Genomic DNA, 541880 nt, shown 5'->3' with positions numbered 1-541880 from the left:
ACTATGTTTTATACGGTCCTGATTGGTAACCTCTGATATCAGAGGTGGATCTTTGCATGTGATTTGCTAAAGCAGATTGTTACTCTTGGAAAGGAGTCTGACTTAGGTCAAATTCCATTTGCCATAAATATCTGTGTTGGAGTGAGCAACTTAGCATGTCTGGACATTGGGGGATGTTACTTTGTTCTTAAATGTGTGCAGGTGTTATCTCCTTGAATGGGATGCCTCTCTTCATCTTAAACATAAAAGGGAAATAATTAAAGCGGAACAGTGGCAGGCGATATGAAGACTGTAGACAAGGGGAAATTCCAGATGTCCAAAATTATTGGGGTATTTGGTTAATACAGCACAGTTCATCTTAATTTGGGAACTACCCTCTGATTCCTCCTCTCACTTTGTCCTCCCATTCACCTCACATGGCCTTCTATGTAGATACATGTCTCTGCAGGTCTCTCCTGTAGATCCCCTGCCCTCATATTCCCACACACATGATGCTGAACAAGCTGGCCATTTGTGATAGGGAAAGAACTCTTTCGATTAGGCTTCTCTCCTTTGACTGCAACCTGAATGTGAACTGGCTTTACTGAATAAATACGTTTACCTTTTTTGCAATATACTTTTTGGGAGATTTATTTACTACATTCAGTATTACACCTATGACTAGGTAGATGAAGATATTGGATTTATATCCCGCCCTCCACTTCGAAGAGTCTCAGAGCGGCTCACAATCTCCTTTACCTTCCTCCCCCACAACAGACACCCTGTGAGGTAGATGAAGATATTGGATTTATATCCCACCCTCCACTCCAAAGAGTCTCAGAGCAGCTCACAATCTCCTTTACCTTCCCCCCCCCCAACAGACACCCTGTGAGGTAGATGAAGGACTATGGGGGTCTCCCAGGCCGCATAAGACACTGGTTCTAGGACTCCCTGGGCTGTGAGGCGGTCCAGTTCTGCCTCTATTTTAGGTTTTAGGGCGAATGGGACTCGCCTTGCCTTGAGCCGGATCGGTCTGACCAGGGGATCGAGCGGCAGGGTGATGGGCGGCCCTTTGTAATTTCCCAGGGACCCATCGAAAACTGCTGGGAACTCCCGGCAGACCTTCCTCACCCACAACAGACACCCTGTGAGGTAGATGAAGATATTGGATTTATGTCCCGCCCTCCACTCCGAAGAGTCTCAGAGCGGCTCACAATCTCCTTTTCCTTCCTCCCCCACAACAGACATCCTGTGAGGTAGATGAAGATATTGGATTTATATCCTGCCCTCCACTCCAAAGAGTCTCAGAGCGGCTCACAATCTCCTTTACCTTCCTCCCCCATGACAGACACTCTGTGAGGTGGGTGGGGCTGAGAGGGCTCTCACAGCAGCTGCCCTTTCAAGGACAACTTCTGCCAGAGCTATGGCTGACCCAAGGCCATTCCAGTAGGTGCAAGTGGAGGAGTGAGGAATCAAACCTGGTTCTCCCAAATAAGAGTCTGTGCACTTAACCACTACACCAAACTGGCTCTCTGAAACTTTTCTTTACTGAAACTTTTCTTTACAATCTTCTGTTCTGATCCAAGTTGCACTCAACCCCAGGTGGTGGGGGAAAGGTGACTTCCTGTTTCTAGCACTTTCACGGCCAGAAAAGCAGGGCAGTTGGGATCCAGAAAACAGCCGCAGGGGCATTTAAGCATTCTCTTGTTCTGCTGGTGCTCTAACAACATGTACCACAACTGTTCTCTATTTTTCAAAATGCACACAGAAGGGAGGCTGCTGCTGGCATCTGCTGAAATATTTAAGAAAACGAACCAAGGAAGAGCAAGTGGATTGATGCTGGCTTTGTTCTTGGGGAACACTAGAGGCGGAGTCGACAACTCCTGCTGTGGTAGAGTTGCCGACATCAAACTGAGAAATTCATGGAGATTAAGGGGTGAAGTTGGAAGGCAGGATTTGGCAAAGGGGATCTCAGTGAGAGATAATGGAATATAGTCGACGCACCCCAAAGCAGCCATATTCTCCAAGGGTGCTGCTTGAAGGGCACTTGGTGTAATTAGTAGACTGATCAAAGCCACCAAGTAATACACCGTCTTTCAGTTTGCAAAAATATAAGGGTTGTGTACAACACATAATAAACAATACAATAATGACAGATGCTGGCGGTGCTAGAGCCTTTTAAAGTAACACAAAACCCCAAGGGGCCAAAAAAACCCGTCCCCAAATGAATAGATATAAGTCCAAACTTGGAAATAGTCCAACTGAAATTCACAAGGTGGGTGCTCCTGAGGAGTGTAGCTTCAACGCAGCCGCTTTCTTAAAAAGACGTCTCTAGATTTTGATGATGTTTCAACTCTTTCTTCAGTTTAACGGCTCAGTTATACTTTTGCCAACTGAAAGACGGTGTATATTACTTGGTGGCTTTGATCAGTCTATATTCTCCAAGGGAGCTGATCTCTTGTAGTCTGGAGATCTGTTGTAGTTCTGGGAGGTCTTCAGGACCTACCTGGAGGTTGGCAACCCTGACCAGGAGGGGGTTAGTTACTTCCCCCATGCTGTGGTCTCAATGTCGATTGTCCTGTCCCCTTGCAGACCTGCTACAAGTAACTCATGTGCCTTATATGGTTTGGGGTTTTTTGCAGAGGAAACATAAGAAAAGGAGAGTGATTTGTATTCAGAAATGTCTAGAAATGTGGAAGCAATGAGAGAGTATTGGCAGCTGCCACATGTCATGGCACAGGGGTACCAGCTGGCAAATAAGAAGAAGAAGATATTGGATTTATATCCCGCCCTCCACTCCGAAGAGTCTCAGAGCGGCTCACAATCTCCTTTACCTTCCTCCCCCACAACAGACACCCTGTGAGGTGGGTGGGGCTGGAGAGAGCTCTCACAGCAGCTGCCCTTTCAAGGACAACATCTGCTAGAGCTATGGCTGACCCAAGGCCATTTCAGCAGGTGCAAGTGCAGGAGTGGGGAATCAAACCCGGTTCTCCCAGATAAGAGTCCGCACACTTAACCACTACACCAAACTGGCTCTCCACTTCACTAAGCCTCTGTTAAAGGGACAGGACATTTTTTTCCTTCAGGGTGTTCCTCTGCAGCCACTACAGAAAGGAAGCTGAGCCAGGGCAGAGCTCTGGTGTGTCTGAGGAGGGGCAAAAGTGCTACCCAGTCTCCTCCAGCCCCCAGAAAAGAATGCTCAGGTGTTTAGGGTTGGCAGTCCCCAGTTGGGCAAACCACAACCAGCAGGTTATAGTGACATAAAACAACTAAGAAACTTATACAAATCTAACCACACTTTGTATAACTTACGTACAATGCTCATTCTCTAGTGGCAGCTCTTCTATTGCCTAATCCCCAGTTGGGGGGCAGGGGATCCCCTGGTTTGGAGGCCCTCCCCCCACTTCAGGGTCATCAGAAAATGGGGGGGAGGGAAATGTCTCCTGGGCACTCTATTATACCCTATGGAGATCAATTCCCCTAGCGCAGGGGTGGCCAACGGTAGCTCTCCAGATGTTTTTTGCCTACAACTTCCATCAGCCCCAGCCAGCATGGCCAATGGCTGAGGCTGATGGGAGATGTAGGCAAAAAATATCTGGAGAGCTACTGTTGGCCACCCCTGCCATAGGGCACAATGGATAATTGATCTGTACGTATCTGGGCCTCCGGAGGGGCTATGTTTGAGGTAGAGGCACCAAACTTTCAGGATAGCATCCTTTGCCTCTCCTCAAAACACTCCCCAAGTTTCAAAAAAGATTGGACCGGGGGGTCCAATTCTATGAGCCACCAAAGAAGGTGCCCCCATCCTCCATTATTTCCCATGGAAGGAAGGCATTTAAAAGGATCACGGTTCCTTTAAATGTGATTGCCAGAATTCCTTTTGGAGTTCAATCGTGCTTGTCTCACCCTTGCTCCTGGCTCCACCCCAAAGTCCCCAGATATTTCATGGGCTTGGCAATCTTACTTGTGTTTGTATCCTGAATCTGCTCGAGTACATATAGTGTTGGTACTCCCAAGGTCAAACTACACTGGATTCAGGGCATTCCATTACCACAGACAAGGATGTTTGCCCCTAGTGGGGCAAATGGCAGGACTCCAGGACCACTTCAGGTAGGAAAACAGCACAGGAGGAAGGTATTATGGTACAAGCCTAGGTGAACTCAGTGGACTTAGAAGGGAGTAACTCTGCTTAGGGCTGTGCAATTAAACCCCGATTATCTAGTTCCAATTGTGGCTCCGTGCATCTGTTTCCTTTTAGCAGGGAATGCCCTTCATCACATCTATCAGGGCCCCACTGTACACTACTCCACTGGAAATCAGGAAATACCAGGAATACCTGTTTATTAGGACTGTCCAAAAGATTACAAAACTGTGGGCACCATCATGTCTAGCTAGATGTTAAACATAAAAAGAGAGATGGAGCATGTGTAGAGGGGGAATGTTTTCAGGCATGCTGACAGCGCATAAAAGACGAGTTGCTGCTTTTCTACCAGTTTTCAAAAGTTTTTATTAGTTTCAGAAAAGTTTAGAAAATAGGGAACAGAAAGAAAGGGAAGGGTAAAAACACAATGCATTCTGGTTTTGTTTTTATAAAATACTTTCCAGAATCAAAAGGATAGTTCTACCATATTTTCTTAACATATGTTCTCTCTTGTTATTTTAATATATATATATATATATATATATAGTCCTGTCCCGCCCAGCCCGGGCGAGGACTGCGCAAGGGGGACCCCCCCCCATGCCTGCCAGCCACTCCCGCCCCCTGTCACCGCCCTGAGAGCCTCCCGCACCTTCCCAAGCCCCGCGGCAGCCCTACCACTCACCTGGGCTGATGGAGCGCCGACAGCCGCCTGAGCAACGCCCCACAGCCAACGTGCTTGTCTCTGGGTCCGAAGAGCCCAGCCGGAGCGAGACGTCGGGGAGCAGAAGGGAGAAGCCAAGCCCAGCGCCAGGCAAAGAGGAGGACAGCCGCCTGACCCGTGGCGGCGAGAGATGCCACACCCCAGCACGCTGCAGAGGTCTAGGACGCCCGAGGCACGCCCAGGCAGCCCAGCCCCGGCACGCCTCTCCCGGGCGTCTGGGGTTTTGAAGGGGGGAGGAGCCGGGGAGGACTGGGACGGGAGAATAAAAGGGAGGGGGCAGGATGTCAGGGAGGAAACTGGCCGGTGCTTATTGAGGCTGCCTCGCGCGCGAGAGAGTGACAGGAGCCGCTGCACAGCCAGGAGGGGAACGGGGGGGGGGCTGTGGTGAAGTAACCTGGCTCCCACCCCTGTTTCTGAGACCTCCGGGGAACGCCCACAGAGTGCCCGAAGGGGGTCGCTGGGGATAGAGGGGTGACGGCAGCACCAGGAGACCGAGAGGGGCGCCCGGGGTGCGACAATTCCATTTTAAAGTTTGTGTAATATAGATCTTTAGTTATATTCTAGTAATTTGCCAGTTTTTCCCAAAATAAATTTGAAAGTTCGCTTAAAGATAAATATTATAATATAAACACAGGGGAAAAAAGAAAAAGAAATCAGATCACACCAAAGAATCTTAAGAGTCTTGAGTGTCCAAACCAAACATAAAATTTCATCCAGTTTTTTCTTGTTTCTTCTTTAGTTTTTCCAGCCATCAGTTGAGATAGAAAGTCAAGCTCTGCAGTCTCCAAAACTTTCCCCACCAAGTCCATTTTCGAAGGAATTTCCTGACATTTCGATCTCTGCGCCAAAAGCATTCTAGCTGCAGTGTTAAAGTGTGCCAACATGTGTCTCATTTCTTTAGAATAATCCTCTGGAAATATGTTCAATAAAAAAAGTTCTGGTTTCAAATGTATCTGGGTTTTCATAATCTTCTGTAACATTTCGTGTACCATTTTCCAGCAGCCTTTCACCATCTCACACATCCACCACATATGGTAAAAAGTACCAATTTGTTTGGTGCACTTCCAACATTTATTAGACATGTTAGTATAGATCTTACACAGTTTCTGTGGGGTCAAGTACCATCTATAAAACATTTTATAGAGGTTTTCTTTGAAAGTCACTGACCTAGTTAGTTTAACATTAAGTTTCCACAATCTTTCCCACTGTTCTAGTGTAATGTTGTAACCAAAATTTTTCGCCCATTGGACCATGCAATCCTTTACAACTTCATCTTGTGCCTTCATTTGAAATAGATATGCATATAGTTTGGAAATTAACTTTTCCTGTGGTCCCAAAAGAATTTTATCAAATGAGTATTGTTCACTAGTGAAGCCTGTCGCCTTGTCTTTAGCATATCTGCCTTCAACTTGCATTCTCATCCACCAATTCATTTTAATGTTCATGTTTTCTAGCTCTTCTTTAGTTTTCAGTTGATTTTCTTTTCCCAACAAATCCTCATACCTGTAATTCTGATTTGCTTTTAAAAGATTTGGGTGAGTAAATGCTTCTACTGGTGAAACCCATCTTGGAACTTGGGACTCTTTAGCTTGGAGAAACGTCGACTGCGGGGTGACATGATAGAGGTTTACAAGATAATGCATGGGATGGAGAAAGTAGAGAAAGAAGTACTCGTGGGCATTTGATGAAATTGCTGAGCAGACAGGTTAAAATGGATAAAAGGAAGTACTTCTTCACCCAAAGGGTGATTAACATGTGGAATTCACTGCCACAGAAGGTGGTGGCGGCCCCAAGTATAGCCACCTTCAAGAGGGGTTTAGATAAAAATATGGAGCAGAGGTCCATCAGTGGCTATTAGCCACAGTGTGTGTGTATATATAAAAATTTTTGCCACTGTGTGACACAGAGTGTTGGACTGGATGGGCCGTTGGCCTGATCCAACATGGCTTCTCTTATGTTCTTATGAATAGATTTTAGGCTTTAACCATGACCAAGTATGATATAAAGATTTCTGAAACCTATTATTCTCAAAGTAAGAGTGGCCTTCAAGGCAGGCAAAAAGGGACTATGAGGAGCATATTGTAAAAAACATAAAGACCAACAATAAAAAATTTTTCAAATATATTAGAAGTAGGAAACCAGCCAGGGAGGCAGTGGGGCCCTTGGATGACCATGGGGTAAAAGGATTACTGAAGGAGGATAGGGAAATGGCTGAGGAGCTGAATGAATTTTTTGCCTCCGTCTTCACTGTGGAAGATGAGAACTTTTTGCCCACCCCAGAACCACTAATTTTGGAAGGGGTGTTGAAAGACCTGAGTCAGATTGAGGTGACAAAAGAGGAGGTCCTACAACTGATAGACAAATTAAAAACTAATAAGTCACCGGGTCCAGATGGCATACATCCGAGAGTTCTGAAAGAACTCAAAGTTGAACTTGTGGATCTTCTAACAAAAATATGTAATCTTTCATTGAAATCTGCCTCCGTTCCTGAGGACTGGAAGGTAGCAAATGTCACGCCCAACTTTAAAAAGTGTTCCAGAGGAGATCCGGGAAATTACAGGCCAGTCAGTCTGACTTCAATACCGGGAAAGTTGGTAGAAACTATTATCAAGGACAGAATGAGTAGGCACATTGATGAACACAGGTTATTGAGGAAGACTCAGCATGGGTTCTGTAAGGGAAGATCTTGCCTCACTAACCTGTTACATTTCTTTGAGGGGGTGAACAAACATGTGGACAAAGGAGACCCGATAGATGTTGTTTACCTTGACTTCCAGAAAGCTTTTGATAAAGTTCCTCATCAAAGGCTCCTTAGAAAGCTTGAGATTCATGGAGTAAAAGGACAGGTCCTCTTGTGGATCAAAAACTGGCTGAGGAATAGGAAGCAGAGAGCGAGTATAAATGGGCAGTCTTCGCATAGCCACAAGCATAGCCAGCTTCAAGAGGGGTTTAGATAAAAATATGGAGCAGAGTGGCCATTAGCCACAGTGTGTGTGTATATATAAAATTTTTTTGCCACTGTGTGACACAGAGTGTTGGACTGGATGGGCCATTGGCCTGATCTAACATGGCTTCTCTTATGTTCTTATGTTCTTAAGTCTTTGATACCACAAATAAGCATGCCATCCCATAGTCAAATTGTGTCCTTCTAACAATTGTCTTTTATCTTTCAACAACATCCAATCTCTTATCCACAACACTACGGATGCTTCATAGTACAATTGCCAGTCTGGGAGACCCATACCTGCTCTTAATTTGGAATCCTGCAAGGTCTTTAATTTAATTCTGGATTTTTTGCCTTGCCACACATATTAAACAACCATCTTATTTAGCTCTTGAAAAAATCTACTGTTTAGGAATATTGGAATAGCTTGAAAGAGAAATAGTAGTCTTGGTAAAACATTCATTTTTATCAGAGCTATTCTTCCCATTAAAGATAGGTTCAGATCATGCCATTTTTCCAAGTCTTTTTGAATTTCTTTAAGTAATTTATCATAGTTGTCTGCTTTTAGATTGCTACATCTGTTTGAAATCACCACACCTAAATATTTGATTCTTTTTTCATGAAGAAATCCTGATTTTTGCTGAAAAGCCTGAATTTGTTCTGCTGTCATGTTCCTGGTCAGAAATTTTGTTTTATAGTAATTAATCTTTAATCCTGCCCAACAACCAAATTGTTTAATCGTTTATGAGACAGTATATAGAATCCATTGGTTGTTCTAATATAAGAACTAGGTCGTCAGCAAATACTCTAAGTTTGTATTCTTTTTTTATCACAACTCCCTTTATGCTTATATCTTCTCTTATTTGATTGTTCAATACCTCTAATGATAAAATGAAGAGTAGAGGTGACAGTGGGCAGCCTTGTCTTGTACCTTTTTGTATATTAATTGTTTCTGTTAGTTCGCCATTCACTGTCACCCTAGCCTTTTGCAGGAAGTATATTGCTTCTACTGTTCTCAAAAAGTTTTCCTCACATTCCATACTTTTCAATTGCTGTAACATAAACTGCCAACGAAGATTGTCAAATGCCTTCTCAGCATCTAGGCAAATTAAAGCCAATTGTTTCTCTGGATGGCCTTCATAATATTCTAAAATGTCACAAACTGTTCTGACATTATCTTTCAAGTATCTTTTAGGCAAAAATCCTGCTTGGTCATAATGTATTGTAGATTGCAAAACTTTCTTCAAATGCGCCAGTATCGCAGCAAAAAATTTATAATCCACATTTAAAAGGGAAATTGGATGGTAGTTTTTAATATCTTTCAAATCATTATCTTCTTTCGGAATCAAAGATATCGTAACTTCTTACCATGCGTTTGGAATTTGGCCTTCTTTCTGTATCTCTTTTCAATGAAGTGTTTAATGGGAGAAGTAAAGATTCTTCATAGGCTTTATAGAACTCTGCCAGTAGTCCATCTGGTTCTGGTGACTTGCCATTCTTTTGGGCAGTAAATGCCTCTCCAAGCTCCCTTATCGTTATAGGTTCATTCAAAATTTTTTGTTGTTCTTCTGTAAATTTGTTAAGGTTATTTTGTTTAACATATTCTTCTAAGTTTGTTTTATCAACTTGCTTGTCTTCATATAGTTTTTTATAAAATTGTTCTACAATTTGTTGTATTTCTTGTTTTTGAGATTTCTCTTTTTTGTTCTCATCTTCAGTGTTGTAATTATTCTTTTAGCCTTCTCTTTTCTCATCCTATAGAAACCTTCCAGGTTTCTTGGCATGCTCAAAATGTTTTTGTTTAGCATACCTTAATTTAATCTCCACCTCTTCCATAAGAATTAAATTCATTTTGTGCTGAATTTCTTTCACCTTTTTTTTGAAATTCATACTTTGTTGGATGCTTTTTAAGATTCTTCTCAGCTTCTCCCATTTGTGACATTAAATTTTGATAACTTTCAGCTCTTTCTTTTTTTTTAGTGCAGTATCTAATTGCAAGGCCCCTGTAGAAAGCTTTTGCAGTATCCCAAACTGTTTGCATCTTTACTTCTTGTGTTATATTTTGTTTAAAGAAAGATTCCATTTCTAGTTTAGCTTCTTTAAGAAAATCTTTGTCTTTCAGAATTGCTGTATTTAACTTTCATGGTCTTCTTATTTGTGCACCTTTTAGTTTTATCATTACAGGACTGTGGTCTGATATAACTCTTGTTTGAATCTCTGTGTCCACTGGTCTTTAATCAAGCTTGTAGAGAGTCAACACATATCAATTCTTGACCAGGTTTGATGACTAGGAGAGTAATAAGTAAAATCTCTAGAATTGGGGCATATTGTTCTCCAAACGTCCACCAACTCCATTTCTTCTGCTAATTTCCAGAAGTTTATCGGAAGCTGAGGACTTTTAGTTTTAATCTGTTTATGTGTTTTCTTATCCAACTGTCTGTCAGACACCGCATTGAAGTCTCCTATTAGACAATATTCCACATACTCCAGGTTTGATAATTTAAGACGCAAATCTTGAAAAAAATTCTCTTGATTGTCATTTGGAGCATAGATGTTTGCAAGCAGGATTTTCTTATTGTTCACCGTGATTTCCACTAATAAAATTCTACCATCTTCAGAAGAAAATTGCAGTTGTGGGTTAAATTTGTCTTTAATATAAATTGCCACTCCCCTTTTCTTTTTATATTTATTTATTTATTTAGAATTTATATCCCGCCCTTCCCACGAGTGGCTCAGTCTGTAGCTGTAAATAAATTGCCAAGTTTTTTCTTCTTCAAAAAATTTTGATCTTTAGTTAAGATATGAGTTTCCTGTAAGCAAATTATATCCATTTCCATTTTTTGCCAAATATCTAAATGTCTTTCTCCTTTTAGCAAGAGAATTAAGTCCGTTTACATTAATTGAAACAATTGAGGCCATTATGGATTTTGTTTATCATTATCTTTCTTATCTTTTTTGGATTGTTGTCTTGTATGATATCTCCGTGTTTGGTTTGGATCTTCATCAGCAGAACCTTCTTCTTCTTGCTCCTCCACATCATCCTTTTCTTTTCTTTGCTTTCTTTCTTCTTTATACTTTCCAAAAAATTCTGGGCTTTGAAAGTGGAGTTGATCCTATATCTATTCTCCTGGTACGTAAAAAGAAGGCCTTCTGGCATTAGCCACATGGAGGGTATCTCTCTTCCTCTCAGAAACTCTGTTAGTTCTTGGTATTCTCTCCTTTTTTGTCTCACTGGCCAAGGGACCTCTCTTAAAATTTTCACCGTATTTTCAGCTATCACCATGGCTCTGTCTCTTACTTGATTCAAGATGTCATCTTTAATCTTTTTTCTTGACAGCCTCAAATAGACTTCACTAGGTAGTTTGTTTCATCTTGTGTAGCTCGATGGCACTCTTCTGACTTGGTCAAACTCATCCTCCATCCTCTGAGGAGTCACCTGTAAAATTTCAGCCAAGGCTTCACTTAATATTTTCTGTAAATCTTCATTTTTCTCTTCTGGTATGTTTTGAAACCTCAACATGTAAGCCGCTTTGTCTACTTCCAGCTGTAGGAGTCTAGAATCTTGTAAGGTCTGTTCTTTTCCCAGATGTTCCACTTTTTGAATATTCTCTGACACCTGACCCTCTAATGCTTTTAAGGCTTTGTTGGTCTCCACTGTCTGTCTACTATTCTCCCTAAATTCTTGTTTGATCTCTGTCATCTGTTCATCTATATCTATTTTACTTGCCATCTGTCAGCGAAGGGGCATTGAAGTTCCAACAATGAACAGGCTTAGCTTTGTTAAAAACAAAGTTTCCTTTTATTGATTACAGCAATGCATTTCACTACACAGGTTCATTGATACTAATAATGAGAGGGGTGCAAGCATGAGCATATATGGATACACTTCAAAGGGTAGGGGTTTTAAATCATTTCCCACAATAAAACTGGGGCTCCTCTGTTGAGAAGAGCCAGGGCGCCTATCTGTTATCTCCCACCTACATAACAGTCTCTCCTCCCTTGCGATGGCCTTGCTCGTCTCTGCCCTTCCTTGCTAGGCGCCTGGGAACCGAATAGATGTTTTGCACTTCAAACGGCCTGCTGGCACTTTGGCTCTCCCCCCACCCCCGGCCATCGTTCACATTCCTCTACAACACTAGGGTTAGTATAGCAAGAGGCATGGAGTTAGTTAGCAGTAAATAAACAGTTCAGGTCATAAAGCAAACTTCAATGTATACAAGCTGACACCATCCGTGTTATAGTAGTCATTAAAGTAGTTTGCCATTCTTTCATGTCACCTTGCATAGGTAGAAATTTCCCTGGGTCCAGTTGGCCACCAGGTGAATAAGATGGTTTTCCTTCTTTGATTTCTTTTTTTGGGGGCGGTTCCTTGGGAATGGCCCATGCTTTACTTTCTATTGTTATTAATGTAAGCACACTCAGAGTCAGCCGTTCAAAAAGGTCTCTTGAACGTTTGTTTTAAAGTTCTATGTTCTGTTTTTGGCAAAAGAATAATCTTCTCCAAAGAGTTCTCTTATTGCCAAACAGTTCTAAAAAGAAAGGCTTCTAGCTTCTCTCAACAATTTGTGTTAGTCAAAACAGCACTGAAACTATTGACAAACATGCCAGTTTTCGGCGGGGTGATGCGGTCGCGTTTCTGAAACTCTGTAGCAGAGACGTGCCGAACTTAGGCTTTTTGGGGGACTCTAGGGTCCATACAAACTCCGGTCGGGGAGTTTAAGTACACAGAAAGGGCGTGAGGGAGTTGCGAGGAGCAAACTTGCTTCAGGCTACTCCTCTGCTTACCTTTGTCCCAGAGCCAACGGCGTTTTCGAATGACTTAGCCCCAGCCACCGGAACACTGAGGTGGATGGTGGAAGGCAGTGAAGGAGTCTGTTTTTCGATTCTGTGTGGGATTTTTCTTTTTCTTTGATTCTAATGACGGAGAACTTATCCGACAACTGAGCTATAATTTGTGAACTAGGTGGAAAAGAGGCGAAGAGGAGGCGGAGGGATCTGGCAACGTCTTACTATCGCCCAGAGGCAGAGGCGGAGAGTCTGTGAGAGTCTGAGAAGTCGAGGCGGAGGGATTTGGCATTTGAGGGGAGAGCAGAAAAAGCGGAGAAAAAGTGGAGCTGCAACTAGTGACTATTGATTTCATATACTTGCTATTAAGCATTATGTTACAAGAATTGTAAAGAAGAAGGAGGGGCTGCTTGTGAATGATGTAAGAACGTCCGTAAGAGTGGCGGAATTTAAGGTGTGAAACGGCTGAGTGACGGTGGCTGTGGTAAGGTCGGCTGATGGCTGGTACTAAATGACAGAGTGAAGGAGGGGCAGAATTTGAGGAGCGGAACGGCTGAGTGACGGTGTTTATAGTGTCTGCAGTTGGCGTTAAAGTATGGTGTGACACTGCAAGTAACGCTGCAGGGCTGGGTTATATTATAAGCTGAAAGCGACGGGCTGCAAAGTGAAGGTGCGGAGGAATGAAGATCTGAAGGAGTGGTGACAGTGAGAACTCTGAAAGCGACGGTGGTGGACCACTGACTAGGACAAAGACTGCTGATAAAGTCTGAAGGAGCTGTAGTCGTGTTAAAGTGAACTTAACTGTGTTGTAGTTTTGTATGTGGGGATTATCATTCTTAGACTGAAAGAGGGGGGAATATAGAAAGGAAGGAAAAGAAAATAATTTAAAATATATGCATATATATATATATATATATATATATATAATAGGGGGGAAATAAATTAAAACAAAACAATAACAATAAGGGTATTAGAACCAAAGTGAGCTGCAAGAGAGGTTAGTTTGTTAAGAATTACTTACGGTTAGGTGGGTTTATTGGGTGAGAGAGGTTGTTAAGGGAGTATAGTCACAGGAGATATACAAAGAACTAACCCAACAAATTAAGGTGTGGTAGACTTAGAGGATAATACTTAACTACAATATAAGTTGTGAGATAGAGTATTAAAATGTCCCAGCAAGTTAAATCTAAATTTTCTCCAGGGCAACCAAAGTCAGTCGGTGCATCAATTTCTCAGGATGCTCTCAAAGAAGTGCAACAAAATTTTCTAGAAGCTATAAGTCAGTTGCAAGTGATGTTAAGTAATCAAATGGTAGGTTTAGCAGAAAAATTGGAAGGTCTTGACAACAAACTTAAAGATACCAAAAAGGATATCTCTGAAGTAGTTAAAATCACAAAATCAATTGAAGCTAAGCTTAAATTAACGGAAAATCGTGTAGATGTGATTGAGGTTAAGCAGGATTAATTTAATAGTAAATTGGCTCAAGTGGAAATGGGACAGGCGGAGTATATTCTCAGATTTTTGAACGTCCCCGAGGAGAAAAATGAGAATCTAATGAAGTTAATGTCTGAGGCTTTGAAAGATATATTAGAGATGAAAAGAGATGAAACAGAAAAAGAAATAGATTATGTTTACAGAGTTAATACCCAATATGCAAAAAAAAATTGGTCTCCCTAGAGAAGTACATTTAAAATTTGTACGCAGAGGCACAAGAGAGAGGGTTTGGAGAGAAGCAAGAGAACAACAGCTGATGATTAGGGAAACCAAAATAAAGATCATGAAAGAAATTCCATGGTCAATAAGGAATAAAAGGAAAGAATATATGAAACTAGCTAGGATGTTGCAAGAAAAAGAGATATTGTATAGATGGTTAACCCCAGAAAGTTTACTGTTTACGTATGCAGGAACCAGATACAAGATTGACTCAATTTTTAAATTAGAAGAATTTATCCAAAATCAAACCAGGAATTGGTCAAAGAAAGAAAGTCAAGAGAACCCGAGAGAGGTAGAGGATAAGCAAGGCTGACGCAAATCTGCAGATACTGCGGCTCGATTACACTTAAACGAACAAGAAGAAGGAGAGGTTATTCAAGGTGAAGAATTGGTCCAAAGAGAAATGAGATTACAGGAAAAAAAGAAAATTCAACAGAGTGAGAGTTAGAAATTTTTCAACATAATTATGACAAAACAACTGAAAGTTTTATCGCTGAATGTTAATGGTCTGAACTCTCCACAAAAAAGAAAATGTGTATTACTTCAATTAAAGAAATTTAATGCAGATATTATATGCCTACAGGAAACGCATATGAGGCAAAAAGATGAATTTTTGTTAAAGGACAAAAGATTAGGAAAGGCAATAATATCTTCTGAGCCAGATAAGAAGAAAAGAGGATTAATAACATATATCAAAGAAGATCTGCAGGCTGAATTAATTTTTCAGGGATGTGAGATACCAAGGTATTGAAATGATAAAGGATCACAAAAAGTTTTTATTGGTTAACATATATGCACCCAATGATAAACAAGGAATTTACTATAAAGATCTGTACCATGAGTTGGGCAAATACAATTATGAAAATATTTGCGTAATAGGAGACTTTAACGCAGCCAAAACTGGATAGAAGTTCCAAAAATAATAATAAAAAGTTTAAGGCCTCAGGAAGTAATAGCCTCCCAGAAGTTTTTTATAGGATGGCAGATGAATTTATTTTGGTGGATGCGTGGCGTACTTTGAATTTGAATAAAAAAGATTTTACGTTTTTTTCAAATAGTCACAGTTCGTGGTCACGTATTGATATGGTTTGGGCATCATTGGGTTTGATGAAGTTAATTACAGATGTAGAAATTTGCCCTTCTACAATAGCGGATCATAATCTTATTATGCTGTATATGAAGGGGGATAGGAAAAATTCGGGATGGAGAATGAATCCTAGACTAACCGAAAATAAAGTATTCATTAAATATATAGAAGAAGAGATGAAATATTTTTTTCATGCAAGTGTACAGAAGGAGATTTATTTTAAAACGGTTTGGGAAACCAGTAAGGCTTATCTTAGAGGTTTAGTCATAAATTTTAATGCCCATAGGAATCATGAAGAAAACAGAGTCTTAAAAGAACTGACAGAAGCCTTAAAACAAAAAGAAAAGCAATCAAAGGTTACCCCAACACTCCAAGAAATTAAAAATGAAATTAGACTATTACAACATAGAATTCATTTATTATTTTTGGAAGAAATGGAGAAAAAAATACATTATACTAGACAACAATTTTTTGAAAATGCAAACAAGCCAGGTAAATGGTTAGCATATAAAATTAGGAAAGAACGAGAAAGAAAAACAATAAAGGTACTAAAAGACAAAGATGGAAGACACAAATCGCTCTTAGAAGACATGAAAACTGTAATCGAGACTTTTATACGGAACTGTACAGTGCAACGGATATTAATAAAGGGAAGCAAGAAGAATATTTATTAAATAAAGCATGTCAAAAGTTAACTGAAGAACAGAGATAATGTTGAACAGCTCTTTTACAATGTTTGAATTGGAAGAAGCATGGGGTAAATTAAAGAAAAACAAAGCAGCTGGTCTGGACGGTCTCCCAGCGGAGTATTACATTGTGTTCAAAGACAGTATTATAAATCAGTTCAAAAGCCTAATTGATGAGGTATGGCGGACAGCTGAGATTCCAAACTCTTGGAAACAGGCGAATGTTACTCTCATCCTGAAAACAGAAAAGTAGCTTGACGATATTAAAAATTACCGGCCTAAATCATTGCTCAATATAGATTATAAAATATACACGTTGATCTTAGCAAACAGATTAAAGAAGATCCTAAATATATTAATTCATCCGGATCAAACAGGCTTCCTGCCTAAGAGGTATATGAGAAATAATATCTGGATTCTTTCAAATATAATGGAATATTATGAAGTAAATAGAGATAAACAGGTGGCACTGGTTTTTTTAGATGCAGAAAAAGCTTTCGACAATTTATGTTGGGGATTTATGTTTGAGGTGTTAAAAATAATGGAATTTGGAGAAGATTTTATTAAAAATATTCAGGCAATTTATAATGAGCAAGCAGCAAAAATAATTATCAATGGTGAATTGACAGAGGAGATTCAGATACGTAAAGGTACAAGGCAAGGTTGCCCACTGTCACCGTTATTGTTTATCTTATCTTTGGAGATTTTAAATAACTCAATAAGATGCAAAAGTAAAATCAAAGGTCTAAAGGTCAAAGGTGAAACTTTATAAGGTTTTAACTTATGCTGATGATATGGTGTTGATTTTACCAAATCCATTAGAATCTGTGGAAGAGGTATTAGAAGAATTAAATGAATATGGATATGTTGCCTGATTAAGGGTAAACAAACAGAAGTAAAAAATTCTGGTTAAAAATATGATGATATCTGAAATTCAGGATTTAGAAAAAAGAACAGAGTTTAATATAGAAAAAAAAGTTAAATATTTGGGTATAACAATGACTAATAAATGTAGTAACATATATGATGACAATTTTGTCCCTATGCTAAAAGAGATTGACCTTGCATTAAAAAAATGGAGTATTATAAGATTATCTTTTATGGGTAGGATTGCTCTGATCAAAATGAATATCTTACCAAAAGTGATGTTTTTATTGCAGATGGTTAATTTTGCTGTTAAGAAACCTTTTTTTGTTAAAAAAATCTTTTGTTTGGCAAGGAAAAAAGCCAAGGATTAAATGGAAAATTTTAACTGATAAGAAAGAAAATGGTGGTTTAGGCCTTCCGGATTGGGAAACTTATCAAGTAGCTTGTGTCAGTTTGTGGATAAAAGATAGGATAACTTTAGAGAATAAACGAATACTTGCACTGGAGGGATTTGATTGGCAGGCAGGATGGCATGCTAATTTATGGTATATAGAAAAGGGCCAAAAATATTTCAGAAACCACCTTATTCGAAAAGCACTCTATGATACATGGATAAAAATCAAAAAGATAATATATAATAAAACACCAAGGTGGCTATCTCCAGAGGAAGCTTCCGTACAACCGCAGTTATGGAACTATAATAGGTTGGTTAGATATCAAGAACTATTAGATGAAAAAGATAACTTAAGAAAGAAAGAGGATCTGGAGTCAGTAGGGATAAATATAGACTGGTGGACAATGACTCAGATAGTGACAAAATACAACAAAGACAAAGTAATCGGTTTTACAAAAAATAACTATGATTTTGATAAGATATTATCCACCAAAGAAGATAAAGTAATCAAAAAAGTTTACAACTATATGATCCAAATAATGTTAGAGGATGAAATAGTGAAAGAATTTATGATAAAATGGTCCAAGAATTTGGAGGAAAGTATCAACTTAGAACAATGGTCTCTTTTTTGGAAAACTAACTACAAGATTATTAAACCCGTTAACTTTAGAGAAAACTTCTTTAAACTATTTCATAGATGGTATATTAACCCGGTGCAACTCAATAAGATCAATCATGCGCTTTCACCTAAATGCTGGAAATGTGGAATATCGTTAGGTACCTTTTTCCATATGTGGTGGATGTGTAAGATATAAAAAAAAATTGGATTAAAATTCATGAAATGTTGAAGGAGTTTTTAAACATAAATCTACAATTTAAATCTACAATTTGAGTAGGGAGAGCAAGTAGCTTCCATGTAAACAAAGCTTCAGTACTAAGTACCTCATATACAAAACTGTGCACCAATGTCACTGGCAATACCATGAGATACCATGAGATCACTTCTGGGCACATCTCTGTGTCACTGACAAGGGTCCCCACCTGACTGGTGAGTCTCCTGCTGGTTGCCAGCCTTGTGTTGGCAACCCTAGCTGTGACACTTCTCTCATATCCTGTGTGGCCTAGAAGATAAATGAAAAGTAGAACCTGTGTCAGAGGTGACAAATTCTTTTTCTACAAATAGTGTTGGATTGAGCTCTCTGAGGGAACATGGTGGGATGGCTTGAGTTTGTGAAGACCCCCCCTCTAAATGAGACCCCCGCTCTTCTTATTCTCTGATGGCTCGAAGGATTCCATTGCCTGAGGTGGCAGCAGGGCTTTTTTTGAGCAGGAAGGCACAGGAACGCAGTTCCGGCTGACTTGGCATCAGGGGGTGTGGCCTGATAGGCAAATGAGTTCCTGCTGGGCTTTTCCTACCAAAAAAGCCCTGGGTGGCAGTGAAAGCTGTCATCGCACCTTGTGGGCCTGCACCTCACCACCACAGCCACCATCTGTACCTGAAGTCAGAGGTGAGGGGCCTTGAGCTCTTCGCTTGCCCCTGCTACCTTTACAGATTGCACTGCCCAGCTCTCCAGCCTTCAGGTTCCCAACTCCAGCTTGGCAAACTTCAGGAGACTTAGGGGTGGAGGAGTGGAGTATGAGGAGGGGAGGGAGCTCAGCCTGGTTGTGATGCTGCCATTTTCACCTGATCTTTGTAGCCTGGAGAACACTCGAAAAATTGGGAGAACTTCAGGCTTTGTTTGCTAGTTGGTAACACTATCCAGGATTGATCAGTGAAAGAGAGCTTGTGGTGTCCTAGCCTCCCAAGTGGACCTCCTGATTGCACCTGTTTATTTATTTATTTATGGCCACTGTGTGACACAGAGTGTTGGACTGGAGGAGCCATTGGCCTGATCCAACATGGCTTCTCTTATGTTCTTATGTGGCTTTGGGCAGAGGCTGGGGTGTTTCATCTTGGGTATCCTCTAGGCTTTAAGCGAGGGAGTCTGATGTGAGGAGGCTGTGGCCAAGTCTTTCGGTTGCCAACCTCCAGGTGGGGCTGGAGATCTCCTGCAATTACAGCTGATCTCCAGACGAGAGAGATCAGTTTCCCTGGAGAAAACGGCTGCTTTGGAGGGTGGACTCTAAGGGTCCTTCCCTCCCCGAACCCCACCCTCCCCAGATGCCCTCACAGGATTGTTGCGAGGACAAAAAAAGCGAAGCGGAGAAGAATGTCAGCTGCTTTGGGTCCCCACCGGGGAGACAGGCAGGGTAGAAATGAAATAAATCAATAGATAAAGAAATGACAAGAGAAGGAGCTCTCCACACACCCTCAGACCGGCTGACAACTGAACATGCCCAGGTTCCAACAGCAGCAGAGTAACCCAGGCCATGGGAAGGGATACAGCAGGGGCCTCGGTCAAATATGTTCAACCGGGGCACAGAAAGGCGCAGCCCTTCAGGGCAGTGAGACTCAGGCTTTCTAGGCAAGCACCAGCATCTTGACGAGCTTGAAGGCTACAATATAGTGGGTTCTATGCATCGATGAGGCGACGTGGCAGTGAATCATCTACTCTTTATTGATTTCAACGTAGTAAAGGGTAAGCATAAGACTGGAGACTGGGCCAGCAGGGCCAACTATATATGTCAGGGTTCCCGCACAAGCACTGGAGAGCCAGTTTGGTGTAGTGGTTAAGTGTGCAGACTCTTATCTGGGAGAACCAGGTTTGATTCCCCACTCCTCCACTTGCACCTGCTGGAATGGCCTTGGGGCAGCCAGAGCTCTGGCAGAGGTTGTCCTTGAAAGGGCAGCTGCTGTGAGAGCCCTCTCCAGCCCCACCCACCTCACAGGGTGTCTGTTGTGGGGGAGGAAGGGAAAGGAGATTGTGAGTCGCTCTGAGACTCTTTGGAGTGGAGGGCGGGATATAAATCCAATATCTTCACCTACCTCACAGGGTGTATGTTGTGTGGGAGGGAGATAAAGGAGATTGTGGGCCACTCTGAGACTCTTCGGAGTGGAGGGCGGGATATAAATCCAATATCTTCATCTACCTCACAGGGTGTCTGTTGTGGGGGGGGGGGAAGTAAAGGAGATTGTGAGCCGCTCTGAGACTCTTCGGAGTGGAGGGCGGGATATAAATCCAATATCTTCATCTACCTCACAGGGTGTCTGTTGTGGGGGAGGAAGGTAAAGGAGATTGTGAGCTGCTCTGAGGCTCTTCGGAGTGGAGGGCGGGATATAAATCCCATATCTTCTTCTTCTTCTGTTGGTCCATTCAAACCAGCAGGGGGCCCGTGATTGGAGTGGGGCAGCAGCAGGGATTAGAATCCTGCTGTCCATTGTTCCCAAGCCCCCAAGCTCCGTTCTTCTGGCTCCAATGAGCCCGGCAGGCAGGAACACCCAATTCAGTTCTCCCTTGAGTCCACATACATAACAGAGGCTCGTAGGCTACCATCAAAGTAAAACAGGGAAGTGGCAAACTCTGCCGCCTTTGCAGCAGCAGCTGCAGCAGGGAGCATGGCTTGCCTGAAACGGCTGCTTGCAGAGGACAGCAAAGGTGAGGGGCTCAAAGGGCCCTTGACCAGCCAGATGCAGCCCCAAATGGAAGCAAAATCAAGCTGGAGAGTGGTCCAAGGGACAGCCTGGCCTAGGGTTGCCAGCTCCAGGTTGGGGGATTCCTGGGGATTTGGGGGTGGAGCCTGTGGAGGCTAGGGTGAGAATACGTGCCTGGCCCATGGTCACCCAGCAAGCTTCCATTCCATGGCAGAGTGGGGGTTCAAGTCTGGGCCTCCCAGATCTGCTCCAGAACTGAAGACAAGTTGCGCCTTTCAAGACCGACGAAGTTGTATTCAGAATGTAAGTTTTCGTATGCTGTGTTTATATGGGCTGTTTATCTCATTACATATACTAACCCATCTCCTACTATATTTTAATGTACCCTTTTTTCCTAGTGGCATACTAGAATGTATTTCTCTTTTAGAGCAGTGTATCAAAATATTTTGGGGTTTTGTATTGACGTACTCAAATAGGGATATTGGCTGTTTATCTCATTACATATACTAACCCATCTCCTACTATATTTTAATGTACCCTTTTTTCCTAATGGCAAACTAGAATGTATTTCTCTTTTAGAACAGTGCATCAGAATATTTTGTGATTTTGTATTGACATACTCAAATAGGGATATTGGGTGTTTATCTCATTACATATACTAACCCATCTTCCATTATATTTTAAGGTATTCTTTTTTTCTAATGGCAAACTACAATGATGTTATAACCTCTTTAGATACTAATGCCCTCCATTTAAACACACAACTAACGAAGCCAGAATGACACCCAGATTTATGGTACTTCACACCTATGACATGTCTGCTTTTTATCACCCTCCACTGTTGTTACAGCCCAGTTAACAATACTAACAAACAAGCACAGACCCCAATTTGGGATTCTTTTAATCTGCTAAAAACATTCCCATGACTCTACATACCAATTCACTGCCCACTTTCTCTGTATTTAAAGATGGCTTGCCATTCCCATTTTGTCTGATGAAGTCTGCTTAAGAGCATACAAAAGCTCACATTCTGAATAAAACTTAGTTGGTCTTAAAGGTGCCACTTGTCTACTGCTTTGTTCTATTGCTTCAGACCAACACAGCTGCCCACTTGGATCTAGTCCAAGACTGTAACCACTACACATGCTGGCTCTCACGTACCAGTTTTAGAAAGGTGTGTAAGGCTGAGCTCTTTCATAAGATCTTTTTATCATTCGGCTTGGGCTGTATCTGTTTTTTTTTAATCTTTTGACTAATGATTAGCCCTGTGTAAGTCTGCTGCTTTAAGTTTGATATATATCATAATTGTATGTTGTTTTCTGTTTAGGTACACTGCGTGCTCCCCTGGGTCCTAGGAGAAAGGTAGGATAGGAATGCACTTATTAATATATAAAGAGAAGCACTGGAAACTACTCATTCATTCTAAGGTTTTCTTCTGTGAGATTCTTCAGATCGTTCTGGTTTTACGCAGGGAATACACAGTGTTGGCGCTTTTAAAGGGCGTTTCCCACCTGTGAATCCTGTCTGGAATGTGAACTGAATGCGGCTGTGGCTGCCAAGGAGAATATCCTCAGGATGTGTATAATGACCATTTTATGTGCATTGTAAACACAGTTTTCTTTTTATTGCCTTTTCCTCCGTCTTAAAAGTTCTCCTCGTAACTCCTTCATTGTCCCGCGGCAAATAAAGATAGCAGCAAAGGAGCGCCTCTTAATGGCGGTTTCTCTTTTGTGCTCTTCTTCTGCAGCAGTGGGGTGGACAGAACTACAAAAAAAACCTTGACCCCATCCCACCCTGTCAAGCAGTGCGTCCCCCAGCCCTGCTGTGGTGCATCCCCCCCCCCTTGTGTGAACAGAAATGTGAGTCTCAGCTGACCAAAACTGCCAAGTAGCTTTAGCTGGTTCTTTCATCCATATTTTGGAAAATTAAAGACTGTATCTGCAGGAGTCTTCTGGAGACGTTTTCAGATCTCGCACTCAGAGCTATGAATAGCAGTCACACCATTTCTCTGGGTAAGAATGCCAGTGGAGCAAGCAGGTAGTCTGTAAAAAGCTTTAAAAAATTAAAAGAAAATTACAGTGAAGGCTTAATGAAGCTCTGGTTAGCTAAACAGTCCTAAATCTAATAGCATACAGCATGAAAACCAAGACTCATAGCTTTACTAGACATGCACGGGAAAGTTCCCCGTTCAGAGCTCTTGTGGATTTATAAAAAGAAATACGGACCTGAAAATTTAGTTTTAAAACGTCCCAGAGAGCTCTGAGTAGGGTTGCCAATCCCCAGGTGGGGGCAGGGGATCCCCCGGTTTGGAGGCCCTCCCCCCCCCCGCTTCAGGGTTGTCAGAAAGCGGGGGGAGGGGAGGGAAATGTCTGCTGGGAACTCTGTTATTCCCTATGGAGATTTATTCCCATAGAAAATCATGGAGAATTGATCCACGGATATTTGGGGCTCTGGGGGGACTGTTTTTTGAGGTAGAGGCACCAAATTTTCAGTACAGCATCTAGTGCCTCTCCCCAAAATATCCCCCAAGTTTCAAAAAGATTGGACCAGGGGGTCCAATTCTATGAGCCCCAAAAGAAGGTGCCCCTATCCTTCATTATTTCCTATGGAAGGAAGGCATTGAAAAGGTGTGCCGTCCCTTTAAATGTGAGGGCCAGAACTCCCTTTGGAGTTCAATCATGCTTGTCACAGCCTTGATCTTGGCTCCACCCCTAATGTCTCCTGGCTCCACCCCCAAAGTCCCCAGATATTTCTTAAATTGGACTTGGCAACCCTAGCTCTGAGCCAAAAACTCCCAATGCATATCCAGTCATGGCCAATGAAGCTGACAAAAGCCCACCCCCCTGCCCCCACTTTCATGAATGTGAGTTGTCATGATGTCATTGAAAATGGGGGAAAGCACTCATAATAGTACCAGCGAGGGCCACTAGAGGGCCCTTCAGTCCCAGCCTTCCGGAACAGGATTTCTTCCCAAGGCTGAGAGTCGAGAATTGCCAGATTCCCGCCCCCCCCTCCCCCAACACGCCCGGCTGACTCATTGTTGGCACAACGGCTAAAGAAATAAGTCCCAAAGAAGTGAGGGCAATCACGCTTGAATGAGAGATTACTAGCAAGTTACAGAATACTGCTTTCAGTCTTTTCACTAAGTTACATTTACCACCTGAATTTTAAAAAGGCGAGACAAAAAAAATAGTTTTGAGTCCAGTGGCACCTCTAAGACCAACAGAAGTTTCATTATGAATGAATCTACATTAAGAAAGGCGAGGTAATGTTAACTTTTTAAAACTTAAACATCTCATCCATTCATCACATAATCGTGTAACATGACACGTCCTTTGTCTTATGAGAGATCCCGTCTTAAACAAATCCATCCCATGCTTAGGGATGCCAGCCTCCAGGTGGGATGTGAGGATTCCCCAGATTTACAATTGATCTCCAGAAGACAGAGATCAATTCCCCCAGAGAAAATGGATGGTATAGAGCAGGGGTCCCCAACCCCCGGGCCATGGACTGGTACCGGGCCATAGCCTGTTAGCAGCCAGGTCGTGAGTTGTATAATTATTTCATTATATATTACAATGTAGTAATAATAATAATAATAAGAAGAAGACATTGGATTTATATCCTGCCCTCCACTCCAAATCTCAGAGTGACTCAAAATCTCCTTTATCTTCCTCCCACGCAACAGACACCCTGTGAGGTGGGTGTGGCTCTTTCAAGGACAACTCTGTGAGAGCTATGGCTAACCCAAGGCCATTCTAGCAGCTGCAAGTGGAGGAGTGGGAAATCAAACTTGGTTCTCCCAGATAAGAGTCTGCACAGTTAACCACCACACCAAAATAAAATTCACCATTGCATCATCCTGCAACCATCCCCACCCCCTGGTCCATGAAAAAATTGTCTTCCACAAAACCGGTCCCTGGTGCCAAAAAAGTTGAGGACCGCTGATATAGAGGGTGGAGTCTATGGCACTGTTCTCCACTGAGTGTCAAGCATGGTGAAATTCCATTGATAATTGATTGCTATAGGGTCCTGCCTAACACTGGTCTGTGAAGTATCATGGAGGATCAAGCTTTGCTAGCTTATTATTCTTTCCCTCCCCCCTTCTTGCTTTATTGCTTGAAAATAGTAGTGAGAAATGAAAGTAACTTGAGAAGAAGTAATCAGCACCTTCCCATATATTCCTGGTAGGGAGTGCAACACATCTGGGGAAAGCAAGGACAGAGTCCTGATAACACTGTGAGAATGTAGACATTTATGATAGTTTATGTGTGAGAGCTACCCCGCACCCCCATCCTTTGGAATCCTTTTGAAGTAAGCCTTAAAAGTATTGTATCAATGTATATGCAGCATTACTCTCAGGAACTTGTTACACAGAAGTATCGGTCTATCAATAAATGTAGTCTTTGTATCAACTTCGACTCGTCATTGAACCCGCATGCTTGACACTGAGGTCCTCTGCTCCCCAAGCTCCACCCCCAAACCTCCAGGAGTTTCCCAACCTGGAGCTGGCAACCCTAAAAGTTAAAGGTTGTCCCCTGTGCAAGCACCAGTCGTTTCTGACTCTGAGGTGATGTTGCTTTCCCAACGTTTTCACGGCAGACATATTTTATTTATTTTACTTATTTATATCTGGCCTTTCTCCCCAACGGGGGCCCCAAAACGGCTGACATCAGTCTCCACACCTCCGTTTTATCATCACAACGGCTGTGCGAGGCAGGTGAGGCTGAGCGAGTGGGTCTGGCACAAGTGGAGATTCAAACCTGGGTCTCCCAGATGCTACTACGCCAGGTTATACTACACAGTATGCTTAGATCGCATTTCTGGTTTTTGCCGCCTGCCACAATGTTTTCATTCTAGGGCATATTTTCGCCCTGCCAGTCTGTAGTCTCGTGCGTCTGCCTGGGGGCTTGGCGGCTGGAATGGCATTTTCTTGAGTCATTCACTGCTAAGCCAATGAATTCACAATTTCAGGTTGTGACAATGGCAGATTTTTACAGTTTTACAGGGAGGCAACTTTCCGTCAGGTTCCAGGCACAGCTCACTGCCCACGGAGCTTCTGGCGGCGGGTATCAGCAGCCACGGCAGCAGCAAATTGGTACGGCACAATTGCCTGGCAGAACAATGCTGATTCCAGACCTTCCCTCCTGAGCTACCCAACTGCTCGTGCATCTGAGCTCCTAGCAGAAAATTCCGCTGGGGAGCCTTTGTCACAGGGCTCAACCACACACGATACACAAAATGTGCGCCGTACAATCTGGATAGCTGCTTTTCCCAATCAAAAACCGCTGTGAGTGGGGCCCCTTTTAAGCAGAGGAGTAGCGAGGGGGGAGGGGGACCCAGTCTTAGCCCTACCAATTGTTTTTCTGCTTGCAGCCACTGCCCTTCCTGCTGTTCCCCACCTACAGGATTCCCAATGCACATCCACCTGCCCTTGAAACCCAGAGATGCCAGTCTTCAGGTGGGACCTAGGGATCCCCGCGAATCTCATCTCATCTCCAGACTAGAGAGACCAGTTCCCCTGGAGAAAAGGGAAGCTTTGGAGGGTGGACTCTGTGGTCCTATGTCCCACTGAGGTCCCTGTAGGGTTGCCAATCCCCAGGTGGGGGCAGGGGATCCCCCGGTTTGGAGGCCCTCCCCCCGTTTCAGGGTCATCAGAAAGCGGGGGGAGGGGAGGGAAATGTCTGCTGGGAACTCTATTATTCCCTATGGAGATTTATTCCCATAGAAAATCATGGAGGATTGATCCGCGGGTATCTGGGGCTCTGGGGGGGCTGTTTTTTGGGGTAGAGGCACCAAATTTTCAGTATAGCACCTAGTGCCTCTCCCCAAAATACCCCCCAAGTTTCAAAAGATTGGACCAGGGGGTCCAATTCTATAAGCCCCAAAAGAAGGTGCCCCTATCCTTCATTATTTCCTATGGAAGGAAGGAATTGAAAAGGTGTGCCGTCCCTTTAAATGTGAGGGCCAGAACTCCCTTCGGAGTTCAATGATGCTTGTCACAGCCTTGATCTTGGCTCCACCCCTAATGTCTCCTGGCTCCACCCCCAAAGTCCCCAGATATTTCTTAAATTGGACTCGGCAACCCTAGGTCCCTGGCCTCCCCAGGCTCCATCCCCAAATCTCCAGGAGTTTCCCAACTTGGAGCTGGCAACCCTACCCCCCATCCTCCAGGGAGGACCCCCCCTGCCCACCCACAGTTTTTTTGTTCTTTTTACTCACAACACTTCCCTCAGGAGTTGCTTTTCTTCCAAGCAGCGGCTGTTTTTAAGGTTTGTTGCACATTGATGAGTGGAGGGGAGATTTCAGCAGTAGGTCGAATACGAAAGCACTGACCATTGGACACTTTGAAAGCCCCGGCAAGGGCATGCTGGGCTGCATTGAGCCTTGGCCGTTCCTCACAGCTTCCGGGTCCTTCGTTGCGATGCTGACCGAAGACCCTGCAGTGAGCTGAATCAATCTAGAACGATCCTTTTGGAAAGACAAGGCCCAGGTGTTAGCTAGATCCTGCCCAGAATGCATCTTCAGGGAATCCTGGTTTTTTAAACAGGTGATGAATCATGAGAGTGAGAGTAATTCATGAAACTGGATACCCCATCCCATCCTTTGCAATGTCAAATCTATAAACAGAGGGGAAGAAGAGAAAAAGAGGTTGCTTACCTGTAAGTAATGATCTTTGAGTGGTTATCAGTGCAGGGTTCTGTGCCTGTGCTGGACCTCCTCAGGAAACTTCTAGATCTCTCTTTCTTTTGGCAAGCTTTCCCTCCACTCTAGAGAGCAGGCATCGACCACACATGCCTGGAGCTCAGGGCAACCTCAGTTCCCATTCCGTTCCTTCCATGCATCACCGTCCAATCCACTCAAGGTAACTGATCAGGAGATGCCAGCAGTGGGGAAGGCTGGGTGGGCGTGTATGAATGCACAGATGACCACTGAAGAAGAAGAAGAAGATATTGGATTTATATCCCGCCCTCCATTCTGAAGAGTCTCAGAGCGGCTCACAATCTCCTTTACGTTCCTCCCCCACAACAGACACCCTATGAGGTGGGTGGGGCTGGAGAGGGCTCTCACAGCAGCTGCCCTTTCAAGGACAACCTCTGCCAGAGCTATGGCTGACCCAAGGCCATTCCAGCAGGTGCAAGTGGAGGAGTGGGGAATCAAACCCGGTTCTCCCAGATAAGAGTCCGCACACTTCACCACTACACCAAACTGGCTCTCAAGATCATCAGTTACAGGTAAAGAGCCCGTTTATCTTCTTTGTGATCTCTGTGCAGGCCACACACTGGATGACTAGCGAGTTGATAGGCAAAGGACTGTGGGTACTGGCAGGGAACGTCAACCCAGTAACTGAGTCAGAGACAAATGAGCAGCTGAATAACATTTTTTTTTGCTCACCACTAGAAAAATACAAGGAAAAAGAACATCATCAGTGGACAATGGACTTAAGGACTGCTTGTCCAAAGGTAGTGTCCCTCCACGCCTTCATGTCCAGACCACAGTGAGCTGCGAAGGTTGAAGGGAAGGACCACATAGCAGCAGCAGCAGAAGTGTCCTCCAGAGAGATGCCAACTAGGAAAGTGGAGGAAGTGGAATTGGCTTTGGTGGAATGAGTCCGTGACAATGATAATAGCTTGCCCACCAGTTGATAGCAAAGTCCAATACCTGAAGAGACCAAATTTGAACCATCTCTGTGCAAGAAAAGGTCTACCTGTGGATGGGTTAGAGTAGGAGACAAACAATCAAGAGTTATTTGGAAGGGACAGGCCCAATATAAATAAAAGGATAGGGCCCGGCACATGTCTAATGTGTGCAAGGCACATTGTCTGTCATCAGTAGATTGAGGGAAGAAAGATGGCAGTACCACCAGCTGAGATAAATGAAAAGGTAAGATCACCTTTGGTAGGAAGGAGGCATTGGGCCTCAGGACCACTTTGTCAGCATGGAATATCTTATGAGGGTCTGCCTGGCATGCACAGAGCTCACTAGCCTGATGGGCAGATGTGAGCATCACCAGGACAGCAGTCTTCCAAGTCAAATGGTGTAAGGATGATGTGGCCATGGGCTCCAATGGCTTGCCCAAGAGCTATGACAAAACTAGAGAGAGATGCCAGTATGGAACCAACCGTTTACGAAGTAGGTGAAGATTCAGGACGCCTTTCATGAATGCCTTGGTAGTAAGGTGGGGAAAAAAGAGTCACACCATCAGTAGCCTTGTGGAAAGCCAAAATCACAGAAAGATGGACTTGGAGGCCCTTAGACAAAGCATATGAGGTGAAATGTTTCCACTTCAAACTGTAGGAACATCTGGTCTATTGTTTCTTAGCATTTAGCAGTATTTTGGTTACTTGTGAAAGGAAAGTAGAATTCTCCATGCCATTAGTTTGAAGAAACTGGGGTTGTGATGAAGGGCCTTGCTGTCTTGTTGAGAAAAGAGATCTGGAGTCTGGGGCAGATGGAGATATTGACCCTGGAAAGATGTAGCAGAAGAGGAAACCAGGGTTATCTTGGCCACCACGGTGTTATGAGAATGCAGGACGTTTGGTTGGTCTGGATTTTCTGCAGCGCCCAAAGAATTATTGAAAATTGTGGGAACATGTAGAAAAAGTGCTGATTCCACCAATGCAGGAACTCACCCCCAAGAGATCTGTGAGACAGTAGAGTCCTGCTGTAGAACAGTGAACACTTCATGTTGTGAATGGTGGTAAAGGCATCCAAGTCTGGATGCAGTGGCGTCACTAGGGCGGGGCCAAGGGGGCCATCGGCCTTCCCCCAGAGCATTCTCATTGGCCCCAGGCACTGACCCATGACCCCCCCCCCCCACAACAGGAAGGGGCTGGCCCTGGGACTAGAACGCTGCTGCTGTGTGTGGGCTGGCCGGGATTCTGAAACCGGGGCCGCGCTGCCGCCGGCTCAGCTAAAAGCGTGTGGGTGAGTGGGGGAAACTTAAATGCTGCAAAACTGGTATCTTGGATTACGGGGGCTGGTCATGTGACCAGAGGGTGGATGAGGGAGGGGCCATGTTAAGTGGGCGGGGTTGTGTGCAGAGGGGGTGACGCAGCCCTCCAAAAGGGGTGATGCCCAATGGGGGGGTGACTTGAATCAGTTACACCCCAGGGTGCAACCCACCCTAGTGACGCCTCTGTCTGGATGGCCAAATGCCTGAAAGACCAGAGCAAGATAAGTTGGGTTGAGTGCCCACTTGCGTTCTATCAAACTTATTCTGCTTAGGATGTCCACTTGCACATTTTGTGCCCTGGGTACATGGACTGCCATCAGAAAAACCTGGTTGAGGATACTCCAGTTCCACAGGTCCATGGCTGACTTGCGCAGAGTCACAGACGCTGTCCCTCCTTGTTTGTTTACATACGATTTATTTAAATTTATAGGTTTATATATCCTGCCCTTCCTCAATGGTTGCCACATTGTTCATGGCAAGTTGTACAACTCTGCCTCTTATGATTGGGCAGAAGGAAAATAGGGCTTTCTGACCAGCAAGAAGTTCTAGGGCATTGATGCGAGAAAGTTGTCAGAGTGAGGACCACTGGCCTTGCCCATGAAGATTCCTGCAGTGGGCTCCCCATTCCCATAGCAAGGCATCTGTGTATATTACAACATCTGGAATCTATTGTTGAAAGGGATTCTCCATTGACCTCCACCATTGAAGAGACAGGAGGGTTTGATGTGGAACATTCAGAATCATGGACTGTGGAACCGTCATGAGGTTGTAATGCCAGATGAATCACAGTTGCAAGGGTCTCATGTGAAGTTGTGTCAGGGGTACGACAAAGGTCATTGAAGCCATAAGCCCCAGAAGAAGTTGGATTGTTACAGCCCATTGAGCAGGGAACAAAAAGGAAATGTCATGCCGGGGCCTGAATAGTCAGTGGGGGGGGGGGGGGGCGTGGCATTGGCTGGGAGTCTCCAAGAACTGTGCTATTCAGGGCCGGTGCTAGGCTTTCTGCTGCCCCAGGCAAATCACCCACTAATGGCCCCCTCCCATTATTTAAAAATATAGGGAAATCAAAGAGCACCAAACTTGAAACTTTTGACATTTTTAATTTACTGATTTTTAATTTTTTTTAAAATGTGATGTTATAAAAAACATTGTGAGAAGAAGTGCTTGCCAGCCACGTTAGGAAGGAGGGTGGCAGGACAGGATGAGGTGGGAGGCCAAGTCACACATTGGGGAGAGGGGGGTGGCTTGGCTTTGTTGAGGGCAGCTTGGTGATGGGAGAAGACAAGGTGACTGGTCAGAAGCCAGAGTCATGCGTCAGGGAGGGGGCACCCAGTGGTGTTCCCTAAGCCAGATGGCGCCCTAGGCGACCACCTACTCTGCCTACTCCCATGCACCAGCCCTGGTGCCATTGCTGGTCAGAGAGAAGACTCAACTAGATGTGCATAGAGGTGAGCAGCTCTGTTTTTTCTAGCCTGTCTCATAAATTTGGCACAATGCAGGTAGATAATCAGTCTGATGATCTTCCCCGTCAGGAGCTGGGTGCAAGTGTGAGCAAAGTTCGAGTCCAGTCTGGGGTCAAACCAAAAGTTCCAACAAAAGCCAAGTTAAAAGCCAAGTCAGAGAGCAGAAAGCAAGGCTACGGAAGAGTCTGAGTGCAATAGCCGAGGTGGACATGCGTTGTGCCAAAATGACTTGTTGCTTCCACAGAGAGCCCAGCCAGGAGCAGGGAGCTCAATGAACCTTCGGTGTGGCCCCAATTAGCAAGCAGGGAAGCTCCTGTTAGAATTCAGGACTAAGTGACCGCCTTCCTCATAGGCTTGCTTCCCTCCATTGGGTTGCTAAGTCTCGGCAGAGTCGCTCCCTCAACCACATGCTACTCACGGGGGTGAGTCAGGCGGGCTCTCTGCTTGCAGCTGTGCCTCCTCTTCTTCCTCTGCTGCCCAGTCAGGCGTGGGGAACGCTGGTGGCAAGATGTCAACCTCAGAAGCACTAGAGGGGCCGGCTACAGGTTCAGAAGCACTAGAGGGGCCAACTACGGGCTCAGTTGCCGGCTCGAGCGAGGGACTCACCCGGTCGTCGTCATCGCCCGTGACACTCCCCAAGACAGAAAAGGCAGCAGTCAGGGATGTCTGGGGGGGGGACCTTAGCACTGCAGTCCTGGCACCTCTTGAAAAAGGGAGTCCCTTCCATATACCACTCCTCAGCGGCAGAGAGGGAAGGGAGGGGGTGAGGTGACAAAATTTGAAAAGCATGAGAGGAAAATCAAAGGGGTTTTTTAGATAAGGAAGAAAGTAGAGAAAAATGAAAGAAATACTCAAGACGTTGAAGCAGGACAATCAGTTGGAGAGAGAGTGTCAAGGGAAAAAGATGAGGGAAAAAAAATCTGTGCAGCTGGTGTGGCCATGAAGAAGGACCTGTGGAGGCAAGGTCCCTATGTGGTTGATGCCTGCTCCCCAGTGCCGAGGGAAAGCCCACCAAGAGAGAGAAAGCTCTAGAAGTTTCCTGATGAGGTCCAGTGCAGGTGCAGAACCCACTGTGTGCTTTGCACAGAGACCATGAAGAAAATCATCTATTACTACCATGCGGGAGAAATTTATTTATTATTACTTACAAGACTGCTTTCCTGCCTAATCAGGGCCGACAAAGTGGCTACCAGATTAAAAACACAGATAATAAAAAGACATCTTAAAAACTATTCAGTCGAAAGCAAAAACATCATTCAAACAATGAAAAGCAAGTTAAAATACACATACAATAACACACACACACACACACACACACAAGGAGCAATTAGAAACGGGCAAGGCTGAGGGATCACTGCGGGAACATCAGACAAAAGAAAACAAAGTCTTCCTCTGCTGTTGGGGGACAGGCCTTCTGGGGAGGGGAGGGGACAGGCTCTCTGGGGAGGGAGTTCCAGAGGCAGAAGAGAAAGCCCTCTCCTGGATTGCCACCTGCCTCATCTCAGAAGGCAGAGTCACTTGAAGCTGGGTCTCTGTTGGGTAGGTGCAGGGCTTTTTTTGAGCAGGAACGCAGTTCTGGCTGGCTTGGTGTCAGGAAAGGAAAGGAAAAGTCCCCTGCGCAAGCACCAGCCTTTTCCAACTCTGGGGTGACCTAGCTTTCACAGCGTTTTTGCGGCAGACTTTTTACGGGGTGGTTTGTCATTGCCACTACACTTTCCCCCCAGCAAGCTGGGGACTCATTTTACTGGCCTCGGAAGGATGGAAGACTGAGTCAACCTTGAGCCAGCTACCTGAAAACCCAGATTCTGCAGGGGATCGAACTCAGGTTATGAGCAAAGCTTAGGACTGCAGTACTGCAGCTTTAACACTCTGTGCCACGGGGCTCTTAATTGGTGTCAGGAGATGTGGCCTAATATGCAAATGAGCTCCTGCTGGGCTTTTTTTACCAAAAAAAAAAGCCCTGGGTAGGCAATACAGAGAACCTGGGCTTTTTTTGAGCAGGCACGCACAGAAACACAGTTCTGGCTGACTTGTTGCCAGAGGGTGTGGCCTAATATGCAAATGAGTTCCTGCTGGGCTTTTTCTACAACAAAAGCCCTGCAGAGAACACTGAAGTCAACAGAGTATTTCATACCTAGACTCTTAAGAGAAGCTATTTCCTCCCCCTTTTGGGGATATTCATTGGTCCCAGAACATTTGGGATGCACGAAAAAGGAAAGGGAGCTTTCTTACTTGTGAATCTATGACTGGTCACGGACAGGAGGACATTCTGGGCTGGAATAGTTTTCTGATGTTACACAAGAGTGGGGGAACTTCTCCCAAGAATGTGAATGAACTAAAAAAAAAATAACCCCAACTAAACAAAAAATACAACTAAAAGTAAATCAAGAGACCATAAGAGGAGCTGACGCAACTCCCCCTCCTTGTACTTCCCCTAACATTTGACATGAATGGATTCCTGCAAGCCTTCCAGGAACCAGTCCAGTGGGCCAACTGCCCATGACCAGTGAGGAGTATCACAGGGAAGATTCCAAAGCCCCTTTCAACCTTGATTCATAACCTTGAAAGGAAATTCAAAGATCAAACCTATTGCTGCATCCATACATGGTTGGGTATTACACTATTGCTGCAGTATTGCAGTCTCCTGGCATGTAGTACCAGCACGGGGAAATCCAGTTGTAAATTTTCCGTATGGCATATTAGCTGGTCAAGTGTGGATGCAACCTGTATCTCCCTTGCTTTTAGTGCAGTGTGGCCAGAGAGAGAAGAAGAGTCGCATTCTTCCGACTGTAGACGCAGACACGTTTTGCAAGCTCCACAGGCCAACAGCCTTCTATGCAGAGGACAGGACACTGTCTTTCAGAAATATGGACCTTCAAGGACAAATCAGTATAATCTTTCATGTCTCTAGAGATAATGAAATGTTTATTGCTCCCTTGATGCTGGCTAAAAAACAGCTTGAGCCAGAGAAAGCACTAGATTCGCGGAATGGCTTGGTTTCAGATCAGACAATAAGTTTCTGATGTGTGCTGTGTAGAGAGTGGTGTTGCTTTAGACAAAGACAGAATAGCACAAGCCCCTACAAACAGTGAAAAAAGGAAATATTGTTTGGGTCCAGAGGCAGTATTCCTTTATTCCTGCCCCCCACCCCGCTGAATGAACATAAAGCTGAAATGTTCAGATCCAAAGTTACTCCTATGAGGAAGGTCTTACAGGAATGCTATTTTGGCTCATACCGGGGTTGAAGAAAACCTATTAAATCAAGATTTAACCAGACTGTTCTGTTCTCAAGAGAGCTGAATGGTCCATCTCTGGCACCCAGAACTGGCAGAGTGGGGTAACATCCAGGACTCACCTGCTCTGGTCCGGAAGGCTGCCTTTTGAGGGCTGGCGAAATCAGAAGATGTCTGCTGTGTCCTTTCACATTTAAGATATCTTTGCTGGGGCACAGCTTCTCCTTCACTGAGAATGTTCTCCTTAAATTCTTTTGGGCTTTTTGTTAAAGGTGAACAACTTTTCCTCAGGACTGGGATTTCTGGTGCGGCTGGACAGAAAGGACAGCAGAACTCCCATGAGCTGGATTCAGAAGAGTGGCATCTGCAGATGCTTTGTGTTCTGCACAATGAAGATTCCACAGCCCCTGTGTCTTCCCTGGCTTCCGACCACCCTCTTTTCACTCCGCCCATCAATTTCTGAAGAAAGACTTTCCAAGCAAAAAATCAATTTCACCACTAATGTTTGTTGGATTTCAAACATCATTGGCTTCAGAAATAACTGCTTTTTGGTACAAATATTCTGATGGGGAATAGCAAAAATACTAGAGGGCCTCAATATAATCAAAGCCCTGTAATGCAGGGGTGTCAAATGTCCACCCTGTGGGCCCGAAATGGTCTGCCCAAAGCTTTAATCAGGCCCACGAGGCTCTTTTCTCCCCCCTCCTGTCTTCACCCTTTGAAGCTCCAAGAAGTTCCCAGCTCCTTCTTTGTCTTTGCAGGCTGAAGCAGGAAGCAATTCTGGGCTTGCAAAGCTGCAAAGAAAATGAGAAATGGACTTTCCAGTAAGGGAGTAGCCTATCTGGACACAGAAATCTTAATGGAAAGTCCATTCCATGTTTTCCTTGCAGGCTCTTTTGTGCTGCAATGTATTTTAATGGCGTGGAGCTCAGTTTTACTTTTCAGCGTTTATATGGCCAGTTAGAAGCTGTTCCTTGCTGGAGTTGTGTGACCTAGCAAATAAAGGGTTGATGCTTTGAGCCAGCATGTCTCTGCTGAATGGACCTTAGAACTGGCGCTTAGTGAGTATTCTAACCTGGAAACCCAAAGCCAAATGGGGATTTTTCACTGAAGAGCCATTGCCAATCTGAGTAGACATAGGAGCAGAGGAAGAAGCTCGCAATGCCCAGCCATTTAATGTTTTCCTAAGCTCAGAGCACTGAACATATAAAGCTGCCTTATACTGAATCAGACCCTCATAAGAACATAAGAGAAGCCATGTTGGATCAGGCCAATGGCCCATCCAGTCCAACACTCTGTGTCACACAGTGGCCAAAAAATTATATATATATACACACACACACACTGTGGCTAATAGCCACTGATGGACCTCTGCTCCATATTTTTATCTAAACCCCTCTTGAAGGTGGCTATGCTTGTGGCCGCCACCACCTCCTGTGGCAGTGAATTCCACATGTTAATCACCCTTTGGGTAAAGAAGTACTTCCTTTTATCCGTTTTAACCTGTCTGCTCAGCAATTTCATCGAATGCCCATCCTCGGTCCATCAAAGTCAGTATTGTCTCCTCAGACTGGCAGCGGCTCTCCAGGGTCTCAAGCTGAGGTTTTTCATGCCTACTTGCCTGGACCCTTTTTAGTTGGAGATGCCAGGGACTGAACCTGGGACCTTCTGCTTACCAAGCAGATGCTCTACCACTGAGCCGCCGTCCCTCCCATTTTATATTTTCGGTTTATATTTTTAGTTTCTGCTGTTACCCTTGTGCTTTTTCGTGATGTTTTATTTTTAAAACTGCATTGCCAAATCCCACTATTCCCCCACCTTTCTATTTTAAATGAAACATCGCAAGAGTTTTAAGCATGTTTGTATTTTAAGTAAAAAAATAATACGTTTCATTGTGTTTTTCTGTATCCTTTATAAAGTTTATATCTTCACCACCTGGCATTACATTTTATGATATGCACAGCCTGGCCCCACAAAGTCATATTTATGTCAGATCCGGCTGCAACAAATGATTTCGACACCCCTGCTGTAATGTCTGTCTAATGATTCCCAGGGACGTGTCTGCTAGAGATAAAGTCATGGGTTTTTTGTGTGTAAAGTGCCATCAAGCGGCAGCCAATTTATGGCAACCCCATAGGGTTTTTAAGTCAAGAGACAGTGGCCGTTTTCCCACTGAGCTTATCTCGGAGCGACGTCCCTCTTCACCGCGCAGCGTCTGCGCGGATTTCCCACCAACTGCTCCGAGGCTGCTCCAAGGAACCAGGAAGTTCCCGACCTTTTGCGTCGCAAATGGAAACCGCTAAAAACCAGTTTACGTTAGTGACGCAAAAGCCGCGACTCTACTGGGTTACTCAGAGCAGTTGGTGGGAAATCCGTGCAGACGCTGCGCGGTGAAGAGGGACGTCGCTCCGAGGTAAGCTCAGTGGGAAAACGGCCACTGTCTCTTGACTTAAAAACCCTATGGGGTTGCCATAAACGGCCTAACAGTGGTGGTTTCCCATTGCTTACCTCTGCATAGTGATCCAGGAATTCCAAGGAGATTTCCCATCCAGTTACTAACCAGGGCTGAGCTTGCTTAGCTTCTAAGATCTAAAAAGACCAAGCTAGCCTGGGCTATCCAGGTCATGTTTTATTGTGTGCCAAAACCAACATTCTCCAATGTCCATTCTACACATTTTATACAAGAAACCACCATTCTTCCATCCAAACAACAGACGAGAGGGGGGATTTCTCCCCTCTCCTCACCCCTGCCGCATGCCATCCTCTCTCTCATTTGGTCAGTTCCACAAATTACTTTGACATTTGAAAGGTGGAGGAGAGGGTGGAGCAGACCCCCCCCCCCACCTTGCAGCTCAAAGGCTGGATGAACAACATCTGAAACGCCACAACATCTGCTTGTCAGTGTCCTATCTCTTTAAGATGAACTGGAACTGCCAAAGGATTGTGTCATCCTTGAGTACAGGTGTTAAAGTGTCATCAGGTGTAAGCCTTTAACCAATTTGGAATGGGGTTGGCTAAGGCGACTTGAAATGCAGTAGCCTGCTACCTGTTCAGTGTGGGATAGGAAAGGATGGATATAGTGTGGCATACTGTTGGATGGATGTTGGAATTGATGACTATGGACTGTGTATTGACTATTCTATTGGACTGTGTATCTGTACTTCTGCCTGGCTCTATTGGATGTAAGTGTATGACTATTGGACTGCTTCTTGACTTTGATATATGCCTGACCCCAATACAGTTTGTTGAACCGGCTGTCTTTGTGAGTGTCTTCATTAGAACTGCAACCGAGACTGGTCTGACCAGAGTGGCCCAGTGGGACGCTTCTACTACTACTCTGTCACTATCAAAGATTTCAGGTTTTCACGGCTGGTAACATCATTAGGGTTTGTAGAATCTTTCGTGCTCAAGTGCCGTGTTCTTTCGTTCTCAGCTGCGGAGAACATCCTCAGTGGCGTTGCAGCCGGAGTTGCAATGCACAGCAGCCAAGAAGGTCAGAACGCCTGCTCCGGCTGCAACGCCACTGAGGATGTTCTCCGCAGCTGAGAATGAAACGTCTGGAAGGAAAACTTTCTCCAGTAGAACACGGCACTTGAGCCCGAAAGATTCTACAAACCCTAATACTCTGTCACTGCTCACACAGACAAACAGAAACCCCTTGCATAGGGCCTTCATGAGAATGGCCATCTCCAGGGCTTTTTTTGAGCAGGAACGCAGTTCTGGCTGGCTTGGCATCAGGGGGTGTGGCCTAATATGCAAATGAGTTCCTGCTGGGATATTTTTTTGGGGGGTAGAAAAAGCCCTGTGTGAAACAATGATGATGTCAGGGGGGTGTGACCTAATATGCAAATTAGTTCATGCTGGGCTTTTTCTACAAAAAAAGCCCTGGCCATCTCTATGGAAGAATGCCCAGTTCACACATACTTGGAGGGGGAGGGGGAGAATGGGGGAGTACTTGGATGGGAGACCACCCAGGAAGCCCAGGGTTGTTGTGAAGAGGCAGGCAATGGCAAACCACCTCTGAACATCTCTTGCCTTGAAAACCCTACAGGGTTGCCGTAAATCAGCTATGATTTGACAGCATTTCCCTCCACCCCCTTTTACATAATGACCATCATCTTTATACTGTCACCATTCAGATTCCCATACAGTTTCAACAATCCCTCTCCTTCCCGTCCCCCATCGGATTGCCCACCTTTTATACATTCAGCACCGGGTTCAAGCCACAAGCTTCCTTGCAAAGGAAAACCAGGGAGAGCCGCTGAAATCCTGGGACCTGTCCAGGTATCTGTGTGGAGGAGTGACAGCAAAGGTGATCTGGGAAGGTGAAGGGGACCTTGGTCCATGCTTTGTAGACACAGGCTGGAACTCTCCGTGACTTTCCTTCTCTCCAGTTTGCAAGATATCCTTCTCGGCCACCCGTCGCTATACTTCCAGTTGTGACTTCTTTAAATAAACTAATGTGTATGAAGTCAGGGCCACAAGCCTGGAAACTCCTTGGCCTGGAAAGTCACGTTCTTCTTTGGCTGGGCTCTCTCTGATCTAATAGCCTATTGTGAAAAGGACAAACTAAAAAGATGCCATGGTTGTGGTTAGTCATCTAGAATTTTATACTTAGGTGTTTGAAACACTGGGGATGCAACAGCAAAGCAGTCTGTCCCATTGCCTTCCATGCGTTCCATGGCTTCATTTCACTCTGGTGTTCACATGCAAAGGCAGGGCCTTACTCTTAATGGAACCAGCAGTGTCTTCTGTATCATTAAGCAATTTGGAACTCTAGCTAGGAAGAATGGCCAAGGCACTCCTACCAGCCGGTAGAGTGTATGCATAGCACTGGGTGCTGTTGAATAAAGAGTCAGTGCAGTTTACAAGCACCAAGGCACAACACAAAGAAAGCAAAACACCCTGTAAAAAGGAGGCAGGGAGGTCTGCAGTAGGTCACAGCATGAATTTTCAGACTTCAGATGGTGACTGGAAGATGTTTTGAGATGACAGCTGTGCTACGTATTTTGCTCTGCTCCTTTTCTCCCCACTGATTTTTAATTAAACATTTTCTACAGTGCAGTCTTATGCAGAATTGCTTCTATCCGAGCCTGGTGATTTCAGTGGGCTCGGACTGGTGTGACTCTGGATAGGACTGCACTAACACTCAGCTGCTTTGCGATTTCACTGCTTTTATTATATGCCTTCTGACTTTCGCATTTGTTTAAACATGAGGCCTTCTATGTACAGAGCAAGTCTATCACTAAGACATGGTCATTCCTATATTTCTGCCTTTTATAAACGCCAAGTAATTCTTCTCCTCAGTTTGTTCAACTGTACCCTGTGGAATTCTTTAAAAAAAAGAAAGATGTATCAATATATTAATCTGTTTGGCAGGCAGAATTCCTCTAAGTCCTTCTCCAGCAAAAATGTCTCCATTCTACAAAGACACTTGCTTCGAGTGATGTAGTGTTTTACTTCCCAATCAGAAGAAAGACGATCGATTATCCAGGCAACTTATAAATGTAACACTGAAATAAATACAATGAGAAGCAATGATGATTATTATGATGGTGATTATTATGAAAATCCCCATTTTTCCTTTGTTTTAACTCTGGCTTTGGTGGGGATTTTAGAAACTTTCACTTGCCTTCACAACACATTAGCTTTCCTCTCCTTAAACAGCTCCAATGAAAGGCTTCATGTAGCAAATGTTGAAAAAAAACACCTTTCTCTGCTTTAGACCTTGGAGAACTACTCCTAGGTAGAGTACTAGATTAACAGAAACAAGCAGAAATATTTAAGAAATTAAATGTCAGCATGATTTTATTATTATCAAAAGGTTATACGTGCATATATGCACATCATTGAAGATGCTACAGAGTTTTAGTTGCTGTTTTCCACTTGTGGCACTTTACCACCACCCTGGATGAGGCTAGCAGTGGTGATAGTAGTGGCTTCATATCATCTGTGGAGGTCCACCTTCTAAAAAACAGGAACCACTATTTAGACTGAGGAATTTATCTTCCTGGAGGTTGCTATGAACTTGAAGAAAAATCATGTGTGTGTTTTATCAAATGTAATGACTTTGAATTTGGATATTTAAAAAGATTCATACAAGCTTTTATGGGGAGGGGGTTAAGTTCCCAGTAGCTACCCAAACAACCGTCAAAGCTGGGGACAGACCTTGGGGTAAGGGTTGCCAACCTCCAGGTGGGGCCTGGGGATCTCCTGGAATTACTGCTTATCTCCAGACTACACTTTCCCTGGAGAAAATGGATACTTTGGAGGGTGGGCTCTGTGGCATCCTACCCCACTGAGGTCCCCGCCCTCCCCAAGCTCCACCCCCAAATCTCCAGGAGTTTCTCAACCTAGAGGTGGCAACCCTGCCTCCCCCATCCCCAGCCAGTGGCCAGGAAGGACCTGGCAAGCCCATCTCTAATGACCATTTTTATCTATTGGGCAGAACCTTACAATACACTGTTTTCCGGTTTGAGTTGCACTTGGAAACACCTTAAGATCCACTGTGAAGATCTTTAAGTACCAGTTGAAATACACTCCTCGAAGTATGTCACGGTTAGCAATCCGGCTGGGTTATTTTGAACGACTTGGTGTTCCCAAAAACACTTCAAAGGTAGCCTTACTTCTTACACATCACAGGAATCCGGTGTGGGTGTTATTCAGGCAGGAAAGACACGGCAAGGTCTCCTCTTTCCAGGAGGGGGAGCTGCTGGTGTACCAATCACTGTTGGAAAAAGATGTTCTGAGCTCCTGGCCGGTCCTCCTTTTAATTCTTCTTCATTTTTAAACTCATAGTCACCGCCGACCTGGTGATTAGAGCCAATTAGTTTGTGATATAGGTTTTCATGCATTTGTTTCTGAAGCAATACCGGGAGGCTTCCTCGTGATGGGGAGGGACGGTGGCTCAGTGGTAGAGCATCTGCTTGGGAAGCAGAAGGTCCCAGGTTCAATCCCCGGCGTCTCTAAAAAAGGGTCCAGGCAAAAAGGTGTGAAAAACCTCAGCTTGAGACCCTGGAGAGCCGCTGCCAGTCTGAGAAGACAATACTGACTTGGATGGACCAAGGGTCTGCTTCAGTAGAAGGCAGCTTCATACGTTCATATGTGACGTGCTTTCACGTTAAAGCTTTATACTTAGAATTAAACTTTGTTGGCCTTAAAGGTGCCACTGGACTCAAACTTTGTTCTATTACTCAATAGTTGCTGACCTTTAAAAAAAAACACCTTTCATTTTCATAAATGGAAGTTAACCCTGGAAAGTACTGGGAAAGCTTTGCTAAGTTACCTAATATAAAACATTTCCCCTAAAACTTTTCTTGATATTAGGTATATTAGCCATGAATGATACCTTTGTAAAGGAAGTCTCACTGGTTCTCACCATATCCTCTTTTGCTTGTCTGTGGTTCTGGCAGATTGGTTTATCTGTTACTCACCCCGTACAGGTACCATCGAGTCAACGTCATAGTTCCTTTCAAGTCAATTTTATAGTTCCTTTCATGTGGACCTGCAGTTTGAATCAGCCCGATCAACATGCCAGAATAAGAAACCGTCAAGGATGAGCATGAAGATGACCCCTGAGCTCAACATGACTCACATGTTCAACCAAACATTATGCTCCAGTGCAGGGGTAATTTTGTAGAAAAATCGGTGGTGGAGCTCATCCAGGGATTGTTCTGCAGCTACACCTACTATTCAATGAACAAGGAGGTGGAACTCTCAGAAAGGTTCAGGAGCTGTGCTCCTGTGAGCTCCCACTGAATCTGAGGCTTGCTCCAGTGAGTGGAGCACCATCACACATGAGTATTGGTGCCCTCTGTTGTGTTGTGAACAGTGGTCATTGTTGCTAAAGCAGTGCCTATGAACATCATGCTACGAAGAAGGCTCCTCCCCCCAAACTGAGTGCCCTGCTGCAGATCTCTATCTTCTATGAACTTTCTCATTCTCATTCCTCAGAACACGGGGGCGGAAAGTGCTGCCAAGTTGCCGCTCGCTTAGGTTGACCCCAGAGGGTTTTAAAGATGGTCAAAGGCCATTTGCCATGGCCTGGCTCTGTGCAGTGACCCTGGGCTTCTTTGGCCATCTCCCATCCTGGTCTGAGCCAGGGCCAAGGCTGCTTAGCTTCCAAGATCTGATGAGATGGGCCTAGCCTGGGCCCTCGAGGTCAGGGCAAATCAGAGTCACCATTATAAGATTTGGCTGCAAGTTCCATGTCGTGGGGAAATTTAAACTGCCACTGGTTTAAGCAGCATAAGGGGCAGAACAACAACGTTTATTCTCCCATAGATAACACATACAAAATGAGCATGAGATAGAGAAGGGCCTTTGCTTTCATGCAAGCCTCCATAAGGGTCAAGGCCAGCATTCAGAATCAAACTCCAATGTAACTGAACCCTGAAGCTCTTAGCAGCAGCCGTTGATGCACTGGGCTCGATTTTGACTGCACAATCTTGTTTGGACTGAACACACCATCCCCCAACCCCCTCCTTCAGAACTATGACTTGAAATACTTAGGCGCATATTAATATTTGATATTTCAGGCTGGCAGTCTTCCAGTGATCATGAAGGCTGAAGGTAGAAGAGGAGCCAGCTTTGGTAGAATCCGAACTGGCTGTAATACAGGCAGATTTCAAGAGAACAGCCAACAGCAGGAAGAGAACAGTTCTGAGGTAGAGTTTAGCTATACAACAGCATGGTGGCTCATGAGGGGTGACTGGCTAGCCCAAGAGGAGTCTTTGGATACTCGCTGAAGGAAAAAGACAAATGGATTCCTTGGCCCAACCAGCCATTTCTTTTCTCAGGAGGGCAATACTGATTGCCTTGTTGCAGTACTATGACAGGGAGAAACAGCATCAACTAGGTTGCCAAAGTCCAGGTGGCACCTGGAGATCTCCTACTATTACAATTGATCTCCAGACAAAATCAGTTCCTCCTGGAGAAAATGGCTGCTTTGGAGGGTGGACTCCATGGCATTCTACCCTGCTGAGGTCCCCTCTTCTCAGGCTCTACCCACCCCCCCAAAAAATCTGGTAATTCCCAACCCAGAGCTGGTAACCCTATCATCAACACACACCTAGGTGTTGCCCCCCCCCCACCAGCCAAAAGCAACCTGACAAAAGAAAGGAGAGCCCCAGGTAAGTGAGGCCTGCTTGGGCTGGTTAGAGATCCAGTCACCCAGTCAAAAGGCCAGCAAGCCACCTGCCACCCAAAATCACATAAGAAGTGGAGAAAGGGTGGTACGGGCTTCTCCATGGGTTAATGAGGGCTACTGGGGCGTGGCAAAGCCCCTGGGGGCTGACTGGCTGCAGTGCCCACTCTCCTAATCCAGGGATTGTTATGCAGCTGCACCTACTATTCAATGGACAACGTAGGTGGGGAGGAAGAGGGGAACCCTCAGAAAGGTTCAGGAGCTGGGCTCCTGCTGAATTCAAGGCCTGCTCCTTTCTAATATTTCTTGAGTTTGCTTGAGCTAATGTTTTCAGTGGGTCTTCTACTTCCTTTTAATATGGAACAATGTTCAGTTGTTTTACACAGTGGGTTCAGATCCCATCAGGGTGCAATTAGGACTCCCCCATGAAGGTCTGCCAACCTCCCAATGGCACCTGGAAATCTCCTGGAGCTATGTTTTCAGTTTTAGATAAGGTCTTTGTTGGAGGTCCCTCTGTTATATGGGAGGCTACCATAATATAACTGTAACTGAAGAAAATAGGAGCACAGAATAGTCATGTAATAGTTTCCCATCATAAACATTCTGAACTGTAATTTTTAACTATATGAGGACTGGTGATGCAGTGCTGACAAACAGTGCCACTTACCACTCATTCATCACAAAATCTTTGTATCTTGCAGGTAGTAGGGTTGCCAATCCCCAGGTGGGGGCAGGGGATCCCCCGGTTTGGAGACCCTCCCCTCACTTCAGGGTCGTCAGAAAGCGGGGGGAGGGGAGGGAAATGTCTGCTGGGAACTCTATTATTCCCTATGAAGATTTATTCCCATAGAAAATAATGGAGAGTTTATTCATGGGTATCCGGGGCTCTGGGGGGGCTGTTTTTTGGGGTAGAGGCACAAAATTTTCAGTATAGCATCTAGTGCCTCTCCCCAAACCACCCTCCAAGTTTCAAAAAGATTGGACCACGGGGTCCAATTCTATGAGCCCCAAAAGAAGGTGCCCCTATCCTTCATTATTTCCTATGGAAGGAAGGAATTGAAAAGGTGTGCCGTCCCTTTAAATGTGATGGCCAGAACTCCCTTTGGAGTTCAATGATGCCTGTCACAGCCTTGATCTTGGCTCCACCCCTAATGTCTCCTGGCTCCACCCCCAAAGTCCCCAGATATTTCTTGAGTTGGACTTGGCAACCCTAACAGGTAGTCTGATGGAGCAGCAAATACTCTGTCTTCATAGGATCACTCTATTCATCTGTATTTTCTTGATAAGGCACTTTGCTTCTACCACTATGTAGTGACTCTAGGGTTACATCTGTCATGGAATTCTGTGGTTCTGGTGATGCGATGTAGATTGCAGACCTGTGGAGACTGCTTTGTGGCAGAGGAAGTCTCATCAGCCATACCTGGAAATTCTGACTCTCTGCCTCTCTCATCTCTGTACATGTAGTGTTGAAGTTAGAAGTTACAGCTTCCATTATTTGTAGAAAGAATCAAAAATTCATTCATCTGGTGATGCCCAAAGAAATCTTGGAAAGTGTTATTACTGTTGCACATTAGCTATTTTGGAAAGTTTTCAGTTATGCCTATCATAGTAGGCTTGAACTTTTCTGTGTCATGCGGTTCATCCATTCTGCAGCTTTGTTTTAATACTGCAATGGCTATAGTTACTAGAGACTCCAAGTAAGCTTTTGATAAAGTTCCTCATCAAAGTTTCCTAAGTAAACTTAGCAGTTATGGAATAAGAGGACAAGTCCTCTTGTGGATGAAGAACTGGTTAATTAACAGGAGACAGAGAGTGAGTATAAATGACAGTTTTCACAATGGAAGGGGTGAGCAGGGGGTACCACAGGGCTCAGTGCTACCTCTGGTGCTTTTAAACTTGTTCAGTAATGATTTGGAGTTGGGAGAAAACGGTGCAGTGGCTTACTGGCTTACTTCGGCCATGTCATGAGGAAGAACTCACTCGAAAAAGCAATTATGCTTGGATTGGTTAATGGCAAATGGAAACCAGGCTACCAAAGAACATGGTGGCGAGACACCATAAAAGTCAACACCGGCCTGAGCACAGAGCAACTCAAAGAAACAGTACAAGATAGAAAACTGTGGAGAGAGCTGGCCCACGGAATCACCAAGAGTCAGACACAACTGAATGGTTAACAAGAACAGTGAAGTGGCTAAATTTACAGATTATGCTAAGGTCCATCAGTGGCTATTAGCCACTGTGTGTGTGTGTGTGTGTATATATACTTTTTTTTTTTTTGGCCACTGTGTGACACAGAGTGTTGGACTGGATGGGCCATTGGCCTGATCCAACATGGCTTCTCTTATGTTCTTATGTGACACAGAGTGTTGGACTGGATGGGCCATTGGCATGATCCATCATGGCTTCTCTTATGTTCTTATGTGACACAGAGTGTTGGACTGGATGGGCCATTGGCCTGATCCATCATGGCTTCTCTTATGTTCTTATGTGACACATAGTGTTGGAGTGGATGGGCCATTGGCCTGATCCATCATGGCTTCTCTTATGTTCTTATGTGACACAGAGTGTTGGAGTGGATGGGCCATTGGCCTGATCCAACATGGCTTCTCTTATGTTCTTATGTGACACAGAGTGTTGGACTGGATGGGCCATTGGCCTGATCCATCATGGCTTCTCTTATGTTCTTATGTGACACAGAGTGTTGGACTGGATGGGCCATTGGCCTGATCCAACATGGCTTCTCTTATGTTCTTATGTGACACAGAGTGTTGGACTGGATGGGCCATTGGCCTGATCCATCATGGCTTCTCTTATGTTCTTATGTGACACAGAGTGTTGGACTGGATGGGCCATTGGCCTGATCCAACATGGCTTCTCTTATGTTCTTATGTGACACAGAGTGTTGGACTGGATGGGCCATTGGCCTGATCCAACATGGCTTCTCTTATGTTCTTATGTGACACAGAGTGTTGGACTGGATGGGCCATTGGCCTGATCCAACATGGCTTCTCTTATGTTCTTCTGTGACACAAAGTGTTGGACTGGATGGGCTATTGGCCTGATCCAACATGGCTTCTCTTATGTTCTTCTGTGACACAAAGTGTTGGACTGGATGGGCCATTGGCCTGATCCAACATGGCTTCTCTTATGTTCTTCTGTGACACAAAGTGTTGGACTGGATGGGCTATTGGCCTGATCCAACATGGCTTCTCTTATGTTCTTATGTGACACAGAGTGTTGGACTGGATGGGCCATTGGCCTGATCCAACATGGCTTCTCTTATGTTCTTCTGTGACACAAAGTGTTGGACTGGATGGGCCATTGGCCTGATCCAACATGGCTTCTCTTATGTTCTTATGTGACACAGAGTGTTGGACTGGATGGGCCACTGGCCTGATCTAACATGGCTTCTCTTATGTTCTTATGATCAGGGTGGTGAAAATCAGGTAGGACTGTATCACAAGGCTCTCCAGAGGGATCTTTCAAGATTGGTTGAGTGGGCGTCAACATGGCAAATGGGGTTCAACATCGCAAGTGCAAAGTAATGCACATCAGAGCAAAACATTCTGACTATAAATATACATTGATGGGGTGTGAACTAACAGTAACTGACCAGGAGAGAGATCTTGGAGTCAGGGTAACACACTACTGAAGATTTTGACTCAGTGTGTTACCGGCACAGCAATAAAAAAAAAAAAGGTAAATGCTGTGCTGGGGATGATTAGAAAGGGGATTGAAAACAAATCAGCAAGTATCATAATACCCCTGTATAAATCTGCGGTGTGGCCTCATTTGGAATTCTGTGTATAGTTCTGGTCAGATCACCACACTTCAAAAAAGATATTATAGCATTGGAAAAGGTCCAGAAAAGTGCAACTAAAATGATTAAGGGGATGAAACACTTTCCCTATGAAGAAAGGTTAAAGAGGTTGGGGCTCTTTAGCTTGGTGATACAATGACTGAGGGGTGATGTGATAGAGGCTTACAAAATTATGCATTGGATAGAGAAGGTGGGGAAAGGTGTACTTTTCTAACTCTCTCACAATACAAGAACTTGTGGGGACTCAGTAGAATTAATGATTAGGCTTAGAACAGATAAAAGGAAGTACTTCTTCACCCAAACAGTAATTAACACATGAAATTCACTGCTGCGGAAAGTGGTGGCGGCTACAGCATGGACAACTTCAAGAAGGAATTGGATAAACGTATGGAACGAAGGTCCATCAGTAGCTATTAGCCACAAGGTATAGATGGAACATTAGGGTTTGTAGATGGAACACTCTGGGGCAGTGATGCTCTGCATTCTTGGTGCTTGGGGGGGGGGGGATGACAGTAGGAGGGCTTCTGGAGTTCTGGCTCCACTGGTGGACCTCTTAAGAGAGCCAGTTTGGTGTAGCGGTTAAGTGTGCGGACTCTTATCTGGGAGAACCGGGTTTGATTCCCCACTTCTCCACTGCACCTGCACCTGCTGGAATGGCCTTGGGTCAGCCATAGCTCTGGCAGAGGTTGTCCTTGAAAGGGCAGCTGCTGTGAGAGCCCTCTCCAGCCCCACCCACCTCACAGGGTGTCTGTTGTGGGGGAGGAAGGGAAAGGAGATTGTGAGCCGCTCTGAGACTCTTCGGAGTGGAGGATGGGATATAAATCCAATATCTTCTTCTTCTTCTTCTTCTTAATCACACCTAGGTCTTGACCACTGTGTGACACAGAGTACTGGACTGGATGGGCCACTGGCCTGATCCATCATGGCTTCTTTTATGTTCTGTAATTAGGACTTAGTTCTGACAGGTTTTGCCTGTCTGTGTGCATTTCCTGCAGCAAAGCTGTCCTAAACGAGATATATGCTCTGTACACATTACATTCTTTTTTTAACGTTGTCCCATTTTCATCTGAGTAGCATAGGTTGGAGACGTTTTGGATGCCTTTTAAAAAATTACTTCCAGTAGTTTATGATCATTGTCAATCCATTTTCAATCCTGACCTCGTATGTACATTTCTAGCAGCAAACATTACAGCAAAACACTGAATATTAAAGTTTCCTGAGTCCTCTCACAGCAGCTCATCCAATGTTACGCCTGCGTTTCTTCACAGTTCCTCTGCAATTTATACTTTCCCTTTATTAAATTGTCTCTAGTGAAAATTCACCCGCCTCAGCAACAAACAACAATTGAACTTTTCAAAGGCAAATCGATCCTTTTTCAATTTTGACACAGGTGCCACTCCGCTAAAAACAAAAGTCCTTGACGCAAACACAACAGGCCACCTGTTTTGCAAAAGTGCTGCTCTGCACTTTGCTGGCATCACACTGAATAGTAGCATCTTCATTCATGTTGTAGTAATTTAAATGAACCGTTAGGGGTTTAGCAACTTGGATCTGCTGGAGAGCTTCATCATATGGAATTAAACCACATTCCAGTTGTATCTGTACCAAGTAGCTGGTTTAGAGGCTTGCATAAACCAGGCCGATGAGACTAACTGATAGTGGAGAATTTGAACTTTTGCTGTACTGGGTCTCTGGGTCTGGTTACAAGACCTGAGGGGCTAAGAGACAGCTTGTTGGTGTAGTGGTTAAGCCAGTTTGGTGTAGTGGTTAAGTGTGCGGACTCTTATCTGGGAGAGCCAGGTTTGATTCCCCACTCCTCCACTTGCACCTGCTAGCATGGCCTTGGGTCAGCCTTATCTCTGGTAGGAGTTGTCCTTGAAAGGGCAGCTGCTGGGAGAGCCCTCTCCAGCCCCACCCACCTCACAGGGTGTCTGATGTAGGGGAGGAAGGGAAGAGATTGTGAGCCGCTCTGAGACTCTTCGGAGTGGAGGGCGGGATATAAATCCAATGTCTTCATCTACCTCACAGGGTGTCTGTTGTGGGGGAGGAAGGGAAAGGAGATCGTGAGCCGCTCTGAGACTCTTCGGAGTGGAGGGCGGGATATAAATCCAATATCTTCATCTACCTCACAGGGTGTCTGTTGTGGGGGAGGAAGGGAAAGGAGATTGTGAGCTGCTCTGAGACTCTTCGGAGTGGAGGGCGGGATATAAATCCAATGTCTTCATCTACCTCACAGGGTGTCTGTTGTGGGGGAGGAAGGGAAAGGAGATTGTGAGCTGCTCTGAGACTCTTCGGAGTGGAGGGCGGGATATAAATCCAATATCTTCATCTACCTCACAGGGTGTCTGCTGTGGGGGAGGAAGGGAAAGGAGATCGTGAGCTGCTCTGAGACTATTCGGAGTGGAGGGCGGGATATAAATCCAATATCTTCTTCTTCTTCTTCTTGTGTAGGGCACCACTGTCAGCCATCTTATCTGGCCATCTCACAGGTCAGATTATGGCCATGAGTCTGGCTCATGCAGATCTTTTCCACTACTGGAAGGAACTTTTCCCAAGAAAGGCATCTTGCTTCAGACGAAGAAGTCTCCTTTCCTCTAGAGGTCAGAGCTTCCACTAGAAGAACAGATATGTGGCGTCTAAGCCATGCTCTGTAACAGCCAATTCAGTGATGTCTCCACAGCTATATGGGAAAATGCCATCGTATTGAAATTAGAAAGCAGCAAGAGTTCGGTAGCACCTTAAAGACTAGGAAAAAATTGTGGCAGGGTGTGAGCTTTTGGGAGTCACTGCTTACTTCTTCAGATACAGCCTATATTTGAAAAAAGTGAGCAGTGCCTCACGAAGCTGCCATGAATTTTGCTAATCTTTAAGGTGCTGCTGGACTCTTGTTCTTTCCTGCTGCTACTGACAGACTAACATGGCTACCCGTGTTAATTGTATTGACACTTAACCCTCTGAAGAGTGTGTCAAAACATCTTGTTGATGGTGCTGGCACAGCTCTGCTCCTAATTTTATTCCAAAAGACATCCAAAATCACCTGTAACGGAGGTCCAGAGGTTAGAAAGATAGCTGCTCTCAGTCAGTCAGTATCTTTATTGCCATAAATTAAAATAAAACCAGTAGCTGCTCTCTCTATTAAATTTTTCCGATAGCCATCTTTTGAACTTAAGACTGGTTTTATGTGGGTTTTTTTTTTTTTTGCTTTGGCAACATCAGATAAGATCTGATTTGGTAGGGAGCTGCAGAGCATGCAAAGGTGTTCTGATTGTGATCATTCCCAAAAGATCGTATCAAGATCACAGCAAGGTGGGGGAAAGCAACAGAAAGGGGATTATTAAAAGATGCCGTTATATGGATGCTCACAAGAACAAAACAAAGCCATGCTGCAGTTTAGACACAAAACCAGAGCAAAATTTCCATCTGGAAATAACCTCTGTCATATTTAGCAATGATACTATCTTTTTCTATTTGCTTGTTTGCTTAAATGTTACTGAGAAACTATGTTGCACTGAATGAGCAAACATCACTGGAGTATCTGACCATCTGCATCTGTGATTCTTCAGCTTGTAGCTGTACTTCAGCAAAGTTTCATATCAAAGTTTGTTTCCTTGTATGCTGTTCCCAAGTATTTGCAGATAGAATGGACTTCATTGTTCACATATTTCAAATGGTGTGTAGGTTTAGTCTACTTAGAATATTTCTAAACTCTGATATGATGGTTCCTTCTTCCACACCTTCTGCATATGTCAATGGCTGGGCGTTGATCAGGATTATGTTGCTTGATACAACTTTCATTTTGAGATCTGTGGGGCTCATCACTTTTCTTCTGTTACAGCTTTTATTATTGTACTTTTTCCCCCCTTTCAGCTTCAGTTGAGTGAAGCATGTGCATTTGTGCTTCAGCTTGGTCACTACCTTTGCATATATCTACGGCTTCATACACAGACCGATTTTGCACTAGGCTTGTTCCTGGTGGAGAGCCCTTTTGCTCCTGGCGCTTCTCTCCGTTTTCGCACAAGCTGCCCCAGAGCTGCAAGTTGACACACTGCTTTTCTGCAGCAAGTGAGATCCTCTTACAAGCGGTTTCTCACAGTTCCAGGGCAGCTTGTGCAAAAACTGAGAGAAGTGCCAGGGGCAAAAGGTCTCTCCACCTGGAACAAGCCCTAGTTCGAAACCAGTCACAGTTAATGCAGGTCTCCAAAGCATCCCCATTTATGTTTCTTTGTCCTCAATGCCTATAATCACTTTTTCCCTTATCAATTCATCTTTAGGAGTGCTGTATGTATATGCATCTGCCATTTTGCACAGACTGGCAGTGTAATAATCTGCTAGTTCAGCAGTTTCTTATTCACATGTGTAAAGGATAACATTCATGTATATTTCTAGTCAATTGAAAATGTTAATGATTTGAAGAGGTCTACTGCGGCTGCATTCAAATACTGCCGAGGCAAGCCACATTCTCTTTCCATCACAGACAGTGCTGCCAGCCTGACCCCTTTGTCTTTGCTATCTGGACCTGCCTCAGGTTCATAATTCCCCCACACTTTGCTGTTTTAAAAAATCCTATCATTGAAGATGTCACTAATTATGGCTGCCATTGCCAAAAATATTTGTGCCACTGGCCTGCATGTCTTCAGCCAAGCACCTTCATTTCTGACACCGGGATGTAATTACCCCAAAAACACAGAGGTCTAGTTCCAGTGACTCAAGTTTTATTGATTTGATCTACAATTTTGACTCTTCCTCAGACTGGAAGCTGCATTTCCAGTTCTTTCCAAAATAAGGTCTTTGTTGAAGCTTCCATAGCTGGAAGTAGGGTTGCCAAGTCCAATTTAAGAAATATCTGGGGACTTTGGGGGCGGAGCCAAGAGCAAGGATGTGACAAGCATAATTGAACTTCAAGGGAGTTCTGGCCATCACATTTAAAGGGACTGCACAAATTCTTAAATGCCTTCCTTCCATAGGAAATAATGAAGGATAGGGGCACCTTCTTTAGGGGTTCATAGAATTGGACCCCCTGGTCCAATCTTTTTGAAACTTGGGAGGTATTTTGGGGAGAGGCACTAGATGCTATACTGAAAATTTGGTGCCTCTATCTCAAAAAACAGCCCCCTCAGAGTCCCCAATACCCGCGGATCAATTCCCCATCATTCCCTATGGGAATCGTTCGTGGAGGTGCATGATGGCTCTGGGGGCGGGGCTTCCCCCGCCGGCCAGTTGGCTGGGGGAGGGGGGAAGCCTGTAAAACCGGGGGATCCCCCTGTGGGACCTGGGGATTGGGAAGCCTAGCTGGAAAGGGGGCTGTTAAAATAATCAGGGGATCCATATGTGCCCGGATCTGGTGACTCTACCCCCTCATTCCCTGATGGTAGCTGGGGAGGCCTGGCAACCCTATTAACAGCCTCAAACATGTTTACTTATTTAGAATATTCTTAAATCTTTGATTCATATATACCTCTATTAAGCAAGTTATTCTGCATTCTCCTTGTAGTCTGTACAAACTGTGGCACTGGATACCACTGTAATCTTGTCCAAGCATATAGTAGTGGAGAATGGGTACACTTTACTGGGCCCCAAAAGGGCATGCCCAGTCTCCCACCATGATACCATCTGAATGTTATTTCAGAAATAAGATGTTTTCTTTCACAAACTGTGAGATTGCAGTGGTACGATTTCTGTGTGGGCAGGGTGAGGTAACAGAAAGTATAGCTCGAACATGTCAGATCTTGGAAGCTAAACATGTTCGGTATTTGGAAGGGAGACCACCAAGGAAGATTTTGCAGAAGAAGGAAATGGAAAACCACTTCTGCTTCTTACTTGCCTTGAAAGCCTGGGGTCACCATAGATTGGCTGTGATTTGATAGCAGCGTGAGGTGGACCATGTTATAAGCTTGTACCAGGCACGGAGAAATGTTGTGCAAGCCTCAAGCATAAAGATTCACATTCCCTCAACATCAGTGAAGGCTCCTCAATGCCATCAGGAGCAGATGAGACCTTTGTCCAACCAGCTGAGATCCTCCAGCTGTTATACTCAGCAAGTGCAGCCAAGTAGGCCAATAGCGCATCAGTAGAGATCAAAACAAACAGTGTTTTCAAGTCAGGCAGTCATTTATGACTGGGCTAATTTTTCATTGATCACATTTTAACAATGGATGTTTTAGCATGGTCATACACATTAAGCACACTTCATCTTACGTCAATTAATTTCTATTTCTTACATGGCGCTTTTTATGAACAGATCTGGAGATTTTACCGCTGTCATTCAAAGCTACCATAAGCAATGAAGGCAAACCTTCCCAATGCCTATATGCCTCTATTAAGCAAGTTATTCTGCATTAGACTTTTGGAAGCAGATGTTTTACATTAACATCAATGTTGCTCTTTTTCTGTATCAGTCTTACTTTTTCTTTTCTCTTTGTATGCAGCATACAAAAACTTTTTAAATTTGTCCTTTGGGATTCAGATTTTTCCAATAACCTACAAGTAATTTGTGTTACATAGGTCTTTAGCCTCCTACTCTGACATATTTATTGCTCCACTGTTTCCCCCCTGTAATTAAATCCAAACATATTGTGTCCTATAAACTTAGCTTGTTATTGCTCTCTATTCTTTGCATATGTCAAAACTTTTTCATTAAGCTGTATGCTAATTTGGTGTTCACCTAGGTAGAGGCATCTGCTTATATATATATGAACTGCTAACTTTCATTTCAGTGTATCTGAGGAAGTGTGTCTGCACACAAAAGCTCATACCTTGATTAACTTTTGTTGGTCTTAAAGGTGCCATTGGACTAAAAAAAATAGGTTGTTTGTTATTGATGGGCTGGGGATTTCCTGGACTAAAAAAAATAGGTTGTTTGTTATTGATGGGCTGGGGATTTCCTGAACACCACTGGAACCACTATGGTGACTGTAACTTATGAACAATGAGAACTTACTATAAAGCTTATCAACTCTGTAGATACTGAAAATAGCCAGGACTAGTTGGTCACTAGATATTGTACTCAGATAGCTATTGTGGACAAGGGGAAGTGATCCCTGAAGAACAAAGTAGGAAATAAAATATACAAAGACATCCTGATTAACCCTCTGTACCAGCTGATGAAGATGATTGCACCTTTCCCTCTTTGCTTTTCCTTGCTGCCTTGGGCTCATATTGCATGAAGCAAGACCAACAATTTTTTTCCCCTCCAGATGTATCCCTCTGGATTGTTTCCAAAATTGTACATTTCGCTGACAGACATCTCTATTGGTTTCTCTAAAAAAAAACACCACTGAACGAAAATTGTAAAAATGTCAACATTTGTATTGGAGACAGAAAAATAAAACTTGGCGGAAGGGAAGAACTTGAAGGCCAAGGGCAGCCATTTTGGAAAGTCAAACATAAAGCAAGATCCCTTCCCTCCAAAGCATACATGTTGCTACTCCCATAAGATATAGTGGACAAAAAGCTACCTCAGCTATGCTTAAGAGCAGTGTTCTTATTCTCTAGTCCACAAGAAGGCCCTGGGGGCGCAAGTAAAGGTTGTAGCCATAAAGGCCGGAGTCTTTGAGCTATTCTGCATTCTCATCTGCATCGCTTGTATTGCTTCAGAGGGAGGGGGTTTATTTTCCACATGTGTTTTCTCCTCTAGTGATCTATGGTTGTCTCCTGACACTGAAAACAGACTCCAGGAATTAGCCGGAGTTCACACAAACCTGTAGGAAGATACAGAATGAAACCAGGAGATCATTTTCAAAGACTTCTATTGACTCAGGGGTCTCCTTTTCAAACCCAAATATAGGACAGCGGGTGGGAATTCAGATCATAAATTGCACTCACATAGTTAGAGTACAATATCATAAATTGCATAATCCAATAATCACCAGTTTACCATGGGCCCAGTTATTAGACTCACAGAAGTGGAAGCAATCTCCAGAATTCATGATGTTAATAGGGGAAGAGAAAATGACAGAAAACCAACCACAAAGCGGCTTTCATAGGAGGCAGAACCACACACACAGAGCAGCCCAAGGGCAGGGAAGAAGGGGAGGTAATTTATAAAACACAATGGGGGAAAGGAGTGAGAGAACAAAACACAGCAGTGGCAGGTGCCACTAAAATAATGTTATTTTATTCTGCCCAGGCAATCAGATCTTCAGTGACTAATCACAAATCCTGTTGGGCAACTGCCCTCACCAGCTTCAGCCACCAGGATCACATTGGGGACCCCCGGGGTAGATGGAGAGCTCTGCGCCTTGTGTGCATTTGGGGGAAAGAGCATATGGTCCCTTCTGCTAACAAATGTTTGAAGTACATGTAATTGTAGGGACCAGTCCTCTGTTGAAAAGGGCTCCAGGACCATAAATGATAGCAAAAAGGCAACACACACATACCTCTTACCTTATTAGGAAGCACATATTATGTCTGATCCTTTTTTACATTATTTCCCTTTTCTGTAATTCTAATCCTATTGCACTGTTTATTAGATGCCATACTATTTGATGGCATTATTTTATATTTCGAGTCTCAGCGAGAAAGGTGGGCTATAAATAAAGGAAAATGATTTTTAAAATCTCGCTGCCCTTACTTTGCTTTTACTTCAGTTTTTAAAAGATAATAACCATTATTCTACAGAAAGCATCCAAGCAATGTTTGTAAAGTGTAGTAGTTTATATAACACATTTCAAGTACTCAATTAATTTAGTAATCCCCACAGCAACCTTTTAAGGCCAGGCAGTATTCTTATCCTTATCTTGAATACAAGAGGAAGAGCTGAGTGACGGGACAATGAGTCCAGAAGTGCCTTAAAGACCAGCAGGATTTTCAGGATATAAGAGATGAAGCTCCCTTTGTCATAAGAAGCGAGTTTTGACTCTTGAAAGTTTATATCCCCCCAAAAAACTTGTTAGTCTCTAGGGTCGCTACAGGACTCAAATCTAGCTATTCAACCGCAGTGCAGACCGGCATGGCTACCCTCTGAAACAATCTGGCACCCTTTTGGCTAATCTGAACCAGGGACTTTTGTGACCCATAGCTCAGCCATGACACAACACATGATGTAACATAATATTTCTGTGAACAGTCTGAAGGGTCTCATTTGTATTGTTCGAGCTGCCCTTCTTGTATTTCCTGTTTTGAGCAGGCTTTGTAATTTCCCTTAATCACGTTATAATTAATAAACGTATGCAGTGATGTTTTATATAACTGCAAGGTGAAAAGAAGAGCCAGAAAAAGGGCAGCAGTTAATCAATTTGGTTATTATAGCCTATAAGGCAAATCAACTGTATTTTGGTTCTAGCTGATGGGTGATGTATTCTTTTGCGATATCTCTTTTAATCTGTCTATAGCAAGGGATTTCTTTAAATAAAGTGCTTGGATGTATCTGATCTCAAAGACAAGTGAGCAAACTTGAAGCAAAACAAGTATTTTAAAGTTATTCTGAGATTGAATCGCTGCATATAAACGCATCCAAGACTCACCTGAAAGGGCTGGATTGCTGCATGGGCAGGAGAGGGCTTTAGAAGGTCTCCCTTCTCGGGGCATAAGCCGTTGGAAAAGTAGGAGCCTTGGGTGACTGCACTAAGTGGTCCCGTATCATATGGGTGGGGGCCAGCCTGATTGGCCAGTTCAGATCTTGGCAGGTGCCACACAACGATGACAGTGGCATGGAGCCCACTCGGGGTGATCTAAGCCACACCGCCAGTGGACACAGCAGTCCAATTTTTGTGGGATCCCCACATGCCATCCCAGTTTTCCAGGGTTTGGGTGGATTTTTTTACTATCACACCTCGTGGTTTTGCACATCTGGGTGGATCCTTGTGAGGGAGACAGGCCTGTGTGTCCACCTCCCCACTTTTGAGGGAATCCCTTAATGGGTCTGAGCCATCATCTGGGATGCACAGCTTGGGAGCTGTGCCCAGGCTGACCCCAGGTGGTGAATTGGTACCATTTAGTGGCACCCACCCTTGTGAGACCAATGATATTTGTCACTCCTGGGTTTTTCCCCAGCAAGTGGGCTGTGGGATGCTGTGATCGAGCAGCAGATAGGTTGCTTGATTTCCTAGGACCTGCCCTTATGCTTTGCCAATTGCTCCTTGGTTTGTACTCAGTAAAAGCAGTGGCCTGATTTTATTTCAAAAGATGGTGTGGTGTTTTGTGCGGATCTCCGTAAGACCTCTCCTTACTAGACCCTGCGCCTGCAATCATTGGTAGCATCTTGAATCCTGCTATGAATCCATTTTGTCCCTTGGTGGATGCCCAAATAGGAAGCACATGTTTAAGCTACTACTGCTTTTGATGTGGTATCAAGTACATCAGATCAAAAGCCAAGAGAGGGCATATCAAGTGGACCTGGAGAGAAGTGGGGTCGTGGTAGATAACTCACTGAAAATGTCAAGACAGTGTGCATTTGCAATAAAAAAAGGCCAGCGCCACGCTGGGAATTATTAGGAAGGGAATTGAAAACAAATCAGCCAGTATCATAATGCCCCTGTATAAATCGATGGTGCGGTCTCATTTGGAGTACTGTGTGCAGTTCTGGACGCCGCACCTCAAAAAGGATATTATAGCATTGGAGAAAGTCCAGAAAAGGGCAACTAGAATGATTAAAGGGCTGGAACACTTTCCCTATGAAGAAAGGTTGAAACACTTGGGGCTCTTTAGCTTGGAGAAACGTCGACTGCGGGGTGACATGATAGAGGTTTACAAGATAATGCATGGTATGGAGAAAGTAGAGAAAGAAGTACTTTTCTCCCTTTCTCACAATACAAGAACTCGTGGGCATTCGATGAAATTGCTGAGCAGACAGGTTAAAATGGATAAAAGGAAGTACTTCTTCACCCAAAGGGTGATTAACATGTGGAATTCACTGCCACAGGAGGTGGTGGCGGCCACAAGCATAGCCAGCTTCAAGAGGGGTTTAGATAAAAATATGGAGCAGAGGTCCATCAGTGGCTATTAGCCACAGTGTGTGTGTATATATATATATATTTTTTTTGCCACTGTGTGATACAGAGTGTTGGACTGGATGGGCCATTGGCCTGATCTAACATGGCTTCTCTTATGTTCTTATTATGTTCTTAAGTGAATATACAGTATAAACCATAGAACCTTTGAATTTAGCATTATTGAAATATTAGTTATTTTGCAAGTAACTAAATGCACATTCAACACAGAAGCTAGCAAACCGCCCCCCCCCCACACTGATTTTAAAATTGCTCTATGCCCAGGTATCCAGCAGGAAGGGGGGGGGGGAAAGGAAAAACTCAAATCATAGGAATATTTTCACAAGTCATAGCAAAACCAAAACAAAGAAACCAAACCGCAACACCTCCTTATAGTTTGGAATGCATCACTTGTGAATGGTATTGAAACATAAAATTAATGCTATTTTAAAAACCATATAATTTAGTCACCTAGACCGTCCAGGCTCATCAGATCTTGGAAGCTTAGAAAGGTTAGTCCTGGTTAGTACTTAGACAGGAGACTACCAAGGAAGTTCAGCGTTTCTATAAAGAGGCAGGGAATAGCAAACCATCTCTCTTCACCTCTTGCCTTGAAAACCCTACGGCATTGCCATACACTGTATGCATCCGGCAAACAAAGGCTTCAGATCAGCACTGCTCTGCAATGAATCCAGCATACACAAATAATCAGGCTGTGCTAGTTTCACATACGTAGGAAAAAACTGACAAAAAAGCTTTGAGTCTCACCATGTCTGAGTATTTTTGTTTAGAGACAGGGTGCTGATCATATTCATGCCCCCTCCCCAAATTTTAAGAAACACATCCCTTCAAACCTGTCTATTGTAAAGCTGCAGCATTTACCACGAGCAATGGACACAGGAACCTGCTTATACTGAATCAGACCACTGGTCCATCCAGGTCAATACTGTCTAGTCAAATTAGCAGTGACTCTCCAGGGTCTTATGTATTATTACTATTAGTCCTGCTTTTCTGTCCTCACGAAGTCTTTCATATCACCTACTACCCAATCCTTTTTTTTTTTTTTAAGCTGGAGATGCCAGGGACTGAACCTGGGACCTTTCTACCACTGAGTCATAGCTCTTCCCAGCTGATGGCAAAACCCCCCCACTTCGATCGGATTGACAGTTTCCGTGTGAAATGCTTGCAGGTGTGCAAAGATTGTTCCGCTGCTCTGCTAGTCTCTTCTTAACCTTTCCTAATTTGGAGTGAGCACATCATCTGTTAATGATGGAAAATATCATCCTGTAATACTGTCAGAAATCTTGCAGAAACATACAATTTGTGTCTATCCCATAATTCAATGTTAAGCAAATTTGAGATTTCAAACTGCATGAATTGAAAGATGCTTCTAAATGTTCTTAAAAATCATCACTAAGATTCATCTTAAATCAAATAATTTATTAAGTAATTACATGTAAACACTTTATATTGACTAGCAAATACATTGGTTGAGTACCCCCCCAAAGAAAATACCCTCTTTATAAACAGATTGACTAGTGATATACATTCTACTGTACAGCGAATGTATATACAATCAACACCTTGATTTTCCTTATTTTATTATTTGTTTTAAAGTGCAAAGAAGATAAATTTGATCAGCATTGCAAGACAGTGTCAATGGTAACTTTGGTCTATCAAGTGAAAACTAGATAAAATCCTGCCCACATGTATTTTTAAAAAGCAGCTAGAGAAACCAGGCCTTGTATGACAATCTTTAAAAAAAAATAATTTTCTTCTCTCATGTAACTGAAAATATTTTTAGATGGGAAAGTTACTCTTCTGAATAAATGAAACAAGCATGTTCCTTACTTACGATTTCGAATTAGTAGTTACATACAGACATTTACACAAATACATAATCACGTAATGTCTTAACATTGCCCATTAGGTCAAAATACAACAGGTATGAGATGGTAGCCAAGTATATTAAACACAAAAGAATAGCAGCTATTTACATAAATAAAAACAAACATTTTTCCTAGTGCAACATTCAAATCCTTAATTAAATGCACAGTCTTACAATATATGTTTTATGGTAATCATATAGTTACAGAAAAAATAGGTCAACCAACGGAAAGCACATCTAATCAAGATTAACAGCAAACTCAAGGGGAAAAAATGCAGTCTTGAGTCATATGTGAAAAAGGTACTATAGATTTTGCCCTTGCCTACAGTAAGGGAAGCAACGTTTGGGGCTGGTTCTGGTGGTCAAGTCCTACCATGTAAACCTATACAAGGTATAAAGCTCTAGAGAGAACAGTGGGCACAACCTAGGCCTGCCCTTGTCCCACCAGCTGTATTCCTGGGGACAACTAGTAGTTCTTCACTTAGAGAAGAACCTGCTCCCCTTTACACGCAGTGCCATCCAAAGCATGTATAACTCCCACCAAGTTCAGTGGAACTGACTCTCTAGTAATTGTGCTGAGGATGGCAGCGACGGCCATCTAACCATAACTGACTGGCTCTTACAGCACCCTGTTATCAAAATGTTAAAAACTTATGTGTGTACCATCAGTGCTCAGCATGGTAAGAAAATAATGAACTTCTGGGATCATCTATGCAGAAACATGACCATGCAAACACAGGACTTTCAGAAACGAATGCTATTGCCAGGGAAGTCAGTGGAATCTTTTCCATTTATCTGCAATGGCTAGGAAAAGTTCTTCTTTTTTAAACAACCCATCAGCAATAGAATCCAGGTTTTATTTCCTTGCTCTGTGATTCTGGTGTACTAGGATATATAGTGGATAATGTTAGGGATGCACGCAGAGGGCTAAAGCTTAATCCATGATGAGCGTTATGCTTGTGCAAAGTTCACTGCAATTAAAGGGTTTCCACTGGCAGGATATTTGGGAGAACAGAGGAATGTTGCAGGCTAATCCTAAACCCCAGCCAGCTGCCACCGGACTGTTTGAAAAGGAAACATTTCAATGGTACAAGATGCACATCAGGAAAAGAAAACTGATTGGATCTCATGGATCTGTTCCTTCCAACAGAGCTTACGGGGAAGATTCCTTCCTCTGGAGGAAAGCACTTTTGCTAGTGGAATGGAGCCACGGGATCCAGCCCACTATCTTTTCTGATGGCTTCATTTGCCATTACCAAAAAGAAAATGTTCTCTTTAATGACCTCACACACTATTCTAATCAGGCTTGTTAACAACAGCTATTCCATTTGCAGTTGACACATAACTAGAGTTCTGTGTGGGATTTTCCCCCCTTGAATAGTTTAGCCTTGTGCGAGAAGTTATTACATACAGAACCATCTTCACCTTTCTAATAAAGAAAACTTATTTTGGAATAATGCTATACTCTCTGCAACAGAGAACACAGAAGTGTGGAGCACCTTGGAATAAACGTTAATATACACAAATTAGCCACATTAAATAATTAAATATTGACAATATTACAAAATTACAATATTGACAGTAAAAAAATCTCCCAGACTAATATACACCATTAATAGAATCTCCTCCCCAATCTAAATGGCAAAGGAATTTTTTTATATAGGAAAGGCTTCTTATAGTATAGGTTTTCTGCATTGTAATTGAGCAATGCTGAAGATAATTTATCTTTGATGTAAAAATTAGCGGACTTCTCATGGTGTGGGCACATTTGTGTTCCAGGTGGCAACAGGAGCTCTCTTCAAGTTTTCTGAAGATTTCGAAGAAGCACCAATGTCAACTGCTTGGGTTAAAGTGGTTGCCAGCTATACTGCGCAACAATCAGAATCACAAAAGGGAAGCTGAAAAAAGGGGAGGAAAAGTCATTTTCAAATTGTGATAACACATATCCTGAAAATTCAACAACTTTAGGGACCCATTTTGAATTGTGCAAACAGGAGATGCTAGAGACCTATTCACACATTTATAAAACTGGGCAAGGAAAGCAGGGTGAAGGAGCCTGCACAACCCATGATGTCTAAATGGTGCAGACATGCATAGAAGCCTCTGTATAATTGCCAGTACATGCTGCATAGGACTCTAAGCATACACACAACATTTAGGAGGCTTATAAAATATCCTTCAGTCTCACCTAATATTGGTTACCTTAATTTGCAAATATGTGAAGCGGTCTTAGAATGGCATTAGTAGATAGCACTACAAGCTCTAAAAGGAGAAAGGTTGATGAGTGAAAAATGGTGCTTTCGTTAATAATTACAGAAAACTGAAACAAACAAAAAAACTATTATAATTTTAATCTAATTAACTGATGCTTCGATGCCCTTCAGCATTTGACCCCCAAGTTCAAGCCACAGCACAATACTGTGCAACACTACAGAAGAAACCTACATACCCAAATTAATTTAGTTATGTAAAAGATATTTCAAACTACTGTGGAACTTGGATCTATATCTAAGTTCTATCTAACAGTAGATCTATATAACAGACTTGGTGAAAACAATGCCTTCTCTCCTTAGTTGCCCTTACTAAATGATCTCCTAGTGTAGAGTTGCAACTATAAAAAGAAAAAAAAGTTATATTGTCAATTATCATTTTCATGTCATTTGCTGGACTTCTTCAGCACTGCTATTATGATGTAATCAGGGCTTTTTTGGTAGAAAAAAGCCCAGCAGGAACTCATTAACATATTAGGCCATACCTCCTGATGTCACCATTGTTCCACATAGGGCTTTTAATAAAAAAATAGCCCAGCAGGAATTCATTTGCATATTAGGCCACACCCCTTGACACCAAGCCAGCTGGAACTGCGTTCCTGCTCGAAAAAGGCCCTGGATGTAGCAATTTCTAGCTTCAAAAAAGCCCTCCCCCTGAAAAAAAAGTCAGCCATATTTTTGGTTTACATGGACCAGCAAAATTCACAATTTGAAATATGCTGCAAGTAAGCAGTTAGAAAGAATATTCCATGTTTGCTGTTACCTGAACCACAACAGAACTTGCACAAAGATGGGGACAAAAACAGGAAATGAAGACTGACCTTATAAACAAAGATATGTTTAGGGCTTCTGGTTTCAGGAATAAACCGATATTTACTGGTAAAAGTCTGCCAAAAAAACAAAACAAAACAGAAAGACAAGATTACTGGTAAATATTGGTTTATGTGGAGAAGAGAACTTGTCAGTGAATTCCTTGTTTTCACCAGATTGTTCCACTTTTACTATTCTGTTATTGTTTTTTTGACTAGGGGAAGGGTTTGAAGAAAGATACCACATCTGAAATCTTTTTGGCAAACAACTACCACAAACCAGAAGCCTTGTGCTGTCAGGAAAAAAAACTTACAAAAAAGTACACATCTTCAGTTTTCCAAAACTTTGAAAATGAGCCTAAACTTCTGAATAATGTTAGTGACTCTAACTTTCGCATTCCCACAGACCATCTGTGGGATTTTGAAAAACATTCAGAATATTATGAGATTCTACTGGAAGAAAAACTTTCTCCAGTAGAACACGGCACTTGAACCCGAAAGATTCTACAAACCCTAATATTATGAGATTGTTTTCATTATTGTATATGCAAGAAACCATAAGTATAGTTTAAGGAATGATTTTCTTGCAATGTAGCACAATCCTATTCATTTTATTTACATTTTGATTTATTTCCAAAATCAGACAGATGGACCACAGTCATACAAAAGCTATAAGTTTAATACAGTATGGAGGTCCAGATGTATTGATTCAAACAAGTCAGATGAAAATTCTTCTAGACTTTTGGAAACGTGAGAAGACAAGCTGCTAGACCAGGGGTGTCAAACATGTGGCCCAGAGCTGAATCAGGCCCCCCGAAGGGCTCCTATCAGGCCCCTGAGCAACTGGCTGTCATCTGCTTCCTTCTGCCTCTCTCTTGCTTCCTTCACAGTTTGCTTTGACAGGCTTGCTCAATCACACAGGAGCAACAGAGCAAAGCTTCTTTTTTCTCCATTGGCTGAGGCTCCTCCCTTGGGGAGAAAAGGGGGAAGGGAATAGCTTGCTTTGCCAGGCTCTCTCAATTGCACAACAGACCTACTGAGCCAAGCCTCTCTTCCTTCTATTGGCTCCTGGTCCCCTGGGGAAGGAAGGAAAGAGCCATAGCTTCCTTTGCCATGCTCCCTGGATCACACATGAGAGATACAAAGAAAGCAGCATTAAGACCAACAAGTGCTAATGTATTAATCACAGGGCTTTTTTTGTAGTAGGAACTCCTTTGCATATTAGGCCATTCGCCCTTGATGTAGCCAATCCTCCTGGAGCTTACAGTAAGCCTTGTACCAAGAGCCCTGTAAGCTCTTGGAGGATTGGCTGCATCAGGGTGTGTGTGGCCTAATATGCAAAGGAGTTCCTGCTACAAAAAAGCCCTGATTAATCATGTTTTATTTTAAGTTTTTAAAAATCTTTAATTCTGTTTGTCTGTGTCCTTTATAAAGTGTATATCTCTGCTACCTGGGATTACATTTTATGATACACACGGCCCGGCCCAACAAGGTCTCATATATGTCAGATCCAACCCTCATAATGGATGAGTTTGACACCCCTGTGCTAGAAAAACATGGGAGGGAAGTGCAGAAGCAAGAACTAGACACCACCACCCCCATCAAATTTCAAGACCAAGAATTTCTTGAATACAAAAATCTTTCACAAACCTGTTCATTAAAAGAAGCCTTAAACAAAATTACACAATTCTGAAACAAAGTACGATGGGCTGGAAAAACTGGCTTCTTACAGCTTTTAAGTTTACTTTGGATCCATGGATATACAATTAATCAAATTCTAGTAGATCCAGGTGGGCGCCTGTGTTGGTCTGAAGCGTTAGAACAAGTAGGAGTTCAGTAGCACCTTTAAGACCAACAAAATTACTGCAAAGGAACTTCAAGAACAGAATGGAGAGACAAATTGCTGAATTACAGATTATTATGAAATGTGGAACAAACTAGGCTTCCCAACCCTCCCGCCCTGGCGGGGGACCCCAGGATTTCCAGCCTCTTCCCCCACTCCCCAAAAAAACGGAAGCGGGAGGAGGGGGGGAAACGGCACCAAGGAGCGTGGTGAGCCACCCCATCTCGGAGCGGGCGACGCCGCTGCGCCGCTGCCGCCTCTTCTCCACTTCACCGTGGCTGCTTCTCCGAGATGGGCTCAGGCTGGGCCCATCTCGGAGGAGCAGCTGGGATGGGGCGGGGAGGGGGCGGCGGCGGCGCGGCGACATCGCCCGCTCCGCCTCTGAGGTGGAGTCAGAGAGGAGCGTGGCGGGCCGCGAGTCTGGGTCCTTCTAGGACCCTGACTCGCCACGCTTCTGGCCCGCCTCTGCCCTCCCCTTCTCTGGTTTCACCTTGGAGGCGGAGCAGGGCGGGCGACGCCGCTGCGCTGCCGCCTTTTCTCCTCTTCACCGTGGCTGCTCCTCCGAGATGGGCTCAGGCTGGGCCCATCTCGGAGGAGCGGCTGCGGTGGGACAGGGAAGAGGCAGAAGCAGCGCGGCGGCGTCGCTCGCTCCGCCTCTGGGGTGGAATCGGAGAGGGGAGGGTGGAGGGAAGGAAGGAAGGCATTTAAAAAGTTGTGAGGTCCCTTTAATTGTGATGGACAGAACTCCCTTTGGAGTTCAATTGTGCTTGTCACACCCTTGCTCCTAGCTCCACCCCAGTGTCTCCTGGCTCCACCCCAAAGTCTCCTGGCTCCACCCCCAAAGTCCCCAGATATTTCTGGAATTGGACTTGGCAACCCTAGAACAAACATCTCCCCAGGACTAAACAGGGATATTGCTTTTTTATCTCATTACATATGCTAAATGCACTCTCACCAAGTATAGCTATATATTCACAGTATTCCAATGCACTTCTCTTTTAGAATAGTGTATCAGAATAATGTTTTTTTGTATTGACATACTCAAGTGAGAGATATTGGCTGTTTATCACATCTTCCACTATATTTTAAAGTATTCTTTTTTCTAAAGCCAAACTAAAATAATGTTTATATGTATGTTATTTGTTAAAAAGTAAACTAGGTGGACAGGAAAAACCTCTGAGAAAGAAATGTCCTAATTTTAACCCAGACTTGATAGCAATAGAGTAATTAACAGACATTTATTACCTCATTCGCCCATTCTGACATGTTACTGTTCTATTGGTTTCCCAGCAAATGCTATCCAGACCAAATGTTCTTCAATTTGTTAATTGCACTATTTTGCCATTGGATTCTAACTTTATACCACTTTGCATTCTAAACCACTGCCTACCAGCTACAAGTAGCTCTGCTCACTGTACCCCGTTCCATTGTCTGATGAAGAAAGCTTACATTCTGAATAAAACTTGGTTGGTCTTAAAGGTGCCACTGGACTCCTACCTTGTTCAAATCCTAGTAGTTTTTCTTATCCTTTGCCTGCTCTTTTTTGTGTCCGGTCACCTGGCCACCTGTCTAGCATAGCATGTCGTTCTGGAAGTCTGTGCTCCTCTCACTCCATAGCCTACATATGTTGGTCTCCCAGTTTCTCCATATCCTACACACGTTCCTTCTCCTTTACAGCTCATTCAGCCACATGAAGAAAAGCAAAGGGTACCCTCTGAAGTCGGCCCAAAAAGTCCCTGCAGATAGCAACATCTGTCGGGCGTCCCCATCCCGCACGCATCCCGTCCTTCAGGCCGCTGCACCCAGCTCAAAAAGCTACCACTTTGGAAGTGGTGGCAAATTTTTGGGCCGGCTGCCAAGCGTCTCAACATCGTCTGGAAGGGGAAGGGCGCGCGGGAGGCGACTTGGCGGTCTGGAGCTGCCAAGCCGCCCCCAAGCTGTTCCGTTTTTTTTTAATGCAACCAATCAGAGCACTGGTGAGCTTCTGCACACCAGTGCTCCCCCCCCCCCAAGGGAAAAAACAGGGAATCAAGCTTCTAGGGCGCCTTCCTGTATGGAGGCGCCCAGCCGCCTCACAGACCGGAGGGGGCCGCTTCAGTGGAGACCGTCTGGAGGCTCCGGGACAGCTCTTTTTGAGCCGTCCTGATTCGGAACGCCTTCCAGCCACCCCAGAATGCCATATAGTCCATTAGCTGTGCTTTTAAAATAATTTGTCAGACCCCAGTATTCTGCCCAACCCTAGCTGGGCATCCTAAAGGCTGGGTTAATTCTTAATGGCTGGGGCAATAAGGTTCAGGGTTGGCCTCTATCCTAATGCATCATCCCTATAATTTCTCCAACAAGCAAATACCAGCCATGAATCCTATAATCTGGGTTTAATAAGTATGGTGCAGTGCTAAGATGACAGACTAGGATCTGGGAGAATGCAGATCCTACTTTGCCACGAAGACTCACTTGGGTGACCTTGAGTCAGTCACATGCTGCCAGCCTAACATACCTCATAGGGAAGTTGGTAGGATAAAATGGAAGAGAGGAGACTGTCATTAACCACTTTGGGTCCCTATTAAGAATATTAAGGGTAAATTAAGATCCAACTTTGGCAAGCTGGTAACACAAAAATATAGTTTATGTGACCCATTTTGAGAACAACTGTAGGAAAATTTTCATACCCTTAGTGTGGCCTGCATTAGAAAATGAAGTGTCTGCGATCTTGTCAAAAAGACTTAATCCTATTATATAAAATGCCAGTGCTCTATGAATGTCTAGTGCAGGACTTTTTTTGTAGCAGGAACTCCTTTGCATATTAGGCCACACACTCATGATGTAGCCAATCCTCTAAGTACAGGGCCTACTGTAACCTCAAGGAGGACTGCCTACATTGGGGATGGGGGTGCAGTCTAATATGCAAAGGAGTTTCTGCTACAAAAAAAGCCCTGATCTAGTGTGTGCAATGCTCATTGAGCATCATCCTGTGGTTTGGCAAAGAAGGTTGGCAAGTTGATAACAAGTGGATACCAGCTTTGGTAAAAAGGATGGATCTGGTTGAAGCACTACTTTGTCATGGTGGAAGAGTGTGAATGGTGGGACTGATCTGAGTACACAAAGATCACTAGCTCTTTTTGAGGATGCTATGGCAATCGAAAAGGCAGTCTTCTGTGAGAGCAAGTGGATGGGACAGGTTGCTAACAGCTCAAATGGTTTAGAAATCAGTTTGGCCAAAATCAAAGCTAAACTGCAGTTCAGCATAATGGTCTTTGTTGGAGGATGGAGGCAGACCAACCCTTTCATAAACATCTTGGGGATGGTGTGAAAGAAGAGAGTCTGGGCATCTACTGTGTCGTGGTAGGCAAAGATTGCTGCTAAATGGACCTTAACAGAAGAGAAACTCAGATCTGATTTAAGAAGGTTGATAAGGTAGGAACACACGAATGGTATGGAAGCTGTCTTAGGGTTAAGTCTGTTAGAGGAGGTATAGCTAGAAAACTGTCTCCATTTTTCAGCATGATTACATCATATAGAAGGTTTACATGCCTTAAGCAACACGTTGTACCTCAGGGGAGAACTCTAAGGTTCTATTTTCTATACTGTAAATTGGTAGAAGGTGGGGCTGTGATACCACACCTTGACATCCTGTTGGGATAGTAGGTCTTTCTCGAGTGGGTGGGACAGGTAGGTAATTGTTTCTGGAGCTCTCTAGAAGAAAGGGGAAGTAGGACTGTCTTGGCCACCAAGGTGTCACAAGAATACATAACGTCCAGTCCTGAATGATCTTTTGGAGTACCTTGGTGATAAGGGGGTATGGAGGGATCATGTAATATAGTCTACCTGTCCATCGTTGGAGAAATGTATCTCCTGGAGAGGTGTCTTTTGGAGGTCCTTTGGCAAAAATGACAAAGCACTTGGCATCGTAGTGTGTGGCAAATGCATCAACTTGAGGAATGCCAAAACTCTGAAAAATCGGTTGAAGGTATTTGGTGTAAATGAACCTTTTGTGCTTAAAAATGCTCCTCCTGCTGAGGGAATCGGCTTTGGTGTTCTCCACTCCCGGAATGTGGACAGCAGTGACGTGAATGTTGTGCTGGATGCATAGACATAGTGCCTTCTTGCATAGTCTGGTGAAGGCCATCCCGCCCTGTTGGTTTACATAATACATGGTTGTTATATTGTCTATACTGATCTGTACTGCATTGTTGTGTAATTTTGGGAGAAAGGGCATAAGAGCCAGATGGACAGCTAATAATTCCAGACAGTTTATATGAAGATCCATTTCTGGATACATCCAACATCCCTGAATATAGATGTCATTGCAGTGGGCTCCCCATCCCCTAAGACGCATCCATGTACACCACACGATCTGAGACTGGAGTACAAAAGGGCATACCAGTCTCCAGATGTTCCATGAGGGTCCACAATCAGATGGAATTGACTATACGCAATGGGGATTGGATAAACATATGGAGCAGAGGTCTATCACGCTATTAGCCACAAGGTCTAGATGGAACTCTCTGTCTGGGCAGTGATGCTCTGTATTCTTGGTGTTTGGGGGGGGGCACAGTGGGAGGGCTTCTAGTATTCTGGCCCCACTGATGGACCTCCTGATGGCACCTGGGTTTTTTGGCCACTGCGTGACACAGAATGTTGGACTGGATGGGCCATTGGCCTGATCCAACATGGCTTCTTCTTATGTTCTTAAGAAAGCTGAAGCAAGGATGGTTTTTTTTTTTTTTTAAGAGAAAGAGATTATCAAGGAAAAAAATGGAGTATTGAAGAAGAGAAGAAAACAAGAGCACTCTAAACCAAGTCTGACAGGAGCTCTGACAAGAGGATATGGGTGGTGCAGTGGTCAGAAAGGGACTGAGTGGGATGGCCGTTTCTCTCAGCTCCAGGCATGTGAAGTGCAAGCTGGCTCCCCAGGGTTGGGAGAAAGCTGCTAAAACGACGTTCAAGAAAATTCTCTAGAACTCTTGACATTGGCCTCGGCACTGGTACGAAACCCAGGCGTGTGGACTGTACAGAGGCCAGGACAAAGATCTTTCATTTTCTGAAAGCTACGAAGCTCAAAGGCAAACTAGCCACGTAGCTAATTTCACCTCTGCCGTGGACTTGCCAGGCACTCTCAGGCAAGCCTTGCTCCCATCTGCATCAAGGGGATAACAACACTGACCTTCCGTATGGCACAGCCCATCAATATGTCTACCATGCACTTTGAATACTCAGAAGCGCTATCAGAAAAATCAACTTTAGTTATCCCAGTATTGTTATTTACTAGACCAGAACACAGCATAAATAAATATGGGTTTAGGATGGTTAATCCTGGCCTGGGTGCAAGGGGCCATTACCAGAACAACACATGCCTCATCATGCATATCAAATAAGATTGCACAGGAGTCTTACAGCAGCTTAAAAGACTAACAGGTTTTTATTAGCATCATCTTTTGTGGACTGCAGCCTATTCCATCCTTCGTATGTCAAGTCTGTGTCCGTGTAATGCCATTTTTAGACAGCAGAAGAGAGTGGTCACCCATTACCTGTATACTGCATACTGGAGGATGCGGCGAGCAAACCCATAACTACGTTCCTACATCCTGGAATAGTGCTGAGTGGACAAGGAGACAGAGGTGGCATCCAGTCTTACTGCAGAGTCTGGTACCACAACAAAAGTCTGTCCATTGTTACGTTGAATAACTGTTTAAGATTGTATGGCTGCATGTAAGTACTGCTTGCCCAAGGCCTGTGAGAAGTAGTATCACTGTACGGAATAGGCTTGTACTCAATATGCTAATATGCTAAAGTGATTTTTGGTGGAAGCTGCAAGTAACAAGCAATGTGTCACTTTCACTTTGGGCCTGTCCTGTAATAGACTGCCCCTGGGAGCTTGTCTAGCCTTGTCAATCTTCCCTTCACTGGGTAGACATGGGAGTTTTAAGAATGCCTGATGGAAATCTTTTAGGTGAGCCCTTTCCAAGCAATTTGAACAAACGCAATTGCTGTCAAAAATGGCAATATTGAGGAACTCTGTGATAGAACATTTCAATGTTCTGAGAGTCACGTTCCTCAGCAAAGCAACCCCAAAGCCCAATTAAAATGAGAAACTGCCAAATTTATCCAGGTAATACCTGCCAAACAGATACCTTTTATAGCCATGAAAGGCGTTTCAGAGTTGAACAATAGTTAACACATTACCACCAATTAACACCCGGTAGTGTAGTGATAGACTGCTATGCTCCTTTTTATTAAATAGTTTTGAATTTTGCATATAAATGTCTTGCCTTCCATGACCTACTAATCCCCATTCACCTTTTTTGCTTCTCTACCTGTCAGCCTCATCTGGCTGTAGGCTCACCATGCAGCTGATAAACTGAACTGCAGTCCATCAAAGTTTATGGTTCAATAAATTTTCTGTTTTTATGATGACACAACTAGAGATGTCAAGGCTAGGGGGGCAGAAAAATCTGCATAGAAAATGTCAGGATGTGAAAAAGGGTATGGGGGGGGGGGCTTATGCCCCTTCTCCTTGCATGCTGTGGTCCCAATCAGAATCGGGCCCCTGCAAACTTAGAAGCATGGAATTTCCAGCACATGTGTGATCCAAAGCCCTTGTGGGGGGCATGAGTACTTTGAATCATGTGAATCAGCCTTCAGTCACACTGTGGGATCTCTCTCTCTAAAAAAACCAAAACCAAAACCAAATCCTAAGAGCCAAACCAGAAATCACACTGGGAATTCTGTAGTTAGTATTTCCAACATTTTTTTTTCTTTTTAAGTTGGAGGCCTATGAGGCCCTGATTTGGATCGCTGATGTGATGGGCAAACACTTGGTCTGCAGGACTGTTTTAGATGAAGACTATGACATGGGGAAAGGTGTTAACTAATTCTCCTTCTGCTCATGACAGCAGCTATCCAGACTGGGACCTACTATTTAAAAGGGGAGGGGGAGCCTGGGGACTCCAGTAACAGAACTTCCAGCATCCTGTCTGCTTTGGCCCTGAGATGATCAAAACTTGCTTGGCCAGTTCCTACTAGCAACTACAATGGAAGCTGCCACCAGGAACAAAGAGGGTAAGAAACCTCCATTAGCCACCAGAGCGCAAACCAAACCCAGCTGGCAGTATTGCTAGATAAAACACATACGATCCTTTGACGGTCACACCCCAAAAGATGGCAGATCTGCAAATCGATCTCCAAAGCACTTTTTAAAATTGCTAAATAGCAGCAGCCAAGATTCAGATTAGAACTGTGGCACTGTGTGGGTGAATTCTTCCCCCAGTTCATCTTCCTGGCTACAAATAGTCCCCCCAGAAGTTGCCATTTGCCCTGATGGTGCAAGCATATAAACCAGGACCTGACCATTGTTCTTTGACTCTCAGAAAAAAAGCTCATTTCTCAGTCTTCTGACTGTCATATATTAATTAACATTGCCAAAGAGGATTGGCTACATCAGGGGGGCGCAGCCTAATATGCAAAGGAGTTCCTGCTACAAAACCTAATCCTAACCTCTCTACGGTTCCTTGTCATTTTTTTTAAAGCTATGACAAAAGTTGTGCATATAAATAAATAATACGGCAAGCCCCGGTTGTAACTGCTGCAACAAAAAGACAATCCCAAATCCCATCCTAACTTCTCCCTTATTTCCAACAACTCCATTATTGCTTTAAAAGCTCAATTTAATGGAATATTGGAACTAGTATGGAAAGAATTTGGTTAAGAAATGAGTTCAACCACCACGGACTAAGGCAGCATTAACATATAAAGCAGCAATGACAAGAACTTCATGTATTTTTTTATACCAGACAACAAAACATATTGTTGCGAAATGATAAATTAACACTGTACTTCTCACTGAGAGAAACTACAATAAAATAATTGCTCAAAAAATGTTAGGCACCACAGTGAAATCTGCACGTGACACAAGATCTGTCAAGCCCTGATATAACCATCCTCTACATTTCCTCCAGCATGGCAAATAGCAGTTGGGAGGGGTAGGGATCCAAAATCAGGAAAACAGGGCCGGGGTGTGTGTGTGTGTGTGTGTGTTGGGTTACACCCAGCCCCAATCCAAAACAGGGTCTCCTATGGCTGCTTTTTAGCAATAAAAATGTGCTGGCTGGAGAATCGGTTCAAGGTTCTTCCAATAACCTGTCTGATTTTTTTCCTGAGGAATCTACTGATAAGAATATAACAACACAGCTGTGGTAACCAGGGCTTTTCTGGTAGCTACTAGCAGGAACTCCTTTGCATTTTAGGCTACAACCCCCTGATGTAGCCAATCCTCCAAGAGCTTACAGTAGGCCCTGTAAGAAGAGCCCTGTAAACTCTTGGAGGATTGGCTACATCAGGGGGGCGTAGCCTAATATGCAAAGGAGTTCCTGCTACAAAAAAAAAGCCCTGTTGGTAACACAGGAAGTCTATCAGGAAAACTTGCCGGCAAAAGTTTCTTCATGTCCCTTGGGGAGGGACGGTGGCTCAGCGGTAGAGCATCTGCTTGGGAAGCAGAAGGTCCCAGGTTCAATCCCTGGCATCTCCAAAAAAGGCTCCAGGCAAATAGGTGTGAAAAACCTCAGCTGGAGACCCTGGAGAGCCGCTGCCAGTCTGAGAAGACAATACTGACTTTGATGGACCAAAGGTCTGATTCACTATAAGGCAGCTTCATATGTTCATATGTCCTGTTGCTGAAGTCTAAGAGAGGCCTGGTCTACGGGCATCTGTCAAAAAGCACTGGCCCAACAGGAACTTCTCAGAGGTAATGATTCATCTTTTGACTCTGATGCAACGTCCCAACACACATGCTGCAAGACTGGCCATATCTTCTTAATCTAGGACCCAAAACTGCTCTAAGAACCAGTCTCAAATAACTCCTTTCCCAAGTTCACCAACATGCAAATGCTTTTGATTTTTACATTCCCCCCCCCCCCCCATTGCCTTTACTTTTCTGGATTTGCTTCTCTTTTGCTCGTCTTGCCATCTTCAAGCGACTAATTCGGCTTGCCTAAAAGGACTGATGGCACCTGTTCCATTTTGGTGTTTCATGACAGTGCTTCAGATTCATAATGTTTCATAAACGCTAGCACATCTGCCCTTGCTGTTCTAACGCAACTCCTTACACAACTGTGTTGTTGAACTTGGCACAGTATCCTCCTCCACCTCCTGTAATTATAGCCGCTGCAAATACCACAGTACCTGACATGAAAAATATTGTGCCTATGTTACTGGCATAATTATGAGGTATAATAATTCCCATTGAATTTACTTCCACATAAATGTATTTATAATAAACTATAAAGATAATTAGAGGAACTGTCAGTAGACTGCTAGCAACAACCTTAGGTGTTGTATGACAGCAAAGGCCATAGCAGGTTCCTGCAACTCCCTGGAATTGACTAGAGCGATGAGCTAAATTTCACCAACTCAGACACTACTCTGATACCGTAACAGGTTTTCTTTATAATTGCAAGCAAAACTCTTGTCAATTGCCCAAAGTGTATGATGTTTGCATTTAGTAGTAAAACCAGGGATTACACACGCCTTGGAGGGACAGAAACAGTGAAAGACTGAAGCACTACACAGCTCTTGCAAGACAATTTCTTCTATTTAAGACAACTTTCACATTCTTCTCAACACATCGACTCCTACTGACATAAATATTTGGAGAAACATTCTTGTGTTAAGTGTATTATTTGCAGCACACCAACATCTGAGAATGCCCCAGATTTAGGCAAATCCTTAATGGCATTTACACCGACATGGGACACTTTGTGCCTAGCTATTGGTCAAAGAGGCTTCAGGAACGTCCTGGAACCTCCATGGAGAAAGTACTAAGAACCTGAGAGGACATCATCAATCGCAAATAGCCAATTCCTTTTAAAGATTAGGATGAAGGGGAGGGGGAACTCTGGCCGGCAGCTCCCATTCCATTCTGCCCTCCAAGGTTTCCCCAACACCTGGAGAGGCTTTTCTTTCTCTCTTGGGTCACCACCTGACCTTTGTAAGGAACTGCCTGCTGGGTCAGGACTCCCAGTCAAGGCCTTGTCTCTGTGTCTCCCACTGCTCAGTGCTGGTCTTCTGGGGGTGCCAAATAGGGTGCCCCCCATGTGACTCGGTGACATTATCAGTGTGTGTGTGTGTGGGGGGGGCAGACGTTAGTCTTGCCTAGGCTGCCATACAGTCTAGGGCTGGCCCTGCATGAGGGACTGTTTACTGTTTTATGCACCACTGGAGGAATAGTCACTTGCCAACTGCCTGCCTTCCCCCGTGGTGCTCCTTTTAAAATAATATGTCCAAGACAATCCAGTTCTGTTCGGTAGAGAACCACTCCCAGCATCGAAAGTTATCAAATATTTATTAAAAGGAAATGTCCACAAACAAACTCTTAGCACAGCACCAGACTTGAGCAAGGGGTTCAAAGGAAATGGGTAAAATGAAATTCATCTGCTTCTCTCTATACATGCCCGATCAGATGTTAACACAGGACAGGATCCTTGGCTTAGAATGTTATAAAACTCTACAGAGTAGCCATTATCTTGCAGCTTCCTCCAGCTACCTGGGCCAGCACATGGCAATGGCCTCCTCCTCCAGACCTCGGTTAAGAGTTCTGCCTGCTCTGATGGACTCAGCACCAAAGACAGTTTCCTCCTTGCTCCCATGAGTTTGATCACCTCTCTTTCCCCTACCCACTAACCAAGCCAGGCCAGGTCAGGAGATCACCAGTTCCTTCCTTCCTGAAGTATACATGCTTTTTCTAGCACTTGGAAGGGGCAAACAATAAGATGTGGGGTTTTTTTTTTTAAAAAAATATCACAAATATAGACTTTAGCTTATTACTTTCAACAACTAGGACTGTCCAGCAGTGGAAAAATAATGAAGTCTAAGAAAAGTAAAAGCAATCTAAGGTAAACAAATCATTCAGCCCTCTGAGGAGCAGAAAGGTCTTGCAACCTTCCCAAAAGGTGAGGAGGCGGATGTGTCCTCTAACCTAAGACAGAAAATAAGCTATGTTGGATCAGGCCAGTGGCCCATCCATTCCAACACTCTATGTCGCACAATGGCCAAAGATCATCAAAGAGCCTCTTCCAAGGTCAATACTGGTATCAATTTGATCAAAGGCATTGATGGGTCCTCTCCATTTTGATTTAAGGACTTTCCAAACCAAGCTTCGCCTCACCAAAGTAGACCAGCAAAGAAACATTTTTTTTTTGTGGCTGTGGAAGAACCGGCCCGCTTTGTGTTGCAGACCCTGTTCTGCCCTCTTCTTCTGCTGAGTTGCCAACTCCTGCAGGGAGCTCTTCTGCTATCGCTGCCTCCAGGGCCGGCATGTCCATTAGGCAGCCTTAGGTGGCTGCCTGGAGCATGGCCTTGGAAGAGGGGCACTGGGTTGGGCCCTCTCCCCCACCCTCATCTCCATGGCGAAAGAAATAGGCAAGCCCAGTGGCATGGCATGGCTCCTGAACCTCAAGAGTGCACCATCGGCTACCATTGGCCAGTCTCCCTGCTTCCAGAAGTTTCCGGAAGCCGGGAGCCAGAGCATCGGCAATCCAGCAGCAGGCATGTGCACTCTGAGGCACAGGAACTGCGCTGCTGGGGAGGGAAGGTGCAGGCGGGGGCTGGGGCGGTGCCTTACCTGGGGCACCAGTACCCCAGCGCTGGCTGTCTCCACTCTTCTTTTGGTGTCCTCCTATCAGGAGGGACAGACCCCTGACTTTCTTCCCAACCTGAGGCTCCTCCTCTGGCAAATGAACAGCATGTCCAAGCAGTTGGAGAACTATGTGGCCCAGAGAACACTGCCAGATTCAAAAGCTAATAGTTATAGAAAAGAAAAAGTCTACATGTATATTTTTAGCCCAGCACCAGACCAGCAAAACAAAAAAGAAATTTGGAATAAACACAATCCTCTTTTCCCTCCTGTAACACAGCTAGATATTACAACCAGAGTAGGCATAATGAGTCTTAGAAAATTGTAGGTTCGGTCTGTCGCCCTTTACATCACCGGAGAGATTTGCAGCTCCCCAACAGGCTGCATGATCTTTCAAAATGGCCACTGTGTAGCACAACCCAGCAACAGGTCTGCTCTCCTTGAGGGCCCAGCACTCTCCATCCCTTTATCTCTCAGCAGGAAATATATCAAAACTATGTGCCTCTCCAGAATCGGTCATCTCTTTCCTGGAGCACTCTGGGAAGAAAAGCCCCAAAGCTTGTCTGGAACTTCCTGTTTTTGCCCTGCCTTTCTAGCAATTGACTCCTTCCTCTGAAGAAGGGGGAGGAGAGAGCAGTCTGTTGCCTTGTGAGCTGTAAGCTGACTCCCTCCCACACAAAAAACCAGCCCCCTTTAAAAAGTGAGTTCCAATAGGGAAGACATTTCATCACAGTGACCATCACAATTATGCCCAACTAACCCCCATTAGATCAGGCCCGTAGCCACGGTGGGACCCAGGGGGGTCACGGCCCCTCCACCCAACCCCCACTTTCACCTGTGCGGCCCCTCCTTTCCCCACTGCCCTCCCTGCGGCCCCATTTTTGCCGCCATCGCTGCTCTCCTCGGGTTCTTCCCACCCCGTTCCTGCCTCCCCTGCTCTCCCCCGCAGCCCCGTTTTCACTGCCGCCGTCATCTCCGGGCTCTTCCCTGCCTCCCCCACAGCCCCGTTTTTGCCACCGCTGCTCTCCCCGAGCTCTTCCCTGCTCTCCCCACAGCCCCGTTTTCACCGTCACCGCTCTCTCTGGGCTCTTCCCTGCCTCCCAAGCTCTCCTCGCAGCCCTGTTTTCACTGCCGCCGCTCTCCCCGGGCCCTTCTTCCCACTCCCAAGAGCGTGAGAGAGAGCTGGGGCCCGGAGGCTGGCTGCTGGAAGCCAAGACTCCACAGCCCCCCACCCCAAAATTTCTGGCTACGCGGCTGCATTAGATATATTTTCACAAGGTCATTGTAAACACTGCTCTTTACACAGCCTCATTTTTTGGCAGAATGTGCACATTTTGAAACAGTCTACCAAGTCTTAGCAACAAAATAAATGATTTCCCCCTTTTTCTTTTAAACCCTACAAATGTTTTAAGAATTGGCTTTCAATAGACAGCAGTAATGCAGTTGCTCTGCTCCCCCAAAACAGACTCTTTCTGAATGGTTTCACAGGATTTTCCAAACGCGTAATGTGCTAAAGGGTGCGAGATGATCCCCTTCATGTTGTGATGCAAGCAAATCTTTGCAAAACTCAATAAAACTTTGTATTATACAAGACAGGAGCATACACTGAAGACAGTGGAAAGCCTTATGGGCAAAGCTGGAGTTAACTATTTCGAAAACTTCTCAGGGAGTTTAAAAAACAAACCATCCACCCCATGTACTTTCAGTTCTTTTAAAAACCTTCTCTGAAGCAGATACCATATTGCCTCTTTAATTACTGAAACTGAGTAAACAGATAGAAATGTTAATATCCGATGGAAAATGTGGAGGTTATTTTTCAAGAGAAGACACAGAGTTGGATCCAGCCAGCTTCCCCCCCTCCCCATTCAGCCCTGCATCTTTTGGTTAGTGTGTCGGACACCCCATTTCTGGGACAACTCAGTTTGAATCTCCACTCTGTCATGTAAGTTTGCTGGATAAGCTTGTGCCAGTCACAGACTCTTAGACTAACCTACCCAACAGGGTTGTTGTTAAGATAAAATAGAAAAGGTCTGTAAGACCACTTTAGGTCCTCAGGGGGAAGAAAAGTGGGTAGGAATTAATAAATTATTCACATGGACTTCCCCTTCACATACCATTTCCAACCCCCATGACTGAAGCACATGCCGGTTCAATGGCTTCCAGCATAGCCTTTTTGGATTATCAAAATGGACCCTTTCTTCCTCACCAGCAGAAAGCTGGTTGGATCCAACCCATAGCTCCAATCCTATGCACACCAATTTGGGATTAAGCCTCATTAAACACCATGGATAAATATGCACAGGATTAACAAACTGCATTTTAAAATCGTATTTGTAACTATCACATGTGGAAAGGCAGGAACTGGGAGGGGACGGGGACCCCAACTCATTTTAAAAAACTAGAAATGCTTTTCCAGCCTTATAGGTGAACACCTGAAATGCCAGATGAGAGGCAAAATAACCCAGGAGTTTTGGCAACATGCAAAGCTTGCAATCTCTTTACTTATGCCCATGAAGCTATTTGCCATCAAAGGCCTGGATCCATCACAATCAGTTACATGCACCCAAGGAAGTGCATGTCTCTAACAGCAGCCTCCCTATGAGCGTATGAACTCTTGCTATTCAACAGAGGGGAGGGGGGGGAGTCTAAAATTTCATCAGTGTCACTGTGTGCCCAGGCCTTTGGTACGCCTACAGTAGCAGCTCTTTGGATCCTGGCCAAACTGTTAAAACATTTGAAATCTGAGTTAGAATGGGCCAAACACAGAGATACAACATTCATATAAAACATTCAAACAAGAGTGTTTTAGCATTTTTGTATATCAATGCCAGGATTTCCACCTTCAGCCTTTATGATTTTAGTGGAAACTTTGAACATGCCTCTGAAATTTGAAAGAGGAAGCCTGAACTTTTATAAAAAGCAAGTCACAATGCAAAAACTGCCAGCTTGGCAAGTGCAAAGTCTTAGGTCTTTGATTCAAAATTTTGGAGATTTTTAAAAATTAAAATCAGTAATTCAAATTTGATAGGCTAAAATAACCTTTGTAGAAGAGGACTTTTAAAAAGGAGGCAGCATATCCCATATAAGAGATATGCTTTGTCCCAAATACACAAAAAAGGAGGTAGGGAGAAATTCCAACAGCTGTTTGGATGTTCCTAGGCTTTAATATATGGAGTAGAATTAAGTGTATTTGAAAAAAAAACTTGAATATTTGTTTTGTTCATGTGAAAATATTTAAAATGATTTAATAAAAAATGGACTCCAGCTCAGAGTCATTGGCTGCAAGAGCCAGCCCACTCACTCCTTCTCTGGCACATATATTCCCTCCATCAGCCTGTTTCTTATAGCCATAGTTTGCCATAATATTCAAATAAAGCACCTACATTTAATACTGAATGTTCATACTGTCGTTTGTAAACTCACTTCAGACCAGAGCTTCAAAATCACGCCCGAAGGGCAGCACTAATGAGTTTCTCCACAGTCTGAACTGCACAACAATCTAGGGTTAAATGAAACAGGAAGGTGGAGGGACTTGGTGGGGGAGGGAGGAGTATGCAGCCTGTGGTCCAAACCACAGGTTGGAGGATCAAAGTAGGATTTTTGAATTGGGCCACTTAAGTATTAATAAGTGTTACAGAAACTTCCAACACAAAAAGCACTTCAAATTTGTCAAGTTAGCATTTATTCTTTACCTCCCTAATTTTGTCTACCCCTCCCAAGTTTGGCCTCCAGTTTCTCAGGACATACATTAACACCATGGCATTAGAACATACAAGAAATGAAAACAGAGGGTACAACCGAAACAGATCCATTGACTTTTTATTACAAATGTACTTGATCACTTGGCTTCAAAAAGATATACCATAGCCTATTTTATGAATGTCGGTACAAAGTAAAAACTATTTTACAAATTAAATACTTAGAACTGACAAAAATAGTATTTTAATGGAAAAACAGTTATAAAATATTATAATCCCATTTTAGGAAGAAGTTTCATTCTTTCCAGATCACCAGAAATCAGGGTTTATAACATTTTAACCATGTAGCTGAATTCAGAATAGGTAGATTTGTTATGGTTTGCTGTTAGCATAAAAAAGTCACACCAATATCTATAATTATATATACTCCAGTTAGTGCACAAATCCTATCCAATTGTTAGTTGATCACATTATACAACATTTTGCATAGCTTAAAAAAGGGGACATGGCTGATCAAAGAAGTGGCTACAGTGCTGTTTTTAGATTCAAAATGCAATTGCTCGCATATGACATCATTTGGCCTACTGTAGGCAGTGGTACATTTTCTTCATTGCCCGATATAGTTTTCAATCTGCACAGCAGACAGACTTACTATATTTTAAAAAGTTCTGGGTGGTTCTGTTTCGCAGTACATCTCAAAGAGAGCTACACAGAGCAAGAATCAACCCCTGCAAGGGATACTTCAAAAAGCGACACTGTCAAGTATTTTTTCAGTAAAAGTTTTCCGAAGTTCTCTACTGTCAGTATGCAAGCTCTACTTATGAAGATGAAATTATCCATACCTCCACCCCAGATGATTTGTTCAGTAACTGCTATATTCCCTACCCCCCCCCCTTGTTCATTTCCTCTGGCACATAGTCAAATAAAACAATTTCAGCACTATTAAGGTTTTTTCCTAGTTAGTTTAGCTCCCCCAGTGGCTGAAAGCTGCATTGCGCAGCATAAAACTATAATAAAGAGGCATGAAGCAACAGTGTCTAATTTTTAAGTTGTTTATTTAATTTCTCAGACAGCATTTTTTTTTAAAAAAAAACAAGTGGATTTAAAATGAGAACATTGTTTGCCATGCTGTAATCATCTGAAAGGGTGGTCATGTTTTAAATGTAAGTTACTTGACAGTGTCCCTTTAGCTTAAAAAAAAACCCCCTATGTTTGTATTGCAGTGGATTTCAAGTTTTCTTGTACTTTATTATATAAAGTAGCATTACGACCTTGGATCTTTCCTACAAGACACGGAAAAGCATTTTAAGGAAAATAAGGCATGTTTTCCAAAAGCTGGATTGCTTGGCACATTTGAGCATACTGCTTTTAGAACACGAAATATGGTCAAATATACCCTTACGTTTATTCTTCTGGCCTTAAACTGGGACTTCCCACCATCGCTCATTTTAAATACTGAGCAAAGGACTGAGCACCTCATACGGAAAAAATGAAGCTTTAAACAAGGTAATTTATAAGCACATAACATTTTATCATTGCCTCTGATCAAGTCCTTGGATAGCTATAGCATATATGTAAATCAAAAATGTTCTCAGTCTCAAGAAACAGAATTCTGCTAAAACTGTGGCAAGAAGTGATGGTACAAGCAGAACTGCACAACCCATGCACATTTTTGACCCAGCCAGATCAGATGTGTGGGTCAAGAAGTGTTCCCTTTAATCAATTTAGATTCTTGGGGGGAAAGCAAGTAAGCAAAATGTGGATTCTATCAACTTCTATGAATAAAGTTAACTTCAGTGTTGGCTGGAATCAAAGGATAGTTTTCTTCTGAGAGCTAAGAGTCCCACTTTTGTCTTTGATAAACCAAGTTTGGGTATTGTTTCCCAAAATCTGTAAAACTGATTGGAAGAGACAGTAGAACAGATTGAAATGTATATGTACACAAAAGGAAAGTTTTACACAAATGTGTACACCAAGGAAATCAGTTTTAGCTCTCTTAAAAAGTATTGTCTGTTTCCAGCCTAACTGGGTTTTGCTGTCTTTTTTTCTAAGTTTACATCATTCTGTAATAAACAAAAGTTACTTTGCTGCATATTCACTGACCCACACAAGTTATTCCTTGAACACAAAACTTTTGACTGAATGATGTGTGCCAATCTGTGGTACAACAACTTTTAAAACTGTAGCAAATAGCAGAACCAAGACAACCAAATAACAAAACCACAGCGATTTAACCTCCCTAGGTACCTGTAGCATGGTGAATGCAGTCCTTTCCACATCACAGTTCAAATACAATACAAAGCTGCTCAGCAAACCCTCCAAATTAAAACAAAGCAGATTTACCAGTCAATGTTTACATGCAGTTGAGAACCATTTCAGTTATCATGTTATGCACTATGGAAGCTTATTTTTGCTATGTAGAAAAGTGCACCTTAGAAAACAATGTAATAAATTCCAGTGATTGTTAAAACAAAAATTCCTAACTGCTATAACATTATTGCACATTTGGTGCTCTATGAACACCAGTAGCAGGCTTGTTTAAAGAGAAATGGATGGTACAACGGAAACAGATTTTATATTGATACTTACAGTACATCTCCAAAACAGGAATTATACTTTAATGAAAACAAAATACATTTCCTTTGAACAATCTCTTTGTCCTTCCTAGGCCCAACCTCTTACAATCAAAGCAAAGCATTGAAAACGCATGTTCCTACAGGTGGCATCTTCTACATACAGCAGTTAAGTCTACATTGTTAAATTTGTCAAGGATGTTAAAATATGATTACACTCCAGAAACTCAAAACAGATTCTTGTTTTGTCAATTCCTCCTACAGATTTCCAACTATTTTCTACTGTTTAAGGCATCATTTATAACATATTCTTTTCACTTGCAATGATGATAGTCATGCAGCAGTTTAATGATAAAAATATATTAATATTTTACTATACAGCAGCAAGAAGTTAGTCAAATAAAAGCACACAAACATTTTAAAAGAAAACTCTGTAAAGTGTATTACTACAAATAACTGCAATTTGGAGAACACCATTTGACAGATTAGTGTTCTGATAGACTCTGTTTTCATATCCTACAGTCTTAATATATCACATAAAGTACATACTTTTAACTGAAGGCTTGCACAATGGGGAGATCACTACTACATAAAATATGTAGCCAGCAATAACTAGCACCACAGCTACATGGAAATTTCTTTACAACACACCAACTTGGCTTTCACTTTTAAAGGAAACTCAAAATCCATGGCTCAGTAGGATTACTCAACAATCATGTTGCACTGATTTCTATGACAGGCCTACACAAAGTAGTTAGCACTAGCATAAACCGGAGTTTCAATTCAGACTTAAACAAGTTGGGGGAGGGGGGTAGTGCTAGTGGCCACAAAAAAACAAAACAAAAAAACCCTCACCACCACCTGTTATTCAAAAACAGGTTTACTGGAAAATTGCTGTACGTTAAGTACACATCATAAAAAAAATATATTATTAACAATACAAGTACATCTGATATACACAATAATGACAATATGCCTACTTAGTTGTAAATCAAACAGGTGCAGAAAAATATGGGATATTATTTTCTCTCTCTTTCTCTCTTTTTACTATTTGAATAACTTTGGTTCAAACCATAAAAATCACAAGTTAGCAAATTTCATTTAAATGCCTTTTTAATAATTTTTCTTCATGTTCACAGAAGTTTCACTGACCATTTTTATATGTTTAAGGTCCAGATGCAATGCATATTGTATAAAAGAGAGCACTTATTGTTTACCTTGCATGAATTAAACCTACGTACCTTTTAACTCTACAGACTTCTGCATAACATTTAGACAAAGCTCAGACACACAGCATGCCTAGCCCTCAAATATATATACACATCTCTAATCACAGGTATATAGGGTGTCAAATATACTATAATAACCTCCATGTAAGGTTCTGAAATTTGGTAACAAAATGAGAAGAAAAAACTAAAAATATTATTTTACGTGTTCTAAAATATCTCTTTTTGTGCTAAAGTCAAATGTTAGCTCAACATGAAAAGGACATTTTTCTCTTTTTTTAATATAATTCAGCAATATTTTAATCTTGACCATTTTTGCAAACACTTTTTTTAATAATAATAATAGCTTAAACGTGTACAAAAGTTCTTGGTTAATTAGGGAAATAAACACTCAGTTCTTTATATTTTTAATCAAGTAGGAAACACAGTTCATCATATATAATGTTATTACTTTTTTTTGTAATTTTTTTTGTTTTTGTTTTTTTGTTTTTAGCAGCTGCTTACTGTTTTATACGATGGGTAAGAGTGGAAGGAACAATCCAGCGATGGGGTGGAGAGAAAGAAGTCGCTTGCTCGGCTGTCAGTTTGGTGATGGGTGGTTGGTTGGTGCTCCCCTTGGAGTTAAGAGTAACAGGAATATTTAACGGCATGTATTATTTTCGGTGTGTGGGTGTCGGTTCTCTTTCTCTCTCGCTCGCTTACAGTATAAAGTCTCTTTCTGTGTGTGTTGCTGTTGTTGCTGTCATTATTATTACGAGTGTCTCTGTGCAGCAGGGCAGGGAGGAGGCAGCCAAGTGGGGAGGAGGGGAGTGGGGGCGAGGGAGGGGACAAGGGAGGGAGATCAATCCTCCTCGGGCTCCTCGGCCTGCAGCGAGGCTCCTGGCGGGCCGGTGGCAGTGGCGGCGGCGCTGCTGCTGCTCTCGGTCTCCGGCTGCTGCTCCGCTCCCCCGGAGGACGACGAGGAGGCGGCGGCGGCTGCAGCAGCTGCTGCTGCCCGCTTGTCCCTCTGCTTCTCCTGGATCTTCTTCATCTCGTCCGAGTACTTGCAGAAGGTGTGGCCGAACTTGGCCCACACCTTGTAGGGGACGGTGATGGAGTTGCGGTAGGTGGGCTTGACCTCGCTCACCCGCATGAAGACGCCGTACTTGTTGGAGCCCACGTCGAAGAAGAAGCGCTTGTTGTCCACCGTCAAGGAGGTGCCCTCGGGCAGCTCGGCCGGCTCCTCCTCCACGCCGTAGTCGTCGATGAGCTTGGCCAGGGCGTCGCGGAACTCGATCAAGCCCTGGGCCGGCAGCGCGATGGTCTGGCCCTGCGTGGAGCCCAGGCCCGGGCCGCGGTTCACCGTCTGCCGGATGCGCAGGAAGCGCCCGCGCTGGTTCTCCTTCAGATCCATGTAGTACTTGCGGTTCTCGCGCACCAGGAACTCGCTCTTCAAGGCCCGCCGAGGCTCGTCCGCGGCCTGCGCCAGCTCGGGAGGCTGGCTGGGGCCCAGCTGCGCGTAGTGCTCGATGAAGTCGCCCAGGTAGTCGCGGAACTCCACCGCCACCGACATGGAGAGCGTCAGCCGGCTCTTGCTGCCCCCGGCGCCCACCTCGGCGATCTTCAGGAAGCGGCCCTTGGCGTTCTGCTTGACGTCCAGGTAGAAGCGCTTGTTCTGGATGTCCACCCGCTTGGAGGCCAGCTCCTGCGTCTCGTGCTGCAGGCCCACGCCGCCGCCGCCGCCGGGCCCGCCGCCTCCGCCCGGGCCCGAGCCCGGCGCCCCGCCGCCGCCGCCACCCTGCTCGCTGCCGCTGTCTCTGTCCGCCATGATGCCGCCGCCGCCGCCGGGCCGCCCGACGCCCGGCCTCCCGCCTGCCTGCGCCCCCCGGCCGCCGCCTCCTCCTCCACCGCCCGCCGCCGCCGCTACTGCTCCTGCCGCCGCCGCCGCCGCGCCAACCCCCTCCGCAGCCACCACCGCCAGCCGGCCGCTCTCGCGAGATCTGTGGGGGAGACAGAAAGAGAGAGAGCGGCTAACAACATGGCAGAGCGCGGCGCGCGGCGGAAGGCTCGGCGCGGGGGGGGGAGGGAGGGAGGAGGGGGCCGAGAGGGGGGCCCGCGGCAGAGAGGCCGCTGCCCGCCCGCGCGCGCCAGGCGAGGCGAGGCAAAGCCAGGGCAGGGAGGGAGGCAGGCAGGCAGGCGCTCACTCACTCGCTCGCTCGCTGCGGCTCAGGCCCCACCCACCGGCCCCTCGCGCCTTCTTCCCCTCCGCGCCGCACTAACCCCGGCCGCCGCGCGTCACCAGGCAGCCCGCCAGCCAGGCCCCCTCAGCGCGGAGCAGACGCAGCCCAGACAGCCGCTCTCGCGCCGCGCACGCGCACCCCTCCCTGCCAGGGACGGAGCGGGCCCCGCCAGCCGACCTTTCTTTCCCTCAGGCGAGAGGCCGCCTGCGCCCTCAGAGGCAGACACAATTTGCTCCCCGCCCCCCCCCCCCGTGGAAATCATTCCTCCTCCTCACCCGGAATCCCCTCAGGAGCCTCCCGAGGACGAGCCGTTGGGCCCAGCCGCCGTCGCCCTCACAGAGCCGCACGTTCCGCGCCCTGCCCTGCCCTGTGCGCGACTCCTGGGCCCGTGCGGAGGTCCGCCCTCGCGGGGCTCGCTGCTCTCCCAGGGCGGCGGAGGAAGAGACGTTTCCCGCCAGAGCTCCCTCCCCGCCCCCCCCCGCCGAGGAAGGTTTCGGCCACAGACCCCCCCCCCCCCCGCGCTGGGATGGACCCGTCCGGCTGCCCCTCGGCAGAACTCTGCGCCCGCTCCCCTGGAGCCAGCCAGCCGCCTTCCCGCGCTCCCTGCACCTACCTGGCGCGGGCGACGGAAGCCGACCTCGGTCTCGAAAAGCCCTTCACTCGCAGCCCTTCGAGGCGGCTGCAGGCCGGCCTGGGGCACCACATTAGAGCAAGCCACGCCGCGCGCCTTCGCAGGTCCCGCCCGGGGACCCTTAGGCCGCCTTGGCTGCTTCTTTGCAAGCGACATTTACTTTACTTCGAAGGTGTTTCTGCTGGGGCCGGCCGGCGTGTGGGAAGGGGCTCATCGATCGCAACCCCAAACGCCGCGCCTCTCGGGCGAGCTCTCAAGGAAGCGTCGATGGCAAATTGGGGGGAGAAATGCCGCCTTTCAGCAACCGGCTCTGGGCCTTGGCTGCTTGCCCTCGAGACCCGAAGCCTGAATGAAAGGGCCCGAGCCCCACTTCGGGGAAGGGCTTGGGAAGAGGGGTGGCCTTTCCCTCGCCAGGTATGAGCAGCGGCGCTTGCAAGCGCTGGGGACTCCTTTTCCCTCCCAGGCGGCCTGAGCACCGTGCAGATGCGGCCAGGCCTTTGCTGCCCTGATTGAGGAGTCCCGCGGCCCAACCGGCAGGCAGGCCTAGGCGGAGAGGCCAGCAGGCGACCCCAGCCTGGACGAGGAGCAGCCGCGGAGGGCCAGCAGCAGCAGCAGCGGGCTTTGGGTTGGAGCCAGCAGGCCTGTGCAGGGGGCCAGACGTCCGCTGCAAACCTCCGAGTGGGAACTCGGCTGGGAGGGCGGGCGGGACTGCAGCTCCAGGGGCTTTCAGAGACGCTCCCAGGGATGCCGCGGACGCAAAGGCTGCGGAGGGCGGCCTGGCCCGAAGGTGCTGACTGCGCCTTTTTGCTCCGCGTCCCGCTTCTGCCCGAGGAGCTGCTCTGGAGTGAGGACTGCCCCGAGCCCGCTGTCCCGCCCCAGCCGAAGGTCCGACGGCGAGTGGCGGCGCAGCGCCCTTCTGGCGCGTCGGGGCAGGGCTGGGAGCAGAGCGCGGTCCTCCTGCTGCAAAGCAGCCGCTCCTAGCCTCCCTGGACCCGGCTGCCCGAGCCGGCCCGCCCGCCTGCCCTCTGCCCACCCGACGCCTCCAGCTTTGCGCGGCTTGGCCAGAGTAAGAGCAGGGTCTGGGGCACCTCGGTCGGGCCGGCCGGCGACGCGCGCTCAGCCAGCCCTCCCGCGGTCCGCAGCCGTCCGCCGCCCAGCTGGAGGGGGATTCCCCTGCTGCGCCCCTCGGCTAGCGCGCCAGCCCAGCGGCTCTTCCTCCTCCCAGGCAGACGTGGCGGGGATGGCTGCCTGGAGGCAGGCAAGTCTCTCCGGGAAGGCCGTGCGGGGGCAGCAGCCTCCGGCCAGGCAAGAGGAAAAGCTCAAGGGGAGGCCGCTCCGGGGCCGCGTTGGAAGAAGGGCCATGCAGGTGGGTGGCTGGGTTGGTCTGAAGCGATGGCATCCAGCCTGCGTGCACAATGGCATCCTGAAGACCAACCCAGTGGAATTCTCACTACGGGCTTTGGTGCGCCTGCATTGCGCCTGTGTTCATGGCTCTGAAGACGCAAGGCGAGACCCAGAATAAAACTTGGTGAGTCTTCAAGGTGCCACTAGACTCCAGCTTTATTCACTAGGAAGGGGCAGCTTTTAGGAACTGTCAGCCTCACACGGTTGCACTGGAGCCTGGCGTCCTTTGTGGGACTCGGAGCAGCCGCGGCGGCTCTGCTGCTCCAAGGGTTTCCCTGAGAAGGAATTGCAAAATTCTTCATTGAAAATGCAAGAGACAAAACAAAAAAGAAAATGTGAATTTAACATTCTTGGGTATAACCTTTCGTACTCCCCTCCAAACAAGTTTACTAGCATTCTTAACACAGGCCAATTGCTCTTTGGAGTACATTGAAACATAGATATATTTCATCTCCTGGGAAGGTCCTTCATACAATTTAGATTGTAGTGTAATTCTAGAGACAGGATTCTATTCTAATGCCCCACTAAACGTTTATTTCTAAACAAAGGAGCAGTCAGAGGATCTCCAAATACTGTTGCTTTATTTGTTTAAGAAAAAACTATTCCATCAGGATGTTTATTATTAACCCAGCAAATCCAAAGTTTTTTTTAGACTGTTCATTGAGTTTAAATATCATATAGTAACTTAAAACAAGGAACAGTGAAGAATACATTCTGAAAATGGGTTGACTCTTGTTGCCTTACAATGCAGGTGTAGACTAGATTGTGGTTTACACACTTACTGTTTCACAATAAATATTTTAAACATTGCTGGCATATGAAGAAGCAGATGCTTGCATATCCATTTTGTGCAGAAAAGTGTAACTCTCTTGAAGTCTCTATTGAATTTTCATGCTAAAACCATAACTGAATATCAACCTAGCCAGCAGACCACTAATTATATTCTACTATTATTTAAAATTAAGTATTAGAAATCTCTCAACTCCTTCACTTTTGTGTAAATAAGTATTGTCAAAATATCAGTCTTACTTCAGACAAACTCAGAAGCAGTTTCTTTAATTTTTATTCTAAGACAGAACAATTATTCCAATTATAAAAAGTCACTTTACATATTTAAAGCAGAATATAAATTGTGAAGTGCATACAAGCAAGGTTAGAGTTACACATTTTTGTTAACCAATAAGGTATTTAGCTTTTTAAAGACAAGATTAAAATATTTTGGTAGGCACTAAAACACAACATAATTTTTATGTGCACATTTAGATTTTGACTCCTGCCATGTGTTCAGAAAGAAAATTCTTTTGGACTTCCACTAAGACAAAATCTTCCTGTGTCAGCCTATAGCTCTTAAAATATAATTGAATAAACTGAAGATATGTTGGCATTAAGAAAAAGTCCCACATAAAACAATTGGACTGAAGCTGCAATATGCAAAAGTATTTCCATAAACATATAAAATCATAGTTTCTTTTAAAGTTTTAATGAAAATTAGATATTAAAATAATTTTTCCCTGAATCTGTTAACCACTATGCAAGCCAAGGAAATGAATAAAGTAGGTCTATAGAAATGCAGAAATATTATTACAGGATACACAAATGTGATTATTATAAACTTAACGCTAATTTTAAAATAAAATTATTACTTCTTGCATGCGCCGTCAACAGGAAACAACACAAAACAACAACATTGCAATATCAATTATCTGAAGTTACAGTTATTGCACAAGCAACACTGGCTAAAGTCATGCCTTTTTGAAGCAGAAATATTATTAAAAACAGGAAAGAATACATTGCTAATGATTTGAAGATATTTACACAACATGATTAAAGGTTGGTTAAAGGAACTGTAATCAAGGTTTTTATTTCAGAACATTTGCTGTAGTTCTGTACACTGTGGAAATAATACTTTAACATATTTAAGTGCATTTGTTTAATTGCTAATTATTCTTTTAAACTGATTCTTCTAGGTTAGATGTAAAGGAACAATTCTACACTACTGATATGTTGGAGATTACCAGAATGTCTCATATATTCAGGTGTAAAACAATTTAGCTCTGTGTTCTTCATTTTAAATCTTTCATTATCATTTCTGGAGATATTAGCCTACGGATCTTGTGGATCTATTGAAAGAATTCAGTTTGAAACATGAACAAAAAGAACCAGAAGGGTACAAAAATAATGCAATTATGATTTTTATATTATTTATAAATTATGGCCAGAATTCATGCAACATTAAAGAGAAGCAAATTATACTATGTACAGGAAAATGTAAGCAAAAGTTTTGGTTATGTATAGTAGGAGGTATATAGTGTGATTCTGAGCAAATTTGTTCAGGATTAAAATGAGACCATGGGCTAGAAGAGTGATATTTACTGGTACAGTTTGCTTTTAGAACTTCAGCTGAATGATTTCAGTCATTAATAAAATACTATTTTGAAGCTATTAATGCATGCACCATTGAAAACATAATTGCAGAACTGCTAGAACAGACTTCCCAAAGTTACAATCAATTTAAACTACCCTTTAAACTTTAAAAGCAGTAAACTGAGAACAGAAAAGACAGTGTGCTCTCCCCCCAACCCAAACTCCAGTAAAATTACACAGGTATCAGCCAGGATTATTTTTTTTACGAATGAAAAGGCTGCAATCCTATGTATTTACCTGGGTGGAAGTCCCATTGAACAGAATAGGGTTTACTTCTGAGGAAAAGGGATTACACCGCAGATTATTTTACATTCTAATGCTAGAAAAATCTGAGATGTTGCGCCTGGCCAAAGAGTTAAATCAATCACTCTTATATATAAAAAAATTAAAAATCAAATAGATTGGATTTAGAGGGGGAAATGTATATCTTTCCTACAGCTGTAAAAAAAAAAAAACTGCACAAGGCTCTGAAATTGAGGGGAAACACTGACCATTTGACTAACCACATAACATTAGAAGAAAATCTCACTCTTGAAAAACCTTGGAAGTGTGTCAGCCGGTTCAAACGTGTCCCTTTCTTACCCACCGTGCCCAGGGACTGAGCTGCGTGCCGCCACTGGCGTCGCGTTCCAAGAGGCGAGGGGGAAAGGCAGGCGGGCGCGCCCAGGTTGCTTGCAGTGGCTCTCTGCGGCTCTGCCCCCTTCGGACGTTTGGAGAGGGGCCAGCCAGGCGCCCTCCGGGAGTGCCTTGAACCTGCCGCGGTGGGCATTTGGCCTTGCTTCTCGCGCCTTCGCCCCCTCCCCAGTGTGGCCATCGCGGCGGGCGGCTCCTGGGCCTCTTTACTCGGGAGTAAGTCCCAGGAGCCGCCTAGCCAAGGCTCGGGGCTGGAAAGTGCCCCCAAGCCGCAGTTCTCGCGGGGGCTCCCCAGGCAAGCCTCGCCTGCCTCTGCGCAGCCACCCTGCTCTCCCCTGCAAGCGGCTGGAGCTTCCCCGGGAGGCTGCTGTGCTGGAGCGCGGGCGGCTGTTCGTCCGGGAAGGCTGCCCGCCTGCCTGCCAGTGCCCGCTCCCCTCTCCTCCTCCCTCCCTCCCTCCCTCCTTCCCGCCAGGGCTGCGAGGAGGGGCGGCCCCGGGGTGGGCAGGGCTTCCTTACCCCGAGGCGGCGCCAGCGAGCCCGTCTGCCCGGCCAGCGCACCTGCCCCGGGACGCGCAGCCCTCCAGCAGGCCCGCCGCCGCCACCTCGGCCCGGCCTGTTCGCAGCGAGTCGTGGCGAGCGGCGTCACCCCGCACGTAATCCGGCGCTCCGTCCTTGACAGCGCCGCCGCTGCGCCTCCGAGCCCGCCTCCTTCCCCGGCCTCCTGGGCGCTCCTCCGAGGCCTGCTCAGGCCCCGGCCGGCCTGCGCGCTCCGAGCCTCGTCTCCCCGCCGGGCCCAGCGGGATCGCCTCCCGGCCGCCGCCTTGGAGAGACCCCGCCAGGCGCACGGAAGCCAGGCCGCCGCCGCCGCCGCTGCTGCTGCCGCGTAGTGGCCGACGCGAGGCCCGTCGGGGAGGGGCAGGCTGGGCCGCAGGGAGCCTCCGGAGGGCGCCCCGCAAAGCGCGCCTGCAGCCTCTGGGACCCGGCTTGCCAGCCTCCAGGTCGGGCCTGGGGATCCCCCGGAATGTATAATGATGATGATGATATTCGATTTATATCCCGCCCTCCACTCCGAAGAGTCTCAGAGCGGCTCACAATCTCCTTTACCTTCCTCCCCCACAACTCACCCTGTGAGGTGGGTGGGGCTGGAGAGGGCTCTCACAGCAGCTGCCCTTTCAAGGACAACCTCTGCCAGGGCTATGGCTGACCCAAGGCCATGCTAGCAGGTGCAAGTGGAGGAGTGGGGAATCAAACCCGGTTCTCCCAGATAATGTACAGCTCAGATGACAGAGATCAGCTCCCCTGTAGCAAATGGAGGCTCTGGAGGGCTGGATCTGTGGCCTCGGCCTCCCCAGGCTCCGTCCCCAAATCTCCAGGAGTTGCCCAGTCTTGATCTGGAAACCTTATCCCGGCTTCTTCCACCAGTGGTCAGGAGGGACCTGGCAGTACTATGCTGAAAGTGCCCTGGGGAACAGACCCCGGGAGAGGAGCGCCACCAACTGTCAGGAATGCCCAGAGTCACCCCCCTCCCCACAAACCTGATTCAGATCAAATACGATAACATATTTGCTTGATGTTACAATGCGGTGCCCATGGCAGCCACTAACACCTTTCTTGGTGCTCACCAGGCCTCAGATTCAGTGGGAGCTCAGAGGAGCGCAGTTCCTGAACCTTTCTGAGAGTTCCACCTCCTCCTCCTGAGAGTCCCGCCTCCTTGTCCATTGAAGAGTAGGTGCAGCTGCAGAACAATCCCCGGATGAGCTCCACCGCCTATTTTTCTACAAAACGACTCCTGGTGCTCACCAAGCATATTTAGAAGGTGGGTGGGACTTTTGTCCAGCAAGGCTTTTGACAGGCCACTGGAGACTTGATTGGGCTGTGCGGATTTTCAAGAAGTCACTGTGGCAGCAGCGGCAGCCATGACTTCGCAAGGGTCTTCACTGTGTGACTGGAGGTAAGCTGCAGCAGTCATGATGTGACTGGCTCCACCTCTCATCGCAGCCATTTTGTGGCTGGGTCTGCCAAGGTGTGTGAAAATTCCAGACGTGCCCAAAGCATGGAGACCAGGGCTGGTGTCAGCAAAGCCAGTGGTGGGGCTTCTGGGAGGGCAGACTGTTGTTGACTCCGCCACACTTATTTGCTACACGCACTGCTCAGTGCCACTGTGGAAAGGGCTGTAGGAAATAGTTGGCATGGCCAGCAGGAAAACTCACAAGCTGGCAGGGAGAGGACACATAGGCAGGTGTGTGGGGGGTAAGGAAAGGAAGGTGGGTGGAGGCCTGGTAGGGGGAGAAGAGGGAAGAGGCTCCCAGGGAACTCTGGGCTCAGAGCCGTTCAAAAGCTGGAATTGTCTGCTGGGGACCCTGATCTATAGAATAAAAAAACCGACCTGTCTGCCCACTTGGGACAAGCACAACTCATCAGAGAATAAAGTTAGGAGATTCACAATTGGTCGCCTGCTTCAGGATGATTGTGGAAATTCCAAGGCCAAAAGTGAAAGGCATGGGGAAATCCCGGCCCAGATTATTTGGTCTGCTATTTGCAATGGAAGTGAAGGGTCTCTGTTTCTGGGAGGCATAGCTCCCTGGAAAAGAATGCTGCATGTCTGAAAACTGGCCAACAACCCCACAATGATTATGGAAGAGGCAGTGCCGAAAAATGAAGGGAATCAGAACACCCTGAACCAGGTTGTCTTCACTACAGGCAACATGATAAGAGGGCTTTGAAGGAATTTGTCGAGGGTCTGTAGTAGTCACACTCCCAATCCGAAATGGAAAGCTGATGAATGACACAATCTCAGCGAGACCTATCCCCAGAGGGTTGTTGTGAGAATATAATGGAGGACAGAAGAACAATGCAGCATTGGTTGCCCACAGAGAAAGATGGGGGATAACATTTGTTATAAATCAAATTTGCCTATAGGTCACCAAAAGAAGGATGAGAGCTATTGCTATTGCTTCATCGAGTTTTGCTGTAACCCTTTCGGCAGGTGGAAGAACTTATTGCTCAGTATTCAAAATACTGTTGTGAGCACAGCAGTCAGCCAGACTCCTTGTATCTAGAAAAGCCATATTTGTGTCAACGAAGCAGGAGCAGTTTTCCTCCAGACACGCTGTGCCTGCCAAAAATGCCCTCCACGTCGACTTCATTTGCACAGAATGTGCCTCTAATTAAATACACTCTATCGCAAGGGTGGCCAACAGTAGCTCTCCAGATGTTTTTTGCCTACAACTCCCATCAGCCCCAGCCATGGTGGCTGGGGCTGAAGGGAGTTGTAGGCAAAAAACATCTGGAGAGCTATCGTTGGCCACCTCTGCTCTATCACCATGTGTCTAATTTTGGAATTTTATTTTTACACACACATATATGTCTACCAATATAGGATATGTAAATCAGTAAAAAAAAAATTCTGTTTCAGTTTTCCCTGTAACTTTACCTAGCACAAAAACAGAGGCAAAGTGGATTATGTAGTGGTGTTGGATGATAAGTACAGGGACTTATTTTGCTGACATTTTAAAAGTACATTTGTCATATAGCAAAGTGGCCTTTATGAATCTCCCACCAACACAGCACCTGAACTGGGTGTTCTAACTTCTGTTTCACATATATAACCACTGAAACAGATTAATGTTTCGTTACCATGGATGCAAAGGGTGGAGGAAAGAAGAACCATCCTGTTACTATTTGGTTAGATCATGAGGAAATTCTGTTCATATATTAACAATGGTTTGCTTCTATACTACTATTAAGTACATTCTAAGTTACTGATGTAACTGACACAAATTTGAGCAGACTTTGGAGGATGGTGGAAGACAGGAGGGCCTGGCGTGACTTTGTCCATGGGGTCACAAAGAGTCGGACTCAACTGCGACCGAACAAAAAGTTGCCCAACAGGATAGGAATGAGAAGGAGTTGAGACCAAGACTAGAAAATTAAAAAAGGGAGGGCACAGAAAAATTAGGTGTGGGGAGAAATAAATGAATAAGAAAAGTGTGGAGGAAAGAGAAAGAAATTAAGGAAAAGAGGGAAAGGTTGTGTTTATCTTGCTACAGCTCACTAACTACTGCTTTGCAAGATCTGTCTGGGCAGGCAAAATGAGTTGGGTGCAAGGAAAGAAAGAGGGAAAGGATAGACTGTTGGAGACAATGACGTTAGCAGGCTGGCAATTACTGAAGCAGCCATCATCTGGACTGGCTTGTCTTGCTCCAATGCTGGCTTGGTTGATGGGCTTACCATGATCTGTTATGGAAGTTTGCTTCAGTCTTGCAGAAAGGTGAGTCTCTAGCCCAGTGGTCCCCAACCTTTGTGGCACCGGGGATCGGCAGGGTGAGGGCACCGAATTTGGCCCTGCCCCCCCCACGGCCATGCAACCTCACCCCCCCACACCGTGCAGCCTCGCCCCCTGCCCCCGCACAGCCTCACTGCCCCTCCTACAGCACCTCCAGCACCCTCCGGTTTTCCGATTTTAAGGCCAGGGAAGGGCGAAGCGCTGCCTTCCCTGGCTCTTTAAAGGCCGACAACCCCCCCCCCTCCACTCGGTAGTGAAAAACTTTGTAGCAGCAGCGGCCGACCTGCTGAAGAAGCGCCGCCACCCTTGTCTCCTCCCTCCCCCCATGCCCAGGAAGGAAGTGGAGAGGAGACAAGGGTGGCGGCGCTTCTTCAGCTCTGGCAGAGGTCCTTGAAAAGACAGCTGCTGTGAGAGCCCTCTCCAGCCCCACCCACCTCACAGGGTGTCTTGTGGGGGAGGAAAGTAAAGGAGATTGTGAGCCGCTCTGAGACTCTTCGGAGTGGAAGGCGGGATATAAATCCAGTATCTTCATCTACCTCACAGGGTGTCTTGTGGGGGAGGAAAGTAAAGGAGATTGTGAGCCGCTCTGAGACTCTTCGGAGTGGAGGGCAGGATATAAATCCAGTATCTTCATCTACCTCACAGGGTGTCTGTTGTGGGGGAGGAAGGTAAAGGAGATTGTGAGCCACTCTGAGACTCTTCAGAGTGGAGGGTGGGATATAAATCCAATATCTTCATCTGCCTCACAGGGTGTCTGTTGTAGGGGAGGAAGGTAAAGGAGATTGTGAGCCACTCTGAGACTCTTCGGAGTGGAGGGTGGGATATAAATCCAATATCTTCATCTACCTCACTGGGTGTCTTGTGGGGGAGGAAGGTAAAGGAGATTGTGAGCCACTCTGAGACTCTTCGAAGTGGAGGGTGGGATATAAATTCAATATCTTCTTCAGCGCGTCGGCCACTGCTGCTACGAAAGTTTTAGCTGCTGATCGGCAGGGGGGCAGGGTTTGTCGGCCTTTAAAGAGCCGGGGAAGGCGGCGCTTCTTCAGCAGGCGCTGTGCTTCACACTCATGGGATAGAGTGCCTGCACCAATGCTCACCGGTGCCAGTGCGAGGATCCCGCCAGTTCCTTTCTGACCACTGCATTGAGAGGATCTCCTTTCGTGTCCCCGGTCGGTAATGTAAACTTAGATTGCTTTTTTCCTGTTGTATATAGCCCGTTTGTTATTTTCTTAGTGTAGTTAGTCAGTTAGTTGTTAGATAGTTAGTGTTTAAAAAAAAAGTTTGTTGGACTTGCCCTTCGGGGCTCGGTTTTTCCCCTGTGTTTCCCCCCCTCACTTTCCTGGGTGGGTCTTTTTCCTGGGCTTCTATGGAAAGACGTTGGAGGTTTTTTAAAAGGTGCTGCTCCTGTGGGAAGAAGATTGCCCCCTCCCCCGATGGCCATTCCCTCTGTCTCCTCTGTCTGGGCGAGGGACATCGCGTCGATTCTTGCATGCACTGTCTGAGTTTCTCCAAGCAAACTCATAAGAATCGAGTGGCGAGGCTTTCGGTGGCTTTGGTCGAGTTGGCACTTCATCCTCAAAAGATGGCATCAGGCCTGTCGGTACTGATGGGTGAGACCGCGGCCCCGACGGTCACATCGGCTGAGGCTTCGCTGATCAGGACTGAGATGCCGGTCGAGCATGGGCGTTCCACGAAACGGCCTTCTGAAGGGTCAGTGGACACCCCGGCTAAAAAGCGTTGGGATGATTCGGGGACCCGATCATCCGTGCCGAAAAAGGTGAAATCGAAGGAGAAGCGGAAGAAGAGACCATCCTGCACTCCTTCACCTTCGCATGACACTTCGACGTCGACAGCTCCATCGAGGAAGATCTTGGCGTCCCCACGTCGTAGCCCCTCAGTGTCGAGAGGCAGTGCTTCGCAGCTGCGCCTATCGGCGTTGGAGCAAGAGATCGACCTGATTCAGCGCTCCCACTCTTCAGGGTCCAGGCGTCACAGCGAGAGCGACTCGGTCTTGGAGGTGGAGGTGTCGGTGCCGATGGAGCCTTCGTCACTGATGGATCAGACGAGAGGCTGGAGAGAGCTGGAACCGACTACAGTAGCTCGTCGCTTCCCACCGATTCCACCATGGGAGCAGCGGCAATGGCCTCCTTACTGACTCAGTACAACTACAAGAAACAAGAGCCCTTACTGCACTGAGGGACTTACAACAAGGATCCAAAGCAGTGCGAGAATACGCTGCAGAGTTCTGGGCAAACACGGCCAAGATACAGGGATGGAATGAGCAAATGAAGATAGAGCAATTCCAGCGCGGCTTAAATGCGAGTGTGCTGGATCGGGCTCTTCAACAAGCTCGCCCTATCACGCTGGTAGGGTGGGTGCAACTGGCAGGTGAAGTCAAAATGAACATGAAGTGGGTGGCCCTACAGTGTCAACAGCAGCAAGGGGGGACGTGAGTCTTGGTCGGGGGCAAAACCAGATGGGAAAAAGGCAAGCCAGGGTAGGGGAGCTACGAAATAAGCTACCCCCAGACGTGGCTTTCGATGTGGTGACCAAAATTACTTGACTGCTAACTGTCTGGAATGACCTTGAGGCCCCCCCCCTCACTCCGAAACCCAGCGCACCCAAGGCAAAAAAGGCGGATGGTCGGGCAAAGGAGTCAGTGAAAGGGAGCACCGCATCTGCGACTTCCCGCGAGGAGAAAATTATCGTAGTAGACGAACTGGGAGAAACGTCCTGGGAAGATGAGCCGGCGGGAAACGAGATGACCTGCACTGAGAGGTGTCGAGCAGTAGGTTGTGGAATTAACGGCACCATTGAGGGTGAGAATAACAGGAACTTTGTTTTTCATTCCATTGACTTTGTTAAACCATAAACTAAAAAGATTTATCCATGCTGGAGCTCTGCTCAATTCGGGGTGTACAAGAGACACAATTAAGCCCAAGTTAGTGGGAGCCCTGGGGCTTCCTAAGAGTCCATTACCTCACCCCATACAGTTCAAGCAAATGGACAGAACGATAATGCGAGGGGAACCATGCACCGAACAGACCCAAGAAGTGCCAATGGGAATAGAGGACCATTGGGACACTGAAATATTTGTAATAGCTCCATAAGAACATAAGAGAAACCATGTTGGATCAGGCCAATGGCCCATCCAGTCCAACACTCTGTGTCACACAGTGGCCAAGCCACTGATGGACCTCTGCTCCATATTTTTATCTAACCCCCTCTTGAAGCTGGCTATGCTTGTAGCCGCCGCCACCTCCTGTGGCAGTGAATTCCACATGTTAATCACCCTTTGGGTGAAGAAGTACTTCCTTTTATCTGTTTTAACCCGACTGCTCAGCAATTTCATCCAATGCCCATGAGTTCTTGCATTGTGAGAAAGGGAGAAAAGTACTTCTTTCTCTACTTTCTCCATCCCATGCATAATCTTGTAAACCTCTATCATGTCACCCCGCAGTCGATGTTTCTCCAAGCTAAAGAGCCCCAAGCGTTTTAACCTTTCGTCCTTTGACATTGTGTTAGGAGTAGGGTGGCTAGCCAAACACGAATCCGACATAAAGTGGGGAGATCAGATCATAGACTTTAGAGATTAGAGGTGTGAGCACCACCACTGGAATGGGGATTGGGATCTGGAACCACCCCCTAGGAATGAAAAACTATGTTTAACCATTGAAGAAGTAATAATAATAATAATAATAATAATAATAATAATAATAATAATAATAATAATAATAATAATAATAATAATAATAATAATAATACTTTTTATTTATATCCTGCCCTCCCCGCCGAGGCAGGCTCAGGGCGGCTCACAAAACATAAATACAATGCACAATAAAACCATACACGATAATTACAATTATATAAAACCATCATTAAATCATTAAATCAACTTGTATTAAAATTAACATTATGGTCCTATGACTCAGATCTTCTATAAAATTCAGTGGCTAAAACATATCCAGCGAAACTTTCTTGGCTCGGTATTAAGTGAAGGCTATTTTAAAGAGGTAGGTCTTGCAGGCCGTGCGGAATTGGTCCAGACATCACGATCCCTAAGGAATACAGGGACTTAAAACTCCCCCCACCAATAGAAACACTGACTGTGCAATTGAATTAATCCTGGGACAAGAACTCCCGAAAGCAAAACTATGGGGTGGGCTGAAAAAGCCGAATTGTGCATATTTCTGGACAAAAATTTGAAAAGGGGATTCATAAGACCCGCCACAGCACCCCATGCTGCCCCCGTGCTCTTCTGGAAAAAGAAGGACGGGGGGCTTCAGCTTTGTATGGATATTCGGGGGATTTCGACCTCCAATGCGTACCCCATACCCCTAATAAAGGATTTACTTAGCACCGTTTTTGAGGGGAAAATTTTCACAAAGTTAGAGTTGCAAGATGCTTACTTCCGGGTGCGCATAAAGGAGGGGGATGAATGTAAAACAGCGTTTAACACGCCTATGGGACAGTTTGAATATTTAGCCATGCCTTTTGGGTTACAAAGAGCCCCTGGAGTTTTCATGAACTTTATAAACGAAGTTCTACGCAAGTACCTGTACAAAGGTGTTGTAGTATATCTGGATGATATAATTATTTATTCTAAGGACTTACAGTCTCACGTGAGATTGGTCAGAGAAGTTCTGAAAACCCTTTATGACAACCAACTGTATGCCAAATTATCCAAATGTGAGTTCCACAAAGAGTTGGACTACTTAGGATACTGAGTGTCTGGGAGGGGGCTAGCCATGGACCCGGCTAAAATACAAGCCGTAATAGACTGGGAACCCCCGAGGACATGTAGACAGCTCCAATCATTTATCGGTTTCGCGAACTTTTATCGTAATTTTATACAGGGGTTCACCCACACCATGCTCCCTTTAACGGACCTCTTAAAAACGAAGGGGAAAGGTCCAGAGCTAAGCGGCCAGGAGCTAAGTTAGAATGGCCCGCCAACTGCCAAGAAGCATTCAACAAATTGAAAAGACTATTCACTAGTGAGCCCATCCTAATTCACCCCAATGAATTAAAACCCTTCATGGTGCAATGTGATGCCAGCGAAAGCGCTATGGGGGCAATTCTGATGCAACCTGATGAGGAGGGGGCCTTAAAACCCTGTGCGTACACCTCCAAGAAATTATCTCATGAACAGAGAAATTGGTCGGTGTGGGACAAAGAGGCTTTTGCAGTAACTTTCACCCTAAAAATGTGGAGATCTTGGTTGGAGGGTGCAAGGGTCCCATTTGAAATTTGGACAGATCACAAAAACTTGGAAGCCCTCACAGGGCGTAGAAAATTAACAGAGAAGCAAATCCGATGGGCGGGTTTCTTTGCCAAATTTGAGTTCATGTTGAAACACATCCCCGGATCCAAAAACTTTCTAGCTGATGCATTATCGAGACTTCCCCAGCATAATAGCCAGAGGAAGGAGGTGATCGACTCCATAATCCCGCAAAGCCAGTTAGGGGGATCAGTGACTACGCACTCAAAACCAAAGTGCAAAAATCTAGAAGAAAAGTGGGGCGGAGAGAGGCTGATCAGCGAAGTTGAAAAAGAAGGGGAAGACAAACCTGAGGGTGTAAAGAAGGGCAACGGGGGCTTCTGGTACGACGGCAAATTATATTTACCAGAAAGCCTTCAAAAAGAAGTACTGCAGTTCTGTCACAACAAACTTTCAGGGCATTCTGGACACGTGAAAATGCTACATTTAGTAAACCGGCAGTTCTGGTGGCTGTTCATGAAGAGGGACATCTCCAACTATGTTGCCTCTTGCCCAATATGCATAATGGCAAAAAGAAGTGGGGGGGGGACCCCCAGACTGTTACAACCCTTGGAGACAGCTACCAGACCATGGTCGGTTGTCTCAATGAACTTTATTGTGGCGTTATCTCCGTCACAGGGAGAAACTGTAATCTTAGTAATAGTGGACACCTTTTCGAAACAAGCTCATTTCATTCCATGCACACAAATTTCCACTGCTAAGAAATTAGCCCAGTTATTTTTCCAAAAGGTAGTTAAATTACACTAATTCCCGGATAAGGTGATTAGTGACTAGGGTTCTCAGTTCGTTGCCAGCTTCTAGTGGGAGTTTTGTAAACTAACTGGAATTGAACATCCTCAAACGGACGGACAGACGGAAAGGGTGAATGCCTTATTGGAACAATATTTCAGGTGTTTTGTGAACTATCAGCAATCGAAGTGGATAGAACTACTCCTGTTTGCAGAGTACGGATATAATAACAATGTGCATAGCTCTACAAAGACTTCTCCATTCTTAGTAGTGAATGGTTTTGAGGGAAAACCTATTCCGATTAGGATCAGAAGTCCCTTTCCCGCCTTTTGCATAGACTTCTGTATACTTCTGAATATTTATACGGAAGTATACGGGGAGCTATACTTGGCTCCCGCATAATGGGCCCCAATTGGAATCGGCTGTATGCGATTTCGTATACAGCCGAAACAGGGGTGATTCGGCGGTTGATTCGGTTCAGCTGAACCGAATGCATACCCCTACTGAGAAGATCAAAGAAGCATTGACAGAGGAGGGGGAGTTTTATTTTATTTTTTAATTTATTTTATTTTATCAAATTTATATCCTGCCCTCCCCTGGCAGGGAGGCTAACAATTGTTAGACTTTAAAGAAAATCTCACCACTGTCATGATGGCTGCCTTTACAAAAGTGACAAATTATATGTGCCCAAAGTTCTGAGGGGAGAGATTTTCAAAACACTGTCATGACAGACAAACTAGTGGTATATTTTGGATTTGTAAAGATGCTGCATTTAACCCAGAGGCAATTCTGGTGGCCAAGTATGCGCAAAGACGTTTTCCAGTATGTGACCTCTTGTCAAACTGATTTAATGAGGGAAAATGGGAGGGGGAGTCTGATCAGAGAGGTTTGGTTTCTGAAGGAAAGTTGTTGATCTTCAGATTTGGAAGGGTTGAGTGGTGTGGGAGGAGGAGAGGGAACGGTAGTTGAGATGGTGCCTGAAGGAAGTGAGGCAAAATAGGCAGTGGGCTGAAAAGCAAGACCCTGAGGGAGCAACAGGTGGGGCGACAGAACTGAAGAGAGGAGGAGAAAACAGGAAGGTAGGGCTGCGGGGGTGGGGGGGAAGCCACCTGGACTTTTGCAGTCTCTGAGACTCCCTCCCATCCCTGGTCAGCGATCTCAATGGACTTTATCACAGATATCCCTCCCAGCAATGGGAAGACTGTGATCTTAGTGATTGTTGATTTTTTTAAAAAAACAAGCTCATATTGTGCCGTGTGCACAAATTCCCACTGCCCAAAAGTTAGCCAAACTGTTTATGCAGCTCGTGGCATGCTTGCACTCCTTCCCAGACAAAATAATTTCAGATCAGGGTTCCCAATTTGTGGCTAAGTTCTGTAGAGAGTTTATGAAATTGATTGGCATGGAACAAACGCTCAGGTCAGTTCATCACCCAGAGACGGATGGACAAGCTGAGAGGACTAATGAAGTGCTGGAGCAATTCCTCAGGTTTTATATTAATCACCAATAGGATGATTAGGTAGACTCTCTACCATATGCCGAATGTTGTTATAATAACAGTTTACACAGTTCTGATGGGACTTCCCCTTTCCAAGTGGTGCAGGGATTTGAAGGCAAGCCATTACCTGCTTTAGGGAAAGGCCCCAAGGAAGGGGGTGGGGTGTGGGAATCTAAAAGAATGATGGTCTAAGCTGGTATCACAATGAGATTTGGTGACTATAAACAGCATGCCAACAAGAAAAAGGTCTCCTTCCTGGGAACTCTGTTTATGCGCCTACAAAAAACTTGAGAGGAGAACAGCCCAGTAATACTTCCACTGGGCTGGAAGTATTGGGACTTTTAAAAGTAGTGCATCTTATTACCAGTGTGATGGTTGACCTGCCTGAAGTTATCTAAAAATCCGAGGCATGTACATCCTGTTTTTCATTTCATCTTACTCCAAAAAGATCTGGGTCCAGATAAATGGCATCCTGAACCAGCCACCCCTCCTCTCATTATGATTGATGGGCAGGCACACCAAGAAGTTAAGCAAATATTGGACTCTAAACTAAGAAAGGGAGTTTTGTATTATTTGATTCAGTAGAAACATTTCTACCGTAAAGGTCATAATGAATGGGTCAGGGCATCCGACATGAATGCCAAATACTTAATTTGAGAGTTTTATAAACGGTACCCCTCAAAACCTGTGTGTGTGGCCAAAATGTCAGGATTCGTGCAATGTCTCCTGTCATGCCTCCCTCCATGCTTTGTTTTTTTATATAACTGTTATTGTACTCATATTGGGGACAATGGTGGTTGCCTGGGAATGCGGGGCCCACTCCACCGTCTGGAGATGGAGGCTGGGAATAGCCTTCACTTCTTAGGAGATAAGGAGATGTGTTCTCTTTGAACTGCTTGTGTCAGAAGGTCTGGGGAGGGGGGAAGACCACGCTTCTCTGATCCGCTTAATTATGTCTGTGATTCTTACTTTCACTTCTGGCAAAGCCTCCATAAGGAAAAGCTTCTGTTGGAGCAAGAATCTACATAAACCCAGTCTGACAGCTACAGTATGACAGCTGGTGATCTAGCTGCCAGGCTAGGTCACAGTGACCTGATCAGCAGACCGGCTTGAGCCGGCAGAAGCCAAGTGATGCAATCTGCTGAGTCAGCACGGCCAGGATTGGCTGCTTGGACTATATATGATCTGTGTGTGCATCACACAGGTCTCTCCCTGTGAGATGGTGGTTAGGCGAAGCACTTTGTCCGTGGAGGTGATATTGTATAGACTGCACAAGAGAGCACTTGTTGTGTATATATGTTAATACACCTTTTGGCACTAGTTGCACGTGTCTGCCTGATTTTCTTTCCTGAAGCCCTGTGTCGGGCAAGTCATCTCCCTCACTCTGCTACTCCCGCTCCGATAGGGTTATGGGCCCAGGGCGGTTCCGCTGCGCGGAGGAGAGAGTTGAGAGTTGAGCTGACTGTGAGTTTGGAAAGAGCCGGAGGCGAGGAACGCCGGTGAAGGACACAGAAGCACCACCGTTCTCTGTTTGAGAGCCTGAGGGACGTCGGCAGCCAGCCGTGAGGAGGAGTCGGCACGATGGCTCAGCAACAGCTTGGAGTAGCCGTTGAGAAGCTCACCTCAGCCAACTACGCGGTGTGGAGCTGTCCGGGGGTGTCGGCCGGGCAGCGTGCTGTTATCGGTGTGTCCGGGAAGACAGCCAAGAATGAGCCAGCTTCTGCTGCTGGCAGGCGTCCGAAGGTGGAGGAAGTGGAGCCGACTGCGTTTGCAGTCCGTCGCTGCTATGGATGCGGGTCGTCGCAGCACCTGCTCCGAGCTTGCCCTGAGAGGGAGAAGAGGCGGGGGCGTGTGCGGCGAGAGCGGAGGACCGCCAGCCCGTGTGAGGAAGCAACCCGGCTGGTCACGTCTGCAGTAGAGAGCACAGGGTCTGCTTGGATTTTAGACTCCGGGGCAACGAGCCATCTCTGCTGCGAGAAGGAGTTGTTGAAAAACATTGACAGTCCTGAGCATAAGCATGTGAGATTGGCTGATGGGACCACTGCCAATTCTGTTTGCTCAGGCAATGTGGAATTTCCTGCACTGAAATGTATGTTGCAAAATGTGTTGTATGTACCCTCACTGCAGTCTAACCTGTTGAGTGTTAGCACACTGTTTGACCAGGGATACCAGGTGAGATTTGAGAAAACCTGCTGCAAAATCCTGGGAGGTGGGGGAAAGTTGCTTGTGACAGGAAAGAGGGAAGGTAAACTGTATGTGGTCCAGAGTGATTGTGCCCAGGTGGCTCAGGTGTCGAATGAGCCTGTGCACAATAATTGTATACATTTGCTCCATAGGAGACTTGGGCACTGCGGATTTAGGGCGTTAAAGAAAACCCTGGAGCTTGTGCCTAGTTTGAAAGTAAATCCTTGCAAATGTTACTTGGATTGCCAGGTCTGCAAGAAGACCAAAAGCAAGGCGTGTGCTGTTGCTAAAGAAAGCTCAAGGGAAAGCACACGAGCCCTGGAACTAGTCCATTTAGACGTTATTGGCCCATTGCCAAAGAGTCTGTCGGGGAGGAGATACTGCTTGGTGGCCACCGACGACCACACGAGGTACGCGTGGGTTTTCACCATGGTGCATAAGTCTGAGGTGTATAAGACATTCACCAAGTGGGTCAAAGCAGTGGAGAGACAATTAGGGGTTAATCTCCTGGCTGTACAAACCGACAGAGGGGGGGAATTCTTATCTAACCAGATGAAACGTTGGCTGGAGAACAAGGGCATCGCCCACCGTCTGACGAACCCGGCAACGCCCCGAGAAAATGGGCATGGGGCTGTATTGCAGAATGTGATGTATTGCATGTTAGAGGATGCACAACTGCCAATGACCTATTGGGCAGAAACCATACATGCAGCTGTTTTTTTGCAAAATAGGGTTTGGTGTAATACTGTGAAAAATGTGCCTTACAGGTTACTGTTGAACAAGACCCCAGATTTGAGTTCTTTAAAAGTCTTTGGGTCACGGGCTCGGGTTGGCATCCACTCCACGAGTAGCGGGGAGGGGGATGTCCGGGCAGAGAGCCTAATTTTTCTGGGCTACAAGCCAAGGGCCAGGTGTTATCGTTTCTGCAAGAGCAAAAGCAAGATAACGCTTAGTAAGAGTGCCCAGTTCAATGAAGAAAGCAGCTGGCCAAGGTTGCACTCCTTGCAGAAACAATTTGTCCTGCTGCCAAGTAGCGATAACGATGTTGGAGCGCAGCCCAGAACTCCAGCCCAGGAGGTGGCACCCAGTGGGGCTGGAGAAGGTGAGCCGAATGCTGGCACAGAGCCTGACGAGCAGAGTCAGGAGGCAGAGCCTCAAATGCAGGAACTGGAGGTAAAGTGTGAGAGTCAGGAGGTTCAACACCCAATTACAGGGGCAGAGCAACCAGCCCAGGAGGTGGGAACAGAGCAACCCGAAGAAGACAAAGCTGGTCCAAGCACAGGGCCACGGGTGTCTGCCAGGTCCACCAAAGGCCAACGTCCCGCTAGGTACAAGTGTCCCTATGTCACTCTGACTGTCAATCCAGACCCACCCGGATTTGAGGAAATGTTAAAAGAAAAGGCTAAGAAATGGAAAGCCTGGGTGGCAGAGTGCGAGGCAAGGGAGAAGGAGGCTGAAGCCAAGCGTCTGAAAGAGCTGGCTGAACAGGAACACGATGATGTGTTTTACAATCATGATGAGTTCCTGAACGAATTCCGGAAAGGGTTCCGAGCTACGTAAATATGAACTGTAATGTTGCTGGTGGACATGTATGTAAACTGTGTAAAGTGTTTTGGTGCACTGGGTTTAAATAGATTAGGAGGTGTGTTGGAGCAAGAATCTACATAAACCCAGTCTGACAGCTACAGTATGACAGCTGGTGATCTAGCTGCCAGGCTAGGTCACAGTGACCTGATCAGCAGACCGGCTTGAGCCGGCAGAAGCCAAGTGATGCAATCTGCTGAGTCAGCACGGCCAGGATTGGCTGCTTGGACTATATATGATCTGTGTGTGCATCACACAGGTCTCTCCCTGTGAGATGGTGGTTAGGCGAAGCACTTTGTCCGTGGAGGTGATATTGTATAGACTGCACAAGAGAGCACTTGTTGTGTATATATGTTAATACACCTTTTGGCACTAGTTGCACGTGTCTGCCTGATTTTCTTTCCTGAAGCCCTGTGTCGGGCAAGTCATCTCCCTCACTCTGCTACTCCCGCTCCGACAGCTTCACCTATGTTTGCATAGTGGAAGCCTATCTGAGTGTTACTTGGCAAAGCCTCATGCTGTCCAGGGTTCTTATCTGGCCTGAGAATGTTCTAAAAAAAATCAAGTGGTCCCCGGCCCTAGAAAGGGAGTTTTCTTCCCTCTTTGGCTCTGAAGCGCTACGCAGATTAAGGGATTCAATCATAAATTCCAATTCAGACGATTCAATCCTTTCTGGATTCTCATTATTAATTGATTATTGTAGTGCCAAAGCTAAACCTGTGATCTTGTCTAGGTCTAGTTTCTCCAGCTGGTTCGATACAGATTGTTTAGCTTGGAAACAAGAACTGAGAGCTCATTTTAAAGAGGCTTGTCACTCCAAAGACCAATCAAAAATTAAGGCCTACATTGCTTACAAGCCTACCTGGAGCTTACTACATCCAAAAAGAAAGTTTTCTTTCAGAATAAATGGGACCAACTTTACCACTCGATAAAATCTAACGATAATAAGGCTTTCTGGAGAATCATTTCAGGTAATCTAAAAAACAATTCTGTTACTGACCCAAATATCTCTGAGCAAACATGGGTTGATTACTTCTCTAACATTTTTGCTGCTCCATGTGTATCCCCTCCTATCTTAGCAAACCTCTCAGTTACTGATATGCCGGTCTGGCCTCCAGTAACTCTAGAGGAAATCAGTGAGCTATTGAAGGATTTAAAAGCGGGTAAAGCACCTGGCCCTGATGGCCTTCCCGCTGAGGTATTCACAAAGTTTGCCGATTGGTGGCTCTTGCCCCTTGCAAAATTGTTCTCTTTTATCGATCTTCATGGCTCCATCCCTGACTCTTGGCTTGACTCTATAATTATTCCAATATACAAAAAGGGGGGGTTGGAGTTACCAGAAAATTTCCGCCCCATTAGTTTATTATCTATAGTGGGCAAACTGTATGCAAAACATTTAGAACTCCGATTAACTGACTGGATGCGCCTAGGCAACATCATAGGTCCTGAACAGATTGGTTTCTCCAAAGGCAAATCTGCTATGGATCACTGCTGCACTCTGGCCTTCCTTGCTGAAAAATATATGCATACCGAGTCAAAAAAATTATACGCTGCCTTCATCGATTTGAAGGGTGCTTTTGATTCAATAGATAGAGCCCAACTATGGATCAAGCTAGGTCACCTGGGAATGGACCCTTGTCTGCTGTTTCTCTTAAGGAAACTTCATTCTAATACCTTTTGCGAAGTGAAATTTTCTTCTAGCGGTGACTTGACTAGTAAAATCCCAGTGTTAAAGGGGGTTAAACAAGGTTGCGTGCTGGCCCTGCATCTTTTTAATCTATTTTTAACTGACCTGGCACAATTTTTGAACCCTGTCAACGGTCATCCGCCTAAACTTGCAGGCCGAGCGGTCCCCTTATTACTTTATGCTGATGACACTACCATCTTCTCTTGTACAAGAGTGGGCCTGCAAAGGTATTTGAATGCCTTTTATGACTACTGTAATTGTAATTCACTTACTATCAATTACACCAAATCTAAAGTAGTTGTCTTTTCAAACTGCTGGCACCCACAGAGATGGTTTATTGGCAATTCAACAATCGAGCAAACAAAAAATTTTAAGTACTTGGGGATCACTTTTAACCACAAGTTAAGCTGGGTTTCACATCGTAACAACACCGTCAACTTGGCTAAATGTTCAGCTGCTCAAATTAAACAGTTTTTCTTTGCAAGGGGCAACCAATTAGTTCCAGCAGCTATTAAAGTGTTCAAAGCCAAAACGCTTGCCCAAATCCTCTATGGTATCCCTATTTGGATCTCAGCTTTTACCAGGAAAGTGGAGGGCATTCAAGCCTCATTCTTTAGACAAATTCTTGGTTTGCCAAAATGTGTGTCCTACTTTGCTCTCTGCTCTGAAGTGGGTCAGTCTTTGGTGGAGACAAAAGCCTGGATTGCAGTGTTTAAATTCTGGCTCAAAATTCATTTTAGAACAGATCCCAACAGCCTTCTTGATTGTATGAAAAGAGACCCATATATTTCATCCTGGACAGCAGTGCTTCTGTCTAAACTCAATCAATTGGGGTTAGAGGTAGATGATTTTTCTACCGCTGATGAGTCATATATCTTCAGATGTATTAAACTGAGACTATGGGAATCGGAGGAAACGAAATTACGGCCAACTGACCCTTATATTTGCTCTCCAGCTTCCTTAGGTCTTTATGCTTTTTGTGGCAAAATGCCCAATTATTTATCAGACCTAACCACTCCAAGTCATCGCAGGGCATTTATGTTGGCTAGACTAAACGCGTTTCCCTCCAAAGTTTTACAAGGGAGATATCAGCGAGTCCCTTTAGCCGACAGACTTTGCTCCTGTGGAGCAAATACCCCTGACTCAATCCAGCATATATTGCTTGATTATTCTTTATACCATAACCTCCGTAAAGATTTATTTGGCAAGCTTTCTTTTTCTCCAGATTTGTCTATTCTGCCACCCTGTTATTATTTATTGAGTGATACTGAGGGGGTGGTTAGTGAGGCTGTGGCAAAATTTCTGGCTGACATCCTTAAATTTAATTCTGACCATGTTTGAATGCATCTGTAAGCTCGGTTTTATTTTGATTTTATCTCCAATGTTTAAATTTTTATATTCTCTGTATTTTTATCTGATTCTATTATGCCATTAAAGGTTTGGTATGGTATGGAGCAACAGGTGATTACTGTTATTGCCAGATGACAGAGATTGTGTATTATGTCCCTGTATACTGTCCCAGTGCTAATGTGTAATGGGTGGTGAAAGTGGGAGGGTGAGCATCGGGGAGATACTGTAAGGAAATACTGTAAGTGTATTAATGTTTTAAGCATGTTTGTATTTTGAGTTAAAAAATATTGTAAATTGGGTTTGCCTATGTCCTTTATAATGTTTATATATCTGGTATATATCTGGAGAGCCAGTTTGGTGTAGTGGTTAAGTGTAGTGGTTTGGTGTAGTGGTTTGGTGTAGTGGTTAAGTGTGCGGACTCTTATCTGGGAAAACCGGGTTTGGTTCCCCACTCCTCCACTTGCAGCTGCTGGAATGGCCTTGGGTCAGCCATAGCTCTGGCAGAGGTTGTCCTTGAAAGGGCAGCTGCTGTGAGAGCCCTCTCCAGCCCCACCCACCTCACAGGGTGTTTGTTGTGGGGGAGGAAGGTAAAGGAGATTGTGAGCCGCTCTGAGACTCTTCGGAGTGGAGGGCGGGATATAAATCCAATATCTTCTATCTTCTTCTACATGGCATTACATTTTATGCCACACATGACCCAGCCTGACAAAGTGACATTTATGTCAGATCCGTCCTTAGTAACAAATGACCTCTGTGAGATACATGGCCATTTCACCTCTCAGGTCCTCTCTCTCACAGACATCAGCAAAAAGGGTATCTCAGCCCTTTTAATAATAGGCCCTCACTCAAACACTTTACTGGAGTTGGGTGCTCATACACAGTTCCATTCACACACTGCCACCATTTATTCTTATCCTATAATAAAGCTATAGATCTAGATCTCCACTCGTCCATGTTTCTCTCCCTGAAACAACCTGCTTGTAGGGTTAAACAAAAAAGGAGTTAACTTCTATTTTTGGTTTGGTTTGAAGAAAGTCAGGTAGAGGTTGCAATATTTCTTCTCTCTTGAACTTTTGCACTGTTTCCCCATTCCAACATTTTGGGTCTTCTTACAAAATTGACTTTTCTTTCCATAACGTTTTAAGCTGCTCTTCTCCTCAGCTTCACTCAATCAGACATAGTGTCCACCCTCTTAACTCCCAACAGCTGTTCGCCGAGTGCCTCTCACTAACATTTTATCAGCTGTCATTTTTCACTCTTAGGGAGAGGTGGAACCTCTCTATTACAGGTGGTCAGGGAAAAGAAATGAGGTACAGACTTCACACCACCGCCGACACATTACCATCCCTAGTAGTAATAGCACCAACCTATGATTCAGGTGGCTAGCCACATTGGCCTGAAGCAACAGAACAAAGCATGAGTGCAGTGGTACCTTTAAGACCAGCAGAGTTTAATTCTGCATGTAAGCTTTTGTGTGCATGTGCTTTGGTCTTAAAGTTGCCACTGAAGTCAAACTTTATTCCATCCAAGGATGGGTTTGGGCAGATGTACCAGGAACTCCCTTGAGAGAAAATTGTCAGAACAGCCTGCAGCAGCACTTTATTTTTGATAAAGATGGTTGGCTACTATACTCTGCTTGGTACTATATAATTTTAAATGTTGCTTTTGGATAATACATCAGGTTGAATGGACTACGGATAATCCTTGAATTAAATGCAGCATAAAATGGATGGGGTCTGCAGATGGTGTCAGGAGTTAGGCAGAGATTGTTTTTTTTTAGCTTGTTCATTTATTTGAAATATTGATACCCACACTCTCAAGACACATACTTTTGAACCATAAATTACAACAGGCTTATTTAGAAACTTATCGAGACAGCTAAAGTTAGAATATAACAAAGTTTGAGTCCAGTGGCACCTTTAAGACCAACCAAGTTTAATTCTAGGTATAAGCTTTCGTGTGCATGCACATTTCATCAGATGCATGCGCACAAAACATGCCACTGGATTCAAATTGTGTTCTGTTGCTTCAGACCAACATGGCTACCCACTTGAATCTAAAATTAGAATAGTTAAAGGTCTTTTGGTTATTTAAAGATCTTTCAGTTTCAAAACCCATCAGCAAGTTTTCTCAGTCCCGTCAGGTTTTTTATTGATATGGTCAGGTCCAGCACAAGTCACATAAACACAGTACAGATGGGTTAAGATGAGTTACAGGGAGTTAGTCCAACATTTTATATATATACACTTTTTTCTACAAAAAGCCTAGCAGGAACTCATTTGCATATTAGGCCACACCCCCTGACATCACCATTGTTTCACACGGGGCTTTTTCTACAAAAAATCCAGCAGGAACTTATTTGCATATTGACCACACCCCCTGATACCAAGCCAGCTGGAACTGTGTTCCTGTGCATTCCTGCTCAAAAAAAGCCATAGATAGATAGATGATAGATAGATAGATAGATAGATAGATAGATAGATAGATAGATAGATAGATAGATAGATAGATAGATAGATAGATAGATAGATAGATAGATAGATAGATGATGGATGGATGGATGGATGGATGACAGTAGGGGAAGCCAGACTGTGGTTCTTTCACACATATTGTGTAGCTCCTGGAGGTCAAAGAGGAACACAACGTAGACTTACTCTCAAGTAAGTGTGCTTAGCATCAGGACCTCAGTCAGCCCCTGAACACTGACCCATAGGTGTTTTCACTATGTGTGAAGCAAGAAAGGAGGGGTAAACAGGCAGGCTTGCAAGCTCTTCTCTTCTACCATAGAGGTTGCTCAGAGACCCTGGAGTGGGGAAAGAGAACACAAGAGCTGAGGCAGCCACTGGAAGGAGGGATAGAATTAAAGAGGGTGGCACAGGGTTCTCTCTTAGTTTCATAGCTCTTCTAGGAGCTGTAGTTACTAATCTTGGTGTCAAGGCAGAAAGATGCAAATGGTGGTCAGTGATTTATTTATTTATATTATCAAATTTATATCCCGCCCTCCCCTAACAGGCTCAGGGCAGCTCACAACAGTTAAAAACAAACATAAAATTTTAAAACAAGATATACAGTAAAATCATTTCCATAAATTTTACAATCATTATGTCCAAGATGCATATTGAAATTCTAATTGTTCTGATGTTTCTGATTTATATTGTACACATGTTTCCTTCTCCCACTGGTGCAAAAATATAATTCCCTAATATAATTCCCTAATTCTTATGGGGATTGTTATTTCCAGTTTTTTTTTAAGTCTCCTTCTAGCATGGTTGTGTTTTAAAGTGCATACATATGTATTTTATCTTTCTGTGCAAAGAAAGTATTAAGAGTTTTAATAAAGACATGTGTGTAATATTTGTTCATGTCTTGCGTCTCTCAAACATCCAAGGTTTATTCTGTGTGGCTCTTATGTTAAAGTTTGGCCACCCCCTGTATACAGTGTTACCAGTTAAAAATTATTAATAATTCTTGTTAAAGTTCTATTCCCTACATTTTGTGGCAGATTTTACAAGCAGTTGTGAAAAACCTGCACTGAGAGCTGTAATCTGTGAATTGGCATTTAAGTGATCTCAGTGTTGGAGCAGCCTGGATGCCTTCTGAGCAAAGGGAAAATTTTCCAATAGAACCAGCAGTTAAGTAAAATGTGTTCAGTTGTTACAACCAAGCCAGCTCCACAAACGGTAAACATTCACTGGAGTTGCCAAGTCCAGTTCAAGAAATATCTGGAGACTTTGGGGATGGGGCCAGGAGACATTGGGGGTGGGGCCAGGAGCAAGGGTGTGACAAGCATTATTGAGCTCCAAAGGGAGTTCTGGCCATCACATTTAGAGGGACCGCACACCTTTTAAATGCCTTCTCTCCATTGGAAATAATGGATAGGGGCACCTTCTTTTGGGACTCATAGAATTGGACCTCCTGGTCCAATACTTTTGAAACTTGGAGGGTATTTTGGGGAGAGGCACTGGATGCTATGCAGCAAATTTGGTGCCTCTACCTCAAAAAACAGCCTCTCCCCAGAGTCCCAGATACTTGTGAATCAATTCTCCATTATATGGGAATCAGTTTGCATAGAGAATAATGGAGTGTCCAGGAGACATTCCCCCCCCCCTGGCTTTCTGATGACCCTGAAGTGGGGAGAGGGCTTCCAAACTGGGGGATCCCCTGCCCCCACCTGGGGATTAGCAACCCTACTGACATAGGAGTCTTTCAGTATCATCCCTCCACCACCACAGAGGGAAGTACTTGCCGTCTGGCTAGAGAGAATGCCCTTTGATGGGTCGGAGTCTCCAGTAATGAAAGATAGGCAACTAGGGCTACAAGGTATCTGGAGTTCTCCAAGACCAAAAAAAAAATGGTGCTCTATTAACATCATCAATATCTAACAACCTTCGCTTTATAGTAGCTTTTGTCTGGGCCAGTCCCATTGCCGGGAGAGTCTGAGGCGAAAAGCCTAAATTCATCATCTTTACCTTTAGCCAAGAAGTTTGAAAGTAATCTCGAAGAATTAAAGGTGTTAAGCCTCAAGGAAGACTTGAGCTGGAGATTAATAGAGGCAAGGCATACCTTAGCCTCTGCTTTGATCAGGCCAGATTCTAAATGCAAACTTGTGTTAGAAATGCAACTGGGCAATCAAAATGCTGCTCCTAAAACTTTCAATTGAACTCCCCCTGATGGGGCAAAACAGGAAACTGATGGACCTAATATTGTCCCATACAAAAGTTGGAATAAAGATTTAGTCTGAAATAATTTGAGGGCTGGTAAATATTGCCCTCCCTTAGAATGAAATAATTTGAAGTACAGCCTGGATGAATTTTTGACCAACATTGGCCACATGTTCATGAGGGACATTTCTTGTTCCAGGTGATTGTAACATCACCTCCAGGTACTTAAAACTCATCACCTATTTTATCCTATAGCCATTGATTCTCCATGCCCTAATTTTAGATCTCTTACCAAATGACATTATTTTAGGGTTTTTTTTTTAATAATTAAGCACTAGCTGGTTCTCATTACAGAAATGGCTAAATGCTTTCAAAGCTCTTCTAAGACCCACAGGGGTTCTAGATAGTATTAGTGTGTCATCGGTGTATAATAGGACAGAGATCTTTCAATCAGCTAGTATAGGGGGCTGAATGTCTTGGTTACTTAAAATGCTAATCATGTTGTTAATATAAAAAATTAATTGCAGTGGTGCTAAAATGAAACCTTCACACTTTTAGATGCTGAAATGGAGTTAGAGAGGTGCCTTTCTTCTTGCATCTGACCTTGAGAGATGTATTAGAATATAAGGCTTGAATTAAATATAAAAGTCTATGCTCTATAGACGTAGCTTCTAGTTTCTCCAACAGTTTTATCCTAAAGATGGAATTGAAGGTGGTTTTCAGGTCAGTGAAAGCTGCATATAATGAGATGGTGCAACTGGCTGCATATATATATATATATATATATATATATATATATATATATATATATATATATATATGAAATGAAAGTTTAATACGGTCAAAGACCAATCAATTAAATACAAATAACTTAATAAGATACAGTCAGGCAATAGTAAAATGGGAATAAAACATACACAGTATAAAATATAATTAGGCAATACTATAATGAGAATAAAACATAGACAGTATAAAATATAATTTCCTCCCCCAAACACTGATTAAATTCCAGAACCAAGGCGTTCAATTGGGTATTCCCCTTAAGAATTGCTTCCGGAGACTTATGGCTCGCGAAGCAAACTTTGCCACACATAAAGTGGTTCCTTTGTTCCTATCAGCCAATAATCTGTCTAGCTGAAATCTAATATTTCTTCCAGGGACACTGGCACAGATCGGGAGTATATACTCGGCCCTAATATGCTGATATAATTTACATTGGAATAGTACATGCTCCCTATCTTCCGGTTTATTGTCCCCACAAATACACAGTCTCTCCTCGTATAATTGTCCTGTGTATCTGCCTTCAATAATAGCTGACGGTAACATATCAAATCTGAGAAGAGTAAATGCTCTCCTATACTCTGCTTTGTCAAGATTTTGCAAGTATGGCATCAGTGTTATTTTATGTAACTCCTCTATTCCTGGTAAATAGCCTTTAAGCTGATTCAGATCATGCTGTCTTTCAACATCTAAGATCCTCTGTTTAAGAAAGGGTTTAACCAGATTATGCTCCATATTGAGCAAAAATTGTTTAGATAGTCCATAATAGCCCAACTTGGACTCCATTTCTCTGATCCACAGAGGAACAAATGAATCTCTTACTATCAGCCCCGCCAAACTGGTGGGCTGAATCATTAGTTTGTACCAGTAGAGAATAGCAGCAATCCACAATCTTGCTTTCACTGTAACCATACCCGTTTCTACTCTGATAAGTGAGTTGGGAGCACATGGAGGGACTTGTAGTATATGCCTAAGGAATTTGGATTGCACTTTCTCCGCTAACTGCCAGAGATGCTGATATGGTGTTATACTCAAAGGTGCCCCATATAACATTTGGGCGAGGGCCTTGGCCTTAAAGACCTTGACTGCAGCCGCCACGTACTGCCCCCCGGAGGTCCAGTAGAATTTCTCTATGGCTCCTGAGCTTTTTGCTGCACCAGTTGTAACGTAGTCCACGTGTGCCTTCCTGGCCCCTGAGGCCTGAAAAACTACCCCTAAATACTTAAAGCAGTGTGTCTGTTCAATAGCCCTGTCGTTTATCTTCCAACGATATACCTTAGGTCTTTTTGCAAAGGCTAAAATTTTTGATTTTGAGTAATTTATTTCAACCTGGTTAACTTGACAGTAATGCGCTAGAATCTTCATTTAGTAAATGTTGCATAATCAAACTCTGACCTAAAGTAATTCTTCCCTCCCTGAATCCAGCTTGCTTTTCTACTAATAAATGTTCTTCATTGATCCAGCTTTTATTATCTAGAAGATGGCATGCATAAAGTTTACAGTTACTGAGCAAACTATTTGGTTTATAATTGTCTGGATCATCCCTCTTCCCTTTCTTAAAAAAATGGAATTATAATCACCTGGCTCCACTACTTTGGGATACACCCTGAGGAGCTGATATAAGTAAAGAATGAGGCCAAAGGCAGAGCCCACCGTTCAATGCCATTTTTAAAAAAATTCAGGAGGGATGTTATCAATGCCGGGAATTTTTCCTTTCTTAAATTGCTTGATAAGTGACTTAATTTCATTTACAGAGACAGGTGGCCATTCTGGTAGGTCGTCTTGTCTTCTGCACAGAAAATTCTTGAGGATCCTCGGCATATCTCTTCTGAAAGTGTGCTTCCCAAGTATCAGCCATGATTAATGAGTCTAAGGGAGAAGAATTCTTAAATGAATATTTAGATGTCAATTTCCAGAAAATAAGGGAGTTTTTTCCTCTTTAGCTGCCTGTATTAAATGGACACATGTTGCCTTTATGGCAGCTTTCTACTTCAGGGCCAGAATCTTATAGACATTTTTTTTTAAATTAGAAAATGATGATGAAGTCTCAGGACGTCTAATCCAGAAGCGGTCTTATATGCATAGAAAGCAGAAGTAAGCACCTTTTCCACTTCGAACAGTTCTTGTCAAACCATTGTTTGGAATGCTTCTTTGCTTTCTTTGATTGTAAATCAGCATCTTGAACCTATAAAGGCTTCAATAGCTGAAGTAGGTTGTCATACGGGAGCAGGGGTTTCCTGCCTGAGGAGTTTTCCACGATGGCTGCTTGACACTCTAGAATGGGCTTGTCTGCCAGAATCACCTCCAGCCTCTGCTCAAGTTGGGCCTTCCATTTTATACAACATCTCACTTGCTCAGTTGGTACAATACGTGTCCCAGACTGGATTTTAAGATATGTCTGCTGGCCTGATGGAAACAAATGAAGTATGAGAGGGAAATGGTCACCCTCTAATTCAGGAAGGACCTGGGGATTTTTTACAAGAGGTAATAAATTCTCACCGACTAACATATATAGTTTGTAGTGCTGCACCTTATTCCCACCATAAATATGAAATCCCCGGGCTGGTCCCCAGGAGTGGAGCTGTTCAGTATAAAGAGATTTAATCTTTTAGCCATTCTTGCAAGGCAGAAGCCGGCGTAGTTTGCCTTGCCGTCTTTGGAGGAACACAGGTAATAGGTGTAAATCTGTTCTTCCTCCTGATTGACTGTAGGCTCTTTATATTTAGCATAAAGAAAATTATATATTAAAGGATCTTCCATATAATGTTCCGGATGAGCTCAAGTCATTGTGATGTTCAGTTTTCTTTGTCAAGGAGGAAGGTATATATTAACTACAAATAGCATTTCGGAGCCTAGTTGAAGAAGAACAGTTATTGCCTGATGTTTCAGAGGCTGAATATTGTACACCTTCTCTTAGTGAGGTGGATATTAGAATTCCCAAACCATCCTTTAGCCCCCTGTAGCCTACACTTGGTATTGCCCCGATGTTATATGAATGATGGCCGTTCATTGACTGACCAATCTCTAGTATCAAAATTATAATTTTGATGAAAAAAGAGAGTCCCTGACTTCTACAAGGGGTCCAGCCTGCAATATTCCATGATACGATTTCCAAAGATTTTATTATGTCTGACTTGTAGACCATCATGCTGCAGACACTTTGTTCAATAGTTGTTTCAGAGTGTTGCTTTCTTCATTTATTGGGGCTTCATTGACTATCATGCATAGTTCAGGGTCTCTGGAAGGGACAATCAGGTTTGATTTAGTACACCCTTTATTTATTATTGCAATTGGTTCCAAAGGGGGTCAATTCGCCTGCAAAAGAGGAAGTTCCCTTACCTCCAGGGTCTTCCTTGGTGGTTTGGGGGTAACATGACAAAGACCCGTTGTCTGTTCCATGGCAGAGGAGGCCTGCTTTAGATTCTTCAAAGTGGACCCCAGAAGTGCTAGTCATTTTAACATGGAATCTTGATCACACATGGTAAGATATCAATAGAGGACAGAAGATTGGCTTCCACCTCATCTTCTGGCCCTCTTAAATTTAAATTAATATTATCTGTCAGGTGTTCACAGTTTTGTGATGATGGTTGTTTTGTAACAATAGAAAGTGTGACAGAATGCCTCCTCCCCAGTCTGAGTTTCAAAAGTGTCATTGTTTGTCTCTTCTCTCTGGAAGAGCCAGAAGCTAGGTCAATTGCCAGCCATAGTTATGGAAATGACTCAGATTGCAAAGGAATTGAGGGATTTGGTGTTATGAATCTCCAGGTGAGTCCTGGAGGTTTTCCCAGAATGCTTCCCAGGAGGGAACCTAGAATGCAAGTTGGACCAAGTAACAAGGGAGTGGAGAGTGATGTAAAATGAGTGGGGTCAGAGGTTCAATAAAAGTGCTTTCTCTTAGGAGGGAGGGTCTCATGGAGCTGGGCCTTGGAAGAGAACAGACTGCTATGTTCTGGTCAGCAGCCAGTGGCCATATTGATTGACCATGTGATTGGGTCTGACTGGATTCAAGAAACCTGAAGAAATGAGGTTGCTTTAGAACATTTCATAACTTACTGAGCTTAGATTTGCCGGCTCTGCATCAACAACTCATAGGGCATGTTGTTTTCTAAACAGGGAGAGAAGGATACAATTAAAACCAACTTTTATTTGTCCTGATTGCTAATCTAGTGCAGTGCTAAAAGAATACTTGTAAGTTTTCTCTCTTTTTAATGAGCATTTTACTATTTTGAATGCTGGCAGTAAAGGCTCTGTGCCACATAGCTCCCCAACCACTTTAGAGCACACTAGGGTTGCCAAGTCGAATTCAAGAAATATCTGGGGACTGAGGGTGGAGCCAGGAGACATCAGGGGTGGAGCCAAGAGCAAGGCTGTGACAAGCATAATTGAACTGCAAAGGGAGTTCTGGCCATCACATTTAAAGGGACAGCACACCTTTTCAATTCCTTCCTTCCATAGGAAATAATGAAGGATAGGGGCACCTTCTTTTGGGGCTCATAGAATTGGGGGGTATTTTGGGGAGAGGCACTAGATGCTATACTTAAAATTTGGTGCCTCTACCCCAAAAAACAGCCCCCCCCAGAGCCCCAGATACCCGCGGATCAATTCTCCATGATTTTCTATGGGAATAAATCTCCATAGAGATCAATAGAGTCCCTAGCAGACATTTCCCTCCCCTCCCCCCGCTTTCTGATGACCCTGAAGTGTGGGGGGAGGGCCTCCAAACCGGGGGATCCCCTGCCCCCACCTGGGGATTGGCAACCCTAGACCACACTGCTTTAAGAGGGGAGTCCTAGGAAGGGGGGAAGCACACAGTTGGCAGGGGTGCCAGTTCTCCGGGTTCTCCCAAAGAGGGTGCCATGATCCTGGGCCTAGTGATGCCTGCAGGCCCCAGAGAAGCCTGCCTAGGAGTTATTACTGAAAGCCTACATTTCTCCCTCTGTCCCTCTGATTGGGTGACAAGATTTTGGAGGGAAACTAGCCCAGAGAGGGGTGGGACCTGGGAGAAGAGCATAAAAGGGTCAAGCACAGACAGGGTGTGTTCTCTCTGGAAAAGACTGCAAGAGAAGGCAGCAGGAGGGATCTCTTACCCAATAGGGTGAGTGTTGGTATTAGAGCAGGGACTGTCTAGCTCAAGGGTGTCAAACATGCAGCCCAGGGGCCGAATCAGATCCCCAGAGGGGTCCTATCAGGCCCCTGAGCAACTGGCTGTCATCTGCTTCCTTCTCCCTCTCTCCTGCTTCCTTCTGCATCTCAGCTTGCTTTACAAGGCTTGCTGAATTACCCAGGAGCAGAACCTCGATTTCCTCCATTGGTTGAGGCTCCTCCCCCTCCTGGTCCCCTGGGGAGGGAGGGAAAGAGCCAGAGCTTCCTCCTCCTCCTCATACCTTTTATTGGCGCACTCAGGCATAACATGAAATAAGGACAGACAAGATATACTGTCTACGATTAAGAACAATAAACTAATATTTCCCTGTTCCCTGCATTGCACGGGAGAAATACAAAGCAAGCACCTTTAAGATCAACAAGTGCTAATGTTTTAAGTTTTTTTTTAAAAAAATAATCTTTAGTCATGCTGTCTGTGTCCTTTAAAAAGTTTATATCTCTGCTACCTAATCTTAAATAGGTACACACATGACCTGGCCCGACATGGCCTGGTCCAGCCCAACAAAGTCTCCTTTATGTCAGATCTGGCCCTCGTAACAAATGAGTTTGACACCCCTGGTCTAACGTGTCAGGGCTTCTGTTTATTTGCACCAACCTTTACTGTTTTCATATTTATTATAGCACTAAGCCATTGTCACCCACTTATTGCTTCTAGAGCACTAATAATAAACTTCTTTTTGTTGTTATACCGCCTGGGTTCTCACATCTCCTTGGTCACAGTTAAGAGGTATTTATTAATAAGGAAGATACGGGTGGTTGGATGCTCTGGGCCTCCATACAGACCCTTACCAGAGTGGTGGCAGCCAGTAGAAGGCCCTTCTAGACCCTTGCTGTGTGACAGAAGGTCATTTGTCTCGGTAGTAACCAAGTGCTGGATAGCAGAGGACCTTGAGGCCAGGCCTCAGAACTGGAAAGGGGGATTGAGAGTCTTGTTCCTCTCAGTCAGGACCCTTAAATTGAGCAGGTGATGGTAGCGTGTCCTCGTGGCAGGAAGTGGAATAGCACACCCTCAGAAGGGACACAAGCCCAGGAGGGGGCTGACGGAACCAGGTCTGAAAGCCAAATCAGGCCAGTTTCCTCACAGAAGGGTTGTCTTTGCGCTAGAACCTTCATAGGTGAGGGCAGATTAAGTAGGGCTAATTGATTCAATATAATCAGAGAATTTGCAGTTTCCACTTACCGCCTTCTGGGTTTGATTATTAATAGCCTTCTTGAGACCTTTGACTCTTGTCATTGGACTAACCTCTGAGCGAAAGAATTTCTGAAATTCCTTTGCATCCTAATCCCTAGAACAGAATACCTAGAGGCATGTGTGAACATGTATGATGGGATTCAATTTGTACGAATTTGTAGGAGGAAACACTCATAGTGTATCAAGCCTGGTAGTCTTTCCAGCTTTAAAAGATGGATGGACTCTGGGGTAGTTTTAAGAAAAGGCCAGATAATTTCTCACCCTCCATTTTGTGGACCAGTTAATTAATTCCCCCTCCAATGGAAAACAAAAATGTTTAAAACAGCACTTTTTGGATCATAAATTAATTAGAGAGTTTCCCCCCCTATAATCATCAAATACATGTGCGGGGGGGGGGGGGGGACTACAGGTTTCTTGATAAAAATCTCTTTGTTATTAACATCACCTGCTCTGGTCAACCCTAGGGGACAGGACAGATTATTTGTCCAAGATCCCCTTCCTCTCTCCTGCAACAGTTTTTATGATCAGGTCAAGCTGGAGACCCTCCCCCCGCTTCAGGGTCATCAGAAAGCGGGGGGAGGGGAGGGAAATGTCCGCTGGGAACTCTGTTATTCCCTTTGGAGATTTATTCCCATAGAAAATCATGGAGAATTGATCCGCGGCTATCTGGGGCTCTGGGAGAGCTATTTTTGGGGGTAGAGGCACCAAATTTTCAGTATAACATCTAGTGCCTTCCCCCAAAATACCCCCCAAGTTTCAAAACGATTGGACCAGGGGGTCCAATTCTATGAGCCCCAAAAGGAGGTGGCTCTAGCCTTCATTATTTCCTATGGAAGGAAAGAATTGAAAAGGTGTGCCGTCCCTTTAAATGTGAGGGCCAGAACTCCCTTTGGAGATCAATTATGCTTGTCACAGCCTTGATCTTGGCTCCACCCCCAAAGTCTCCTGGCTCCACCCCCAAAGTCCCCAGATATTTCTTGAATTGGACTTGGCAACCCTAGTGTGCCTTCAGTGGAGCAGGGAGGTTTTCTCCCCCTTGTATGGATATGCCCTTTTCTGCTCCATAATTAGTATTATTAATAGAGGGGGGGAGCCCAGAACTGGCTCTTACTTGGGTGATTTAACAGTTCTTTGCCGCTCCTGGCTCCTTACTCAGTTGCCTCTTCTTCTAAGTGGCTTCCATTTGGCAGCCCAACTCAATTAAAATTTCTTTCCCCTTCTGTAGCAGGCAGTAGCAGAGAAAAATTAAAATCAGTTGTCAAATCTTCATGCAGGAGGATTCAGATTATGCTTTTTTGCATCCAGGCACCTTTTTTCTTTCCTGCACTTGGTCAAGTTGAGGAAAAGGTGGACAGATGTTTGTACTTTCCACTTTGAAATTCAAGATGGAGCCATCAAAACACAGAGGCAAAAAGATGGCACCTCCCCGAAGGCAGGCAGCAACCCAGAAGCAGACACCAACTTTAAAAGCAGATCTCTCCGGTTATGCTGGGGACAGAGAGAGTGATGTGACCCAGGAAGGCCCTGTGGAGGAAGAGACAGCCTTGCAGGAACCCTTGCTAGGAGACCAGCCTCTGAGATGAAGCACAGGGCTTTTGTGGGAGAGCAAAACCACCTGAGTGAGGGTTTTGCAGACTGGGCATGCAAAAGCTTCAGCCACAGACTGATCTTACCCCTGGCAGGTGTAACAGTGGAACAGGTATAATGGAAGTGGTGAAGGAAACCCAGGTGGAGCATATACTGTAGACACCCACATCAGGGTGTCAAGAGTGGCTCTTGCTGTGATGTATTTTGTACACTCTTCACTCAGCATTTCCGCCTTGCCCTGTACTAACCTCCATGCTTTTGCTACGCACACTATCTTTTGCATTCTGTACTATCTTTTACATTCTGTATTGTAACCATCATGTATCCACTATTGCCCTGTGCCAGACACTCAAGGTCAAGGAATCTGGTTCACAGAGAATCACTTGCACCTGCGTTCGAAGGGACTGCTGGAACTAGGGTGACCATAATGTCTGAAGGCCAGCCAGGGACACCTTGGGGGGAGGGAAGGCAGGGGTGTGTGCGCGCGAAGCGCGCCGCCGGAAACAGGAAGTGACGTCACTTCCGGTGACGTCACTTCCGGTGATGTCATGCCACCGCCGGAAGCAGGAAGTGACACCACTTCCTGTGACATCATTTCCCCGCGTCACCTGCCGGAAACGGGAAGTGACATCACTTCCTCTGACATCACTTCCCCCAAATGACATCATTTCCCCCAAATGCCACTGCCGGAAACAGGAAGTGACTTCACAGCACTTCCTGTGACGTCCCCAAAAATCCCCCAAATATCACCGCCGGAAACAATTTTGTTCTCAAATCCTGTATATACTTCATCAGTATATGGGATAAGGCACTTTCTCAACTGTGCTGCATAATGCAGCCTATTTATTTTGTCCTGTTTGCTCTGTTGGCTCTATCTGCGCCACCATCACTTTCGGGGTGTGGATCCCCCAGTGGGGTGGTCTCCCGACTCCCTCCGCCGGCTGTTTCTGATAGCCCTGCGCCCCCTCTTTCATTTGATATGTGTCCCGTGCGGGTGCCACCCTCCCGCCGGGAGATGCCGCAAAATGAGCCCCCTTGAGGCTTATGGCGGCAGGGCTCGGGGGAAGCGAGCTAGACTGCTGTTCTTTTGAAGGGTTATAGAGTGTTTCGAGCCCGTCCCTGTGGCATTGGTCCCATCGTTGTGGGACCCAGGGGGCCGGCGCAGCGGCCCGCCGAAGCAGCCTGTCACTAATAACACAGGTCGAGATGCAGGACAGGAACCCGGAAGTGACCGACAGGCTGCTTCAGCAGGCCGCTGCGCCGGCCCCCTGGGCCCTACAACGATGGGACCGATGCCACAGGGACGGGCTCGAAACACTCTATAACCCCTCAAAAGAACAGAGGTCTAGCTCGCTTCCCCCGAGCCCTGCCGCCATAAGCCTCAAGGGGGCTCATTTTGCGGCAGTTGAGAAAGTGCCTTATCCCATATACTGATGAAGTAAATACAGGATCTGAGAACAAAATTGCACCAGAAGACACAAACACAAAGCTCCCTTACACTGAATCAGTGCTTGGGTCCACCAAAGTCAGTATTGTCCACTCCAGTCACAAACACAAAGCTCCCTTACACTGAATCAGTGCTTGGGTCCACCAAAGTCAGTATTGTCACATAAGAGAAGCCATGTTGGATCAGGCCAATGGCCCATCCAGTCCAACACTCTGCGTCACATAAGAACATAACAGAAGCCCTGTTGGATCTGGCCAGTGGCCCATCCAGTCCAACACTCTGCGTCACATAAGAACATAAGAGAAGCCCTGTTGGATCAGGCCAGTGGCCCATCCAGTCCAACACTCTGCGTCACATAAGAACATAAGAGAAGCCCTGTTGGATCAGGCCAGTGGCCCCTCCAGTCCAACACTCTGTGTCACATAAGAACATAAGGAGGGAAGGAAGGGAGGAGGGAGGGAAGGGAAGGGAGGAAGGAAGGGAAGGAAGGAAGGAAGGAAGGAAGGAAGGAAGGAAGGAAGGAAGGAAGGAAGGAAGGGGGGAGGGAGGGAAGGAAGGAAGGAAGGGGGGAGGGAGGGAAGGAAGGAAGGAAGGGGGGAGGGAGGGAGGGAAGGAAGAAAGAAAGGAAGGAAGGGAGGAGGGAGGGAAGGAAGGAAGGGAAGGGAGTGAGGGAAGGGAGGGAAGGAAGGAAGGGAGGAGGGAGGGAAGGAAGGAAGGGAAGGGAGTGAGGGAAGGAAGGAAGGAAGGAAGGAAGAAAGGAAGGAAGGGAGGAGGGAGGGAAGAAAGGAAGGCCGCCCCCCCCGCTTTCGGCCCCCTTACCTGCTTCCAGGGCGGCGGAGAGTCCAGCGGCGGCGGCGAGTCCTGCGGCGGCGGCCTCTCCTACGCTTCCCTGGCCTCCTCCGGGCCCCGCGCGCGGGCGGGGAAGGCGGCGAGGGAGGGAGGGAGCTGCCGGCGCTGGCCTCTGGAGGCCTCCAGGGACCAGCGCCGGCTGCTCCGCGGCCTCTCCACGGCCTCCGCTGGTCGCTGGGGGCCCTCCAGAGACTCTGGAAGGCCCCCAGCGACCAGCGGAGGCCGCGGAGAGGCCTTCGCTGGTCGGCGCTGGTCCCGGAAGGCCCTCCAGAGTCTCTGGAAGGCCTTCCGGGACCAGCGCCGGCTGCTCCGCGGCCTCCGCTGGTCCCTGGAGGCCCTCCAGAGACTCTGAAGGGCCTCCAGGGACCAGCGGAGGCCGCGGAGAGGCCTTCGCTGGTCGGCGGTGGTCCCGGAAGGCCTTCCAGAGGCTCTGGAAGGCCTTCCGGGACCAGCGCCGGCTGCTCCGCGGCCTCTCCGCGGCCTCCGCTGGTCCCTGGAGGCCCTCCAGAGACTCTGGAGGGCCTCCAGGGACCAGCGGAGGCCGCGGAGAGGCCTTCGCTGGTCGGCGGTGGTCCCGGAAGGCCTTCCAGAGGCTCTGGAAGGCCTTCCAGGACCAGCGCCGGCTGCTCCGCGGCCTCTCCGCGGCCTCCGCTGGTCCCTGGAGGCCCTCCAGAGACTCTGGAGGGCCTCCAGGGACCAGCGGAGGCCGCGGAGAGGCCTTCGCTGGTCGGCGGTGGTCCCGGAAGGCCTTCCAGAGGCTCTGGAAGGCCTTCCGGGACCAGCGCCGGCTGCTCCGCGGCCTCTCCGCGGCCTCCGCTGGTCCCTGGAGGCCCTCCAGAATCTCTGGAGGGCCTCCAGGGACCAGCGGAGGCCGCGGAGAGGCCTTCGCTGGTCGGCGCTGGTCCCGGAAGGCCCTCCAGAGTCTCTGGAAGGCCTTCCGGGACCAGCGCCGGCTGCTCCGCGGCCTCTCCGCGGCCTCCGCTGGTCCCTGGAGGCCCTCCAGAGACTCTGGAGGGCCTCCAGGGACCAGCGGAGGCCACGGAGAGGCCTTCGCTGGTCGGCGGTGGTCCCGGAAGGCCTTCCAGAGGCTCTGGAAGGCCTTCCGGGACCAGCGCCGGCTGCTCTGCGGCCTCTCCGCGGCCTCCGCTGGTCGCTGGAGGCTCTCCAGAGTCTCTGGAGGGCCTCCAGGGACCAGCGGAGGCCGCGGAGAGGCCTTCGCTGGTCGGCGCTGGTCCCGGAAGGCCCTCCAGAGTCTCTGGAAGGCCTTCCGGGACCAGCGCCGGCTGCTCCGCGGCTTCTCCGCGGCCTCCGCTGGTCCCTGGAGGCCCTCCAGAGACTCTGGAGGGCTTCCAGCGACCAGCGGAGGCCGCGGAGAGGCCTCCGCCACCGCTGCCGGCCCCGCGTGCGGGCGTGGAAGGCGGCGAGTGAGGGAGGGAGCTGCCGGCGCTGGCCTCTGGAGGCCTCCAGGGACCAGCGCCGGGCCTCTCCGCTACCGGCGCTGGCCTCTGGAGGCCTCCAGGGACCAGCGCCGGCTGCTCCGCGGCCTCTCCACGGCCTCCGCTGGTCGCTGGGGGCCCTCCAGAGACTCTGGAAGGCCCCCAGCGACCAGCGGAGGCCGCGGAGAGGCCTTCGCTGGTCGGCGCTGGTCCCGGAAGGCCCTCCAGAGTCTCTGGAAGGCCTTCCGGGACCAGCGCCGGCTGCTCCGCGGCCTCCGCTGGTCCCTGGAGGCCCTCCAGAGACTCTGAAGGGCCTCCAGGGACCAGCGGAGGCCGCGGAGAGGCCTTCGCTGGTCGGCGGTGGTCCCGGAAGGCCTTCCAGAGGCTCTGGAAGGCCTTCCGGGACCAGCGCCGGCTGCTCCGCGGCCTCTCCGCGGCCTCCGCTGGTCCCTGGAGGCCCTCCAGAGACTCTGGAGGGCCTCCAGGGACCAGCGGAGGCCGCGGAGAGGCCTTCGCTGGTCGGCGGTGGTCCCGGAAGGCCTTCCAGAGGCTCTGGAAGGCCTTCCAGGACCAGCGCCGGCTGCTCCGCGGCCTCTCCGCGGCCTCCGCTGGTCCCTGGAGGCCCTCCAGAGACTCTGGAGGGCCTCCAGGGACCAGCGGAGGCCGCGGAGAGGCCTTCGCTGGTCGGCGGTGGTCCCGGAAGGCCTTCCAGAGGCTCTGGAAGGCCTTCCGGGACCAGCGCCGGCTGCTCCGCGGCCTCTCCGCGGCCTCCGCTGGTCCCTGGAGGCCCTCCAGAATCTCTGGAGGGCCTCCAGGGACCAGCGGAGGCCGCGGAGAGGCCTTCGCTGGTCGGCGCTGGTCCCGGAAGGCCCTCCAGAGTCTCTGGAAGGCCTTCCGGGACCAGCGCCGGCTGCTCCGCGGCCTCTCCGCGGCCTCCGCTGGTCCCTGGAGGCCCTCCAGAGACTCTGGAGGGCCTCCAGGGACCAGCGGAGGCCACGGAGAGGCCTTCGCTGGTCGGCGGTGGTCCCGGAAGGCCTTCCAGAGGCTCTGGAAGGCCTTCCGGGACCAGCGCCGGCTGCTCTGCGGCCTCTCCGCGGCCTCCGCTGGTCGCTGGAGGCCCTCCAGAGTCTCTGGAGGGCCTCCAGGGACCAGCGGAGGCCGCGGAGAGGCCTTCGCTGGTCGGCGCTGGTCCCGGAAGGCCCTCCAGAGTCTCTGGAAGGCCTTCCGGGACCAGCGCCGGCTGCTCCGCGGCTTCTCCGCGGCCTCCGCTGGTCCCTGGAGGCCCTCCAGAGACTCTGGAGGGCTTCCAGCGACCAGCGGAGGCCGCGGAGAGGCCTCCGCCACCGCTGCCGGCCCCGCGTGCGGGCGTGGAAGGCGGCGAGTGAGGGAGGGACGCTCCCTCCCTCACTCGCCACCTTCCCCGCCGGCGCCCGCGGCCCACCGCCTCCGGGGCTGGCTAAACCGGGACCTTTAATGGTCCCGGTATAGGCAGCCCGGGAGCCGGGATTGGGTGGCCAGAACCGGGAATGTCCCGGGAGACCGGGACGGTCTGGCCACCCTAGCTGGAACTGAACACTGGGGGGAGGGAATGCTTGAATGGTATAACAGTCATCCCTAAGGTATATGTAGAGGGGCTTTGCCTGCCAAAGTCAGTTTTAGCAACACCAGTCTAGCCTGTCATGTCAGTATCCTAATAAATGGATTCTTGAACCCAGTTGAGTTGTTTAATGGAGAAGGGAGTTGGACTAGACCCTGGAGGTCCCTTCCAACTCTATGATTCTAAGAACTTGCAGGAGTTGACACAGGGAACCTGGAAATCGGCTGTGTGGCCACATCCCATGTCGCTTACCAGACTCCTCCCCCCCGCCACATACTTTGTGGTGCCAGCCAGTGTTCCCTCTAAGCTGAGTTAGTGTGAGCTATCTCACAGGTTTTTAGCCTCTGGCTCACACATTTTTTGTCTTAGCTCAGGAAGGATGGCCCCAGTGCAAACTAATTTCTGCAGTCACTTACAACTTTAATGCCAGTAGCTCATGAAGTAGAATTTTTGCTCACAAGACTCCACCGCTTAGAGGGAGTATTGGTGCCAGCATGGCCCCAGAAGGGGCAGCAGCTGCTTGCCATCGGAGTATGTGGAGTCTTGGGGGGGAGGTGGGAGGGTGGGCTCCCTCTGGGTGTCCTGCCCCCCCAGGGAAAGTGTATGCGTAATACATCGCCTCTCCTTTCCCGGTGTAGTGAACGCTGCGTGGTCACTGTCTGGCTATGCCTGGCAGATGGTCACTGCAATGGCCTCTCCTACATTACTGCATCCATGGCAACACCTTCTCGCTGGTCCCCCCCATTTTTCACAGAGTTTGCCACGTCATGGTGCGACCGAATGTCCGGCGGTATAACCTGATGGGCAGGCTGGGCTCACCAACCTCGCCAGCCAAAAGAAGGAAAACTCTAACATCAAGCCCAGGCAGACAGAGCTCGTTAATGTAACACCTACCACCTGGAGGACTCGCTGCTGGCATCCCGGCTTACTGGGCCATGGCAGATGACCCCAAGGTGAAAGGGTGGAGCCAGTACTGCGCACACTGCGCTTCACCTAAAAATTCCTCTGCGCAGGCCTGAAGGGTATCCACATCCACAACCCACAACATACCAAGTCCTGCAGTGATGGGCAAGGGGCGAAACGGCAGGTGGAAGATGCCACTGGAAGCTGCAGTCCTGATCCTGCATGTAGGCGGTTCAGGGTATTGGTCGCCTGATGCTGACCCAGAGACAAAAGCATTTTTCGGCAGCACCCTGAATGACCAAGCAGCCTTATTTAGGGACAGCACTGCTTGCTCCGTATGGAGAGGGGCCTAGAAAAGGTGGCCTAAACAAAGCTCCTCTCCCCCCCCCCCAGTTGGCTATCCGCGGTCAATGGGCATCCTTACTTGTGGTCAAAAAATAACAACAAAGAAAAGGCATGCACCTGCCTCACAAAGTGTGCAAAGACTAAAGCTTGCGTGTTGGAACATCAGAACCATGCTTGACACAGTAGACAGTGGTCGCCCTGAACGACGCTCTGCTCTAGTTGCTCATGAACTTCTCAGGTTGAATATCAACATAGCAGCTCTCAGTGAGGTCCGTTTCTCTGAGGAAGGTAGTCTTCAAGAACACGGTGCTGGCTATACCCTCTACTGGTCGGGTAAGTCAAAGGCTGAGAGCCGCCTTTCTGGCGTTGGCTTCATGGTCAGGAACTCCATTGCCTCTAAACTCGAAAACCTGCCAACAGGTCACTCAGATTGCATCATGTCCATGCGCCTCCCACTTCAAAACAAGCAGCATGCAACACTCTTCAGTGTGTATGCCCCAACCCTTCAAGCAGATCCTGCAGAAAAGAATAAGTTCTATGCTGATCTACGCAAGCTCGTATGGAAGACCCCTATAGAGGACAAGGTGATCATCCTTGGCGACTTCAATGCCAGAGTTGGTAAAGACTCGGAAGCCTGGAAAGGAGTACTTGGCAAACACGGCATTGGCAACTGCAATGATAATGGGCGCCTCCTGCTAGAATTCTGCACGGAGCATCAGCTCACCATCACCAACACTATCTTCCAGCAGAAGAACAGTCTGAAGACAACCTGGATGCACCCACGGTCCAAGCATTGGCACCTTATTGACTACATTCTGGTGCGCCAGAGAGACCTTCGAGATGTCTTACACACCCGAGTAATGCCCAGTGCGGAATGTCATACGGATCATCGTCTTGTACGCTGCAATCTTTGTCTTCACTTTAAATCTACACCCAGGAGAGGTGGTATTCCCCGGAGGAAGTTTCAGGTTGGCAGCCTTCAGTCAGCCGAAGTTAAAGCTGCCTTCCAGGCAAAACTCCAGGCAAGAATTGAGGACCCCAGTTGCCCCACAGACCCTTCTCAAGAAGCACTCTGGAACACCTAAAAACTAGCATCCTGTTGACCTCTGAAGAAGTCCTCGGGTTCTCCACAAGGAAGAACAAGGACTGGTTTGACGAGAACAATCAAGAGATCCAAGAATTACTGGCGAAAAAGAGTTCTGCCTACCAAGCACATCTTGCTCAGCCCTCCTGTCCCGGGAAAAAAGCAACCTTTCGCGCTGCATGTAGCAACCTCCAGCGCAAGCTTCGAGACATTCAGAACGAATGATGGACCAAGCTTGCAGAGAGAACCCAGCTGTGTGCAGACACTGGTGATTTAAGAGGGTTTTACGAAGCCCTGAAGGCAGTATATGGTCCATCATATCAGGCTCAGAGTCCCTTGCGTAGTGCAGACGGCCAAGTGCTCCTCACAGACAAGGCATCCATACTGAACCGGTGGTCGGAGTATTTTCAGGTTCTCTTCAGTGCCAACCGCGTAGTTCAAGATTCAGCAATCCACCTCACCCCACTTCAACCAGTGAAAACAGAGTTGGATGAGATCCCCACCCTAGAAGAGACTGTTAAAGCCATCAAGCAACTGAAAAGTGGCAAGGCAGCGGGAGTTGATGGAATCCCACCAGAGATCTGGAAGCATGGGGGCATAATACTACATAGCACACTTCACAAAGTACTTGTCACCTGCTGGGAACAAGGCAAATTACCACAGGACTTTCGCGATGCAATCATCATTACTCTACACAAGAACAAAGGGGAAAAGTCAGACTGCTCCAACTACCGGGGGATAACCCTGCTCTCCATCGCAGGCAAAATCCTTGCTAGAATACTCCTGAACAGACTGGTGCCCACCATTGCAGAAGAACTCCTCCCAGAGAGCCAGTGCGGCTTCAGAGCTAACAGGAGCACCACCGACATGGTATTTGTTCTCAGGCAGCTCCAAGAGAAATGCAGGGAACAGAACAAGGGTCTATATGTGACTTTTGTCGACCTTACCAAAGCTTTCGATACCGTTAGCAGGAAAGGCCTGTGAAAATCTTGGAACGTTTAGGATGTCCCCCAAGGTTCCTCAGCATGATCATCCAGCTACATGAAGACCAGCGAGGCCAAGTCAGACACTGCAACAATCTCTCGGAGCCCTTCCCAATAGGCACAGGTGTAAAGCAAGGCTGTGTTCTCGCGCCAACTCTCTTTACGATCTTCTTTAGCATGATGCTTCAAAGAGCCGCAGTAGATTTAGATGATGACGATGATGTCTACATCTGCTATCGCACCGATGGCAGCCTGTTCAACCTGAGGCGACTAAAGGCCCACTCCAAGACAATGGAAAAACTTATCCGAGAGCTACTGTTCGCTGATGATGCTGCACTCGTCTCCCACTTGGTATTAGCTCTGCAGCATATGACGTCCTGCTTTGCAGAGGCTGCCAAGCTATTCGGACTAGAAGTTAGTCTAAAGAAGACAGAAGTTCTCCACCAGCCTGCACCCCAGGAAGATTATCACCCTCCTTGCAGCACTGTGGGTGAATCAGTTTTGAAGACAGTCCAGCAGTTCAGCTACCTGGGGTGCATCATCTCCTCAGACGCCAAGATTGACCAGGAGATTGACAATAGGCTGGCAAAGGCAAACCGTGCATTTGACCGACTGCATAAAAGAGTGTGGAGCAACAAGCATCTGAAAAAAGGCACAAAGATCAATGTTTACAAAGCGGTTGTGATGACAACCCTCCTCTACGGCTCTGAATCGTGGGTTTTATACCATCATCACCTGCGACTCCTTGAGCGCTTTCATCAGTTCTGGCTTCGCACCATCCTCAACATCCACTGGAGTGACTTTGTGACCAACACTGAAGTCCTCAAGCGGGCGGAGGTTACAAGCATCGAGGCACTGCTGTTGACGATGCAGCTGCGCTGGGCAGGGCATATTTCCAGGATGGAACACCACCACCTTCCCAAGATTGCTCTGTATGGCGAACTTTCCACCGGCCATCGAAATAGAGGGGCACCAAAGAAGAGGTACAAGGACTCCTTGAAGAAATACCTTGGTACCTGTTGCATCAACCATCACCAGTGGTCTGACCTAGCCTCAGATTGCAAAGCATGGAGGCACACCATCCACCAGGCTGTCTCTTCCTTTGAGAACGCACGCATAGCTGGTCTTGAGGACAAAAGGAGATTGAGGAAGAATCGCACTGCTACAGCACCAACCCCAAATCAGACTTTTCCCTGCAGCCACTGTGGCCGGACCTGTCTGTCCCGTATTGGTCTTGTCAGCCACCAGCGAGCCTGCAGCAGACGTGGACTACTGCACCTTTCTTAAATCTTCGTTCGCGAAGTCAAGCCGAGAGAGAGATGTGGAGTACATTGCAGTAGGACGGAGGCTTTTGGTGTGGGAGACTTCTCTGGAGGAGGAAGAGATGCTCAGACATGCAGATGCAGAGCTGACAATGAGGAGCACATAAGACCCCCCCCCCCAGTGTTTCTGAAGTCTGGTGAGAGTCAGAAGTAAGATCTCCGCCCCCCCCCCCCCCGTCTGTTTCTGGGCAGGAGCCCTGCTGCCTGGAAAGAGATTCCTACTTAGAAGACAACCTTTATACAGGGTGGAAGATGAGTCCCCCAGCTTATGAAATGGCCTGCAAAGAGGGTTCCCATTCTCCTTCTGGTGGGGGCAAGGATTCCCCAACTTTCGGGGCCTCTAACACACCAACATGGAACTAGCTGGTGGGGGAGCCTGCCCTAGAAGACCGCCGGTGTGCTGAATGTGCCCAGTGTGATGACATCTCTGGAGATGACATCATTGCATCAGGGACACTCTAACATTTGGGGGAAACTCTATGATGACCATAGAGTCCCCCACAAAATGATAGAGTGTCTTCCCTGCACAGTGTGCCTGTCACAATGATGTCACTTCTGGGTGATGTCATTGCTGCATGCGTGCAAATCATGTGCACCAAAGACTCCAGATAAGAGGGTCAGAGTTCCCCATTGGCAGCCAAGCAAGACCTGGTAACCCTACCTGCAGAACTGAATTATTCAAGAGGGATCTCTACACAGGCAGTAATTAGAGTAGCCCTGTACAAAAGGCATCACAAAGTTACTGGCATCAATTATTGGTGATCGTAGTCTGTACTAGAGTGTGCAGTTGGCCGTGGGTTGGATCCTGTTGTGCAATTTTGCTCCATTCCATGTGTCATGTTAACTCTTGTGCCTTGCTGCAGTTCTATTTTGAGACTTCTGGTTGGATCTACAACCCAACTCCTCTTTCACTGTTTACTGGATGTCCCATCTTGTTGATTGTATGGACTCACTCTATTGTAGTCCGCCTTGAGTCCAAGTGAGAAAGGTGGACTATAAATAATGTAAATCAGGGGTGGCCAACGGTAGCTCTCCAGATGTTTTTGCCTACAACTCCCATCAGCCCCAGCCATTGGCCATGCTGGCTGGGGCTGATGGGAGTTGTAGGAAAAAAAACATCTGGAGAGCTACCACTGGCCACCCCTGATGTAAATCAATCAGTACATAAAAACAAAAATTCTCATAAGTGGTGTCATGAAGCATCATTGGAACTCCCCCCCCCTCAGCTGGTGCTGCTGTGTGTGTGTGTGTGGGGGGAGCTGCTTGGCTCCATACGTTTTAGACCTGCAGAGCATTTTAGTCCTGTAGTTTTTGACATGCAGAATGAAACCGCTTGAAGAAGTTATCTGAAGGCGTGGGATGAAGTTCAATCAGGATACAGACATTCCTCTACTTCACTTTGTCATCTCTGTCAGTGCATGCTCTGCATAAATGTCTGGGCTGGATTAAGTAATTTTAAAATTTCATTTCGTCTCATTTAGAGCCAGTTTGGTGCAGTGCTTAGTACGGACTCGATTCCCCACTCCTCCACATGCAGCTGCTGATGTGACCTTGGGTTAGTCACAGTTCTTGCAAAGCTGTTATCTCAAGAGCAGTTCTCTTAAGGCTCCCTCAGCCCCACCTACCTCACAAGGTGTCTGTTGTGGGGAGAGGAAAGGAAAGGAGAGTGTAAGCCGCTCTGAGACTGAGTGAAGGGCAGGCATAAATCCAATCTTCTCTTCTCTCCTGCCTTTCTCCCCTGTGATGACCTCAAGCAATTTAGAAGAAGAAGACTGCAGATTTATACCCTGCCCTTCTCTCTGAATCAGACTCGGAGCGGCTTACAATCTCCCATATCTTCTATATATACCACTGCTTGTAGAGAAAAAGTTAGGAAAGATAAAGCTCAGTATGAGCTTAGGCTGGCCAAAGATGCTAAAAACAGCAAAAAAGGATTCATATGTTCTGAGTAAGAAAAAGAGCAAGGACATGGTAGGCCCATTGCAAGGGCAAGAAAGTGAAACTGTAACAGGTAATGAAGAGAGGGCGGAACTGCTCAATTCCTACTTTTCGTCAATCTTCTCTTCTGAGGGGAATGGTGCTCAACATGGCAAAAACAGAACATATAAGGAGGGTATGAAGTTCCAATCTAGGATCAGCAGAGGGATAGTACATAAGCACCTAGTTTCTTTAAATGAAACTAAGTCCTCGGGGCCAGATGAATTGCATCCAAGGATTCTAAAAGAGCTTGCGGATGCAATTTCTGAGCCTCTGGCTATTATTTTTGAGAATTCTTGGAGAACATGAGAGGTGCCGGAAGATCGGAGGCTGGCGAATGTTGTCCCCATCTTCAAGAAGGGGGGAAAAAAGGATCCAGGTAACTACCGACCCATCAGTTTGACGTCTATACCTGGAAAAGTTTTAGAACAAATCATCAAACAGTTGGTCCTGGAACATTTATAAAGAATGGATGTGATTACTAAGAGCCAGCATGGTTTTCTTAAGAACAAGTCATGTCAGACTAACCTGATCTCTTTTTTTGAGAAAGTGACTACCTTGCTGGATCAGGGGATTGCTGTTGACATCGTTTATCTTGATTTCAGTAAGGCTTTTGATAAGGTTCCACATACTATCCTTGTTGACAAGTTGGTAAAATGTGGTTTGGATCCTGTTAGCGTTAGGTGGATCTGTAACTGATTGACAGATCGCACTCAAAGAGTGCTTGTGAATGGTTCCTCATCCTCTTGGAGAGGAGTGACAAATGGAGTGCCTCAGGGATCTGTCCTGGACCTGTTTTGTTCAACATCTTTATCAATGATTTGGATGAAGGAATAGAGGGAATGCTTATTAAATTTGCCGATGATACTAAATTGGGAGGGGTTGCAAACACAGAAGAAGACAGAAACAGGATGACCTTGACAGGCTGAAAAACTGGGCTAAAACCAATAAAATGAATTTTAACAGGGATAAATATAAAGTTCTGCATTTAGGCAGGAAAAATCCAATGCATGGTTATAGGATGGGGGAGGCTTGTCTTGGCAGTAGTATGTGCAAAAAGGATCTAGGGGTCTTAGTGGATCATATGCTGAACATGAGTCAACAATGTGATGCGGTGGCTAAAAAGGCAAATGTAATTTTGGGCTGTATCAACAGAAGTATAGCGTCCAGATCACGTGATGGTATCGCTTTACTCTGCTCTGGTAAGACCTCACCTAGAGTATTGTGTTCAGTTTTGGGCACCACATTTTAAGAAGGATATAGACAAGCTGGAACGGGTCCAGAGGAGGGAGATGAAGATGGTGAGAGGTCTGGAGACTAAGTCCTATGAGGAAAGGTTGAAGGAGCTGGGTATGTTTAGCCTGGAGAAGAGGCGGCTGAGAGGTGATATGATCACCATCTTCAAGTACTTGAAGGGCTGTCATATAGAGGATGGTGTGGAATTGTTTTCTGTGGCTTTGGAAGGTAGGGCCAGAACCAATGGGTTGAAATTAAATCAGAAGAGTTTCCGGTTCAACATTAGGAAGAACTTCCTGACCGTTGGAGCAATTCCTCAATGGAACAGGCTTTCTCGGGAGGTGGTGGGCTCTCCTTCCTTGGAGGTTTTTAAACAGAGGCTAGATGGCCATCTGACAGCAATGAATTTAGGGGGAGGTGTTTGTGAGATTCCTGCATTGTGCAAGGGGTTGGACTAGATGACCCTAGAGGTCCCTATGATTCTCCCCCCACAACAGACACCCTGTGAGGTGGGTGGGGTTGAGAGAGCTCTCTCAGAAGCTGCCCTTTCAAGGACAACTCTGCAAGAACTATGGCTGACCCAAGGCCATTCCCACAGCTGCAAGTGGAGGAGTGGGGAATCAAACCCAGTTCTCCCAGACAAGAGTCCACACATTTAACCACTACACCAAACTGGCTCTCCCCCATTTGCATTGTTTACATTGTTCTCCCCCATTTTATCCTCACAGCAACTCCATGAGGTAGGCCCAAAGTTACCCAGCCAGCTTCTGAGACAGAGAACATGTGTCTCCCAGAACCTGGGCTCAACTGCTATGGAGGCAGAATTTATACAAAACAACCAATCAGGGATCACATAGCTGCACTAAGTTAGCAGGTTTGTCCCCAGGGTTGCTGTTGGACCCAAGTCTTCAGCTGGAGGCATCCATCTTTGTCTCAGAACTTGAACCAACGTTATTGGCCTGCCAAAGGGGTCTTTTCCTAGGAGCCAGTGGCTGGCCACGTTGGTTACGTCATGCACGCTCCCTTTACTCCCTTTGGGGAGGGACGGTGGCTCAGTGGTAGAGCATCTGCTTGGTAAGCAGAAAGTCCCAGGTTCAATCCCTGGCATCTCCAACTAAAAAGGGTCCAGGCAAGTAGGTGTGAAAAACCTCAGCTTGAGACCCTGGAGAGCCAAGGGATGGTGGCTCAGTGGTAGAGCATCTGCTTGGGAAGCAGAAGGTCCCAGGTTCAATCCCTGGCATCTCCAAAAAAAGGGTCCAGGCAAATAGGTGTGAAAAGCCTCAGCTTGAGACCCTGGAGAGCCGCTGCCAGTCTGAGAAGACAATACTGACTTTGATGGACCGAGGGTCTGATTCAGTATAAGGCAGCTTCATATGTTCATATGTACTCACCATGCTTTTTGGTTGGATTTCATTGGGGGCCAAGTTGGCAGTGGTTATACATGGCAACTGACAAAGAGCAAAAACCCAATTCATTTTGTGGCAACAAAAAAGGTTTCTCCGGGGTTGAAACAGGAAAAGGCATCTTCAGAACACAGACAAACAGAACAGGGTTCCAATCTGCAAACTCACCTGTGGCAGAGGACCCTGCAGAGGTGGGGCAGCTGCTGAGTCTCTGGTGATGCAGTCAGCTTTGCGGGAAGAGGCCCCAGAATCCTTCTCTGCATCTTTGGCAGGTGCAGAACTGCTGTATTCAATTCTTCTGCTTATAGGACACAGTTTTGCATTTAGTGGCATCTGATAAACTTTGGAACACCCTCCCATCATGATACTCACTGGGTGATTTCTGGGTTAGATTTTATAAAGAGGCCACTCCTCCACCTCCTCTTCTTCTTCCTCTTCTATTTCTTCTGTAGGCCCATGCTGCTTTTTAAATATTTATGTCTTATTGTAGCCTTATTGCTGCAGGTGCTTTCTGTGCCCACATGCATAAAAGTGGGTTAGAAATGGAATAACAAAATAAATACTTTTTTTAAAAAATCCCCCCTCCATTTTCAAGCAATTGTAAAAATAATAATAAAGGCCTGACTATGTAACATTGTGAGGCAATTAACAGGTTTTTGCTTTTTAAAACGCTGGAAAATAACTGACAGTAGCAGCACAGAGAGCGTCTGATGAAACTGTAGAAGTATTTTAAAACAAAATAAAATGTTTATACTACCCTCTAGTGGTGATTTAAAGCATTACAGATTAAAATATTTCTGCTAGAGCTAAGCCCAGCAGACTTATTCACCTCCCCCCCCCCCCTCTTTATTTTTGCAGTTGTCAAAAGGCAGCTCTGTTTTTCAGCATGTCTTACCTGGTCGCTTGAAATATTATAGCATCCCTATTTTAGCACCACCCAAGTAGGCCACTCATGCTGATTTGGTGGTTCCTGCACCAGTAACTTTGGCCAGCAATTCCATGTGCTGCTCTCTGATGCATTTAGGGGGATCTTTGCCGCCATGTGCTCCAGTTCATCCCAGAAGACCTTGCGCTCCCTCCTCTCCCACCCCAGGCATGCAGGCTGCGTGGGCTATACGGTACCAGTGGCGTTCAAGAGGATTGTGCCATCTCAGACACCTTCCCCACCCCGACTGGGTGGAGTGGAGGATGTCCTCTGTCCTCTCCCAGTTGGAGTCCTGCACTGGTGATAGTCTGGATCAAGGGGGTGGGAGCGGATCCCTTTCTACAAATCCTGAGCAAACGGACACACAGATGTGAACAGTCCAACCATTTATTGAACCATGTCAGACACTGAATTCTGAGCATAAGGCAGATGAAGCAAGCGTTGCCGGGTCTCTTGTTCTAGCTCAGAGTGCTTGAACATTCACGAGTTCATCTCATAGCCTGCTCGTTGGCTGTGAGCTGGTTTTTTGACGTTTCGTTTGACTGATCGTCGGATCTCTTTGTTGCACTACGTTCTAGGGTTGCCAAGTCCAATTCAAGAAATATCTGGGGACTTTGGGGGTGAAGCTGAGAGATATTAGGGGTGGAGCCAAGATCAAGGCTGTGACAAGCATAACTGATCTCCAACGGGAGTTCTGGCCATCACATTTGAAGGGACGGCACACCTTTTCAATTCCTTCCTTCCATAGAAAATAATGAAGGATAGGGGCACCTTCTTTTGGGGCTCATAGAATTGGACCCCCGGGTCCAATCTTTTTGAAACTTGGGGGGTATTTTGGGGAGAAGCAGTAGATGCTATACTGAAAATTTGGTGCCTCTATCCCAAAAAACAGCCCCTCCAGAGCCCCAGATACCCGCGGATCAATTCTCCATGATTTTCTATGGGAATAAGTCTCCATAGGGAATAACAGAGTTCCCAACAGACATTTCCCTCCCCTCCCCTCCCCCTGCTTTCTGACGACCCTGAAGCAGGGGGAGGGCCTCCAAACCGGGAGATCCCCTGCCCCCACCTGGGGATTGGCAACCCTACTAGGTTCCTTCCTGACCATACAATATATCGCAGTTGACTTTTTGCATATGCACAGTCTCACACAGCTCAGTTTTGAATCCTGCTCTGACCTGCAGGCCCTGTTCCCCCCTACCTCTTGGGTTTCCCCAACACCTGAAGGGGCATTTCTTCCTCTCAGTTCTGCCACCACCTGAGCTTTGTAGGAATTGCCCACTAGGGGGGGTCAAGGCTCCCAGATTCCCTTGCCTCTGCGTCTCCCACTTCCCAGAGTCTGGTGTCCACGGAGATTGCTTACCACCTTTTGCACCACTAGGGGAGTAGCCATTTGCCAGCTGACTGCCCTCCCTTTTCTCCTGGCACCCCTTTTAAAATAGCATGTCCAAGACAGTGGAGATCTGTGTGGCATAGAGAACCACTATCAGGACCCAAAGTTATCAAGCATTTATTAAAATGTTCACAAGCATATGTTTTGCACAGCACCAGAATGAGCAAGGCATTTAAAAAAGGGTAAAACCACAATTCGTCGGGAGTTTTGTTCTGCTCTCTCCCCCCCTTTACTGCACTACTGCTCAGCTCAGCCTGCAGTTGTTTAGAAGGACAACTAAAACAGCCACAAATCGCATAAATAGGTCATAAACATTGTATTTTAGACAAGTGTTCGCTAAGTCAGTGTTTCCCAACTTGTGGGTTGCAAGCCAGCCCTCCCTAACGGCCAGCCCCACCCTTTCCATTGCTCTGTTCTATATTTTGGAAACCAAGATCTGACCCTGGAAAGAGTATCTTCCATGTCATACATCAGTTGGTGTTTTTCTTCCCTGCAAAAGATGTAGATCAAGTAAAATGTGTCCTGCTGGTCACTAGAGGGAGTTTTGTAGCTTCTTAAGGGAGAGGAGAGGGAGTGATGGAGAAGGAGAGGGTGGTCAAGGGCTGGAATGGGACCTCCATAGGCAAAAGGCTATGGGGTTGGGGTTCATAGTGGGGGCAGCCTTTCTGTGATGTTTGTTGGTTTGTCAAGAACATATGGTTAGCCACCCTAGAAGATGGTATGGTGAACCAGAAGGGAGCCAAAAAACCCGTTTTCTGGGAGCCTTGCTAGTTGGGAGCCTTGCTAGTTAGCCTTGACAACATGCCAAAAGAAAATCTTCACCCAGAAAGAGTGGCAAGTTCCATCCTACATTGTGACTGTAGTGAGCTGCGGTTTCATCCTGTCATCTTTTATGAAGTGTAGCTTAGAAAACAACTGGATTGTCTCCTCTCCTCCTCTGGCCCAAGAAGCCTTTCCTCCAATGGGGGGGGGGCTCTCCTGCCTTGGGCAGAAGTCTTGGGCTGTTGGCAGAAGGGCCACTTCCATGGGAGGAAGGCTGCTTGAACATATGAACATATGAAGCTGCCTTATACTGAATCAGACCTTTGGTCCATCAAAGTCAGTATTGTCTTCTCAGACTGGCAGCAGCTCTCCAGGGTCTCAAGCTGAGGTTTTTCACACCTATTTACCTGGACTCTTTTTTGGAGATGCCAGGGATTGAACCTGGGACCTTCTGCTTCCCAAGCAGATGCTCTACCACTGAGCCACCGTCCCTCCCCACCGTCCTTGGGTCAGAGGGAGGCTTCAAACTTGACTGAGCAGAGTGATCAGATCCCAGCTACAATGTTCAGGGAACAGAAGGAGATTACTGGTTAATTTCTAAAAATTGCACCCCTCCATTCCATGACTCCCTTCCAAAGGAGAGGTGGCTCCTTCCATCCATTTGCCTGGCCAATCATTTCTTGCTCGAGATTCCACCTGCGTGGGGCCAGTCATCTGGCCCAAGGAAAGGAAGAAAGAACATACACATTCCACTGAGCAGCAGGCAAAACAACGATAGCAGTCATCATTTCATAGAATCATAGAGTCGAGGGGACCTCCAGGGTCATCTAGGCCTGCACAATGCAGGAAACTCACAAACACCTCCCCCTAAATTCACAGGATCTTCATTGCTGTCAGATGGCCATCTAGCCTCTGTTTAAAAACCTCCAAGGAAGGAGAGCCCACCACCTCCTGAGGAAGCCTGTTCCACTGAGGAATCGCTCTAACGGCCAGGAAGTTCTTCCTGATGTTGAGCAAGAAACTCTTTTGATTTAATTTCAACCCATTGCTTCTGGTCCTACCTTCTGGGGCCACTGAGAACAATTCCACACCATCTATTCAGGGGTGGCCAACGGTAGCTCTCCAGATGTTTTTTGCCTACAACTCCCATCAACCCCAGCCAGCATGGCCAATGGCTGGGGCTGATGGGAGTTGTAGGCAAAAAACATCTGGTGAGCTACCATTGGCCACCCCTGCCTAGATGATAGCCCTTCAAGTAGATGATCATATCACCTCTCAGCTGCCTCCTCTCCAGGCTAAACATCCCCAGCTCCTTCCACCTTTCCTCATAGGACTTGGTCTCCAGTCCCCTCACCATCTTCGTCACCTCCTCTGGACCTTTTCGAGCTTGTCTATATCCTTCTTAAAATGTAGTGCCCAAAACTGAACACAATACTCTAGGTGAGGTCTTACCAGAGCAGAGTAAAGCGATACCATCACATCACGTGATCTGGACACTACTGTTGATACAGCCCAAAATTGCATTTGCCTTTTTAGCCACCGCATCACACTGTTGACTCATGTCCAGCGTATGATCGACTAAGACCTCTAGATCCTTTTCACACATACTACCACTAAGACAAGTCTCCCCCATCCTATAACCATGCATTGGATTTTTCCTACCTAAATGCAGAACTTTACATTTCTCCCTGTTCAAATTTATTTTATTGATTTTAGCCCAGTTTTCCAGCCTGTCAAGGTCATCCTGTATCCCGTTTCTCTCTTCTACTGTATTTGCAACCTATCCCAATTTAGTATCATCTGAAAATTTAATAAGCATTCCCTCTATTCCTTCATCCAAATCGTTTATAAAGATGTTGAACAAAACAGGTCCCAGGACAGATCCTTGAGGCACTCCACTTGTCACTCCTCTCTAAGAGGATGAGGAACCATTCACAAGTACTCTTTGGGTGCAACCTGTCAACCAATTACAGATCCATCTAACGCTAACAGGATCCAAACCACATTTTACCAACTTGTCAACAGGGATAGTATGTGGAACCTTATCAAAAGCTTTACTGAAATCAAGATAAACGATGTCTACAGCAATCCTCTGATCCAGCAAGGTAGTCACTGTCTCAAAAAAAGAGATCAGGTTAGTCTGACATGACTTGTTCTTGAGAAACCCATGCTGGCTCTTAGTAACCACATCCATTCTTTATAAATGTTCCGGGACCAACTGTTTGATGATTTGGTTGATGGTTGGTAGTTACCTGATCCTTTTTCCCCCCTTCTTGAAGATGGGGACAACATTCGCCCACCTCCAATCTTCCGGCACCTCACATTCTCCAAGAATTCTCAAAAATAATAGCCAGAGGCTCAGAAATTACATCCGCAAGCTCTTTTAGAACCCTTGGATGCAGTTCATCTGGCCCTGAGGACTTAGTTTCATTTAAAGAAACTAGGTGTTTATGTACTACCCCTATGCTGATTCTAGGTTGGAACTTCATACCTTCCTTAAACGTTCTGTTTTTGCCATGTTGAGCACTATTCCCCTCAGAAGAGAAGACTGAAGAAAAATAGGAATTGAGCAGTTCCGCCCTTTCTTCATTACCTGTTACAGTTTCACTTTCTTGCCCTCACAATGGGCCTACCATGTCCTTGCTCTTTTTCTTACTCTGAACATATGAATCCTTTTTTGTTGTTTTTAGCATCTTTGGCCAGCCTAAGCTCATACTAAGCTTTAGCTTTCCTAACTTTTTCTCTACAAGCACTGGTAATTTTTTTATATTCATCCTTGGTTATAAGGCCCTCCTTCCGATTCCTGAAGGAGTCTTTTTTATTTCTCAAGTCTTTAGAGAGCTGTTTATGGAGCCACTTCGGCTTCTTTAAGCTTTTTCCATTTTTTCTTCTCATAGGAATCATCTGTGATTGTGCTTTCAGTATTTCACTTTTAAGAAACTCCCACCCCTCTTGAACCCCCTTCTTCCTAAGTATTCCTGACCATGGGATTTTACCCAGCATAGTTCTAAGTTTATCGAAGTTTGCCTTTCTGAAGTCCAACCTATAAGTCTGACTGCGTATACCTTTCCCCTTCTCTAAGACTGTAAATTCCAAAATCACATGGTCACTACTGCCCAGGGTGCCCACTATTTCCACTTCTTCAATCAATTCTTCCTTGTTGGTGAGAATCAAATTTAAGATAGGAGATCCCCTTGTTTCCTTCTTCACTTTCTGGAAAAGGAAGTTGTCAGCAAGACAGGAATCTATTTGACTTTTCATTTTTAGCAGAGTTGGACTTCCAACAGATGTCCGGGTAATTGAAATCTCCCATGCTCACTGTATCCCTTCTCTTGGAGAACTCTGCAGTCTGTTGCAGGAGTATCTCATCCAAGTCCTCTGCCTGGCTTGGTGGTCTGTAGCAGACCCCCACAATAATATCACTGTTATGTCTTACTCCTTTTATTTTTACCCAGAGACTCTCAACTGAGCTGCCATGCTCAGATTCACATACTTCCTCACAAGTATATACCTCCTTCACATATACTGCCACGCCTCCGCCCTTTCTCATCTGCTTGTCCCCTTTCATACACTTTGATCTAGTCTTTCCTCCAAGCAGTTCAAGGTAGCATACCTTGTTTCCCCCTCCCATTTTATCTTCCTAACAACCCTGTGTGGTAGGTTAGGTGGGGAGGGAGGATGGTTGACCCAGGGACACCCAGCAAGCTTCACTGCAGAGCAGAGGCTGAGATCAAGATTGCTCACCAGTGGCACTACAACCACACTGCCTGCCACTGGAGTTGTCTTGTGTTTGGTTTTATTTGTTTAATCCATTTGGGGAAATTTTAAAATTGAAAGTGTGGAATGAAAGTATCTTAAAAGAACTGACCATCTTTCCAAACAGTTTACAAAACCCATTAAACCCACAAGAAATACAGCCATGAAAGGCAAGGCATTGTGAGCGATGGCTGAAGAAGATATTGGATTTATATCCCACCCTCCACTCAGAGTCTCAGAGCGGCTCACAATCTCCTTTACCTTCCTCCCCCACAACAGACACCCTGTGAGGTAGATGAAGATATTGGATTTATATCCCGCCCTCCACTCCGAAGAGTCTCAGAGCGGCTCACAATCTCCTTTACCTTCCTCCCCCACAACAGACACCCTGTGAGGTAGATGAAGATATTGGATTTATATCCCACCCTCCACTCCGAAGAGTCTCAGAGCGGCTCACAATTTCCTTTCCCTTCCTCCCCCACAACAGACACCCTGTGAGGTAGATGAAGATATTGGATTTATATCCCGCCCTCCACTCCGAAGAGTCTCAGAGCGGCTCACAATCTCCTTTACCTTCCTCCCCCACAACAGACACCCTGTGAGGTAGATAAAGATATTGGATTTATATCCTGCCCTCCACTCCGAAGAGTCTCAGAGCGGCTCACAATCTCCTTTACCTTCCTCCCCCACAACAGACACCCTGTGAGGTAGATGAAGATATTGGATTTATATCCCGCCCTCCACTCCGAAGAGTCTCAGAGCGGCTCACAATCTCCTTTACCTTCTTCCCCTACAACAGACACCCTGTGAGGTGGGTGGGGCTGAGAGAGCTCCCACAGGAGCTGCCCTTTCAAGGACAACCTTCTGCGATAGCTATGGCTAACCCAAGGCCATTCCAGCTGGAGCAAGTGGAGGAGTGGGGAATCGAACCTGGTTCTCCCAGATAAGAGTCCACGCACTTAACCACTACACCAAACTGGCTCTCATTTTTTTTCCTCCAATAGGTCCATTTTGACTGGATTCAGCTACAGTTGATTAGTCCCCCCCCCCCCCCCACATCATGCTACCAATTCCAGGCATCTGTTTAGGGCCTCTGATTCCTCACCTGGATTACGTGACCAGCTGTCATGGCCCATGGTCCTGCCCTCCCCTCAATGTCAGAGGAGAGTGCAAATGATAAAGAGGAGTGGGGACGTGAACCTGCTCAGGAGGCAGAGTTGTCCCAAGACAGACCTCCGTGGAAGATGGTGATGAAGAGCCCCAGGAAGCACTGAGACCCCATCCTCTGTCCATGAGGAGTCTGAGGATGTCCTCCACACTAGTTGCTGCTCAGAAAGGTCCTTCCTCACCCCATCCCACAGAGCCCATAAGCACCAGGGAACACCCCAGCCCTAGTCAAGCTCAAGCCCCTGTAACAGCGTGCCCCCCCTTCACCCTGGGCAGTTCTGTCCAGTGAGGTGGGGACCTCCCTGCAGGGCTATTTGTCCTCACTCAGTCACAGTCCACTGTTGGAGCATCCCTGCTTGGCAGCCAGGTTTTGTTGCAGTGCGAGCTTCTTCTGCCTCCTCTGTGAGCTATCCATGGTCCTGACCTCTAACTTTGGCTTCTACAATGCCAACAAAAATGCATATACAGGCTTTCTCTTAGAATAGAAGAGCTTGTTCCACACTGAATGTATGGGAGGGGAGCCCTGATAGGTGAAAACCAGCTGTGTCAAGCATGATAAATGAAAATACGGTCATGAGTACAATTTCAGCTGGCCAGCTGTAGGCCCAGCCTACACATCTTTTGTGGAGAAAATGCTTGGTCAGTAGTATTTATAATGTTTTCCACAATTTCCCTCTTTCTTTAGCTTGGCAGTCCCTTTTCTTTGTTTTGCTGTGTGTCCCACCCAGTAGTTTAAATGTATGCAGATATATTTTGACTCAGCCCAGGAAACTGAGGAGCCAACAAAAACCCTTCATTTGTATATATCAGATTGTGACACAAAAAAAGGCTGGTGGGAATTCAAAACAAAACTGCTTTCACTTTAGTAGGGGGAATGGTCAGGTTGGTATCAGGTTTGGAACTTGGCAGGTTAACAGGCAACAGTAATTGTGAAATTATAAGTATCCTTGAGGAATTCAAGGGACACCAATGGAAGTTTCTCCATTATATGGTTCTGGGCTGGCTGGAGACAGAATTATGGACTGAAGGCTTCCGATTTGAAAGGAAAACTGCACATTTCTGTCCCAAAAGCTTCATCACCCAAAGCTTTGTGGGGACAATGAGAGAGAATATCTAATGGCAGTAATGAGTGATCTGTTTTACAGAGCTGGGTCAAAGCATTAACTGGCCCATCAGCAGCTCTGCAAGAGTTGTCAGGAAACCATCTGGACCCACCATCCTTCAAGGGTATACCAATCCAATTGGTCCCACACTCCAACACGGATCATAACTGTCCCAATTCATCTGCTCCTCTCCATGTTTTACTAAGGCACTTTAGATGCTGAAGCAAGGCTGCAGAAAGAGCATAAATTGAGACAAACTTGAGTTGAATGCAACAGAACACAGGGCATATTTGCAATGCTCCACAGCAGTGGTGGAGTGGAGGCAAAGTGGAATTATTTTTCAGCCATCATGACATCTGTACAAAGGCATCCAATGGAGCTGTTCAGGACTGTGTGCGGGTTTGCCCCAGATGATGTAATCTTGAGATCTCTTGTAACCTTTCTGCTAAGCATTTCACAGATAAACCCATTGGTATTTGCCACCACTAAGATGTCACAATATTGACAGCGCTATCGGAGATTGTCTAATTGCAGTTGATTTTGTCAGTCTCAGTTACTGTGCCCGGAGAGTATGGAGAAATTATCTGGAGCAGTCCAACCCACCAGGTCAGTACTCAACCCTTCTTGCCCTTTCTGGTTTGTTACATCTCGCCAAAGAGGTTTCCTGAATGGGTTCATGGGTTCCCAGTGAAGGAAGTAGTCCCAGCCTCTTTGTAAAAGTCCTCCCTAAACCTAGGAGATCTGAATAATTATCACTACTTGCAAATTTTGGCTCAGGTGGATGAGGTACTATTTTTCCTTCATGTGTTGCTGGAACATCTATGACCAGATCTTACCAGCATCTTTTAAACCTCAGGAACAGCTAAGCAGACCTCTGATATGGAGCAGGGATGTGCATGGCTTTAAATTAGGCTTAAGAGACACTGGGGGACTCGTGGTCTCTGTCTTGTTCAGTTTTCCCTTTATAAAGCTGGATCTGGACCGCAAGAGTTTATGCCACAGTCTTTCTTTAAAATATTGTCGTTGAAAATGATAAGACTTATTTGTCCTCAGGCTCTTATTCTGTGAAACTTAAGAACCTAAGAAGAGCCTTGATGGATCAAGCCAATAGCCTATCTAGTCCAGCACACGGTGGCCAACCACTTCCTCTGGACAGGCAACAACAAAGCCCAGAAGCCAAGGCTTTCCCCTGGTTCCTGGCTCTAGGATTTCAGAGGTTTAGTGCCTCTGAATGTGGAGGTTCCCCTCATTTATCATAGCTCATAGCCCTTGATAGACTTATCCTCCATGCATCTAGCTAAGTCCCTTTTAAAGCTATTCCTGTGGCCATCAGTGCATCCTCTAGCAGTGAATTCCACATTCAAATCATTCTCTATGTAAAGTAGTACGTGAGATTATCGGCACTGTTGGCGCTGTCACCTGTGCTACAAAATGGATTCTCATCTGCCATCTCTGCCATAGGAGAGTCAGTTTGGTGTAGTGGTGAAGTGTGCGGACTCTTATCTGGGAGAACCGGGTTTGATTCCCCACTCCTCCACTTGCAGCTGCTGGCATGGCCTTGGGTCAGCCATAGAGGTTAAGTGGGTAGACTCTTATCTGGGAGAACCGGGTTGATTCCCCACTCCTCCACTTGCACCTGCTGGAATGGCCTTGGGTCAGCCATCGCTCTGGCAGAGGTTGTCCTTGAAAGGGCAGCTGCTGTGAGAGCCCTCTCCAGCCCCAGCCACCTCACAGGGTGTCTGTTGTGGGGGAGGAAGGAGAAGGAGATTGTGAGCCGCTCTGAGACTCTTTGGAGTGGAGAGTGGGATATAAATCCAATATCGTCATCTACCTCACAGGGTGTCTGTTGTGGGGGAGGAAGGGAAAGGAAATTGTGAGCCGCTCTGAGACTCTTCGGAGTGGAGGGCGGGATATAAATCCAATATCTTCATCTACCTCACAGGGTGTCTGTTGTGGGGGAGGAAGGGAAAGGAAATTGTGAGCCGCTCTGAGACTCTTCGGAGTGGAGGGCGGGATATAAATCAAATATCTTCATCTACCTCACAGGGTGTCTGTTGTGGGGGAGGAAGGGAGAGGAGATTGTGAGCCGCTCTGAGACTCTTTGGAGTGGAGGGCGGGATATAAATCCAATATCTTCTTCTTCTTCATCTTCATCTCTATGAGATATCATGATGTGAGACAGCCAGGATGGGCAATATGGGATGACATGGTAAACTTCTCTGCTGCTGAGTTGTCTGCTTTTAAAATGTTTTTGTTTTATCATATTGTACTCCGCCCTGAGCCCTACGGAGAATGGGCAGAATAGAAATATACTAAAATAAAATTACAGAAGGTGCAGGTAGAAAAGCTAAACTTCATTAGCCAGGAACCCTGGAGAGCTGCTTGTCTCTCAGAATATTGAGCCTACTAGACTAGAAGTCTTATAGTACAAGACAGCTTTGTATGTCCATATTCAAGATTTTGTCAACTGAAGTATGCAGAATACTGGATATTGCTGAATACAGAGATTCTGGAGCACATGGACCATTTTCTGATCACAAGGAGAATTCACAGCAGATAGATGTGAAACTCAAAAGCAAAAATGGCCATAAATCAGTCAGAACTCTTTTAAAATATATAGATTGCATCTTGAATAGCATTTATAAAAAATTCTTTATATGAAATTTCAGGCACTTTTTGGTGTATGACCAAAATCCTCAAGATCTCACTCAATTTTAAAAATTATTTTTATTAATTCAGTTTCTATCCTGCCCTTTTCACCAAAGCAGGCTCCGGGCGAGCTTTAGTTATTCTAAAATCTCTTCTTCCTCTACCATTTGAAGAGCCCAACATTCAGCTGTTTCAGCAGACCGGAGGATGGTGGAAGACGGGAGGGCTTGGCATGACTTTGTCCATGGGGTTGCAAAGAGTTGGACTCGACTCTGCGACTGACGACGACAACATTCAGCTGGTCTATTAATTACATTTTAGTTGTGTCGTTGGTTGTGCATTCACCCCCCAGGTTTGTTGGTTGCTGTTGTTCCTTTCAAAAGAACCTGAGTCATTGTTGGCACAAGAACAGCCTTAAATAAAGCTGGGAAAGCCCTTATTTTAGCTCTGGTGTAGAGGCACCATCCAGACCTGGATAGCCTTATTTACATATTCAAGGAATTTAAACCATTTTTCAATAAACCAATCCCCTGCTTTAACGTTCTCTTGTAGAGTGATACTGGTTGCCAACTTATCCTGTATTAAGATGTCCCAAACTTTATTAAACCAACAAGTTAACTTAAGCACTTTAGGTTTCTTCCAGCAGCTGGCTATAACTACTTTTCCTGCTAACAATAATAATGCCATCAATTCTTTTTGTAAAACCGTTAATTGGCACTTTCTATAGTCAAGGACGCACTGGTAAAGATGCACAAACATTGTAGCAAAATCTGAAGATGAGTTCATGTGTGTTACTCCACAATAGCCACAATATTTTTGGAGAAAATTTCTATCATATATATTGCAGGGACAGCCACCCTCTCTAGCTTCCAGGCCCAGACAATAGTCTAGGGATCAGAAGTGAATTTTGCCACTCTTATCCATCCATCTCCTTCATTGGTACAGAGGCTCGGCAGTGAAGCTGGTGTCTGGATTAGTAATAACAATTAAGTGCAAAATGTTATTATGGTTAATCTAACGTATGTTAGCCAGGGACCTCCAAGGTCATTTACAATCTATAAAAAACACAGAGCAATGAATCAAATGATGAAGAAAATCAGCTGGGGAGGAAGGAGAACACACAAAGGTACGTCCGAAGTTGTCCTTCTCCTCAGCATGCTCTGGTGTGTTGCCTTTTCCTTCATCACAAGACCAGAGGAAATGTCCTTCACGTCTCCCTGAATCTCAAGGTTGTCTGCTACCTAAAATGACTCTGCCCTTTCTCTCAGGCTGCCTTCCCGTGACCTTCCAGAAAACTTTCATGCCATCTTTCTCTCTTCCTCAAAATGCATCTTTGATGTGAAGTCTTTAGTGCAAACCCAAAATTGGGTTCCCATCCTCTAGCAAAACTCATTCATCTGTCTGTCAAGCGCATCAAGTGTGTTCCGACTGCAGCCCCTCACCCAAGTCTGCTTCAGGTGAAGAAGACAAAAGAACAATGGCAGCACAATATATGGAATACAAAAATATTGTGCAAAACACACTCTTGAACAGTTTGTACAAAATTAAGTATATTATATTATGTCATATAACGAACAGCATACAAAAGTAAGCATACATTCAGAAATTAAAGCCAAACTAGAGTCTCAAGTACAGTATTCCAGGGAGGACCCCTCAAAGTCTCTTAATTTCCCAAATAGAGTACTAAGACTCAACAATAAAGTTCCACAGGAGTCCCTCCATTGATTGGCTTCCGAAGGAAAAACTCTTGCCTTCCCGCAACCACCGGTTTTAATTGCGTTCCGCTGCTCCTGCAGCTTCCTCATAAGCCAACTGAAAATTCCAGTCAAGTTCTCTCTCAAATGCCCATTTCAGTATCTTAATTAACGGCTTCATGCTGTTCATTATATGACATAATATAATATACTTAATTTTGTACAAACTATTCAAGAGTGTGTTTTGCACAATATTTTTGATATTTTTGTATTCAGGTGAAGAAGAGGCAGACAAATCCTGTGCTTCAGACCACAATGTTCATTCAAGGGACAGAAGGCCCACTGGTAATCTCCTAAATTTTGACTGTAAGACAAGAAAGCATCCTTCTTTTTCTTAGTCTTCTCAGATACTTGACCTGTCTTGGACTGTGAGTGTAACAATTTTCACCTTCTTGTAAATACGTGCTTTGGGGTGCATTTCATGTTCACTGATTTTAGGGACATGCCTACAAACACCTTCAGTTCTCATAAGGAGGCACTTTGTGTTGACACCATCCAGCAAATTTCGAGGTGCCTGGACTTTTGAGGGACAATTTTCAGATCCTCTGTTGTGAGCAAACATCCTTTTTTTGCCTTTCCCAAGCAATCTGGGACCAGGTATGCATTCCAAGTGCCACCTCTCCTGGTAATCTGAAAGCACCTGAATCTTTCTGATTCAGTCTGAGCCCCTGGCTTTAATTGTACTTCCTCACCCAAAGGATGATTAACACGTGGAATTCACTGGCACAGGAGGCGGTGGTGGCTACAAGCATCACCAGCTTCAAGAGGGGATTGGATAAGAATATGGAGCAGAGGTCCATCAGTGGCTATTAGCCACAGCATGTTGTTGGAACTCTCTGTCTGGGGCAGTGATGCTCTGTATTCTTGGTGCTTATAGGGGGGCACAGTGGGAGAGCTTCTAGTGTCCTGGCCCCACTGATTGACCTCCTGATGGCACCTGGTTTTTCTGGCCACTGTGTGACAGAGTGTTGGACTGGATGGGCCACTGGCCTGATCCAACATGGCTTCTCTTATGTTCTAATGCCTAGCTACTTTTTTTTTTTAAAGTGGGCTGCCTTTGGCTAGTTCAGCTTTGTCATAAGAACACAAGAAAAGCCCTGATGCATCAGACCAGTGAGGGTCCATCTAGTCCAGCATCCTGTCTCTCACAGTGGTCAACCAGTTCCTCTGGAGAGTCAACAACAGGCAGAGAGGCCGAGGCCTTCCCCTGAGGTCACCTCCTGGCTCTGGGAAAGGATTAGGGTGGCTGCCAATGGGGATGGTGGGGAAAGGTTGCCTAATCCAGGTTGGGGAACTCCTGGACATTTCGTGGTGGAGCCTGGGGAGGACAGGGACCACCACAGTGGGGTACAGCGCCACAGGGTCCACCCTCCAAAGCAGCCATTTGCTCCAGGGGAACTGGTCTCTGCAGCCTGGAGATGAGCTGTAATTCCAGGGGTCCCACCAGGAGGCCGGCATCCCCATGGTGACCTCCCACTACTCCCCTGGAATCCCCTCTGCTGCCTGCCCGGAATACCTGCCGGCACCAAACCCGCCTCTGCAGCGGGGCCTCCAGGCAGGGCCAGAATAACAATCAGCCCAAGTAGGCACTGGCCTATTGGCCCCCACGCCTTTAGAGACCCCGGGCCAGCTCCCCCGTTTCCCCCTGCTGCAGCCCTTGGAGCTTGCATGCGCAGCCAGCAACTGAGCCGCTCTTTGCCGGACTTTCCTGGTGCAGCTGCTGCTAAAATCGTCTCCAAGTTTACCTCTCTGTGCCTCTTCCCCGCAGCTTAGTCAAAGGGGCATTGGAAGAAGAACTGCAGATTTATACCCTGCCCTTCTCTCTGAATCAGCGATACAGAGCCGCTTACAATCTCCCATATCTTCTCCCCCCACAACAGACGCCCTGTGAGGTGGGTGGGACTGGAGAGGGCTCTCACAGCAGCTGCCCTTTCAAGGACAGTCTCTCAGAGCGGCCTACAATCTCCTTTACCTTCCTCCCTCACAACAGACACCCTGTGAGGTGGGTGGGGCTGAGAGGGCTCTCACAGCAGCTGCCCTTTCAAGGACAGAGTCTCAGAGCAGCTCACAATCTCCTTTACCTTCCTCCCTCACAACAGACACCCTGTGAGGTGGGTGGGGCTGAGAGGGCTCTCACAGCAGCTGCCCTTTCAAGGACAGAGTCTCAGAGCAGCTCACAATCTCCTTTGCCTTCCGCTCCCACAACAGACACCCTGTGAGGCGGGTGCGGCTGAGAGGGCTCTCACAGCAGCTGCCCTTTCAAGGACAGAGTCTCAGAGCAGCTCACAATCTCCTTTCCCTTCCGCTCCCACAACAGACACCCTGTGAGGCGGGTGCGGCTGAGAGGGCTCTCACAGCAGCTTCCCTTTCAAGGACAACCTCTGCCAGAGCTATGGCTGACGCAAGGCCATTCCAGCAGGTGCATGTGGAGTGGGGAATCAAACCCGGTTCTCCCAGATAAGAGCCCACTCTCTCTCTCGGCTTGGCTCCCACACACTTAACCATTACACCAAACTGGTGTAGATTGTAGATTTATACCTTGCCCTTCTCTCCAAATCAGAGACTCAGAGTGGCTCACAATCTCCTATATCTTCTCCCCCCACAACAGACGCCCTGTGAGGTGGGTGGGGGCTGACAGGGCTCTCACAGCAGCCGCCCTTTCAAGGACAACCTCTGCCAGAGCTCTGGCTGACCCAAGGCCATTCCAGCAGGTGCAAGTGGAGGAGTGGAGAATCAAACCTGGTTCTCCCAGATAAGAGAGCTCTGGCTGACCCAAGGCCATTCCAGCAGGTGCAAGTGGAGGAGTGGGGAATCAACCCTGGTTCTCCCAGATAAGAGAGCTCTGGCTGACCCAAGGCCATTCCAGCAGCTGCAAGTGGAGGAGTGGGGAATCAAACTGGGTTCTCCCAGACAAGAGAGCTCTGGCTGACCCAAGGCCATTCCAGCAGGTGCAAGTGGAGGAGTGGGGAATCAAACCTGGTTCTCCCAGATAAGAGAGCTCTGGCTGACCCAAGGCCATTCCAGCAGGTGTAAGTGGAGGAGTGGGGAATCAACCCCGGTTCTCCCAGACAAGAGAGCTATGGCTGACCCAAGACCATTCCAGCAGCTGCAAGTGGAGGAGGGGGGAATCAAACCCGGTTCTCCCAGACAAGCGTCCAGGCACTTCACCACTACACCAAACTGGCTCTCAGTCCGAAGGTGCGTGCGGGCTGCAGTGGGGGGCCCGGGCAATAGGGCGGGCACTCCAACTCTGAGCTAGTTTGCAAGGGGCCCCCCAAGACGCTGACTGCCTAGGAGGGGCCTGCTAGGCCGCGGTGTGGGGGGCGGGGGTGGGGAGCGGGGCAGGCGAGGCCGGGGCGGAGGGAGGCGTCCCGCTGGGAGGGGCCTTGCTGCGCGGCCGGAGCCCCCGGGGCTGCCGGTGCGTGGCGGGCCGGCGGGGCCCAGCTTACGCCGCTTCCGGTTTTGCAGCGGGCGCCTGGGCGGCGGAGTCGTCGTCGTCGTCCCGCAGATGGCCCATCTGGCGCGGGGAGGCCGGGCAGGCTGGGCGCGGCGCTGCGGGGCGCAGGCGGCAGGGCCGGGGGCTGCGGCGGCCTCGGCATGAGGCGCGCTCCGGCGGCGGCGCCCGGCTGCTCCTTCTTGCTCTCCTTGGCGCTGCTGGGCGTGTCGCTCGCCTGCCGCTCTCCCAGCCCGCGCGGCGTGCAGCAGCAGGCGTCCTCGGCGGCCGTGGTGCTGGAGGGCAGGCTGCAGGCGGGGCCCGGGCGGGCCAACAGCAGCGCCCCCGAGGCGGCCCCCTCGCCGCTGCTGGTGAAGGTGCTGGAGGTGTGGCCCCTGCGCAGCGGCGGCCTGCGGCGCGAGCAGCTCATCCGCGTGGGCGCCCCGGCGGCGCGCTGCTTCCGCGCCGAGCGCAACGGGCGCTACATCTTCTTCCTGGAGCCCACCGAGCAGCCGCTCCTCTTCGCGCCCGCCTTCGCGCCCCTCCACGCCGCCAGGGACCTCAAGAGGGACGTGGGCCGCGTCCTCTGCGCCGGCTGCGGTGAGCCCTGCCCGGCTGAGCCCCTCCGTTGCCCGGGGAGCGGGGCGGGTTGGCCTGCGGGAAGGGCAGGGCGGAGGAGCAAAGGCCCTCGGGGGCTGCCTGCTTCTTGGGGCGGAGGCTCTGGAGGCTCGCCGTCCTTTTGGTGCTGGGATTGTGGGGTGGCGCTCTCCCTCCGCCTAACCTCTGCCGGGCGCTGGTGGGGCTGGGAGTGGGGCGGGGGGCGCCCCTTCTCTTAAGCGGCTGGCAAAGCTCCGTGCAACGCCTGAGCCGAGTTGCAGAAGGGCCCAAGGGGGGGCGGCTTGCCTTGGCGTGCTTGTGCTGGAGAACTTGGACGCAGCGAAGTGGTTGGAAGGTCGTTGCCCTGCTTTTGGAACGGAAGCGGGGCGCTCCGCTGGCATCTCTCGGTTGAAAGGGCGCACCCGGGTAGCCCGCGGGGCCTCGGGGGTCGGATGGGGTTGGAGGGGCTGCTGCTGGCTGGAAGGGAAAAGTCAGACTTCCTCAAGCAGAATTTGCGGACTGTTGTAAGGGGGTTCAGAACGAAAGGTTAAGATATGAGGCCGATGGTGCAGAACAAAATCTATTTTTTGAGCATTTGAACTGAGCAATAAAGTATGTTCTCCCCCCCCCCCCTCTTTATTTTGCACCATCAGCCTTAGACTCATTTAAAAAAAAATGTTTTAGGGACTGGTGTAGCCCTTTTATTTCCAACTAAGTTTTGGAACAGCAGGATCTGGATCCAATTGTTGCCATGTGTTGCTGCTGAGTGTGACCAGCGCTTCTCCCCCGCATGTCCCCTTCCCATATATTTGTGCATCGGTGGTCACTGACATTCTGCAGTGAATTATTCCAGTATGTTTTGTGGAGTGATCTGGATGGGGGTGGTGGTGCTGCTTTATTCAGAGGAGCCGGGGTACCCAGTGAATTGGCTGCGGACTCTGTACATGCTTGCTTGTAAGTAAATGCCATTGATTTCTAAGAACATGCCTCTTCTCAGGCTGTAAACTTGGGCATGCTTAGTTAGACAGCAGCTCCATTGGTCTTGTTTCTGCATGAAAATGCGCACGGTTGGGCAACTGATCTTAGTGCTTGGAATAGAATTCTTCATTTAGATGCCACTCTGCTGGCTGAAGGGGAGGATGACATCCTGCTGTGATGACAAATTATCTCTGCATCTAGTAGGTACAGAACAAACAAGTTCATGCAGTTGGTTCTTTCCTGAACGGGGCTTTGTAAACCGTGGTCAGGATAGCTTGGAGCTCAGTTATCACCTTGGTGGATGAAAACAGTGCCTTGGTCGTGACAGCCCATGTTTGAAACTGACTCCCAGGGGAAAAATGGTTTTATGTGAATCTGCGTTTGGCCAGTGATGGACCTTCTGCTCGCCTTCACTTGGCCGTTTCTGTCCTGACTTTTGGTCTTCTGCAGTTTGTTTCAGGGTTGGTTTTTACTGCTTTGTTAGGCGAATGAATTGTTTGGAGAGAGGCCAGCACATTTGATTAATGAGGATGCAATCCAGTTTAAGCATGGTCAACTCTTCTGCTTGAAATAATGGGAATCTGGCTGGATTGTGTTCGCTGTTAATAGTATTCCAAGGTATATAGTAATAATTCCCCAACAAATAACAGAAGTCAGTAATTTCTCTCTCCTAAGACAAACAGCTTTGTAGATCAGTAAATGATTTTTACTGTTTAGTTCATGAAGAGACCTTCTAAAGAAAATGCAGAATTCTCTGGAGGTATATTTCACTGAATAGGGCATTTGTCTGTTTATCAGGTTTGTTTTCTCATTAAGGGGCCATATAGCATGCCAGCTGTATATGTACACGTAATGGAAATTTGAAGACTGTAGCTGTATTTGTCATTTAACAGGGCCGATCACAGGTTGGTAAACTATGGTAGTTCTTTGAATAATAATTCCAGATGCTCCACTGAATTTTCTATTGCTAGAAGGAGTTTGGTGTAATGGTTAAGTGTGCGGACTCTTATCTGGGAGAATTGGGTTTGATTCCCCACTCCTCCACTTGCAGCTGCTGGAATGGCCTTGGGTCAGCCATAGCTATCGCAGGACTTGTCCTTGAAAGGGCAGCTTCTGTGAGAGTGCTCTCAGTCCCACCCACCTCACAGGTTGTCTGTTGTGGGGGAAGAAGATAAAGGAAATTGTAAGCCACTTTGAGATTCTGATTCAGAGAGAAGGGCGGGGTATAAATCCACAGTCGTCGTCTTCTTTCATTGGGGGTGTGAGTTTTGCAAGCTAGCACTTCTTTCTAAAGCCAAGAATAACTATATATAGTTCCATATAGGATCTAAGGAAGCAATTTCTTGACTTTGACCATTGTGATAAGGCAGAGGAGGTGATGCTTTTAAAATCTTACCTATATTTGCAGCCAGAGTCTCTGATAAGCCTTTGAAAGTGTGGATGGTAAAGCAGATGAGCTGCTACTGTAAGTACATTTAAAAAAATACAGGGGAGTGAAACTCCCTCAAATAAAAGAAACAATACATGTAGCTTTAAGGAAAAAGATGCCCATTGAAAGTGACTTTTGGGGTTTGCCAGCTAACAACAATATTGTCAAGCCTCCCAAGCTTTGGTTTCTGTTAAGGAAAGCGTTGGGTGGGGTGAGGAGAAGCTGGAGTGGACTGGATGGATTCCAGGATGTGGGCACAATGCTGTAGGGTGCCCCCCCCCCCACAAAGGACTCTCCCTCTGCCATGTGTGGGTGGTAGTGCCTGGCAAACTTATATGAAATACCTGAGCTGAGTTCAAGTGTGTCCAAATGGGTTTGCCTGGCCTGGATTGGTCCCCTCCCTCAATCATGTCTCCTAATTAAGGAGGACTTGCTGAGGACAGGCCCGGAACTGAGTACTCAGAAGCTCACAACCAACACAGTTTGCCCCAGCCCAGTGGCCACAGCCACCATGGGAGACTTCCTTGGAATACCAGCGTCTGGAGGTAAAGGCAGGCTTTATTCAGTCACCTTTCTGCAAAGCAACATTATTTCAACTGGCCTTCAACTAAAGTACAGAGTTGCTCAACATCATGGTATGGAACTTAGCACCGAAACTGCTGTTTTAAAATTGTTTTAATACTGTAAATTGCAATTGTTTAATTTTAACTGATATTATTGTAACTGTTTTTACTGCTTTATGGTTTTATTGTTTTATTGTTGATATTCAGTGTTGTTAGCCGCCCTGAGCCTGCTTCAGCGGGGAGGGCGGGATATAAATACGAGAAATAAATAAATATCCTCCAGGCCCTCAGTAGGGGTGAGTCCCCAAAGGTCACCATGACATCCAGGTGCATACACACACACACACACACACACACACACACAAATACAAAAATTCCCCCAAGACTCCTGCATGCAATATTACACTTCTATGACTGGGCAAACTCTGCAATACTAAGCAGATTTCCCAACAGAGGTGAAGGTGTGTGAGCACGTATCCTTTATCATAATCTGCTGTCCATGTCAGTCACTGTCATGAAGATGTGGTAACAGGAGGTTAGTTCTGGGCACAAGTGCTGCTGAGTGGGCTTTACTACGTGCTGCCACTTGTGTGATCAGGGGCTCTTGCATTCTACCATAGGAAGCATAGGCAGCCTCCGTTTGTGAACTGAGCAGCGTTCCACCAAAGAACTTGCCAGCTTGACTCTGGTGAGAACAGATGAAGTCGCACCTTAAAATCTTAACAAAATTTGTGGCAGGGGATGAGCTTTTGTGAGTTGCTGCTCAAAGCGAGCAGCGACTCATGAAAGTTCATCCCCTGCCACAAATGTTGTTAGTCTTTTAAGGTGCTACGGGACTCTGGCTTTTTTTGCTGTTGCTGCTGACAGACTAACACAGCTACCCATCTTGCTCTGTCTCTAAGGAAGGACCACATTTAGCTGCATTTGCATTAATTTTGCGAAGGACCACATTTAGCCGCATAGAATGGAAATCCATCAACCGTGTTAGAAGGATGGATGGACTCACATGCTACCTGTATCTGGAGAAGTGACTCATGGAAGCTCATACCCTGCTACAAATTTTGTTAGTCTTCAAGGCAGCAGCGTCAAACTCGTTTGATACGAGGGCTAGATCTGACATGATTGTCACTTAGTTGGGCCGAACCACGCATGCCTTAAAATGTAATGAGGTACTGGAGTTATAAACTTTATGAAGGTGCTTTCAGATGCCAAATGGCAATAGCAGGTGAATGACAATAGCAGGCTTGGTGGAATTGGGTGTGATACGCAGAGGGGCAGAAGGCATGGAGATACCAGCATTGGTAATGAGACAGGAAACCTAAGTCTCCATTCCTTCCAGGAGGATTCAGTCCAGAAGGATGCAAAGAATAAATTTATATGTCTGACACCAGAAACCAGAACATTCAGTTGCTGACCTAAGAGCAGCAGTGCTCTTACAAAGGAATTTCATAGGGAGATTAGAAAGAGATTAATAATGCAATTAATAATGACGCTCAAGCATCCTCCTGGATTAATGCCTAATCAGGGTCTTTTTGAAATAAATCTAGATTGGAACAAGAGAAATCCATTTAAAAAAAACTGTCCAGTGTAAGCCAAAATAATTTCCTCATTGTATATTGTGCTTGTCAGAAAAATCCATCCTCCCTCCCTCCCTCCCAAGGAGAAGTGTGCTTGCATACAAAAGCTTATACCTGTAATAAAATGTTACTGGTCTTAAACCTGCCATTGGAGTCACTCCAACATTGTTTTCTCTCTCTCTTTCTTCCCCTTCCGAAAGAGGAGGAGCAGCCAGGAAGAAGGAAGTGGAAGCTCTGTGTCTATGTGTGTGTGTGTGTGTGTGTGTGGGAGGGGCTTGTCTTTGTACCTCTTCTGCAGGAAGCAGCCATGAGGCTGTGTGTGTGTGTAAGAGAGAGCGCAAGGGGGAGGGGGAGGGAGGGAAGAGTCAGGAAGCAAGAAGCAAAGAGCCGCTGAGGGAGCTGGGAAAAAGCAGGCTACGGTGTAGCTGCAGCAGCAGCCCTGGAAAGGAAGTAGGAGAAGGAGGCTGCTTGGGGGCTGTGGCTCAGGCCACACGTTTGACGCCCCAGCTTTAAGGTGCTGTTGCATTCTTGCTCTTTTCTATTGTTTCAGACAGACTAATATGGGCTGCGGACAGATGGGCAGCTATGGGAGCATTGGAGGTGGGGCTGAGTTCTCTGGTTCAATCCAGGGTGGAGAATCATGATCACACACAGCAGCCTGCATATCACATGGTGAAGCATTCATGCCATTGCAGTTCACCGGTGGCTTGGGCTTGTCTGTTTTTCAAAATAACTCTGCTCGTGCACATATGTGGTGGTGAGCAAGGAAAAAACCCTGCCTGGAATGGATTGGCCAGTTCACACTGCCAAGCCATTTTGTGGCCACTCCCCTATATCCAGATGCCTGGCAATATGATGCAATCCACGTGAGGGAGTTGTTGCCACTATATTCCACCTGGTGGCTATTTACCCCATCTTTGACTCGTCTTCCACCGGGGTGAGTGCGAGAGGGGAATGGCTGGCAGTTCTGCCTGTCTGACCGTGCCCTTTTAATCTGCCTGGAGGAAGTGTCCATGTCAGGCCAAAATGCTTGTCTGAATGCAGCCATGGCTCCCCATCTTGATGTGTCTGTGAGGAGAGAATTTTTTTTATCCTAGCTTTTGCCTTTTAGGGCAAACAAATTTGATGTGCTGGGCCTTTTGAGGTTCCTTTTGTAGTTTCCTCCCGGGATACAGCTATGGGAAATTCAGAATATTTGCCGTTTTCAACTTGCTTATCAAAATAACTCTGCTTTAACATTCTAAACATTCTTTCTGGGGCACGTTCTCTACTCCCCCAATGACCAGAGGTGAACAAATGAGAGCTGTGTGTAAAAGGCTATGGAGGAGGTATCCGAGTTAAAATGAATGACACCTATTAACTGCAAATACTCTAAGCCAGTGACAGGAAACGGAAATCATTAAGAGAGGCAAACTGTAATGAAATCTTTCTGAGGAAATCTGATTTGATTTAGACTTAAACTACCTGTGGCAATCAGGTTATGTGATTCTGTTCCCCAGTAGTTTTTCTTGGTTTTTTTTTTTTTTATAAAACAACCTCAGAGGTATAGTCAAGATTGGCAAGTGTGCCTGTGTGCACACACTAAATTTCCCCCCTTGGTATTTGCTCACGATTGTCCTTTCAAGTTTCTTTCCTGCCTGTATGCGTGTGTGGGAAAGACACATGGGCTCAACAAGTAGGCCATAGGGCTCAATTTTGCCCCTTAATTATTGCCCTTGGAGGGGGGAAGTTGCTCAGGAAATGCAACTGGTGGGAAGGTAAAGGGTTGTTCATTCCTCTGCTCACACAGGCAGCTTTGAGGCTGCTTTGCATTTTCAAGAAAAATCTGAGAGGAGGATCCTGTAACAGATTATCACATGACACCAATTTCATTGTCTGATAATAGCTTTGAAATGAACCTAATATGGGCCTGTGGGTCAAGGGGAATTGGACCAATGCAGTTAAGCCTCCCTGAGTCAGGTTGCAGAGTGACATTCCTCTCCAGAAGTGTTGGAAGCAGGACTCCTTGTTGTCTCCTGTCATTCTTCTGTATACATGCCAATATCTCTGTTCCTCATCACCTGTGGAAGACAACAGAAGGGCAGGATTTGCAGCTGAGAATCTGGATGTTCTTTCACACTTTCCTCCTTAAAGAGAAGAAGAGATTGGATTTATATCCTGCCCTTCACTACCTGAAGGAGTCTCTGGGGGTTTTTACATTCAGTTTGATCCAGAGTTTTATAGTCTTCAAATCACCTGCCACCATTCCGCTTTAATTATTTACCTTTTACATTTGTGGATTTGCTCTGCTCATCTTGCATAGCCAAACTTTTATATTGCCTGCTGAAAGCGTTTCAATTTGTGTGTGTGGGTGGGGTGGGGGGTCCCTGATCAGAGGGCAGCCGGAATACCAGTTCTTATGTATAGGATTGCTTGGAAATCATGTCAATACTGCAAAAACAATACAAATTTAAATTACAAGATGAGGCAAGCAATGATATGTAAAAATTTCAAGTGCTGTCAGTTCTCATGCAAATTACTGCACCTTGTGGCTTTTGGAGGAGTCTTTTAAAACGCATGAAAACTTCTACAATACAAGTTTGAAACGTCTGTAGAGAAATGACTGGATGAAAACTAGTTTTGAGAAAAACGCTGCAGCAGCAGCACCAGAACCCATCTCACCGAAACAAATGTAGATGCTTGGGGCAGCAACGATGCAAAACAGTAGTGAGAATGTTAGGTAATGTAAAAGGCGAGTTTCCAATGCGGTGACAGTCACAATGTAAAAACACCCTCTCTCTCTGTCTCTCTGTCTCTCTGTCTCTCTCTCACACACATCTCTCATTCATTCATTGCATTTATATCCTGCCCTCCCTGCTGAAGCAGGCTTAGGGTGGCTAACAAAGCCAACTGGCATAAGCTAAAGCATTAAAACCATTTAAAGACAACTGTTATAATAAACATTAGAAGTACTATATACATGATAGCAGTACAACAAGTCGTCTTCATGTATTAGACATTCACATCCAAATACTGATTGGGTCTAAAGTCCAGGCTCTATGGTAACAAGTGCAGTTTAGTCCAGGCAATGATTTCTAGAGTCAGCAGTCAAAAGCTTGGAAGAGCTCCATCCTACAGGCCCTGTGGAGTTGTAGGAGATCCTGCAGGGTCCTAATGTGCTTGGGGAGCTCATTCCACCAGGGCGGAGCTGTGAGTTGTAACTAACCTGGCATATCTAGGGCTAGGGATTGAAAGAAAGTTTTGAAACCCTGACTGTAGTATTCTCTGGGGAACATGTAGGGAGAAAAGTGGTCCCAGGGAACATGTGGGAAAATGTGGTCCGATAGGTATGCAGGTCCTTGGCCATATAGGGCTTTAAAGGTAAGAACCAGCACCCTGAAACGAATCTTGTATGCAATAGGTAACCAATGCAGCGCTTTCAGCACAAACTGGATGTGTTCCCACAAGGAGAGACCCAAAAGCAGCCTGGCTGTGGCATTCTGCACCAGATGCAGCTTCCAGATTTGGGACAAGGACAGCCCCACATAGAGAGCATTGCAGTAGTCTAGTCTTGAGGTGACCATAGCGTGGATCACTATCGCCAAGGCACTGCGTTCGAGGAAGGGAACCAACTGCCTAATTAGCTGAAGATGGTAAAAGGCCAATTGGGCAGTGGCTGCTACCTGGGCCTCCATTGTTAAAGAGGGATCCAGGAGCACTCCCAAACTCCTAACCCTCGGTGCTGGCCTTAGTTGTGCCCCATTGAAAATCAGGCGTGGGATCTCCACCCTTGGGCCGCCTCAGCTCAGGTATAGGACCTTTGTCTTCATCGGATTCAATTTCAGTCGACTTAGCCCGAGCCAGTCTGCCACAGCTTGCAATGCCAGGTCTAGGTTTTCCAGCTCGTAGCCAGACCAGCTGCCCGACAACAGATAGAGCTGGGTGTCATCTGCATATTGGTGGCATCCCAGCCCATACCTCTGTGCAGTCTGGGCTGGGGGGCACATATAGATGTTAAATAGCACCAGGGAGAGAACAGCCCCTTGTGGCACTCCGCATAATAGTGGGTGCCTTTGGGTCAACTGCTACCCAAGCACGACCCTTTGTCCCTGACCCTGGAGAAAGGAGGAGAGGCACTGCCGGGCATACCTCTGAATCTCAGCATTGGCGAGGCAGTGAATCAGTAAGTGATGGTCAACCATATCTAACAGCAACAGTACTGTCAGTCTGCCCTGATCCAGACGCCTTTGGAGGTCATCCGTGAGGGTGACTAGCACCAATTCTGTCCCATGGCCTGGGCGAAAGCCTGACTGGCACGGAAGCGTTCTCCAGAATATTCTGCAACTGAATTGCCACTGCTCTCTCAATTATCTTGCCCAAAAAGTTTGACGCTGGTCAATAATTTGCTAATACGGCCAGGCGCAGTGATGTTTGTTTTTAAAGAGGGGGTGACCCACTGCCTCCTTGAGGGCCCCTCTTCATGTGACTTTAGATTGCTTGCTCACCCTTGAGCACCTTTGCGCATGCATGCATAGGAGAGGGACTGAAGTAATTGGGAAACTGTCTGATGCCTGCCCCTGCGAGCCCAGACTCTTGACGCTTGTCAAGAGGCCTGCATGCCTGTCCAATCCACCAACCCTGAGAGTCTGACCTTCAAGAAGGAGAGTCAAGGGGAGAGCTAGGAGCCGACGATCTCCCCATGGTTCAAGCTTCCCAATGAAGAAAGCTTTCCAGCAAGGGAAGAAAAGCTGGCCTCCACCCCGCTGCATGCCAAGCTGGGCGAGAGAGACCAAGAATACCTGCCGTGCCCTGGCTGTGACCTCTCTGCCCAAAACTGTCAAACACCTGAGCCAGGGAGTGGGAACCCTTGGGGGAGTGGGAAGGGGATGCAGAGTATAAATAATGAACAGATGTGCCTAGCCAAGGAGGATTGGCACAGCGCCCACAGAGAATGTGCAGAACCATGGTGGCTCTAACCGAGAAAGAGTACTCTACTCAGTTGCTGATCCTGGGCCTATGAAAACGACTCTGCTCTCAACAACTGAGGCAGAAAAAGGCTACCCAACCACCCTGTGGGTTGCCCCCACCAAGGCACAGGAGGGCAGAAACTTTCCCCCCTTGTACTTGTTCAGAGGAAGCCTTTACCAGTGTTCCCTAAGTCATTGGTAACATGGGAGCCTGTGTTCTCAACTTGGGGTAGGGGTACAATGAAAAGGAACACACTTTATGTACTCACAAACACACACAGACATGGGGTGGATTTATGACAACACTTATTTTGAATTATGGCTCAGATGTAATGTAGGATGAGCTTACAAATACCTTAACAGTACAAGAACAACTTCTGTACCTTGGTTAGTTGTGTGGGCATGTAATGCGGCAATGTAGAACAGACCCTACTGTGGGCTTCTTTTGGCGATGGCTCTCACGACCTGAGTTCGATCCCCGGCAGAAGCTGGGTTTTCAGGTAGCCAGCTCGAGGCTGACTCAGCCTTCCATCCTTCCACCCCGTGAAAAGTCTGCCGTGAAAACGTTGTGAAAGCAACGTCACCCCAGAGTCGGAAACGACTGGTGCTCACACGGGGGGCCTTTCCTTTTCCTTTCCTCTGACGACAAAAGGAGAAAAATATGGGTGCATCTTGAAAAGAAGAAGATGAAGAAGAAGATATTGGATTTATATCCCACCCTCCACTCCGAAGAGTCTCAGAGTGGCTCACAATCTCCTTTACCTTCCTCCCCCACAACAGACACCCTGTGAGGTGGGTGGGGCTGAGAGAGCTCGCACAGCAGCTGCCCTTTCAAGGACAACCTCTGCCAGAGCTATGGCTGACCCAAGACCATTCCAGCAGCTGCAAGTGGAGGAGTGGGAGATCAAACCCAGTTCTCCCAGATAAGAGTCCGCACACTTAACCACTACACCAAACTGGCTCTCCGAAAAGAATATTAAACTTGCCAACCTGTTCTTTAGTTCCTTTAATAGTCAACTCATTTGGCTTAAGATCTCAAGTCAGGCCAGACAATTTTTTAAAATTGTATTATTACTAATGAGTTGTCACAGTCAGATATTTGACTGATGGTGTTATGCAATCCAAGATCTAGCCAAGTTCTTGGGAATCGCACATAATTTTCACTAGATTCTTGCTGTTCTAAGCAATGCTATCTTCTGCAACTGGGTTGAGCTGCTGATGTTTTTGTTGTTGGCAGTAGTAGGTTTTGAATTCTTTTTTATTTCTAAATTTGGAATTAGTCCTTTATTTTCTTTCTTTTTCTTACCTTAACCCATCGTTTAAAAAACAAAACACCTTTTCCTTCCACATAATTACCACCAAGAAGAATTTTGCAGTGGCTAAAATAATCCTCAAATACTTATCCTTGAATAAAATAGTGCAATCTTAGTTCTGTCAACATCCCCGAAATTCCTCAGGGCTGGATCCAACCATTTTGTTCTACGTAGGTCATACCATCTGCAATTTAGAAAAAAAAAAAAATCACGCGATCCAGCGTTTCAAGCCTTCCCCATCCACGTTTGTGATATTTGTCCTGGAATGTGATATTCATATAGCACTCTCTCAGAATTGCTGAGTGCATTCATCCTCTTGACTTGTCAAGCTTAATAAATATTTGTTTACCACTGCATCATCGTTTTAGTCATCGGTGTAGCTCTCTCCTTCAGGGACTTCCTGCCCATTAGATGACACCTACCCCAGTCCAGAAGATTGCTTCAACCTGTGCCTGAGGTTTTCTGTTGTGTGCTAAAATAACTCTTATCAAAACAACTAATAGTGTCAGCAGAATACTAGCCGGACCATAACCTAATGCAGAAGCAGGGGTTGGCGAATCCAGACTAAGCTTCCCAGTGGCAAAGTGGGGTTTTCATACCTCCTCTGCTGATCTCACCAGCCCTCCCCGCTGCCTTTCCCATCGACCTCCACAAAATGCAGCTCCCAGGGGACGGGGGACTGCAAGGAATGTCATGAGGGGGCTCTGCGGCAGAAAAGGGAAATCAGTGGACATTTCCAATTTCAACAGGGTCCTGTCCAAAATGCTTGCATCACTTGCGCCATAATCCATTAAAAGCCACAGGGCTATTTTTAGGCCAGCGCTTGAAAAGGTGTTGCATGAAATAAAAATTTGTTAGTTTTTTATTTAGATCATTGATTTCTCATTTGCGCTTCTGCTGCCGCAGCGTCCTGTATTGGATTAGAGATGCAGTGAAATAAAGTTAGGTCATATTAATGCAGATACAGTTGTCACTGTTTATTTGAAGGTGTGTCAGAATATGGACAAAAGGCATGCCTCAATTAGCATTCTCCACTTGACATCAGTTGCTGTTGAAGAAAGTGTGCCGCAGGAGGCTTCCATAACAAATGTGAGAATCCTGTGAGTGGGGTCTGGATTTATCCCACATTTTGCTTCTGGAAGGGCTCTTAGCTGGCTGCCTTCCTTTCCCTTCAGAGCAGCCTGTAGGAGTTGAAGGGATCTTGGAAACTGTTTGGGATATGGAATAAGGGGCTGTGTTGGAAAAGCAAGATCAGTGGAAATTCCCTCATGCAAAGCGGTGGTCATGCCTGTTGATTCTAAGGTAGATTGATTTAAATCAGAACACTTTAAATCACCAAGGAGAAGGCCAATTCACATTAATTTCAACCCTGTTTTTTCATGTAATATTTAGATAGCCCCTGAATAAAAGTGCATACTAATTGGTTGCTTTTACTTTACTTCACTTTATTTGATCTATATCCCGCCCTCCCTGCCGAAGCAGGCTCAGGGCAGCTCACAGCAATAAGATCATAGCAATTAAAATTTCACAACAATAATACCTCAAAATTTAAAATTCAGTAGTTAAAACAGTCTGGGGCTAACGTCGTTTGGTGTTGTATCACTTCCAATGGCTTCAGTATCTCTTCAGTTTTCCCTACAATAACAGTGACTCAGCATCCGTTAAAGGCCAGCCAGAAGAGTGTGGTCTTACAGGCCCTGCGGAACTGGGCGAGGTCCCACAAGGCTCTCACGTCCTCCGGCAGTTGGTTCCACCAGTAGGGGGCTGCTACCGAGAAGGCTCTCTCTCTAGTGGACTTTAGTTTTGCCTCCCTCGGCCCAGGAATCGCTAATAGATTTTGGAATCTAGATCTGAGTACTCTCTGGGGAATGTGTAGTCCTAAAACACGACACGATTCAGAGGCACTAAGCCTCTGAATCCCAGAGCCAAGAGGCAACGTCTGGGGAAAGCCTCAGCCTCTATGCCCTGTTGCTGGGCCTCCAGAGGAACTGGTTGGCCATTGTGTGTGACAGGAGGCTGGATTAGACGGACCACTGGGCTCTCCTTACAGTGTTGTAGACAGCTGCTTTTCTCTGCCTCCTCTTCTTGTCGTGCTTCTGTCCTTTCCTGTCTTATTCCTTCCCACAGAATAAAATTATCTTGATCCTAGAAGCAAAGGCTGATAGTAATTCCTGGGCTCTTCACAAGAGCAAAGGTGAATGTTCTTTGATTGATATTTATAATTAGAGTACTGAGCCAGTTGCACAGATCAGGTAATTGCTAGTCGTAAAATTAGGAGTAAACGGTGACACGAGGGCAGCACCTGCGATGACTTCCCAGTCTTGGGCCCTCAGAATGAAGACATCATAGAAGTACATCAGTGTTTATGATGCATGGCAATTGCTGAAGATGTTTCTCTTGCAGGTGAACTTCATGCTGGGGATTATGAACATATATGAAGCTGCCTTATACTGAATCAGACCCTCGGTCCATCAAAGACAGTATTGTCTTCTCAGACTGGCAGCGGCTCTCCAGGGTCTCAAGCTGAGGTTTTTCACACCTATTTGCCTGGACCCTTTTTCGTTGGAGATGCCAGGGATTGAACCTGGGACCTTCTGCATCCCAAGCAGATGCTCTACCAGTGAGCCACCGTCCCTCCCGTTATTGGGAAAGGAGCTGAAAATAAAACAGCCGATACTGTAATGCCCCTGTATAGATCTATGGTGTGGCCCATTTGGAGTAGTGTGTGCAGTTCTAGTCACCAGATCTCAAAAAGGAGATCACAGAGCTGGAAAAAGCACAGTTTGAGCACCTTTCTTATGGGACCCGGTCATTTCAGCATAGAGGAGAAAAGACTGAGGAGAGACGTGATAGAAGTTTACAAAAAATTATATGTGGGGGTGGAGAAAGTTGACATGAAGAATCTCTCCTCCCCTCCCATAAGGACATAAGAAGAGCTCTGTTGGATCAGACCAATGGTTCATCTGGTCCAGCATCCTGTCTCACACAGTGGCCAACAACAGGGCACAGAGGTCAAGGCCTTCCGCTGTTGCTTCCTGGTTCTGGGATTCAGAGGTCTAGTGCTTCTGAATGTGAAGGTTCCCCTCTTGCCCTTGGGGCACCTAGTGAAGTTGATGAGCAATAGATTCAGCACAGAGGAAAGGAAATGTTTCTTCACTCAATGAGTAATTGTGGAATTCATTGCCAGAGGATGCAGTGATGGCCACAAGCATGGATGGCTTTAAAAGATTCATGAAGGAAAAGCCCATCAGTGGCTCCTAGCCATGGTGACTGAAAGGAGCCTCCACATTTAGAGGAAGAAACCTCTAAAAACCAGTGCATGCGGACTTCAGTGCTTTAGTTGTTGACCCTCCAAGGTAGCTGGTTGGCCCTTGCATGAAGCAGGTTGCTGGACTAGATTGAGCACTGGTCTGATCCAGCAGGCCTCTTTTATGTTCTTTGTTCTCATTTTGTAACAAGGTTACTTGTAAATGAAACGCTTCTAGCCGAGACTCAACAAAATTTGTCAGAGGTAAGCTTGTTCTGTAATGGGAAGTTCTCTTAGTGAGCTCATCTGCTTCCAGCAGTGTGTGGAGCGTCTCTAGAGGATGCTGCTCCAAGCCAAATGCAAGGCAAAATGCTGGACTGGGGCCAGGGAGGGGAACTTTTCATTTTCCAGTGCCCGTCACAGTAATTATTTGTAATAAATTTCATTGCCTTCTTGTTTCACAAATCTTGTGCCGTATATATCAGGGCAGTAAGCACTACAAATGGAATTAGGACTTTTATAAAACCTTAGAGTGGTTCATATTCAGAGCTGTCCAAAGACAGCTTCTGTAGTGCAGCTGAACTGGAGTACTGGAGCGGGAAAGACTGTTTATTGGTTGTGATGCACGATTAATGCTTCCAAATCTCCTTGCATGATTTGAGATTTGTAAATTATCATCTACTGTGGGCAAAGTGAGAAACCATTGGATGTCAGTAGGTGACTTTGACTGTGGAAGCAGCAGGTGGAAATTACACGCCCTTCCTCTACTACTCTGCTGCCAGCTGCCCCCCTCAGTGGCATTGAAGGGAGCCCCAAAAAGGACAGCTGAGCTACCGTTACAGATATTTGTATGCCATGTGTAGTCTGACCCCAGAATTGCCAGCCCTCAGTGTGTGGTGGTGGGAGAAGAATAATTTTAAAAATCCCTGTTGGGTTGATGGCATGACGTCACTTCTGGGAAAACCTTGAAGTGGTGCTGTGCCTCTCTAGGAATGGCCGGAAAGTCTGTGGTAAAATCGTAGCATTTCCAATGATTCCTTGTGGGGCATGATACCACTTTTGAGTTTCCCCCAGAAGTGACATCACACTATTGTCAGCCATCTCATGTCTTCCCTCCTCTCCCCCCTGTATGCAGCTGTTTGCCTGCTCATGTCTGGCAACTTATTTAGCTCTCAGACTCCTATTTTATAAATAGGTAGCTGAATTCTAGAGAAAGTGATTTCCTAAAGGCCAGTGACTAGCTATAGAAAGATAAATTGAATTTGCATCTTCCAGTCCACAAGTTATTAGGCTCCATCTGGTTATATGAAAACCTGTCTCATCCAGATAGTGAACAGTTAGGTGTATAGGTTAGGTGGAATACAGGGTGTATTCCAAGAAAAAGAAAGATATCTTTGTCCCTTGATGGACGGGGACAAAGGGTGGCAATTGGGGGAAAGCTGTCCCAGAGGCACTCACTAGTGTGTGGGGTGCCACAGGGGACAGTTCTCTCTCCGATGTTATTTAACATCTACATGCGCCCCCTTGCCCAGATTGCCCAGAGGTTTAGGCTTGGGTGCCATCAATATGCAGATGACACCCAGCTCTATCTACTAATGGACGGTCGGCCTGACTGCGTCCCGAAAAATCTGGACCTAGCTTTGCAGGCTGTGGCAATTTGGCTCAGGCTGAGTGGGTTGAAGTTGAATGCAACGAAGACAGAGGTTCTTTGCTTGGGCCGCGGTGCCCCCGGAAGGGAAATCCCTCTTCCAGTTTTTGACGGTGTGCCGCTGAAAGCAGCCCACAGAGTCAAGAGCTTGGGGGTTCTTCTGGAGCCTTCACTGTCAATGGAGGCACAGATAGCGGCCACTGCCAAGTCCGCGTTTTTTCATCTTCGATGGGCAAAGCAGTTGGCTCCCTTCCTTAAGCACCGGGACCTAGCAACGGTGATCCATGCAATGGTCACCTCGAGACTGGATTACTGTAACGCCCTCTACATGGGGCTACCCTTGTGCTGAACCTGGCGGCAGCAGCTGGTGCAGAACGCAGCAGCTAGGCTGTTGTTGGGACTCCCGAGGTGGGAGCACATACAGCCGGGGCTGCGCGGGCTGCACTGGCTGCCGGTGGTGTACCGGGTTCATTACAAAGTGCTGGTTATTACCTTTAAAGCCCTATATGGCCAAGGACCTGCCTACCCAAGGGACCGTCTCTCCCCATATGAACCCCAGAGAGTGCTGAGGTCAGCTAGAAAGAACCAGCTGAATATCCCTGGGCCAAGGAAGGCCAAATTGAAGACTACTTGGGAACGGGCCTTCTCTATTGCAGCTCCACTACTGTGGAACCAGCTCCCGGAGGAAGTGCGGGCCCCTGCGGTGTTTGGACCAATTCCACAGGGCCTGCAAGACCTTTCTCTTTAAAATGCTCATCCAAGATAGATTCGCTGAAGATGTTTTTAGCCACTGAATTTTATAGAACATCTGAGTTATAGCACCATAATGTTAATTTAATATAAGTCGATTTAAATGATGGTTTTATCTAATTGTATTATGGTTTTACTGTGTATTGTATTTATGTGTTGTGAGCCGCCCTGAGTCTGCCTTGGCGGGGAGGGCAGAATATAAATAAAAAGTTATTATTATTATTATTATTATGACCATCACCTTTACAGCTCAACTATAATAGGTATAAAAGGCTCTCAATTTATTCTCAAATTCTCTACACAATCTCACCATAGCTGCATATTCTTCCATCTTACCTTTCCACTCTTCAAGACAAGGGCAAGCCTCATTTTTCCGTTTGGTTGCAAATACCACTAGTGTCACCATTAGCATGGATTGGAGAACTTGGCTCCAGAATTCAAGAGGTCTCTGTTTCTGCTAAGGAAATGACCTGGTGCCTGAAGAACCGGCAATCTTCCTGAGATCTGAGTAGTCACGAAAGAAGTGTCCACACTTTCTCAAGCACACCCTGGACCTCTCATCCCTCCCCTACGGGTATCTGTAAGCCTGCTGTATACCAGCCTAGTCAGAGTGTTTTTTATACAATATAATATACTTCACTTTGTACACCCCTTGAGGATGCTGAAGAGATCCGCAGCTTGATACATGATGCAACTCAGAATGGGTTTGTTACAAGGCTAATAGCAACCAGACAGTTGCAATTATTGAGGGTCGCTATTACTGCCTCAATTTTTTGTTACATGATTTATTTTGGCACTAAATATCATTAGGACACCTGTTATTTCCCCCTTTCCTATTGGTCCACCAGTGTGTGAGATGAGTGCTTCGAGTCCAGAAATACGTGTGGCTGTATGCTTTACATGTCCTTAGTAACTCCTGACATACCACCTGCCACCCTTGGCTTGCCAAGTCCAATTCAAGAAATATCTGGGGACTTTGGGGGTGGAGCCAGGAGACTTTGGGGGCGGAGCCAGGAGACATTAGGGGTGGAGCCAACATCAAGGCTGTGACAAGCATAACTGAACTCCAAAGTGAGTTCTGGCTATCACATTTAAAGGGACGACACACCTTTTCAATTCCTTCCTTCCATAAGAAACCATGAAGGATAGGGGCACCTTCTTTTGGGGCTCATAGAATTGGGCCCCCTGGTCCAATCCTTTTGAAACATGGGGGGGTATTTTGGGGAGAGGCACTAGATGCTATACTGAAAATTTGGTGCCTCTATGCCAAAAAACAGCACCCCCCCCCAGAGCCCCAGATACCCGTGGATCAATTCTCCATGATTTTCTATGGGAATAAATCTCCATAGGGAATAATAGAGTTCCCAGCAGACATTTCCCTCCCCTCCCCCCGCTTTCTGACGACCCTGAAGCGGGGGGAGGGCCTCCAAACCGGGGGATCCCCTGCCCCCACCTGGGGATTGGCAACCCTACTTGAAGATGCCGGAGCGACAAGTGGATTTGCTTCTGTATTGCTATCTCTGTAAGGATCCTTGGGGCCTAAATGACAAGGAGTTTTGATGCCAATGTCAGCGATGGGCTGAAGGATTCTTTAGGCTTTGCAAAGTCTACCCAACAGTCTGCGGAATTGTGAACCAGATGTGGAAAGGGCAGATGCATTTCCTCACGGGCGTAGCTGTGCAAGTTCCATTTGGCACATTTTAAAGGCGGGTGGGAGTATAAATCTCCTGCGCTTCCTCTCCCCAACTGTTTAGAAAAGCAGCCGGACTGCCTTTTGCAAAGGCAGAAGACAACACTAAGGGACTCCAGCCATTGTTAAAGCTGGGCAAAAACTAGCCTTTCAGCTCAATGCCTTGGGACTGAACCTGGCAAATAATATAGGGACTAGGCTGTTTCCCAGAAGGTGCCACCTCCTTACCTCTACTACAAACACCATGTGCCAGGTCCTACCTCCTTAGGTTCAGTTTGAACAAGAAGGGGAGGAAAATATGTGGAAACATTAAACACGCATAAACACAAAAGACCACTCCTTATCATTCAAGCCCTTCCTCGACTAATTCCAAGCGTCTGCTCCCCAAACTGCCTGAATGTCACTGAGGAAAGCTCAGTGCTAAAGAACTGCCCCTGGCCAGCACTCCTGCATTTCAAAATCTCCCCCCACCACCACCACCACCCAAAAAATTTTTTCTATCAGTCTCTGCTCCTCGTAGTCACAAGAGAGGAAAGATACGGATGCGCACATTGCTAAGCACACTGGGCTAAACCATGAAAATGCAAGTTGTCACTCTTCTGCCAGCTTCATGCAGTGAATCACAGAGACTTAAAATACATTATCCCAAAAACATTGCCTGAAGGGATATTCTATGAACCATTTATGGGCTGAGATGCAAAAGAGAATTCTGACATGTGCATTGCGGTGAATCTTGATCCTCCTCTGCCTAGAAAACAACTCCCATTTTTGCACATCACACAGAAAACAAACATTCCTGCAGGCACATGCATCGAGCTAATGTTAAAAAGGGACTTATAGAATCAAAGAATTATAGAGCTGGAAGGGACCTCCAGGGTCATCTAGTCCAACCCCCTGCACAATGCAGGAAACTCACAAACACCTCCCCCTAAATTCACAGGATCTTCATTGCTGTCAGATGGCCATCTAGCCTCTGATTAAAAACCTCCAAGGAAGGAGAGCCCACCACCTCCTGAGGAAGCCTGTTTCACTGAGGAACCGCTCTAATGGTCAGGAAGTTCTTCCTAACATTGAGCCAGAAACTCTTTTGATTTAATTTCAACCCACTGGTTCTGGTCCTACCTTCTGGGGCCACAGAAAACAATTCCACACTATCCTCTACATGACAGCCCTTCAAGTATTTGAAGATAGTGATCATATCACCTCTCAGCCGCCTCCTCTCCAGGCTAAACATGCCCAGCGCCTTCAACCTTTCTTCATAGGTCTCCAGACCCCCGACTTTGCAGAGCTGCAACCACCAAGAGCCAGTTCATGGCTCAGTCTAAATTCACCCATATTTGGCTCAACCTGCTGAGATTCAGCAGAGGTCAGCATAAAAACATCATCATCATCATCTATTTATTTATTTATTTTATCAGATTTATATCCCACCCTCCCCTGGTGGGCTCATCTTCCCAGAAAACGAAAAAGGTGGTTTACAATGATAATACAAACTATAAAAACAATTAAAACCAAAATAGCAGAAAATAACACATTAGATTCTTTAAAAAGCAAGATGATGTCCAAGTCCAACATAAATACAACATAAATATAAAATCTACAAAAGGACCAAAGACATTGAAAGGTAATCTTATTCTAAGACCCTGATGATGGCCCACTTACAAACACAGCTTTCTGAGTTTTATTGACACGTCTCATTTAAAAGGCAGGAACATAAAATCAAGTTCTAAAAATCCTTTTATATACACAGACCAAAGATTACTCCTCTTTTAAGAGTCATCTCCATTTTCATTGGGCAGGGATTAGTTCTGTTGACTAGAAGCTCTGTCCCTTTCTGGCTTGTATGGGGATCTTCTGTGATCCTCTCACTCCTCTTTGCCTCCTTCCCAGTCCTCAGTCAGCACTAAACTGTCTCTTCTTCAACAGTCAGTTCCCAATCATTATTTCTTAACTGAAGCTCTTCACAGAATTTTATCTGAACAGCCTGTCACTCGAAAGTTCTTGGACTCTGCGAAACATTAAACCCTTGACAGTCCATCACACCATGCTCATCACATATAGTGTGAAGTGAGTTTCAATGAGCCCATTGAGAAAATCAGTACAGCTAATGTATCCAGGCTCACCTCAACCACCAAGGCTCTCCTTTGTTTAATCTTCTAACAGATTAATAAATCCTCTTGTTTCCCCAGTTCTCTCATGCTCCGAGATGAGGCATTTTCAAGGGGGACAACTTTCCATGCAAATTTTTCATACTTTGCAAGTTCAGATGGAATGTGGCCTCACAGCTACCAGCCTGCTCAACCAAGGGACTTATACATTATGGCATCAGAAAACATCCAAGATTTTCCTCTATGCTGTTGACACACTTTGACCTGTAGCCATAAATCTCACAACTGCTCCTTCATTGCTTTGAGCCATTTAAAGGGTAATACAGTAAACCAGGTCGTCAGAGATTCTAGCACTATGAAAACTGGCCAACCAAACAGCAATTCCAACAGACTACTTCAGTGGCAGACATTTTTATGCAAAGCATCTTGAAATCCATTCTCAGGACCAGCAAACACTGGATTATGTTCTATAAATCCACTCAGTTAAAAGTGACTCCTTCCTCCAACACAGGGAACTCTGGTCAGCAAAACAACCTCTTGTTTTTGGGAGAATCTCCTCACCTCCAACAAAGATGGTGGTATCAGCTGGCAGAGCAGTAGAACACAGCCCATCACGCCTCACATGTTAATCAACTGAAAAAGAGTTATGCTTTAAGAGTCAGGTCAGGGTTCACCAAACCCTACTCATACCAGATGTAAAGTCTAGGCTGGATCTCAGTCCACTGAAGTCAGCAGGCTCAGAAGGGTGTAATATTTAGGAGTGCTCTCTTCTGCTGACATTGACAGTGCTGTCAGGCCCACCATGTGCCTTCTTGACCCACGCCCCTCATAGCTAGTTAAGGCTGGCAATGAGAGGATACTGGGCCTGTTGATGGATGTTGTCAATTTGTCCTTGGCAACAAGGATTTATCCAGAGGGCTAATAGCCACTGATGGACCTCTGCTCCATATTTTTATCTAAACCCCTCTTGAAGATGGCTATGCTTGTGGCCGCCACCACCTCCTGTGGCAGTGAATTCCACATGTTAATCACCCTTTGGGTGAAGAAGTACTTCCTTTTATCCGTTTTAACCTGTCTGCTCAACAATTTCATCGAATGCCCACGAGTGAATATACCGCTCTTGAAGAAACCGCTCTTGAAGAAACCGTCTTTGGATCCTTTAGATCCTGCTAATTATCATCCAATGTAAAATTTATCATTCCTAGGTAAGGTAATTGAGAGAGCAGTATCTGAACAGCTGTAGGATTTTCTGGATGAAACATCAGCATTAGATCCATTTCAATTCAGCTTTTGCCCTGGCCATGGGATGGAGATGGTGTTGGTCGCTTTGATAAATGATTTCCACAGACAACTAGATCGGGGTGGGTTGGCACTGCTATTATTGTTAGATCTAACAGCTACATTTGACACAGTCAAATTTTGGTTTGTATACTGTTCATTGCCCTATGTGGCATTTTATCCATGGGTATTTAACTTCTGGTCTTTGACTGTAATAAAGCCAAACTGAATTCAACTGAACTGATACAGTCAACTATGATCTGTTGACCCACCGCCTCACTGACATAGGAGTTTGGGGGTCGGCCCTTCAGTGGCTTACTTCCTTTCTCCATGGTTGGAGACAAAGGGTGGCCTACAAGGCCTTGAGCAGTCAGGGACCAATGTATCTGTGGAACTGTCTTCTTCAGTATGTCCCCAGGAGGGCATTGTGCTCACATAATAGTAACCTGTTGGTAGTCCCCATCACTAAAGATGTCCAGCTGTCCTCAACATGGGCCAGGGCCTTTTCAGTCCTGGCCCCAACCTGGTGGAACTCTCTGCCAAATTCCATCAGGGCCCTGCAGGATCTTATGCAGTTCCACAGGACCCGTAAGGCAGAGATGTTCTGTCAGGCCTTTGACTGAGGACAGCAATCTTCAACGGGTGCCTTGTTCGCCCCCCTCCCCACCCCTGTCAGCAGAGTGGTCAGCCCTCTGCGATCTGAATAGATCTGAATAAAGATAGATCCAAGCAGGCAGCCGTGTTGGTCTGAAGCAGTTGAACAAAGCGGGAGTCAAGTGGCACCTTTAAGACCAACCAAGTTTTATTTAGAACGTCAGCTTTCATGGGCTCTCTTAAGTATTAGCCATCTGCTTTATATTGATCTGAGCTTTTGTATGTTTTTAACCATGTTTTTACTGTGATAGCTTTATAGTACTTGTTCAAATGTGCTGTATATTGCCCAGAGTCCTGCTATGGCAGGGATTGAGCAATCCATAAATTTAAGCAGTCAGCCAGACAGCCAGCCAATCAAAAGCTTGCACCCTGAACCTCCTAATGGTCTCTAAGGTACTACTGGACTCAAATCTAACTGTTCACTATCTGGATGAGACAGGTTTTCATATAACCAGATGGAGCCTAATAACTTGTGGACTGGAAGATGCAAATTCAATTTATCTTTCTATATCTTTTTCTTGGAATACACCCTGTGTAATTTTTAAGAGAGAAATATCTTCAGATATTGTAGTTATGTTCTATTGTCTGCCATCATATATGAGAAATGCATTTTATTAATATAGTTGACTTCATCTGTTGTATATAATTATTCATATCTATAAAATTTTAAAATGAATTTTATCTCCCCAAATCCCTCTTTCCATTTGTCTCCCTCCCTCCCTCCCTCCTTTCTTTCTTTCAATTTTTTTAAAGAATTATGTGCAAATTTTGGAGCTAGTTCTTCAGAACTGTCACATCAATGGGACTCCTTTTCCCCAGCTTATTCTACTCTCCTCATTTTCAGTCTCTTAAATTAAGCTGCTTATTCTCTTGTAGGCCTTTGGCTTTTTTCTTCCTCAGACAACAAACCCATTATGTCTTGGTCATGGCTGGTTGAGGTCTACTTGGCGGCCTTGTAGGGATGCCAGCCTCCAGGTAAAAAAGAATTATACCCCGCCCTTCACTACTCAAAGGATCTCAGAGTGGCATACAGTCTCCTTTCCCTTCCCCTCCCCACAACAGACACCCTGTGAGGTAGGTGGGGCTGAGAGAGCTCTGACTGCTCTTGAGAGGAACAGCTCTGTGAGAACTTGTGACTGACTCAAAGTCATATGAGCAGGTACATGTGGAGGTGTTGGGAATCAAACCTGGTCCTCCCAGGTAAGAGTCTGCACTTAACTGCATTTCTCATATATGATGGCAGACAATAGAACATAACTACAATATCTGAAGATATTTCTCTCTTAAAAATTACACAAGGGTGTATTCCAAGAAAATCTAACATTGTTATATTATACAGTTTTAATTTACCCCATCATTCAATATTGCATTTTGATTCTACTGTCTTAACAAATAGTTTTATCTGCCGCATTTCTAATGTATAAGGAAGAGAAAGAATAAAGATAAGGCACTTTTACAAATATTAAAGGCAATATAAAAATAGGTTAAATAGGTTAGGGGAGGGACGGTGGCTCAGTGGTAGAGCATCTGCTTGGGAAGCAGAAGGTCCCAGGTTCAATCCCCGGCATCTCCAAAAAAGGGTCCAGGCAAATAGGTGTGAAAAACCTCAGCTTGAGACCCTGGAGAGCCGCTGCCAGTCTGAGAAGACAATACTGACTTTGATGGACCAAGTGTCTGATTCAGTAGAAGGCAGCTTCATATGTTCATATGTTCATATATGTTCAACTGCTACACTAAACTGGCTCCAGGTAGGATCTGGAGATCTCCCAGAACTACAGCTCATCTCCAGACTACAGAGATCAGTTCCTGCGCCATCCCTGGCTGCATCTAGGCTGAGTGCTGGCCTGCAGTCTTGCATCACCAGCAGCGGCAGCCGAATTTATTTATTTAAGCATTTGTCCCCCGCTTTATTTCCTTAGCCTAAAGCCACCTAACGTAGCAACCAGTTGTACATGCATAAAGTACAATGTAACAGTAAGCAAGATAGAACGGCATGCAAGATTAAAAAAAACCAGCACGGTCAGAGCTGCCCAAACCGTTTCACCAGCACCAAACACCCTTTTGCAGTAAGACTATTTTGCACGCCTTCCGGAGTCCAGAATGTGAAGTTGCCCTTCACACCCATTCTGGTAAGCCATCCTGAAGGGCTGGTCCTAGCCCTGACCAAGCAGACCTGTTGCCAAACGGACAGTGCTGAGAGGCCGTCCAAAGGCCACAGATGGTGCCTGGGCATACATTTGGTGATACAGTTTGATGGTCATGGTAGCCTGTGCCCCTTGCTTCGTTCACTCACACCGTCACCCAGCCAGGTCCAGGCTCAGGGAAATGCTGTTCACCACTTTGGCGTCAGGCAGCAGTTTTTCTCCAGGGGTCCTGGAGGGTTTTTCTGAGCATGGAGCAGAGGTCACTGGTAGGGGGGAGGTATTTGTGAACTTCCCTCATTGTGCTAGATGTGTCAAGATCCCTTGCCCTGTTTAATGCCTTGTTCTATCACTGTTCTATTCTGAAACACCTGCAATGCTGCTGGGGGGGAAAAAAAGGCCAGCACCATGCTGGGAATTATTAGGAAGGGAATTGAAAACAAATCAGCCAGTATCGTAATGCCCCTGTATAAATCGATGGTGCGGTCTCATTTGGAGTACTGTGTGCAGTTCTGGTCGCCGCACTTCAAAAAGGATATTATAGCATTGGAGAAAGTCCAGAGAAGGGCAACTAGAATGATTAAGGGGCTGGAGCACTTTCCCTATGAAGAAAGGTTGAAACACTTGGGGCTCTTTAGCTTGGAGAAACGTCGACTGCGGGGTGACATGATAGAGGTTTACAAGATTATGCATGGGATGAAGAAGGTAGAGAAAGAAGTACTTTTCTCCCTTTCTCACAATACAAGAACTCGTGGGCGTTCGATGAAATTGCTGAGCAGACAGGTTAAAACGGATAAAAGGAAGTACTTCTTCACCCAAAGGGTGATTAACATGTGGAATTCACTGCCACAGGAGGTGGTGGCAGCCACAAGCATGGCCACCTTCAAGAGGGGTTTAGATAAAAATACAGAGCAGAGGTCCATCAGTGGCTATTAGCCACAGTGTGTGTGTGTGTGTGTATATATATAAAAATTTTTGGCCGCTGTGTGACACAGAGTGTTGGACTGGATGGGCCATTGGCCTGATCCAACATGGCTTCTCTTATGTTCTTATGAAAACGAACGTATTTGGGCTGTCTGCCTCTCAAGGTCATTACTGTCTGTTAGAGTGTTCTGCTAACGAATTTCACAGTGTGACAATATCTGCCTTGTAACAATGGAGTGTTTTGAACTTATCTCGCGCTAGAAAGGTAGACGCGCGTGAAACAGCTAACTGCTTCCATATATATTCGCTCACCTTCAACCCACCTTAATTTCGTCACTGGCTTTGCCAGTGGTACTATCCTGTTTTACAATAAACACTAAGCCTGATGAAATGGAGAGTTGTTATTATTGAAGATAATTGTAGACCTGACAGATCGGGAGGGACGGTGGCTCAGTGGTAGAGCATCTGCTTGGGAAGCAGAAGGTCCCAGGTTCAATCCCTGGCATCTCCAAAAAAGGGTCCAGGCCAACAGTTGTGAAAAACCTCAGCTTGAGACCCTGGAGAGCCGCTGCCATTCTGAGTAGACAATACTGACTTTGATGGACCGAAGGTCTGATTCAGTATAAGGCAGCTTCATATGTCCATATGATGACTCTGGAGGTCCCTTCCACCTCTATGATTCTGAGTGTGGGAGACCAAAGGCACGGTTTATGCATGCTGCTTCCATATTTGCTCCACTGCACCAAGCCCTGTGGTCGGCCTGGTCCTTCTCTCTCAGCTCAGCCTAACCTCACAGGATCAGCATGGGATGAAATGGAGAGGGAAGAATTCTGGGAAACGGTTCCCAAGGGCTGGTCCTGCTGCTGCATGAGCCTGGGTCCGGATCCTGCTCTTTTGGAGGTGTGCGTGCGTGAAGTGCTGTCAAGTCACGTCTGACACTGGTGACCCTGTGAGTCCATGTCTTCCCAAAGGTCCTGTCGTTGCTCAGGTGTTGCAAACTGAGGGCTGTGCCTTTCTTGATTGGGTCAGGCCATTTCACGTTGGGTCTTCCTCTTTTCTTACTACCTTTGCATTTTCCTAGCCTGACTGTCTTTCCCAATGAATCTAGTCTTCTCATCACCAGATTTTTGGAGGCATGGAGGCTTCATGCATCTCTAAGCTGAGGTCGTTTTAAATGATGATGTGCCAGAACAGGAACCCCAAAAAGGAGGTTATGAAAAAAAGATGCAATTGGGAAAACACTAATTTTGAACTCTGTCTCTGAATGTGAATGCCCAATGATTGTAGATTGCAATTCATCAAAGGAGCTGTGGAAAATGTTGGAAATTCAGCACAAGCAGAGCTGAGATGCACAGGCCTTACTCCTAAGAAGGCGCCTGCGCAATTTTAAATTGCATGAAGCTGAATCTATGTCTAAGCATTTAGACTATCATCCTTTGATGAGGAAGTGTGCTCCTGAACTGTCCCATTGTGTTACAGCTCAGTTCCCTTTCTAACAATGCCCTCATAAACAATCCCGCTTGGCCTGGATTTGTGGAATGGCAGGGATGTGGGAGCCTTCCTGACCTCAACTAGGCCATTCCGCAAGGTGGGGGCTCTCACTGGGCACAGACAGGAAAATAGTCCAGACCAGGATTTTTGAGGTCCTTTTTATCTGCAGGCTTTTCTGTACACTCAACTTACTCCTGATTTTCTTGGGAGTCAATCCCCACCAATTGGAATAGGTTCGGGCATTGCTGTTCTTCATGTTTGTCCTCCCTGAGCATTTTCACCATGTGGAGTCAGTCTGGTTTTCTTCCACACCTGCCTTTTAAAATAAAGAACATAAGAACATAAGAGAAGCCATGTTGGATCAGGCCAATGGCCCATCCAGTCCAACACTCTGTGTCACATAAGAACATAAAAGAAGCCATGTTGGATCAGGCCAATGGCCCATCCAGTCCAACACTCTGTGTCACATAAGAACATAAGAGAAGCCATGTTGGATCAGGCCAATGGCCCATCCAGTCCAACACTCTGTGTCACATAAGAACATAAGAGAAGCCATGTTGGATCAGGCCAGTGGCCCATCCAGTCCAACACTCTGTGTCACATAAGAACATAAGAGAAGCCATGTTGGATCAGGCCAGTGGCCCATCCAGTCCAACACTCTGTGTCACACTGTGGCAAAAAAAAAAGCAAAAAAAACCCATGCCATCAGGAGGTTCACAAGCCCCCCCACCCCCAAGCACCAAGAATACAGAGCATCACTGCCCTAGACAGTTCCAGTAATATACCGTGGCTAATAGCCACTGATGAACCTCTTCTCCATATTTTTATCCAATCCCCTCTTGAAGCTGGCTATGCTTGTAGCCGCCACCACCTCTTGTGGCAGTGAATTCCACATGTTAATCACCCTTTGGGTGAAGAAGTACTTCCTTCTTTCCGTTTTAACCCGACTGCTCAGCAATTTCATTGAATGTCCATGAGTTCTTGTATTGTGAGAAAGGGAGAAAAGGACTTCCTTCTCTACTTTCTCCATCTCATGCATAATCTTGTAAACCTCTGTCATGTTACCCCGCAGTCAACATTTCTCCAAGCTAAAGAGCCCCAAGCGTTTAAACCTTTCTTCATAGGGAAAGTGTTCCAACCCTTTAATCATTCTAGTTGCCCTTTTCTGGACTTTTTCCAATGCTATAATATCCTTTTTGAGGTGCTATAATATCCTTTTTGAGGACCAAAATTGTACACAAAGGCACTAAAATATTGATATCTTGCTGGAGCATTGTAACAATAGGCTTAAGAGGTCCTCTGAACTCCCAGCTTTCATTAAAAAAAACAAAAAAAACCCTAGTCTTTTCTATTGTAAAGATATGCCTTTTCCCTTACATCTCTGTGAGGGAAGAGACTAGAGACTTTTAAAAAAAGTAAAAGAGAAAAGAAAAAACTACTTCCCTTTGTTGGGGAGGAGAGGGAGTGATTTGACCACGACAGTCCAATAATCAAACAGTGGGCTGGAGGTGACTGGGAGTAGGTGGGATAAGGAAAAGCAACTCAGAATTGGTTTCCAGAAAAACAGAGGTAAAAGTGGTCTCAAAGAACTGGAAAAAAAACCTGGAGAAAAAACCAAAATGGTCTCAGAAGAACTGGAAAAACTGGGGGGAGGGGGAGAACTGAAATGAACACTAAGGGAACAAAAATCTGTGCTCACTGAATAAACCACAGCTGTGTTGGGGGGCAGAACCAGCAAGAAACTCAACTCCAGGTGGAAAAGCCCTTTGTCATCTGATGAATGCCAGGTTGTTTCAAGTGAACACTAGGTGGCAGTGCTGCTCTTGCCCAGTTTTGAAAAAAAAAATTGTGTGTTCAGCAAGCAATTTTTAAAATCCGCTCTCCTCAACAAGTTAAAAAGAAAAGTAGGTGTTTGTTGCATTATAGGGTATCTTGGTCTTTTTTTTCACTCTTTTGAAGTATTCCAAGCTTTACTTGTGGCATAAAGATATAATCAGTCAACAGTTCTTTTAATTAAACTGCCTTTACTTGCCATCCAATAGGCACAAACTTGTAATTAAAAGGAATTTAATAAGCACCATGAAGTCTATTTAATTTTTCTGTCTCTGAAATTAGAATTGAACTGTTCAAATGTTCCTGCTGCCCAGTTTGGCAGATTTGCTGGATTTGCCTCACTGGCTGTACTTTGCTAAATTCTAGCGGAGGTTGAGTTGGAACCAGGGCCAGCCCAACACTGCCTGGCACCCTTTGTTGTTGTTGTTGTTCAGTTGCACAGTCGAGTCCGCCTCTTTGTGACCCCCTGGACAAAGTCACGCCAGGCCCTCCTGTCTTCCACCATCCTCCGAAGTCTGCTCAAATTCGTGTTTGTTGCATCAGTACTATTCCGACTAGCCTTCAGCTGAATTATAGTACAAGAGAATGCCCAACATCGCCGAATGTACTGAAATTGAAATTCATACTAGCACCAAAACTGTTCTAAAACTGTTTCAAATTATTCAATTGTTTTATCAATTGTCGAAACGCCAATGTTTTTTCATTGTTTTATTGTGTAGTCTTGACTGTTGTGAGACGCCCTGAGCCTGCTTCGGGGGTGGGGGTGGGAAGGCGGGATATACATCCAAGGAATAAAATAAAAAAATAAAATAAATCAGTAACGCTGCCCAGCCATCTCATCTTTTGCCTTCTGTCTTTCCTAGCATCAGGGTCTTCTCCAGGGAGGGCTCCCTTCTCATTGGGTGGCCAAAGGATTTGAGCTTCAGCTTCAGCATCTGACCTTCCAGGGAACAGTCTGGGTTGATTTCCCTTAGGACTGACTGATTGGATCTTCTTGCAGTCCAAGGGACTCTCAAGAGTCTTCTCCAGGGAGTGCTCCCTTCTCATTGGGTGGCCAAAGTATCTGAGCTTCAGCTTCAGCCTCTGACCTTCCAGGGTTGATTGGCACCCTAGGCAAGGCTAACTTCTGGCACCCCTCTGCACTGATAACATCACTGAATAACATGGGGGGGGGGGTGCAATTCATCACGCCCAGAAGGCCAGCGCCCACGGCAGTCACCTAGTTTGTCAGTGGTGGGGCCAGCCCTGATTGGAACGTGGCTTTACATTATCCAAGACTGGCCCTGTAGCCAGACCTCTGTCACTGATGCTACCGCAAAGAGGTTCAGTGTTTTCCTTATGTATTTACTTCATTGCAGTCCTGCCTTTCTCCCTGGTGGGGACCTAAAGCAGCTGACATCATTCTGCTGTCCTTCATTTTATCTGCACAACAGCCTTGGGAAGTAGATTAGCCTGAGGGTGTGTGACAAGCCCAAGACAGAATTCCGGCAGCACCTTAAAGTCATTTATTGTACTACGAGTTTTTCTGTCTTGTTCTGCTACGGGGAAGCCAACACGGCTCCCCCAGTGGAACTGACTGGCCTGAAGTCACCCAGGAAGCTTCTGGGGCAGAATCAATATTCGAACCTGGGTCTCTGAGATCCTGGCCTGACACTCCAGCCATTATACAGCACTGCTGTTTTTGTAGGATTTGTCTGCTTCATGAACCTCGGGGAGTGGTTGCGCTCAGAATTTACCCAGATTATCAGCATAGTCGCAGCCAGACGGTGGCTCAGTGGTAGAGCATCTGCTTGGTAAGCAGAAGGCCCCAGGTTCAATCCCTGGCATCTCCAACTAAAAAGGGTCCAGGCAAACAGGCGTGAAAAACCTCAGCTGGAGACCCTGGAGAGCAGGGGAGGGACAGTGGCTCAGTGGTAGAGCATCTGCTTGGTAAGCAGAAGGTCCTGGGTTCAATCCCTGGCATCTCCAAAAAGGGTCCAGGCAAATAGGTGTGAAAATCCTCAGCTTGAGACCCTAGAGAGCAGGGGAGGGATGGTGGCTCAGTGGTAGAGCATCTGCTTGGTAAGCAGAAGGTCCCAGGTTCAATCCCTGGCATCTCCAACTAAAAGGGCTCAGGCAAACAGGTGTGGAAAAACCTCAGCTTGAGACCCTAGAGAGCAGGGGAGGGATGGTGGCTCAGTGGTAGAGCATCTGCTTGGTAAGCAGAAGTCTGCTTGGTAAGCAGAAGGTCCCAGGTTCAATCCCTGGCATCTCCAACTAAAAGGGCCCAGGCAAACAGGCGTGGAAAAACCTCAGCTTGAGACCCTAGAGAGCAGGGGAGGGATGGTGGCTCAGTGGTAGAGCATCTGCTTGGTAAGCAGAAGGCCCCAGGTTCAATCCCTGGCATCTCCAACTAAAAGGGCCCAGGCAAATAGGTGTGAAAAACCTCAGCTTGAGACCCTGGAGAGCCGCTGCCAGTCTGAGTAGACAATACTGACTTTGATGGACCGAGGGACTGATTCAGTAGAAGGCAGCTTCATAGGTTCATAAGATAGGAAGCATATGTTCAGATCCTACCTACGACATTTTAATACTGCCCATCCTTCAAGGTACCAGACATGCTTCTGCCGACTCCATTTTATCCTCACAACAACCTTGTTATGCAAGGCAGAGATGTCCCGCAGGGCTGGATTAACAATTAGGCCAAATAGGCACTAACCTATGGGCCTCCATGCCTTTAGGGGCCCCAGGCCAGCTCCCCCCCCACCCCGTTTCCCCCCTGCTTGCAGCCCTCCCAGCCTGCATGCACAGCCAGCAACTGAACTGCTGGCATCATTGCCAAGTTTGCCTCTCCCCTGCAACTTTGTCAAAGGGGCTTTTGAGAAGGTGCCTGCAGGCCGCAGCTGGTGCTGCGGGCAGTGGGGTGGGCGCTCTGACTCTGACATAATTTGCGAGGGGGCCCCCAAGATTTTGACTGCCTAGGGGCCTCCACAGGGTTTAATCCGGCACTGATGTCCCGCCAGGCTTTTGGTTGAGGGCAACGAGGGTCTTCAACTTGGCCGGCACCTCCTTCTGCCCCCCACATCTATCCTGCCCTCTTCCCACCCCCCCCCCCCCCGACCTCCAACTGTGAAGCGGCCGGCAGTCTGCAATTGCAACAATAGGATTTTGCCCTCTGTTTTTAAAATTGCAAATAATTGTTATTTTAACTATTTATGTTTGGTGTTTTACTTTTGTTGTACATTGCAGGAATGGGCAATTCATAAATCCAATAATCAATAGAAATAAATAAAATATAGAAACGCTTAGCAAAAGAAAGCACTTTTAAGTATGTGTGGAGGGGGCGATTAGTTGGTCCCTTGATCTTGGCTTTCATGGGCAAAGTTCTTTTTCTGTGGCAGTCCAGCAGAGCTGTAATTTGTGTGTGTGTGTGTGTGTGTGTGTGGTGAGGGGGAAGCATCAGAAAATGAAGGTGGTCTTGGCTGGCTCAAGAGGCTGCCTGCATGCGAAGCAACCTGTATGCAGTAGACAAGTTGCACCTTTAAGACCAACTAAGTTTTATTCAGAATGTAAGCTTTCGTATGCTCTAAGCAGACTCCTGGGCATTGAGCTGGGATGTAGAATCATGGGAATGCTTTTAGCAGATTATATTAAGAGCTGCTGCTTGCCATTTTCATTTTGTCTGACGAAGTCTGCTTAAGAGCATACGAAAGCTTACGTTCTGAATAGAACTTAGTTGGTCTTAAAGGTGCGTCTTGTCTACTCTTTTGTTCTATTGCTTCAGGCCAACACGGCTGCCCGCTTGGATCAACCTGTATGCAGTTAGCTTTTCGCCCCCCGATAGCTCTAATAACTGTAATCAGGAGTCTGAAACCTGGGGAGCCTCCTATTTATCATATGCAGGGATTGTTGGTGTCAGGCGCAAGTAATAAACGGGTTTGGCAGGGGGCCATAAAACATCTTTCTCTCCCTGAGACAGTGAGATGTCTGGTGTCAGCCTGACACAAACCATCTGACCGGGGGCCAGTTCTTCCCCTTCTCGGCTTCTGAGGGACAGATCCTTGTAGCAACACTGAAGACTGTGCAAGGGTTGCCAACAGACCCTGGTCACGCTTCTGAGGGCTTCATTTCCCTTTGCACATCCCCTTAGCCCAGCTTGTTTATTCTCCCGCTGAGTGCCACAAACCTATCAGCGAGTTCCAGCTTGGACGAAGTGTGAGGCCTTCGCTGGCCTTTGGAATGTAAAGCTGTCCTGAGGCTGCAGCTTTCTTCATTCTCCAGGCATTTTTGTTAGGGCTTCCTCTGCTGGATTGAAGATACTCAAATTAATAGTACTCCCCGCCCCACACACACACTCCAGGCCACTCGCACTCCAGGTTCTGCACGCTATTTCAGTACTTGGAACAAAATAGGAGTCAATTGCACCTTTAAGACCAACTTAGTTTTATTTAGAACGTAAGCTTTCTTGTGCTCTAAGCACACTTCATCAGACGAGGAATCCAGCACAGTGTGCCGGATTCCTCATCTGATGAAGTGTACTTAGAGCACAAGAAAGCTTAACGTTCTAAATAAAACTAAGTTAGAACATAAGAACATAAGAGAAGCCATGTTGGATCAAGCCAATGACCCATCCAGTCCAACACTCTTTGTCACACAGTGGCAAAAAAAAAAATTATACACACACACACACACACATACATATATATACACACATACACACACACTGTGGCTAATAGCCACTGATGGACCTCTGCTCCATATTTTTATCTAACCACATGTTAATCACCTTTTGCGTGAAGAAGGACTTCCTTTTATCCGTTTTAACATGACTGCTCAGCAATTTCATCGAATGCCCACGAGTTCTTGTATTGTGAGAAAGGGAGAAAAGGACTTCTTTATCTACTTTCTCCATTCCATGCATTATCTTGTAAACCTCTATCATGTCACCTCACAGTCGACATTTCTCTAAGCGAAAGAGCCCCAAGCGTTTTAACCTTTCTTCATAGGGAAAGTGTTCCAACCCTGTAATCATTCTAGTTGCCCTTTTCTGGACTTTAAGTTGGTCTTAAAGGTGCACTTGACTCCTATTTCGTTCTACTACTTCAGACCAACACGGCTGTCTACTTCGATCTACTTCAGTACTTGAACTTTGTTATTATCAGAGTTTTGTTTGTGAACTTGTGAATGTCGTTTGATCCTGTGTTTGACAGCAGAGGTGAGGGAAGGAAAACCACTGCTGCTAGAGTTGCAATAAAGCCTGCTGGATGTGTGGGGGAAGAAGGAGCAGGGCATGCAGCCAAGGGCCACTTTCTAAACCTATGCAGTACTTTTTGTTCAGTTCCCCGCTTCCTTCCAAGAGACCAGCTTGTCACTCCTGTGGGAATTCATACAGCCTGCAGATACATCAGGGCCGGATTAGCAATTAGACCGAGTAGGCACTGGCCTAGGGGCCCCCATACCTTTAGGGGCCCTGGGGTGGCTCCCCGCCCCCCCGGCTTTCCCTCAGCTTGCAGCCCTCCCAGCCTGCACACACAGCCAACAACTGAGCCACTCTTTGCCCGACTTGCCTGGTGCAGCTACTGCTGGCAGTGTCGCCAAATTTGCTTCTCTCTGCCTCTCCTCTGCAGCTTGGTAAAAGGGTTTTTAAAGAATGTGTCTGCAGATTCAGTTTCAGTTTGTTTTATTAAGGTCCATGACCAAATACACAACGCAGGCCAACAACAACCACAGAAAAATTGTAAAAATCAAGATGGACCTAAATAGGTAAAACATAAGATATTTAAAAAAAATGTGAAAAAATAAATGTGCAGCAGGGGTCGTGGGCAGCGGGGCGGGGCTCCAACACAGAGATAATTTGCGAGCCCCCCCCCCCCAGATTTGACTGCTTAGGGACCTCCACAGGGTTTAATCTGGCACTGAGATACATTGTCAAATGAGATACGGTAAGAGATGGCAGCGAATCCTCTGTATCAATGACCCATTAGAATACCAGATTATAGATCTGTAGGACTGGATGCTAGGGGTGCCAAGTTCAGTTTAAGAAATATCTGGGGACTTTGGGGGAGGAGCCAGGAGACATTGGAGTGGCGCCAAGATCAAGGCTGTGACAAGCATAATTGAACTCAAAAGGGAGTTCTGGCCATCACATTTAAAGGGACGGCACACCTTTTCAATTCCTTCTTTCCATAGGAAATAATGAAGGATAGGGGCACCTTCTTTTGGGGCTCATAGAATTGGACCCCCTGGTTCAATCGTTTTGAAACTTGGGGGATATTTTGGGGAGAGACACTAGATGCTGTACTGAAAATTTGGTGCCTCTACCTCAAAAAACAGCCCCCCCGAGCCCCTGATAACCTCAGATCAATTCTCCATGATTTTCTATGGGAATAAATCTCTATAGGGAATAACAGGGACCCCAGCAGACATTTCCCTCCCCTCCCCCCCCGCTTTCTGACGACCCTGAAGCAGGGGGAGGGCCTCCAAACCGGGGGATCCCCTGCCCCCACCTGGGGATTGGCAACCCTACTGGATGCGCCCTGGAAGTTGCATCTCATCCAGACTCCTTCCCTCACGAAAGGTGCATGGACTTCCACTGGGGTTCTGGAACACTGTGGCAGCTAGGGTTGCCAACTCGGGGCTGGGAAATTCCTCAAGATTTTGGGTGTGGAGCCCAGGGAAGGAGGCATTGGGGAAGGGGTGGGACCCCAGCGTGGTATGATGGCATCGTCAACCCTCCAAAGCATCTATTTTCTCCAGGGGAACTGATCTCTGTTGCCTGGAGACTAGTTGTAATGCCAGGAGATCTCCTGGTACCACTTGGAGGCTGGCAGTCCTCGTGGCGGCCTCCATGGTTTGCAAAACATCTCTGGCATTTGGCATGGCTCCTTCCCCATCAGTGTGTTCTTGGCTGGAGAATGTGCCCGTTTAGTCTCTTCCTGGATGGGTAAGTTATGTACCACTGCAGGGATGAACAGAATATTCTCTTCTGCAGATTCATGAAGTTTTCATTTCACCCATGGCAATGTCTGCTTGCCAGTAGTTAAAGGGCATCAAAGGCAGGATGATAGGCCATCCATAATAGCAAGTGTTTATATTGGATGGCATTTGGTAGGTGCCTGAACCTGCCGTTGTCATGGGAAACAATAGGGATTTTGTCTGGTTAAGAACGCCAGGATCAGAGCATCCAGTTATTTGTGGACTCTTGCCATACCTCTGAACTGATCTGTTAATTCCTTCGCTGTGTTTTCAAAAGTCATGGCAACAAAACCGGATCCGGATGCAGGCCATCAACTCAGTGTTGGCAACCCTCTGAATTGGCCTTCATTGAGGCTTCTGAGATAATTCTAAGAGATACAAAATTTGGAATTATGAGGTTCTTCTCCCTTGTGTGTTCGAAAAGAATAACGGGGTCCACAGACTGCTGTTTATATCATCCACTTCTTAGACTGGACAAAGTCGATCTGTGCAACTGTCTTCAGTAACTTTAAAATGCATTACCCCCCCCCCTCATTTTTTTAAAAAAGTTTAAGCTATAAAAAGCTGTTTTTTAAAAAATAATCTGGATTAAAACAAATCCTAACTGTAATATACGGGTACTGTTTTGTTTTTGTCCGGGAGGTCTTAATAAGAAGTATGGCCTGGGTTTTATTAATATGAAGCTGACATAGTATAGCATTTGGGGCCTCAAAGCTGTCAGGAAGGCATCTTTTATTCGTGATTTAAGAAGAAGAAGAATGCAGATTTATACCCCACCCTTCTCTCTGAATCACAGCGACTTACAATCTCCTGTGAGGTGGGTGGGGCTTAGAGGGCTCTCACAGCAGCTGCCCTTTCAAGGACAACTCCTGAGATAGCTATGGGTAGCCCAAGGCCATTCCAGCAGCTGTAAGTGGAGAAGTGAGGAATCAAACCGGGTTCTCCCAGATAAGAGTCTGCACACTTAACCACTACACCACACTGGCTCTCTAACATTGAAGTATCCCTTTTGTTTTTTCTGCTGGCTTATCCATGGCTGCATTCAGATGGGCATTTTGACCCGGCACTTTCCCCGGGCAGATTAAAAGGGCATGGTCAGACAGGCACACTGCTGGCCGCTTCCCTCTCACACTCACCCCAGTGGAAGAAAAGTCAAAGATGGGGTAAATAGCCCCGTGGCGCAGAATGGTAAAGCTGCAGTGTACTGCAGTCGACGCTCTCTGCCCACGACCTGAGTTCAATCCCGGCGGAAGCTGGGTTCAGGTAGCCAGCTCCAGGTTGACTCAGCCTTCCATCCTTCCGAGGTCGGTCAAATGAGTACCCAGCTTGCTGGGGGGAAAGTATAGACGACTGTGGAAGGCAATGGCAAACCACCCTGTAAAAAGTCTGCCGTGAAAATGTCATGACGCGACGTCACCCCAGAGTCGGAAACGACTGGTGCTTGCGCAGGGGACTTCTTTTACCTTTAAATAGCCACCAGGTGGAATGTGGTGGCAATGGCTCCCCCTGCATTAATTGCATGTTGCTGGACGTCTGGATGCAGGGAGAGCCTGCAAAACGAATTGGCAGTGTCAATCCGCCAATCCATTCCAGGTGGTTTTTTTTTCCCTTGGTCACTGCCATGGTGCGCATACGCACATGAGCAATTAAAAAAAAACCACACAGACAACCCAAGCCGCTGGCGCACTGCAACAATGTGAATGCTCCACCACGCCCCCTGCGTGATATACAGGTGCCTTGAGTTGCTGCGTGTGATCTCGATTCCAGCCTCCAACATGCCCCGAGCTGCCCCTTTGTCTGCAGCCCTTGTGTTTCATTTGTCATCTTGTGAGGAGGATGTATTTGTTTTCGGATACCTCTTGAGACATCCACCCGTGCATCCATTGAATCTACCCCTGAACAATCTATGAGAGCGTCCTTTCAGGAGACAGTTAGTGTGTCCCTGTTTCCATCCCAATGCCCAATATGATAGGTAGGAAACTCCTTGATAGGAAGCTGTTCCTTTCCCTTTTGCATAGAATAGTTAACTTCGTGGCTAGCCTGCCTGTTCACTAGTCCCTAATTTGCAAGTATCACAGAACCCCAGCCTCCAGGTCATACCCTTTCCTTTGGAAGAGACAGGGCCAGAATTAATCCATCTTGGTGGGGGGTGTTGAGGGCAGGGGCAATGGCTCAATGGTAGAAGAAGAAGATAGAAGAAGATATTGGATTTATATCCCGCCCTCCACTCCGAAGAGTCTCAGAGCGACTCACAATCTCCTTTCCCTTCCTCCCCCACAACAGACACCCTGTGAGGTGGGTGGGGCTGGAGAGGGCTCTCACAGCAGCTGCCCTTTCAAGGACAACCTCTGCCAGAGCTATGGCTGACCCAAGGCCATTCCAGCAGGTGCAAGTGGATGAGGGGGGAATCAAACCCGGTTCTCCCAGATAAGAGCCCGCACACTTAACCACTACACCAAACTGGCTCTCCCAGAACAGCTGCTGGGCATGCAGAAGGTCCCAGGTTCAATCCCCAGCATCTCCAGGATCTGGCAGCAGCAGGTGATCTGAAAGACCTCTACCTGAGACCCTGGAGAGCAGCTGGCAGTCTGAGCAGACGGTGCTGACCTTGATAGGCTGATGATCTGATTCAGTATAAAGCAGTTTCATCTATGTTCATGTGTCATGTCTGTCATTGGTCCCGAAGCATTTATTTATTGATTCATTTATACCCCATTTTCCCTCAGTGGGAATCCAGAGTGGTTTCCAATGTTCTCCCTTCTCTTTGTCATCCTTCAGGGCCAGATTGGGGGGGGGGGGCAGAGGGCAAAACTGCCCCAGGCACTGCCTGGGGGGGGGGAGCGCCAAATTGGGCACCCCCAAAGGACAGGTGGGGGCAGCAGGCCCAGCCCTCCCTCCCTTTGCACAGACCCAGGAAGGAGAAAAGCAGCAGGGCTGGATGTTTGCTCCATCCTCATCGAAGGGAAGGCAAGCTTCGAGGACAGAACAAACACTGCCCGGCCCTCCGCCCCTTTCTCCTTCCCAAGTCTGTGCACAGACCCAGAAGAAGAAAAGGGGCTGCCGCCTGTGGGGGGGGGACCCTGGGGGTGGGGGGTGCTTTGCTCACATGGAGGTGGGGAGCGCCTTGCCTGCGGTGGTGGGCACACCCCCCACATCAATTTTTGAGTGGGAATGCCGTTTTTTGGTTTTGCCCCCACTCAAAAATAGGTAGATCCACCCCTGCATCCTTTCAGCAAGCCTGTGAGGTAGGTTAGACTGAGCCTGTGTGAGTGGCCCAGGGTCACCCAGCAAGCTTCCAGTGGCAGAATTGGGCTTTGGACCTGGGTCTCCCAGATCTTAGTCTGACCCCCGAAACATTACACCCTACTGGCCGCCTGTGTGATAGTTGCTAGGCTAAGAAGCAACATTTTGTCCTTATGGCCAGCTTAGCAGTGCAGATCTAGAAGCTAGAATTATTTCTGCTTTTTCTTGGGGAGGGACGTTGGCTCAGTGGTAGAGCATCTGCTTGGTAAGCAGAAGGTCCCAGGTTCAATCCCTGGCATCTCCAAAAAAGGGTCCAGGCAAATAGGTGTGAAAAACCTTCGCTTGAGACCCTGGAGAGCCGCTGCCAGTCTGAGAAGACAATACTGACTTTGATGGACCAAGAGTCTGATTCAGTATAAGGCAGCTTCATATGTTCTCTCCCCCCACCACCCCTTAAAGTATCTGTTGATGGCATGCTTGTGTGAGGAGGGAAGGAGAGAGAAATGCCATAAGCTGGTATAATTTAGTTAGCTGACTAGATGCCTAGATGCTTGAGGAACACAGGCGATTGGAAAAGAGGAATACCGGGGGAGGTTGGATGGGCTCTGTGCCCATAGAGTGGGAACCGTGAATCTGCGCATTGTGGAAATCTGTAAGCATCTGTCATGATCCTGGGCCTGAGGTACGGTTGCCAGGTTCTCCCTGGCTGCCAGCTGGGGATGGGAGATAGGGTTGCCTGCTCCAGGTTTAGGGAATGGAGTCTGGGAAGGACAGGAACCTCAGTGGGGCACAATGCCGCCGAGTCTGCCCTCCAAAGTATCCATTTTCTCAAGGGGAACTGATCTCCGTAGCCTGGCTCTGTGCTAGAGCTGCTAAGTTCCCAGTCCAGGTGGGGGTTCTCCTGCCCTGGAGGCTCCCAACCTGCCGGTCCACATTGGGCCAGCGGGGGGATCCTCCCCCAACATCACCGGTGCGATGACGTCACTCGGAAATGACATCATTGCGACAGTGACGTTGCACATCGGCCGTTCTAGGAGTGTCCGGGAAAACTCTATGGTTTTCCCAGATGCTCTAGCAAGGTGGGAGAAAAACTCTATGGCACCATAGAGGCCACGGGGGACTTGGCAACCCTATGATGTGCTGTAATTTTTGGGGATCCCCAGGTCCCACCTGGAGAATGCAGCAACACAAAGAGTAACGTGGAAAGGAAAAGAGAAAACAAGCCCTAAGGCATCCATGAAAGACCAGCCTCAATTATGAAAATAAAGTTTATCAAACAGTTTAAGCAAAAGTGCAAAAAATCACCCGGAAACCCAAAGTCCTTTCAATTCATAGCATAAGTTCATAGTCTTTATGGTGGAGATCCGGGAAAGAAGTTGGCAAAGCCGTGAATGGAGAGTCCGATGCTCCAGAGGTTTCTTTCAACACATGCCGGTGGAAGGACAATCGGCAGCCCAGCACGAGGACGCAACAGGGAGGCGCGTATTGCCCTGCTTCACCGAAGGCTTTGACAAGCTTCAAAATACATTCAGAAATTTACAAGAGGCACAAACCTCAAATATTCTGCAGAGTACAAACGGCTGTAAATTTTTGAATGTATTTTGAAGCTTGTCAAAGCCTTGGGTGAAACAGGGCAGTACGTGCCTTCCTGTAAGAGTAAGAACTGAATTACTAGTACTAGCACCCAGGACTTAAAGTTAATTACTAGTATGGGCCAGTGGGGCTAACTATATACACATCTGGTTCCTGCACTAACTAACCATTGGCCCGTTTAAACCAGCAAGCGAAACCACAATTGGTCAGGGAATCCCCAAGCGAAGTCCTTTGACTCCACTGAGCCGCTGTAGGAGCACCAGAGCACACGGAACCCCAGACAAGACAGACAGACAGACAGACAGACAGACAGACAGACAGACAGACAGACAGACAGATAGATAGATAGATAGATAGATAGATAGATAGATAGATAGATAGATAGATAGATAGATAGATGCAGGAAGGTCGTATTGTTGTCAAAATATATGTGTCAAAATGCGATTTTGGGCTGTATCAACAGAAGCATAGTGTCCCGATCACACAAAGTGATGGTATCGCTTTTCTCTGCTCTGGTTAGGCCTCACCTAGAATATTGTGTTCAGTTTTGGCCACCACAATTTGAGGAGGATATAGACAATCTGGCACGTGTCCAGAGGAGGGCTTTAATCAAATACAGCCCTAAATAAAACCATCTTCACCAGTTGCCTAAAGATCAAAAGTCAGGTGGCCAGGTGCACCTTCCTGGAGAAGTTGTTCCACAATCTTGGGGCTGTCAGTGAAAAGGCCTTCTCTTCAGGCCTGCAGCTACGAGGGGGCATGTGGGGGCACAGCCCCCTGACTGCTAGGCAGGGCCCCCTGACTTGGGCCCCCTAACCAGCCTCCAGTGCCTCGGCTGCATCCTTCTCCATTCTGTCGTCATCATACATTGTTGCTTCTGCTTGCTTATGGGCTGGAAGAAATCTCTGACCCCTCAGCAAGCAGAAACTACGGGACACTTTTGGAGCCCAGGACTGAAACTTCAGCTCCCTGTTGCTTCTGCTTGCTTAGGGGCTGGAAGAAATCTCTGACCCCTCAGCAAGCAGAAACAACGGGGCACTTTCAGCACCCAGGACTGAAAGTTAAGCTCCCTGTTGCTTCTGCTTGCTTAGGGGCTGGAAGAAATCTCTGACCCCTCAGCAAGCAGAAACAACGGGGCACTTTCAGCACCCAGGACTGAAAGTTAAGCTCCCTGTTGCTTCTGCTTGCTTAGGGGCTGGAAGAAATCTCTGACCCCTCAGCAAGCAGAAACAACGGGGCACTTTCAGCGCCCAGGACTGATAGTTAAGCTCCACGTTGGGCTGACGTTGGGTAGAAGGCGCCTGCAAGAAGAGGCCGTTCTGGCCCTCAAGTGGGGCAGCGGGGATAGGGGGCAAATGGCCCCATTGCAGACAGGGCAGGGTAGGGTAGGCTGGTGCACACAAGTGGAAGTCCCGGCTGCAGTCCGGGGCTGAGGATCAGTGGAGAGGTCATGTTTGCCTGCAGGGGTTTTCTGGCCTGGTCTCGCTGGCCACCCGAGCGAGGGTGGGAGCTGCGCTTGGGCAGCCTCGGCTCACCCTCCAACAGCAAGAAATCCGAATTGGAGGTCTTGCAGCCCCAGAAGTCAGTTGCGACTTGGTGGCACCTTCCACCACCCCCCTGCTCTGTCCCGCCGGGCTTGCCTAGCTGGATCATGCTACAGGTAAGGGCAGGAGACCGTGCGGCACGTATCTAAACCTCTGAGTGGCTCCCCACCTGAGCTGCTGGAAGAGGGGTGGAAAGGGATCACCTTGGGGCAGCTGTGGGAAGGGGGGAGGCTGTATGGCAGCAAGCTGGCAGCTTTCCTCCTCAGTGGTGGTAGGAGAGAAGGCCATGGAGGTTGGGTCCACTATGTGCCTCCTGAAAAAAAATCAGGGCCCCCCATTCTTCAAATCCTGGCTACGGGGCTGCTTCTCTGGTGTATCCACAAAATGAGCTTATTTGATTGATGGGACAGTCAGGGGGGCCTCTCCTTGTGGTTTTAATTACTGGACAGGAGCATATGGCATAAAGATGGTCCTTCAGATACTCCAGTCCCAAATAATGTAGTGCTTTTAAGGTCAAAACCAATCCCTTGAATTGGGTTTGCAGTTGGATTGGTAGCCAGTGTAATTGCTGTAATATTAGGCTCGCATGTTCCCCATAGCTAGCCTTGACCAGCAGTCTAGCTGCAGGGTTCTGTTCTAGGTGCAGCCGCTTCAAGGGTAGCCCCAAGTAGAGCACATTGCAGTAGTCCAGCCTAGACGTAACTAAGGCAAGATCACTTTGGCTAAATCTGACTGACCCAGGAATGGATGCAGCTGATGCAGCAGCCAAAGCTGAGTGAAAGCATTCCAGACCACTGTAGCTTATGACCCATTAAGCATAATTTAGATTTAGGTAAACGGCTATAGCTGTTGAGAAGATGTAAGTTGCTACAGAAATCCTTTCTCACTGCCAAAGGTGTAAAGCCTTTCAGCTTAAAATTTATTAAATATCAGAATCAAATAAAGTAACATTTGAATGAACCTCACTCAGATGCATCACTTACTAGGCCTCTTCTTTTCATGGATGCTTTGTCGCTGTGATGCTTTTGTCACTAGGGCTTTCTTAAGAACATAAGAGAAGCCATGTTGGATCAGGCCAATGGCCCATCCAGTCCAACACTCTGTGTCACATAAGAACATAAGAGAAGCCATGTTGGATCAGGCCAATGGCCCATCCAGTCCAACACTCTGTGTCACATAAGAACATAAGAGAAGCCATGTTGGAGCAGGCCAATGGCCCATCCAGTCCAACACTCTGTGTCACATAAGAACATAAGAGAAGCCATGTTGGATCAGGCCAATGGCCCATCCAGTCCAACACTCTGTGTCACATAAGAACATAAGAGAAGCCCTGTTGGATCAGGCCAATGGCCCATCCAGTCCAACACTCTGAGTCACATAAGAACAGAAGAGAAGCCATGTTGGATCAGGCCAATGGCCCATCCAGTCCAACACTCTGTGTCACATAAGAACATAAGAGAAGCCATGTTGGATCAGGCCAATGGCCCATCCAGTCCAACACTCTGAGTCACATAAGAACATAAGAGAAGCCATGTTGGATCAGGCCAATGGTCCATCCAGTCCAACACTCTGTGTCACATAAGAACATAAGAGAAGCCCTGTTGGATCAGGCCAATGGCCCATCCAGTCCAACACTCTGAGTCACATAAGAACAGAAGAGAAGCCATGTTGGATCAGGCCAATGGCCCATCCAGTCCAACACTCTGTGTCACATAAGAACATAAGAGAAGCCATGTTGGATCAGGCCAATGGCCCATCCAGTCCAACACTCTGAGTCACATAAGAACATAAGAGAAGCCATGTTGGATCAGGCCAATGGCCCATCCAGTCCAACACTCTGTGTCACATAAGAACATAAGAGAAGCCATGTTGGATCAGGCCAGTGGCCCATCCAGTCCAACACTCTGTGTCTCATAAGAACATAAGAGAAGCCATGTTGGGTCAGGCCAATGGCCCATCCAGTCAAACACTCTGAGTCACATAAGAACATAAGAGAAGCCATGTTGGATCAGGCCAATGGCCCATCCAGTCCAACACTCTGTGTCACATAAGAACATAAGAGAAGCCATGTTGGATCAGGCCAATGACCCATCCAGTCCAACACTCTGAGTCACATAAGAACATAAGAGAAGCCATGTTGGGTCAGGCCAATGGCCCATCCAGTCCAACACTCTGTGTCACATAAGAACATAAGAGAAGCCATGTTGGATCAGGCCAATGGCCCATCCAGTCCAACACTCTGAGTCACATAAGAACATAAGAGAAGCCATGTTAGATCAGGCCAATGGCCCATCCAGTCCAACACTCTGAGTCACATAAGAACATAAGAGAAGCCATGTTTGATCAGGCCAATGGTCCATCCAGTCCAACACTGTGTCACATAAGAACATAAGAGAAGCCATGTTGGATCAGGCCAATGGCCCATCCAGTCCAACACTCTGTGTCACACAGTGGCCAAAAATCCCAGGTGCCATCAGGAGGTCCATCAGTAGGGCCAGGACATTAGAAGTCCTCACACTGTTGCCCCCCCAAGCACCAAGAATACAGAGCATCACTTGCCCCAGACAGAGAGTTCCAACAGTACGCTGTGGCTAATAGCCACTGATGGATCTCTGCTCCATATGTTTATCCAATCCCCTCTTGAAGCTGGCCTATGTTCACCCTTACTGAGACTCATAGAGTTGGGAGGAAATGTATGTGGTATTGCAGCCCAAAGCTACTGTTATGTTCTTAAATAATGTCACCAGGACAACTAGTTACAAGAACGGAGCATCCTAGTTGGGAATTAAACAGTGGAACTGCACCAGATTGACTCCTTCCTTTGGCAGCAGATCAGTGATAAGTGTTTCACCACTTTGCCTGCTGGGCAGACTTCAACAGGGTTCCATGTAGCTCTGTTTGGCTTAATTGTGTAAATAATAATGCAGCCAGGTGATTTGTGGTGGCAGCTGGTGTTTCTCATTGGCCGTTTTCGCACTTAGCGTTTGCTCCCCTTTTTCCGCGGCGCAATTATGTCCAGAGCATTTTTCTCGTTTTCCCACTAGTGACTCTTTGCGGCGTCGCCTTCCCTGAAGCCCCGGCTCAAATCGTTTTCCCACTGGCATCGGCTTGAGTCCGATGCCCTGTCAATCATTTTTTTTTTAAGCGCAAGTCTGGTCGCGTAATGACGTACTAACGTACTAACGTAACATCGAGCTGCTGCCTCCCCTTCATTTCTTGGACAAACCGCATCACGTGTGCTGCTGCTGCTTATGGATTGGCTGCAGCTGTAGAATCCTCCACAGCCCTTTATGTATTAACGGAAGCATTCACAGTGGAGAATCCTAGCACTAGATTCCCCCCCCCAAATTCTGAAGCACTAGATCCCCCCCCCCCAAATTTCCTCCGCTCTCTTTCCCCTCCCCGGCTGGCGCTTGCAACGGGGACCTGACTGATTCCTGCTGCCAGAGCTCCCCCCCCCCGCTCCATTCTCTCCTTCCCCTTCTGTGGCGCGTGTGAGGAGCTCGGTCGCGTCTACTTTCTAACCGAGCGGAATGTAGCCAGGGAGAAGAATGCAGGACTCCAACTTCCCATTTTATACATGGCGATTTTGTGCAGGTCCAGAAATCCTGGTGGCACAGCTGAGGGAGGCATTCCCTTCTTAAAACACACACACATGGACGCTGTGGCCCGCACCGGCACTACATTCCCCCCCCCCCCAGCAATGGTCGTTTTCGCATTATCGAGATAACGCAACGGCGGAATAACGCAACTAAAGTCAATAATAAAAAAAAATTCTAACGAAACCAATTGAAGTGCCAATTGAGGCTATTCCAGGAGGGTTTTTTTTTTCTATTTGTTAATTTCGAAATATCGCTATTACGCAAAACTGTGAAGTTTAAAAAAAAAAAATGGCCGTGCCGGCACTTTGGGGAAGCGCCGCGAAATGCTGATGATTGGCCAAGCGGGTGGATGGGGTGGGAGGACGGAAAGGGAGAGGGTGACGCCCCCAAAGCAGTCGATCCGGCGTGGATGGATTTCGCACAGGAAACTCCGCTGAGTGGATCCGGAGTGGATCCGGAGGTTTTCGGAAACTCCGGCAACTTGCTGAAAAACATACTCCGGCGTAAAATCCCTGAAGCGCCGGAGCAAAGCGCAGCGCCGGAGCAACATGTGCGAAATCCAAGAGAAGATCCGGAGGTAAATGGGGCGCTACGCCGGAGCAAACGCTAGTGGGAAAACGGCCATTGTTACTTTCAGAGCGGTGCTGATCTCTCCCCCCCACTGCAAAATGGATATGTTATATAGGAGAAGAAGAAGAGACCCCAAGTAGAAAGGGTGACGGGTCGTGTAGAGAAACAGTATTTTAAATAAAAGAAAGCAGGGAACCGACAGTCGGGGAGCCAAGGAAAGGAGTGGAAGAGAGAATTTCAACACCGCCTTGAGGAGGATGGAGATAACCATTTCAGTCAGCCTTTGTTGTGGTCTTTGGTTTCTAACTCTTTCTCATTTGTGCTTCTCACAGTGAATTATGTGGCGGCCACTGGCTTCCCTTTTGGGATGAATATGAAGGCATTTTTTTCTCTGGACATATCTCTTTACCTTGCCCTTCAAGGACCCTGGCAAAATCCATTGGATTTATCCCATGTTATCCTCTCAGCAGCCTTGTGAGGTAGGTTAGGCCGAGAGAATGTGAGTGGCTCAAGGTCATATAGTTGGCTTCTTAACTGGGCAAAGATTTGAACCCAGACCTCCTGCCACCCTCAGTCCAGTGCACCCTACTGCAGGGGTGGCCAATGGTAGCTCTCCAGATGTTTTTTGCTACAACTCCCATCAGCCCCAGCCATTGGCCATGCTGGCTGGGGCTGATGGAGTTGTAGGCAAAAAAACATCCGGAGAGCTACCGTTGGCTATCCCTGCTCTGGACCTATGTTCGAAAAACGCTCGACAGAATCCTTTTGGAGCGGCTGCCTGTTCTATAGAGAGTCTGCAGCATTTGCTGTGACACGTGGCTAGGAAGCCGACAACAGCAAGAAGCAGAAGGAGCTGCATATGGCTGCTTTCACATGGAGACAGCTCTCTGTGTAGGTCTTGTTGGTGCTCCGAATCAGAGGCATTTGCGGTGGTAACACAGAATCCGTGTTTCCCCCTTACTTGCCTTGCCTAGCCCTCCATGGCTGCCATTTTCTTCACTGCCACTAGAGGGCTTTTTCAGGTTTTTTTTAAAAACCGGTATCACTATTATGCTAAAGAGTTAACAATGTTATAACACTACTGCAGCAGAGTGCTGGCTACCGGTTTTCTTTTAAAAACAGACAAAAACCCCAGAGTTGAGTCTAACCTTTTTAGCGGAATAGTTATTAGGAGAAATGTACCGCCAGAACCCCCCCCCCTCCATTGAAGGGGAAAAATGGCCACGGAAAGAACTGAGGTAACGGAATTGGTGATAATGTGGGCAAGACCTGAAAAAAAACCCTTTCTGTCCACATTACAGCTAAATGGGTTTGGGCTGTAATCTTTCTAAAAAGAGAGTATCAGACCAGGTTTGGGAAAGATCATAGCGAAGTCGGGGAAGATACAGGACAAATAGAGGACTACATTATATGGAAGCAAAGGTGCAGAGCAAAACCCTCCATGAGGAAAAGTCTGCCTTTGTTTTTACTCTCACCCATGAGTGAGGGGATTCTCTTAAGATGTTAATTCCTTTTGTTCAATTGTGGCCCGCTTTCCCCAGGACTGAAGCCTCCCTCTGCTCTGAAAATGTTTTACTGCATTCAAAACTGGGTTTGGTCAAGCTGCCATTATTGGGCTCCGGTGAGGGAAATGACATGATACTGGGAGATGTTGTGCCACAAGTCTTTGGGCCTAGGTGTCGTGCCAGGCCAAAGATTCAGCATCGTGACAAGAAACTCAACCTACTGGCATCTTCGGCGTTGACATACTCGCCCTTGGGATCTGCTCCAGATTTTTGCTTCAAATTCTAATTGCACCTGTAGATCAGCCAAATCTTGTGTTTTACTCTTCCTGAATAGTTTTTATTGATGTGCCTTGGCTGGCGCCAGGCTGTCCCTGTTCTAGGAGGCTTAGCTGGCTTCTCCAGGAACCCAGAAAGGGAGCGTGTGGAACATAATGAAATGCCCAAGGATTGTGTGGTAGTGTTGCCCGGGCGGAGGGATTGTCTGATCTGTGTGGCTGTTTTGAATAGCGGAGAGAAGCAAAAAAGAGAGATGTGGACAGAAATGAGGGGGGTGGGTGGCGGGAAATGCTTGGGGTATTTCTCTGTGCGCACTTCAATGGTGGGAACAGCTTTCTATCTCCCTTGACATCTATCTGACTGTCAAACTTCTAAGTGCAAAGCGTTGTATGCATGAAGGCTGAACTCCTAGGGACGGGATTGCACAACTCCTCACCCCTCAAGGATTCCAGACCTCTGAGCAGTGTTCTTAAAATAAAAATACGTACTAAGTAATTATGCAAAATTCCCCTTATGCAGGATAATCCTCCCCCACCCCCAATTCTAGTCCCTTTCAAATTTTCGGTCCTTAAATGATGAAAGAACAGTGTTTTATTTTTTCCTCTTCTTTCTCTTCTCCGGTAAAAGCTGATTAGAAATCTAGAATGTGCCTCAGTTTTTATGGAAGCCACAAAAAGGGACGGGAGGGCAGAATCTGCTATTTTGCATTTCTTCCTGTAGTGCGGTGGACTTTGGCTTTTTCCTGTCTGATACAGTGTGATGCAGCGGCTGGAGTGCTGGATTAGGATCTGGGAACAGAAGTGCAAATCCTCACTCTGTTGTGGAAGCTTGCTGGGTGACCTTGGGCAGGTCACATGCTCTCAGCCTACCTCCCAGGGTTGTTGTGAAGATAAAATGGTGCAAGGAGAATGACATAAACTGCTTTGGGTTCCCTGTTGGAGAGAAAATGGATGTATAAATGAAGCAAAGAAATAAAATAAGTGAGCTTATACAAATGATGACTCGAGAATAGGATTTGAAGCCAGGTTTTTTGATCCAAGTTCAATCTTCCATCCCTGGAAGGATAATGCAAGGGGATTAGGTGAACCCACAGGATTATCTAATAATGGATCCATCCTCCATTAATGTAGAACTTGTTATGGGATAACATCTGTCAAGATTATTGCAGAAATATTTAGTTAATTATCACTTTCCATACTGTGCTTTAACCCTTTGATGTTTACCGCATATATATTTCAACAAACATTTATACAAGGATCCTCATTAACTATTGGAATTGGAACTCTGCTAACATACTTCAGTACATAATACTGCTTAATGTTCCTAGGATAAAAATAACCAGTTGGGACCTGAGTGTGCTGAATCAATCATTTCCTGTCTTGACCTCCTTTACTCTGCTAACGTAGCTGATTCAATTGACGAAAAACTAATATGCATAACTCAAAACTACATCTTTGAGTTGTTGTTTTCTTCTTTTTGAAAAGCAGTAAGTGTGCTGACTGTTATCGTAATGACTGAATCTCTCTGAAATAAATCAAGGGAAATGTGGACAGAGGAAGGGCGGCTTCAGTGTCGTAAGGGCATTGCTGGGGAACCCTTTGATTCCTTTCCTCTGCGTGATGATCCAGTAACAGTGTTGGGCTGTAACCATGTGATGCTTTCTGGACTGGCCCACTTTGCACACAAGACTGGAGGACGACAGCAGCCACATTTAGGACACTGAGACTGCAAAGACTGGCCCTGATTTTTGGCAAGGGCCACCTTAGGTGTTTTCCACACATATGCAGGCTTGTGTAGTTTCCCGGCTGCTGCTAACACAATGCAGTGGCAATAGAAGAAGAAGAAGACTGCAGATTTATTCCCCGCCCTTCTCTCTGAATCAGAGACTCAGAGCGGCTCACAGTCGCCTATATCTTCTCCCCTCACAACAGACGCCCTGTGAGGTGGGTGGGTCTGGAGAGGGCTCTCCCAGCAGCTGCCCTTTCAAGGACAACCTCTGCTAGAGCTATGGCTGACCCAAGGCCATTCCAGCAGGTGCAAGTGGAGGAGTGGGGAATCAAACCCAAACCCAGATAATAGTCTGCACACTTAACCACTACACCAGACTGGCTCTCTGGGGCTTCCCTGCACCAGGTTACCTAGGTAGTTCATTTATTTTTTGAATCAGCAATTTAATCAGTTGCTGGGCTCAGTTTAACAAAGTATGAGTCCAGTGGCACCTTTAAGACCAACAAAGTTTAATTCTGGGTATAAGCAGCTTATACCCAGAATTGAACTTTGTTAGTTTTAAAGCTGCCACTGGACTCAAATTTGGTTCTATTGCTTCAGACCAGCCCACCTGAATCTGGGCTCAATTTAAGGTATTGGCTACTACATACACAGCCCTTCATGGCCTTGGCCATATCTGTGGGATGGCATCTTCCCCGTGTGCTCCCCCCACGACAGCTTCACTCATCTGAGTAAGAGCTTTTCGTGTGCCAACCCACAAATGGGCAAAATCAACAGCTGCTTGTACGTGCGTGTTTTCTGTTGTGGGAAGGCTCCCCCTCTCCTAGCTTTCTGCAAACTATGCAAAACTGAATGATTCAAGAAGGCTACCATGGGGGGGGGGGAATGGCTGCTATGTGGGTAGGACCATGAAAATCTACATTTCCACCCACAGGGCAGCCGCTTGGACTTTGCTGAAATCTTTCCAAAGCTTTGGAAAAAAAGCAGGTTTGTAAAAGGTCAGAGAAAAGGTAGGAAAAGCCTAGGAGGTGCACAAACACACCAGGATACTGTGAGAAAGCAAAAAAACCCCACCTCACTTCCACACAGCCTCAAACTCAGGGCGAATAGCCCTTGTTGGAACACCCGTAGTCTTCATCGTCCTGTTTTGACCTTCATATCCTTATGCTAAAGCCAAGAGGAAGCTCTGCCAGGTGAACAGTGTTGCCTTGAGGAAGCTGGAGCAGTGACTGTTCTCAGTGAGGTTGCAGAGCCCTGGATCAAGCTCCTCTCTTTGGAAAAAGATGCGTGACGAGGCCTGTTGGGCTGAGTTGGCAAGGCCTGGCTCAGGACTTGCCCATTCTTCCATTTTGCTCGTGTGGCTTTTTGTGGTAAGTTCCATGGTGACAGCGGCCGTTTTCCCACGGAGCTTACCTCGGAGCGACGTCCCTCTTCACCGCACAGCGTCTGCGCGGATTTCCCACCAACTGCTCCGAGGAACCAGGAAGTGCCGCGGCTTTTGCATCGCAGATGTAAACCGCTAAAAACCAGTTTACATCTGCGACGCAAAAGGTCGGGAACTTCCTGGTTCCTCGGAGCAGCCTCAGAGCAGTTGGTGGGAAATCCGCGCAGACGCTGCGCGGTGAAGAGGGACGTCGCTCCGAGGTAAGCTCAGTGGGAAAACAACCAGCGTGTTTTGCTAGTGAAATGTCGTCTAGTGGGCCAGGCCGTTCAGTGAGGTTCTCCTGCCAAACGTAGGGTTGCCTACTCCAGGTTAGGAAAAGCCTGGAGATTTGGAGCCTGGGGTGGGTGGGGTTTGGGGAGGGGAGAGGCCTCAGTAGGTATAATGTCACAGAGCCCCCCCTCCACTTTCTGTAGGGGAGCAGGTCTCTGTTGTCTGAAGATCAGTTGTTACTGTGAGAGGTCTCCAGCCCCCTCCCTATTGGGATCTCTCGCCAAACAGCTGTTTTGTCTCCACAGCTCAACCTGTTGCCTTCAGCTGCTGACGGGGCTCAGTTAACAACTCCCTTCATCTCCCTTTGTAAAAATGGGCTGCAGAGCAGCAAGTTATGGCATGACCCTTATTTGGAAAGAGGGAACTGTACTTTCATGAGAAAGTTCCACTTCAGTAAATAAACACGGAGGCTTATTCTCTGTGGCAGGAGGCAGGGAGTTTATATTGTGTGGGCGTCGATGTACACAGAATAACCTGTCCTATTCATGTGAAGATTGCTTATCCTCACCGTAACCGAATTTCTTGTTTTGCAACAGGGAACAACAGTGGAGAGCATGACTTTCTCCAGGCAATCTTCTGTTGATGAGCTAGGATTTGGACAGGACCCATGGCTCCGTGATGGAGCATGTATTTTGCATGAGAAAGCCCCAAATTCAGTTGCCAGCTTTTCCACATAACAGGATCTGAGGTGGCAGGGATCTCCACCTGGCCTCCGCAGCACAGGCTAACAGGTCAGGTAGCTTTCTCCCCATGGATATGAATCCAGGTTCTAAAGATCTAAATTAATCACAATCCACCAGACTGTGTTGTCTACAAAATAAGAATCCTTCATGGAATTCCTCAAGTAAATTGAAATCTGTCAGAGCACCCAATTGGGGTTCCGTTAAATACGTGTCAGGAACAGTACACCATCCTCAGAGGTTTCCTTTGAAACAAGGGCTCCTTAGCCATAGCAAGCAGGTAGTAACAATAGTATTTAGAATGGACATGTCACTTTTTTGAGTTCTCTAGAGTACTTGAGGTTACGTGGTCATCCAGACAATGACTAAATAAGGAGGATCAAAGTATTGGCCTTCCCTCAAAACGATGTAATGCTGGGCACCTCATTCCTCCCCCTCCTGGGAAGCTGGCAACCCTAATGAGAGAAACAGCCCCGAGTCCCAGAGATACAGTTTATAACTAGAAATGTGAAAACCTATGTGACAGTCTTTTTCACTCTCACAGTGCCTGCCACAGCCTCTGCCCCACAGATTCAAAGTTACTGGTAGGTAGTTGTGAGGCCCCTCCTCACAACTGGCAACTGGCAAGGGATGGGGGAGGGACTTATCAGGGCAAAAACGCTTAGGTAAATTTGGCTTGTACCATAGAACTTTTGCCCAAATACCAGAATGTTGCTCTGACATCATGGACATGATGATATCACTTCTGGGTCATTTGGGCGATGATGTAGACATGTCACTGCACATTGGATGGTTCTCCCTTTTTTGAGGAGAAAGTCTCTCCCACCAGGCAGCTGATTGGTGGCGGGGAGGTGGGGTTTGGCAGTGGGGATCCCTTACCTCTACCAGGGGGTCTGGTAACCCTACTGGTGGTAGGTCAAGCAGTCACACATCAGTATCCATCTTGCCTCTTTTAGAGAGAGAGAGAGAGAGAGAATTTCACATACTGGGTCCTCCCTCTGACAGAGACACCAGCAGTCAGAGTAGCCCAATCCCCTTTAATAGTCACCCCTAACTACTCGGATTCATAGATTCATATCGATGGGGAGAAAGCTGCCTGATCAGAGTGACTGAGGTTGGGGACCTGAACACTGGTTCATGCACACTCTGCCGTCATTTTCTGAACTATCTATACAGATTATGATATTAGTCTGTGCATGTACTTCCTTTCCTGAGACAGCCTGCCCACAGTTAAACAAGGAGCTAACTTTATTTCTGGTTTCTTTTCAACTGAACTTTTGAACACTTTCTCCTGTTCCAGCATTTGGGACCCTTGGTTACAAATCAACCCTTTTCAGTCAGCTTTAAGCTGCTCTTCTCTTCAGATTTACTCAACCAGACTCAATCCCAACTCAACTAACTGTTGCTTTCAGCCGTTTCAGTTACCAACATTCTGTCAGCTCCCATTGGCTACTCTTAGGGAGAGACAGAACCTAAACCTGTCCATCACACCTGTTCATTTACTTCCATGGCTTTTACTGGTTTTCCACTACATCGTCTTGGTTATCTATGGAAATCTTGCAGTGCGTATCGAATATCTTCACTTTTAAGAATTGAGGGAGAAATTATTTTTTGGCAGGAGTGGAAGAAAACAGACGTGTACCATATAATTTTAGAGCCCCGTGGCGCAGAGTGGTAAAGCTGCAGTACTGCAGTCGGAGCCCTCTGCTCACGACCTGAGTTCGATCCCAGCGAAAGCTGGTTCAGATAGCTGGCTCCAAGTTGACTCATCCTTCCAGGGTCCGTAAAATGAGTACCCAGCTTGCTGGGGGAGGGGGGGGGAAGTGTAGATGACTGGGGAAGGCAATGGCAAACCACCCCGTAAAAAGTCTGCCGTGAAAATGTTGTGAAAGCAACATCACCCCAGAGTCGAAAATGACTGGTGCTTGTACAGGGGACTACCTTGACCTTTACCTTTTTACCATATAAATTACTGACCACCATTTGCATCATCATATTTGCCTTGACACCAAGGTTAGTAAATGCAGAATGCAGCTCCTACAAGAACTATGAAACTAAGGGGGGGGGGGACCCTGCACTATCCTCTTTAATTCCTTCCCTCCTTCCAGTGGCTCTTGCGCTCTCTTTCCTTGCTCTTGGTCTCCTTGCAAATAATCAGAGGCTGCCTGAGGCCTGATGCTAAGCACACTTGCTTGAAAGTAAGCCTGCATTAAGTTCCTCCTCGACTTCCAGGAACCACATAAAATGTGTGAAAGAGCCGCATGTGGTTCCTAAGCCACAGTTTGGCTTAGGAACCACATGTTCCTAAGGAACAATGTTTGCTTATTATTTAGGAAATTTCTGTGCTGCCTCGTCAGAGTCCTGCTCAGGGAGGCTTACAGTTAAAATAATAAATTATCAATATAAAAAACCCCTAAAAAGTAAAGGTCAAGGTAGTCCCCTGTGCAAGCACCAGTCGTTTCCGACTCTGGGGTGACGTTGCTTTCACAACGTTTTCACGGCAGACTTTTTATGGGGTGGTTTGCCATTGCCTTCCCCAGTCATCTACGCTTTCCCCCCAAAAGCTGGGGATTCATTTTACCAACCTCGGAAGGAGGGAAGGCTGAGTCAACCTGGAGCCGGCTACCTGAAAACCCAGCTTCTTCCGGGATCAAACTCAGGTTGTGAGCAGGGAGCTCAGACTGCAATACTGCAGCTTTACGACTCTGCGCCATTAAAACAAATCCAAGGACATCAATAGCATAAAACTATCAATAGAAAAGACTAAAAGTCCAGAAGCAGACTATTTAAAAAGCTGGAACAATAAAATCTCTAAAGAAAAGCCTGGTTTAATGAGATACATTCTGGCCTGGTGCCTGAAAAAGTGAAGTAGGTTCCAGGAGAGCTTCAAAGGAGAATACACTGCAAAGATGGGGTACCATCACAAAAAAGACCCTGTCTCTAGTTGCCATGAGCAGGGACAGCAGGGCTTGAAAGTCAAATCTTAAATGGCAGTCTGGATAGTATGGGAGGGGACAGTCCTTCAGGTACCATGGCCCTAAGCCATTTAGGGCCTTTAAGGTAATAACCAACAATTTAAATTAGGTCACATGGGCAGCAAGCCCAGTGCAGACCTTTCAAGTATATGTCTCATTCCCTAACCTTTCCCTATGCTGGTTTTATGGGGACTGTTATTCCAAGAATTTTTTTAAAGTCTCCTAGCATGGTTGTGATGTAAAGTACATACATACATATATGTATGTATTTTACCTTTCTGTGCAAAGACAGTATTAAGAGTTTTAATAAAGACGTGTGTACTATTTGTTCATGTCTTGCAGTTCTCAAACATCTGAGAACTGAGAGCCAGTATGGTGTAGTGGTTAAGTGCACAGACTCTTATCTGGGAGAACGGGTTTGATTCCCCACTCCTCCAATTACAGCTGCTGTAATGGCCTTGGGAAAGCCATAGCTTTCATAGGAGTTGTTCTTGAAAGGGCAGCTGCTATAAGCGCTCTCTCAGCCCCACTTACTTCACAGGGTATTTGTTGTGGGTGGGGGGGAGGTAAAGGAGATTGGGACCACTCTGAGACTCTGAGATTCAGAGTATAGGGCGGGATATAAATCCAATATCTTCTTCTTCATCGTCTCCAATCTGACATTTATTCTAAGTGACTCTTACATTAAGCAAGTTTGGCCACTCCTGCTCTACTCTGTTGCTTTCAGCGGATTCCAGATTTAAATACATAAAGAGTGATCTTTCTTTGACTTCCCCAGGTAGCCTCCCATTTGTTCCCGCAGTTTGGATCCAGCATAAAAGCTTACAGAAGGAGTCAGTAGAGTAACTCCTTCCCATCTTCCCCCAATAACCTCCTGGAGAGCCTCACTAAGAGAACACACTATGATAGGGGAGCTGCAGCCATGGTAAGATTGCCACCTCTGTCACTCAGGCCAACAGAGGAAGAGAGACGACTATTTTCCAAGATATGTAACCCCGAACCTGGGCAGTATATTAAAAAGTAGAGACATCACCCTGCCAACAAAAGTCCGTATAGTCAAAGCGATGGTATTCCCAGTAGTAATGTATAGCTGTGAGAACCATAAGGAAGGCCGAGTGTAGAAGAATAGATGCTTTTGAGATGTGGTGCTGGAGAAGACTCTTGAGAGTCCCTTGGACTGCAAGAAGATCCAATCAGTCAGTCCTAAGGGAAATCAACCCAGACTGTTCCTTGGAAGGTCAGATGCTGAAGCTGAAGCTCAAATACTCTGGCCACCCAATGAGAAAGACAGAAGGCAAAAGAAGAAGGGGATGGCAAAAGATGAGATGGCTGGACAGTGTTACTGATGTAACAAACACAAATTTGAGCAGACTTCGGAGGATGGTGGAAGACAGGAGGGCTTGGTGTGACTTTGTCCATGGGGTCGCAAAGAGTCAGACTCGACTGTGTGACTGAACAACAAAAGTTTTTTACATTTTTTCCCATTGTTGCTACCTTCCCCCATCCCTCACTGTGATGCATTTTGTCTGGGAGGCTCTCCTGGTCCCTGGAGAGGATTTTCCGAGCAGACAGGAGGCTGCCCAAGGAAGGCAGGGAAAGATCTGCTCTGCCATCTGCTTTTGGGATCTTCCTTTCTGGTTCCAACCTATATCATAGACATGCATTTTAATCCTAGTTAGCATGCACCAGAACTCTCTCACTTTCAGCGACAACCACCCTCCCCACTCAAGAATGTGGACATCCAGTTGTTGATAACATTTTTGCCAGATGAAGGTTAAATGAGATAAAACAAGGAATGTTTGAGACGACTGACAACCCCAGCAGAACTACAATATTTGCGTTGGAAACTTCCTAGATTACTGCAGCCTCTTGTTGTAAGTATTTTAAACTAATTAACTATGCAAAATAGTGTAGAACGGACAAGCAGCAGCAAATGAACAAAACGATCCACTTCTTTCCTCCTCAAAACACTCTGCTTTAAACATCTGGTTTCTGTTGCATCTTTGAAAGGAAGCAAAAGGAGAGTCATATGGGCCTTGCTAGGGGAACTCTTCAAGACTTGTGATCACAGTGAATACTGTGCTCCGAGCTCTCCTGGATCCCGCCTCTAAAAAAAGAAGGTGCTCTGGCTCTCCCTGGGGAGCTCAACTATAAGGAAAATTCTATAAGGACCCAAATGAGCCTCTGGCATCAAAGACATCGGTGGGCAGGCAGGAAGGAGGAGCAGTCTGCCTGACAGCGTGTTCCTAGTTCCTAGTTCTAGAGAGCCAGTTTGGTGTAGTGGTTAAGTGTGCGGACTCTTATCTGGGAGAACCGGGTTTGATTCCCCACTCCTCCACTTGCAGCTGCTGGAATGGCCTTGGGTCAGACATGGCTCTGGCAGAGGTTGTCCTTGAAAGGGCAGCTGCTGTGAGAGCCCTCTCCAGCCCCACCCACCTCACAGGGTGTCTGTTGTGGGGGAGGAAGGTAAAGGAGATTGTGAGCCGCTCTGAGACTCTTCAGAGTAGAGGGCGGGATATAAATCCAATATCTTCATCTACCTCACAGGGTGTCTCTTGGGGGGGGGGGAAGGTAAAGGAGATTGTGAGCCGCTCTGAGACTCTTTGGAGTGGAGGGCGGGATATAAATCCAATATCTTCATCTACCTCACAGGGTGTCTGTTGTGGGGGAGGAAGGGAAAGGAGATTGTGAGCCGCTCTGAGACTCTTTGGAGTGGAGGGCGGGATATAAATCCAATATCTTCATCTACCTCACAGGGTGTCTGTTGTGGGGGAGGAAGGGAAAGGAGATTGTGAGCCGCTCTGAGACTCTTCGGAGTGGAGGGCGGGATATAAATCCAATATCTTCATTTACCTCACAGGGCGTCTGTTGTGGGGGAGGAAGGAAAAGGAGATTGTGAGCCGCTCTGAGACAATTCGGAGAGGAGGGCGGGATATAAATCCAATATCTTCATCTACCTCACAGGGTGTCTGTTGTGGGGGAGGAAGGTAAAGGAGATTGTAGGCCACTCTGAGACTCTTTGGAGTGGAGGGCGGGATATAAATCTAATATCTTCATCTACCTCACAGGGTGTCTGTGGTGGGAGATGAAGGTAAAGGAGATTGTGAGCCGCTCTGCGACTCTTCGGAGTGGAGGGCGGGATATAAATCCAATATCTTCTTCTTCAATTTAAGATGCTGATTATTTTTAAAAGACCTCATGGATGTCCTGGACCCAGCCCATGGTCACCTGTTCCCTATTGGGGGCTACAACCCCCAGTACCCATCTTCCACTGCCGCTCAGAGCAGTGGCAGAAGAAAAATAACAACGGCAGAGCAATTGTTATGCCTTTCTAGGAATTACTAGAAACTTTATGGTAAAACCACAGTTTCCAGTGATTCCTAGAGAGTACTGACATTACTTTGGAGTTTTCCACAGGAGTGACATCATACTATCACCCACACCTGCCCCATCCCTCCCCCAGTATCCTCTAGTGCAGAAGTCCCCAATCCCTGGGCTGTGGACCAGTACCGGTCTGTGGCCTGTTAGCAACTGGGCTGTGAGTTGTAGAATTATTTCATTATATAATATCATGGAGGAAGAAGAAGAATTAGAAAACATTGGATTTATATCCCACCCTCCACTCCGAATCTCAGAGTGGCGTACAATCTCCTTTGTCTTCCTCCTCCACAACAGACACTCTGTGAGGTAAGTGTTGCTGAGAGAGCTCTCCCAGAAGCTGCCCTTTCAAGGACGACTCTGGGAGAGCTATGGCTGACCCACGGCCCTTCCAGCAGCTGCAAGTGGAGGAGTGGGGAATCAAACCTGGTTCTCCCAGCATAAGAGTCTGCACACTTAACCGCTACACTAAACTAACAGAAATAAAATGCAGAATTGTGTCATTCCGAAACCATTGCACTCCCCCCCCCCCGGTCCGTGGAAAAATTGTCTTCCACAAAACTGGTCCTTGGTGCCAAAAAGGTTGGGGACCGCTGCTCTAGTGGCCACTCCATGCCTGGCACCCCTAATCCAGCCTGCCTCCACCCGTAAGAACTTTCCTTATAGTTGAGCTCCCCAGGGAGAGCCAGACCAAGGGGGCAACATATAGACGTTAAACAACATTGTTAACAGGATCGCTCCCTGTGACACTCTGCATACTGATGGGTACCGCTGGGAGACCCCGGAGGAAGGAGAAAAACCATTGTCATGATAAACAATTTTATTAGTAACATATGGTAGCAAAACTATATCTACAACTTATAGAAACTTAAAGAAAAAGAAATTTTTCTACCCCATATCTTACTTTTCCCCCACCCCTCCCCCCCTTACTTGACCCCCGCCAGTGATATTTACTTAAAGGAAACAAATATTAAAGGCACCCTTAACTGTTAAAAAACCAAAAGTTATATTCTTATTTTAAAAACTTAGGGCGTTTTCGCACTTACCTTAATCGGCAGCGACGCCCTGCTTCACCGCGCAGGATCTGCACGGTTTTCGCACTAAGTGCTGCGGAGCACCTGGAAAAGCTGCAAATTCCCGCGGCTTTTGCGGCGCAAATGTGAACTGGTTTTTGGCGGTTTACATTTGCGCCGCAAAAGCCGCGGGACTTTGCGGCTTTTCCAGGTGCTCCGCAGCACTTAGTGCGAAAACCGTGCAGATCCTGCGCGGTGAAGCGGGGCGTCGCTGCCGATTAAGGTAAGTACGAAAACGCCCTTAATCATTATCAAAGATTGTCCAATGTCCTTTTATTTTCCACTCTGAGAAAAACCATTGTAAGGCAGTCCCCTTCACTCCTATGTTGGCAAGGTGGTCGGTTGAAAGATCATAATCGACTGTGTCAAACGCTGCTGTCAGATCTAACAATAACAGCGACACCGATCCGCCTCGATCCAGATGTCTCCGGAGGTCATCTGTGAGAGTGACCAATGCTGTCTTCACTCCATGGTGAAGTCGTTATCAAGGGCCAGGAGTAATCCTCTTAATAAAAATTGATCCTGGAACAGCTATGCCTATTTCTTTTTCTTCAATCTCAAAAAAGCTTCTTGTTAGGGTTTGTAGAATCTTTCGGGCTCAAGTGCCGTGTTCTACTGGAGAAAGTTTTTCTTCCAGACGTTTCGTTCTCGGCTACGGAGAACATCCTCAGTGGCGTTGCAGCCGGAGCAGGCGCTCTGACCTTCTTGGCTGCTGTGCATTGTTCCCCTTGATCTCAATGCACAGCAGCCAAGAAGGTCAGAGCGCCTGCTCCGGCTGCAACGCCACTGAGGATGTTCTCCGTCTCCGAGAACTAAACGTCTGGAAGAAAAACTTTCTCCAGTAGAACACGGCACTTTAGCCCGAAAGATTCTACAAACCCTAATGATGTTACCAGCCGTGAAAACCTGAAATCTTTGATAAGCTTCTTGTTGCTAGCAAATAATAGGAGACCTTGCCATTCCCCATACCTTTAAGCATACTTTTATATTTTTTTTACTCTTATTTGTTCCCCTTGAGACGCTTTTTTTTTTGTTTTCTGTGCATCTGACAAAGAGAGTTGTGTTTCTCAAAAGCTTATGCTACAATAAAAATTGTTAGTCTTAAAGGTGCTACTGGACTTTTTACTCTTTGGCTTCTCTGTGGTTCCTGTCCATGAAATGCAACCATCAGGCTCATTTGCGATTGCCCCCCCCCCCCAGCATCTGGCCTGTTCTCTCCAGTGAACGTATTTTAATTGGAAAGCCGGTTGGCAGGGCCATTATGTTCACTAAGCGTAAGTAGTAATCCAAGTAATTTTGATTAGATGATGCTGTGGACGGCCCTGACCGGGATTCTAATTCTGTGGCAATTGTAAGGCTTTCATAGGCATGCCCTTGGTAGTTGCAGATTTGGAGCTCCTTGTAATCTTTGTGCTCTAATTATTAGGCATGTGTGAAAATAAGTTTTGAAACTAGGAATTCCAGACATGGAACTCCCTGCATACATTTAGTAAGGCCCTGAGTTTTTACCAGACATCAGCTTTTAAGGATATGGCGCATGACTCAGAATCTTATCACCTTTCTGAAAAATAACGAATGCAATTAAAGTATTACATGGCTGTTCTTATGTTAGCCACCTGTACTTCCTTTTTTTTTTTTTTGCTAGCACTGTGATTAATTTTGAAGAGCTTCAGGTTGAACACCCCACTTGATGGGCATTTTTGCTTGTAAGGTAAGAAACATAAAATGGACAACATTTAACCTAACCTGGTAGAAAAATGGAGGATGGGTTCTCTGGTCTGGAGGAAAGTATCCTTCTCTTTAGCAGAGAATGCACAATGCGATCTTATGCGGAGATACTGCAATCTAAGCTCATTGAAGTCAGTGGGCTTAAACTGGAGGATCTCTGCATAGAGAATGCACTGATGATGTGTGGCATGGAGTGTTGTAGAAGAAGATGATGAAGAAGATATTGGATTTATATCCCACCCTCCACTCCGAAGAGTCTCAGAGCAGCTCAAAATCTCCTTTACCTTCCTCCCCCACAACAGACACCCTGTGAGGTAGATGAAGATATTGGATTTATATCCCACCGTTCACTCCGAAGAGTCTCAGAGCGGCTCACAATCTCCTTTCCCTTCCTCCCCCACAACAGACACCCTGTGAGGTGGGTGGGGCTGGAGAGGGCTCTCATAGCAGCTGCACTTTCAAGGACAACCTCTTCCAGAGCTATGGCTGACCCAAGGCCATGCTAGCAGGTGCAAGTGGAGGAGTGGGGAATCAAACCTGGTTCTCCCAGATAAGAGTCCTCACACTTAACCACTACACCAAACTGTCCATTTTATGTTTCTTACCTTACAAGCAAAAATGGCCATCAAGTGGGGTGTTCAACCTGAAGATATTCAAAATTGTAACATCCCCTGGTCAATAACATCTCATTGGAAAGGAAAGGTCCCCTGTGCGAGCACCAGTTGTTTCCGACTCTGGGGTGATGTTACTTTCACGTTTTCACGGCAGACTTTTTACAGGTGGTTTGCCATTGCCTTCCCCAGTCATCTACACTTCCCCCGCAGCAAGCTGGGTCCTCATTTTAACGACCTTGGAAGGATGGAAGGCTGAATTAACCTGAGTCGGATACCTGAAAACCCAGCTTCCACTGGGGATCGAACTCAGTTCGTGAGCAGAGCTTGGGACTACAGTACTGCAGCTTTAACACTCTGCGTCACGGGGCTTTTCTAACATCCCGTTAAGCCTCTGTTAAAGGAACAGGACTCTTTATCCAGGGCAGCTGGCAACCCTAGTTCTTTTCTTCTCAATCCCAGCTACTAGCAAGTTGATTCCCCCCACCCCCAAAGAGCAGCAGTTTTGCAGAATGAAGTGCTGGTTTTAGTCAGTGCACATCTCAGCCTGACAAAGCATTAACCTGCGGTGCCATTTGTGTGAAGCGATCTGCCGGCGCTGTCTTAGACGGAGCCTGACACATCCTGACCTGCCCAAATGGCTGGGGCATTTAGACAAAAGGGAAACAGAAGTCCAAATGAAGCATAATCGGTGGGTAATCACATATTTTGGAGAGTAGCAGCATTTGGGCTGTTTTTGAGCGGTACGGTGCTAGCCACCGTGTTTTAGGGTTTTTTTAAATGTTAATATTTAATATTTGTTATTTTCACGTTATTTGTTTTTTTTCCACCTTATTGATTTTAATGTAAGTCATCACAAGTCTCTTTATCTAATGAATGAATAAATGCACACATTAATGGGATTGGCTGTTAATTCTGCATGCCGCCCACACACAGGTAGCTTTAAAGAGCATTTGATCTCACAACCACTAGGTTTGCAAAGGCCAGTCCTCATGTAAGAACATGTACAAGAATTTGCAGGAGGAAATTAGGCAACTTGGGACAAGAACTGCCTTTGTGTTTTCCCCTGACGCTTACCCTTCACTTCCACTCCACCTCCCGACAGGGCTGGCCGTTGGGTGGTATAAAGAAGGCTGAGTTAATGAAAACAGAGAAAAGAAATAGTTTGTTGAAGTTTCAAGGTACAATGATTAGTTAAAATTACTTGTTTCCAGGGCCTTTTTTGAGCAGAAATTCACAGGAATGCAGTTCCGGTTGCCTTAGTGTCAGTGGGTGTGGCCTAATATGTAAATGAATTCCTGCTGGGCTTTTTCTACAAAAAAAGCTCTGCTTGTTTCCAATGGACACAAATTCAAATAAAAAAGGATGATAGGTACAAGCAGGACGATAGGTACAATGTGTCAGACAATGGGACCTCAAAGTAACCAGACTTCATTTGTTACAATGTTTAAGGTTTATTTTGATAGTTCATTGTTTCTGAGCGCAGCAAGATTGGAACTGATACTTCCCCCTAGGTGCATAGATACTTTAAACACTTGACATCAAAGACTTCTAAGCAAATCTACATTCCTACTATGAAGCGATACATTTCACACGTTGCTTTCTCTTATCTCTTTGTGGTTCCCATTCTCACAGGAATGGCCAAGCTGGCCTTCCCGGAGGCACCTTATCTTCAAAGGGATGTTGCCTTTGTTAGTATCTGGGACAGGAATTCACACCAGTGTTAGTAGCAACTATGCTTCTCCTTTGATATGCAAGGATTCTCCTTGAGGTTAATAACATGGGTTAGAAAATGGAGTCAGTTAAGCTAAGCATTTCATCACAGTTTAAACCAAGCATCACATCATATCCCAATAGCTTTCCAGTGTCTGACACAATGGTAACATCAGAAGGTGTGGCCTGATATGCAAATGAGTTCCTGCTGGGCTTTTTCTACCAAAAAAGCCCTGCTTGTTTCCAATGAACACAAATTCAAATAAAAAAGGATGATAGGTACAAGCAGGATGATAGGTACAATGGTAACATCAGAAGGTGTGGCCTGATATGCAAATGAGTTCCTGCTGGGCTTTTTCTACAAAAAAAGCCCTGCTTGTTTCCAATGAACACAAATTTAAATTGAAAAGGATGATAGGTACAAGCAGCAATCTTGAACGGAAATGTAAATTCTCTGCTAAAATCCTAAAAAAAATCTGGAAAATGGTGAATCAGAGTGCAGACTTGTAAGAGATAAGCTAAAATAAGAGATATGCGATATTGGTTTCTTTATTTTCAATCATATTCCACCATGCTTAGCCACAAAAGCAGATATGCCGTTTCACCAAGCAAATCCAAACAACAGTCTCATGTCATGTGCCTGATGTTCTCACTCATTTTAAGGATGTTTTAAGTTTGTTTGTTTTTTTAAAAAAATATTTATCTGTGTTTTTGTGTGTCCTTCATCAAGTTTATATTTCTGCTACCTATCTTAAATAGGTATACACATGGCCCAGCCTGACATGGCCCAGCCCAACGAGGTCTCATTTATTTCAGATTTGGCCCTCATAACAAATGAGTTTGACACCCCTGCTTTATGCTGCCTTCCGGCATCAATAAGGTATTCATGATGCTGCCTGATGGCATTCCTCTCAATGTGCCCCACGCCTGAGGGAATCCCTGTGCAACCATCATTGCACACTCTGCACACGCGCAGGCTGCTAACTGGTCTTCCAACGACCATCTGCTGGCTTCTGTATAAATGGTGAGTTTGTTTAGCCATTTCACTTACATATATGTGCAACGGTATTAGATCAACATAGATACATTTTATTAAGACCCTATAATGAGGCATTCTTCAATGGATGCTATGTTTATTAGTGATCTCCAAAGGCTCCTCAATGCAATAAACTTAAAAGTTTCCTGCATATACATCTAGTTATGAGTCATCAGTGCAAAGTGTTTAAAACGGGATGCCTTCAATGTCGGTGGTGCACTAAAGGACATATCTTGACAAATTCATACAGTTCCTCAAGCATTACTTAAATCACATTTTAAACTTAATGTATTAGTATTTTGTTGCTGAATTTTGATTATCTGTATTGCTGCTCTACTTCTTAACAAGAATACGTCTATGGCTGGGTCCAGACCGGCAACTTGGGGCACACGGGAAGTGTCCCGTATCGGGCCAGCTCAAAGCCCATCCACGCACTCCTCCACAGAGTGCCCGTATCCTGTGTGGGATGCACTTTGGCAGAGTCGGACAGCGGTCGTGCACCATCCCTGCAGCTTGGCCTGGGTTCCCCCCCCCATTTATTTATTGGTCATGCACATGTGCACCCATGCGCTTGGAAGCAATACATCAGGGGTGGTCAGCGGTAGCTCTCCAGATGTTTTTTGCCTACAACTCCCATCAGCCCCAGCCAGCATGGCCAATGGCTGGGGCTAATGGGGAGTTGTAGGCAAAAAAACATCTGGAGAGCTACTGTTGGCCACCACTGCAATATAGCTGAGCCCGCTTCGGCGGGGGAGGGCGGGATATAAGAATAAATTATTTTATTATTATTATTATTATTATTATTATTATTATTATTATTATTATTATTATTATTATTATTATCTATATTTTAAAAAGTTGGAAGTGGCTTGGAGTGGCCTGGTGGGTTCACACCCCCAATGCATGTTGCATGCATGCATGCTCCGGTGTTCAGACGCCCGCTGAGGTGGATGCTGTGCGGTGCAAAAATTTGCTACCACTTCGGAAGTGGGAGCGGGATGGGTGGCAGATGTGCACATTTGGATTTGATTTTTTGATCCGTCTGCAAGCTGTCCCTGTGTTGACTTAAAATGCTTACAGTGCTGAAGGCAACCTACGCGATTACTAAGATCCGATTAGATGATGCACCTGAACATTTACTTCTGGGACTACTTCTGAATGATGATCTACCAACATGGAAACAATCGGTTATTGGTATCCTACTAGTGGCTGCAAAACTTGCGCTTGCTTCTCAGTGGAAATCCCCTTCAGCCCCATCTGTTTCAGCTTGGCACTCCAGACTTTGGGAACAATATGTTTTAGCCAAACTAACTTTTAATCTTAATTCCTTATCTTCACCAACAAGGGTTACCAAGTTTAAAAGAACTTGATCACCTATTTAAAATTATTTGGCAGAGAACAGAGAAAAGAACTTTATACCTGTTACATTTAATTTAAGCTCCTTTTTTGCTTTATTGGTGTTGCTACACCCCCGTTTTAATTTTTGAGTAATTAAAAGCAAAAAGAAAAAAAGAAAAATGATGTCCTCTAGAATGAACAAAACTACAAATGATGTTTAAATTTTCCTGTGTTTCAGTCAAGTAACAATTTTTCTTTTAAATAATAGAGAACAGGTTGTACACTCGGAAAGGGAGATTAGAATAGGGTGAAGCTCTATAAGAGTCAGCTGATGGTTAGCGCTGTTCTACTGGGATTTGAGTATCATCCATGTCTTCATCAGCAAATTTCCCTGGGACTGCTGGCAGGCCCATAGCTATGGTTGGGCCCATGGGGTCCCAACCCCACCATCTAAAAACTGAGGCCAGGCCCCTGGCCCCACCACTTCTCTTTCCCCTTTGGCCTCCCTCTGGCCCCTACCGCACGTAGTCTGACTTTGACCATCCATATCATGGAGCACTCTAACTGGACGTGCACATGTTCCCCCATACCCTCCCTTGTCTGGGAAATTGCCTCATGGGTGTGCTTTCCACCTCTCCTTTCCTCCTCTCTGCCATTCCCCGCCTTCCAGGCACCCACGGCTTTCTCGGCAGCAGCTTGGGTAGGTGGGAGTGCAGCAGGGGCTTGCCTGGCCACGGCATCCTCCTCTGACCAAGGCCTCCAACTGTCAACCACATACTGCCCACCTGCCCCTCCCTCCTCCTGAGCTCTTCGCCACTGCAATGGGGTGGGGGGGAGGGAATGGGCACCATGGAGCCCACGCAGGGCGAGGGAAGGCTGCACGGCCAGCAGGATAGTGAGGGAGGCATCTTGTCACCGACTTGGCTGGTGGGGAGGGTTGCCGCGATAGCTGGGGTCCTTCGTTCCTGGAGGATCTGGCTTCAGGCTGTGGGAGAAATGCTCTCTTTCTATAGTTCACGAGCCTTTCCCATAGCCACCATTTCCCAAACAATATGGCGCTCCCATGGAACCCTTACATGAGACCCAAAAGCACATTTTCATAAACAAGAGACAAGCTTTATTGTACTCTAGATCTTCTTACCGGACAGCATACTTATGCTATTAATAGGAAAGCAAGAACAGTTAGCAAACAAATTCACATTATATTTCCAGTTAAACTCTACTGCATCTTATACAGTTAGGCAAACTCTTATACAATTAAGATCCAGTTAATACGATTAAAATACTTTCCAGTTGCAATAGTTAGCAATTTCAATAGTTAGGCTTACGGTACTTTAAATTTCTTAATGAATAAAAACTTCTTATAGCCTTATACCTGCAATATCTAACTTTTCTAAGAGCGTTTTCGCACTTACCTTAAGCCGGAGTGACGTCCCTCTTCACCGTGCAGCGTCTGCACGGTTTTCGCACTAATTGCTCTGCAGAACCTGGAAGAGCCGCAAAGTCCCGCGGCTTTTGCGTCGCAAATGTAAACCGCCATAAACCAGTTTACATTTGCGACGCAAAAGCTGCGGGACTTTGCGGCTCTTCCAGGTTCTGCGGAGCAATTAGTGCGAAAACCGTGCAGACGCTGCGCGGTGAAGAGGGACGTCGCTCCGGCTTAAGGTAAGTGCGAAAACGCCCTTTGACTCTAAATACTCAATATCTGTTAGAGATCTCTAGCACAGCTTATGGCTAGTCTGCCTCAGAGATGCTTTTGGTTCTCTGATGCAAGCACGCAAGATGGTGGCAGATTTGTGAACCTTATATAAGTTTCTGGCCTGAGAATCTAACTCATCTCAATATTCATCTCTTTCCCAGGTCATCTTAGCCCTTTCCCACAAGCTGGACCTGCAGATGGTCTGGCTGATGTCCGCTTATCTTCTAAATCTGTATATCTCAGACCAAACTACAGATAAGTTCCTGTGAGAAAATTCTTCCATCTGCATTTCTCAGCTTTTCTAACAAATCTAACTTCAGCAGAATATCATCCTGAAATAACCTCTCAACTGGGCTAATTCTCCCTCTCGGCAGCTAAAATCTAGAAGCTTCTAAGCATTAGTACTTCCCTAAATATTTTAAACAATATAAAGACATAAATCATGAAATTAGTGAACCAGTTTTAATTTTTTCCACCACACAGGCGTGTCCCCCCTGGCAGAGCCAAGCTGCACTTGGGAATTCACCCTTTGTGAGCAGCTGGGGAACCCAGCCTCCCTGACTTCCAGTGCTGAGAATCTGGACCCCCTTAAACAAAAAATCCTGGTTGTGGCCCCACCATATTTGAAATCCGGGCTCTGGCCCTGACTGCTGGACAGAACATTTATGATGGGATGAAAATTGCACGGAGAATCCACAGAAAGTCCTCACAGTTCGCTGCTTGCAAGAACAATGTGCAAGCATCACACATGTAGGAGTTTTTAATTACCAACGTCCTCTTGTGTGGAGCAGAGAATGTCTGCTGGATTCAACATTACTGTGTAAAGTGCTCTTCAGACCCAGTAGTGACATCGAAGCTCAGCTAACGATCCTTGATAATAACCTACCTGTCCATGTTCCGTGAGCCCCGTGGCGCAGAGTGGTAAAGCTGCAGTACTGCAGTCGGAACCCTCTGCTCATGACTTGAGTTCGATCCCCGGTGGAAGCTGGGTTTTCAGGTAGCCATCTCCAGGTTGACTCAGTCTTCCATCCCTCCGAGGTCAGTAAAATGAGTCCCCAGCTTGCTGGGGGGAAAGTGTAGATGACTGGGGAGAGCAATGGCAAACCACCCTGACGTAATACTTGTGGACAATCACATAAATGTGGTGTCCAAACTCATCATATACACAATGTACGCTTGGTGTCAGATTTGAAATTTGTGTGGGAAAAGAATTACCAATGTTATGCAGAAAAGACCCTAGCCAAGGATGCAGCTGTAGAGAAAAACATGAGAAGGGCTTGAGGGGAGAGAAATGCACATCTACTAAAGCAGGCTTCCCAAACTTTTCCCCCCTGTGGCACGGTTATTTTTACACTTCTCCTTCATGGCCCACTAAAATTCAGGGGTGGAGCCAGGAGACTTTGGGGGTGGAGCTAGGAGACACCCTGTAAAAAGTCTGCCGTGAAAACATTGGTCGTTTTCGCACTTAGCGTTTGCTCCCCTTATTCCACGGCGCAATTATGTCCGGCTCATTTTCCTCGTTTTCGCACATGGACTCATTTGCGGAGTCGCTTTCCATGAAGCCCCGGCTCAAATCGTTTTCCCACTGGCATCGACTTGAGTTCGATGCCCTGTCAATCATTTTTTTTTAAGCGCAAGTCTGGTTGCGTAAGGACGTACTAACGTAACATTGAGCAATCACAGCTGTTCCTTCCCCTTCTTTTCGTGGACAAACCGCATCACGTGTGCTGCTGCTGCTGCTTATGGATTGGCTGCAGCTGTAGTCTCCACAGCCCTTTATGTATTAACAGAAGCATTCACAGTGGAGAATCCTAGCACTAGATTCCCCCCCCAAATTCTGAAGTTGCGAAATATCGCAATAACGAAGAGAGAGAAATCGAGGGGTTTGTGTGTGTGTGTGTGTGTGTGTGTGGCAGCTTCTTCCTTTCCCAGCCTCGCTCCCTCCCGGGTGGCAAAGCTGGGATTTCCTCCGCGCTCTTCCCCCTCCCCGGCTGGCGCTTGCAACGGGGACCTGACTGATTCCTGCTGCCAGAGCTCCCCCCCCCCGCCCCATTCTCTCCTTCCCCTTCTGTGGCGCGTGTGAAGAGCGAGCTCGCGTCTATTTTCTAACCGAGCGGAATGTAGCCAGGGAGAAGAATGCAGGACTCCAACTTCCCATTTTATACATGGCGATTTTGTGCAGGTCCAGAAATCCTGGTGGCATAGCTGAGGGAGGCATTGCCTTTTTAAATCACACACACATGAACGCTTTGGCCCGCGCCGGCACTAGATTTCCCCCCCCCCCAACAATGGTCGTTTTCGCATTATCGAGATAACGCAACAGCGAAATAACGCAACTAAAGTCAATAATAATAAAAAAATTCTAACGAAACCAATTGAAGTGGCAATTGAGGCTATTCCAGGAGGGTTTTTTTTTTCTATTTGTTAATTTCGAAATATCGCTATTACGCAAGAAATATGAAGTTTAAAAAAAAATGGCCGTGCGGGCACTTTTGGGAAGCGCCGCGAACGGCTGATGATTGGTCAAGGAGGTGGATGGGGTGGGAGGACGGAAAGGGAGAGGGTGACGCCCACAAAGCAGTCGATCCGGCGTGGATGGATTTCCCACAGCAAACTCCGAGGAGTGGATCTGGTGTGGATCCGGAGGTTTTCAAACACTCCGAAAGCATGTTGAAAAACATACTCCGGCGTGAAACCCCTGAAGCGCTGGAGCAAACCGCAGCGCCGGAGCAACAGGTGCGAAACCCAGGAAAAGATCCGGAGGTAAATGGGGTGCTACGCCGGAGTAGACGCTAGTGCGAAAACGCCCATTGTGAAAGCAACGTCACCCCAGAGTCGAAAACAATTGGTGCTTGCACAAGGGACTACCTTTACCTTTTACCATGCTCCATGCGAGTTTCCCTGGAGCGACGCTTGGATCATCCTTAAAAATGTGGTTCAGTCGTTGTAATAGGGACAGGTTACGGGTGAATTCCCTGATATGAGCAACCAGGTTTTTTTTTTAATCATCTTGCCTTTTGAGCCTTGGATTTTGTTCTGCCCCCTCTGTGCTACCTCTGAAGCGATGCATTCAAAAATGTCAATGTTTCTGTGAGATTTTTTCAGTGCCTCTCGCACCTTATGCTCTCCCCACAGCCTGAGTAGATCTATAGTCTCCCATTCACGCCATGAGATGCTTCGCCCTCCGTCACCTTGCCTAATGCCACTATCCATCTCCAACCACTGTGGTGTTTAGAACAGAATGGAAGGGAAAGGAGCTCACAATCCTATCAGTAGACCACTCCCTCAAAAGTCATTGCCAAATGACTGGGGATGTACCTCAAAATTCTGATGAGTTCTGCCCAGAAAACCTGTGACAAGACTGGTTTGTGCCTTACAATACAAATTTGAACTGAAAACGAAAGCAAAACAAAGGGAGGGGCCGTTCTCTGAAGCCCTTCCTGTTTCCTGCTTCCTGCTCAGCCTTAAAGGCACATATTTTAAAAACGGACCTGCAGGAGCTCTAAAACTACATGGTGATTGAGGGGGGTGGGGCTTTCCTTGCCGGCCAGCTGGCTGGGGGCAGGGAGAAACCTGTAAAAATGGGGGATCCCCTGCTGGGACCTGGGGACTGGGAAGCCTGCCTAATATGCAAAGGAGTTCCTGCTACAAAAAAAGCCTTGGTAGCAGGTTGCATATTAGGCTACACTCCCTTGATGCAGCCAATCCTCCAAGAGCTTACAGGGCTCTTAGTACAGGCCCTACTGTAAGCTCTTGGAGGATTGGCTACAACAGGGGTGTGTGGCCTAATAGGCAAAGGAGGTCCTGCTAGAATTCCTTACAGGGCTCTTAGTACAGGGCCTACTGTAAGCTCTTGGAGGATTGGCTACAACAGGGGTGTGTGGCCTAATATGCAAAAAAGCGCCTGCTACAAAAAAAAGCCCTGAATAACTTTAATTTTATGTTTTTATTAACAAATGTGAAGCTTTAGAGTTCACATACATATTATAAAAATGTTACAAAATATGACATTTTGAGTCCCAGAAGTGAGACCTCTGTTGGGCAAACAGAGTCAGGGCAGTTAAGCGTCATAGTAGCAAGTCTTCTCAAGGTCTCTAATACCATATACACCACCGGGAATTGTTGCATAGTTAAAATATTGACATCAACTGATATTCAATCAAATGAAACAAAAGTCCATTAGCACCTTAAAAGACTCAAAACATTTATTTCAGCATTGGTCTTTATGGTGCCTCTGGACTTCTGCTCCGTTTTGCTATATCAGACTGACACATTTTCCCCTTTGCAGCTAATGTTCGGTTGCAGACAAGCGTGAGTTGGTTACGTTTAATCAATCATTACTTGGTTCTTAAAAATAGGAAGTCAGATGTAGGTCCAGGAGCAATTACATAGTTAGGAAGGATAAGGCAGACATGAGGGTTGCATAACTCTCTGAGTCAGCTGGTTATCACCAAGTTTATGAGATCAGTTTGTAATGGAGACTATAGCCCATGAGCTGTTGTTCTGTAATTATTGTAAAGAGAGAGCAAATAATTGCTCCATCTTTAGTTACTGCACTAGGCTGCTCCACACAAATGTATGGACCTTTTTGCTGTGTACAAGGTACATATTACTGGAAAAGTGGCTACTTTTTCAAATTTAGCCACTGAGACACGATCCAGGATGGTGAGGGACTTCCGTTACCCCAAACATATACAGATACTATAAATTCTTTGTTTTAACCACTGCAATGAACGTTGACTGTCTAGTAAAGAGAATTGATTTATAATATTGGTTTCTTTTGATAAGTCACAGAGTGGGTGCCAGTCTCTTGCTCAGAAAAGGACCCGCTTATTGACCATTCGGACCACCTGGCATTCCCAGAAGGGTGAGAATACTTGACAGGCTTGAGGAGTTGCAAGGATGTGTCTGCTCTTGTTTTCTTTGGAATGCATATTCCTAAGCTGTGTCACACACCAAACCTCCCTGAATGTGGAACAGACACAGGGGTGTGTGTTTGGGGTGGTGGTGGAGTCGGAGTGGTCTGAGGGGAAGGCAACACAGCAGAGGAAAAGAAGCCTCTGCAAACGTACTGTGTAGATCTGTGGGAGGGAGCCAAGAAGAACACGTGCATGTGAGAAGTTGTTGTCCTGTGAGCTTTGGGGTGTGCAGAGATGATCGTTTCTGTGGACAAAGGGGAGCACACTGCCCACTTTCTAGGCCCAGTATCAAGCCTCCTAGACAGAAAGAACATGGTTTGAGGGCTTACAATACAGCATCTTTGCTGCAGTGAAACAACATCTCTTCATTGCCTGGATGGGAACGGCACGTACAGTGCTTTGAGTTGTATGCAAGATGGGTAGGATATGAATGGAATAAATAGTTCATGGAACCAATATAATTATGGGATGTAGGGCTCCTTCTTGTGTGTGTGCATGTGTGTGCTATAGCGATTTCTGATTTCAGGCCCTCCCTTTTGTGGTTCTAGAGAATTCAATGGAGATGTTGGCGTGGATCCTTCCATCCTGTTCAGCCAAGTTTGAAGCCATCCTCTAGGCCAGGTTTTAAGGTTGCCTAACAATTGGCGGGAGGGTTGGGGGAATGCAACTTTGTACGAGTTTGGTGGGGTTTTTTGGTTTTTTTAAGGTAGCTTCAGGTATTTACTGTCGGTGCCGATGGGTATCTCTAGGAATATTCAGTAATGCTAATGGTAAAATCAAAGCATTTCTGGCAATGTGGTAAAATGGCAGGCAATGGGACTTTGGTCCAGCAGGCAGGGATACCCTGCCCCCCTCAGGGACTTGGCGGCCTGTCTGAAGGATCCATCCTCCAGCAGAATTGGTAACGCTGTTAATTTTACTAAACCGATGGCAATCAGCCCCTGGTGCAGTTCAGTTTTACTTCTAAGGGAAATGCTGATGTCTCTTCACCGCCTCTAACAGAGTCAGTCGGCTTTTGTAAGTCCATTTCCATGCTCTTTTTCAAAAGGGGACTTGAACGCAGTCCTTCTTTCTTATATCTTTCAAGCTCTCAAAGGTAAAATAGACTACCTCACAAGCACAGTCTTGTCATGTAGACTGTCCCCATAGGATACAACTGAGAATTTCACTCGCCAAGTTGTGCCAGGGTGGCTCAACTCAGCAACTGACTGAAGGCATTTAAACTTTAAATGTGTTCAGTTCACTTGTTGAGTTACTCCACAGTGGCGGCCCGACTCAGCAAGCAAACCGAAGGCATTTAGCCATGCCCAATAAAAGCTGAATAATGTTGGCTTTTCAAAATTTGGTAACCAAAGTCAGATCTCTGATTTATTCGACTCAGTGGGGCATCAACGGCAGACCTGGCAATTTTTTAGTGGGGGAAGCAACATGGGGCAGACACAGCAGCTTCCTGCACAGCCCCCCAAGCAGAGCACAAGGAAGCCAAGAGCTTCTCAGAGTTGAGGCAGAGAGGAAAGCTTCAACGGCCTTTAGTAAATAACCAATCATTTGCTTTCTGATATAGCTGTAAAACTAACCTGAAAGCTTCAAAATAAATCACTGTGTAAAACTGTATAGCGCGTACCTGCTAAAAATGAAACCTGCATCAGCTGAGTTGTGAATATGTATTAAGGTTGTAACAACCAGCAAGAATGAACTTTTTAATGTAGAAAACCATGATTTAAGTCAAGCCTTCCTGACTTGTGATTTAAATCATGGTTTAAATCAATTTGATTTAAAACAAGTCCATCCTATTTAACAGCATAAAATGCGTAATTTATAACAGCATATAACATTGTACAATTTGGCATATTTATGGACTTTAGAAGAGTAAATGCACTACTTTTTCCTAGCAGAATGGTGACTATACTGCCTTAGTGCCCACATTTTAGGTTTTGCCACTGGAGACAGGGGGAAAAAAGCGGAAAATGCAAAGCCACTTCTATGGTAAAGAGAAAAACGTGTATTATGTGCACAGGCGAGGGTTGCCAAGCCCAATTCAAGAAATATCTGGGGACTTTGGGGGTGGAGCCAGGAGACTTTGGGGGTGGAGGCAGGAGACATTGGGGGTGGAGCCAGGAGCAAGGCTTTGACAAACATAATTGAACTCCAAGGGAGTTCTGGCCATCACATTTAAAGGGACAGCACACCTTTTAAAATGCCTTCCTTCCATAGGAAATAATGAAGGATAGGGGCACCTTTTTTGGGGCTCATAGAATTGGACCCCCTGGTCCAATAGTTTTGAAACTTGGGGGATATTTTGGGGGAGAGGCACTAGATGCTATACTAAAAATTTGGTGCTTCTACCTCAAACAACAGCCCCCCCAGAGCCCCCGATACCTCCAGATCAATTCCCCATTATACCCTGTGAGAATCGATCTTCAGATAGGGAATAATGAAGTGCCTAGCAGACATTTCCCTCCCCCCCTTTCTGGCTACTCTGAAGCGAGGGATTGGCATCTCTACTCACGAGTTGCTGCTAACTTCTTCAAAGTAACACAGACACACCATCCCAAGAGGATGCCTTTCCAATCGGAGACTGGAGCCTCTGGAGGTGGAAAGTCCAATGGTGGCTTTGGGGGTGGGGCTTCCCCCCACTGGCCAGCTGACTGAGGGTGGGAAGGAGCCTGGGAAAGCGGAAAAAACCCCGCTGGGACCTGGGGATTGGCAAGCCTAGCAGAGGCACAGTTTTAGAGTCACAACAGGACTAGCAGCACATGTGGATACTGAATTACTCTTTATAACACTGAACTCTTCAGTGGTATATTATTGTCATACACATACATTTAAACAGTAAACGTGTCCTTGACAATTGGTTTTGTATGTCTGCAGTGTACACAGGCATTGTCTTGCTATAGAAATCTTCATTCTACACACTCTGTGTTATGCCAAAACATTTCATTTATTCTGTAAGAGAAAATATTTTATGGGGAGGTTTTTGTTTTCCAGAGCTTCACAGAATGTTTAGTTTCCACAGAACTTCCATTCTGTACACTCTACGATGTTTCCCACTCCAAAACAGCCATGGGCCCTTGTTTCTTCTGCTGTGGGGCTCCATGTGCACTGACTGTAGCATGTGATGCCCCACAGAGGGACAAAAAGGGCCCTTGTAGCTGTTTTGGCTCAGGAAAACAGCACGGGAAGGAAGGCTGAAGCTCCTCTGTCTTCCCTGTGCAATGCTATGAAGCCAAACTTGACCCTGGATAACTTGGGAGCTTCCGTTTCTGAATGGTAAGTGTTGGGTCAGGGGATTTCCGATCCAAATTTATGCCACTTGTATAATCTAGTTTGGCCCTATGCTTCCCAAATGGCTATAGAGTTACCAAAAATCACTCTACGAGAGTAGCATCCATTTTTGGTTTTTGTCTTTTACTTGGCATGGATACGTTAAGCTGGTCAGTCAAAGAGGCAAGCCTGACTAATAAGCATTAGGGAATCCACCTTGTGTCTACGGGGCTTTTTGAAGTATAATAATTTCACTATCCTATCTTGGTGAAGAATCAGTCTTTTGAAGTCCCAGCTCCAGCCAAGAATGAATTTAATATGAAGCTTAAACCCTCAGGGGGGTCAGGGAGGGATGGGCAGGTTGAGAATTTTATTACTTCCATTAGCAGATGTTGCCATGGGTATTGAGTCAGATTCCTGAATGGCAACTTTCCCGTTTTATGCAAAAACCAGAGTCTGGAATGGGTGATAATAATTTCAGTTTAGGTTTGGGAAGGACAGCGTATAACACACCTCTAAGGCAGAGTCAGAATTCTTATTCATGTCTTATTAGTCTAATAAAGGATCTCTCATAAAGAGAGATTTCTGTTCTGAAAATGTGTGGCAAGGGGCCATTGTCTCAGCTTGCTTCCCAGCTCATCAGTCATCAGTTATGAATCCTTGTGGACCAAAAACCTCCACTGTTATCTGCTAAGGGAGTTTGTGTTGAAGCCTCCGGGATATCCTAGGATAAAATTCCTCTGGGAACATAGCTCTCAGAGAACATTCACAGTCCAGCTTCTGTGAGCAAAGGAGAAGTAAGTTTGACCGGGAAGGAGTAAAACGTCACAGATATTCAGCAGATAGGAATAGCTGAGTGAGCTGAGCAAGAGTGAATTAAGGCATACAGCCCTCCTGGTAGCTGTGGCAGGGGCTTAGAGGTAGAAGAGCTGCAGAGTAGGAAGCGGTCTGAGAAGGAAATCCAAATGATTGTGTGAAATGTCATAGGAACCCCATACGAACCCCAGAGAGCACTGAGGTCAGCAGGGAAAGACCTGTTGACTATCCCAGGGCCGAAGGAAGCAAGACTGCAGAGTACCCGTCCTCGGGCCTTCTCTGTTGTGGCCCCACACCTGTGGAACCAGCTCCCAGAGGAAGTACGGGCCCTGCGGGACTTTGACCGTTTCCGCAGGGCCTGCAAGGGCCTTCCTCTTTAGTGAAGCCTTCACCGACTAAACACTGAGAGTCTGCTTAAATGATCTTTGTTATTGGTCAGAACAGCACCAGGATGTAAATTGTATTGTTTTATTGCTTTTAGAATTTTAATTAATTTTTATCTACTGTTAAGGTATTGTATCATTTGTTATATTGATTAATGTTGTTAGCCGCCCTGAGCCTGCCTCGGCGGGGAGGGCGGGATATAAATAAAAGGTATTATTATTATTATTATTAGGAGTTAAGGGCAAGAGAGAATGTATGTTGCTAGGGAGGGGGGAGGACACGGCCGACCGCTCGAGCTAGTTGAGTCAGGAGTTGTTGTGTATGAGGACTAAAGTGAAGACTTAATAGGTTGTCCCTGCCTGGCTCATTGGAGCCATAAGAATGGAGCTCGGGGACTCGGGAACAATGGGCAGCAGGATCCAAATCCCTGCTGCCCCACACCAATTACAGCCCCCCTGCTGGTTTGAATGATCCAATAATGTGCTTGCATGGGAACCCTGAGTTGTGTATAATTGGCCCCGCTGGCCCAGTTCCCCAGTCTTTGAGTGCAGTCCTATACTGTGCTGTACATAATAGAGCTGATGATCGCTATCACTTTGCCTCTTTAATGCATCGAACCCACTATATTATAGGAGGGTTAAAGAAAGCACACAGGCAGCCTGGAAAGGGGGAGTTTGATGAGAAATAGAGGCCAGATGTTTGCCAGTTAATTTTAGGCAATTCCTTTGCCTTCAGGCATTTAAGCCAAGCAAAGGGGAAGCTTTGGTCTCACTAACCTTTTTGGCATTCTGCTTGAGCGCTGGGACACCCACATGAAACACGCGTTCAGCTCAACATTATACAGATTTAAGTTTTAGCTCTTAACCTATTTTCAGGAGTCCCAAGGAAGAGCAAATATACAGCAGTACAGTTGCTGCTATGGAGACCGAGATATTGGAATTACAGTTTTTGAGTTATTTGATTTATAACCCTCCGTCCCCTCAGGCAGATGACAACAGTAACAATAAAAACATTTTAAACAATAAGTATAAATTAACATTAAGAACAAGGTGTAATATCAGCATCAGAGGGCAGCCAAAACATTGGAACAAGTTAGTACACCCCAGGGTGGGTTTTGCATCAAGCGCAACAATAGATGTTAAAATAATACAGGGGAGCAGGACAAATTGGACAAGAAAGAGAGAGCATGAGGGGAGGCCAATCCAGATGGTCACCACAGTTGATTTGCCATCGAGGGCACCAACTTTTCAAGTCCAGTGCTTGAGGGGCTCGGGAACAATTGTAGACCCCTACCACAGGGTGACATTTCCCTTGATCACTGCGATACTGGAATGAAATTTGGCATGACGATTTGTGATATACTGAAACATCTGGGGTTTTTTTTATGGGAGAAGATTTTTCCTCTCCCTTGACCTTCTTTCTGCTGAAATCAAGGAACTGGATCTCTGTCTTCTCAAGGAGCACCTCTCATTGTTTAGCAGCCTGGGTGGTGTGTCAAAGATGAGGGCCATAACTGTTCCCTAAGGCATAATGCCTGGCTGTGCTCCATCACATTGAGCTTCAGGCCACATTAGCGGATTGATGAGGAAGGCCCATCCTGTGGTAAGACTAATGGCACTCTGGAGAGGGTACAGAAGTTAACAGAAGCATATTCCTTGGATGTCCTCTTCTGCCATCCGAAAACTGCAACTGTGGTTTGTGTCTTTTGACCAGACTAAATCATTTCACTCTTCCTAACATTACACAGGTTCTACTATGTGCAAACCCTTCTTTTTCCAAGCCTCATTTTATTTGCAGCTCTTTCAGACATTTATGGTGTCTAAGTGGGGTCTTTGATTCCGACCTACCTGTCTCCTCCCAAGTTGTCCCATGCCTTGATCACCCTATCAATGACAACATCTGAGACTTCCCTGCCATGAAGCTGGGGTGTGCAATAGAATTTGTTTTACTTTTCCACAGTATGCTGTGGACAAATATTGCATTTCAAGAACATGTTTAAATGTGCCTAATTTCATTCACAATTAATATGCTAAAATGTGTTTGAGGATAAAGCACAATTCAAGTGTTCAATATTTTCCATGCTACAAAAGTAACTCAGTACCTAAGCATGCTACTAGTACTTTTTTGACTTTATGTGACAAGATCTGTTCAAGTTGTACACTTTGTTTACTGCAATATTTGTTTTCTTTTCAATTTTTGTTTTCATACCTCTATGACAACAAAAATTAACATACGTATAATGAACCAGGCAATAGAAGTGCTCCTGGTCTTCTAAAGGGTCTGGGACAGGGGTGTCAAATGTGTGTCCCAAGGGCCAGATCAGGCCCCCGGATGGCTCCTATCAAGCCTGTGAGCAACTCACTGTCATCTGCTTCCTTCTCTTTCTCTCTTGCTTCCTTCTGCATCACAACTTGCTTTGTCAGGCTTGCTCAATCGCACAGGAGCTGTAGAACAAAGCCTCTGTTTTCTCCATTGGCTGACCAGCACATTTCATGGGTCTTGGACTCAAAGCATTGACCATGAAATTTCTATAATGAATGTCAATAAATCAAAAATAGGTTTGCAACTTACAGATACACACCTGAACAACACCTGAACAGCATACTGAAGACTGCTACAGCACAGTCATTGTCTCCAGATTTTGATGCAATAATTCAGAGCAAGAGGTGTCGGTTACCAGAAACTGTTAAATAAACAAAATATTGCAGAAGCGGTAATCTTTTAAGCATATTTTTTTTAAAAAATCTTTAATTGTGTTAGCCTGTGTCCTTTACAAAGTTTATATCTCCACTACCCGGCATTACATTTTATGACAGACATGGCCTGGCCTGATAAGATCTCATTTATGTCAGATCTGGCCCTCATAACAAATGAGTTCGACATCCCTGGTCTAGGTTGTTCTACTCCTAATACTTCACCATCTTCGATTTTTATAATTTTTATTGATTTTAATTACAAAAAGAAGAAGCAGAAGCAAAGATAAATAAAAGGGGGGAAAGGGCATGTACAGAGTGGGAAAAACCGAAACAAAGAAAAGTACAAATATATCAATTATAATTCTACCTCCAAACAAAATACCCAGTTTGTTCTACCTGCAAGTATGAAGTTCTCCATATATTTTACCATCCTTGTCTTTCATTATATTTGTTTTACTAAACTATTACTAGCAATATAAGTCTAAACAATTCTTCTTCAACACAAATAAGTATAAACAATTCAAAGCCATCTCGATACAAGATTGGCTGATTTAGCTTAACCATGTTAAGAGCACAGATTAATTTGTTAGCTTGACAATATCCGTATTAAAATAAGCACATAAAAATCATATCTTTATCCCTAATAAGTTAAAAAATACAACATAATAATTTGTCTATCGCAGTATAAGCAATAGAGAAGCATATTAAAAACAAATCTGCCAGATTACAAAATAATTGTGCTGTCTGCCTTTTTAACAATTAATCCCACTCTTATATCAGTATGAGCAATTTCTCCAAACAAATATACTGAAAATAAATCTGCCATATAAGAATAAATGTGTTGTCTGCCCTCTTTACCATTGATCCAAATTAACTATATTTATCTAACATTTTAACACCTTTCCATTCTTAGGATCTTCCTTGGCCTTTTAAGGACACATGTCAGTTCTTATTAATAATTCCGTATTTATTTACCCACAAGGAAAACCAGAACTCAGGAATCCTTCTTCCCAGGAAAATGTTTAAATCTTAATTTTAGCTTCTTAACTTAGCCATATTAAAAATACAAATTCACTTATTGGTTCAACAATATCATCATTACAGTAGGCATAAAACATATATCTTTATCTGTTAGATGCAAACCAAATTGAAAAATAATTATGTTATCTATCTACCTAAGTATATAGCCCAAAAATTCCACCTAGCCTTTTAAAATCATATATGTGTTCTTACTATAAGTTCCATATCCAACTGCTCACCAAGTTACAATTTGATTACGTGATCTATCTTCTTAAAATTTAAAAACTTTTTGATCCCTTTTGCTTCTATTTCAATATTACTCCGAAGAAAACCAACTTGATATAACCCAGACATCAGACTTTGCCTTTTAAATCGCATGTCAATTCTTATTGAGAGTTTCATTTCCAACTATCCACAGAGGGGAAAACGTTCAAGAGTCCTTCTTCCTGAAAGATTTCCACATCTTAATTTGTTGGCTGGGATGCACCTTCTCTCTTCTCAATGCAGCCACTCGTCTCGGTAATGAGGAGAAGAATTCTGCGCCATTTGTTCCTCTCAGCAGGACTTCACTCAATCTTGATTTCTGGTCTTGTTTTGTAACTGCACCATAAGGATCCGTTTTGGTTTTCTTTTGTTTGTTTTGGAACGGATCACTTTCCCATTCTGATTCCGCAGACGTTGCCATGTAGATTTGAACTCAGCACTCAGCTCATGTAGATTTGAAACTTTGCTAGCTTTCAGCATAAAAGCTCCCATTTGCTTTCTGATCAACTGCATTAATGAACCAAGATCCTGTTTCAGAGAGGTAATATTCCATAATATATCTTTTTTTTATCAGACATTTCGCTTGGCAGTGCCATTTTTCTCTGTCAGCAAACTCATTCTCGTAATCCAAGTTGAAAAGTAGTTTAAAGATCCTGTTAGATCATCATTCCAAATCAGCTCCAACTGAGATTCCAAATGTTATCGTTTCAGTTACAGTCGGACAACAGGGATAAATCTCTCTAAAATATATCTCTTTTATGTTCTGACCTTATTGCAGCCAAATAATAGTCTCTTTAATGTATGTCCAATTATAATCCGGGTTGATTTAAGTATTTGTATTCAGTCCAATTCAAATTATTACCGATACTTAAAATTGCTCTTTGACTTTTCAAGACCTCATTCGCAGGGAAAGTAGGCGTATAGTCGACCTCTATCCCTTCCCTTGAGCTGCCAGCTCGTTGTTATGTAAAAGACCCATTAGCCAGTGGTATTGAAAGCTCACTTACTTGCAGAGTAGAATTGCCATGCTTGGAGTAGAGAGGCGATACATCAAAAGCTTACTGAAAGGAGCGAAAAAAAGCAGTTGGGTGTTCACCTATTTCTGCTGAGTCAGCTATTATGGTGGTGGAGCCTCAGGACATGCAAGAAGAACAGGAGCAGTTGCTGCTGTACCCCTAACTTCCTACAAAAGTCCCATGCCGAAGGAAAACCCCTCCAGGGTCTTCCTGTAGGGGCACCACACATGTGGCGCCCTTCCAGCGGCCTGATTCAAAGGTGCCACAGAAGGACGATCTGCAGACACCCCTGAAGTCAGGGCGACATATCCCAGAAGTTCAATACTTCACCATCCTGGGGGGAGGGATTGTCATTGAATACATCAGATCCCAGAGTTCAGGATGATTACTGACTTCCAGACATCTTCTTACAAATGGGAGCTTGGCACCCTTCTGCTGATCTAAAGATGTTTCCTTTCATATTTCCATTTGGCGGCAAATGTCTATGTTTCACTGTGAGATATGCACAGCACCAATACAAGGCACTTCCCTTTGGCTTCTCCAGGTCACCTTTACGTGTCTTTATGAAGTGTATGGAAGGAGCTGCAGCATACTTTCACTGTCAAGTGATAACTGTCTTTCACAATACAAGCCCCCTCTTATTTTTCCCTCCTTTGCCACACACATACTATTGTGCTCTTCTGCAACCTCTTGACGCTTCAGATGGTGAACTTTCATAATCACCTGTATCAGCAGGTCTCCTTAATGATGATAACAGTGCCTCAAGTGACTCTTACAACATGCTTCACAATGAGGAGTGCAAAATGTGGCGGACATGTTGTCAGTTGGCCTTAGTCATCCTGGGAAAGACAAATCCATGTCATCCCCCTGGAGTTGCTGTCATTTCTTATCTTCTTCCTCAAGCTACAGGAGTGAGTAATGAATGAGGCTACAGCTATAGGGTTGCCAAGTCCCCCGCAGCCTCTGGTGGGGGACTTTTTTTTACATAGCACACACAGTGTGATGACGTCACTCGCAAGTTATGCCACTGTACTGACGATGTCATGTGCTGGCCGCTCCAGGAGATTTCGGTGGTACTCTGTGGTTTTCCCAGATGCTCTAGCAATTTGGAAGGAAAACTCTATGGTGCCGTAGAGTTTCCCTCCCAAATTGCTAGAGCATCCAGGAAAAATAGACAAAAGGAAGTACTACTTTACACAGAGAGTGGATGTGGAATTCACTGCCGGGGGATGTAGTGGTAACCACAGGAATAAATAGCTTTAAAAGGGGATTAGGTAGATTCAAGGAGGATATGTCTGTCAGTGGCTACTAGCCATGGTGACTGAAGGGACTGAAGGCACTAAGCCTCTCAGAACCAGGAGGCACCATCAGGGAAAGGCCTTGACCTCTATGTCCTGTTGTTGACTGTCCAGAGGAACTGGTTGGCCACTGTGAGAGACAGAATGCTGGACTTGATGGACAATTGGCCTGATCCAGGTTAAAGAACATAACAAGCCTGAAGAGCGTCAAGGGAAGCTGGCTGGAACATGCACCTGTGTTCTAGTGCTAGTGCACTGCAGGGGGGGCAGCCAGTTTCATTCTGCACTCACTGGAGTGTCTAAATCCATTTCAAAAGTAGGATCAGATAGAGCTGGGACTGCTTTGGCAGGAAACTAGTGGGAGGGTCAGGGGGGCAGAGGGAACAGGATTGCTTGATGCTGCAATGGCATGTCTGGCTGATAACCCAAAAGTGACGTCAGTGTGTTGCGTGATACTCTAGAAATCTTCCTGATATCTAGTTGTTAACCTAGAGGTTTGCGGAGTGGAGTCCACAGCAATAAACCCTCTAGGCAACGAATGCTTGGATGGTTGTGGCAAGATCCTTGCTGCTCTGGCAGGGGTAGATTGGGTCTACCAAAAGTAATGGACAAGCCAACCCCTGGCTCTGCTCGCCTTGTAATGAACTTGGTTTTTCTGATCATCGTTTGAGAATTCTTTCAAAACTCTGAGATATTTCTGAACTTTCCCCAAGATAATTCAGAAAAACCAAAGGCAGGGGAGCTTGTCTTAAGCCTTTTTTCCTGGTCCTTTTCCTAAAGGTAATGTGCTCTTACAAAGGAATGGTGGAACACAGTATAAGGCAGGGGTGGCCAACTTGCTTAGCAAAAGAGCCACATAAAATAAATGGCAGATGTTTGAGAGGCGCAAGACAGGAAGGAGGGAAGGAAGGCAAATAGATGGGGGAGGGAAGACGGAGGGAGAGATGGAGATGAAACAACTTCAACTTTAAATGCATTCTCCAAGCCTTCAGATGGCTTCACTTGAAGAAGTGATCTAAGGAGAGAAATGCCTTTTCTGAGACAGCTGATGGGGCAGTGGGGGGCTTTGAGAGCCACACAATATGTGTGAAAGAGCCACATGTGGCTTCCGAGCCACGGTTTGGCCACCCCTGGTATAAGGAGTCAGGTGAGACTATCTAGACCTCATCCTTAATGCTTTGACTTAGGGAAATGATTTCCTGTTGGGTCAGTTCTTTTATAAGCAGAAGGCATAGGAAACTGCAAGCCTGAGTGCCCAGGCAGGAAATTTGGGCCTTAAGGATGAGACCCTACAAGGCCTGTCTTCAGCCAGACATCCCCACCATTGTTGTCCCCTTTTCCTCAAAGGTATTTTTTTTGAGAGGGGGGGGGGAATTGTCAGGGAAGTTACCCTGGCCTGAACTTCAAAAGGAGTTGGGTTCAGTTTGTCACAGGCGGTGGATTACCAACTGGAAGGGTTTGTATCCCACCACCAGCTCAGTTTTGAAAATTTGCTTCTAGCTGTAGAAATAACTAATAAAAGGAGGTTTCAGCATTATCCAGGAGGGAAGTTAGCATGGTACAGCTTGATGTTGTCAGATCTTGGAAGTTAAAGAGAATCGGTATTTGAATGGGTGACCACCAAGGAATACTCTGCAGAGGAAGGCAATGGCAAACCACTTCTTCTGCTCACTTGTCTTGGGAAAGCCCCTTGCTGAGGTTGCCATAAATTGGTTGCAAGTTGATGGCACATAGGTGGGTTCTAGTGTTCTTAGCAGGTTTAGGATGATAGAAGAGTTTCTGTTGACTTGGTCTCTTTTTATTAACAGTAGAATGTCAAAGCTCATAGCATAGAAGGAAGAATAAAGTCTTTATTATTTACAGCATTGTTACGAGGGCATAATGCAGAGAACTTAATAGTGTAATTAAAAGAGAGAAGACAGTTTAGTAATTATCTGACTAGGAAACAGTGAATGAAAAGAGTGAGGCATCCAAGGGTTAAAGCAGGGAAAAGAAGAAATTGTGGGCCTTGGGGCAGTGGTGGAGTGAATACTGAACTTTGTGCATGGCATTAGCTGCAGTTACTGTGTGATGACATAGCAGGAATCAGCATGATCAGCATTTTAATGATCGCTGTACCCTGGTGGCGAATTGCCTAATTTACATGAAACATTGCAATGAAATCAGGTTTTATTTACAGCTCTTAGCGGTAGTTATTTTCTACTAACTTCCAAACCCATTGGCAGCATTATGCTCTGGAAATCTAACAATGCTTTAAAGAATGACAGATTTAGAATCATAGAGTTGGAAAGGACCTCCAGGGTTTTCTAGTCCAACCCCCTGCACAATGCAGGAAACTCACAAATACCTCCCCCTAAATTCACAGGATCTTCATCGCTGTCAGATGGCCATCTAGCCTCTGCTTAAAAACCTCCAAGGACGCAGAGCCCACCACCTCCAGAGGAAGCCTGTTCCACTGTGGAATCGCTCTAACGGTCAGGAAGTTCTTCCTAATGTTGAGCCGGAAACTCTTTTGATTTAATTTCAGCCTCTTGGTTTGATTTGATTATAAGGAAATTTCTATGCTACCTTCTATCCAACATAGGGTCTCCAGGGCAGCAAACAATAAAAATGACAATAAAACAAGCTTTTGAAATAAATAGCATTAAAAGAAGGTAAAGAGAAGTCCTCCTTGCAAACACCGAGTCATTACCGACCCATGGGGTGACGTCACATCATGATGTTTTCTTGGCAGACTTTTTACTGGGTGGTTTGCCATTGCCTTCCCCAGCAAGCATATGAACAATTAAAAAGAATAAACAATACATATACAAAGTAAACAAAACATATGTACAAAACATATATGTAATTAAAAGGTCTGCACAGGGAGAAGGGTCAGTGGAGGAAATGGCAAATGAAACAGATATGTCCCCCTGTTGTTAGAAGACCCTGATAGTGGGGAATAGATGAATCTCTTTTGGAAGGGAATTCTGTAATTTTGGTGCTGTGGCCGAGTAGGCTTTTGATTGGGTTGCCAACCATCTAGCAATCAGATGGTGAGGGCACCCAAAAAAGAGCCCCTGAAAATGAGTGCAATTATACATAGCCCTGACTATAGCGACAACAAACTATTTCCTGAACATGGTGAAGGATGTGCATTCATGTTCACACGCATGCCCAAAGACTCCTGTAGTGATAATCTGGAGAACATTTTATACTTGTAATGATCTTCAATCCATGACCCTCAGATTGATACCGGAATTGATGAGTATCTGGAAGGAGGATGAGTAATTTGCAAATATTTCACTAAATTATGTCTCCCAGTTTTGTGACGTGCTCTCTGTACTGATGTTCCAGTGCAGTGCCGAGACCATGATACACCCTCTGAGGATTTAATGAGGTGTACAGTATGGACTCTAATGGGCCAGGCAGAAAAAAAGTGCTTATTACATCATCCAGTCTGTTTATGGACCATTTTGAAATTACCATGACGGATTTTGACAGGATTTTGGGATCTGTGAAGGATACCGCTTGTGCACTCACCCCTGCCTACCGTGACTGCTAAAACCCAGTCCTTTTGAACATATTGATTTACACCAGTTGTGTCAGACATGCAGCCCGCAGGCTGTACCTGATCCCCAGAAGGCTCCTATCAGGCCTGTGGGGAACTCACTGCTGTCTGCTTCCTTCTCCCTGTCAAGCCCAGATATTTGTAATAGTGAAGTCCTTTGTTTTATTTCAAATGAACTACTTTATTTAAAACTCCAAGGTGTTCACTTAACATGGTCTTTGAGAAGACTGAGATATCAGAGGTTACAAGCTGCTATATAGGGTATCATAAACTGTTACAAAAACCCAAACCATTCGGACCAGAGGTTCAAAGGGCACAACTGTAAATTTCTTCTAGGCTACAATAACATTCTATCACCAACCCATGAACTGATAAGGCTTGTGAAGTGCTTGGGATTGCAGGGGAGTTTGGGCATTAGACATAGCAAGGCAGTTTCCGTTATGTAAACATCCTTTGCCAGATGGCAGAAGGTAGGTGGTACAGGGGGGGTGCAGGGAATGGAGGAAAACCAGGACGTATGCTTGACATGAGATCAGCCATCTTTATAATGAGAAATAGATGAGCTTGACACTCCCTCTCTTGCTTCCTCCTGCATCACAGCTTGCCTTGCCAGGCTTGCTCAATCACATGGGAGCTACAGAGCAGAGGCTCTATTTTCTCCATTGGCTGAGGCTCCTCCCTTGAGGAGGAAGGGGGGAGAGGGAGACTTTGCTTTGCCTGGCTGTCTCAATTGCGCAGCAGAACTACTGAGCCAAGCCTCTCTTCAGAGCTCTCCTGGGTGCATCTGGGTTTGCCTCCCCCTTTTCTCTGTATTCATGCCTTCATGATCCAGTCTTTCTAAATAGGAAAGCAATGTGAAGTGAACTATTTATTGAAATATGAGGGTGGAATGAGAATGCTTTATCTAGTCTGGAGGTAATCCAGACTCAGTTCCTAAAACAAATTCGTGCTCTTCCTAGGGGCTCTCCTGCTGCCCTGATGAGGGCTGAAACAGGACTCCCTTCCATAAGAGCACAGGTACACCTAGCTATAATAAAACATTGGAAAAAAAGTAAATCCTCTCATCATACTTCCCTTAATTACCATTCATTTAATTTTCTACTATCAAAAGATTACAGGCATTCTAGATACCTCAACAACATTATCCAGAGTTATTCTATTCCTGATGATCTCCTGGGGCCCAAAACGACAATTCTCAACTTAGGGATTGGATATATTTTTCAAATGCGTTGCTAGATCATTCTCTAATCCTAAAATCTTAAGTAGCCCCCTGGTTCAGGCTAATCAAATCTGATCATCTGTGATCCCCATAACTGGCTAATATCTCCAGCTTTAACATCAGAACATCCTTCACAGCTCTCTGCTTTTGGACTATGCAAACAGCTCTGTTAACTGGTCAACATTCCCACATCCCAACAAAACAATGTGGTTGCATTTGTGGTTCACCTATGATAGAGGACCACCCCCATTATATTCTATCCTGTCCACTCTACAATGCCCCCAGAATTAAATTTCTTTCTGGAGTACTAACCTCCTTAAAAGCATGTTCAGAAACAGAAAAGATTATATTTCTGTTATCTGACAATGATGCTCATGTGTCCTATAGAGTCTCTTTGTTTGCCCTTGCAGCTAAGAAGATAAGAGCAAGAGTAATATCAAATGCTGTAACTTCTTGAGGTTGGCCTTTCTGGGGAACTTTTAAGGTGTTAATTGGAAACTTTGTTGTTCAGATTCAGTTTTGTTTTGTAATGGCCAATGGCTATACACAATAAATTTTTGACTGACTGACTAAGGTGAACTATTTAGATGAGGAATAATGACAAGCCTGTGAGGTGGATTCTTGTTCTCCAGACCAAGTACGGTACACCCAGCACATCGTTCTCCAGACCCAAGTACACCCAGCACATTTTGGCTGGGTATTTTAACCTCAACTTCCCACAAAAGTAGGCTGATACTGACCACTGATACGTGGCTGTCTCTTTGTTCTTGCCTTGCCACATAGGAGTTGTAGTTATTTCTCTGGGGAAGATTATAGTTTTGCAGACAAACACATAGCCCTCAGTCTGTGTCATGGTGCCTTCACATGTTCTTGACCAGCATATGAAGGAACTTATATACAAAAGCTCACAATGCTTGCTTCCTTCTCTTGCTTCCTTCTGCATCACATCTTGCTTTGCCAGTCTTGCTCAATTGCACAGGAGCTGCAAAACAAAGCCTCATATTTTCTCCATTGGCTGACCAACACATTTCATGTTTTCCCCTGAGTCTTGGACTCAAAGCGTTGATCGTGAGAGTTCTGTAATTAATGTCAGGAAATCAAAAATAGGTTTGCAGCTTACAGACACACACCTGAACAACACCTGAACAGCATACTCAGGATTGCTACAGCACAGACATTGTCTCTAGATTTTGATGCAGTAATTTAGAGCAAAAGATGTCAGTTACCAGAGACTGTAATAAACAAAATATTGCAAGAGTGTTAATCTCTTAAGCATTTTTTAAAAAAACCTTTTAATTGTTTGTCTGTATCCTTAAAGATTATATCTCTGCTACCTGGGATTACATTTTATGACACACGTGGCCCAGCCTGGCATTACATTTTATGACACGCAATGTCTCATTGATGTCAGATCTGGCCCTCATAACAAATGAGTTCAACACCCGTTACATTGTATATTCTGCATTGATTTCCAGTGAGAAAGGTGGACAATAAATAGCATAAATAAGTACATCAATATGGGATAAGACAATGTGGACCTTATCCTAAAATCATTCCCACAAATTTCTTCGTGTATTTTTTTTTGTTTTTGCCGTCTAGTCACGGCCAACTCATGGCGACCCCATAGGCTTTTCAAGGCCGGAGACCTTCAAAGGCTGGAGACATTGCCTGCCTCTGCGTTGTAACCCTGGTATTCCTTGAATACTCATGGGCATTCGATGAAATTGCTGAGCAGCCAGGTTAAAACGGATAAAAGGAAGTACTTCTTCATCCAAAGGGTGATTAACATGTGGAATTCACTGCCACAGGAGGTGGTGGCGGCCACAAGCATGGCCACCTTCAAGAGGGGTTTGGATAAAAATATGGAGCAGAGGTCCATCAGTGGCTATCAGCCACAGTGTGTGTGTATGAATAAAATTTTTTGCCACTGTGTGACACAGAGTGTTGGACTGGATGGGCGATTGGCCTGATCCAACATGGCTTCTCTTATGTTCTTATGTTCTTGGTGATCTCTCAACCAAATACTGATGAGGGCTGACCCTGCTTAGGTTTTGAGATCTGATGAGATTGGGCTACCCAGGTCAATTTTAGCTGGCTAGAAACTGTAGCCAGCAGCATTTCAATGTTTCTGGAGGCATTGCGAACATCAGCATGTGTGAATGTTAAAAAAATATTTGTTCTTACAGGAATGAAGAACAAAAGGTGAGATGATGAACTGAGGAATAATCCCCCAGTGTTGTATTTCCCAGATTACTGCATCACAGATTCAGACTCTGGGAGGTTATCTCCGGTTCGTTCCTTTAGTCTCAGTCCTGAAGAGAGTCTGAGCATTAGCTTGCTTCTTGTGTTCTCTCACACCCTGCCTGTGTCCCATGGTACTTCTGCCAGCAGTTTGTGTGTGTGGAGTTATGAATGGAACTAGTTAAAAGCTGTACATCTTCTCCACCCAGAGGTGGGTCTTGCTTGAGTCAGAGTATAAGAAAGCATTGGAAGTTTCAGCGAGTGAATAGTGAGCCTTGAAGCATTACGGCTCTCTGGGGCATTTCTTTCTGGCGGGGATTGCCTCTTCCTCCCGACTGTAAATATTCTCCCTGCACAGGATGTCCGAGAACAAGAGGAAGGGGAGAGGAAGGGGGAAAAAGAACAAAGAAAAGAAGACAAAGGACAAAGAACCAGACCCCGGAGAAGGTACTTTAAAGTTTTCCTGCATCTTCAAAGCCTCCTAGCAAGAGAGCACTCGCTGGCTGGCTTAGCTGATGCAGTTTCTGAACTGTTTTAAAAAAATGTTACTATCAGCCAAAATCAAGTTTGTGTGCTTTCTGGGAACATTCATGATCATGACCAGTATAAAGTCTTCCAAACGTGCCACCTGCAAATGGGTAAGATTGGCAGCTGCCCATTCTTGTGCATTCTCAGTAGTGGCTCCTATTTTATGGCGTGACCCCATGGAGGAGGACAGGAAAGCCTTCAGTCATCCTGCCGAATGTGCAAAACTGTTATGTTCAAGTGGGTATTTTAAAAAAGAGGTGAACTGCAGTACAATGAACTACCCAGGAGGGTGCCTTTATAATGGAATAGGATTGTAGTCTAGTATGATGCTTATTGTGGTCTAGCGTGATGCATCTACTTTTACCGTGTTGCCTTTGTCTTGCAATCTTCTTTCTGCATTTATAGTATACCTGCCTTAGATAGTGTGTTGTTCTCATTCCGATCTAATTATGTGATTGCAGTCCTATTGCACTGGTCATTGAGTTGTAGTGAGAAGGGGAACTAACAGAAATAAAGGGATGAGATGCTGCTCAGAGGGCTTCTTGCGGCTGGACTTTTATCTTGCAGCCGCAGACTTTTTCCTTGAAAGAGACAAACTTAACAGGCCAGGCATGACCTGATTCTGACAGCAGGCTTGTGAAAGTGGTTGCCATTCATGACTTGCGAACGAAGAGCTTGTGCAGGGTATTTCTGTGTTCCCTTTATTGTGAGGCTGCTGCTAAGTGGCTTTGATCTGCTGAGCTATTTGACTGGGCTTGGCTGTTAGAAATAGATTACTGGTTAATGGCCGTACAGGTATGAGTCTACTGCATTACCCGTGATTGTATTCAGTGTCCCCGGAAGGACACTTGAATGCTTTTAATGCCCACAGCCATCAGAGCAACGCCGCAAGTTCAAGGATGGCAGCTCACTTCAGAGAGATATTTTTACTGTTGATGATCTACACAAGCACACACTTGTGTACTGATTCTTCCAAGTCACTGTTTGGTAACTTACTTGAGTAGTGAAGAGGCTTGAGAGGTATTCAGATATTGATTATTAGTGGGCACCCTGGTATCTTCCCTAGGGTTGCCCACTCCAGTTTGGGAAGTTCCTGACAATTTGCAGGTGAAGCTTGGGGAATTTGGGGGAGGTGACGGGGCTCAGCAGGGATGTGATGCCACCGGGTCATTTCATAGAAAAAGAGGTGCCAGAGCTCATTAGCACAACTCATTTGCATATGCCACACACCCCTGACATCACCGGAAGGTATACTGAATAATATCAGCTCAGCATCTCCCTTAAAATGCTTCTTGAATTGTAATTGTCATTAGAAAGCCTTACTTCCATCCAGTGTTCCCTCTAAGCTGAGTTAACGTGAGCTAGCTCACAGATTTTTAGCCTCCAGCTCACACATTTTTGTCTTAGCTCAGGAAAATTGGCCCCAGAGCACAATAATTTATGCAGCAGCTCACAACTTTCATGCCAGTAGCTCACAAAATAGAATTTTTGCTCGCAAGACTCTGCAGCTTAGAGGGAACATGGCTTCCACCATACTTTTAAAATTACTTTCTCCTATGTGGCCACCGTGGTATGATAAAAATTTCCATCCGTCTGCTTGGTATGTTTTGGTGATTTCCCCCTTTTTTTGTGTGGGGAAAAATATTAGGAAGTTTGTCAAACCTTAGAGTTCAGCAAAATTCTCACAGGGGGCTTGAACAATAGAGTCCAGAAGCAAGTATTGGGCGGGGTGGGAAGTTAAGAAAGAAAGAGCACAATAAAATTTAGAGGTTCAAGAGCTCACTTCTGTGAGCACCTGCCCAAAACGAGGCCTGGATGCCACAGAGTCCACTCTCCAAAGCTGCCATGATCTCTAGGGGTGTTGATCGCTGGAGATCAGTTGTAATTCTGGGAGGATACCAGCCCCGCGCCCTCCCTGGAGGTTAGGAATTATCTGGCTTTTGCTGCAAGGAACTAAGAGCAGCATACAAGATCTCTCTCTCTCTCTTCCCCCACCCTTTCAATTTCCTGTGAGGAAAGCTGTGTTGAGATTTAATGACTGTTCCAAAGTCACCCTGGGGCAGAGCTGGGATTGAACCCAGGTGTCGATGAGTCTGACCACAACACTTGAGTAACTGCAGGGCACTGACTGTTCTACAAAGCCAGGAGCCAAGCATTTGAATGTCTCACTGAGGATCTGCAGGTGCACTGCTTGGCTGCCCTCCTCGCCTGGTTCTATCGAAAAGACAAAATAAGCGCCCCCCCCCCCCAGGGCACATTTGTGGGAGCACTTAGATTGACATCTGCCTGTAGAGCCCTGCTTTTGTTTTATTGATAGGGAAGCACCAGAATATTATTGATGATACTCTGCTCTGGTAAGACCTCACCTGGAGTATTGTGTTCAGTTTTGGGCACCACATTTTAAGAAGGATATAGACAAGCTGGAACGGGTCCAGAGGAGTGCGATGAAATGGTGAGGGGTCTGGAGACCAAGTCCTATGAGGAAAGGTTGAAGGAGCTGGGCATGTTTAGCCTGAAGAGGAGGCATTTGAGAGGTGATATGATCACCATCTTCAAGGACTGAAGGGCTGTCATAGAGAGGATGGTGTGGAATTGTTTTCTGTGGCCCCAGAAGGCAGGACCAGAACCAATGGGTTGAAATTAAATCAAAAGAGTTTCTGGCTCAACATTAGGAAGAACTTCTTGACCTTTCATCACACCCCCTCCAGCCTAGAAATAGCAGCACTCCAGCAGCCCTGGCCCCACTCAATGCACAGCAGCCAAGAAGGTCAGAGCGCCTGCTCCGGCTGCAACACCACTGAGGATGTTCTCCGCAGCTGAGAACAAAACGTCTGGAAGGAAAACTTTCTCCAGTAGAACACGGCACTTGAGCCCGAAAGATTCTACAAACCCTAATGATGTTACCAGCCATGAAAACCTGAAATCTTTGATAACTTCCTGACGGTTAGAGCGATTCCTCAGTGGAACAGGCTTCCTCGGGAGGTAGTGGGCTCTCCTTCCTTGGAGGTTTTTCAACAGAGGCTAGATGGCCATCTGACAGCAATGAAGATCCTGTGAATTTAGGAGAAGGTATTTGTGGGTTTCCTGCATTGTGCAGGGGGTTGGACTAGATGACCCTAGAGGTCCCTTCCAACTCTGTGATTCTATGACTAGAACAGAGATGTGTCATTCAAGAATTGCCCCCTTCTGGGAGTGGAAAATGATATGTGTTTAAACATGTGGATCTCCCTCCCAGCTAACTATGTTTATTCTGTGAGTTCCTGAGTAGATTGATTTAATTCAGGATGATTTAAATCACCAAGAAGAAATAATTGAGATTTAAGTTTAAAGATGTCTGTTATTATTTTGATATTTCCTAAAGAACAGTGCATGTTACAACTGTTTCACAGCTACAGCTGTGGCATGATTTGTAGACAGACGGGAGTCAGGAGTGAACGCTACCTGGAGCAGTTTCATTCCAGGGTTCCTTTCCGTTTGAGGCTGACCTTCTTCTTTGTGTTATGACTATATATAATTATGTAGCCCTGCCCTGCCTCACCCCCCTCCTGTTTCTCACAAAATTAATTAATCTCGATCAGTAGTCACTGGGTGGATCCGGAGTAAACAATCACCCTTTGGTGTGGTGGACAGCTCTTGTTGTGACTTGCCAGCTCCTAGCCTGGTCACCCATTATCAGGCTGTAATTTAGAGACTGGTAATCCTGCATTAAGAGCCCTGTGGCGCAGAGTGGTAAAGCTGCAGTACTGCAGTTGGAGCCCTCTGCTCACGGCCTGAGTTCGATCCCAGCGGAAGCTGGTTCAGGTCGCCAGCTCCAGGTTAACTCAGCCTTCCATCCTTCCGAGGTCGGTAAAATGAGTACCCAGCTTGCTGGGGGGGAAGTATAGATGACTGGGGGAGGCAATGGCAAACCACCCCATAAAGAAGTCTGCCGTGAAAACGTTGTGAAAGCAACATCATCCCAGAGTCGAAAACGACTGGTGCTTGCACAGGGGATTACCTTTACCTTTAATCCTGCATTTCTACTCAAGTAGAGCCCTCAAGGGGGAGATAGTTAAGAAAGTCAGTGAACAGTCAAATTTAAATACAGCAACAGTCAACACACACAAAACAAAGGAACAACTCCTGTTTTCATACCCCACCTCATGTGTACTACGGGGCCTTTAGCCAATCTGGGTGCCAGGTCCCAGGGTTCAAGCCCACCTTCCAATCAGGAGGTGTTAACACATCAAAGAGCAAGCGTGTTTCCTTCTCAGTTGGGAAGGCATGCATCTATCCGGGCAGGGCTTTTTTTTGAGCAAGAACACAGTTCTGGCTGGCTTGGCATCAGGGGGTGTGGCCTAATATGCAAATGTGTTCCTGCTGGGCCTTTTCTAAAAAAAAAAAAGAACAATGCGTGCAACACTGGTGATGTCAGGGGGTGTGGCCTAATATGCAAATGAGTTCCTATTGGGCTTTTTCTACAAAAAAGCCCTGTATCTAGGAAGAGCACCTTCTCCCCTTCTTCCCATCCATAGAAATCCTGGGGTCCACAACTGTCATAGCTTTTCCTTCCCCCCTGCCTCTTAGTCCAACTCAATGGTTTAGCGTGGCCAATGACAATAGATTTGTGCTGTCTTTCCTTCTACTATGGCTTTACATAGTATTTAAGGCGACTGCTGTAACTGCCTGATGTCTCTTTTGGGTTTTCACAGACATGATGTCATGGGACAGGCGCTGTAGGCCTCCCCATGTCCCTGCCCCCCAAACTCCCACTGGTTTTTTGGCATGGCTTGCTTAGTGACCAATACTTTCAATCCAGTATCCGGGCAAATAGGTGTCCTCTTTGACCGTGTAAACCACTGCTTTGATTGCCAGAGGTGATAGACTGATCAAGTATGGCTTGGTTTGTTCACTAACTTTAGGCAGTATGAACCAGGATGCTGGGGACTCTCAGTTTTATGGCGGACTTGGTAGGTTGATTACATTTGTCACCCGCCCCCGCTCCCCCACGCATCTGCTGCTGTTGGATGATTGTATTGTGTGTGCAGTTGATTTGGCTAAAAACTGATATTTAAGACAATGCCTTACTCATTTAGCATGTGTAGTATGAACAATTTAATATCCTACAGTCTACAGCAGTAGATAATGATATTTCCTATCAAGAGGAGTGAAGGCCTGGGGGGAAAGACTGGAAAAAGTAAGGATGGGGAACAAACTCAGGATGGACTGGTTGTTGTTTTTTTTAAAGCATCTTTTTAAAAATGGAAACATTGGGAAATTTAGGATAGCACTTGAGGGGAAAACCTCTTTTAGAAAGAGTGAAATGGTTTTCAGGATGTTGCATGATAAATGTTATGTAAGACAGTCGACAGCATTAGATAATGATAATTCCTGTGTATAGTGTAGAAATATACAATGTCTTTTTTCAAGGATTTGGCTGTTGTTTAGACATGAATAATTTTGGCAGCAAGTAATATGCTATAATATGTTTGATGATAATTCATTATTAAAGAGTCCAGTGGTTTCAGTTCCAGTCCTGTAAAGTTTTAATACGTATACTTTATCCAAAATGTTGATTCTGTTGATCTGAACAACTAGAGAATGCAGGAACACTTGGCAGCCACCCCATCATTTGAGAGATGGGTATTGGAAAGATTAGACCTGATCATGCTCCCCTTTCAGGGACTTTTAAACCACTGTGGTCTTTGTCAAAGCCAAGTTAATGCCAAGTCTTCTCTCACCCCCTGGCAAAAAATGAAGAGCATCAAGAAGAGGATGTATAGATGAGACCAATGTGTAAGTGAGAGCAGTTGTTACCTGTGGGAAATTTCCCCATCCACATATAAAGAATGCAGAATAGGGTGTGATATTATTTTGTTTGAGCACAGCTGGCCTGTGACAAAACATCAGAAAGACACCCTCTTGCTTTGGACCATTTTTCAATAAAATGCTGTTGCTTCATCTGTTCATTTCATTATAATGCCAGCTGTAGCATAAGCATCATCTTCCTGGGTCAGGCAGTTGATTATGGTTTGGTTGCTTGGGAGACACTTCCTCTGAATATGGAGGTTCCATTTACTAGCTTAATAGCTATTGATGGATGTGGGGTGCAATACTAAACAGAATTATACTATATAAGAACATAAGAGAAGCCATGTTGGATCAGGCCAATGGTCCATTCAGTCCAACACTGTCACATAAGAACATAAGAGAAGCCATGTTGGATCAGGCCAATGGTCCATTCAGTCCAACACTCTGTGTCACAGAAGAACATAAGAGAAGCCATGTTGGATCAGGCCAATGGTCCATTCAGTCCAACACTCTGTGTCACAGAAGAACATAAGAGAAGCCATGTTGGATCAGGCCAATGGTCCATTCAGTCCAACACTCTGTGTCACAGAAGAACATAAGAGAAGCCATGTTGGATCAGGCCAATGGTCCATTCAGTCCAACACTCTGTGTCACATAAGAACATAAGAGAAGCCATGTTGGATCAGGCCAATGGTCCATTCAGTCCAACACTCTGTGTCACAGAAGAACATAAGAGAAGCCATGTTGGATCAGGCCGGTGGTCCATTCAGTCCAACACTCTGTGTCACACAGTGGCCAAAAACAATGTGCCATAAGGAGGTCCACCAGTGGGACCAGGACACTAAAAGCCTTCCCAGTGTTGCCCCTCTCAAGCACCAAGAATATAGAGCATCGCTTGCTTCCGACAGAGAGTACCATTTTGCCTTGTGGCTAATAGCCACTGATGGATCTCTGCTCCGTATGCTTATCCAATGCCCTCTTGAAGCTGTCTATGCATGCAGCTGCCACCACCTCCTGTGGCAGTGAATTCAATGTGTTAATCACCCTAGTTGTCCTTTTCTGCACTTTTTTCCAATGCTATAATATCTTTTTTGAGGTGTGGTGTCCAGAATTGAACACAGTACTCCAAATGAGGCTGCACCATCAGGGGCATTATGATACTGGCTGATTTGTTTTCAGCTCCCTTCCTAATAATTCCCAGTATAGCATTGGCCTTTTTTATTGCAGTCACACACTGTCTTGACATTTTCAGTGAGTTATCTACCATGACTCCAAGATCTTTCCCTTGGTCAGTTGCTGCCAGTTTGGACCCCATCAATGTTTATTTATAGTTATACCCTTCAGATGTATTAACTTCACCCTAACAGTGCTTCAGATGGCACTGTTATTCTCCCAGAGTCCCCTTTCTCTTCCTTCAAAGTCTTCTAAAACAGTCTTCTGATGGTAAAGTGTGTAGACTAGGATTATTAGTGTAGATTATTATCCCGCCAGGGTCCATCTGGCTATGTGGGCGAGCTAAAACTTGCTCACCGCCTAGACGGGGTAGAGGTGGTGTATTCACACGAGCCCTCAGGGCATAGTGGTCAGACCATGGCACCGCCTCGGCAGAAATCTGATCCACTCTAACTCCCGCCGCAAAGATCAGGTCTAATGTATGCCCAGCTTGGTGTGTGGCCACTGTTACATATTGGGAGAGTTCCAGTGCTGCCATGGAAAGCACTAGGTCCGTCGCCCGAGTGGAAGCTGCGTCCTCGGCATGGACATTGAAGTCACCCAAGACTATAATCCCAGGGTGCTCCAATGTCCAGCCTGCTACAGCCTCCATCAGGGACGGTAGGGCACTGGCTGGTGCGCTAGGCGGACGATACACCAGCCAGATTGCTAAACTCTCCCCTACATCCCACACCAGGCCAGCACATTCTATGCCTACAATCTTTGGCGGAGGGAGCGCCCTGAAGGAGCAATCTTCCCGTATGAAAATAGCCACCCCTCCCCCCCGTCCGCTAGTCCGAACCTGATGAAGAACGGAGAACCCAGGAGGGCTACTTGGGAGAGAGCCACCTTGCCGACATGGGGATTCAGGGGTCTGCCTTACAGTGGTTGACCTTCTTTCTCCAAGATCAGGGACAAAGGGTGGTGATAGGGAAGGAGTCATCCCAGAGGCACTCACTCACATGTGGTGTGCCTCAGGGTGCAATTCTGTCCCCAATGTTATTTAACATCTATATGTGCCCCCTTGCCCAGTTTGTCAGGAGGTATGGACTGGGTTGTCACCAATACACAGACGACACCCAGCTCTATCTATTGATGGGTGGCCATTCCAACTGTACCCCGGAAAATCTGGACCTGGCTCTTCAAGCCGTAGCATCTTGGCTCAGGCTGAGTCGGCTGAAATTGAATCCGACGAAGACGGAGGTTCTCTATCTAAGCTGGGGTAGTCCAAGGGGAGGGGTCCGGCTGCCGGCTCTAGACGGGGTGCCATTGATACCGGCCCCTAAGGTCAAGAGCTTGGGCTTGCTCCTTGAGTCCTCCCTTACGATGGAGGCCCAGGTAGCAGTCACTATTAGATACGCCTTTTTTCATCTTTGGCGGGTGCGGCAGCTGGCTCCTTTTCTGGAGCACAATGACTTAGCAATGGTGATCCATGCTACGGTCACCTCAAGAACAGATCACTGTAATGCTCTCTACATGGGGCTACCCTTGACGCTGACTCGGAAACTACAGCTAGTGCAGAATGCTGCAGCACGGCTGCTAATGAGGCTCCCTCGATGGGAGCACATTCAGCCAGTGCTGAAAGAGCTGCACTGGCTACCTATTGTGTTCCGAATCCGTTTCAAGGTGTTGGTATTGACCTTTAAAGCCCTTTATGGTCAGGGACCTGTTTATCTGTGGGACCGCCTTTCCCCATATATCCCCCAGAGAGCACTGCGTTCAGGGACAAAAAATCTGCTGTCCACCCCTGGACCAAAGGAGGCTAGGTTGCGTTCGACACGAGCCAGGGCCTTCTCGGTGGCAGCACCAGAGTTATGGAATGCTCTCCCGGAGACCATAAGGGCCCTGCGGGACCTTCCTACATTCCGCAGGCCCTGTAAGACCGAATTGTTTCGACAGGCCTTTGATGCTTAAACTGAGAGAGAGCTGCCCCCTGACATCAGCTAGAGTTCCCAGTGACCGACCGTCTGAAAAGCAGAACCGCCAACATAGTAATGGTACAGCACCGTGGAATAGTTTTTAAATTTTAATTGTATTAATGTTCTATAGATTTTATTGACTTATTGTTTTAAATCATGTAAACGACTGTTGTAAGCCACCCTGAGTCTGCTTGCTGAGAGGGCGGGATAAAAGCCTAATGTAAATAAATAAATAAACTGTTGCACAAACTGCCAGTGATCTTGGTGGAATTTGCCTTCATCCTTCTATGTTGTTGCTACCTGGATGTCTGTCTCCTGCTGATTTTGCAAGAAAGGAAGACTAAAGAAGAAGAACAGTGAGACAGGACATCTCTGGATATTGCTGTCTGGTGTACATAGAGAGGGCAGAAGCATCACCTAGGGGCTGTTCAAGCTGTGCATTGAAGACAGAAGGTTCAAAACATGCAATTCCAAATGTATCTTTGGCTTCACGTTTTTCATTGCCAGCACTAATTCTTGGATTAGTGGGGCAGAGGATTCCTTGAGGAAGTTGCGGAAAGAGTATTGCTCTGCATCCCCCTGTTCTTGCAGACAACTCCTAAAGCAGCTTGCGGTTGGAAAAAGAGGTTCCTTTTTGGGATGGAACAGTGTAACAACAAACAGAATGAACTGTGAACCAGCAAAGTCCCCTGTTAAAACCTTGCCTCCCCCACATTACCTAAGCAAGCTGCTGTTGGGAAGAATGGAGATTATTAAATTACAAAAGTACTGAGTCAATTTATTATTTATTTAAGTCATTCCTGTTCTGCCTGATAACTATAAAGTTCTCAAGATGTTGTGCAAGAATAAAAATCGCAATCAATAAAACAGGAAGCTGTTAAAATATTGAAACAGTTCAATTTAGTAAGTGATAAAAAGTCAACATAGCCACAATAAAAACCAAGCAACTAAAATGAAAAAAGCAATTAAAACAAGGAACAGAACCAGGCACATGTGCAGAACAACCAGATAAGTTGACCATTCTCTGCATTCTCCAGCCTTCTGAGCTGAAGCGGCTTACTCAGCAGTGTCATTCATTCATTCATTCATTCATTCATTCATTCATTCATTCATTCATTCATTCATTCTCTCTCCCTCTCTCCCCTCCCCCCCATATATATATACTGGTTTTATGACTGTTATCTCGCAGTTTATTTATAATTGTGTTTTGCTTTAAAGTCATTATTTTGTTGCTATTTTAAATTGTCCTTTGGTTAATCTGCCACTTTACAATATATTGATTATTGTTGTATTAAAAAATTGATTCAAGTCCAGAATCACCTAAGAGAGCAACAAGATTTTTGGGATATAAGCATTCAGGAGTCAAAGACAGTATTTGACAAAGAGTTTAGACTCTCAAAACTTTATATATCAACTCGACTCTGCTCTTTTCCAGTGGTTGAGGGTGGGATAGTCTTTCCTTCTGGGATGAAGCTCCTCCCTCCCATTGGCAGGCAAGTTCGCCAATCTTTGTGCAATTCCTAGAGGGGAGGTGCTTCTTCCACAGAGCCCAGTCTTTGGCCCTGCCTTAAGGCAGAAAGGCATTGTTGGCTGTATGGTGGTGCAAATCCAAGTTTGATCTTTTCCATTCTTAGACCTTGTTATTTTAGGAGTCTTTTGCGTTGCTTTTCTTCTCTTCCTTCGAGGAGACCATCTAGGGAGAGGGAAAGACTCAACCCCCCACCCTCAATGCCACTTTTGTTTGGTGGAGGAAGGATCTGGGAGTCACACACAGCAGCTCCTTTAGCACCTTTGTTTCCCAGGACTATCCCACCCATGGAGTCTCCAGCCTTAGGCCGGGAGCTTCCCCAGTCACTCTCAAAAAGAGTGTCGGTGGCTGCAGCTTCAGAGCGTTCCAGTCCTCCATGTGGCTTCCAGAGACCCACCAGGTCAGCTGTATGATGCAAAACTGGGTCTTGACTGCAGTTCTAGCCTCATCAGAACTCCTGAATTGTGGTAAGAAGAGATCCCATCTTGGAACCCCATCTTGTTTTTATGGCACAGGCAAGCCTTTCCATCTCTCTGCCTCAGGATAGTATGGCCTCTGAAATTGAGCTTCCTTCATCCCCTGCCCAGACCTCGATTCACAGCAGAAATCTGACCTGGCAGGAACCGGAGAGCCAGTTTGGTGTAGTGGCTAAGTGTGCGGTCTCTTATTTGGGAGAACCGGGTTTGATTCCCCACTCCTCCACTTGCACCTGCTGGCATGGCCTTGGGTCAGGCAGGGGTTGTCCTTGAAAGGGCAGCTGTTGGGAGAGCCCTCTCCAGCCCCACCCACCTCACAGGGTGTCTGTTGTGGGGGAGGAAGGGAAAGGAGATAGTGAGCCGCTCTGAGACTCTTCAGAGTGGAGGGCAGGATATAAATCCAATATCTTCATCTACCTCACAGGGTGTCTGTTGTGGGGGAGGAAGGGAAAGGAGATTGTAGGCCACTCTGAGACTCTTCGGAGTAGAGGGCGGGATATAAATCCAATATCTTCATCTACCTCACAGGGTGTCTGTTGTGGGGGAGGAAGGTAAAGGAGATTGTGAGCCGCTCTGAAACTCTTCGGAGTGGAGGGCGGGATATAAATCCAATATGTTCATCTACCTCACAGGGTGTCTGTTGTGGGGGAGGAAGGTAAAGGAGATTGTGAGCCGCTCTGAGACTCTTCGGAGTGGAGGGCAGGATATAAATCCAATATCGTCATCTACCTCACAGGGTGTCTGTTGTGGGGGAGGAAGGGAAAGGAGATTGTGAGCTGCTCTGAGACTCTTCAGAGTGGAGGGCGGGATATAAAGCCAATATCTTCTTCTTCTACCTCAGATCTTTCAGGTGATAATGCCCAGGCTAATCTCCCGGCCTAGATTAAAGGGGAAATGAAAAGAGAAATTAGAGAAGCCATCGGTCAGGCTATCCCTAATAGGAGGGACTCTGCTAAATTCCCCAGTGGACTTGGACATCATTCTCTCTCTAGCAGTACATCCCATAGTAGAAGGTCAGATACTCCCCCCTCAATCTAAGAGAAGGAAATTAGACCATTCCACCAGGTATAGCAGGGAGTCCAGTCCTTTCTTGGGACATAATTATGAGGACTCTGAATGTTCCAGTTCTTCCTCAACCAAGGAAGAGGGGGGATTATCAGATGGGGAAGAGCCTATGATCGCCAACATGCATGGTGCGTTCACACTACACTAAATAATGTGTTTTGCATCCGGATTTTTGCTATTCTTACGCAGTAAAAATCTGGATGTAAAACACATTATTTAGTGTAGTGTGAACACAACTGCAGACTTGCCTCTTCCCTCAGGAAGTTCTTTACAAGATTCTTTCTGAAGTTTTGTGCATCACAGAAATTCCATACAACACCAAAGAAATTGGGAGGGACGGTGGCTCAGTGGTGGAGCATCTGCTTGGGAAGCAGAAGGTCCCAGGTTCAATCCCTGGCATCTCCAACTAAAAAGGGTCCAGGCAAATAGGTGTGAAAACTTCAGCTTGAGACCCTGGAGAGCCGCTGCCAGTCTGAGAAGACAATACTGACTTTGATGGACCGAGGGTCTGATTCAGTAGAAGGCAGCTTCATATGTTCAAATTGAAGCGCCTGACCTGAGCAATCCAGCTGGCTCTGCAAGGGCTTTCCCAAAAACAAATCCTAAGTCAAATCACCCCATTATCTCCATGTTTTATTCTCTGGTGTCAGGGGTGGTGGAGTGATTCAAGCTACCACTAGTGGACGATCCAGTGGTCAGTTTGTGCTTGAACTCGGTTTTATCTGTGGAGGTAGAAGGGTTTCCCAGGGATTCCTGCCACAGAAGGATGGGTTGAACAGTTGAACATATATGAACATATGAAGCTGCCTTATACTGAATCAGACCCTTGGTCCATCAAAGTCAGTATTGTCTACTCAGACTGGCAGCGGCTCTCCAGGGTCTCAAGCTGAGATTTTTCACACCTCTTTGCCTGGACCCTTTTTAGTTGGAGATGCCGGGGATTGAACCTGGGACCTTCTGCTTCCCAAGCAGATGCTCTACCACTGAGCCACCGTCCCTCCCCTGCTCTCCAGGGTCTCAAGCTGAGGTTTTTCACGCCTGTTTGCCTGGACCCTTTTTAGTTGGAGATGCCAGGGATTGAACCTGGGACCTTCTGCTTACCGAGCAGATGCTCTACCACTGAGCCAACGTCCCTCCCCTGCTCTCCAGGGTCTCAAGCTGAGGTTTTTCACACCTATTTGCCTGGACCCTTTTTTGGAGATGCCAGGGATTGAACCTGGGACCTTCTGCTTCCCAAGCAGATGCTCTACCACTGAGCCACCGTCCCTCCCCAGTTGCTATGAAAAAAACTTTGAGGCTTCATCAACTTCTCTGAGAGCATCCATAGCAATCTGTTTTGCTGCAGCAATCTATTCCCAGGTGTCTGACCTTTCAGCGGCGGATAGTGAAGCCTAAGGAACTTAAGGACAAACTGGAAAAGACTGCCCTCACAGCAGACTTTTGGGCAGATGCTTTGCTAGATGCCATACAACGTTGGGCCACGGCTGTGGCTTTTAATGTCACCACCAGGTGAAACGTTTGGCTTTGCAGTTGGGAAGCAGATCCAGAGTGGCTACTGTACCATTCAAAGGTGTACATCTTTTTGTTGAAGGTATGGATAGGTATCTGGTGGAAGGTAAAGACAAGAAGAAATCTTTGCTGCCCTGTAAGAAAGACAGCAAGACCAAGAAACATTTTTCTTCCTTATGTGAATCCAAGTGCGCCTTAGGATCCATGCTCTGCAAGGGGAGATCCAGACTCAAGGGCAGATCCAGGTTCCTTCAAGGGGAGATCCAGGTTCCTCCTACCCTTCCAGGAGGTTACAGCCAACAAGCAGTTCAAATTAGTTTGGTTGCCTGGACACTTGATTCAGGAACTCCAATGGTGGATAGAACCTTTCAAGTTCCTGGAAGGGATGCCTCCAAAGGAACCAAAGAGAATGACAATGATGACAGATGCAAGTCTCACCGGGTGGGGGCCCATGCTCAAGGGAGAAAGGCTCAGGGTACCTGGTCCCGGGAAGAGTCTTCCAGATGTGTCAGCCTCCTGGAGCTCAGAGTGATAAGGTTAGGGCTAGTGTCATTCCAAGATCTCCTGTCAGGACAGCATGTCTAGTTCACACAGGCAATATGACAGCTAAATCCTTTGTCCGTTGTCAAGGGGGCACCAAGTACAGGTCACTCCAAGAGGAGGCAAAGCTGATAATACAATGGGCAGAGTTTCACCTGAAACATTCAAAGCCATTCATGTTGCAGGACAGGACAACATATCAGAGGACTGGCTCAGTTGGAGAGTTCTGATTTAAGCAGAATGGATGCTATGTGTTTTTCCATCCCAATTGTCTCAGATTCAGCAAGGAGGAAACAGACCTTTTTTTGCGACAGGACAAAATCACCAAGTTCCAAGATTCATCTCAAGAACAACAAGGTCCCTGCAAGCCATAGGAGTAGACGCCTTCAGCTGGGAATGGCCTAATCAGTTACTGTATGCCTTTACTGTAATCCAAAGGGTGATACAGGGACCGATTCCCCACTAGCCTTACCCTGCTCTCACTCTCCTCTTCTCCGTGGGGCTTCCATCAGATTTTGTACAAGCTGTCCCGAGGCTGCAACTTGCTCCACCTCTTTTGTGCAGCAAGCAAGATCTTCTAAAAACTGGTTTCTGTTTGCTGCTCGAAATCCGACGGAAGCCCTGGGGAGAAGAGAGTGAGAGCAGGGTAAGGCTAGCGGGGAATCAGTCAGGGAATCACCGACCTCAAGGTGGAGGTAATAGTAGTAGCTCCATATTTGCCATAGAGGTCATGGTTTCAGGACTTAATGAGATTGTCCTCCATGAATCCCTAACGTCTTCCACTCAGGAAGGACCTTCTTCAACAGGGATCCCTATGTCATCCCCAACTAGGGTTATTAATCCTCACAGCCTGGAGGTTGAGTGGTCACAATTTAAAGAAATAGGATACTCGGAAAGAACTATTAATATTATGTTAGCGGCCAGGGGTAGGGAACGTTGGCTCTCCAGATGTTTTTTGCCGACAACTCCCATCAGCCCCCGCCATTGGCCATGCTGGCTGGGGCTGATGGGAGTTGTAGGCAAAAAACATCTGGCGAGCCAATGTTCCCTACCCCTGTGCTAGCCTAAGAGGGTTCCACTAACAGGGGTTATAATAACTCCAGACAGATTTTCTAATTCTGCTGCTCTAACGATGAAGAGCCCCGTGGCGCAGAGTGTTAAAGCTGCAGTCCTATGCTCTGCTCACGACCTGAGTTCGATCCCTGGTGGAAGCTGGGTTTTCAGGTAGCCGGCTTGAGGTTGGCTCAGCCTTCCATCCTTCTGAGGTTGGTAAAATGAGTACCCAGCTTGCTGGGGGGAAAGCATAGATGACTGGGGAAGGCAATGGCAAACCACCCCGTAAAAAGTCTGCCTTGAAAACATTGTGAAAGCAACGTCACCCCAGAGTCGGAAATGACTGGTGCTTGCACAGGGGACCTTTCCTTTCCTAAACATGAAATAGGTCCCCTCACAGCTAAAGTGAGAGATCTTCTCCTTTTTGCAGGAAGGCTTACAGAAGGGACTCAGTACCAGTACACTGAAAAGACAGGCGACTGCTATTTTTGGCATTCGGAGAACCAAAAAAGGGAAAACCTTATCACAACATCCCCATGTTAGGAGGTTTCTATGGGGTATTTCCTTGATCAACCCTCCCCAGCTTTATTGCTTCCCTACTTGGAGTCTAAATGTAGTTCAAGGCGCTATCCTGGGCTCCCTTTGAACCAGTGGTCACATGTCCTCTCAAAGAGCTAACCTTTATGACCATATTTTTGGTGGGTGTTACCTCAGCTAGGAGGGTGTCAGGGCTGAGGGCTCTTTCAGTGAATAAAGAACTCTGCATATTCTATAATGACAGAATTGTGCTGTGCCCATAGATCCCAAAGGTAAATTCCACCTTTTAAAAGTTGGGGGATCTGATTCTCCCCTCTTTTTGTCTTCGTTCCAAACATCCTCAAGAGAAGGAGTAGCATTGTCCTGACTCTTACGTTTGTTTCTTTCAGGAAGGCTTCTCTAGGACACGGTGGGTTGGCAGGGTCTTTAAATGGTGTGGGGAGGTTGGCGGCTGCTTTTGCCTGTCACTAATAACACAGGTCGAGATGCAGGACAGGAACCTGGAAGTGACTGACAGGCTGCTTCAGCGGGCCGCTGCGCTGCCCCCCTGGGTCCCACAACGATGGGACCTATGCCACAGGGACGGGCTCGAAACACTCTATAACCCCTCAAAAGAACAGCAGTCTAGCTCGCTTCCCCCGAGCCCTGCCGCCATAAGCCTCAAGGGGGCTCATTTTGCGGCATCTCCCGGCGGGAGGGTGGCACCCGCACGGGACACATATCAAATGAAAGAGGGGGCACAGGGCTATCAGAAACAGCCGGCGGAGGGAGTCGGGAGCCCACCCCACTGGGGGATCCACACCCCGAAAGTGATGAAGGTGGCACAGATAGAGCCAACAGAGCAAACAGGACAAAATAAATAGGCTGCATTATGCAGCACAGTTGAGAAAGTGCCTTATCCCATATACTGATGAAGTAAATACAGGATCTGAGAACAAAATTGCACCAGAAGACACAAACACAAAGCTCCCTTACACTGAATCAGTGCTTGGGTCCACCAAAGTCAGTATTGTCTACTCCAGGGGTGGCCAGAGTTGCTTAACAAAAGAGCAACACAGAATAAAGGTCAGATGTTTGAGAGCCGCAAGACATGAACATCGGATATTTGAGAGCCACAGAAGGAAGGAAGGAAGGAAGGAAGGAAGGAAGGAAGGAAGGAAGGAAGGAAGGGAGGGAGGGAGGGAGGGAGGGAGGGTGGAAGGAGGGAGGGAAAGAAGGAAGGGAGGAGGGAGGGAGGGAAAGAAGGAAGGGAGGAGGGAGGGAGGGAAGGAAGGAAGGGAGGAGGGAGGGAAGGATGAAAGGAAGGAAGAAGGAAGGAAGGAGGAGGGAGGGAAGGAAGGAAGGAAGAAAGGAAGGAGGGAAGGAAGGGAGGAGGGAGGGAGGGAAGGAGGGAAGGAAGAAAGGAAGGAGGGAGGGAAGGAAGGGAGGAGGGAGGGAAGGAAGGAGGGAGGAAGGAAGAAAGGAAGGAGGGAGGGAGGAAGGAAGAAGGGAGGGAGGGAAGGAAGGGAGGAGGGAAGGAGGGAAGGAAGGAAGAAAGGAAGGAGGGAGGGAAGGAAGGGAGGAGGGAGGGAGGAAGGAGGGAGGAGGGAAGGAAGAAAGGAAGGAGGGAAGGAAGAAAGGCCGCCCCCTCCCGCCAGCCGCCCCCCCCCCGCTTTCGGCCCCCTCCCTCCCTGCCTGCCCTCCTTACCTGCTTCCAGGGCGGCGGAGAGTCCGGCGGCGGCGGCAGAGAGTCCGGCGCTGGTCGCTGGAGGGCCTCCAGCGACCAGTGCCGGCCTCTCCGACGCCCTCCCGGCCTCCGCCTGCACTGGAGGCCCGCGCGTGGGGCCCTGCGGCGGTTGCAGAGGCCGGAGAAGCGTCTCCGCCGCTTCCCCGGCCTCCGCCACCGCCGCCGGGCCCCGTGCGCGGGCGGGGAAGGCGGCGAGTGCAGCCGGCTTCTGAGGGGCCTCTTGGCATTGCCAAGGGGCCCCCCAGACCCCCCAGACCTGGGGCGACCCGCCCCCCTCCCTACGCCACTGGTGGGTGGAGCTGAGAGAGCTCTTACAACCGCTGCCCTTTCAAGGACAACTCCTACAAGAGCTATGGCTGACCCAAGATCATTCCAGCAGGTGTAAGTGGAGGAGTGGGGATTCAAACCCGGTTCTCTCAGATAAGAGTGCGAACTTAACCACTACAACACACTGGCTCTCGCCAGTGGAGAATAGAAATTTGTCTCCCTTAGTGTGGTGTCCCTGCATATCTGACTTTGTTTCACTATGGCTTGCTACCTTATGCACACTTAATTAAGACCAATTCCTGTAGAATTCACTGGCACTTAACTTCTTTCAGAGAATTGGGCTGCATGTGAACTCTTTTCCCTACATGTCCTTCTGGCATCTTGCTTGCTCATTGTTTACTCATAGCTTCTGTCACAAAGGAGGCTGGAAGAGATGTGAGAATTCACCACACCCCAAAATTCCTATCTCTGATTACATTACGGGAGCTAGGAGTAGATTTGGCAGCCTGCAGGTATAGACTAGCCCTGCAATTCATTTCTTCTTTAATTCTTAGCTCCCCAAGGATAAATTCTTTGCCATGTAAACTATACTGCAAAGGGGATGAAAGAATAACAGTGCTTCTTTTCTTCTTTGGAATCTGTGAATCTGATTTCTAGTAGAACATGTGCTTCCATTGCTGTTTGCTTGGCTTAACGCTTTCAGGTTAGATTTAAGATTGGAGACAATCCAGAAAAGGGTTCCTTGGTTAGTAAAATGTTGGTAAGGATTGGTGCCATTGGTAAGAAAATGAATCTAACACTACTTATGTAGATTACTATGGAAAGGAAAGGTCCCCTGTGCAAGCACCAGTCGTTTCCAACTCTGGGGTGATGTTTTCACGGCAGACTTTTTATGGGGTGGTTTGCCAGATTACTATAGACAGATGTAGAAGAAGAAGAAGAAGATATTGGATTTATATCCCGCCCTCCACTCCAAAGAGTCTCAGAGCGGCTCACAATCTCCTTTACCTTCCTCCCCCACAACAGACACCCTGTGAGGTAGATGAAGATATTGGATTTATATCCCGCCCTCCACTCCAAAGAGTCTCAGAGCGGCTCACAATCTCCTCTACCTTCCTCCCCCACAAGACACCCTGTGAGGTGGGTGGGGCTGGAGAGGGCTCTCACACAGCTGCCCTTTCAAGGACAACCTCTGCCAGAGCTATGGCTGACCCAAGGCCATTCCAGCAGGTGCAAGTGGAGGAGTGGGGAATCAAACCCGGCTCTCCCAGATAAGAGTCCGCGCACTTAACCACTACACCAAACTACATCTAATAATGTAGATTATTATTTATATAGTGCCATCAAAGTGCATGGGACTGTAAAAAATAAACAGTAGGTTCCTGCCTCCCAATTTCTTAAAGAGCCAGTGTGGAATTGTGGTTAGGCTGTCGGATTGGGATCTGTGAGACCAAGGCTCAAAACTCCACTGTGCCACTGTGACCTTGGGCCAATCACACTCTCCAGAGGCCTAACCTACCTCAGAGGATCCTTGTGAAGACAAAATGGAGGAGAGTACAGCGATGTGATCTGCTTTGAGTCTACATTATGGCAAAAGGAGGAGAATCATAGAATTATAGAGTTGGAAGGGACCTCCAGGGTCATCTACTCCAACCCCCTGCACAAGGCAGGAAGCTCAGAAATACCTCCTCCCCCACACAAATAAATAATATTCAACACGGGGGGAGGAAGTTGGCAGGTGAATGGAAAGAATATACTTTTCTTCATCTCTCCTTCGGTCAGGAAACAAAGAATGTATTGCCAAAAGTGGTTGTTGAAGAGGGTTTTTGAGAAGTTGGTTTTTATACCCCGCCCTTCAATACCTGAAGGAATCTTGGAGTGGCTTATAATAGCCTTCCCTTCCTCTCCCCACAACAGACACCCTCTGAGGTAGGTGGGGCTGAGAGAGCCTTGAGAGAGCTGTGACTGACCCGAGGTCACCTTCTTAACCATCTTACCAGTTCATCATGGAGGTGTTTTCAGAAGGGGCTACAGGCATATGAGGATCAACAAAGGAGGAAGGCTGGAGTTGTTTAAGGGAAAATGGTAGAAGATGGTAGAGCTGAAGAAGTGACCATTGTGGGAAATGCAGGATGAGACACAAAGGCCACGGTGGACTTTGAAGCAAAGGATGACTAGATTGGGTTGGATCTGAGGACGAATATTCAGTCAGCATAGGAATTTGAGTCAAGTGATTTGACGTCTGGGAGAAGGGAATGATTTTTGTTACACATTTGAGGGAATGATTACCGTTCCAGCTTGTCAGGGTTGTTTTCAGGTTCACAGCGTTGTGGTTGAGCTACATTCATGCCCAGTAGCACCATCAAGAACAACAAGATTTTGGGCTTATTTCAAGAGTCAAAGCGGCCTTCCTCAGATAAAGGAGGAATGGAGATCCTTGAGTCCTTCTGTCCCAATCAGAAGGTGGGAGGGTTGTTGCAGAGAAAGGAGAGGAATACCTGGGGGCAGAAAATTAGCATCTGTAGTGATATAAGAATCCTGTCTCCCTCTTCAGACTGGAGGGGGGAATTTTCTGAACTTGGTAATGAACTCAAGTCCAGTATCTCCATTGTATCTAACAAAGGGAGCTTTACCTTTCAAAAGTTTATGCCCCCAAAATCTTGTTGCTCTCTCAGGTGCTGCTGGACTTGAATTTAGTTCTTCTACTGCAGACCAACAGAGATCCCCTCTGAAACAGTCTGTGGTTCTGTTTGATCAAATGTTATCATTCAAGTTCTTCTGAAAAGGCACTTCCAAGCTCTAGAGGATCTTTATATTGCCTGCTGGTGACAGTTGGTGGGCAGCCAAGCTTCTTCATGAATGGCTTGACTTTGGGTCAGTATATAACCATTGAACAGACAGAGCTGCTGTATAGTTTGGTTGTCCAGGTTTTATCTGGAGCATCCCATGTTTGTTTGTGCTGTTAACTGACCTGAATTCCCAGTTTGTGTTTTCTAAAAAAGGAGTAAGGCCTGGCTCACGCATGCAGAGAATGAGTTGAGAGTGACGTGACACCCTGTGCGTTGAGCCACCTCAGCTTGCAATGAAGGATCACATTTTTTCACTCTTCCCTATGTTGAATTTTTTTTTGCAAACAGGAAGCTAGCACAGTGAATAAAGGTGTGTGTGGGGTGGGTGGGTGGGGGGTGTAGAGCATTTCTCCTGACTGTGTTCATTTCCCCTCTTTGCTTGTAATATGTTATGCAAAGCACCAGTCAAAGCTAGAATTTCTCACCGGCGGTCATAAGCGGCCTAGTCCACTCTGCCCTCTGAGGACTTTGCCTTCTCATTACCACCTCTGTCTCCTGCATTTGTGAGCCAGGCAGGACCGGGGCTAGGCTTTCTGGAGCCCTAGGCGAATCACCCACTAGCGCCCCCCCCCTTATTAAAAATATAGGGAAATCGAAAAGTGCCAAACTTGAAACTTTTCACATTTTTAATTTACTGATTTTTAATTTTTTTTTTTAAAAAAAGTGATGTTATAAAAAAAAATTGTGAGAAGAAGTGCTTGCCAGCCACGTCAGGAAGGAGGGTGGCGGGATAGGATGAGGTGGGAGGCCGAGTCACACATCGGGGAGAAGGGGGTGGCTTGGCTTTGTTGAGGGCAGCTTGGTGATGGGAGAGGACAAGGGGACAGTGGTCAAGAGCCAGAGTCATGCGTCAGGGATGGGGCACCCAGTGGTGCTCCCTAGGCCAGATGGCGCCCTAGGTGACTGCCTACTTTGCCTACTCCCACGCACCGGCCCTGGAGCTAGGACGAACAGTTCAGCCCTGAGCAGAGGAGCACCCTTCCCAACCTGTGGATTTAGAAGGGTGTAACTCTGTTTAGGATGGCACCACATGTCTTTGGCCCAGGGGTTCTTCAGCCTTGATCATCTATCCTCCACCAAGAAACAAAGGCCCATCAAGCCACGTGTAAAAACTGACTTAAAAATAGCACTCTTGACAAGGCAGTTTTATTTATAAAGACACATCACATGTATGTATGTATGTATGTATGTGTATATATATATATATATATATATATATATATATATATATATATATATATATATGGATAAGTTACACAGTTCACAGGCTTCCTTCGATGAGAACTTTGTGCCAGCAGCCAACTGATTAATGTTAGGTTTGATTTATGTTTAGAATCATAAGCATCATAAAGTTGGAAGGGACCTCCAGGGTCATCTAGTCCAACCCCTGCGCAATGCAGGAACTTCACAAATACCACCCCCCCCAGATCCCCCAGTGACCCCTGCTCCATGCCCAGAAGATGGCAAAACAAAAACAAAAAAAGCCCCTTCAAGATCCCTGGCCAAACTGGTCTAGAGAAAAATTGCTGATTGACCCCAGCATTTGCTGTGCATTACATTTTTATTTAGAAAAAAAAAAAATTATGCCTCCTCTCCAGGAACCTGCCTGAGGCAGATTACAAAATAAAGATAATAAAAACAAAACATTAAAAGATATTAATTTAAATCTAGCATTTTTAGAGACCTGGGCAAGAATGGTAAGATCTCAGATTTTGCTCATTGCAGGTGAGCAATACAACATAACTCTGCTGTCTGTCAGAAGTTTTTGCAAGGGGGCAGGCTTCCTAAAATCCCAGATGTTCCTTGTTACACCCAAACGCTCTGAAACTCTCCCCCCAAGATTTGTAGCTCACTCCCTTGTGTAACCTCCATGAAGACTCACTGCTGTTACTAGGGTTTGCCAGCTCTGGACTGGGAAATACCAGATTTTGTGGGTGGAGTCTGAGGAGGGGAGAGACCTCAGCAGGGGATAATACCGTAGAGTCCACCTTCCAAACCAGCCATTTTCTCCATTGGACTAATCTCTCTCATCTGGAGACCCATTGTAATACAAGGACATCTCCAGGGCCCACTTGGAGGCTGGCAATCCTAGCTCAAGCCCATGTAGGTCCAGAGATAAGTGGCCAAATGTGCTTGCAGCATCTGCTCCCATTGTTGAATGAGGAACAAGCCTGCCTGTTCCATTCAGTTTTTCTGGCCAGGGAGACAAGACCGGGCTGTGATTAACAGGTTTGCTTCATCTTTCCCGGAACAAGGAAAGCAAATCCTGACATAAGCAAGCGCTCAGGGCCAGGTGTTTCCACTGATCCTTCCCCCAGCTTCTAGAAGTTGCCAGGAGCAGTCATAAAACTACTGATGGATAAATGCTTCATCAGTTAATTAGCTTAATTTGTATCATTAGCATACAATGTTAATCTGTGCAACTTAGCTCAGACTTGGGAGGGCTGTGCCTAGGAAATGACTGCGTGGGGCAGCCTAGTATCCGGGGTGCTTCCTAATATTTAGCTTCAGATTTACTTATTTATTTTGTGTGTCATTGAGCAAACTGGGCCACAAGAGGCCATAGATGAGCAGCCCATCAGTTCTGAATACCAGAGTTGGCAAAGTCCAACTTAATCAGGAAGAGTTAGCATCCCTTCTCAGGCATCACAGTTAACAACTACTCCTAAAGGGAAGGGCAGAGTCCAACACTCTCCCCAGTGTGACTCTGTTGATTTTAAACTTATCCCACCCTATGGAATAATTTCCTTCGCCCATAATAGTGGGACATGGGGGCACCCAATGAAGTTAGTGAGAAATAGGTTCAGGACACACAAAAGGGAACATTTCTTTACTCGATGAGTATTGAACTGTGGAATTCAGTGCCAGTGGAGGTAGTGATGGCCACGAGTATAGATAGCTTTTGGAGGGATCATGTCTCCGTGGTAGAGCATCTGCTTGGCATGTAGTAGATTTAATCCAAATTGGAATTAAATTGCAGATCCTAAGAGTGTAGGATTGGGTGTCACGGCTGGGGCCGGGTCAGGCAAAGTCCAGGGGCAGTCCGAGGTCTGTAGCCAGTAAGCAGGAGGATCCAAGGTGCCAAATCCAAATCACTGTACAAGTATCGCAGGTCCGAGGTTCAGAAGCCGAGGTCAGGGAGTCCAGAAGTCACAAGCCAAAGTCAGGGAGTCCAGAAACCAAAGTCAAGCCGGAGTGGATGCTAGAACGTCAGGGAGATGACTAGTTGCTTCCACAAAGCCTCCTCCCAAAGCCTACAGCTATATAGCCCTCTGCTGGCTGTTGCCCATTTGGGCTAATTGCTGGCTCAGAGAGGCAGCCAGGATCCTGTTACAACTCAAGCATCCTTGCTCTTAGAAGGGCCAGAATCCTCTCAAAACTCAGGGCTCAGGGAGCGTCTTGCTTGTGAGCGTGCCGCCCTCCTCCGATCCCTGAGGTCCTGACGAAGGCGGTCACGCACACGCGCCACCCGAGAGGGCGAGGCAGGGGGCCTGGGATCTTCTCCAGCAGGAGGCAGGGGCACTGGTGCAGGTGGCAGGGGCACCGTTTCTTCTGCAGGCTCCACTTCCTCTGCAGGGTCCCCAGCACCCATGACATTGGGTGTGAATGGGCATTGATGGTTGGAGTCTGTGGGTCTTGTAAGTGTCAGCGTTGTTGGTCTTTTAATGGGTTTTGCTAGTAGACCATAAGGAATGTATTTAACTTTACTAAAATGTGGAGGCAGTATTGTAATTACCAAGTGCTATTAGGCTTCTGTGCCTCAGTCTAGAGACTGGGTGGCAAATGGATTTAACTGTTAAATAAAACTTCAGGTTGCTGTTAAGGAATGAATATGGACAAACCATGTCTCGGACTCAGAAAGTTAAGCATGTTGGAGCAACCCTGATTCTTGTTCAAACTCTATGCAGATCTGCCGGGAGATGGCTATGAGAGCTAGGGTGGTGCAGTGGTTAAGAGCAACGGATTCTGCTCTGGAAAGCTGGATTTGATTCCCCACTCCTCCTCCTCCCCAGGAAACCTGCAGGGTGGCCTTGGGTCAGTCATGGTTCTCTCTGAATTCTCACAGCCCCACCTGCCTGTTGTGTGGGAAGAAGAAGATGATATTGGATTTATATCCCACCCTCCACTCCGAAGGGTCTCAAAGCGGCTCACAATCTCCTTTCCCTTCCTCCCCCGCAAAAGACACCCTGTGAGGTAGATGAAGATATTGGATTTATATCCCGCCCTCCACTCCGAAGAGTCTCAGAGCGGCTCACAATCTCCTTTATCTTCCTCCCCCCCCACAACAGACACCCTGTGAGGTGGGTGGGGCTGGAGAGGGCTCTCACAGCAGCTGCCCTTTCAAGGACAGAATCTCAGAGCGGCCTACAATCTCCTTTCCCTTCCTTTCCCACAACAGACACCCTGTGAGGTGGGTGGGGCTGAGAGGGCTCTCACAGCAGCTGCCCTTTCAAGGACAGAGGCTCAGAGCGGCCTACAATCTCCTTTCCCTTCCTCCCCCACAACAGACACCCTGTGAGCTGGGTGGGGCTGAGAGGGCTCTCACAGCAGCTGCCCTTTCAAGGACAGAGGCTCAGAGCAGCCTACAATCTCCTTTCCCTTCCTCCCCCACAACAGACACCCTGTGAGGTGGGTGGGGCTGGAGAGGGCTCTCACAGCAGCTGCCCTTTCAAGGACAGAGTCTCAGAGCGGCCTACAATCTCCTTTACCTTCCTCCCCCACAACAGACACCCTGTGAGGTGGGTGGGGCTGGAGAGGGCTCTCACAGCAGCTGCCCTTTCAAGGACAGAGTCTCAGAGCGGCCTACAATCTCCTTTACCTTCCTCCCCCACAACAGACACCCTGTGAGGTGGGTGGGGCTGGAGAGGGCTCTCACAGCAGCTGCCCTTTCAAGGACAACCTCTGCCAGAGCTCTGGCTGACCCAAGGCCATTCCAGCAGGTGCAAGGGGAGGAGTGGGGAATCAAACCCGGTTCTCCCAGATAAGAGTCCGCACACTTAACCACTACACCAAACCGGAAGGGAATGCAATTGTTAGCTGCTTCGAGACTCCTTAGGGTAGAGAAAAGTAGGGTATAAAAACCTACTTCTTCTATGTCCACATACACATATTTTAACCTCAGCTGCTTTTGTGGGCTCCTCTCTGGCCAGAGGTGGGGGAGAAACCCTGCCCTCAAATGCCTCAGGACACAGCATGATGATGTCACCTGGAAGTGATGTCATTGTGCTGCCAACGCCATGTGGCGATACTTTAGGTTTTGGGCAAAACTTTTATGGTAAATTTGGGCTCAAACCATAGAGTTTTGCCCAAGTACTAGAGAATCACCATGTGACGTTGGTGGTGTGATGGCGTCACTTCTGGGTGACAGACACACAGAGAAAGCTCCTGGGAAGCTCTGGAGATCCCCCTGCTGGGAAGCTGATAGGACTTGTCAGCCCTACTCAGCTGGGCTTAATATTTGTCTTCGGGCTAAGGGAGTGGGAGAGCTGTCACACAGAGGAGGCAAAGGTGTGCTACTCTGGAGTGGAGGCAGGATGAAGGGATTTGACGTTACAGCAACGTCACTTTTGGTTGATCATTAAGAGGCCCTTCCTAATGGAAACTGCTCCCTGTTTGGGGAGATGGCCCCTCCTGTGCTGAAGCTTGAAGGGATCATGTCAGGGATGCTTTGGTTTCCTGCACTGAACAGGGGGCTAGGCTTCAAGCTCTAGAACGCAAAGAAATAGGGGGGAAGGGTCAGGAGAACGGGTGCGTAAAGGAAGCGTGAGAACACTCTCTCCTGCCCGTCAGTTCTGCCCTGCAAATACCCCTGCAGGGGAGGGACGTGCAGGTTTGGGAACCTCAAACCGTGTAACTGTGCCCGGATTAGGGTTGCCAAGTCCAATTCAAGAAATATCTGGGGAGTTTGGGGGTGGAGCCAGGAGACATTGGGGCGGAGCCAAGATCAAGGCTGTGACAAGCATAATTGAACTCCAAAGGGAGTTCTGGCCATCACATTTAAAGGGACAGCACACCTTTTCAATTCCTTCCTTCCATAGGAAATAATGAAGGATAGGGGCACCTCCTTTTGGGGCTCATAGAATTGGACCCCCTGGTCCAATCTTTTTGAAACTTGGGGGGTATTTTGGGGAAAGGCACTAGATGCTATACTGAAAATTTGATGCCTCTACCCCAGAAAACAGCCCCCCCAGAGCCCCAGATACCCGTGGATCAATTCTCAATGATTTTCTATGGGAATAAATCTCCATAGGGAATAACAGAGTTCCCAGCAGACATTTCCATCCCCTCTCCCCGCTTTCTGACAACCCTGGAGCGGGGGGAGGGCCTCCAAACCGGTGGATCCCCTGCCCCCACCTGGGGATTGGCAACCCTAGCCAGGATCATCTCAATTACTCTTTGCCGCCTGAGCACACACCATCCAATTTATGAAATCTTCAATCTTTTTCTTTATAAAAATTATTTTTACGGCAGTGTGGAATGGCAGCACAGCTGGTCCTCCCACACAACGAGCCTTCCAGCTCATGGAGATGCATCCCACTGTTGAATCAGGGCATACAGGATTCTCTCTTCAAGAGCTACGTGGTGGTGGTGGTCGGGGCAGGCTTTAAACTGATCACCCCGGCAAGTCGGCAATAAAAGAAACCCATTAAAAAGAGGGGGGTGGGGGAGGATGGGCTGGGAGAGAGGAACCGGATGGTGTGTGGGGAGAAGTGAGTCAGCCCTGGTATGCTTTGCCTGGGGCGCTGAGTGCCTAGGGTAGATCCTCAGCGCAAGCATGTTGGAGCGTGAGTGGAACTGTTTTGATGGAAGAGCAAAATAGGATCAAGGATTGTGTCTGCCTCTTAAATAGCGCTTTGTATGTTCGAAGCATCTCCTAAGCCCTTGGCAGGCAGAGTCGGATGAAGGCCAACATCCTACTTGTAAAGAGTAGCACAGGTGGAGCCTGATTCCCATGGCTTTGGAAGAGGATGTCGCACTGGTGCGGTGGGAGGGGCAGGGATCGCTTTTGGAGATGTAGATTGTTGATCGTATGCAGCTCTGGCTTACTTTAGCGAGTTTTCTTGATCGCGGGTCTTGCCTGCGGTGGCAGGGGAAAGGGGGCCCAATGTGGCATGTGTGTGTGTGTGGGTGGGTTAGCTGTTTCTTTGCTATTATGATAATTCAGCTCTCTGCTGCAGCCGATCTGTGGCATTTTGTTCTTCTCATGATGCGCTGCTTTGACTCATGGCATAGTGCTAGAAGCTAGGGATAGTCAGCATGTTAAAAAGAACTCCCTGGAAGAGGCTGATGTCTCCCAGAGAATTTGAGTCTTACATGAACAGCAGAGCAGGGATTCGTTTCCCCAGTGCTGAGCAGCGGCTGAGATGGGAATCTCCATGGCCACCGAACTGGCAAGGCTGCTGCTGACAAGGCAGAGGAAGGGAGGTGAGTTGGAGAGAAGAGAAAAGAGGGAGAGATGCAAAGGCGTCCCACTTTGCGAGCTCCTGTTAAATACATCACGAGACATTCTGCAAAGACTTGTGGAAATCAACCCAGACCCATTCAGCTGCTTTCCTTGTGTCCAGTGCAGGACAAATTGCAGATGCGGATTGCAAGGAACCTCTTTGTAAATGAGGATGTTCCCCTGAGGGGTGAGGGCGAGATGTAAAGGATGATCCTGTTAAAGACGGCAAGCTGAAAAGCTGCCCTCCTGACAGCTGGTTTAGGAAGGAAGGAACTATCACAGCTATCAGACTCCAGTTTTACTGGATTCAGATGTTTTTTTTTTAATTGCTTGCTCTCCCTGTATTTTGACAGAGAATGAGCAGCTCTTGTTGGACCAAGGTATGATAAATGGGAGATATTATAAAGTTGCAGTGTTGGTTTTAGGGGGCTGCTGTCTTCAAAAAGAAAAGGAAAGAAGGGAGAGAGGGAGGGAGGGAGGGAGTGAGGTCAGTCAGTGAGCAAAACCCTTGTCCATTTTAGAAAAGAAATGATTTCTTTTCCTTGTGTGGCTTTCTCCTCTAGCTCCCTCTGCTGATTCTTTTCTTGCAGTACTTTCACTTGTGGCCCATTTTCATAGGGTTGTTTCCTGATAGTGGCTTTGTACAGACATTCTTTCTCTTCCTTTAGTATGGGACTCCTTAAACCTCTACTCCGTGTCTTCCAAAACTGGCAGACACATAGACGGGGAGCATTCACCCACTGGAATCCCACAAGCTTGGTCATATCTGTGGCAGAAATCATGGTCTCAATACTAGATGCTCTGTGATTGCCTTAATAGGAGCAATCTGAATGTTTTGTAACCCTCCCTGAACTTGGCAGCAGCTCCAGAACTTCAAAATGCTTCTTTAAAGAAAATAAATACAGTAAACAATAATAAAAACCCTTTAACATCACATGTTCTGGGAACTTTGGTGTGGCTGTGGATAGTTTTCCAATCGCAAGCCTTCAATATCTGTTAACATTGGCGTATAAGTTGGGCGGGGGGGGGGGGTTTGTACATTTTTAACCTGCCTTTAGTGGCCCCGTGGCACAGAGTGGTAAAGCTGCAGTACCACAGTCAGAGCTCTCTGCTCACAACCTGAGTTCGATCCCGGCAGAAGCTGGGTTCAGGTAGCCGGCTCCAGGTTAACTCAGCCTTCCATCCTTCCGAGGTCAATAAAATGAGTCCCCAGCTTGCTGGGGGGAAAGTGTAGATGACTGAGGAAGGCAATGGGAAACCACCCTGTAAAAAGCCTGCCGTGAAAACATTGTGAAGGCAACGTCACCCCAGAGTCGAAAACGACTGGTGCTTGCATAGGGTGCTTGCATCTTTACCTGGTGCTTGCATCTTTACCTTTTTGCCCTGCTTTTTCTCCAGGGAGGTCAGGGCATTGTTCTCAACTAGGTTTTCCAGGTCTGTCTTGGAAAATACCTGGAGACTTTGGGGGTGGATCGGGAAGAGGGTGGGGTTTCGGGAGGGGAGGAGTCTCAGGATGGGCCAATGCCATAGAGCCCACCCTTCAGAGCAGCCATTTTCTCCAAGGGAGCTAATCTCTGCCAGCTGGAGATCAGTTGGAAAAGCAGGAGATCTCCAGGCCCCACCTGGAGGCTCAGCCACAAAATGCTACACAGTTGACAAGGTTGAAAAACCACCAAATATCATGTTACAAGTTATGTAACGTATATATTGGAACATGTGACTATATATGATAAACAATAGAAATGGTATAAGCACAGCTTTCCACACTGCAGCTGGTATTTGAATACCCACCTGTAGGCTGGCAGCCCTATACAGCTCAGCTGCCCCATTTTATCATATCCCTGTGAGGTTAGTTAGAATGGCAGAGAACGATTGGCCCAAGGGTTACCTGTGAGTTTCATGGCAAAGTAGGGCTTTGATCCTGGATCCCCTCGATCCTATTCTGATTGGAAAGTGCTGAACACACAATCAGAGTCAGAGTCCCAGTTGCATTGCGGTTTTTTTTAAAACTTTAATAGAAAAACATACAACCAAACTATAAAACATATTAGCCAGGAATACCATCAACACTCTGTTACAAACCCTATGTTCACAGTTACCAACCATCTAGCTTGAGTTGCATTGAGGGAATTATATCCTTATTGCACAAAAACTCTAAAATTGATTTTCATGTTTCATCATACTCTGATAAGGAAACTACCGCACAAGAGTCCCCCCCAAAAATGGATTATGCATAATTCTGCCCATCAAAAATTGTTCCCAGAGTTTCTGGTACCATTGTCTAAGTAAAGAACTTGTGGGGGACTTCCAATTCCTGGCAATGACCAGGCGAGCAGAAGCGACCAATGTTGAGACAAAAGTTTTGATGGCTTTATCTATCATTGAATCAGCTCAAAGATCCAATATTAAGAATTCTGGGGAATAAGGCAATGGAAGACCCACCATGTTGGAAATCTCTTTATGAATCTCCCTCCAAAAATTCTGAACAATATGGCATTCCCACCACATATGTAAGGTGTTGCCTTCCTGCTTACAAGATCTCCAGCATAATGGGCTCAAAGACTTGTTCATTAGGCTTAGTTTGTGTGGCATTAAATACCAATTGGATAGCAACTTATAAAATTGGAGTTTAATATTCCAACAGCGGGATTTATTGGAGGGAGAGTTCCATATCTATTCCCAATCAGATTCAGAGAGGGTAAGTTCTAAAGAATTTGACCATTTTTTTATATGGTAGAGGGTCCTTATATACTGCTGCTACTAATAATTTATCAAGTGCTGAAATCATGCCTTGTTTACCTGCATTCTCCTTCCAAATTAATTCCTCAAATGAAGTTAATGGCTGGAGTAAGTTTTTAGACTTGATTAGTTTAGTGATAAGATTTTTTAATTGGAAATATCTAAGCCAGGAAACCTTAATTCCAAACTTCTTTTCCATTGAGGATTGAGCCACTTGTGGGAAGGGCGGGATATAAATCTTAAATAAATAAATAAATAAAATAAATAAATTTATCTAAGAGTCCCCCATCTTTAATCCAGTTACTTATAAATAACAGACCAGAGGATCTCCATTCCTTAAATTCGCTTGGATCCTTCCCTGCTGGAAACCAATCCTGGTTAATGAAGGTCATTAAAGGGGAAATACCTGGAGCTAAAATTTTCCTGTATTTGTCCCATATTTTGAGCATGTCGTCCAGTAAAGGGTTAGAGGAAATCAAATTAGGCCTATTTTTAGAAGGGGTAAAGAGATGGTTATAGGTAATGAAGATGGTGAGGAAAAAAGCTTTCTATTGAAATCCAAGCTTCACTCGAATTCAATTTTAGAGCCTGAGTCAATGGAACCAGAGAAGCAGCAGCATAATATAAAGCTAGGTTTGGGATGCTCAGACCTCCCAAATTTAAAGGCCGGCGGAGTGTCTGAAATCCAACCCTGGGTTTGCGATAAGACCAAACGAACTTATCAAGGGCTCTTTGCCAGAGTTGAATTTTCTTTAGCGGTATCTTAACAGGCAGGGCACGAAACAAAAACATAAATTTAGGAATCCCGCTGTTGAAAGATTTAACCAATGAAATCCGATCAAACCAAGAATGACATTGTCTATTCCATTTACGAAAAAGGATCAGCACAGATTTAAATAATTCATCAAAATTAACATGGACAATGTCATTAAAAAATACTGGGATATCCCACTGTGTCATTTCTGAAGATAAATGGCAACAACTTCCCTGCTTAATGGCCCAAATAATGACTTGGAAGCTATAAGACAGAGGCATCAAGCTCATTTGTTATGAGGGCCGAATCTGGCATAACAATCTGTAACAATCTTGAGTATGCTGTTCAGGTGTTGTTCAGGTGTATATTTGTAAATTGCAAACCTATTTTTGATTTATTGACAATCATTACAGGAATCTCATGGTCAAAACTTTGAGCCTAAGACCCAGAGGAAAACATGAAATGACTGGGCATTGCAAGCTTTTGTACATGTTGCTTCATGTGCAAGTCAAGAACTTATGAAGGCACCATGTCACAGGCTGAAGGCTATGTGTTTATCTACAAAACTATAGTATTCCCCAGAGAAATAACTACAACTCCTATGTGGCAGTGCAAGAATAGAGAGACAGCCATGTATATTACTTACGTGGGAAGCTGATGTTAAAATCCTCAGTCTGTAAAGGAAATGTGCTGGGTGAGCTTGGTCTGGACACACACTCTCAGCCTAATCCGCCTCACAGGCTTCTTGTATCTCATCTAAATAGTTCACATTGCTTTCCTACTGAGAAAGACTAGATCATGAGGGTATAAATACAGTGGAAAAAAACCAGTTTCTCTCTCTCTCTCTCTCCCTCCCCCCCCCCTCTCTCACACACAGAGCTCATACCTTGGGGAGGGATGGTGGCTCAGTGGTAGAGCATCTGCTTGGTAAGCAGAAGGTCCCAGGTTCATTCCCTGGCATCTGCAACGAAAAAGGGTCCAAACAAGTAGGCTTGAAAAACCCCAGCTTGAGACCCTGGAGAGCTGCTGCCAGTCTGAGTAGACAATACTGACTTTGATGGACCCAGGGTCTGATTCAGTATAAGGCAGCTTCATATGTTCATATATGTTCATACCTTGAATAAAACTTTGTTGGTCTTAAAGCAGGCCTGTAGCCAGTGTGGGAGTAGAGCCCCCTAACAATTTTGCAGTGCTCCTGTCATTTTGCTGCTCCCACACCCATATCCTCCCTTTACTTACCCTCATGGGTGCTTTCCAACTCACACAGAACTTCTCCCACTTGCCAGTGTGGAACAAGAGGAGACAGCACCTGCCAAGAGGGAGATGGAAGGAGGCTCACAAGGAGGCTGGAGGAAGCTGGTTCCTGGTGCCACCCCAACCCCCCCAGTAGAGACTCACATCACAAGCCCCAGGCTCTCTAGGCCCTCCGTTCCCTTACCAGACTAGAGGCAGGTATGCAGGTCAGGATTGCAGAGGGCTTTGCACTGCAGGATGCAATCATGCAGCAAGAGGCCGGCAAGGAAAGCAGCTGGCAAGACATGGCATTGGGGGCTTCTGCTGGGTCCCATGTTTCATGGGTCACGGCAAGCAGAAAGGATGCCAGCTGAGCATAGCATGTGGGGACAGGGAGGGGTTGGAATGCTCAAGGACTAGAGAAAACAGGAGACAGGAGGGGGGTGGGTGGGTCATAGTATAGCTCCAGCATTGCACCTCATCCCTTTGGACAAGCCAAAGGAAATTCTTATTGTCATTCTGGAGATCTGCTCTGCTGGTGAGTGATTTTTGATTTTATTTTGTGATGTCGCTCAGTGATGTCACACTCCCTCAGTGCCTCCCCCCAATTTCTAGTTACGGGGTTGTCTTAAATGTGCTTTCTTTGTATCTCTGCTGTGCGATTGAGGTAACTGAGCAAATTAACCTCTCACTCTTTCCCTCCTTCCCCAGGAATTGAGGAGGGGCTCAGCCAATGGAGAGCAGAGAGGCTTGGCTCAGTAGCTCTGCTGCACGACTGAGAGAACCTGACAAAGCAAGCTCTCTTGCTCCATAGTTCCTGTGCGATTGAGAGAGCCTGGCAAAGAAAGCTGTGATGCAAAAGGAGGCAAGAGAGGGAGAAGGAAGCAGACAATAGGCAGTTGTTTACAGGCTACATACAAGCCTTGTGGGGGCCAGATATGGCCCATGGGCTGCACGTTTGCCACACTTCTGTAAGGTCTGAGGAGAGACTTGCTGTCAGAGAAAAACCAGTTACTTCCTGTTCTGGTTCTGAATTGCAGTTTTTTCCAACCTAGTCCACCTGGAGTGGTGAGGGATGAGCAATCTCCATCATTCCACTTCCCCCCCCCCCCCACACACACACACATAAACTTGCTAAGCAGCTGCCTGGTTTGCTTCTAGCAGGATTGCTTGCACGAGCAAGGAGGCCCACCTTCCTATTTGGGAGAGAACATCAGTGTACAGTGACATTGGTTTGCTTCCGATGGACTTACTTTTTCTTCATGTGCTGAGTCAATGCCAGAGGCTGACGTCAATGGCCTGGGACCGGATTACAAAGGCCTACCACAGGAGACCATAGAATCATTGAATAATAGAGTTGGAAAGGACCTGTAAGGGCATCTACTTCAACCCCCTGCACCATGCAGGACATTCACAAATACCTCCCTCCCACAATCCCCAATGTCCCTCCAGGATCCTTGGCTAACCTGTCCTGGAGAAAATCGCTTCCTGACCCCAGAGTTGTGATCACCATTGCCCTGGGCATTTCCCTGGGCATGTAAGAAAGAGCCATAAGAACTATGCATTGGTGTAACCCTTCCTGCCCTCCTTCTCATGATCTGCCTCAGTTTGCAGAATTAGCATTGCTGTCAGATGGCCATCTAGGCTCTGTTTAAAAACCTCCCAAAAAGGAGAGCCCACCACCTCCCGAGGAAGCCTGTTCCACTGAGGAACTGCTCTAACTGTTGGGAAGGTCTTTCGAATATATAGCTGAAAACTCTTTTCATGTAAGAGGTCTGCCCTCTCTTCGTCACCTGTTACAATATTGATGGATCCAATTAGTTTTCAGAATCTGGTTGGGGATTTTGAGAACTTGGACCATGAATCTACAGAAGCCTTGGTAACAGCTTCTCTAGCCACTGAGGGCCAAGGCACAACTCTGCCTCTCAGGGGTTGCTGGGACTGAATGGGCCTTGTTACTGTTTCTGGCTCCAGGTTGATAAATTTAATTTATGGGAGAGGGAGAAACCTTGGTGTTCCCCCCCTGTCCGGGTTGGTATAAATAGGAGCCCGACTTTCTCAGGCTTTCTTTCCATATATAGGTTATGCCATGTAACAGCCACAGGTGAACACAAGCCCCACATTCCCCAAGTCTCTCCTGTCAGAGGAAACTTAGAAGCAGGGAGAGGTCAGGAATGTAATAAAGGATAAGAAGAAATAGGAACCAGGATGAATCAATGTACATAAATCCCCAGGGAGGCTTGGAGAACTTGGACTCTCGCAATAAAATATAATAGGTAGCATGCCTAGTAACGACCTATTATGATTTCTGTCTTCTTCAGCACAGTTTTTTGAGAGCATGCAAAACTAAAACCAAATTCTCCTCATGTGTGATGTCACTCAGTGATGTCACACTCCCTCAGTGCCTCCCCCCAATTTCTAGTTACGGGCTTGTCTTAAATGTGCTTTCTTTGTATCTCTGCTGTGCGATTGAGGTAACTGAACAAGTATCCAGTACTTGAACAAAACCAGACTTCCCCCCCACTGGTCAGCTGTGTTTTGTGGCATAGAACCGTCACTGTCCTGACTTACAACACCTTGGAAGAGTAAGTTGAAGAAAAATGCAGAATTGCTTTACTGCACCCTTTCAAAGAGGGCCCCAGCTCCATGGTTTACTAGAACAGAAAGAAGTAGAAGGCAGGCCCACCTGGGGATTTATGTACATTGATTCATTCTACTTCTACGTTTCATCTGACAAGAGGGACTTGGAGAACGTGGGGCTTGTTCTCACCTCTTTTGAAAGCTGATGGGATGGCAGAGATGACGACAGCAGAGAGTTTTTTGAGACTCAACAAACCCCTGAGCAGGAGCGTAGCTTGGATTTTAAAAGTTGGGGGGGGGGGCTTTTTTAAAAGTCAGGGGGCACCCTTTCCTGTGGGGCGTGCCACTTCTCAGAAGCTTTCTGGGATAGGGGCAAAAGCTGGAGACTCTGAATGTGACCAAGTCGAGGCAGCCAACCCTAAAACTTTGGAGTCAAGAAGGGACGGCATCTTGCATGCAAACTGGGGTTGCCTTCCACCTCCCTCTCCCCCTCCCCCCACTGGCACTTTGCAGCCAGCAGTTCCATCCATTCCCCCAGCCTCCTGGGCCCATTCCACATGCCTTCCTCTACCTCCCGCTCCTCCGTCTCCCTCCTCTATGCTTGCTGCTTTTGCTGCTGCAGTGCCCTCTGCTCTACTCAGCTCTCCCAGCTCCAGCTGCTGCTGCTGCTGCTGCTGCTTTATACACATACATATGAAGCTGCCTTATACTGAATCAGACCCTTGGTCCATCAAAGTCAGTATTGTCTACTCAGACTGGCAGCTGCTCTCCAGGGTCTCAAGCTGAGGTTTTTCACACCTATTTGCCTGGACTCTTTTTTGGAGATGCCAGGGATTGAACCTGGGACCTTCTGCTTACCAAGCAGATGCTCTACCACTGAGCCACTGTCCCTCCCTTTGCTGGCTCAACCACGGCAAAAAAAAAGAGGGGGGGGCAGGCTGCACCCTGGAGGGCCCCCAGGAAGTCAGGACCCCACTGGCTCCTTCCCTGTGGCTGTGGGCCTGCCGTTGAGGGCTCTCTGTTCCCCTCCCCTGCACTGTTTCCTGCTTTTGTAGCACGACCTAGAGGGATGGAGTGCCCTCCCCTCAGTTCTCTCTGTGCCACCACTGGGAGAGGTTAGTTAACCTTCTGTCTCCTTCTAACCAGTACAGAACTGCTACCAACTTCTGCCTCATTGTGCTGCCTCCACAGAGCATCGCTTCTGGGGAATGGCACAAAAAGCGTTGTTGAAAAAAATACTGGTCCTGGAGGTTGAAAATCCCACACACAGATGACCGCCAAAAATGCCTCCTGTGCCTCTGTGAAGAGCACAGTGTCTCATGCTGCTCTTTTTGTCTCCAGCTCTCTCCCAAAGCGAGGCTCAACTGAGCTTCCCGCCTAAGGGCAGCACTCTGGCAAAACATCCCGATCGCTATAGACAACCTCAAGGCTACATTTTTTACATAAGTGAACAGGGCAGCACCTCTTCCGCATACTCTGTCATCTCTCCACACTAGTTTGGAAATGAGCCGCTCACAACAATGACAGTATCTACGCCATACACATAGCTGGGACCAGCAAATGGTTAGTGGGCTTCCTCAGTCTCACTCCCTTGCACCTCACGAATGGCAGCTCGGCTGGGTTTCTCTCTCTCCAATATTTCAGCATTGGGGAGTACCAGCAATAAACTGATTTGCTACCAAACGAAACAAAACATGCCAGTTCTCTTGTTGCCAAGGGGCATGGGACCCAAGCTTTCTGGGGAATGCTGTACACATTCCACCTCTACCGCTAATCCCCAGGATCCTCTACAAGACGTGGCAAGAACATCTTAATAGCCCCCTTTTGGCTGAGAGAAACATGGTTCCCAAGACTGCTACGCATGCCCCACAACAGATATACCCTCCTTCCCAAGGAGCGCTACCTCCTCCTATAAGACTATTCTTGCACCTGAACGTTGACAGCCTACATTTAGCGGCGTGGCTAATTCGCTTGACCAATTCCCAGTTCTCTGAACCTGTAAAACAGGTTCTGCTGGACACCAGAAAGCTATCCACCTTGTGCTCGTATTCCACCAGACGGAAGCATTCTGTGCATGGGCCAAGGATCAAGACTTAGAACCAGTCATATGTCCCATCCAAAAGGAATTTGAATGCCTCCTAATCTTAGCCCAATGAGGACCATCTCCACATGCTGTCATTTGGCCACCATAGCATTTTTCATATCAAAGGACGTTCGCTGTTCACTCAAAGAGAAACCAAACTATTCCTAACCTAAACAAGCTATTCCTAAATTTTCTCCAACCTGGTGGGCTCCTGGCAGTGACCTCAAGGGCACAGGGATCTCTGCTTACCTCATGTTGCATGGCTGCCTGAGCCCCATGGAAACCTTGGTGGGCAATGGTACCTCAGTGGCCAGGGACGGTGGCTCAGTGGTAGAGCATCTGTTTGGGAAGCAGAAGGTCCCAGGTTCAATCCCTGCATCTCCCAAAAAAAGGGCCCAGGCAAATAGGTGTGAAAAACCTCAGCTTGAGACCCTGGAGAGCCGCTGCCAGTCTGAGAAGACAATACTGACTTTGATGGACCAAAGGTCTGATTCAGTATAAGGCAGCTTCATATGTTCAGTGGGGACTCTGAGCAATAGCTCAGCCCCCAAGCAGTTCTGAGGCACTTGCCAGCTCTGAGGTGGCTGCCACAGGCCGTGGTGGGGTGGGTGACAGTGCACCACCAAGTAGCCCCAGCCAAAGGACTTTTTTGCCATCTGTCTGCAATGAGGACAAGGCTCGCGTGCTCTTGGTCATTGTGTAGAAGTGGGTACTTCTGAAGTGCAGCTTTTCTCAGCTCTACAGTGCTAGCTTAGGAGATGTTGGTCTGAACCTAGAATCTCCCTGTTCTGGGCAATGGAGCCCTGAGTAAATTGTCTATGTGTTGGTCAGACTGTGTTTAACCTCCCTTTGCGCATAAGGAGACATGAAAAGGTTTTGACGATGCATTCCATGCATTGGTGTTCAACATATATGCTGGACTACATGCATTCTGGATAGTAACCAGTTCTTGTGGGCTGGTGCTGGGAGTCTGTTGCAGCGGGGGGAGGGGGGGGGAAGGGTTGTCTGTCTTCTAGCACTTTAACAGGTTTATTACTAATTTTAAACTGGCTGGACGACTGCACTTCTGGTGATGTCAGAGGGTGTGGCCTAATATGCTGATGAGTTCCTGCTAGGAACAAAAAAAAAAGCCCTGCCTATAAGTAAACCATTCCCATGCTTCCAAAGTACTTGGGTAAACCATTCAAGCCGATGGCCACCTGTTCCCTCTGCCTCCTCACAATGAAAACATCCCTCCCTCTTGTCCCACTTTGAGCTCTTAAAAGCCCGGTTGCGGGCAGAGAGGAACTGAAGGGAGGGCATTCCTACCCATCTAGATCACACTACAGAATGGAAAACAGCATGGGGGAGGAGGGCAGAGCACCCTCAGTTGTTTTTTTGAGCTGCAAAGGCCTCTCCATGGTAGGCCTCATGTGTGCACAGTCCCCACGTGTGGCTGTGAAAATAATCACTCAACGAACAACAGATAAAATTCAGGTGGGCATAGGGTTGCCAAGTTCAGTTCAAGAAATATCTGGGGACTTTGGGGGTGGAGCCAGGAGCAAGGATGTGACAAGCATAATTGAACTCCAAAGGGAGTTCTGACCATCACATATCAAGGGGCCGCACACCTTTTCAATGCCTTCCTTCCATAGGAAATAATGAAGAATAGGGTCACCTTCTTTGGGGGCTCATAGAATTAGACCCCCTGGTCCAATCTTTTTGAAACTTAGGGAGTATTTTGGGGAGAGCCGCTGGATGCTATGCTGAAAATTTGGTGCCTCTACCTCAAAAAACAGGGCCCGCAGAGCCCCAGATACCCGCGGATCAATTCTCCATTATTTCCCATGGGAATAAGTCTCCATAGGGAATCATGAGTTCCCAGCAGACATTTCGCTCCCCTCCCCCCGCTTTCTGATGACCCTGAAGCGGGGGGAGGGCCTCCAAACCGGGGGATCTCCTGCCCCCACCTGGGGATTGGCAACCCTAGGTGGGCAGCTGTGTTGGTCTGAAGCAGGAGAACAAAATTCAAGTCCAGTGGCATCTTTAAGGCCAACAAAATTTTATTCTGGGTATCAGCCTTCGTGTGCCCACAGTTACGGATAAGCGTAACCTTGTCTTCTGTGCTGTCGCTTTTAGTGATTCTTATGCAGCAAAATTACTTCAGGATGTGATGCCCAGGCTGGAGTCAGTTGATTAGAAATTTGGCGATACATTGTGGCATTCCAAGCCCCCCTCCTGCCCCCGATTCTTTGTGGCTAAAGTCTCTCTGACCTGACTTGACCAAAATACTAGGTTGTTTGCCGATCAGGCCATAGAAGTTCCTGTTGGCACCATTTGGTCTGGTTGCGATGAAAAGATTCGGACGGCTCCTTCCCATGGAGGCTACCAGGGTTTTTGGTCTTGTGAAGGACCCCACTGAAAGCGTGGACTGCCTTTCCCTTCTAAGCCTATAGGGCGGCATTATATCAACCCCTCCTTTCTGCCCCTTCTCATAAGACAGCTAGGTAACTTGGCAGCAGGTCATTTCAGAATCCTGTTTTTTTTCTATGACAGTTCAAGAGTTCAGGAATGGGCAGCTCGTGGCGGTGGGAACTGCAACGCGTCCTCCTTGTTTTCTGCAGGCTGAGCAAGTTGTTCCCATTTAAAAGGGCTTTTAATTTAAATGGATCGATGGATTTGATTGATCTGTGTGGCTGTTTTTTTTTAGAATGAAGAATTCTTGTTTTTAAACTTCCTTCGCTGTCTGGTGCATGCTTTTGAGCTATATTATGATCGTGGTCTACGTGTTTCGGACAAACAGTTTTACATGAACCGCCTTGAGCTCCCCTTGGGTGAAGAAAGACAATTTGAATTTTTAGAAATAGTGAAAATGATCAGATCCCAAGGAGTTTTTGATCCTCTTGTCCATTTCTTCTATAACCACCGCCAGGAAGGGCTCTCTTCCCCAAACAGGCCCAGTCATGGTCTTGAAGCAAGATTTTTTAATTCCTATTTTATTTCCAATTTATTTTTTTTTCCCCTCTCCCCACATCATAGCAAGAACCTTTAGGTGGGTGAAGAAGCACAAGAAAAGGATGTAGAGAAGCCAGACTTCTGCTTCAGTTCTCAGCTGTCCTTCCCTCTGAGCTGAGGTAGAGTGGACAATAGAGGTGGCTTGGTTGTCCTCTCTCATTGGATCGTGAAGAGACCAGGAAGACAAGCAGCCGTCCGTGGCCCCATTAATAGCATCTTTCTTGTAGGAGGGTGCTCTGATAAGCTCCCTTGTCCTCTATCTGTACATGGAAGTGGACACCTCAGACTTTTACTCCAGCCCCAATCACAATGGGACATCAATCCAAATTCAAAAGATGAGAGGACCTCAGTAGTTGATTTTACTGTACGCTGGAAATGGTCTTAACAGCAGGTGCAGCCACCATTTTTGGGGTTTTTTGGCAGAACGCGGGCAACCACCACAGCACAACAAGGAGACAATGCCTAGGCTCCCAAACAAAGGGATGTTCTCTCTTCATACCCCAAATTGGCAAGAATGTACTCAAAGCCTGAGTTCTTGGGATTTAACACATACGCATACATATAATAAAGGTCACCAGGAAGTGTCTGGCAACCATAGGTGTGTGTGTGTGTGTGTGTGTGTGTACAGTGTTACAGGAGGATTTTTAAAAATGAAGCTTCATGTAGTTAATTAAAGTTCTTACCTGAAGTGATGAAAGCATCCTAGCGCTACTGTTTCTCACTTCCGCTAAATATATGAAGCTGCATTCTTTTTTTAAAAGTATATATTTTTTCTCCTGTTGCTGCTTCAAGCAGTGGTGGACAACGGGACCAAAGGATGAGGCATGGAAACCCTAATTGGGAACTGTTGGATCTCAACATGTTTAACATGCTCTAATAAGTTTGAAGAGGACAATATTCCCTATTTGATGCCAGACGGTGACCTGAACATAATCTACTACAGGCTGGAAAACTGGGCTAAAACAAATACAGTGAATTTTAACAGGGTTAAATGTAAAGTTCTGCATTTAGGTAGGAAAATGCAATGCATAATTATAGGATGGGGGAGACTTGTCAGCAGTAGTATGCGCAAAAAGGATCTAGAGGTCATAGTGGACTGTTCACTGAACATAAGTCAGCAGTGTGATGCGGTGGCTAAAAAAGGCCAATGCGATTTTGGGCCGTATCAACAGAAGTATACTGTCCAGATCACAGGAAGTGTTGGTATTGCCTTACTCTGCTCTGGTTAGACCTCACCTGGAGTATTTTGTCCAATTTTGGGCACCACAATTTAAGAAGGATATAGACAAACTGGAACATGTCCAGAGGAAGACACCAAAGATCATAAAGGGTCTGGAGATCAAGTCCTATGAGGAAAGGCTGGGTATGTTTAGTCTGGAGAGGAAATTACTGAGAGGTGATATGATCACCATCTATCTTCAAGTACTTGAAGGGCTATCATATAGAGGATGGTGCAGAGTTGTTTGCTGTTGCCTCAGAAGGTGGGACCAGAACCAACGGGTTTAAATTAAATCAAAATAATGTTCATCTAAACATTAAGAGCCCCGTGGCGCAGAGTGTTAAAGCTGCAGTACTGCAGGCCTAAGCTCTGCTCACGACCTGAGTTCAATCCCCGGTGGAAGCTGGGTTTTCAGGTAGCCAGCTCGAGGTTGACTCAGCCTTTCCATCTTTCCGAGGTAAGTAAAATGAATACCCAGCTTGCTGGGGGGAAAGTGTAGATGACTGCGGAAGGCAATGGCAAACCACCCCATAAAAAGTCTGCCGTGAAAACATTGTGAAAGCAACGTCACCCCAGAGTCGGAAACGACTGGTGCTTGCACAGGGGACCTTTCCTTTCCTTTTCTGAACATTAGGAAGAACTTCCAGACAGAGCAGTTCCTCAGTGGAACAGGCTTCCTTGGCGGGCTCTCCTTTCTTTGGAGGTTTTTAAACAGAGGCTAGATGGCCATCTGACAGCAATGCTGATTCTGTGAACTTAGGCAGATCATGAGTAGGAGGGCAGGGAGAGGTATTTGTGATTTTCCGGCATTGTGCAGGGGGTTGGACTAGATGACACTGGAGGTTCCTTTCAATTCCATGATTCTATGTCACCAAATTTCTATCTTGCATATTTTCCTTTAGTAAATAATGTATTACTCTTTTAGTCATTGCTCAAGATCATCTGATCACGGGTGCTCTGCAAAGGAAAGGAAGCCCTAATTATATTGGTCTCCATTATGGGAGTAGATTATCCTCTTGTAGTGGGGAAGGAGGAATGTTGTAGACTGAAAGATTTCCAGTAGAATCATCCTGTTGTCTGTGTGTAGGGCAGAAGCCTGGACAGAATGTTTTCTCCTCGAAGGCCGGCTTGTGTAGTTTCCCCGTTGCCGCTACAGCAGCTAATACAGCAGTGTTGGCTGGGCTTCACCCTAGCAGATTTCCCTGGTAGGTTTTCTTTAAATCAGTGATTTAATAGTGTTATAGCAATGCAAACTACTGGGTGCATTCACATGGTGACTGGTTGTGAATGGATTTTGCTATTCTTACACAGTAAAAACCCAGTTGCAAAGTACATTCTTTAGTGTGTGCGAGTGCACCAATTATATATTGATGCATCATTATACTAAAATGTGTAGCAGGCTCTCAGCTGTGAGGGTTTTTTTTAATAGAACGTCTATAGCCCATTTTGTTGTGGAAATACGCCCCCCCCCCAATATCTCCACAAAGAAAGGACTGAAAAACTTACTTTAAAAAAACGAAAGCTGGAAATTCAGGGAATTTGATTCATATTGTATATAATGATATATCATCATAGTACTATTAAATAGCCAATTTTCCTTTTAAGAAAAGAAAAGAAAAGAAAAACCTCCTGAAGTAGGCAAACGAAATGACTACTGTGGGGAAATGGCCACTGTGCTGATGGGACCATGAAAATCGGAGCTTTTCCACCCAAAGGCAGCCTCACAGGCATTGCTGTGATCATTCTCGTAACTTGGCAACAAAGCAGATTTGGGAAAAATTGGAGGAAAGCTAGGACATCCCCCAGTGGTCCATGAATGTACCATGATGCTGTGAAGAAGCAGGGGGGGGAGGGGAAGAAACCATTTCCAAGCAGCATTGAACTTGTGGACTTTTGACTCCATTAGCTGCACTGAGGACTGTTTTGTGATCAAAGGATATGAGCCAAAGGTTGGCAGTGCACAGTGCAGAGGTATATGAAGACCTTGAGAGTTGGTTAAAATATTTTAAATACATTAATAATGGATTTCAGAAAAAAGAGAGATACACAAGCAAAGCAGAACACATTGGTAACCAGTGTGTGTGTGTGTGTGTGTGCATAGTCTAGAAGAACCTCTTCCAGAACTCCCATTGGCCAGAGGTAAAGTACTCTTGTCAGCCTATCATCCGTCTTCATGTACTTTGGTTCTCTGAATGAGTTTGTTTACAGGTGCCTTCGTACAGATCAGCAGTGCCTCAGGAGGCAGAAAAACAAACCTTGTGCCAATGCTCATTTAGGGTTGAAATGAAAGGGTTGATTGTGTCTGCTAGCCCCATCCTCAGCTCCTGTGTGCGCTGTTCATGCACTGGTAGATACCCAAACGCAGGCCGGCTCCTTACAAGCAATCTGTGCCCTCAAGTTTAGGGGGATTTTCCATGTGTGTGCCAAGATTCTTTTGCAGCCAACACTGGGAATGCACAGAGGTTGGGGAGAGGGACAGAAAGCACAGTTCCACCCCTCTCCCTCCCTTGGCAGACATTGCTATCCAGTGTGAACATTTTCACAGTTCTGTTGAAAAAGTCTTGCTGTGGACATTTATGCTGTTAAGGAGTTAATACGTAGGCACAAGAGATGAGTGGAATTTTTGCCTTATTAAAATTTTCATGCAAACTAGTTGCATGTATGTCATCTTCCAAAGCTTGCCACCAGATCCTCAGTATACGTGTGAGTTATCTTTCCTTTCCTCCATGAAACTCAAAAGGAGCGTGCATAGATTATTCAGAAGATCTCCCATCTGGGCAGTGACCCAGATCTAGACTACCTCGCTTCAGCATTAGGTACCTTCAGGCACATGTCCTTGGATGTTTTCAAATCAAGGGACTCAGAAGCATGGAAGGTAACTTAGGCGCCTCTTCCACCTTTATCCACACAGTGTTGGAGTTGCTGTGAAACAGATCCTTGCTGTGTTGCTTATGGAGAGCAGTTCAGAATGTAGATCCCTCCTGTGTCATTGTCTTCCCAGCTGACAAGAGGACTGGTGGCGGCAGGGGAAGGAGTCATGCTGTAATGTACACAGCCAGTGTGGCATACTGGTTAAAATATTGGATTAGAATCTGGGAGATTCCAGGTTTGAATCCTCACTCTGCCATGGGAACTTCCTGGTTGACTCTGGGCCAGGCAGATACACTCAGCCTAACCTCCCATGGGGTTGTGGTGAGGAGAAAATGGAGGAGACGAGAAGAATGTAAGCTGCTTTGGGGTTCCCACTGGGGGAAAAGGTAGGATAAAAATTAAGTAAATAAATAAATATTGTGAATTCCCAATGTGACCTGAGACTTATGATACTAACGGGGTAGGGTAGGAAAGACTACAAATGAAAACGTCAAACATGGCTCTTAGTGACCCTGGCACTATATATCCAAAATGATGAATCCACAGCCCGTAACAGAATATATATTCTCTCTCTCTCTCAATTAGGGAGACTATGGAATGGAAGGATAGATAACAATCTTTGAGCCTATAATATCCTATGAAAAAATGTATTGTGAGCCGATCTTTAGCTAACCTGTCTCTTCCTTCTAATATTTAAATTCCACATTTTAAAAAAAAAAACAACTTTACCCAGAGGTCTTCTAAAACCCATAATTGCCATCTGTTTATAAAATTCCGGAGGATCTGGATTCCGCACTCTCCAGAGCCGTGCTGGGCAGTGGCCATCGGTGAGGTCAGGCGATGGGATTCCAAGATTTTGAGGCTGTTCACTGAAACTGCTAGCTTAGCAGGTGAAGTTAGCAAAAATGTCCATGTGTGTTAATTAAAAGCCCCAATGAAGAGAATGGAAGAGCTTGACAATCGTCAAGGACGGACCTTAAAAAGGTAAAGGTAGTCCCCTGTGCAAGCACCAGTCATTTGCCCTTAGGAAATTAAAAAAATATTCTGTGTGTTTTCCATATTGCATGCTCCTTATCTGGCAGCAAAGCAGCAACTTTTAATATTATTATTAAAGTCAGGTTAGTAGCTCTGAGAAAGCCTGGTCATCTTTTTTCACACAAGATGGAAATATAAGTTGCCTAAAGCATGAGAGTCCCCTGGACTGCAAGAAGATCCAATCAGTCAGTCCTAAGGGAAATCAACCCAGACTGTTCCCTGGAAGGTCAGATGCTGAAGCTGAAGCTCAAATATTTTGGCCACCAAATGAGAAGGGAGCCCTCCCTGGAGAAGATCCTGATGCTGGGAAAGACAGAAGGCAAAAGAAGAAGGGGACAACAAAGGATGAGATGGCTGGACAGTGTTACTGATGTAATAAAGATGTATTTGAGCAGACTTCGGTGGAAGACAGGAGGGCCTGGCGTGACTTGGTCCACGGGGTCGCAAAGAGTTGGACTCGACTGTGCGACTGAACAACAACAAAGCATGAAGTGTATTATAGACTCCATATTACATTTTATGTGCTGTAGAGTCTGTAATTACCTGCTAATGGGTTGCGGTGGGATTAAGGCTAAATCTTGGCACATTTAATATTTAGCTGCTCTCCAACATAGATTGGGCAGGATGTGTTGATTCAGTTATTAATGGGTATTGAAAAGGGTGAGACCCATTCCACACAGAGCCCTCTCTCCATTGAACGTGCTCATGGGGAGCCTTCCCAACTTGCTTGTGCTGCAGAGAAAAAGGTAATGTGTGGGATGGATCCCAACCTCATCAGCATCCCGCCTCCATTTTTATTTTTATTTGGTCATTTGGTCACAACTGACTTCTGGAGACCTGGTAGAGTTTCCAAGGCAAGATGCGTTCAGAGGTGGTTTGCCATTGATTGCCTCTGGGTACTGACCCTGGTTTTCCTTTCCTGTCTCCCATCCAAGTACTGACCAGGGCTGACCCTGCTTAGCTTCTGAGATCAGGTGAGATTGGGCTAGGCTGGGCTATCCTGGTCAGGGCATATTACTATTTGCATTTTAAGCATCCAGTGGTCATCCTTCCTTCATCCTGTGTGTGAAGGACACCTGTGGCATTAACTGCCCTAGAGAAAATTTCCTTGGCTCTTCAGCTTAAATTCATGTCTTTGTGTGTGGTTGTGTCAAGCATACCTATTTCTAAGTACAATGGTGGGTTCTTAGACAGAAAGGAGGCCATTCGTATCCACCGCCTCCCTCCCTTTTTCCAAAGGTTGGGCAAATAGTAAATCCATCTAGCCCAAGGATGTTTACGCTGCATCCTGACTGTGAGGTGCCTCTCCTCCACATTCACACAGACAGTTCTTATCAGGTCTGGAAGAAGTGTGAGAAACGGAGATGTTTTTAATAACCTAAATTCCTTAGTAGTAAACTAGATACTATGTACTAACCTTTGAACCCGTGACTCAAAATGCATCTGTTATGTTATCCTTTGAAGTAATCCTATATAGTAGCAGTGTAATCATGTATATGTCATTACTTCCAAGGATTCTGTCCTTGGTAAAGCTTCAGAGTTTCTACAATAAAGCAACTTTTGATTTAACCACAAAAGACTGATCATTGAGAAATATCGATGCTCGACAGGTCGACTCCATAGTTCGCAGTCTGTGTGTGAGGAGAGGCAGATTGAGCCTGAGGACATCGTTTATTTAATTACTTTAATCCCTACTATTGTAGGGCTTACATCATTAAAACATTAAAACCATCAGAACAGTACATATTGATACAATTAAATTAAGAGATCAAGAGGCGGAATTTGTGCTTTCTTCCCGTTTTCAACCTGAGGACACCTTGTGGGTGTGGGGGAGAGGAATTAAGTCAGTCTATGGGGATGGGCATGGTGGTGGGTGCCAGCCAGAATGTAAACCATCGCTGCCCCCACCCAAAAGTCTGGTGGAACATCTCTGCCTTACAGACCCTGCGGAATTGTATAAGGTCGCATAGGGCCTTGATGTTACTTGGCAGACTCTGGTATTCCTTGCCTACTACTTCCATCAGGTTGGGATCAGGACTAAAAAACCCTGGCCCTGGTCAAGGGCAGCCAGATGTCTCTAGGGATGGGGGATCACCAGTAGGTGGGGGAGGGATGGTGGCTCAGTGGTAGAGCATCTGCTTGGGAAGCAGAAGGTCCCAGGTTCAGTCCCTGGCATCTCCAAAAAAGGGTCCAGGCAAACAGGTGTGAAAAACCTCGAGACCCTGGAGAGCCGCTGCCAGTCTGAGAAGACAATACTGACTTTGATGGACCGAGGGTCTGATTCAGTATAAGGCAGCTTCATATGTTCATATGTTAGGGGAGGGACGGTGGCTCAGTGGTAGAGCATCTGCTTGGGAAGCAGAAGGTCCCAGGTTCAATCCCCGGCATCTCCAAAAAAGGGTCCAGGCAAATAGGTGTGAAAAACCTCAGCTTGAGACCCTGGAGAGCCGCTGCCAGTCTGAGAAGACAATACTGATTTTGATGGACCAAAGGTCTGATTCAGTATAAGGCAGCTTCATATGTTCATATGTTCAATGAACACTCTCCTTTGGACATCCCAGAGGAGGCACAGATACATTGGTCCCAGGTTGCTCAGGGCCTTGAAGATCAGTACCAAAACCTTGAACTTGACCCAGTGCTCCACCAGAAGCCAGTGCAGATGGCACATCACAGGTTGTGTATGTGTGCAGTTCTTGATGTTCCAACCAGGACGCATGCCACCACATTCTGGATCAGCTGGAGCGTCCAGTTCAGTCTCAAAGGCAGGCCAGCATAAAGTGAGTTACAGTAATCTAGTCTGGAGGTGCCAGTTGCATGGGTTACTGTGGCTAGGTCAAGGTTCAACAGGAAGGGAACAGCTACCGGGCTTGGCATAGGTGGAAGAATTCCAGCCTGGCCAGGTGTGCGACCTGGACTTCCATGTTTAAGGAGGCATCCAGGATCACACCTATAGTCTCGATGGACAGAGGTAACAGTGGTGCCCTGTCAAGAGGAGGTAGTCTGGACCCCAATCCTGAAGCCAGCCCACCCCCCCGAAGCCACAGAACCTCCGTCTTTGTTGGGTTCAGTTTCAGGCTGCTCTTTTTAAAGATGCGTTGTGTGAAGAAAGAGCAGTAGCAGCCCTAGACCTCTTTTTCTTTCCTCCCCATATTCTTTTAACTGAGAGATTTTCAGTACTGAGAATTTCATTAAATGGCAAGAGAGGCATTTTGTTTCTTCCACTAAGAGAATATCTGTTCAACAAGCCTAGAGAATTCTGTGCCGTATGGCATTCAGGCAATGTATGCAATACCTAGTTTTATGGCTGCTGATTATAAAAATCTTTCTAAAGGCAAAATTGTACAGAAGAAAATTGACCTTATATTTACGGTAAATTATGAAGTTTTCATGTGAAATATCCCTTAGCAATTACCTCCCACTTAGAATTCCCTCCAAGAGGGAAAACTACTTTGCCCTGTGAGTTAAACATCTCAGGTTCAGTTTCTCCTGATGAGCTGCCAAGAGAGTGACAGTAAATCCATTTGCTGTGACTCCACCCATCCTTCGCTGATGTGAGATATTTAAAGTCAGGAAAATACTGGGCAGGGTGTTTGTGTGTGTGGCCTTTAAAACCAACATTGTGGTTTTTCATGGAACTGCTTTTGTTTTCTGCTACAGCTGTCTGCTGGAGTTTTACAAAATGACTACTCATGCAATTCATTTCATTAAAAACTGGACATGGAATCATTTTTAGGAAAGGTTGGTACCGCTGGGGTTCTGATTGGTCGTTTGATTATTGCTGCTGTTTCACCTGTTACCTTGCATGAAATATCTGGTGAGATACACAACTTTGCCAGTAACTCATGTTGTTTCAGTGACTGAAAGTGTGAAACTGTTATTTCCTGGAAAAGAAATAAAAAAAACTCTGTCCATTTTATAGGAGATCAGATGGCACAGCATTAATATAATTCTGATAATCAGAGAGAACCCCAAATGTTCTGAACTGTGATTACTCAGTTCTTGGGTTCTTCTAGGGTTGCCAATCCCCAGGTGAGGGCAGGGGATCCTCCAGTTTGGAGGTCCTTCCCCGACTTCAGGGTCATCAGAAAGTATGGAGGGAAATGTCTGCTGGACACTCCATTACTCCCTATGGAGACCAATTCCTGGGTACCAGGGGCTTGGAGGGGCTGTTTTTTGAGATAGAGGCACCAAACTTTCAGCATAGCATCCAGTATCTCTCCCCAAAATACCCTCCAGGATTCAAAAGGATTGGACAAGGGGGTCCAATTCTATGAGCCCCAAAGAAGGTGCCCCTATCCATTATTTTCAATGGAGGGAAGGCATTTAAAAGGTGTGTGTGGTCCCTTTAAATGTAATGGCCAGAACTCCCTTTGGAGTTCAATTATGCTTGTCACACCCTTGCTCCTGGCTCCACCCCCAAAGTCCCCAGATATTTCTTGAATTGGACTTGGGAAGCCTAGGTTCTTCATCTACTTTTACATTGCTCTGGGCCAGTAGAAACCCCATTCTCAGTTATCCCAGCATCTGAATATGGATAGTTGATATATGATGTGCTGGGTGGGATGTAACCTCTGATACTCTTCCTGTCATTAGACGATATATAGGCAGATTGCCCATTTATAGTTAATTATGCTTTTAAATTAAAACACTTAAATTATGCCTCAAAGCATCTATGTTATAGTATGTTTTTGTCATTAAGGCGCTTTCATTCAGCATCAAATGTAATCAAAGCTCTTCTAATTAAATGCATAAAAGCTTTCTTAGGCAGATCTTAGAGTGTAGATACTTAGTTTGCAGTTCCTCCGCTCTGTGTAACTGGCTGTTTGGATGCCAAACTTGAAGTGCTTTGGCAATGTCAATTGCAAGGGGGAAGATCGGGAAAATAACTAGCACGCATTCAATTTGGGTTGGATTCATTTCCTTATTTAAAACATGGTTAAACTTCCTTTCTGCCCAACTTTGGTCATCCCCAGGACGGTGAACAATAAAAACATTAAAATCAGAGAATAAAAACACATAAATATATAAAAACAATGAAACTGAACAAACACATGATTGGAAGGAATGCTCAATGGACGGGGGGGGGGGCACTAGCAGTTCTGCCACTAGAGGCAGCCCCCTGCACCGTGCCCCCCCCCCAAGCTCCATCTATGGAGCTGATATTGCGCGCACGCGATCCTGCAGGGCGGCAGGGAGGAGAGAGCGATGGGCAGCACACAACAGTGCCTCCCCCCCCGCTGCTTTCCCCCTGCAGCGCCAAAGATGCTGCTCAGCTGCTTTCAACCCGAAAGTGACTGGCGCCGTTAAAAGTGCACTGAGCTTATTGCAGGGGGAAAGTGCTCCTCCGATCCAGCCTTCAAGGCAGGGTCAGAGGAACGCTCTGCACGGGTAAGGGGGCGCCTTGTGGTGCCCCCGGGTGGGTAGCACCCGAGGCCACCACTGTAGGAATGTCACACGACTCAGGGTTGATGTTCTCACACCAGTCTGTCCATGCTGCTTGCGCCTCAGTGACAGTGGTTGCGTCGCTTTATTTTATACATTCCTCTGTACGCAATCAATGACTAACAATGTGCAGAATGAAACGACTGATGTTTACATAAGCTTGTTACCCCAAATGTGGATTCCAGGAAGGAGGTGAAAGGGCAGCACCTTCCGAGACCCGCAGCATTCTTGCATAGGACAAAGTACATGAAGGCTTAATGATGCCTTCTGAGTCTTAAGATGGAGGCAGGACAAGGTTGGCCAGGCCATTCCCCTTCCTGCACACCACCTACCCCACCTACTCCCATGTGCCGACGCTGTCAATAGGAATCAGTGGGGGAATGCTTAACAAAACGGAAAAGTGGAGACTGAGGGAAGATAATGATTGGAGGGCACAGACAGATTGTCTTGGAGAGGGAATCCTGGTGCTGTGTGTCAAGCATGGAGTTTCAAAAGAACCAAGTGATGATTTTGATACAAAGTCTAAGTTTATTGATAATCCATTGTGCGCTTGGAATGAGCAGGTTGAAAGTAATACAGTATAATACATAGCAGCTGGCTTTAAGGGATACATCAAAGAGATGTATCCCTTAAATGTATCCCTTAGATGTATCGCTAGGAATTCAAACCATAGGCATGTGAAAAGCTACAATTATGGGTTCAGCTATCTTTTGCGGTTAGTAACATCCTGGGTCCCAGGCTCAGGCCTGGGAATTGTCCTGGGGAGGCACTATCTTCAAAGCTGGCATTCCTGCATTTGTTACAAGAGGTGTGAACTAGAGGATGGGTTACACAGTTTTGATATGCACCAGTAGAACAAGAGACTAATCAATACAGCTTTCTATGAGGAATAATTTGTATGCTTGACACTGTGACCAAAAAGGCACTTTTTGGGGTTGCTGCCTGCATAACCCCAGATGGCAGGAGCAGCCAAAACAGGGCCTCCAAAGATGACCATATTGGTTGAGTAGGTTCATATGGGAGTAGGCAGTCCTTAAGGTATTCTTCTGCCCCCAAGTTGTTAGAGTCTTAGATCTGGAAGCAAACTGGGAACCAGTGTACTTGGAACAAGATTGGAGTGATACATAGACCTTGTGGTGTACTCCAGTCAGAATTTTGGATGCACCAGTTCTGCACAAATTGCAGCTTCTGGGTAGCCTTCAAGAGCAGCCCCTTGTAGAGTGCATTGCAATAGTCTAATCTAATTTAGACATCTACTTGGGCCTTCCCAAGGCTGCTTCTGCTTGTACAGGCCCTGCTATACTGGAATCTTTTCCATCTTCTTCTAGTTCAACCCTTCTGCTTCTTGTGAGGCCAGTTCAAGGTATTTTTGACAGTCCAAGAAAGGCCACCCAAGCCCTCCAGGGATTGTGCTGCTGTTGGTGGGATCCAACCCAAGCTTTGGCTTGGGCCAGGTTGGCGGTGTTGTGGGCTCAGGAGGAGATGCAAGTCACCTCCCATTCTACTGCTAGCTGGAAGTGAGCTGGGCCCCTCTGTCATGCTGCCCCAAACAGCCATTTGGATCTCTCTTGATCTTGTGCATATGGTAAACTAAGCCCATTTAGCATCTCTTCCATGGTTTACCTCAGGGGTCCCCAACATGGTGCCCATGGATGCCATGGTGCCCACCAACACCTTGTTTGGAGCCTGCCAATTGTCTTTAGGAGGTGGGTGGGGCCTGGTACGGCTTTTTCCCAGCAGAGCTTCTGATCAACTATTAGATTTGATTGGCTGTACAGATTTTTTAATTGTTGCTTTGGCAGCAGCTGCCTTAAGAGCCCAAGTATCTGCACTGTGTGACTGAAGTTAAGTTGCAGCAATTGTTTTGTGGCTGGTTCCACCTCGACAGTGACCATTTCTTGGTAGCCATTCTGTTGATGCTCCCACCATGGCGCATCAGAATTAGAATAAGAGAATCATAGAGTTGGAAGGGACCTCCAGGGTCATTTAGTCCAACCCCCTGCACAATGCAGGAAACTCACAAATACCTCCCCCTAAATTCACAGGATTTTCATTGCTGTCAGATGGTCATCTAGCCTCTGTTTAAAAATCTCCAAGGAAGGAGAGCCCACCACCTCCCGAGGAAGCCTCCCTGAGGAACCACTCTAACTGTCAGGAAGTTCTTCCTAATGTTGAGCCGGAAACTCTTTTGATTTAATTTCAACCCATTGGTTCTGGTGCTACCTTCTGGGGCCACAGAAAACAATTCCACGCTATCCTCTATATGACAGCCCTTCAAGTACTTGAAGTTGGGGATCATATCACCTCTCAGCACCTCTCAGCTCCTCTCCAGGCTAAACATCCTCAGCTCCTTCAACCTTTCTTCATAGGACTTGGTCTCCAGACCCCTCACCATCTTTGTCACCATCCTCTGGACCCGTTCTAGCTTGTCTATATCCTTCTTAAAATGTGGTGCCCAAAACTGAACACAATACTCCAGGTGAGGTCTTACCAGAGTAGAGTAAAGCGATACCATCACTTCACGTGATCTGGACACTATACTTCTGTTGATGCAGCCCAAAATTGCATTTGCCTTTTTAGCCACCACATCACACTGTTGACTCATGTTCAGCGTATGGTCCACTACCCGACCCCTAGATCCTTTTCATACATACTACTGCCGAGACATGTCTCCCCCATCCTATAGCCATGCATTGGATTTTTCTTACCTAAATGCATAACTTTACATTTATCCCTGTTAAAATTCATTTTATTGGCTTTAGCCCAGTTTTCCACCCGGTCAAGTTCATCCTGTATCCTGTTTCTGTCTTCTATTGTATTTGCAACCCCTCCCAATTTCGTATCATCTGCAAATTTAATAAGCATTCCCTCTATTCCTTCATCCAGATCATTTATAAAGATGTTGAACAAAACAGGTCCCAGGACAGATCCTTGAGGCACTCTACTTGTCACTCCTCTCTAAGAGGATGAGGAACCATTCAGAAGCACTCTTTGGGTGTGATCTGTCAACCAGTTACAGATCCACCTAATGGTAACAGGATCCAAACCACATTTTACCAACTTGTCAACAAGGATAGTATGTGGAACCTTATCAAAAGCCTTACTGAAATCAAGATAAATTACAAATGAAGAAGAAGAAGATATTGGATTTATATCCCGCCCTCCACTCCGAAGAGTCTCAGAGCGGTTCACAATCTCCTTTACCTTCCTCCCCCACAACAGACACCCTGTGAGGTGGGTGGGGCTGGAGAGGGCTCTCACAGCAGCTGCCCTTTCAAGGACAACCTCTGCCAGAGCTATGGCTGACCCAAGGCCATGCTAGCAGGTGCAAGTGGAGGAGTGGGGAATCAAACCTGGTTCTCCCAGATAAGAGTCTGCACACTTAACCACTACACCAATCTGGCTCTCCAAATGTGTCTGCAGGCTCAAAAAGGTTGGGGGGCTGTTTCCATGCAGCAATGATTTGCCATGTTGCCTTCACTGCCCCTGAAAATGCGTGGCAACGGAGCATCCCCTCAGTAGTTTTCCCAACGGTTTTCCTCACTTCAGCCCCTCTAGCAGAAACTGCCTCCCCCACACCATCGGATGACTTTTTAAGGCTTTTAAAAAAGGCAGTTAACATATCACTGTAGAATGTATATAGGTGTGTTTGTGTTTAGCTTGATAATGGGGAGCCAGAGATGCTTACGACATTGTCATATCCATTTTGACCTCGTGATAACTGTGTGAGGTGGTGGAACAATTAGGTTTGTTGTGACCAGCACCTTAGGGACCAACAAGAGTTTCAAGGGAGCTTTGACTCTCAAAAGCTCATACCTTGAGCCTCTTGTGGGTCTCTCAGGTTCAAATTGGACTCAAATCTAATTTTTGTACGGCAGACCAATGTGACTGCCTTCTCAAACTACCTTGTGAGGTAGGTTTGAGTGGCTGAGAGGGCATGTAACTGAAGACTTTTGTAAAAACGTTTTCACAGTCAGTGCAAAATATTCAGAATCTTGCTTCTCAAACTAGATTAGATTAAATCTGTTTGGTTCTGGTGGCATTTCTCTTGCAACATTGAGTGTTCTCCAAAGCTGTTCCAAATACTATAAGCAAGCCTATCTGCTAAGCCATAAAGCTTGTATTGAAAAGCTGGGTTAGGGAAATTTTCGATGCTTCACCTGAGTCTCTCTTAATGTTCTTCCTGCTAGGAAGATTTCAAGGCCTCTTAAGAAAAGCACCCAAGTGCCTTTGACACTTTTTTCCGGGCCACTCACACCAATCCCGTCCTTCTTTTTACAATTTGCCTAATTCCTTCCCAAAGCACCAGAAGGCATTCCAGAGATGGAAAAGCTGAGCAGCCAACAGTGTCTGTCTGTAAGTGCTGAGGAAAACAATACGTGAGGGGAGTTCTGGGAAGTGTTTGGTCTCAGAGAAAAGAAACTCCAGGCTATCATTTATCCTTTCCGTGAGCTTCCCACTGGTGTGCCTCACCCGACTGACTTGTTTTGGACATCTCTGCATCTTTTAGAAGAACTCTCTGGCTGATACAAAATGAAACACTAGGGAAAATGAAACTGAACTCTGTCACTGGAAGGTGGCTTAGGGAGAGATACACCAGACATAGGGAACAGGGTTTTCTTGTCTGTGGATTCCACCCAAGATCAAAAGAAACGAGAGCAGCTATGTGTGGACACAGTTGACCGTGTGATGGTGGAAGAGGAAGGAGGGCTACATGCTTCAGGGGCTTTACCAAACAGTGGGGGAAAAGCATAACCACATGTCAGGCTCTGAGTTCTGTGGGCCGAGTCCAGGGCACTGCACAGTGTCCTTTCTGCCTCAGTTTGCCGGTGTGTGTGTGTTAGGGTTGCAATAATGAGCCTGGGTATTACAGGGACCTCAGTGGGGTACAATCAAAGCCACAGAGTATACCCTCCAAAGCATCCATTTTCTCCAGGCGATCAGATCTTTGTAGCCTGGAGATTCATTGTAATTCCAGGGGATCTCAAGGTCCTACCTGGAGGCTGGGATCTGTAGCAAGGTACGTGTGTGTTTCAGTGTTATCCTGATCCTTCTCTCTCTGGCATTGTGCCATTCTTTCGCTACAAAGGAGTGGCTTGCCCCTTCTTCCCTGGCCTCCTTGGGCTAGCCAAATAAAGACTTGTCTGGGAGCTGACCCTGGACTCCCCCAGTCTAGCCCATGGCAAGTGGCTGAAGTTTGAAGTCAGCAGGTTGTTTTGGGTTTTTTTAAAATTAGACTAACAATTCCACTGTTATAAGGTTATAAAACATGGGAGAAAAGTGGGAATTAATTGGAAAAGGTAACTCCTGCCCCCCTAGTTAACTGTGACAGTAACTTTTCCAGGCCCTGCAGCAATTCTGGCCAGCCAGCCAGGCCCCAGGGAGGCTGCCGCACAGTACATCTGGGCCCTGTGATCCCTGCCTGGCCCTGGGGAGGCTGCTGCACAGCGCAGCTGGGCCCCACGATCCTCGCTGGCCAGTCAGGCCCCAGGGAGGCTGCCACGTGGCTCGGTTCGACCCAGCAATCCCCGAGGGCCACTTGATTTGCACTTGATTATCCCAGATGGTGTGGCCTAATATGCTAATGAGTGTGTGACGTAATATGCTAATATTAGGGGATGTGGTCTAATATACTACTGAGTTCCTGCTGGGCTTTTTCTACAAAAAAGCCCTGGACCTATGCATTTGCCTAGGGTGGTGGGCCGTGTGTGTGTGCCAGATTAGGCTCTTCCCCACATGACTTCAAATAGAAAAACAATTATTTGCATTAATTTTGCTGGCCTGAATCATTCTCCCTTGGTGGAGCACTGTTTTTTAAGTTGATAATTTTTTATGGCCCGTGAATGATGTTATAAATATCCATATGGCCCTTGGCAGAAAAGAGGTTCCTCACCCCTACTATAAGTGAAGGGAGGGGTTATAGAAACTAGCAGTTTCAACAGGTAGTCTTTTCTTAATTTTAAAATCTGCTAACTATTTTCTAAATGAAATCATTAAAGATTTGTTGTTGACATTTATGTGGAGTGATTAAAAAAACCCGAGAACCTTTCAAAAAGCATTAGTGCTGGTTAACAGAATTCGGCATTTCTGATCTGTATAGCTGCTGTTCCATGGCATAACTAAAAATGCTTGAAGCTTGGCTCAGACTAGGCATTTGGGATATATTTAGAACAAGCAGCAGCTGGGTCTCTTACAATGTATGGTAAAGACCCCAACAAAGGATACATCTCATTTGACTGTGATCTTTTTCACACAGCCTAAGTATTCCGGTATGGCAGCTGGTCAGTTACTGAACAGTAACGGGTTTCTGTTGGCATTTCAGACAGACCCGATTCAGTAACTGGCTGCTACCGGAATACTCTCACCTTTTCACACAGTCCCGCGGCTGTCCCGGTAGTGAGGCATGCCTGAGTCGTTGCTAACAAAGAGCAGCTTCTTCCACTTTTCAACCCCTCCTTCTGGGTTGAAATCGCTATGGGGCGTTGTGTGAAATGCCCAGTATCTAACCCGGGAGCAGTTTTTGCGCCCTTTTTCGCCCGCCGGCGCGCGATCTCCGGCTTTTTTTTTTTTGGAACGTCGGCTAAAATCGCTATAGCGCTATAGTGACATATCACAACAGCATCACCATAGATCGCTGCCGCTGAAACTTGGTAACTTATCTCAATGGAGCCTAGCCATCTCTATGGTGGTGCTGTTGTGATACGATGCTATAGCGCTATAGCGATCTTTGCCCAACGTTAAAAAAAAAAAAAAATAAGCCGGAGATCGCGCACCGGCAGGCGAAAACGGCTGGCGCTGGTGGAAGCGAGATAAAAGCAGAACAGTGTGAAATGGCTTGCTTCAATCACGGAACCCTACTGGGAAAAAAACCATGTGTCTGAAAACTCCCATCCCTGTCTCGGATTACTGCAAAGCGGCACAATACCGACTCCCTTCCGGCTTCCACTGGTAAGTGTGAAAAGGGCCTATATTCTGTGAGTCTGCAGTGGTAGCAGAGGTGCAAACCTTCCAGCAGATTAAAGTGTCTCCATTAGCGGAATTATAGCAAACAAAACAGGATGACTATTTGCCGTTGTCTGTGATTAATTTAAAAGTAAATGAAATATGAAACCTTCTGCTGTTGTTTCTTCATACTGATGCCAGAATTCTGCACTCATTTACTTGCAGGGCTTTTAAAAAATGTATACCAAACACAAAATGAAAGTGGGTTGCCAACCTCCAGGTGAGGCCTGGAGTTATTCCAGAGTTTTAACTGATCTCCACACTATGGTGATCAGTTCCCTCGGAGAAGATGGCTGCTTTGCGTGGTGGGCTGTATGGCTTCATACCCCCTGGGATCCCCCCCCTTCTTAAACTCCACCCTCTCCAGGCTTCACTCTCCCACATCTCCAGGAATTTCTCAACCTGGAATTGGCAGCCCTGAGCAAGGAATTCAAAAGAAAAGATACAATGCAGGTGTTGAGAGCCAGTTTGGTGTAGTGGTTAAGTGTGTGGACTCTTACCTGGGAGAACCGGGTTTGATTCCCTACTCCTCCATTTGCACCTGCTGGAATAGCCTTGGGTCAGCCACAGCTATTGCAGGAGTTGTCCTTGAAAGGGCAGCTGCTGTGAGAGCTCTCTAAGCCCCACCTACCTCAGAGGGTGTCTGCTGTGGGGAGTGGGGGAAGATAAAGGAGAATGCGACCACTCTGAGATTCAGAGTATAGGGCAGGATTAGGGCTGCCAAGCCCCCGATCCAGGTGGGGACCCGCCGGTCCACATTGGGCTGGCAGGGGGAACCTCCCCCTACGTCGCTGGCATGATGATGTCACCCGGAAGTGATGTCATCAAAATGGTGGCGCCCGTGCGGGGCCGCTCTAGGCGTTTCCGGGGAAACTATGGTTTCCCCAGACGCTCTAACCATTTGGGAGGTAAAACTCTATGGTACAAAACTCCCTGGAAACATCTAGAGCGGCCCCACACAGGCACCGCCATTTTGATGGCGTCACTTTTGGGTGATGTCATTTCATCATGCGCACACATCGTGCACACAAATGTCCCCCACTGGTGGATGAAGAGGCCTTGGCAGCCCTAGGCGGAATATGAATCCAATATCTTTTTCTTCTTCCTCCTCCTCCTCCCTCTATACATGATGTTAACTATGAAGCAGGCTCCTTAGCTTAGAAAGTTACAGAGAGTTACTGTTAACCTTGAAGCCTCTGCTCAAATGTGTGTGTCAGCACATGGCAATGGGTGTCTCCGAGAGACCTCAGATAAGAGTTCTGTCTGCCTCAAGGGAATCAACGCAAAAGAGACCCTCCACTCCCAGGTGTTTTCTTATCTCCCTTTCTCCTTCCACTGACCACATCAGGTAAAAGAAACTTGTCATGAAATCTCCAGGGGATTCTTCCTGAAGTCTTTCTAGCCTCTTAAGCCCGGGAAAGACGACAGGGAAGCTCTTCGGAAGTGGTAGCTTAAAAAGTTAAGTGGTAGCTTTTTAAGGTGGCAGAGAGGCGCTAGAGCAGGGGTCCCCAACCCCCAGTCCGTGGACCAGTACTGGTCCATGGCTGTTAGCAACCGGGCTGTGAGTTGTATAATTATTTCATTATATATTACAATGTAGTAATAATAATAATAAGACGATGACATTGGATTTATATCCTGCCCTTCACTCCAAATCTCAGAGTGGCTCACAATCGCCTTTCCCTTCCTTCCCAAAATAGACACTCTGTGAGGCTGGTGGGGCTGAGAGAGCTCTCCCAGAAGCTGCCCTTTCAAGGACAACTGCTGCGAGAGCTTTGACTGTCCCAAGACAATTCCAGCAGCTGCAATTGGAGGAGTGGGGAATCAAACCCGGTTCTCCCAGATAAGAGTCCTAACACTTAACCACCACTTCAAAATAAAGCGCACAATTTTATAATCCCAAAAGCATTGCCTGCCCCCACCCCCAGTCTGTGGAAAAATTGTATTCCACAAAACCGGTCCCTGGTGTCAAAAAGGTTGGGGACCACTGCGCTAGAGGATGACGTCAAGGCGGGAGCAAGGCGGGACCCAGATATGCAAATTTGAACACACAATTTAAATCTGGCTGTGGGGAGTTCCTGTGTTGGCCCAAACAGACCATCTGTATTCAGCCACAGAGAGACAAACATGGCTGCATTTGTCTCATTTCATAAGGCCCTAAGCCTCGCTTAATAGGCTGCATTCACACATGCCTCCTGGCAACCTGTGAGTGAGGGGGAGACTTACCTGGAGCAGCAGTGAGGCCCATTCAACATACGGTGGCGTGTCTATGGCACTGTACATGTGACCTGGAAGTGGCATCATCACATTCAGATTGTCAGGGTGACACTCTGGTATTTTGGCAAAAATTCTGTGGTAAATTTGGCTTCTACGATAGAGTTTTTGCCCAGATACCAGAGAGCCTCCCTTACAATCTGGATGTGATGATGTCACTTCCGGAACACGTGGGCAGTGACATAGACACAATGCTGCACATCTGATGAAACTAGGGTTGCCAAGTCCAATTCAAGAAATATCTGGGGACTTTGGGGGTGGAGCCAGGAGACTTTGGGGGTGGAGCCAGGAGACGTTAGGGGTGGAGCCAAGATCAAGGCTGTGACAAGCATAATTGAACTCCAAAGGGAGTTCTGGCCATCACATTTAAAGGGACCGCACACCTTTTCAATTCCTTCCTTCCATAGGAAATAATGAAGGATAGGGACACCTTCTTTTGAGGCTCATAGAATTGGGCCCCCTGGTCTAATCCTTTTGAAACTTGGGGGATATTTTGGGGAGAGGCTCTAGATACTATACTGAAAATTTGGTGCCTCTACCCCAAAAAACACTCCCCCCCAGAGCCCCAGATACCCACGATCAATTCTCCATGATTTTCTATGGGAATAAATCTCCCTAGGGAATAATAGTGTTCCCAGCAGACATTTCCCTCCCCCACCCCCCGCTTTCTGATGACCCTGAAACGGGGGGAAGGCCTCCAAACCGGGGGATCCCCTGCCCCCACCTGGGGATTGGCAATCCTAGATGAAACACTCTTTTTTGGGGGGGGGGATAAGTTCCCCCCTGTCAGTCCACTGATTGGTGACAGGGAGGTGGGATCCATCAGGGGATCCATCAGGGGATCTGGCAATCCGACTTAAAATATGTTGTGATTTTGGTATTATTGCCAAGTAATTATTTAATAATGAACTTAAGAGTGGTTTTGCAATTATTGCTGATTTTTTGCTGTGGTTTTTTATTGTTCATTTTATTGGGCCTCTGCTGCTGATACTATTTTTTCTGACCATTTTTAACATTTCTGTTGTATTTTAGTTCGTGAAATTTTTGTTGAGAGTGTGGAATAGGAATGTTTTAAATAAATTCAAAGTATACAGTCTCTATTTTGATGGAAGTCAGGGTACAGAAGGGAGAAAGGCGAGAGGCAAAAGTATCGTAAGACCTGTCTTTGCTTCTTTACCGCACTGACATAGAGTTACAGTTCTTCTCCAAGATTTCTTTCACTTTTGGGGTCAGCAGGGATCATTTTGTAGGGAGGAAAAAAATGCAGGCGCTCAGTAACATATCTCATTTGCATTTGCCCTAGGATCTGTGTGCAGCGGGGGGAGAATTCCCCACTGCATGCAGACCGTGTGTCACGAGCTGGGGCTGAGTCAGGCAAAGTCCAGGGGCGGTCCAGGGTCTGCAACTGGTGAGCAAGGTGGGTCCAAGGCGCCAAAACAGAATCGTAATCCAGGTATCACAGGTCAGAGGTTCCGAAGCCGAAGTCAGGGGGTCCAGAGGTCCAAGCCAAAGTCAGGAATCCAAAAGCCAAAGTCAAGAGCCGGAGTGGATGCTAGGATGTCAGGTATGTGACTAGTTGCTTCCACAAAGCCTCCTCCCAAAGCCCACAGCTATATAGCCCTCTGCTGCCTGTTGCTCATTTGGGCTAATTGCTGTCTCAGGGCAGCAGCCAGGATCCTGCCGAAACTTAAGCATCCTCACACTTATAAGGGCCAGAATCCTTTCAACACTCAGGGCTCAGGGAGCATCTTGCTTGTGAGTGTGCCGCCCTCCTCCGATCCTTGAGGTCCCAACGAAGGCGGTCACGCACACGAGCCACCCGAGAGGGCGAGGCAGGGGGGCTTGGATCTTCTTCAGCAGGAGGCAGGGGCACTGGTGCAGGTGGCAGGGGCACAGTTCCTTCTGCAGGCTCTGCAGGCTCGGCTTCTTCTTCAGGGTCCCCAGCACCCATGACACCCTGGCTGGACGTTCAGGAGCTGTGCTCCTGTGAGCTCCTGCTGAATTCAGGCCCTGGGGGGTCAGGGTTGCATATTATGCCACACCCACTGACATCACCATTGTTTCACATAGGACTTTTTGCAAAAAAAGCTCAGCAGGACCTTATTTGCATATTAGGCCACACTCCCTGACACCAAGCCAGCCGAAACTGCATTCCTGTGTGTTCCTGCTCAAAAAAGATATATAGAGTATATAGTCTCTATATTCTAAAACATATCCTGACCTTTTTGTAGCTTGCAAATAAGTTCCTGCTGGGCTTTTTCTACAAAGAAAGCCCTGACTATATATGCTGGTCTAAGTCTTTGGCTGTTGGATTCATGAATCCCTTATCGGAAAACAGCTCCCAGGCAGTGGTCTGGAAACCAGAACATAAGAGAAGCCATGTTAGATCAGGCCAATGGCCCATCCAGTCCAACACTCTGTGTCACACAGTAGCAAAATTTTTTTGTGGCTAATAGCCACTGATGGACCTCTGCTCCGTATTTTTATCTAAACCCCTCTTGAAGGTGGCTATGCTTGTGGCCGCCACCACCTCCCGTGGCAGTGAATTCCACATGTTAATCGCCCTTTGGGTGAAGAAGTACTTCCTTTTATCCATTTTAACCTGACTGCTCAGCAATTTCATCGAACGCCCACGAGGTCTTGTATTGTGAGAAAGGGAGAAAAGGACTTCTTTCTCTACTTTCTCCATCCCATGCATTATCTTGTAAACCTCTATCATGTCACCCCGCAGTCGACGAGATTTTGAGCATACTTTTCTGGCCTGTGTGAGGAGATGGACATGGTTTAAATGCACATCTAATTTACACAGCTCCCTGCTGCGGAGATGCTCAAGAGGGTATAACAAACATGGAGGAAGAAGTAAACCACTTATTTTTCCCTCTTAGATAATGTTCAAAAGTCAAGTTTGCCTCTGATGTTCATTTAAAGCAGAACAACAAGGAGAACAACAAGCTTTTTAAAAGCATAATGGGATATTGTATAATGCACAGGGCATTCAAACCTTGGTTATTGTAAGGACTAATAAATTTTGTTAAAGGTTTAAGCATCTAATTAACGTATTTGCAGAAGCATTGAAATTGGGAGTTTGAACTAAAGCTGGCATGAGTCTGATCTGAAAAATACATTTATTAAAAAGTTACAGAATATTCTGAAGTTTAGTAACCAAGAGACATTATGGCTGCATTATGCAGAAGTAGGGTTTTTTTTTTTAAAGCAGGAACGCACAGGAACACAGGGGTGCGGCCTGATATGCAAATGAGTTCCTGCTGGAACACTTTCCTGAGAGTAAGCCCCATTAACTTCTGATTGGACTGTTGAAGAGACAGGACATCTTTTTTCTCCAGACCAGTTGGCCTGGATGATGCCTGAAATGCTGTTTCAAGGGGGGGGGGGGGGGGATGGCAGCCTCAGAAACGGCAGGTGGGATGAGGTGGCAGGAAGGAAATCCGAGAAGATCACTGGAACAGATGGAGCAGGAAAATGGACTCTGGCAACATAGGAGCTGATCAGAACTGTGCTCTGAACTCACCAATAGGAGCTGAGCATTGGGAAAGATTTAAGATCTGACAGGGAAAGTTCACAGCACGTGTCCCCAACAAGGTGCCTGTGGACACCATGATACGCGCCAACAAATTTCCTGTTGCCTGCCAAGTAATTTTAGCAAGTAGGAGGGGCTAGGTGGGGCATTTGCTCACCAGGGCTTCTGATTGGCTGTGCAGATTAAAAGACATCCTGTTGGATAGAATTTCTGCCTAAATGACAAATTGTTACTATTAGAGTTATGTATAACTTCACGCCCTAACATGTTGAGGTTCTGCTGCAGCAGCCATTTCGTGATTGTGGCCTAATATGCAAATGAGTTCCGGCTGGGCTTTTTCTACAACAAAAACCCTGTTCATGCCTAACAGTCTGAGAACCTTTGAGTTCAAGTGGAATTCTGTTGAGAGTAGGGGTGTGCATTTGGCCTAGATTGAGCCAAATAAATACCCAAAAAACGCTTAACAGTATTTTCTGGATATTTTTCCAGCCACATATAGAGCCCAGTATGTATTCAGTTTTTTTTAAAATGACTGACCCAACCCCGCCAAAAAATATTCAGGATTTTTTTGGGACTGCTAGACAGCTGAAGTTCCAAGTGAATTCACCACTTCGAGAAGGGATTGTGAACCCTTTAAATGCTTACCCCCCTCCATTGGAAACAATGGATGATGGGGGCAGTCTGGTTTAAACCAAGCTGCTCAGCAGAGCCTGCAGGGAGAACTCTCTCTGCAGGAGTGGCCCTGTGGTGGGCTCTGTTGGGCTGCCCAGCAGAGCCTGTGGGGGAAAACTCTTGGCTGGGGCTGGCTCCTCTTTGCAGCTTGGTTTCAACTGAGCTGTAAAGAGTAGGCTTGCCAAGTCTTACCTTGGCTCCAGTGGGGGATCAGTCTTGTGTGTGCAAAGTGCACGCGCTGCCATGATGTCACCCAGAAGTGATGTCATTGTGCTGGGCACATCACACCAGGGATGCTCTAGCATTCGAGGTAAAAACTCTGTTACCACAGATTTTTAACCCGAATGCTAGACCATGCCTGGAGTGATTTGCCCAGGCCTCAGATTCAGTGGGAGTTCACAGGAGCGCAGCTCCTGAACCCTTCTGAGAGTTCCAGCTCCTCCTTCTGAGAGCTCCACCTCCTTGTCCATTGAATAGTATTGCAGCTGCATAACAATCCCTGTATGAGCTCCACCACCTGTTTTTCTACAAAATGACCCCTGGATGTGCCCAGCATGATGATGTCATTCCAGGTGATGTCATCGCACTGGACACGTCGCACAATGATGGAGCTCTTTGGGGGTAGGGATCCCCCTGGCAGCCCACTCCATGGTGGCATGCTGGGAGCCTCCAGACTGGCAGGCGTAGTCAAGAGGAGGCAGCAAGGATCGAATGGCAGCAGGAGCTGACAGCTCCACACTGCCTCGGCTGGGGCTGGCTCCACTTTGCCATTTGAATTGCAAAAAGGAGTCAGCCCATGGGGTAGTGTCTGGCCCCTAGGAAGTCCATCGCAATCACCCTCTCTTTCCAATAATGGCGGTTTACTGAGGGATCAAACCCTATGTCAATCTATGGCTATTAGCAGGGCTATTTTGGTAAGGAAAGCCCAGCAGGAATTCATTTGCATATCAGGCCACACCCCCTGATGGCACCATTGTCTCACACAGGACTTTTTGTAGAAAAAGCCCAGCAGGAATTCATTTGCATATTAGGCCACACCCCCTGACACCAAGCCAACCGGAACTGTGTTCCTGTGCGTTCCTGCTCAACCCCCCCGCCCTGGCTATTAGCCATGACAGCTAAACAGTTACATTTATGGACTGTAATTGTCAGGTGCTTGGGTAAAAAAGCCAATAAGGCAGTGGCTGGTAGCCATCCTGATCTTTGTATAAACATTCCAAAAGCACCTGGAGACAATTTGCTGGACTTTGCTGAACGTGCTTTGATCTAGCCTTTTTATGCTTCTGTATTCTTGAAAGAGGAAGAGCAATGGCTAAATGGGGGTGGATAAAAAGGAGGCACTGGTAAAGTTGCAGTGCTAAAAAGAAGGGGAAAAAATCTGGAGCTAGTCTTGTGTATCAAAATTAATATTTACTGATGGAGAGTAATCCTATTCCTTTCATCATGAAAGAGAGTGCAGTACTTTCAACTGGGAAGACCCACTCTCTTTCTTAATAGATTTTTTTTTTAACATCTCCACATCCTTTCTCAAATGCTGGCAATATCCAGGTGCAATCACAGCGTTTGCGTTCTTTGCACTTTAGGTGCATATAATAGGATATTTATTTATTTTGCTTTACTCATTTATTTGTATCCTGTGTCTCTGTCCACAAGAACACTTGAGGTGGCTAACAAATATGAAACATCATACAGACATAAAATAATGTTATTAATTAACCAAATGGTACCAGCTTCCGAGTTGCTTTGTTTTACGGGTAGACAGCTGGGAGAGGGGCTGGGAAAGTAGATAAGTTCAACCCAGATGGCAAGGACTCCCTGGGCAGAAAGCAGCACCCTTAGGTGTTGCTTTTTTTGTACAAAGTTTTTGAGACACTGAACTGAAAGGGCACAATAGATTCATTCATGCTCTCTGGCAGATCAGAGAGCTTAGCTATAACTTGGGACGAGATGGGGAAATAGTAAGAGGGCTCCTGTGTACAGCAGCAGTTTCTAGCCACATTGCTATTGGATCATTTTATAGATGAAATTCAGTCCTATCTTTTACCAGTCCTGAAATGGAATTATCAGGGCTCTTTTTCTAACAGGAGCTCCTCTGCATATTAGGCCATGCCCCCCTGATGTAGCCAATCCTACAAGCGTTTGGGAGGGCTTAGTACAGGGTCTACTGTAAGCGCCAGAATGATTGGCTACATCAGGAGGTGTGGCCTAATATGCAGAGGAGCTCCTGCTAGAAAAAGAGCCCTGGGAATTATAATAATATGTAATATATAATTCCTGACAAAATGTCTGTACTTTAAGACACCACCATCATGTATGAAAAAAGATCTTCCTTATTTTTTATTTTTTTTTGTTTATTAGCATATATAAATACATAAAATCACCATATTCCAATGAGGAGGGAAAGGACCCCCCCCCCCCCGAAATAATAAAGACTATAAAGACACTAAGCACAAAGTAAAATCTCCTGCTGAACATTATTAAATTTGTGCAGTCGATTCCAGTAACTAATACATCCATTGTACTATAAAACATTTCTATCCAATTTTTTCTCCCTTAGATATGTAACAGCTGTGATTTTATTCATAAGCATGATCTGCCATGTTTTACAAAGACATTCATCCATATCTGGCTGAGTTTTTGTTTTCAAGACTCAGCAATTAAGATTCTCACTGCTGTCAACATATTTAGCATTAATAAATTAAATTTACGTGGTACTGACTGTAGATAAAAAGTTAAACTTGGATTTTTATTGCTTGCTTACTCAGAATCTCAGAATCAGAATATTTTATCCCTTGGGCCTTTGAACAATTCCACCAGATATGTGAGAAGGTTCCAGTCATCAGATCTCCAACATTTACCAGATATTGAAGTGAATATTTGTGCTACTCTAATAGGGTGTAAAGCTACTTATAACAATGTTATCTTCTTATCTTTAATTCCCACATTCATAGTAAATTACTTTACTATGCATTACTTCAGTTAGCACCATTCCTGTGTTGACACAGTGATAGGCAAGTCTATTTTCTATTTTCACTGAATAATAGTACTGTCATGGTCTGCAGTCCCGTGTAGAACTTTTGAGTAGTGCTTAGAGGAAAAAATTGTTCAGAGTTGTAGGCTGAATTCAACCAATTTGAGCCAACATAGGGCACAGCCCCTGGGCAGATTTAAAAAGCAAGGTCAGACAGGCACAGCTGCCACCCGTCCCGTTCCTGCATTCACCCCATCCTCGACATCTCTGAGATGGATCAAATTCTTCTGCTGCGCTCCATCCGTCTTTCCGTGTGTCTGACCGCAGGAGCACGCAAGTGAGGCGGGTTGGTGGTGTGAACCCACCAACCCACTCTAGGCGCTCACTGGAATTCTTTTTTTTTTTAAAGTTGTCCAGAGCACATGAGTGCATGAACACATGAGTGCATGACCACCAGAAATGTAAAGTAAAAAAGAAACCCAAACTGTGTTAGGGAAGTGGTGTGCAACAAACATGTGAACGCACCAAAGCATGATATATGGGTGCATTGTGTGGGAGCGTCTGATCGGGATTTGGTCACTCCAATTTGGGGCAGCACAGTTTGGGATGCCTCCAGTGTGCCCAAAGCTGCCCATCTGTACCCAACCTTAAAGTTCCCTGTAAATGTTAAGCTTCCTTCTCAGAATCTGCATAAAGTTCCTTAATTGCATATATAGGTAGAGTCTGCTTCTGGGTTACAGTTTTCTTCCATTGCAACAAAGGGTGTTTGGGCATTTCCAAAATGTATTAATTTGGCTGAACCATGTCTTATGCACACACTGAAGATGGCAGTTTGTGTGGGCATTTTAAAACTAGGGTGATCAATAATTGATTCCAGTGGAGAAATTAGAGGCGCAATTTGTGACCTATTTCACTCCCCCCCCCAAAATAACCCCCCTTTAATGAATCCATTGGGTATCAGTTCAGTCATAACTTCCTTTGAGTGTCTTTTTTCTAAGTGGATCATAGAGTATCCGTTGGCTATTCCACACTGTGCCGGAGCTATCTTTCCTCAACCATGATGCAGCCTGCCAATCTCACTTCTTTGTCTCACTTTTTGGAACTGCTGTCCCTTCTTTAAAATGTTACTTACTTATTTAGTTTATGCTGCTCCTTTTCCCCCATTGGGAACCCAAACCAACTGATACACTTCTTCTTGCCTCCATTTTATCCTCACAACAATCCTGTGAGGTAGGTGAGGCTGAGACTGTGTGGCTGGCTCATGGCACAGTGGGGATTCGAACCTGGCTCTCCCAGATCAAGGTCTGACACTCTGCTATACCACACTAGTCCACAGTGTGGTAACTGAAGTGCCTCCTTTCCTATTCTCTGACATTTATAATTCCAAATACATTTATTAATTGCTGTCTGGATTTTTAAAAGAAAATTTAAGAGGATGTGGAGAAATGCAAATACAATCCTGAGCAATATTTGCATCTTCTGCTTTTGCTGCTTTTCCAAGTCACAAGATTCTGAACTTTGCCCATGTTTTGACATCAGACTCGACTTTCAGAAATGATACGTTGCAAATCATCCAGCAGCCTATTCTCTATAGAGATAGATTCCCAGATGGTTCGCATTGGCTGGTAGAAAAGACGGCAGGGTTATCTTTTAGGCATCACTAAACAAACAAGTGGGAAGGCCATGCCAAAATAACTCAGTCGTGCCAGGTTTATAGGAATTTCAGATTCTATTCTGGATGTCTTTGAGACATTTAGAAAAAAAGAGCTCGTGCCCTATTGCGGGGTGGGGGGAGGGGGGACAGCCAGCTATCCTAATGAAGAGGAATATCTCAAAGGTGGCCAGGCTTCATCCTGTGTGTGACACATTGGCTGGGGAGCATTGCTGCATGCTGCAACGTTGCACAATCTTTTCTGATGCAAGGGGGTTAATTTCCCTTTGCTACTGAAGCCTCCAGGAAAGGTCACGGTTTACAGCAGCAGCTGCTGCATGGTTGTTTGGGGCGATTTGCCTGAGGGTGGTGTGGGGTCTTCCAATTATCCGCTTGCCAGATTCTGCCCTGGCTCAGCCCATCCGCTCGCTCTCCCTCCTCCCTTGTTTCTCGCAGCCCTTTCCTTTTAGGGACCTTGCAGCTCCGGCTCGATGGGGGGGGGGGGGGGGAGACTGTCATTTTGAGAGGCAGAATGACCTTCTGTCTTGCCTGTTGTTTTCTCTATGGGGAGGTGTTTTAGCATTTTCCCACTTGGCAGCGGAAGAGTGAGCGTACAGTACATTCCCAGAATGAATAGGCAGGCACATGAGCATCAAGGAAAGGGGGGGGGGGGGGAGAGAAAAAAAATCTGCAGTGATTGTAGCTGAACTGTAAGGAAGAGAATACTCCTCCCCTTCTTCCTTCCCTGTAGCCCAATGCTGCCCGTCAGATCAGCACAGGCTGTGGAATCAACAGCATGTCTGCCACCACCAGCAGCATCAGCATCAGCAGCGGTAAGGGAGACGGCACGGCAGAGGAGTTGGGGAGAGCAGGAGCTGCAGAATGAGGGCACCGAAGCATCTTCCAGAACGGCCTGCATCATCAGATCATGGCGCTGCCCTCTTTGATGGGAGTTTAGCTTCCCACACGGATGGGCATCTTACCTCTCTCTCGCTCTCGCTCTCTCTCTGGTCCCTGGCCTGGAGAGAAATGGTGCTGGCCTTCCTTCGTGAGGGAAAATGGGGGAGCTGTGCAGCAGGTGTATGGGGCAGGAAGAGCTGCAGCGGACGCAAGTTAAGGGTCTCCCGGTGCCAGATTTCAAAAACTGAATGTGAGGAAGCGGGGAATGCACTTGTTCCAGCTCTGCTGTGACATTTCCCAAATAAAGGGGAGGGAGGCAATGGTGACTGGGTCAGTGGTGGTGGAGGAGTGGGGGGGGGGCGGTGGAGAGATGCAAACAGGAGGCCTTGAAACTGGAGGCTTTGACAGTAGGCATCCAATTGTGTTCTCATGCCTGAATGCCGAAAAAGGGCCAGCTGAGTCGCTTGATTCATCCCCTTGCTTTTCCTCCTCTTTTGCAGCTGTCCCTCCCAAACTAAAGAAACTGAAGAGCCTCAGCGTGGAAGTGGGGGCAAAGATTTCTTTGAAATGTGAGGCCAGCGCCGGGAATCCCCAACCGTCCTACAAATGGTTCAAAGACGGTAAAGAGCTGAAAAAGAGCAAAGATGTAAGGATCAAATACGGGAATGGAAAGTAAGTATTAAACATTTGCTAGCTAGAAATGTTTGATTTTTTTTAAAAATCATATATTGCCTTTTAAAAGACTTCCTCTGGAGGAATCCTGCAGGGATAGTTAATGTCTAAACAAAGTGGTGTCAGCTGTCAAATGTACCTTCATATAACATTGGAGCTCTTTTCTGGTCCCTCCTCCCCCATGTTTAAAGGCAGCTTGTGATTCTCTTTGGAACTCTGTTAATTACTTCCTGTTCCATCATACTGTTCTGGCATATCTGAATGTGTTCCTAATGAATTCTTTTGGAGGAGGGGGTCATAGGGAATGCGAAGCTTGAATTACTGCATTTCTCTTGGCTGCAAAGTGGGCTAGCTGTTTTATTTATGTAAAATGTTTATATCTCACATCGCCCCTCCCAAAGGCCTAAGATGGGGCACCAAACATGTTATCAGAATTCAGTCATTTCAGAAATTCAAAGAACTAATATTAGCTTATGTAAAACCCCTTAATTATGTTTAAACTCCCAGTTGGTGCATAGATGCATGTTTAGAGTGAAGGTTCTTCAGTTCTGCTCCATATTGGGAAAGACTTTAAAGTTCAGCATCAGTGCCTTAATTTGAGCCCAGGAACAAATAGGCAACCGAGGAAGCTGGTTTATCACTTGTGTGGTCTGCTCATATGGTCTTACCCAAGTCAACAAATTTGCAGAGGCATTGTGCACTAATTGAAGTTTCGGAGTTGTCTTTAAGGGCTATGGTTTCCAATTTGGGCTGAGGAAAAAAAGATGGAAAAGCAGCACAGGAAATGCTGGACTGCAGTAGGTTGACTACAGTATTGTCTAAATGCAACATGAACTGACCTTAGTAGTTCCAGATTTAATGGTCACATAGAACCAACTTGAGGGATTTTCTGCATGGGTTTTTTTTGTTTTGTTCTAGCACTATATTGCTTCAGTTTATCCCCCAATTTCCACATGCATTTTTGTGCCTTTAGTTTTCATTTTTTTCTGGTTCTTTTGAAACCACTGTTACCCTGATCTTTTTCTGAAGCCAGTTTTTAGTCAATTTTTTCCTTTGTGTAGAATGGTTCTGCCAGTTTTCTTTGTCCTACCCACTCCCACCCACCTCTAGCCCACTTTTCAACGATTGGACGGTTGTCATTGTCAAACCACTCCTTCTCCTCTCCATGGAAGAGAAGTGGTTTCAGTTTTGTTTTCCTTTTTTTCGTAATGGCCCCCCAAATATATATTGATATAGAGTTATTTATATATAAAGGCAGATATCCTTATAGGAAAAGGAAGGAAGGGAGGAATTTAGCGAACCTGCTATTGGTATTTAAGGGCCTTTAAAAATGGGGTGCTGTGACAGAACTAATGTGTTGACCAATGACAGCACTCTCCCTCCTGATTATTTAAACCACGTAGAGAAGAAAATAAACTGACTCCACAACTGTGAAAATGCAGAGGGAGAGCGGATGTGCAGAAGAGCCCAAACCAATTCCAATGCATGTGTATTTACTGCAAAGAAAATCAGGAGTAAGTCGAGCTTGAGGGAAAGCCCAGGGTCATGGGGTATGAGAATGGCCAAGAAATGAGGCCAACACAACCACTAAAAGAATTGGCAAAGAAGCGACAGGAGAAAAAAGGGAGGAGAAAAGCTCCAAACATGCAGCAGCATTTTGCGCAATTTGTGTTTCATGCATTGAGCGTCTATGAACTCAGAATTCTTCAGGCAACTCAGCAAGTTCTTGGCCCAGACTGGTATAATCCTGTTGTTCATTCAAGTAAAGTGTTTTAGAAATGTATTTATTATATACTATCAGGGATGGAATTCTAGCTGGAGTTCCTTTGCATATTAGGCCACACCCCCCTGATATAGCCAATCCTCCAAGAGCTTACAAAAAAGAGCTTTGTAAGTGCTTGGGAGGATTGGCTACATCAGGGGTGTGTGGCCTAATATGCAAAGGAGCTCCTGCTAGAATTCCATCCCTGTATACTATAAAAGAAGAAGGGCATTCAGTGCAAGCTACAAAAAAGTTTATTTATTTTATTTATTTAGATAGTTTGTATTCTGCCCTTCCCCAAACGGGGATGTCACTCAAAGAGAGAGGTGAATTGAGATCACTATTTACTAAACTTCTTAGGTTAGCAAGACATTATGTTTAATTGCCTTTCCACCCCTCTTAGGAAAACTCAATACTGGAAGATTGCATTATTTACTAGTGGCAGAGAACAAAGATTGAGTGCCATTGGACTCAAACTTTGTTCAGTTGCTTCGGACCAAGAGTGGTAGAGAATACACTGTTGCCTATGATGTTAAAGTGTTTATTGTTGGCAGCTGGTGAGGTGATGCTGAGGCTGCAGTTTTCAAAGCCCCTCTTTCCGGTATGTCAGGGTCTCTGCAGAACTCTAAAGGAAAGAGCACCCCTAAATTTGCTCAGAATGCTATAGTCGCCACTGAGAAATGCAAACTCTTCTATATATGCATATAGAGAAATGTCTTCTGTGTGAGAAGGGAAGGATGTGACTCTAGGAGGAAGCGGAACCTCCTCACTTTGAATTTAGGAAGTAAGCTCGGAAGGAACAGAACAGTTTCCCATCATTCTGTATTTGGTTCTTGTTGTGTTTAAAATGGCTGTCTTTTAAAACTGGTTGGGATCAGTATCAGGCAAAGAGTTTAAGGTCAGCGTAGGAAAAACAAACCCGAAAGAGAAAACTCTTGAGGGCCTAGAGGAAGGAAACTCAAAAGACAGTTTTGACAAGTGAACCTTAGGGCTGCTGTCATGGATCAGTCAAGATCTGGGAAGGAGGAACTGATCTAAGTTATATAAAGAAGTTGTAGCTAAGAAGTGAGGAGAAAATAAGGCTCTCAGGACATCAAAGGAGAGAAATGAGGAGATCTCTTCACTGGAGAATTTGGCTTCAGCAAAGAAGAACTGGTCTAAGAAAGGAACAGGACTGAACTGAAACAAATTTGCTTTAGATATCTGTCAGGATGGAGAACAGGCTTAGCAGGGTGAATTTGCACTTGTTATTTTCTCATCCTAACTGCTCTTAGGGGTTGAGTATGCTGCTTAGCGACATTTCAAGTGTACGTTATTGCTTTTTTCTTTAAAGGTAAAGCTGGTGTCGAAAGATTTGTTTCCACACCATGGCTAAATCCACTCCACTATGCTGGCAGCTGTGAGCCCAGCGGGCCCTATAAGAAATCTGTAAGGTTATCTAGAACAGGATGTCTTGTGGAGGCAACCAAGAGAAAAATCAGCTTTCCCCTGTGGCAGCAGTAAAGGCTGTGGGAGAAGAGGAGTCAAAACAGGGTTACAAATGCTGCTTCAGCTCACCTTCCCTTCTTCTCACAACATAGGCTACTACCATCGCCTCAACCATAATGTAAACCACTAAGTTCTCCAATCTGTGCAGTTTTCAAAGAACACATGTGCATATGTTCCAGGGCTGTAGTGTAGTAGGAGCACTGGCTCCACCCACCTAAGTATTTTAGAGAACCAGCCTTCCAAAATTCGTGACATGACGATTTCGATTTGAAGAATTAGATCTCATTTATACAAAATTGCAGCTGGTACCCCTCCCCCAGTTGCCCACCAGTGATTCCCCTTGGTTTGGGGCAGATTTTTCAAAACATTGGGAGGAAGAGCAAAACACACCTCCCTTTAAATCTAGGGTGGGTTGCCAACTCCAGGTTAGGAAATTCCTTGAGATTTGGGTGTGGAGACAGTGGCGATCAGATTTTGGGAAGGGGAGGGACCCTCCAAAGCAGACATTTTTTCCAAGGAAACTGATTTTTGTAAACTAGGGATCACTTGTAATTCCAGGAGATTTCCAGGCCGCACCTGGAAGGGGTAACTCAAAACTGTCTTCTTTAGCCTGGAGGCTGGAGCATCTCCAGATGCTGGGGGCAGAAAACAGACTTCCACTGTGCCTTTTTCCTAGTTGTCAAAAAAAGTCTGGCTGATGAATCCTCCCAGTACCGGGAACTCTCATTTAGCACTGAGAAAGATGTCTGCTGACTGGAAGGAACCCTGGGAGAGACACTGTTTGTTGCCTAGCCAGGGCTGTTCTCAGCCCACATTCTTAGCAGTAGTCTCCTCTGGTTTTACTGTCTCTGCTTCTTCCCCTAGTCTTGAGGGGTCAATGAAAGAAGGGAAAGCTCAACCGCAGTCAATCCCACAGTGCTTCTCTTTGCTTGCTTTGCATGTGAGAATTTTATGGTCTATAAAAAAAGGATACTTTTCTCCTGTCTGTCTGAAATTTGGAGGCGAATCCAGAGAATGAAACCCCCCAGATGCTTATCCCTTTGGGGATTTACACCCAGAACTGTGTTTTTCATTATCCAGTACAAGTGACTACTGGCTTGATTTCCTACTATTACTTTAATTCTGATGTTAAAGAAACCGGCTCAAGTTTTTATAGTAAGAAATAATGTGAATCCGGCTTGTCTTTTTGCACACGCTTTGTTCTTGGTTTTTTTTTTTAAAGAAGCTGGAGAGGAAATGGCAGGAGAATTTGAGGCAGCAATACAGCACAGTCTTCAACAGCCGGTCCAAAATATTGTAACCTACATTTCTTCTGTGCTCTCTGTCATGTGGTATAACATATATCTAATTTACAGTTTAACCAAAGTGGATGTGGTGGGTGTCTGTGTTGCCTTAAGCTCTGTTCTTGAAACCTACGGAGTGAGTCTCTGCTGTCATGTTTTCTCACCCCAAAGGATAATATATGCGTGATAGCTACTGTCTTGTACAGAGATTATGTGACATATTTTTAGCGATTCAAAGTAGCTGAGGAGATTTGACTTGTGGTGAAGTTAGTCTAAAGTGTCTCAGCATGGATAACGTATTTGAATAACTTTAAATGTGTAAGCTACTACAAAGTTGTTCAACAAATCCACTGTCACCGAATTGGAACTAAATGCCCTTTGGACACAGACCTCAGGCCTGTGCGAGATGTTTTCCTGTTATTCATGATGAGAGGCTTACTACTTCACACAGAGAGTGATTCAAATCGGCAGGGAGGGCAGGATATAAATCAAATAAAATTTAAAAAATAAAACAAATGTGGAATTTGCTGCCGGAGGATATAGTGATGGGCACAGGAAAAAATAGCTTTAAAAGGGGGTTAGATAGATTTATAGAAGATAAGCCTATCAATGGCTACTAGCCATGGGGGCTGGGGGAACCTCAGGATACAACATTGGGGGAAACCTCAGCTTTTATGCTGTTGCTGGTCCTCCAGAGAAACTGGTTGATCACTGTGTGAGAAAGGATGCTGGACTAGATGGGCCATTGGTCTGATCTAGCAGGAAACTCTTCTTATGTTCTGTGTTCTTATGTGATGGGATAGTCGCTAACATTTTTTTTAAAAAAACAGCTGCATTACAAAGAATTAAAAAAAAATCAGGAAACAGATTACAACTAAGAGTAGATTATAACTCGGGGTGAGGGAAGCAGGAATCTGCACGTGAACTTCTGTGTTTGTTTTGCAAGGGTGAAAAAAAAAATTAATTCTTTTCAGTTCTATTGGTGCTTGATGCTGTAATAGCACTACTGACAGATCAGTTCTCTTTAAACAAATTAAGAACAAATGGTAGGATTGGAAAGAGGCAATGAGATTAGGAAATTGTTCATTAAATGGCCCGTTACATTAACGATGGTTGTGTTTTGGTGGTAGGAGAAGTGTCAGTTCTTAATGTGGAGATAAGTGCTTGTGTGTGTGAGGCACAGGAGCAGACTGGGAAGTGGAAAACAGCCTGCGAAGAAGCTAAACTGATGAATGACATGTAAGGTATAACTGTAGCCAGTGAAAGGTCTGACTCAAGAGGCCCCTGGGGCACTGACAGAGTTGCTGGGATTTCCTTTTGTTCATTTCTAGCCATCGCTGGGCACTAGGCAGTGTCCCGCCATGATATTTTCCTGTAGTTTATATCAGGAATCCCCAACCCCCAGTCTATGGACCGGTACCGGTCTGTGGCCTGTTAGCAACCGGGCCGCGGGTTGTATAATTGTTTCATTATATATTACAATGTCATAATAATAATAAGAAGAAGACATTGGTTTTATATCCTGGCCTCCACTATGAATCTCAGAGTCTCAGAACCACTCACAATCTCCTTTACCTTCCTCCCCCACAACAGGCACCCTGTGAGGTGGTTGGGGCTGAGTGAGCTCTCCCCATAAGTTGCCCTTTCAAGGACAACTTTATGAGAGCTATGGCTGACCCAAGGCCATTCCAGCAGTTGTAAATGGAGGAGTGGGAAATCAAACCCGGTTCTCCCAGATAGAGTCCACACACTTAACCACCACAACAAACTAATAGGAATAAAGTGCACAGTTGTATCATCCCGAAACCATTGCCCCCTCCCGGTCTGTGGAGACATTGTCCTGCACAAAACTGGCCCCTGGTGCCAAAAAGGTTGGGGACCACTGGTTTATATGACCAGTCCTCTGTGATGGGAAAGCAAAGGTGAAATCTCATGCAGGGACGGTGCCATGCTTTCGGGTGCCCCAGGCGAGGCTACCCCCCCCCCCAACCAATCAAACCACAGCAGCAAGAGACTTGCAAACGATGTCATCTGGCAAACTTCCTCAAATCCCAGCCAGGTGCTTTAACCACTACACTGCCCAAGTTTCTTTTCCGGCCAACCCGAGACCCTGTTAGTCTGTTGCAGCAACACAAACATGGGAGTCCAGTGGCATCTTACAGATTTCAGAGTGCCGCTCCCCCACCTGCCCCCCCCCCCCAGTCATGCTCCTGTGCCTATCTGTCATCTTAACCTATCTCAAAGGGTTGTTGTGAATATGAAAAGGGGCTGCTTCCCCTAAGCTTCTTCAAGAAAGGGCCAGATAGAGTTGCAGCACAGAGGGCTGTCGGGTGATTAATGGTGGCGATTTTAGTTGCTGATTCAACCCTCTCAACTGGGATCTGAATAAAACAACAGCTTTGGAGCATCCGTTCTTCTTTCTAGAGTCCTGCTTATATATGTCAAAGAATGGAGCCAATGTGACCAGGGAGTTAAGAGTCACATTGGATCTGCAGCAGCTCAGTTTAAATCCTTTCTCTTCCACAGACACTGGGCGATGCCGGGCCTGTCTCAAAGGGTGCCCTGGCCTGGATAGTCCAGGCTAGCCCAATCTCATCCGAACTAGCAAGCTAAGCAGGGTCAGCCCTAGTTAGTGTTTGGATGGGAGATCACCAGTGAAGTCACTATGCAGAGGCCGGCAGTGGCAAAGGTCACTTGCCTTGAAAACCCTACGGGGCCACCATAGAAGTCAACTGTGACTTGACAGCAACCCCCCCCCCCCCCCACAAAAAAAAAGCCTCAGAGGGTTGTTGTGATGGTAACATGGAAGAAGGGAGAATTATGTTGTCAATCACTTTGGGTCCCCAATGGGTGGAAAGGGCGGGCATAAGTATCTAAATAAAAACCATAGACGCTATTGGAGGTTCCGCATATTGGGGTGGGGGGAACTGAGCTGTGCAGAAATGTGTAATTTTTTCCCTGGTGCCTACTCTTCCAGGCGGGACAGAGATTCGACGCCATCGAGCCCACCCTCCCTCCTAGGCATCCACGTTCTCTAGGGGGAACTGATTTTTGTAGTCTAGAGATGAGCTAGAATTCTGGGGGAGGTCTCACCTGGAAGTTGGCATCCCTAGCTTCCTGCTTGTTCCAAAGTTTTCACAAAGCAGCTTAAACAAATGTCTGCATATTTGTAGAAATTAACCCCCCATGCGGAAGAATGCGACTTCCTGCCTTCACTCCAAAACAACCCCCGCCCCCCATTTCCGGAACGCTCCCCTCCTGCGTGCCCACACAGCCTGATGCAATTGAGACTTGGTGGCACACGATGGTAGAACTTCAGCCGACCGCTTGCTGGGGGCTTCTCACTAGCCTAGTGGGAGGTCACGGGACAGAAGAGGAGCTCGCTGCCAGCGCCGTGTGCCGCTACAGGGCAATTTCCAAATGGGGCAGATTTCTGGAGTGCCACTCTGAGTCATGACTCAGGAAGGCACCTGTAGAAATAAATAAATTGTTTCAGGTGCCAGTGGGGTTTGGTTTTATTTAGGGGAGGGAAAGCATGCAACGTTTTGCAGCAGGCATCCCGGCTTGTTCTGCCTTATTGCTCCGGCGGAGCTGGCCATACAAGAGCAGGCGATTGCGTGGCCACTACGCTGCTCTGTTTTGCCACATTCTCCCAACGCTGGCACTGCCAGCAAGGAGGCAGCTGGTTCGATGGGGATGGAGCCCGTTAGAGCCCTGGAGGAGAGGCAACAGGTGATGCTGCCCGCTGCCCCCAGAGTCCCCCGGACTTCACAAACCGCTTGCACCCCAAACAAATTGAAGCTTTTGGAGAGCTTTGGTATTTGCAGGATCTTATCATACCCCTCCTTTCTCCCTCCTTCTTCCCTGCAGCCGAATGTTTGGAGAGCAGCCTGGAGCTGGCCAGGTGCAGGGTCGGCGCACATGCCTGCCTTGCCTTGCCAGGGGAGGCCAATCAATCACTGAATCCACTGAGCGACTCCTTCCCTCCCAGGTGCTTGCTCTGGTCACTCGCCAACAAGCCAGCCAACCAGCAGGCTCCATCATCCAGGTGCCCACAAAGGCTGCCAGCGGAGGTGGATTAATGTGGGGGGGCACCCAATTCAGCTGGTGCACTATAGGCAACAGCCTAATGTGGCCTAATGGACACACCGACCCTGATCTCATGTATGTCACTTAGAAAAGGGGTAGGTGGGGCTTCCTGAAGGGGATTAGAAGGTCATAGAAGCAAGCAGTCTAGCAGGGGTGGCCAACGGTAGCTCTCCAGATGTTTTTTTGCCTACAATTCCCATCAGCCCCAGCCATTGGCCATTTAGGGGAGGGACAGTGGCTCAGTGGTAGAGCATCTGCTTGGTAAGCAGAAGGTCCCAGGTTCAGTCCCCGGCATCTCCAAAAAAGGGTCCAGGCAAAAAGGTGTGAAAAACCTCAGCTTGAGACCCTGGAGAGCTGCTGCCAGTCTGAGAAGACAATACTGACTTTGATGGAGCGAGGGTCTGATTCAGTAGAAGGCAGCTTCATATGTCCATATGTTGGCCACCCCTGCAGTATAGAACAAATTGCTTGAAACTGAATACCTGTTCGCATTTAATGAAGGCAGGACAAAACAAAATATTTTGTCGCCTTCTCCCTCCCCTTTAGATATTTGCAAAACAGGTGGGCAAAAGTCCTCTTTTACTAGTCCGCTGCTAACAGTTGTGAGCACAGCAGGGGATGGAGGCAGGCAAGCAGGCTGGATTCCTTATCTGGCCTACTGTTGGCAGATCCTCAGTAACACTTGTTCAGGGAGGGTGGCCATCGCAGGATCATAATGGGATGAGGGTGCTATATTACAGGGGTGGCCAACGGTAGCTCTCCAGATGTTTTTTGCCTACAACTCCCATCAGCCCTAGCCAGCATGCTGGCTAGGGCTGATGGGAGTTGTAGGCAAAAAACATCTGGAGAGCTACCGTTGGCCACCCCTGCTATATTAAGTGCCGTAATTATAATTCTGCTTCCATCTGACAGCTGAGGAGCAGCAGTGCTAAAAAAAAATTAAAAATCCCAGTGCAGGAAGGACTAAGCCTGGAGCGCCCCGGCAATCAGTTACGAGGAGGAGGCTGAAGGGTCAGCGGGGGCAGGAGGCTGGGAAGGAGAGCGCTCTGCCTGCCACATTGCAGCAGTGACTTGCACAGATGCTGAGCTAGGAACCACTCAGGTCGACATATGCTCTTATTTGTTATTTAATTACCAAATTTTTACCCTGCTTTTCTGCCCTCACGAAGGCCATCAAGGCCGCTAACAATTTAAAAGGCATATGACAAACGGGGCCTTTTGGGTAGAAAAATCCCAGCAGGAGCTCATTTGCATATTAGGCCACACCCCCTGGTGCCAAGCCAGCCGGAACTGCGTTCCTGTGCATTCCTGCTCAAAAAAAAAAGCCCTGATGATAAAATTACATTTTAAAACCTTGAACTAGTCATGGTTCTCCCAGGACGCTCTCAGGGAGTGATCACATGAAATATTTGGCCCGACCTAGCCATGCTCCCCTTCTGGATTTAATGTGTGCGATCACACGTGCACATCCACACCCCCCCCACCAAGTCTTGATCTGCCTCATCGGAGGATGGGCTGGGCACATTTCCCAGCTGTCTGAATGGCCAGGCATGTGCCGCACATGCTCTGTACCCACCTGGCTTGCGCATGAACAGTCTGCATGCTCCTCTTGCGCATATGTGGCCTGTACCTCTCCCAGCAGAAGGGCAGGGGCTATGTGATTGCCCCGGCATGGATCAAAGAGAACTGGCTTTTTCAGAGCTGGGATACCGCCGCACCAAATCTCTGATGTGATCTCACGCTCAGTCTCACCTACTTCCTTGGGAGGTTCCTTCCAACTCTATGATTCTATGATTCTACTTCACAAGTGCCTGTGGTGGAGAGTGGAAAGGAAGTGTATGGCCTTGGGTGAGCCATAGCTCTCGCAGAGTTGTCCTTGAAAGGGCAGCTTCTGGGAGAGCTCTCTCAGCCCCGCCTACCTCGCAGGGTGTTTGTTGTAGGGGAGGAAGGTAAAGGAGATTGTGAGCTGCTCTGAGACTTTTGAGATTCAGAGTGAAGGGCAGGATACAAATCCAGTATCTTCTCTTAAGGTTTTGCCCAGGTTCAATCACGAGACTTCTTGAGTGCGATCAAAAGAAGTTTTAATGATCATACTTAAGGCAAACATTACATGGCAAGTGGTCACTAGTCCAGGTCTTGCCAGAATGGAGTACAATTGGAAGTTAGCAACTATTATAGAAGAGGGGGCAATGGCTATTTGCTTTCCCGCACTCGCCAAAAGTCGTTTGAAAGTCGCTTGGAACCATAGACAGTTTTTCCTCAGGCCTCTTTTCGGTTGGTGCCTATCTGTGTTGCGCAGGAACACCAGAACAGACGTCTTTCCGTGGTCCTTATCCACCTGCGAGCCTGGAGCATCCCACCTCACACAACATATCAAATATTCAGAAAGAGGCCTAGTTACTGTTAATAACTAAAAGCAAGACTACGACCGATTTTGCACTCAGCTTACCCCACTGTCACGTTCCTCTTCTCCGCGCAGCGTCCTTCAGATTTCCCACTCTCTGCTCTGGAGCTGCAGGGAACATCGCGGTTTTCGCGGGGCAAACGTAAACTGGTTTTTAGCGGTTTCCATTTGCCGTGTGAAAACCGCAATGTTTGCTGCAGCTCCGGAGCAGATAGTGGGAAATCTGAAGGACGCTGCGCGGAGAAGAGGAACATGACGGTGGGATAAGCTGAGTGCGAAATCGGTCTACATAATTATTACTAAGTGGAATCCAAATATGTTACATTTACTATGAACTAATTAATAAGTAAGGGCAATAAGACTGTGGCAATAGCATCAACAATCCCAGCATCAGTCAGAGACCAGCAACCATACAGGGACTCGTTCCTGACAGGAAGGCAATTGTAAGCTGCTTCTTATGGTAGGGAAAAGCAGGGTATAAAAACCAACTCTTCTTCTTTTTCTTCTGCTTCTCCTTCTTCAAAATCAACCCCCACCAAACACACAACATTAAAACAATTAAATAACAGAGTTAAAAGACATAAAACGGCAATTAAAACATTGGTTAGGATAGAGGGATCACTAAGGGAATGCTAAAGGAAACTAAAAAGTCTTCATCTGCTGGCAGTAAAACAGCAGGGGACAGACAGATCTCCATTGGGAGAGAGAGTTCCAGAACTTTGGTCCCATTACTGATCAAGCCCTCTCTTAGGTTGCCGCCTGCCTAATCTCAGAAGGCTGGGGTACCTGAAGCGAGACTTCTGAAGATGACTCTTGTGGTTGGGTTGATTCATAAAGCCATAGGCATGTTGGTTCAGGTACATTGACCCCAATATGTATCAGGCTTTGAAAGTCAATGTCAGCATCTTGGATTTCCCCAGAAACAAACTGGGAGCCAGTGTAGGTGGGCCAAGTCTGAAGTGATGTGGTCCCTCCAACCCACTCTAGTCAGCATCCTGTGCCAATTGAAGCCGCTGAACCCTTCTTGAGGGCGGCCTCATGTAGTCCTTAGAAGGTGGGATGAATCATTTGAATGGTTTTTACTATGGTGGGTATTAAAAATTTTGGAACGGTTTTGCACAGTGATTTTATGTGCTGGTTTTCATGCATGTTTTTATGTGCAGGCATCTAATCAGAGAAAAATTTTCAATTGGTTCATTTAATACCTTTTCCATATTTTCTGTTAAGGAATTTACTTGGATTTTCTGCAAATATGCATCTATTTTTCTTTTCTCCACCTTTTGAGCTTGAAATAACTTAGCATAATATTTATAAAATTCTCTTTCAATTCCTGCTTGGTCAACAATTTCTTTACCCCCCGATACAATTTTGTTCACAAATTTATTTCCCCCTTTTTTTTTTTCATTTGCCAAGCCAGGTATTTTCCAGGCTTATTTGCTCCTTCAAAAGATTTCAGAGAAAAATTAGGATAATATTTATAAATAAATACAAATAAATAAATAAGAAACAAGTAGAGGTCCTGCATTTTTTTCTGAACTATAAATAGCTTGTTCAATTAATCAGGGAATATATTCCCTCTCGTTCATGTCAGAAAGGCTAAGGATTATCAGAACGACGTCTGAGTCCAGTGGCACCTTTAAGACGACACAGTTTTATTTTCGGTATAAACGTTTGTTGGGACTCAGACTTCGTTCTGCTGCTTCAGACCAAAGCAGCTGCCCCACCTGAATCTATCTTCAGGTATCATCAGTCACTTAAGAAAGAGAGGGATAGATTGCTTTCTCCTCCGCATTTCCCCTCTCCTTTCCCAGTGCCCCAGCTGCTAGCCAGAGGTTCCAGATGAGCTATGGGGCATGTACCACCTGCCAGCTGTTTGGTGGTGTAGGAAATCATAAGGGGCAGTTGATTAGTCCCTCAGTGTATTTAGCACAGTTTGGAGTCTTTTGCCCTTGACCTAAATGTTTATACATCTGAAGGAGAGGGATCCATTTATATATACATAAATCTACTGAATGGATGCACTGGCTATATTTTTAAAGGCGATTGTAAGCCCCTCTGAGACTCTGATTCAGAGAGAAGGACAGGGTATAAATCCATGGTCGTCGTTTTCTCCTCCTCCTCCTTCTTTTCCTCCTCCTCCTCTATCCTCCTCCTCCTTCTCCTCCCCCCTCCTCCTTTTCCTTCTCCCCCTCCTCCCCCTTCTCCTTCTCCTCCCTTTAGACCACGTGTTTTGTCCCAAATGCCTCTTCCTAGCATGTGTTGCCATGACATATTGTCACATACGCTTCCTGCTGCCACCCTGGTAGCATTGCCCACATGGCCTTTTCTATCAGTTGTACTGTGCTGCATTGAACTGTACGGCCTAGATTTGTAGTTAAGACCCTTATCCTTCAAGCTTTAACATGCTGCAGATTTGAGAGTTACCTCTTATTTGCAAGACATTCTGCCTGTGCAAGCATGGGCATTGGGGGCATAAACAGATTTTAAGGTAATACTGCAGGTATGCAAAAAGTTGCCTCTTATTCTCTAGAAAAGGGCTTCCTTCCTTGCCCCTCTGACTAAACTCAAAAGCTCTCTGCATCATCCTTCCGTGTACTGATGAGTTCTGAAATTAATAGCATGCAATAACTACTAATTGGCAGGGCTTTTTTTTTTTTAGCAGGAACACCATTCCAGCTGGCTTGGTGTCAGGAGGTGTGGCCTAATGTGCAAATGAGTTCTTGATAGACTTTTTCTACCCCAAAACCCTGTGTGAAACAATGGTGATGTCAGGGGATGTGGTCTAATATGCAAATGAGTTCCTGCTGGGCTTTTTCTACAAAAAAGGCCCTGCTAATGGGAATAGAATCTTCTCACAGATACTTCTGTTTGTAATAAATCTGCATATGTTAGGTTCCCCAGGTCTGCCACTACCCAGTGACAGATAAGAAAAATGAGAAGAAATAACAGTGACAGATAAGAAAAATGAGAAGAAATAATTACTTCCAGCCCAAAGTAATTACAGGGCAGATACCATAACAGATCACACGCAGGCTTTAAAGTCAGAAATACCATGTTGCCATCAGCTAGAGGATGATGCTCCATTCTTTAAATAATCATTTATCTAATGTAAATGGGAGGCTTGTGTGCAAGAGGGATGGAATCCAGGATTAGAGTATATTTTCCTGTTTGAAATGTTTAAAAAGTTGTGAGCTAAACCCCTGCAAAAGTAGCAAACAACATTTGCACATGTGCCGATGTGTTGCCTCACAACTAGGGTTGCCATTCCAGGTTGGGGAGTTCTTGGAGATTTGGGGATTTAGTCTGTGGAGAGCAGAGATTGGGAAGGGGAAGAACCTCCGTGGGGCATAATGCCATAGTAGAGTCTACTCTCCAATGCAGCTGTTCTCTCCAGGGCAACTGTTTTCTGTAGTCTGGGGATCAGTTGTAGTTCCAGGAGAGCTGCAGGCCCCACCAAAGGTTGTCAGCCCTACTCCCAACCCATAATGCCACACACAATGGTAAACAGAGAGAGCCGTTGTCCTAAAGGAAAAAGCATTGGACAGATGGCTGATTTGGTGAGCTGTGAAGGGTGGAGGAAATGGGCAAATTGGGTATTTTGTAGAGTGAGGAGTGAGAATATATGAACATATGAAGCTGCCTTATACTGAATCAGACCCTTGGTCCATCAAAGTCAGTATTGTCTTCTCAGACTGGCAGTGGCTCTCCAGGGTCTCAAGCTGAGGTTTTTCACACCTATTTGCCTGGACCCTTTTTAGTTGGAGATGCCAGGGATTGAACCTGGGACCTTCTGCTTACCGAGCAGATGCTCTACCACTGAGCCACCATCCCTCCCCTGCGCTCCAGGGTCTCAAGCTGAGGTTTTTCACATCTATTTGCCTGGACCCTTTTTTGGAGATGCCGGGGATTGAACCTGGGACCTTCTGCTTCCCAAGCAGATGCTCTACCACTGAGCCACCGTCCTTCCCCTAATTTTGTAGTGAGGAGGAAAACTGAGTGATTGGGCAGTTTGGTGAGGAGGGGGATGGACAGTTGGGCAATGGGCAATGGGCAAAAATGGCAGAAGAAGAGAAGTTGGGACCCATGAAAGTCTTACGCCACCACAAGTCCTCATGGGTCTGCCTCTTATTCTCTCTAATAGATATGTGGGTGGCACCAAGCTAGCAATCGCAAAGAAAAATTCTGCACATTCCAAAGAGATTGCTGCAGTGCAGTTAATCCCAAAAAGGAAAAGAACCCCTGAAAGGGGTGAGATGGGGTGTAGCATCCCACCCTTTATTGCATTTTGAAGACTTTACTGCCTCACTGTTTTCATAAAACAAAACAACTACTCCCACAACAAAACACCGTAGCCCCGCTCCTAGTAAAAATTAAGGATGCTCAAACACCGCCAGTTCAGCTCACATCCTCCTTGCTGGTTACAAACAGGGTTCTGATTTTTTTTTTTTTAATGATTGATTCAGCTGTTTGTAGACCCATTTGTGGCTGTTTGGCAGGTTGTTCAGGTTGCTTCACTGTGTTCCTTCCTAACTATGCATTGCAACATCGTTGGCTTTTTGCACATGCGCAGTCTAACCTAGCCGGACTGAGCTGTACTGTCTCTCCAGTACTTGCTGTGTAACTGCTCAGCTCAGCAGACAGTTCTTTAAATAGACGATTAAATCAGTCACAAATTGTATAAAGCAGTCATAAATAAATGCTTAATAACCCTCTGGAATCTGTCTCAGTAATCCCTAGTGATGCTAATGGCTATCAGTTGACTTGAATCAGCAGCATCTCTGTGCATGCACACAGTTGTGCAAAAACACAATGCAGGCCTCTTCATTAGTCAATTATTCTAGTCTATATAACAAAAGGTAAAGGTAGTCCCCCGTGCAAGCACCAGTCGTTTCCAACTCTGGGGTGACGTTGCTTTCACAACGTTTTCATGGCAGACTTTTTATGGAGTGGTTTGCCATTGCCTTCCCCAGTCATCTACACTTTCCCCCCAGCAAGCTGGGTCCTCATTTTACTGACCTCGGAAAGATGGAAGGCTGAGATAACCTGAGCCGGCTACCTGAGCCAGAACATAAGAACTTAAGAACATAAGAGAAGCCATGTTGGATCAGGCCAATGGCCCATCCAGTCCAACACTCTGTATCACACAGTGGCAAAAAATTTTATACATACACACTGTGGCTAATAGCCACTGATGGACCTCTGCTCCATATTTTTATCTAAACCCCTCTTGAAGGTGGCTATGCTTGTGGCCGCCACCACCTCCTGTGGCAGTGAATTCCACATGTTAATCACCCTTTGGGTGAAGAAGTACTTCCTTTTATCTGTTTTAACCTGGCTGCTCAGCAATTTCATCGAATGCCCATGAGTTCTTGTATTGTGAGAAAGGGAGAAAAGTACTTCTTTCTCTACTTTCTCCATCCCATGCATTATCTTGTAAACCTCTATCATGTCACCCCGCAGTCGACGGGGAGCCAGCTTCTGTTGGGATCGAACTCAGGTCGTGAGCAGAGGGCTCTGACTGCAGTACTGCAGCTTTACCACTCTGCACCATGGGGCTCTTCAGTCTATATAATAGGGATATTATATCCTATAACTATTATAATTTTATATTTGACTACTAATTCAACTGTAACTATTAATTGTATATTTTGTTTGAATTTTATTGTGACAAGTCGTTGACTCCATTTTCCTGTTATGATCTGCCCTGCTTGCAAGGAGGGTGGAATCAAAATGTAGAGAAATGAAATAAAATAAAAAGAAGAACTGAGATGACTGGGTGATCTGCTCATGTCTAATTGTCGCCTTCAACAAATTTGTCAAATGCATGTGTGGTGAAATTCACAGCATCTCTATTAAAAGATCTGTATCGCTACAGGCACCTGTTAATAACCCCCCCCTTTTTTTTTTTGGCTGAACAATTCTTTGTAAAACTGGAAGGAGATAATCCCCTTGTAGCAAACCCTCCCTTCTAAAACTAGAGGGAGCTAATGCACTTTCGCCATCAGGAAACATTACATTCAGCTGGAAAAGCGCCAGATGCTAAAATGGAAGATATAAAATAGTTAACAAAAATTCAGCAGAATAGCCTTGGAGACAACTCAGAAACTACAGCTGGTCCAGAATGCGGCAGGCCAATTGTCAGGGACTAGCCAACAGCAACATATATTGTCCATTTTGAAACGACTACATTGGCTGCCAGTTTGTTTCCAAGTTCAATTTGAGTTGTTGGTTATGATCTTTAAAGCCATTCATGGCCCGAGGCTCACAGAACCACCCCCTCCTATATATTCCTGTGTGCCAGATATAGTCTGCAGGATGCCACCTGCTGGCTGGAAGCCCAACTGCAGCCCAGGCCTTTTCCGCTGTGGCTCCCGCTCAGTGGAAATGAGCCCCGTGAGCCTTCTCTTTGGAGATCTTCAGGAGGCCCTGCAAGCAGCGTTTGTCCGCCAGAGCTTTTGATGGGATATAAACAGCAGGCATCTATTTTATTGGGGGGGGGGGCGCATTTTTAAAAAATCTGGTTTTAATTCTGAATGTTTTAATAATTACCTGTAAGTTGTCTGGTGCCAAGGCAAGGTATAAATATTTTAATAAATAAATACATGTTTAAAAAGAGAATTCAGGCAGAAAGAATTTGGACTCTCTGTACATAGGTGAACCCTAAAAGAACCCCAGATGCACATGTCCATGCATCTCCACTGAGTATCTTAATTGGTATCCCATCCCTGTGGAGTTTAGGAGGAACCATGAAACCGTATGGCCTGCAATATTCATCCAACCCACTGGAACAGATTCTTCCAACTCACACAAATTTGTTTTGTCATATAGGGAAACATAAAGCCATCAGGCCAAGCTCCACGTTGATAGCACTGTGAAGTCTGTAACTTTATAGGCACATTTAATTCCATGTACAAAAACTAGTAGAAGAGGAATTAGAATGTTTAGAAAGATTCAGTATCCTGGAGAAGATTCAAGGGCTGGATCTCTCTGCTTGGGGCTGTTCCCATGTCCGAACAACCAGGAAAAATCATAATTTTTTAAAAAAAATCTATTTAGTTGCTGCATTGGGGAGGGGAGGAACCTGTTCTGTTTTGTTTTGTTTTTTAAGAAAAAATGTTTTTAAAGTTCTTTGTGTGGAAATGTGCTTGCCCAATCAAGCTGTAAAGCCCATGGTTGCTAATATAATCTCAGACCTGAATGGAGGAAACATACTGGGTGTGATCACACAAACAGTTTGGCTTGACATAGCCACCCCTCCCCTCTGGATTATATGGGCTAGGCTTCCCAATCCCCAGGTCCCAGAGGGGGATCCCCCGGTTTTACAGGCTTCCCCCCTCCCCCAGCCAGCTGGCCGGCGGGGGAAGCCCCGCCCCCACAGCCATTATGCACCTCCATGAATGATTCCCATAGGGAATGATGGGGAATTGATCTGCGGGTATTGGGGGCTCTGGAGGGGCTGTTTTTTGAGGTAGAGGCGCCAAATTTTCAGTATAGCATCTAGTACCTCTCCCCAAAATACCTCCCAAGTTTCAAAAGGATTGGACCAGGGGGTCCAATACTATGAGCCCCAAAAGAAGGTGCCCCTATCCTTCATTATTTTCTATGGAAGGAAGGCATTTTAAAAGGTGTGCCGTCCCTTTAAATATGATGGCCAGAACTCCCTTGGAGTTCAATTATGCTTGTCACACCCGTGCTCCTGGCTCTGCCCCCATGTCTCCTGGCCCCACCCCCAAAGTCTCCTGGCTCCACCCCCAAAGTCCCCAGATATTTCTTGAATTGGACTTGGCAACCCTAATATGGGCGCAATTGTAACCTGTGGAGTTTAAGGAAACAGTGCCAAATTTTATGTATATTATATCTGTCTATCTGTCATCAATTCAATTTGCTTTATTACGGTCCATGACCAAACACACAGTACAATGCAGACCAACAACACCCCCAGAAAAATTGTAAAAATCTAGAGGGACCTAAAAAGGTAAAACATATGATATAAAAAATACAGATAAAAAATTAAAAGATTATACAGCTCCAATAAAATATTAACTAAAATACACTGATTAACATTTGTTTCAGTTTCAATAGCATTTATGGTAGTATACAGAGTACTCAGGGATTAAAGTAAAGTATATCATCTATCTATCTATCTATCTATCTATCTATCTATCTATCTATCTATCTATCTATCTATCTATCTATCTATCTATCTATCTATCTATCTATCTATCTATCTATCATCCATCAACTGAGGAAGAGCTGACATCTATGACAGTGTGATCCCACCTTGTGACACTTGAAGTTTTGAGAATAACAACAAACCAAGTTCAGAAATCATTGTACTTGAAACAGCAATTAAGTCTATACAGCAACCATAATAGTTCAGGCCTGTTGCATTTGAGAAAATTGGGGCCTCAGTCCTTCTGACTCCTCTTTAGCCAGGCTTCTCATGAGGAAGATGCACCACATCACAGCTGTGTCTCTTCGTTCGGATGTCCTCTCTGTTCTTCACAGGAGCTTATGGTATCCCTATAACGAAAATATAAATACAAAATATTCACAGCAAGGAGTACTTCTGTGGTGAGAGTGCTTCTCCCTGCAGCTTCAGGCCTTCTAGTCCAGAAGAGGAAACTATTTATATAACATCCATTTCAAAGAAGCTCAACAACAATCAAAATACAGACTTTCAGCGATTATTATAAGAAATTCTCATTCCTATAACAAAATATAAATGCAAAATATTCACATCAAGGAGGGCTATGGTGAGGGTGCTTCTCCCTGCAGCTTCAGTCCTGAAGAGGAAATTGCACCTTTTCTTCCTTATACGGACGAGGCCTACTCTCTAGCTCCCTCTCGTGGAGTCAGGGTTACACAATCATGTGTGCACATCTGTCTCCCATGCTCCATTCATCCTGACCTTGCACTAAAACAACTCCCACAAATTAAATAGCCACTGGCAAATTCCGGTGGCTCCCTCAGCAAAGCACTTCTATAGCAGGTTTCTGGCCATCTGATTGCCCTGGTGTCCCATGGAAATGCATGAGCAGTGTGATCATTCCACCTGGTTTCTGGCACATCCTTTCCCTACCAACCCCACTCCAGTGTGCACTTCAGTGCCCCCAAAGAATGTGGCCAGGAGCACACGTGCACTTGTCTGCTTCTGCAGAGACACAGGAATTTGAAAAACCCAAACCAACTGCATGTCAGTGGTTGCAGTGCATTAGCAATGTGGACAGCCAATCATGGGCCTGCAGCGCTATGATGCTGGCTTATGGGGTGCTGTCTGAAGGACATAAACTGCCCAAACTCAAGCGGTTTATTTAAAGCCGAGATCCTGCCACCACAGCCCTCCCGTCTGACCGCACCCATTCTCCAAACTACTAGTTGCTAACCACCTTAGAAGGTCATCCATAGACTTCACCGTATTTACTGAATTTTGCTTTCTCTCCTGCTGCTGAAATTTTTGCAGATGTAACCTGGGAAACCTTGTCTGGACTAGCTGTGGTGCTGTCTTAGCAACAATATTCTTTTGTTTGAGACAGCTCAACAATAACACGAGGACAGACTTGAAACTGTTCTGGATGGGCTTCAGCAGTGCAATCTCACATTAAATCCTGAGACGTGGGGATATGAGAACAAACTAGATTTTGGAGAGAGATGTTTCTCCGCTGAGGGATCTCTTAATGTAAAGAAAATGGCAGGCACATGGGTCGCTGCGGACCCAAGTATTTCATCTGATATAGACATTTATTTGGCCTTGGTATATACAGTACGGTCAATTCATCCTCTGCTTTGGCAGGAACTCACCAGCAAGAATAAGGCATGGGCATGGATGACCGAACATCAAACTCGCCTTGAGACATATGTAACAGACAGGGCGTTTTTGCACTGACCTTCAAGTGGCGCGACCACCCTCTTCACACCGGAGGATCTGCGCGGATTTCGCACAAGAAGCGCCAGAGCACCCAAAAGAGCCGGCGACTTCCGTCGCAAAAGCCGCTCAAACGTTTTCCTGCTTCTTGGCAGTTTCCATTTGAGCGGGTTTCGCGACGGAAGTCGCCGGCTCTTTTGGGTGCTCCGGCGCTTCTTGTGCGAAATCCGCGCAGATCCTCCGGTGTGAAGAGGGTGGTCGCGCCACTTGAAGGTCAGTGCGAAAACGCCCACAGTAATTGGCAAATGTGTTAACCTGGTCTGAGGACCTTGATTAACAGAGGATTCAAATGGAATTCTGCAGTTGAGTGTGGCAGTTAGAACCGTTGAGTGCAGTTAAGCAGGGAGTTAAGCAGAATGAAGGAAAGAAGCTTATGCCTGTTTAAGCAGTGACTTCCAAGAGATCTTTCTCCACTAAGAGTGTGCATAAAAAAAAAATTGAATTTTTTTGGATTTGGATATATTGGACCCAAAAAGGGGGGGGGGAGGGGATTCCTGGAAAACCTGAATTCCTATACTGGTATGGTATTTGGATTTGGGTTTGTTTGAAAACCCCAATTTCGTCTGGCTCCATTATAGTCTATGGGACCATTATAACCTATGGGAAATCTATTTGGGGGTCTGGGGGCTGGCTTTTAAAGGTAGAGGCTCCAAAACTTCAGCATAGCTTTTGGTGCCTCTCTTATTTATTTATTTATTCTATAACTTATATCCCGCCCTTCCCACAAAGTGGCTCAGGGCGGCTCACAGCAACGACAAAACAATAAACAAGGTACAAAGTTAATACATTTAAAAGTCAAAACATTTTAAAAACCTAAAAACCTTAAAATCTTAACATTAAAACTATCCAGTATATTTCACTAAAATCTGATAAGCTACATTTATCTAGTCGGCATAGGCTAACCGGAAGCTTCATTAGCAAATGAAGCTAATGTAACAAAAACAGCACACAAATGATGCATGGTATGGAGCACGTGCCAAATGAAGAAATAATTGTCCCTTACCATACAGCCAAATGTAAAGTCTTCCACCAACTCAGGAACCCTTCCTAGGATGGAAGAGGCTTGAAGAAGCCATTGAGGCCTCTTTAGGAAGGGTTGACCACATACAGACACCACCTCGGGGCCTCTAGCGTCAGAGGGTATCGTATCTCAAATCATGAGATGCTGCTGATAAGGAGCAGGAGCAAGTCACAGCCTTCATGCCTTGCTCAGGTGCTTTTTTGGAGGCTGAAAACTGGGTGTTGAACTACATGGACACTGGCGTTGTCCAGCAAACCTTTCCTTAGCATGCTATCAAAATTGAGCCATCCAGTTTTTCTCAGTTCTTCTGCATGCAATTTGGGGTCTGAGAGAGTGGAGCTGCAATGGGGGGGTCTCACCCCTCAGTGTTCAGATGATATCCAGACCATTCAGATGTTTGTTTATTTGTTTATTTTAGTAACAAAATTCATTGCAGGCTCTTGGTTTTTGAATGCTAGAAATGAGCTGATATTTGCATTGATTGGGAAAAAAATTGTCTCTGGAGACCAGTGTTTTGCAGTCGCTAAGTGACAAACAACAACAAATGACTTTGAAGGTCACAAAATACTTGATAATCGTGATAGCTCATTGGACCATTAGTATTTTATTTGGTATTTCTGTAATTTTTTTATGTGCATGTGCACATGCACCTGGAATTCGTGGCAACCTCTGGTGACTGACCCGTACTAGTGGCCTGGAGGATATTCAGGGAGGTGGCTGAATAAAGCCTGCCCCTGCCTCCTGACTGCTGGTATTCCAAGGTGGTCTCCCATCCAAGTACTTGCCAGAGTCAGCCCTGCTTAGCTTCCGAGATCTGATGAGTTCAGACTTGCCTGGTTTATCCAGTTCAGGGCAGACTATTAGTATTTTAGTCATGTTTCCTGTTCATGATGCCGGTTAAATGAAACAGTCATGCAAGTAAGTTACAGGATTCATATACCCACTTTGTTGTCTCCAGAAGGGCCATCAAGGAGGCTAACAGATAAATAACAAAATTGCATCTTAATAGCCGTTAAACTCAACAAATACACATAGTTAAAACCAGAGCTAAAATACACATGCAAAAACATAAAATCAACACAATATTGTGCAGGAAGAAGGGAAGGATCACTGAGTTCTGTTCTAGCAGAATTGTGCTATCATGTTGGACAGACTTCTAGCTGTACCTTCTTGCTGTATAATTTCTGTTCTTGTAGGTTTTGGCCAGGACTTTTTTTGAGCAGGAACGCAGTTCTGGGCTGGCTTGGCGTCAGGGGGTGTGGCCTAATATGCAAAGGAGTTCCTGCTGGGCAATGCTGATGCCAGGAGGTGTGGTCTAATAAGCAAATGAGTTCCTGCTGGGCTTTTTCTACAAAAAAAAAGGCCTGGCTTTAGCTATATCTCTATCACTTTGGAAAACGATGCTGGATTCTTCTTGATCTTTTGAAATACATCTTCTTAGACTAGAACTATTTACTAGTTTGGCCCAAATACCCAGGCTGCTGCTTATTATGAGCGCTTGCCTGAATTTCGCTTATTGAAAACTAAACAACAATTCTACATCTTAAGGGTGTGTGATTTCTATGCACGCTAGATGTTATCTAAAGCCCAGATGCTGTTTGTATGAAAAGACCTTTTCCATTTCCAATTTCCCCAAGCCAAATGAGCTTAAGATTGTTTTCAGTGATGTTGGGCCGTAATGAAATAAACTCTAGACTGAACTGTAGAAAGTAGCAATGACCAGAATGTCAAATCACCCACATTTCTATCAATTTATTTCCCCCCCCAAAGTGCATGTACAGCCTCCTGGCGCCACTGGGCAAGGGAGTTGTCCTTTTCAATGAAAGCTGCTGGGATACAGGGGGAAACTCCTCACCTGTGAACTGCCTGTTCTGTCACTCATTGGAAACAGGCAGGGGCAAGTCCTGGAGAAGGAGACGGATCTTGGGGGAAAGACATTTCCTGCTGCTCAGTTTACCTCCTGCTAAATACAATTCCAATAAGAAAGCCAAAGGTTTGAATGTTCATGCCTCTGGTCATCCTGTGCTGGTATAGTGTGCTACAGTGGCCCTTGTTGACAGAAGAATCCTTATTAGCCAGTTTGGTGTAGTGGTTAAGTGTGCGGACTCTTATCTGGGAGAACCGGGTTTGATTCCCCACTCCTCCACTTGCACCTGCTAGCATGGCCTTGGGTCAGCCATAGCTCTGGCAGAGGTTGTCCTTGAAAGGGCAGCTGCTGTGAGAGCCCTCTAAGCCCCACCCACCTCACAGGGTATCTGTTGTGGGGGAGGAAGGTAAAGGAGATTGTGAGCCGCTCTGAGACTCTTCGGAGTGGAGGGTAGGATATAAATCCAATATCTTCATCTACCTCACAGGGTGTCTGTTGTGGGGGAGGAAGGGAAAGGATATTGTGAGCTGCTCTGAGACTCTTCGGAGTGGAGGGCAGGATATAAATCCAATATCTTCATGTACCTCACATGGTGTGGGGGAGGAAGAGAAAGGAGATTGTGAGCCGCTCTGAGACTCTTCGGAGTGGAGGGCGGGATATAAATCCAATATCTTCTTCTTATCTGAGACGGAAGTCAAGTTATCCAGATTCACTGTTTGCCTCCTCCCTTTTATCCTGATTTCTGATGGTCTAAAGATTCTGTACATTCTTGTTAACAAATCTGCGTGGAACCCCAGACCTTGTGAGCCCCACCCCATCTAAAATGAATGAGTGTCTCCTTCCAGATAACCAGGGGCGTAGACGTTTCAATTTCCGGGGGGAGCCACTGACATCACAGGGAGGGGCCTCCATGATCACTACCTATAAATTTATGGAGCAGCTCCCGCCCCATAAATTTAGGGAGCACCTAAGCAATGCCCATGGACCGGGCCAAACTCAGGAAAAGGTGGGAGTTTGCCAGTGGTTATAGTGGTATCTCAAAGGTCTCTTGCTGTGTCCTGTTTTTGAAATTCACTTTTAAAATAGTCACTTTAAGATCTGCAAATATACATATCATGTGCTCATAGAACTGGATCCCCTGGTCCAATGTTTTTGAAACTTGGATGGTGCTTTGAAGAGAGGTACTGGATGCCATGCTGAAAATTTGGTGCCTCTACCTCAAAAACCAGCCCCTCCAGAGCTCCAGATACCCACAGATCAATTCACCATTATACCCTATGGGAATCGATCTCCATAGGGAATAATGGAGTGTCCAGCAGACATTTCCCTTCCCCCCCACTGTTTTCTGATGACCCTGAAGCAGGGGGAGGGCCTCCAAACTGAGGGATCCTGTGCCCCCAACTGGGAATTTGCAACCCTATGCCTAAGTGGTGAACAATTGTCAATACACACCTACTTGACCAAGTCTTTAAGAGTGTAGTCATTTTGAGAAGAAAAAAAAAGGCTTGCTGGGGCCATTAATTTTCAATTGGGGAGGGACTGTGGCTCAGTGGTAGAGCATCTGCTTGGTAAGCAGAAGGTCCCAGGTTCAATCCCCGGCATCTCCAACTAAAAGGGTCCAGGCAAATAGGTGTGAAAAACCTTAGCTTGAGACCCTGGAGAGCCGCTGCCAGTCTGAGTAGACAATACTGACTTTGATGGACCGAGGGTCTGATTCAGTATAAGGCAGCTTCATATGTTCAAAAGAATCTGGTTCAGCATCCACTTAAAAGAATGTAAACAATCACAGGCTGGAAGAGGACCCAAAATATCTGCCAAAAGAACCTCCAAATACTATAGCAATATGTATGCAACGTAGCAATACAGTGTTATTCCTCCCCTCAATCATTAACTAGTTGAACAAAAGTTTGAGTCCAGTAACACCTTTAAGACAAACAAAGTTTTAGCTCAATTAGCATTTCTAAAAAGCTGGGGTTGTAAAGTCATTAACACCACTAATTGCTTTGCAGCCCAGGGGGAAAATCACACACGGAGACCACCACCCCATTCATGTCTTTGAAGATAATGATCTCTCCTCCTTGAAAATTTAAATTGGAAGCCCCGAAGTCCTGTGTTGGTTGCCCGGAGGGGGCTTAGCCCCTGCCAGGAAAATCTGGGAGGGGCTCAAGCTCCAGAGCCCACACGTAGTTTAGGCCTATGCGGATAACAGAACTTCAGCCAGATTCAGTCTGAGCTCTCCATCTTCTTCCTGTCTTGACTGTGCTTCCTGGTGGCTCAGGGAGGGATGGTGGCTCAGTGGTAGAGCATCTGCTTGGGAAGCAGAAGGTCCCAGGTTCAATCCCTGGCATCTCCAAAAAAAGGGTCCAGGCAAATAGGTGTGAAAAACCTCAGCTTGAGTCCCTGGAGAGCTGCTGCCAGTCTGAGAAGACAATACTGACTTTGATGGACCAAAGGTCTGATTCAGTATAAGGCAGCTTCATATGTTCATATGTTCCTGGAGGATTGCAGCAGTGACCGCCCCATCTCCCCCCCACCCACTCTAGTCACATTCCTTTTTAACCACCCCAGTGTATCACATCCCCCCCCCCAATTCTTTTGGTTGTGTTGCTAGTATCTAGTGATCATTTTCCATGTCAACCCTACCTCTTCCTTCTGGTGCAAGCCAACTGCTTTGGGAAGGTTAAACTGACTTGAAGTTAAGGCTTCCTACTCTTCTTGTTGAGTCACAGAAGTTATGATGAATGCTAGAAATATCAAACATGTGGAACAAGCCCTGCTGAAAAACGATCAGCATGGTTTCTTCAGTACAGAGCCCTGACTTACCAACTTTTTAGATTTTGCTTAGTGCTAACAAATCTGTACATAAGAGTGACCTGGTAGACATTAGAGGCTTGAACTTTCAATAATTTTTAATAGATACCAAAAATTCCTAGGACAATTGAATGGTGATGGAATAAAAGAACAGGGCCTGTTAGGAATGAAAAAGCAGTGAAAAAGCAATGGGTAGGAGGAACAGATAGTATCAACAGAAAGAAGTAAGCAGTAAAATTTCCTAGGGATTTTTACTGGGTCCAGTACATGTAACCTAGCATGGTTGGTTTTCTCTCAGAAACTGTAATTGTGAAGTGTTCCATTTTCAGTGTTACATTCATGGTATTTGCAAATGCATCAAATGCACAAATTTACCAGCAGTCAAATTATGTGGAATTTGTGAATCTTAACTGGCTTTAAACGGCTTTCCTACCATACTGGCCACAGCTAATGTCTTTGTCTGTCTGTCTCTTTATTTTGCAGAAAAAATTCCAGATTGCAATTGAATAGGGTGAGAGTAGAAGATGCAGGAGAATATAGCTGTGAAGCAGAGAACGTGCTGGGCAGGGACACAGTCAAAGGCACGATCAGTGTGAAAAGTGGTAAGTGGAGAGTTACAAACAGAGTTCAGCCAAAGTAGTTCAATTCTGGTTCTTTTTTGCATGTGGAATTTGTGAGCATCTCCAACCAAGTCTAGAGAAGTGTCCTTTTGTAATACCCTCTGCAAGAACTCTGCCATCACCTTAGGGATGGTACAGAATCTATACAAAAAATATACAACATAAATCCAACAAATAATTCAGATTCCTGCTCTGCACCCTTACCTGCTTTCAGGTAAGGGCAGTGTTTAGGATTCGAATGAAAGAGAAAAAACGTCACCTGTTTGTCTTCCCCATAAAACCCACACATTTTGTCAAGAAAACTGGAAACTTTCCAAAAATTCCAATCAATTCAGATCTTGATTTGGACATTTTTGTTTCCTTGCAGCCAGCCAGCCAGGCTGATCTACACACTGTTTCTTAGTTTAGAGGGAAGCTGCTGCCTGTGGTGAGAACTAATCAATACGGCTCTGGCATAAATGTTGACCTCAAGCAGAGGGTATTCGACTAGGGATGCTGCAAATTTTTCAGTGAACCTGTTCAGCAGGTGAACCGACCTTGTTCGACCCTCACAATCAGACTGTGAACTGATCGGGGACATGTTCAGATTGCATCAAGCTACTTGAACAGCTGCCAAACAGATTTGCAGCCGCCTTTTGGTCAGGAGCTGACTCACAGTTGATTGGAGGGATCAGCTGGGAGTTCTTATCCACCCACCCACCTTCATCAAGCAGCTTCTCAGTAAAGTCGCAAACGGGAGAAGCTCTTCTTCCCCTCCAAGCAGGGCAGGGACAAAAAGGTAGTGCTTTGAAGGTCTGCATTGCAAAATGAAGAGGCAAAGGAGCTAATTTCGTTCCTTTACTCTGCAGTCCAAGAGAAGGGGAATCAGTTTGACTTCTGATCACCCCTCCCGCTTGCTGCATCTCAGGATGGTGGAGCAGATGGGCTTCCATCGGATCATCTGGGAGCCCCCAAGCAAAACTTCCCCAGCAGCTCAGAAGCCAACTCATGGCTGATCCCTCATATTCAGCTCACCTTCCATGGCATCCTGTCAGCACCAGTTGTCACGATCGCAACACCAAGCACAGGCGACTATCACCGTACCTTGTGGTGGAGATGTGCAAACCTTCCCTATTACTACCATGGAAAGGTGTTCTTTGTCCTGCTTTCCCCCATATTCATATGCAGATACAGATCCTAATATCAGTGTGCTTTTAAAAAAAGTGATTTTTATAGAAGCTCCTGAGCACATTGCCCTCCCTGAGGGTTTGACCGGCTTGTTGCTGAGCAAGCTGCTGGCCTTGATTTACACTTTCCCCCTCTTGTACAGCAGTTTTAGGGGAAGCAAACTTCTGGGGGTTTTTTTCAGATGTGTAAACTTTTAGAGGCAGATTTGAGACACATGTAAGCATATAGGTTTTGCTCTGGAAAACAAAAACTAGATATTCTTGTTACGTCTTTTCTTTGGGCCACCCACTCTGGTTTACACAGCGATTATGAGGCCCAATTTAAATGTGAAGCGAGCAAGGCTAGTCACAGAAATTCCTCATGTAACTTTGTGCCAGCCTGGGTATAATATAGTGGGTTGGGGAGGGACGGTGGCTCAGTGGTAGAGCATCTGCTTGGTAAGCAGAAGGTCCCAGGTTCAATCCCCGACATCTCCAACTAAAAAGGGTCCAGGCAAGTAGGCATGAAAAACCTCAGCTTGAGACTTTGGAGAGCTGCTGCCAGTCTGAGTAGACAATACTGACTTTGATGGACCGAGGGTCTGATTCAGTATAAGGAAGCTTCATATATGTTCAGAGTCACCTCCAACCAAGAGTGGTCCAGCTGCAGGACCTTGGACAGCTCCAAGACTAACACTTTTGGGAGGGACGGTGGCTCAATGGTAGAGCATCTGCTTGGTAAGCAGAAGGTCCCAGGTTCAATCCCCGGCATCTCCAACTAAAAAGGGTCCAGGTAATAGGTTGAAAAACCTCAGCTTGAGACCCTGGAGAGCCGCTGCCAGTCTGAGTAGACAATACTGACTTTGATGGACCCAGGGTCTGATTCAGTATAAGGCAGCTTCATGTGTTCATATGGGTTCTTAGGCATTGAAGAGGCGAGTTGATAGCGATAACAAGCTCTTTATTGAGTGCAGCATGGTGGCGGCTCCACTAGCTGAACTGAGAACTGGGCCAGCGGGGCCAAACGCATGTACATCTCTGGTTCCCGCGCAAGCAGGTTATTGGGTCATTCAAACCAGCGGGAGACTGTGATTGGTCCAGGGCAGCTGAGATTTGGATCCTGCTGTCCATTGTTCCCAAGTCCCCAAGCTCAGTTCATATGGTTCCAATGAGCCAGGCAGGAACACCCAAGTCTTCAATTGAGTATACAATTCAATTGAATACAGCCACATAACCTTGATCCTCATGCATAACACTGGGTTTGTTATGTATGAGAGTCAATGTGTTATCAATGGTTTTCCTGCCTGGCTCATTGGAGCCTGAAGGACTGAGCTCGGGGACTTGGGAACAATGGGCACTAAGATCCAAATCCAGACTGCCCTGCTCCAATCACAGGCCCCCTGCTGGTTTGAATGACCCAATCACGTGGTAGCGCGGGAACCCTGAGTTGTATATAGTTGGCCCAGCGGGCCCTGTTCTCCAGTCTTGTTAGTGCAGCCACCTAGATATTGGATTTATATTGGATTTATATCCCGCCCTCCACTCCGAAGAGTCTCAGAGCGGTTCACAATCTCCTTTACCTTCCTCCCCCACAACAGACACCCTGTGAGGTAGGTGGGGCTGGAGAGGACTCTCACAGCAGCTGCCCTTTCAAGGACAACCTCTGCCAGAGCTATGGCTGACCCAAGGCCATGCTAGCAGGTGCAAGTGGAGGAGTGGGTTCTCCCAGATAAGAGTCCGCACACTTAACCACTACACCAAACTGGCTCTCCATGCTGTACCATGCTGTACTCAATAAAGAACTTGTTATCCACTTCCACCTCGCCTCCTAAATGCCTAAGAACCCACTATATTATAGGTTCTTCTTAAAACAGTCCTGCAGGGGAGGGACGGTGGCTCAGTGGTAGAGCATCTGCTTGGTAAGCAGAAGGTCCCAGGTTCAATCCCCGGCATCTCCAACTAAAAAGGGTCCAGGCAAATAGGTGTGAAAAACCTCCACAAGACCCTGGAGAGCTGCTGCCAGTCTGAGTAGACAATATTGACTTTGATGGACCGAGGGACTGATTCAGTATAAGGCAGCTTCATATGTTCATATGTTCACCCCATGAGCTTAGTTAGCATGCAATGCATTATCTACCATAGCTGATCTTTTGCACACAAACGAAGCATGATGAAACTGCTTTGGACAGATTGAAGCCATTTCAATGAGATGCCGGGGCTGCACAGCAGAGTTGCGCAGGGAAGCTCTTCTGCCTTGCCAGCGTGAGATTGAAATCAGACCCATTGAAAGTGAAATGAGAGGGGATGCTTTAATGCACATTTATGGATTCCCAACCCTCTGTGTCAATCTCTGTTTGTGTTACAGATTGATTACTCAGGATTGTTTTTAGAATCACTGTCCTAGATTAGAATTGCCACTCTGGTTTCTAGGAACCCTTTGGAAGAGCGGAAGAATGCGGTACTTTTTCTCTGAAGCCATTAGAACTTCATAACCTTAATAACTGTTCTTGTGCTCACAGTGTAGAAAGTGATGCGTTAATGCACAGCTCTGGTATTTCTTGAATTGGATTGATTTGAAAGCGGTGTCTGTACCCATGACTTCGATGCATATTCATGACTGCATTATTTAAAATATTTGCATCCCATCTCCCCCTTCGGCAAAGGCTCAGTGGATATCCATAGATACATTACTTTGGGGTGTGTGTGTCTGCAAATATTCAGAGATGAGTTTGTGCTTACAGACAAGGGGATTCAAGGGACAGCTTGTGTTAGTAGCAGAGACTGCTGCCTCGGCTGCGGCTGGTGCTCTTGGCTCTGCAGTCACAGACATTTTCATGCACAGTAGCCCATTTGGATATAGCAATACTGGTTAGAAGTGTCAACAGCGGCCCCTCAGCAATATCTGATTTGTGACATCAGGACAGGCAAGCAAGCTGGGGATGGAATCTGCAGGCCTGCTTTGTCAGCATGTTTGGGTCGCATCTCTAATGCGCGGCCCCAGAGGTCTTGCAACCTGTACCGTGCCTGGTCCCCATCTTACCCGTTAGTTCTGTCCCAAAAATGGTCTGGCCAGGAAGTCCTGCTGTACCACATCACTCGCAGTAAGAAGGTGCACAAGAATGTGCCACAAGTCTTTCTCCTCTTCCCTTCATTGTGAGACCGCAGGAACCATGAAATGCATTTCCAGGAGGGGGAGTACTTTCCCACATTCTTATTTTCCTCGCTTGTAAGTTCCTGTTGCTTTGGTTTCCCCTTGTTTTGCATGTGGTTTGCTTCCTATAGTGGTCAATATGATATCATCCTGCTTTATGTCAGGCATATTTTCTGCATAAAATTTATGTCTGACACATTTCTGTGATGTAATATAGAATTGGCCACTAGATGGAGTAAAACATATGTGGAACAGACCCCCCCCCCCCCCAAAAAAAAGGCAACAGGAACACACAAGGGAGGTAAATGAGGATGTAGAACAGTTCAGCGAGAGGGCTGATGCATTCATGCGCACTGCCTTTTTGACTGCCTACCATGTAGAATGGATACGATCACTGTCATCAAAGACACAAATATAACTGGAGTCTTTGGATGCCTCTCAGTGAAAAGGAAGTTGTGCTGTTGTACTGAATAATGAAGTGTGCTCTTCGAAGAGTTGTGTCTGATTTGCTGTAACAGGACAGAGCCAGCAAATGACCAGAGGTTTTAGCTCACTTTGCAATTTACATCTTTCTTGGGTGCTAGATTATTGGCCAGAAATGTTACAAAAAGTTTTCATTCCCAGAAGTGCCCTTGTCGGCAAGAGGTTACTTAGAAATTGTCCAAATGACTAGCGTTATCGAAAATGCAGATAGACAGATCGGATCGAGTGCCTGCTCCCAGTCATGCACATTGTGCGTTTGTTTGTGCCTAAGAATGCCAAGTTCACATTAGGACTAGTACTGCTTCACTACATTTAACGTTTGCCAGTTGCCACTTGCATGCCATGTGGCATTACTGTGAAGTTCTCAGAAGGTGGGCCCACTGCTTTGGGGCAGAGCATACACATGGCATGCAGAGTGTCTCTGCTTCAGTCTCTGGCACCGCCAGCTGCAAAGATCTCAGGCCATAGTTCAGAGAAAGACTCTTCTCTTCCCAAGACCTTGGAAAGCTGTTGTCAGTCTGAGCAGATGATGAAGAGACGGGTGTCAGACAGCTTCATCTGCTTACAAGGAAAGGAGAGCAACAGTTTGTACCCAACTCACATTCAGCATTTCACTGCTTCTGTTCAGGCTGCGTTCTGTGGGTTCTTGTGCTCTGCCTGTTTCCATGCTGTCCCCTACGGCTGGCGTTCCTTTGTACCATCTGTATTTCAAATGCAATATCAACTTCTTTGATCTGATACTCTTTTCTGCAATGCCCAGTCGTTTCTCCTGGATTCCTTTGATCTCCTCGACAAGCTTGACCTCTTTGCTGCCTTGGATAAGGTTGTGCCACCCTCTCCTCGATTCCCTCCACTTCTTCAGTTTGGGCAACTTCTGTCTTCCCCAGGCTCTCTCTGGAGATTCCACATTAATATTTTCCACTGGGAGAATTTCCCTCACGGCCTTCCTCTTTTTGCTGCAATTCCTGCAGCTGTGTCCTCAACCCCTGCTGTTTTCGGATCATTATTTTTAAAAACTTGAGTCACCTGTCTACCTTACACTTCAGGTCACATACAACTGATTTCTTTTAAATAAAAAAATACGTATCAAATGAGGAGAACAGTAGTCACCGGGTGAATTTTGGAGCTTTTGGGACCACCAATACGATGGTGACATCCAGATTTACATCTCTTCCCCAGTCAGCCATCTGCCTGATATTTCATTGCCTTTGGAAACGGGCATGGCTAAGGTTACGCTAATAATCTTTCTTTCTGCCTCTCCTGTTTTCATTCCAAATATCAGTTAGCGATCACCATCTACCCCGTCACAGACAGAACGTCTTGGTTTTGCCTTTGATTCTTCTCTTTTGTGCTTCCTTACATTAATTCTTTTTTAGCAAGTTATGTTGCTTCTTTCTGTCAGTATGGGAATGTCAGAATCGGAACTTTCCTCTCAGTCCTCTCTGGTCATCTGTTGCCTTGACTACAAAACCTCCTTTCTGGCTTTCCCAAATCACGTTTCAGTCCTCTCACCTCTGTCCAGAATGCTGCCGCCAAAATAATTCGCTTCCCTAGCTGTGATGTTCCTCAGATCTCTTCCCTGATGTTCGCGTTCAACACAGATTCCTTCAAAACTGTATGCAGGCCATGCACCGCCTTAACTTCCTGTCCTTATGTCCAAACACGTAACCTTTGCCTCTCCAAACCTACATTTTCCTGCAGCCTCTTTATGATCCATATTTCCACAGCATCTTACTGAGTGCACTCTCTATCCTTCTTTTAATTTCCTCCTCATTTTTTTCCACTAAGTTTTTTTGTTTAACCCTTGAATCCCCATTTGAAACAAATACTTGACTCCGATAATATACTGGAAGAGCAACAGGATGTTTTGCCTTGTGAAATAGCATCTGCAGTGAGAACGGAGTCCCATCGGGACTATTCTGCAGGGGACAGGAGGCTTTTCATTCTTCCCCAGTTGTCATTTTTGTGACCTCAAGACCTGCTGTCCCCCCAAGCTGCTCATTGTCCCACTTGGCAAAGAAAATGCAGACATCATAATGCAGCCTCTTTGGTTCACCCAGTGGAGAAAGAGCACTTCTGGTGAAAGAGCACTTCTGTTGAACATGGCAACAGCAGTGCAGAGAGAAAGAGCGATCTCCTTTCTCCCTGTACCATGGCATTAATCTGAATAGGGAAGGAAGGTTCTGAGGCTGCTGTTTCCCAAAGGGAGAAATGTGCTGGAGAGACATTTATGGTTCTAACGAAGCCCAAAGCCTGAAGCATGTGGAGTTGCATTCCTTCAGAGTCATCCCTTGCAGCTGCTCCCTCCTCTCTCCAGTTGTAGACATGTAGTTTTTAAGCTCTTTATGGGTTGGTATTTGGCCTTTTGCTTATCTCTCTTCCAAACACCATGCATATTCATACTAATACAAATGAAACCCTGCAAGGACCTGCAGGAGGTATCCCATTTTCCAAGCCCCCATCGTCTCTCTCCTTTCCCTGCTTCAGTGAAAACATATTAACACACAAACACATGTAGGAGGGTCAGTAACAGTTACTGGGGATACGCTATACTATACACCGGGGGTGGCCAACGGTAGCTCTTCAGATTTTTTTTGCCTACAACTCCCATCAGCCCCAGCCATTGGCCATGCTGGCTGGGGCTGATGGGAGTTGTAGGCAAAAAAACATCTGGAGAACTACCGTTGGCCACCCCTGCTATACACTATACTCCCCCTCTGGCAGAGGGACACCAAGGTTGCTACCCATGTAGTCTCAGTTGGCAGGAGCACCTTCCGCAAACATGATTTGGTGTGGATGTATAGGTTCCTATGGAAGAAGGGCATATGTGATATCCAAGACCCTTGCTATGTTCTTCACACAAGCAGCATATAGTCTGTAAACTTAGCAGTGATTCATTTTTGTAGGCTTTGGACTAAAGGACTCATGAGGCCTGCCTTTTTGAAATTATTACCGTTTTTGCACACAGCTTACCTCGCAGTCACAATCCTGTCCCCTCCGCAGTGTCCGGTCGGATTTCCCACCATCTGCGCCGGAGTTACAGGAAGTGCCGCGGCTTTTGCGTAGCAAACGTAAACCGCTAAAACCCAGTTTACGTGTGTTACGCAGAAGCTGCAGCACTTCCTGTAACTCCGGTGCAGATGGTGGGAAATCCGACCGGACGCTGCGGAAGGAACAGGATTGTGACTGCGAGGTAAGCTGTGTACGAAAATGGTAAATGTGTACTTCACATGGGAAGCTACAAGCTGCTTTTCCTCCTGAACCTTTGAGCACTGGCCCTGGACTTGTGTCTCAAGCTCTGCCCCAACAGCACCTTTGAATCCTTTTATGACGTATTAAGGAGCAGTGCCTGAGTCAGACAGTTCAGTGATCAAATATCGGGCAAATGAGACAAATGAGAAAATTTCATACAAGATGAATGCCAGTCTCTAAAAATTTAATGCCGGGATATTAAGCGCGTACAAATAAATGTACTACCTGGAATGTCCCCACATGCAAGGCAGTCTGCCTTAGGCGGAGTCGATACCAAAATGGTGTGGCTCATCAAGGTGTGATGATAAGAAAAATAATTTCATCTCACCATCCATTACCAACCCCAGTGAAGCTTATTGATGGATGCAAACCCTTACTTTAAGGAATGTTGTGTGGTTTTATTGCTTTGTCATAGAGTCATAGAGTTGGAAGGGACCTCCAGGGTTATCTTATCCAACCCCCTGCACAATGCAGGAAATTCACAAATACCTCCACCTAAATTCACAGGATTCCCGTCGCTGTCAGATGGCCATCTAGCTTCTGCTTAAAAACCTCCAAGGAAAAAAGGAAAACTGAAAACTAAAAAGGAGAAGTGAACATGGCTTTGGTGAAGCAGGATTTCTCCAGACCTATGTTAAGCCTGCTTTCAGCTTGATAGTATTTTCTTTGCATAATTCCTGTGGCAGCTCTTGCTGCGTGCATTCAACGTATGTCAAACTGGAGCGTTCATCGTCCTTCTGCCAACAGTAAACTCCAAATGGCCTTAGAGCCGGTAGTTTTCAGTGGCTTACTGTATGTCAGAAAGTGCTGTCTCAAGACTGTATATCCTCCTTTGCCTTCAGCAACTTAATGGTTCTGCATTTACAGCTGAATAAGTGGAATAATAAATTCTGGTTGATTCGACGACATTTCTTATAGAGGTAGCTTCCAGTCTTCAAATTATTAAATGATTTTAACCAATCCACTAAATTTAACCTCCAGCAACTTCCACGATTCATCTTTTGCCACTGGTCACCTTTTGTGAAGGAAGGCTTTGACCATTCTGTTCTCCCAGTGCCATCAGGAATTCTCTTACCTGGTTATAAAAATGGCCTAACTGGAGGCGAAGCTCTCCAGAAATATTCCAAACACACTCAGAGATCCTTTGCCTTCCCTTAAGCATTTGTCTCAGCCAACAGGAGCCAGAAAGCTAACTTGACCATTGTCTTCTGCTGCAAATAGGGGCGTTTTTGTTCATTGCTTTCTTGCCTTAATTTCTCTAGGAACAACGACTGAAGCACCAGTTTTACCCACTTCAGAATCTAAATTAGTTATAATGGAAGAAAAGTGTAAGTACCTCCCTCCTTCCCATGATTCTATCTCTTTTCAAATATATTTTATTTAATTTGTTCTTACAGTATATCTTCAGTGCTTTATTATCTCTTGATATAGACATTATCATCAGCAGAATTTCAAAGAAAGGATCACTAGTTACGCTTCCACATAGGAGTATTTATGTCTTTGCTATCCAGGCTGCAGAGAATCTAGACCCTTTCTCTCAGAGAACAAGTTCCTTAGCTTTTAGCCTACATGAACTATAGTATTTAGACTGCTTGTGCAAGAGGAGTCCCATTGGTGTTTATGGAACTCCTCCGAAGGAAATGAGGTGTGAGCTTTAAGCCTCTTTCATCATACTTGTTTATGGAAATGAGATAGTTTGATTCCATACAATTTTAAAATCCCTCTCAAAGGAATATGCTAACGCAAACGTATAAAGAAGGAAAAATTAAAGAAAGATCTCATGTACAGCATGAGATGGCATTAGTGGCTGAATAATGCATAGTAATGTATCACCCAATGTTATCGCAAAATGACAGCAAACAAGCAGAATTACTGAAATGCAACATTTAACCGGAGAGCCGGTTTGGTGTAGTGGTTAGAGAACCAGGTTTGATTCCCCACTCCTCCACTTGCACCTGCTGGAATGGCCTTGGGTCAGCCATAGCTCTGGCAGAGGTTGTCCTTGAAGGGCAGCTGCTGGGAGAGCCCTCTCAGCCCCACCCACCTCACAGGGTGTCTGTTGTGGGGGAGGGAGATAAAGGAGATTGTGAGCCGCTCTGAGACTCTGTCCTTGAAAGGGCAGCTGCTGTGAGAGCCCTCTCAGCCCCGCCCACCTCATAGGGTGTCTGTTGTGGGGGGAGGAAGATAAAGGAGATTGTGAGCCGCTCTGAGACTCTTCGGAGTGGAGGGCGGGATATAAATCCAATATCTTCATCTACCTCACAGGGTGTCTGTTGTGTGGGAGGAAGGTAAAGGAGATTGTGAGCCGCTCTGAGACTCTTCAGAGTGGAGGGTGGGATATAAATCCAATATCTTCATCTACCTCACAGGGTGTCTGTTGTGGGGGGAGGAAGATAAAGGAGATTGTGAGCCGCTCTGAGACTCTTCGGAGTGGAGGGCGGGATATAAATCCAATATCTTCATCTACCTCACAGGGTGTCTGTTGTGTGGGAGGAAGGTAAAGGAGATTGTGAGCCGCTCTGAGACTCTTCGGAGTGGAGGGTGGGATATAAATCCAACATCTTCATCTACCTCACAGGGTGTCTGTTGTGGGGGAGGAAGGTAAAGGAGATTGTGAGCCGCTCTGAGACTCTTCGGAGTGGAGGGTGAGATATAAATCCAATATCTTCATCTACCTCACAGGGTGTCTGTTGTGTGGGAGGAAGGTAAAGGAGATTGTGAGCCGCTCTGAGACTCTTCGGAGTGGAGGGTGGGATATAAATCCAATATCTTCATCTACCTCACAGGGTGTCTGTTGTGTGGGAGGAAGGGAAAGGAGATTGTGAGCCGCTCTGAGACTCTTCGGAGTGGAGGACGGGATATAAATCCAATATCTTCTATCTTCTTCTTCTTCTTAATTTTGGTTGGTGACAAAGGGCTATATCTTAAGACACCCCCACCAAAAATGTTTCTGCTGGGCTTCCCCTCTGGATTGTATAGTGCTGGTCATGGTGGTGGGGGTGGGGGTGGGGGGGTGTTCCTGCAGTGGTAGGAAAGGATTGATGAAAATCTCCCCTCTGCAGGCTGGAAACAAGCACTGTCAACTCTCCGTCTTACTTGTTTTGTTGTTTTTATTGCATTAACAATTAAGGGAAAGCAAGATGCAAAGCAGATGGATGAAGATTTACAACTGAGACCAGCCAGGTTTTGTAGTACCTAATTTAGGCTCCTTGAACATGCCATGCAACTATCACCTCCACTCTCTTTTATTTATTTTTATTTCATTTGGTGAATTTATATTCCGCCCTTTCCCATAACGGGCTCAGGGCAGATCACAGCATAGGTTAATAAAAACCAAGAAATCAAATTTAAAACGATACAATAAAACCAAACAGCGGAACGATAAAACTAAATAAGGTGCATCGCCGGTGGAAAGGGCACATTTCACAGAGTACACTCTTTTGCCCAAGAAGAAGTGATGGTGTTAAAATCAGATTCAGCACCTCAACGAGGCTATAAAGCCTGATGTCACAACAAGGGAGGCTGATTGATGGAAGAGGTGGTGGGATAGGACGCCCGCTGCCTCAACCAAAAGCCCAGCAGAACAGCTCCGTCTTACAGGCCCTACGAAATGGCAGCAGCTCAGATAGGGCCCGGATCTCCGTAGGGAGCTGATTCCAACAGGCAGGGGCCAGAGCCGAAAAAACCCTGGCCCTGGTTGAGGCGAGATGGATGTCTTTTGGGCCAGGGATGGTCAGGAGATGCTGCGTAGCAGACTGAAACACCCTCCGGAGAGAGGCGGTCCCTCAAGTATGTCGGTCCCAGGCCATGGAAGGCTTTAAACGTTAGTACCAGAACCTTAAAGCAGATCTGGTACTCAATTGGTAGCCAGTGCAATTGGCGCAGCACTGTCCGAATGCTTGCCCCAGCTGGAGTTTCTGGATCAGCCCCAAGGGCAAGCCTATGTAGAGCGAGTTACAGTCATCCAGCCTGGAAGTGACCGTTGCGTGAATCACTGTAGCTAAATCCTCGGGGGATAGATAGGGTGCCAGCTGTCTGACCTGCCGAAGATGATAGCAGGGAGATCGAGCAACTGCTTTGACTTGGGCCTCCATGGTCAGTGAGGCATCCAGTATCACTCCCAGACTCTTCACCTTTTGAGCCAATACAAGAAATGCACCGTCCAGGGTTGGGAGTCAGAGGCCTGGCTCCAATCCCACTCGGTTCAGGTACAGGAGCTCCGTCTTAGCTGGACTGAGCTTCAGCCGGCTTTGTCGCAACCATCCAGCCACAGCTTCTTGAGCCCTAGTCAGATAATCTGGGGCGGAATCTGATTGGCCATCCATCAACAGATAGAGCTGGGTGTCATCCTGGGTGACAACCCAGCCCAAAACCTTGAGCAATCTGGGCAAGGGGGCGTATATAGATGTTGAACATCATTGGTGAGAGAATAGTTCCCTGCGGCACACCACATTCAAGTGGGTGACGCATAGAGATCTGCTCGCCAAGAGCCACCCTTTGTTCCCGACCACGGAGAAAGGAGGAAAACCACTGTAAGGCAACCCGCTGAACTCCAATATCAACAAGGCGGTGGGTCATTAGATCATAATTGACCGTGTCAAACGCTGTCATGAACACTTTCTTCCAGATACCACATATAGGGAAGCATTGGGAGATCATATCAAGATACGTGGTCTTAGTTAGGGTTTCACAATCCAGGCTCAACACTTTGATTGGTTCCAGAGTCACTTTGTAGGCTGGGGGAAAGCTCCAGATTGGCTGAGTGGAGCGGTGGGATTCAGGCCAGGAGTGTTATCAACATGTGATAAATTGAAAGCCAAGATGAAGAAACAATAGCTTACCGAAGGCCACCTGGTGAGCTCATACCTGAGGCAGAATTTCAGTGGAAGGTTTCATGACCTACATACACCTCCGGCTTTGAGCTGCTGTCCTATACGGATTTTATTATTTATGTAGAAAGTTTATATCCCCCTTTTCTGCCCCACAGGGGCAAACCAGGGCAGCTAACAAGCTGAAACATTTTAAAACCAACCCTCCCACAAAACATGAACATCATTATAAAATTACGTAAAAACAGCTAAAATGTATACAAAGAAATAAAAATAACAGCTAAAACTTTCAACAATAAGGAGGGATCACTGAAGGAAAGCTAAATGAGACAGCAACTGATGGGGGAAAACAAATCTTGAGGCAGGAGTACCAGAGTTTTGGTGCTACGCTCAGGAAGGCCCTCAGCAATCTCAGAAGTCAGGGGCATCTGAAAAAGGGCTGTAGTGTTTTGGTGGGTTCGTAAAGGAGTAAGCGGCTCCTCAGGTATGTTGGTTCCATACCATATAGGGCTTTGAAGGTCAACACCAGCACCTTGAATTGTGCCTGAAAACAAATCAGGAACCACTGATGGGCCAAGACTGCAGTAATAAGGCCCCTAGGACTCACTGCAGTCGACATCCTTGCTGCAACATTCAGTACCATCTGAAGTTTCCAAACACTTTTCACATACAGCTCACTGCAGTAATCTAATCTCGATGCAGCTAGGACATGAACCTTGGTAGCCAGATCTTTTCTGCCCAGAAAAGGACACAGCTGGTTAACCAGTCAAAGCTGATAAAAGGCACTCCTGGCCACAGCTGCCACCTGCTTATCCAACAGTAAGCCTGGATCCAGGAGCACCTGGCACTGTAGACCTGTTCCTTCAAGGGAAGTGCAATCCCACCCAGAATGGGTGACACCTTAAATCCTTTGGCCAGTCGGTAGCACTTCCATCTTGCTGTGATTAAGCTTCAGGGTTTTTTTTAGCTTGCATGCATTCCAAAACTGCCTCCAGGCAGCAGTTCAGGATTTCTTCAGCCTCAGCTGGAAGTGTAAGATAGAACTGAGCATTATGCAGATGCTGGTGGTGACAATCCTGCCCAAATCTCTGTATGACGTCTCCCAGCAGTTCCATGTAGAAGTTGAAGAGCGTAGGGCACAAGATGGAACCTTGCAGGACCTCACAGGCCAAAGGCAAAGGGGCTGAGCAGCAGTTCCCCAGCACCACCTTCTGAAACCTACCTTCCATGTAAGAATCAGAACCACTGCAGAATGGTGCCTCCCAATCCCAGACCGGATAGGTGGTCCAGAAGGATACCATAATCAATGGTATCAAAAGTTGCTGAAAGGTTCAGGAGAATTCACAGAGTTGTATTCCCTCTATCTCCTGGCACAGGTCATTCACCAGGGTAACCAGGGGTGGCGCTGAGTTTTTTGCAGCCCCAGGCCACCCCCACACCTCCGTCACTGCCCCCCACTGGGGGGGGTCTTTAAATGGGGGGGAGGTGGGGCTACTTCTGCTGCCTCCCTGCTAGGTGGAGAAGTGGCAGAAGCAGCTGATCTGCCTCCCACTTCCCATTTAAAGATCCCCGCGGTCAGCTGATTGGTGGGGCATTTAAATGGTGGGGAGGCGGGTCCCCACAGCGCCACCTCTTTCATCCAGCTAGTCCCGTCTCTGCCTCGCTCCGAGACTGCCTTTCCTCTCAGTGGAGGCAGCCTTGGAGCGAGGCCACGCCACATCTTTCATCCCCCTGGGTCCCGGGCGGGCGAAGAGGCAGTGCAGCACCTTTGCCTCACTCTGAGGCTGCCTTTCCTTGCAGGGAAGACAGCCTCAGACCGAGGCCGCATCACCTGTTTCATCCACCCAGGTTTTGGGCGGTCAGAAGGGGCTGTGAGGCGTTGGGCGGCATGTGGAAAGGGGGTGCCTAGCGACACCCCATAGGCCAGGCAGCACCCCAGGCATCTGCCTACATGGCCTACTCCCACGCGCCAGCTGTGAGGGTAACCAAGGCTGTTTCAGTCCCATAACCAGGGGCTTTTCCGTGTGCATAGCTAGCTCCTGCTCGAGAGCCAGTTTGGTGTAGTGGTTAAGGGTGCGGTCTCTTATCTGGGAGAATCGGGTTTGATTCCCCATTGCTCTGCTTACAGCTGTTGGAATGGCCTTGGGTTAGCCATAGCTATTGCAGGAGTAGTCCTTGAAAGGGCAGCTGCTGTGAGAGCCCTCTCAGCCCCACCCACCTCACAGGGTGTCTGTTGTGGGGGGAGAAGATATAGGAGATTGTAAACCGCTCTGAGTCCCTGATTCAGAGGGAAGGGCGGGGTATAAATCTACAGTCTTCTTCTCCTCCTGATTTTCTTGGCAGTCAATCCACAAGCATTGGAATAGTTTTGAGGATGGTTCTTTCACATGTCTCCCCCCCGCTTGCATTTTCACAGTTGTGGAGTCAGTTTATTTTCTTCTGCATGTGCATTCAATAATGAGGATGGGTGCTGTCATCATTAATGATATCACATTATCACCCCCCCCCCCCCCGTTTTAAAAAGACATTAAAATGATAATTCATTACCGGAACATTGCAACAATAGGCTTAGCAGGTTCTCTGAATTTCCATTTTCCTTAAATTTAAAAAAAAAAGAAGTAAATCTCTATTTCCTTCCCTGGTGTAGATAAACCTTTTTTCTTATTTCTTTGTGAGGGAAAGGACTAGAGACTTACTTTTCTTTAAATGAAAGCTGGGAATTCACAGAGCATGCTAAGCCTATAGTTAAGTGTTCCAGCAATATAGTGATATCTTAGGCTGCGTCCTGACCGGCAGTTTAAGTCAACACGGGGATGGCTCACAGACAGATTTTAAAAAATCCAATCCAGACGTGCACATCTGCCTCCTCTTCCACTCCTGTACTCACCCCATCCTCCAGCATCTCTGAGGCGGCTCAGAAAGTGTGTAAGCAAATCGGTCTGCCGTCTGTCTTTTTGGGTGAATGCATGAGCACACTAGGTCTAGGTGGATCAGCCAGAAGCCAGATACTTCACCTTAAGTCCTCAGCAGAAAGATGAACTCAGCCTCAAGAAACCTTCCAGTCTTGGCCTCAGTTGTTTTAGGATACTTTTACAAGCTTAAGCCATTTTGCTTGGTTCAGCTGCTTTTCCTGCGGCTCATCAGATCTGCTGGGTTTTTGACTTCCTCGTGCAGAGAGCTTCACTAATTCTAGCAGGCTCAGGGACTCTACAGCACTTCAGTACCTGCTTTTAGGAATCAGAGGTTCTGCTGAATATCACCCACTGAATTCTACTTTGGTAGCAAATCGAGGGGAGTTTGCCGCAAAATAGAACGAGCATTAAGGATCCTGGCAGCTGCACTCAGATTGGCCACTCTTGCAGAGCCAGCCAATCAGGGAACCTCTATGGACTAGCACTCAGCGAATGAGGTTTGCACAATGAACATATATGAAGCTGCCTTATACTGAATCAGACCCTCGGTCCGTCAAAGTCAGTCTTGTCTACTCAGACTGGCAGCGGATCTCCAGGGTCTCATGCTGAGGTTTTTCGCACCTATTTGCCTGGGCCCTTTTTTGGAGATGCCAGAGATTGAACCTGGGACCTTCTGCTTACCAAACAGATGCTCTACCACTGAGCCACAGCCCCATTCATGGCTCTCCAGGGTCTCAAGCTGAGGTTTTTCACGCCTATTTGCCTGGGCCCTTTTAGTTGGAGATGCCGGGGATTGAACCTGGGACCTTCTGCATGCCGAGGAGACACTCTGCCATGGAGCCACTGTCACCCTCCCAGCGAGGCCAGTCCTGTTGAGTTCAGACGTGGCTCACCGGTTGGTGCACTGAAGTCAGTGGCCTCACTCACGGGCACATGAACCTATGAAGCTGTCTTCTACTGAATCTGACCTTCGGTCCATCAAAGTCAGTATTGTATATTCAGACTGGCAGCGGCTCTCCAGGGTCTCAAGCTGAGGTTTTTCACACCTCTTTGCCTGGAGCCTTTATAGTTGGAGTTACCGGGGATTGAACCTGGGACCTCCTGCTTACAAAGCAGATGCTCTACCACTGAGCCACCATCCCTCCTTGCCTGATGTTCCTATTGGTTAGTTGTATTCTGGGGCTGTGTTTTGAGTGGAGTTTCTGTGTATATAGTTGTCAGGGCCGGATTAACAATTAGGCCAATCAGGCACTGCCCTAAGGGCCTCCATGCCTTTAGGGTCCCTGGGCCATCTTCAACCCCCTGGTTTCCCCCCCTGCTTGCAGCCCTCCCAGCCTGCATGCACAGCCAGCAACTGAGCTGTTCTTTGCCTGACCTGCCTGGTGCGGCTGCTGCTGGCGTCGCAGCTTTGTCAAAGGGGCTTTTGAGAAGGTGCCTGCAGGTTGCTTTGAGGGTTGCAGGTGGTGGGGTGGGTGCTTTGACTCCAAGATAATTTGGGAGGCCCCCCCCCCAATTTTTTTTGACTGCCTAGGGGTCTCCATAGGGAGGTGGCTCAGTGGTAGAGCATCTGATGGGGAGGGACGGTGGCTCAGTGGTAGAGCATCTGCTTGGGAAGCAGAAGGTCCCAGGTTCAATCCCTGTCATCTCCAAAAAAGGGTCCAGGCAAATAGGTGTGAAAAACCTCAGCTTGAGACCCTGGAGAGCCGCTGCCAGTCTGAGAAGACAATGCTGACTTTGATGGACCAAAGGTCTGATTCAGTATAAGGCAGCTTCATATGTTCATAGGGTTTAATACAGCGCTGATAGTTGTGGCTAGCGATGTGTGTTTTCAGTTGGGTTTTTGCTAAATAAAGAGCTATGCTGAAATCACTCTAGCATCTGAACCCACTACTTTACACGTTCCCTGCAGCTCGCTCATCCTTACCTCATCACAGGACAACTCCCATATGCATTAAATAGCCACCGGGAGCTTCCTGATGTGCCTCCGTGGCATGTTTCTGGCTGTGTGATTGACCCAGGCATGCCATGCATGTGCAGAAGCAGTGTGAACACTCCTCCCTATGTGTGTGTGACCCATGCCTGTCTCAGCCACCATCTGATTGCCACAGTGTTCCTCAACCTAGATCGGCTTTTTAAAAGCCTAGAGGCTGCCACGGCAACCGGTTCGTCTTATCCCAGCCAACAACTAGACCTCCGATTCAGTGGGAGCTCACAGGAGCACAGCTCCTGAACCTTTCTGAGAGTTCCACCTCCTCCTTCTGAGAGGTCCACCTTCCTGTCCATTGAATAGTAGGTGCAGCTGCATAACAATCCCTGGATGAGCTCCACCACCTATTTTTCTACAAAATGACCCCTGCCGACAACATCCTGTCGCTTTCATAACACACTGCCAGTGCCGAAGTCACACAACCATTTCAGTCCCAGGGCCCCCTGCCACAGTTATCTGTGGCCTTATTGTACCCTACAAGCATAGCAGCTGCTGACACTCAAGAGATGTGTGACAAAGGAAGCGAAGAAACATTAGGCACGCTGGATTGAAAACCTTTCCCACAAGGGATGAATTAGCTCAGTTTCTTCTCTCAGGCTACTGGTTGAGGATTGCACCCTTTGAGGACAAAGCTGCTTTAAGAAACCACTGAACCACAGGCTGAAATTAAGAGTTTTTGGCTAAACATTAGGAAGAACTTCCTCACAGCTTGAGCGGTTCCTCCGTGGAACAGGCTTCCTTGGGAAGTGGTGGGCTCTCCTTCTTTGGAGTTTTTCAGGCAGAGGCTAGATGGCCATCTGACAGCAATGCAGAGCCTGTGAACTTAGGCAGATCACGAGAGAGAGAGAGAGCAGGAGGGTTGCATCAGTGCTTAGTTCTTGTGACCCTTTCTTACATGCCCAGGGAAAGCTGATCACTGCTTTGGGGTCAGGAAACAATTTTCTCCAGGCCAGTTTGGCCAGGGATCCTGGAGGCATGTATTTTGCCGCCTTCTGGGCATGGAACAGGGGTAACTGGGTGTGTGTAGGGAGGGATATTTTTGAATAGCCCGTATTGTGCAGGGGGTTGGACTAGATGATTCTGGAAGTCCTTTCCAACTCCATGATTCTATGAAAAGCCCTGACTAGCTGAATCTTTGTCAACTTTCAGAAGGCAAGCAGGGTCGGGTACAATTAGTACTTGGATGGGAGACCACCAAGGAAGATAGGTTGCTATGCAGAAGAAGGCTATGGCAAACCATCTCTGTTCGTCTCTTGCCTGGAAAAGCCCTCAGTCCTGGAGTTGTCATGAGTCAGTTGCAACTTGATGGTGCACAATTTTATTGTCTTTACTGTGGAGTTGCCTGATGTGCCCTGTGAGCTCTATGGTCTGAGTCCTCCCATTCATTTTTAAACATCTTATTTTTAGGCATGTAGTAGGCCCAGTATGGATTGGGGCCACATGGAGGGGGTATTCAGCACTGGTGATGGTTTAAAGTAGGGTTGCCAATCCCCAGGTGGGGGCAGGGGATCCCCAGGTCTGGAGGCCCTCCCCCCGCTTCAGGGTCGTCAGAAAGCGGGCAAAGGGGAGGGAAATGTCTGCTGGGAGCTCTATTGTTCCCTATGGAGATTTATTCCCATAGAAAATCATGGAGAATTGATCCACTGGTATCTGGGGCTCTGGGGGGGCTGTTTTTTGGCGTAGAGGCACCAAATTTTCAGTACAGCATCTAGTCCCTCTCCCCAAAATATCCCCCAAGTTTCAAAATGATTGGACTAGGGGGTCCAATTCTATGAGCCCCAAAAGAAAGTGCCCCTATTCTTCATTGTTTCCTATGGAAGGAAGGCGTTGAAAAGGTGTGCTGTCCCTTTAAATGTGATGGCCAGAACTCCCTTTGGAGTTCAATTATGCTGGTCACAGCCTTGATCTTGGCTCTACCCCTAATGTCTCCTGGCTCCACCCCCAAAGCCGCCAGATATTTCTTGAAGTGGACTTGGCAACCCTAGTTTAAAGCGGTCTTCCCCGTAGTCCCAGTCTGAACCAGGCCACTTCACACCTGATTGCTAACATGTACTGAAAATTAAGTTTTAAAAATCATTGGGAGCTCTGAACACCACTAGATGTGCCTCGCTTGACCTGTACAGACTGAGAGATCCGCTCTTTTCAGTCTCACAGCTGTTTTGCCTAAGAAGGAGGCAAATTGCTAAACCAGGGGTGTCGAACTCATTTGTTATAAGGGCCAAATCTAAGATAAATGAGACCTTGAGGGGCCGGGCCATGTCGGGCCGGGCCATGTGTGTACCTATTTAAGATTAGGTAGCAGAGATATACATTTTATAAAGAACACAAACACAAATATATATATATTTTTAAAACTTAAAACATGCTTAAAAAGTTAGCACTCATTGGACTTTAAGGTGCTTTCTTAGTATTTCTCCCATGGGATCCAGGGAACTGGGCAAAGGAAGCTCTGGCTCTTTCTTTCCTTCCTTCCCCAGGGACTGGGGTGGGTGGGAAGTCTCAGTCAGTAGAAGGAAGAGAGGTTTGGCTCAGTAGCTCTGCTGTGTGATTGAGAGAGCCTGGCAAAGCAAGCTATTCCTCCCCACTTCCTCCCCAAGGGAGGAGCCTCAGCCAATGGAGAAAATAGAGGTTTTGCTTTGTAGCTCCTGTGCAGTTGAGCAAGCCTTCTAAAGCAAGCTGTTATGCAGAAGGAAGAAAGAGAGAGGGAGAAGGAAGCAGATGACAGCCGGTTGCTCGGGGGCCTGATAGGAGACCTCCGAGGGCCTGATTTAGCCCCCAAACTGCATGTTTGACACTCGTGTGCTAAACAGTCGTTTCAATCAGATGTCCTGTGTTTTTTCCCCTCCACAGTAAGTACAACTCTGTCCTCTGGGCCTGGACATACAAGACAATGCAATGAAACTGTCAAGTCTTATTGCGTCAATGGTGGAGTGTGCTACTACATCGAAGGCATCAACCAGCTGTCCTGCAGGTAAGCAGAGAGGTTGCTTTCCTTGGCATCCAACAGGGTGGCTGCTGTGTGCAAGATGGGGAGGAGGAGAGACCCTGGCCTGATGGTCCCCTTGGCAGTGGTGCTGGCTGGGAAGCAGAGCGGGCTGAGCTGGAGGCAGTTGTGGTGGCAAGCCTTTAATTTCCATTCTTCTCCGCTTCTTCTGCATCAGCCTTCCTCTGCATCAAAGTGCTGCTTGGTTTATACGGGGTACTTATAAGTAGTCTCTCTGTCCCTTCCTCTTCCAACTGAACAGGAGTTCAACTCATCCCCTCTCTCTTCACAGTGCAGCTTCAGTTAGAACTGTTGCTGTCAGATACAACAAAGAATTTAAGACTTGTCTCCAGAACTTTGAAATACAGTTAAGGCAAGGGGCAGCCCAAAACTGGCCATTTCTTATGCCTTCAGGTATGGAGTGTGCAATGAAAATTAAAGGTAGTCTGTGAAAAATAGAAGTGTTAATAGAGAAGCCACCAACTGAATGTACTGTGGAGAGTGATCAGGGGGCAATTCAGACATGCTGAACAATCCATTTTAGCAATCAGTTGCTCGTAGATTTTTTCCCCTGTTCTGCACTCCCTCTAGTGGTCAATTCAATATTACACAGGCTTGTTTTCAGCCTCTCTCCCTGCAGATTTAAATTGCAGATTTTGATGTTTGGACATAAATCTGTGTAATAATGAATTGCCTACTATAGGAAACAAAATACTTGCAGAACAGAAAAAAAAAGAACTTCAAAACAACAAGATCTGATCAGCGAGTAAAATCAGACTGCAGAAAAGCCCAGTAAGATCATGTTGCAAAAGTGGGTTGAAAGTTGATTATTCAACTTGTGTGAGTACACCCTGAATTGCTTAGAAAGTTGAAGAATAAGAATAAGAAGAATTGCAGATTTATACCCCGCCCTTCTCCCTGAATTAGAGACTCAGAGCGGCTTACAATCTCCTATATCTTCTCCCCCCACAACAGACACCCTGTGAGGTGGGTGGGGCTGAGAGGGCTCTCACAGCAGCTGCCCTTTCAAGGACAACTCCCACGAGAGCTATGGCTGACCCAAGGCCATTCCAGCAGATGCAAGTGGAGGAGTGGGGAATCAAACCTGGTTCTCCCAGATAAGAGTCCACACACTTAACCACTACACCAAACTGGCTCTACTGACCGGTTACAGACCTTTGGCAGGACAACATGTGTGTGGATTGTCCTCTGAGGGCTTATTAAATGTTATAAGGGGCATGAGTCAAGTTGGGGGATTCCCCACACAACCCACAACAATACAGTCACATATTTACAAAAAGCCCTGTCGCTCACTGTGGCTCTGAGAGCTGGGAGTGGGGGGGCAAGAGGAGGGACTTCAGATTTCCCTCCTGCACCATTTTTGCCATGGAAACAGCTTCATGCCCCTTCCTACATGTCCTCAATCACATCACTCCAGAACAAGTAGAGTTGAGAAAAGGGCAAACAGGGACCTCCCTGTGGCTGTTTCTGGTAGTGAAAATGGCATGAGAGGGAAGCCCAGAACTTATGCTCCTCACCAAGTGTGCAGAGCCACACCATGTAGCAGAGCACTTTGTAAACATGCGATTGTGCATGTGTGGTTATGATTCTCGTCAGGAGACTCCTCACATGACTTGTGTCTCTTGTAACATTCAGTTAGCCTTGACGGTTTCTGCAGTTGTATCATGCAGAGGAGAGAAAGGGCAATTTTACCTCATTCACCAGGACGCCCCTTGCTCTCTGCCAATATGTGGGCTTGTGTGCATATGCACATGTTCAGTTTCCATAGGCAGGCCAAACAATTCTACTTAGTTCCTAGGATCTCAAGAATGTTCTTGGCCTGCTCCCTTCTCTGCATCACGTGTAGGTCACAGACAGCGGGCCAGCAAAGTTCTCTTAGTGATTTCTGCTAACCTCTGGGGTCCATGTGGGTTAGAATCCCAGAAGAAAGGGTCATGACTTAGTGACATTGCTTTGTATGCAGAATACCTCTGGTTCAGTCTCTGGTATCTCCAGTGACAGAATCTCAGGTAACGGGAGTTGGGGAAGTCCCTTCTCGGCCAGAGGCCTGGCAGAGCTGCTGCCAGTGAGAATAGTCAGTGCTGAGCCAGACTGACCAGCGCTCTGACTCAGGATAAGGCAGCTTCGGAGATGTCCCTCAGCCAAGCTGTAGTCTCTGAGGTTAAGAATTTAAGCTTAGAATTTTGACCACAAGCATAGGCAGCTTTAAAAGGAGATTGGATAGATTCATGGAAGAGAGGTTTACCTGTGGTTGCTAGTCATGGCTATTAAAGGGGTCCTCCGTGTTCAGAGGCAGTCAGTACCAGGAGGCACCCTCAGGGGAAGGCCTTGGCCTCTTGGTCCTGTTCCTGGCCCTCCAGCGGAACTGGTTGGCCTGGCCATTGTGTGAGACACTGTGCTGGGCTAGATGGACCGTGGTCTGATCCAGTAGGGCTCTTCCTAGGTTCTCGGCCAGGATCTTGGTGAATGAACTTGAGCAAGCTGCCCTTGAGGAGGCCGTGAACTGAGATGTGGGTATGAAGTGTATACCCACTGCTGTGTGCTCTGCTTTACTGAATTAATTTTATGACACTGAGGTGCTTGTCGGCCTTTGGCACTTATGCCCTGCAACCTCTTGTCCAGGAGATGGGCGGAGAGACGGCAGAAACAAGCATCCTTAATTTTGGTTGACTTATGAGTTGCAGTCCAAGCAGCAGGCAGTGGCCTCCAGCCGGGTGTCAAGAAGGCAGGCTGACTCCCGGCAGGCAGAGGGAAGAGGAAGCAGAGCCAGTCTTGCAGGGGGCCTTCAACCTTTGTGCAGACAACATGGCGGCTGCTTGTGGGATTAGAAGGTCGTGTGTGGTGTGGTTACATCAGCTGGGAGTGTACAGTCTGTACTTCCGAAAGGAACAAAGTGAGCCGGTGTGGTAAAACAGGGGCAAGAATTTCTCAGCTGTTTCCCAAAGAGCTCACCATTTAGTTGGGGTGTCTATTTAGGTGGGTAAGAGCCTCGTGGCACAGAATGGTAAAGCTGCAATACTGCAGTCTGAACTCTCTGCGCACGATCTGAGTTCGATCCCGGCGGAAGCTGGTTTCAGGTAGCCGGCTCAGGTTGACTCAGCCTTCCATCCTTCCGAGGTCTGTCAAATGAGTACCCAGCTTGCTGGGGGAAAAGTGTGGATGACTGGGGAAGGCAATGGCAAACCATCCCGTAAAAAGTCTGCCGTGAAAACGTTGTGAGAGCAGTGTCACCCCAGAGTCAGAAACGACTGGTGCTTGCACAGGGGACTACCTTGACCTCTTTATTTCGTTGGGCATGGTGGTCTCTGGGCTGCTTGTCATCTGGAGCAAGCCTGCCAGCTGGCCAGAAGAAGGACACTGGCCCCTGCCTCCTCCTGGCCGGTAAAAAGAAGCTGGATGTGCAGACATCAGCAGGTGGAACTTCTCATGGTGTGGTGCCCCAGCATGGATCACCTGCTGATTGCTGCTGTTAAAGGGACTGCTGGTGGAGCTGGTGCAAATGCTGGCAACTTGGTATTTGCGGAGATGGTGAGAGAGGACAAATTCTGATTTTAGGTTGCTATTTATTTTTTGACCATCAGGATAGTTGTTCTTGAGGCAGACACTGGATGTGTGGGGGCCAAGGTTAAGGGATGTTTGGTACATTTGAAAGGTAATTAAAGATGCGGAAATAACGTTAGAGCAAGAGTTCCCAATGTGGCACTTGCCGACATCTTTCCTGGGACTCATCCAGTGTTTTTAGAAAGTGGGTGGGGCCTTTGGGGGGCTTTTGCTCATCAGGGCATTTGTTTGGCGACTGCAGATTTTAAAAAATGTTTCAGCAGCATCTGTCACCACAGTATTGGTTTTTATTCAGTCTCTCACTTCTCTTTTTAAAAACTTATCCCCTTCTCTCCTGTGCTTGGGCTTCCTTAATGTTGTATATGTGTGCATGGCTCTGCTTACTGCAGCAACCATTTTGTGGTTGGCTCCACCTCCCATGGCAGCCATTTTGTAGTTGCACCAATCACCCCATGTCGAATTCTAAAGGTACCCATGCCCCCCCCCCCCGAAGGTTGGGGAACCTGGTGTTAGAGTGGTGACAACGTATCTTCTCATTCTAGTGTCCTCATAGCTGCAATATAGCATTTTGGGGCATGAAACTGGAAATATTTTTAGAAGAAAACTTTTTGTGACACCAAAAAAGTAGTGAATATAGAGTTAAAATTCTGGGAGGGGGGGCGTGGAAACAGCACATCACCAAATTAGGCAGCACAACACAGACTATGTTTCTTTCCAGTGTCACTTACAACATAGATAAAATACATAGGATAAAATACATAAACAATATAAAACTGAAAATTTAAAATCGCAACTCAGGACTTCTAGTAAACTTAATCAAATTAACTCCTAAGTGGGCTTGTCTTCAACTGCCTTCTAGAGATGGAAAGTGAGGTGTATCTCTCCGGGGAGGTTCTTCCATCATTGTGGGGCTGCAGGAGGGCCTCTCCCTTACCAAATATAGGGCTTTAAAAGTCAAACCCCACATCTTTCCTATTCCAGAGAGTAATCAGGGTCCTGACAGTGTTGTCATCAACCAGGTGAAAAAATCCCTAAGCTCTGATAGGAAACCATCAGGATCTATCCTATTGGGTCCAAGATATGACTCCTGTTAGTTTATTATCATTAAGAAAGTAATAAATCCCTCTGTCCAGATAAAATGGCTGTACAAAAAACCACTGTCCTGAAGGCACTGTCCTGAACTAAGGCCGTGATCTAACATGTCATCCTCTTTCATCCCACACCTGTGGCTTCTAACTCTTTCCCATTAAGGTGGGGCACTATTACTTTATTTTTGTTATTCTTTTCTGCACCTTTTCAAGCTTAATATTTTTGTTTTGGAGGTGTGATGATTATATGCAGTGCTGTAGATGAAGGCACCGTTCTGATTTCCTTGGCAGGGGTTGTTCCTGGGCTTGTTCTCAGGGACCGGGAGAGCTCTGCTTTCTGAATGCTCAGCAGCTGCTGCCGCCATTTTGCAGTTGCAGTTGAAGCAAGGACTGTTATTCCTTCCCGCCATGCTGCTATCTTGTCTGATATTCAGAGAGCCAGTGTAGAATGACCCGGCCTGTAGCCTGACTAATTTCTATCCCTTTGGAGTTAATACAGCTGATCTGGTCAAATCAAAGTTTAGGGGAAAGGGCTGCATGGATTTACAGTATGTTTACAGAGATGTACACAAGTGCCATGTTTGTTTTTAATCTAATGATTTTTTTGACCCAGTAGTCTTGGACGCAACTGGTCTAGCAAATCCCACCCTCTGTTTCTATCCTCAAATAGAAGCCATTGCTCCCAGAAATTCAGACACAGTCAGAGAAATACCAGGATCCATTTTAGTGAGCAGGGAAGACACAGCAACAAGGGAAACATCAGAAACTATCTCCAGCTGTATTCACAAATTATCTCTACATGTATCCAGTTTGGTGTAGTGGTTAAGAGTGGCAGACTCTAATCTGGAGAACTGGGTTTGATTCCCCACTCTTCCACGTAAAGCCAGCTGAGCGACCTTGGGCCAGACCAGTTCTCTCAAAGCTCTCTCAGTCCCACCTACCTCATAGGGTGTCTGTTGTGGAGAGACAAAGGGAAAGAAGATTGAAGCCACTCTGAGACGCCTCTGGGAGGTGAAGGGTGGGGTATAAATCCAGTCTCTTCTTCACGGTCTGGAGACCAATCCTGTAAGGAAAGGTTGATGGATCTTGGTATGTTTAGCCTGGAGAGGAGACAACTGAGAGATATGATAACCATCTTTAGGTACTTGAAGTGCTGTCATATAATGGATGATGCGGAGTTTGTTTTCTGTTGCCCCAGAAAGTCAGACCAGAACCAGATTCTGTGACTGTAGGCAGATCATGAGAGGGAGGGTAGGAAAGGTTGGATCAGTGCTTCGTTCTTGTGCTGATCACCACTTTAGGGTCAGGAAGCAATTTCTCTCCAGGCCAGTTTGGCCAGAGATCCTGGAGGCCTTTTAACCATCTTCTGGGCTTGGAGCTGGGGTCAGTGGGTGTTTGTGGGGAAGGCACTTATGAATTTCCTGCATTGTGCAGGGGTTGGGCTAGATGATCCTGGAGGTCCCTTCCAATTATATGATTCTATTCTTCTTCTTCTCAAAGGGGCAACCAACATGCAGTTTCACCCTCAGACTCTCATGCACAAAATATATTGAATTAGGATACTCCTCAAAACATACAAGTAAAGGGGAAAGCATTTAGCCTAGTTGAAAGAAAAGCCCTCCTCAGACATGTTGTACAGTGTACGTTAGGTGTTTATTATAGGAGAACTATATCCTACCTTTCTGCTTTAACAAAACACCCAAGGTGGTTTTGCAGCCACATAGAATATAACTGCAGTAAAACATGAGTATTAAAACAAATCAGATCACCATATAAAAGGAGGAGCAGCGACCAGTAATCATCAGTAAAATCAGTGCAAAAATAGGAAAGGAAAGATCCCCTGTGCGAGCACCAGTCGTTTCCGACTCTGGGGTGACGTTGCTTTCACAACGTTTTCACGGCAGACTTCTTACGGGGTGGTTTGCCATTGCCTTCCCCAGTCATCTACACTTTCCCCCCAGCAAGCTGGGGACTCATTTTACCAACCTTGGAAGGATGGAAGGCTGAGTCAACCTGGAGCCGGCTACCTGAAAACCTAGCTTCCGCCGGGGATCGAACTCAGGTCGTGAGCAGAGCTTAGGACTGCAGTACTGCAGCTTTAACACTCTGCGCCATGGGGCTCTTTGCAAAAGTAATAACCATATTAAAGGCCCTCAGAAACTATCAGCAGACCTCAGGTCTTGAGCAGGTGCAGAAGGTTAGAGGAAGTCCTTCCGGCCCTGTGTTCCCAGGCTATTCCAGGCTCTCAGTCAAAGGTGTTGGCCAGGATATCTGACCTCAGCAGTTTGAATTGGGCCCAGAAATGAAATTGGAACTACTGCAGAAGATACAGTGCTGGCCCTATGTATATGTGTGCCATGACCTACCCCAGCTAGGAGCCTCACTGCCCCATATAACACATTTTTAGTACATCCTTCAGAGGTAGCCCCTTATAAATTGAGTTGCAGGAGTCTAGCCAGGTTCTTAGTGTTCCTGGCCAGAGGTACTTTCTCCAGAAAAAGCTGGCATACTTGATTATGACACCATTCTGTCTGAATTAATTCCAGAAAGTTCCCACTGGCCACCCACACTATTGATATGGTTTAGAGATCCTGGGCTTCTTGTATCATGGGAAATGGAGTCCTCATCTGAGAACAGACTCTCAGCCCCTGCAGGTGTATCGTTCTCTTTGCCTCTCTTGCTGCCCTCACAGGAAAGGAGGGAGCGGCAAAGGGTTTCAAAAGTTGCTTCAACGCCCAGGATGGTTCTCAGAATAAGAAGACATAGTTACAGATGATGCCAAGGGATCTGGACTTTGTCAATAACATCCCAAGCCTTGGAACAGGTGGCAGTCTACATAGTGTGGGTCAGTCATCCCGACTCCACCGCTTCCTCCAAAGGGGGAAGTGGTTAGACTCCTATTCACACCATTTAGATTACAGCCTGCCCTTAGTTCTGGGGTACTCTCTCCAACCTCAAGGGAACTACAAGGGCTCAGTCTCGACCGTTTGAAGACCAGAATGTTATTTGTCATGGTAGTCACTCAGCATCATGGAACGTGTAGTGCCCATGCATGGATAGATAGCCAAATTCTGGAGCTGGTCCAGCTGATATTGAGTAACTTTTGTCAGTGTTTCCCCTCTGGAAGCCAGAAATCCCATCCAAAAATATTTTTGACCATATTATCATCAACAGCTGGGCTCAACTAAGGGTGTTCCAGGAAGCATGAATAAGGCTCCTTAGACTTGTGAGCCTGGATCTGCCCCCTGTTGTATGCATGCTAGTTATAAACAACAGCCTTAAGCCTTTGTTTCGGCCTTTGCAGCTTCTTGTTGAGGGCTCTTTTAGTAGCGTGTGACTTGCAGGTGTATGTTCTTGGCTGCAGCTTTATGCCAGGTGATTTCTTCAGTGTTGCCTCTTATCATTGCCGCTTCTGCTGTGCCTTAGGCTGCAGTTCTGGTTTGTTTTGTTTTGTTTTGTTTTATGTCACCCACATATGGTTTGTTTTGTTATGTCACCCACCTGGTTCTGTTGCTTCCCCACAAACATGTTTTCTAGCACAGGGGTTTTGGTCCTGTATGCACCTTTTCTTAGGGCATCCTGTGTTAGGCCTCCACTGAAAGTACTCACTGTTTCTCAGGAACATTTTTTGGCGGAGTAAGAAGAAAACTTGCATTCCTCTTTTGATAGGTTTGAGCAATGCTTGTAAGCATATCTCTCTCTCTCTCTCTCTCTCTCTCTCTCATATGACCCTTTTTGCCCTCACTGGCATCATCACATAGTCAAAGAGGATTGGCTGCGTATTCCAGTGATGTCATTCCCTTCACTGGGCGATCGCGGATTAGCTGGGACCCCCCATGTGTCGCATCCTGGAAACATAGTTTCTTCTCAGCTGACCTTTCCTCCAATGATGCTTGGTGTTGCAGTGTTGTCCCATTCCCAACATGTCTGGGAGCTCCCAATATGCCAAGTCATGGAAGGGAATAGAAGCGGTATTGTGAGGGAAACATTATGTCAAACATTATGTGGACAGAACAAGATTAAAGAAGTCCATATTTTCACTATCAGAATATTTGGGGCGGGTCTCTTCTCCCCCAAGAAACCTTTAGCAAAATGGGAGGCTGTTTCGTATAACTCTAGATAGTCTCAGCTTGAAGCCCCCAAGCACCCTGGTTCTTTTAGATGGCCAGGCTTCCTATGGAAATCTCTGGGACTCTTGCTTTCCTTCCCCCTTGTTAGGTGGCCACAGGGCACGTCAGCTGCTTGAGGCCACTTTGATGCTAGCCAAACATTCACAACTGGCATTGCATGTGGCTCATTCGGTGGCTCCATGGGTGCAAAACAAACATTTTGCCTGAGGAAGAAGGCATGCCATGGAAGAGCCCTGAGTTTGATGATGATGATGCCAGAGGGAGAGAAAGCAGATGCACATGCCTGGTTGCTAAGGCTGCTGTTGTCGCTTTTGAGGCTGAGACTGCTTTGGGATAGAACTGGATGCCTGTTTGCTTGCCATCTGCTCAGGGTGTTTTATAATCAGTAATAGTAATCTCCACTGTTCTCCTCCCCAAAGGAAGCTCACTGACCTCTGCTTGTGGAAAGGGAGATGTGAAAAACAAAGCAAAATGCAACACTTGAGCATATTTTTGATCCCTCCCATATGCTCCATCCAAATAGACTTGTAAAAATGCCATAAAGCATGGCTGGTTTTACTGTTATATCCCATCCCTTTCAGTAGCTATTTTTTGTTCTTGGGCTTTTCCACATTCTTATTTTCCTCACTTGCAATTTCCCATTTCTTTTGGTTCTCCCCGTTCTGCATGTGTTATGCTCCCTCTAGTGGTCAATTTGATTTTGCACTGCTGTGTGTCTGGCATATCTTCCTGCAGATTTAAACAACAGATTTAAACAATGCTGAATGTAAACTGGTGTGATATTGAATTGACCATTAGAGCAAGCAAAATACATATGGAACAGACCCCTCTTTGAAGAAAAAGCAAGGAAAATGAGAATGTGGGAAAGGCCCTAGTTGCGTCACTTGCTCTCTGAGTTCCACCAGTGGGAGAGGACTCAGTTCTCACCATTTATCTCTGCAATATGCAATGGATGGCTTTATCTAGGGTAGCCACACTATTGGGGGGCACGTGTGGGTGGTGGATTGGCATCTGTGGGAGTTCACCACTTGGTCACCTCTCATCCTGGCATGTCTTTGCTTGTAGTAGTTCTGCAGGCTGCCTGCCTCTTGCTTTTGGAAGAAACAAGGGCTGTTACTGGCTTCTTGTCTAAATCAAAAAGAAAAATAAATTGCATTATTCTTCCTCGGCCAAAATAACTTGATGCACATCTGCACCAAAAGAGCTTTCATAAAGTTTGAAGGACTTCATGTGCCAGTAAAGAGATTTTCAAAGCAAATTTAGACTTTCTTCCCAGTCAAAACATCTGTGTTTCTGAAGGAAAAGAGCTTTAGTGACCACTGAAATTCTTCTGGGGCTCTGCACCGCCAGAACCATTTAAACTGATGTAGATTTCTAGAAGTATCCCCCCCCCCCTTACGAACCTTTCCATCTTCCTTTTTTATTGCTGAAACCTCAAAATCTGTGATGGTTGCCAGTCTTTTTTTTTTTTTTAAGCATCAGAGCAAATCTATATGGTTTTATGCACTCCACAATTCCATTCTTTGCATTATTTCATGTTCTGCTTAGTGTTTAGTACCCCTCCACTTCCTAGGGTTCTCACCCCTCCCCACACATGTATTTATTATATTGCTGTTAACTCCACAAATCTACTTTTCAGTTCTGGCTGATCTTGCCCTTTCTCAATTATAGGCATGTCTTTAAACAAAAATTGTTTCCCTTCTGATCAAAGACAGTTCTACTTATTTTTATTTCTGCTAATTGATTTTTGACTTTGCAATAATCCCAGGTTCTTCATGATCTTCCCGAGGTTGCTCCCATTTTTGGCACACTGCTAACAATGTATGCACATGTTGAGGTGCTGTATTATTTTAAGACCTTGGTTCACATTCCTAAAGTGAGGTTATGACCAGAAAATGGTGGAACTTTAGTACTGATGGTTCACAGAACCAATGAGTGAGTGAGTGTGACAGATTGAGACCCATGCTTCTTATCATTAAGATCTGGATTTAGGGGAAGTGCCAGTTATTTATTTAATTCAACTTGTAACCCGCCCTCCGGGTTCAAGAAGAACAGATGCTAACAACACAGTTGGGAATGAACAGTGCTGGGGAGAGCCGTTGCGGTGATTTCCACCCATCAGCACTTGGGAGTTAGCCAAAAAGGTATCGGTACTTAGTACCAGTGAGTACTAGCATAAAAAAGCCCCAAGAATGAAGATTAAAATAAAGCCAGATGCTTCAAAGACAACATGGTTTTTGAAGAGGAATTTGAAAGATGCACAGGTAGAAATTCTTTGGGGTGATTCTTTAGAGTCTCTTCTTCATTGTGCATGCCAGGTCAACCAGTTCCAAAGTCACTCTGTTCCAGCTCTTGGATTTGCATCACCATCTTTTCCTCTGGATTTAGGACTCAGGATGGCTCCAGGGCGTCTCCAAGTCTATTGAGGATTCTATAGCTACAGGGCACTCTAGAATCAATGCAGCACTTAAACTGGGAAATAGAAGCCACTTTGCTGAGCAATTGCCCCACCCTCTAGATTTAGCTGTCAAATCCCTCCCTATTTCTGACGTGCTTCTCTTATTGCTTTCTTTGAGGCTGTAAAATAAACATGTCTCAAATGGAAAGCTGGCAATTTGTTTTTATAGTTCAAAGAAGGCTTTTATGCGCTTGAGATTTCCTCGATTTTGAACCATTTGAGATACTATCTTTCCTTATGTTCCCATTTTGGGCTGCATAATGTAACAACAGTCGCTTGTCAGTTTGACAAGAAAGCCCAATTTTGTTGCTTCGCTTAAAAATGAAAGCACGGGGCTTCTAGTATGACTGGAACTTGCACACTGGATGAATTTTGCAAGCAGTGAAATAGAGACACTGAGAATATTATTTTCCGTAGTTTTGTCCACGTTGTCTACCATATGCCAATTGTAGAAGAGGCTTGCCCATCTGTACAATCCGAACTTCTACAAAAATTATTTTGTGTGCAAATGACCACAGCAAATGGAAATTAGATAAGTTAATTATTCATGCAGTAGTGAAATATTTGACACTGCTAAGCCTTTTCCTGCTTTATAGGAGACATTACTTTGGACCCAGAGCATCGTAACTGTGGCTAATAGCATGCCTGTCCTCCCATGATAAAGGGAAGCATCAGGTTCTTAACAAGATCTGCTCTTGCATGAGTTATTTGACTCGAGCTTTTGCAGAATAAAGGGCTTCATGGCTTGTGATGCACGTTAACAGACTCCTCTTTGCTTCTTAACCATGGCAAGACGTACCGCATTTTTGGCTCCATAAGACACACCTGACCATAAGACGCACCTAGTTTTTAGAGGCGTTTGTGTGAATTTAGAGGTGTTTGTGTGAATTTTTTGCAGTATTCGCTCCTTAAGACGCACACACTTTCCCCCCACACTTTTTTTTGGGGGGGGGGGAGTGCGTCTTATGGAGCAAAAAATACGGTATATGAGCCATAAAGAGCCACTCTAATACAGATCTAATATGACTCCTAAAGAGCCTCTTATTTTCTTCTGCTTTGTAGTGCTCTATCCAGAACATGAAGGTTTCCAGCTTCTGGAACAAGCCTGCCCAGTTTCTGTTGCAAATGTGGCCCTCAACCTTGCAGAAAGGAGCAAGGGAAGACTGGGATGTTAGCCCTGGGGCAAGCTGGGCGGAATGCCTCTCTGGGGGCTGGCAGCTCCCCCAGGGTGTACCTGACTTGGGCACGGGATGCAGCGACAACAGTCTTCTAGCAGATCTGCTCCTGTTGCCATCATTGCTGCATCCCAGCTGCAAGTTCAGAGGCCCTGTGATTCTAGCAGTATCACAGAGGCCAGTTACCCTTCAGAGCAGCAACTTGCCAGTAACTTTCCCAGTATGTTAGAAACTGAGTTCAGCCACACCCGTAGCTACAGTGGGGCCCAGGCTTGGCCAGGCCCATCCTTTCAACCCCCCCTTCCAACTGTATGGCCCCTCCATTGGAGAGCCCCCAATCTGCCCCCTTTGCTCACCGCCACTCTGAACAAGTAGCATCATTGCTGCTGGTCTTTCTGCTTTTTTCTCTCCCCTTCCCTAATGCACTTTGCAGAGCAAAATGTGTGCAGAGGAGAATCAAGAGGTCTCTGTCTCTGAGAGAGGGGCACATAAGAAAGGGGTAGGGGGAGCAGAGCTGCTGTGACTGCCCAGGCGAAGGGGGGCTAGCTTGTGGAACTCAAGGCAGCTTATCGTGCTGAGAGCCCAAGGCCACCAAATCCTGCCCCCCCCCCCCAACAACAAATCCTGCTTTGGGCCCCACCAAACATGAAATCCTGGCTATGGCCCAGAGTTCAGCCCCTGGGAGTGAGCACTTATTCTTCTGCATCTTCCTTAGAATGTGCCAGGAAGCCGGCGTGGAGGATCCCACAGCACAAGCTATTGTTGCTTTGACAGACCCAGACAGGCTTTTAGTCGTAGATGGATTAATAGGGGGTGGAGGAACTTGGAGAGACAATGCACAGAGGGATATGGGGTGGCTGTCCAAAGGAAGAACAGAGGAGGACAGGGAAAGTCAAGGAATAACCACTTTTGCATGGAACTGTTGCAGCCAAATGGAACCACTCCTGTGGGAAGTGGCTTAGGTGTAAACGCACCACTAGTTTGGACTGAATCCTGCATCTAAAGATACATAAAAACATACCCAACTGTAGGCCAGTTGGTGAGTCTTGCCCCCTTTCATTTATTTTATTTTACTTCATTTTCAGTTCTTTTCAACGGATGATGATTAAATAGACGCATTTCCCAGTGCTTTTCCGCTTCTTATTTTCCTTGCTTGAGTGTTCCTGTTGCTTTGGGCCACACATTTTGCTCCCTCTAGTGGTTGATTCTCTATTATATTGTGATCTGACATATCATGACGTAATAGAGTTTTAAATCTGTAGGGAGACATAAATATCGAATAATATCGAATCAGAACATGTATGGAACAGAACCCCCACCCTGAAGCAGCAGGAACACACAAGGAAGGGAAATGAGAATGTGCGAAAGCTCACAGTCTTAATATAATAAACTTGTTAGCTAGTTTATTATAATCAGGGGTGGAATTCTAGCAGGAGCTCCTTTGCATATTAGGCCACACAAGGCTCTTTTTTGTAAGCCCTTGGAGGATTGGCTACATCAGAGGGGTGTGGCCTAATATGCAAAGGAGCTCCTGCTAGAATTCCACCCCTGGTTATAATAATGATTTGAAATCCAGCCTTGAACAGTCTTATCATGAGACTGGGAAACTCAGTGCTCATGAGTGCATTATACATCATTTTGATGAAAATCTGAATCAGTAACACAGCACCACAATGCTCCCTAATACTACCCATCTGGATATGGGGTAGTAACTGATATCCTGTTTCTCATGGCTGAAGCCAGTTGAGCGATTTGGCCCTTTAAGTTGACAGGTAACAAGCTTTGGGAAGCCGTGCTTTCCAAGCGGTGGGGCTATTGTGACAGAAAGTGGTTAGCATTTCCCTTTTAACACAGCAAAGCTTAAACTCAGGTATCTTACCCGGTGCTTTAAATTTTTCTTTAATTCATCGCTGTGCACTTTTATTTCTAACCATAGCCTCAAGGATGATGCCAGCCTTGTTCTGTGATTTGTCCCCTTTTCCTCCTCCAGATGTCCAAATGGATTCTTCGGACAGAGATGTTTGGAGAAACTGCCTTTGCGATTGTACATGCCAGATCCTAAGCAAAGTATGTTTGAAGATAAAAATTGCACCGTACTACTTAAAATCTCCCGGGTACAGCGCTGGATTTAGAGTGGCATAGTGAGGGTGTTCTTTTGAGTTAATATCTGGGTTAAGGTTTAGGGCATGCAGGTAAGGGACCCAGGCAAAAAGCACATCAGGAGAGATCTCGGAAAGGAACTAAGTCGCCAACAGAAAGGGCCTCGTTTCAGTCTGTTTGGATGTCATGCTATCTTGTTTCTCTCTTTCTGGTTTTCTTTCTTTCGTTAGGTGTCCGAACGAATTCACAGGGGACCAGTGTCAGAACTTCGCAATGGCCAGCTTCTCCAGTATGTCTCTTTCCACTTCTCTCTTTCTCTGGTTTGTTGTAGCACGCTGTGTGACGCCTTTAAAGCAGCTTTCCCCCAATTTTGGTGCCTTCGCTCTCTTGCTATGTATTGAAGGGGTACTGCTCTCTGCGCTGGTTTGATCATAACGCACTATTGACGTACAGTCTGAGCAAAATGAAGACAGACAAGTGAATCTTCAAGCCTGAACACTTAAAAAAAAAGTTTGTGATCCCATGGCACAAAGAAAGGGACTAGTTTTTCCTGTTAATTAAACACGAGAGCTGTATGTTGTCTATAAAACTGGGTATCCATTGGAAGTCTGCCCCAAAGCTTCTGTGTTTTGAACATGACCAAGTTTCACCCTGAGCACAAACTTTAAGTTCAGCAGACCACTTAAAAGTTGTTGTTGTTTTTTTCAAAAAAATACAGTCGGGTTGGACAAACCAAGCAGTAGGGTTGTCCCAAACTATTGCTGCAGGGTATCAAGTACTGCAAAGCCAGGGCATCTGGGGTTGAGCTGCAGATCCCTTCCGTGGTCCACCTGGGCTGGGAAGCAGCTAGAAGTAATTCCACGAGTCCCCTTGAACTGGCTTTGGGATCCAGCTGCTGAATGCTTCGGTTCAGCTGCTTTTAGAACCAGTCAGTTCACAGGCTTTGCTTTTCAGAAGTCAGGTTCTGACATTCTTAACCCAATACTGAAGCCAGGGAGAATGCCGATAGCACACATTGCCTACTGTGCAAACGTGTGCAACAAGTTCCACATGGGGTTGTGTATCAGGTTGTGCACATGGAATTATGCATATGCAGGGCTCCTTTTTTGTAGCAGGAGCTCCTTTGCATATTAGGCCACACACCCCTGATGTAGCCAATCCTCCAAGAGGTTATAGGGCCTCCTGTAAGCACTTGGAGGATTGGCTACATCAGGGGTGTGTGGCCTAAAATGCAAAGCAGTTCCTGCTACGAAAAAAAGCCCTGTGCAGCATATGCTTCCCGGTTGTGCGCCCCTCCTGCAGAGCAGCAGAGTTGTGCAAGCTTCCACTGCTATGCAGCTTCTTCCAAAAAATGACCTTTGAAGGTAGGATGACAGGCTTAGCCACAAGCCCTGAGGAATCCTGCCCAGAGACATCCTGCGTTCTTTACCTTGACCTCTCTGTGGGTACAGAGTATCTCTTCCTTCCTTCCTCTCCACTTTAATTCTGCATTTCAAAATGGGGAACAACGAGGGCCTGTCTCGGAGGGCTGTTGTGAGGGTAACTGATTTGATATTATATTATAATTAGCAGTGTTGCAAACTATAAATATAAATTAATCCAATAAAAATTAATAATTGAACAATTTCAAGAGAACGCCTTTCTGCTTGGGTCTGTGTGTTTTTGGATGGTATGGTAGTGATATGTGGGAGAGTTTGCGCTAAGCTGCAGTTAGTAGCACCTGTAGAAACCCAGATTAGGACAGATTTGAAGACCAACTCATGTGAAGTTGCAGGAAAAAACCTCTGAGAAATTTGGGGTCAATTCAAAAGGAAATTGAATCCAAATACGAAGCCTTCCGTAGCGTGTTGGGGCAGAGAAAAATCACCTTTAAAATACATTCATGCAACCATGTTCAAATCCACAGCTATGTTCCTGTCAAGGATATTGTCCATTGAATGTCATGCTGGAACTGAAAGAGATGTTTAAGCTTTTAGCCCCATAAGTTTCAACCAATGCTACTTTTGGTCCCTTGGTTGTGTACTGCAAAAATTAAGAAGCACAAGTCACAGTGCAGGAGCAATTGCCTAAAAGGATCTACATGCCTTAAAAAGAGCAGTCTCTTGTGCAGGATTTCGTTTTGAAGACTGCTGCAGGGGTTCTAGTGGTATCGAGCAGGGGAGGGGACTGGGTGCTATCCAGCACCATCAGAAGGCACCAGGGTAGGTGGATCTTTCCTGCCTTCCTCCCAGGAACCCACCAGTGAAAAGCCAATGCTTGAAGAGACCCACATGGATGAAAAGCAATAGCACATGACAGGCAGCTGTTGGAAAAGGAGCAAGACTCTTCCTGTTCCCTCAGCACAGTGGGCCACTGGTATGGGAAGTGGTGTTCCTGGCCTCTCCCCACTCAGGGCGGCTGTTTGTGCAGCACAGCATTTCATCCATGGGGTTGCCCCATCCCCAACCTCCAGCATCATCTTTTCAAGATATGCAGGCAGCGTATCTTGGGAGGAATATGGGAAAGGTGATTTTTATGACATGAAGTTGCATCCACTTTTACTGACTGAATGAAAAGGTGGCCCAATTCAGACAGCTTGTCTTCTCAGACACACTAGTGGCACCTCATTTCTAACGGAGCATCGATTGCATTCGCAGACCTTAGTGACATAATCTCCCATTTCAAACAAATATTCATGCATTTCTTTTGCATATCTCAGTGGTGTGTTTTCTGTTCAATTAACACTGGAAGTGCAACGAGCATAAAATGCAGCAGAAACTAAAAGTAGATCTTTGGTAATAGCTCATGGTTTAAATCTCCAGGCGTAACAGTCACACGCCCACCAAGGCCTTCCAGAAGAAGCCGGTCTTCGGGATGCCTCAAGAGACATGTAGTGATGGAACCACTTGCGCTTCTTGCAGGGAGGGGCTTCCACAGTTCAGGGACAGCAACCAAGAAGGCCCTTGCAAGTTTCCCCACCAAGCAACATTATAGAATCATAGAGTTGGAAGGGATCTCCAGGGTCATCTAGTCCAACCCCCTGCACAATGCAGGAAACTCACAAACACCTCCCCCTAAATTCACAGGATCTTCATTGCTGTCAGATGGCCATCTAGCCTCTGTTTAAAAACCTCTAAGGAAGGAGAGCCCACCACCTCCCAAGGAAGCCTGTTCCACAGAGGAGTTGCTCTAACGGTCAGGAAGTTCTTCCTAATGTTGAGCCGGAAACTCTTTTGATTTAATTTCAACCCATTGGTTCTGGGCCTTCCTTCCAGGGCCACAGAAAGCAATTCCACACCATCCTCTATAGGACAGCCCAAGTACTTGAAGATGGTGATCTATCACCTCTCAGCCGCCTCCTCTCCAGGCTAAACATCCCCAGCTCCTTCAACCTTTCCTCCGAGGACTCAGTCTGCAGACCCCTCACCATCTTGGTCACCCTCCTCTGGACCCGTTCCAGCTTGTCTATATCCTTCTTAAAATGTGGTGCCCAAAACTGAACACAATACTCCAGGTGAGGTCTTACCAGAGCAGAGTAAAGCGATACCATCACATCACGTGAACTGGACACTATACTTCTGTTGATACAGCCCAAAATTGCATTTGCCTTTTTAGCCACCGCATCACACTGTTGACTCATGTTCAGCGTATGATCCACTAAGACCTCTAGATCCTTTTCGCACATACTACCACTAAGACAAGTCTCCCCCATCCTATAACCATGCATTGGATTTTTCCTACCTAAATGCAGAACTTTACATTTCTCCCTGTTAAAATTCATTTTATTGGTTTTAGCCCAGTTTTCCAGCCTGTCAAGGTCATCCTGTATCCTGTTTCTGTCTTTCCTAGGGCAGAGGTTAGTAGATTCATAGGATCACAGAGTCAGAAGGGCCCATACAGGCCATCTAGTCCAACTTCTCAATGCAGGATCAGCCAGCACCTTCCCACCCTTAATTTAGACCTATTATTGCGAGTCCTCTCCTCTGCTGCCCACAGGAAGAGCTCCCTGCCCTCCTCTAAGTGGCAGCACTTAAAATATTTATAGAGAGCAATCATGTCCTCCTTCAACCTCCTTGTCTCCATACTGAACCTTCCCGAGTCCCTCAGCCTTTCCTCATAGGGCTTGGTCTCCAGGCCCCTAATCATCCTTGTTGCTTTCCTCTGCACCCAGCTCCATTCTGTCCACATCCTTCTTGAAGTGAGGCCTCCAGAACTGCACACAATACTCCAGGTGTGGCCTGACCAATGCAGTGTACAGAGGAACTGTGATCTCTTGTGATTTGGATGTTATGTCTGTGTTGATACACCCCACGTCTGCATTACCCTTTTGCGTAGCTGCATCACGCTGGCTGCTCATATTTAACTTACAGTCCACCCGTACCCCAAGATCTTGTTCACACACACTGCTAGTACGTCTCCCCCTGGCCGCGGAAGATCTCAGAACCCAGATAAGTTTATTTGTGGTGTAGTGGTTAGAGTGCTGGATGAGGATCTCCCTGAGAGATCCGGGTTCAGATTCCCACTCAAATCCCCATTCATGCCATGAAATTTCAGTGGGTGACACTCTCAGCCTAACCTCCTTCCGTGGGTTGTTGTGGGGATAAAATAGAGGAGACAGCCCCCTGCTGTGGTTCACTACCCCCTACCTGCTGCACTGACCTCCTTGCCCCCAGCCTCTCCACCCCGTCTGCCATCTTTGCCTGTCTCCTAAACCCAGCGCCCCGCAAGCACACCTCCTCAAACTGGCTCTGGCCCACCTGGCAGAGGAAGAGGAGGAGGAGAGGGACTCCCACTGGCTTGGGGTTCATAGTGGGGACAGCTGCACTCTTTGTGTGATGTTTGTTCATTTCTCAAAACCTCTGGTTGGATACTAGAGAAACTGGAATGCTGGAGTAGAGGGGCGTGCACATGAACGCTTATACCCTTTGTGGGCCTTAAAGGTGCCACTGGACTCAAACTTTGCTCCGTGGGTAATCATATCAAAAGGGTCGGGAACCACCGCTTCAGAGTTCCAAATGAGCCATTTGGCTGGGTGCAGAAACAGACTGGGAGCCAGTGCACTGTGTAGAGCATTAGTTTGATTTGCTTATAATGACTGATTTGCAGATCGTCTTTCCTTTTGGAAACATACCCTTCTGCCACCCACCCACCCACCCACCCACCTGCTTCTTCTCATCACATCTGCTTGGATCTTCATTCTCCTGCATGAAGAAAGGTGCTAAGCGTTACTTTCCTTCAGAGCATTTTTTCTGTAGTTCTGAGAAGTTCTCTGATGAAGGAGATTACTCTACGAGCGCCATAGACTGCATCTTGGAACAGTCAGGCGCTCTGTGTGTATGTCTGTGTACATAAGTGCCTAGTGTAGCTAGGATATTGTTCACTAAATGGAAATGCACCCAGCTCAGGCTTTTATTTGGTAAAGGGCAATTTTCCTCCTTTGCAGTTCCTTCAAGGAAGCCTAGTTAAATTGGCAAGTTTGGTACGTTTCAACAGCTTTCCTCTGAACCTGCTGCAGAGAGAGGAGAAGAAAAGCCCTTATTTTTAGTAAGGCTTTTCCTGCCTGCTTCTATTGAGAGAAATGAGTCAAAAAAAGAACTACAGGGTCTGTGTCTGAGTGCTAGGCTATCCAGACATACATCTGGCTGCCTGGGATGCAAATGCAGAGCGTATGTTCATGTATTTGCTTTCCCTTATCGGTGTGGCTTTTTTTTTGCTGTTCTTAAGATTTTTTTTAAAAAAGCAAACACAAAACCCTTGCCTGCATCTCAGGAAGCGATTTGGAGAACCTTGGAGGAAAAAAAAATGATCGAACTGTTCACCGTGCACAGGGTCTGGGGTATTTTTTTAGCCTTTCCGAACCTCTCTTTCAATTGCCTCATTATTTGGTTGCAGTTCTGCATCCATGCAGGACAGCTGGCCAAGTAGCTGCCAATCATTTGTGCTTTGTCGCGGTGCCCAAGATTACCATGGGATGTCTCTTTCAGAGTAGCCAAGCTGGGATGTCTTGTGTCACTTTTCCACCTGCCCACTCCTCTGACTTTCCCTCTTTTTCTCCACAGCCAGGGACCTTTCTGCTGGTTTTGTTCTATATTTCCTAGCAACACACACTGCTGCAGCCGAGAAACTTTTGGCCCATTTTATTTCGGGTACTTAGGCTCAGAGCTGTGCTCCTCCAAACTCGGACAGCAACAGTACAATCCTGAGCCGAGATTGTCCTTTTGAAGGCCTTTGGAATCCCTCCTGCGTTAAGGCTGTTTCCATACAGTGTACCAACCCCATGTGCAACTTCAGATCTGTTTAACTTTTAATCTCCATCATATGAGTCAATCACCGATCCTAGGGGGAAGCCGGCTGAAGCAGTGCAAAGCCTTCTGAAACAGCTCTGCTTTACAAATGCAGCAATAGCACAGATCTCCTTTAATTTGCTACTCTACGCACTTCAATGATATCTTAATCTGTGTGCTAACTTCCATTTTTGCAACGAAATCTTTCATTATCCTTTCCATTTCCATGATAGCTGCTTTTGATGAAGACTGCCTCCACACAAAGAGGTTCCTTCTGGGGCCTCCACAGAACACCATTTCCTCATTTCCCTTCCAGGTTTTCCCAGGCTTTGCTGTGACTTTCCCCAGACTTGCTTTGGTGAAGTCCTTCTATCCAAGGCTGTCTTGAGGGAAGAGTGGAGGTGAGGGGCGTGGACTTTTGTGCCTCCCCACCCACACCCAGCGCCATTTCTTCTTTGGCTGCCATCCCAGGGGGCCTTTTGCTGTTTCATTAAAAAAATTGCAGTAAATCTATTTCTGCAGTGTTTGAATATGACAGTGATACACACGCTACCAATTTTTTTAAAATTGCAAACCATTTTTAATTAATTTTGGAATTAAATTGTGCAGAATAAAGACGAGGAAGTACAAACATAAATCAAAATTTAATAAAAGGAGAGTAAACAGTAAAAATCAATTACAACTGTTTCCTTAGAAGCAGCATTTCTACCGTCAACGTATAATATCCCCAGATCAGTAGATATCCCAGGAGTAAGGTGGATAAAATATGAAAGAGGTAACTGGGGAGATAAAACAATAGAAGAGAACTGAAAAAATCTTGCCATGGAGGAAAACAGCTGGGAAAAATGAGGCTCATGTTTCATAAGAGGGGGAGGGGGGGCAGAAGTTCCCTAAATACAGCCCTCTCTCTAGACAACACTTTCAGTTTGTCAGTTCAGTTTCATACATTTAGAGAAAATGGTGATTTTTCTAGTCCACCAAATAATTTAGCCATCCGATACCTTCTGTGAAATCAGGGGATATCACTGAGGCATTTATAGGTGCGAAAGAACCACAAATGGGGAAAAGAATGTTGCTCCTAGATTACATTAATATATATACATCCTGCCCAAGTGGGCTTATTAGTTTACAATTCCAGATTGTATGGACACTTGTAACAATGAGAGAATTGTCGTCAATGACAAGGAAAGTCAGACGAGACCATCTCTCTTTTACCAGCCTGCTAACCTTGTACTCTCGTATGTTGCCAAATTGACATTAAAAAAAATCATAGATATGGTCGTGATCACTAATCACCACTCTGTATTGGTCTTAGTTTTTTGCTCCCTTGCTATGAAGGTATTTCATTTTCTCATGTAAAGGCCAAAGTATGTGTTTACCAGTATCACATCACATGACTGAGCATATAACCATAGGGTAGGCACACAAGATCCAGACGCCAGATAGTACAAGAAAGGAAGTTACATCACTTGGGATTTGCATCATGGTGACTTTAGGCAGGTAATGAGAGGGAGGGTAGCAAGGGTTGCATCAGTGCGTAGTTCTCACAGCCCCTTCTTACACACCCAGGGAAATGCCAATCGCCACTGTGGAGTCAGGAAGCAATTTTCTCCAGGCCAGTTTGGCCAGGAATCCTGGAGGGATTTTTTTTGCCATCTTCTAGTCATGGAGAAGGGGTTACTGGGGATGTGGGAGAGGTAGTTGTGAATTTCCTACATTGTGCAGAAGGCTGGACTAGATGACCTTGGAGGTTCCTTCCAATTCTGTGATTATGTGAATTTAAGGTAGTTTTATAAGGGCTTTTCTGCATTCTCATCCTCCTTGCTATAAGTTCCTGTTTCTTTGCGGAGTGGGGAGGTGTCTGTTCTGCACATGTTTTGCTCTCTCTAGTGGTCAATTTCTTGCTTTATATGTAGCATAAAACCTACAGTTTAAATCTGGAAGGAGATATGCTGGACATTAACCAATGTAATAACAAATTGGCCACTAGAGGGAGCAAAACATATGCAGAACAGGAAAAAAAAACCCTGAAGAAACAAACTTAAAGTAGTGTCACTCTAACTAATAAGTGCTGTATTGATGTCAAGCCACTCTCTGGATCATTTGGATCTCTTTGCCAGCCATACAAAGTCCACAGTTCTGAGTCTGGTATCTCATTGTTGCTAGCCAACTCATCAGCTGATGCTTACAATATATTATGGGTCAAAGTAAGGTAGTTCACATGGATGTAATCTAATTTAGGTTTAAGAGTCCAGTAGCATCTTAAAGACTAATAAAATTTGTGACAGGGTATGAGCTTTCGTGAGCCCCTGCTCCACTTCTGCAATGACTCATAAAAGCTCATACTCAACAACATATTTTGTTAGTCTTTAAGGTACTTCTGGACTATTTCTCTTTTCTGCTGCTAGAGACAGATTAACACAGCTGCCCATCTTGATCTGACTTCATGCTGTCTTCTTAGCCATACTGTAGTTTTTGTTGTTTTCTTAAGCATTTCTAAACCTTCACCATAGACTTAAACTAGGGAACTGTTTTGCCCAAGACAGACTATCAGAAATTTCTCAGTAGCGCTGCTGTGCCCCAGGCTTCTCTTTCTCCTGGGCGCAAGGAATCGATTTCCCAACAGTTGCTCCTCAGGTACATTTTGACGTGGGGCTGCCTTCAGTTCCCCACACAGTTTTTGATGCTGTCTTTTAAGAATTACGATGCTGCAGGGGGACCTGGAAGGAGCCCCATGTCAAAATGCGCCTGCAGAGCAACTGGTGTGAAATCCATCAGAGCAACACTATTGAGAAATTGGTCAAAATGTATCCCAATACATGATTACTGGAATCAGCTGCAATGGATAGCAGTTGGGTTCTGTGTTTTGATTTGGTTTCTTTCTTGCAACCAGGCCAGCTACAAAGAAAGCTGGATCTCTACATTCTCAGGTGTCTCCTCAGATATGTGGAACAATATGACTTTTCACAATGCAAGAGCTCGTGGGCACTCGATGAAATTCATGAGCAGTAAGCTTAGAACAAATCAAAGGAAGTACTTCTTCACTCAAAAAACAATTAAGACATGGGATTCTCTGCCTCAGGAAGTGGCGGCGGCTACAAGCATAGACAGCTTCAAGTGGGGTTTGGGTAAACATATGGAGTAGAGGTCCATCTGTGGCTATTAGCCGCAAGGTCTTGGTGGAACACTCTGCCTGGGGCATGTGATACTCTGTCGTCTTGGTGTTTGGAGGGCAACCGTGGGAAGGCTTCTGAAGTTCTGGCCCCACTGGTAGACCTCCTGATGGCACCTGGGTTTTGGCCACTGTGTGACACAGAGTGTTGGACTGAATGGGCCATTGGCCTGATCCAACATGGCTTCTCTTATATTCTTATGTCTCTGTAAATTAATGGAAAGAAAAAGGAACTCTTTTCCCTTTAAAAAAATGGTCAGATGAGGCCTGTATGTGCTTCATTTGGAAGGGGAAGTGCTGGTCTAGCCACAGGGAGCTCCTAGATGCCGAAAGAGGTGATTTGTGGGGAAGGGCATTTCAAAATTCTTTCTCCTCCCTTGTTAAAAATTCGCTACATTATGTCAAAGATATTAATCTAGTCACAGGGGAGGGGAGATGCCTCTGGCCTTCCTACCACCAAGATAATGCATTTCTTTAATGATTCAGTCCCCTCAGCATTGAATACAAATGCCATAATTTCCTGAAGAGGTGCACAGAGAACATGGCTCCATTTTGAAGTGAGCAGGCCCCTATGGCAAAATGGCAACAGAAGCTCTTGGGCCTATTGGCCTTCCATTTTGTGCTGCCATATTGGTCTCAGCTGTGACGTTTTAGCTGTGACACTGTGGTGCACATCCTCAAAAGTGCCTTGCCACCTCGCCGATGCAGGCAACAGCCTCACCATTTGAAAAACATTTTTTTTATTGTGGCATTTTGTTTCCACTTAAAATCTATTTTTTTGAAACAAAATAGAATACACTATTACAATATTGTTGCGTTAACAGAGCATCCGCAGCACATGTGGCCCATTACGTAGCTCTGAGGGTTAAAAATAGACAGGTCTCTGCCCTCAAGGAGCTTACAGTCTCAGTTATGTAGTGTCCTTTGAAATTCCTGGGATATTCTCTCATAATGGAAGTGTTCTGGATTATTCTTACAGACTCGAGGTGGATTAAGCCTACTGAGCCAGTACAATCACAGAAATGGGACATTCAATAACCAGTGCATTAGGAGATCAGAAGTCTGGAACCACCGGAAATAAACAGAACCGTAGCATAAGAATTCGCGTGACACTTAAAGCGGTAGAGAAACCACATAAATGGGATCCTACTTACAACATGTTAAATGTGGCAGTATAGACCACAGTCCCTAATTTATCCAGGCAAGTTTGTAAAACCATTTGGTATAGCGCAACCCTATTACCTGCGCAGAAAAGCTAGTGGAAGGATGCTATTTCTCTTCCTGGGAGGATGTTCTCTCAGATAACTGCTGGAAGCAGTGCACATTTCCCCAAGCCTGCAGGCCATAAGATAGGCTAAATCTTCTGTTATTATCCTCTGAAAGATGGTGTGATATTTCTGTGCTGGAAAGTCCTGTCAGGCAGGGGTGGATCGGAATGTTAAAAGAGCCCTGGAACAAACTGAGCCAGGTGGTCCATGCAGTCCCAGCAGTGCAGCAGGGTCCCCTAAAACTTGGGCCTGTTGTGGTCGTCGTCACCACCCAGGTCCAAGAGGAACAGACCCTGCGTCACTGCTAGTCCTGCTGTGTCCACATCAGCTTGCTCCTGGGCTGCCATCCGCCCTCCGAACTTTCCCTGGGGAGTTAAAAGGGTCAGGCTGCCCTTGCCACGAGGTCAGACTTCCGAGGTTATAGTCACATGACCTTTGGTTTTGAAGTTATGCATTTTGGGTTCTCTTGCACTTTAAGGGAGCTCTCCCCCCCCCTCCCCCAATGTACTGCCAGACCGGCTTTTGGGGGGGCTTGCGGTGCCTATTCTGCATTCTTCCTTTCTGCTCCTGCCATAGCAAGGGGGCCAAGGTCAGCTGCGGTTAACTGCAAAATGTGTTTTGTGTGTGTATATATAATATTGGGAAGACTTTCTCTGACAGATCTGTTTTTCTCTTTTCTCTCTTCCCCCCCCCTCGCCCCCCCGCTTCTTGTCCTCTTTCTGCATTGGCAGAGCACCTCGGATTAGAATTAAAGGGTATGGAATAAACCATTCATTTGCTAATCAGACACCACTAAAGTGCTGGCCCTCAGTCTTTCACAATGTATTTTGACAGCTTGAATGGGATGATTTAAAAAGAAGATGAACAGTTCTTTATTATTAGCACCGTTTGGAGAAAAATGGGTCCCCAAATTTATATTCTGAATTTTGTTCTAAAACTATCTATGTGTGTGTGCGTGGGTTGCAGCTTTGGTGCATGGGGAGGTCATGAGGCCTTTCTCATCTGGTCCGAGCCACTTTTGTGCCTCAGTTCTGTTTGGAAACTGAAAAGCTGGTCTTTGTGTCTGTTTTGGAAGGTCATCAACCTGTCCCATCATAGCAGTGGACAAACACTCCAGCAAGGAATAGCCTGGTGTTAATGGGATAGGAAACTTGAGGGTGGTTCTGCAGCAATTCCACAAAGCTAGCCTGGCTCTGAAGCAATAAGCATGAAAACCACACTTTCTCCCCTTCTAGTGTTCAGCCTCCAGGTGATAACTGGAGTTCTCCTGGGATTACAACCAATCTCCAGGTGACAGTAGGGTTGCCAAGTCCAATTCAAGAAATATCTGGGGACTGGGGGTGAAGCCAGGAGACTTTGGGGGTGGAGCCAGGAGCAAGGGTGTGACAAGCAGAATTGAACTCCAAGGGAGTTCTGGCCATCACATTTAAAGGGACAGCACACCTTTTTAAATGTCTTCCTTCCATAGGAAATAATGAACGAAAGGGGCACCTTCTTTTGGGGCTCATAAAATTGGACCCCCTGGTCCAATTGTTTTGAAACTTGGGGGGTACTTTGGGGAGAGGCACTAGATACTATACTGAAAATATGATGCCTCTACCTCAAAAAACAGCTCCCCCAGAGTCCCCGAAACCTCCATATCAATTCCCCATTATACCCTATGAGAATCGATCTCCACATAGGGAATAATGAAGTGCTCAGCAGATGGTTCCCTCCCCCCCCCCCCGTTTCTGGTGACTCTGAAGCGAGGGATTGGCCTCTCTACTCATGAGTTGCTGCCAACTTCAAAGTAACACAGACACACCATCCCAAGAGGAAGCCTTTCAATCGGAGACTGAAGCCTCCGGAGGTGGAAAGGCACATGGTCCTGTGGGGGCGGGGCTTCCCCCCACCGGCCAGCTGACTGGGGGCGGGAAGGAGCCTGGGAAAGTGGAAGAACCCCTGCTGGGACCTGGGGATTGGCAAGCCTAGGTGACAGAGAGCAATTCCTCTGGAGGAGATTGCTGTTTTGGAAGGTGGAGTCTATGGCATTCTACCCCATTGAAGTCCCTCCTGTCCCCAAACGTTGCCCTCCTCAGACTCCACCCCCCCAAAAAAAATCTCCAGGTATTTCCCAACATGGAGCAGCTGGCAACCCTCCCTCTCCCCCTCCTTTCCAAGGAGATTTCACTCTTGACTAGAAGAAAGCATTTAAATATCTAGATGCAGATGAGTTTACTAAGGACCATTCAGTATGCAACACCTTAACGACTAACAAAATTTGTGGTACGGTGTGAGCTTTCATGAGTTATTGGTCACTTTTTCAGAGCAGTGACTCATGAAAGTTCATCCTTGGCCACAAATTTAGTTAGTCTTGAAGGCACTGGTAAACTCTTTTCTACTGCTATAGGCAGACTAACACGACTACCCATCTTGGTTGTTCAGTACCTAACACAGAATAAGGCGATATATTGAGGAGACTGCGGTTTATGCCACACCCACATGCTGAGTGTGTGTGAGAGGGAGGCACACAGTTTTGACTTCTTCCAGATAAAAATGAAAGTATTGCATGGTAAATGGAAGACTAAGTGAGCTGAGTGGGAAAGGGTATTTTAGGATTTTTTTGCTCATTTAACTGAGGGAGCCAGTTAACCATTGTAGGCTACTTTCTTTCCCTAAAATAACTGCACACACACCCCAGACCTGTGAGGAAGCAACTGTATTGTTTTCTCTCTATGAGGCAAACACAGCTTGGAGTGGGGGCCCAATTTAAATTGGGTTAATTTCACCACCCACCTTCTCCAGAACCGCTGCTCTGATCAGATTCAGAGCTCCCAAACGCTGCTTTCAAGTGAACTCCCGTAAGGCAGGGAATCTAACTACAGTCTCCCTCGTGACATGTGTTTTGGATTTAACTTTATTTAACTTTATTTGATTTATATCCCACCCTCCCCGCTGAAAGAGTAGGCTCAGGGCGGCTCACAACAATAAAATCACAATAAACAATTAAAATTTCACAGCATTAATACATCAAATTTTAAAATTCAATAGTTAAAAACAATCTGGTGCTAACGTCATTTAACATCAGGAATGAGTAGTAACAGTAGAAGTGTTGTACAGGAAACAAGCTCCATTCTGGGAGAGCCAGTTTGGTATAATGGTGAAGTGTGCGGACTCTTATCTGGGAGAACCGGGTTTGATTCCCCACTCCTCCACTTGCACCTGCTGGAATCGCCTTGGGTCCGCCATAGCTCTGGCAGAGGTTGTCCTTGAAAGGGCAGCTGCTGGGAGAGCCCTCTCCAGCCCCACCCACCTCACAGGGTGTCTGTTGTGGGGGAGGAAGGTAAAGGAGATTGTGAGCCGCTCTGAGACTCTTCGGAGTGGAGGGCGGGATAGAAATCCAATATCTTCATCTACCTCACAGGGTGTCTGTAGTGGGGGGGGGAGGGAAAGGAGATTGTGAGCCGCTCTGAGACTCTTCGGAGTGGAGGGCGGGATATAAATCCAATATCTTCATCCACCTCACAGGGTGTCTGTTGTGGGGGAGGAAGGTAAAGGAGATTGTGAGCCGCTCTGAGACTCTTCGGAGTGGAGGGCGGGATAGAAATCCAATATCTTCTTCATCTTCTTCTTCTTCATTCTACCCACAAATATAATGTAGTCATGCAGGATACAATTTATTCCCCACCCTCTGACCTGAGCTGTCTTATAAAAGTATCAAGACAAAAATAAAACAAATTTTAAAAGAAACTTAACAACAACACAGGTCTAAATCAACACGCAGCCATAACAGTTAAACATGAGGACACAATCCAGTGATGAAACTTGGTGACGGGCCCAACCAAATCTGCAGAGTGAGGGAATGCCAATTAATCTATGATTTACTGTTAATTCCCTTGCACAGACTGGGAACAAAAGCTGCCATGGCTGAGATAAAAGGATTTTGTCAGGGGCTGTTGTTGCCAGCCACCTGGTGGGATCTGGAGACCACTGCTTTTCCAACTGATCTCCAGCTGGCAGCGATCAGCTCCCCTGGAGAAAATGGCTGCTCTGAAGGGTGGACTCTATGGCATTGGACCATTCTGAAGCCCCTCCCCTCTCCAAACCCCACCCTCTCCCGGATCCACCCCCAAAGTCTCCAGGTATTTTCCAGCACAGACCTGGCAACCTGAGGCGAGCCTGTGGCTCTCTGATGTCTGTTCTGGAAGTGCATGTTAAGCAAGGAGAGATTACGGCAATATGCAGAACATGCTTCGTATTTTCAGATCTTTCATAGTTTTCTTGCATTCAAGGAGGGCAAATTATATCTAAACTACTTTTTAAAAATCTGGTGGGTAATACTGGAGCTTAAGAGGAAATGGGGTTTAGTTTGGAGGCTGATTATGGCAGAGTCTAGGCAATGTAGTTTAGACCAGGCCTCAGATTCAGTGGGAGCTCACAGGAGCACAGCTCCTGAACCTTTCTGAGAGTTCCACCTCCTCCTTCTGAGAGTTCCACCTCCTTGTCCATTGAATAGTAGATGCAGTTGCATAACAATCCCTGGATGAACTCCACCACCTATTTTTCTACAAAACGACCCCTGGTTTAGACTGTGATGGAACCCACTGGTACCTTGAAGGAGCAATGCAGAGGCAAAGGAAGCTGGAAAGAACATTCCACTCCTCCACCAGTCCCCGTTTGGCCTGCTCTCCAGGATCCTTTGTCCTTGCTGGGCATCAGAATTCCAGGATAGCATCCATACAAGGAGAGCTTTGGAAAGCAGGATGAAAATAACCTGCCCTGTGGGTCGATGTGCCATTTCTGCTCTTGGCAGAGATTTCCACAGTGCACCAAAACGACTCCCATGTGGATTAAATAGCCACCAACACATTTCAGTGGCTTCCTTGGCAAAGCACTTCCATGGTGGGTTTCTGGCCATCTGATTGCCCTGGCACACAATGGAAACACATGAATCATTGAATCATAGAGTTGGAAGGGACCTTCCAAGCCATCTAGTCCAGCCCCCTGCACAATGCAAGAAAATCACATGTACCTCCCCCTGCCCTCCTTCTCGTGATCTGCCTAAGTTCACAGAATCAGCGCTACTGTCGGATGGCAGAGAGGATGCCAACAGCTTCAACTGTGGGAGCAGCTTAGGTCAGTCCCTTTCCGTTGCCACTCATGACTGGATGAGTTGCTTGCAGGCAAGGGGAGTGCCAGCTCTCACTTTTTTAATGGGTATAACTCTGGGTTTCGTTAGCTGACCGCAGCATGTTAATGCAGGATACGTTTCATAAATACAATTCATCTTGTGCTACAGGGTTGCTTCACTGGAAATGATACTATTTTTTTTTTTTAAATGCACACACTTCAACTTGTTCAAGGCTAAACAGAGTGTGTCCAGTATTAAAAGTCGGCTCATTGGAATATCTCCTCTCTCCTTCTTAGAACTCTGCGGGTTTTTCATTCGGCCTACTTCAAAGGACGAAGGGCATTTTGCACCGTTTTCGTGACTGCAAAATTCATTTAGGAAATCCCCAATAATAGTGCTACTATTAATCCCAAATTGCTTTGGATAGGTGATCCATGGCATTCCAGCCACCAGAGAAATGGTTACCCTGCTGGTCTGTTTAGAAATAAATAATGCAAATGTCCAATTCAGGCATAGCCGGGGAGGAGTGGAGAAGGAGGATGAAATCTGAACCGTATCACTAGCCAGAAATTCCGGAATTTGTTGCCTTGTATTTAACAGTGTCGTCCACTCAGAAGGGCTACTTGCCATCACCCTGAGTGTTTCTGTAGATTTGGATGGTTTAGAAATGACCTTTGTACAATTTATCAACAACAACAATTTTTATTTGTATCCCGCCCTCCCCGCCGGAGCAGGCTCAGGGCGGCTAACAACATTATTTCATACATTGGTCATACAATATTAAATAAAATTACATTGACCGTTTAATTAAAATTCTGATTAAAATTCTAAAATTAATAAAATTAATAAAGTATACTAGTGCTATAATTACGTTTACGTTTACGATGGCGAGTTCTTTAACAGTTTCCCTCTTGATCAGAGAAGGCCAGTCGGAAGAGGGTAGTCTTGCAGACCCTGCGGAACTGTTCAAGGTCCCGCAGGGCCCGCATTTCCTCTGGAAGTTGGTTCCATAGGCGTGGAGCCATAGAAGAGAAAGCTCGGTTGCGGGTGGTTTGCAACTTCACCTCTTTCGGCCCGGGGATGTTCAGCAGGTTTTTCCCGGCTGACCTCAGTGCTTTCTGGGGTTCATACGGGGAGAGACTGTCCCTAAGGTAGGCAGGTCCTCGGCCATATAGGGCTTTAAAGGTAATAACCAGCACTTTGTAACAAATCCGGTATACAACTGGCAGCCAGTGCAGTTCGTGCAGCCCAGGCTGTATGTGACCCCACATTGGGAGCCCCAGCAGCAATCTAGCCGCCGCGTTCTGCACTAGCTGCAGCTTCCGGATTCGGTACAGAGGCAGCCCCATGTAGAGGGCATTACAGTAGTCTAGTCTCGAGGTTTAGTCTCGAGGTTTATCATTTTTGAAATTAATTTAACTGAGCTTTTTCTCCAACCACCTTGCTACCTACAGTACATTCATTTCTTTTTTCCTTTAACTGAATTACAGGAGAAGAATGTACTGCATAGGGGTGGGTGGGGGAAGCAAATAGACAGGGCTTTTTTTTTTTTTTTAGCAGGAACACACAGGGACAGAGTTCCAGCTGGCTTGGCATCAGGGGGTGTGGCCTAATATGCAGATGAGTTCCTTCAGGGCTTTTTCTACAAAGAAAGCCCTGCAAATAGATTCTTGTCTTAGCCCTACTTTGCTTACCAGTATAACACCCCAAAGACGCTCACAAACATTACATTGTAGGCAGGTTTATGGATCAAAGTTTATCAAAAGTGTAGGGGATTTTTGTTTGTTGTGTAGCACCTCTATCGAACACAGTTAATGCCTAATAAATTAAAAGGGTGGTGATAGATCCCCAAATCAGCTGACCAGTTCCAGAAACGGCACAGAAAACAGATCATTTAACGTTCATTGAGGACTTCGTGTTACATGAATGAGGTCTCGTCTGTACCTTCCAATCCACAACTCTAAACTATTTCAGTGCTTGCAGACCTCAAAGGCTGTGATGGGGCTCACCCAGCTTTGACCTGAGAATCTGTCTTCTACATACACAAGCTTTATGTCACATGAAGTGACGTGAAAGATGAGTGCATGCCTAGAAGGTCCCTGATTGAGGATTAATGACAATTGGGCATTTCTTGTGTGATCAGTTCAGACAAGCGATACAATAGCTTGAGGCAGAGCTTCTTCTCCCTCCCTGGAAGTTCTCATATATTTTATCCTACTTCAGTGCAGTTCAAGTAAGCAGGGGAAACCAGAGAAGCAGTGTAGGGCTAAGAAAATGTGTAGAAAAGGAATTCCAGTCTGATGTTTAAGGAGAAGCCATGTCATTCTCATCTGGTTGTCAATGCAAATCAACTGCTTGTGTTGAAACCAATATCCTATCACACACACAGGCACTCACAAAACCTCAAACTCATAGCAACTAAAGACTTTTCAGTTATGGCATCCCCTCCCACACACATATGTGCTAGGTACTCACCCCAGTTACTCCTGCCAGGCCTTCTGTGTTGGGCTTGGTCCATCAGGTTCAGTTCTTGCTTAAGCGGAGTGTGTGGGAGTCCTCCGCTCCCATTTGCTAGGAGGGAGTGTGCTCATTTTCTAGATGGAAAGTGTAATAGCACCAGTGGGCTCACTGGAACCAGCCTAGGCCTCATGGTGTGTTTGTCCATGTTTACAAATTGCCCTCAAAGCTTTCAAGTGACTCCGTTCCCACAATCCCAAACTGGCGTATGAGAAATTATGGTTTGCCATCAGCCTTTTTTTCTTTTTGCTCCTCTTTGTGACAGGAGCTGCAGTCTCCATCCCGCATTCAAATATTTTATTTGTAGGAATGCTTGCAACCACAGACACCGCTTTGCTGACAAGGCACTGTGAGCTGTGCTTGTGTATCAGACACAATCACAAGCCTTCCACAGCATGTATACTTCTGTGTAATGTGAAATGCGGTCTTGATGGTAGAATCAACCTGGGTCTGCTGATTCAAATACACTGTGAAATGCTGCTGGCATCCCTTTTTTGTCATTTATTGCATTTTTAAAAGCCTTTTCTTTCTAGGTTCACTGTTTTGCAGTTATGGTCCTCTACCATTCTCTCTCTCCCTTTCACCCCTTTCCTGCTCTATGTGTCTTTGTAGCACCTGTGGTGACATTGCACTGATTCGCTCTTGACATACGCTTCCTACCACAGAATGATAAACATATTGGCTAGAAAATTGCAGATATAGATATATCTATTTAAAATGTTACTAGCATGCTACCCTGCAAAAAGAGGGTTAGACTGATGTTTCTTTATTTGTAGACGGATGTAAGTTAACATGTGTTATCAATAGGATTATGCTGCATTTGGTCTCAGAAACAACCCGTATAGTTGCAGCAAAAATTCCACTCTTTAGCTTTCTGACATTCTGAAGTGATATGGATGTGTGGTAAATGAGCACTGTCAAGAAATGAGGTTCTGTTGCTGATGCTGAAAAGGGATGAAAATTGAATTTTTATGCAGTTCTCCAATGGAAGATGGATCCGTACATACATGCAGCCATGTGGCAGGTCAGAGATGTGAGAGTAAGAGTGGCCATGGAAGGAAAAGTTTGTCTGAATAGTTTTTCTTCACCCAGAGAAAGTGACAATGAATGAAAATCCTCACCAATGCACCTGAGGTTTCATATCTTCAGTCTGAAGAAGTACATCCACCGGTCTGAAGATTAGCATGCAGGCACATCCTGAACCCTTTTATTTACTCTGACGAGTTTGGCACAAGCGCTGGCTTTGTTCATGCGGCACTTCGCTGCCAGCCATCTATCATGGCAAAGCTCATGGACTGTAGAGTGACAGGATTTCCAGCTGTGAAGAAGAGAGTCCCAGCTAGACTGTCAGCAATTATGCTGGCCTCAGCAAGGTGGATACAAAGAATGTCCTCTAAAAAGCCATATTGCATTTTTCAGGACAATGCAGGTACAGGCTGAGACCAATTCCACACTAGGCTTGTTCCCGTGTCAGAGCTCTCCCTCCAACCCCCCTCCCGACGCTTCTGTCCAATTTCACATAAGAAGAAGAAGAAGATATTGGATTTATATCCTGCCCTCCACTCTGAAGAGTCTCAGAGCGGCTCACAATCTCCTTTCCCTTCCTCCCCCACAACAGACACCCTGTGAGGTGGGTGGGGCTGGAGAGGGCTCTCCCAGCAGCTGCCCTTTCGAGGACAACCTCTGCCAGAGCTATGGCTGACCCAAGGCCATGCCAGCAGGTGCAAGTGGAGGAGTGAGGAATCAAACCCGGTTCTCCCAGATAAGAGTCCGCACACTTAACCACTACACCGAACTGGCTGCCCCAGGGGTGCAACTTGCCTCACCTCTTTCCCATGGCAAGCAGAAACCCATTTTCAGAGGATCTTGCTTGCCATGGGAAGGAGTTGGAGCAAGTCACAGCCCTGGGGCAGCTTGTGCAAAATCGGACAGAAGTGTTGCGGGGGAAAGAGCTCCAACGCCGGAATAAGCCTAGTGGGGAATTATTGTCTTGTAATGGCTGCGATAGGCTGAAAAGTACTACCTAAAACCCACCAGATTTTGGCAAAAACAAGGAAGAGATTTTCTCTTAGGAACTTGCTTCAGTTTTAAGTGGGCAGAAGGTTCCATAGATGGTCTGCTGTAAACCAGGGCAATCAAACAAAAAGGAAGGAGCCTGATATTGTGCAAAGTGCAACCAGTTCTGGTTTCCTAGTCTATCGAAGTCAAAGCAGTCAGTCTTCCAGTTTTAAAGGAATGATCATGCAAGCCGAGTTGCTGAGAATCACCATGGGTCCCCAGACAAAGATTCCAGCTGCCCCCCCACATATGATCCAAAATCAAGCATCATAACAAATCAATTGGCCATTAGCACACATCTATAATAATAAACCAGTCTGCATGTCCATCAGTCTGTCCATTTGTGGTGGGCATAACTCATCAGAAAATAAAACTTGGAATCTCAAAATTAGCCATCAGCTTCAGGATGATCATGGGAATTTTGGGGCCAAAACTAAAATAAATTGGACTATCTTGGGCCAGGTTATCTTCAGAACCCAACTAACCACTCCCCCCCCCCCCGGCAGTGGAAACAGCTTGTATAGTGGTTGAAATGTTGGATTAGCTTCTGGGAAACCTCAGTTTAGAATCCCCTCTCTGCTGTGGAAGTGAACTGGGTGACCTTGGGCCAGCTACATTCTCTCATCCTAACATACCTCACAGGTGGTTGTGAGGATAAAATAATGGTGAGGGGAACAATGTAGGCTGTTTTAGTTCCCCACTGGGGAGAAAGGTCAGATATAAATAAAGTAAATACATCAATAAGTTCTAACTTCTGTCCCTTGTTACTGCTGAGACAGATTAACACTTATTATCATGCACTGGTAGGGGGGAAGCATCCTTTTACTACTTTGATAGATTATAGGAAAATATTAATTCCTGCCTTCTGTTCATAATATTAACAAAGGTTTGCTGCTATACTGCTGTGAAATACATTCTAAATTGCCAACCAGGATGGATGAGAAATTGAGATGGAAAAATGGGATTGGGGGGGGGGGTTTAGCAGTGAGGATAGAGGGATGGAAGACCATTAAAGGAAGAGTACATTGGCATTAAACATTAAAGGAAGAACAAAATGAAAGAGGATAAAAGTGTGGAAAAGAGAAAAATATAGGGAAAGGCAACAAAGGTTTGGGGTTTTTAAAATTGCCACCACACACTGACAAGGCGGCCCTTTTTCATGATCTGGCTGCACAGGAGCTGTGTGGAACTAAAGGAAAAAGGAAATCATAGCGCTCTGAAAATCATAGAGTGCATCCTGGTACTTGTAGGTTGTCCTGGCTGGCTTTTCTTGCTCCACTGTTGGCTTGGCTGATGGGGTTAGCAGGATCTGAGAAGCCAGGGTTTACCTCAGATTTCTAGGGTGTGATCATACAAGCAGTTGACCCAATATAGCCAGCCCTTTCCTCAGGATTAAATGGGCAGGATGACACACGCACATCCAACTCCTATGCCCAGCATGTTGCACCAAAACAGCTACCATGTGGATTAAATAGCCACTAGCAAATTTTGGTGGCTTCTCTGGTGAAGCACTTCCATGGTGGGTTTCCCGCCATCTACTTGCCCTGGCACATAATGGAAATTCATGAATCATAGAATTGGAAGAGACCTGCCAGGTCATCTAGTCCAATGTCCTGCGCAATGCAGGAAAATCACATGTACCTCCCCCTACCCTCCTTCTCATGATCTGCCTAAGTTCACAGGATCTTCATTGCTGTCAGATGGCCATCTAGCCTCTGTTTAAAAACCTCCAAAGAAGGAAAGCCTACCACCTCCCAAGGAAGCCTGTTCCACTGAGGAAACACTCTGTCAGGAAGTTCTTCCTGATGTTTAGCCAATTTCTACTTTAATTTAATTTCAACCCATTGGTTCTGGTCTGATTTCCTGGGGCTACAGAAAACAACTCCACACCATCCTCTATATGACTGCCCTTCAAGTGCTTGAAGATGTTGATCATATCCCCTCTAAGTCGTCTCCTCTCCAGGCTAAACATACCCAGCTCCTTCAACCTTTCCTCATAGGACTTGGTCTCCAGGCCCCACACCATCTTTGTTGCCCTCCTCTGGACATGTTCCAGCTTGCCTATATTCTTCTTAAATTGTGGTGCCCAAAACTGCACGCAATACTCTAGATGAGGCCTAACCAAAGCAGAGTAAAGCGAAACCATCACTTTACATGATCTGGACACTATACAGCTCAAAATCATACTTGCCTTTTTAGCTACCACATGAGCTGTGTGATTGTTCCACTGTTCTTCCAGCATGTCCTTCCCTTCCAACCCCTCTCCAGTGTGCATTTCAGCACCCCCAAAGAACTGGCCAGGAGCATGTGTGTGCTTGTCTGCTTCTGTGCATGAAGAGCAAGAATTCAGGGGTGGAAAACACCCAACCCAGCCTTGGGTCCCTGGTTGTGGCATGTTAGCAATGTGGACGACAAACTGCAGGCCCATGGCACTATGATGCTGGCTTAAGGGGTGCTGTCTGATCAACATAAACTGCCCCAAACTCACATAACATTGAAAGATGAGATACTGCTGCAGCAACCTGCCTGTCTGACCGCACCCCTAATAAACTTTGCAGAAAGGTCAAACTCTTTTCTGTCCTCTGCTCTAACAGAGGACAGAGAGTGTCATACCATAGAGTCCACTCTCTAAAGTAGCCATTTTCTCCAGGGGAGCTGGTCTCTCTTGTCTGGAGATCAGTTGTAATTTCACAAGATCTGCAGGCCACCGCTAGAAGCTGGCAACCTTATTTCATGGGGCTTCTGGCCACGGGTACACTGGAGTTCAGTTGTTTGGCAATAGGAATGTTTCTAACATTATTTAGAGTTGCCAGGTCCCCTTGTCACTCTGATGGGGGGATTTGGGTGGCATTCCAGGATGTCCCTCACTCGGTGGCATCACCTGGAAGTGACATCATCACATCAGGGACACTGCATGGTGACACTCTGGTTTCTGGGCAAAACTCTGCGGCAAAACTGCCTTCAAGCCACAGGATTTTGTCCTCAAACCAGAGCATCACCACGTGACATCCCCAGTGTGATGATGTCCCTTCTGGGGAATGCCGTTGCATCGGGGACATCGTGTAGCAATGTTGCTGTTTGGGGGCAGGGCTTCCCCCACCAGCCTGGTTGCTAGTGGCAGATCAAATTCTCCCAAAGCGGGTGAACTCCTTCCAGGATCCGGGGACTGGCAACCGTGGGCCATTATTCTGCTTGTGTTGGTGTTTGCGCAGGACAATGCTGTTTAAAGTGTTAGATTTTTGAAAGCAGCCTTGGATGAAAGAGAAGGCTGGCTAGACATTTTAAAACAAATTAGATGGAAAACGTGTGTGTACTGAAACTCCAGCAGGTGCTCTTGATGTGCAAAAGCTGCTTCAGGAGCGTGCACATTGATAGAGGAGGATCATGTACAAGCATCATTCCCCCACTCCAAATTCCCCCTCTCAAAGTGGCTTCTCTAACAGAAGCAGATGTCAGAGTTCTGTTACGTACGTCTGTGCGCAACAGATTGTTTTATGCTAGCGGCCTTATATCAGAAAATTTTATGGATTTGCCAAGTAGAGAGCATACTAAAGAGAGACAAAAACGTGTTTTGGGCTGTTTGCATCTGAAAATTAAATTGTGTTCTAAATTGTTCCTGAGAAATCTAGTACTGAAGCTCACAAAATTCCAGTAGCGCGTAAGATGTGCTATTAGGGAGACCAACTGTATGTTGGTAAAAACCTTCTCTGGGAGTTTGACAACCTGTGGCAACGTCTGCTTGAAATAATTCTTCTCTTTTGTATGCAGTTGGAATTTGCACATTACTTGGATGTGCCTTACCGAAGTAATTTGGGAATTATTTGGCACAAAGAGAGAACCAGAACTCTTCTTGGATCTCTAAACCTGTAATGGTAATTAATCCATGGGTTGCCCTAAGTTGGAAGCAACTGGATGGCGCATAACGCACAATACCTTCTCTGTCGCCATTTCCTCTTAACATATCTTACTGAGACACTCCAGTAACACATTTGGGGTTGGATTAGATGTCCCAGGAGGTCCTTTCCAACTCTATTATTCTATGGTTTCAGAGGGCCTGTAGAACAGAGCTATTCTGCCAGGCTTTTAGTTGAAGCAGCAAATGTCCAATACTACTCAGCCTCTCCTGCTCAAACTTCCCTGCCTGACTGCTAAATCGTTAGTTGGCTGTGACTAACAGGGAGGTAGTTTACCCAAGAACTCTTGGACCTGATTATATCTGCATTACAACTCTGACCTAGACCTGGGATGCTGTGTTTTTGTAGACTGCCATCTTTATTGGTTTTGATTAGATTGGATGTTTTTAAAGGTTTGGTGTAGTGGTTAACTGTGCGGACTCTTATCTGGGAGAACCGGGTTTGATTCCCCACTCCTCCACTTGCACCTGCTGGAATGGCCTTGGGTCAGCCATAGCTATCACAGAGGTTGTCCTTGAAAGGGCAGCTGCTGTGAGAGCCCTCTCCAGCCCCACCCACCTCACAGGGTGTCTGTTGTGGGGGAGGAAGGTAAAGGAGATTGTGAGCCGCTCTGAGACTCTTCGGAGTGGAGGGCGGGATATAAATCCAATATCATCATATTGTTCTACCTTGTGCTGTCACCCACCCTGAGCCCATTCGCAGATATAAATCAAACTGACTAAATAAAGTGTTCACATACTTCCCCAGTCAATCAATCAATCAATTATTTATTACGGTCTAAGGACCAGCCAGTTTGAAGCAAAATAGAAAGCAGGTTTTTAAAAGTACATAAAAATAAGTTCTAAATCAAGTACATTCCCTGGATCACACAATTCCTTTTCCTAAGAGCTAATACACAGAATTTTGCTACCGCACGTGTTACCCATTTCTGACTATCCCTTAACAAGAATGTCTGCAGTATTTCAGGTCTGAGGTCGATATAGTCTTGCAAGGGCACATACTTCCCCTTTGAGTTCCATTTGCATAAACACAATATACACACATAGAGACGCACCATTCATATGTCTAGCAGGTGATCGCTACACTGATGGTGCTACTTGGATGGCACTTGTGAGCTTGAAAAGAGATGCTAATAGTCATGTAGGATCCTCACTCTTATCTGAAGTAATCTTAAGACAGCGTACTGAGTGAGTTATAGAGAAAGCGAATGGGGGCCTTAGACAGGAAAAGGAGCCCAGCATGGATTTTCTTTTCACTCATAAGGACAGGAAGTTGATGAAAGGAAAGGCTGGAGAGAGACAGTGAAGCATATAAGATGTACAGCTGTTGTTGAGAGAGGCGTACAGATTTGAGCACCAGGAGAGAGAAACCTGATAGAGATTTGTTTCCTAATGACGGGACTCATAGTTTTGTGTACATAATTCAGCCTTCTAACTTGGATTTTGTTTTTAACTGTGGATTATTTTTTTGTCATTTGCAGAAGCAGAGGAGCTGTACCAGAAGAGAGTTCTAACAATTACCGGGATTTGTGTTGCATTGCTTGTTGTGGGAATAGTGTGTGTGGTAGCTTACTGTAAAACCAAGTGAGTGATTTTTATTAATATTCATCTTCCATCCATTGAGGGTTTATGTCATTCTTATAGTACTGGTGCTTACTGACTAGGATCTTTCAACCAAGAGGGCGTGTCAGGGTTCCCCCTTGCAGGGAAGGAGACAGAGCTGAGGACAGGCAGCTGAAACCATGTGGTGCTAAATCAGGGGTGGCCAAACTTGCTTAATGTAAGTTTCACATAGAATAAATGTCAGATGTTTGAGAGAAGGAAGGAAGAGAGGGGAAGGAGAGGGGGTGGGAGGGAGAGGTGGAAAGAAAGCAGCTTTAACTTAAATGCATTCTCCAAGCAGCTAGCTGACTTGGCTTGGAGAAATGATTTAAAGAGACAAATCAATCAATCATTTATTAGGTTTAAAAGCTCATAAGCCATGCACCCATAAACCCATAAAATTACGAATTTAAAATTACAGTAAAACAGAAATTTGCCACATCTACTATACAGTCATGACAGAGACTATTTAACAAGAGTCTCCGTCCTGTCGGTTCAGAAAAGGGTGAAAATTTCAATAACAATTTTGTCAGAAATTTTTCTCTTCCTGTTTCAAATTTAGGGCAATGAAAAAAGACACGTGCCAGGGAGTCTACAGTCTTTAGTGGACAGTCACAGACACGCTGAGTTGCAGGGATAACCAGGATACGGCCCTTCATCGGCACCGTTGGAAGTGCAGACAGAAATGCCTTCTTCAAGTCAGCCGATGGATGGGGCGGTGGGGGCTTTGAGAGCGACACAATATGCGTGAAAGATCCACATGTGGCTCCCAGGCCACAGTTTGGCCACCCCTGTGCTAAATATTCCTCTTAGTTTGGAATTTGGACATAGGGTTTACACTACTCAGGCTTGGGAACGTCTGGAAGATTTGGGAATGGTGTCAGGCGTGGGTTCATTGAAGCTCACAAGTAAGCAGACTTAGTAGTTTGAAACAAAGTTGCATTTATTGGACACTTCAGAGTTACTCCAGCATGGCTGGGATTGGAACTGATAAGAGTTCAGTTCAAATTGTTAGCATTTAACCTTCTACATCAAAGCAGTAATTTCTACCTCTCAATTCCCAAAACAAAAGGTTACTTTTGCATGTGTGCTCTTTCTCAGCGCTCCCCCCCCCGCCCCTTATCTCTTCCGTTGGTGGTTACATTTCCCAAAGGCAACTGTCCTTGGGGCCTCTGGGGATGAGGTGAGAATCTGGCACATACTGTCTACTTCAAAGGGACCTTGGCAACCTTTGATATTCCTGGGAATGGTTCTCTGCTCTTCCCCCCTCCCTCCTTGCTACCCCGGTCCCCTGTTAGTAGGCATTTCTATGCATCAATGAAAATGGTTAGTAACAGCTTTTATTAATGTCATAAATGAACAGAGCCTGACAAATGGAGCCTGCGGAAGGTGGAGTATGGGAAAGGGTGGGACCCCACTGGGGCATAATGTAAGGTTGCCAGAACCCAGCAGGGATTCCCCTGCTTTGGGGGGGGGGGGGGCTTTGATTTCCTTGTCTGGGGGAAAACCCACCCCCAAATAAGGACATCACTGTGCAGTGTTTGATCCAATAACATTGTTTCTGGGTGATGTTATTGCCCTGGGGACGTTACACAGCTATGCTCTGTTTTTTGGGCAAACTCTGTGGTTTTGAAGGCAAAACCCCATAGTTTTGTCTCAAAACCAGAGTGTTGCACACAACCTTGCCAGTGCCATGACTTTGTTTCAGAGTGATGTCATTGCATCAGCATCCTGCCCACCCCTGGAGTGCTCCCCAAATCTCCCCAATGTGATGGTGAGGGGGCCTCGCAACCTTAGCAGAATGGTGAGAGAACAAGCAAAAAGCCTCCGTGCCAACAAGACCTCCGTAACAATGTAAACAAATCATTCACTGCAGACACTTCAAAAACATTCATAAATATATCATCCAAAATAATCACATATACAAAATTGTGCAATAAGGGAGACAAATAGCAATTTATACAAAGCAGAACAGAGAATCCAATCACATCCATACAGGCAAGTCTTTTAAAACTGAACACAGTCCAATTCTTTCAATTTGGATATCGTTTGTTCTCTTAATATGAAGAAATCCAAGTCAGAGTTAAGTTCACCAAGCTTTGTTCCAGTCAAGCTTGGTATCAGCAAATGGATAAACCGCTATTCAGCACCATGTTTCACCGATGCTTCTTTCAAGCTTTGTTCAAATTAAAACTATAAAAATTATACAGTGATTCAGAGTACTATAACTACAACTCAAAAATCACCCGGAAAATGCCGACATTTGCATACCTTTCCAGTGATCAAGAATTACTCCATTAAGGAATGCTCAATATGCTGCATTCTTCTACATGGTTCCAAAATTCATTAAAACCACTGCATAGAAAGCTTTCCTATAAAGCAAACTGCATTTCCAGGTGTAGTCATTTAAAGTACCAGAGTGTCCCATTAAAGAGACACCACTAAATGACAGAGTATCAACCTACAAAAAACAAGACAGATCCCATCCATTATTCAAGCTGTTTGGAACCATAGTATCCAACTTAAAAATCCATCTGATTTCTTACTGCAATAAAAATTTGCCAGTGTCAATGGAATTATATGCCCCAGGGCACATATTTAAAAATAACAAAAAAACTTAAAGAATCTGGATCATGCTTGAATTTTATAAAATGCTCCACTAGTGGCACATCTGCCACTTGGTTTTTTATCTCCACTGGTGTTCCAAGACCCTGGTTTTAATGGGTCTAACTACTCCCAACATACACCAGATCACAGGAGCAGGCTGTTGTGTACACTACATTTCCTGGAAGCATCTGATTTGTTGGTCTCTGCTCTGTGTTTTGGAACCACTTGAATTTGGAAACATGATTGCCTTAGTCTACCTGCCTTAACCTGGACGTATTAACTTTTGGCATAAATGTTGAGGCTTAGTCCTCATCAAGATTCATTGAGATTGCTTTGACGGTAATACATGATCCTTTAGCGCTGCCATATTTTCCTTATGGCATACCGCCTTTAATACCGAGACTAGTTATGTCTTGTTTAATTCTGTGAAGGCTTTCCATTTGTATGTTAAGCCTTGGACCACAGACAGTTACGAATGTTTGGAATAAATTGTAAAGATTTATATACATCCTAGAATGAGATATAAGATTTATTACATATAATTGATTTTGCTTGTTGGTCTTTTCATTCCGTGTCGATTGAAAGCATGGGAGCAAAGAGCCAGTAAGACATTAAGCTCACTTTTTAGAATGTACAGTATGTGCTGCCATACCACATGGGCCTTTTAAGAGCACCACCAGTGAGTCAAGACCAAGCAGAGGTCTGGGTGTTTTTTTTGGGGGGAGGGCGGGTTAGTTCCATGATCCCAAGCTTCAGAATGAGGCAGGAAAAGGCCATATAGAATCCCGTGCTTTGGTTACTTGGAATTGTGTTCCAACCATGAACATATTTACTTGGAAGTAAGTTCCACTCAGTAATGAGATATAATTCCTCGCAATTGTGTGTAGGAGTGCAACAATAACTGACTGTCTATGGGATGACATGATGATTCAGTGTCCGTGTAGCAAGACTAAAGTTGTCAGCCTCATTTATTTATTTATTAATTTCTCAGATTTATATCCCGCCCTCCCCATCGAAGCAGGCTCAGGGCGGCTAACAACAGTCAAACTAAAACAATAAAACAGTAAATAAACAATTAAAATTTTAACAATTAATACCAATTAAATAATTTTAAAACAGTTTAACATGATTTAAAACAATTTTGGTGCTAGTGTTGATTTCATTATGTTCAGCGATGTTGGGCATCTACTTATACTCTCTCTCGGCTTGGCTTCGTGAACGAAGATTTAAGAAGGGTGCAATAGTCCACGTCTGCTGCAGGCTCGCTGGTGGCTGACAAGACCAATGTGGGACAGGCAGGTCCGGCCACAGTGGCTGCAGGGAAAAGTCTGATTTAGGGTTGGTGCTGTAGCAGTGTGATTCTTCCTCAATCTGCTTTTGTCCTCAAGACCAGCTATGCGTGCGTTCTCAAAAGAAGAGACAGCCTGGTGGATGGTGTGCCTCCATGCTTTGCGATCTGAGGCTAGGTCAGACCACTGGTGATGGTTGATGCGACAGGTGCCAAGGGATTTCTTCAAGGAGTCCTTGTACCTCTTCTTTGGTGCCCCTCTATTTCGATGGCCGGTGGAGAGTTCGCCATACAGGGCAATCTTGGGAAGGCGGTGGTTTTCCATCCTAGAAATATGCCCTGCCCAGAGCAGCTGCGTCTTCAACAGCAGTGCCTTGATGCTGGTAACCTCCGCCAGCTTGAGAACTTCAGTGTTGGTCACAAAGTCACTCCAGTGGATATTGAGGATGGTGCGAAGGCAGCGCTGATGAAAGCGCTCAAGGAGTCGCAGGTGATGACGGTATAAAACCCACGATTCGGAGCCGTAGATGAGGGTTGTCATCACAACCGCTTTGTAAACATTGATCTTTGTGCCTTTTTTCAGATGCTTGTTGCTCCACACTCTTTTGTGCAGTCGGCCAAAGGCACGGTTTGCCTTTGCCAGCCTGTTGTCGATCTCCTTGTCGATTTTAGCATCTGAGGAGATGATGCACCCCAGGTAGCTGAACTGCTGGACTGTCTTCAGAACTGATTCACCCACAGTGATGCAGGGAGGGTGATAATCTTCCTGGGGTGCAGGCTGGTGGAGAACTTCTGTCTTCTTCAGACTAACTTCTAGGCCGAATAGCTTGGCAGCCTCTGCAAAGCAGGACGTCATATGCTGCAGAGCTGATACTGAGTGGGAGACGAGTGCAGCATCATCAGCAAACAGTAGCTCTCGGATGAGTTTTTCCATTGTCTTGGAGTGGGCCTTTATTCGCCTCAGGTTGAACAGGCTGCCATCGGTGCGATAGCGGATGTAGACACCATCGTCATCATCTAGATCTACTGCGGCTCTTTGAAGCATCATGCTAAAGAAGATCGTAAAGAGAGTTGGCGCGAGAACGCAGCCTTGCTTTACACCTGTGCCTATTGGGAAGGTCTCCGAGAGGTCGTTGCAGTGTCTGACTTGGCCTCGTTGGTCTTCGTGTAGCTGGATGATCATGCTGAGGAACCTTGGGGGACATCCTAAACGTTCCAAGATTTGCCACAGGCCTTTCCTGCTAACGGTATCGAAAGCTTTGGTAAGGTCGACAAAAGTCACATACAGAGCCTTGTTTTGTTCCCTGCATTTCTCTTGGAGCTGCCTGAGAACAAATACCATGTCGGTGGTGCTCCTGTTAGCTCTGAAGCCGCACTGGCTCTCTGGGAGGAGTTCTTCTGCAATGGCGGGCACCAGTCTGTTCAGGAGTATTCTAGCAAGGATTTTGCCTGCGATGGAGAGCAGGGTTATCCCCCGGTAGTTGGAGCAGTCTGACTTTTCCCCTTTGTTCTTGTATAGGGTGATGATGATTGCATCGCGAAAGTCCTGTGGTAATTTGCCTTGTTCCCAGCAGGTGACAAGTACTTTGTGAAGTGAGCTATATAGTACTGTGCCCCCATGCTTCCAGATCTCTGGTGGAATTCCATCAACTCCTGCTGCCTTGCCACTTTTCAGTTGCTTGATGGCTTTAACAGTCTCTTCTAGAGTGGGGATCTCATCCAACTCTGTTTTCACTGGTTGAAGTGGGGTGAGGTGAATTGCTGAATCTTGAACTACGCGGTTGGCACTGAAGAGAACCTGAAAATACTCCGACCACCGGTTCAATATGGATGCCTTGTCTGTGAGGAGCACTTGGCCGTCTGCACTACGCAAGGGACTCTGAGTCTGATATGATGAACCATATACTGCCTCCAGGGCTTCGTAGAACCCTCTTAAATCACCAGTGTCTGCACACAGCTGGGTTCTCTCAGCAAGCTTGGTCCACCACTCGTTCTGAATGTCTCGAAGCTTGCACTGGAGGTTGCTACATACAGCGCGAAAGGTTGCTTTTTTCCCAGGACAGGAGGGCTGAGCAAGATGTGCTTGGTAGGCAGATCTCTTTTTCGCCAGTAAATCTTGGATCTCTTGATTGTTCTCATCAAACCAGTCCTTGTTCTTCCTTGTGGAGAACCCGAGGACTTCTTCAGAGATCTGCAGGACGGTAGTTTTTAGGTGTTCCCAGAGTGCTTCTGGAGAAGGGTCTGTGGGGCAACTGGGGTCCTCAATTCTTGACTGGAGTTTTGCCTGGAAGGCAGCTTTAACTTCGGCTGACTGGAGACTGCCAACCTGAAACTTCCTCCGAGGGATACCTCTTCTCCTGGGTGTGGGTTTAAAGTGAAGACGGAGATTGCAGCGTACAAGACGATGATCCGTATGACATTCTGCACTGGGCATTACTCGGGTGTGTAAGACATCTCGAAGGTCTCTCTGGCGCACCAGAATGTAGTCGATAAGGTGCCAGTGCTTGGACCGTGGGTGCATCCAGGTTGTCTTCAGACTGTTCTTCTGCTGGAAGATAGTGTTGGTGATGGTGAGCTGGTGCTCCATGCAGAATTCTAGCAGGAGGCGCCCGTTGTCATTGCAGTTGCCAATGCCGTGTTTGCCAAGTACTCCTTTCCAGGCTTCCGAGTCTTTACCTACTCTGGCATTGAAGTCGCCAAGGATGATCACCTTGTCCTCTGTAGGGGTCTTCCGTACGAGGTTGTGTAGATCAGCATAGAACTTGTTCTTTTCTGCAGGATCTGCTTGAAGGGTTGGGGCATACACACTGAAGAGTGTTGCATGCTGCTTGTTTTGAAGTGGGAGGCGCATGGACATGATGCGATCTGAGTGACCTGTTGGCAGGTTTTCGAGTTTGGAGGCAATGGAGTTCCTGACCATGAAGCCAACGCCAGAAAGGCGGCTCTCAGCCTTTGACTTACCTGACCAGTAGAGGGTATAGCCAGCACCGTGTTCTTGAAGACTACCTTCCTCAGGGAAACGGACCTCACTGAGAACTGCTATATCGATATTCAACCTGAGAAGTTCGTGGGCAACTAGAGCAGAGCGTCGTTCAGGGCGACCACTGTCTACTGTGTCAAGCATGGTTCTGATGTTCCAACATGCAAGCTTTAGTCTTTGCACACTTTGTGAGGCAGGTGCATGCCTTTTCTTTGTTGTTATTTTTTGACCGCAAGTAAGGATGCCCGTTGACCGCGGCTAGCCAACTGGGGTGGAGGAGACGAGCTTTGTTTAGGCCACCTTTTCTAGGCCCCTCTCCGTGTGGAGCAAGCAGTGCTGTCCCTAGATAAGGCTGCTTGGTCGTTCAGGGTGCTGCCGAAAAATGCTTTCGTCTCCGGGTTAGCATCAGGCGACCAATACCCTGAACCGCCTACATGCAGGATCGGGACTGCGGCTTCCAGTGGCACCTTCCACCTGCCGTTTCGCCCCTTGCCCATCGCTGCAGGACTTGATGCGTTGTGGGTTGTGTATGTGGATATGCCCTTCAGGCCTGCGCAGAGGAATTTTTTAGGTGAAGCCCAGTGTGCGCGGTATGGGCTCCACCCTTTCACCTGGGGGTCATCTGCCATGGCCCAGTAAGCCGGGACGCCGGCAGCGAGTCCTCCAGGTGGTAGGTGTTACATTAACGAGCTCTATCTGCCCGGGTTTGATGTTAGAGTTTTCCTTCTCTTAGGCTGGCAAGGTTGGTGGGCCCAGCCTGCCCATCCGGTTATACCGCCGGACAATTCGGTCAATTTATTTAGGGGGGGTGGGGGGGGGGTGGGCTCCCTCTGGGTATCCTACCCCCCCAGGGAAAGTGTATGCGCAATACATAGCCTCTCCTCTCCCGGTGTAGTGAATGCCGCGTGGTCACTGTCTGGCTATGCCTGGCAGATGGTCACTGCAATGGCCTCTCCTGCATTACTGCATCCGTAGCAACACCTTCTCGCTGGTCCCCCCCGTTTTTCACAGAGTTTGCTACGTCATGGTGCGACCTACTTATACTATAATTCAGCTAAAGGCAAGTCGAAATAGGGCTGTTTTACAGGCCTTGCGGAACCGAGCAAGTTCCCGCAAGGCCTTTACTTCTTCTGGAAGTTGGTTCCACCAGTAGGGGGGCGCAATTGAAAAGGCTGTTTCTCTGGTAGCCTTCAGTCTCGCCTCCCTTGGCCCGGGGATTGACAATAAGTTCTGCGATCCAGATCTGAGTATCCTCTGGGGAACATGTGGGGAGAGACAGTCCCTAAGGTAGACAGGTCCTTGGCCATATAGGGCTTTAAAGGTGCTAACCAGCACCTTTGTAGCGAATCCGGAATACTATTGGCAGCCAGTGCAGCTCCCGCAGCCTTGGCTGTATGTGCTTTAGATTGGAAAATACCTCCAGATTTGGGGGGGAGGGGTAGAGCCTGAAGAAGGATCTCAGCAGGGTACAATGCCATCATAGAATCCATTCTCCAAAGCAGCCATTTTCTCCAGGGGAACCGATCTTGGTTGTCTGGAGATTGGTTGTAATAGTGGGAGATCTCCAGGTGGCACCTGGAGAAAGAGCATATTTTCAAGAAAATCAGTAGGAGCGGAGAGAAGGAGGGATTCTATCACTCTGGCAAAGCTGGATCTCCCTACATCCATAGGGGAGCCCCTGACTATAGGGAGTGGCAGCCCCACAGCCAGTTGCATGCAGGGTTTCTCTGAAATTAGCCTGGCAGTTTCTTGCGGGACATTGCAATCAACGAGGCTTGGAACTGTCTGTCACTGGAAAACCCTTTGAAATGCAAATTTGAAAATTGCTGTAATTGTAGGTGTTAAATTTTATTGAAAGCATTCATTTAGTTGGGGAGTGATTTGCAGCTGAGAAGAGAAAGTAATAAAAATCTGCCTCAGGCAGATTTATGACAAGAATCTCCAAAATTCACAGTTCAGCATTCTAGATCATTTAAGAGCTAGAAGCAGCTTTGCTGTGAATTAAGGATGAGTGAAATCCCTTCTACTGCATTTGGAATGGGTTCAGCACTTGAATGTTCATGGAGACTTCTCAGATAAAAGCTTGTCTTTCCCCCAAGAGTTTTCACCTTGTTCATGATGTTGGTGCCAGCAAGGAGCATTTACTGCTCTGGAAATGGAAATCTAGAAAATTGGGGTCTCTCTCTCTCAACTACACACACGTCTTTGAAAACAAATTTTTAAAAAGACACAAAGGAGTTTTATGGCTATATATATAAGCCATAAAACTCCTTTGTGTCTTTTAAAAATAAAAATAGTGCCAAAATAAAATAAAATAAAAATAGTGCCATAATAGTGTGTGTGTGTGTGTGTATGTGTGTATATATATATATATATATATATATATATATATATATATATATACACACACACACACACACACACACACACACACTATTTTGGCACTATTTTTTTTTCCTATGCACTATAATGCAGTGCATTTTTCAATTTTGGGGATGGGAATGTTTCGTGAGAGAAACAATTGTTTTCCTGTGTGGCTTTTCACTTTTGCAACAGTGCCAGCACATTTCCAGTGTGGAGAAAAATAATTTAAAACGTAAAACTAAAAAAAGTACTGAATCCTTGCTTCCCTAACAGAACTTGGGTTCACATGGTAAGTCAGCCCAGATGTTTGTTTTACATTTCAAGTTGGAGAAGACCTCTCGGGGGGAATGATGCTCAGTTCAAAACATGAGCATTTTGAACTCATTTGTAAACATAAGTTTTGGTGAAATCCTTTTAATTACATCATAATTACCACATGGTAGGGGGCACATAGGAATGCCACTGTGGAATTTCTGTTCCAGAACAACACAAATCAACACTTTCTTCCATGAAATCTGCCTACTTTGGGATGTAATTTCTACCGTTGTATAAAAAGTATTCTTGGTTTCTAAAGTGATATCCCATGATCTTCTAAAACAATCTAACAAAGGGTGCAGTTCAGTCTTACTCTTTTGCCAAGATGAAGAAATGGACATTCTTAGGAGTCACCAGTACATACAGCAAAATCCACTTAATTAAAGCTTAATTTAATGTTATCACCAGATAACTGGGTAAATGTTTTTAACTGTTGGCCTACTATTTGAACTGAGGTTTTGGGATGTGTAAAGCAACACTTTCTGCATACTGGATGACATTAAAGTCCCTAAGACTAAATTGGAGTGCATGTATATGTATCCTCTTTAACTACAGTGGCTAATGGCTAGTTAAAGCAGAGGTGGCAGAGAAGAAGAAGAAGAAGAAGAAGATGATGATGATGATGATGATGATGATGATGATATTGGATTTATATCCCGCCCTCCACTCCGAAGAGTCTCAGAGCGGCTCACAATCTCCTTTATCTTCCTCTCCCACAACAGACACCCTGTGAGGTAGATGAAGATATTGGATTTATATCCCGCCCTCCACTCCGAAGAGTCTCAGAGCGGCTCACAACCTCCTTTCCCTTCCTCCCCCACAACAGACACCCTGTGAGGTAGATGAAGATATTGGATTTATATCCCGCCCTCCACTCCAAAGAGTCTCAGAGCGGCTCACAATCTCCTTTCCCTTCCTCCCCCACAACAGACACCCTGTGAGGTAGATGAAGATATTGGATTTATATCCCGCCCTCCACTCTGAAGAGTCTCAGAGCGGCTCACAACCTCCTTTACCTCCCTCCCCACAACAGACACCCTGTGAGGTAGATGAAGATATTGGATTTATATCCCGCCCTCCACTCCGAAGAGTCTCAGAGTGGCTCACAATCTCCTTTACCTTCCTCCCCCACAACAGACACCCTGTGAGGTGGGTGGGGCTGGAGAGGGCTCTCACAGCAGCTGCCCTTTCAAGGACAACCTCTGCCAGAGCTATGGCTGACCCAAGGCCATGCTAGCAGGTGCAAGTGGAGGAGTGGGGAATCAAACCCGGTTCTCCCAGATAAGAGTCTGCACACTTAACCACTACACCAAACAATCTCTGTGTAGACATGAAGCAGACTGGGACAATGAATTAGTGACTGAAGCCACTGCTGCATTCTGTGAACGCTCTCTTTATTTACTTTAAACTAACATGGTTGATTTTTTTGCCTTTATGTTTGTGACCTTGGAGCATGATCCATCATTCTGTCCACACAGCTGAGCATGCAGCAGAGGTTTAGCAGAGGGCAAAATTGCTCTTTTTTCTTCCTGTATTCTCCTAGGAATCTTTTGGCCATGTGTGCCAAAATTAGTAGCATGCATGCATCTTTTTCTGCTCAGCCAAGTTGGAAGGTTTCCTGTGAGCCAAGGAGCCATCAACCAATGGAAGTTACTCCTAAGTAGAGGATTCATTAGAAATTGTGCAGCAGGCCTGCAACACGTTCTTTAAATCTGCTGTCCACATTAAGGAGATCTAAAGCAACCGTGAAGTCTGGGTATAAGCTTTTGAGTGTATGCACACTTATTCAGATACGCTGAAACAGAAGTTACCAGCCCTTCCATAAAAATAGAGGGTGGGGAGGGTGTTGGCAGGAAGGGCTAATTAGAATCAAGATGCATAAGTAACTGAGCAATAAATATAGCTAAGTGGATGAAGGCAATTGGTAAGACCTGTGGATAGCGGCAGATTAGTATACAGCGTAGTAAAAGAGTTTTCAACCCCATGCGAGAACTGAATTACATTAACATATGTAGTGAGATAAGAAACCAATATCTCTGTTAAGCTCTGGGGTTCCATAGTCCTGAATGTTGTAATAACTTGTAACTCAGTCAGTCAGTCAAAAAATTATTGTGTACAGCCATTGGCCGTTACAAAACAGAACAACTTGTAACTCAGCAGTCTCCTGTTCTAGTCTGTTTCTGAAATTCTTTTGCAGTAAAACAGCTACTTTGAAATCCCCCATTCAGTGCCCTGGGAGGCGGAGGAAGTCTCATTTCAATGCATCTGAAGAAATGTGCATAAACACAGAAGTTCATACCCAGATTAAAACTTTGTTGGTTTTAAAGGTGCCGTTGGACTCCAACATTGTTCTGCAGCATCAGACCAATCCACCTCAAACTCTTCTGTTAAAAGTCATTTGCTGCTTTTAAGAGTAACTTATATATGTTACTTTTAAAATGGTCTATGGAAGATGAAGTAGTAAAATCTCAAATGATTAAATGGGCAATCAATGTAAATAAAGAAATACAGATGGATACATAGGAATATCTTTGGAAGAACTCTATGAAACTTTCAACATGTCAGAGTATTAAAGAGAAAATGATGTACAGATGGTATATGACCCCTAAAAAGTTGGCAAAGATGAACAATAAGATGCCAGATAGATGTTGGAAATGTAAAAAACATGAAGTCCATATGTGGTGGACTTGTGAAAGAGCAAAAAAGTATTGGCAGATGATTCAACAAGAAATTTCTAAGATCTTGGGATATGAATTTAAGAAAGTAGCAGAAACATTTCTGTTGGGATTACAAATTGAAACATTTCCAAAAGAAGATAGAACTTTGATTTGGTGCTTGCTTTCTGCGGCTTGGACATTGTATGCGCAGTTATGGAAGCAAGAAAAAATACCAGAAAAATGGGATTGGATTACAAAAGTAATAACATGGCGTGAGATGGATAAACTAACAAGAATCTTAAGAGACTATGATTTGGAAGTTTATAGAAAGGAGTGGAAAAAGTTTAGAGGTTATGTAGAAAAACAATGGAAAATAAAAGGACATTGGGCAATTTTTTAATAATGATTAAATATTAGAAAAAAAGAAGAACATGAATCTAGGCTTATATGGTTCATATGGTTTAAGGGTACCCTCAAGTGTTAACATTTTAAGTTTATAACATCGGCGGGAGTCAAGTAACGGGGGGAGGGGGATTTAGAAAATAGCATGTGGGGAAGATAAAAAAAAGTTATTAATGGATAATGTTACCATAAGTTATTAATAAAATTCTTTAAACCAAGAGTCATTTGTTGCTTTAATTACTTATACCAATATGGTAGAAGCTAAAATGTCTAAACTGAGACCGTCATACTTTGGTCCCATTCTGAGAAGACCAGAGTCACTGGAAAAGTCCGTAATACTCGGCGAAGCTGAAGGCAGCAGGAAAAGAGGGAGACCCAACGTGAGATGGATGGACTCAAGAAAAAAGCCCTGCCCTCATTTTGCAAGACCTGAGAATGGCTGTTGGCAATAGGACATTTGGGAGGTCATTCATTCACAGGATCGCCATAAATTGGAAGCAACTTGATGGCACCTAACACCCCCCTCCCCAATATTTGATACCATGAGTTTAATTGATTACCAATTGCAGTTGTCCAGATTTTAAAACTTTGACTTAGCAGGGATAAAGGTCTATAGGATTCAGTCTGGAAATGACCTTTCCCTTTCCCACATTACCAGGCTTGGCAAAGGAGAGAAGTGTTGCTGAGTACTTGGGTTAGCTGACCTTCAGGATTCCGCCATCTCTTTGCCTCCACAGAACAGATTCGATTTTCAAGTTTAATGTAAGAAATCTCCAAATTCCAGTCTCTCAGGGCAAACATTACCTAAGACCAGCAGGCCTCGGATTCAGTGGGAGCTCATAGGAACACAGCTCCTGAACCTTTCTGGGAGTCCCACCTCCTCCATCTGAGAGTCCCACCTCCATGTCCATTGAATAGTAGGTGCAGCTGCATAACAATCCCTGGATGAGCTCCACCACCTATTTTTCTATAAAACGACCCCTGAAGACCAGACACAATCATGGAGTCAGGGACTTGCATCTACCTCAGTAGGAGAATGTGGCCAAAGGGTCCCATCACAGCCAGATTTAGGATTTTCCAGTTCTTATCTGAATGCCTTTTTGATCAGAAACGATGCTAATTGAAGTAACCGTTCTTAATCTGCTTATTCTTTAGAAAACAGAGGAATCAAATGCATAATCATTTAAGGCAAAATATGTGTCCAGCTCATCAGAACAGGAACCTTGCAAATGGACCAAGCCACCCCCGACTAGACCCTGAGGAAATTCAGATGGCTGATGTAAGTGACTTTTGTTAATTCTGCTTGTGGAAACTTTGCAGAAACCAGAGTGGTGGTAGAAGCAGAACAGCCAGAGCAAGAGAGGAAGAAAAGCCATCCTCCCTCTTTCCTCTTCTTACTCCCCTATTCTCTCTTTCCTTAACCTTGTCTTTCTTTCTTTCACCCTCACTCTAGATCCCATTCATCCCTCTTCTTTGGCTGCTTCCTCCTCCTGGTCCATCTCCATCCATGAAGAGGCCAGTGAATATCCTTCCTAGAACAGCTTTTTTCAGGAGCAGGGCCATTATCTGCTCGGATGCTTAGTGTGGCATTCTCAGCTTTACTACTGGGTTCTAGTGACCCAGAACAGGGAAAGCCTATCTGTCTTTATGAGGCCAGAACTACTTTTAGTGATCATAATTGGTATTCCTGGTTAGTGTGATTATTTTGGAAGTTCTGGAGTTGAAGGATTAAAACCCAAGAAACACAGGTTGATCTGAACTGACATAATTATTACCTCAGAAACTGTTACCTACGAGGCTGTTCCATTAGCTCAGCAATAGCTCCGACCAGCAGAGCAGCTTTTCCATCTGTGGAAAAGTGGAGGGAGATTCTCCGCTCTGCTGTTTTCCGATTGTCTCCCCACACAGTTCTTTCCAGTTCACTGACCCTCAAGTGCACAATTTTGGAGGGAGGGGCAGTGGCATAGGCTGACCCAGGGTGTGTCTTCCTCCAGTGGAAATCCATTCATGGTACTTAGACTCCAAGCTATAATGCAGTATGAACTCTCTTTTTACAATCTTGCTATGAATTCTTTTCTGCATTTTTCCTGGCTTCTGTTTGGGTTAAGCTGACCTGTGTAAGTGGGAGGAGGGAAGCTCTTGCTTTGGCACGCTGGTACTGTTTCTAACGCATATGTAACCTCTCAGCCCTCTGGGGGAGGCCTGGGAAACTAAGGCTGCTTGGGCGCCTCTGTAGAGACTATCTAGCACCTGGATTGTGACATGCAACTATTGGGGGGGGGGGGTGCAATTCAAACCTGCATGCAAGCTTGCTTTGACAGGAAGTAATGGTTTGGGGAAAGGGTATAAAGATCTGGGTAACCTGTCAGTTACCAGATTTGACACAGAGAGTCATGCTACTGCTTCTGCCTATCAAATAAACTACGTTATCTGAACCAACAGAAGAGGCCTGGTTATCGAGGACTGTTGCTGAGCTGACAGTATGTTTATGATGATCCTATACATAAATGTGAGATACCTGTAACTCTTTCCCCAGTATATCTCCAAAAATGTCCCAGTAACTGAGCATGTCATACGAAGGGAAACAGAGACCACCTTTTCAGGGAGCCATTCCTGCTCGCCATCACATCACTGCTCCACAGGGACTCCAACTTCAAGCCAAAGGTAATGAGAGCCACTGCACTGTGACTTCACACAGTCTCCTCAGTACATTTTCATCCTATAGCATCAGATGAAAACATCCCTCTTGGTCTCACCTCCAGCACCAAATCTTGGAAACCTTCTTTGCAACAGCGTAGAAGTCTAGTCATAGTAATGTTTGTCTGTGACTCCCCTGCTTGTACGCGTAAGGTCTTCAGTACCAGAAGCTTGCAAGGATCTCCACTTTCCAGTTAAGGTGTTTGTCTGAGAGCTGGATGTTGGGTATGAACAGATAGGATCAGATGCCTTTCTTAAGGCCCATAAGCATCATCCTCTTCAGCATGCTTTCTCTTTGGAGGTGTATTCAGGTGGGTAGCCATGTTGGTCTGAAGCAACAGAACATCCACACAAAAGCTTATACCCATAAGTATACTTGGTTGGTCTTAAAGATGCCACTGAACTCAAACTTTGTTCTTTGGAGGTATGTTTAATTATTTCCAGTAGGGGAGCAGTGAGTTGTTCTACTCTCTTTGGGACTTTCATGAATCCTTTTATTATAAATGGATAGCTGTTTTCCTTGTGGGTTTTGGCATTTGCACATCCACTTTATGATGCAAGGAGAAGGTGGAGAGAGAAGGTGCCTTCCTCCCAGGCTGAGCAGGGATTGGTCAGCTACCACACTGGCTCTCTGGAAGCCATCTGGGATTTCAAGAGGCTCTGGAAAGGATGTGCAAGAATCCCTTGGTCAGGAATTGGGAAAGGGTTAGGAAGTGATAAGCCACTTCCCTGGGCAGGATGAGTACAACATCCCTCCCCCCAGCCACGAGATCCCAGCTACCTCCTGACTTGTGCCCTTTTGTGTTTCTGTGTGTGTGTAAATTCCTCTGGGTTTGCCATCTGTGGATATCAGCATATCAGGATATCTGTGGATATCAGCTCTGGTGGAGAGCCAGTTTGGTGTAGTGGTTAAGTGTGTGGACTCTTATCTGGGAGAACCGGGTTCGATTCCCCACTCCTCCACTTGCACCTGCTGGAATGGCCTTGGGTCCGCCATAGCTCTGGCAGAGGTTGTCCTTGAAAGGGCATCTGCTGGGAGAGCCCTCTCCAGCCCCACCCACCTCACAGGGTGTTTGTTGTGGGGGAGGAAGGTAAAGGAGATTGTGAGCCGCTCTGAGACTCTTCGGAGTGGAGGGCGGGATATAAATCCAATATCTTCTTCTTCTTCTTCAAATTTCACCAACCAACATTCACTGTAGCATAAATGTTCATAAGTGTGTGACCTCAGCACCCATCCCCTCACACAGACAGATATAATGTTATTTTATGAGCTGTACTGAGAAAGCTGAGCCGAGTGAGTGATTTCCCTTCATCTTAGCACGGGTAGCCACCCAGTTAAGAGCTCTTAAACACCCTTCAGTTTTCTTAGAAGGTTATACCACCAAATCCCTCTTTGATGACCGCTGAACTGTCCTCTTTCCCCACCCCCACATGCAAATTATATGGCCAGGGGCAAGCAGATCCTTAGGAACAAAATATGTAGTGGCAGCCTTTTCTTAAGAAAACTTGAAGTTCTCTGGATTCAGGCCTCCCTGAGAGAGCTGGGAAGGATCAGGTTTCATGTGGCTTAAGTGCCTGAAAAACTACTGCTTGATGCTTTTTCTCCATTCACCCAGGGTGCCTATTTATGGTTTGAACTCTTCATTTCCAATTGCACTTTTGAACTGTTTCTGTGTTCCAGCAATTATCACAAACGGACTCTTTTCATCCAGCTCCAAGCATCTCTTCTCCACAGTTTCCCTCAATCAGACTTCCTCTTTTCCCTCTCAACTCCCCAGGTGCCAACTCCCAATGACTCTCTTAACAGTCATTTTCCAACTGTCTCTCCCCAGCATTCCATCAGGTCTCATTGGTTACTCATGGGGAGAGGTGGAACCTACTCTGTGCATCACACATTGTTTGTTACTTGGCTTGATTTCACAGACACGAAAGCCACACTTGGAGCATGGAACGGACAGAAAGTGTGACTTCAGACTGTCAGTCGGGGATCATGCTGTCTTCAGTGGGGACCAGCAAATGCAACAGCCCGGCCTGTGTAGAGGCCCGCGCTCGGCGGGAAGCTGCATTCTGTGAGGATCAGCAGAGGCCAATGACCCAGTACAGAGACTCAGTGGATTCCCTTCGAGATTCACCACACAGCGAGAGGTCTGGTTCTTTCTTGTTCCTCTCCCTTATCATTGGGACAGGGGGGTTGTTGCGTTTTGCTGTGCAGAACTAGAGAAAAGCCCCCATTCCACAAGTCAGTTACAGTCTGTATGAAGACATCAGGGCAGGAGAGATGGCAATACAGCTGTCAGCCCTCCACCATCCAAGCAAGAGTAGCACAATGGTTAAGAGGGGGGCTGGTTCTTTGTCCAAACTGCTGCTTTGGGAGGCTCAATGCAGAGGAGGTGAGATCCCTAGCATTTAGCTGCATGGGAGGAGAGTCCTGAAACCCCTTCTCAAACTGAGGCCCTGCCTTTGGTCTTCTGCTATCCAGCGTGTGGTTACCACAGAGACCAGATTCTTTCTTTGACTGCTTGCCTCCTCCCTTCCTGGGACTCCCCTCTTAAAGTAGCATGGTCTAAGGCGGTGGGGAAGTATGTGGCACAGAGATGCTGCTGCTGCTGCTGATATTGGGTTTATATCCCACTTTTCACTCTGAATCTCAGAGTCTCAGAGTGGTTGCAATCTCCTTTACCTCCCCCCCCCCCTCCATCAAACACCCTGTGAGGGAGATGGGGCTGAGAGAACTCTCACAGAAACTGCTCTTTCGAGGACAGCTCTGCAAGAGCTATGACTGACCCAAGGCCATTCCAGCAGGTGCAAGTGAGGAGTGGGGAGTCAAACTCAATTCTCCCAGATAAGAGTCCGCGTACTTTGATTTTTATAATTTTTATTAATTTTAACTACAAAAAGAAAAAAACATAAGTACAGAAACATCAAGAGGGAGGGAGAAATATACAGAGTGGGAGATCAGAAACAAAGAAAGTTGCAAATATAGTTACATTTTTACCTCAAAACAAAATACCTAATCCTTTCTACCTGCAAGTATTGAGTTTTCCCCTTATTTTCCCCTTATTTTCTACCGTCTTCATTTTCCATTGTACACTTTTTACTAAACAATTACTTAAAAAACAAGTCTGAACTATTCTTCTTCAGCAAACATAGATATATAATAAAAAAAAAGTCGCCAAGGTCTCAACACAGAACTAATTGGATAAGCTTAACTATATTAAAAATACAAACTGACTTGTTATTTTAACAATGTCATCATTTAGATAGGCATAAAAAACAAATATTTCTTTATCCATCTAACTTACATATTTCAAATGGATAGAGAAAAAGATCAAATTTAAAATAACATAAAAAGTGGAGAGATAAGAAAGAAAAATGGTAAACAAGGAGCATATTAAGTTTATCTATCTCAATATAAGCAATTTCTCCAAACTAACATATTAAGAGCAGATCTACCAGATTACAAAATAATTGTGTTGTCTGTCTTCTTAAAAATTAATCCAAGTTAACTGTTTATTTATCTAATTTTTTTTCAGAACTTTTCAATCCTTTAGCTCTTATGTCCATATTAATCAGAGAGGAACAAACCTATTATGTCCCAAAGGTCTCACTTTGCCTTTTAAAATCGCATATCTTGCTGAGAGTTCCATATTATCCAATTACTTACAGAGAGGGAAAACAATTTAAAATCCCTTCTTCCTGAAAGTTTTCCACGTTTTGAATATTTTGATGAAATGTTCATCCTCTCTCCTTAATGCAAGCACCCCTCAGTAACGATAGTAAAAATCCCATGCCATTAGATCCTCTCAAAAAAACTTCAAACAGCCTTAACTTCTGGTTTGTCTTAGTAACTGCGCCTTAGGGTTCCATTTTAGTTTTCTTCTTTTCGTTTCCTGATGGATCTTTTTCCATTTCCAACTCCACAGATGTCACCAAGATGTCTTTGTCACTCTGCCCATGTAGATTCAAGTTTTCACTAGCTTTCAACATAAAAGCTCCTATTTGCTTTTTTATCAACTCTGTTAATAAATCAAGGTCCTTCTTTAGAGAAAATATGATATCCATTGTATCTTTTGTATTAAACATTTCCCTTTGTGATGCCATTTTACTCCACAGAATAACTCAATCTATTAATCAAAGTTGAAAAGTAACTCAGACATCCAGTTAGTCTATCCTTCCAAATCTCCACCAGCCGTAAATCTTGATTGTTGCCATTTCAGTTGCACTCAGACGACAAATACCAATCTCTTTGGAATATATCTCATTTGTTCAGACCAAATTAGAACCAAATAATAGTCTCTTTATCACTTATTCAATCATAATCCGGGTCGGTTTAAGAATCTATATTCAGTCAAATTCAGATTGTTGCTGGCATTCAAAGTTGTTCTTTTTATCTTTTGGAAGCTGGATTCACGGGAAAGTGGGTGGGGGAGGGAATTCACCTCTTTCCCTTCCTTTGAACTGACTCATTTGTTGTTATGTAAAACGACCCATTAGCCAATGGTATGAAAAGCAAACTTACTTGCAGCGTAGAATTGCTGTGTTTGAGATAGAAAAGCAATACATCAAAGGCTTGTTAGCAGCAAAGAAAGCAAGCGGTCGGGTGTTCACCTCTTTCTGCTGTAATGGTGATCAAGGCAGTGGAGCATTGAAGCACACAAGAAGAGCAGGAACAGCCGCCGTTGTATTCCTGTCTCCCTGCAAAAGCCCCATGCCGAAAGGCAACCCATCCAGGGTCCCCCCCTAGAGGTGTCATGTCTGTGGCACCTCTCCAACTGCCCGATTCAGGGGGGCCGCAAGAGACAAACTCCACGGACCCCCGCTGAGCTCAAGGCGACAAAACCCGGAAGTCCCTAAGAGTCCGCGCACTTAACCACTACACCAAACTGCCAGCGTTCAAACTATTAAAATGTTTATTAAAAAGAGAAAAAGGTTACAAGCATTCTTTTAGCCCAGCACCAGAAGAGAAACCAGAAGGACAAAGAAAAGTGGGTTTTAATTGCATCTTTTCCCCCTAGTTCTAAAATTTAGTCTAGCTAGATGTTGAAGTAGAGCAGGCAATTCCAAGCTTAGTAAATTACAAAATATTCTAAGTTTGTCTCATTATCTCAAGCTTCCTGCATCCAGCCAGATGGCCAGGCCTAGTCCCATGTTCAAGATTGCTGCCAGTCTTTTGACCAGAGCTCAGCAGTCTGTGCTATTCCAAGGCCCTGCACCAAGAGACCCTCCCTTCTGGGAGCAGGCATTTCTGTTAAACCTCTGACTTCACCATTTTACATCACTCTCCACCCCTTTTGACCTGGTCCTCCCAGATGAACCCTGGGACACACAAGAACATCCTGGGATCACATTGGTGCATCCTGGGAGCTCTCCTGGAAGGCATTCTGGGAGATCTCCAGGAGTCACCTGGAGATTCCTAACACCAAATACCTCTGTTCCTTTGCAAGCTGAGTCATTTGCATAACTATGGCTGGTAATTCCTGCCCTTCCAGAGAGAAGAGACAAAGACATGACTTTTAAAACTCAGAGTGGAGGAGAAAAGTCTCTCTCTCTCTCTCTTTCTTTCTTTCTTTCTTTCTTTCTTTCTTTCTTTCTTTCTTTCTTTCTTTCTTTCTTTCTTTCTTTCTTTCTTTCTTTCTTTCTTTCTTTCTTTCTTTCTTTCTTTCTTTCTTTCTTTCTTTCTTTCTTTCTTTCTTTCTTTCTTTCTTTCTTTCTTCCTTCCTTCCTTCCTTCCTTCCTTCCTTTGCTTTCCGCACCTCTCCTCTCTTTCCTCTCTCCCTCCCTCTCTTTCTTTCTTTCTTTCTTTCTTTCTTTCTTTCTTTCTTTCTTTCTTTCTTTCTTTCTTTCTTTCTTTCTTTCTTTCTTTCTTTCTTTCTTTCTTTCTTTCTTCTTAACTAAAGTTAGAACGAAACAGAAAGGGGGGGACAGAAGATTAAAATTACTTAATAGGAGTTTGAGAGTGCAAACCCCAGATTTACAGGGTAAAATTAACAGAAAAGTCCATCTGTATGAGGATAACAGTATGATCACAGCAAATATGTTCTGTCAAAACACATTTACTTAGGTACAGAACGTACTCAGAATTGTTCTGTCATAGATTTTTTTTTTTTAAATTATACTGTGGTCCTATTAATTTTTCTGGAAATCTATGTTTGCTAGATTTCTCCTTGAAATGCATTTTTGCTGGAGGGCTTGCGTTCCAAGAATTCTACAGAAAGGTCTACATTTCATGTGCTGATGTGCCCCAATGCAGGGATGCCACATATAGTTTACGCAGAGTGTGACTAATACAGCAGATTCTGCAGTAACATTCAGCTTGTAATTAAGCTGGGCAAAGCCTGGTTAAAAATTTTTGTCAATTTTTAATGCAAGTTATGCACATATTGTCAGCGTACTTAGAGGGGTAGTGTTCCCATTCTGAAGACTCAGAACAAATTGGATAATGGAATGATGACTTTTAAATGAAATGGTGGTAGGAACATGCATGCTTTAACAGTGTGATGTCAGCTAAGGACATCAGTGATAAGTTCCATATGTGGTTTATAATACAAATAGTAATTTATAGTTCATGTTTGTATGTTTGTGAACCGAAATTAATATATAAAATGAATTCATATTAATTACTATATAAACTGTAGGCCTGCTCACAACCTTAAAGCTAGTAGATCTTTTGGCTCATGAGGTAAAATTTCTGATCACAAGATGACATGGTTTAGAAGGATCATTGGCAGGACTTCCAGCTTCCATTTCAATTCTGAGGCCTTGCCTCTCTCTCTCTCTCTCTCTACATGCCCAGTCAGATGTTAAAATATAGGAAAGGCTGCTTAGCTTAGGAGCTGATAGATCTCTGCAGAGTCACCATTAAGCTTCCTCCAGCTCTCCAGGCCAGCATATGGCTGCCTCCTCCAGTCCTCAGTTAAGAGTTCTGTCTGCTCTGATGGACTCAGCTCAAAAGAGACCTTCCCCCTTGCTTCCAGGAGTTTTATCACCTCTTTTTCCCCCACCCACTGGCCAGGCCAGGTCGGGTCGGGTCAGAGAAGCTTTTCCTGGAGATTCCTCAGGAATTCCTACCTGAAGTCTCTCTAGTATTTTTTTTTAATTTTGTAACTTTATTAATAATAAACAAACGATCCTTACAAAAGAATTAAGCATACGTCCGGGTAACTCTCAGTACTCCCTATACATAAAACATAAAACAGAGAGTGAAAGTGGATTCAAACAACAATATAGCCAAATATTGGAAGAAAGGGAACTGTCCAAATTTGGAGGAATTGGTTGAAAAAGTGATTTTTGCTGCTGAAGCGGATATACTTTCTGCACTTTTGAAAAGGCGGGTGAAATCTGTAGCAAGTGACAAATGGAAGAAATTGTATAGATGGATTGAAAGGAAGACAGAAGGGAAAGAAGGGGGGAAAATTAGGTTGAAGACGAATCTATGTTAGGACAATAATTTACTTTACTTAAAAGTGATAATTAATTTGTTGTTTGAAGTCTCTCTAGTATTTATCACCTCCAAATTTCTGTTCCCAGCTTGACCGTCCATTATCTAGACCTATTAGCATTTGTATAAAGGTGGGCTGAGGAAAATCTGGAAAGCAATTGAACTGACTTTCCCTCCTCCCAGCTTGTTCTCTGCCCGGAGGGGGGAAAAGCTTTTAAAACTCATTGTGAACATTTTGCATTCCAAAGGAAAAAATGCATTTCTTCATACCCTGTACAGTTCTTGTCCCGATATCTCAAAAAAAGACATTGCAGAGCTGGAAAAATGCAGAGGAGGACAATCGAAATGATTAGGGGGTTGGAGCTGAAAGCTGAGGAAAGACTGAAGAGTCTGGGACTTCTCAGTTTTGAAAAGAGATGACTAAGGGAAAAACATAACAGAGGTTTATAAAATGATGCATAGAGTGAAGAGCGTTGACAAAGAGAAACTTTTCTCCCTCTCCCAAAATACTAGAACTTGAGGGCATCCAATGGAACTGATGGGCAGTAGATTCAAGACAGACAAAAATAATGATTACACCAAGACTGCTTAAAATGTGGAATTTGTTGCCAGAGGATGTATTGATGGCCACAGGAATAAACAGCTTTAAAAGGGGATTAAACAGATTCATGGAGGATGAGTCTGTCAGGGGCTACTAAGTTAACAATAGTGACTGTGGTGGAACCGGCCCGATTCTGCCTTCAGACCCGGTCCCGTCAGCTCCCTATTGAGTCGCCAACTCCTGGAGGGAGCTATTTCTCCTCCTGCCCCTTGGGTGCGCTGCCACCACCTGCTCAGTCCCGGGGTTCAGATTGAGAGGAACAGGACTCCCAATCCCCCTCTCCAGCTGTGAGGCCAGGCCTCAAGGTCCTCTGCCACCCTGCATTTGGGTTTCACAGAGACCTCAGCGCTTCTTTGGGGCACCCCTGGAGGATTGGCACCTTATCCAACTGCATGCCTTCCCCCTTCCCTGGGGCCCCCTTCTTAAAAACAGCGTGGTCTAAAGCGGTTTGGGGATCTAGGTGGTACAGAGATTGACTGCCAGCATTTAAACAGTAAAAATATATTTATTTAAAAAGAGAAAAAGATAGGAAAAGAAAAACAAAACAAAAACAGTTGAGTTTAAAAAGTTAGCACAGCACAGCACAGCACCCGTACAGCAAACAGCCTGACAAACAAAATGTGTTCTAAACGCGTCCTGCTGGCCCTGATCTAAACTTGCCCTGTCTTGTGAATTACTTACTTAGTCTGCCTGCCTGGGGCCTCCCAGGCAGGAGCCTCCATTGCTCACCACATGCTCGCTCGAGCGCTGGCTTCCAACTGCCCTTCTCTTCCTGCTAACACACATGCCAAGAACAAAAGCACTTCCTGCCTCTCTAGGAGATTTTCCCCCTAGCGTTGTTGGTTTGGCTCTGGAAGGGAGGGGGGAGTGAGGGGAAGGCTACAAAGCCTGCTGAGGGATTTACTGACCCCTGCCAAATGAAGCACCACCACTGACTAAAATGGCGTTTCTCCACAGTGACTAAAAGGAATCTCCACATTCAGAGGCACTAATCCTCTGAATCCCAGAGCCAGGAGACAACCTTAGGGGAAGGTCTCAGCTTCTATGCTCTGTTGTTGGCCCTCAGAGAAACTGTCTGGTCCTTGTGTGAGACAGGATGCCGGACTAGATGGACCACTGGCCTGATGCAGAAGGGCTTTTCTTATATTCTTAAGTTATCTGAGATCCGTCAGCACTTTAAATTTTCCTTTCATTTTCCAGAAGATGATGATCCTTTTGAGCTAGAAGAAAATTCCCTTGCCCTAGAAATCATGCTAAGGTCCTTGAACCTCTTTCCATCTCACAAGAACAGAAATGTTTTGGCAAAGAGAACAGTAGTTTTTGGTAAGGGGTTCCATCGACAGGCATGAACAAAGTCAGGATTTAAAATTTGTTTTGTGTTATATACCATTTCTTCATGTTAAAGGCTTTGAGTCAGATTTGAAGTGGATCCCTGATGCTGTTTCTTCTTCTTCTAGGTACGTGTCTGCCTTGACCACCCCAGCCCGCCTGTCCCCTGTTGACTTCCATTGTTCCACGTCAGCCCACATGCCCACCTTTGAGATCACCTCCCCAAACTCAGCACACGCAGTCTCGTTACCCCCTGCGGCATCCATTAGCTTCCAAGTGGAAGAGCAGCAGCCATTGCTTAGAAGGTACCAGGTCCCTTTCCAAGAAATGCAGCGATATGATAGTTACTACCAAAGAAGCAGCTACCTGAACGAGAGCACGGGGAGCTTGCCCTCCAGCCCCTTCCGCATCACAGAGGACGACGAGTACGAGACGACACAAGAGTACATCACCGCACTAGAACATCCAAAGAGAATAGGCAGTAGCAGCAGACGGTGGAGGAGATCGAAACTCAACGGACATCTGTCGCACAGGGGCAAAATGCTCAGAGACTCCTTTTCAGTGAGCAGTGCCTCTTACAGCGAATCTGACGAGGAGCTGGTAGCAGAGAGCACGCCTTTCTTAAGTCTTCGGAACACTGAAGCGATGGAGACAGACTCACCCCCCCTGTATCGCCCAGCAGAGAGCAGGACTTACTCTTCCTTCGACAGACACAGCACGCAGGGAGACCGCCACCTCTCGCACCCCACCAGGTCCAGCCAGGACTCAGCACCACCTTAGAGGCCCTGCGGAGGCTTCCTCGCATGAACACACCCGCGCCGAGGAGGACAAAACGAACAGAACAGACAAATTTTTATTTTATATAAAAGAGGAAAAAAAATATAACAAATGAAATGTTTTATTTTCATTTTAGCAATGGTGTCTTATAATAGCTCATGGCAAAGACCGTTTTATAAGGAATCTCTATTTATATGGAACATCTTGATTTACAGCTTCTGAGAAAAGAATAAATCGACAAAAAAAATTTAAAAAGAAGAGATGGGCCAATTTTTGACTACTTACAAATCATTTAAAAAAATATCGTGGTGCCTTTTTGCTGTATGCTAATGCCAGAGTCCACTCTAAAGATTATGTTTAAGCATCCTTGAGCTCATAGGTTTTATGTTCAGGGCAACTTGTTATGGAATATTTTAATGGGCACTTTTCCATTTGAATAATAACAACATTCTTAAATTGCCTGATAACTGGATGTTGGTAATCTAGTGCTTAAATATTGTGCGCTCTTTCTCTCTCTTCTCTCACTCTCTCTCACACACACACACGCTCACACACACACAAAGAGATATGTGAATGGATGTTTTCATAAGTACCTTTCCCTTACAAGGGAAAAACAGGTGAAACAATACATGCTATTAAGGGAAAAAATCACAGTGTTGCTGCAAAGACAAGTCAGAAGTGAAAAAGCACACAATTGTACCAGCCCTTCCAATCTATCTCTTGACCTGAACAGATCTATGAACAAGGCCAAACCCACTTATGTTGTCACAGTGTTGTGAGGGGTGAATCCCACAAATCCAGTCTCTCAAACCAATGTGGTTAATGAATGCTACTTTCAAGTATTGCTGCCTAAAATCTGCTTCCGCACTACCAATTTGGAGACTAGCGACTCATTCATGGCTCTGAGCCACCGCTGTGCATTTTGCAGAGCAAAAAAAAAGTGCGCAATCCAGATGCTGATGCTGGCTTGATCATAACACGAAAGAGTGAGTCCCATACTGGAGCAGTCAGGATGTGCCAGGTGCTGTTGACGAGGTGTGGACACCACACGTATTTTAAAAACTCCAGGTGAGGTAAGGGTCTCCTACATGTCACCTCAACTCCCTGACCACCAGCTTTCCCTTAGTCCTCTTCTTCCTCCTCCTTACGCCTGATACCATGCCATCCTTTCTCCCATAGAAAGCAAGACTCCAGGAAGGACTTGGGGTGTCATTGCCCATGTGTAGCATTTGGTCAGGATAGCTGTCAATGTAACATCCTAGTGTTCCAGAATGACTTCCTGTTAAACAGCAACCAGGAATAGCCGCATTGTTGGTCCCAAGACAGCCCTCTGTGTACAGGTTGGCTAGAAAACTCCCTTGAAAGAGAGAGAACCCCTCCCTTGTTCCTTTCAGTTTCTTGTGGGCCCCTCCTGTTTACATCCTAGCCTGGCCTCTTTCTTTTCTTGTCTATTTTGACTTCTGCATGTCCTTTGCATTTCAGATACTGTAGATTGGATGCATGGAGAAGCTGTGATTGAGAAGATAAAATACAATTGCCAGTGTATTTCATTTTAACTTTTAGCAATAAAAATATTTTAAAACCCTTTGTTCCTCACCCACAACAGGGTCTAATAGAAACGCTGCTAATTTGTCATAAAGATGATTGTAAAAAGAATGCTCTGGATTGTCTGAATGTCAGAACTCTTGACTGTTTAACACTTGAACTTTTTTATATTATAAATAAAAGTGAGAAATGACTACCACCATTCTTAAAAAAATCAATTTTGTATTCACTGGTAAGACAGGCAGTGAAAGAACTCAGATGGAACGTCCCTTTTTGAGATGCAAGATGCCAACTAAAAATCTCAGCTGGGAAGGCAAAGGGCTGGCAACTGGGTCTCTTTCTTGGATTTCCATTCAGTCCCTGGAATAGTTGGCAACTTTGCACTGCAGGGGGGCTGCTGTCACATAGACAAACCTCACCAAGCTCAGAGGAACTTATTTTGGGGCTCATCAGGATCATTTGTTGTTTGATCACTTATCCATTCAGTTTGGATAGATTCTTTTAGAGCTCTCGATAGTCTTCTTGGAATTTCACCATTGTGAATAATCTGGAGTCATCTACAGACTTAACTACCTCAGTGTTCATCCCTAGCTCCCAATGATTTGCAAATTAACACCAGTTCTAAAACTGATTCTTGGGAGACCCGACTAATTTTTCCCATCAACTTTGAAAACCGTCTACTCCAATTCTTGTCCTTCCAAGAATGCATAAGTGGACCTGTCTTCTTATCCCATGACTGATAAGTAACTAGGCGGCTTTGGTCCAGGAGTTTGTTAGAATTCAGTGTCCAAGACTATGTCTTGTCTACCAGATCATCGCTATATACTTGTTTATACTCCCAGTGAATTTTGAAAGGTTGGTGAGGCAAAACTTTGGTTGCAGAAGTAGTACTGACCCTTCCTCCTCTAGGGGTTTTGTTCTAGGGGGTTGATTATTCTTGACTTTCAGTCAGTCAATTTGTAACATTTGGTTAGCAGCTCAGAAATTTTCTTGACCCTTCTACGTTCATTTATGTTTGTATTTGCATTGGATGTTTTCCAGTCCTCCAGTAAGAAAGCTAACTTTCCAATTTCCTGCTAAGGTCTTTCCAGACACTTAGCTGGATGCTTTGTTACTTTTCCCCTGTAGCCAGGGCTGGCTCTTCCACTAGGCAAATTAGGTATTTGCCTAGGGTGCCAGGCCAGGGGGGGTCGCAAATTGGGCACTCCCCCCCAGTGCCCTAGGCCAATGCCAACAGTGGCTGCCTGGCTTCGCTTTGCCTCCCTTCCAATTGGAAGGGAGGCAGAGTGAAGCCAGCAACTATGTGCTGGCCCACTGGCTTAACTTTGCCTCTAGGGAAGTGGAGCAAAGCCAGCGGGCCAGCATGCAATCACTGCACGCCCTAGGGGCAGCCTTGCCTGTAACACAAGCCCCATCATATCAGTTCAGGAATATAAGTTGGTGCGTACTTCTACCCAGTTCCACTTGACACTGGGGACAGCTAGTTGACTTAGAATGCTCCACTTGACTCTGTCCAGTCACACATCTTTGGGAAAGGTACATACAAGACTAATGAACTTTCCCCCTTTTCTTGGGTTCTTTCACAAGGGGGTGTCTGATGGAGCCTACATTCATTTCCATGTGAGGACCAGCAGGTGGGATGAACGGTCAGTCCTGTGAGGAGCATTTCTGACAGCAAATGTGAAAGGAATTGCCTGATTCACCGTGGGAGAGGACTGAGAGAGGCAAAGGAACAAAAGGTGCCAGGGGTATCAAGTGACAACATGTTCCAACGCAGGGTAATTTTTCAGACCACATTTCTTTAATAACATGAATTTTCTGAAAATACTTGCCTGTACTTCACATACGTAATTAGTGTCTGGTACTTCAAAGCCACACCGGTACATCTTTCAACCATTGCCCAGAGTCAAGAAATTTGGGGCTCGGATGGGCAAACGGATTACACTGTGTTGAACCCTGTGTGATTTCCTGCCAGAACAACTCACACATTCATTCATTCTGCAACATGCCTAGACTCTAGAGGTATTCCATATCCATTCTCACGTGCTCAACGTAATGCACACAAACTTTCCTTGGATTCCTTCTCAGCTGGAGGGGGGAAAGAATACAACAGGCTCCACTTTCCAAAAAGAAGCCTTCATAAATCTGCAGGATTCTGCTGTTTTGTAACATAGATCCAGTGCAAGATTTCTCCTATGGGTGGAGCCCCTGATGCAAAACTCTCCACAATAAATTCTCTGAACTTCTTCCATTAGGGGAGGTTGCAGAGGTTGATGACTGAATATTCTTCCGTCTTGGCCTCCTTGCTGTCACTCAGAACTAAGATCCTAGAGCATACCAAATCTTCCCCTGAAGAAGAATATTTACTTGTTTAAAACATTTCTATGCTGCCTGTCCATCCAGTTAAGAATTCCCAAGGTGCTCACATTAAAAGAAAACTAGAACGTTTCAGACATTAAATAATCATTTAAAATGCTTATATTTATGTTATGTTTAAAATATTTAAAATGAAGCATAGATCTATAATAATAATAATGCTCCTGTTGTGGTGGCAAATCTGACCATCCTGATTGGCTAGGCCTCAATGGGACTGTGGGGTATCAGCCTTTGGCCCATCAAACAATCAAGAGTACTTGCATCCCATTGCTTGAGTCTGCTCCTCCGTCCTGCCCGAGTGGTTATTGCTAGCCAGAAAAGCTGATTCTGTCAGTGAAATGCAACCAACCTTAGTTCTGGCAGTTACTGCAGGAACACACTATTGGCCCATCACATGTTGGTCACCATCTCTGGCCTCCCATTGGCTACTGCCCCTGCCTACTTCAGGCCCAGAAATGTTGAACAAACCGCCAAAAGCAATCTTATCTCAGAGACAGCCACATCTCCAACTCTTCTCTGTCAACCCACCTCAGAAAGGGCTGCAGAGCTACTGCAGCCTCACAAAAGGGCCCTATCAACGGCCCACACAGATTGCCTCCCTGCACATGCAGCCTCTGAAGGCTGCTGCAATAGCTAGGGAGCCTGGCATCACCAGGTGTGCTTCCTCAGAGCATGGCTGTCCCACCTTTACTGTCTTTCCTGCCTCTTTCCTATCACTCCCTCATGAGAATGATATAAGCTGCTTTAGTTCCCCCCACCACCACTGTGAAGAAAGACTGTCCTTTTCCTATGTAGTGGCTGCAGGGATGCCAACTCCAGGTTAGGAAATTCCTGAATATTTAAGGGGTGAGGCCTGGAGAGGGTAAGGTTTGAGAAGAGACAGGTACAATACCATTTCCTCATGGGGAACCACTGTTGCCAATCTCCAAGTGAGAGCTGGAGATAATTCAGAATTACAACTGCTCTCCAGATGGCAGAAATCAGCTCCCCTTGAGGTGTGGGGGAGTGAATGCCTTCACATGAGTGGGTGCAAGGACAGCAAGGGTGGGGGGGGCACTCACCCAGAGCCTCTTTCTAGTGCCCGGTGTATTTTTTTTCACAACAGGCCTTACTCCTAGAATAAACACAAGTACTAAAAACTGACTTAGGAGGGCTAAGAAAAATTAGTGAGGGGCTACCAAACCAAATGAAAAAGTCTTCACAGATAAAAGGCAATGACAGAGGGGGAATCAAAATCCCTGGGGAGGGAGTTTCTGTGGAGTTCCTTGTTTAGGGTCCCCTGGGAACCTCACAAAGCTTCTCCAGCAAATAGTTTGAATGCCACTAATACATCATATTTTATGAGTAGCATGTAATGGTGTCTTTTTCTTTTTAAATCTCAGATTTGATGAATGGCATTTATTTCACATCTGACAGCATTTGATACAAACTTGGATTTGATAGCATCTGAAATTTAATATTGGCAGCGTGCTGAAACCATGCTGAAGCAATGCACATTCAAAAATTTAAATTTTAAGTTTAAAGCGTTACATTAAAAAAAAATTGTTTCCAAATCTCTGCTTCCAAAATTTGAATGGGGAAACTAGAAAGTCCAACCATCTCATTCTTCAGCATGTGTAAACTCAGGGGTTAGGAGGAAAACCCCAAGGAAATGGCTAAGTGATATATGCAGCACATTGCACACAACATAGGCAGGCATATACATCATTGGTGCCTTTTCAGATAAATCTTCTTTAGGAGCTAGAGTGCCTGCTTTTGGAAGCCACTGACCTACACTACAGGTTCTTCCGTATTCTCATTTTCACCGTTTGTGTGTCTGTATTGCTCAGGATTTTTTTTTTTCACATGTGTTTTGCTTCCTCTAGTGGTCAGTTCAATATTACATTGCTGTAGGTCTGGCATGTCTCCCTGCATATTTAAACTGCACAGTTTAATGCCGAACATACAACAAAGTGATATTGAATCAACCATTAGAGGGAGTAAAACACATGCAGGAAAAAACCCTCAAAGCAGTAGGGACACACAAGCACTGAAAATGAGAATGCAGAAGAGCCCTAGATAAAGTGAAGATTACCTATCGGGTAAGGGAGCATCCCTAAGCTTGTCATTTTGGTCTAGGCTCAGGAGTTGAGATCCTTTCCATGAAGGCTCCCTGCCTAGCTATCTCTTAGAGTGACACCACTCTGCTGCCTGCTCCACTCACATTTGATGAGCCCTGCCCACTCATACTGCATATTCCAACACAGTATGTTCTAATATCCCATACAACACTTCTGAATCCTAGCAGAATTGGGTAGCAACTCTGGAAATTTCCCCTGAATTTTGCCATTCAGTTTCAGTTCTTAACACTAAGTTTTTCACAGAGGACAATGAGTGGCCCACATCAGTTTATCTGGAAAGGTACATTCCATTTGCTAGGGAAGCCATATAGCCTTGCTTTGGGATTCTAAACATTCCAGACATGCTAATCCCAGTTCTTCCAGTTTCTCCCCTGTGAGTTGCATTCTAATGATTCCACAGACATTGGAGACAAAGTTTCTTACTATAAACGTACAGATTTCCTACTAAGAACTTTGGTCCATTGACTCAGGTTCATATGGTCTTTGTATGATGTTTTTACATACCAGCCTTGTATGCGAGAGAAAAATCTGGTTTGTAGTTAAAATGGTTACCCTAAAACCTAAAGGTATTGCACTAGGCTATTTAGAGCTCTGAAATTCCATAATGGCTAAGGGCCAGCATGCATGGCAGGCTGAGGGGCTCCCATCAGCCTTATCAAGGCCTAAAGTGGCTGCATTCCCCAACTGTTTCACGACTTGAAAAGGTGTGTGGAGAGAAAACAGCCCCACGCTGCAGGTAATTGGGCCCTTGAAGTGTTTTAAAATGGTGATGGCATCCTTGTGGCACTCTCAGGTCTGCTTTGCCCTAAAATACACTGATGGGTCTGTGAATTTGTCCGGTCCAAAGGGATCTGTTGAGGCTGGGTGAGTGGGTGTCAACGTGGCAGATGCGGTTCAATGTGGCCAAGTGCAAAGTAATGCACATTGGGGCCAAGAATCCCAGCTACAAATACAAGTTGATGGGGTGTGAACTGGCAGAGACTGACCAAGAGAGAGATCTTGGGGTCGTGGTAGATAACTCACTGAAAATGTCAAGACAGTGTGCGTTTGCAATAATAAAGGCCAACGCCATGCTGGGAATTATTAGGAAGGGAATTGAAAACAAATCAGCCAGTATCATAATGCCCCTGTATAAATCGATGGTGCAGTCTCATTTGGAGTACTGTGTGCAGTTCTGGTCGCCGCACCTCAAAAAGGATATTATAGCATTGGAGAAGGTCCAGAGAAGGGCAACTAGAATGATTAAAGAGCTGGAGCACTTTCCCTATGAAGAAAGGTTGAAACGCTTGGGACTCTTTAGCTTGGAGAAACGTCGACTGCGGGGTGACATGATAGAGGTTTACAAGATAATGCATGGGATGGAGAAAGTAGAGAAAGAAGTACTTTTCTCCCTTTCTCACAATACAAGAACTCGTGGGCATTCGATGAAATTGCTGAGCAGACAGGTTAAAACGGATAAAAGGAAGTACTTCTTCACCCAAAGGGTGATTAACATGTGGAATTCACTGCCACAGGAGGTGGTGGCGGCCACAAGTATAGCCACCTTCAAGAGGGGTTTAGATAGAAATATGGAGCACAGGTCCATCGGTGGCTATTAGCCACAGTGTATGTGTGTATATAAATTTTTTTGCCACTGTGTGACACAGAGTGTTGGACTTGATGGGCCGTTGGCCTGATCCAACATGGCTTCTCTTATGTTCTTAAATCCATCTAAGCTGGACGCCCTTGATGCATCTTGTGGCAGTGATTTCCAAACATGAGTTTTGTTTCATGTGAAAAAGCACCTTCTTTAGTTTGCCCTGAATCTAGCGCTAGGCTTCCCAATCCCCAGGTCCCAGAGGGGGATCCCCCAGTTTTACAGGCTTCCCCCCTCCCCCAGCCAGCTGGCTGGCGGGGGAAGCCCCGCCCCCACAACTATTATGCACCTCCATGAACGATTCCCAGAGGGAATGATGGGGAATTGATCCGTGGGTATCGGGGGCTCTGGGGGTGCTGTTTTTTTAGATAGAGGCACCAAATTTTCAGTATAGCATCTAGTGCCTTCCCCCAAAATACCTCCCAAGTTTCAAAAAGATTGGACCAGGGGGTCCAATTCTATGAACCCCAAAAGAAGGTGCCCCTATCCTTCATTATTTCCTATGGAAGGAAGGCATTTAAAAAGATGTGCAGTCCCTTTAAATGTGATGGCCAGAACTCCCTTGAAGTTCAATGATGCTTGTCACACCCTTGCTTTTGGCTCTGCCCCAATGTCTCCTGGCTCCACCCCCAAAGTCTCCTGGCTCCACCCCCGAAGTCCCCAGATATTTCTTGAATTGGACTTGGCAACCCTATCTAGTGCACATCACTTTCATTGAGTGACCTCAAGTTCTACTGTTATAGGAGAGGTAGCAAAAGTCCTGCTCTATCAGCATCACATGTATCTCTGTAAGCTCTATTATGTCCTCCCTAAGTAATCTTTTCTCTCTCTGTTAAAATCCTCCCAATACTTTAGGCTTCTCTTGTAGGTCAGTGTTTCACCTCCTTGATCATTTTGGTGGCCATCCCCCCCCCCCCCCCAGCTCTGTAACATCCTTTTTAAAGGTGAGACAACAAGAATAATACACACTATTCTGAAAGCAGCACTACCACCAAAGAGAGTTACACACGTGAGTTATAACACTGGTCATATTTCCATCCAAGGTCCTTACTATACTAGACTTTTATCCTGCTTCAACTCTGTCCTCAAACTGTCATTCTGCACTAGAGTTCACCTCTGTTTTTATCTTGGGGTGGTTTTTTTTTGTTTGTTTGTTTCTACACTAGACTCAAGTTCACCCCAGTTTTGCCTCACAATGGTCCCAGGATATAGGGATGCTGTTTTAGCCAGGGTTTTCTTGCAAGGTAATGAATGCTAGTTGAACTCAGAGAAAACCTGGGTGGAGGTTCAAGTGTAGAAAGGGCCCAAGTCTCACAATTTAACCCAGCTGGATGTTCAGTTCTTCAGTCATGGGATTCTCCCTCCTCCCACATGTTGCAAAGCTTTGGGGAGTAACACTGGCTGTGGAGAGCAGAGACCGATGGGTTCCTGCCTGGGTGTGTAGGGAGCTCCAAGTCCCCTGGTGCCGGAAAGTCTGGGGAAAAGAGCTATCAGAAAGGGAGTCAACATTTCTGGGCCTGCAGCTCAGGCTGAGCTTGTGTACATTTGTCCTGGGGTGTGGAAGAAAAAGCAGGATGGGGAAAAGAAGGAAGGAAAGAGCAAGGGGGGGAAACCACATTTCAGAGGGAAGCGATTCAGACCCGAGGGGGTGTGGGGAGTCTGGGAACAGAATTCAGAACATGATCAGACAGAAATTTTGTGTTTCTTTGGAAGCCTGAGAGACAGAACAAGAAAGTGAGAGAGCATGAGTGCCTCTCTCTGTGGAGCTTCTTGTACTGTACACAAACATCTCCTCTTCCAATACTTGCAAAAGATGACGAAGAAGAAGATGTTGGATTTATATCCCACCCTATACGCTGAATCTCAGCGTCTCAGAGCAGTCACAATCTCCTTTACCTCCCCCCATAGCAGACACCCAGTGAGGTAGGTGGGGCTGAGAGAGCTTTTTACAGCAGTTGCCCTTTCAAGGACAACCTCTGCCAGAGCTGTGGCTGACCGAAGGCCATTCCAGCAGCTGCAAGTGGAGGAGCGGGGAATCAAACCTGGTTCTCCCAGAGAAGAGTCCACTCACTTAACCACTATACCAACCTGGCTCTCAAAAGAAGCAGGGAAGACAGAATGAACACCCAGGCAGCTGCTCGGAGTGTGGATCAGGACTGGAGGGTTTCATTAGTCACTTGGAGGGCAGTGGGAGGCTTTGGAGCATCCAGTTCAGGCGCTGTGTAGAGAAGGCAAAATGGCTCTTTCCAGGGTTAAGTACATGCCTTCTGCTCATTTCCCCTCCAGCCATTGTGCTGGATATATTATTGAGGGATTCAGGGCAATCCTCTCACAACAATACTGTTCTGGATGGTTTTAGGCTTGTTTATGTCACATAATCCAGAAAACAGAATCCAGAATCCAGAAAACAAATCCAGAAATTCCCCCATGGGATTGCTATGGTGGAGACACCAGGTCCTACAGAAAAGATGACCAAATTGTTACAGTGATCTCAAGACAGAGAAGGGAGGTGATTAGGGAGACTCAAACTCCTGCCACTTTGGCTCACATCTTCTTTGATGGTTGTGAAAGGGAAGTCATTTTTTGGGTGGCTGGTTCAACTGTTTTGCAGCTGTTTGGTGGGTTGCTTTGCTGTATTTCTTCTTACCTACGCAGTGTAGCACAATCAGGTTTTTGCACATGCGTGTTCTCACACAACCTGATTGAGTTCTGCTCTCCCTCCGGACTTCTCCTTCAATCAGGCAATTGTTTAAATAAACAATTAAAACAATGAGAATTTTTGTATGTGTGTGTGTGTGCGTGTGCATGTGTGCATGAGAACTAAATGCTGTGTTTCAATAAAGGCCTTTCTTTCAGTGTCTGGCTGTGTAGTCCCTAGCAATGATAACAGCCAGTACCATCCCATACCAAACCTTTAATGGCATAACAGTTGCAAATAAAAATACACAATATAAAAATTTAAACATTGGAGATAAAATCAAAATGAAACCGAGCTTACAGATGCATTCATACATGGTCAGATTTAAATTTAAGGATGTCAGCCAAAATTTTTGCCACAGCCTTGCTAACCTCCCCCTCAGCATCATTCAATAAATAATAACAGGGTGGCAGAACAGACAAATCTGGGGAGAAAGAAAGCTTGCAAAATAAATCTTTACGGAGATTATGATAAAAGGAACGATCAAGCAATATATGCTGAATTGAGTCGGGAATATTCGCTCCACAGGAACAGAGTCTGTCGCCTAAAGGGACTCGATGATATCTCCCTTGTAAAACTTTGGAGGGAAACACATGTAGTCTAGCCAACATAAATGCCCTGCGATGACTTGGAATGGTTAAGTCGGATAGATAATGGAGCATTTTACTGCAGAAAGCATAAAGACCTAAGGAAGCTGGGGAGCAAATATAAGGGTCTGTTGGCTGTAGTTTCGTTTCCTCCAACTCCCACAGTCTCATTTTAATACATCTACATCTGAAGATATATGACTCATCAGAAGTAAAAAAAATCATCAACTTCTATCCCCAACTGACTAAGTTTGGACATAAGCACTGCTGTCCAGGATGAAATATATGGGTCTCTTTTCATACAATCAAAAAGGCTGTTGGGATCTGTTCTAAAGTGAATTTTGAGCCAGAATTTAAACACTGCAATCCAGGCTTTTGTCTCCACCAAAGACTGACCCACTTCAGAGCAGAGAGCAAAGTAGGACACACATTTTGGCATACCAAGAATTTGTCTAAAGAATGAGGCTTGAATGCCCTCCGCTTTCCTGGTAAATGCTGAGATCCATATAGGGATACCATAGAGAATTTGGGCTATCGTTTTGGCTTTGAACACCTTAATTGCTGCTGAATCAGCAGCATCTTGACACACAAGCAGTTTTCCAAAAATCCAATACAAACCTGCTTGGCAGGTGTTTGCAGTTATTCAGTATAAACCAAACATATCAGACGGTTGGCTCGCATCTCTTCAACACCTTTGAAAACAGTAAATTCATATGTCAAACATGTTTGCAGCAAAATTCCTAGCATCCCTAGAGGTTGTGAAAGCTGCAAATGTTGTCGTAACGAGTGACTTCAACTACCCTCACATTGATTTGCCAGATGTGCACCTGTGCCATACCATTGATAAAAGGTTTCTGGATCTGTGCATCAAAACTATTGGTCAGAGAGTTCCCAACCATGGAGGCTGCCATGCTAACATGGTTCTGAACAGGGCTCAAAACCTGGTGCCAGATGTAGATGTTGCTGCACCAATTGGGAGTAGTAGCTACAACGCTATTAGATTTGGCATTCGTATCAATGGAAAGTCACCTCTAAAGCTCCAAGCGCTTAAATTTTGCTTTTCGAAGAGGGAACTTTAAAAAAAAAAGGGGGGGGGGAGGCTATAGAAGGTAAAATGTACATTTGTGGGCTCAATTTCATGGGGGGTAAATTCACTGAGCCACCAGTGACTCTGTGGTCAGAGGTAGGTTTTTGCATTACCTACCTTTAGCCAAAACTGGCAGCAAACGGGCAGCACCTGGAACTTGGAATTGATAGTTACAGATCATTGTAGCATTGCAGACATATGGCTGGCTGTGTCACCTTGGCTGCTACAGCCTCAAAGCTCAGCAAGCAGCAACCAAGGACTGGGTGCTGGAGGCAGAGAACAGATTGTGCAAACAGTATCCAGAGCTTCTCTCATTTGACATGGATGGTATGTTGCTGATGTTGGAGGTCCAAGATGGTTCGGTGACCAACCTGATGCTTAGCAGAGCGCTGGTGCTTGTTAGAAGGCTACCAAGGCTACACAGACATTATTTGGAAGGGCCTAACCTGATGTGCCAAAACTGACTCTTAGGTTACTTTCAGGAATTTGTGTTCTTGACAACTGTGCCCAAAACAATAGCAGGGCTGCAGATACACTGACATAGAAAGGGTGGCTTTGTCAGAGACTGTCTTCATGTTGTTCATCCCGCGCCCTCCCCCCCTTTACTTTGTTCCCTGTGCTTGGGACTGACAGAAGCAATGTAAGTTTTCTTCCCAGCTGCCATTGCATCAGCAAAGTGACATACAATGAAGGTCTTCTAAATGGAGATTTAGGTAGCCTCCCTCCAGAAGTGCAGTTACCTGTTCTGCAGGCTAAATTACCAATATCTTGCCCCTCTGAAGCTTCACCCAAGTACCCATAAGGTTATTTAGCATGGAAAACTCCACTAACGCAGACCAGCGTGGTTTGCCTAAGATAAAACATGGCACAATGCACATTTACTAAGATGCTTCTTCCGTCCCAGAGGGTCTGGGTGCCATCAAAGATTTCAGGTTTTCACAGCTGGTAACATCATTAGGGTTTGTAGAGTCTTTCGGGATCAAGTGCCATGTTCTACTGGAGAAAGTTTTCCTTCCAGACGTTTCGTTCTCAGCTGCGGAGAACATCCTCAGTGGCGTTGCAGCCGGAGCAGGCGCTCAGACCTTCTTGGCTGCTGTGTATTGAGTGGGGCCAGGGCTGCTGGAGAGCTGCTATTTCTAGGCTTTCATCACACCCCCTCCAGCCTAGAAATAGCAGCTCTCCAGCAGCCCTGGCCCCACTCAATGCACAGCAGCCAAGAAGGTCTGAGCGCCTGCTCCGGCTGCAATGCCACTGAGGATGTTCTCCGCAGCTGAGAACGAAACGTCTGGAAGGAAAACTTTCTCCAGTAGAACACGGCACTTGATCCCGAAAGACTCTACAAACCCTAATGGTCTGGGTGCCCTCTGAAGAAAGGGAACTGAAGCTCAGACAAGAGGGGCCACCATCAACCCCAGCCTGGACTGGGAAGTTAAAAAGAGCCCGGGTGGTTGAGGGGGGGAGTATCAGAGTAGTAGGCCTCTGATTAGAGACTGAAGAGCAGAGAATGGGAGCAACCACAATGGCAATAAGGAGTGAATCTTAGCTGTCGCTTCCTCTTCCTGTTTGACTGTAGCAAGTTGGCTTGGACCTGGCTGGTGGAAGCCTGAAAGAAGCCAACAGGTGAGCCAATGTCTGTTTTTGGCTGGCCAGATTGGAGTCACATGTTGCTGAATCATGGCTTGGCTGCCAGTGACCTTTCATGACATCAGCCCACAAGCAACTGTCCCTATAAACTGAAGGGCCAGATTGTCCTAGTCAGCAGCGAAGATCTCCTTGAACACTTGGAACTGCCTTCTACTGAGTCAGACCCTCGGTCCCTCAAGGTCAGTGTGGTCCACTCCGACTGGCAGTGGCTCTCCAGGGTCTCAAGCTGAGATCTCAAGACCCACTGCAGATCTTTTAACTGGAGATAGCAGTGTTTGAATCTGGGACGAGAAGCTCTACCATTAGAGTTGCCAAGTCCAATTCAAGAAATATCTGGGGACTTTGGGGGTGGAGCCAGGAGACATTGGGGTGGAGCCAAGATCAAGGCTGTGACAAGCATAATTGAACTCCAAAGGGAGTTCTGGCCATCACATTTAAAAGGACGGCACACCTTTTCAATGCCTTCCTTCCATAGGAAATAATGAAGGATAGGGGCACCTTCTTTTGGGGCTCATAGAATTGGACCCCCTGGTCCAATCTTTTTGAAACTTAGGAGGTATTTTGGGGAGAGGCACTAGATGCTATACTGAAAATTTGGTGCCTCTACCCCAAAAAACAGCCCCCCCAGAGCCCCAGATACCCGCAGATCAATTCTCCATGATTTTCTAGGGGAATAAATCTCCATAGGGAATAATAGAGTTCCCAGCAGACATTTCCCTCCCCTCCCCCCGCTTTCTGACGACCCTGAAGCGGGGGGAGGGCCTCCGAACCGGGGGATCCCCTGCCCCCACCTGGGGATTGGCAACCCTATCTACCATTCAGCTACAGCTGCTCCTTTGCAGGCAGTTTGGACAGAAAGGTGACCCCTGCTGAGCCTGAGTGGGGATGGGTGGTTTTTTTTCACAATTGACTTCTGGCAACCCTGCAGACAGGGCTTTTTTTGTAGCAGGAACTCCTTTGCATATTAGGCCACCCCCCCCCCCCCGATGTAGCCAGTCCTCCAAGAGCTTACAGTAGGCCCTGTCTAAGACCTTGTAAGCTCTTGGAGGACTGGCTACATCAGGGGTGTGTGGCCTAATATGCAAAGGAGTTCCTGCTACAAACAAAGCCCTGCCCATGGGATTTTCAAGGCAAAAGAAGTCCAGAGGTGCCTCCGCGTCTCCCATCCAAATACTAACCAGAGCAGTAGACAGCGCTGAATTAATTCTCTTTATTAACAGGTTCATCTTTATTAATTTGTACATGATTCTTAGTGCATCCTTTCAAATAAAACTATCAAACTATACAAAAAAACCCTAAAGATATTTTAAAAAGGGAGTGGCAAAACAGGGCGGTGGCTTCTCGGTGTTAAGAAACGTTATGGAAACGCAATCATTTATAAATTTTTTTAAAAGCCGTGAGAATCCAAACAAATCTCTTTATTATCCTTTTTTTTTCTTAAAAAGCTGCAAAAATATAACCTGTAAATTACTGTAATTAGCAGCAACAAGATCCTTTAAAACTGGAACTTGGTGAACTGTGAACATGACTAGAAAAGAAGATGAAGATGAAGAATTTTGTAAATAAAGTGCTGGAGGCCTTGAAAATGCAGTGGGGAGCACTTCGATTGCAGGAAGAAAGGGAGAGAAGCACGACGTCCTATTAAGCAAGCCTATTTACGCAGACTGCGAAATGGAGTTATGTACATCTATCTGTGACCAGCAGCTCGATTCCCCACCCTCCCCGACATATGTAACAAAGCTTGCAATTGCTTGGATGCCCAGGAAGCTGAAGCAGAAGGAACGGGTACAAGAGACAGCAGAGAATTAGCTATTTATGGCACGGGAGCGCATAGCAACAGGAGCGCCTGGGTTGCAGCCGAAGCGAAATGGGATTCTCTTGTTACAAAACAGGCAGAAAGGGTTAAGCAATTACATTAACAAAAAAACAAGCCATTGCTTAGCACTGCTAAGATCCCTGTATGTTGAAGTTGATTTCTTCCTGCCAGTCTCTCACCTCTGCAAGGTAGTGTTGTTTGGCACTACATTTCAAAAAATGTATATATGTTTGGGCTGGTAATGCAGTTATTGCGACGCCACATCATGTAGTTTGTGGGACTGTAGCCACCGGAGTCAACATTACAAACTTAGAAAGTGTCCAGACCCTGTTATCATTGCGCTGCGGAGAAATTCCTGTACATTTGCCGTCCTGCTATTTCTGGTCCGAGACAGCATAAGGTGCTGCAATCTCACTGGTAGTGCTTGGGAATGAAAGAACAGTGTCGGTCGTGTCTCCAGGCACTGCAGCAGTGGCTCAAAGGAACACCCAGAGAGGCCCAAGGGAGAGCACCAGCCGAAAGAGCCGCTCAGCGTTTCTGAGTGGGGCGGGGCCTTTTATTGCGCACCCTCTTAGGCCAACATCAGTCAAGGAAATGGCTACAGTGATAACCGATGTGGACAGTGTGATCCTGAAACACTGAAGCACCAGGAGAGAATGAGTGTAAACTGAAGCTTCTTGGCATTCTTTCCGCCGTACATGTATTTGAGCCATGTACATTGGGTACATCTCAGAAATAATTGTGCTCGTATGTTGTAGGTTGAGGAGGACCAGGTATCCTTTTTGGCTACCTTTTTGGCTACCTGCACTTATTGGTGGCCAGAAGTGCTTTGCTCCATAACATCCTTCTCTGCTTTGCTTATTACAGGCAACTGTCCTTGGCTTATGGATGGGCTGGAATATGTCTTCCTCAAGGAAATGTCATCCGTTTCCATTGTGAAGACACTGGCTTCAATTTTTTCCAGGTCATCTGTCCCAGCCTTAATCTTCATGCACAGGAGGTTGATGTAGGTCTCATAGCGGCTTTTCTGCAGAGGGGGTCGAAAAAAGAAGGAAGCATCCGAGCATCAGGAATGGTCATAGCAACGGAAAGAGGCAAACAAGGGATAGAACCCTTCATGCCTTCACAAGGGATGAAGGAGCTTGTTCAAGGAAAAGCTAAGCCGTCAGATCATCTGGGCTCACGGACATCTGACAGCAGCCGCTTCTCAGTTGCAGCTATCAGTCAGTCAGTCACTTTTTATTTGTATCCCGCCCTCCCCGCCAAAGCGGCTCAGGACGGCTAACAAGAACTTAATGCATACATTGTACAATAATAACAACAATAAATAACATTTTAACTACAATTGATTAAAATCTATTAAAATTCTAAAAAGACATTAATGTATTTGGCGCTATGATCGCTGGCAAGATTGCTTAGCAGTTTAGCAGTTTCAGCTGGTGAAGGCCATTCGGAACAAGGTGGTCTTGCAGGCCCTGCGGAATTGTTCAAAGTCCCGCAGGGCCCGTATTTCTTCTGGAAGCTGATTCCACAGCTGTGGAGCCATAACAGAGAAAGCCCGAGTACAGGTACTCTGGAGCTTTACCTCTTTTGGCCCAGGGATAGTCAGCAGGTTCTTCCCTGCTGACCTCAGTGCTCTCTGGGATTCATACGGGGAGAGACGGTCCCTAAGGTAGGCAGGTCCTCGGCCATATAGGGCTTTAAAGGTAATAACCAGCACTTTGTAACGAATCCGGCATATAACTGGCAGCCAGTGCAGTTTGCACAGCCCCGGCCGTATGTGCTCCCGCTTTGAATGGGACCCGGAAGGATGGAGACTGAAAGTTAGCAGCATGAGCATGTTTTTGCTGTGGGGCACAACATGCAATCCCCTGCCTCAAATGCTCCACATAAATATTGTTTCTATTCATAGGCATATTCACCTATTCACTTACTGTATTCATATACTGGACTCATCTCATTAGCTGCCCTTTCCATAGTCATAGAGGAAGTGTGAGCCCAAAACTAGAGTTGCAACCAATGGAGTACTTGTCATACAACACAGAGGGTATGCTCCCTGTATTATTTAGGTCTCTCAGCCTGAAAGACCCTCCCTGCCTATTGGAAGCTTCTGGTGGTGCCTAAATATCGAACCCTATTCTCTAAAGCAAGATTTAATGCATCGACATTAGGGTTGAACATGTGCACTTTCCCCCTCAGTGTGCTGTTATAAAATTAAGAACATAAGAAGAGCCCTGCTGGATCAGACCACTGGTCCATCTAATCCAGTCTCATAGAGCAGCCAGCCAGTTCCTCTGGAGGGCCAACAACAGGGCAGAGAGGCCGAGGCCTTCCCCTGAGGGTGCCTCTTGGCTCCAGGATTCAGAAGTCGACAGCCTCTGAACATGAAGATTCCCTTTAGTCGCTACGGGCCGTAACCACTAATAGACCTATCCTCCATAAATCTATCTAATGCCCTTTTAAAGCTCTCTATGCTTCTGGTCATCACTACATTCTCTGGCAAAGAATTCCATATTCTAATCAATTGCTCTGCATTTTCTTTTGTTCACCGTTTTTAGTGGGACATTCCCAGTTGCTTTATTTCAGAGCACTCTGTCTTGAATGCCTTCCCACAGAAACATGATTTTTTGGGACATGATTACACACATTACACAGCAATAAATTTTAATCCGACATATCCCAGACACCAGGAGAGGAGCGGCATCAAATTCTGGCTCCCTGACAACTTTTCCTGTATGATTTGTGAGTTTTCTGACACCTATTTGTAACATACAGAGCTACAGCAGGAGACCTTCCAGCAGTCTGTCATGTTGCCTGTGTAGGGTTGCCAGGATTTACCTTTCTGCTGGCAGAGGGATCAAGGGGAGCTCCAGCTGTACGTGCTTTGAGCAGGCAGTGCAATGAAGTCCCCAGGAAGTGACATTGTTGCGCCACCAATGCCATGCAACAGCACTCCAGTTTTGGGACAAAACTCTATGGTTTGAGCCTGATTTTACCATAGAGTTTTGCATAAAAACTAGTATGCTGCTGTGTGATATCAGCGGTGCAATGACATCACTTCCGGGTGATGTCATTGTACCTCATTTTGGGGTATTTGCAGGTGGGGTTTCCTCCCACCAACCAGCTGGCTGGTGGTGGGGAGAAGCCTACAAAAGCAGGGGAACCCCCATCTGTACCAGGGGGCTGAAGCATTGGAAGGAGAAGAGGGGGGATTGATGGCTTGGAGAATTCATTCAAAGTTAAAGTTCCTTTCTTTCTACCACTCCCTCCCTCCTTCATTTATTTTCCTTCCTTCCTTTCTTCCATGCGGCTCTCAAACATCTGATGTTTATGTCTTATGGCTCTCAAACATCTGGTGTCTATTCTACGTGGCTCTAACCTTAAGCAAGTTTGGCCATCCCTCTCCTATAGTAAAAACAAAACAAAACACAGTCTTTTTTATAAATCCTAGCACACTCCATGATTTCATTTCCAGATTTTACCAGAATTAATATCAGCACACCGGAATTATGCCAGCAAGTCAGTCCCTGCCTCATCTACTCTTGAGGTTGTGGTGGGTTATGGCCTGGTGACCCTAACACACACACACACACACGCACACACACAATCTTAGGTGTGCATCTAAAAATGTAATGTATAAGGAGACATTTTCCTGAGCAAGAGTCATAGGTCATAGTGGTTGATCTCAAACATAACAAAGCTCTTTTAAAATGTTTTTTTTTTCACAAATGATTTGGACTGCATACTATGCTTACCTTATTTATTAACCCATAAACAATTAGAGGTAAAATCGGCAGGCAGTGCCTGGGAGAGAGGGTTGGTGGGAGCACAGTGGGAGAGCCAGTTTGGTGTAGTGGTTAAGTGCGTGGACTCTTATCTGGGAGAACCGGGTTTGATTCCCCACTCCTCCACTGGCACCTGCTGGAATGGCTTTGGGTTGGCCATAGCTCTGGCAGAGGTTGTCCTTGAAAGGGCAGCTGCCGTGAGAGCCCTCTCCAGCCCCACCCACCTCACAGGGTGTCTGTTGTGTGGGAGGGAGATAAAGGAGATTGTGAGCCACTCTGAGACTCTTCGGAGTGGAGGGCGGGATATAAATCCAATATCTTCATCTACCTCACAGGGTGTCTGTTGTGGGGGAGGAAGGGAAAGGAGATTGTGAGCCGCTCTGAGACTCTTCGGAGTGGAGGGCGGGATATAAATCCAATATCTTCTTCTTCTTCTACTACTTCACAGTGTCATGAGAGATTTTTTTTAAAAAAATGCAACTTCATGTACTTTCCAGAAGTTCTTTCCATAAGTGACAAGAAATAGCCCTAGGCAGGCCCATAGCTTGTGGGTGGGGTGCCCTGACTTCTGGGTGGGGCCCCTGACATTGAGGCACCCAACCGGTGGCCTTCACTCTCCACCACCACCACAGCGTCTGCTGCAGCCTCCTCCATGCCTGTGATCCAAATTGCTCCAAAGAGGCCTCCCTTTACGATTTAAAGGTCTCAATGACCAGCCTATAAATCACACGGGGAGGCCTGCCTCCCATGCAATTTGGATCGCCACTGGGGGTGGGGGAGCCCTCAAGCCTTGGCTGCAGTGGAGAGCGAAGGCTATAGCCTTCCCTCTGCACCTCCACCATGGCTTGAAGACCACACGTGTCAGCGGTTCAAATCACACTGGAGGGCTGGCAAAAGCGGCCACCAGCCTCCCTGCATGATTTAAAGACCCCACTGACCAGTTGGTCGGTGGGCCCTTTAAATGGTGCAGGGAAGCCAGCAACATGGGTGGCTCTCAAGCCACGGTGGAGGCCGCGGCCAGGAGAAAAAATGGGGGTGGGATAGAATTTTTAGGTGGGAAGGGGCTTTTAAAAAATTTAGATGCCCCCTGAATTTTTAAAAAGCCCCTGCACTTCAAGAAGATGATGGTGATATTGGATTTATATCCCGCCCTCCACTCCGAAGAGTCTCAGAGCGGCTCACAATCTCCTTTCCCTTCCTCACCCACAACAGACACCCTGTGAGGTAGATGAAGATATTGGATTTATATCCCGCCCTCCACTCCGAAGAGTCTCAGAGCGGCTCACAATCTCCTTTCCCTTCCTCCCCCACAACAGACACCCTGTGAGGTGGGTGGGGCTGGAGAGGGCTCTCACAGCAGCTGCCCTTTCAAGGACAACCTCTGCCAGAGCTATGGCTGACCCAAGGCCATGCTAGCAGGTGCAAGTGGAGGAGTGGGAATCAAACCCGGTTCTCCCAGATAAGAGTCCACACACTAGGGTTGCCAACCCCAGAAATATCTGGGGACTTTGGGGGTGGAGCCAGGAGACACTGGGGTGGAGCTAGGGGGGAAACGGCGCCGGGGAGCGCGGTGAGCCGCCCCGCTGCTGCCGCCTCTTCTCCGCTCGCCGTGGCTGCTCCTCTGAGATGGGCTCAGCCTGAGCCCATCTCGGAGGAGCAGCCACGGCGAGCGGAGAAGAGGCGGCAGCGGCGCGGCGGCCTCGCCCGCTTGGCCTCTGGGATGGAAGTGGAGGGGGGGTGGAGGCGGGCCAGGGGCGTGGCGAGCCGCAAGTCCGGGTCCTAGAAGGGCCCGGATTCGCGACTCGCCATGCTCCTGGCCTGCCTCGCCCTCCCCTGCGCTGCTGCCGCCTCTTGTCTGCTCCTCCGAGATGGGCTCAGCCTGGGCCCATCTCGGAGGAGCAACTGCGGTGGGCGGGGAGGGGGCGGCAGTGGTGCGGCGGCCTCGCCTGCTCCAGGATCGGGCGGCTCGCTGTTTCCCCCCTCTCCTCCCGCTTTCATTTTTTTGGGGAGCGAAGGAAGAGGGTGGAAATCCTGGGGTCCCCCGCCAGGGCGGGAGGGTTGGGAAGCCTACCACACACTTAACCACTACACCAAACTGGCTCTCCTTCAGAAGTCCTAGATATGCCCCTGGATCTAGAGAGCATCAGAAACTTTATGGTAAAATTATGGATTTTCCCTTTGTCACTTCCGGTAACTTCTGATACAGAAGGCTGCATTAAAAAAAAAATCTTGTCTGCGCTCAAAGTGGCAGTAGGCAACACGACCCGAGGGGTAGGGAATTTTTAGCGTTGCCAAGTCCCCCGTGGCCTCTGGCGGGGGGCTTTTTTTGCACGCACAACACATACACGGCGTGATAACATCACTCAGAGGTGATGTCATTGCACTGGCGATGTTGCGTGCCAGCAGCTCTGGGCTTCCAGAAAACTCTATGATTTTCCCGGACACTCTAGCAATTTGTGAGGAAAACTTTATGGTATCATAGAGTTTTCCTCACAAATTGCTAGAGTGTCCAGGAAAACCATAGAGTTTCCCCAGAAACGTCCGGAGTGGCCAGTATACAACGTTGCCGGCAAGATGACATTTGGGCCTCACCCCACAGGCTGGGAAACACTGCTCTAGCAAACTTCCTGCTTCTTTGGCTGGGTGCCTCCCTGCTGGAGTTTACTCACTCCTGGTCAACTTTAAATTTTAAAAATTTCCTCTGCCTTAGGCAGCTGTGCAAAATGACATGGGAGTGGGTGGGCAGCAATTGATGAAACAGAACATACTTTACAGAAAGGGAGGGGGGAGCATACCTCTAATGCTTATCAAAGAGAAATATCAGTGCAAAGGAAGTCTGAGAAACTTTGGGGAAATGACCGGGAAAACTCAGGACAGCAACAAATATGAAAAGAAGTTGTCAGAAAGCTCTGAACTCATTTCTGAAATCAAATTGCAGCAATAAGCCTGTCTGGAAGACGACTGTACCATGAATCACCCAAAGTTAGAGAGATGCACTGAACTCAGTTCAGTCCTGCAGTGAATAGCCTGAAATTCAGTTTTTAAAAATTCCTGATTAATTTAAAACAGAATGTTGTTATGTTGTGTTGTTATGCTATGCTATACTATGCCATAGATCAATGTGACTCGTGAAAGCAAAATCCCCTGCCACACATTTTGTCAGTCTTTAAGGTGCTCTGGGACTCTTGCTCTTTTCTAAGTTATGCCATGCTAACTGACATTATATTAAGTTACGTTAAAAGTCTTTAGAGTTAATTGCTGCTGTGAATCAACTTGGCAATAAGTTGCTTTTATGACTGGTAGGATCCGCCTTTTGCCTTGACTTTACAATTGCTATAACGAATGCATAAAATTAAACGGGATTCTGGTCTCAGGGAAAGTATAAAATTACTTTGATCAGAAAGAGTTTTGACAAGATATCAGGAAACATAGGGAAACAATCCTAAACAGGTTTACTCAGAAGTAAGCCCCATGTTATTCCATGGGGCTTTATCCAAGGACAGTGTCCTCAGAATTGCACTGAGATCTGGAGCAGGTCTTCAAACATGGGTGATGCATGATTTATTAAAAACCACTGGTGACAACTACAATCGGAGCTCTCCCATTTTCTTGGTGTTGAGTCAGCCCTCTGTTCCTGCTGGGGAGAGTGGTTGTTTTTTTACTTTATATAATTTTCAATTTTATTTGGAAATTAATTGAATATTTAGGAGCTATGTGAGGGGCACAGAAGATAGATTATCATTCTGGGCCAATTACTTTGCCATTACATTACAGAAACTCAAGACATCAAACGTGAAGGCAGGTACGCTGTTCTGCTCTTGAAGGAAGGATGGGAGGAACATATATATGAACATATGAAGCTGCCTTCTACTGAATCAGACCCTTGGTCCATCAAAGTCAGTATTGCCTTCTCAGACTGGCAGCGGCTCTCCAGGGTCTCAAGCTGAGGTTTTTCACACCTATTTGCCTGGACCCTTTTTTGGAGATGCTGGGGATTGAACCTGGGACCTTCTGCTTACCAAGCAGATGCTCTACTACTGAGCCACCATCCCTCCCCTCCTCTCCAGGCTCTCAAGCTGAGGTTTTTCACACCATTTTGCCTGGACCCTTTTTTGGAGATGCCAGGGATTGAACCTGGGACCTTCTGCTTACCGAGCAGATGCTCTACCACTGAGCCACCGTCCCTACCCCAAGGAAGGAAAAGATGTGTGACAGACAGATCTGCAATTCAGGACTTCAACAGGATCAGGGTAGAGGCAGCAGGGCTTGAGATTAACTCATTAACTGGTTGGGGAGGGTGGAAACCTTCCTCTAGGAGCTGAGAAATTCTTGCAGATTTGGGAGTGGAGCCCAAGGAGAAGAGTGACCATACAGTCCATCCTCCAAAGCAGCCTTTTTTTGGGGGGGGGAGGGGGAGGTGTTTTCTACCATTTGGAGATCAGTTATAATTCCAGGAAGTTGCCACACCCGACCTGGGGACTGGCAACCCTCTTTCCTCCTAACCGATAGATGCCGGATGTTCAAAGCAAAACAACACAGCACAGTGGACAGGGCGTGACAAAATGAAGGTCAAAAACCCAAATATCATAACAGAAGAACATCTTAAATGTCGCTGGGCTGCAGGCAACAGCTTTTGTATTCCTGGTTTGTTCACACGGCTTCCTCTTTCGCTTGCTTACCGCCTGGTTGTTGGCAACCCAAAGGGAAAGGCCTTTTAGAAAAGCCATTCCTTGGGAAAATGAGGCTTCCCTGCATCTTGTGAGTGCTGCTCTGTGCAGGCTGCAGCCACACTCGCCAGGCTTCTCTACCCCATTCGCTCGTCTGCCAGAGAATGTGTCAGCTGGACCCTGGAACAAGACTCACCTCGAATATTAAGTAATGCTCTTTCAAACAATATTCTTCAGCCTCTTTCGACTTAAGGCCTTTCACTACTGGATGTAGTTTATGCTCAGTTAACTCATCTGCAATCTGCCTCATTTTATTCTCATGAGACTGCAGCTGTTCCTCCTGGAGAGAGAATGAGATTATTTATTTAAAACATTTCTATCCCACCCTTCGGAAAAAGAGAGACTCAAGGCATCTAATATGACAAATGGCTGCCAAAGGAGCCTTTGAAAATGCCGTTATCGCTATTTTGGTCGGGTATTTACATAATTGCATGAAGCAATGATTACATCTCTTATGACCCAATAAATCAGTTGAATGCAGGTGAGAGAAAGGAGCAATTTATTTGCAGGAAATGACCATTTTTCTTAGGTGGGAGAGGCCTGAAACAGCGCCTGGAGGGCTTCTGAAAAGTCATGGGCAGAGAGAGAGGCCCTGGATTTCCATTGGCAGCCATGGGGAGAACTGGGTGTTCCACCACAAGGCATGCCTCAGACCAACCTTTTCATAAGCCCCGGGGGGAGATTCCCATCCAATAGACCAGGGGTCTCCAACCAACACCCTTCATGGCATCCATCAAGTGTTACAGGAGGTGGGGTGGGGCTGGATGGGGCTTTGGCCCAACGCAGTTTCTGATTGGCCATTTAAGATCTGACTGACTGTTGAGAGCTTTAGAAAAGTTGCTTTGGCAACAAGTGCCCCCCAGCCCAAGGACCTTCATTGCATACTGAAGGTAAGCCATGGCTATGCAAGAAAACATTTTAAAAAGATATTTTCATTTAAAAAGGCGTCCTGTTAAGCAGAGCTTCTGCCTGATACGTTGATACCTTACATGTGGTTGCGTCCACCACCCTGTGCTAGAATTCCAAAGGCGTCTGCAGGTTCAAAAAGGTTGGGGGCCCTTGCATTAGACAAACGGCCACTTCCAGCAAACAAATCACACACAGGCCACCATGGGATTTTATGATTTCACTAGGAATAAGACCTGTTGTGCAGAAAAAATGTAACAGGCTCTAGAAAGGGGCTCTGGGTAACTACCCTCACCCCCCTTCCAATGCTTGCTATTTTCCACCTACCCAAGTGAAGGCGTTCACTCCCTTACCCTTGGTATCTTCCCACCCCCACCCCACCTCACCCTCCTCCAACTACCACCCCCCTAGGGTTGCCAAGTCCAATTTCAGAAATATCTGGGGACTTTGGGGGTGGAGCCAGGAGACTTTGGGGTGGAGCCAGGAGACACTGGGGTGGAGCTAGGGGGGAGGGGGGGAAACGGCGCCAAGGAGCGTGGCGAGCCGCCCCATCTCGGAGCGGGCGACCGCTGCGCTACTGCCGGTGCTAAAGGTTCTGCTGCCCCAGGCAGGACCCTGCCCCCAACCCCCACCCCCCAGGACTTGAATCTAAAGTGACGTCAAGGCGCTGGCATGCTCTGCTGGCCCGGCCAGCTCCCGCTAAAGGAGGGGGGCGGGTTGGGCGTTCTTGCTTGGCCTGCTCCTTGCCCAGCCCCCCCCCCCCTTGAAAGGGAGTTGGCTGGGAAGCGGCTGCCTGCGCGCTTCTTCTTCTGCTCCGAATTGGAATGGAGGAAGAATGAGGCTGCTTCGCAGCCAGCTGAGTCCCTCTGAGGAGAGGGAGGGGGCTGGGCGAGGGGCAGGCCGAGCAAGAATGCTCAGCCCACCCCTCACCCAGCCCTCCCCTCCTGCAAAGGGAGCTGGTTGGGAAGTGGCTGCCTGCATGCTTCTTCCTCCGTTCCAATATGGAACGGAGGAAGAAGGACGCAGGCGGCCGCTTCCCAGCCAGCTGAGTCCCTCTGAAGAGGCAGAGGGGCTGGGAGAGGGGCAATTCAAGAGAGAACTCTTGGCCCGCCCCTTGCCCAGCCTACTCCACCCCTTCAGAGAGACTCAGCTGGCTGGGAAGTGGCTGCCTGCGTCCTTCTTCCTCCGTTCCATATCAGAACGGAGGAAGAAGCATGCTGACGGCCGCTACCCAGCCAACTCTGTTGGCGCGAGCAGGGATGGGGAGGGGGCACCTGCTCCCTCCCCACCTCTGCGACCAGGTGGCGCCCCAGGCAACTGCCTATCTGCCCTACACCCACATGCCGGCCCTGGGCATGACGATGGTCACACAGACGCTGAAGTTCAGCATTTCCTTTTGTTTGCAGTGCATTGTTGCCACCTTTTCCTGTCATATTCAGCCTTGCAGTGTTTAGCATCAGCGTGTGGGGTGATCTGTGTTTTTTGGCCTGGCATGGTTCAGGGCCATAGCCAGGATTTCATGTTTGGTGGGGCATACAGCAGGATTTGTTGTTTGGAGGGGCCAGGAGGCCACCCGGTTTGATGGCCGTGGGCTCTCAGTATTGTAAGCTGCCTTGAGTTCCACAAGCTAACCCCCACCCACCCTTTGCTCTGCACACTGTGTTAGGAAAGGGGAGAGAGAAAACTGAAGAGACCAGCAGCAATGCTACTACGTGTTCAGAGGACCGGTGAGCAAAGGACACAGATTGGGGGCCCTCCAATGGAGGGGTCACACAGTTGGAAGGGTAGGCCTGGGCACCCTGGGCTCCACTGTAGCTGCAGGTCTGGCATGGTTGTGTTATGGTATACCATAAAGCAGGAGTGGCCAAACTGTGGCTCAGGAGCCACATGTGATTCTTTCACACATATTGTGGCTCTCAATGTACCTCATCAGTTGGTTTGGAGAAGGCATTAGTCTCTTTAAATCACTTCTCCAAGCCAAGCCAGCTGACAGCTTGGAGAACACATTTAAAATTAAAGTTGTTTTCTTTCCATATCCCCCCTCTCTCTATCATATCTTTCCTTCCTTCTTTCCCTCTCTCCCTTGTGGCTCTCCAACATCTGGCATTCATGTCTTGTGGCTCTCAAACATCTGACATTTATTCTATGTGGCTCTTGCATTAAGCAAGTTTGGCCACCTCTGCCATAGAGTATGTACCTCAATGCAGCCATTTTCTGTAGTGGAATTGATCTGACTTCAGCTTTCCATCTTCTCCCCCCTCCCTGCAGCCTCTACCTAGGAAAAGTGCAGTCTTTCTCTGCAGTGGGGACTAAATCAGCTTACATCATTCTCCTCTCCCCCTTTTGATCTGCACAACAGCCCTGTGAGGTAGGTTAGGCTGAGAATCTGTGACGATGTTGCCTAGCAACATCCTCTGGCTAGCAGCTTCCCCAATGGTCCAATCCTCATATGTCCTGGGGTGAGGCTTAAGGGAGGACAGAAAGAGGGAGTGACAGGAAAGAGGCGGCAGCCATGGCCTGTGAGGAAACACTCCAGGTGGGGCCAGGCCCTGCTGCCTAGTCACATTAAGGTGGGGGCAGTGGCTCCCTGGCTATTTTGATGGCCTTCAGAGGCTTCATGTGCTGCGAGGCCATCTGTGTGGGTTGTTGATGGGGCAGCAGATGTCTGTTGCCAGTGGCAGTTACAATGCCTTTTGTGATGCCAGTTGACAGAGATAAGTGTTGGAGATGTGTCTGTTTTGGCAGTTTGTTCAACACTCCTGGGTCTGCAATAGGTCAGGGCAGGGGAGTCAGCCAATGGGAGGGCAGAGATGCTGACTGAGCCATGATGGGCCAATGGTTTATGGAGTGCATGGAAGGCACCCCTAAGCCAATGCGAGAACTCCATTTGGCCACCACAACAGGTGCTTGATGTTCAGCATTTTGCTATCTGGCCTCATGGATTCCACTCTAGTGGAAAGCCAGCCTCTTCCACTTCATTCCTGCCACAGAGCTTCAGAACTGGGTTGTCCAGAACACTACAACACACTTCCAGTCCTGAAGCAATTGCTTACTGACAGCACCTGAACAAACATGTAATTACTGAACTGCCTTGCATCCTGCAGTACTATTTCTGGAAATGGTGGATACACCCTAGGAAGTGTCCTTAGGGTGGCAGCCAATGTCTTGTAAAACTAGGCTTCCCTTAGGTAAGAACTCAAACCTTCTTCAACTGAAGATCCCATGGATAGAGCTAGGGACCTTCCAATGAGCTATGAGCTTGCTTTTTTCTTCAGCTATATGTTTTATGGCTAAGGTTAGTTCTAGATTTTCTTTACATTATCTTCCTGTCTTTAAACTAAAATATTCCATATAATCATAACATCTTTTGTGCAAAACATCAAGGAAAGCTATAGCTGCTTAAAACAGTAGCAGGCTTCTAGGGTTGCCAGTTTCCAGGCGGCACCTGGAGGCCTCCCACTATTACAGTTGATCTCCAGATGAGCGAGATCAGTTCCCCTGGAGAAAATGGCTGCTTTGGAGGGTGGAGTCTGTGGCATTATACTCTGCTGAGGCACCTGTCCTCCTTATCCCCACCCTCAACCTCAAGAGTCTTGAGGTTACCCTTCTGAACCCCCCAGGCACAGTATCCGGCACCATCACTAAAAATGACCAGACTCTGACCCAGACTTTTAGATGAGGGGATGGAGATGAAAGCATTTAGAAATGCTGTGTAGGAAGAACTCAATGAAGGGTCAAAGATGAAGCCAAAACTGACAGATTGGATTGTAATCTTGTTAATACATACAAAGAATAAATGGAAATAGGAAGGCTTAAGAAGGTAAGTAAGGAGTTCTGTTTTGGGCATGTTGAGTTAAATGTAATAGTGTAACACTGAGATATAAATATCAGACAGGTAGTGTTGAAGGGGTGATCCGAAGAAAAATGAAAGAGTGGGAGGAATGATAATTGCCTTTCGTGTATATCTAGTGCTGTATTATTAAGGTTCACTCAGATCTTTAGCACGGCAGAAAACCAAGGACGCAATATTCACAGGAGAGAGGGTGAAGGTAGAAGAGGAGCTCCCCCCAGTGGAATCGTTGAACATTTGGTTAGAAGTTAAGAGGGCTGAGAAAAGCGTCAAGGATATCTAAGATATGGAGCAAGTCAAGGACAAAAGGATGATCCCTTGTCATGCTCAGTCTCCCACCAGTTCACCTCATATTCTGCTCACCAGCCATAAGCAGGGTGCTGATTGTTTGGTGAGCTTTTGGATGCGTTAATTTAGGTGCTTCCAGTTATCATCATAATTGTGATGTTTTGGCACATGGCTACACAGCTTTCACGAAGCTGCCTCTGCCTGTCAGACTACTGGCACCGACAACGTCTCCATACTTAGTAAAACAGAGGTGGGGGGAGAAATCCCATTTTTTATTATGAGGTGAGTCTTCCTACTGAAGCGTCTGTGTATTTTGTACATTTGTAAACCCAGCTAATCTTGCATTCAGTTCTTGCAATCAGAATAGAATAGAATCATAGAGTTGGAAGGGACCTCCAGGGCCATCTAGTCCAACCCCCTGCACAATGCAGGGAATTCACAAATTCACAGGATCTGCATTGCTATCAGATGGCCATCTAGCCTCTGTTTAAAAACCTACAGGAAAGGTTTCCACACTACTGACTGAATGGGGGGGGGGGGCGGGAAAGCAAGAAATGCACGCAAGCCTGTGTTACTAATTTTTCAAATGCATTTGACTGCACAGTAAACAATTCCATGCTTTACAGAAGACAGTCATGAGGAGATGCATGCCTCTTCTCCAGATGAGGCAAAAGCATCTGCAAGCCACAGCAACCTGTCCCTGTAGGCACAAACCCGTGGCATGGTGCTATGCTCATGATGAATTTCACCAAGGAATATATGGCAACCTGTTCAGGAGCTTACCTTGCATGTTAAGCTGGCCTGGCAATTGTTCATGCTGAATTCTGCAGTATGCCTAATGATTTACTGCAAGGGTGGCCAACGGTAGCTCTCCAGATGTTTTTTTGCCTACAACTCCCATCAGCCCCAGCCATTGGCCATGCTGGCTGGGGCTGATGGGAGTTATAGGCAAAAAACATCTGGAGAGCTACCGTTGGCCACCCCTGATTTACTGTATGAATAGGATGAGGGCAGAGCCTTTCTCTTATCCCTGGTTGTGGCCCCACTTCACTCACAGTGTTTGCAATACACTGTAAATACTGTAATATCATGGAGGGAAAGAGTGGACATGGGCCAAGACATTTGAGTTGTTGACTACTGCTTCTGAAATTACTGGAGTTTTGGGGATGAAACCTGGAGATTGTGGGGTTTGGGGAAGGTAGGGACCTCAGTGGGGTATAATGTCAAGGAGTCCACCCTTCAAGGCAGCCGTGAAATTACTGGAGTTTTGGGGATGAAACCTGGGGGTGGTGGGGTCTGGGGAAGGTAGGGACCTCAGTGGGGTATAATGTCAAGGAGTCCACCCTTCAAGGCAGCCATTTTCTCCAAGGAACTGATCTCTGTAGTCTGGAGATCAGTTGTAATTCCAGGGGAACTCCAGGCCCCACCTTGAGATTAGTAACCCTACAAGACATTGATGCGTTCATGGAAGTTAGTATCTTCTTGTAAATGATTCCCAGCTTTCTCTTCCTCTCACACAGACATAAATATGACCACCTTTTTACCTGACAGAGTTTAGTTGTTGAAGATGGCAGGAGGGGCCGGCAGAACTTCTTCATGGAGCAGATGGCAGCTGGAAAAGCAGGAGCAGAAAAGATGGCGGCCACCAGGTTGATTCGCAGGATCCAGGACAGCATCTCTGCTTTGCTTCTGTGGAAATGGAGGAGTGCGGGGACGAGGAGCATGATGAGTGAAGAAAAGAATGTGTGTGTACCACAATGTCTGAAAAGGGCCTGAGGGCCAAGGTCATGACAAGTTTATAACATCCTTTGGCAGCCTGTAAGAGGCACTGGAGATGTTTCTCTTTCACCTTGGCGTGATCTCTTTTGAAAGCTGAAACTAGGGAATAGTGTCTGCCTATTGGTTGTGAGAAGGAATGAGGTGCATGAGGGCATGAACTCACATTCAGACATCTTCAAGAGCTGTTACCAGTGTTCCCTCTAAGCTGAGTTAGTGTGAGCTAGTTCACAATTTTTTAGCCTCCAGCTCACACATTTTTGTCTCAGCTCAGGAAAAAATGGCCCTAAAGCAAACTAATTTATGCAGTAGCTCACAACTCTAATGCCAGTAGCTCACAAAGTAAAATTTTTGCTCACAAGACTCCACAGCTTAGAGGGAACATTGGCTATTACCCAGCTTTGTGCTACTAGAAAAGATCTTCGACAGGTATGCCGTTTGCTCTTATATTTAAAATGTATAGGGGTAAATAGATGCCATCACAATATCCTGATAATTTGGAATGCTCTGTTTATGAGGCATCATTTAAAGCAATTGCCCCATTCTTTTTGGCTTGGTAACCCACAAGTCCAAATTTACTTGGATGTGCGAATCAATAAAATTTCTAAAGCTCATGACCCAGTTTCACACGTTTCATGGCCCACCTTTGCTCCGGCACCCGCAGAATGGTAAATGCTGGTTTCAAGCAATGCCCCATCCCTTTCTTCCCCCCTTTCTTTACTTGCCTTCTGAACAGTATATGAATTTAATGGGATGAGGGAGGAATGTCCTAAACCACTTGTGTTTCATGGGCTATACTATTCTCTCTCTCTTTCTCTCACATCCTGTATATATATCCATTGTCCTACACACACGCACACATCCTCTGTGTGTGTGTGTGTGTGTATGCAGTCTTAGAATTCATTTCATGTATCCAATGAAGAGGGCATTAGCCCAGGAAAACACATCCTTCAATACATTTATTAGTTTTTAATGTGACAAACAACTCCTTGCTTTTTTTGCTACCATTATTATGGAATTTATTCTAGAGCTGCAACCCCTCCCTTCACTGAAGTTGTGCCCAGAAGGAAGTTACCATAAATACAATAAAATGAAATACAATTTAAAAATAACAAATCAGTAGACGTAGAAATTGTCTTAATGTGTAGCCAGAAATAAAATAGCGGTGGACTAAAAAAAAAAAAAGTTGCCTCAAAAGCTTAAAAAAAATAGTTTGAACCAACAGTTTAAAAGTTAAATTGTGATGTGTGTGTGTGTGTGTCTGTCTGCCTGTGTTGAGGAGAGGTGCTATAGGATGAGAGCACTACTCTGTCCAATCACAGATGACAATAGAATTTGAAGAACTTCATTTGCTGATCAAAGCAAAAGAGAGAATTCTTCAAGCAGGAGTTGGAGAAACCTTTTTTTGGCCCAAATGGCTTCCAGACTTTTCCACAGAAGACACACTGCAGTAATCTTACTGAAAGTTACATGTTTAATGGTAGTCACTGAATCTCTAAGACTGTCAGGAGAGCAGCCAGCCTAAACTGGTAAAAGACTGAAGCACCTCCAGACTGAACTTACGGCTTTTGGCCAGGTACATCCCCAGTGAAAACAACTCTTTGTTTGCAAGTCCAACCATAATTCCCTCCACAAGCATTCCCATTTTATTTCAGTTGATTGCAGTTTCTTAGCCTTCAAACAGTCCATTAGCGTCTTTAGAGAATCATTTGGGGAATTCCTGGGTGCTTGGATCAGAGCAGCTCCCTCTGTTTTGAAAGCTCAGAGCCTCCCACCTTTGAGCCTCAACTTGACCTATAGAACCCACCCCAATGCAAAACTTGTCCTGATACTTCCCCAGGTGAGCTGCTGGACTGAACTGGACCGCAATAGCCCCTTCCCCAGCCTGACCCAAGCAAGTTTTGGTGATACAGGACAATTCAGCATTGTCTCAAACAGCAAATACTGAATGCCAAGTACCCGAGTAATCTGTTTTTCTTTGCTTTCTCAGTTTTTCTTTTGCTTTTACAGTTGATTGGCTGGCTGGGAGGAGGGCAGAGATCTTGCAATATGGATCTGCCAAATGTCGCTTTCTTCCAAGCAAGTTTTGGTGATACAGGACAATTCAGCATTGTCTCAAACAGCAAATACTGAATGCCAAGTACCCGAGTAATCTGTTTTTCTTTGCTTTCTCAGTTTTTCTTTTGCTTTTACAGTTGATTGGCTGGCTGGGAGGAGGGCAGAGATCTTGCAATATGGATCTGCCAAATGTCGCTTTCTTCCTAAGAAAATATTTATTTATTTATTTTATTCAATTTTTTTTCAAAATAGTGCCATGGCCAAATGAAATATAGTGCTTTGAGGTGAGAACAAACGTCATCCAAGAAAGATTGTATACATGTGTCTATAGACTTTACTTATTATGGCCACATCCCACCCTTCTTCGTCTAAAGAACTCAGTGCGATTCCTGGGCACTTTGCACTATTAGTTTCAGCAACAGACCTATGACATGTGAGTGCACATAATACTGGGCTAATCACCTATTCCTCAATCCTATCACTCTGGAAACCCATGTGACAAAATGCTAGTGTAGTTATGGAGAAAGGGATTTCTTTTTCTTTGTAATGCACTTTTAAAGATACGAACATTAATTCTTCTTATTCTCTTTTCTTCGTCTTGTAAAAAGAGGTATTTCTCTTTCATTTCTCTTTGACAATTCTCTTTGAAGAGAAATCAATGCACCCCTTTGTAACTTCAGCCCTTGCAGTTGTTTTATGATCCATCATACTGCAAGGAGGAAAGGGCAGGTTTGAGGAGATGCTTCCTGTCTCTGAACATCTAAAGAGGGAAATTCTGAAATTTTGCAGAACCCCCTTCCTGCCCCTTCTTTCTTTAGATTTCTTGTTTTATCAAAACGGATTTGATTAAAAACAGACTCCAAATTCCTAAAAAGAGGAAAGGAAAACAGATCGCTGGATTCCCCAGAGAACTGGCTAAGAGGAATTAAAAGAATTTCTCTTAATAACACTATAACATGCACATGCACCTAAGTTTGAATCCAGGATAAGCTTTCATGCGTATGCACATTTCTATAACATGGGTATAAACTTTTGTGTGAATGCACATTTCTATAACCAGATTGCAACAAAAGTTTAATGCCATGCTGTGCTCTCCTAATGCAGAGACTGTCAGCAATTGGGAAAGAGAAAAGGTGAATGATGATAACCCAGTTTGGGCCCTCTTGGGTTACTTACGGGGCTTGGAAGAGGAACACTCTCCAATCTGCCGTCTTCAGCTTCAGCACATTGGATTTCTTGCTGTAATCGGAGGCTTTTGTGGCTAAGGCATGGTGGATGCGGATAGCATTCTTGAGGTCAACTTCAGAGAGATCTTTGTCAGGTTTATATTCATCCTGTGGAGAAGAGCAACAAAGAGAAAGCTAATTAATGCTAATAGAATTAAGCTCGGATGAATGGTCTAGGCTTCCTAAACATTCCTGTTTATCCAATATTTCCTTTACAAATATGAAACGAAAGAAATTCCGTGTCTTCTCTAGGCTGTCTATTCTATATTCTATCTGCTTCCCCTAATATTTAATCAAGGGTTTCGGTCACCGCCTCTTTCCCAGAGCCTAATTTGGTGGGATTGTCGGGATAGAAATCCCATAAACAAACAAACAATATAAATATATGAAAAGAATGGGATAATTTTGCTTCTGGTAAATACACCATTTTCTTTTCTTTAGGTTCAGTATACAGTTTCTTCAGGCTTTTCCTTTATAACTGGGATTGCTCGTTTGAGGATGACCTTGTAGTGTACGGCGTTCGCAGAACGCAGCCAGTTCATAATGGCCACGACAGCAGAATGACATCAGTCCACCCCAGCCGCGGAGGTAACTGAGAAACATCCAGGTGCCTCCGCGCTGGGCGCCACGATCCGCCAATCACAGCTTGTGGCGGGAAATACGGCTGGTCGGCATTGGACCGGCCAGCAGGAAGAATAGTCCGGCTACTGTATATATGCGGGATCCGGCCCGCGGTCTCTCTCTTCCATCTTGTACTGTACCAGGAATAAACTATGTTGCCCTACGCTCGTCTCCAAGTCTGGTACTTTACAGTGGCGACGAAGGTGGGATTCTAGCCACGTCGGCTACGACGGAGATCTTGGGCAACGAACGACCGGTCACGACCGCCGCCGCCACCATGGCCAACCAGGGCGGAATCACCGGCTACCTCGAGACCTTCGACCCTGCAAATCCAGAGGGCTGGGAGTCCTACTCGGAACGGGTCGAGTTCTACCTCCGGGCCAACAAGGTCACCGACGCCGGAGCAAAGAGGGATGTTCTCCTGAGCGTCTGCGGGCCAGCCACGTTCGAGATCGCTAAGGGTCTCTCGGCGCCCGCCCGCCTGGCGGAGAAATCCTACGAGGAGATCATCAGGCTCCTCACGGGCCACTTCTTGCCGCAGCCCTCACGGGTGGCTTGCAGATTCCTGTTCCACAAAAGGGACCAGACCGCTGGAGAATCAGCCGCGGACTACTTGGCGGCCCTCCGCAAACTCGCCGGGAACTGCAACCTTCCCCAGCTGGAGGAAACCCTGGCTGACCGATAATAATAATAATAATAATAATAATAAATTTTATTTATACCCCGCCCTCCCCTGCCGAAGCAGGCTCAGGGCGGCTAACAATACGGTGACCAATGGTACACCAACAATAAAACAGTTACATTAAAAACATTAAATTAAACATTAAATTAACCTTAAAAACCAGAATTAAAACAATTAACTAAAACATTTTTGACGCTATCCTTGACACTCTTCTAGTTGATGTTGATGGCGGATTTCAGTTATTCATAAGCTAATTTAAAAAGGGTGGTCTTGCAGGCCCTGCGGAACTGATCAAGGTTCCGCAGGGCCCGCACCTCCTCTGGGAGTTGGTTCCAGAGATGTGGGGCTGCGGCCGAAAAGGCCCGAGAGCGAGTATTCTGTAGTTTAATTTGTCTTGGCCCAGGGGTAGTCAGTCTGTTCTTTCCTACTGACCTCAGTGCTCTCTGGGGTTCATACGAGGAGAGACGGTCCTCAGTGCTCTCTGGGGTTCATACGAGGAGAGACGATTCACGTGGGGCCTCCGCGACAAAAGGCTCCAGCAGAAGCTCTTCGCCAAAGAAGAGCTCACCCTCCAGGGCGCCTTCAGCGAGGCGGTAGCGTGGGAGAGGACCGCCAGGACGTTTCCCCGGGCCAAGACCGAGACCGCCCACCATGAGGAGCTGGACCCCGAGCACCAGGACGAGGGAGAAGCCTTCCAGACGCGCCGCGCCGCAGGACCCGCCGCCCGAGCTCCACAGCGCCCCCGAGCCCACGAACGGCCGAGTCAGCGCACCAGCGAAAGGGCTAAATGCGCCAGCTGCGGCGACCCCCACGATCGGCGGGACTGCCAGTACCGGACCTGGGACTGCAGGAGCTGCGGGAAGACCGGCCACATAGCGCGGGCTTGCCGAGCCAAGCCCAACCGCCCGCGACCGACCGCACACCACGAGGCCGCAGAGTCCCACTCCACGGCCTCCACCTCACTTCAGGTACTGAATTTGCCCCTGACCACCCCCAACAAGATAACGATGGCGGTCCTCATAGACGGGGCCCCCTGCACCATGGAAGTGGACTCAGGCTCCTCCATCTCCATAATTGCGGAGGAGACCCTGAGAAGGCTATGCCCCGGCCAGGGGCTGCAGCTGCGACCAGCAAATTTCATATTGCGGGACTTCCAGCAAAACCCGGTCCAAATAGCGGGGTGGGCACGGGTGCAGGTGGAGCGGGGGTCCTTCAGAGGCCCCCTAGACATCCTGGTGGTCAAGCGGCCGCTTACCACCCTGTTGGGTCTTGCATGGTTTGGCCCCTTGGGAATCCGAATAGAGGTGGCGCGCACGGCCACAGCAGGAGGGTTCGGGGATGTATGCGGAGAGTTCCCCGACGTATTTGATGGGTCACTGGGTAGTTACAAGGGCCCGGCCATCTCCCTACCGCTCGACCCGACGGTCAGACCGATCCGGCTCAAGGCAAGGAGGGTCCCCTTCGCCTTGAAGCCCAAGATCGAGGCAGAGTTGGACCGCCTAGTAGCCCAAGGGGTCCTGGAGCCAGTAGATTACGCCATGTGGGAGACCCCCATAGTGACCCCGGTCAAACCAAATGGGGACGTGCGGATATGTGCAGATTACAAGTGCACGATTAACAAAGCGCTCCAAGACAACCCATACCCGGTGCCAGTAGTCAGCCACGTCCTGGCAGCCCTGGCGGGGTCAAAGATTTTTGGGAAGCTGGACCTGGCACAAGCCTACCAGCAGCTCCCGGTGGACGCAAAAACAGCCGAGGCACAGACGATAGTTACCCACAAGGGGGCGTTCAGGGTTAACCGGTTGCAGTTTGGGGTCAGCGTGGCTCCGGGGATCTTCCAGAGTATAATGGATGCTCTCCTGAAAGGGATCCCCGGAGTCCAGCCGTTTTTCGACGATGTTTTAATCGCCGCCCCGGACCCTGAAGAATTCCGCAACCGCCTGCGAGAGGTGCTCCGCCGTTTTCAAGCCGCTGGACTAAAAGTTAAAAGGGAGAAGTGCATGCTGGGGGTGCCACGGGTGGAGTTCCTGGGATTCGCAGTAGACGCGGAGGGAATCCACCCGACCGAGGAAAAGACTCGGGCCATTGTTCAAGCCCCTGCCCCCACGTGTAAAGCGGAGCTACAGAGCTTCTTGGGGGTCCTCAATTTCTACCACACGTTCATACCCCACAAGGCGGCCCTTGCCGAACCCCTACACCGATTACTGGACAAAAAAGCTCCATGGGTGTGGGGGAAGAAGCAAGCTGCCGCCTTCCAGGCAGTTAAGGACGTCCTGGTCTCCAACGCGGTGCTGCACCACTTCGACGAGCGCCTCCCGGTCATCCTGGCATGCGATGCATCACCGTACGGGGTGGGCGCTGTCCTGGGACACCAGTTACCGGATGGCCAGGAGGTCCCGGTCGCATACTACTCACGCACCCTGACGTCGGCAGAACGGAACTATGCACAAATCGACAAGGAGGCCCTGGCCATAGTAGCGGGGGTCCATAAATTCAACGATTATCTGTACGGGCGCCGGTTCACAATAGCGACGGACCATAAGCCGCTTTTGGGTCTGTTGGCCCCTGACCGCCAAACTCCCCAAATCCTGTCCCAGAGGGTGTTGAGGTGGAATCAATTCCTCAACTCGTACACCTACACGCTGGTACACAGGGCGGGCAAGGCAATGGGTCACGCGGACGCTCTCAGCCGGTTGCCGCTCCCTGACACAGGCCCCGATCCAGCCCCAGCACACCAGGTTATGTCGATCGAGTCACTCCCGGAGCAGCCCCTCCACGCGGCAGAGGTGGCTAGAGCCACCGGAAAAAACAAAACCCTAGCAAGGGTGCTCGACTGGGTGGTGAGGGGGTGGCCAGAGGGGAACATGGGGGAAGAGTTCAAACCCTATAAAATGCGAAAGGAGGAACTCGCAGCCCACAAAGGGTGCCTACTATGGGGGAGCAGGGTAGTGGTCCCCCCCCCTCTACAGAAACGGGTCTTGGAATCACTCCACGAAACACACCCAGGCATAGTGAGAATGAAGGCCCTGGCCAGGAGCTACGTATGGTGGCCGGGGATGGACGGGGAGATAGAGAACTGGGTCCGGAGATGCAGCACATGCCAGGAGTCGCGGCCGGACCCACCCAGCGCCCCAGCTACACGGTGGGAAACCACAATTAATTAATTATTGATTATTGACTGATTTTAATGTGAATTTTAATGTGAATTTAATGTTTTTATTACTATTGTTTACCTGAAATGCTGTTAGCCGCCCTGAGCCTGCTTCGGCGGGGAGGGCGGGATATAAATAAAATTTTACATTACATTACATTACATTACAAGGAAACCGTGGTCCCGGCTCCACATTGATTTTGCCGGACCGTTCCAGGGACAGATCTTCCTAATCATTGTAGATGCATACACAAAATGGTTAGAGGTCATCCCCGTAGGGTCTACCTCGTCAGCAGCAGCCATTAGAGCTTTACGCAGGGTCCTGTGCACCCACGGTATTCCGGACACCATAGTCTCGGACAACGGGGCAGCGTTCACATCGGGGGACTTCCAGGCGTTCCTCCAGAGGTACCTCATTAGACACATCCGGTCAGCTCCCTTCCACCCGGCCACCAACGGCCAGGCCGAGCGGATGGTCCGAACAACAAAAGAGGCCCTGGGCAGAATAGTGCAAGGCGATTGGGACCACCGGCTAGCCGCGTTCCTCTTCGACAACCGGGTCATTCCAAACCCAGCCACCGGGGTCAGCCCAGCCGAGCTTCTCATGGGACGCAAGCTCACCACAAGGTTAGATCGGCTAAACCCCGACAGAGCCCCCGACGTGCGAGGGTCCCCGGAGGTCAGAGACGCGGCTAGGGGGTTCTTCGCGGGGGACCCAGTGTTCGCCCGGAACTACGCTTCAGGCCCAGAGTGGGTAGCCGGGCGGGTACTACGGGTCGTGGGTTCCCGCCACTACGAGGTATCCACCGAGGGGGGCCAGATCCTACACCGGCACATCGACCAGCTACGCCGCCGGACTCTCCCAGAGATACCCACGGAAACGAGGGAGGCAGGGTCCGAGGGGGACCCAACGACACCGGCACTGGCACCACAGCCACACACACCGGCAGAGGCGAACCAACCCTCGGACCCCGACCCACAACCCACCAACGCTCAACCCCCGGGGGAAAACCCAGATGCGGAAGTAGCCCCGGCACCACAAGCAACTCCTAGGCATTCAACACGGGAGCGCCGACCTCCCGCCTACCTACAGGACTATGTCACTAACTAAGGGGGGAGGAGTGTAGTGTACGGCGTTCGCAGAACGCAGCCAGTTCATAATGGCCACGACAGCAGAATGACATCAGTCCACCCCAGCCGCGGAGGTAACTGAGAAACATCCAGGTGCCTCCGCGCTGGGCGCCACGATCCGCCAATCACAGCTTATGGCGGGAAATACGGCTGGTCGGCATTGGACCGGCCAGCAGGAAGAATAGTCCGGCTACTGTATATATGCGGGATCCGGCCCGCGGTCTCTCTCTTCCATCTTGTACTGTACCAGGAATAAACTATGTTGCCCTACGCTCGTCTCCAAGTCTGGTACTTTACAGACCTCTGATGCTTCTTTCTTTTCATCTCCTCTTCTCTTTCAGTTCTGTACATTGATGTTTGCAGATATGAAACAGGACTTGGAATGGGTTCACTTCACAGAAATGTTGTGCCGCTTACAGTATAAGATCACTTGCAGATGTCAAACCATTATGATATGCCGTTAGTCTCGAATTGTAGGCTAAGACCCCAAAGTGGATCATGATTCTCTCACAAGTGGGCCACATGCCAGGAAGGTGGGGGCACTGTCCCCCCTACTCTGTGCTAGAAGGCGCTGGTGCACCAGTTTCTAGCAAGAGATTTTAGACTCAGCACAGGGCGATGGTCCAAGGCCAGGTCTACCTGTCCCTTTCCACTGTAATGGTAGACCTGTTCTCAAGAGGGCAGGTCTAGCAATATAGTGGAAAAGGGTGGTAGATCTGATCTCTAGAGACCAGGTTTACCCATATAGTGGCAACAGATGGGCAACTTGTTCTCTGCAGGCCAGGTCTACCAATATAGTGGAGAGGGATGGGCAGACCTGTTCTCTGTAGGCCAGGTCTACCCCCATAGTGGACGGGAGTGCTTTTGGCTCATGGTCCAGCACTTCTGGCTAACAAAAGAGAATATTTGCCCACAACACTCAGCAGCTTAGAGGGGACATTGGGTGAGGGAGGAGGAGGAAATTTTGGGAGGCTGAATGGCAGTTTTGGGCTTCCTCTGCATCGTGTGCCAAATTGGCCATGGTAGACTTGCTGGTCTCCAGATGGCAGCTGGAGATCTCCCATCACTGGATTTCCCGACAACCAAGACCAGTTCCCCTGGAGAAAATGGCTGCTTTGGAGAATGGACTCCACGGCATTGTACCCAGTTGAAGCCCCTCCTCTCCCCCAACCCTGCCCTTCTTCGGCTTCACCTCTAAAATCTCCAGGTACTTCCCAGCTCAGAGCTAGCAACCCTAGCCATGAAATGCAGCTTGCTGGTCAGTAATGCCATTTATTTATAAATGCAATATATGAAAAATAAAAGCTAAGCATGTGAAGAGTCAAGAACTGTGAATTCTATGTTGGGGGAAGGCAAAAGTACTGTGGAGTTACTTGCAAGTGGCTTCCCCATTGGAACAAGAGTGAGCACCACGCACATATAAGGAGTTGAGGGGCACGTACCACCTGGAATCACACTGCAGGGATTGGGACAGAAGAGAAACAGCCTTTCTCAACATCAGTTCTGTCTCTTTCTCATTTGAATTGGAGTGCAAGTCACCCAAACACTTCCCTCCAGAGTAAGGGATGGTAGTGTGTACTAGTGATCCCTAAGGTTGCCAGTTGGTGGGGGATGGAGGGACATACGAGAAGAAAGAGAGAGGCCTTGTTGCCATCATCGTGCAGGAATATCATAATCACAGCAGCAATGTTCAGGTGACACTCCGGTATTTGGGCAAAAACTCAGCGATAAAACCAGCTTCTACCAGTTATTGCCTAAATACTAGAGCATCACATGGACATTGCTGGTGTGATGATGTCACTTCCTATGTGACACTGGCCTGGTCAGCCCCCCCCCCCCCCACTGGCCAGCTGATCAGCAGCTGGGAAGAGGATCTGGTGGCAGGGGACCCATGGGGTGGGGAGCAGCAGCCCTAGTGATTCCCCACTGGGTTCTGCATATTTGCTGATTCATGCTGACACATAGGCTGTATGCCGACTGACAGCTGACTGGCAGTATGAAAAGGAGAAACAATAGCTTGGAGCCAAAGGTATCTTCTCAGTTAAAAGTTTGGGCCTCTCATAGCTGAGACCCAATCTGGCATTTCTTACAGTCTTGTCCCTCAACGTGGACAGAAAGGCAGTTGTGGTTAAGATCCAGTTTGGTGTAGTGGTTAAGTGTGCGGACTCTTATCTGGGAGAACCGGGTTTGATTCCCCCCCTCCTCCACTTGCAGCCGCTGGAATGGCCTTGGGTCAGCCATAGCTCTCATAGGAGTTGTCCTTGAAAGGGCACCTGCTGTGAGAGCCCTCTGAGCCCCACCCACCACACAGTGTGTCTGTTGTGGGGGGAGAAGAGCTAGGCGATTGTAAGCCGCTCTGAGTCTCTGATTCAGAGAGAAGGATGGGGTATAAATCTGCAGTCTTCTTCTTCTTCTATTCATGTCCATTGGCTATTCTTTCCATTTCCCATGAGACTGCTGCCGTCGAGAGCAGCCACGGGCATTACATAATAGAGAGGTGAACGGAGGCGATCAGCAGTGACTTACTCTCCTTATTCTCTGTACTCGTTTTAAAAGTCCACGCTGAAACATTAGCACCTCTCCCACTCCTTGGAGAAATGCCCAGATTTCTGGAGTAGGGACAGCTTGCACATCTCGCCCCGGAGAGAAATGTAAAAAGTTCAGTTAGCCATAACCCAGCAGATGCAAGGAAGCAGAAGGCGGCCACGTTTCCTGTTCCATCACGCGTCCACAATGTCCAACACTCCTCTGAGTTTAGCTACTGCCAATATGCCGTGAAATGTAGTTATCCTGCTCCTAGTTTAACTGCCCACTGACAACGTTGGCAGGCAGAATATAAAAATCCAGCGTAGGATTCCCACTGGCCCAAATACATCCAGATACTTGGGTGCAGCTCGGATGGTCATCTAAAGCAGTATCCAGTACCCAATCTTTGGAGCTTGCAGTTAATAGCATAACAAAGAAAATTGTTTGTTTGTTTTCCCCTTCTTTTTGGGGGTGGGGTGTAGTTCTGTTGCAAGGTGGGCTGCCAACCTCCAGGTGGGACCTGGAATTACAACTGATTTTTAGACTACAAATCATTTCCCTTGGGGCGTTTTCGCACTGACCTTCAAGTGGCGCGACCACCCTCTTCACACCGGAGGATCTGCCCGGATTTCGCACAAGAAGCGCCGGCGCACCCAAAAGAGCCGGCGACTTCCGTCGCGAAACCCGCTCAAACGTTTTCCTGCTTCTTGGCGGTTTCCGTTTGAGCGGGTTTCGCGACGGAAGTAGCCGGCTCTTTTGGGTGCGCCGGCACTTCTTGTGCGAAATCCGGGCAGATCCTCCAGTGTGAAGAGGGTGGTCGCGCTACTTGAAGGTCAGTGCGAAAACGCCCTTGGAGAAAACGGCAGAGTCAGAGGGTGGAATGCATGGCATTAGGCTTTGCTGAGGTCCCTCCCCTCCCTGAAGCCCCGCCCTCCCTGTTTGCAAGGATGTCATATTTTGCCAGCTGAGAGCAACAGCTCTTAGGGTGCCCTCTTGAATATTGCTCATGGCATCAGAAGGGCCAAGGACATTAGTGGCACTCTTTTCCAAGCTGCAGGAATGGTTTGGAAGGTGTAAATCTACAAGAGCAAGGGATGATTTGAATATATCTTAGTTCTGGTTAGGCTTGCCAATTCTCAGGTCCTAGCAGGGGTTCTTCCGCTTTCACAGGCTCCTTCCTGCCCCCATTCAGCTGGCCAGCGGGGGGAAGCCCCACCCCCACAGCCACCATGTGACTTTTCACCTCCGGAGGCTTCAGTCTCTGATTGAAAGGCTTCCTCTTGGGATGGGGTGTCTGTATTACTTGGAAGAAGTTGGCTGCAACTCATGAGTAGAGAGGCCAATCCCTCACTTCAGAGTCACCAGAAACGGGGAGGGGGGAGGGAAACGCCTGCTGAGTACTTCATTATTCCCTATGTGGAGATCGATTCTCATAGGGTATAATGGGGAATTGATCTGGAGGTTTCGGGGGCTCTGGGGGAGCTGTTTTTTGAGGTAGAGGCACCAAATTTTCAATACAGTATCTAGTGCCTCTCCCCAAAGTACCCCCCAAGTTTCAAAATGATTGGACCAGGGGGCCCAATTCTATGAGCCCCAAAAGAAGGTGCCCTTATCCTTCATTATTTTCTATGGAAGGAAGACGTTTAAAAAGGTGTGCTGTCCCTTTAGATGTGATGGCCAGAACTCCCTTGGAGTTCAATTGTGCTTGTCGCACCCTTGTTCCTGGCTCCGCCCACAATGTCTCCTGGCTCCACCCCCCAAAGTCCCCAGATATTTGTTGAATTGGACTTGGCAACCCTCGTTCTGGTTGATCATTTTTCAAGGTTAGTCCAGGCTTAGCTTACAACCAACAAGACTGGAAAGATAGCAGCCGTACTGCAATACTCAATGATTTTATTCTGCTCTTTGGTTTTCCCAAACGATGACATCATGACTAAGGTACAGAATTTGAAAACCATCATTTCAAAAGACTGCAGCGGTATTGCAGTATCAGCTATTCCCTGGACAACTCCATATCATCGCTAAAGTAATGGCCAAGCTGAGAGAATGAATCAGAAGCTGCTGGCTACGATAGAAACTTTTCCAGAGAAACAAAAAGCCTATTGGAACAACTCCCTTCGCAAGGCGATCCATGCATCCATCTGTACGCAATACGAAGCCACAGGATTTCCCCCTTTTTGCTTGTTGCTTGGAAGATCACCAAGCTTATCCACAGACATTGCACCAACAAGTCCAGCATTTTCATCAGGGGACAATAATTCATGTACAAACAGACGGAAAGAACAGATGAGAGAAACATACAAACTGGCATCACAATCTTCTCCATCATCTGCTTCCTGGGGAAAGTGAAGTTATGATAGCAGAGTGCATGGTGCTACCCTTGCCCCAGGAGACGGAGCGACAGTCAGGAACCTCTCAGAGAGAGTGGGCCCTGGTAAACTGAAAGCTTATTTGGAGAGACAGAATAAATGTGGTGCTCCAGGGCAAGGGGGGATAGTCCTGTGTTTGAAGAGCGAGCAGAAGATGGCAGAAAATTAGCAACATTCATTTATATCTCTGGGATTTCTCAGGCCCAGAAACAAATCTCCAAGAAGGGCACACCTGGAATAGCTGGGCATTAGAAGAAAGTTCTTGCTCTGAGGACAGACTCTCAGTTCCTTGGATGATGAGCAAACAGATTGCCCAGCCTATGTTCCCCTACTAGGTATGGGGCATGACACACATCTTACTCGCAGTCCAGATGCAGAGATATTTACTCCCTGGGATCAAACAGAGGCTCCTCTTGTCACTTTTGATGGCACCACCACTTCTCAGCCTATGGGGTTGCCCAAACCCAATGCTGAAGAACTAGGCATATGATCACTTAAGAACCCCCTTTTATCAGCATCCTCTGTCAGTTGTGGCATGGATCACTGAACTTTAGTATTTCTTGCAATGCTATCTGCCATTTCAGCCACCAGATCCCTGGATGCCATGCACTGTGGTATAAGAATATTTCCCTGGGAGGGAGGGGTGTAGGGAGGGAGAATGTGACAGGGAGTAACAGTTGATTGACTTGTTTATAGAGAGCCAATTTGGTGTAGTGTGTAGTGGTTAAGGGCGTGGACTCTTATCTGGGAGAACCGGGTTTGATTCCCCACTCCTCCACTTGCACCTGCTGGAATGGCCTCGAGTCAGCCATAGTTCAGGCAGGAGTTGTCCTTGAAAGGGCAGCTGCTGTGAGAGCCCTCTCAGCCCCACCTACCTCACAGTGTGTCTGTTGTAGGAAGGAAGCTAAAGGAGATTGTAAGCCGCTCTGAGTTTTTGAGATTCAGAGTATAGGGTGGGATATAAATCCAGTATTTTCTTCTTCTTCTTATCTGGGAGAACCGGGTTTGATTCCCCACTCCTCCACTTGCACCTGCTATGGGTCAGCCATAGCTCTGGCAGAGGTTGTCCTTGAAAGGGCAGCTGCCGTGAGAGCCCTCTCACAGGATGTCTGTTGTGGGGGGAGAAGATATAGGAGATTGTAAGCCACTCTGAGTCTCTGATTCAGAGAGAAGGGTGGGGTATAAATCTGCAATTCTTCTTCTTCTTCTTCTTCTTCTTCTTCTTCTTCTTCTTCTTCTTCTTCTTCTTCTTCTTCTTCTTCTTCTTCTTCTTCTTCTTCTTCTTCATATGCTGCAGAAAGTCCTGCTGACAGAGGTGAGCTGAAGACAGAGAGGCAGGTGCGGAAGGAGAGGAAGAGCCTCCAGTTGCCTCCATGTCGCTCCCCCTCCTGCCACAGACTGGCCCAACCTTTGACTTCTCAGTACTTATTCGGAATGAGTCCAGGCAAGAAACAAAGTTGCCAGCATGACCAACATGGGGATTTGTGTTGTAGGGTTGGGTTTCACAACAGGGGCAGCAATTTGACAAGGACTATGCTTTGTACAGTACTTAGGATGTTTATTGCATTGCATGACTGTTACCCACAACAGCTACAGAGGGACGTATTTTGTCCTCTAAGCAAGGCACACACCCCACCACCACTTGGGCCAAGGCTGAGCCTGACTTGGGGCTTGCCAGTCGTGCAAGGGGTCTAGGATATCTCCTGCGCTGCTGGGAGTGAGCTGGGCCCCTGCAGAGTATCAGCACCTATTTTGTTCATTCATCGGCTTCCTTGATGCCCTGCCTTTCTCCCTAATGGGGACCCAAAGCAGTGTACATCCTTCCCCTCTCCTTCATTTTATCCTCACAACAACCCTGTGAGGTGGGTTAGGCTGAGAGGGTGTGACTAGCTTAAGGGTGCCCAGGGCTTTTTTTGTAGAAAAAGCCCAGCTGGAACTCATTTGAATATATTAGGCCACACCCCCTGACACCAAGCCAGCTGGAACTGCGTTCCTGGGCATTCCTGCTCAAATAAAGCCCTGAGGGTGCCCAATAAGAGTCGAAGAGTGGGGATCTCCCAGATCTGAGGCTGAAACTCTTAACTACTGCACCATGCTGGCTCTCATTGTGCTGCTCCAGTAGGGTTGCCAATCCCCAGGTGGGGGCAGGGGATCCCCCGGTTTGGAGGCCCTCCCCCCGCTTCAGGGTCATCAGAAAGTGGGGGGAGGGGAGAGAAATATCTGCTGGGAACTTTATTATTCCCTATGGAGATGTATTCCCATAGGAAATAATGGAGAATGGATCCACGGGTATCTGGGGGGGGGCTGTTTTTGAGGTAGAGGCCCCAAATTTGCAGCGTAGCATCTGGTGCCTCCCCCCAAAATACCCTCCAAGTTTCAAAAAGATTGGACAAGGGGGTCCAATTCTATGTGCCCCAAAAGAAGGTACCCCTATCCGTCATTATTTCCTATGGAAGGAAGCCATTTAAAAAGTGTTCAGTCCCTTGAAATGTGATGGCCAGAACTCCCTTTGGAGCTCAATTATGCTTGTCACACCCTTGTTCCTGGCTCCGCCCCCAATGTCTCCTGGCTCCACCCCCAAAGTCCCCAGATATTTCTTGAATTGGACTTGGCAACCCTATGCTCCAGGCAGTTGCTTGGGTGGCTCAGACCAAGAACCAGGCTAGATCTTTTGTCCTTAGGGCCAGCTGGTGCCCGCTGCGGGTGCGCTTGGGTCAGTCTGATCAAGCAAGGCTCTTCAGATATTGCATTCTTTTACCATAAAGCTTCCACCTGATTTTCTAGAGCTTGCCCTTTATAAGCTTTGTTCTAGATGCGACCCATGCTTTGAGGAGAACACACTGAGAGAGGAAGAACTGGCAGCATTGCGAAAACAGAGCAGTACAACATCTTTACCTTTTGTAGATACAGAATGGTTCCTTTCAGCACTGCATAAAATTTCTTCCATCCTCGTCGTCCCCTGGGAGCTGAAAAGCAAGGAGGTAAGTAGACCCCGAGAAGCAACTAGGAGACAAATAATGCATCTCAAGAGAAACCTGTATGCAATACCCTTCCATACAAGGCTATAATAGGGATAGGAGAGAAAATGAAGCAGGTACCTAACACTTATCAGTTCCATGCTCCAGGGTTGCTGGCTGGCAACCTGATACCAAGGAAGTCCCCTTGTGATGGAAAAGAAGGAAGATACGCTAATCTTTATGCCCATACCAGGGCACCAGCACCGCTGTTATGGTGTCAGGCTACTGCCAAGTAAGAGAAGAACAATGCAAGAGGAAATGTAGCTCACCACATACTCCTAAGCAGAATGACACCCACCACAATGTGTTCAAAAGGATGAAAATCTGCTTAGGAAGGCACAGTCAGACAGTAGCCTGGGCTCCTTCATTACCACATTTCCAGCCCCAAAGAGGGTGTGACTTAATTCCAGAAGAAGAGGAACTGCTGGTTAAAAATTCACATTGAACCCAATGGAAAGCCAAAAACGAATTCCCTCTTCTCTTAGGCTACCTACACTACAACAGTGCAGCAAAACCTTCCCTGGTTGTCATATGGGGTGGAGATTAGGGGTTCAGTGGAGTCAGAGAAGTTGAAGAATCCCACAGATCACCTTTGAAAGATCTTTGAAAGCCCTATATGGCCTGGGACCTGCCTACCTGAGGGACCGTCTCTCCCCACACGTTCCCCAGAGAGTACTGAGGTCTGGGACTCAAAATCTTCTCACCATCCCCGGGCCTAAGGAAGTCCGTCTCAAGGTGACCAGAGATAGGGCTTTCTCTACAATGGCTCCAACATGGTGGAACCAGCTACCGGAAGAGGTGAGGGCCCTGCGGGATCTTACTCAGTTCCGCAGGGCCTGTAAGACAACCCTCTTCCGGTTAGCCTACGCCTGACTGGATAAATGTAGCCTGCTAGACTGCTGTGTTTTATATTGTGTCGTTTAATGTTATAATGTTATAATTTTTAGGTTTTTAAATGCTTAACTTTTAAATGTAATAACTTTGCTTTGTTTTACTGTTTTATCGTTTGTTGTGAGCCGCCCTGAGCCACTCTGTGGGAAGGGCGGGATATAAATTACGGAATAAATAAATAAATAAATAAATAAATAAATAAATAAATAAATCTCTGCTTAGAGCTCCATCTAGTACACCAGCAGCTGATATCAGGGTCCAGGAAAGATTTATAACCATGGAACTCCATCCTCTTATTCAGGTGGCCAGCCTTTAAGACCAACAAAGTTTTATTCTGGGCATAAGCTTTTGTCTGCATGTGCACGTCTTCAGATGCACCGACGTATCAATAACGTGTACTCAATCTATCTGAAGAACACAAACAAAAGAGCACACAAAAGCTAATACATAGAATAAAACTTTGTTGGTCTTAAAGGTGCCACTGCATTCAAACTTCGTTTTCCATCCTCTTACGTTGTTGCCGTATTATGGGAGGTCTCTCAAAACCCAGAACAACACAATGTTGGGAAAACCTTTTTTGGGAACAAAGCAGAATCGCATCTAGAAATAACTGAGCACTTCGGTGTGAACCGAAATTGGCTGAACATTAACTCTCTCAATCATTTCTTTAAAAGTCAGCGTTTGGATCAGCCCCAAAGAATTCAAAGCAAACTCAAGAGAATATTCTTCTCTCCTTGCCCCCCCCCCCCCACTAGTAACCTACTTCTCTTCCCATCCATATCAGCGTGGGTTTTCCGTGTGAGGATGCCGTGCTTGTAGGTGACGGCATTCTGGGCCTGGGGAACATCCAGGAAAGGGTTGCTTCCATCCACTATCCTTGGCACTTTCTTGGCACCAGCACCAAATTTATCATCAACCAGTTCTGACAGTGATTTTCTGAGTTCATCTTCATCACTTGGAAGGAAAGCAAAATAAAACAAATATCACAGTACCGGTGAAAATCTTTGAAAATGCCTTCTGTCTCTCACTCCGTCTTTCTCTGTGTGTGTATGTTTAACCCAAATTGGGTTAGGTATTTGTGGGTTTCCTGCATTGTGCAGGGGGTTGGACTAGATGACCCTGCAGCTCCCTTCCAACTCTATGATTCTATGAAATGCAGAGAATCTCTCTGTTACCATTAACAACCTAGCCTCCACATATACGATTTATTACAAGAGTAGTGGAAGAACTGAAATGTGGAATTGGATGGTATAGTTGAGCACAATGTGTACACATATTCAGCCGGTGCTCCATCAACTGCACTGTCTGCCTACAGAGCACAAGATCTAGTTCAAGGCCTTAGCATCGACTTTCACAGTCCTACAGGGACTGTGCATATCTCGAGGACTGTCTCTCCCTCAGCCTCCAGGTGGGACCTGGAGATCTCCCACTTTTACAACTGATCTCCAGCTAGGAGAGATCAGCTTCCCTGGAGACAATGGCTGCTTTGAAGGGTGGACTTTGTGGCATTGTACCATGCTGAGGGCCCCCCTCCCTTCCCCAAACCTCACCCTCTCCTGGATCCACCCCCAAAGTCTCCAGGTAAACCCTCTCCAGACCTGAGATTGCTGGCTTTACAGCAATCTCAGTGATATGAAATGTAGATCATGTGTATCCTGAGCCCATGTCCGACTTTTAAGGGGTTTATTTCCTCATAAAAGTTACCAGATTGCCCCCTTCTACTGGAATGCTGGCTGGCTGCGTTTGGTTGCCTTGGTTCCTGTGAGTGGGCCTATCGATCTCAGCTTTGCCCACAATGCTGCTAAATCAATATGAGGAGGACATTCTCATCCTGCCCTTCCTCCTAGGAGTGCAAGGAATCCCTCCTCTACTGTGTTTTTACAAGAACTCAGGGAAGGAGTTTGAACCTTGGTCTTTCCAGCCCATAGCGTGATACTCTGACTACATCTGTTGTCTAACAAAATGACAACTAAGGATTTCAAAATATGATCTTAAAATGGCATTTGTCTGTGAGTTAAGTGCCATCAAATCACTTCCAACTTAATGGTGACCCAAGGAATTCATGTCCTCCAAAATATCCTCTCCTTAACAGCCTTGCTCAGGTCTAGCAAAGTGAGGGCCACTGTGGCTTCCTTGACGGAGTCTGTCCATCTCAGGTTGGCTCCTCCTCTTTTTCTGTTGCCTTCAGCTTTTCCTAGCAGTATTGCCTTTTCCAGTATTGTCTTTTTCTTGTACTGTCACCAAAGCACAATAGCTTCAGTTTTCATTAAGAACCTTTTGAAAGTACTGCAGTGGCCCCGTTGATATATCATGATCCTGAGACACGTAAAAATAAATTGGCAGAAAAGGATGGCACACCTCTCATTTCAGAGTGGTTTGGCCTCCGTCCTCCTTCTCCCAGAAACAAACATTGGGTACCTATTATGCTGGGCATCTGGGAGCTAACCCAGGTCTACAAAGCAGACCTCTTGTGCAATTTGCCCATCCAAGTGACTGATCTAAGAGGTTGAATCCTGCTCCCTCCACACATACACACTCAAGGGGGGGGTCTCACCCTTTCCACATTGGTGTGCTCTTTTGGGGCTACCGGCAGAATACACTAAGTGAGGAATACTGATGCGAGAGGACCATGAGTCTCCCTGAAGAGGAGATGCTGGATGGGAAGAGACACCATGACTTGGATGTTTGGTCCTTTTGTGTGGCATCTGAAGCCAGTTGTGGAGCTGATTCAAATGCAAGAAGCACGGCAGCTTCCCACAGGCAGCTTCTGGTCCTAAAGGCATCTTGTATGCACACTGGACTAAATGTTGTGGCTAATATACATACTGTGTGCCATTTGGCACAAACCTTTGACAGTTCTTGAGTAGCCATCTGCATTATTTTTTTTTCAAATGAAATCTCTTTTTCTTATGCAGGCATGAATTTACATATGTCATCCCATGTTCAGATACATTTTCTCTGAACTACCTTTTCTCCAAGTGCATAGTTTTATACAGAGGCCAATGGAGAGAGATGGGTGGCTCCCTCCTGGAGCAGTTTAATTATAATTTCAACAAAACATAGGTGGCACTTTGTCTGAAATGCAACAGAGTTTTGGAAGAGGAGCAGGGCTTTTTTTGTAGCAGGAACTCCTTTGCATATTAAGCCACACACCCCTGATGTAGTCAATCCTCTAAGAGCTTACAGTAGGCCCTGCAAGAAGAACCCTGTAAACTCTTGGAGGATTGGCTACATGAGGGGGGTGTAGCCTAATGTGCAAAGGAGTTCCTGCTACCCCCCCCCCCCCCAAAAAAAAAACCCTGAAGAGGAGACTAGATTTTGACACACCCTCAAAAGGGATTTGCCCTCCTCACAATGGCTATGCTACCGTCAGCAGTCATGGAGGGTAAATACATGAGGCAGCCATATGATATGTATCTGTGGGGATGGGAAACTGGAATCCAGGGAACATGTTTTATTTGAGTGTAAGCTTTACCAAAATATTAGAGCCACCTATATAACTCTGATCTGTAATTACTTTCCAGGAAGAAACACCAGATTTTACTTAGATAAGCTTCTAGCTGATAGGGACTAAAAAAATCACCCAAAATGTGGCAAAATTTTGCTTTGCAAGCTATAAGATCTTGGAAGTAAATAGCAGGGGGAAGTACTCAACTGGTTTATTAATTCTTTGGGCGTTTTCGCACGGACCTTAATCGGCAGCGACGTCCCTCTTCACCGCGCAGGATCTGCGCGGATTTCGCACCAATTGCTGCGGAGCACCCGGAAGAGCCGCAAAGTCCCGCGGCTTTTGCGGCGCAAATGGAAACCGCCAAAAACCAGTTTACATTTGCGCCGCAAAAGCCGCGGGACTTTGCGGCTCTTCCGGGTGCTCCGCAGCAATTGGTGCGAAATCCGCGCAGATCCTGCGCGATGAAGAGGGACGTCGCTGCCGATTAAGGTCAGTGCGAAAATGCTTAAAAGCTGGAACTTGACACATGTAACAGGGGTAGATTTTTTTACTTTTTTAGGAGAGCCAGTTTGGTGTAGTGGCTAAGTGCACGGACTCTTATCTGGGAGAACCGGGTTTGATTCCCCACTCCCCCACTTGCAGCTGCTGGAATGGCCTTGGGTCAGCCATAGCTCTGGTAGGAGTTGTCCTTGAAAGGCCAGCTGCTATAAGAGCTCTCTCAGCCCCACCCACTTCACAGGGTGTCTGTTGTGTGTGTGTGTATGTGGGGGGAAGGTAAAGGAGATTGTGACTTCTTTGAGACTCTGAGATTCAGAGCATAGGCTGGGATATAAATCTAATATCTTCTTCTATTACTTATATGTTTTATCATGAATGTATGTTTTTATTCTGAATGTATATTCTATCTGATTGGTCTTTGACCATATTATTGACTGATTGACTTCAGTCTATCTAGGTCTGCACTGGTGTGGAATCACACAGGCATGGATCGATTCTTCCAGAATCAAGCATTTTATCTCTGACCAACTTGCTCTTTTGAATGGCTTTGTGCCCATCCTGCTTAGATGAGCAACAGAAGCTGCTCTGAAGGTAAGCTTCTAACAGTAGAAAAGGCACAGATTGAAATAAATCTGTACTGTACTGCAGACCATTCAGAATGTGAATCTCTGGTACCATTAAGACTAAAATCCAAGCTATGCTAGATCCTTTGATAAAGACGTTTTCCCACCATATTATAAAATACTTTTGAAAATACTTACATAGCCCATTCAAGCTTTTCATTTTTAATGGAGTTATACAGGCTCTGGAACAAATACATAACATTAGTTCTTAGCAGATTCTCAGTAAAAAAAAAAAAATTCCCTCTGCATGACACACATTCAGTCAACCATTACTGAAGTCCTACTGTTGTAAAGTCTTCTCAATGAACCCTTTGTTATTAGTTTAACATAGGGAAGGTGGGTTTTTTTAAACAGTTAATCTATCTTTTAAAAAGGTAAAGGTTAAGGTAGTCCCCTGTGCAAGCACCAGTCATTTCCAACTCTGGGGTGACATCACATCACGACGTTTTCATGGCAGACTTTTTACGGGGTGGTTTGCCATTGCCTTCCCCAGTCATCTACACTCTCCCCCCAGCAAGCTGGGTACTCATTTTACCGATCCCGGAAGGATGGAAGCCTGAGTCAACCTTGAGCCAGCTACCTGAACCCAGCTTCCGCTGCAATTGAACTCAGGTTGTGAGCAGAGAGTCTAATTGCAGTACTGCAGCTTTACTACTCTGCGCCACAGGGCTCTTAGATAAAAGGTAAAGGTAGTCCCCTGTGCAAGCACCAGTCATTTCCGACTCTGGGGTGACGTTGCTTTCACAACTTTTTCACGGAAGGCTTTTTATGGGGTGGTTTGCCATTGCCTATCCCAGTCATCTACACTTTCCTCCCAGCAAGCTAGGTACTCATTTTACCGACCTCGGAAGGATGGAAGGCTAAATCAACCTGGAGCCGGCTACCTGAACCCAGCTTCCACCGGGATCAAACTCAGGTCGTGAGCATGTATCAAATTCGTTTAATATTAACACAACGTGATATAATCCCAAATAATCCCTTACACCAAGATATGATCTATTTTTGTTAAGATAGTAATGATAAAGTTATGTAATTAATGGTAAAAATTTTAAGATGTGGATTGCAATACTGAATGTATAATGTCAATTTATAATTATATAATTTTAAAAATTATTAATAAAAATTAGTTTAACAATAGGCTTTTCTGCATTCTAATTGTTCTCACTGTTGTGTTCCTGTTTCTTCCTGGGGTGGCAGCGTGGGGGGGGGGAGGCTGTTCTGCATGTATTTTGCTCCCTCTATTGGTTGGTCCAATATCAAACTACTTTATTTCCAGTTTATCTCTGCAGGCTGCTTGTTATCCAATCAATGTTCATTGACTGGAGGGAGCAAAACTCATGAAGAACAGGACTCCCCACCCCCACCCCCTGAAGAAACAAGAGCTTAACAATGAGTAGAATGAAAATGCAGAAAAGCCCAATGAAATAACAGGTTTCTCATCTAGCTGTGGGAGTTTCTGCCCACATTTTCAGAACTCATGAGCCAGTGGAAAGCTTATCCATACATTTGTATCTTCACAGCCCTGCTTTTAGGAAATCTAAAACTGCCACCAATAGGAATACCCACTCCAAATGCCAAAATCCAGTTTGTTTGTTTATTTTATTCGATTTATAGCCTGCCGTTCCCATAGAACAGGCTCAGGGAAGGTTACGTCATAGAAACAGACAGTCAATAGTTAAAACAAAATTAAAATATATAAAATCTAAAATTGCAGAACTGAACACTGAAAGCTAAAACACTGAAAGCTAAAAATGACAAATTCTGCCTCACGGCATGGCCCATTGTCCAGGTCTAGCAGGTCCTACATCATTGAGATGGAATAGAAGTGGGGGAGGCGAATAACAAGTGAGGTGTGTTGCCTCTGCTGAAATCCTGGTGAAAGAGCTCTGTTTGACAGGCCCTGCAGAACTGGAGAAGGTCCTGAAGGGCCCAGATCTCCAAGAGGAGCTCATTCCACCAGGCAGGAGCCAGGGCCAAAAAGGCCCTGTCCCTTGTTGAGGCAAGACAGACGTCTCCAAGGCTGGGTACCTCCAAAAAGTGTTGGGTCACTGATCATAAAGACCTCCAGGGCTCATACAGGGAGAGGCAGTCCTGAAGGTATGCTGGGCCCCGGCCATATAGGGCTCTAAAGGTAAGTGCCAGCACTCTGAACTGGATCCAGTACTCAATAGGTAGCCAGCGCAGTTCATGCAGCACAGGATGGATCCGTGACCATATAGGTGATGATAGAAGAAGATATTGGACTCCAAAGAGTCTCAGAGCGACTCACGATCTCCATTACCTTCCTTCCCCACAACAAACACCCTGTGAGGTGGGTGGGGCTGGAGAGGGCTCTCACAGCAGCTGCCTTTTCAAGGACAACCTCTGCCAGAGCTCTGGTTGACCCAAGGCCATTCCAGCAGGTGCAAGTGGAGGAGTGGGGAATCAAACCCAGTTCTCCCAGATAAGAGTCCGCGCACTTCACCACTACACCAAACTGGCTCTCCAACATCCTTGCAGTGATGTCAACATCCTTGCAGCAGCATTCTGCACAGGCTGGAATTTCTGGAGTAGGGTCAAGGTCAGCCCCATGCAGAGAGAGTTACAATAATCTAGCTTGGAATTGACCATCACATGGGTCACCGTGGCCAGGTCATGGGGGGCGAGATGCGGGACCAACTGTCTGACCCGCCTCAGATGGGGAAAGGCAGATCTGGCAGTGGTGGTAACCTGGGCCTCCATGGCTCCCTCCAATTTCCCTGGCGGTTTCTTGCTCTTGTTTTTTGGAGAGCAAGAAACTGTGAGAGAAATTGGAGGGAGGAGCGGCTCAAAATGCGTCCCTGCAGCAACTGGTGGGGAACTGATTGCTTGAGCTGGGGAAAGCAGAAGCCCAGGGCAGAGCAACTGCTAGTGAGGAATCAGTCTAAGTGACTGTTCCCACATTTTACTGTATTAATGAGATCAAATGTGTTTAACTCCATTGTTGTAGGAGGAAATTATCATGGAATGAACCTCTCCCGTCATGCATAGAAAACAGCGAGCGGTTGTTATGGTGAACTGCTGTATAGGAATGGCAAATCCCATCCACCTGGCTTGCTTTCAGATCTCCAACTATTGAATATAAATATTCTAGCTGAACACATAGGATTGAAATTGTAAGACTGATCCCAGTTTTACACACTGAGGAGCTCCAAACCAGATCATATGAACATATGAAGCTGCCTTATACTGAATCAGACCCTGGGTCCATCAAAGTCAGTATTGTCTACTCAGACTGGCAGTGGCTCTCCAGGGTCTCAAGCTGAGGTTTTTCACACCTATTTGCCTGGACCCTTTTTAGTTGGAGACTCCAGGGATTGAACCTGGGACCTTCTGCTTACCAAGCAGATGCTCTACTACTGAGCCACCATCCCTCCCCTAGATCTTGGGGTAGGTGGCCTCAGAGCCATCTTCCGTGCTCTGTCCAAGATTCCTGTTTCAAGGAGAGTTGCTGGCTCAGTCTTCCCTGCAGCCCCACACTCTCCTCAAGAAGGCCCTCAGAGGAAGAACACTGACTATGAAGGAACCATGAAGAGCTGCAGCAAACAGCTGACTGAAGGGTCCAATGAGCATTGTCCTGTAGATACAAAGCTCCTGCCTTCAGGTCTGGCCTTTCAATTTGTGGTGTGACGACTGCTAGATTTGTGGGGTTTGATTCTTAATCCTGGGCTGGCCTGATTTCATAACATCCTATCTCTGGCTTGACTTGGGGCTTTTCTGTCCTGCCCTATCTGCCTCCATTCTTGTTTGGCATGCTGAGAAATGAAAAGCCAGTTGCTACATGGCATCTAGACCACAAACCAATTCCGGGAACAGGGCACATAACAAGGAGCTACTGAGTTTCTGGCTCCATGAGCAATGCTGAGGAAAGCAACATGCTATTCGTAAACGGCTAGATGGCCATCTGACAGCAATGAAGATCCTGTGAATTTACAGGGAAGTATTTGTGAGTTTCCTGCATCGTGCAGGGGGTTGGACTCGATGACCCTGGAGGTCCCTTCCAACTCTATGATTCTATGATTATTCAGGAGGTGGTGGGCTCTCCTTCCTTGGAGGTTTTGAAACAGAGGCTGGATGGCCATCTGACAGCAATGAAGATCCTGTGAATTTAGAGGGAGGTATTTGTGAGTTTCCTGCATTGTGCAGGGGGCTGGACTCAATGACCCTGGAGGTCCCTTCCAACTCTATGATTCTATGATTATTCAGGAGGTGGTGGGCTCTCCTTCCTTGGAGGTTTTTAAACAGAGACTGGATGGCCATCTGACAGCAATGAAGATCCTGTCAATTTAGAGGGAGGTATTTGTGAGTTTCCTGCATTGTGCAAGGGGTTGGACTCGATGACCCTGGAGGTCCCTTTCAGCTCTATGATTCTAAGCAACCCATTTTCTTTCCAGATTCTGTAACACTTTAGCTTGCTCAGGAGGGCTGCTTCTCTCCTAAGGAAGTCCCTGCACAACAAAGAGAAACGTGGGCTAGAATCGTCTCGCTTAACAGGCTTGTTCTGCAGGGGCAGCAAGAGTCTGTTACTAAAATGCATCCAGTTACACAGCCCCCTCCCTCATGTGTCAAAAGTGGCGCAGGCCCAAGGACACCACACCAACCTTCAGGTGAGGGCAGGAGATCTCCTAGAATTATAAATCAGGCTACGATAATTGATTGTCATTTATTTATTAAAACATGTATTTCACTTCTTCTGAACAAAATGGCTGCCTTAGAAGGTGGACTAGGGTTGCCAATCCCCAGGTGGGGGAAGGGGATCCCCCGGTTTGGAGGCCCTCCCCCCGCTTCAGGGGTCATCAGAAAGCAGGGGGAGGGGAGGGAAATGTCTGTTGGGCACTCCATTATTCCCTATGGACACTTATTCCCATAGAAAATAATGGAGAATTGATCCACGGGTCTCTGGGGCTCTGGGGAGGGCTGTTTTATGAGGTAGAGACACCACAATTTTCAGCATAGCATCCAGTGGCTCTCCCCAAAATAACTCCCAAGTTTCAAAAAGACTGGACCAGGGGGGTCCAATACTATGAGCCCCCAAAGAAGGTGCCCCTATCCTTCATTATTTCCTATGGAAGGAAGGCATTTAAAAGGTGTGCGGTCCCTTTCAATGTGATGGCCAGAACTCCTTTTGGAGTTCAATTATGCTCGTCACACCTTTGCTCCTGGCTCCGCCCCCAATGTCTCCTGGCTCCACCCCCAAAGTTCCCAGATATTTCTTGAATTGGACTTGGCAACCCAGAGGTGGACTGCATGGCATGGTATCCTACTGAGGTCTCTCTCCTCCCTAAACCCCACCATCCCAGCCTCCGCCTTCGAATTTCCAAAGTTGGAGTTGGCAACCCTACCCATTTGGGGCTTTTTTAAAACATGCAGTCAGTCGCTAAGGCTGAATCCAGCTAGCTTTCATGTCCACTCATCTCATGTCATGTAGGATTTCTCAGGAGCTCATTTTTATTCCTTGTACGTTCAAAGGTCCCTCAGTTGTAGGCATTTCCTTTTCTAGCCATGATGTGTGACCTCTCCCTGCTTTGTCCTTCTCTTTCTCTGATTTCAAAGTTGGCCTTCCAACCTCCAACTGGGGCCCGGAGATCCCTTGGAATTACAACTGGTCTCCAGACTATAGAGATCAGCTCCTCTGTTTTGGAAAGCGGGCTCTATGGCAGGGGTGGCCGACGGTAGCTCTCCAGATGTTTTTTGCCTACAACTCCCATCAGCCCCAGCCATTGGCCATGCTGACTGGGGCTGATGGGAGTTGTAGGCAAAAAAAATCTGGAGAGCTACCGTTGGCCACCCCTGCTCTTTGGCATCGCACCCCACAGAGGTCCCTCCCATCCTTAAATTTCTCACCTCCCCAAGCTGCATTTGCAAATCTCCTGGAATTTCTCAGTCCTATTTCACAGCCTTACCTTTAACAAATCCTTTGGAAAATCCTTCCCATCGTTTAATCCATCCAGGTTGGCAGTAAATTGTTGGCAGGACATTTTCTTCCCGATATTCTGTAATGCAGAAGAGAGCCAATCACTGGAATGTCTTTATGCTTTCATCCGACTGTTCTGAAATGCTAGGCACAAAATGTAATAATGCAAGGCAAACACTTCTGGACACAACCCTTGGACTAAGTGCAACTGTGCAGAAACCTTGAGCAGCTTCTCTGGAGAGTTTGGTACAGCATAGGAATTTTCTAAATAAGTAAAGAGAAGGTAAAAGAAAGAACTGATGATTGGACAAGTTTCCTGTGGAAGCACGTGACAATTGACATTTTTACACACTTTGAATAATGTACTTTCAGTGTACTTTGCAGCTGGATTTTTCTGTGCGAAATGGCAAAATCCACTAGCAAATGGCTACTGGATTGAAACCACATGATTTAGCACGTGTGACTGCATTATTTAGCATTTACCTATGTGACTGTGGAGGACCAGCACCACTGCTGCAGGCCACTGGAAGCCTTGTTTGCTCTGGAAGACCTTTCAGGAAAATCAGTGGTCCTTAGTTGCCATTTTTATTAATATCTTATTGTAATTAATGTGCTATTTTATGAGCTGCTGTGGGTATTCTTGAATGGAAAATTGCTGCAGAAATGTCTAGCTGATAAGGCAGGGATCCCCAATTACATGGAGCCACCAATGGAATTTGGAGAGAGGGTAGTGGGCCGCACCACGGAATGGCTGACATGAGGGCAGGGGGCCTTTCCCAAAATGCTGGGAAGTCTCAAGCCAAGGGGTTTCCAAATGGGTGCTTCCTGCAGAAGTAAAGGTGATGCCTCCTAGGCTTGACTGAAGTGTCTCCTGCTTCAGTGAAGTGTATAAAGCCAGGAATGGCTCTTTGCTTTGGGAAGAGATGTCTTTGGTGGGATATGAGCAACAGGAAACATATCACTGGATGGCACATTGGGGATCACCAAGATAAGGCCTTACACTGTGAACATCTGGGCTGCAGTCTCCAGCCCTCTGGAAGACCTGTTTTGAGAGCACACATGAAGCTGCCTCATACTGACTCAGACCCTTGGCTCACCAAGGTCAGTATTGTCTACTCAGACTGGCAGCAGCTCCCCAGGGTCTCAGGCTGAAGCCTTTCACATCACCTACAGCCTGGATCTCCTAATTGGGATACCAGGGATTGAACCTGGGACCTTCTGCATATCAAACAGATACTCTAACACTGAGCCACGGCCCCCAGAGGATGCTTTTCCCATCGGTGATACAGAGGTCATCCCACCCTACCTTCTTTTCATAAGGCCTATTTGAAATGTGCCAACTCTGGCTTGGGAAATTCCTGGAGATCTGGGATCTGTGCCTGTGGAAAGGAGATCTGGAGAGGGATTTCACCTACAATCTATGGTATACGATTGAGTTTGCCCTCCGAAGCTGCCATTTTCTCCAGGGGAACTGATCTCTGTAGTCTGGAAATCAGATGGGATTCTAGGTCTCCAGGCCCCAGCCTTTGTTACGTGACAGTGGTCTTTATGCCATGGAAGCTTTTGGCATCTTTCTTTGCTCATCAAGCCTGAATGGTAGCAATACACTGATTTTGTTGGTTCCTTGTAAAACATTACGAAAGTAGAAAAGCCCTGGTAGAGAAGCAAACCTGGCAACTATTTTAACAACACTCGCATAAGGAAGGTAGCTAAATAAGCGTCGTGTGGTAATCTCGCACAGGAAAGTGAAATGCAGGGAATGAGCAATGGTGTCATGACAGATTATTTTCCTTTAGGCTTGTGACAACAGCTCTTATCAGACCTTCTGTGACAACAAAGGGCGTTTTCCCACAGAGCTTACCTCGGAGCGACGTCCCTCTTCACCGCGCAGCGTCTGCGCGGATTTCCCACCAACTGCTCCGCATAACCCGGAAGTGCCGGACCTTTTGCGTCGCAGATGTAAACCGCTAAAAACCAGTTTACGTTAGCGACGCAAAAGCCGCGGCTCTTCCGGGTTATGCGGAGCAGTTGGTGGGAAATCTGCGCAGACGCTGCGCGGTGAAGAGGGACGTCGCTCCGAGGTAAGCTCTGTGGGAAAACGCCCAAAATGAACACTTCTGATCAGTGGGTGGGATCAACTCGTTCTTATTCATTTGTGTTTATTTGTATCCCAGGTGCATAAAGCAGGCTTGCCGGGTCCCTCCTGGCCACCAGGGGGATGGGAGGGTGAGGCTGCCCAATCCAGGCTGGGAAACTCCTGAGCTGTGGGGGTGGAGCCCGGGGAGTTCAGGGACCTCTGTGGGGTGCAATCAGGGCCTGCTCTGCCACTAGGCAATTGCCTAGGGCGCCAGCTTTCTGGGGGTGCCAAAGTGGGTGCCCTGTGTGACTTGATGATGCTATCAGTGCAGGGGGGGGGGTCGCCAGAGGTCAGCCTTGCCTGGGGGATGCCAGACAGTCTAGGGCCGGGGTGCAATGCCACAGAGGCCGCCCTCTGAGGCAGCCATTTTCTCCAGGGGAACTGGTCTCTGTAGTCTAGACGTGAGTTGTAATATTGGAGGATCCCCAGGTCCTACCTGGAGGTTGGCATCCCTTGCTTTAAGCGTTATTTTAGCTTTGTGGTTTATCAGGTCGTGTTTTTCCAACCAGCTCCATTGGGTGTCCTTCATCTTTGTAGGAGCATGGGATCTTGACAGCTTGACTTGTTTGAATAGAATGCCCATTTAATCTGCAAACAGTGATGACTGGTGAGGTGCCCAGCCTTCCTCACCCTATCTCATATTGCTTCTCAGAAGGATTTAGTGTATGAATGTGGGCAACAGGACACCGTGGCAACGATGTTTCCCACAGTGCCCAGCCACTCTGAAGGAAGTGAGTGGGCATCAGAGGCCTTTCAGGACTCTCCATTCTTCCTAGTATGAATTGGGCCACTTGCTTTTTTGCTTTTCCACTTGCTTTTTTGCTTTTTTTGCCTCTTGTAAGTAACTACAAGAGGATTAGAGTTGCCAGCTCCGGGTTGGGAAATACCTGGAGATTTTGAGGGTGGAGCCTTGAAAGAGTGGGATTTGGTGAGGAGAGGGACTTCTGAAGGGTTAAATGCCAGAGTCTACCCTCCAAAGCAACCAGTTTCTCCAGGGGAACTGATCTTGGTTGTCTGGAGATCAACTGTAATAACTAGAGATCTCCAGATGCCACCTGGAGGCTGGCAACCCTAGGACGACCCATTTTGTGCCAGGAAAGGCACAGAATTTTTGAACATTCTCCGTTACCCCCATGCAAGTGCCGCATCCAACAAGATGGCAGCAATGAAAACTGCAGCTTCCATGGAGTCCAGATAGTCTGAATGTCTATGAGAATCCAAAACCTTATCAAATCTGGCCATCGAAAAGTTAAATGGTAAAGAAAGGAAAAGCTTGCCAACTCTAGGCCAGGAAATTCTTGGGAATTTGTGGATGGAGCCTAGGGAAAGCAGGCTGTGTGGAGGGGAGGAACATCATGCTGTAGACTTAACCCTACGAAGCAGCCATTTTTTCCAGGGCAACCACCTGGAGATCGGCTGTAATTCTGGGAGTTCTCCAGGTCCCACGTAGAGATTGACCAGCCTTGGAAACCCTGACTTGCTCCAACCATGATACTTTGGAAGTGACTTGTTTTGTACATGATAGGACATTGGGAGTGGCTATATGCTGAATATTTGAGTAACTGATTTGTGTTTTGCTTCATCAAGTTTGCTTTGGTGTGATCATGTTCCTGTTACTGCCTAGAGGGGACCCCGTGACAACTGCGGTTCAATGTGGCCAAGTGCAAAGTAATGCACATTGGGGCTAAGAATCCCAGCTACAAATACAAGTTGATGGGGTGTGAACTGGCAGAGACTGATCAAGAGAGAGATCTTGGGGTCATGATAGATAACTCACTGAAAGTGTCAAGACAGTGTGCGTTTGCAATAAAAAAGGCCAATGCCATGCTGGGAATTATTAGGAAGGGAACTGAAAACAAATCAGCCAGTATCATAATGCCCCTGTATAAATCGATGGTGCGGTCTCATTTGGAGTACTGTGTGCAGTTCTGGTCGCCGCACCTCAAAAAGGATATTATAGCTTTAGAGAAGGTGCAGAGAAGGGCAACTAGAATGATTAAAGGGCTGGAGCACTTTCCCTATGAAGAAAGGTTGAAACGCTTGGGACTCTTTAGCTTGGAGAAACGTCGACTGCGGGGTGACATGATAGAGGTTTACAAGATAATGCATGGAATGGAGAAAGTAGAGAAAGAAGTACTTTTCTCCCTTTCTCACAATACAAGAACTCGTGGGCATTCGATGAAATTGCTGAGCAGCCAGGTTAAAACGGATAAAAGGAAGTACTTCTTCACCCAAAGGGTGATGAACATGTGGAATTCACTGCCACAGGAGGTGGTGGCGGCCACAAGTATAGCCACCTTCAAGAGGGGTTTAGATAAAACTATGGAGCACGGGTCCATCAGTGGCTATTAGCCACAGTGTATGTGTGTATATAACATTTTTTGCCACTGTGTGACACAGAGTGTTGGACTGGATGGGCCGTTGGCCTGATCCAACATGGCTTCTCTTATGTTCTTAACTTGTAAGGGAGGGAAAATCCCTTTTGCCTCTTTTCTGACTTGCTGCTGGTTCTAAGTTTTCTCCTGTCTCCTTCTGGCTCCCCTTCCTCACTGCTGGCTCCCCCCTTAGTGTGGCTTTTCCTCCAACTCACTTTTGCCTCTCTCTCCCCCCCCCCCGCCTCCTTATGTAAAAATGTGCTGTCTGCTGTTGGGATTTCTGAACGCTGAAAATCCTTTAAAAAGTTTCAAAGGATATTCTGCTGGCCTTTATGAGCATGACAGCTTGTGATGCTCTATAGTATGCAAAGCTCCACTTCCAGCCTCATAGAAATTCTGCCTTAATTACATCTGCAGAAATATGAAAAGACATTGATGTGACCTCTGTGCACAGGAGCTAATACGCCTTTCGGGAGTCAGGGGCTGTGGCTCAGAGCACTTGCTTGGCAGGCAGAAGGGCTCATGGTCAATCACTGGCCAGCTCCGGTGAGGCCCAGGTGGCAGGACATGTGAAGGTTCTCAGCCTGGATCAGTCTGAGTAGACAATACTGAATTTGATGGGCCAAGGGTCTGATTCAGTACAAGATAGCTGCAAGTGTTTGTACTGAACAGAAATGTCCAGTCTTCTGATGTTCTTATAAGAGGACAAGACAGATTCAAGGAGCACAAGTCTATCAGTGGCAACCAGCCATGGTGACTAAAGGGAACCTCCACATTCAGAAGCAGGAAAGCTCTCAACCTCAGTGCTAGGAGGCAACCCCAGGGGACAGCCTCGGCCTCTAGGCCCTGGTTGTTGGCCCTCCATAGGAACTGGCTGCTCACCATGTGAGTCAGGATGCTGGACCAGATGGACCACTGGGCCGATGCTGGACTAGATGGACCACAGGGCTCTTCTTATGTTCAAACAGCAAATGCATTTATTGCAGTTTTCCAAAAAATATATACATATTTGTGGCAAGTTTCCTCAAAGATGGGGAACTAAATCTGAGAAGTCAAGGACTTCACTCTAAAAGCTGCCTTGAGCCCTGACCTGGACAGCCCAGGCAAGCCCAACCTCGTCATATCTCGGAAGCTAAGCAGGGTTGACTCTGGCAAGTACCTGAAAGGAAGACCTCCTTGGATTACCAGAGCTGGGATGCAGAGGCAGGTTTTATTCAGCTACCTCTCTGAATATCCTCCAGCTCCCCAGTAGGGGTCTGTCACCAGAAGTCATCATAAAGTCTTGGTGCACACACATACACACACACCACACACACAAACACACACACAAAGTACAAACAATTTAAAAAGCTGCCTTGCAATATACCGGGTACAGTCTCTTCTGTAATTTGGAGAAGGCTTTTGGACAACTGGTCTGAAAGGGGGGAAAGTGTTTTATACACTCTTTAGCAATGGCCAGAAACTTCCCCACTGGGCATGGAAACAATTAAATCCTGCTGTTAGAGTTACCAGTACTGGGTTGGAAAATTTTGGCAGGGGACTGCCAGGATGTGGAAGCCATATCTGCCTCTGGAAGGGACCTGGGGTTGGAGAGCTAAGTCGTCGGGCACCATCCCATCCTGGAGCTGCTATTCCCCCCCCCCCCCCCCTCTCTGGTACAAAGGGCCTTTAGCCTCACTTGTGAACCTCCTGATGGCACTTGTGTGTGTGTGTGTGGGGGGGGGGGGGGGTTGGCCACTGTGTGACACAGAGTGTTGGACTGGATGGGCCACTGGCCTGATCCAACATGGCTTCTCTTATGTGACACGGACTGGATGGGCCATTGGCCTGATCCAACATGGCTTCTTATGTGACACAGAGTGTTGGGCTCGATGGGCCATTGGCCTGATCCAACATGGCTTCTCTTATGTTCTTATGTGACACAGAGTGTTGGGCTCGATGGGCCATTGGCCTGATCCAACATGGCTTCTCTTATGTTCTTAATTCCTGGAGATTTGGGATGGGGTATGGGGAACATGGTACTTGGGGAGGGGAAAGACCTCAGAGGGGATGTGATGCCATACAGTTGACCCTCTGCCATTTCCTGCAGGGGAACTGATCTCTGAAATCTGGAGTTCCAGACCCCACCTGGAGGCTTGGCAACCCCACCTGCTGTTGCCCCTTGGTCAACCCATTAGGCACAGGAAGGCAGCTGCCAGCCTGGGAAGCCTTTTCAGGGCAGCAAACAAATTTTGTCGAGGGGAAACCCACCACGGAGATGCCAGCGGTCTTGAGGAAGGGGCTGACCTCAGTAAACCACACTACAACACTGTAAGGCAGGTCAGCACTGCAGGTGAAGAGAAGCAGGGCTGGGTTAGCTGCTCACCTTGAAGCCCCTGTCAGCAGCACTAGTTCATCCCTCAGTCTCTTGGACCCAAAGCACATTCACTCTAAGGGACAAATAAGTGTCCTAATACCTTGATTATAGTGATGCCAGCCTCCAGGTGGAACCTGGCAATCTCCCATAATCTCAGCTGTCTCCAGGCAACAGAGACCAGTTCCCCTGGAGAACATGGATGCTTTGGTGTGTGGACTCCATGGCATTGTTTCCCACTGAGGTCCCTGTCCTCCCCAGGCTCCACCCCCACATCTCTAGGGGTTTCCCAACTTGGACCTGGCAGCCCTGTGCTTGGAGGATCAGAACATGAGCCACAGACTTGGGGATGACAAAACCAACGGAGTCCAAGTCTGGTGCTGCTGTTATTTCACTGAGATCCACTTGCCATGACTGATGGAGGAGTAAGGGATGGTCATGGTGCGACAGAAAGGTTTGGATGGCAAATAAGCATTGGCAAGAATGGCCAGTTACGAAGGGGCCCTTGAGCAGGTGCGATCAAGGAGATCTCACTTCCCACCAGTCTTTGGACAGCGGCCAGAGTCTTTCTGCAGGATCTGGCAACTTATCCACGCACAACTATGTTTCTGCCTGTGACGTTATGAACTGTGGTAGAGCTTTGTGAAAGACGAAGCCATATTTCCCGGATTCGAGAAGGCCAAGCAGCGGCAGCGCCCTGTCAGTCTGGAAGGCGTTGGAGTGCCGTCTGTGCATGTGGCTCTCCCGTCCTCCACCGCAGCTTCTTTTTGAAAAAGCCAGCACTTAGCAGGGGTGACTCACATTCCAGTGTATATCAAGGAGCCTCAAAAGTCCACTTTCAATCCACAGCTAATAAAAAGGTCAGTGACAACAGCTACCAGCGCCCCCCCCCCCCGCCATTATGGGCTTACACTGAGAGCAGTCTTTTGCTTAATCATTAGGAGTCCTCTGAGCATCCAGTTCTGCACATCCAGCACTGCTTAAAAGGGTTCCAGAGAGGCTTGTTACTGGAATGACTTTGCAATGCCGTAAAATAATTCTCAAAGACATAACTTTAGAGGCAGACAGTGGGCAAATCGAAGGGGAAGGGAGCCTGGCCTGTGGTTAGAAGTATCTGACTATCTACTACGTTTTCTGTGCAGCCTCCCTGGGGCTGCCACTAAGGGCCTAGGTCAGGCAATCCTGCTGAGTTGCTTGGTACTCATTTCCCAGATGTATGGAGCCCCAATTTGGATGGAGACCACAGGAAATTGGGGGGAGGGACTTAGAGCCTTCCACGTTGCATCACTTTCCTAACCTGAAATGGCCCTGAGAAGCTGCTATTGACCACACTGGGGACACCGACATGTTGTCCATTGGCACATGGATCCTTCCCCAATGAGGGAAGTAGCAGCTACTGCAGCCCTTTCAGATCAGGGAAAAAACACAGGAGGAAAGGCAGATCCTTGCACAGCTGGGAATAAAGTTCTTACAAAGCACATCTGATCAAAAGTCCTCATGACAGACTGAGCATAATCTCATGTGCAAGAGATGAGGCGGGAGAAAAGAGAGGGAAGGTGTATGGATCAGCAAGAGAGAGACACCGGACAGCAGGTGTGGAAAGACGGAGGCTAGGCACATCGACTTGGAAATAATTTGAAAACAAAACAATTTTTGTAGCTTTCCTGGAGGCCTGCAGTTTTGTTAGGGTTCTTAGAAACAGGTCTGAGGAGCAGAAGCTGAGGAAAACAATGGACAACATGTGATTTGCGTGCTTCCTTTTCCACACTGCAAGACACTCCTTAAATGCTGAGCGCAAGCGCGCACATTTTAATACACACACAGTCCCATGAATGCAAAGAAATGTACTACAATGGCTGCACTTACCACCTGAGAAAGTGTTAAAGAGCAAAAATAGAGGATCCAGGAGCAGGAGAAAGAGCGAGAAAGAGAGAGACAGAGAGAAAGACATGATGGGAAGGAAAAGAAGACATTATAGTCACTTGTGCTGTCAAAATGTTCAACCGCTCAGAAAAAAAAAACTCCTGAATCTTTACTCCCAGGAAGCTCACAGGACCCGTCACACCACTTCGCTCACAAAAGGGCTTGGGACCTGACCAAAAAGTTTGTTCCCTCCACAAGTCTTAGCCAGATATGACTCGAAAATGTCTTTCTCCGTAGCAGCGCAGTCCACACCAGGAGACAGTCTTCACTATGTATATTATGCTGTTTTCATTTGCATAGTTATCTGATTTTGCAAGCCAGTTTCACCCCATTGTTTAGTGTACGTAAGATTTCCCCCTGCATTATTCTCCAGTCCGTAACTGGGCTGTGGATGAAGGTATCATCCTTTGAGGTGGTACCCAAGGCAAAGAATGGTGGGTGGGATGAAGCTGGCATCACAGATTCACATCAGGAGAAGCGTTCCTTCAGAGATTTGGGTCCCAGTTCATGGAAGGCCTTAAACTAAACTCAGAAACAAACAGGCAGCTGACAAAGCCCTTAAAACCCAGTCTCATGCGATCTTTTCTGCAGGCTCCAGTCAAAAGAGGGGCTGCTGCATTGTGCACTAATTAATGTTTCTGAGTAGTTGCAGGGACGACTTCAAACAGGGTGAGTTACAGCAGTCTAGCCTTGTGGTGACAGTAATCCCAGCCCTGTCAACTGGAAATATTTTCCACAAAAGGTGTACCAAAGAACAAAGGGATCCTAGCAATGACACCAACTGGCTCTAAGAGCAGAACTCAACCCAGAAGGACCTCCTAAAATATTCACATAATCAGTAACTGGTAAGCTCGCCCTATCAAAGGTTGACAGGTGACTCTCCAGAATAGCGATCCCCAACCTTTTAGAGCCTGAGGGCACATTTGGAATTCTGACAGCATGGTGGACGCAGGCACAAAATGGCTGCTGCGGGAGGTGGAGCCAGGAGGTGGAGCCACAATGATTGCCACAGCTTAACTCCAGCCACACAGTGCAGATCCTTGTGCTGGGGTGGCAGCTGCTGCCAAAGCAACATTTAAAAAAATCTGCACAGTCAATCAAATCTCCAGTAGTTAATCAGAAGCCCATCTGGGCAAAAGCCCTACCTGGCCCTACCCACTTCCTAAAGACAATTGGTGGGTGCTGGAAAAAGTTTCAGCAGGCGTCATGGCACCCACGGGCACTACATTGGGGACCCCTGCTCTAGAACATCAGCTGTACCAACTAGCATCACCTCCTGTCTGGTTTAATTTATCTGTTTTTCCCTCAGTTGCTTGATCCCACCATCCAGCCACAGACTCAAAATAGTTGCTTTGGAAGGCTAAATTCATAAATCTGATGATACCAGTGACACCCAAACCCAAAGCTATGAAAGATCTCATCTGAAGGCCTCATGTAGGTATTAAAAATCACTGATAAAAGTACTGAGCCCCATAAGACTCAAGCTATCTGCTCAGTATCTCTGATCTCTTCTTCCTAAACCAAAAGTCCAGTGGCATCTTAAAGACTTAGAACATTTATTTTGTTATATTTTTAGTCTTTAAGGTGTCACTGGACTTTTGTTTCGGTTTGCCACAACAGATTAACACAGCTGCCTCTTCATAATTACTTGTTGTAAACCACCCAAAGAGGTGTAGAAGGGAAGGCAGCATGACACAGCCAGATCTAAGGCTGCTAAGCCCCTGGTCCGGGCAGGGGTTGCCCTGCCTGGGAGGTTCCCAACCTGCTAGGCCCACATTGGGCCGGTGGGGGGAACCTCCGCCTACGTCACTGGTGCAATGACGTCACCTGGAAGTGACATCATCAAAATGGCGGCATATGTGCAGGACCACTCTAGGCATTTCCGGGAAAACTCTATGCTTTAGCCATTTGGGAGGAGAAACTCTATGGTACAATAGGTACCACAGAACTTTTACCTCCCAAATGTCTAGAGTATCTGGTAAAAACATAGGGCGTTTTCGCACTTACCTTTTACTGGCGCGAACACCCTCCTCACGCCGGCGGATCTGCAGGGATTTCCCACCAGAAGCGCCGGCGCAGCCAAAAGAGCCGGCAACTTCCGTCGCGGAGCCAGCTCAAACGTTTTCCTGCTTCTTGGCAGTTTCCGTTTGAGCTGGCTCCGCGACGGAAGTTGCCGGCTCTTTTGGCTGCGCCGGCGCTTCTGGTGGGAAATCCCTGCAGATCCGCCGGCGTGAGGAGGGTGTTCGCGCCAGTAAAAGGTAAGTGCGAAAACGCCCATAGAGTTTTCCCGGAAATGCTTAGAGCAGCCCCGCACACGTGCTGCCATTTTGATGACATCACTTCTGGGTGATGTCATTGCAACGCTTGTGCGCGAAAGTCCCCCACTATGGGAAGCTGGGGACTTGGCAACCCTAGCCTGATCCCATCAGATTTCAGAAGCTAAGCTGGGTTGGTACTTGGATGCAGGCCTCAGATTCAGTGGGAGCTCATAGGAGCACAGCTCCTGAACCTTTCTGAGAGTTCCTTCTCCTCCTTCTAAGAATTCCACCTCCTTGTCCATTGAATAGTAGGTGCAGCTGCATAACAATCCTTGGATGAGCTCCACCACCTATTTTTCTACAAAACGACCCCTGCTTGGGTGAGAAATGACCAAGGAAGGCTCAGCAGAGGAAGGCCATGACCAACCACCTCTGCTTCTCGCTTGCCTTGAAAGCCCCTGGATGGCACTTTATACACCCAAGAAGGAAGCCGGAAACCATTGGAGGGTCATTCCTGTCACTCCCACTATGCATTCTAGAAGCGTCAAAACTGAATGGTCAGCAGTGTTCATACGAAGTTCTAATAGGACCAAAAGTTACGCAATATCCTATTTACTCACAGCCAGAGATCAAGCAATTTATCAATCAGATCTCTGCATCTGTATTTTTAATGCCCCAGTAGAAGCATCAAAGACAGGGGTGTCAAACATGTGGCCCGGGGGGGGGCAAATCAGGCCCCCAGATGGCTCCTATCAGGCCCCCGAGCAACTGTCTCTTGTCTGCTTCCTTCTCCTTCTCTCTCGCTTCTTTCGGCATCTCAACTTGTTTTGCGAGGCTTGCTCAATCGCACAGGAGCTACAGAGCAAAACCTCTATTTTCTCCATTGGTTGAGGCTCCTCCCCCTCCTGGTCCCCTGGGGAAGGAAGGAAAGAGCCGGAGCTTCCTTTGCTCAGTTCCCTGGATCCCAGGGGAGAAATACAAAGAAAGCCCTTTAAGACCAACAAGTGCTAATGTTTCAAGCATGTTTTATTTTAAGGGTTCATTTAAAAAAATATTTAGTTGTGTTTGTCTGTGTCCTTTGAAAAGTTCATATCTCTGCTACCTAATCTTAAATAGGTACACACATGGCCCAGCCCGGCCCGACAAAGTCTGATTTGTGTTAGTTCCGGCCGTCATAACAAATGAGTTCAACACACCTACAAGCATAGCCAGCTTCAAGAGGGGATTGGATGAAAATATGGAGCAGAGGTCCATCGGTGGCTATTAGCCACAGCACATTGTTGGAACTGTCTGGGGCAGTGAACCTCCTGATGGCACTTATTCTCTGTATTCTCTTGGTGCTTGGGTGGGGGGGGGGGCAAAGTGGAAGGGCTTCTAGCCCCACTTGTGAACCTCCTTTTTTTTGGCCACTGTGTGACACAGAGTGTTGGACTGGATGGGCCATTGGCCTGCAAGAACATAAGAGAAGCCATGTTGGATCCTCTTATGCCTGATCAAAGGTTTCACTACTGTTCTGTAGCCAGTCACCTGCTGAACGACCATTACGATCCTCTCCCAAGTCCCAACCAATGCTCCTTCTAAGCTGTGGAGTCTTGTGAGCAAAATAACACATCGTTTTCCCCACCAGAAAGTCCCTTTAAACTCTTGATGCAATAACTGTTGGAAATTCATTGATCTATTTAGCTAAACCACTAACAAACAGAGATTGCTCTTGCCCCAGTCTATTATCTATCATCTCATCCATTTAGAGCATGAGGAGAAACAGATTCCTCTAATCATTTTCCCATTATATCCAATACACGCAGCACAGCACAAGTATTCTGTACACACACTCTGGACGCACATAAATAGCCCAGCAGGAGCATAATAAACACAGGTTGGACTATTTAAAGGAGAAGTGGGGAGGGAAGAGGAAGGCATCCTGAGTTGTTCTGCTCTCCAGACTTTTAAATTATGTTCAGATTCTTTTCATCAGGTCGTTTTCGCACTGACCTTATTCCAGAGCGACGTCCCTCTTCACCGCGCAGCGTCTGCGTGGATTTCGCACTAATTGCTCCGCAGAACCCAGAAGAGCCGCGGCTTCTGCGTCGCAAATGTAAACCGCCAAAAACCAGTTTACATTTGCAATGCAAAAGCTTCGGCTCTTCTGGGTTCTGCGGAGCAATTAGTGCGAAATCCGCGCAGACACTGCGTGGCGAAAAGGGACGTCGCTCCGGAATAAGGTCAGTGCGAAAACGACCTATGTGTTTATTGCAAAGTTTTAAGGAAGTGTATCTTGTGGCCCAAAATAGCAACCAGTTTATCAGATGAAATCTAACTAATTGGATTTGGGATATTAGTGTATAATTCTGCTGCTTTATAAGATGCAATAGATCTTTCAGATTCTGTTGTCTTAACCATCATCTTTGGTGAACTGTAAGCACAACCTGAGCGAACAGATCTCATACTGTTTACTCCCCCACCCTGGTAATGAAATCATGTTTTTAAGCAAACAGAAATTTTGCTCCAACCAGGGCACACAGTAATTCTTCTTGAGGACATGTAGGAAGCTGGTTTTACACAACTCCACAAAACCACAGCAGACTTTAAAAGTAAATGGATATCTATAAGGCAGGAGGTAATCCTAAGCCTTGGTATCTTCCACATTCTAATTTTCTTGCTTGTAAATTCAAGTTGCTTTGGGTTGTTTTTTTTCCTCTTCTGCACATGTTTTGCTCCCTGTTGTGGTCAATCTGGTATTACATTGGTTTGTGTCCATCATATCTGCCTGCAGATTTAAACTGCAGGTTTCTATGCTGTGCATAAAGCAATGCATATTGAATCAACCACTGCAGGGAGCAAAACATGAGAGAAACAGACCACCCCCCCCCAAAAAAAAACCCTACAGGAACACACAAGGAACACAATCTGCTTTGTAGTTACCCTGTGTTGTGCCTCGCAAAAATAAAGCCACTGAACTAAGACAGCCTGCACACTTCCTTATCCACCTGTATGCGAAAGAAATGCACCCCTGTGGCATCCTGACTAGTCTGTGAGCTGGCTGGGGAGAAAGTGTGCCCACCTTGATGGGCATTAATGCCATCCCACTACATGGTGGCAGCGCCAGTCTTGCCATGGGTACATCCCACCAAGAGGGAGGAAGGAGATGAGGAACTGTAGAAACATCATGTGCAGAGTTCTGGGAGCCCACTTGCTGTTGGCGGCTACTGTGGAGTTTATGACTGCCCTTGTGTCTTTTTGGACTCCGCAGAGGCAGCAGGGAAGAGATAGGCTGCAAGTGTTCCTGGGAGCAGGGGGTTGTAAAGGACCTCCTGAGTGCTGCAGAGGGATGGTGCATTGGGGTGATTGGGGTGCAGGCTGGAGAATCAGCGTGAGAACAAGGGTGGTCTTAGCCAGTGGGCAATGGAGAAGCTGCCTCGGCCTCATACTTTGGGGACCAAGTGCCCACAACCCCACTCCTTCAAAGGATGAGGGAATGAGGAAGAGCAGGTTCTAACTGCCTCTTGAATCTGCCCCACTTGTGGCCAGGCAGCTGGCTTTCTGCTGCAGCAGTGTCTCTTGCCCACCTCATATGGGGGGAGGGCCACCTCTTGCTTGGCCCTGCCAGGAAGCCTCATCCTGGACTTTTGCCCAGGGCCTAAGATTTGCTGGAGAGCCAGTTTGGTGTAGTGGTTAAGTGTGTGGACTCTTATCTGGGAGAACTGAGTTTGATTCCCCACTCCTCCACTTGCAGCAGCTGGAATGGCCTTGGGTCAGCCATAGTTCTCGCAAGAGCTGTCCTTGAAAGTTCTCTCAGCCCCACCTACCTCACAGGGTGTCTGTTGTGGGGGAGGAAGGTAAAGGAGATTGTAAGCTGCTCTGAGACTCTGATTCAGAGAGAAGGGCAGGATATAAATCTATGGTCTTCTTCTTCTTAAGACCACCCCTGCATGAGAACCCATCCCGGGGGCTGCACTTGATGGTGCACAACCTTAGCTTTGCCTTAGACTATTTCTGAGCATTTCCCTGGGCATACCTGAGCGTTTTCCTATGCCCTTCTCTGGGGTCCTCCCTGCTCTGGTCTATATGCCTGGCTATGAGAGCGGATTCTTAACGTCCTGTGCTTTGTCTCTCAGATGCTTCTCCAGTCAGAGTTGCCAAGTCCCTCTGGCAGGTGATGGAGGGGTGGGGGTGCCAGATCTACATTGGGAAACTCCAGGAGATTTGGGAGTGGAGCCTGGGGAGGACAGGGGTCTCAGTGGGGTACAGGGCCACAGAGTCCGCCCTCCAAAGCATCCATTTTCTCCAGGGGAACTGATCTCTGCAGTCTGGATGAGCTGAAATTCCAGAGGATGCCCAGGTCCCAGATGGAGGCTGTCATCTCTACTGGGGGACTGTGCCTGAGCATGTGAGCTGCAGGCTCTAGTATGGCCTCTTCTTTCTGTTCTGCTGCTGATCAGGTGGTTGTTGTTGTTGGCCAAAAGGTGGGCTTAGCATTTATGTCACTCCCTTTAGTGGGATTCAAAACAGGCCCTTACTTGCCACACATGCTCTTTCACCCAGTGATCGACAGAAACCCTGGTGGCCAAGAGGTCCAGGTATTTGAACGAGATTGCCTCTGTCGAGTGAGCTGCAGAAGCCAGGAACTCTTGCTCTCCCCCTGGTTTGGCTTGTATCCTGTTCATCAGTGGTGACTGGGGAGCTGTTTTTTTTAATGGACTCTATCTGTTCCCTGACCGCTTTGCACTTTTTGGCAGGTTGTTTCACTGCATTTCTTCCTGCTAGTGCAGTAAAGCACAACAGTCTGCATGTGCTGCTGTGGCCACCCATTTTCAACACCATATCACCTAGGGTTGCCAAGTCCAATTCCAGAAATATCTGGGGACTTTGGGGGTGGAGCCAGGAGACACTGCGGTGGGGAGGCAGAAAAGCCGCCTGCAAGCCTCCCTCCCCCCCAAAAAACCCCAGGCAGCGGGATTTCAGGAGATTTCGCCTTCGGGCAGCGGACGAGGGAAGGTGAGAGCGGCCCCACCCAGGAATCGGCATCCTCAGAAGAGAGAAGAAGCTCCCTCCTCACGTCTTACCATCGTTCAGTGACCGCGTCCACTGCGCGTTGGTGCTCCGAGAACGCCAAGGCCCGACCGGGCTCTGAGGCGCCGACGCTTCCCCAGGAAGCAAGAGGAAACAGTCGCTTGAATTACCGTCCCCTGTAAAGGTCCCCTCCTGCCATTCATAGGGCTGCCTACACCGCGCCTGACAAATTCAGCCCTGAGCCCCCAAGAATTCACCTCAGATTTCACCTCAGAGGCGGAGGAGCGGGCGACGCCGCTGTGCTGCCGCCTCTTCTCCGTAGCTGCTCCTCCGAGATGGGCTCGGAGGAGATGGGCTCCTCCGAGATGCTCTCGGAGGAGCAGCTACGGAGAAGAGGCGGCAGCTGCGCAGCGGCGTCGCCCGCTCCGAGATGGGGTGGCTCGCCACGCTCCTTGGCGCCGTTTCCCCCCTCCCCCCGCTTCCGTTTTTTTGGAGAGCGGGGGAAGAGGCTGGAAATCCTGGGGTCCCCCGCCAGGGCGGGAGGGTTGGGAAGCCTAATATCACCAGATGAGGTGTTTTTTTTTGGGGGGGGGGTGGAGTGAAAGTTTGAGATTGCTACTGTGCTTTACTGTAGTCGTCATGGTCACTTCCTGTATCAAACTTAGCTGGTTTTCCCGTTCAAAGGATTTCAGCATAGAAACAAATATCCTCAAAATATTGTTTCACCTAGCATCTGGGGGGGGGGGGAATCTCTCTGTGTATCTTATGCCCCCACACTAAGTCTTATTTTATGCCAATAATAACAAGACAGTGTGACCCTCTAGCAGATCAACCCGATGTAGGCAGGAGAACCCTTCACCGCTGTTGAGCCTGATGAACTTCCGCTGCCTACTCATCACCAAACCATCAGACTGGAAGACATCAGCTGTATGAAACCACCTCCTGTCCCTGCTCATTCCTGCAGTGATACAGATTCCCAGCCCACTCTAGCTTTCCCAGCTGCAGCACATCTCCCTAAAGGGCTGGGGTAGAGCCTCAGCATTTCTGAGAGCTGCACTTACATGGCCATGCAGGTCTGTATTGAGCAGCATCAGGGCACAGGTCAGGGTATGAATTCCATCTGGAAGAGACAAGAAATATAACCTGCAATTAAGGTGAATAATATTACAAATCAAATTCAAAACATTGCGGGTTAGGGTTGCCAAATCCAATTCAAGAAATATCTGGGGACTTTGGGGGTGGAGCCAGGAGACATTAGGCGTGGAGCCAAGATCAAGGCTGTGACAATCATAATTGAACTCCAAAGGGAGTTCTGGCCATCACATTTAAAGGGACGGCACACCTTTTCAATTCCTTCCTTCCATGGGAAATAATGGATAGGGGCACCTTCTTTTGGGGCTCATAGAATTGGACCCCCTGGCCCAATCTTTTTGAAACTTGGGAGGTATTTTGGGGAGAGGCACTAGATGCTATACTGAAAATTTGGTGTCTCTACCCCAAAAAACAGCCCCCCCAGAATGCCAGATACCTGCAGATCAATTCTCCATGATTTTCTATGGGAATAAATCTCCATAGGGAATAACAGAGTTCCCAGCAGACATTTCCCCCCCTCCCCTTGCTTTCTAATGACCCTGAAGTGGGGAAAGGGTCTCCAAACTGGGGGATCCCCTGCCCCGACCTGGGGATTGGCAACCCTATTGCGGGTCCTTTTCCCACTTAGTTTGTGAAGCAAGATGGCTTTCAAACAGACAAGAACAAATTCGAGGAGTGTGCTGATGTAGCCTGCTAGCTTTGTTTAGTTCCAGAATCAGATATTTTTCTGACATTCAGTGATGAACTCAACTGTTTTCTTACTCATCCCAATTTCATTATTGGTGCTGATTCTGGTTACAGTATTAGCACTATATTTCTCCAAACCATGTGGCTGTTTTTCCCCACTGTGTTTGTTTAAGAATACAACGTAGTTTGAAAAAGCAGACTTCAAGAGTGCAATATGCTTCATGTACATCATCTCTGGACTTTCTATAACAGCCCTGTAAGGCAGTGTTGGAGTATTAACAAGTTGACTTCCTGATACCATGAAAGAGTTAACCTGTTTGTTAGTTTATGGTAATTGTAAGTTAGCTTTGGAACCAATGAGCTGTCTCGCACATAGCTCCCACCTAGGGTTGCCAAGTCCCCCAAGGCCTCCGCTTCTATGGTAGCATAGAGTTTCCCTCCCAAATTCCTAGAGCATCCTGGAAAACCATAGAGTTTTCCCAGAAGCTCCTAGAGCGGCCGGCGAGCAACGTCACCAGCACAATGACATTACTTGAGAGTGACATCATCGTGCTGGTGACGTTGAGAGGGGATCCCCCCACCAGCACAATGTGGGCCGGCAGGAATGGGACCTCTGGAGCAGGAGAACCCCTGCTCCACCCAGGAACTTTGCAGTTCTACTCCCGCCAGAGAAAAGGAAGTGACTTCATGCATAATGGCTATTGGTCAATTCATAATGGCTATTGGTCAATTCATAGTTGGGTAATGTTACCTGATACTTTGGGAGGAGGAGATTGGATTTATATCCCGCCTTTCACTACCTGAAGGAGACTCAGAGCGGCTTACAATCTCCTGTCCCTTCCCCTCCCCACAACAGACACCCAGTGAGGTAGGTGGGGCTGAGAGAGCTCTCTCAGAACGCCTCTCCTCCCCCTTTAAAAGAAGTTTATTTATGATTGAAAGCATTTACAAGGCAAAATCATTAAAATAACAAAGTATAGTATATCTGTGCATAATAGTAAACAGTTGATCTAAACAAACTAATGTGCTATACAAATACAATTTCCCGTGAAGAATTGTCATGTAGCAAGTAAAGTGTTGTGATTTTAATAATTCTTGCTAGCGCTCATAACCTATAGATGAATAAGGCATACAACTTTGCACCATCCCAGGCCTAGGAAAGAAAAGAAAAATAAACAAATAAAGAGGAGAAAAATCAAGACGATCAGAAGAAAGTTGATGAGTAAAGAATTAGAGAGAGGTATGTTGTCAATAAGTCATGTTGACTGATAAGATGTCATTGGTTGTATTGTATTCTAAAAATGGAAGCCGTTTAGAATTTGTGACTGACTCAAGGCCACATCAGCAGGTACATGTGGAAGAGTGGGGAATCAAACCTAGTTCTCCTGGAGAAGAGTCCAACACTTTACCACTATACCAAATTGACTCTCAGTAGATATTTTGGGGTTTCTTCTTCCTCCCTTTGTTTAGAGATTTTACTCTGCTAAAATATCCAACCTACGGTTATGGCCTCCAGTGTGTTTCTCCTGTGCTATGGGAATCAGGGAGCCTCTGCTGAGACGTAACATGTTAGTTGAAGTTTTTGAGTAGAAATCAACTTTTAAAAAAAATTCTTGAGCATTTTCCCAGTTGGATTACAAAACAAATCCTTCTCCTAGTGCCAGTTTCCCCAGCTTGGACAGCAGAGGTATTTCTGAGATTTGCAGTCTACAGAAGAAGAGGAATTGTTTCACCAAAGTGGGTTTTTAATCATTAGCCTACCAGTGAGAACACCTGATGAGCTGGCCTCATTTTGGGCAGGAGCTCCCAGGAGTGTGCTCTTTCTTTCTTACACCCCTCTCCCACAAATACTTGCTTCTAGACTCCATTGTCCAAACCTCCTGTGAATCCTAGAACATTTCTGGTGTGACGCTCTAGGAATCATGGTAAAACTCTATGGCACAATAGAGGTTTTTTTGCACAAGTACTAGAGTGTCCTCGCATGATGCCCCCAGCATGACGATGTCACTTCCATGTGATGTCATCGTGCCACGTGTGCAAAACGCGCATGAAGAACAAGTCCCCGGCCACAGTGGTGGAGGGACCTGGCAACTCTAGGTCAGAATACCAGGAAAGGATAGGCAGACCTGGGGCCTGCCAGTTGACACAGGCCTGGTCTGCCACACCCCCATTAAAGATTTACTGCCAATTACTGTTGGGGTCAGCAGTGGGAGCTGCAGCTCCATGTGAATGGCTTTTCCTGGTGGCTGTGATCAGCTACTTCCTCTTTTCCAGTGCAATTAATCAACAAGAAACTTATGTGGAACCTTATCAAAAGCCTTAGTGAAATCAAGATAAACTATATTTACAACATTCCCCTGAGCCAGCAAGGCAGAAACTTTTTTTTTGAGGTGAGTAGAAAGAGATAAGGTTAGTCTGACATGACTTAGAATCATAGAATCATAGAGTTGGAAGGGACCTCTAGAGTTATCTAGTCCAACCCCCTGCACAATGCAGGAATCTCGCATACACCTCCCCCAAAATTCACAGGATCTTCATTGCTGTCAGATGGCCATCTAGCCTCTGTTTAAAAGCCTCCAAAGAAGGAGAGCCCACCACCTCCCAGGGAAGCTTGTTCCACTGAGGAACCACTCTAACGGTCAGGAAGTTCTTCCTAATGTTGAGCCGCAAGCTTTTTTGATTTAATTTCAACCCACTGGTTCTGGTCCTACCTTCCAGGGTCACAGAAAACAATTCCACACCATCCTCTATATGACAGCCCTTCAAGCCCTTGATTTAAGCCCAGTTTTCCAGCCTGTCAAGGTCATCCTGTATCCTGTTTCTGTCTTTATCTGTGTTTGCAACCCCTCCCAATTTAGTATCATCTGCAAATTTAATAAGCATTCCCTCTATTCCTCCATCCAAATCATTTATAAAGATGTTGAACAAAACAGGTCCCAGGACAGATCTTTGAGGCATTCCACTTGTCACTCCTCTCCAAGAGGATGAGGAACCATTCACAAGCACTCTTTGGGTGCGATCTGTCAACCAATTACAGATCCACCTAATGGTAATAGGATCCAAACCACATTTTACCAACTTGTCAACTAGGATAGTATGTGGAACCTTATCAAAAGCCTCACTGAAATCAAAATAAATGATGTCTAGAGCATTCCCCTGATCCAGCAAGGTAGTCACTTTCTCAAAAAAAGACATTAGGTTAGTCTGACATGACTTGTTCTTGAGAAAACCATGCTGGCTCTTAGTAATCACATCCATTCTTTCTAAATGTTCCAGGACCGACTGTTTGATGATTTGTTCTAAAACTTTTCCAGGTATAGACATCAAGCTGACAGGTCAGTAATTACCAGGATCATCTTTTTTCCCCTTCTTGAAGATGGGGACAACATTCACCCACCTCCAATCTTCTGGCATCTCTCCTGTTCTCCAAGAATTCTCAAAAATAATAGCCAGAGGCTCAGAAATTACATCCACAAGCTCTTTTAGAACCCTCGGATGCAATTCATCTGGCCCTGAGGACTTAGTTTCATTTAAAGAAACTAGGGGTGCAGTCAGACATACCATTAGTGGCGACACAGCTCTGTCTCGCTGACGGATTAAATATGTTCGTCCAGACATTTACATCTGGCAATCGAGCGTCATCCAGGGTCATCCCAGCTTGCTGCGAATCAATGCCGCATTAATTTGATAGCTCAGAAAGTCCGGCCCTTTTTCAAAAAAGCGGCACAAGATCGGTTTTTCCTGTTTGAACAGCTCACGTGCGATACTGCCCCTTGGAATGTTTACCACTCCTCCCACCTTTAAAAAAAAAAAAAAAGCCCCAGCAGACATGTGCATTGCCAGATCATCCGGGAATATGAAGTGATGCTTCTGCTTCTCCAATCAACACAGGATTGGAGGGTGGGGGGAAACGTTATCCCACTATTCAGAACAGGAAAAAAAATCTTTTTTTTTCAATGTGGAGGATTTCCAGATATCATTGTCACTGCCAATTTCTAGGAAAGTAATTCCTGGCAGTTCCTTGGTTTGAATCAGCAACGTTAATTCTGGAAACTTTCCCCTCATCCCGCCCCCCGCCTCTGAAGCAACGTTTGATTTCCCACCTCCAAACAGTTGAGTGCATGTTCAATGGACCCCTCCCAGAAATCACCATCTGATCACGCATGCGCCAAGAAAACAGCATGATAGTATTGGATGTCTGATCGCTCAACAACAGAATGAGTCGCATTCTTGGATGCTCGTCTGATCGGCCCTGCATCGAATCAATATTCAGCTTTTCAAATTTGAGCGCTACACACCCACTTTTAATGTGACGTGTGACCGCACCCTAGGTGTTTATGTACTACCCCTATGCTGATCCTAGGTTGGAACTTCATACCCTCCTTATATGTTCTGTTTTTGCCATGTTGAGCAAAGAAGAGCTGAGGAAAAGTAGGAATTGAGCAGTTCCTCCTTCTCTTCATTACCTGTTACAATTTCACTTTGTTGCCCTCGCAATGGGCCTACCATGTCCTTGCTCTTTTTCTTACACTGAACATAAGAAAAGAACCTTTTTTGTTGTTTTTAGCATTTTTGGCCAGCCTAAGCTCATACTGAGCTTTAGCTTTCCTAACTTTTTCTTTACAAGCACCGGTGATTTGTTTATATTCATCCTTGGTTATAAGGCCCTTCTTCCAATTCCTAAAGGAGTCTTTTTTATTTCTCAAGTCTTTAGAGAGCTGTTTATGGAGCCACTTTGGCTTCTTTAGGCTTTTTCCATTTTTTCTTCTCATAGGAATAATCTGTGATTGCTCTTTCAGTATTTCGCATTTAAGAAACTCCCACCCCTTCTGAACCCCCTTCTTCCTAAGCATTTCTGACCATGGGATTTTACCCAGAATAGTTCTAAGTTTATCAAAGTTTGCCTTTCTGAAGTTCAACCTATAAGTCTGACTACGTATAGCTTTTCCCTTCCCTAAAACTGTAAATTCCAAAATCACATGGTCACTACTGCCCAGGGTGTCCACTATTTCCACTTCTTCAATCAATTCTTCCTTGTTGGTGAGAATCAAATCCACTTGTTCTTGAGAAGCCCATGATGGTTATTTATTTATACTCATCCTTGGTTATAAGGCCCTCCTCCCATTTCCTAAATGAGTCTTCTTTATTCCTCAACTCTTTAGAAAGCTGCTTATGGAGCCACCTTGGCTTCTTTAGGTTAACCCCCCCCCCCCCATTTTGAATTGTTTGTGATTGTGGCTTTAGTATTGTGCTTTTAAGAAACTCCCACCTCTCTTGAACTCCCTTCTCCGGAAGCACTTCTGACTTTTCACAAGACTTTTCACCCATAATCTCATCAAGCACAATGACATCCTACTGACCACCTTCAGATATTTTAATGACCACTGTCTTTAGCTTTCTTGTTTTGGGATCATCCTCCTGATTCATTTCAACATTGAAATGCCTGATGCAGAACATGCACCCTCTTAAAAACCAGCCTAATTGGTAGAGCTGTGCCAAATCGACAGTCAGAAGAAACAGAACGAACCCTGAAGGACTGTTTTCACCCACGCTGGACACAGCCTGCTGCTTCTGAACAGAAGCAAGGAAGGATTCTCCCCCATTTCCCCATCAATTTTTTTCTCTAGGGTTTGTTTCATATTTCAGGCATTTATGCTGTTTATGGCACAGTAGGGTTGCCAAGTCCAATTCAAGAAATATCTGGGGACTTTGGGGGTAGAGCCAGGAGACATTGGGGGCGGAGCCAGGAACAAGGGTGTGACAGGCATAATTGAACTCCAAGGGAGTTCTGGCCATCACATTTTTTTTTCTGGCCATCACATTTAAAGGGACAGCACACCTTTTTAAATGTCTTCCTTCCATAGAAGGACAGGGGCACCTTCTTTTGGGGCTCATAGAATTGGACCGCCTGGTCCAATCATTTTGAAACTTGGGGGGTACTTTGGGGAGAGGCACTAGATACTATACTGAAAATTAGGTGCCTATACCTCAAAAAACAGCTCCCCAAGAGCCCCCGAAACCACCAGATCAATTTCCCATTATACCCTATGAGAATCGATCTCCACATAGGGAATAATGAAGTGCTCAGCAGATGTTTCCCTTCCGCCCCCCCCCCCTCCATTTCTGGCGACTCTGAAAGGATGGATTGGCCTCTCTACTCACGAGTTGCTGCCAACTTCTTCAAAATAACACAGACACACCATTCCAAGAGGAAGCCTTTCAATCGGAGACTGAAGCCTCTGGTGGTGGAAAGGCACATGGTCCTCTGGGGGCGAGGCTTCCCCCGGCTGGCCAGCTGACTGGCGGCGGAAAGGAGCTTGGGAAAGCGGAAGAACCCCCGCTGGGATCTGGGGATTGGCAAGCCTATGGCACAGAGAATTAAGTGGGCAAAGAGTCCCTTTAAGAACAGAAGAAGGAGGGCCCATCTAGTCCAGAATCCTGCCTCATACACAATGACCTGCCAGTTCCTCTGGAGGGCCAGCAGTGCGCAGCTCACACTCCAGATGCCAGTCTTCCTAGCATGTGCAATTTCAGTGCTTACCTAATTGGTTTTCAGAAGAAGTACTCATTTAAGTTCATTTATTAGTTTCTAATGCAATTGCAGCATTATTGTACATTCACTGATTCAAATGTATTATCCTCTCAGGCACAATGCCATTACCACACTGGGACAGATGCAGAGGGGATGATGACTCAGCTCTCCTGCATTACTTTACCAGCTAGGGTTGCCAATCTCCATCTGGGGCCTGGAGTTCTGCAGAATTATGACTCATCTCCAGGTTATAGAGGAAATGGCAGTTTCAGAGGACAGACTCAATGATGGCATCTCATCCTTGCTGAGTTCTCACCCCTCCCCAAACACTGCCATTCCCAGGCCCCACCCCAAATATCTAGGACCTTCACAACTCTGCGATGGCAACCCTACTTTGCTCTCATTTCTACACTTAAATTTGATGTACTTGGCAACAACTACTAACAAACAAGAGGCAAGAGGAACTCTTGGGTCTTGATGGAGTTGGGCCACCTCCAGAATATCCATTTAAAAGAAGAAGAAGAAGAAGTTAATATATTAGCTTTTGCATTGGGGATGATGGGCCAAATATGCTTAAAAGCTTCCTCCAGCAGTGGCAGCAGCAGCAACAGATGGGTGGCATTTCTCCATGACAGCTTTGTCCTGGAAGAATTGGGAGTCCTTTCAAAGGGACATTGTGTGGGTGTCAAGCACGCTTATTTCTGTGGCATAATGGGTTCTGCGACAAAGAGCAGGTCTCCTGCACTTTACTGCTCCCCCCTTATTTACAACCATGGGGCAAGTAATAAATCCATCTGGCCCAAGAATGTTTATGCTACAGCCTGGCTGGTACCACTTTCAAGTCGCCTCTCCCACAGGTTCACACAGACAACTCTTATCTTCTGCTAGAGAAGTGTGAGAATGGGAGATATTTTTAGTAACCTAAATTCTTTAGTAATAAAAGAGATAGTGTTTAGCAACCTTTGAACCCGTGACTCAAGTATGCATCTGTAATATAACCTTTGAAGATATCCTATATAGCAACTGTGTAACTCTATATATGTCATTACTCCCAAGGCTTGTGTCCTTGGTACAGCTTCTGAGTTTCTAAAATAAAACAGCTTTGATTTAAAACAAAAGACTGCTTATTGAGAAATATTGACGCTTGACATTTTGGGAGTAATCTTACTTGGGGACATAATTGGAAACTTTCTACTCAAATGGCGGACAGAACTCCAGAGAATGGAGAGGCCCCCCAAAACCCAGAATGACCCGGAAGTGACGTCATCAAAATGGCTGCGACCATGCGGGGCCGCTCTAGGCATTTCCAGGAAAAAACTATGGTTTTCCCAGACGCTCTAGCCATTTGGGAGGGAAAACTCTATGGTGGAATAGGTGCCATAGAGTTTTAACCTCCCAAAGGGCTAGAGTGTCCAGGAAAACCATAGATTTTCCCCGAAAATGCCCACAGCAGCCCTGCACGAGAGCCTCCATTTTGATGATGTCACTTCCAGGCGACGTCATTTCGTCGCACGGTATGCAGCGCGCACACGACTGTCCCCCGTTGGAGGATGAAGAGGACTTGGCAACTCTACACTCAAGTGACTGCTGGTGGCAGCACAAAGAAGGAGGGGGCCAACGTGCTGCAGGAGCTCAGCTCCCTCCCAGCCATCGGCAGAAGCAGAAGAGACCTAAATCCCCTCCTGGGCCATGCTTCTGCCAACCAGGTTCAAGGCAAACGGGTGTGGAGAGAAGCTCTGGTGTGGGCCTTCCCTCCACATGGACCATTTCTCATATTACTCCAGCACTGTGGGAAGGACAGGCACTGAGATAGCTGCCGCATCACCTAAGGGTGAAGATGTGAGGGCTATGTGGCTGTGACATCTGTCACTCCACTGCTCACCAGGCTTGATTTGGGAGATCTGGCTGGCTAGGAGGGTATCGCCTTCCTCTCTCACTGTTCCATGTGCAGCCTTCCTGATGCTGTGTGCTCAGCATCCATCCCAGACAGGAGTGTACTGTGTTTCAGTCAAGGGCATAAGATAGCTGCGCTCACCTGCTAAAACCTCCAAATAAAGCAGATGAGAAAAGCTGGCCTGAATCCAAATTTGCTTTACTACCCTCTGAGGCGGTCGTTTTCAGGACAGAGAAATGGTGTCCAAACCACCCTATCACAATTAAAATGCCTGCTTGTTTTCCTGTGCCTGAGCCAGAGAGAATACAGGTATCTGTGGGATCAGCAAGTGATCCTGTTCTCAACTCGCTGACTTTTTGACATCTTCCTCAAAGCTGAGACCCTGATCGGCATCAGTGCTGCTGCCTCAGACCTCATTGGCAAGTGCCCTCATAAGGAAGGAGGTGCCAGCATGCCATGGTGGCCAACCTCTCCAGGGGGGAGCCAGGCGGTCTCCTGGAATTACAACTGATCTCCAGGCCACCAGAGATCAGTTCCCCTGGAAGAAATGGCAGCTTCAGAGGGAAGATTCAATGGCAGCACATGCCAGCTGAGCTCCCCTCCCTGCCCAGACTTCACCCTTCCCAGGCCCGGCCCCCCAAATCTCCGGGGCTTGCCCAAGACAGAGTTGTCAACCATGCAACATACAGGTTAAAAATTATCACATCGGTGGGCTGGGCCTAGGGTAGAGCTGGGGCACGTGCTGAATGAACCAGAGCCAAGTGAATCTTTGGTGGAGCCCAAGAAGGTATAAAATGAAACTGAGGAAGCCCCGGGGGTCACCTAGATCAGCGGTTCCCAGCCTTTGCAGTATGGTGACCCACGAGTCCAAATTTTCTTGGCACCAGTGTTCCCTCTAAGCTGAGCTAGCTCACCGATTTTTGTTTTAGCTCAGGAAGGATGACCTCAGAGGACAATCATTGATGCAGGAGCTCACAACTTTCATGCCAGGAGCTCACAAAGCAGAATTTTTGCTCTGCAGCTTAGAGGGAACATTGCTTGGCACCCTTCGCAAACTGACCTTGGCAACCATGTAGTTCATCGTTCCATTTTCTACAGTGGCTAACCAGATATTTTTGAAAAAGCAACGAACTTCACACAAAGGGCACAGCTTCCCTGCACTATAAGCCCCAAGCAAGTGGCATTCTGACATACACAGACTTTGCCTACGGAGGTTACATTCCAGCCTTTGGCCACCTTCTCCATCTCCTTTTCTCCGTCGAATGCACCCAAAGGTTCTAAGAAACTCACTGTAGTGACCATCAAGACACATTTTACTTGATCAACACATGTATATGCAATGAAGAATAAAAACCCAACAAATATATGACAGTTTCCGGGGTCAGATCTTGGTCCCCAAAATACAAAACAGAGCAATGGAAGGGGCAGGGCTGGCCATCAGGGAAGGCTGGCCTGCAACCCAGTTTCAAAGGCTTTGCAAACCACTTTTGGGTCTGACCTACAGGCTGGGAAACACTGACATAGATTGTCCTGCCAACCACCCTACCCCAACACAACCGGGGTGATTCCATTCCACAGAGCACTAAGGAAGTCCATGGGGATGGTGGTGTGTTGTTAAGCGCTCCTTCTCTTTGGGGTCTTGCGTTTGATTGATTTCTCAGTTTTCTGCCAGGCAGACTGGAAGCCAAAGAAGAGAGCACTGCAGGCACTTCTGTGGCCTGATTTCTCTGCCACTCTCCGCTTGTGGAACACTTGCATGGCATGTTAAGGAGGCATGTGGGGTCATGCGCAACGCGTGCTCAGTCACTGGAGGCAAATTTGCATGCTAATAGGAGGAAGTTGAAAATACAGCAATTTTTTTTCACTCTGCAATTGTGTCATTCTTTTGTGCTTGTTTTTTTTATCATCTCTGAATTGCTACTGGACTTTTTGTTGTTGTTGTTGCAAGTTTGGATCCTGGTTACTGTGAAAATTTTTGTGTCCTATGGTCTTGACCAATGAAACACAGAATCATAGGGTTGGGAAAGACTTCCAGGGTAATCTAGTCGTACCCCTTACACAATGCAAAACTTCATAAATACCTCCCCCCCCCAGGGCTTCTTTTGGAGAAAAAGCCCAGCAGGAACTCATTTGCATATTAGGTCATACCCTCCAACATCACCATTGTTTCACACAGGGCTTCTTTGTAGGAGAAGTCCAGCTGGAACTCATTTGCATATTAGGCCACACCCCCTGACATCGCCATTGTGTCACACAGGGCTTTTTGTGGGAAAAGTCCGGCAGGAACTCATTTGCATATTAGGCCACACCCCCTGACATCACCATTGTGTTGCGCGGGGCCTTTTGCAGAAAAAGCCAGCAGGAACTCATTTGCATATTAGGCCACACCCCCTGACATCGCCATTGTGTCATGCGGGGCTTTTTGCAGGAAAAGTCCAGCAGGAACTCGTTTGCATATTAGGCCACATCCCTGACATAGCCATTGTGTCACACAGGACTTTTTTGTAGAAAAAGTCCAGCAGGAACTCATTTGCATATTAGGCCACACACCCTGACATCACCATTGTGTCACCCAGGGCTTTTTGTAGAAAAAGTCCAGCAGGAACTCATTTGCATATTAGGTCACACCCCCTGACATCGTCATTGTGTCACGCAGGGCTTTTTTGTAGAAGAAGTCCAGCACGGACTTGTTTGCATATTAGGCCACACCCCCTGACGCCAAGCCAGCCAGAACTGAGTTCTTGTGCATTTGTGCTAAAAACACCCTCTGCCTCCCCCAACAATGGTGTTATTCCTTGCAGGAGCTAGAGCAAAAGCATTGCCAAGATTGTAGCATGTCTTACCAATCAGAACCGTTCCCTCACCCAATCACAGTCCCCAACCTTTTTCTTATCATGGAGGGGGAGGGGTTTACGATAAGGAAGAAGGCTGGCTCAGCCCAGGAAGTGCAGCAAATGGGTTAGGGTTGCCAGCTCTGGGTTGGACAATCCTTGAGATTTTTTTTGGGGGGGGGGGTGGAACATGGGGAGGGGAGGGGCTCAGTGGGTCATGATGCCATGAAGTCCATCCTCCAAAGCAGCCATTTCCTCCAGGGGAACTGATCTCAGTCAACTGGAGATCAGTTGTAATTCTGGGAGATCTTTAGGCCTCACCTGGAGGCTGGCCACACTAAGATGGAATGATTTCCCAGATCAAACTGAAAACCATGAGGTGCCTGTTGTTTGTTTATGGGATTTCTATCCCACCCTCCCTGCAAGTGGGTTCAGGATCGGTCACAGCAAGAATAGCAACAGCAATAAATATAATTAATGGCAGATTGAAAATTTAAAACAACAAGCACATAACCATCTCTGGCACCCACCAATGTATCCTACTAAGGAGAGCATAACAAACCAATAACAGTGTTCAAATTCAGCAGATGCCAAGATGGTTCTTGAGGACCATTTTTCTGGACAGTGTAGGCAGGGGTGACCAAATGTCTGCTGCCTAACCAAAGGCCTGGCAGAACAGCTCCATCTCGAAGGCCCTGCGGAATTGCACTATATCCTACAGGACCATGATCTCAAGTGGGTAGGGTTGCCAAGTCCAATCGAAGAAATATCTGGGGACTTTGGGGGTGGAGCCAGGATACTTTGGGGGTGGAGCCAGGAGACATTGGGGGCGGAGCCAGGAACAAGGGTGTGACAAGCATAATTGAACTCCAAGGGAGTTCTGGCCATCACATTTAAAGGGACAGCACACCTTTTTAAATGTCTTCCTTCCATAGAAGGATAGGGACACCTTCTTTCGAGGCTCATAGAATTGGACCCCCTGGTCCAATCGTTTTGAAACGTGGGGAGTACTTTGGGGAGAGGCACTAGATACTATACTAAAAATTTGGTGCCTCTACCTCAAAAAACAGCTCCCCCAGAACCCCCAAAACCTCCAGATCAATTTTCCATTATACCCTATGAGAATCAATAACATAGGGAATAATGAAGTGCTCAGCAGACGTTTCCCTCTCCCTCCCCCCCCCCCCCGTTTCTGGCGACTCTGAAGCGAGGGATTGGCCTCTCTACTCACGAGTTGCTGCCAACTTCTTACACGTAACACAGACACCCCATCCCAAGAGGAAGCCTTTCCAATTGGAGACTGGAGCCTCCGGAGGTGGAAAGGCACATGGTCCTCTGGGGGCGGGGCTTCCCCCCGCCAGCCAGCTAACTGGGGGCAGGAAGGAGCCTGGGAAAGTGGAAGAACCCCCTCTGGGACCTGGGGATTGGCAAGGCTACAAGTGGGAGTGTGTTCCACCAGGCTGGGGCCAGGGCAGAAAATGCCCCGGCCCTGGTTGAGGCTAGGCAGACATCTTTTGAGCCAGGGACTACCAATAGATGTAGTTCAGCAGAGGGCAGAGCTCTTTGGGGCACATAGGGGAAGAGGCGGTCCCACAGATATGTTGTTCCCAGGCCATATAGGGCTTTGAAGGTCAGCATCATAACTGTGAACCAGATCTGGTACTCAATAGGCAGCTAGTGCAATTGGCACAGCACTGGCTGAATGTGTGTTGTTCTGGCATTTCTGTCGCGAGACTCATTCTCACATTGCTTATCCAAACCCTGCCCTGAACCTCAGCGCTGCTTCTTGGAGGCAGACCAGTCACTAGACACCAGTACTGGTCCCTTCCTCCTCCGTAGGGTTGCCAGGTTTGTGTTGGAAAATAACTGGAGACTTTAGGGGTGGATCCAGTAGAGGGTGGGGTTAGGGGAGGGGAGGGGCCTCAGCATGGTCCAATGCCATAGAGTCCACCCTTCAGAGCAGCCATTTTCTCCAGGGAAGCTGATCTCTGCCAGCTGGAGATCAGTTGTAAAAGTGGGAGATCTCCAGGCCCCACCTGGAGGCTGGCAACACTCCTCCTCCTAAGGGGCAACACCTTCTGACTTGCTGTGAGGTTCTCCACCAGACAGGCCTATCCTCGAGGCAACCCCTTCTAGAGCAGAAAGGAATTTATAAAGAGAAGCATTTTCATTAGGGTTTGTAGAATCTTTCGGGATCAAGTGCCGTGTTCTACTGGAGAAAGTTTTTCTTCCAGACATTTCGTTCTCAGCTGCGGAGAACATCCTCAGTGGCGTTGCAGATGGAGCAGGTGCTCTGACCTTCTTGGCTGCTGGAGAGCTGCTATTTCTAGCAGCCCTGGCCTCACTCAATGCACAGCAGCCAAGAAGGTCAGAGCGCCTGCTCCGGCTGCAACGCCACTGAGGATGTTCTCCGCAGCTGAGAACAAAACGTCTGGAAGAAAAACTTTCTCCAGTAGAACACGGCACTTGAGCCCGAAAGATTCTACAAACCCTAATGATGATGCCAGCCGTGAAAACCTGAAATCTTTGAGAAGCATTTTCAGCTTGCCTATCTGATGCAGACCTTGGGCTGTGTTGTCTGGGTGGATTTGTTCTGTTTTCCCCAGAGGCAAAAAAAAGTTCCTGGTGTACCACCAACTTAACCATCATTGTGTGTGTGTGTGTTTTAAAATTTCTTCTTAACCTAATTGTTTACTCTGTTTTACAGGAGAGAATCTGTTATAATTAACTGGGGAAGTAGATCTTTGGGGAGGAGAGCGATTGTAGGGCGGTCTAGTTATTGCAAATGGGTCTATTCTACAGCCTTGGCCTACATGGAATGGCAGGAAAGCCAGACTCTCTAAGACTGTTAATATGGAAGACATCTCATCAGTGGGCCAATCCTGCAGGTAGAGCCTAGGTATCTCCTGGAATTACAACTAATCTCCAAACTACAGAGATCAGTTCTACTGCACTGAGCTCCCTCCCATCTCACACTCCTCAGGTTCCACCCCCAAATGTCCAGGAATTTTCCAAACCAGAGTTGGCAACATGAGCCAGGGTTAGAAAACAGCTCTGTCTAAGTCCTCCCAGATGAAGGGTGAGGGCAGATGTGTGTGAAGGAGCAATTGACTCAGAAACAGAGATAGATGGGAGTCGGCTGAAGCACCCTGGAAGTCCTGGATCACTTTCTCTAGGGATCCGAGGAAGGATAGCAGAGCTGCACTTCTGTAGGAGTTCCTCTGCGATCTCCTTGGAGATTTGCCTTCAGTGCTCTCTTCTCTGAAAGGAACAAGCCCAGGTAAGCACAAGCCCCTCAAACTACTTTCCACTTGGAGAAATTTCTCTACATTTTCTAGGCTGGTTTTGTTTAATGAAACGTTTCCCCTTGAAGCCCGTGACACAAATGAACTTGTAGCCCCCTCATTTCTGAGGCAGGAGGGCTCAGCTGTGGACAGAAGGGAGTGTTACCTTCAGATGTGCTCTCCTCTGGATTGCAGTGACAGTATCTGCGTGAGAAGTGGATGAGGACACGTTCCCGCTCCTGTGTCTCTCCCATGAGGGGGAAAGCCTTTAGGAATGTTCTAGAAAAGGGGGAAAAGGACAGTGAAGCCAAGCTACATGTGTAAGAGGTTCACTTTCAAACATGGTGTCACTAGGACAGAGTGTAGCACTTAATTCAGAGAACTCCCCCAGGAGGGATTCAAATTATCTTGATTATGATGTCCAGTTATACACAATAGCTATTTAGAGCGGGGGTCCTCAGCCTTTTTTGATCCTGACGGCACCTTTTGGACTTCTGACCCAAAATGGTTGCTGGAAGCAACTGCCTTAGAGGTGCGAAAGAAAAGGAACAGCACACTGTCTCTTCCCAACTCTCTTTGATGTTAGGGCTGCCGGCTCTGGGTGGGGAGATACCTGGAGATTTGAGGAGTGCAGTCTGGGGAGGGTGGGGTTTGAGGAGGGGAGGGACCTCAGCAAGGTATAATGCCATCAAGCCTACCCTCCAAAGGAGCCATGTTCTCCAGGGGAACTGATCCCTATGGCCTGGAGATAAATTCTAATAGTGAGGGACCTCCAGGCCCCACCTGGAGGCTGGCAATCCTATCAAGCAGTGAAATGCTGGTGGTGAATCCACCTCTCCCACCTGTCACCCTGCTGGGATGGTTTCTCAATGGGGGAAATCTTTGCCTGGGCCCCCCTCGTGGCTCTCAAGAGCCCCACGGGCCAAACAAGAGGCGGTCTTATTATTAGGTGCGATAAAGAGAAAGCATTATAAAGGATTCCGAGACTTAGAAGGGACCAGCACACAGACTGAATATTTTACAGCTGTAAAGTATTTGGAATTATTTGTTGGTAACAAGTGAAGATTGAAAACAAAGGGCATCACCTCTTATGCGCTAGAGACCCCTGCCTTTCCCACTCACCTGAGTGCTTTGTCCAAGGTCAACCCAGTGAAGTCAAAGAAACGGAGATATTCTTCTGCTACCAGCTTGCTAAATTCATTACTGCAATTAAAGAGACAGTCAGAAAAGTCAGCAAGCACCTTGAGTTAAACCACCTAAGTCAGTCACTTATGGCCAGGCGAGATGGGGCCGGTAGCTCTCTGGGTGCTGGGCACTAGAATAGAGGGATGTTGGATGTACTGGAAATAAACAGGTTTCTCTTTAACCCTCCCCCAATGGAAATGAATAATGTTGCATCTGTTTTTATTTGACAAAGATTGAGGAATATGATTCTAAAACAGGGATCCACCAGTTCACAGCTGCCATAGCCGCATCTCTGGGAGGGAGGGAGGGAGGGAGGGAGGGAGGAAGGAAGGAAGGAAGGAAGGAAGGAAGGAAGGAAGGAAGGAAGGAAGGAAGGAAGGAAGGAAGGAAGGAAGGAAGGAAGGAAGGAAGGAAGGAAGGGGGGAGGGAAGGGGGGAAGGAAGGAAGGAAGGAAGGAAGGAGGAGGAGGGAAGGGGGGAGGGAGGGAAGGAAGGAAGGAGGGAGGGAGGGAGGAGGAGGGAAGGGGGGAGGGAAGGAAGGAGGGAGGGAGGAGGAGGGAAGGGGGGAGGGAGGGAAGGAAGGAAGGAGGGAGGGAGGAGGAGGGAAGGGGGGAGGGAAGGAAGGAGGGAGGGAGGAGGAGGGAAGGGGGGAGGGAAGGAAGGAGGGAGGGAGGAGGAGGGAAGGGGGAGGGAGGGAAGGAAGGAGGGAGGGAGAAGGAGGGAAGGGGGAGGGAGGGAAGGAAGGAAGGAAGGAAGGAAGGAAGGAAGGAGGGAGGGAGGGAGGGAGGAGGGGGGAGGGAAGGAAGGAGGGAGGGAGGAAGGAAGGAAGGAGGGGAGGGGGTGGGAAGGAAGGAGGGAGGGAGAGAGGGAGGGAGGGAGGGAGGGAGGGTGGAAGGAAGGAAGGAAGGAAGGAAGGAAGGAAGGAAGGAAGGAAGGAAGGAAGGAAGGAAGGAAGGGGGAAGGAGGGAGGGAGGAGGGGGAGGGGGGAGGGAGGAAAGGAAGGGAGGGAGGGAGGAAGGGAGGAAGGAAGGAAGGGAGGAAGGAGGGTGGGGGGAAGGAAGGAAGGAAGGAAGGAAGGGGGAAGGAAGGAGGGAGGGAGGGAAGGAAGGAAGGAAGGAAGGAAGGAAGGAAGGAAGGAAGGAAGGAAGGAAGGAAGGAAGGAAGGAAGGGGCAGCTGACTGACTACCGTTCTCAGCAGAGTCACATCTCTGGAATCTTCTCATAAATCTTTCTTAGCTCTCTCTTCCCCTATTCAGTAATGATAATCTTTGAATAGAAAATGATTTCTGGAGTAATATGGGGCAGGAGCTGACGTGTGTGAAGGGAGACGGAAGATGCTGAAATAACAGTTGCATTTAGTTCTTGTCTAGGTGCCAAAAGATGGTGTTTAGATTAATTCCTTTTTGACCTGGTCTTACTGGAGTTCGGAGCTCTGCCCTGTAACTGTTCCTTTTCAACGAAAGTAAAAGGACGGTGTCAGGATAAAGCTGTTGTTTGGAAAAGTCAGCTTTGTAGGATAACTCTATCAACGGCTAATAGCACTGGTCACTGAGGGGAACCTCCATAAGGCCTCTGAATCTCGGAACCAGGAGGCGACAGCAGGGAAAGGCTTCAGCCTCTATTCCCTGTTGTTGCCATCCAGAGGAACTGGCTGGCTGCTGTGTGAGACAGGATGCTAGACTAAATGGGCTCTTCTTATGAAGCTTTTCAGACAGCCTGTCTATTCCAGTCTAGTAACTGACCAGCAATGTTTTTTTCTGTCATTTTAGACAGATCTGTTACAGTAACTGGAATATATTTACCTGTTCACACAATCCTGGTTGTCTCCCCTTCCTGAGGCATGCCTGAGGCATTGTTGACTCAGACTGCTTCCATCCTGTTTTCAACCTCTTCTTCTGGATCTGAATTGCTACAGTGGGCTGTGTAAAATCCCTGTAATGCTTCCTGGAATTCACACCCTTTTTTCACCAGGTGTATGATTTACTTAATAAAAACAACCCCAAACCATCCTATTGGGAGCACTATTTGAGCCCTCTTTCAGCACCTCAAGAGCCCCAGGGCACAGAGTGGTAAAGCTCCAGTACTGCAGTCCTAAACTCTGCTCATGACCTGAGTTCAATCCCGGCGGAAGCTGGGGTCAGGTAGCCGGCTTGAGGTTGACTCAGCCTTCCATCCTTTCGAGGTCGGTAAAATGAGTCCCCAGCTTGCTGGGGGGAAAGTGTAGATGACTGGGGAAGGCAATGGCAAACCACCCCATAAAAAGTCTGCCATGAAAACGTCGTGAAAGCAACATCACCCCAGAGTCGAAAACGACTGGTGCTTGCACGGGGGACCTTTCCTTTACCTTTTTTCAGCACCACAGCGCTCCCTATAGAAAGTCCAATAGAAAAAGCCTCTGAGGAAGATTGTGTGTGGTGAAAAAGGGTGGAAAATAGAAGCAGTGCAGTTTAAAATTGACACAGCACTTTGAAGCTGGCTTACTACTGGAAGAAAAAGAACTATCTGAAAGCCCTATCCCTGTACTGGTTTACTGGATGATAGGACAATAATGAATGCCATCTGATTTTAAAAGGTAATATGAAAAGATTCTATCTTCCTTATTTTCATGTTGTCGAGGGGTCCAGAGCTTGGAGCTAGGGGTTGCCTTTTCTCTAGCTGATATTTCACTCCTATAAACTCTTTCCCATTAGGGGATATTTTTCTCATTGCCTAACAAGGGCAGCATGCATTCAGGACATTTCTGCAAGAAAGTCATTTCCCTGTTCTTAAGAAATAGTAGGTCTATTCAGCATCCTACTCAGGTTTATTCAAGTGTAGCTTACTCTCAGGGAAGAGTTTTTCCAAATTGCATTTTCTTGGCATTTCAAACCACCCCCAATTATACATCAATTAGTTCCTAAAAATGGTGTTTTGCAAATAGAAATAAGGACAGGAATCCCAAGAGCTTCTAGAACCTACATTTCTGTGTGAGAGTTCATCTCTCACTGCTCCAAACCTCAGCATTCTTGGCATGCAACATTTTCCGGCTGAGAACAGAATAGGAATCTATTTCTTGCTTGATTTTATGGAAGAACTTATTAGGATTCTACCTGACCTGTTTTCAATTCCCAGCCAGGTTTTGAGCATGTCAGATTTAATTGTGCTCCCCGATCATGTACAGTAGAGATTCCTAACCTTTTTGAGCCTGTGGGTACCTTTGAAATTCTGACACAGTATGATGGGCGCAGAAGCAAAATGGCTGCCAGAAGGGATGGAGCCAGCTACAAAATGGCTGCTGAAGCTTACGTTCAATTGTGCAACGAAGATCTTTGTGTTGCAGTGGCAAATGCTGCTAAAGCAAAACTTTTAGAAACTGAACAGCCAATCAGAAGCCTTGCTGGGCAAAAGTCACACCTGCCTTGCCCACTTTCTTAAAAACACTTGGAGGGCTTCTGAAAAGGTGTCAGTGGGTGTCATGGCTGCGGGCCCCCATGTACACAGATTGCACAACCAGTCTACATGCATTAACTTCCAATACATGTGATGGAAAACAGTCCAGGGGGTGCTCTCACACAAGCTAAATAATAGAGTTTCAATCCATTTGAGAAACTGTTTGAAAGTGGATCTTGCCATTTCACACAGGAAAATCCAGTTGGAAAGTGCATTATTTAGTGTGTGTAAGCACACCTCAGGAGAAAAAGACTATGGCCCTCTGTAGATCTTATGGCAGTTCCATTTAAATGTTGTAGGAGCTTGCCAGTCATGTATTTCAGGAGTGAGATCCATGCTACACCATAACATGGGAATGAAGCAACATGTGTGTCCATGCTGGCATAGCTTCAGGGTTCAGATTTCCATGAATGAAAAATGTACCTGCTTGGATATCCAAATGTTGCCAGTTCACACACCGCATGTATTAGGTGTTCAAAGGGACATGCACCCTCCTGGGAGGTCTGATTGGCTCTTGCAGTTCATGAATGGGACACCACTGTAATATCTCCCTGGTACTGAGGAGGCCAACTCAGCTGAGATGAAAGATATCTGCAATCAAGGAGTATGACTACTAGGGAGGTTTGAGCCCCAGCACCTCTTCAGAACCTTCAGTTTCCTTACTTTTATCAAAATTTGCTGTTTCCACTGACACAAAGCCAAGGTAGGTTCTTGACAAACATTTCAGTCTTTCAAAGCTGGTTGAGGGGGAACTACAGACGCGTCCAAGTTGTCCCTGAGTTCAGCTCAGCTGAGAGTCTCCAACCCAAATGATGCTTTATTTTCAGTTTTAATTGCCATTTGCCTTCGGTGTGGACTGCTTTAGGAGTTAATGTTCGGTTAAAAAGCAGTATCAGCATTTAATTACTTAATTGTTTAGGAAGTGATGTTGCTGGAAGATGTTAGAGGAACAGTTTTTAAACTGGATTAAGGCTTCCTGGGATTTTTTTTTTTTGGGGGGGGGCTCTGGAAGCCCTTCCATAAAATAAAAACTAAAGCTGTCAACACATATCCCAGTTTGGTGGTGAAAAGTGCCATCCACTCACAGCTGCCTGATGGCTACCCTGTAAGTTTTTCTAGGCAAGAAATGTTCAGAGGTGGTTTGCCATTGCCTGCGTCCATGTCACACCCCTGCTATTCCCTGGAGGTCTCCCTTCCTAATACTGACCAGGGACGACTCTGCTTAGCATCCAGGATCTGATTAGATTGGGCTAACCTGGGCTATCCAGGTGAGGGTTCATCCCAATTTAGCATTCCATCATTTCAGCCATTTCAGCCACAGTTAAGATGCCTGCAAATGCTCCCAGTTCGGGGGAAACCTGGTGCAGATCAGTTCAGCCGGTGTTTGCAGCTGCTCAGTACTATCTGAACAGACGGAGGGATTTAGTGCATTATTTGTCATCGCCTTGAACTTAATAAGTTCAACAATTGAACATGTTTGCAGAAAAATCTGCAGTATCCCCAGACCAAGCCCTTGCATAGCAAAGGTAAGGAGGGCTAGAAGGTCCACCAATAGAGCCAGGACACCAGAAGCTGCCCCCCAAGCACCCAGAATACAGAGCATCACTGTCCCAGACAGAGAGTTCCCTCTGTATTCTGTGGCTAATAGCCACTGATGGACCTCTGCTCCATATGTTTATTCAAACCCCTCTTGAAGTTGTCTATGCATGTAGCTGCCACCACCTCTTGTGGCAGTGAATTCCATGTGTTAATCACTCTTTGGGTGAAGAAGTACTTCCTTTTATCTGTTCTAATCCGACTGCTCAGCAATATCATTGACTGCCCATGAGTTCTTGTATTGTGAGAAAGGGAGAAAAGTACTTATGAACATATGAACATATGAAGCTGCCTTATACTGAATCAGACCCTTGGTCCATCAAAGTCAGTATTGTCTTCTCAGACTGGCATCGGCTCTCCAGGGTCTCAAGCTGAGGATTTTCACGCCTACTTGCCTGGACCCTTTTCGGAGATGCCAGGGATTGAACCTGGGACCTTCTGCTTGCCAAGCAGATGCTCTACCACTGAGCCACCGTCCCTCCTCTTCCTTCTCTATCCCATACGTAATCTTCTAAAACTCTATCATACTCTATCATTCCCCTCAGTTGTCATTTCTCCAAGCTAAAGAGCCCCAAATGTTTTAACCTTTCTTCATAGGGAAAGTGTTCCGATCCTTTAATCAGTGTGGTTGCCCTTTTCTTGACTTTATCACACTGAAATTAATGCAGGGCACATATGACTTCATGGCCCCACACAGATTCTGTCCCCAGTGGGCCAGCATAAGAGAACATTGGCCATCTGCCTCACCCACAAGGGCAAATTCTCTCTGCCCTCTTGAAAACAGTGTTGTTTCTTATTGCAAAGGGATGTGGCATATAACTGGAAAGACAGGTGAGTTTCACAGGAGTGGAAATGTCTGTGAAAAGCCCCGCCCCGCCCCGCCCTTTTCACTCTGCAGGTATTTCATCCTGTTATTCCAGGCTATTGCTTACTTCTTTCCCAGCTGGCGTGCCACATCACAGTGCTTGAATCCTTCCAGGTGATATAGCCTTTTGGCCAACCTCTTGGCTGCCTCACTGTCTGCCCTGCAGCCGTTGGCGAGAGTGTCCGTGCTTCCCTGGTCCAGTTGCTCCGTGCTGCCCATATCGGAATCTGAGTCAGAAAGAGTGTCTTTGATGCTGGCTTCACTGCAAGAACAAAACACAGGGAAATAAGCAGCAGCTCAAGGCAGGGGTGGGGTGGGAGGTTTACAGAACAAGAGGAATTCTCAGGCACCCAGTGGGGAAATCACAAAACTGGTGCAGATTAGGTTCACCACCACCACCAATAAAACCTTTAGAAAAGAGGAAGACCCCAGTAGCACCTTGAAGACTAACATCTGTGGCAGGGGTTGAGCTTTTATGAGTTACTGTTCACTTCTTCAGATACAGCTAGCATGTGAGTTCTTCTGTCTTGGAGAACGGAGTGATTTCTGATGCTGAATACAAATATCAGACAAATGATAATAGCAGGTGAATGACAATAGCAGGCAGGATTGGAGTAGGTATGATACGCAGAAAGAAAGGAGGTGTGGAGAAATCAGCTTTGGTACTGAAACAGGAAACCTAGGTCTTGGTTCAGTCCAGGAGGATGCATTGCGTTGTGCTTTGTGATCACTTGCAATCTCTCCTTCTAATCTCCTTTTGAAATTCTTTTGGAAGAGAGCTATTGCTCTTAGGTCAGCCACTGAATGTGGAAGATTAAAATGTCCCCGTCCCCCCACTAGTTTTTGAATGTTGTGGTTTCTAATGTCAGACTTATGTCCATTTATTAAAATATTTACATTTCTCCCCAAAGAACTGGGCCTTTGCAAAATGCGAGAGTGTCTGCCATAGCACTTCTGGTATTCACAGGAAGTGATGTAAGCATGCTAGCATGACACGAATGTGCTTTCTTCCCCTCCCTATTTCCTTGGGCAGTGGTGGGCAATAAAACAGGCAGCCATCCCTATCTTTATTTATACTAGAATATATGGCACATGAATACATGAAGCCAGGGCTTTTTTGTAGCAGGAACTTCTTTGCATATTAGGCCACACACCCCTGATATAGCCAATCCTCCAAGAGCTTACAGGGATCTTATTCTAGGGCCTCTTGGAGGACTGGCTACATCAGGGGTGTGTGGTCTGCTACAAAAGAAGCCCTGCATGAAGCTGCCTTTTACTGGTCCATCAAAGTCAGCACTGTCTACTCAGACTGGCAGTGGCTCTCCAGGGTCTCAGGCAGAAGGTTTTCACATCACCTACTGCCTGGATCTAGGGTTCCCATTCCTTCGCCGGGGGTGGGTTTTCCCCCAATTTTGGGGCCTCTAACCTGCCATCATGGAACTGGCTGGAGGGAGGAGCCCCGCTCCAAAGATTGCCGGTGCTCTTGACATGTCTGGCATGATGACATCACCCAGAAGTGACATCCTTGCACCAGGCACGTCATGTGGGTGACATGTTAGCATTTGGGGGCGGGGGAAGCTCTATGATAACCAGAGTTTCCCCCCAAGTGCTATAGCATTCCCCACATGACATGACTGGTGTGATGATGTCATTTCTGGGTGACATCATCAATAATAGTAAGTAAGTAAAATTTTATTTGTATCCCGCCCTCCCCCGCCGAAGCAGGCTCAGGGCGGCTAACAGTATCCATAAATAAACAATACAATAAATAAAACATTAAAATTAACATTTGAAAAACAATCAATACTTAGTTAAACATTACTAAATCTGACAGTAACATTATTGTTTGACGCTATCCCTGTCAGTTGAGGTAATAATAATCCCTGAGCTGGACCATTTTGGCGTTTTCCTTTCTTACACATTTATACTTCAGCAGTTCCCAAACGCCCATTTGAAGAGGATAATAATAATAATAATAAATTTTATTTATATCCCGCCCTCCCCGCCTAGGCAGGCTCAGGGCGGCTAACAGCATATTCAGATAAAAATTATACATTAATTTTAAAACAACATTAAAAGTTATACAATAGTTTAAGATCAACAGTATCCTAAAAATCATTCCAATTTACATAATTTAACAGCAACAATGATGTTCCTGGCGCTACTTCATGTGCGTGAAGAGGATCCTGGGGAGGAGGAGCAGTATTCTTGACCAGCAGCCAGGAAAGACCTGGCAACCCTACCTGGATCTGGGATTTCAAACTGGGACCTCCTGAATGCCAAGCAGGTGCTCTACCAGTGAGCCACGGGCCCAGCCCCTCCCAAAGAGAACTTCCAGGCTTCACACGTAGGCAGTTTGGATGTTAAGAGCTACCCAAGGTGCATTTAGCCAGATTTGGAAAGTCAAAGCGATACATAACCACAACTGTCATGGTCACCCTAAGAGTCCCCAAGGGCTTAAATTCAGATTTCTGGGTCAAGGGTTTGATAGTGTTGTTCTCTTCGAGATCACTCTAATTAGAGATAGAAATAAATTGCAGGAATGATCTCAAGCTGCAATTTGTCTTCAAGAAAAAAAAAACATACATGTACGGCATCTACTGTGAAAGGAACCCTTTACCTTTAAACAGGGGTGGAATTATAGCAGGAGCTTCTTTGCGTATTAGACCACACACCCCTGATGTAGCCAATCCTCCAAGAGCTTACAAAAAAGAGCCTTGTAAACTCTTGGAGGATTGGCTACATCAGGGGTGTGTGGCCTAATATGCAAAGGAGCTCCTGCTAGAATTCCATCCCTGCCTTTAAAAGGCAGGCAGGCAAGTGGCAACCTGGAATGAGCTGAGCCGGGGCCAGATTCAGGCCAAGTGATGCCCAAGAAGGCTGCCCTTTGGACCTTCCACTGCGTAACTGGCAAGAGATGAAGGCGAAATAAGAGACTATACATTCAGATTTCTTCCAGGCCATCCCTCAAGCCAGACCTCACAACTATATTAAATATAATTCTTTTTTTTAAAATTGTAGTTTAGGGGAGGGACGGTGGCTCAGTGGTAGAGCATCTGCTTGGGAAGCAGAACCAGGTTCAATCCCTGGCGTCTCCAAAAAAGGGTCCAGGCAAATAGGTGTGAAAAACCTCAGCTTGAGACCCTGGAGAGCCGCTGCCAGTCTGAGAAGACAATACTGACTTTGATGGACCAAGGGTCTGATTCAGTATAAGGCAGCTTCATATGTTCATAATACTAAATAGCAGTAAGCAATATAAGCAAAAGGAACTCTCCATGGTAGCCCCCTTCCCTTCAATGCCCAAAACACATGCTTATTTTACTTAATGGTTAATCTAGGGCTGAGTTGAACTATTGCCCACAGCGCCTGTTATGGAGAACCATGCACATTTTTCAAATGTGTGTGCCCCTCTGCACTTGACATGGTGTGTGTGTTTGTGTGTGTACCTGCATATAAAGTGTAGCATGAGAAACAGCTGTGAGCTCTTTTCAGCTCTAGCCTGCCAAGTTTCAGACTGGCTGGAAGTGAGACACATCCCAACTGACCTTCAGCCGTTTTTATACATGTCCTTTCTGTACAACCTCTGTAGCAGCTCTGGGGATCTAACCTGGTTTCTTGCCCTAGATTCTGTATTGGTCTTCCCATGTAGCTTATTACTCTTTATGATTCCTTATCCTTGTTTTGTATGTAGAGCATATGTCATGTTTTGCAGAGTAACAGAAATCCCTCACCCAGTAGGTCCCTGCCTTAAGCATCTCGCTCTCAGCAAGGAGGAAAACATGCAATGGAGTTAATATGCAACCTCCTAAAATTCACATCCTGAAAACCAGGGCTTTTTTGGTAGCAGGAACACATTTGGATATTAGGCCACATGTCCCTGAGGTAGCCAATCCTCCAAGAGCTTACAGGGCTCTTCTTACAGGGCCTTCTGTAAACTCTTGGAGGATTGGCTACATCAGGGGTTTGTAGTCTAATACGGAAAGGAGTTCCTGCTACAAAAAAAGCCCTGCTGAAAACTAACTTTAAAAAAAACAAAGAAAAATGTGAGAAAGAAACCCACAGCAATTTTGTGTGTTCAGTTTGGCATCAGAGCGACATTTGATGAGCTGGCTATTACTTCCAAAGTGTTGCTTCTTCTTCTTAGATGGTGCAGCCGGATGCCAACTGTACCTGGCGCCATTTTATCGTGACAAACATGCTCAACATTCTGCACGTGTACTGGGCCTACTGAGGTGCCTAGAGTTCTTAACTCCAAAACTACACAGACCAGTTCCACTGAAGGAAACGGCAGCTTCAGGGGGTGAATTCTGTGGCAGCAAATCCTTGCTGTGCTTTCCCACTGCTCCAAACTCCCCCCTCCCCCCACCAGGCTCTGCACTCCAGGAATGTCCCAAGCCTGAGTTGACAATCCCAACTAGTCTTACTATTTGCTCACCTGATACAGGCAAACATCAGTCCATTTCCCTTAGTGGAGCAGCAGAAGACGAATGGGGGTTGACATGGTGATGTCACTTCCAGGTGATACTGGGTGGGATGTTCCTGCTTAGCATGCTGTTCCCCCTCCCCTAGCCCCACACCCAAAAGCTTCCAGGATTGCAGGGACAGGCCTTAATATTATGCCCTATAACATCTTCCCACCTTCCTTTTGTTTCTTTTTTTTAAAAATATCCCAATTGAGGAAGGGTTTGGCACAACTCAGTGCATGAACTGGAGAGCCAGTTTGGTGTAGTGGTTAAGGGTGCGGACTCTTATCTGGGAGAACCAGGTTTGATTCCCCACTCCTCCACTTGCACCTGCTAGCATGGCCTTGGGTCAGCCAGAGCTCTCTTATCTGGGAGAACCAGGTTTGATTCCCCACTCCTCCACTTGCAGCTGCTAGCATGGCCTTGGGTCAGCCATAGCCCTCTTATCTGGGAGAACCAGGTTTGATTCCCCACTCCTCCACTTGCACCTGCTAGCATGGCCTTGGGTCAGCCAGAGCTCTCTTATCTGGGAGAACCAGATTTGATTCCCCACTCCTCCACTTGCACCTGCTAGCATGGCCTTGGGTTAGCCATAGCTCTGGCAGAGGTTGTCCTTGAAAGGGCAGCTGCTGTGAGAGCCCTCTCCAACCCCACCCACCTCACAGGGTGTCTGTTGTGGGGGAGGAAGGTAAAGGAGACTGTGAGCCTCTTCAGAGTGGAGGGTGGGATATAAATCCAATATCTTCATCTACCTCACAGGGTGTCTGTTGTGGGGGAGGAAGGTAAAGGAGATTGTGAGCCGCTCTGAGACTCTTCGGAGTGGAGGGCAGGATATAAATCCAATATCTTAATCATCTTCTTCTTCTTCTTCTTCTTCTTCTTCTTCTTCTTCTTCTTCTTCTTCTTCTTCTTCTTCTTCTTCTTCTTCTTCTTCTTCTTCTTCTTCTTCTTCATTTTTGTTAGTCCTAATGTAAGACATTGCATGCTTTTGTTTTTGAAACTTACATTGGTAAAACTCTTATTTCAATATCAACGAAAACTCAAAAAGTCATTTCCAAAAGTGTCATGGCCTCTTTCCATTTGTAAATTAGACAACATTGGTGAGCCGAAATAGAATTATTTCAGATTTTCTTTAACTATTTACATCTATTACATCTTTTCCAGCAGCTCATAGTTAAAATAGAATCAACCTATCATTTTGCAAGCTTACGATCATCATTTTTTGTTCTCCACAAACTGCTCCAGTTCAAGGTGGGGAAATATATAGAAGAACCAACATTTTATGTCTTGGAGGCATTCTCAGCAGCAGAGTCCCACTCGTGAGAAATTATGAAGAGCAGACTTCCCACTCAAGGGCCAGGATGGAGAACTAAAGCCCACACAAAGTTGAACGCAGGCGGCTTCCTCTGGCTTCAACACTAATTGCATGCCTGCATAATGGGGAGAGTTATTAACACACTTCTGTTCTTCTTGAGCTGCAAATACTTCCGTTATCATGCAGTTTCTCTGCTTTTCAATGCATAGTGTGAAAATCTTCAAGAACCCACTAGTGGCCGTCAACTGCCCCACTGATTGCTGTCAGCAGTTATAATTTGCACAATGTATGGCTGTAATTTGCACCAATTTCTCACCACAAATTTCTCATACCCTCCACACTCCTCTCTTCACATATGAACACGCACACGAAGCTCCCTTACACTGAATCAGACCCTTGGTCCATCAAGGTAAGTCCTGCTTACTCAGACTGGCAGTGGCTTTTCACAGTCTCTGGTAGAGGGCTTTCACTGCCTGTTTTTTTTTTTTAACTGGAGATGCTGGGGATTGAACCTGGGACGTTCTGCATGCAAAGCAGAGGCTCTTCCAACTGAGCCACAGCCCCTTCTCCTTTCAGACCTAACTCATTCAAAAGGCACAGGTAACATGGAATTGTTGCTCACGGATAACAGACGTCCCCATATCATGAAACAAACATTAAGACTTTTCTTTTTATTTATTTATTTATTTTATTTGGCTGATTTATATTCCGCCCTTTCCCATACGGGCTCAGGGCGGACTCAAGACTTTTAAAGTAAGTCTTAAAGTGTCAATTGGAAAGAGGAAGATTATACCTGGGTTATGTGGGGGTGAGGAAAGAAGGAGGTTTGCCAGGCTATAGAAGGAGGCCTCCTGCAGGTACTGTCTACTCAGACTGGCTTTCTTTGTATTTCTCCCATGGATTTAAAGAAGAAGAAGAAGATATTGGATTTATATCCCACCATCCACTCCGAAGAGTCTCAGAGCGGCTCACAATCTCCTTTCCCTCCCCCCCCCCCCAACAACAGACACCCTGTGAGGTAGATGAAGATATTGGATTTATATCCCGCCCTCCACTCCGAAGAGTCTCAGAGCGGCTCCCAATCTCCTTTACCTTCCTCCCCCACAACAGACACCCTGTGAGGTGGATGAAGATATTGGATTTATATCCCGCCCTCCACTCCGAAGAGTCTCAGAGCGGCTCACAATCTCCTTTCCCTTCCTCCCCCACAACAGACACCCTGTGAGGTGGGTGGGGCTGGAGAGGGCTCTCACAGCAGCTGCCCTTTCAAGGACAACCTCTGCCAGAGCTATGGCTGACCCGAGGCCATGCTAGCAGGTGCAAGTGGAGGAGTGGGGAATCAAACCCGGTTCTCTCAGGTAAGAGTCCGCACACTTCACCACTACACCAAACTGGCATTCAGACAGCAACATCAGTCTCCCATTCCCCAGTCACTGGCACCCTGTTCTGACCCGCCTTCGAACTGGAGTTATGAGGCACCAAGGAAAGTCCGGTCTTTACAGATGTCAGCACTTTCACCCCACATTTCTGGATGTCTGAACTCCCTTGTTACAAACTGAAGCCAGTTGGGAAGGGTGAACCTTCCTGTCCATTTCCGCCACACCCCCTTTTTGGATTAGGTCAAACATGTCAAACATGCAGCCTGGGGGCCAAATCAAGCCCCTGATCAACTGGCTGTCATCTGCTTCTTTCTCCATCTCTCTTGCTTCCTTCCGCATAACAGCTTGCTTTGTAAGGTTTGCTCAATCACACAGGAGCTACAGAGCAAGACCTCTATTTTTCTCAGTTGGCCAAGGCTCCTCCCTTGGGGAGGAAGGGGAAAGGCAGAGCTTGTTCTTCCAGGCTCTCTCAATCGCACAGCAGAGCTACTGAGCCAAGTCTGCCGTCCTTCTATTGGCTGAGACTCCTCTCCCGAGTCCCCTGGGAAAGGAAGAAAAAGAGCCACAGCTTCCTTTGCCCTGTTCCCTGGATCCCATGGGAGAAATACAAAGAAAACACCTTTAAGACCAACAAGGGCTAATGTTTTAAGCATGTTTGTTTTTTTAAATTGTGTTTGCCCACGTCCTTTATAAAGTTTATATCTCTAATCTTAAATAGGTATACATATGGCCCGGCTCGACACGGCCTGGCCCAACAAGGTCTCATTTATGTTAAATTCGGCCCTCATAACAAATGAGTTTGACACCCCTGGTCTATGGCAACAAAAACTGTCTGATACCATGATGCGGAAAGTGGGGCATGCAGGTACTCATTTGCATATTAATCTACATCCCGTGACATCCCCTGTGTTGTTTCACACAGGGCTTTTTTGTAGGAAAAGCCCAGCAGGAATTTATTTGCATATTTGGCCACATCCCTGATGCTAAGCCAGCTATAAGAAGATGAAGAAGATATTGGATTTATATCCCGCCCTCCATTCCGAAGAGTCTCAAAGCGGCTCACAATCTCCTTTACCTTCCTCCCCCACAACAGTCACCCTGTGAGGTGGGTGGGGCTGGAGAGGGCTCTCACAGCAGCTGCCCTTTCAAGGACAACCTCTGCCAGAGCTATGCCTGACCCAAGGCCATGCCAGCAGGTGCAAGTGGAGGAGTGGGGAATCAAACCCGGTTCTCCCAGATAAGAGTCTGCACACTTAACCACTACACCAAACTGCGTTCCTTTGCGTTCCTGCTAAAAAAAAAAAAGCCCTGTGGCCTACATACATGCAATAAACATTGCAATAGACTGCAATACTTTCCCTTTTAGAAGCAACCTCCTGAGCTGTGCCATTATATTATGGTTGTGCTTTCTATAAAAATGCTCTCCTGAACATTTTCTATTCTGAGCTTTCTGCCTGATGTCCCGAGTATGTGGGGCCTTTCAATATATAAAGATATGGTATATTACCAAAATCTAGAGAGATACTGATGGAGGTTTATACACAAGTTATTTAACAATGTTAAAAGGGAACACCGTTTTTAATATTCCCAGCCCCTGCTACACTAACATGAAACATCCTCTAAAACTGTGCTTTGGATCCACAATCCCACCAATTAAAATATTTCTCCCTTCCCAAATACAAAAAAAAAAAAACGCTTCCCAGTTTAGCACCCCACTCCATCCACTACTCAACTGAAGCTTCAGCTGATGAATGGAACCAATTAAAGCCTGCAGACTTTTAAATTATCATATTATTCCTAAATACGTTTTTACGTGGATGCCTTGGTCAGCAATTGGCGAAAACAGCATTGTTAAGTCACTTCAAAAATGCCATTGCAGTAGCCTGAGAAGAATATTCTTACCTGACAGAGTTAATGAGCTTTGAGGCTTCTTCCTCTGGTCTCTCGACATGGTACCCATTTGGGATGTTTTTCAAGTATGCCCTGCTGAGCACGTTCTCAGAGCGACTGCTGGTGATGGAGTGCTTCAGTGGGCTCTCAAAATCACCGTCGGCTGCCTTGGCCATGGCTTCTTCCTGACTGCCTATTGCCACAGGCTCCTCTAGAGCTTCCTTCCGGTGAGCAATGAGTTTCTGTTCTGAAAGTTCAGAACTTTCCTTAGTTCTTTGCTGAATGAGAGGAGTGAGCGGTGCTTCAAAGCTAACACAGCTATCTGTCTCATCTGTCAGCGAGAGCACATCCAAGGAGTCCAAACTGCTGTAGTAGGTGCCCTTCATAAGGTCGGACTCCACGATTTTTTCAAAGGTAGAACTGAATCCATCCCTGATGTCCTTAAATGCAAAGTCTTCCCTGTCATCGTCAAGGCCACTTAGCTGGGCTTCTGCAATAGCAAAGCTGAAACAGAAGGACACAACAGAAGTATAGAGGAGCCAGGCTTCCTTCTGTTTAAGGCGCAGTTTGGAAATTGGGAGGGGATACTGGAGATGCAAAATACAGAATGCAGTAAAGCTTTTGCCAGGGAACGTACCTGATCCTGGAATCTGTTGGGGCGTTTACAAAAATTTAGGGATTTATTTATCTAGGGAATGTGTATGTCACCTCTCCAGACCCTGCTCAAGGCATCTGACGGCTAAAACAATAAAACACAGAACAAATGAATAAAACAATAAAACAAAACCAGCCAATACAACAATAAAAACCAAAACGAGCCCATTTTAAAAAATCAATAAAAAGATGACAAGCTGATAAAAACATACCAGGGCATAAAAGCAGCATAAAGCAACTGAACAGTCTAAAATGAAGGGGGGGAAAATCTCAGGTTTGGAGTAGATCTTAAAATCCCTTTAAAAGATTAAAACCACTCTGTTGAAAAGCTTATCTAAAGGGAAATGTGTTGAGTAAGGTAGGTTCCAAGTGAACAGAAATGAGGTGGCTAGGGAGCTTTCCAAAGACCCCTGAAAATATCTCTGTACGCCGTGGCACAGGGACCCCACTTTTAAATGGTCCTTCAAACAATGACAAAAGTGCTTAAAGAACTCACTTTTCTTTGCTATTTGCTAAACAGACAAGGCAGTATTCATGGTGAATTTTCAACATAACTCTGAAGAGTAGCTTGCTTCTTCAGCAGTCAAAGCAGGGGAGACCAAGAACGAAATGACAAGAAATTAAACTCAGCAAACCTCTGTTAGGTCAGGATTCAGTGGTTTCTAACCCTTTTTGTGTGTGTGTGTGTGTGCGCGCGTGCACCTGGAAGTCATGGCAACCTCTGGTGATTGACCCCTACTGGTTAGCTTCTGACCCTGGTTAGCTTCTGACCCTCTGGTTAGCCTGCTCCTGCCCTCCCAACTGCTGTTATTCCTTGAAAGTCTCCCATCCAAGTACTTGTCAGAATCGACCCTGGTTAGCTTCTGAGATCTGATGAGATTGGGCTTGCCTGGGCTATCCAGGCCAGGGCAAGTTCTCAACCTTTGGAATTCTTGCACAGCATGGTGGGCAAAGCCGTGAAATGGCTGCCATAAAATGGCTGGTACAGGAAGTGAATCCAGCAGCAAAATGGCTGCCATAGCTTACCTCAGTCACACAAGGAAGATCCTTGTGCTGTGGTGGCAGCTTTTGTGAAAGCAACATTTTTAAAAATCTGCACACCCAATCAAATCTCCCGTGGCCAATCAGAAGTCTTGCTGGACAAAACCAGTGGAGGATGCCATGGTGTCAAAGTACCAGAGTAGTACCCCTTTACATTAAACTCTGAGAAGGGTTGGGCCTACGGTACTTCTGCAGCTGTTAACTTTGTTTGTGGTGTTTCTGGATCCATGGGAAAGAAGAATGCCTACCAATCAGGCTGCTCTGTGAGTGCTCCCCCGCCCATTCTGTTACCTTAGCTGTTCTTCTCCATCCTCTGGATCTAGCAGCTCCGCACTGATGCTCATCCTGCAGAAGAGCAGCTTCTTTGCCAAGGCCCTCTCTTCCAAAGCGGGGCTGCCTGTACTTGGACTGCTCTGATTCTCTTTCTCTGTTCTCCCCTTGCAGTCAAAATCGTTCTCTTCTCCAGGCTCAGATTCACCATGCAACCCGTTGGTCAATACCAGGCTGGTGCTGCTGCCCGTGGCGCTCCCTGATCCTTCCGCTTGCCCCCTTCCTCTCTGCTTCTCGAGTTCCTTCTGGGGATCTGCTGCCGCTCCCGAACGCCTGTCCGCAGCATCATTGGTGAGACTGAAGCTTGCCCTTCCCGTGGCAGGCTCAGAGGCATTCTGGCTGCTGGATGTGATGTCAGGAGACTCTGCCTGTTGTACATCGTTCTCATTAGCAAAGGCTTTCGCTAGCTGCTTGCTTGAGGTATGTGGCTCATTGTGCTCGGCGGGCAACTGTGGCAGGGGGATGTTTCCATTCATGTTCTGTGGATTCTGGCTCGGCTTCCAGTGCTCTGCCTCCTTCACTAATGTAAACCCCGTTTTACCTACAAAAAAGAAAGAAGCAGGAAAACGATCAACAACAGGATGTATCTTTGTTTTGTAAATATCACAGTAGCATCATCAGTAATAACAGTAACTCCCAGCATGATATCACAACTTCAGTAATTTCAGGACCTCTTAAAAGGCTAGACTCAAGAGATTCTTGGCTTTCCTGTTTATTTATTTATTTAAAAGCTTCAGACCTGCACAGAAAAGCCTGAAATATACAAACCACAGTCCTAAAGCTGCATTTATCTCATTGGGGAAACATACATAATTGTCTCAAAGAAAAGGGACTTGGGTTCAATGCAGCTCTGTCTTCAGCACAATCCAGGCAACGACGAGCACTTTGAAGTGCTACTGATTCCAGAGGGAGAGAGTTGAGCATTTGCTGAATTGCTTTACTGAAGTCACTAAGGCTCTTAAGTGTCTCCCTGTAAAAAGAGCCTTGTAAGCTCTAGGAGGATTGGCTGCATCAGGGGTGCGTGGCCTAATATGCAAAGGAGTTCCTGCTAAAAAAAAAAAAGCCATGATACCTGGTGATTTGGGGGGTGGAGCCTGGGGAGGATGGGGTTTGGGGAGGGGAAGGACCTCAGTAGGGTATAATGCCATATTGCCCACCCTCCAAGGCAGCCATGTTCTCCAGAGGAACTGATCTTGGTTGTTAGAAAATCAATTGCAATAGCAAGAGATCTCCACCTGCCACTTGGAGGTTATCAACCAAAAAGTGAGAACACGGAGGAAGGTAATATAAAAATAACACAACCGTATGCCCAGTCTTATCTTATCAAATACTCAATTTATTCATGAAGAATCCATCAATTAGCAAATTGCAAACGTCATAAAAACTTTAGAAAAGAAGTCCATAAATTGTC

The 541880-nt window shown here is 46.4% G+C and overlaps 3 protein-coding genes and 1 non-coding gene across 10 annotated transcripts; 1 reads left to right on the top strand and 3 right to left on the bottom strand.

The window, feature by feature from the left end:
* Positions 1–59816: 59816 nt before the first annotated feature.
* On the bottom strand, positions 59817–86329 carry PURA (purine rich element binding protein A). 3 transcript variants are annotated; one of them, XM_060254441.1, is made up of 4 exons: positions 84829–86329; positions 63371–63436; positions 62482–62541; positions 59817–62177 (listed from the first exon to the last, which is right to left on the bottom strand). In XM_060254441.1, the coding sequence occupies exon 1, from the start codon at positions 86129–86131 to the stop codon at positions 85166–85168; it is 966 nt and encodes a 321-aa protein (XP_060110424.1). In that variant the 5' UTR covers positions 86132–86329; the 3' UTR covers positions 59817–62177; positions 62482–62541; positions 63371–63436; positions 84829–85165. The 3 variants fall into 3 exon arrangements, with proteins under 3 accessions (XP_060110424.1, XP_060110423.1, XP_060110425.1); XM_060254440.1 differs by lacking the exon at positions 62482–62541; XM_060254442.1 differs by lacking the exons at positions 62482–62541; positions 63371–63436.
* A 68975-nt stretch (positions 86330–155304) lies between these two features.
* On the top strand, positions 155305–432677 carry NRG2 (neuregulin 2). 5 transcript variants are annotated; one of them, XM_060254105.1, is made up of 12 exons: positions 246254–246401; positions 316856–317027; positions 344161–344279; positions 353591–353656; positions 364907–365027; positions 379803–379861; positions 391007–391030; positions 405355–405457; positions 419244–419367; positions 420625–420752; positions 422709–422930; positions 430282–432677. In XM_060254105.1, the coding sequence occupies exons 1-12, from the start codon at positions 246314–246316 to the stop codon at positions 430931–430933; spliced, it is 1878 nt and encodes a 625-aa protein (XP_060110088.1). In that variant the 5' UTR covers positions 246254–246313; the 3' UTR covers positions 430934–432677. The 5 variants fall into 5 exon arrangements, with proteins under 5 accessions (XP_060110087.1, XP_060110088.1, XP_060110090.1 ...); XM_060254104.1 differs by lacking the exons at positions 246254–246401; positions 353591–353656 and adding an exon at positions 155305–155740; XM_060254107.1 differs by lacking the exon at positions 391007–391030.
* On the bottom strand, positions 361140–361211 carry TRNAT-UGU (transfer RNA threonine (anticodon UGU)). Its single transcript has one exon. It is a non-coding gene; the product is annotated as a tRNA-Thr (tRNA).
* A 14184-nt stretch (positions 432678–446861) lies between the features above and the next one.
* PSD2 (pleckstrin and Sec7 domain containing 2) lies at positions 446862–540752 on the bottom strand. Its single transcript, XM_060254360.1, has 14 exons — positions 540431–540752; positions 538457–538948; positions 529465–529659; positions 523446–523526; positions 522490–522602; positions 507065–507123; positions 489937–490026; positions 484154–484197; positions 480207–480397; positions 478431–478501; positions 465006–465163; positions 461540–461684; positions 455088–455231; positions 446862–447466 (listed from the first exon to the last, which is right to left on the bottom strand). The coding sequence occupies exons 1-14, from the start codon at positions 540481–540483 to the stop codon at positions 447248–447250; spliced, it is 2055 nt and encodes a 684-aa protein (XP_060110343.1). The 5' UTR covers positions 540484–540752; the 3' UTR covers positions 446862–447247.
* Between the last annotated feature and the right edge of the window lie 1128 nt (positions 540753–541880).

The sequence above is a fragment of the Heteronotia binoei genome, chromosome 14, assembly GCF_032191835.1.
Source record: "Heteronotia binoei isolate CCM8104 ecotype False Entrance Well chromosome 14, APGP_CSIRO_Hbin_v1, whole genome shotgun sequence".
NCBI classification, from domain to species: Eukaryota; Metazoa; Chordata; class Lepidosauria; order Squamata; family Gekkonidae; genus Heteronotia; species Heteronotia binoei.
This window is presented reverse-complemented; position numbering and strand designations above follow the sequence as displayed.

Excerpts from the sequence above, each read along its gene's own strand:
- PURA (XM_060254441.1), bottom strand. The coding sequence starts at position 86,131 with ATGGCGGACAGAGACAGCGGCAGCGAGCAGGGTGGCGGCGGCGGCGGG.
- NRG2 (XM_060254104.1), top strand. The coding sequence starts at position 155,305 with ATGAGGCGCGCTCCGGCGGCGGCGCCCGGCTGCTCCTTCTTGCTCTCC. Across the intron at positions 344,280-364,906 it reads CACGATCAGTGTGAAAAGTG|TAAGTACAACTCTGTCCTCT; the intron begins GTAAGTGGAGAG and ends TCCCCTCCACAG. Across the intron at positions 420,753-422,708 it reads ACTCCAACTTCAAGCCAAAG|ACACGAAAGCCACACTTGGA; the intron begins GTAATGAGAGCC and ends TTGATTTCACAG.
- PSD2 (XM_060254360.1), bottom strand. The coding sequence starts at position 540,483 with ATGAGCATCAGTGCGGAGCTGCTAGATCCAGAGGATGGAGAAGAACAG. Across the intron at positions 529,660-538,456 it reads AAGCTCATTAACTCTGTCAG|TGAAGCCAGCATCAAAGACA; the intron begins GTAAGAATATTC and ends TTGTTCTTGCAG. Across the intron at positions 480,398-484,153 it reads GAAAAGCTTGAATGGGCTAT|TGATGAAGATGAACTCAGAA; the intron begins GTAAGTATTTTC and ends TTTCCTTCCAAG.